Raw genomic sequence first — 509,386 nt, 5'->3', positions numbered from 1 at the left:
CTCTCTAGCAACAAACAACACGCGGCGCCTCACTGCTGGCAACGCGGCACCTGCCCTCGAGTCAGCAGGGGCTGGCAGAGGGGCTGCCATGTGGCTGCAGGCTGCCTGGCCAAGCCAAAGGGAGGGGGCAGGTCACTGATCCCATCCTCCGACCCAGCCAGTCCCTGTGGCCCACTACCCCCGTGCATCCATTGCTCCTTGTGCTTTCTGAGCTGCGGGCTGGACCCTGCACTGGGCTGAGCCACAGAAATGCCACAACAGCTCCCCAGAGCCCCCAGGACCCGTCGCCCAGCCCGGAGCACCCACACGGACCCTGCAGCGAGGTGGGCTGTTAAATTCTCTCTTCCTGTAATGCCAGGCCCCTGCCCTAGCAACCTGTCGGGCCCTGGGCCCCTCCAGCTGCCGGTTCCACCCTTCCCCGGGAGGCGTGTTGAGCCCCAGAGTCTGCACTCTGCTCTCCCAGCCATGAGGCACTGCTGCAGAAGAGACTGGGGCTGTTCTCCGGGATAGCGCCCCCACTCCTGGGGCTGTGGGGAGTCCCCCTCCGCCAGGGATGTTCACCTCGCATTTCTCCAGCCCCTTTCTCTCCCATGTTCATTGGCTGCTCTCTGCACACAGGATCCCCTTCGCCCACCGCTGAAATGCAGCCACGGCTGGGGAGGCTGCATTACGTGCCCTGTATGCATCAGCAGCAGTGTCTGAACCCGGGGCCTGCAGCTGCACTGCACAGCCCTCTCGTGGGAGCCAGGCTCCAGAGGGGGAGACAGCCCCGCCGGCACCCAGCCGGGGTGGACGGGGCAGAACTATCTCCTAAGCACGGAGCAGCAGCCTGGGTTGGCAGAGGGGCAGGGCTGCGTCCTGCCAGCACCCTGGGGCTGAATCGTGTGTCGCTGGGTTGCCCGGCACCGCTTGGGTTGGTGGCAGGACTTGGGCAGAGTTTGCCTCCTTCCGTGGCCGGGTAAGGGGAGAGGGGGACACCCGGGCTGTCTGGAAACAACATCCCCGTCCAGCTGCCCTCGCGGCCAGCTCCAGCCTTGGGCACAGGGCTGCCTGTGTGCGCACAGCATGGCAGGCCGTGCCCCAAAGCACACCCGTCTCCAACGCCCCCACCTCCTCGCCCCTCCACACACCTGCCCCAGCCTGCGGGCCCCGGACCCTTCCCCGTCACGGCCAGCTCTGGGGTGGCACAGCCCGAGTGCTTTCAAAGCCGCTAAGGCAGATCCAAGCTGTTCAAGGGAGCGCCCTGCTGCCACCAGGGCAAATGACAGCCCCGCTCGGCTGCCTGCCCCCTCGCCCTCCCCAGTTCCTCTGCCCCCACCCCTCCGCCCCCGGCTCCTCTCCCTGCTCCCCCCCGGGCTCCTCTGCCCCCACCCCTCCGCCCCCGGCTCCTCTCCCCGCTCCCCCCCCAGGCTCCTCTGCTCCCGTCCCAGGCTTCCCCCCCGGCTCCTGTCCCCACTCCCCCCCCGGCTCCTCTGCCCCCACCCCTCCGCCCCCAGCTCCTCTCCCCGCTCCCCCCCCCGGCTCCTCTCCCCTCTCCGGCTCCTCTCTCCGCTCCCCCCCTGGCTCCTCTGCCCCCACCCCTCCGCCCCCGGCTCCTCTCCCCGCTCCCCCCCCGGCTCCTCTGCCCCCACCCCTCCGCCCCCGGCTCCTCTCCCTGCTCCCCCCCGCGCTCCTCTGCCCCCACCCCTCCGCCCCAGGCTCCTCTCCCCTCTCCGGCTCCTCTGCTCTTGCCCCAGGCTTCCCGCCCCCCGGCTCCTCTCCCCGCTCCCCCCCGCAGGCTCCTCTGTCCCCACCCCTCCGCCCCCGGCTCCTCTCCCCGCTCCCCCCCGCAGGCTCCTTTGCCCCCACCCCTCCACCCCCGGCTCCTCTCCCTGCTCCCCCCCGGGCTCCTCTGCCCCCACCCCTCCGCCCCCGGCTCCTCTCCCCGCTCCCCCCCCAGGCTCCTCTGCTCCCGTCCCAGGCTTCCCCCCCGGCTCCTGTCCCCACTCCCCCCCAGGCTCCTCTGCCCCCAGCCCTCCGCCCCCGGCTCCTCTCCCTGCTCCCCCCCAGGCTCCTCTGCCCCCACCCCTCCACCCCCGGCTCCTCTCCCCTCTCCGGCTCCTCTGCTCTTGCCCCAGGCTTCCCGCCCCCCGGCTCCTCTCCCCGCTCCCCCCCGCAGGCTCCTCTGTCCCCACCCCTCCGCCCCCGGCTCCTCTCCCCGCTCCCCCCCCCGGCTCCTCTGTCCCCACCCCTCCGCCCCCGGCTCCTCTCCCCGCTCCCCCCCCCGGCTCCTCTGTCCCCACCCCTCCGCCCCCGGCTCCTCTCCCCGCTCCCCCCCCAGGCTCCTCTGCCCCCACCCCTCCGCCCCCGGCTCCTCTCCCCGCTCCCCCCCCAGGCTTCCCCCCCGGCTCCTGTCCCCACTCCCCCCCAGGCTCCTCTGCCCCCACCCCTCCGCCCCCGGCTCCTCTCCCCGCTCCCCCCCCAGGCTCCTCTGCTCCCGTCCCAGGCTTCCCCCCCGGCTCCTGTCCCCACTCCCCCCCAGGCTCCTCTGCCCCCACCCCTCCGCCCCCGGCTCCTCTCCCCGCTCCCCCCCCAGGCTCCTCTGCCCCCACCCCTCCGCCCCCGGCTCCTCTCCCCGCTCCCCCCCCAGGCTCCTCTGCCCCCACCCCTCCGCCCCCGGCTCCTCTCCCCACTCCCCCCCCAGGCTCCTCTGCTCCCGCCCCTCCGCCCCCGGCTCCTCTCCCCGCTCCCCCCCCAGGCTCCTCTGCCCCCACCCCTCCGCCCCCGGCTCCTCTCCCCGCTCCCCCCCCAGGCTCCTCTGCCCCCACCCCTCCACCCCCGGCTCCTCTCCCCGCTCCCCCCCCCAGGCTCCTCTGCTCCCGCCCCAGGCTTCCCGCCCCCCGGCTCCTCTCCCCCCTCCCCTCCAACCAGGCTCAACCTCCGGCTCCTCCCCCCTCCCCAGGCTCCGCCCCCCGCGCCCCAGGCTCCTCCCCCGGCACCAGGCAGCACCAGGGGCAGCGACTCAACCTTGGGTTTTTCCCACGCCGCTTCCCCCGGCCCCGGCCCCGGCCCCGCCCCCCTCGTGGACTACAACTCCCATCGGTCCCCGCGGCTGCGTCACGTGCCTCCGCCCCGCCATCCTGCGCCCCACGTCCGGCCGCGCGGAGAGGGGCGGGCCTCCAAATGGGCAGGGCTTCAATGATTGGCGGAGGCCGCTGCCTCTCACCCCGCCCGGCCGGAGCGGAAGGGGTGGGCGGATCCGGAAACGGAGCAGCTGAAAGGCGGAAGTGGAGGCCGCAGCCTGAGACCCAGCTGGGGCGGGGGAGAGAGGAGACCCCTGAGCCGTGAGTGGGGCCGGGCCGGGCGGGGCCTGGGGGCTGGGTCCCGCTGGGAGGGGCTCTGAGCTGGGCGCCCCCCCCCACGGGAGCTAGGGAGAGGCGGGCCCTGCGGGGGGGCTCTGAGCTGGGCGCCCCCCCCCCACGGGAGCTAGGGAGAGGCGGGCCCTGCGGGGGGGCTCTGAGCTGGGCGCCCCCCCCCCACGGGAGCTAGGGAGAGGCGGGCCCTGCGGGGGGGCTCTGAGCTGGGCGCCCCCCCCCCACGGGAGCTAGGGAGAGGCGGGCCCTGCGGGGGGGCTCTGAGCTGGGCGCCCCCCCCCCCACGGGAGCTAGGGAGAGGCGGGCCCTGCGGGGGGGCTCTGAGCTGGGCGCCCCCCCCCCCCACGGGAGCTAGGGAGAGGCGGGCCCTGCGGGGGGGCTCTGAGCTGGGCGCCCCCCCCCCACGGGAGCTAGGGAGAGGCGGGCCCTGCGGGGGGGGGGGCGCCCAGCTCAGAGCCCCCCACACACACGGGAACCAGGAAGAGGCGGGCCCTGCGGGGGGCTCCGAGCTGGGCGCCCCCTCCCTACACGGGAGCCAGAGAGAGGTGGGCCCTGCGGGGGGGGGCGGCCAGCTCAGAGCCCCCCCCACACGCACGGGAGCCAGGGAGAGGCGGGCCTTGCGAGGGGGCGCCCAGCTCAGAGCCCCCCCTACGTGAGCTAGGGAGAGGCGGACCCTGCGGGGAGGGCTCTGAGCTGGGCTTCCTGCCCACTGGAGCTGGTGGGGAAGAGGTGCTCTGAGCTCAGGAGACCCTGTCTGACATGCTGTCCTTATTCTCTGCCCCACGTGTAAGGTCGTACCCATGGGGTGTGATTGCAGGGAGCAATGGGTGCTGGGGAGTTACTCCCTCTGTAATGTGACTGGGTTCCTAGCTAGCTGGCATGGGTGTGTAAATGGGGCTGGGGAGCAGCGGAGAGCCTGGGCTAGTTACACAGGTAACCTCAGCTTCCCTGGTCACCTGAGCCCAGTTTAGGTGAATGGGGAGAGAAGTGGGGTTAGGGCAGTAGGTTATTTTGGGTGAGGCTGACTCCATAATCTTGCTCTCTCTCTCACCCCACCCTGTACCCAGGACAGCTGCTGCTGGGAACTGACTTACTACATGAGGGGAAAAGAGAAGCAAACTCAGGTCCCCCTGCCCCGTTCATTCTAAGGTCTCCCTGGCTATGAACAGTCAGTAACTTCCTAGTAACTTCCCCTTGCTCTGGCTTGTATTATCACTTGGTAAATGTGTTATGACTCATGATTCACTTTGCCCCTGCAAACAGACCTCTGTGGCCTGCCCATCATTAGAGATCTCCTGGATAACTGGATTGGTTGACTGGGTAATGCCATCATCTCTCTAGCTTTCTGGAGAGGACCAGGACCAGTACTGGACCAGGTCTGGTCTGGCATAGTGTTTCCAAAAGCTAGACTTTCTGGTGTCACATGTATGTGTAGAAGTTGACTGTAATATTACGGGTTTATGGCAGTTGTTGCTGATTTACTATCTGGCAGATATGTCAAGGCAGAAAATGGTCAAAACCAGGGCCTTGAGGAGCCACTTAGTCTGGAGCGAGCACTGCCTTGTGACATAAGGAGACTTTCACTTCCAATCCCGACTTGGACATAAACTTGTAATGTGGCCTTGGAGGAAGGTGGTGTCTTAATCTCCAATGTGGGCATGATACTTGGCTCAAAAGACTGGGGGGTTGTCACCTAATGTGAATCCCTGAAAGTGCAAGGAATACCCGGCTTTCACTTAGGTTTTACACCAGCATGTGTATGACTGACCTTCACAGACCCTTCTTGGTAGGGGGTCCTGTGTTATAGCATACTCACACAGTAAGTGTGAAAGATATTTTTCTATAGCACAGAATGCATGTGTTGACCCTGAGGATCATAAATCTTGGTTAAATGATAGTGTAGCGTACTTGCAAGCTGACTAGATAATTTCCCAGTTAGAGCATGGCAGTCTGGCTCTTTCTTCAGTCTTGACTGTAATCATAAGTGCTGCTTGAGTTACTAGTTAGTAGGCTTTTCACATGCCAGGGGGATACTATGCCATGGCAGGCTTATTGAACGACAACCACAAAATCTAGCTGTAACTGTTCTGGTTATTTATGAGTAAGTGTCATTGTACTGCATATTTCTCTACCTCCCCTCTACACTGTTGCTTTTGTATAGACATACTCTTCTAGAAATTAGGAGAAATCAATGGCTTGTAGCAGAAGTGCTATAACCTTTACTTGTCTCGCATGGGAGACCCAAAAGAGGAAAAACTTCCCAGGAATTTCAAAAATGGGAGCCTAAAGTTAAGTGCCAAAAAAGGCACAAATATTAGGTCCCTTATTTCAAGTGTTAAGAACCCAGCAGCTTCTGATGGATTTAGGACCCTAACTTCAGTCTCCTATTTCAGAAAGTCTTGCCCTTCCTGTATTTTAAGTGAAGAGAGTAGTTGAATATGTATCAAAGCGACGGTGCCCTTAACACCTGTAGAGGAGGTAACACTGCCTTTAAATTGCATGACAGTGGGATCAGACACAGACCTCACTACTTCACTGAACTGTAACCGATACAAAGGTGACCTGAGTAAAAATGTGGTATCACTAACACTTAAAGGGTACAGGAGCCGTGTCCCTGACCACTCTTCTGGGCATTAGTGATATTAACGAGGGGACAGGACTCTGAATTCCTGTCTTGGTAAGTAAGTGAAACAGCAACTAACTCTTCCATACTTTTCATTGCTAGTAAATGAAATCAGTGTGTTTAAAGTCAACACTGGGATCTTACAGGCAGCTTAAATATATTTTGATTCACCTTTAACATCTAGTGCTTCTGTAAATGGCTGTTTACAACTTTGACCTTGACTTAAGTCTTAAGAATGTATAAGGAAAGGGCAGGAAAAGAGATCATAATGGGACACTTCTGTTTTAAGGCTGTTGCATGTGAAACAATATACTTCTTCTATTCTTGGCTTTCTGTTTACAGAAGAGCTCAAAATAATTGAGCTGCACTGCTTGTACTAGATCAAATTGGCAGAAGAGACAATGTATCAGAATCTTGGTGCCAAGCTAATAGTCAGATAACTTGTGAGCTCTTTCTGCTTGAGGTAATTGTATTCCAAACTATTAATCTCCAAGGCCAGGAGTGCTGAGGGGCCTGTTAGTCTGGAATACAATAGGCCATGGACTAACAGGGACTGCTTGAGTTAATGTGCCCATGACCCTGCACTCTGGCTCATGTCTTTGGAACTTCCTGTTAATATCCCCATGATATACTTGATTGCTTCTCTTCTAACCAAACTCTGGATTGTTCTTTTAAACTTGTAGCAGATAACTGGTGCTTTGGGTGGCCAGAAATGGAAGCAGTTATGATTGTTGTGGACCTGAATGTGGAATTCTGAGAGCAATGCATGTAGTTGGCTGCCCTGCACCGGGGATCTGGGTCACTCAGTCATTTTTGCATAGCAGAACTGCAGTGTTGAGAAATAACTCTACATTTATGGGTTACTGAGTAGTTTGTTCTGTTCTGACTGGATGAAATCCTGTTTTGGAATCTTGCCTAAACCTTCAAATGTTATCTTCCAGAGTCATGTGTCCAAGTATCTAGATGTTGTTCATCTCTGTTTAACAAAGTCACCCTTCCAGAGAGTGAGCCAATGGCCTACACACTTTTATAGGCTACTCCAAGTTACCTTCTGTGTGCTCCAGAAAATGAGCCAGATGAGGGTGTGTATGTTCCCTCATACAACCTGTGAGTTTCTGTAGACATTCTGGTTAGCCTTCAGACAAGGCAAAACTTAAGCAATTTAAAAAAGAAAAGGAGTACTTGTGGCACCGTAGAGACTAACCAATTTATTTGAGCATGAGCTTTCGTGAGCTACAGCTCACTTCATCGGATGCATACCGTGGAAACTGCAGCAGATATTATATATACACACAGAGATCATGAAACAATACCTCCCACCCCACTGTCCTGCTGGTAATAGCTTATCTAAAGTGATCAAGTTGGGCCATTTCCAGGTTTTCTCACCCTCCACCCCCCTACACACACACTCACTTCCTGCTGGTAATAGTCCATCCAAAGTGACCACTCTCTTCACAATTGTCACTTTGGATGGGCTATTACCAGCAGGAGAGTGAGTTTGTGTGTAGGGGGGTGGAGGGTGAGAACCTGGATTTGTGCTGGAAATGGCCCAACTTGATGATCACTTTAGATAAGCTACTACCAGCAGGACAGTGGGGTGGGAGGTATTGTTTCATGATCTCTGTGTGTATATAATATCTGCTGCAGTTTCCACGGTATGCATTGGATGAAGTGAGCTGTAGCTCACGAAAGCTCATGCTCAAATAAATTGGTTAGTCTCTAAGGTGCCACAAGTACTCCTTTTCTTTTTGCGAATACAGACTAACACGGCTGTTACTCTGAAGCAATTTAAAATTACTCTGAAGCAATTTAAAATTACACTTGAGTACTTTAAATTGCTAAATTCAAGAGCAATAAAAAGGGCAGTCAGTTTGGTTTAGGCCTGTAATTTTTTTGAGGCGGTGCAGGGGCAAGGCTTCCTAATCTCCCCTGTGCTGCTGTGAACCCAACCCATCAGTGATGGGCTAGGCTAGATGAGAAATAAAGCAAAGCTGTCTGGAAGTGAAAGTGGAATTCAAGTATCTCAACAGAGGACGAGTAACCCTATTCTAAGAATTGCTTCAGCTTTAGTAAGAGAAGCAAAAGATCCATCTTCTGACAGTACAGAATTGTGCCCTCTGGATTTAGGCACCAACTTCAATTCTAGTCAATTACAGTTCAAGTGAGCTTCAGGTTCTGGGCCAGTCCCTTGACAGATCATCTTTGTGGTCTTACAGCCTCCTTCCTATTAACCACCTTTCTCCCGGCTGCTGTGCAGAAGACCCCAGACAGGTGAAAATGGTGCCCTAATGAATTGCAAAGGAGAGGAGAACAGTTTTAAAAAAAAACAAACCCACTATAATGTCTTTTCACCTGCAGGAATTAAAACTAGCATCTTTTCCCCTGTAATATTGGGTGTTAACTTGTAACAATAGGAGCTGACACAATCCTTTAAGACAAACGACTCCCCGTGTTTCTAAGAATTATTCAAATGTCTCTGCTATCTTCTCGGTCAGTGTATTAGAAAACAGTGTGTTGATGCAGTAGCGATGTCAGTTTCTTGCTGCCTGCCCTCAGGTATGAAGTTGAGTCACTCTTAGGCAAGGAAGGCCTGTGTCTAGTTCTCAGAGCAACTCCATAAAAATTCCAAGCAGTTTCCAGGAAAGTTCAGATTGTCTTTGACTACGACTGACACTGTCTCTGGGAGCAATCCGGTTTATTTTAAACCCTCAAATAGGTGCCGTTCCCTGTTAGTGAGCTGCATGAATCAATAAAAAATTCTGATTGGCATCTCATGTTTGTTTTACCTTGTAGTGCTCCCTGTTGCGAGTTGTTGAGGGTGTGATGATGTTGTCACAACACACCTTTTCAAGACTGTGTATAAGATGCCAACACTTGAGCATGCTGCTATTTTGCAGTGCTACTCCGCATCACCCATGCAACCCCTCCGTCCAACTAAGGAGTGGGGAGCTCTCCAGTCCTGGTTCAGAAGTATATGGAGTGATCCTTTGGGTGGCAGAGTTCCTGTTACAAGTGGGTTGGGCTCCTCTGTTACTCTGAGCTAAGCGTTATCTTCCCCCACCACCCCTGCAAATGTACACAGCACTGTACAGACACGGTGGAAGCAGCAAGTTGAAGGCCCTTGTGGGGGAGGCATTGGACTGGGATGTGGACTCCGGGGTTCAAGTGCTAGCTGCTGCAGACTTCGTTCATCTTGAGCAAGCCATTTCATCTAGCTGTGCCTCCATTCCCATCTGTTACATGGCGATGATGCTCCCTGACATCACAGACGGGGGATCATATTAGACTGAGGGATTCTGCCTTGAGGCGCTTACACTGTGTGGTAAACTCCCATTCTTGGACAAGAGCTATCTCTATGCTCCCAGAACCATGCTAGGTGCTCTATGTACGTTCAGAAAGAGACCCATTTCCCAAAGGGTTCTACCCTCTACCCAGATAACAGGATTGTGCAGTGTCTTCTTCCCTTGTGACACCACTTTTTACCATATTCTTGAATGGGGAAGTGCCATCCCCTTACACTTGGGATCTTATGAGTGGGGGTGTTAGAGCATTGCCCCTGAAGGTGACAGACGACCCAAGTACAGGGCTTAGCCAAAGCAATAGCACAAAGCTTGCTTCTGTGGCTGCCTTCCGTCGTTTTGATCTAGTCTGTCATCCCGGTTTGCATCGCTGTAGTAGCATAAACAAAACTGCTGCTCTTAGGTGCCATTAGTGAGAATGCAGCTTCTAATAATATCCTTGTCACCTTCCTCATGTTCTAGTAATGCGCACACAAACACAATACCTCAGCCTGTTCTAATTGTATGTTTCTCAGTTCAGCCATGGTGATCTAATAGGGCACTACCAACTGTTTCTAAAGCATTAGTCATACTGTTCAGCTAAATTAAAGCCCCAACCAGAGCAGCCATGCAACTTCCTCTGAATCTTGTAGAGCTGGTATGACCCCGTCTTGGTCGCTTTCAAAGTTGGATTAAAATCTATCTAAACTATTGTGCTTTGTCAGGAGTAAGATGATGCAGTACTTGATTCTAGCAGAAACTTTTCAATTTCCTTCTCCCTTTCTTATGTCAAGTCTGTGCTTATGATGTGGGGTGGCTGATTAAACCCTGCAAGCCTTATCTGTGGTCTAATAAGAGAATTTTTCCTTTCATGAATCAAAAAGGAATTGATGTGCATAGTTCTTTGTACTTCATTTTCACCTTATTGCTCCCATTACATGGGTGCTTTACAAGCACCCTTCTTATCATAGTGAGGGGAGTGTTTTCCCCAACTTGCCTGAATTTTAAGGTGACAGAGGTTAAATGATATACCCAGCCAGTGGAACAGAAAATGTCCAGCTGATTTCACAGATAGCGCTGCATCAGTTACAGCTGGTTCACATTTTAAAGATCTGTTTTCACAACCGTGAGTGCTAGAAATACTAGCCACGAGTGCTCTAATCTGTGGCAATGGTTGGATTCCATAGCTACAGAACATGGAGTCTTAACTTAAACATGCCACACTGGCTGTCACCACTATAACATCACAATCTCTAGGTGCCTCTGGACATGACATAAATAACGATCTTTTTCTGTATCTGCTTGGCATTTTAGTGAGCTTACCACACCCATGAGCCCCATTAAAGAGCATGCCTCCGGTTACTGAAACCGGTAGCTGTTACTTTGCTATTACCTGTGGAGAATTAACCTTAATAGCAGTGAGCCAACTAACAGAGTACTCAAAATAGCTAACTAGTATGTGGCAGTGTTTGAGCTGATATCCTTGAATATCCTGAATTCCCCTGACTTACTGCAAACTTAACTTGTGTAATTACCTTCCAAAGTACCAACTTGTCAACATGCGGTACTGGAGGTTGTGGCCTCTTCACCTTCTGTTCATTGGGTTTAAACACTTTTTATCTGCGTGGAGACATTAACATAAGACCTGCCACTGACAATTCCAAGCAGATACACACCTGTCTTGGAGCTCTGGTTACAATAACCTAGCGCCATAGGAGTTAAGTTTCTGCGAATTGTTTAAGCTGAAGTGAATACTACAGCTTCCGATCTTCACATCAACACTCTTGGCATTGACTGTTTGAGTCACTTGTATCAACATCTTGTGGAGAAAATGGATTTAAACACCCACCTTCCTTGTTGGATGAGAAATTTGTGTGTTAGCATCAGTGGCATGATTTTTTTTTTTCTTCCCCCTATTTAAGAATCTGTGGCCAGGAAAAGACTTGCTTCAGACAAAAGTAATGTCAGTCACAGAAATATTAAGTATTACTTGTAACACGAGTAAGCAGAACACTTTCAGACAGTGATTCCATTCCTGATATCCCTTGATCAGTCTGATGCCCTGTTCTAGCTACAGAGTCTCTTTCCAGAAGCTCTCCAAGGGTGTTACAGACGAGCCATACAGTGTCCCTCCGGACAGGATTTATACCCACTTTGCAGAAGTGAAATGACCCATCCAGAACAATTCAGTGACTGGCAGAGCTGGGAACAGAATCACTCTCGCCACAGGGTTGGAAGGAAATCCAGCCGAAGGCTCACCCAGAACCACAGCAGCAGCCCTCCTCAGGGCAGTCGCTCTGATCACCGCTTGTTGCTGATTAAAGTCCTGTGCGTGTTTTTTACTTGACTTCAGTTATGCAAGTTCTGATAATTCCCTTGCCACATAAAGAGATCACAGAGCTAAACTGGCACACTCAGACTGTACTAGACATGAATTACCTGACACTTCCCTGAGCCCTGTTTTTATAATTGACTGACCTGGGCCCTGCCTGCTGGCTCTGCCAACTGGTGGTAAAGCAGGAAGATATCTTGGTTAGCAGGTGAATTTGTGCTTTACTGGGCAGTTAATGGCTGGCTTGAGAATATCAAGCAAGGAAAAGTGCAGGAGTTGGCATTAGTCAGTGCGTTCCAGATCTTGGGAAGCTGACGTCTATGGCTGCTGCCTGCACAGCTGTAACATTTATAACTTTCAATTACTTTGACTAGGTCGGAAAGAAAGTCTTTATTAAAAAAACCCTGAATTCTAGGGTCTCTCTAGCCTTGTCTCACTAGCATTGCCCTGTTCAAGTATTAGCAACTTAATTCTCAACTGAATTCCCTCTTTGTGGGTTTGCCTTGCAGTCAGAAGATTCTGTTAATGAAGCTGTATGACTGAAGGAGACAACGGCTCCATTAGCTTGAATGCTGCTGGGCATATTTAAGGCTAGCTGCTTAAATGTTTGCCTCAATTGAATCACTTAGTAAGTCTTCCACTGGGAGACACTCCCTGGAGTCTGGCAGGAATTCTTACCCTGCTGCACACTGAAACACTCTTCTTTTGGCAGAACAGACTGGCTTGATACATGTGTGAATGTGTCCCATGTGCAAACTGGGAGACCGATGGCATACTGTACATTGGTGAGAGACACAAGCTGCACGTCCTGCAGGTTATTTGCATAACTTCGGAAGGAACAGATCTAGACTTTCTCGGTGGCCTTTCAAAGGCAAACTTGTTTCAGAGAACAGCCAGGTGTGAGTTCTGGGGTAGCCATGCCTCTGATGGTCTTTCAACAGGAATACAAACTCTCCATTATTAGAATGGAAGCACTTTTAAAATCCAGTTGGCAGTTCCAGTTCTCCTAGGAAAGGTGGATTGACTTTGAAACTCTAGCATGCCTTGTGCCAGCACAGTAGCAATGTGCTACCTCTTGACTTGTGATCTGAGCACCTGAATTCTAACCCTGACAGTTTCAGAGGAACAGCCGTGTTAGTCTGTATTCGCAAAAAGAAAAGGAGTACTTGTGGCACCTTAGAGACTAACCAATTTATTTGAGCATGAGCTTTCGTGAGCCACAGCTCACTTCATCAGATGTGTACCGTGGAAACTGCAGCAGACTTTATATACACACAGAGAATATGAAACAATACCTCCTCCCACCCCACTGTCCTGCTGGTAATAGCTTATCTAAAGTGATCAACAGGTGGGCCATTTCCAGCACAAATCCAGGTTTTCTCACCCTCCACCCCCCCACACAAATTCACTCTCCTGCTGGTGCTAGCCCATCCAAAGTGACAACTCTTTACATAATCAAGTCCGGCTATTTCCTGCATAGATCCAGGTTTTCTCACATCCCCCCCCACCCCCATACACACACAAACTCACTCTCCTGCTGGTAATAGCTCATCTAAACTGACCACTCTCCAAGTTTAAATCCAAGTTAAACCAGAATATCGGGGGGGGGGGTAGGAAAAAACAAGAGGAAACAGGCTACCTTGCATAATGACTTAGCCACTCCCAGTCTCTCTTTAAGCCTAAATTAATAGTATCCAATTTGCAAATGAATTCCAATTCAGCAGTTTCTCGCTGGAGTCTGGATTTGAAGTTTTTTTGTTTTAAGATAGCGACCTTCATGTCTGTGATTGCGTGACCAGAGAGATTGAAGTGTTCTCCGACTGGTTTATGAATGTTAGAATTCTTGACATCTGATTTGTGTCCATTTATTCTTTTACGTAGAGACTGTCCAGTTTGACCAATGTACATGGCAGAGGGGCATTGCTGGCACATGATGGCATATATCACATTGGTGGATGTGCAGGTGAACGAGCCTCTGATAGTGTGGCTGATGTTATTAGGCCCTGTGATGGTGTCCCCTGAATAGATATGTGGGCACAATTGGCAACGGGCTTTGTTGCAAGGATAAGTTCCTGGGTTAGTGGTTCTGTTGTGTGGTATGTGGTTGTTGGTGAGTATTCGCTTCAGGTTGCGGGGCTGTCTGTAGGCAAGGACTGGCCTGTCTCCCAAGACTTGTGAGAGTGTTGGGTCATCCTTTAGGATAGGTTGTAGATCCTTAATAATGCGTTGGAGGGGTTTTAGTTGGGGGCTGAAGGTGACCGCTAGTGGCGTTCTGTTGTTTTCTTTGTTAGGCCTGTCCTGTAGTAGGTAACTTCTGGGAACTCTTCTGGCTCTATCAATCTGTTTCTTTACTTCTGCAGGTGGGTATTGTAGTTGTAAGAAAGCTTGACAGAGCTCTTGTAGGTGTTTGTCTCTGTCTGAGGGGTTGGAGCAAATGCGGTTGTATCGCAGAGCTTGGCTGTAGACGATGGATCGTGTGGTGTGGTCAGGGTGAAAGCTGGAGGCATGCAGGTAGGAATAGCGGTCAGTAGGTTTCCGGTATAGGGTGGTGTTTATGTGGCCATTGTTTATTAGCACTGTAGTGTCCAGGAAGTGGATCTCTTGTGTGGACTGGACCAGGCTGAGGTTGGTGGTGGGATGGAAATTGTTGAAATCATGGTGGAATTCCTCAAGGGCTTCTTTTCCATGGGTCCAGATGACAGTGGCACTTACTCCTGTTCAGCTGCTAGCTCGGTGGACACGGAGCCTGCTCAGTGGCTACAGAAGTGTCCCTCCCCAGAAGTGTTTCTTCCCTTAGCTTGCGGAGGGAAGTGCAGGTTGTGGCTGTAGAAATTGTGTAGTGTAAAGTCATTCGGGAGGAGATGTGGGCTTGGGATAGGGTAACTGGGAGAGGCAAGTTCTAAGCTTGCCCATGTAATACATGTCACGCTGTTAGCTGGATCAGCTCTCATATAGTAAGGTGACAAAAAGTAAAGGAGTACTTGTGGCACCTTAGAGACTAACCAATTTATTTGAGCATGAGCTTTCGTGATGAAGTGAGCTGTAGCTCACGAAAGCTCATGCTCAAATAAATTGGTTAGTCTCTAAGGTGCCACAAGTACTCCTTTTCTTTTTGCGAATACAGACTAACACGGCTGTTCCTCTGAAACCTGTCAGTAAGGTGACAGTTATGGCTTTCCTCTTGCAAGGCTAGCTTACCGGGTTTTTGGCTGGGGGAGTGTTCAATCGAATGGATTCTGTGTCTCCGAGTCAGGTAGCTAAGCATGTTACAGTACTCCATGAAGTGTGGACTTCAGTACCATGAAAACAACAAGGAGTCCGGTGGCACCTTAAAGACTAACAGGTTTATTTGGGCATAAGCTTTCGTGAGTAAAACACCACTTCAGATGCAAGAACCATGATTCAGTACCATGGTAACCAAGCCCCTTGGGGTTCTGAGAAAAGCTTGTGGTAGGTCAGAACATGTCTAACCAGTGGTCTTTAAATAACCCTTAAACAGGAACCTGGTTTTTATACCAAGGATTTAGTCTCTCCCTGCCACAGCACTCTGCTTGTCTAGGGCCTGCTAGTGAATGCTGACATCTTTATTATAGGGGAAGAAAATGGTTGTTAAATGCCTAATACATAGGCTTTGCAAACTTAAAGGAGTTTTGGGGGTTATAAGAGGGGTCAAACGTTGTACTAACCTTGAGAGAGGGCAAGTGTGCCTTTAATGATCTTTGGTGAAGCAAAACCTCCTTATATCACTATAACAATGCTGATTCTGGCGGGACCCACCGGAGAGTGCCAATTCAGGACAAATTGCTTAAAGCAGGGCAGTTACCGCCCAAGACTGGGGTTTTTCCACCTCTCAGGCAAACCAAACCAGCCAGAGAGGTCTTTGGTTTTACCCCACTGGCTAACCATAAGTCACACAAGCAATTCCCTTAAACACTTCAGTTTCCCAGTATCCCCACCAGTGCCACTCGTTATGGGGATGAATGGTTATGAAAACCAATACCCCAGTAAAAGAAAAAAGTTCTCTCAGTCCCAAAGGACCAAGCCCCAGACCCAGGTCCTTATACAAATCAGATTTCACCCACAAATAACACTGCCAATCCTTTAGAATCTAAAGGCTTTTTCATAAAATGAAATATATAGATGAGCTAGAATTTGGTTAAATGGAATCAATTACATCCAGTGATGGCAAAGTTCTTGGTTCAGGCTTGTAGCAGTCACAGAATAAATTGCAGGTTCAAATCAAGTCCCTGGAGTACATCGACAGCTGGGATGGGTCATCCGTCCTTTGTTTAGAGCTTCCGTTTGTAGCAAAGTCTCTCCGGAGGTATGAAGCAGGATTGAAGACCAGATGGAGAGGAGGCATCAGCCCTTTATAGTCTCTTGCCATGTGGTCTTTGCTTTCTTTTGTCCCAAGGACATGCTATCCAGCACATGGCATAGAAATACCTTAGAGTTCTGTCCATAGGCAGGTCCCTGCATACCTTGCTGAGTCATAAGGCGTGTCTGCCTTCTCTCAATGGGTCAGTTGTATAGCTGATGGCTCTTAATGGGTCATCAAGCAGGCTAGGCAGAGCTGACACCAACTTGTCTGGGATGTCATCAAGAAGCAGAGCAGAAGTTTGAAATACAGTCCATGTAGAGCCAATATTCATAACTTCAACTACAAAAATGATACACATATACAGATATATAATATAACCAAAGGAGTACTTGTGGCACCTTAGAGACTAACCAGTTTATTTGAGCATAAGCTTTCGTGAGCCACAGCTCACTTCCTCGGATGCATACTGTGGAAAGGTGTATAAAAAGATCTTCTACACTTTCCACAGTATGCATCCGAGGAAGTGAGCTGTGGCTCACGAAAGCTTATGCTCAAATAAATTGGTTAGTCTCTAAGGTGCCACAAGTACTCCTTTTCTTTTTGCGAATACAGACTAACACGGCTGTTACTCTGAAACCTATAATTATAACCAGCCACTCATAACCTTTCCATAGACCCCTCACACAACAACCTTTGTACAACATTTTCTGCAAATATAGAACAGTGGTTGCACAGTGATCTATACGGTTACAGACTCGGTCAATAACATTACAGTCACTAACGCCAAGGTGTCCCTGCCAAGGAATTCAGGCAGCATCTTAAGTAGTTGATAGTCTAAGTACTTCATTGGGGGCTCTTTCTTGAGCCGTGGTAACCCCGAGCAAAATGAGATTATTTACGTAGCTTGCTGCAGGTGCAGTCCTCTGTCTTCGTGCACAGTTTCTGCCATTCGGTATAGCCGGCTCCAGGGGTGCATACTGGGCCCACTGCGGCAAAGAAGTTAATGCAGTGAATGTATCATGCAAAGCTGTTCTGCCAAGTTATTCCTCAGAATAAATTAATGCAAGCAGAATTGGTGGCAGAAATTAAGCCACTAACTTGGTTGTCAAAGGGTCCTATAAAGCTTTAGGATTCATATGAGCTTGCATGGGAACCTGGCTATAGTAGGGTATGTCTACATTGCAATTAAAAAAGCACAGCTGGGCAGTGACTGCTGAGTTGGGCTCGTGGGTCTTGGGTGGAGAGGCTGTTCAGTTGGAGTGTAGATGTCTGGGTTCTGGGACCCTCCCATCTTGCAGGGTCCTAGAGCTTGGGCTGCAACCCAGCTCAGATGTCTACACTGCAATTAACAGTCCCGTAGCTGGAGTCAGCTGGAACAGGCAAGATGCAGGTGTCTAACTGCATTGTAGACATACCTGTAGTGTACATCTGCCAGTGCTTTGAGCTGCTCTCAGATGTCACATATTCAGGCTGGTGGGCTTGAGTGTAGCAGAAGTGGCTTGTTCAGACCCTGATCTAGGAAGTAACGCCCACTGAGTAATTTAGGTTATCAGCAAATCACACCTCACCCTCTTCTTTGAATGTGAAATTGGGAAGCCTTTTCTGGGAGGGGAATCTGTGGTGCTCTGATCTGTGCTGATTGCTGTGGGTTACTGGTTAATTTTTAAGATGTAGTTGTTAGACACTTAAAGCTCTCCATGGCCTCTGCTCTGTCTGCTTGAGACGACCTTTCCCCATTCCATATGTCCTCAGCGGATCTGAGCACCTGCTGTAACCTCAGGAGTTCCCCAGATCCAGACCTGGCTCGGTGGGAAGGGCTATTGGCTTTGGAACGTCTCCCTTGGTCTGGACTAGCCCAGTGTGTCGACTTTCAGAGCATGTTGCATGGCTCCTCTTGGTGTTTTTTGTGGGGCATGTTGATGGGGAAAGGGTATTGCTGGCTGTGCTTTTAAACAATTGTCAGGGTGCCTAGGTACTCAGGTAGGACCTGATTTGCTAAATCTCTAAAATCAGTATAACCTGCCTTGCACTGTGCTTTGGCAATATTTTTTCTTCTACGCTGAAATTGCCCAAGAACTTAGGTACCTTAAATAGGACAGAATAAAGGAACCCTGCATCCCAGTGTCCTGTCCAGATGCTTCCAACAGAAATATAGCCTGGTTACCAATCCTGACACCCAATATCTCTGAACTTCTCCTTGCTTGACGTTTTCTGCCCTATGTTGCTCACCTTAACTCAAAGGAGCAGTGAAGGAAACTGCAGAGTTGTCCAAAGCTGAAAGCTCTCTGAGCTGGCAAACATTGGTGTTTGCCAAAGATTTGTACAGATAGAACTAGAGCTTCTTAGCCTATAGCTTCCATAATCAATAGGCTGTAATCGGTTTGTCTCAAACACTCCATTGGTCAAGTCTTGTTTCATGGCCATTGAAACTGTTGTCCAGCAATACCCTTCTAGGGCTGGCAGCATGCAGCTAGCAATAGGGCTAATTGGGCCCCTAACAAGCCCTTCATAGCAAATGTAAAGCTGAAAGCTTATTTTCAGTGCTCTTCTGCTTATTTCTTCCTCTATGTATTGGTCCAGCTGCCCACACTGAGCCTACCCAGTGACAGTGTGACATGGAAGAGTAGAAGGTACCAAGAACTGCATGAAGTCATCTTTAAGGTGTTGTCAGACTGGCCAGCTAAGGCGCTGGTTTAAATTCAAATCCCAGCTACAAACTAGTGCTGCAGTAATTAACATCTGCAAAACTCTTTTGAATAAGCTGGTGGTCTTGTAAGTGAAACTCGCTTCTGAAGGCTGAGTGGCAAGACGCCATCTGAAGCTCTTTGTTACTATTCACTCTAATGCAGGGTGGCAGACAGCAGCTGTGGCAGGCAAGGTTGAGGAATGTGAACAGCTGGATGCTACAGAAGCGTCTGATGGGCTGAATCCTTATAAACTGCTGGGCAGGGTCTTTGGTAATAAACCTCTATCACTTGCCTCAAAGCCGACCGGGCTGCTGAGGGGATGTCTATCTCAAACACTAGATTGTAGTTAGGTAAGAGCGGTGACTCATCCAGCAGGAGCTCACACCTCGCCCAGTGGGGAGCTCCTCAGCAAAGCAAGACAACACAAAGGTAGGAGCTTGTGCCTGAACCTCCTGTGACCTCCAACTTCTGGGTTCTCTAACTCGTGTCCGGCGGCTGTATGGTCTGAACCTAACTCAGGGGTGGGCAGACTTTTTTGGCCTGAGGGCCACATCGGGGTGCAAAACTGTATGGAGGGCCAGGTAGGGAAGGCTGTGCCCCCCAAACAGCCTGGCCCCTGCCCCCATCTGCCCCCACCCACTTCCCACCCCCTGGCTCCCCCCCTCAGAACCCCAACCCATCTAACACCACCACCGCCGCCCCCTTACCATGCCGCTCAGAGCGGCAGGAGCTCACAGCCCTGCTGTCTGGACTGAGCCAGCTGCACTGCCCATGCAGTGGTGTGACTGCGGGGGGAGGGGCCGGGGGCTAGCCTCCCCGGCCTGGAGCTCAGGGGCCAGGTAGGACAGTCGCACAGGCCAGATGTGGCCCACCTCTGACCTAACTGCATATTCATCAGTCCTGAATGTTTGAGCAATTTATTTAGGGTAGGTTTCAGAGTAGCAGCCGTGTTAGTCTGTATTCGCAAAAAGAAAAGGAGTACTAGTGAAACCTTGGAGACTAACCCATTTATTTGAGAATAAGCTTTTGTGAGCTACAGCTCACTTCATCGGATGCATCCGATGAAGTGAGCTGTAGCTCACGAAAGCTTATGCTCAAATAAATGGGTTAGTCTCTAAGGTGCCACTCGTACTCCTTTTCTTTTTATTTAGGGTAGTTGTAGTTGGATGCTATTCTTGCTCTCCCAAAGTCCCGAACTGTAGCACTGGCTTTCACCAGAGTGTCCAGTCTTCATCTACCCCCAAACAAAACTGGTCTTAAATCAGCAAGAAGTGTTTCTGAAGGGGGCTTGGTGCTCCCTGCAGCTCTTGGTAGAAGTCTGCTAAATATCTTTGCCTCAGGCTTGATTTTTGGCACTTGTGTGTTAGGGTTCAATCCTTGAATCTTCTGGCAAAACTTACTGGAGGCTGCTGCCACCACAAACTTTGGGCAGGTAAATGGACAACCTGCTTAATGTATGTTCTCTCTTGCTTCACTTAAATCTGACCCCTTCCTGCTTATTGAAAAGGGATTTACTTCTGTGCATTAGGACCTGATATAAGGAGAGTTATTTTTACACATCGAATCCAAAAGTGTAGCTCACCTGTATTCCGAACCCCACCTTCCCCCCGAGTACCCATTGCTAGCTGTCTGTTTCAGAGTGCCACAACAGGGACAAAGTGCCTTAGCTCAGCCCTTGCACTGTCCATGGCTTGCCTCTGCCCACTGACAGGATTGGCAGTCTGCAGCTTCAGCTTATGCTTTCCTTTCATTTGTGTCCCAGCTACACTGGTAATGTCTGTGGTTAGTCTGTAATTTGCCTTTCCTAGCTGATACCCCCCAAGGTGGTGAGACACATTAATAAACCAAAAACTACCACTGCATAAATTTTGGCTTGTGGTATAAAGGAGACTGGAAAATAGCTATTATCACCAATAGAACAAATGACACTGCCTTGTAACGCAAGTTGTTAGCTGGCAGATATCCCTGGCTAGGCGGTCTCATTTTCCTCTTAAAAAGGGTTTTTGACCTCTTAGTCTGCATTCTGAAATTTCACTAGTTGGAATAGGCCCCATGGCTTACCTTGCATCGTAACCAAGATTGCAGAGGTTCTCTGAACTTCTCCTGGGCCAGCCTTTCTCTGATCAGTTGCATAGCGAGCTGTCCCTTCCTGTGCACAGGAGGGAATTATTGAAAGTGAGAAGCTAAAGATCCAGAAATCCTCTGGAAGTGGTAACTTGAGGCAAGGGGTGGAGGGTGCAGCAAGTGCTGGGATTCCTCCTCTTTACCAGTCTCTGCGGTTTCCTTATGGAAGGAGGCATCTGCATGCAAACTGGATGGTAGGAGCCTGAACCAGGCATTGACGTGCAAGTCTAACTTCAAACTCATTATGATGCTACTTGCTTTTCAATGGTGAGAAACAGACTTCAGAAACACTTGCTGGAATAGGAGCTTAACAGAGGACTCCAATCTAATGGTATGGGGAGATGAGTCCATCAGCTCTAAGAATGCCTGCTTCACCGGCTGGGGACTTGAACTTCCACGGTGGCTGGAGTAGCGAGGGTGGCATCACCACTCGCTCTGTGTGGTGTGAACGTACCATTAAAGCAGAGATGAGAATTGGCAGCCTGCCTGTCATGCCTGCCCACGTCCCAGCACACCTACTTAGATTAAAGTCGTCAGTCTTGCAGATGACAAGTATTGACCCACAGCACGGTTGTCCATTCACTAGCAGATGTTCATGCGAAAGGGTTGTGAAATGAAAATGGTTTTGTGACTGGCAGGAGCTGAGCTGCAGCAAGGCGTGGCGTGTGCGGCAGCTGCTGAGCTTCCGTACGATTACTGATGTTAGACGGCCATGCGTCACAGCACAGCTTGTGAGAGCAGAACTGCACCCGTATTTGGCATATGCACAAACTGAACACTGCTATTTTTAATGTGGCTAATTATATAAACTGTCTGAAATCAGTTAGCAACTTGTTCTGCTTTAGGCCTTTGCTAACTTTGAGTTTAATTCAGAATGTTTTTATACCTAGTTGTAGGCCGGAAGACCTCAAACAGACTTAAAGCCAAGCAAGAAACTGAAAATACTTACTGTACCTTCCCTGCTGCATGATGTATCTCTCAATGATTGCATCCAGAAGCATGGATATGTGACACAGTGCTTTCCCAATTGTAAGACCGCACTGTAGCTGGCAGTGAAGGCTAGACAAAGGTCTAAGTTACAGCTGCAAGAAACTGCTTACAGCTGGCATCAGGAAGTCAGGGAATTTGTCTCCAAGTACAGTGTTGGGCATGATCCCTTCTGTACTGGTTTGGTGTGTGCTAGCTTTGGGACCGAATCACAGCAGTGTGCTGTGGAATTATGTCAAGGGCCTAAAGCATCAGAAGTAAATAAGTGACTTCAGATGCCAAAATATGGCCCTGGTGCCTGATTTGAACTACTGTGCTTCAAATATTCTTCTGAAGCAGAGAATAGAATGCATACGTTATCATCCTTTAACCAGCTCCAGCACTTGTAAAAGATGCAGCATTTACAATCCTGAAGACAAGTTCTCATTCCCCATGGAACACATAGAAGCAGTGCCAGGTTCCTCCTGGCTCTTACTTCCGCCCTGCCTGAAAGGGCCACCGTTAGAGGCACAAGGTATCTCAGCTTGGGCCAGGAGTAAGATGCTTCAAACCCCTGGGCAATGCAGTCTCCTTATAAACTTTTCTTTGGGAGTGGGTGACTTGGAGCCTGCTGAGAACTGTCGTACAAGCTGTACTTCCTCCGGTGATTCTGCTCTGGCTTACATGATATGACCTGATTGCAGGATCCCGGGTCTTCACTTTACTTGTGAGGCTAGTGAAACAGGAATATGGGTCACATTGAGACTTGATGTTGCCAGCAAACTTGTTCCCTTGTGTTGCCTGCTCTGGGAATCTCAATCTCATTTCAGAGGTCATTGTTTGGTTGAGGTACAATTTGCATGGTATTCAATGCACAGAATGTGACCGATCTGAAATAGCAGCCTAGTGTTTGCATGTTGCTGATAGAATCTGCCCTGTTAAACGAAGACAAGGTTAAACAAACAAAAGCTGTTCCCCACACAAAGAGGGCTACACGATTAGAGGAGAAATTCTGAGGGATGGAGGAGGCCAAGTGCCTCAGCCTGGTACAGGGGCAGAGCCTTTCACATGCACATCTCTGATCTGGATGGGAACCAAGTTGGCTGTGGCTAGAAGTAATGAACATCCAGACTGTCAGAGTCTTGTAAAACTTTCTAGTGGAGTGATTTCTCAGTGTCTCCAGAACCATCCCAGCTGGCACCCTTGTTGGCATTCTTAGAGGGCATGGGGGGCTGACCCATAACATCTTACAACTAGAAGTGCCTTTCCAGAAAGGGATTGAGTAATGCTGGGAAGCTTTGTTCTCATTCCCCCATGGATGTTAAAAAGGACAAGCTAAGAGCTTACAGGTGCAGCTCACGCATGGTACCCAGGCATGGCTTGTCCTGATAGGACTGTCTAGCTAGTGTGACCAAGGGTTAGTGCTTCGGTACCCTGAATTCACTGTGTTATCTAGCTGTGAATGTTGGTGACATGAGTAGTCATCAAATTCTGGGGGTGTTCTCTCCTGACTGTGCTGCATCAGGACCAGTGCATGTTTCCTTTGTTCCTAATGAATGAAGTGAATTCCCATATGCTTAATGTCATTGGGTATGATGATCCTTTTTATAGCAGAGCATTATGGCATTTAACAGACAAACAGGATAATAAAAAGCAACAAGTTTGCAAAAGCAAATCCATAACCCTCTGCCCAGCAGTGTCTTGTACAGATGGGCTTCCGATGAAGTGAGCTGTAGCTCACGAAAGCTTATGCTCAAATTGGTTAGTCTCTAAGGTGCCACAAGTCCTCCTTTTCTTTTTGCGAATACAGACTAACACGGCTGTTACTCTGAAACCTGTTGCAAGATGGTCCTTCCAAAGGAAATAATGCGAAATGTTTGTCATGGCTTTCTGCCTTAGTCTGCAGGTAGTGAGAACTGCGGCAGGAATTCCTTGCTTTCTAGTCACTCATTACATGTACAATTATAATGCACATTCAAATGAACATCATCCTTTGGGTGGAGTGAAACTTGCATCTAATCCTGTTTGCCTGTAACTTGGTTGTCAGTGTCATGGGAATTTTTAGCACTGTTGCAGGAATCGTTTTAGACAAACCATTGCTGGAGGAATGATTTTGCTTGTCACCTGGGATTTGTTGACAAGATGGACTATGGGGATCCGATGCCTATGCTATGATGCCTTAGCTATGAACGTGACCCTGTAGAGCATGCTGAGTTCCAAACCCTGTGCATTGCTAAGTAATTGCATTAGTGTAAGTGTGACAAGGTGCTGAGCAGGAGGGCTGCAGAATCAGCCCCCTGCCATGCCAGCCCCATTTGGGTGAATAAAGTGCAGCTGGTTGGAAAAACCCTGCCCTAATTGGGGAATGAAAGCCAGCTGCCAGCCCAATTCACCCTGAGCTGTATAAGAGGCTGGGAAGAAGGAAGCAGGGTGGTGGGACAGAGGAGTGAGGGAGTGCAGGAGGGAGAAAACCCTTTCCTCCCCCAGGCTCAGACACGAGGAACCCAGAACTGTGTATGCTGTATGGTGAGAAGCTGGTGGGAACAGACTTATAAATCACCAGTGGTTTTAGAACCTGAGGGTCTGAGTGACTTTCTCAGCCCAGCAGGCGCAGGACCCAACAGGGCCCTGCAATGAACTGTTACAGTAAGAAATGACAGGTGTATTTTCCGTCTTGCTCTATGATCAGGGGCTGAAATCTTCATCGATGTAGCTGTTTCTACACATGCACATTCCCAAATCCTGTCCCAGGTTGGTGAGGGAGTGGTTTTCCATAGCTGCCTTCACAAACCGGTAATTACTGATGAGGGGTTCTTCAATGTCACATTGCCAAAACATGTGATGGATGATAGCTCAAGTAGTGTTTGTTTTGTGGTGCTACTCAGAGGTTCTCTCCCCCCAACCTCCCCATATCAGGGCTCCGCTCTGTTTGAGGACACAGCCTCTCAGAAGCTGCTCCTGTTCCAAAGAGCTTAGTCTAAAGTGGTTTGTCCGGCAGGAAATCTCCTAGCTAGCTCAACCTGAAAGCAAGATTATTCTCTTCCAAACCCCCTTGCCACCTCCCAGAATTTCTTTAGGGTCAGAAAGCTCAAGGTTCTGTTCGCCAACTCCTCAGTGTTTCTACAGCGCAGTTAGGTACAATCCTGAACAGAGCTTCCAAAGCAAGCTATTTCCTATAGGCCATCTCTGGCAGCACAAGCTGGACTGCTCCTTACAGCATGTCCAGCGACACCTGGATGTGTGTGCATGCACAGAACTGCCAGTCTGGAGCAGCTGGGAATCCTAATGACCAAGTCCGATGTTTGGCTGAGAAACAATTCTATCTAAGTAGGTCTTTTCAAATGAAGATATTGACATCAGAGCTCTGTGACCTGGGGTCCTTGAAGTCTGCTGATTTGAGAAGACTTGGGCTAGAGTTTCTTTTCAGGAAACTACCAAAAGGGAGTCCCTGCTGGGCATGCTTGGGACTCCAACTCAGGAAGACAACACTTGCTTTTTGGAGCTTCCCCTAAGCTGCTCTTTGGTCAAACTGGAAGCGCATTCACTTATGAAGCTGAAGTGCTGTTAAGGGAATAACTGTTTTCCAATCTGATTGGACTAAAAATTCTTCACTCTGGCCAAAATGATAAAATATGAATTAAACAAAGAAATAAAGGAAAAGGGAGCTGTATTGGGATGGTAAAGAGCATGAGTAGCAGCTTGGCATAGGCTGGAATGATGTGATGGACTGAAGTGACAGACTGGACAGTGATTGAAAGCATACAGTAGAACAGGGGTTCAGGATCCCTCGAGGGGTCGTGAGGTTATTATCTGGGGGGGGTCGCAAGCTGTCAGCCTCCACCCTAAACCCCGCTTTCCATCCAGCATTTATAATGGTGTTAAATATATTAAAAAGAAAAGGAGTACTTGTGGCACCTTAGACTAACAAATTTATTAGAGCATAAGCTTTCATTGGCTACATGAAATATATTAATTTATAAGGGGGGTCCCACTCAGAGGTTTGCTATGTGAAAGGGGTCACTAGTTCAAAAGTTTGAGAACTACTACAGTAGAACCTCAGAGTTACAAACTGACTTGTCAACCACACACCTCATTTGGAATTGGAATTATGCAATCAGGTAGCAGCAAAGACAAAAAAGCAAGTTACAGTACTGTTAAATGTAAACTACTAAATAAAGATTTGACAAGGTAAGGAAGCTGTTTCTGTGCTTGTTTCATTTAAATTAAAATGGTTAAGCAGTTTCTTCTGCATAGTAAAGTTTCAAAGCTGTATTAAGTCAATGTTCAGTTGAAAACTTTTGAAAGAATCCTAACGTTTTGTTCAAAGTTGGAACAACCTCCATTCCCGAGGTGTTTGTAACTTGGAGGTTCTACTATATAAAGTTAAAGTAATCTCTGCTTCCCAGACACTGCATATGCTAAAATTGATAACAGTTGATTTTGTCATTGTCCCCCCGTCTCTATATTAGTGGTGTTAGAAATCAACATGAGCTCTAGTGATTTCTACTATGTATGAGACTGATCACTTCATGGCCTTTGGTGCGTTGTCTACTACAGTGAGGTGGCAAAATTTGTAGATGAAACAAAATTACTCAAGGTAGTTAAATCCAAAGCAGGCTGCAAAGAGTTCAAAGGATCTCACAAAACTGGGTGACTGGGTAACAGAACAGCAGACGAAATTCACTCTTGATAAATGCGAAGTAATGTACATTGGAGAACATAATCCTAATGATACATACAAAATCATGGGGTCTAAATTAGTTGTTACTAGTCAGAGATTTTAGTCATCGTGAATGGTTCTGCTCAATGTGCAGCAGCAATCAAAGGCTAAGAATGTTAGAAACCATGAGGAAAGGGATAGATAAAGAGACAAAATTATCCTAATGCCATATGTAAATCCATGGTATGCCCACACCTTGAATGCTGCTTGCAGTTCTGATTACCCCATATCAAAAAAGATGTATTCGAGTTGGAAAAGGTACCAACAAGGGCAACAAAAATGATTGAGGGTATGGAACAGCTTCTGTATTCTGCAAAATTAAAAAGATGGGGGGCTTCCCATCTTGGAAAAGGGATGATGTGGGGGTGAGGGGGAGATAAGAGGTCTATAAAAGCATGACTGGTGTGGAGAAAGTAAGGAAGTTTCAGAGTAGCAGCTGTTAGTCTGCATTCACAAAAAGAAAAGGAGGACTTGTGGCACCTTAGAGACGAACCAATTTATTTGAGCATAAGCTTTTGTGAGCTACAGCTCACTTCATCGGATGCAACAGACTCCAATGAGAGGGTATTCCAATTCAGCAGTCTCTTGTTGGAGTCTGTTGCATCTGATGAAGTGAGCTGTAGCTCACAAAAGCTTATGCTCAAATAAATTTGTTAGTCTCTAAGGTGCCACAAGTACTCCTTTTCTTTTTGCAAATAAGGAAGTGTTTACCTCTTCACATAAAAACACAAACCAGGGATCAGCCAATGAAGCAAATAGGCAGCAGGTTTAAAACCAGTTTTAAAACTTCATACAATGCACAGTCCATCTGTGGAACTTGTTGAACAGGGGATGTTGTGAAAGCCAAAAGTGTAAATGGGCTCAAAGAATGAGAAGTTGATAGAAGGGAGATCCAGCAATGGCTGGTAGCAAAGATGGTCAGGTGCACAACCCCATGCTCTGGGTGTCCCTAAGTCTCTGACTGCCAGTAGCTGGGGATGGATGTCAGGAGAGGGATCGCTTGATTGCCCTGTTCTGTTCATTCCTCTGAAGCATCTGGCACAGGCCACCATTGGAAGATTGGCTATTGGTCTAGATGGACCATTGGTCTGACACAGTATGGCCATTGTGTTTTTAGTTGGGAGTGTCTCTTCCCATCCAAAGAGAATAAATGTTTGACTTTCTTAATGGTGTGTTTCTAATACAATGATTCTTAATGTGTCGTCATACAGACTACTTTGTAAGATCCTCTGCCTTCAACACCCCACTCCCCATGACTTCCTGTGTTTCAATCTCTGGACCGCTAAATGCTTCAGGAACTCCTGGTTTAATAGGCTGCATTTGGCTAAGCTACCTAAGCTCTTACATTTCTAAGCATTCATGAGCTTGGACCACATTTTCACTTTATGCAGGTGGCTTGACCCTTGGCTTGCTCATAAGGGAATAAAGGGGCTCTGTGTTGTACCGTACATGCCAAGGCACTGAAGATGCGTTAATCCCACTCCATGTGTAGCTAACCTCACTTGCCAGAACAAGTACCCTAGTGTGTGTGTTGGCTCTAACGATTTCTGCCATGGCATAGCTTAACAAAAAGGGGTCGGAGGGGCTCATGCAATTTGGCTGATCTCTGCCCTGTATGAAGCTAGTCTGTTCATTATCCAGTTTTTGGTAGGCAAGTGTCCAAACAATACTTGGCAGGAATCACTCCGGGTTCTCTGCTACCTGTCTTAGCAGTGAGGAGAGCATGGTGCATGGCTAGTGTCCCTTGTGGCAGGCTCCAGTCTGGGGCTCACTTCAAACCAAGTACTCAGTGAGAGCACTGGCAAGGGCAAGCTGAGGATGGTTGGTCTTGAGCATTAACAAGTACCTGATCCTTCCTCCAAGGATGGACCGACGATGCACCCTGATTACTTGGAGATTTCTGATTGAGTGGGAGGGGATTCCTTCCTGCTTCTGCAGGAGATGAGCTCGCTTCTAGGATATATGATCAGACCAAACTCCTGCTGCAGGGGGTGCCAATAATGCAATCTCTGTCTTCCTCTTTCAGTTGGAAACCCACCTTCCCTGAGCTCATCAGCATCCACAACCAGCACAGTCCCCTTGCCCCTGGAGTCTGTGCTCTTGACCCTGCTGCACTGTAAACCACCATGGCGGGTCGAGGTGGAGCTGCTCGACCGAATGGACCAGCTGCTGGAAACAAAATTTGCCAGTTCAAACTTGTCCTCCTGGGGGAGTCTGCAGTGGGGAAATCCAGCCTTGTCCTGCGGTTTGTCAAGGGCCAGTTTCACGAGTACCAGGAAAGCACAATTGGAGGTGAGTGCTCAGGGCCCTGCTGGGGAAGCAGCAGGAGTCCTGGCTCGTGAGCTAGAGGGTTGGTTTCAAAGGAGCAGGCTAGAGGCCAATGCAGGGGTTAGGGCTGGAACTCCGAACTCCCTAGTTGTGCTGCTGATGCTGACCTTGGGCGAGTCCCTTCCCCAGGCTGGAGTTCCTGGCTCATAAAACGAGTTTAATTCTTGCCAGGCTCAGCAGTGCGGGATCTCCTTTAAGTGTTCATTAAAGCACCATGCAGTTCTTGGGTACAAGGACCTCTCCGTTTAAAGTCTGGCTTGGATCCCAGTGTAGGTGTGGGGTAGGTAAACTCAGCCTGCTGCCTTTCCAAAGCCGGTGAAGGGAGTTCATAAAATCCTGCTTCCGGACTCCTCAGGCTTTCATAGGCTGACGACATTGCTCCAGTGTCCCCTCTCGCTGCGATGGGTGAAGTTGTCACAGGGACACTAAGTTGTTGCCTGTGTGGAAAAGTTAACTGAGACCCAACATACTTTGTGCTGAGATGAATGTGTTATCAACAGGGAACCAGGAGAGTCTGCCTGGTACAAACTAGGACTCTGCCAGCTGGGAACCCCTGCCCTGAGGGAAGGCGATCTTGAAATGACTTTCTTAGAAAGCTGCTGCTGTGCATGGATGCTAAATAACCCATAGCTCTTTAGAGTATGGGGTTTCCCCAGTGTCCTCGACTCACTTTCCCTTCCCACACAGCTGTGCAGTCTGCGGTCTGGCTAGTTGGCTGCCACTCTCCACCCCACAGTCAGCTGCATCAGAAATGCTGTACACAGAGAGAAGCTGCTAAGCTTGAAAACCTCTGAAATAAACCTGGTGGCCTGAGCTAGTCTGGCTTGGCAATCATGCTTCCAGCTGCTGGGTGGGAAGCTCAGGCTGGCAGAAATTCATAAGACTGGGCTGATCCAGTATGGCCAATGGTCTAGCTACCAGTCTTAGGATGCTCACCTCTAACAAAGAGACCAGGAGGACTTGTGGCACCTTAGACTACAGCTCACTTCATTGGATGCAGCTCACGAAAGCGTATGCTCACATAAATCTGTTAGTCTCTAAGGTGCCACAAGTCCTCCTGTTTTTGCAGATACAGACTAACACGGCTGCTACTCTGAAACCAGTCACTTCTAACAGTGCCAGAAGCTTCAGAGGGAGTGAACAGAACCGGGTACAAGTGATCCAGTCCCAGCTTCTGGCAGTCAGAGGCTTAGGGACACCCAGAGCATGGGGTTGTGCCCCAACCATCTTCACTACTAGCCATTGCTGGACCTCCCCACCATGAACATGTCTGATTTTTCTTTTGAACCCAGTTATACTTTTGACCTTCACAATATCTCCTGGCAACGAGTCCCATAGTAGACTGTGCATTACATGAAAAAATTCATCCTTATGTTTGTGTTTAAACCTGTTGCCTGTTGATTTCATTGGGTGACCCCTGGTTCTTGTCTTAAGAGGTAAAGAACTCCCCTTTCACTTTCTCCACACCAGGCATGATATTCTAGACCTCTGTCAACCCCCCTTAGTTGTCTCTTCCAAGCTGAACAGCCCTGCTCTCTTTGCTCTCTCCTCCTATGGAAGCTGTTCCAGACCCCTAATTATTTTTGTTGCCCTTCTCTGGACCTTTCCCAGTTCTAATGTATTTTCCCTATCCGCAGGGAAGCGGTAGTGACTGACATCCATTTTACTTAACTGCTGTCAATTCTCCACTGCTCCCCAGAGTAACCCAATGTGGAAAATAACTTCATACTTGGCCTCTGTCTGGCATTAAGTCCAGAAAATCTGGTCTAGGAATTCTCTAGATACAGAAATGCAATTCACAAATATTCTCTGGAGTCTGTGGGACTGGTGAACCTTAATGGCTTTTGGTGTGTTCATCTGAGATGAAGAAAGCATGTTCCATTAGTCAAGCAGGACCTTTAGACCTGTCCTATGAATGGTCTCTTCCGTTTGAAGCAGGTGAACCGCTGGCAGTGATCTCGCTTCTCCAGCCCAGCGTTCTGCCATTGCTTGCTTTGACAACTGCACAGCTTACCTTAGACATTCGATGGCATGTCTGTATCTGACTGAGGGCATCGGGCCTAGGAAAGTAGGGTTAACCCTAACACCCATCCTACTTGATTTGGTGGTTGTCAAATCTCGCAGCCTTGTCTTGATTTTAAAATGCCCAGAAAGCAAAACGCCCTTTGCCATTTGTAAAGGAAACTAGTGGCTGAATGTCACGAAGGGCAGCTGAATCGAGCTCCCATGGGAGTTTGGAGGAACGTTAACAAGACGGGAAAGCTTGTTCCGGAACTCCAGAAATGACGGTCTGATACAGTCTGGCAGAGTAAATGGGCCACTGGCAAAGAGCATTTTTCGCTGCAGTTACATGGCTGAAGAGACTTGCTGGCTGACCATTGGTAGAGTGCGTATTAAAGTGCTCCTGCTGTTGAGAAGCTTCCAGGGCCCCCTCGAAAGGGTTACAGCAAAAGGCACTTTCCTGTGCAGAGTAATCTTTTCAGTGCAGAGTAATCTTTTCAGAGGGGGAAACCGGGGCGGGGGGGAGGGGACTCCTTTGCAAGCTTCATGTAAAAAGCTGCCTGCACTTGGCTTTGAGCTTCACTTTCAAGTGTTGGCAAACTGGCTTGTTCTACACATGCTGTTGGGAAGTAACTTTACATCCTTTTTGGAGGTGAAATGGAGGCTTCAGCCTTCCTCCTGGTAGGGCATCACTCGTGCCACAATAGCCACGAGGAGGCTGTCGAATGAGTCCCACTCATCGCTGCCGTGATGATACTGACTGTCCTGCCTGATAGAGCTCCAGGCATGTCCCCGAACCTCAGGAAGGCCTAAACCCCAGCTCTCCACCAGCATGCGCTAGTGTGCCTGTGATTGCAGCTCTCCCCTTCCACCTCTGCTCCTGGGTGCTGGTTAGGACATTGATCCTTGCAGCCCCTGAGTGCAGGGGTCATGGAAACACACTCCCCCAATGCAGGGGGTGTGCATGGCAGGTCTGGGCCCTCCAACAAGAACGGCAGAAAGGGAAATGATGCAGTTAGAGCTTGGCCCTCTGGTTGGAAGGGCAGAGTTACCTTTCACTTTCACTTCATGGAGGGAGCCTTTCCAAGCTCGTAAAAACAGGAAGAGACAACAGCCTGGTGTCGTGATGTATGGTCAGTGACTTGGGTGAGATGTGCAGGACTAGACAAAAGCATGAGCTAGTTACACCAGCCAAATGGACAGGCTAGTGAATCTATTCAGGATCTTTACTGCTTCAGTGAAGCCACATGGGTGTGCTTGGTGTGACGAAGTGGGACTGTTCTTAATGTTTCCTCTGAATAGTGTGGGGGTGCCTCAGTTTCCCCTAGGCAGTTCTTAAGTATCTAGGTGGTGGGGTAAGGGTGTATGATCATTGCAGTGCCCTAGAGGGCATGTGTGTGCAGGAGTCTGGACACAGAGAATGGCCGACACCCTGTTTCCTGGCAACTGATGGCCTGGGCCCTTCCCCCCCTGCAAGGTGAGAGCTGAAGGGTTGGAGAACAAAGGAATCAGGTGACCTCCTGGCCCGGGAAAGGAACAAAGCCCAGAGGAGGAGGGGCTGGAGGGGTTTTTCAGTTTGGGGCTGGCTGGGACATGGAGTGAAGTGCAGACGTGGTTGTCTGGCTCACTGCCCCCCAAAATGGACCCAGCTGAGGGGTCCCGTTCTCTGCACCTGCAAGCTCTGTTTTAGACCATGTTCCTGTCGTCTAATAAACCTTCTGTTTTACTGGCTGGCTGAGAGTCACGTCTGACTGCGAAGTTGGGGTGCAGGACCCTCTGGCTTCCCCAGGAGCCCCGCCTGAGCGGACTCGCTGTGGGAAGCGCACGGAGGGGCAGAGGATGCTGAATGCTCCGAGGTCAGACCCAGGAAGGTGGAAGCTGTGTGAGCTGTGTGTCCTGCAGACAGGGTGCTCACAGAAAGGCGACTGCCCCAGAGTCCTGACTGACTTCATGGGGAGCAGTTCCAGAGCATCGCCCAGGGACTCCGTGACAACTGGTGGCAGCGGTGGGATGTACTGCACCCCGTGGATGGTGCTTCCTGCAGTAAGTGACTGGGGAGCAGTAACACGAAGGGGGATTGCCGAGGACCAGGCCTGCTGAAGGCTCAGAGAGGAGCGGTTTCGGGGGGCGGTTAACCCCTGGGAGTGTGTGACCAGCGAGAAGGATTGTGCAGTAACAGGGTTCCCCTGGGGACTGCAGCGAGCAGTCCAAGGGGCGGAGGAGTCTGCAGCTCGACCCTGGCAAAGAGGTGGTGACCTCGAGAAGGGCTGGCACACTAGGGGTTCTCCCTGGAAACCGTGGGGAGCTGAGAGCACACGGGCCTGTGAGTCCACAACAACTTGGGAGGAGCGGAGTGATGGCCTGTCACCGTCTCCTTAAGAAGGACATTGTAACCCTGTGCAGAAAGAGAGGGTTGAGCGTTGGAAAGTTCACCAAAGCAGAGTTAATCGTGCAGCTGGAGGAGGATGACCGCTCTAAGGAACAGATTCCTGACCCCAACTGGGGCTATAGCAGGATCTGGGAGCAGCTGGAGCGGGAGCCAGGCATCGCCAAGACTCCTGTCCCCGACCAGACGGGGGTCTTCACGATCGGGTTCCCCATCGGGGGATCGAGACGGACGGGATTGGAGCTGAGTCTGAGAGAGCAAGAGGACCGTGGGAGACAGCGAGAGCCCGAGAAAGAGCTGCAGAAGCAGCAGCAGGATGAACTGGCGGTGGTGGGGCGGAGAGGCCGAGGGGACCTCCCCGGGGTGAGTGGGGATAGATCCCGGGGGGCCAGTTCCGCAGGGAACCTCGAGACTAAATTGCTGCCCCTAGTTAAGGGGGGGGGTGTGGATGCCCACCTCACTGCCTTTGAGCAGGCTGGAGATCTGAACCAGGGGGACCCTGCGGAAAAGCCCCGGTGTCTAGCTCCCTTGCTGGGTCCCAAGGCCACAGACTCCATCAGCCAGATGGGTGGGGAGGTGGACAGGCTCCCACTCCTGACCCCAACCTATATGTCTGTGTGGAGTTCCCTGGGGTCAGGCCCCTCGGACCCCCAGTGGGAGCGGAAGGGGATGGTCAATGGGGAGACATTCCTGGGGTGGCGAGATCCTGGGACAGAGAGAACTGGTGTCAGACCCTGGGTGGTGCAGCCTCAGAGGCTGAGGGCCTGTGTGAGCTGGGTGAGGGTCCCAGGGACGAAGCCCCTCGCCCTGCCTATGGCCCAGATCCCTGTGCAGACCCAGGAGGGGTGGGGCTGGCTGGCCGTTGGGGTGCCCCAGGACACCAGCTGCGAGACCCTGTTGTGGGGTGACTGTGTCTCTTTGGGACAGGATCCAGGCCCTGCTCCTGTAACTGCCGAGGGTTTGAATTTGAATCCAGGGAACCAATCGGTGGAGAGGGAAATGGTCAGTGAAAATGCAGATGACCTGGCTGGCAGCAGGGAGGAGCCGCTAGGCTCAGGCTACCTGCCTGCCTGTAACCAGACCCCTGGGACTCGGTGGGACAGAGAGATGCTCCCTGCCCCCTTGCACACCAGACTGGGGACTCTCGCTGGCTCTGATGCATTGAGGAAAGCAGTGGCCTGCCCCCACTGGGACAGCAAGGGCAGCGCTGAGCACAGTGGGAGCTGAGACCCCAGCTGAGTGGGGGGAGACACAGGCAGGGCAGGGGATCTGTGGGGAGTGGCAAGGTGCTTGGTAAGGGAAGTTTGGATGAGCCTAGGCAGCCTTGTGAGCTGATGGCTGTGTCCAGTCAGCAGGGTGGGAAGGCGAGGAGAGTGGAAGATGAGAGTCCCTGGACCTTACCTGTTAGCTGGGTGGAGAATTGGGACAGTGAAGGAAATGGGTCTCTGTCTGTCAGGGGTATTGACTTGCCTATGGAGGGAGCTACCCTGATCTCCAAGCAGTTGTCTGTGACCAGCCTTGTGTGCTGGGACAAAGGGAATGAGATCCCAACCTGTGTGTCTGGTAAAGGAGAAAGTGTGTCCGGCTCTTCTTGGTCTGTGGAGCAGACAGAAGGGGCCTTTCAGCCTGTGATGGTTGAGGGTCATGCAGTTGTCTCAGAGCTGGTTCTGGATTCAGCTAAAGCCCAGGAAGGGAAGGGTCCTAAGTTTCTGTCTGCTCGGGAGAATGGCCCTGTAACTAGGTCGCATCCAGTTAGGGTCTATGTAAAATCCCCGAGACCAGACAATTCTGGTGCTTGTATTTTGCCTGTTGCTAGTGTGTTGTTGGAAAGGGTGTAGCAACTCTGTCTAATCAGGGTGAGATCCTAGCCAGGGCACAAGGAGAGCAGGAAGGTGATGTGATTGTGGAACCTACTGAGGGTGTGGAAACCTGTAGCTAGAAGGAAAAGATTCCTGAACTTGTGTGTGGCAAAGGGAAGGAGAATGCTTCTAACCTTTTATCTAGGAAGTCTGTAAGTTTGCATGAAAGGGGATTGTGTAGGAATCCGCCTGATGGGCCAGAGGTGATTCTGGATGTAAGGGAGACCCAGAAAGAGTCTGTAGTTGCTCAGGAAAGTGTTCCCCTAGAGCAAGCCCTAGGTAAAGAGGGTAAGAGCAGAATTTCTGGGAGGGGGTGAATTGTTGCATAGAAAAGCCCTCGGGAAAGGAATCCTCATGGAGTCTTTGCAAGCAGTTTACTGCCACTGAAGGGTGTGAAAGTGATTTAATCAAGAAAGTTTCAGTTCCTAACAGCCAGAAATTTTCTGTTGTGAATGGGTCCACTGACTTTCCTGTTGAAAGATCCAGTGTGGAGAGCTTTGAGAAGGTCTCAGATGGAGTGAAAGCTGTTAAGAAAGGTATACCGTCCTATAACCAAGTGGCTGTGTTTGGCCAGCTTGTTGGGGAGACAAGGTTGTGGAGAAAGGGATGTCTCCATGCTAGTTCTGTAAGTGAACAGTATGTGGCCCAGGTCAAGATGGGGGCCCTTAACCAAGAGAGCCCGAATTGCAGCCCTCCAGACTGGAGCTCTGGGAGAAAACCCAATCCCAGCTTGACCCCCTGGGGTTTTTGGGGTGGCCAAAGGGCATGGGCTGCAGAAACCTTCCCACATGCAGCCTGCTAGTGCTATTGACCACCCCCGACCTAAGGGAGGGCGTGAAACTGGAAGGGCCTGGTGTAACTCCTACCAAGGAATGGGAGAGATGCTGGGGCATCCATGGGAACGTTGGTGGCTTCGAACTTCCCCAGGTCACCGGCTAAAGTGACCCCGCTCAGTTCGATCTCGAAGGGGGGAGAGATGTGACGAAGTGGGACTGTTCTTAATGTTTCCTCTGAATAGTGTGGGGGTGCCTCAGTTTCCCCTAGGCAGTTCTTAAGTATCTAGGTGGTGGGGTAAGGGTGTATGATCATTGCAGTGCCCTAGAGGGCATGTGTGTGCAGGAGTCTGGACACAGAGAATGGCCGACACCCTGTTTCCTGGCAACTGATGGCCTGGGCCCTTCCCCCCCTGCAAGGTGAGAGCTGAAGGGTTGGAGAACAAAGGAATCAGGTGACCTCCTGGCCCGGGAAAGGAACAAAGCCCAGAGGAGGAGGGGCTGGAGGGGTTTTTCAGTTTGGGGCTGGCTGGGACATGGAGTGAAGTGCAGACGTGGTTGTCTGGCTCACTGCCCCCCAAAATGGACCCAGCTGAGGGGTCCCGTTCTCTGCACCTGCAAGCTCTGTTTTAGACCATGTTCCTGTCGTCTAATAAACCTTCTGTTTTACTGGCTGGCTGAGAGTCACGTCTGACTGCGAAGTTGGGGTGCAGGACCCTCTGGCTTCCCCAGGAGCCCCGCCTGAGCGGACTCGCTGTGGGAAGCGCACGGAGGGGCAGAGGATGCTGAATGCTCCGAGGTCAGACCCAGGAAGGTGGAAGCTGTGTGAGCTGTGTGTCCTGCAGACAGGGTGCTCACAGAAAGGCGACTGCCCCAGAGTCCTGACTGACTTCATGGGGAGCAGTTCCAGAGCATCGCCCAGGGACTCCGTGACACTTGGATCAGCTGTTCTGCCCAGAAAGCCACTTCCAGACAGACACCTCTCCATCTCTGACCCACATCTCTCTGGAGTGGAGCACGGCCCGAGCATGCTGTACTTGATCAGCAGCCTGGGCACTGAAGCCCTCTTGGCACAGAATGCACTGCGATTGCCTGTGTAGCACTTAGTCCTTCATCACCCTGCCTGCATGCCTCAGCTAGTTCTGGCCTGACCCCCCCCACCTGCTGAGGAGAGGGAGTCTCCATTGTCCACAGTCTGTGACCTCTGAGCCTGGCAAGAGGGCTAGCTGCCATGTGGAGAACTAGGAAGGAATTTGTTAGTGTGGCTAGACCGCTTTTAGGTGACAATCACTGCTGTCCAATCACTCGGGCTGGATTTGAACCCGTCACCCAGACCCCTCTCCGCATATGCACAGTGTGCCCAGTCATTTAACAGCATCGTCAGCCAGGTGAAGAGCTGCTAGCCCACTGCTGAAGTCAGTCATCTGCAAGTCTATAGCTGGCCTCCGCTTCATTGTGGGGCATTGGAGGAACCCCATTTGAAGAGGGGCCATCCAATGGCCCTGTCCTTGTCATCCCTGAAGTGGTTTCCACTTGGCAGTCCAAACCTGGTGGGCCAATGCTTGGGTCGGTGATAGTCCGTTAACAACTGTCGTCGCTGACCACTCATTACACCAAGCAGATGCCACCATCGTGTCCTGTGGGGGTATTAATGACCCAGAGGAGAGGCTTAGTCCATTACCAATTCCGAACCATCAGTCCCTTGGTCTGTGGTAACTTTAACTTAAAAGTGCACTGCGTAGCAAGCAAACCTTATTAAACTGACGTTGCCCCAGGAGTTACCTGGACTATAGCGACTGGCTTTCCTGACCGCTGTCCGGGGCTGAATGACACTGTCCCCTAGAGGGACCCTTGGCTGCTTTACACGTAACTAACGGCCTCTGCAATATTTGTAGCACTTTCCGGTTGTCCCGGTTACTGGCTGAGGATGTAGCTGGCTCTCTGTGCAGCACCATGGTCAGAAATGGGATTCAAAGTAAAGGGGCATAAAACCAGGGGGTTAGAACCTGACCACAGGGCAGGAGACAAGGAGCCAGGACGGCTGGGTTCCATTCCTGGCTCTGCTACACTGATCTCGGTAGATCAGGTACCCACTCCTCACCTCGCTTGTAACACGGAGGTGGGATAGGAAATGCTCTGAGATCTCCAAAGGCACTAGGGACACAATGGTCTCGCATCCCAGGGCTGTGGACGTTCGCACTGGAAGACACGTGCTGAGATCCCACTCTGCGCTTTAGCAACCGTGTGAAAAGAGCCTCTAAATTAGCCTGTCTTCTGTCCAAAGAGCAAGTCCTCTCCCGGTGTGCTGCAGGAGCTAGGTGTGTAGGGTACAGTAGCATGTGTGCTCGGATGTGCCATGGGGCAGACCAGTTTGGCTGTGTTAAGTGGTTCTCTGGCTGCTGTAACTATGGTTTGGTTCCTGTCTCTTACTACAACAACATGAGCGCCTAAATACCCTACCTGGAGCCCATGCAGCCACTGGCAGCATACCTGTCTGCTCGGGTAATGTAGCCCTATCTGGGGTCCCCCCAATTCCTAGCTGTGACATTCCCCAGGCTACAACCTGGACTGCTGTGTCCCTGTAACTCTGTAGCCCAGAGTGCCTTTTCGCTGCTGGGCTGTCCATACAGCCACTCCTGGCCTGCTCTCAGCCTTCAGCCTGCAAAATCCCAGCCAGCCATGAATTACCTACAGGGCAGCACCCGCATTGCCCCAGCCTGGATGCCCAGAAATGTCTTACACTCTTCAGCAGCCTCCTGGACAGTATAAGCTTGGAGATAGTCTGTCGTTCCAACACTGGGAGTGATCATGCACCAGCCTTTATCTCCAGTAGAGGTTTCTCAAACACTGGTTTAGCTAAAACACATTTAACTAGAGAGATTTCAACTGGCAAGGCATAAAAGTCAGAATTGGTTACAAATAAAAGGAGAAAACCACAAGCTAATTCTGAAACTTTACCAAGCCTAATAGCTTGAAAAGCAGAGACGATTTCTCTCCCCAGTAGCTTTTGGCAGTCTGGACTGGCTGGAAAACCTGGCCAGGGGCCCACAGGTCAATGATGGTTCTCCCTCTTTCATGCAATGTACAGAAGAGGCAAGAATGCCGGAAGCACCCGAGAAGTGGGGGGGGGGGGAGGCACCAGCACCTGAACCATGGCCCCACCCCACTCCACCTCTTCCCTGAGGCCTTGCCCCCTGCTCACTCCTTCCCCTGTCATTCACCCTTAAGGCAGGTAAAAAGTGATGGGGCCATGGCCCTCTGGTCCCCCCCGTCCCCCTCCGCCCATTCTGGTGCCCTTGGGGAGAGGCTGTTAGGGACACTTCCCCCCCCTTCTACTCCACCCCTTTCTGCCTGAAAAACCCCGGCTGGGTGAGGAGGGCAGGTAGTTTCCTTGTGTATGGGAACTCCAGACTGAATTCAGATGAATGGTGAATGTCTTGCTCACAGCTCCCCCCTGCTGGCGAATGCCCAGGTCAGCAGGTAAGGGCTCTTCGGCCCTTTGCTGGCGTGCTAGGGTGTCTGTCTGAGCATTGCCCAGAACAACCACGTATTAGTGACCATTGTCTAGCCGAGTCTCCTCCTTTGACATGCAGTGCTGTTACGCACATTTCAATGGGATAATATGCAGCAGATTAGGAGTTTTCAAAGGGTACCTCCAAGGCATCCTTGGTACAAATCAAACTGTATAAAGATGGGTTTCAGAGTAACAGCCGTGTTAGTCTGTATTCGCGAAAAGAAAAGGAGTACTTGTGGCACCTTAGAGACTAACAAATTTATTTGAGCACAAGCTTTCGTGAGCTACAGCTCACTTCATCGGATGCATCCGATGAAGAGAGCTGTAGCTCACGAAAGCGTATACTCAAATAAATTGGTTAGTCTCTAAGGTGCCACAAGTCCTCCTTTTCTTTTTGTATAAAGATGGTGAACATGGTGTGTGTGTGGGGGGGTCACTCTCGTGCAAAGAGAACCAGGTTCTCAGAGGCCACCTGGCTTAACCCAGGGCTGTCCGGCTCCCTTAGAACTAACCAGCCGCTTCTCCCCCAGCCGCCTTCCTAACACAGACTGTCTGCCTGGATGACACGACGGTGAAGTTTGAGATCTGGGATACAGCGGGACAAGAGAGATACCACAGCTTGGCCCCGATGTATTACAGGGGCGCCCAGGCAGCCATTGTCGTCTACGACATCACCAACACAGTGAGTACGGAGCTGCTGGCCACAGACCAGCTTGCTGGAGGGGAGAAGGGCCAGTGTCTGGGTACCCTGCTCCTTGGGACGCTGCAGGGATGGTGTCGGCTCAGGACTGGGGGCCAGCGGTTTGGGCGGGCGGGGGTCATCTAATGTTTGCTCTGGCACTCCCCATGTGTTGCTTTCCCTTGGCTCTGTACGGGGCTCTAGGGACCTAGCCACTGAGTCTTGACCAACAGCACTTGGAGGCAAACCATTCTCCTTGCTGACTGGGGTAAGCCTCTCCTGCCTCTGTGCCAGGCAGGAGTGGGGAGAGGCTGCCCTCCCTCACCACTGCCTCCTTCTAGGACACGTTTGTACGAGCCAAGAACTGGGTGAAGGAGCTGCAGAGGCAGGCCAGCCCCAACATCGTAATTGCATTAGCAGGCAACAAGGCTGACCTTGCCAGCAAGAGAGCTGTGGACTTCCAGGTAAGCAGGAATCGGAGCAGACGCTGCCCTAGTTCAGAGCCAGGGAAACAGGAATTTTTCCTTCCGTGGTCTCCAATGTCCAGCTGAAACCTATCCAAGGGGCTTCATTAAAGCCCTCGGGGAAAGTTGTGTTCCAGGCAGCTGCACCATGGTAACCCCCAAGCCCTGCTTGAAGGGAAGTGGAGCCCACCTGTGTCCATCCACTCCTTTCAGAACCCTTGCCTCCTTTGTGGGGCAGCCCCATCTCTGGGATGGGGATTGGAACAACCTGACCCTAAAGAGTAACCACTGGTGTGCTCTACCCACCCGCACTGTGCTGCCGCCCTTCAGCCAGCTGCTTTCCTTCCCCAAGGCAGATGAGCCACATCCCACCAGCAGCCAGACATCTGAGGAATCTGTCCAAGGCGGCTCTTTAAACCGATTCCCTGCCAGCTCCCACCCCACCAAGGGAGCTTGGTTAATGTGGCACTCGTGTCCTGAGGCTTTTCCTTGGGTCACTCGGGCAGCAGGCTTTCCGTTACGCCGCGGCTCGGAGACGTGGGTCGGGTGGGCTGCCTTTGTAGCCTGGCCCATGTGCCTCCCGGCGAGCAGCGCCCCAGACAGGTCTGCCTCATGCTCCTGCGGTGGGCAGCTAGCTCAAACTGGCGGGGGAGCTTGGCGGTGCTGTCAGACGTGGGTGGGGAGGTGAGATGCCAGCCGGGCAGCGCCGTCAACTGCAGCAGCACGAGTCCTCCAGGGCTCGAGGGGACTTGTGGGAAGAAGGGAAAGCAGCAGGACCTAGTGTGGAGCTTGTGGAGGCCCGGGCTGCTGGTCAATCCCTTGCCTGCCTTCCAGCACACCAGTCTTTTCTCCCCCCCCACCCCAGTGAAGGGGGCAGCTCTGGGCCTTCCCCAAGCTCCTTGTCTGAGTGTTGGGCCAGCCTTACGCTGTTGTGATTGCCTCCAGGAAGCCCAGACGTACGCGGACGACAACAGCTTGCTGTTCATGGAGACCTCGGCGAAGACGGCAATGAATGTGAATGAAATCTTTATGGCAATCGGTAAGTGGGGTAGCTGCGCAAACTGGCATTGTGCTGAGTGCCACCTGCCCACCCAGTTGAACGGCAGCAATCCCCTGACTCTACACCCCGGGGGAGCAAGACCAAGTCGCTGCCCAGGGAGCCTGTTGCCCGGCTGGACATGGCCACCCCTGCCGGTTAAAGGCCCTCTTCCCTCCCTCCCCCCAGCAGGATCCTGTTGGCAGCCATCACTGCCGCAGGGCAGCCAGAGAGAGAATCTGAGCCTACCCAGTATGGATTAGTGCTGCCAGAGTCCTGGCCAGCCTGTGTGCTGGGCACACCTGGAAGTGGCACGCACCGTACCAAGCCCAGCTGGAGGGAAAGACCTGCCTGACGTGGCACGAAGGCCAGCCTCCCTGGGGGAGCCAGAGTGTGCCGCGTCAGAGCAGAGCTCAGCGGGCCGATGTCAGGAGTCACCGGCTCCTCTGCACATGAGCTGCATTGACCCGTTCCTCTCCCTCCAGCTAAGAAGCTGCCGAAAAATGAATCCCAAAATGCTGCTGGCTCTCAGGGCAGGAATCGGGGCGTGGACCTGCAAGAGACCAACCAGCCCAGCAGGAGCCAGTGCTGCAGCAATTGAGCCGCCGTTCCCACCTGACCGAAGCCCTTCCAATGACCTGACTGGAACCCACTCGACCCAATCGCACTTACGGTAGAGCAGCTGGCAATTGCAGCTGCGGTGATTTCTCCATCTCCTTCTGATCATAGGCTGGAGGGAGCTAGTCCACCTGCACCTTTCTGTACAAATACTAATTCCATTTTAAGTCTTAAGTCACTTTTTTAATATATGAACTGCTCTTCCCTCTTCCTGGTGGTGGATACACGTGCTGGCCTCTTCCCGCCTCTGCTAGGCGAGAGTTCGAGCCGAACGGCTCCCACAAGCTTCTCGTCCACTATTGGAAACAAGGGCCGTTCGTCCCTTAGATGGGATCTTGTTTCAGAGTTATCCACTTGAACAAGCGAAGGCTAGTTCAATGCCACATGCCTAGAACAACCACTAAATAAAACGATAGCATTATAATGACATTCAGCTGTGGTGTCGGAGCCATGTCTCGACCAAATCACAATTATGAGTATTTTGGGGTGGGGGGGCAGAGGGGAGCAAAACTGATTTCTTCTGTATTTTGTATTGTACGTTTCTTCAACATGTAACCAATCAGTATCTTGTCAATATAGTACATACCAACTAGCCTTCTGTCGTCCTCCTTTTGGTGTTGGACTTTAGCATGCCAACTCTTTTTTCTATCTCTTCAGTTCTGGTGTAATGCACTAATAATCCTGTTGCAATTTTTTTGCAAAAAAAAAAATCTTGTATAAAAAACAAAACAAAATTGTCCTTTTTGACAGTGATGTGATGCCACTAATGTTAATAACCTTGCTCGAGTGCAAGCCGCTCTGGTTTACTGATGTACAGAGATGGGGGAGGGGGAGACTTGGAGTAATTTGTCTGTGGAAACCATCTGTATTAAACCTCATAATTCCACAAAATAAAACCTGGAGGGAGGTATTAAAATAGCTTCTGTTGCTGGAGTCTAACTCACGTTGGCTGATGCAATGTCTTATACAGATTGGTATTTAAAGAGGAACTGTCAACTTAGCCTTCATCACAAACTTATGTTGTGATTAAAAAAAATTTTTATAAATCAAATGTGACCAGAAATGTTTGAGTTTTATTAAAGCCACGTAAACGAAAGTTGGGTTCCAGTGTTCCCCACGCATCACGCTAGTACCCGAAAGTGAAACTGGCCAGTGTAGTTTCATTATGAATTTGTGCCAGCTAGCTCTTAAAGCACAACACGAAAGAGCTCCGAGAAGTCAGCATTGTTGTGCCCCTGTTTCCCCATGTGTAGAGTGGCAGTAAGTGCCTCACCAAGACCCTCCAGCAGGTCAGTGGCAGATCAGGAGTAGGACTCGGGTCTCTTGAATCCATCACTGTTCTACTCGCTGATCCTTGTAGATTACCATGGCAGTGTCTAGATTCCCCGTTGTGCTTGGTGTAACTGCCTAACCTGAGTGGAAGTGCCAAGAGTAAAGGGGAGGCATGGTGGAGAAAACTGAAAGGATTGTCTTGAGAACACAGGGACTCTTTTTAAAAGGCACAGAACCAGTGCCAGCTTGAACCAGGTTTATGCTCAAATAAATGTTAGTCTCGGGTGCCCCAAGTACTCCTGTTCTTTTTGCGGATACGGCTTAACACAGCTGCTACTCTGAAACCAGGCCTAGAGGATGGCAAGATGCACAGGAAACAAGCCTCCCATAAAATGAAAGTGGCCCATCTGGCTACGGATGACAGTCTGGAGGAAAAGTCTAAGCCCAACATGCCCATCACCTGTCTGATGGCTTGAAGGATTTGGTAACTATGCCCACAGCTGCAGCAACACTGAGCACTAACAACAAACAGAGGCAGCTGGAGAGAAATCCTGAATTTCAGAAATCCATGGACCAGCCAAGTTGGAGTTTGCCATGTGGAAAATGATGACAGAGCGGTTAACTGAACTTCCTTTTTCCCAGTCTGAACAGGGCAAAGGTAGAAGCAACAACCAGCTCAGCTGTCTTAATCAGTAACCCCATCTCTGCCCCTAGACAGAGGAACTGCTCGATCTAGCAGCATTAGCCAATGGCTGGAGCGGGTGTTGTGAGGTGTCCCTCAGTGCAGGGAGCGTGTTGCTGAAAGGGGGACAGTCATGCCTGCTACCTGTACCTTAACTTCAGTCTACAGTAAAAGCTAGCTGGCAGGGCAGTGCTGCAGTCGGAGGCACCTCGTTCCTGCCACTAGCAGGGCCCCTTATCCTGGGAAAGGTAACACCAACCTCTTCCCTAGCTGATCCTGTGTGTACAAGGGGAGCGTTTCAGGGGAGATGTGGGCAAAGTGCAGAGAGTCCAGAGAAGAGCAACAAAAATGATGAAAGGTCTAGAAAACATGACCTATAAGGGAAGCTTGAAAAAATTGTTTTTTTTTAGTCTGGAAAAGGGTGAGAGGGGACATGAGAACTGTTTTCAAGTACATAAAAAGTTGTTACCAGGAGGAGGGAGAAGAATCCTCAATGTGTGAGGATAGGACAAGAAGCAATGGGCTTAAATTGCAGCAAGGGCAGTTTAGGTTGGACATTAGGAAAAACTTCTGACCTGTCAGGGTGGTTAAGCACTGGAATAAATTGTCCAGGGTGGCTGTGGAATCTCCATCATTGGGGATTTTTAAGAGCAGGGATGGTCTCTAGATAATACTTAGCCCTGCCATGAGTGCAGGGGCCTCGAGACCTCTAGAGGTCCCTTGCAGTCCTAAGATTCTGTGATAAATGTGGAGTGAGACCTGCTGCTCTTTGGGCTGCATAGGGTAGAACCAAACTGTGTGTAGGGAGGATCCCAGATCAGCAGCACCGTGATGGTAAAGGGGTTGAACAGGCCTGTACGGTATGAAGACCAGCCCACTTCATAATTCCCCTGCATACTCCATTGCAATGCAATGGGAAAGCCACCCTGCAACTAGTATCCATGTCACAGACCGTTCCCGTTAGTGGAGGGCAGACACAGCATGTGGGCGGTGTGAAGCCTCTGTAGTGTATTTTCCTTGCACAATTGCTCCTGCTTGGCTTGTTCCTTTAGCGGGCAACCTGGCCTCTCCCATTTTCCAGCTGGAATCTCAGTGGCAGCTGCTCTTGAGATTAATGGGAGCTGCAGGAAGCACCCAGCAATCTCCCACAGACTAACTCTAGCTTCTCTCTAGAAACCGTTCAAAGGGGTAACTGGGAGCGACACAGCAAGGTGACGAGCTGGCTTGCTCTATGGCTGGAGGCATCTAACCTTCCCTGTGCTTGGCATAGACCAGCAGGAATGTCTGGGCTTTCGCTTAACGAAGGTGATAAAAGCTGCCATCTAGGGCCTGTCCCGCTTAGCCAGCACCTCTGGAGTCTGCTGATTTGCAAATGCTCCTGTCTCCTTTCACTCACAGCCTCCTGCCCCGAGTTCCCCAGCTGCGGGAGGGGGTTGTGGGGGCTTCTCCTGTGGTCTGAGCTCAGTACCTTTGCAGCAATGAAATAGGGTAGCAAGTTAGGTGCTGCTAGGCAGGGTGCCTAATGCTGGCCTATGGGCTTCCTGCTGCAGCTCAAAGCACCCCCCATCCCTGGGTCGGTCTCATGAGCAGCTTCTACATGATCACAAAGGCTTTAGGAGCCAACCTCTTCCCTCCCTTGTTCGGATGGAAAGCCTGGAGTCAGGGAGTGACTTGTCTACCACCTGTCTCGGATGGGTGCTGTGGTATCAAGCTGCTTGTCCATACAAGGATCTGTGACTCTAATTAACAGTAAAGGGGATGAGCCGAGGACTAGAACCCAGGTGTTCGAGGCTGTCCGCTCTCCTCTCTGTGTGTTAGATAGCACCCCCTGTCCAGGAACTTGTGAGCTGAATGTCCTGTAACCTCCCCACCTTTTCTTGCAGCTGGGCCTGCCCCTGGTACCTGCACAGGACAATGCAAAGGCCCTGGCAGTGCTAGAGGGGTCCCTGCTCTGGGAGGAAACGCCTCTGCTCAGTGAGAAAGCCATGCTTGCCCCTTCCCTCCCTGGGGGAGGCACCCCCAGGCCTGTTCCTTGGGGCAGGGCTCCCCTGGGCAGCGGGGTGAGCCGAGACCCCCTCCCCACTCCTTCCTGCAGGTTCTGCTGAATTCAGTGAGACGCTCAAGGGTGGGCTTGGAAGCTCCAATCCGCAGAGCCAGGTTTGTGTGCAGTGTAGACAGACCCTGGGGCTGCTTCTCCTGCTGCTCTATCCTGCCCCATGGGGCCTAATCCCTGTACATCAGCAGCCAAGACTGACCCACACCAACGTGCCTGGGAAGTGACTCAACCAGCAGGGTCTGATTTCTAGGGAGAGGAATTTATTTGGTACAAAAACTATTTGGAATCATTTTTGCTCTGACCATAGTGACAAAAAGTGATGCTAGTTTTGAAGCCACTTGTTTTAGGCTCCAAAAATCTGTTCTCGGCTGCTCTGCCGGGGCGGCTGCCAGCAGCTCAGGGGGTTACCCCTGGGCTCTGCTGACGTTGGCCTGGTCCTCTGAGCCCCCCGCAGGGCTGAGCTGGATGGGCACGTTCCTCGCGGGGACGGCTGCGGGGGCCAGGCACGGGGCTTCGATGCACAGCTGCCCCTCCCTGGAGATGGAGCAGGTCAGGCGGTCGGTGTCCACGGCCTCGGGCACGTCCCACTCCCTCTTGAACACCTCGTACTTGTAGGAGAAGGAGCCTTTGCCGTCCTCGCTCTGCGTCTCCTTCCTGCCCGTCAGCAGCACCTTCCTGCCCACCAGCTTCACCGCCAGCTCCTGGGGCGCGAAGCCCCGGACGTCCTGCCGCACGGCGAAGGGCTGGGCCGTCCCCTGGGCCAGGGCCGTGCTGGAGCTCTGGCCTGGCTCCCCGCCGGGGCTGCTGCTCCCTCCGCCAGCCAGGAGCTGCCCCACGCTGCTTGCAAACACCCTGGCCGTCTCCAGCTCCCGCAGCAGCTCCCGCTCCAGCTCAGCAAAGAGGGCCCCCGGGGCCGGCCACAGAGTGCGCACGGGGCCCAGCCGGGCAGCCACGGGGCCGGGGGCGGGCGGCAGGAGCTGCAGGCGGCATAGCATCGCTGCTGCTGGGGCTGCCTCTGGCTCGGGGCTGAGTCCTCTCCGGTGGGGGCCAGGGGCCGATCTGCTCGGGGCCGGGGGCCGGCAGCTTTTATCCCCTCCCGTGGGGGCCTGGCTCCTTCCAGAACCCTCTGGCCCGGACGCCCCCGCCAGGCCCCATTGCCTATTTTTATGAGGCTGATGGCGAGGGGTTACTCATGGGCCAAAATAACAGTGACTGCAGCCCTGGGCTGGATTCCCCACTCCAAATAGAGCAGCAGGAGGGGCCACCGGCTCGGGTTACAGGCGCGTGGGCCAGCCCCACCACCAGCCGGGGTCTGGGCAGGGGAAACCCCGCGGTGCCTGCTTTTACCTGCTGTGAGGATTAGCCTGGAGCAGGGGCTCCGGTCTGATCACAACGGTCCCCTCCGGCCTGGGGATCTATGGGCCTAGGAAAACCCCGGGGCTGAGAGGGGCTGAGGGCTGAGCAGCACAACACCAGGAGTGTCCTTCAGCCCCCGCGCACGTCCCCTGCCTCCCGGCACCAAGGGTCTTGCTCTGGGGGAAGGAGACAGTTCTTTAGCTCCCGGCAATTCAAACCCAAACCCTGCCCTGTCCCAGAGGCCAGCCAGCCGTTCAGCGCACATCCCTGGTGCACCCGGCCCAGGTCTGTCACCTCTAGCCCCCACTTTCTAGCCCTCCGTAAATGGACCCCAAGTGAAAGGGGGCATCCGCACTACGGTTCTTTCAGGCCAAGCTGTGGGACGGGCCCTTCAGTGCCCTGGTTCAGAAATCAACAACCGCCCTTGAGTGGGGCTTGAGTCCCCTCGTTAGCCCATCACGTGATGAGTTATTGCCTGTATGTCAGGACCACCCTGAGCTGGGAGACCCCGTGTGCTGGGCCTAGTACACACAGTGAGGAATTCCCGGCCTCAGGCATTTACAAGCTAGTCAAGGTGTAGGGAGGAGAAACTGAGGCACGGAACAGGGGAAGTGATGTGCCCAAGGTCATCAGCGGAGCTGGGAATAGAGGCCGGGTTCCCCAAGTCCCAGCCCTTGGGCCGACCCACTCTACCCCATTGCCTCTCTGCTGGCTGCATTGAATTGGCAAGGTGCATAAGTTCTGTGGGGCAGGCTCTTCTGAGCCGGGCAGGTGCACCCTGGGCATTCAGCCAAGGGCAGTCATTCCCCGCTGCCCCGTGTGTAACCTGGGGGGGAGGAGCTGGCACTAGAGGGAGGGACCAGCGCTGGAGGCTGGGGCAGGGCTGGGCCACGGGCAAGGTTGGCAGGGCCCGGGCCGTGGCTCCACTCCGTCTGGCAAAGGAAGGTCGGTCACAGGCCGTTGACGGGGGTCGCAGAGCTGCCAGGAGTTTCTATTTCGAGGCTGAGACGAGGTTGCTAATTATAAGCTAGCAGGAGGGCAGAGCGGGGTGTGGGAGCTGCCTGTCCTGGGGGCTGAGTAACAGGAATGAGCTGTCCCAGTCAGCCAGAGGCATCCGGGCCAGAGAGTTCTGGAAGGAGCCAGGCCCCCACGGGAGGGGATAAAAGCTGCCGGCCCCCGGCCCCGAGCAGATCGGCCCCTGGCCCCCACCGGAGAGGACTCAGCCCCGAGCCAGAGGCAGCCCCAGCAGCAGCGATGCTATGCCGCCTGCAGCTCCTGCCGCCCGCCCCCGGCCCCGTGGCTGCCCGGCTGGGCCCCGTGCGCACTCTGTGGCCGGCCCCGGGGGCCCTCTTTGCTGAGCTGGAGCGGGAGCTGCTGCGGGAGCTGGAGACGGCCAGGGCGTTTGCAAGCAGCGTGGGGCAGCTCCTGGCTGGCGGAGGGAGCAGCAGCCCCGGCGGGGAGCCAGGCCAGAGCTCCAGCACGGCCCTGGCCCAGGGGACGGCCCAGCCCTTCGCCGTGCGGCAGGACGTCCGGGGCTTCGCGCCCCAGGAGCTGGCGGTGAAGCTGGTGGGCAGGAAGGTGCTGCTGACGGGCAGGAAGGAGACGCAGAGCGAGGACGGCAAAGGCTCCTTCTCCTACAAGTACGAGGTGTTCAAGAGGGAGTGGGACGTGCCCGAGGCCGTGGACACCGACCGCCTGACCTGCTCCATCTCCAGGGAGGGGCAGCTGTGCATCGAAGCCCCGTGCCTGGCCCCTGCAGCCGTCCCCGCGAGGAACGTGCCCATCCAGCTCAGCCCTGCGGGGGGCTCAGCGGCACCGGCTGAGCCGGGCTCGGAGGACGGGGCCGACGGCAGAGCCCAGGGGTAACAGCCGAGGAGCAGCTCCAGAGGCCGGGGCTGAGACTTGGCAGGGCCGCGCCCTGGCTGACCTGGCTGGCTGCAAGCCAGATTCACGGCGTGTGACGTATTTTTACGTGAAATAAACGTTCCTGATTTCCCCCTGTGCTGGTGGTCCCTCTGCCAGGACTGGCTGGCCCCAGCACTCGCTGCGGGCTCCTCCTCGGGCCGTGGCACAGGCTGGCACCGCGGCCCTGCTGCTGCACCCGTGGCCCGCCTGAGCCGGGGCTGGTGGGTTCCCCCCCGACACGCCCAGCGGGCCTCCCTCAGGGGGGACGTCGGGGGCCCCTGGGCTCCACCGGAGGCTGGGGGTGAGGCACAGCCACGAGCAGGGCCCGGCACTGCTGGGTGATCCCAGGCCTCTGCGTCGGCCGGGAGGGGATGGGCCCAGGGCCGGGCGCCCGCTCCCTGGGGCAGCACGGTTGTCGGGCGAGTTGGTTCGTTGGCCCGGTGCTATTGACACGGGTCACAGAGCGGACACATGTGCCGAGGCGTGTGGGCACACAGACACACACGCACGCTCCATACGGACCACATGTGGGCCCTACACAAATAAGGGACTTCACCCTTTCCAGCCCCTGCACCCTGCCTGTGCCCTGGGAGCTATCGCCGGGCCCCTCCCGCCAGCCTCGGATGCAAACAACAGGGGCCAACTTCAGGGAGGCCCTAGAAGTTCCCAGAGACTTTGGGGCAGGGAGCGATGCCAGGCCCTGCTTGTGGCTGCCAGAAGCTGCCGGCTCGGCTGTGCGGCCCGGTAGGTCGCTCACAAGGCCAGGCTCGTCTCGCCCCCAGCACCGTCTACGGGCAGAGGAGGCCGGCGCGGCCCCTACGTGGGCAGAGGAGGAAGGGCCTGGAAGGGCGGGGTGGCTATATAAGGCAGCCCTGTGGCTGCTGCCAGGGCCAGGGTCCCGAGCCCGCGAGGCAGAGCGAGTCAAAGGCAGCAGGAGTTTGAGCAGCAGAAACATGACAAGCTGCTCCTGGTACCTGGTGCGGCTGCTCCCGCTCAGACGGTGGCCGTGGCGGGGCTTCAGCCCCATGTGGGTCTGCAGCAGCGAGCCAGGGAGCATCCTCCTGGAACCGGCAGAATTCTGGTACCTGTAACTGTGGCGAAGCGGGACTGTTCTTAATGTTTCCTCTGAATAGTGTGGGGGTGCCTCAGTTTCCCCTAGGCAGTTCTTAAGTATCTAGGGGGTGGGGTAAGGGTGTATAATCATTGCAGTGCCCTAGAGGGCAGGTGTGTGCAGGAGTCTGGACACAGAGAATGGCCGACACCCTGTTTCCTGGCAACTGATGGCCTGGGCCCTTCCCCCCTGCAAGGTGAGAGCTAAAGGGTTGGAGAACAAAGGAATCAGGTGCCCTCCTGGCCTGGGAAAGGGACAAAGCCCAGAGGAGGAGGGGCTGGAGGGAGTTTCAGTTTGGGGCTGGCTGGGACATGGAGTGAAGGGCAGACGTGGTTGTCTGGCTCACTGTCCCCCAAAATGGACCCAGCTGAGGGGTCCTGTTCTCTGCACCTACAAGCTCTGGTTTAGACCATGTTCCTGTCGTCTAATAAACCTTCTGTTTTACTGGCTGGCTGGGAGTCCTGTCTGACTGCGGAGTTGGGGTGCAGGACCCTCTGGCTTCCCCAGGACCCCGCCTGGGCGGACTCGCTGGGGGAAGCGCACGGAGGGGCAGAGGAGGCTGAATGCTCCGAGGTCAGACCCAGGAAGGTGGAGCCGGGTGAGCTGTGTGTCCTGCAGACAGGCTGCTCACAGGAAGGCGACTGCCCCAGAGTCCTGCCTGGCGTCGTGGGGAGCAGTCCCAGAGCATCGCCCGGGGACCCCGTGACAACTAACGAATGTGCGAGTGTCACCACCTCCCTGTTCCCCCCGGCTGGGTTGCCAGGTGACGATTCTCTCCGGGTGTCTCTAGTTTGTGTTACTGCTGGAATAAACCTGTTTCCCCCCCATTCCCGTTGTCAGTGGATTTTGCAGAAATGGGTTTTCACTGTGATTTCCAAACAGACTCCAGAGGGGGAGACGTGATATTGCTTGGTGCTAGGGACAACTGCAGGGATTGCGAGGTCCTGGGCGACAGTTCCAGACGTTTGGTCTGGGCGGGGAGCGGGAATGAAATGTAATTCAGAGCCCTGTACCGTTTCAGGCTGGAAAATATTTGAGCATGCGGTAAAAGTGTAACGAATCGAGTTTGGGAAGGGGGGACTAAAAAGAGGTGTTAGGAAGATTTCCCTAATATCTAGCCCCGGGGAGGGGGCCACCTGTGGTTCCGGAGCCACACGTGGCTCGTCAGAAGTTACTGTGCGGCTCCTTGTCTAGGCACCGACTCCGGGGCTGGAGCTGCAGACCCCAACTTTCCAATGTGCTGGGGGGTGCTCGCTGCTCAACCCTGGCTCTGCCACAGGCCCTGCCCCCACTCCGCCCCTTCCCGCCCCCTCCCCTGAGCCTGCCCTGCCCTCGCTCCTCCCCTCCCCCCCACAGCCTCTTGCACAGGAGCAAACAGCTGATCAGCAGGTGCGGGAAGGGAAGGAGGGGGCGGGGCTGCCGGGGGGCGGGAGGTGCTTGGAGTGGGGTTTGGGGAGCGGATGGGGGCCTGCTGACGTATTACTGGGGCTCTTTGGCAACGTACGTTGGTAAATTCTGGCTCCTTCTCAGGCTCCGGTTGCCCCCCCCCGGTCTAACGGATGAACCAAGGAGGTGGTGGAATCCGTCTCATTGTCGAATCTGGTCTTAAAACCCCCCAGCACCTCTCAGGGATGGTCTCGCTTTATTTGGTCCTGCCTCGGTGTTGGGGGCTGGGCCGGATGACCTCTTGAGGCCTTTCCCATCCTCCCATTTCGGAGCCTGTCTGGGGGGTGGGGATGGATACAAGGCTAGACGAGTGCTCTGCAGGTAAATGGGTTTTTAACGTAACTGGGGCAGAGAGAGGTTTCGTACGGGGCGAGTTCCGACACCCACCCCAACAACGATCCTTTGACAGACAGACCCTTGCCCAGCGCCTCGGGGCTGGCCCCAGCTATTCACCAGGTTGTCGGCTCTCGCCGGCTTATCAGCCCTTGCACAAACCCGGGTGTGCCCCCGCCGGGCCCAGCGCCCGCGGGACGGACGCACCGCGGGATCTCAGCTGTCGGCCAGCGTTCTCTTCCTAGCCCGTCTGGTTCCCCAGGGGAGCTGGACCCCTGCACCCTAAAGCTGCTCAGGATGGAGGCCCCTGAGAAGACCTGCACTCCTTCCCCAGCCCCTTGGGGGTCCTGCCTGCTGGTGTGTGCACCTTTGGGGGGGGGGTGGCTGCACCCTGGGAGGTGGGGCTGGGCTTCGGGCCACGCCGTGCTGCTCTGGGCTCCCTAGACCCGCTGGGAAGTCAGCGCCCCACATGGCGAGAGCCCCCTCTTCCTGCATGCACTGGGGGGTTATCCCATTTGGGGGGGGTCACGTGAAAATGAGGGGGGGAGTTACCCCGCAGTGTAGGGGGAGGGGAGGTGCCCCGTGGAGGGGGTTATTTACCCCACACTTGGGCTGCTCTGTGTGTGTGTGTGTGTGCGGGGGGCATTTGCCCCCCCGGGCCGGCCCGCGTGAAGGGTCTCTGGCTGGCTCCGCCCCGGGCAGGCTAAGCCCCGCCCCCCAGCTCGGGGACTACATCTCCCAGCAGCCCCCGGGCCCGCGCAGGCGCAGTGCCGGCCTGGCGCGCACGCCGCGGTCCCGGCATGGCGGAGCCGGAGGCCTCGCAGCCCGGCCGGACCCCGCCGCCCCCCGCGGCCGCGCCCGGCCCCGGCCCCGGCCCCGGCCCCGGCCCCGGCTCCAGCGACCCGGCCCGGCCCGGGCTGAGCCAGCAGCAGCGCGCGAGTCAGCGCAAGGCCCAGGTGCGGGGCTTCCCGCGGGCCAAGAAGCTGGAGAAACTCGGGGTGTTCTCGGCCTGCAAGGTGCGGGGGGGCCCTGGGGGTGCGGGGGGGCCGGGGGTGTTCTCGGCCTGCAAGGTGCGGGGGGGCCCTGGGGGTGCGGGGGGGCCGGGGGTGTTCTCGGCCTGCAAGGTGCGGGGGGGGGCCCTGGGGGTGCGGGGGGGCCCGGGGGGTGTTCTCGGCCTGCAAGGTGCGGGGGGGGGCCCTGGGGGTGCGGGGGGGCCCGGGGGGTGTTCTCGGCCTGCAAGGTGCGGGGGGGCCCTGGGGGTGCGGGGGGGCCGGGGGTGTTCTCGGCCTGCAAGGTGCGGGGGGGGGCCCTGGGGGTGCGGGGGGGCCCGGGGGGTGTTCTCGGCCTGCAAGGTGCGGGGGGGCCCTGGGGGTGCGGGGGGGCCGGGGGTGTTCTCGGCCTGCAAGGTGCGGGGGGGGCCCTGGGGGTGCGGGGGGGCCGGGGGTGTTCTCGGCCTGCAAGGTGCGGGGGGGGGCCCTGGGGGTGCGGGGGGGGCCTGGGGGGTGTTCTCGGCCCGCAGGGTGCGGGGGCGGGTGGGGAGGGCCAGGCATGGGGAGCTGATTCGGGGTGGGGGGAGAAGCTGGGGGAGCTGTCCAGTGTTGAGGCGGAGCTGGGGAAGCTGGGCGCAGAGGGGGATGTGGCCAGTCGGGGTCTCATTGCCTGTGGGGTGGGGGGAGCTGGGAGCTGCTTTTTCCAGCCTTCGGCAGCGACATCATCCCCCGCCCCCCGCCCCCAATGGCCACAGGTCCCGGCTGGGGTTCCTCGTGCACCAGCCTTCTCCGGGCCTGAGGAGCTGAGCGATCCCAGCCTGTCCCCTGGGGCCGGCAGGCTGCACGGGACCCCCCCACGCCCTGTGCGGTGGGGTGCTGTCTGAGGCACCTTCCCTGGCTGTTCCACCCCTCCGGGGTGGCACGGAATGGGGAAGGGAAAGGGCAGGGCCGGCCCTTGGGGTGAGGTCCAGGCCCCCGCACCGATCGCCTGCCTGTCCCTGGCGTAGGCCAACGATGCCTGCAAGTGCAACGGCTGGAAGAACCCCAACCCGCCCACTGCCCCCCGCATGGACCTGCAGCAGCCCGTGACCAACCTGAGCGAGCTGTGCCGTAGCTGTGGACACGCCCTAGGTAAGGCCTTCCGGCGCCTGCCCCCGGCACGGGGACGCAGGGCGGGGCATGGGCTGGGAGCGCGCCGGGCTCTGCTCTGGTGGGACTGTCCGAACAGGTCGGGGCCGCGTTTAGTGCGGCGCATGCCTTCGAGGCCCCCTGGCAACGCCGGGCGGTGCCCTGTGGCTGGTGCCAGGGCGTCACCACCTAAGCCTGCCCGTCTTCTTCGCTGCTCCCCCGTCCAGCTGACCACGTGTCCCACCTGGAGAACGTCTCGGAAGAGGAGATCAGCCGGCTGCTGGGGATGGTGGTGGACGTGGAAAATCTCTTCATGTCGGTCCACAAAGAGGAGGACACGGACACCAAGCAAGTGTATTTCTACCTGTTCAAGGTACGGTGGGGGAGCAGCGGCTTAGCTCTGCCTTTGAGCCGCAAGCCGGGCCTCCAGGACAGCAGCTGAGCCAATGCCTTAATGTCCTGGCCCGGTCGCGTGGGGGCCCCGGAGGGCAGCAGTTCTGACCCTGCCGTGCTGGGACCCTGCTCTTGTTCCGCAGGATGGGCTGGCTGTTCCTGCCCACCTGACGCTGGTTCCACCTCTGGGTAGCCACTGCAAAGGCTTCCTATTTCCAGCCTAAAATCTGGCACATCTCTGCCTGCCTCTGGTCTGGTTGCTGTTCCGTGCAGTTACTTTCCAGGGCACGCTTGGTTGAAGTCAGCTCTGAGGCGGGGATTCCGCTTTGTCCCATGGGCACCCCAATTCGTTCCTGCCCCATGCCCAGAAGCGTTTACAGTCCTTCTCAGCTATAGTATCACCAGGCCATCCTCAAGGCAGGCGTCCTCTTGGCCTCAGGGCTGCGCCTTTCTGGAGGGAGTGCTCATTCTTCCACCTTGGATAAATGGGATCAGGGTAGCTGGAGAGTTCATTCCCTTCCTGGGGAAACGATCTGCACGTGTTATCCACTGACAATGCATCTGATTTGTGTAAGACCTAAAGTAACTATTCCGTTTGTATACATCCTGCCTGGCAAGGGATGGAACTCCGAATTCCTGACACCTCCATGGCTATGTGTTCTGGTGGGCTCAGAAGCCCCCAATGCCCCTGTTCTTGAGCGAGGAATGCTAGTTCGTTGTCATACGAGACTGAAAGAGCCACTCCTCTCCTAACCTGCATCTTGCCTAAAATTCCTGGAGTCCTAGCTGACCTCTGCTCCTTTATTGATGCTGTGAACTGTTCACCAGGCTGAGGTGCTGCTGGCGGGACGTGGGAAGGAGCAGCAGACGGATTACGTGAGAAGTGCGGGAGAGTCTGTGTGTGGTCTCCATTAGGCCTGGGAATAACGAGCCCATGTAGGGATCTAAGCCCAGTGAGCTGCTGGGGTACATACTCCAAGAGTACGCAGAGATCTTCGTACCAGGGAGTCCATCAACTTACCTAGATATTTGCCTAGTTTTACAACAGCCTAGACAAAAAGCACTAGCGAAGTCAGTACAAAGTAACACGTCGTACAGTGACTTGTTTATACGGCTCTAGATGCTGTATACTAAAATGTAAGCACAATATTTATATTCCGGGTGCTTTATTTTATAATTATATGGTAGAAATGAGAAAACAAGCCATTGGTCGGTAGGAGTGCCCTGTGACGCTCTTGTGGTTTTATGTCTGATTTTGTAAGCAAGTAGTTTTTAAGTGAGATGGAACTTGGGGTACCCTAGCCTCCTGAAAGGGGTTCCACTGTCTGGAAAGGCTGAGCACCAGCGATTTATTCTATGTCTGGAAACCTGCTTCAGGCAACCCAACTGTAAGACTGGCTTGAAAGCAGACGCTTTGCTGGAAACTAGATGTTGTCCTGCCACCCCAGTCCCGAGCTGAACCCCCTGGGAGAATACATTGCGAGGGAAGGAGTGGACAAGTTCCCAGGTGGTGTAAATCAACACAGCCCATTAAAGGCACCAGCGTGGCACCATTTAAGCCAGCTGGGGGTCTGGCCGGCTGCTCCTGGCCTGTCCTGTAATGGTCACAGCTTTCTGTGGCTGCTGTAAGCCTCGCCTCTTTCCGGTCTCTGGCACTTTGACACTTCCCCCTTGCCTCCCCAGCTGCTGAGGAAATGCATCCTGCAGATGAGCCGTCCTGTTGTAGAAGGGTCCCTTGGCAGCCCCCCCTTTGAGAAGCCGAACATCGAGCAGGTAACGCCAGCGCTCCAGAGCGGCCGTCCATTGTCACAGTGACCGCAAAGCCCGGTGCACCCTCTGCTGTAACATGCAGCTGTCCCTCAGCTAACGTGTCTGCCTGGACGCCCCCGGCGGGGGGAGAGGTGCTGGCGTCTTCTGATGACCCTCTCTCAAACCGGATCTTACGGCTTTTAGCTTCCTGGCGTCTCTTCCCCCTGCCCCAATAATCCTTGTATAACTGGGAGACGTTCCCTGCAACTGGCTGACTTGTTATCCACCCAGGGTCTGACACGGACACGTCACTGTACGTCTGGGTGCCTCAGTAGCAAACCAAGCCGCATGTTAGCGCTGGTCCGAGGAAATCCGTCCCCGTGGGCCAGTGCTGGGCGCGTTTGTTTCTCGTGGAGGTCTCCCGCCCTGACCCTGGAAGTGGTAGATCTTCGTAAGTCAGAGGGCAGGGGTGGGGAGGGCTCTGGTGGAGCTTGAGGGACAGGGCAGGAATTGCCAGGCGGGGTCAGACCAGGCTCCGTCTTGCCCAGTGTCATGTCTCCAGGCTTCAGCCAGTGCATCTCCGAGCCACACCACTCGGCTGCTCTGGTCTGTACCCTCATGTGCCCCCAATATTCCGGTCTGGGCTCCCTGCTGCCGCCCCTTGGTCCCAGCCCTGAGTCTCTCCGATGGAAGCTGCCAGCTTTAGCAAACCGGTCAGTGAGGATCTTGTTGTGTTGATAAATGACCTGGGAATTCTTGGAGAATCCACCCATACTCATCCCACTACACCTGATCCATAACTGGACCCGGGTCTCGGCTGCTCCATTCCACACCTCCCGCAGCTCCTCGGCTGCGTTAACCTCGAGCACCCCCCCTCCGCCAGCCCTGTGTTCATTGCGCAGAGCCAGCTCTCTGTCGGCTGCTGTGCGACAAAGCCCACCGCAGCTGGGGCCTGCCTTCGCCTCCCCTGACGCTCTGCGGGCGCTCTGCCCCCACAGGGAGTCTTCAACTTCGTCCAGTACAAGTTCAGCCACCTGCCCCCCAAGGAGCGTCAGACCATGTACGAGCTCTCCAAGATGTTCCTGCTCTGCCTCAACTACTGGAAGCTGGAGACGCCCTCCCAGTTCCGGCAGCGCTCGCAGAACGACGACGTGGCCACCTACAAAGTCAACTACACCCGGTGAGCGCTGGGGAGAGGGGCGGGGCGGGGCTGGTGCAGACCCTGTCCCAGCGCAGTGCTCCCCGACAGTTCATCGCCTGCTTTGCTAACGGGGCTTTAGCTTGTGCCCAGCCCCCAGGTCTGGGGGAGCCCTGACTGTGTCTCCCCTCATTTCATGTCCCCATTGAGGAGATCTGGGCTCACCCTCCTCTCCTGAGCTGCCGTGCGCTCTCTGGTCCTGATCTCTCCCGCCGCGCTTCCCGCTGAATTCACAGACCTGGAGGTCCTGAGCCTGCCGCTCTTAAGCATGCCCAGCGCCTGCTGCATCCCCAGAGTGCCGCCGGCAGCTGCCTCTGCCCCCCGGCGGCTCAGCGTGGTGCGCCCTGGCATGTGCTGACTGCACATGCTTGTGCCACTGAAGGGCCTGCAGCTCTGCTGGGCAACTTGTCAATGGGCTAATGCACTTCGCAGCTTGCATCTGGGCCGGGCCAGCGGGTGGGGTTGTGGGCCCGGCGGGTGGGGTTGTGGGCCCGGCAGGTGGGGTTGTGGGTCCTCGTGACGGTTCAGTGCCATGAAGCCAGCGTGCTATGCCCCTGGCTGGCTTGGAGAGACAGCGTCTCTGTGTGCCCCGCACTCTGCTGGGAAATGTCCCCTATCTTGACTACCCCATTGCCCCTCCATTCCCGATAAGATGCAGCTGCTGCGAATTGCATCCCAGCCCATGGCTGCGACCCCAGTCATAACGCCAGCCCCTTGGGGGCTGGTACCAGCATCCAGGAGTGGGCAGGTCCCTGGGAGTTGCCCCCTTTCTCCCCCCAGCTGGCTGTGTTACTGCCACGTGCCCCAGAGCTGCGACAGCCTCCCCCGCTATGAGACCACCCACGTCTTCGGGCGCAGCCTGCTCAAGTCCATTTTCACCGTCACCCGCCGGCAGCTGCTGGAGAAGTTCCGGGTGGAGAAGGACAAGTTGGTGCCGGAGAAGCGGACACTCATCCTCACCCATTTCCCCAAGTAGGTGGGCTGGCTCCCAGGGGGTGGGGCTGGCTCCCAGGGGGTGGGGCTCTCACTGGCCCTGGCGAACCCAGAGGTGGCTGTGATGGGTGGGTCACGTCTGGTCTCTGCATACCTGATCCCTGGGCCCAGCTCGCTGGGTGAGGCTCCTCCCCATGGGGTACCTGCCCCGTTAATCTGGGTGGCCACGTGTGGCCCCACACTCCCCCTCCCCCCCCCCCCGTGCTGCTCACGGTTGGCAGCTCTGATATGGCCATGCCACCTGCCTGCCGGCTGCTGGCTAACATGCCCTGTCACCCGCCCTGGCCAGGTTTCTGTCCATGCTGGAAGAGGAGATCTACGGGGAGAACTCACCCATCTGGGAATCTGACTTCACCATGCCAGCCACGGAAGGCGCCCAGCTGGTCCCACGCCCAGGTACTTCACTGGGGAGATACCTGGGAGCGATTGGGCTCATGCCATGCCGGCTCCGTTGCAAGCCCGTGCTTTCCTCGGCCTGGTGGTGTGGGCCGCGGAGGGCCAGTGCAAACGCCTCCTGTCCGGGGCCACGTGGGCACCAAGCCCGGGGCGGGGGGCTGTGGGCCAGCGGGTTCGGCGCGTGAAAGGCTCCGTTCTCATTCCCAGCAGCCGTCAGCACCGTCGCCGTGCCCAGCACCCCGATCTTTAGTAAGAAGCTCGGCAGCAGCAGCTCCTTGTCCTCCATGAGCCTTGACGCCAGCTCGGCAGAGCCTGTGCCAGGTAACGCCGGCTCCAGCCCTGCACTGTCGTCCGTCGTCCCCGTCCCCGTCCCCCCCCAGTGGGTGCGGGGAGGGGCTGAGATGGCCCTGGGACCCTGCCCAGGGGCACAAGCCTTTATGGCCCCAGCGCCTCTGGGACTGTGTGCGCCCCGTGCCAGGGGCTCGTGCCCGAGGACGCAGCGCCCTGGGAGGGGTCGGCCTCTGGCCAGCGCCACCTGCCCTGGAGTGAAAGGGGCAAAGTGCTGCCAGACCAGAGTGGTCCACAGTGAACTCTTGAGAGTCCATGGGGCTGCTTGGGTCTCCAGCGTGGGCTGGGGAAGGGATCTCAGGTTCCAGGGGGTGGAAGGGTCTGTGGAGACGGCGAGGTAGGGGGAGGGGGCTGCCCTTGCGATACGTGAGGACGGTGGATGCCCAAGTGGATCATCGTCAGCCAGCTCGGGAACAGCCTGCACCCGCCATTCCCTGTAACCCTGGCTCCCGTCGGCCACGAGCCGTTCAGCTCAAAGGTGGGGGAATGAAAGAACAGCCTTTAGACCCCTCGTCTGCCGCCCGCCCCCCCGAGCACAGACTGCCTGGGATGGGCCGTGCCCAATTCCCTAACAGGCAGCTCCACCCAGGAAGCCATGGAGCACCCAGTTGGCCTGGCCTGACCCTGTAGGTGGCCGAGAGGGGAAGCCCCCTGCGGGGTGACGGCAAGGCCTCCCAGCCATGCTCGTGCCCCAGCAGCACCGGTTCCCGCGGGCCCCAGCCCTGCCGAGGCCTGGCTGCTGCTGCAGGGTCCGAGTGCGCCGGCTGCCGGCTCCCTTGCGCTGTGGCTCGGCGGGAGGCGGCGTCCTGAGCCACATGGGGTGGGAGATGCAGGGAAGCGAGTGGCCCATGGCCTGGCCCTGGCGTGACCGTCCTCTGCCGCCCGAGCAGGTGAGAAGCGGAAGCTGCCTGAGAGCCTGACGCTGGAGGACGCCAAGCGGATCCGGGTCATGGGCGACATCCCCATGGAGCTGGTCAACGAGGTGATGCTGACCATCACGGACCCGGCTGCCATGCTGGGCCCGGAGGTACGGGGTAGGGTGCAGGGCAGAGAGCTGCGTTAGTGGGGCCAGGGTTGCTGGCGACAGTAGGAGCTGCCAGCCCTTTGGAGCAGCTGTGCCAGACGTTGGCTGGCACCTGTGTCACGGAGTCCCTGGGCGATGCTCTGGAACTGCTCCCCATGAAGCCAGTCAGGACTCTGGGGCAGTCGACTTTCTGTGAGCAGCCTGTCTTCAGGACACGCAGCTCACACAGCTTCCACCTTCCTGGGTCTGACCTCGGAGCATTCAGCATCCTCTGCCCCTCCGTGCGCTTCCCCCAGCGAGTCCGCTCAGGCGGGGCTCCTGGGGAAGCCAGAGGGTCCTGCACCCCAACTTCGCAGTCAGACGTGACTCTCAGCCAGCCAGTAAAACAGAAGGTTTATTAGACGACAGGAACATGGTCTAAAACAGAGCTTGCAGGTGCAGAGAACGGGACCCCTCAGCTGGGTCCATTTTGGGGGGCAGTGAGCCAGACAACCCCGTCTGCCCTTCACTCCATGTCCCAGCCAGCCCCAAACTGAAACTCCCTCCAGCCCCCCCTGCTCTCGGCTTTGTTCCTTTCCCGGGCCAGGAGGTCACCTGATTCCTTTGTTCTCCAACCCTTCAGCTCTCACCTTGCAGGGGGGGGAAGGGCCCAGGCCATCAGTTGCCAGGAAACAGGGTGTTGGCCATTCTCTGTGTCCAGACTCCTGCACACACATGCCCTCTAGGGCTCTGCAATGATCAGACACCCTTACTCCACCCCCTAGATACTTAAGAACTGCCTAGGGGAAACTGAGGCACCCCCACACTATTCAGAGGAAACATTAAGAACAGTCCCACTTCGTCACAGCCTGCTCTGACCCCGTGCCGGGGCCTGGCGTGACTCTCTTGTGGGGGAGAGGATGGAATGGGCAGCAGCCAAGGAGGAATCCAGTGCCAGCTGCAGGAGGACATGAGCCCCGCTATGCCCTGGGCTGGCTCCTGGCTGGGCGTCAGTGGGCCGGAGGGGGGTTGGGTAGGTGGACAGGGCTTTGTCCCTTACCCCCCGCTCCGCGCCCCAGACCAGCCTGCTGTCAGCCAACGCGGCGCGTGACGAGACGGCGCGGCTAGAGGAGAGACGCGGCATCATCGAGTTCCACGTCATCGGCAACGCGCTCTCGCAGAAATCCAACAAGCGGATCCTGATGTGGCTGGTGGGGCTGCAGAATGTCTTCTCCCACCAGCTGCCCCGCATGCCCAAGGAGTACATCACCCGCCTCGTCTTCGACCCGTATGTGGGGGGGGCTCTGGGGAGCCGGGCGCAGGCTCCGGGGTGGGGGGTCTGCTCTGGGGAGCCGGGCGCAGGCTCCGGGGTGGGGGGTCCTGGCTCATGCAGGAAGTGGAGAGCCCCAGTTCGGTCCCTGCGTCCTGGTTGCTCCAGAGGCCCAGGCCCAGCGTGACCCCAGCAGCTGTGGGGTGGGGGAATGGTCTGCACCCCCAAGCCAGGCTGACATTGCGGCCCAGATTCCTCCCCAGTCCCATCCTGTTAACTCCAACGGGGCCACTGCTGTCTGAGCTGCAACCTCCTCCCCACCCCCCCAGCTGCTGCAGCGACTTGCGGGGGGCAGGATGGTGCATTGAGGCTGCCCCCCACCCCCTGTAACTCTGGCTGTGCCTCCCCCGGCAGCAAACACAAGACCCTGGCTCTGATCAAGGACGGCCGGGTGATCGGGGGCATCTGCTTCCGGATGTTCCCCACCCAGGGCTTCACGGAGATTGTCTTCTGTGCTGTCACCTCCAACGAGCAAGTGAAGGTGAAGGGAAAACTGCACTCACCGGGGGGGTGAATGAGAGAAAACAGTGGGGAGCTGCACGTTGGGATTGGGGAGCCCAGGGCAGAGATAGCTGGGGGGGGCTGCGGGTCGGGAGGGAGGGGCACCGGTTGGGCTTGTGGGAGCCCAGGGCAGGGATAGTGGGGGCTGCGGGTAGGGAGGGGGGGCACTGGCAGGGCTGGGGGAGCCCAGGGCAGGGATAGCTGGGGGGCTGCGGGTCTGGCGTGAGGGGAACGGCAGGGCTTGCGGGAGCCCAGGGCATGGCCAGCAGGTTGGGATTGGGGGGTGCTGCAGAGGGGTTTGGGTGGGGAGCCCAGGCGTAGATAGCAGGGGGGAGGCTGCAGGCCATGGCTCTGGGGGAGGGAGGGAGGCAGGAGCTGATGTTTTGCCCCGGCCCTGGTGAGTGCAGCCTTGTGGACGGCGGGAGGTACCCCGAGGCCGGGCCGGGGACCATGTTTAACGCTGGCTGTTCCTGCGGCCGAGCAATCGCTCTGCTGGGGTCTGTTCCCCCAACATGTCCTGGGGCAGGGCCAGCCTGGGGCATCTCCCCCCAAGCCCTCTCGGAAACACTGAGACCCACCTGCCCCGGGGTCTCGCCTGACGGGCGTCTGTCTGTCTGCCTGCCTGCCAGGGGTACGGGACGCACCTGATGAACCACCTGAAGGAGTATCACATCAAGCACAACATCCTCTACTTCCTGACCTACGCCGACGAGTACGCCATCGGCTACTTCAAGAAGCAGGTCTGGGCCCCTGGCGCCGCCGGCCCTCGCCCCCCTAGGGAAGTGTCCTAATCCCCCCGCCCCCCGGTGTGGCTCGCTCGCTCTCACAACCCCCCTTCCTCTCCAGGGCTTCTCCAAGGACATCAAGGTGCCCAAGGGCCGCTACCTGGGCTATATCAAGGACTACGAAGGGGCGACGCTGATGGAGTGCGAGCTCAACCCCCGCATCCCCTACACCGAGCTCTCGCACATCATCAAGAAGCAGAAGGAGGTATCTCCTGGGCGGGGGGCCTGGCTTCTTGCCCCCGCCACGCCCGCGTGCCCGCAACACCTTGAATGCTCTTGACGCTAGTGCAGGGAAAGGGCATTGCTGCCGGCCCAGGAGGCTGCTGTCCTGTGAGCGCCTCTCTCGGGCAGCGTCTCCATGGCCCAGGCAGCTCCCAGCAGGGCTTTGCCATGCGCGTGCTAGTCACAGGCCAGCGTCCGGCCACGACGCAGCACCTGCCTCGGGCAGACCCAGACCCACCCCCCGGAGCTGCTGCCTGCTTCCGGCTCGCCCTGGGCAAGCCCTGCTTCCAGCCCTGGCCGCTAGGCAGCCTTGAGGGCGGTGGCCGCCACATCCTGCGGGCATGGCCCTGCGCCCGGCTCCCCCGCCAAGGCCCGAGGGTGAGGGGAGCAGGCCGGGACCAGCCAGACTCTGCCCTCGCCAGGCCTTCCCCCGCTCGCTCCCAGCTGGCCTCTCCCACCGCAGATCATCAAGAAGCTGATCGAGAGGAAGCAGGCGCAGATCCGCAAGGTCTACCCAGGCCTGACCTGCTTCAAGGAGGGCGTGCGGCAAATCCCTGTCGAGAGCATCCCTGGAATCCGTAAGTTCCGGCCACGAACATCTGCAGCCCGGGCTTTGCCTGCTCCGGCAGCAGGGAAGGGCTCTGACGGCTACCCCCGGCCACGGCGGCCGTAGCTACCCACCTGGCGCCTGTGCCTGTCCCTTTGCAAATGGTCTCGGCTGTGGCCAGGCTGTGCCACGGCACGGTCCCCGCTGCAGCGTGCAGCATCCCAGTGGCCCCTGTCCTGGGGGGCGAGGCTGGGCAGCGGCCGGCTCCTTCCTTAATACAGTAACAAGAGCAGGAGCCTCAGGAGAGAGCGGAGGGGTTGAACGGCTCTGCAGCCGGCCGCCTGGCAGTGGCTCTGATCTGTGCACTTGGACAGGAGCACAGCTGGCATCCCAGCCTCGGCTCTGCAGGACTGTACAGCTCCCGGCACGTCTCGGTGGAGCAGTGCATTCCGGGGGCAGCGGAGGGGGTAGTCGTGCCCCTCCTAGCCAGGTTTTGGAGGGCTGGGTCGGGCAGTTCGGAGGTCATGGAGGCGGAGTGCTACCCAGGGACGGCGCTTGGGGAGGGGATTGGGACACGGTTGATGGCGTGTGAGCGAACGCCTCTTCCTGCCTTCCAGGAGACACGGGATGGCGGCCGCTGGGGAAGGAGAAAGGGTAAGTGCTGTTCCCAGCCCCGCGTCTGTCGCTGCTGGCCTGGGGAGCTCACCAGGGGTACTGAGTGGGGGGAGCAGCGGCGCCGGTTTGATATCTTACCCCTGTCAGCAGTCCGGGCCAAAAGGGGCGATTGCTGGAGGGCCCTGGAGCTGTCTCCCTGGCCTGGCAGACAATGCAGGGATGGCACGTGGCTGCAGTCCATTCTCACCACCCCGGCAGGGGACCCCAGGCTGTCAGATCTCGGGGCAGCAGCGTCCTTGGGGCGTCTGGGCCGTAGCTGTGTGGGAGCAGCCGTGACACACGTGGTCTGAGCCTGGTCACGTTGCCTCAGGGATCCCTCGTGTGGCTCTGTCCCTGGCAGGCCGCTGCTCTCAAAATGGAGGCAGCGTGTCCTGCTGCAGCAGAGTGCCCTGAGCAGGCTGCCCAGGAGGGAGGACACGAGTCCCCCCCACGCGGGAGGGCCAGGGCCTCGCCTAGCCGTGAGAGCTCGATGCCCGCTCGCCTGCAGGTGCTGGGAGGGGACAAACGTGGTGGATGCTGACCTCATCTGACCCCTTCTCCTGCAGGAAGGAGCTCAAGGACCCAGACCAGCTGTACAACACCCTGAAAAACCTCCTGGCCCAAATCAAGGTGATGGCGCGTGGGGGGCATCTCCCCTGGGGTCTCACTCTGGGCACCGAGAGATGCTGGAGGCAAAGACTTTGTTGGGTATCAAGAGCTTCCATGGGTCCATTAGAGCCTCCATGCCTGGGCACATGCCAGTCGCCAACTGAGGGCTCCGGGCGGGTTCTCCCTGAACCATGGGGTTTCTGGCACCTTCCCCTGCCACAGCTGGGTCCAGCAGCCGGGGGAGAGGCACCTCGGCTGGTTCTGATCCATGGTCCCTGAGTCCAGGGCATCTCGCTCTGTCTGAGCTCCCTGTCCTCAGGGTGGGGGTCAGGAGCCAGGCACCTCCCAGGCCTGGCTCTGGAAGAGGGCGGTAGCAGGCTGGTTGTGCAGCGGGAGGGGTGTTCGATCTGTCCGCCATGCGTGAGGCTCTAACTGCCCCTCGCCCCCCACAGACCCACCCCAGCGCCTGGCCCTTCATGGAGCCCGTGAAGAAGTCAGAGGCCCCTGACTACTACGAGATCATTCGCTTCCCCATCGGTAGGTGGCCGATCTGCCCGAGGCCCACGCTGCTCCAGGAGCGCCGCACGCCCGGCGGGGTGGGGGGTGGGGCGAGGCGAGCATGGGCTGCGTGGGGTATACAGTGGCAGTGGGGGGGCAGGACTCCTGGGTCCTATTTCACCTCTGGTAGGGAAGTGAAATCTAGTGGCTGGAGTAGGGCTGGGTTCTGCCCTCTCCTGTGGCAGGGGTACGTGAGGTTCTAGTGGCCAAGGCAGAGGTGGGGAGCCCTGACTCCTGGATTCTGTTCCTGGCTCTGTCACTGACTCACTGCACCCCCGTTTCCCCTCTGTGGGGCTGAGGGCGCTGGGATCTGATGAGGGGGAAGCACGGAGGGAGTAACCCAGCCAGCCGCACGCTGGTTGCTGCCCCCGTTTCCCCTCTGTGGGGCTGAGGGCGCTGGGCTCTGACGAGGGGGAAGCACGGAGGGAGTAACCCAGCCAGCCGCACGCTGGTCGCTGCCCCCGTTTCCCCTCTGTGGGGCTGAGGGCGCTGGGCTCTGACGAGGGGGAAGCACGGAGGAAGTAAGCTGCTGCCCCCTGCAGACCTGAAGACCATGACTGAGCGTCTGAAGAACCGCTATTACGTCACCAAGAAGCTCTTCGTCGCCGACCTGCAGCGCATCATCACCAACTGCCGGGAGTACAACCCCCCCGACAGCGACTACTGTAAGTGCGCCAACGCCCTCGAGAAGTTCTTCTACTTCAAGCTCAAGGAGGCCGGGCTCATAGACAAGTAGGCACTTGGGGGGCCCTGGCCCTTCAGCGTCTCCTCCTGGCCTCGCGCTTCCCTTGTGCCCAGAGCTCCTGGCCGGGACATCGCTTCCTGCGTCACTCTCCCAGGAGGGTCTCCTGGGCTTCTCCGAGCCCGGATCAGGTGGGGGCGGGGCGCGCATAGCTGCTGAACGGCCAGAGTGTGGGGCCAGCTCCCCTCCTGCTGCTGGGGGACGCCCCTGGGACTCTGGCTTCTCTGCTGGCACTCGCTGGCTCACCACTGGCCTCTCCCCTTGGTGTCAGGGCTGCGTTAGCCACCGGGGCAGCAACCAGGACCGGAGCGGCCCAGGGCCCCTCTGCAGCAGTCCAGGTGACACTCAGCATGCGGGTGTCGCTGCACAAACTCGGAGCCTCACCCTGGAGGCAGGAGCCACGGGGTGCTCTTGGCTCTGCAGTGGATTCAGCCGGGGCATGGACCTGCTGGGCTTGAAATTCCCCTGGGCTATGCACATGGCACGTCTTTGCTTTATGTGGCCGAGGCCCAGCCCCCACTCCCCCCCCGCATCTCCCATACGAACACTGCTCCTGCCGCAGCCTGCTGTGTTCCCTTCGCCTCCTGTTCCCGCCTGCTCCTTTGCTCCCCGTGGAGCATCCCTCCCTGCTACTCACTGCATGAATGTAAAATGGGGTCGGTGTTCTCCTCCCCTGCTGGCTAGAGGGCAGTGGGGACGGGAGCTGCCCCACTCTGGCCTTGCCTGGGTTCAGGGTCTCGGCTGCAGGCTGTGTGAGGTGGTCCGAGGGGTCTGTATCAGCTCTCAGCCATTCCTCCCCCAGCAGCTCGGCCTGCGGCCGATGCTCTGTTCTGTCCTGCCCCGGCGCTGCATGCTCCCCTGGGGCTGGGCCCTTGCCTGTGAGTCCGGCCCCAGCCCTGCTTCCCTGGGGTGAGCCATTCGGCTAGCGTGTTAGCCCCTGCTGCGGGCCCTCTGAGCTGCACCAGATTCTGACCCCATCTCCCCTGCCCCGTGCTCCAGGGCTTCTCCCGGCTCCAGCTCCCTGAGCGCTGCACTCCTGCGCCATAGTAAGGGCCACCTGGGGCAAAGCTTCCCACCATGGGCTCCTGCCCCTCCATTTCAGTGGCACTTGGGCTGCAGGCCCTGGGGCAGGGGAGGGTTCTCCAGTGTGGTGGGGTGACAGCTCAGGGGAAATAGGTCCTAGGCTGGAGCTTTGCTGTGCAGGGGTAAACAGAGTGGTGAGCGGCTAACAGAGTGGTGAGTGCCCCTCCCTGCTCCTTCCTCTGCGGCCTGAACGGAGTCCCCTGGGCAAGGGAATGATGGGCCCTGGGGCGGCTGCTCCCTGCCTCACAGCTGGGTTACTGAGCTGTCCTGCAACCCCTCGGGAAACAGGAGCCTCCTGCTCCTTCTGCCTCTCCTCCATGGCAGGGGGCCCCTGAGTCCTGGCAGAGCGACAGGCCCCCGCGAAGTAAAGAGCTGTTGCCCTCTGGCTCATCGGTCACCTCCCTGTGGTACCAGCCCGTGTTGCTCCTGGCGGCCTGGCTGAAGTCACTAGCAACGCAGAGGAGCGGATGGAAGAGCAGCCAGGCGGGGGAAGCATTTTGCCGTCGTGTTCCCCCAGACTGCTCACTGTTGCCTTATTCTCCCCGCGCGCTGGCCTGTCTCTCATGCGCTGCCATGGGGCAACTGGTCCTGCTGCCAGGGGCCCTTCCCATCTCCCCATTTCATTTTTATTTTCCTTTATTTTATTTTTTTAAATAAATGTACGTGGCCCCCGTGAAGCACGTGTCTGTCTCCTGGTGTCCCGGGGCCCCCAGCAGCGAGGCACTGGGGGTGGGCAGCCTCCCCCGGTCCCCTCCTGAGATGCCCATGGTGCTGCTCTGCCCCAGACTGTTGGCTGACGCCAGTTGCCACCACCTCTGTCCAGCTGCAGCAGGAAGCCGCGAGCACCAGCCTGGGAATGAGATGGTCAAACAGCCTGCAAAGCAATCCCTTCTCGCAACCCCCGCCAGGGCCCACCCCCCCCCCCTCGGCCCTGACTCAGCTGGGAGCCCAGGGTAGACAGCTCCCACCACGTGCTCTGCGGTGCCCACTGCCCCTAGGCTGAGCCCTGTGTCCCTCAGAGTTAATCGTGCACAGTGGGGCCCCAGTCGGTGCAGGTGGGCTGGGACACGGGCCTGGGAGCGTGTGTAACGGTAGCACCGGCTGCAGCCAGCCTGGGCTGCGCTCAGCCCCTGCTGTGTGGAAGCCAGCGGGGTGAAGGTACGCCAGAGCCCTGCCATGCTCTCCCTGGCACACCTCCCTGCTAAGTGGTGTCACCTGCCAGCTGGAGCTAGAGACTTGGGCCCCTCTAGTAATTGTACCATGAGGCCAGCCCCAGCTGAGCTCAGGCCCCTCTTGTGCCAGGGGCCATGAACCAGCAAGAGTCTCTGCCCCAGAGCGCCCAGTCTCAAGCAGAGCCAGGGGGATGGGACTTGCCCAAGGTCACACGTGAGGGCCAAAGCAGAGTTAGGAAGTGAACACTGTCCAGGGCTCTGCCCACTGGCCCCTGTGTGTTGTGGGTGTAAGTGCAGCAGTGTAAGGACGAGGGCGACATCCGGTAACTGCCCAGAGATCTCTGTGCTGACGGCTGCTGCTAAACAGCAGCCGGTCAATATGGCTAGGCTGAGGCATCCTTCATTCAGGCTCAATGGGACAAGCAATTAAATATCCCAACATCTAGCAATAGCTGGAAACAATAGGAGACCACCACCCATGTCACTGGGCCACAGGCTGGAGTGAAGCAGTGGGATCTGAGAGGTTTCCCCAGGCTTGATTGCAGATGCAGGTGTTAGGGCTGGTTGGTTGCAGCTGTGTGCGAGAGAAAGCAGAATACCAAGAGAACGGGGGGAGAAGCAGTGGAGAGCATGGCCCTGAGTGGGAGCCAAGACAGCTGCTTAGCGTACAAGACTGGCTCGAGGGCTGGCTGGGAAATGGAGCCAAACTGCCCCTATTTGTTTCCTTGCGATTCAGGGGCATTGTGGGTCAGACCAAAAGTCCATCTAGCCGTGTCCTGTCTTCCGACTGTGGCCAGTGCCAGGGGCCCTAGAGGGAATGGACAGAACAGGGAATCATCAAGTGATCCATCCCGTCTCCCATTCCCAGCTCCTGGCAAACGGAGGCTAGGGACACCATCCCTGCCCAGCCTGGCTAATCGCCATTGATGGACCTATTCTCCATGAATTTGTCTAGTTCTTTTTTGAACCCTGTTATGGTCTTGGCCTTCACAACATCCTCTGGCAAGGAGTTCCACGGGTTGACTGTGCGTTGTGTGAAGAAATACTTCCTTTTATGTGTTTTAAACCTGCTGCCTGTTAATTTCATTGGGTGACCCCTAGTTCTTGTGTTATGAGGAGTAAATAACACTTCCTGATTCACTTTCTCCACCCCAGTCATGATTTTATAGGCCTCGATCATATCTCCCCTTAGCCGTCTCTTTTCCAAGCTGAAAAGTCCCAGTCTTATTCATCTCTCCTCATAGGGAAGTCATTCCATTCCCCTAATCATTTTTGTTGCCCTTTTCTGAACCGTTTCCAAGTCCAATAGATCTTTTTCGAGAGGGGGCGACCAGAGCTGCTCAGAGTGTCCAAGGTGTGGGCGTACTCTGGCTTTATATAGAGGCATATGATGTTTTCTGTCTTATTATCGATCCCTTTCCTAATGAGGCCCAACTTTCAATTTGCTTTTTGACTGTTGGGCCCCCAAGAAATTGCTGGAACTTCTGCTACTGGGAATAACCGGGTCAGGCCCTGCCTGGGGGCTGAGCTCAGGGTGGGGCTGCCCTCCCCAGGAGCCCGGTTTCTGTGTCTGGCACTGGATTTGGTTTTGATTTCTGTCTGTGACGGCTTGGCTGGGGGATCCCTGAGGGGGACTCCAGGGCAGTGCAAGCAGCTGATGCAGCGACCTGCGGATTCACTGTGGTGTAGCCGAGCCCTGCGCTGGGCTTGTGACTTCGGCTCCCGGATCCAGGTCAGTGTAACCTGGGTTAAGCATGCCCGGCGCAGGGGGGCTGGAATAATGGGTATGGGGAGGCGGGGTGCTGAGAGCCATTGAACCAAACTGTAAATCCTGGGTATAATGGAAACCCTTTCAAGCCAGGGGGGTGCTGCAGCCCCTCCCAGCACCCCTAGTTCCAGCAGCCCTGGGCGGGAGCTGCAGCTGGCAGGAGGTGGGCAGCCAGGCTCGGGGGGGAGCGGAGCTGCTGTGAGACCCCCCTGGCTGGGGCTCCCGGAAGTGTTTTGCTTTCAGGCTCTGAAGCGAGAGTTTAAAAGCCCAAGGTCTCGGGCCTTGGCTGGGGCAGCTGCCGGGCCAGTGGGGAGCAGGCGACTCACCCGGGTCCATTTGCCAGCGGGGTGATTCTGGGCGGAGAGGGGCGCTGCTGGGCGAGAGGTGCCCGTCTGCTCCTGCCGCCCGCCCCTGCCCTCGCCCTCCGGCTGGGGGTACCCCCTGGGGCCAGGGGCTGCTGGCTGGCACAGGCATCCTGCCCAGGCTCACGGACGCTGGGGGGTAAGACGAGCTGCCCTGGTACCTTCTAAGCCCATGGGTCCACGGTTCTAAGGTGCGGGGCTGGGGCAGCGGTGGGTGGCTCAGTGGCCCACGCTCCTGTCTGACCGGACCGTTCTCTGCCTGCAGGGAGCTTGGGCGGCCAGGCGGAGTGGAGGGGGTAGATTGGAGGAGGCCAGGAGAGGGGATGGAAGGTGTCGGGGGGATGATGGATTGGGGGCTGGGCAGGGGGTGGAGAGAGGCGTAGGCTGGAAGCCCAGTAAGGAGTTGAGAAATGGGGGATGGGGGCTGATCAGGGGGTGGAGAGAGGGAGGGGTTGGAAGGCAGGGCAGGGGGCTAGCTTTGCTTTGTCCATGCTAATACCAGCTTTGCCCCCTTCACACTGGCCCTGCGCTTCCTGCAGGTGCCCAGTGCCCACCCACATGGAGCTGCGTGACTATCAGTGGGAAGTGATCCTGCCCGCCTTGGAGGGCAAGAACATCATCATCTGGCTGCCCACTGGTTCAGGGAAGACCCGGGCAGCCGCCTATGTGTGCAAGAGGCACCTGGAGACTCGGGAGCGGGCCAAGGTGGCCGTGCTGGTGAACAGGGTGAGATTGGCTTTGCACTGGTCGGGGGGCATGGCTCATGCTGGGGTGGGGCTGATTCTCCCAGCCTAGCCTGCCCCGGCCAGACATGACGGGGAGGCAGGACATGTTGGGGCTGCAGCCGGAGAGGGGACCAGCCAGAGTGAGGAGCCGCCCCTGCCGCAGGCCTTCAGCTCTTTGCACAACAAACATGCTCCATGTTACGGAGGAGCCGTGTGGGCTGAGTCCCCACGTTCGCTGGATGGTCGCCATGTGCCAGGCGGGGCTGTGGGGGCAGAGGGCCTTTGGGCTAATTACCCACATCAGGCTGGCCTCACGGTCTCAAGGGGGTGGATTTTACGCTGGGGGGGAGCTGTGTTCATGCAGCGGGTGGGAAAGCAAGCAGGCAAAACACACCCGCTTCCCCCTCTGCCCAGGTAGCCGAGAGCTGGCTCAGTCCCTTTGGCCAGACATCTCTGGAGGCTGCAGCCTTTCAGCTTGCACAGCGGCCAGGTCTTGTGGCCGCCCATCCTCCCCCACGGCCGAGCATGGCACCCCAGCACTGTGTGCTGTGTTCTCTGCATAGCTGGTCCATGTGAGAGGATAACAGCCTACTACTGCTGCTAGCTAATGGCATTATCCTGTTAGCTCCAGTGATGGAGAGGGCTGTGCTGAAGGTCCTGGGTTCAAAACCTGCCGAGGACCCATGCTAAGGAGGGAGGGTCCCCAAACACCTGCTCCTACGCTGGAGCCCCCTAGACCGGCCGGGCGTGGCTGGCTCGGGGTGGGCAGGGGCTGCTCTGCTTGGCCTCTGTTGTCCATGGGAGGTCGCTCAGCTCAGCAGCCAGGGCTCTCCCCAGACCCTGCTCTCCACCCCACCCTGAGCTCAGGGAAGGTTCTGGGCTGATGCTCTTCAGCACACAAGCCTCACCGGGCGTCTCTTGTGTGCTGGGTCGCTAGGTGCACCTGGTGGATCAGCACTACATGCAGGAATTCCACGCGCTGCGGGATCGCTTCCAGGTCACGCCCATCAGCAGCGACAGCGACCGGAAATTCTTCTTCTCCCAGGAGGTGAAGCTGAGCGACCTGGTGATCTGCACAGCGAAGATCCTGCAGAACGCCCTGACCAGCCAGGACCAGGACATGCACGTGGAGCTGACAGGTAGGAGCCCGGCGGGATGGGAGCCGTCCCACGTGGGGCTGGGATCTCAGGACCGGATCCCCAGCTCAGGTCAGTTGGGTGTGCTGATGTCAGTGCTGATTGACACCGGCTGAGGATCTGGCCTTTGGTTGCTGCTGACTGTGCACAAGCCAGCGAGAAAACCCAGCTTGACTCTCAGATCCTGGGGGATGGAGATGGTGGGAGCAAGAGAAAAGGGCTGGTCCCTGGGCAGAGCCCTGGGCTGGGAGCCAGGCCACAACGTGACGATGGCCGATTCATTCCCTGTCGATACAGTGGGGACAGTGAGCCTGCCCTGCCTTGGAGATCAAAGGGCGGGAGAAGGGCCAGTGCCGATGTTTTGTAAACTGCCCACATTTGATCTGGAGTCCGTGGGAGGCAGACAAGACAGTGTCATTCCCCTGCCCTCGGCAGTTGCTGGTCACCTCACAGAGCAGACCCTAGCTCTGCCCACACGGTCCCCTTGCTGAAGCATCTGTGCCTTGAAATCCTCCCAGACTTGATGTCTCCATTTGGCAGCTGGGGACTGCAACCCAGAGAGGCTAAGTGATGTGCCCAAGGCGCCCCAGGGAGTCTGTGGCAGAGCTGGGAACTGACCCCGGGTCCTCAGCTAGCACCCTAGTCACTCCCGCTCCTTCCGGAGCCTCTTCCCACGCCCCATCCCCATCAGCCTCTCTCCAGGCTCCTCAGCTTGGCTCAGCCTCATCTCCCTGGGCAGATTTCTCCCTGCTGGTGATTGACGAATGCCACCACACCCACAAGGACGGCGTCTACAACCAGATCATGGAGGATTACCTGGAGCGCAAGATAAGAGGCGAGCGGAAGCTGCCGCAGATCCTGGGCCTCACCGCCTCTCCCGGCACCGGGGGGGCCACCAACTTCCAGGGGGCCAGGCAGCACATCCTGCAGGTGAGTGGAGCATTCCTCGTGCCCCGCATCCCAGCTAAGAGGGGGACGTGGCTGGCTGCCACCCCAGTGGCCCAGGAACTGCGGCACCTCCCTGAGATTGCACCAGGCTTGTCTTTTGGCTGCTGGAAAAGGCCCTTGGAGACGAAATTGGGGCCGTGCAAGCTGTCCACCAAGGGAGCCCATCTCCTCAGCATCTGGTCACCTGACACACCTGAGATTCTAGCCACAGCAGCCACATGGATCACGGAGCTGCAGTGTTGTTCCCTCTGGCGTCTGTCAGGGGATGTCTTCAGGGTGTGGGGGTGTGAGTGGCTGCTGGTGCCACGCTAGGATGCTGATGGTATCCCTGCCTGGGTACATCTGGGATATCCCCCCCCACCTCCTTCTTTGCACTGGGACCTTCCCAGCTCAGTGCGTCCAGGCATGTGCCCTTTGGCCCCAGACTAGTGCCTGTGGCTCAGAGCAGGATGCCGGAGGGGCTGGCATGTGGCTCATACGGCTCTCGGGGGGGGGAGGGTGTTTAACTCTTTTAGATCTGCGCCAACCTGGACACCGCCAAAATCATGTCGTCCCAGAAGCACCGTGTCCACCTGGAGGCTCAGGTCCCGCAGCCCAGGAAGCAGTACGATGTGTCCCACGAGAGGCTGCAGGTATAGGACTCTCGGAGCTGCACATGGGCGCGGACCCCAGGGGGGAAGAGAGAGACCCCACTGCAGGGGAGGCCAGTGACAGCCCTTCGGGGTTTAAACCCCTCAGTCAGCTCAGCTTAGGTCAGAGCCTGGGAGGTGGGCAGGGGTGGCCGAGCCAGGGCCCTTCACAGCCCATCCCATAATCAGCTGGGTCCCCTGTGGTCCCAGCCTGCGACCCGGCTTGCACCGTGCCCTCAGGGCACGCCGCGGGCAGCAGCCTTCCCCTAGAGACATTGAGCCCCTCTGAGCTCCCCCGCCACACTCTGCTCTCCAGGATCCCTTGGGCAGGAAGCTGAAGGAGACCATGGCCCACATCCACCAGTACCTGGACGTTTGCGGCGTGCCGCAGGACTTCGGCACACAGATCTACGAGCAGCGCGTTGTCGAGCTGGGGACGGAAGGTGAGGGGCTGTGCCCCAGTGCATGGGGGTTGGGAGGATCCGTAGAAATCTAGAGCTAATCAGGGGGAGGAAGGTTGGACTTGTGGCTCAGGCATTGGATTGGGACTCGGGAGCTCTGGATTCAATTCCCAGCTCCGCCTGGCCTTGGGCAAGTCAGTTCACTGCTCTGTGCCTCAGTTTCCCCACCTGTAAAATGGCGATAACGATCCTCTCTTTCAACTGAAGGGGCAGGGCTAGTCTCTTATCATGTGCCCATGTGGTGCCTAGCACAATGGGATCCCTCCAGGCGTTACTGTGTCTACACACAAATGGCTTAGATAAACCACCTGGGCTCCAGAACGGGCACCCACGCGGATCCCAATGGCAGTGCTTGCGAGAGGGCAGAATCCTCAGCATGTCCCTTAGCTGTGGAACTCCCTGCTGCAGGGTGGGAAGGAAGCTAATAGTCCTGCAGGGTTTTTGCACGGAACAGTGCCTGCAGTGACCCGAACCATGAATCCAATCCCAAGGATTGTGCAGCCTCATGCACCAAGGCGCAAAGTGATCCGGGGAAGGAATTACCCCGCCCCTCCTGTGGGATAGCCTGGGCCTCTGATCCCGCCCCCCGGCTGCTGTGGGGGACTGAGCCAGGTTATACTGCTCAGTAACCACAGTCACCAGCGTGGTATTTTCTGTTACTGCCTTTTCCTCCTCACTGTGTAATGGGCCTTTGCAACATGCTTTCTTCCTGGAGCTGGGAATAGAACCCAGGAGTCCTGGCTCCCAGCTTCCCCTGCTCTAACACTAGATACACTCCCCTCCCGGAGCCAGGAATAGAACCCAGGAGTCCGGAGCCCGGTCCCCGCACTGGCCCCGCTGTCAGTGACTGTCCAAGGCACCGTGCCGGGGGCTTGGCCCTCAGCAGCCGCTACAGTGGTTTTGTTCCTACGTCCCCAGGAGCCGAGTCGTTCTGCCGTAAGAAGCGTACGTGCGCCATCCACCTGCGGAAGTACAACGACGCGCTGCTGATCAATGACACGGTGCGTGCCATCGATGCCTTCAGCACCCTGGACGACTTCTACCAGCTGGAAAAGGCCACCAAGGTTCTGCAGGACCCCACGGAGCGCTTCCTCGTCAGCACCTTTGAGGGTGAGGGCTGGAAGCGGGATACGGGGGGGACCTGGAGAGCCCATAACAAAGCAAGGGGAGGGGTCAGCTAGGACCAGTGTGCTCATCTAGGCAGGCCTCCTGCATAGGGCAGGCCAGAGAACCCTCCCCAGGAAGTGGGGGCAGGTACCTGCCCAGACAGGCAAGTGGCAGAACTGGGACTAGAACCCATGTGTCCTGACTCCCAGTCCAGTGTCCTAACTACTAGGCCACGCTGCCCCTCACAGTGCTAGGGGCATGGGACCTCTCTCTGGGAGGACTCGCTGCCAGATGTCCATTACGTGTGAAGAGCGTTAGGATTAATGTAACCCATGGTGGGGAGGGGGGCCGGTCCCCAGGAGCAGATAAGAGCCTACTGCAGCTGCCAGCTACCAGAGTCGCTCCTTTCACCTCAGCGGTAGAAGTCTGTGCTCTTAGCGCTGCAGGCCCTGGGGCTGAATCCTGGGCCAGGGTGCGTGTGCTGTAAATGAGCCCGGGGGCTCGCTGGCTCAGAGCTGCAGTGCTCATCCGTCTGTGCGTCCCGTTGCAGAGAACAGGACAGCCCTGCTGGCTCTGGCCAGCGACCCGCGCTACGAGAACCCCAAGCTGAGCAAGCTGGAGGAGATCCTCCAGGAGCAGTTCAAGACCCCAGACAGCTCCCGCGGCATCATCTTCACCAAGACGCGCCAGAGCGCCCACGCCCTGCACAAGTGGATCCAGGAGAACGCAAAGCTGGCAAGGCTGGGCATTAAGGCAGCTGTCCTAACTGGAGCCGGCTATAGCAACCAGACCAAGCACATGACCCAGGTGGGTGGGTGTGTGCGAGGGAGGAGGCAGATGGGGTGAAGGCAGCAGTGCCCAGCATGGCTCTCCTCAGCCCAGGAGCTCCAGGAGCTTTGCACGCACACACCCTCTTGAGAGAGTAGCGAGAAACTGAGGCACAAAGAAGCAAGTGCCGTGCTCCCCAGGCTGGTGACAGAGCTGGGAAGAGAACCCAGATGTCCTGACCCCCAAGCTGTACCCCACTAGGACCCAGTCTCCTCTCGCAGCTGGGAGAAGACAACCCTGGAGTCCCAGCCCCTCCAAGAGCTGGGAAAAGAACCCAGGAATCCTGACTCCCACCCCCTCCTCTGTTCTAACCACAAGGGCCTCCCCGTGGAGCCTCTCCTGCCCCACCCCACCCCACTGGGTGAGCTGAAAGAAGCGTGAGGGACCTGTCCCCTCGCACTTGGGAGGGAAGGAATGAGTTAGTAGTTTTTAATCCGTGTGATTCTCACCCTGTCGTGGCCCGGGGGGCCCTGGGGCCGTGTACTGGGGAGTCCCCATGCAGAGCTGCAGCTTCAGACTCTGTGTCCCAGGTCCCATCTTTCCAAGGTTCCCTGTTGTCCTTTAGCCCGGCGGCTGGGCGATTGCAGACAGGCCTGCCTGGGACCCTGGAACTGCCCCTGCAGCCGTGGGCGGGAACGACAGCTCCGTCCCTTCTCTCTTCCCAGAACGAGCAGCAAGACGTGATCAAATTGTTCCGCAAGGGAGACTTCAACCTGCTCTTCTCCACCAGTGTGGCCGAGGAGGGCCTGGACATCCCAGAATGCAACATTGTGGTTCGCTACGGGCTGATGACCAACGAGATTGCCATGGTGCAGGTAGCCGGCCGCTCCCGGGTCCTGGCCAGGCTCTTCCCTTGTTCCCCGGATCCCTCCCTCCTGGCTCTGAGAGACCGAGCACTAGGCTGGGCTGTGCGTCTCGGCTCCATGGGGTGGGGCAAGCTGCTGCCTTCCTCGGTGCAGGGGGAAGCCGCCTGTCCCAGGCCCACCTGGCTGGGTCTGTCTGACACACACCTGGCCCCCGGCTCCCCGGAGTCCTGCTGGGCGCCGCTCACAGCCGGGTCCCTCTCGATGCAGCAGGTGCAGAGCTCGGGAGCAGGAGCTGTGCAGCGAGGCCAGGGCCACATGGGGCACAGAGACCAGACTCCCCACTGCTCTCTGGGGGGCTCCCTGCAGGCCAGGGTCTAGGCATGCTGGTGGGGGGGCTGCGCCCACGAGGTCTTGCATCCCCAGTGCCATCTGCCAGCACCAGAGGATGGCGAAGCCGCCCACACCCAGTGGGCTCAGCGTTCCCCCAACCCCCTCGCTAGGGGGCGTTGCAGACCTCCCATCCCCCTACTCCTGGGTAGGGTGTGGGGAGGGGCGCTGCCGGCGCTTTCCCTGGGCTCCTTCCTGAGCTGACCTCAGGCGTGACCCGACTGCGCGTCCCCGTTTGCACAGGCCAGGGGCCGCGCCCGCGCCAAGAACAGTCTGTACTCCGTCCTCGCCAAGGCCAACAGCAAGGAGGTGTCGCGGGAGCGGCTGAACGAGACCCTGGAGGAGCTCACGCAAAGAGTCATCGAAGAGGTGCAGGCCATGCCGGAGAAGGAGTACCGGGACACGGTGAGGGGGCCGGCACTCGGCATGGCCCGTGTCCACGCGCCATGGTGCAGAGGGGGGTTCCCGGTGCATTGGGCCCACTGGCACCTCAGGCCCCGTTCTCCACCCCAGCCACGCTGCTCAGACAGCCTGGTCGGTGCTAAGGCCCCCATGTGCCCGCCCCAGGCCGGCGGTGGGGACAGAGCGGAGCTGAGGGGGCTGGTGGTGCCTCTTGCCGCGTGTCTGTGGGTGTCTCGCCTGCCGTGGTGTTCCCGCCACACCGCCGTTGAGCTGCCCTCCCCTCCCACAGATCGCAGCCCTGCAGCGAAGCGCCATCGTTAGCCGGAAGGTGAAGAGGGCTGAAGGCAACCAGAAGCGGCAGCTGCACGAGCCGGACGCCGTCCGCCTCCACTGTATAAACTGCAACGTGGCCGTGTGCCACGGCAGCGACCTGCGCACCGTGGAGAAGATGCACCACGTCAACGTCAACCCGGACTTCAAGTGAGGGCGGACTGGGGGGATGGGGACCGGGGAGGGGACCCGCGTGAGCAACGGCCCCCATATCCCCCAGGGGCACCCGGCCATTTGCTCTGTGTGGGCTGCCAGAGCTGGGAGGGGAGGTGGGCAGACGCCTGCCAGCACCCACTGGGCCAAGGGAATCTGGGGACAGTCGCTAGATGTTCCCCGACCCCCTGCCCTCAGACCTCTCTCATTCTGCGCTGAGGCCCCCTGCCTGGCAGCCCTGCTGGCCCCTCACTCAGCGCTGGGACTCCCTGCGGGGCTAGGGCTCCCTAGCAAGATCCTGGAGAGACACGTCTTTCGGCCCCATCAGGCCTGGATCATTCCCGTCTGCTCCAGGGAACAGCTTGGCCGTACTTGGGGCTGGGATTGTCCCTCTTCCTGGGCGGTGGGAGGGCAGCTCCCCTCCCCAGGTGGCTGCGTGCTGGCTCCAATTGAGAGCTCTGCACTCTTGGCTCACAAGCACCCTCTTCTTAGCTTCTTATGGCAACGGCTCTTGGTGCATTTCCTGCAGGATTTACTACAACGCCACGTCCGCCAAAGTGGAGATTCCCCGGAACTTCAAGGACTGGAAGCCAGGGGGCAGCATCAGCTGTGCCAGCTGCGGCCAGGTGAGTCCGCGGCTGGGGAACCCGCTGGGGCCGGGCAACGCTGTTAGCTGCTTTCATAGGTGACTCTCCCTTACTGGGTAAGCTGGCCCTGGGGTCAAATTGGAAATACTCCCAGTTTGCATGGACAGAGTCCAAGTGACGGAGAACCCACACATCCCTTGGGGATCCCAGGCTGCCAGCCCCAAACATTCAAAAATCATGAGGTTTCTAAAAAGGTGGTTTCTGAGCCTTTAGGAGTCACAGCTCCCCTCCTCCCAGCTTTTCTGCGGAGCCATGAGGGCAAGAAACTTCCTTTTTCTTTTAAGGGAAAGCTGAGATTTCCCCCCCCATCACATGACTCCAGGAGCTGGGGCTTTAAGGAAAGCATCAAATATTAAATCCTGGCAATTGGGAATAGTGGGGTCTGCGCTGATGGCTAATTATTCACATTTCAGAATTTCCAATGTGAGTTTTTCTGCATTAAACTTCCAGCCATTGGATCTTGGGTGTATGTGGGAGTGAGTGTGAGCATGTGTCTGTATGTGTGTGTCGGTTTGTGTGTGACTGGGTGTGTGTGGTTCAGGTATATACACTCACCCGTCTATGACTTGGAGCCATTTGTACAATTCAGCTTGGGGATCAGATTGGAAGCTCTGTCGCCCAGATGTGTGACCGTTTTGGTCCCGGCGATTTGCGGTGGGTCCTGACTGTCCATCCAGGTGATGTGTCCCTCGTCTGTCCATGCAGGCCTGGGGCATGGAGATGATCTACCGCAGCGTGACGCTGCCCGTCCTCTCCATCAAAAACTTCGTGGTGGCGACACCGGACGGGAACAAACAGACCAAGCAGTGGAGCCGGGTGACTTTCGCCATCGAGGAGTTTGACTATGTGGAGTACTGCAGCAGCAAGCTGGGCATGTAGCACCCGGCGCGCTCAGGAGACTGTCCGAGCCCCAGGCACCCTCCCATGGTGATAGGGAGCCTCAGCCCAGCCCTTGGCATGGTAGGCAGGAGCGCCCCTCCTGGAGATCAGCACTGGGCACAGTGGAAGCATTTTAACCCTGCTTTGTCCGGGTGTGGCTCTGTCTTTCCTCCATAAGCTCTGCAGTACCCGGGCACTAGGCAGGAGCAGACCAATGGAGGAGTAAGAACCCTCTGGAGATGGGGGGCCCCCCTGCGCTCCTGCCCCCTCTGCTCTGCTGGGCCCCTCTGGGCCTGCGCAGAATCAGGTGCAGGATTGGGACCTAGGGGGGCTGCCTCCCCCAGAGACCAGACTCTGGGCTGAGAGGTGGTCTAGGGATGGGACTGAAGTGTCCCGGCCAAACAAGGCAAGGGATCATAGAACCATAGGGGTCATGCAGTCTGACCCCCTGCCAAGATCTGTACTGTTCAGCCCAGGATTGGCCAAAAAAATCCCTCCTGCCCTCCCCAGGCATCTAATGCACTCCCCCATCCACCCTCCTCTCCACCCTGCCCTGCCCTCCCCCTCAACACTCACTGCTAAGGGGCAGAGTGGTGTGACCAAAGCACAGCCCTGGGATGCAAGACTCCTGGGTCCTGTTCCCAGCTCTGCCGTTGACTCACTGGCTGATCTCACACACGTCTCGTCCCTCCTCTGTGCCTCAGTTTCCCTACCTGGCAGCCAATGGATAATGCCGCACCCCTTCTAAGGGGCATCTGAGGGTAAATGTCTTTGTGGTTCTGTGAAGGATGGTACGCATCTCTCCCCCGGCCCTTGTCCGGGAGCCCTCCCCGCATCTCGGTCACAGTTTGCAGTGATTCTGCGCAATGCACACAGGCCATATTTTTTCCTGCTCGGCTGCACGAACCCGAGTACGTGTCAATTGCAGCAGCGAGTGATCGGTTTGCAGGACTGCCACCAGCCCCTCTGCTGTCCGAACCACTCACCCTTGCAGCGGCTCGTGCTTAGCCGGAGGGGAGAAGCCAGTACGAAAACAGGCAAGTTCTTATGAAAATTGGAAGAATAAAGCCAATAGGGGGCCTCCTTGAGCCTCTCGGGGCCCCCACACAATTGCTTAGCCTGCGTATGCCTAGTGCCAGCTCTGGGTGGGTAGGAGGGACAAGCCCCACGGAGTCACTAGACACCACACAATGCGGTCGGGAGCGGCCGGCGAGTTGCTTTGCGCGCTGATCTCCAAGCAGCCTGCTGCCACTTGGGGGGTTTGAGGCTGTGACGCTGGCAGGCCAGGTGGCAGCTCATGCCGCCGTCCCCAGGCCTCAGCTGACCGCTGACAAATACACAGCGGGCACCAGTCTGGCTCCCCGGGGGTTCGTAGTGATAAACCAGGTAGTAGAATTATCAGCATGTGCTTAGTGTTTAGACTTCAGCGAATTGCTGTGAGTTGCTACGTGCGTTAATCTCAGTCAAACTCTGTATCCCACCCTGTAAGGTAATAGCTGAGCGTTTGCGCTGTCAGCCTCTGTAACTGTGTAAAGCCCCGGACTGGAGCGAGAGCGATTAGTGTGAAATGCTGGCCCCCGACAGCAGGCGTTACCGCCAGCCTACAAGGAAGGCCCAGCCACACCAGACGGACTAGAGCGGAACGTTAATGTGGACAAAAGACTTGGTTGTTTACGCTCCCTAACCCTATTAAGATGAGTCTCGCCCGTGAATTCCTCCCATGTCCCATCAGCTGAGTTTCAACTCCGAGCAGAAGAGGAGAAGGGAATAAAAACCCCTCACAAGGAGGAACTGGATCTTTATGCTTCTTTGCATAGGACAAGACTCGCTAGGCATAAGCAAAAGATCCCCAGCTGCTCAGCCCGGGTTAGCCCTGCAGGAGACACAGAGCTTGCATAGCATAGAAGCGTCTGTGACTTTTTCAAACTGAAGATTGGAACTCATTTGTGTGCATCTGTTTACCCACTTTAACTGTATAAATAACTCGGATTTCCTTTTCTATAGAATAAATCTTTAGATAGGTTAGTATAGGATTGGCTACGTGTGTCATCTTTGGTGTGCGATCTGAGGTGCACTTAACCTGGGGTAAGTGACGGCCCTTTGGGACTGGGAGTAACCTGAATATTGCTGTGATTCTTGGTGTAAGGGACCATGTCTCTCAGAGGCAGGCTCACCTGGGTGGCAAGACAGATCAGAGTATCCCAGGGGACTGTCTGTGATTCCGTAGGTGGTTATGGTGCCTGTGGAGTTCACACGCAATAATGGGCCCGTGAGATCTAAGCATGGCGCTCACAGCCAGGTTGGGGTTCGTGCCCTGCTTCCTAACAGGCTGCCACTCATGCTCTTGAGCTGCTGCAGGACAGCTTGGCAGAGGCATGTGGTCTCAGACCATGTCTATATTTGCCGAGTTTCTCTTAGATGGAAGAGTGCAGGCTAGAGGCCCGAGGAAAGGCAGAGTCCATGAGCCATCTCGCATATCATGCCCGCCAGCCCGCTCAATGTGCTCATGTCCCATGAAACATGGCTCCAGCGTTCACAGCCCCTCAGAACAGCTGATCTACAGACCTTGTGAGTGGCACATCCAGGACCCCATGGGCACGGAGCAGCCACAGCCCATGAGTCTCTGCCACAACCACTGAGTAGAGCAAACAGCCTGATTAAGACCTGGTCTGAAGAACCCCCCCGAGCTCATTTTGTCCACCTGACAGGGAGGAAGCAGCCTGGTTGGGATCTGAACCTGTCCCGGCGGGTATTTCAGAGCTGATGTTCAGACCCCTCTGGCAGGAGATTAAAGGATTAAAGTGGGAGCTGCAGCCAGGCAGGTCTGAGAACCAGCCAAAGTGGCAGTCTGTAAATATTCAGCAAGGTTATTTGGCATCACAAGGGCAAAGGGAGACTTGCTCCTGGCACATCAAGACAGCCCCTGGCAGCCTTGCTAGGGCTTTTCTGCATCTAATTTTTTGCTTTTTAGTTAATTTGCCATGTTGCATTTTTAACACCTGAGCAAAGTGGCCAGTGAATCCGATCTGGCTGGAACGGCTGATCCCTGCGCTGCTGGGAGCATAACTACACCAAGGGGCTAAGGGATAGAGGAAGGCACATGCCCCCGCTCCATGGCCCAGCCAGCCAGTGGAGACTCTGCAGCAGCCATCAGCACCGGGGAAGAGTTGTCTTAGTTAATGGGATTGGTTTGTTCTTCACTGGGAACTCAGCTGAGACCCCACCAAACTCATGGCACATGCCCAGCTGTTTCCTCCACAATGCATCAGCCTCTCCCATGTGGGCCAGCCCCACCCTCCGTGTAGCCCTGAATGGATTTAATTTGCAAAATCAAACTGATCACAGACAACAGGTTCGGGACTCAAATGGCGACCTGAGAAAAATGTATTCGGGCTGAGTTTGAGATGGGTTAGCGACACACGGACACCCAAAAGTTCTAATCAAAAGCCAAAGCAAACGGTAAACACTGGGCAATAAATGGGCACAAAGTATAAAGCTGTCCACAAAGTTGACGTACTTACAACTTCATGGAGCAATGAAAATAGAGACAGAAGAGACAGGCAGCAGAGGGCACCATAAATTGCCTATGTCCTTCTGATGCCCCACTGGTAAATATCCCTACATCAGTTTTTGTACCCCTTTGTTTACATATTAACATCCCTGGCCATCGATAATTAAATCTCCACCTCTTGTCCATATGCGGCCTCCTAGGTAACCATAATTAATGTTTTAATTAGTGATAGAGCTATTTGTGTCAAGACATTCATTAACATTTTCAATGCACTAACAGCAAGGGGCATTACTAAACGCCCGACCCCCCAAAAAATGCCATTCAGATTTCATGATTTGTGGTAACTTGTTTATGCCACAGCTCTTCGCGTTGCACCTCATCACCCCAGGTCACTTACTCCTCCTGCCTCTGATGCTGGCAAACTTTGAACTCCCAGCCTTGAGCCGAGTGCCAGGCCTAGCTTAATGCTACCCCTCAGCTTGTACATTCTCCCACTTGCGTTTCAGCGAGAGGGGCCTGGGCTAGATGACCTCCCGCGGTCCCTTCCAGTCCTACGATTCTATGTTAGCATCCCTCAGCCAGTTGCACCGTCTCCGTATAAAGTACGGTTGTTTTATAACCCCTGCAGGCTCAGGTTAGGGGGGGACAGACCCACACTCAGCCTGCCGCAACAGCAAAGACACAGTGGCTGGCTGGTTCTTTATAACGTCTCCAGGGCGAGGCAGGCCCCAAGCAAAAAATTTGCCACCCCAAGTTCTGAGAGCGCAACTGCCCAAGCAAGCAAAAAACAAAGGGGACCCAGAGCCGCTCCTGGTAGCACGCTGTGCGAGGGAAGGTGCTGTCCCGATGCAGTGATCTCTGGAGGGCTGGCGCGTCAGGCCTGGCTCTAGGGGGGATCTTTGCATGGGTGCACTGCAGTCCCCTGTGGCGGGTGCACTAAGGGGAGTAAAACAGGCTTTATGTTGGCCTGAAAACTAAGGGCTTGGCTACAAAGGGAGTTAGTCCAGATGAACTGCTCCTAAATTACTCCCTGTGTGAATGCTCTTACGCTGCAATAAACGTGTCATTCCAAAAATGAATCCACTTCAGACGTGGATTAAGCTCATTTGAAATAACTGTTTGTCTGCATAGGGAAGTTAATGTGGAATAAGGGAGGGTGTGAATGTAAAGTGTCTTAATTACCCCGATTGACTCCCTATGTGGATGTTTTTATTCTGGAATAACAGTGCCTTGTTCTGAATTAGTGTCTTAAATTTATAGTGGATTAAGTTAATTTGGAATAAGGCACTCTTATTCCTGAACAAACGTGTCCACATGTGGCATTAACCAGGAAGAGTTAATCTGCTTTACATCCACACCCTCCTTTATTCTGGATTAAGGTTCATGTGTAGACAAGCCCTCAAGTAAATCGCCCCAGTCTGGCCTAGCTATATAGGAGGTTGGCCTGGTGCACAAACCCCTTGGGTAGCCAGGCCCTGGCAGCCTGGACCTGCATTTCCTCACAGCGTCACTAGAGGGGAGCCCAGGCCTGGTGACTGAGCTCAGCCCCTCTCTCAGGGCTCTGAGCGGCCGTGGGGGCGCTGTGCAGCAGTAGGGGGGCTCTGTCCCTTGGGGGGGGCTGTGAAGGGAAGGGCCTGTTACTGCTGGGCCCTAAGGCCGGCTGCGAGCCTGAGCTCGGCTCTCAGAGGCAAGCAGCAAAGTGAATGAACAGAGGCGGCCGTGTGGGGCTCTGGTCCCAACTCGGCCAGCGGTGGGGCAGACGAGGCCCCACTTAATCCAGTGTCTGCTGTGTAAACATCCTCCTGGGGCCGCTCCCAGCATCCCTCAGCCCCGGGCCACGCCGCCCAGCCTCCTCGCAGCCCCTGGCGGCCCCGGCTGCCCTCCCTGGCTCCCTCAGATGGGCCCTGGGGCCTGCAACCAGCTCCGGCTGGCTGGCGGGTTTGGTGTTCGCCGTGGACTCCCAGTGCGTGGATCCCGATGGCCAAGCAGTGGCCCTCTTGGCCGCTGTGCTGGGAGCCAGCGGGGACCTCCAGGGCCAAAAGAATAAGCTCCAGCAGCTGAGGTAAACGCCATGGCCCTCTGGGGCTGTGACTGCCCCGTATCGGGGAGTCGGGGACGCCTGCCGGGGGACAGCCGTGAGAGCTGCGTGGGGGGCGGGCTTCCGGCTCCCCCCAGGCCGAGCAAGCGCTCCTGGGCCCCTTGCAAACGCTGACGTGTGGGGAGCGGGGGGCTCAGCTCCCAGGGTCCCTTGTGATTTTCTCTGTTGCCCGCCAGCCTTGTTACAGCCCCAGGGGCCCTGGCCTCGCCCGGTGGGTTGGTTTGAGGGGGGGCGTTTCTAGCCTCTGCCTTGCTCCCAGGGCTGGTGAGCAGCATGGGGCCCTCTGAGCCCAGCCCCGAGCGCTAGGGGAGTGACAGAGGCTGCAGGGGGTCGCTCGGCCGGAGCCTGTTCCCGCGGGTGAGTGATTTACGCTCTAGTTCCCACCCCATGCGCTCCAGGGTGGGTTCCCCCCTCGCCTCGCCCTCTGCACCCCTGGGGTCTCCCCATTCAGGGGCTTCTGCCCTTCATACCCAGCAGGCTGCCCTGCCGGCGGAGTCTAGAGCTCTCTGGCCGTGGCCCCCGTGCAGCTCAGAAACATGGCCTCCATGGCTGTTCTCCTTGCACTGGTATAGAGCAAGGCCCATTACTGGACGGAGGCAGCATGGCCTAATGGCTACAGCATTGGACGAGCACTCAGGAGCCTGGGGTTCTAGTTTCTGGCTCTCTCACTGGCCTGCTAGGTGACCTTGGGCAAGTCCCTTCCCCCCTCCGTGCCTCAGTTTCCTCCTGTAAAACAGGGATAAAGCTGCTGACCTCAAAGCGCTTTGAGTTCTGTGGTGGAGAAGTGCGGGCTGAGAGCTCTTTGTTCCTGGCACCATGGAGCAGACGTTTACACTGGTTGCTTTCTAGGCAGCTCAAAGCACAACCCCAGAGGGTGAGGAGAAGGAGTACTTCCTCCTCCCCAGCTACCATCCTGCTCCATGTGCCTGCAGGTCTCGCTCTCTCAGACCCAGCTCCTCCCCTGCTTTGTGCCGTGACAGCTTTGCAGAGCCTGTCGGGCTCCCGGGACCCCAAAATACTGGGGTAAGGGTGGGGGGGCCTCTCGGCTAGCAGTGTCATGAGCTCGTGGCCGCTAGCGGCTTGCCAGGAACACACAACGCCAGGGCATAGCTTGGACGCCCTGTTGTAAAACCCACTGGTCTCTGAGGCAAAGCTCTATTTGCTGCTGGTTTACAACTAGGCTGCAGGGAGACCTGGTGAATAGGGAGTCAGGACTCCTGGGTTCAGTCCTGGTTCTGCTGCTGACTCCCTGTGTGACCTTAGGCAATGTGGCCTGGGAAGGAACTTGCCCATCTGTAAAATTGGCAGACCAGCCCTGCCCATGTCTCTGTAATGCTTGCAGAGACTGAAAGCTAAAGCAGGAGCTAAGTGTTAATATGGTCACTAAAGCCACTGCCCTGGCTGGCAGTGCAGGGTCCATAGCCAGTGTGGTCGGGGGCTGAGTAGACAAGCGAGCCAGTTACGCCCCAGCTGGAGGGAGAACCTCCTTATGGCAGCAGCTCCTGGCAGATGGAGTGAGAGCACCCTGGCCCTCTCCCAGCTGATACTCTTGTCTTTGTTTCCCTGCAGCATATGGGTAATGGAAGGTCCTGTCCGTGCCACCTGGGTGCTCAGCAGGGGCCCAGGAAGAGGATGGGACAGACCCTATGGGAGCAGAGCTGACAGCAGGGGCAGGTGAGAACCTCTCTACAGAGCACATATGATCAGGTACGTGGACAGAGAATTGCTCTTGGCCCCCACACCAAGCTGAGTGGCGCAGCTGGTGACCGGGTGGTAAAGCAGTGGGAGGACGTGGGTGAAGGAAGAGCCTGGGAACCCAGTGAATGCAGCCTTGGTTGGCTGGCCCGGCAGAGAGCCCCGACGCTCAGTGGCGATTTCAGTGCCTGAGTGGTGACCTAGTGCTGCAGAGCAAACAGCCCATGCGAGCTGCTGGCTTTGGTGATCTCTCAGAAGCTGGTATTTGGGTGCAAAAGCATGAGATGACTTTTTGCCAGGATCAGGTCAGTTTCCAAGGACCTTCCCATGGCACAGGCCCCTCCCGGCGCAGAGCTTTGCAGTCGGGCCACGTGGGGCGGAAGGATTTCACGATGCCCACGCACAGGGTCTTGGTTGGGAGTTGGATGCCAAACTGCAATCTGTGGCTGTACAGCCCTTCCTCCGACTGGCTACGGAGCGTGAAATCTGCTCGTTGCTGCGACCAGCATGGCTCGTGGCACCTGTGTCCGACTCATCTGATGCCTTAGCACCCTTCCCTGGCTTTTGTAATGTGCAGCCCGCGTCAGATGCTGGGGAACGGGGGGTGGGAGGGGCTCCTGCGGCAGCAGGCAGGTGCTGAGTGGTGAGTACAAATATCCCTTGCTCTTGGTCACGTCAGCATCCCCCCTTTTCACCCCCACCAGGGCCTCGCCTCTCGCTGCCAGCGCTCCCGGGTGCGTTCTGCTATTTTAAGTGGCTGCTAAGCCAAGTTCAAACCCTCCAACCCCTTCAACCCGTTAGGAGGCAGGCAGGTGACATCTGTCACTTTCCTCAGTGCTGCCGTCCCCGGGCTCATCCTCTGAATCTGATCCAAGCCCATCAAACGTCTTCCTGAGCTGGCTTGGCCCAGGCCTGGACATGAGGCTCATGCCATTCCCGTGTTCCCCTCCATCTCTGGACCGCGCAGGGGGGAACCTGGCTAATTAGCCCTGTAGGAAGGGAGCAGTTGTCAGTGTGATTGGAGGGATACTGCTGTGATTGATGCCGGTCGGGAAGAGCTGGCTGGGGCAAGCAGCTTCTGTGCAGTGTCTAAGCACCATGTCCGTAAAACAGGCCTCCCGGGCGCTTGCTGCTAGAGACCATTGGGCTGTGCAGAGCTTTGTTCTTAGCACAGTACACGGAGCTCTCTCCTGCTCTCTGGGAGAAAGGCGGCTCAGGTGACAGGCAGATGCCCTGCTTGGGGGGGATGTTGTACCTTTGGAAATAGCTGGCCTGTGGGGTGAGGATTTTGAGCGGCTGCTCATCAGGTCAGATGGTGGTACCTGATCTAGCTCAGATGCCCTGACTGGGGAATCATGGCAGGTTTTCTGCTTTGTCCATTTCGGGAGGGGAACAGCAAATAGTTGGGACGATGCATGAACTGGCTGTGCAAATGCAAGAAGCTGGGTTCGCCTTGCTGAGTGCTATTGGTTTGCGGAGCGTACGTGGCATTTGAAAGCCCAAGGTCTCTGCCCCAAGGAGTCTAACACAGTGGAGACACGTAAGGTGGTGCGTCCGACGCCAGTGGGCGCAGGGATGCGGTGAGGAGAGGGGTGTAGGAGGGGATGGTGCTGGGTGCCTGGGAACAGGGAGCCCGTTCTAGGTGAAGTGGGAATGACGGCCCGAAGGGGCGAGTGAGAGGAGATGGCGGGGAGCTGACGCAGACAGAGGTAGGAGTGGGAGAGGGGACTGGGGGCGATGGACTCACAGCATTGCATACAGGTGGGCTGTTCAATGAAAGCTAGGGAGGTCAAGGGCAGGTGACTCCAAACGTTTTGTTAGAGAGCCCCGTGACCGCGGTACAGAGCAGTGATTCCCGGCTGTTCAGGTCATTCCAGTATCGATCCCATCTGTGGCACCGTTGATAAGATGATCTTGAATGGAGGCTCGACAGCAGCCCTTCAAAGAGCGGCGTGACCGAGAAGCGGGGGGCGCTGCTGCTCAAGTCTTTAACCCAGCCGCGTGTGTGGGGCAGCGAGAGGCACTGGCTCAAAGTCAAGGCGGGCGGAGGATTTAACAACCAAGTAACACAGCGTCTGGCTCATGGGGAGCGTGTGTGAAATGCTGGCTAACAGCCTAAAACCTACCGCGGAGCATTCGCTGTCCCAGCCCTGGCGGAGGAATCGTCTGTGTGCCCTGCTCGATGCTGTAGGAACACAGCGCAATGACAATCCCTGCCACAGGGACACCTGAGCTGGTTCTGGCCCTGGTCCCTTATGGCAGAGGGTCCCCAGTCTGTGGCTTTTTCTGCAATAAAGACAATGAAAATACACCAGTGCTCTGCTCCTGGTGCTTCCCATGGAAACTGCCAGGCCAGCTCCAGCGCAGCTGACACATGGCCATGGGCGGGAGGAGACGGTCTGTGCAGTGGTGAATGGGCGGGAGGAGACGGTCAGTGCAGTGGTGAATGGGCGGGAGGAGACGGTCAGTGCAGTGGTGAATGGGCGGGAGGAGACGGTCTGTGCAGTGGTGAATGCCCGCGGGCGGGAGCTGAGAGATCCATAATGACTGCATGGTGCAGACCCCGCTCCCATCCTTGTGGTTCAGACCCATTGTCTGCAGTTCCTCCAGCGGGAAGGGTCTGATGCAAAGTCCCAGGAGGCAGGTGGGGCTTCCAGGCTGAGCCCATTGTCCCAGGCCCCCCTTTCATTGATGAATGGCCTCTTGAGGCAGCAGGGTCGATTCAAACCATCATTTAACCCTTTCCTTTCAATTCCCTGGCATTGGTGGGGTCTCGGGTCAGACTTGCTGTCACGTGACTGTAACGCTAGCTGGATGGATGGAAACTTATCACCACTGGGGTCCTGACTACAGAGGAAACTCGGCAGTTTCATCCCTGGTGGAGGAACAATGGCTTTTCATTCATGACAGGAAGTTTTATGGCGATGGGCAATGATCGCGAATGGGCTGCAGCGGGGGTGGAATTGTCTCCAGGATCCATTCAGCCTTTCAGCTGGGACCGCCGATGGGGATGCGAACCAGGAGGTTGTTTTATGGGTGCCCAGACCCAGCTCTGTTCGCTCCTGCAGCGAGGTCAGTGAGGGCGAAGCGTTGGGGCCCAACCGACCCAGTGAGCCCAGGCTGCAGCTTCTGCTGGCAGACGTGCCACTGAGGTGCATGCCACCTGCTGTCTCCAGGTGGGAGCCCATCCCCTAACGCGGGGGGGAAACACATTCTCTCATTGTGGCATCCATGAGCCCCTCAGAAAGTGGCAGTTTCACCTTTCCGACCCCGGGGGTTTAAAATCTGCTCCATTCTCCTCGGGAGCGTCTTGGATTGGCCCTTCCTTCACGCTCTATTTTGAATACAGGCTTAGAGAGACTGACAGATTGAGTTCACCAACAAGAAGCCCGAGATGTGATCACAGCTTGTTTCTACCTTCCTGGGGAGAAAATAGCAGGTACTAACGGGCTCTCTGACCTTGCAGGGAAAGGCAGGACAGGCACCCAGGCTGGAAGCTGAAGCCAGACAAATTCCAGTTAGAAATTAGGCAGTTTTTTCCCAGTGACCCGTTGGAAGAGGCTCCCAAGGGCAGTGGGGGATTCTCCATTCCTTGGTGTCCTCAGAGCCAGACTGGCTGCCGTTCTGGATGACACGTTAGCCCAACACAAGTTACTGGGCTCAGGACAGGGGGAAGCGGGTGAAAATCTCTGGCTGGCTTTTGTGTAATGTGGGAGGCCAGGCTAGATGATCTAATGGAACTTCGTTGGGGAGCTGGCCGCGCTCTGCATGCTTCCTTCCTGTTCAGAAGGGCCGGGATCACGGGTCTTACTCCGATTGCGTAGAACGCTGCGCCCGCGCCCCCCAGGCTGAGAGCGGCTGTCCCAGGGGGTGGTGAGAGCTGCTGCTCAGACATGGGAGTACAAGCAGCTCTCAGAGCCAGGGTGCTGGTGCCAGGAGAGGTTGGGCAGCGGGCGGGGTGAGGGGCAGAGGAGGGGTGCAGAGAAGAAGTTTGTCAGCTAGAAAAACTGAGCCACTGATGGGACCCAGGAGCCAAGGTGGGACAGCTGGGCCCATGCGAGGGCAGCCGAGGGGAGGGCAGGAGGCATCAGGGCGCAGGCTGGGGGGGGGAGCTGGGGGCACAGAAGGGAGTTCATTCCCAGGCATGAGGCTGGGCTCAGAGCTAAAGTTTCCCAATTTAGGGGGAGCTTCAGTTCTGGCACTGACTCGCCACAGAGCAAAACTGGGACTTGTTTGGTTCCCCCCCCACCCCCAACCATATTCTAGACCCTCCCCCCAACAAGGACGAGCTGAGATGTCCCTCAGACCTTCTGGGCAGTAAGTGCGGACGTGGAGCCAGCCTCACGGGTAGAGGGGACCCAACTCTCCATTCAAGCCCTTGGTGCTTCCCTGGGCTGAGCGGGAGCCCCCTTCTCCAGGCTGTCCTGCCCACGTCTTGCCCTGTTAATAGTCCAGCTGTGCGATGTGTCTCTGGCCAGCCGCAGCCCTAGAAGGAGAACCCCCCATGGCTCTGGGGTGCTGCATCTTTCTCAGCTTGTCTACTGCTGTCAGTAGCTTTGATAGCGCGCACAGAAAGAAAATCGATGTGCAGCTTAAATCTATCTTCAGCAACTTCATTTGAGAGAGAAATCCGGCCATCGGGAGGATGATAACCCCGGCATCATCCGCTTGGGAGCCTCTATTCCTTCCCCTCCCCTTTCCAAAGCCAGATCCGCCTCCCTCGGTGCTCTCCTTTCTCTGCACCGTGGGATCAGTCACAATCCGAGGTGCAAATGGGATACGTTAGCTTTCCCTGCGTTTGCAACTACTGCTAGTAATCCCTGAGGGCTGCGGCCTGGCCGTGTCACCGGCCCTCGGAGAGGCGCATGTTTCACAGCGTCAGGGCCGAGTTGGGTTTTCTCTCTAGAATATTAAGTGAATTTAGGTGGTGGTACCAGCTGGACGGACCGATCTGTTGTATCTTTATCATAGCGAGCGCCGGGAAGCGAAGCCTCCCATTACTGGTGGGTGACTATTAATGTTTGGCCTTTTCTCCAGTGCCTTCCGGTGGCTGATCTCAAAGCACTTCCAAGCAGGAGTATGTTTGGCCTGTGACCAGTGTAGAGTTGGTCAGGAAATTTTCTTTCCTGTGAAAAATGTCAGCAAAATTTTCCATTAAATTGTTTGGGGGTTTTTTATTCGAAAAACTCAATTTTTTTCAACGGGCAAAAACTTGAACATTTTTCAGCCAATTATTGGAACGTTTTTGGTGAAACCAAGAACTTTTGCCCAGCTGGCCAAAATGTTTCCATTTACGTTTCCCAAACGCTGCTAGATTTTGGGGTTCTCGTTCAAAGGTGTAGATTCATAGAGCAAGGCCAGAAGGAACCATTATGATCAGTCAGTACAGACCAGGGAACTTCACTCAGTGGTTCCTTCAAGCCATAGCTTCTGACTGAGCCAGGGCATGCTCCTAGAAAGAGCTGTCCAGTCTTGATTTAAAGAATGCAGGTGCTGGAGAGCCCACCATGTCCCCAGGTCAATTATTCTCACATGTTCCTCTTCTCTTGCCTGAATTTGAGGTGGGGGTGGGAGGGTGTCCTGTGCTTTCTGTATAAAAGTGATGGGGCCTCCAAGCCAGCATCCCATCAGCTCTGAGGAAGGTCTTGCCCAGCAGCAGTAGGAGCCAAGGACTTTCCTAAAGCTGGGGGGGATTTATCAAAGAAACATTTGAGAAGAATTAGACAGCCGGGCATAGCTCCCGTTTCACAAGCTAATCTCCGTTAGGAGGGCATCGCAGTCTCAGCTGTAACTTCATTGTCGCCCAGCAGCGTAACTCACTTCATGGCAGGCTCGGTTTTCACGGCCTTCGGGCAGTATGTGATTCACCTTTACGCTTGCAGGAAACGGGTTATCTTGTTTGAGTTAAGGCGGCACCTGGAGCCCCCAGCTGAGATCAGGGCCCTGGGTCCTGGGAGCTGCACAGCACAGATCGAGACATGGGCCCTGCGCCAGAGACTCAGGTGGACAAAAGGGGAGACAGAGGCACGGAGAGGCAGGGGCCTTGCCCAAGGTCACTGCAGGTCTGAGGCAGAGCTGGGAACACCCTGGTCTCCCAGCCCCACATTGGTGTCCTTCCCACTAGGCCATCCTGCCCCTCCACGGAGCTTGCTGGAAGGACCTGAAAGCTCCTTTGCCTTTCTCCAGAATGCAAACCTGGCTTTCGCACCTGGCTGTCATCTCTCCCTCCAGCTCGGAGTCCTGCAGCTCAGTCCTTCCTCCAGCAGGTGAACTAGCCTGGTGGTTTCTCCTGGTCCCCTTGGACTCTCTACTCGTGTAGGTAGCAGAGCGAGGTGAGCGGAGGATTGGCTGACACCAGCTCCTGCGTCTAAGCAGGCTCCAGATCCCTTCACTTCTCACCCTGGCTGGTGGTGACGTCGTACCCCAAGTTACTAGCATGATCTTCCTAAATCCCAAAGCTGCTTAGGTCCTTAATCTGTGCGGAAGCCATTAACCTTTCCCGAGATCTCTCTCGCCAGGACCCATGGGAAAAGCCGGTTAGCAAGATTTTAAAAAACACTTTGGGATGGAGGACCTCTGCCCCAGAACCTCACTGCTCTATGTGTGGCATGGGATGGGTTTGCATCGCTCCCTGGCTAACAGCAGGGCTCCTTGGCTCTGCCGTCCTTTCCTAAGACCTGATGCCCGACCCCGAGCCCATTGCCCTCCCTTGCAGGGAATATGGAATGACTGAAAGTGGCATGCGCCACGTGGGAGACTGGAGGTAGCTCGTGAGAGAGACCTTTGTCCTGTGGAGGTCTGGGCTTATCCAGCTCTCATCGCTGTTACGGATCATCAATAGCTTTTATCTACACACCCCTGGGAGGCCGGGGTGTATTAGCCCCACTTCTTACAGGTGGAGAACGGAGGCACAGGGTAGGTAAGTGATTTAACTAGGGTCACATAAGAACCAGGCTCCTAAAAGTGTAACAGCCAGCAGACCATGGGCACTTGCCACATGGGCAGGAGAAAACGGGGCGCTTGATGCCAGAGCTAGTTCTGTATCAGTTATCCTGAGTCAGCACGTGCAGCAGGTGCCCTGGGGAGAAGCAGCCATGCCGCTCTGGGGTATGACCTCGGTGCATTTCACAGGTCCAGCAGGGCTGCAAGCTAGTCAGGACTTGGAGAGTGGGAAATGCCTGCTGCAGAAAGCCGAGATGGCCAGTCAGAGGGAGGCGTTCCAGGCAGTGCCTGTCCCTAGCCCTGGTAAAACAGCCTCCCTACAGCTCCAGCCTAGCAGGTTGAGTGGTCTGGCCCCTTCCAGGACCTGGGACAGCCCTCCAGCCTTTCTCACCACCTTTGCTGTCAGTCGCCCATCCAGCATCTGCCTGCAGCTCCAGTCAGCACATCAGCGCCTGGCTGGCTCCCTCTGGCTTCATCATTAATCTGTCAGGGAGCCGTGGTGCTTGCCTTGCCCTGCCATCCCTTTCCCTTTGTTTCTGAAGGAGCTGGGCCCTTTGGCTCAGTTTGTGACTGGGAAGCGCCAGCCCCCGAGTCGTGACAGTGAAAAGCGAGAATCCTCTTGTGTTCCCAGAGCACAGAACCTTTCATGAACGGGGCTCAGCGCTCCCCACCGTTCAGCTGCAGTAAGGTGGACTAGACCGTTATCCTCCATTTACATGAGGGGAAACTGAGGCACGGGGTCTTGCCCAAAGTCTAACTGGAATGTAGTGGCAGGCCCAGGAGTAGCGCTCAGGACACCAGTTTTGCAGTCCTGCCTTCTAACCTCACTGCCAAAAGGGGTCCCCTCCACCTCACCCCATGCCTAGACGTGTGCACTCCACGCAAGCTGTCCACATGCATTCTGGCCCCGCCGCCACCTACACGCTGAGTGGTTCTGTGCGCCCGTCTAGGTGTTCATCTCCCCCCTTCGTTGACGGCTTGAGTGCAGCGCAGGGGTAATAAGTCCACTTGCTGGGGTGGGATGGGAATGGAAAGTTCTGAGATTCCAGAAATAGCTGGAATTTCCCTCTTCCCTCCGGTCGGATCTTGGGGACGTTGGCTTGCCACGCCCCTGGCTGCTGGCATTACACAGCAGGCTGCCGGCATTGGGCTCAGTTACTCCCCCTGTCCCTCTGCCGCTAGAAGCAAAGGCTGCAGCAGAGGCTAGGGTCGGTGGGGGGCACCGACTGCCTTTGATGCAGCGGGGTCTGTGTCTGATCAGGTTTATAAAGCAGCCTCTGAGAGGATGCTCTGGCTGCTGATGGGACTGCAGGGCTGGGAACCTCTGCTGGGTTCATGCACCCATTGCCCAGGGGTTGAGTTAAGTTTCCTGACGGGGGGACGTGCCTGCCAGGGTCAGTGCTCAGTGTGTGAGCCGCGGTGTGTGGGCACCTCTGCCCACTGGTTAACTCGTCCCAAGGGCATGGCCGGGCACCTGCTTCTGTAGGGTGAACTCTGGCCTAGTGAAAACCTGGGCTCGCTGGAGCAGCCTCCTTGTCCTCCAAAACACAACCCCTTCCTTTGGCGGGCGTGTACCCCCCATGCAGCCTGCCTCCGCTGTGAGCGGGCAGGAGCCAGAGTGGCTGGCACGCAGGGCCCTACACTCTGACAATGGCGCGAAAAGCAGCCGGGAACATCCTAACCCTTCTCCGCTCGGCAGCCCCCCCCCGACTCCCCAACTGCGGCACGTCGAGCGAGTCCCTGTGGGGCGTTAATCCCGCGTGAGACCACGTCAGATTGCCGCGGATCGAACAAGGGGATTGACATCCCCCACCACCCCTCAAGGGGAGGAGGAAATATAATTGCCACGGGCTGGCCTGACCAGGTGGGAAAAACATCAGCCTGTGGACATAGACATGGACACCACACGGCGCATGGGAGCACTGTCTGTGTGGCACAGGGGCATGTGCCCTGCAGGAGTCACCGCGATCTCTCTTTAATGCGCCCACACAGGACCCAGCCATCCCGTCGGGGAGGTTCGCTGACTTTAACTGCCGGGGTGCAAACCCGTTCCCTGGCGAGCTACGCTGCAAGGGCAGGAAGTGCTGGATCAGCTCGCAGGCCTGAAGGCGCAACTGGGCAGGTCGTTTGTGGGGAAATAATCGCCCTGTAACGCACCAGCCTTCCCAAACAAACGGTCTTCCATCCTCTCGCGGAGATCGAATGCCTGCCCCTTCTATTTTCCCTGGCCCCACTGCTCTTCTTCAAGGTGCTGGCCCAGCTGCGGCAGCCTCCCTGCGTCAAGCGCTCACGGAGCAGAAGTGGTGGTGTTTGGCCTTGTTCGATGATGAAAGACTCCGAAAAGGAAGCACCTGGTAGTTTTCGCAGGCAGGTGCTTTGCTGCTTGCACCAGAGGCAGCAGCGAGTCTAAATTGCTTACAGGTGCAGAAAGGAACCTGTCTTCCCAGGGGCGCCGAGGTTTCCAAGCCAGAAGGGACCAGTATGTGGATTTAGTCTGCCCTCCCTTGGGCAGCAGTGTCAACTCCCCTGCTTTTATCTCGTGTCTCATGGTAGCTGGTCAAGACAGGATGAAATCTCGGCTTTCGTTTGAAAAGCGTTTCTAATACTGACGATTGCAGAAGCAAAGTGAAATGAACACAGCCGGAAGCCTCAGAAAGCCTCCAAACTGTTCTTATTGTTAAGCCAATCTCCAGATTTTCGGGGGGCCAGGCTCCTGGTTTCTGAATGTTTGGGGGGTGGGGCCGGGCTGCTCCCACATAGCACAAGCCGGAGAACTTCACCAGAGCTTCCGGCACCGAGCCCAGGAGCTCCGGCTTGACCGAGAGCCGCTCTTCTAGAGAGGTGACCGTGGCTGGAATTGGGAAATGCCAGCTCCGAGGGTGCTGGTGCTGGGGGCTCGTGCTCCCCTCTCCCTGCATTGGGGTAACAACTGTCTTGGCCCTTGGGAATCACACGCTTACTTACTCCACCGGTCTTCAAAAGCAACGTTGCTCCTGGTGGCCTGCCCGTGGCAATGAGAGAGGCCTAATGCTAGCCGCTGTCGGCTCCGGCCTACGCTGTCTTGCACCTCTGGGCGGAGCAGCACAGTAGACAGAGCCCGGCAAGTAGGGCCAAGTCCTTCCCTTCCTCCCTCTGGGGGAAGGAAGAAAACTCCGTGGGGTTCCCCGCCAGCCTTCCCCCAGCCTCCCTCGATTCTCGGCCACAAACAGAGCGACAGCTCCTGCTCCGGTGCCTTCCTGGCAGTGGTTTGGGGAGGGGTGACTCTTCACACAACACACAGTCAACCTGTGGAACTCCTTGCCAGAGGATGTTGTGAAGGCTAGGACCATAACAGGGTTCAAAAAGGAACTAGATAAATTCAGGGAGGCTAGGTCCATCAATGGCTACTAGCCAGGATGGGCAGGGATGGTGTCCCTAACCTCTGTTTGCCAGAAGCCGGGAATGGGTGACAGGGGATGAATCACTTGATGATTCCCTGTTCTGTTCATTCCCTCTGGGGCACCTGGCATTGGGCACTTTCGGCGGACAGGACACTGGGCTAGATGGACCTTTGGTCTGATCCAGATATGTACACATTCCTACATGCGGGCCAAACAGCTGCTTTCATTGCCGGCTGGTCCTGTCTGACTTTGGTGCCTGGCTCTGTGAGAGAGAGGCTGAGAGGGGCTGTTCCAGGATGCGACCAGGGCTGCCTGCAATTGGAACAAGCCCGTTCAGCATGCTGCGTGGTGTCTGAATGGAGCGGGGGATCTCCTTCCCCAGCAGCAGGAATCTCAATATTTGGGTCTCATTGCAGGCCCTGGCCTAAATCTGGCCGCTGAGAATCACAGAAGTAGCCCAGGGTGGGCCAGGCCCCCGTTTGGCAGTTTTCTGGCAGAGGCTGGTCTGGCGTCGGCTTTTGGCCGGCGTGCTCTGTGCTGGCTCTGGAGGAGAGGTCGGACCAGCAGTGTTCAGAGCTTGCGGGGATTTCGGGCCTGTCTGCTGAAATTGATCCCACAGCAGCGCTCTGCCCTTTGCCAGGAGCCTGTCCCTGCCACGCCGGAAAGGGTGAGAGGTCGGGGGTTGAGCCCTCGGCAGGTTTTGCTCTGTGTTTTTTGGAGCAGTCGCTGACCGCTGCCGAAGGGAGCGAGCGGGGCCCAGATTGCCCTGATTGCACGGAGCGGGCAGCAGTGGGTTCGTGTGGCGAAACGCCCGCCCAGCTCAGAGGGGAGAAGACACGCGCCGAGAAGGCTGCTGGTGCGGTTGCTGCCCCAGCGTGCGTCTCTGCTCCGCGTCTCGCCGCTGTCAATATTTCGTGACCTACTTAGCTGCGCCAGGCTGAGCGCACCGTGATGTGCTCCGTGTGGGTTGCTATGGAGCCAAGGGGCTGGGGAGGGGGAGCGCAAGGACCGGCCTGAAAGGTCTGTCTGGGCGGCAGAGCTAATTCCAGCTCTTTCCCGGCTGTTGCCTTCACCTCCCGCCCGTCCACGCACACGAACCCACTGACTCAGGTGTGGTGCTCTCAGCCCGGGCTCGCTGGCCCACCCCAGGACCAGGCGCTGCTCTCCCTCGGGCCGGCACCCCGCCCGCATTGCTGTGAGTGCTGATGCTCCTCTAACGCCTTCCCCCCACTTCCCCCGCATGTCCGGAAGGACAGACGCGCTCTCCCGCTGTTCCCGGGGAAAGAATCACAGGTCGGCTCAGCTCAGGGCAGCACCAAGAAGCCTGGCAGATGCTGCCCTGCGGCTCCAGGGGGAAGCGTGAGGGTGGTGCAGCTGGCTGGGTGTACAGTCCGGTTAATTTCCATGGCCTTAAACCTGGGCTCTGCCTGGCTACCCCTGTGCTGAGCGCTGGGATGAAACCAGACGCTTTCCTGTTGATATTACAGTGCCAGCAGCGACCGGGGCCCCATTGTACTTGCTGCTGCCCAGACACCCCTGGAGACCTGACAATCTAAATAGACAAGGGATTGGAGGGGAAACTGAGGCACAGACACAGGAACGGACTTGCCCAAGGTTACACAGCAGGTCAGCGGCAGAACCCTGGTCTCCTGACTCCCAGCTCAATGCACTGTCCACATCTGCTGCACTCGGGCTGTTTTTGAATAATTTTCACCCCCTGGTTAATCCTGGTTCAGCTCCGCCCGTGCTCACGACGGCAGGAGCCCTAGCCGAGGCGACCCACCGGCGCTCTTTGCGGCACCACGGCCGACAGTCTTGCGCCCACTGGCTGGGGGGTTGCAAGGCCAAACGCTGGACCTGCGGCTCGTTTCCATGGGGCCTGCCCGCGCTGCTAGCATCAGTGGAGAGGGAGCAGCACTGGCAAGGGTGGCGATTTCCCTGATCAGGGCCAGTGCATGGAAATCTGCCCTGGTGGTCAGAGCGGCGTGGGGATGGCAGACGCTTTGCTTCCCAGGAGCGAAGCATAAACCAGCGCAGCCTGCAGACGTCTCCGCGAGCGAGGTCCCTGTCGCTATTGATTTCACGTCGGAGGTGCCCCGATGTTACAGAGACCGTGGGGGTGTAAGCCCCCCAGACAGACACAGGCATTTCCCTGCAGAGCGGTACAAACGGCCCCTTCCCTTTGTGGGATGTGATGACCATTGGACACTCCTAACAGGTTAGGAGAAAACCCTTGCGAGGCCTCCCAGCGGGGACTCTCATAAGAGAAGCCGTAACACGACATCTATCACCTCACTTTTCACACCCCATTAATTCCAAAAAAAAAAAAAGACGAGAAAAATCAACACTTTTCAATCTAAATGGAGTTGCCCCAGAATCTCTGCTCGCCGCCGAATCCAGGGACCTTGCGGGAGGCTTTAGTCCTGGCTCACCCCCATCCTTTGTGCAGGAGAAGCACCTGCTTTCTACTGGCTAATGTGGTATCTTTGTCTTGCCTGTCTCCTGCCCCGGCTGCCAGGGCTGGCTCTACGCTGTTTGCAGAACTAGTGTTCTCAGAACAGCCAGAAAACAGGGCCCAAGAAGGAAAAACGTACATTTGTCTCCCCTGCTCGGGAGTGTCTGCGTCCCTTCCTTGAGGAGTTCTGTACAAGGGAAAGACCATGCTAGCCATGCGCAGGAACGGAGCAGGCCAGACCCTCAGCTGCTGGAAGTGTCTGTGAGGGGCAATTACAGCAGAGGCTCCTGGGCCCCCACCAAGGTCAGGGCCCCATTTCACTGGGCGCTGTACAGACACCTAGGAAGAGGCTGCCCCCCCCCCCCCAACAAGCCGACAAGACAAAGAGCAGCAGGGCTATTGTTCGCATCACCCAGCTGGGGGACTGAGACACAGAGAGATGAAGTTGTACAGGGAATCTGTGTCTCAGAACGTCCTGCCAGCAATGCAAGAAGGGGTGGTAATCCTCCCACCCACTGCCCTGAGGCTACCAGAGAGCAGCCTGGAGCCTTCTGGCTATTAAATAGATGGCGGGGGGGAGGGGGGGGTTCTACCTTTTTCTATTCTATTTCTGCCTCTCTCTTAAAAAAAAAAAAAGAATCAGAAACAAAATTTCATGCACTAAATATCAGGCCCTGCGATTCTGCAGAGACCTGGCTTTATAATTGGATCTGTCAAAAATCCGTCACACCTAATGTGCGGCCGTCAACAAGACGTGTTGTTCCTTGCTACACTTCAAGGATGCTGTGCTTCCGCCCGCCCCCGCCCCCTTCCCCGATGATGCACCGGAGCGGAGTCCAGCAGGGGCTGCCCCTAGCCGGCCCCTCCCATCCTGAAGAGACTTGGAGTGACACATCCATCAAATTGACTCACTGCAAACTGGGTCTGAAAACAATAAGTCCATCCTTCCCCACGGAAACGTCTCTTTGTTTTTCTCCTTAGGAAGCACCTGCAACTGGAGTGTTTGGATAACGGGCCAGATCCTCAGCTGGTGGGAATCAGTGTTGGTTTCAACGGAGCTATTGCAGTTTAGGCAGCTCACGGTCTGGCCTGTGATTTTAGAATTGCATGCAAGGGGTGTGTTTGGGTAACGAGCCAGCTCCTCCCCGGTGTAAATGGCTGGAGCGCCGCTGAAGTCCAAGCCAATTGACATCAGGTGGGGATCTGGCCCAATATTTCCGCTCTCCAGTGTGCTACTAATTTTTTATTTTCCTCCTGAGGCCTAATAACTTAGCCAGGGTTTCACAAGTACACTAGGCTGCCCCGCAGGGATGAGTTAGCATAATGCTGTCTTATTTATCATTGACAGAAGGGAGGGAAATCTAATTTCTGAAACCAGCCACAGGCCTGGATCCTTCCTCAACCAGCCACTGGAGGGAAAAAATGTTACAGAGAGCCCAGCTCCTCGGCTGCTGTAAGTCAGCGTGACTCTGTCAACATCAGTGCACTGTGACTTCAGTGGCATGCCAGTGATCTACCCTTGCTGCACACCTGGCCCAACTCAGCTGTGCAGATGTGACCCTCTCCTCTGGACAGCTCTGAGCTTCTCCCTCTAGCCTCCATCTTTCAAAAAATGCATCCTGACTTTAAGCACCTGTGATTTCAGCAGGACAACCCATGCTCAATGTTGAGCATGTGTGATCTACTGAGGAGTGTGTTACTTGTCCCTGCCCAGGCCCACCTATGGACCGTAGGAGTTGGTACAGCCCCAGCTACAGCGCTTGGTTCTTTAGCTTACTCTCCAGCCACTTGCGCTTTTAGTTCTGGAGGTCCCTGGGTCGCTCCCTGAGGTTGGCCAAGAGGGGGACTGGCCCAGGTGCATGGAAGTGTTTGCAGGATCGGGCTCACACCCAGATTGCAGACCCAGGACCCTGTTGTCCCCTGCCCTGCAAGTTGTGTTGTTGTTTACACCCGGGAGTATGAAATGCACCTGCATGAAGCGGTGGAGAAGTTCAAGTGGGGTGATTCCCTAAGGCCTTCCTGTCTCACTCGTTCTTCAGTGAAAAGCCACGTCCCAATTGCTTTTCAGCTCCGGAACCTCAGCTCCAATTGCCAAAAGAATTCAAAGCCCTGAGCGTGTTTGGAGTGCGAATACCCTTGCTTGGCGTTGTCCCTCGAGCAAGAAAAGACTCCAGCAAGAGCTGTGTCTCCCATTCACATCACCTCACTACTTTACCCCTTCCTCCATGCTCCCGGGCCAGGGGAGGCAACCTATGGCATGCGAGCGGATTTTCAGCGGCACTCACACTGCCCGGATCCTGGCCACCGGTCAGGGGGGCTCTGCATTTTAATTTAATTTTAAATGAAGCTTCTTAAACATTTTAAAAGCCTTATTGACTTTACATACAACAATAGTTTAGTTATATAGTATAGACTTATAGAAAGAGACCTTCGAAAAACGTTAAAATGTATCACTAGCATGCAAAACCTTAAATTAGAGTGAATGAACGAAGACTCGGCACACCACTTCTGAAAGGTCGCCCACCCCGTCCCAGGCCTTCTGTGTTGGACGCCGTCTCTCCTGCTTTGTCGTGGTTTACGTATATTTTAAGCACAATGGGTCAGGAACATTGCCTCTTAGTTGTGTGTAGCGGGCCACGCACACCCAGGGCACTGTGTCAGTGGAGCTGGGAGCTGAGCAACGCACACGGACCGGCCTGTGGACTGCACAGTGTGACAGGCTTCGGACTCTGGGATGGGCATTATATTGCACAGCACCAATGAGCTGAAAACTGATGCTCTGCCTCTCACCGCGCAGCTCCTTGCCAGCTGGGCTAAAGGACGCAGGCAGCAGGGCCCCAGAGTCATTAATCTGCTGCTCAGGACAGGCGTACAGCTGGGACCGAATCAGCAACGCAAGCTCAGCAGAGTCGTAGAACGTAATATCAAGTGCTCCCTGTCACGGCCCTGTTCAGTCTCTTGGTTCGGCCCAACTGAAGTCAACGCCGTGGTGCTGGGCATTGAGCGTACAGCCGGTGAGGAACAGTCCCTGCCTGAACACCTTACAGTTGAAACAGACAAGACAAAGGGTGGGTGGGGAAACTGAGGCAGAGAGCAGGGAAATGATTTGCCCAAGGTCTCCCAGCAGATCAGTAGCAGAGCTGGAGACAGAACCCATATCCCCCCCCCAGCCCTACCCACTTGGCCAGACTGCCTCTCCAGATCTTTCGTGGAGCTGGTTCAAAGCTAATGGTGGACCTTAAGAGGCCGTGATATTTTGGGATCCCACCAGGTGTTTCCCTGCCATGGGAGTGTGTTGTTTCAAACCCAGTGTTGCCTGGGGCTCTGCACCTTCCAAACATTGCTGCGCCTTGCAGCACTTTCCCTTCCGTTCTCATGTCATCACCAAACCCGGTTCTGCCAGCCCCGAGGCACACAGAGCAAAAAGGAGGCTAAACCAATAACCCTCAGAAGGAGAGGAAATGAGATCAGAGAGAGGCATGGCAGGAGCCTTTCTGGCAGGGGACGGCTTCTCCTAGGGTGACCAGACAGCAAGTGTGAAAAATCTGGATGGGGGGTTGGGGGGAATAGGCATCTATATAAGACAAAGCCCCAAATATCAGGGCTGTCCCTATAAAATCGGGACATCTGGTCATCCTAGCTTCTCAGTGCCAGATCCCCTTGTGATATACCTAGGACCATCCTATCTCCCCCAAGCAGCAGCTCCAGCAGGATTCCTGCATAGGGGGATATGAGAGGCACACCCCGTAAAGCGTGCATCTCGTCTGGCCACAGCGTGAGAGGACGGTTCCAGTTTGCTCAGCCCTGTCATCTCGTCTTTCTAGCACTTAAAGGGCTGCAACGTTTCTCCGATCTCGACCTCAGAAAACGTGACTGGTTCAAATGTGCATTGACAATGCTTGTGCCATGCTAAGAGAATGGAACCCCTCCCGAAGTCTGGCTTTGTCCAGGTGAAGTTGGGAGCCATGAAAGCACTGTTGCATTTTAAACAGGGTCGCTGTGATGTTTGGACCTGGGACCTTCAGCACGTAGCCCTTCCGCTCGCAAGGTAGAGAGAGTTCTCTTTAACTGCCAGTAGTAGCAAGTTGTTATCCTCTCAGTGTGCCCACATTGGGTCACTACATGTGTGTCCTTGGGCAAGTCTTTCATCCCTCCTTGTGCCTCAGTTTCTCCAGTTGTGTAATGGGGCTAATGAGACCTGGTTACTCTGCAGGGGTGTTGGCTGAACGCTTGTACAGCACTGAGGGGCGATTATAGGAAGAGGGAGAATTACATTAAAACCTGTCGGGCTGGTGTCTGAGGCACTGGCCTGTGGCTTTGCTGGCTGAAATTAATGTAGGTCACTGACCCACCTAATTGCCTGGTCTGTCATTTCAGTTGGGCGCAGCCATGGGTGTGACCTAAATCACACGTGCCAAATTGCACCCACAGTATTTTTTTGCCTTCTCAAATGGCAGCCTGCTGGAAAGCTTGTGTCACGGAGTCCCTGGGCGATGATCTGGAACTGCTCCCCATGAAGCCAGTCAGGACTCTGGGGCAGTCGCCTTTCTGTGAGCAGCCTGTCTTCAGGACACACAGCTCACACAGCTTCCACCTTCCTGGGTCTGACCTCGGAGCATTCAGCATCCTCTGCCCCTCCGTGCGCTTCCCCCCAGCGAGTCCGCTCAGGCGGGGCTCCTGGGGAAGCCAGAGGGTCCTGCACCCCAACTTCGCAGTCAGATGTGACTCTCAACCAGCCAGTAAAACAGAGGGTTTATTAGACGACAGGAACATGGTCTAACACAGAGCTTGCAGGTGCAGAGAACGGGACCCCTCAGCTGGGTCCATTTTGGGGGGCAGTGAGCCAGACAACCACGTCTGCACTTCACTCCATGTCCCAGCCAGCCCCAAACTGAAAACCCCCTCCAGCCCCTCCTCCTCTGGGCTTTGTTCCTTTCCCCGGGCCAGGTGGTCACCTGATTCCTTTGTTCTCCAACCCTTCAGCTCTCACCTTGCAGGGGGGAAGGGCCCAGGCCATTAGTTGCCAGGAAACAGGGTGTCGGCCATTCTCTGTGTCCAGACCCCTGCACACACCTGCCCTCTAGGGCTCTGCAATGATCATACACCCTTACCCCACCCCCTAGATACTTAAGAACCGCCTAGGGGAAACTGAGGCACCCCCCCACTATTCAGAGGAAACATTAAGAACAGTCCCACTTCGTCACATCTCTCCCCCCTTCGAGATCGAACTGAGCGGGGTCACTTTAGCCGGTGACCTGGGGAAGTTCGAAGCCGTTCCCATGGATGCCCCAGCATCTCTCCCATTCCTTGGTAGGAGTTACACCAGGCCCTTCCAGTTTCACGCCCTCCCTTAGGTCAGGGGTGGTCGATAGCACTCGCAGGCCGCATGTGGGAAGGTTTATGCAGCCCATGCCCTTTGGCCACCCCAAGAATGTCTCCCCATTGACCATCACCTTCTGCTCCCACTGGAGGTCCGGGTGGCCTGGCCCCAGGAAACTCCACACAGACATATAGGTTGGGGTCAGGAGTGGGAGCCTGTCCACATCCCCAACCATCTGGCTGACGGAGTCTATGGCCTTGGGACCCAGCAAGGGAGCTAGACACCGGGGCTTTTCCGCAGGGTCCCCTTGGTTGAAATCACCAGCCTGCTCAAAGGCAGTGAGGTGGGCATCCACACACACCCCCTCCTTAACCAGGGGCAGCAATTTAGTCTCGAGGTTCCCTGCGGAACTGGCCCCCCGGGATCTATCCCCACTCACCCCTGGGAGGTCCCCTAGGCCTCTCCGCTCCCCCACCGCCAGTTCATGCTGCTGCTGCTTCTGCAGCTCTTTCTCGGGCTCTCGCTGTCTCCCAGGGTCCTCTTGCTCTCTCGGACTCAGCTCCAATCCCGTCCCTCTCCAATCCCCAGATGGGGAACCCGATCGTGAAGACCCCCGTCTGGTCGGGGACAGGAGTCTTGGCGATGCCTGGCTCCCGCTTCAGCTGCTCCCAGATCCTGCTATAGCCCCAGTTGGGGTCAGGAATCTGTTCCTTAGAGCGATCATCCTCCTCCAGCTGCACGATTAACTCTGCTTTGGTGAACTTTCCAATGCTCAACCCTCTCTTTCTGCACAGAGTTACAATGTCCTTCTTAAGGAGACGGTGACAGGCCATCACTCCGCTCCTCCCAAGTTGTTGTGGACTCACAGGCCTGTGTGTTCTCAGCTCCCCACGGTTTCCAGGGAGAACCCCTAGTGTGCCAGCCCTTCTAGAGGTCACCACCTCTTTGCCAGGGTCGAGCTGCAGACTCCTCCGCCCCTTGGACTGCTCGCTGCAATCCCCAGGGGAACCCTGTTACTGCACAGTCCTTCTCGCTGGTCACACACTCCCAGGGGTTAACCGCCCCCCGAAACCGCTCCTCTCTGAGCCTTCAGCAGGCCTGGTCCTCGGCAATCCCCCTTCGTGTTACTGCTCCCCAGTCACTTACTGCAGGAAGCACCATCCACGGGGTGCAGTACATCCCACCGCTGCCACCAGTTGTCACGGAGTCCCTGGGCGATGCTCTGGAACTGCTCCCCATGAAGCCAGTCAGGACTCTGGGGCAGTCGCCTTTCTGTGAGCAGCCTGTCTTCAGGACACACAGCTCACACAGCTTCCACCTTCCTGGGTCTGACCTCGGAGCATTCAGCATCCTCTGCCCCTCTGTGCGCTTCCCCCCAGCGAGTCCGCTCAGGCGGGGCTCCTGGGGAAGCCAGAGGGTCCTGCACCCCAACTTCGCAGTCAGATGTGACTCTCAACCAGCCAGTAAAACAGAGGGTTTATTAGACGACAGGAACATGGTCTAACACAGAGCTTGCAGGTGCAGAGAACGGGACCCCTCAGCTGGGTCCATTTTGGGGGGCAGTGAGCCAGACAACCACGTCTGCACTTCACTCCATGTCCCAGCCAGCCCCAAACTGAAAACCCCCTCCAGCCCCTCCTCCTCTGGGCTTTGTTCCTTTCCCCGGGCCAGGTGGTCACCTGATTCCTTTGTTCTCCAACCCTTCAGCTCTCACCTTGCAGGGGGGAAGGGCCCAGGCCATTAGTTGCCAGGAAACAGGGTGTCGGCCATTCTCTGTGTCCAGACCCCTGCACACACCTGCCCTCTAGGGCTCTGCAATGATCATACACCCTTACCCCACCCCCTAGATACTTAAGAACCGCCTAGGGGAAACTGAGGCACCCCCCCACTATTCAGAGGAAACATTAAGAACAGTCCCACTTCGTCACAGCTTGTTCTCCTGCAGCTGCCATGCTCTCCAGCTGGCTAGCCTGCTGCGTCTGCCACGGGGTCTCCTCGGCCCGCTTGGTGCTGCACCAGACAGATCCCTGCCCTGGATGGCTTGCAGCAGTAGCTGCAGGAGGAGAGGGAAGACACAGAAAGGGAGTCACAAAAATCCAGTAATCTATAACCTTAGTGTGACGAAGTAGGACTGTTCTTAATGATTCCTCTGAATATTGTGGGGGTGCCTTAGTTTCCCCTAGGCAGTTCTTAAGTCTCTAGGTGGTGGGGTAAGGGTGTATGATTGTTGCAGAGCCCTAGAGGGCAGGTGTGTGCAGGGATCTGGACACAGAGAATGGCCGACACCCTGTTTCCTGGCCACTAATGGCCTGGACCCTTCCCCCCTGCAAGGTGAGAGCTAAAGGGTTGGAGAACAAAGGAATCAGATGACCTCCTGGCCTGGGAAAGGGACAAAGCCCAGAGGAGGAGGGGCTGGAGAGAGTTTCGGTTTGGGGCTGGCTGGGGACGTGGACTGAAGTGCAGATGTGGTTGTCTGGCTCACTGCCCCCCAAAATGGACCAGGCTGAGGGGTCCTGTTCTCTGCACCTACAAGCTCTGTTTTAGACCCTGTTCCTGTTGTCTAATAAACCTTCTGTTTTACTGGCTGGCTGAGAGTCCCGTCTGACTGCGGAGTTGGGGGGCAGGACCCTCTGGCTTCCCCAGGACCCCGCCTGGGCGGACTCGCTGGGGGAAGCGCACGGAGGGGCAGAAGATGCTGAATGCTCCGAGGTCAGACCCAGGAAAGTGGAAGCTGTGTGTCCTGAAGACAGTCTGCTCACAGAAAGGCGACTTCCCCAGAGTCCTGCCTGGCTTCATAGGGAGCAGTTCCAGAGCATCGCCGGGGGACTCCATAACACTTAGTCATGGTTTTTTGTTTGCTGGGCAGGGAGGGACTTTGCTTGGCTGTGTGTGTCGGGACGCTAGCAGGCTCTGGGGCACGGAATTGGTGATAATATTCTGCTGCCTCCAGGGAACCGGAACAGGATGGTGGGTCGTCTAGACCAGCGTTCTGTTTCCTACTACACTAAGGTGCTCTGGGCCAATATTCCACCTCCAGCTCTCGGTCCCTCTAGTCTGGTACCCGGCTTCCTGCCATCCTGGAGAAGACTGCTCATCCGTCCTGTCCTCCAAAGCATCGACAGCAGCACCTTGAGAGGTGGGCACAGCCCCTCTGCATAAGACCCTCGGGCCAGTGCAATTCCTTCTTCACCCCCTGTGCACTGACGCCCCAAAGCCTGTGGATTGGATGGGTCTCCCCAGCATTCTGAGCTCTCTTCCTGTCACAGCTCACCCCGCAGCCGTTACAGCAAGGCACGCTAGTCCTGCAGGCAAAGTGACAGCAGCCATCATCCAGGGTGCCCCATGTGAGGAGCCATGATGCAGCTGCCCTCTGATGTGACAGGACTACGGCAGGGACAAGCTTAAGGCTCTTCTTTGGTGTAGCTTCAAATACATAAAAAAATCCAGCAATGTAACAATTCTTGGCAGAAAAAAGGAGCCCAAGAGATTATCCCAGAGCTGAGGGACAGCGTGACCACCCACGGAGATGGCAGGGTGTAGTGTTTTACTTTGCAGGTGCTGTTCTCCGCCTGTGGGTCCAAGTTGACATAGACTTTTCTGTTCAAAGGACCTGGCTGTCCCTTCATAGCAGCCTGGCTTGACCTTCGGGGAGATTCATTGACAGGTGCTACTAATTAATCAAATACTTCCACTGAGGCGGGAGGACAGTTCCCCAGCAGGGGCCTTCTCAGATTCCTCTCTTGCTAGTTTTGATTTTAAAGAAACCGTTCTTCCTGCAGATCGTTTTGGTTCCGTGTCTTTCCCCGTGTTTTGCGTGAAGGAAGAGGAAGGCCAGTACATAGAGCACACACGTGTGCCCTCCCCAGAGTGTTCACCAGCACCACTTCTGTCTCTGCCACTAGGGTCTCTGCAGCATTCCCAGCCTGGGGGACAAGAAATCTGCCTGGGGCCTGGAACCCTCATAGTGTTAAAACCAGGGTCACAGGCTCGAGTTCAATGTGAAATTCCACGTGCATATGTCATAGCTCTTCACAGGTTCTGTCTTAAACTCCCATGTCCAGGGAGGAAGGCAAGCCTGAGCTTCCAGAGCTCTGGGTTCAGTTCCTGACTCGGCCACAGACCCTAGGTCACTTTGAACAAGTCACTTCATTTCCTGGGCCTCAGTTCTCCCTCTGTAACGAGGAGGGAAGAGTTCTCTCTTCCCCGTCTCTTTGGACGGGAAGCTGTTTGGGGCAGGGACTTTCCCTCACTAGGCCTCTGTGCAGCACCTGGCATGTTGGGGCCCATCGTCAGTACTGAAATATAATGGCATCTGTCTCATCACCTCGGCGCTATCCCCGTGGTGTCTTAGCTAAGTGCATGCAGTTCTCCACAGTGCTTCCCTGTGCTGTGTCAGGGCTCCTACTGTGCGCACCAGCTGGTGATTTTTAGCAAATCTTACTAACATTTCTAAAAGCCCTTTTCATGCTTTCGACAAGAGGACAAAAGTCTGGGCACATTAGTGGTTCTTGCTAGTAAAGCGTGTAACACAGAGATGCCTAAGTGCCGATTGGGAAAGGGGTCCAGTGAGTTAGAGCTAGGGAGCGGGAGCTATATTTTCAAAAGTGGCTCGTGGGTTTGGGTGCCTGAAAGGGCTCGGCACCTGCCTTCTGAGAACCTGACCCCTTAAGGGGTCTTTGAACAGAGCAGCAACAGTTGAGATGCCCCAAATCACTAGCCATTTTGAAAAACGTTAACTCCCTAGTTCCCAATTTCCCTAAACTTGTGCCAGGGCTTTGGGCTTCTATTCCTAGCGTTGGGGTCGAGAGTGGGGGGCTGGGAATCAGGACTCAGGGTTCTATTTCTGGCGTGTGGACTTGTGGTTCTGTTTGTCACCCCAGCAATCAAACCCTTGTCGCCTGTGTTTGATTAAAGGCCGTGACATGTGTTACCTTTTGATTCCTTCTCTTTATTTATTTTTTTCCCTTCATTTGTCCCTGGGAGATGAGCGTTGGTCTGGAACTTATTAGTCACAAAGCCCTAACCTCTCACACATTCTTGCTATCTGAGAAATGAATTATTAATGGTGCATTAAACAGAGCCTGGAAAGGGGCCCCGGGACACTGCTAATCAGGAGCTAATTGAGGAAGAAATGAGATACCGCTCCCATCGCAGAGTGAGGAGCGTGCCGCATTGTGATACCAAAGGTGACCCTGCTGCAGCCCTGGGGCTGCCAGTACCGGGTGAGTTGCTCACAAACGATCGCTGATGGGCCAAGGGCAGCGGGGAGACTTGTTCTGCCTGGCTCTGGAATTGCATTCAGGTTTCCTCTTCCCTGTCCCAGAACTGGGCTAGAACTCAGGAAGACCAAGGCGAAATGTAAGCTGGCTCTGCGGAAAACGCTGCCTGCCAGTGAGATTTCATCCCAGGGTGAAATCCTTCCCACAAGGAGGGGCGAGGAACCCCATCTCTGGAGACGTTTTCAACCAGCCCAGATGAACGATGGGAGACTGCGCTCGAGGGCACAGTCCTGTCCCGGATGTGGGGAGAGAGGCTGGGACTTTCCTGCCTCTCTAATGCTGGGGTCCCAAATCCTCAGCTGGTGTAAACCAGCAAAGCTCCCGTGGTGTCGGTGGAGCGGCACCAGTTCATACCAGCTGACCCGGGGAGATGGAGAGAACGCACCTGCCCTGCCAGGATTCTCAGGCCTGGAACGTTTCGCTCAGCGAAGGCCATAAAAAAATATACGCAAAGCTAGCGTCTGCCTTCCTACATGTAAAGGCCTTGAAACAGTTTGGATGGAGATGAAGAGTTGGTTTTAATTCCCCCGCCCGGCCACACACATGCTCCACCCCACCCATGGAATGAAATCCACAAGCACAGCGGGTTTTCGGTCCCTAGCCTCCCTTGCCAGCATGCAGTACAGACCGTGGCGATCAGCAGGGAATGTCATCTGCTAGGTTGAGGGGTGCGGGGCGAGCAAGGGGGAAGGCACGGAGCCCCCTTGCTGTGTTTAAAGCCTCCAGCAGCCTCCTTCCTGCTGCAGAGGGCAGGCCAGAACAGAGCTCTTTCACCAGGAACCGCAGGAAGGTTCTGCCCAAAGCTCTCCCCTGCCAGCCTGGTAGAGACGGTGCCTGAGTGGCAAGAGAATTCTGCCACCTCTCTGGTGATGGCGTTCGTCATGTGCGAGTCTCGTGGCACAGCAGTGAGCAGCCTCCCCCCCCCGCACCTGGCACACGCACGCGCTTGCCAAGGAAGTTTCAGCAGCCATGGAAACACACCTGCCCCTGAACGGTTCGGGTTTGAATTCCACCTTCTGGGAGGGTAACCCCCAGAGCCGGCCCACCAGTCCCAGCCAACCTCTCCTTGCTGCCAAGGGAGGACGGAGGCAGCTCTTCGGATTCTCCATCCCTGAAGCCATTCCCACCCCTGCCCGCCCTAGGCTGCAGCAGAATGTGCCTGTCTCTGCTCTGGGCAAGGCCTGGGCTTTGTGTCCCTCAGGTTCCATCTCTCGCTGCCGGTCACTGAGCCTGTATTTGCTGAGAATCGGCCTCAGTTTACTCCCTGGGAGGCTGAGGCTGGCAAGGAAGAATGCTAGGGAGGAGCGGGGCCCCGGTGGCGTCCTGGAGAACCCAGCCTGTAGAAAGTTATTGGGTGTAGATTAGCCTTTTGCATTATTCATACGGGCGAGGCATTCTAATAGGCAGCAGGATGATGAAAGCAGGAGGGTAATTGGGGCTAGAGAACGCTCTGTCCAGACCTCCAGGAAGGACGTGCAGCTTTACAGTGAGAGTAAGAGTGACACTGGGATCCAATGTGTGTGTGTGAGAGAGACAGACGGACAGACATGCCCCCCCGGCTGCAGCCAGCTAACAAGCAGGCAAATGATTTCCAAGGTCCAGTCAATTGCAAACCTCTCGCTGTCACTCCCTGATCACTGGAGACAGAGTGAGACACCCGTGCTGGGCCTGCTCTGTCCTCTTCTCTGCCCTGTACTCGGTGCAGGACAGGGGTCGGCGGGTGCATGCTCCCATCTCTCCCAGAGGCACATGCTTGTACCAGTTTTGTGCTGACACAGCTAGCCCCTGGCTGGGCACATGTGGAAATACCAGTGATTCACCCTGAATTTCCTAGGCAGACTAACTGCAGCATGGGGTGTCTCCACACCGGGGCGCAGTAAACCCTGCCTGGCTGACCTGCGGCGTCAGGATGCACTGCGGGCTGCGTCGTACGGGGAAGATGCTGACCGTCCGACCAGAGCAGAGGGGACAGGCATAGAAGAAGAGGGAACCCTCCCTGCAACGCTGGCCAGTCCAGTGCCTGCGCAGGACATATCGGCTGCGGGGAGCAGACGATGTGTCCGGCCCCACGAGGGAAGGGAGCTGCGGCTGGAAAAGGAGGACTAAAACCGATGGATGCCAAAGACCGTGTTCTTCTGGAGGGGACCACTGGAGCTCATGATCTATTGCAGCTGGCCTCAGGCCGCCCCAGCGGCTCCTGGCGGTGCCCTGCCGCGCTCCGACACCCTGCGTTCTGAAATGCAGCCACCCGGGCAGTAGCGGGAGGATGTAGGTGGGTGCTCAGCATCCAAATAAGGGGCCTGATTTTCATCGGGCCCGAGCACCCACAGCTCTCTTTGGCGCCAACGGGAGGGCCAGGTGCTCGGCACTTCCGCCGATCAGGCCTTTTCTGTGGGTGCCCACTTGTGACTCTTGTATTTCACAGGAGGCTTTGGGAGCGCCTGCCGGCGGGAGCACTGCACGCTGGGAAGTGTAGTCTCTTCTGTGTCGGGGGGGGGGCTGTCATCTATAATTTAGAACTCCAGGTTCCCCCTTGTCTGTCTGTCTGATTCTTACTCATTCCCCCACTTCCTCCCTCCGCCTCACCTCAGTCACCTCTCAAAATACCCTGAGGTGCAGCACCCGTGCGGTCCCATGCCCATCAGCCCATGGGGCAGCACGCCCCGCCCTTGCAGTGAGCCTGGCGTATGGCCGATACCTCCACCTGTCCATGCGCCCTGACAGCCCAACCCAGGCCCGCTGGGAGGGTGCTAAAGCAGTGTCAGAGCTCAGTGGCGGTGGGGGTCCGTGTGGAGGAAAAGCAGGTACTGTATACGGCATGCATTTACTGCTCCCCGGCAAAATGTCGTCCTTGCGAGCTGTGCTAAGGCATGCTGCCCTGGCCTGGGCAGCGGGAGCCACCAACCAGCGGCGGCCGGGGAGGTGTCTCTTCCAGGAAGTTTGGAGAACTAGCTTGAATTTTGCCCAGGAAAATAGGGTCTAGCTCATTTATCTTTTGCCCCTCCCCAGCTAGTCCATTGCGTGTTTGGACCTTTACAGAAATATTCTCCTGTCTTTTCAATCCCCCTGCATCCCCCTCTCAGAACCCAGGTGTGGAAGGGGACAGTTCTGGCCACATCCTGCAGTCCTCACTCAGGCAAAACTCACCATAGAAGCCAAGCTCTGTCTTTGGGTGACCTGTGACTGATTGTTTAAAGAGCTGGGCCCTTCCCCCCGATCAGCCCTGTGGTTAGATGTTCAGCTGTGTGTGTGTGTTCTCCCTGTGTGCTGCTCCAGCTCTGCGCAGGCATCGAGCAAACCACCCAATGACCACAAGATCTGTTAAGGGATGAAGGCAACGGGCCAGATTTACTGTCAACGAAGCATGGTACTAGCCCCTGGCAGACTCTGTGAGGAGACTAGACACGTATGCCTGTGACAGTGGACGCAGCTCAGTGAATGGCAGGACTTTCCATTTCCCCCCTTGGCTGGACAGAGAGACTCCCTCTAAGATACATCTTTGTACCCTGATACAAACAAGTTAGTACTGCCACTGGCAGTTAGTTACTGCCCCCTGATGTGGCTAGTTATTACCCATCACCTTGTACATGTTAGTTCGATCAAAATATCTTTATTACGTACGGTCATCCTGACCTTCTCTTTCAGGAGGGGTCAGTGTGTTCCTGTTATCTTTGGAGAATGTGTCTGTACCATCCTTGATATGGGGATGTTCTCGTACCACTTGATAGCGGGATGTGTTTGCGTGAGCACTCGGTGACTAGCACGTCTTAGGAATGTGTATTTCTGCAGTATCAGCCCTGTTCTTGCCAGATTCTGTGAGCAGGTCCTGCCTCATCCCAGGCTTCTGATACAAGGGCCTATGTCTCAGGCTCTCTTCCTGCGACAGGCCCGAAGTAGTAGGTGCTGGTTTCTCTCCAGGTCAGGCCATTCAAAGGGCCCCGCAGATTGTAAAGCAGTGGCCGGGAGGGGGCTGTGGTGAGGACCATAAGGTATTCAGGGGAATACGGGAGTGAAGGGAAGACGTTGCTAAACTGGATCGGAACGTAATGGTGGCCAGGTCCACTCGGCCCTGGGCTGCATCCAGATTGCTCTCCCATCTCCAGCAGGGGCCTGTCCCAGCTGCTTCAGATGAGGGTATAGACCCTGCAGGGACAGGAGAACCGGCCTAGAGAGGAAGCTTCTTCCCACCCCCTTCTGTTAGAGATTGACACCGGAGGGTTTAGAAACAAAGTTTCTATTATTTATTTAAGGCAGACGTCACTGGGGACCAGCTCTATTTGTCCCCCTTGCCTTGGTTTCCTGGCTGATACAGGAGATGGCCTGATCCCAGAGAAGCTGTGACACCACCAGGCAAGACTGTGATTTACTAAAACACGCTGACCCCATGGGGTGAGTTCTGTGGCTCGCCCCCGGCTCTGGTGCTCAGGGTCAGGAGCGCAGGAACGCCAAGGCACTTAGCAGGAAACGGCTGTATTAATCGCACGGCTATGGCGAGGCAATTGGAAGCAATCTATCCAGCCCGAACTCTCTAGCGCTCTTAATGAGCTCCAGACATCTGCGTGGGGAATTCCAGACCGACGCAGGAGGGAATTCTCCTCCATAATGTTTCTTTAATGGCAGCTTAATCTTTGCCGGCAATAGCACACGGTGATCAAAGCCTTGCCGGGGTTTGTTTAGGGTCAGCTCCTGCTGGTTTTCTCCAAGTGGCATCATGGGAAATAGCAACGGGAGGTTCTATTTAATGACAGGAGATCCAAACTGCCCAGGGCTTTGGGGATAAAGCCCCATCGGGAGGGACAGCCCGGGGACACTGTTCGGATTGACGTGACCGTGGCAGCCCCACCATGCCTCAGCCACTGGACCACACTGTCATCTGAGCTGGTGACTGGGGAAGCCTCCAGCTGAGCACGTGGCCGGGGGGGGTCCTGGAGCTCTGTGGTGCCCCTTGCATGGGGTGGTGGTGTGCGTGGTACAGAGCAGGGACAGCCAGTCGAGAGCAGGGAAGATCCTGGATTGCCCTGACAGCCCCAAAGCCATGAGCTAGCCCCATGGCAGCGAGATTCCTCCTGCACCCCAAGATCTCCCGCAGGGCCCCCTCTCAGAGAGAAGAGAGGCAGCGCTCCATTCACGTCCGTCCGTCCTCTCTGCTGATTAGCTGGCATGTGGACACACCCGGGGCTGCTACCCACCCACTGCCCCGAACAGCCTGCTGGCCCATGCTAGGCATACACCAGCTGCGGAGGGCTTGCTAGCCCATTGCCACTCCCTTGCGGCATCTACAGCTGCACCTGGGCTGGCCCCTGGCTACTGAAGAGTTATTCTGAGTCCTCCATGGTCTGAACCCCCCCCCCCGCCACCCCATGGGCCGGATTCTGCAGCGTGAGTCTCCGGTGTATTCCGGGCCAGGATTTAGGGAGACCCCCATGTGGTGACGCTGGGCAGTGCAGGCTGGAAGCTGGCGAGCCAGAGGGGACCGAGGCGCTGTCAGTATCCAGCAGCCTCGGTAAAGAGCCCTCGTTGTGTCCCTTCCCTGTCATGAGACAGGCAAGAGAAGCGAGTGGAATTTGTGCCTCTGTGCTACGCTGCCCTAGAGAACTCACCTTTGCAATTGCAGCTTCCTTCCATGCCGCACCACTTCCACATCTGTTTCATTTAAACCCACCCGGCAGCCTGGATACATGATTTATACAAAATCTTTTCTGTTGGGGTTTTTACAGTGCAAGTCAAGGCACCTCTTTCGCTTTTCCAGCCTAAGCGACTCGGCGCAGAGTAACTTCTGTCACATTTTAATTACTTCTGCGTTATCATCATTCTCCACGGCTAGGAGCCATGTGGCTGTCAGATTTCTCCTCTGCTACTTGCCTACATTAAGATACAGAATACCTCTCCTTTTGGACCTGAGTTAAATTGCACAGCTTGGGCGAGCCATAAGACTTTCTGCAGCAGCTCATGCAAAGTGGTGAACGCTGCTCTGGCATAAATAATATCCATTTCTTGCTACTGGAGGGATTGACAACGTCTGAAATTGCTTCTTGCTAATTGGACATGATTGCTCAGAATAAAGAGCTCTTTGCTGCGCTGGAATTGACAGTAACGAGGAAGTGCATGGAGTTCAATCTGCAGAAAGAAGAGGCCAGATTTGGCTTTGGGGAGGATTGAAAAGCCATTTCTTTTCACCTTCCTGTCTGTCTTGAAGGATGGCTTGTGGCTAATGTGCACAAGACAGCTGGGTTCAATTCATGGCTCTGCCACAGAACTCCCTGGAAGCCTTTTGGCATGTCACTTAACTATACAGTGCCTCAGTTTCCCTTCAGCAAAGTGGAAATAATCTTCCTTTCTCCTGCACTTTGTGTGTCTTGTCTACGTGGACTGTAAAGTCTTTGGGAGCGGACCCATCTGTCACTAGGTGTTGGACACTGGGGGGCCCTCATTCCAGGGGCAGGCGTACTCCAGGGGCTGCTGTGATAAAAAAAATCATTTCTCTTCATTCAGGAGCATTTACACTTAATTTTACCCAACACGTCTTGGCCTGTTCTATATTAGCTCCATGGCTAGCGCTTTCTGAGTGCCCAGAATATCCACAGTCTGTCCTAATGTCCTGCTGTTTCTAACGTCATGAAATAACTCCTTTCACTCAAGGAAAGCGTTCTAGGGAGGGATTTCTGCAGCCTGGTGAATTTTCAGCCATTTCACTCTTTTCATGGCAATGCAGTAGAGGAGCCTGATAACAGCAATGACATCTTTAAATGCTATTAAAAGCTCCTTTGTGTAGCAGCCAATGTCACCTCTAGCCCCATTTCAGTTGCCCTCAATTGCCCCGTTGCAGAGTCTCCCAGCTGTCTGATCACTTGACAGTCAATGAATAGGAACATGAAGCCATTAATGAAGTAAACTGCCGAGTAAGCGGTTTCCCCTGGGTCGTAGCATGCTGGGTTTGATGTTTGGTGCTTTGACAGGGCTGGAGGAGTTCCTTTAGCAGCAGGAAACGTGGTTTGTACCCCAGCCTGCAGCTTGCAAGTAACAACCTAAAAACCGACATACAGATTGAGTAAATGAGCAGTCCTGGGAGTCTCACGGAGTGGGAGTTTTCACTTCCTGTCCTAAACTCTTGCATAGGATAAGTGTGTGGTATTGTTGTTGAAAAGCTGTCATGTTGCCCCCACCCCAGAGGCAGCTGCATCTTAGTGATGTATAGCAACGTGTGTTGCCCTGTGTTGTTTTACGGTGGAAGGCTGTAACTCAGGCTCAGAGACTTTAAGGCCAGAAGGGACCATCGTGATCTTCTTGTCTGACCTCCTGGACATTGCAGGCCACCGTACCTCACCCACCCGTCCTGCAATGGATCTCTCACATCTGCTGAGTTACTGACGTCCTTGGATCTTGGTTTAAACACTTCAAGTTACAGAGACTCCACCATTTACTCTAGTTCAAACCAGCAAATGACTCGTTCCCCATGCTGCAGAGGAAGGTGAAACCCCCCCAGGGTCTCTGCCAATCTGACCTGGGGGGAAATTCCCTCCTGACCCCTCGTATGGTGATCGATTAGACCCTGAGCACGTGGGCAAAACCCACCAGCCGGACACCTGGGAAAGAATTCTCTGTAGTAACTCAGAGCCATGCCCTACCTCCAGCCGCTGGAGGTAATTGCTAATACCATGCTGCGGTAGGCAGCCTCATCACAGCTTCCCCTCCAGAAACTTCTCCAGCTCAGTCTTAAAATAACTTAGTGCTTTTGCCCCCACTGCTCCCCTTGGGAGGCTGCTCCAGAACGTCGCTCCTCTGACGCTTGGAAACCTTCGTCTAATTTCAAGCCTGACCTTATTTGCCGTGAGTTGCAGGGTGGCCAATTAAATGAAGGGGGATTTGCTAAATTAAATTTTGATGCCCAGTGTGTAAATTGCAGCCATTAGACTTTAACCTCCCAGCTTCTATGTAGCAGCTCTGGGTTTGGCTCACTTCTCTGGTGGTGGCTTGCTGAAGCCTGGGCTGCAGATATCTTGGTACCCAGCTCTGTTGCAATCTCATCATCTCATTGGGCTGCAGGAAGTTCAGTGCCTGTGAAAGGTGCTGGATTAACAGCTCTGCAGGTACGGCGCAGACTGCAGCTGGGGCCTATGCCCCGACTCCTGGATGGGAGGCCTCGCCTCTTAGAATGAGAGCGGGTTTCCGCCTCCACCGGCCGCGCGAGTCCACTTAGAGCCCCCTGTCCCCTTCAGGCCGCATTACGCTGTGGTGCTGCGTCCAGTGCAGGGTGGATTGCTGTGCTGAGGGCAGGCACGGGGCTGCACAGCTGGGGAGAGTCTTGACCTGCCTGGGCCCATTTCTAGTTGTCTTTTGCCCTCTGGGATCCACGTAGCCAGAGCCACATTCTGCTCCCCGTCGGAGTGCTGGGCAGGCTGGCGGAGAACCGTCAGGACTGTCCCAGCGTTAATTGCTTGCCTTTCTACGATACCTTGCTGGAAGGCCGTGTAGTCTGGGGCATGGAGTCCTGGACAGGGAGTCCGGAGACCTGGGTTTTAGTCCCAGCTCTGCCTTTGACCCTGGGTGGTGCCATGCCTCAGTTTCCCTGGCAATGTCTGCATGTGAAGCCCCATGTGAGATCTGAGCATTATTAGCAACGTCTTGTATTTTAATTCCATTTTATCCCCGGGGAGTTGGTTTGGCAGCTCAGCATCCTCTGTCCCTTTAAAACCAGTGGCTGAGTTGGCATGTTAGCAGCTCCGAGGGAGGGACCCAAACTCCTTGCGCCTGTAAATTATCATTAAAAAAGGAATCTAGGTTTACTCTGCGGGGAACTGGCTATTTCTGTAGCGGGAATGGAGCTGGCCTCCCTGACATTTTCTTAGCCCTGAAGGCAGGAGTAACCTTCAGGAAATAGCAAGCACATTCTGCTCCACTCACCGCACCAGCTCAGGGGTGAGGCTCGGGAAGCGAGAGCGGCATGGCGATGGAGAGGCATTGCACAAGAGCGGGGTGGGCGGGACGTGCAGGCCACAAACCAGGGAAGCTCGGCATGTACCGTGCACCCTCCGTGCATCACTTGTTTTCCCCCTTAGAGTCACTCTTCCCCCTGCCCCCACAGGACCCACCGGTGGGTTTTGACTGAACTTTGCCAGCCCCACCCTGGTGCAGCCCCAGCTCTCTGTGCTCTGTCTCCCTGTAGAGGTCTGAATGCTATGCCCTTGCCCTGATGGAGCTGGCTCTCCTTGCTCGGGGAGTGTTCCTCGATCTAGGGGTCATGGGTTCGATTCCTGCTCCCAGCAGGGGATGTGCGGGTACTGCCGTGCACTTGCAGGCGGCTCCCTTTGCCAGCTGGCACAGAAGGGCCCACCCCCTAGATGGGGGTTGTGACGAAGTGGGACTGTTCTTAATGTTTCCTCTGAATAGTGTGGGGGTGCCTCAGTTTCCCCTATGCAATTCTTAAGTATCTAGGTGGCGGGTAAGGGTGCATGATCATTGCACAGCCCTAGAGGGCAGGTGTGTGCAGGGGTCTGGACACAGAGAATGGCCGACACCCTGTTTCCTGGCAACTGATGGCCTGGGCCCTTCCCCCCCTGCAAGATGAGAGCTAAAGGGTTGGAGAACAAAGGAATCAGGTGACCTCCTGGCCCGGGAAAGGGACAAAGCCCAGAGCAGGGTGGGGCTGGAGAGAGTTTCAGTCTGGGGCTGGTTGGAGACATGGAGTGAAGGGCAGACGTGGTTGTCTGGCTCACTGCCCCCCAAAATGGACCCGGCTGAGGGGTCCTGTTCTCTGCACCTACAAGCTCTGAGTTAGACCATCTTCCTGTCGTCTAATAAACCTTCTGTTTTACTGTCTGGCTGAGAGTCACGTCTGACTGCGGAGTTGTGGGGCAGGACCCTCTGGCTTCCCCAGGACCCCACCTGGGTGGACTCGCTGTGGGAAGCGCATGGAGGGGCAGAGGATGCTGAATGCTCCGAGGTCAGACCCAGGAAGGGGGAAGCCGGGTGAGCTGTGTGTCCTGCAGACAGACTTCCCCAGAGTCCTGCCTGGCTTCATGGGGAGCAGTTCCAGAGCATCGCCCGGGGACTCCGTGACAGGGGTCTAGTGCTGGGAGCCATCCTAGGCCTGGCAGGAGTGCAGGGATTACCATTGTAACCAGCTCTGCAAGGGGAAGTAGCTCTACAGCGCCATGTCCCATGGGCACCCATCCCTGGGCAGCTCAGGGGCAAGAACACTGCCCTGGGAGTCAGGAGCCCTGAGCTCTCCCCTTGCTCTGCCACTGACCCTTGGGCATGTCACTTCCCCTCCTGCCCATTGTCTGCGTTTCCCAGCTCGGGTGTAAGTTCCACAGGGCAAGGCCTGTCTCTTCCTCTCGAAAGGAGGGATGGCCCAGTGGATAGGGTGCCAGCCTTGGAGACTCAGCTTCAGATCCCTGCTCTGCCAGCCTCTCCCTGGGACCGTGGGCCAGTTGCACAGGTACAACGAGGCCCTGATCTCAGCTGGGGCATTTAGGTGCTACAATAATCATCCTTCCTACAACTCAGTTTCCCTGTCTGTAAAATGGGCATCCGTCTTACTGCTCCAGCACTGTCAGGCTTGGATTCCTGGGGGCGGGCTAGAGAAGGGTGAGTGACAATGGCTGCGACATTCTGTGCGCCTGACACATCCTTTGAACCGTGGGAGTCTGGCTAGGAGGCACCCTGGCCAGGTCTCTGGGCTCATGGCTGAGTTTCCTGGGCACAGGAGCAGTCAGCCAGCGGGTGACCATATACCTCTGGGCCCTGGAGGTGAAGGGAGAGCTAATCCCAACGCTGCGCACACATGCCAGCGTTTGGGAGGTGGACAGGGAGATGGGCTGATTTTAATTTGCAAGTGTAATTAATTATGACTAATATGCCCATATGCAAATAGGAAGTTACCTTGCGCATGCAAATGCCAGTGGCTTGGACAACGACCAACAGGCTCTTTCTGGGAAAACAGCGAGAAGCAAACGCAGAGTAAATGATGCCTTGATTGCTGGCCCACGAGCCGAGAAAGGACCCGGCCGTACCATTCAAAAGCCCTTGCTGGGCGGGTTCCCAGCTCCCACGTGAGCAATGGCAGCAGCTGGCTCGGCGGGGGTCGGTGCTAGATCGAGCGTGCACAGAGCATGGGAAAGAATTAGTCGCTTTCTTCCAACACTGAACAAGGGGCTTTATTGGAATGAGAAGACCGGGATGATCCGAGAGCTGGCCTGGCCTGTTTCGCTGCCTAGGAGTGCAGTGGGTGCTTCCCAGCCTTTCTCATACCCGGAACCCGTCCCCTCCAGCCAGGGTTCCCTAGTTAGCAATATGGCAAGGGCAGGGTGGGCAGGACCCTGTGCGACCCTAGGGTAGGCCGGTCCCTAGCCCCCACTGCTGTCTTGCTACAGGCCTCGGCCATGTGGGTCCTGCAGTCAGAGCAGACTGCAGCTTTGATCGTGCCCGCTGGAGTACCAAGAGCAGTGACGCGCGGCAGCAGGGGCTGGCTGCCCCAGTGTGTGCCTGAGGTCCCAGGTGGGGCTGCTGCTGTGACTGGAGCCAGCTTGGGTCTGTCTATACCTGCCACGGTCACCCCTCGGAGCGCCCTTAAAGAGACAGCGCTCCCACTGAGCTCTGCCAGGGCAGCTGGCAGTGACAAAAATAATCCAAATGCAGCACTCCCGATCAGGCAGATGAGCCAGGATTAGCCCTGGGAGCAGGGATCCGCCGGCTCTTGATGCGGACGGAAGGGCAGGCTGGAGGTCAGCTCTAACGAAGTCGCCGGTGTTACTGATTGTATGAGGGAGATGTGGCCCTGGCCTCCCCAGGGCTCGATGCCAGGGGTGGCTGAGCTTGGAATGAAATAAGTAGAAGAAGGAAGGTCTTTGGCCCCTTTTTGAGCAGCCTGCGAGAGAACCCCGGCGTCCTGTTAGCTGTTCCCACCCCCCTGCTCTCCCTGGGGCAGTGCAAGGAGCAGCCGTAGGGCTCCGCGGGGCATTGCATGGGCACTCGGTCTGGTGTGCCTTCGCGTGCAGGGCGCTGGGTGAGAAGTTGCTGAATGTCAGGCCTGCCTGGTGCAAAGGGGGCAGAGGGTGACTGGACAGAGCATGGGGGCCAGAGCCAGCCCCAGGTGCAGGAGACAGAGGAGGGAGGGGACAGAGCAGGGGGCAGAGGGGAAAACCTCCAGATGATGTTGTACCCCGCAGAGGTTCACGTTAGGGCACCCGCTGCTCTGAGTCAGCTAGCAGGGGCACCCGCTGCCTCCCTTCTCTCCCCAGCATAGGGGTGAATGGGGGTGTCCGTGTCTGGAGACTGCACCGACCCCTCTGTGACCCTAACGCAAGGCCTCCAATAACCAAGGCCACTGGCATCGCCTGGTGACCTGCCCCTGCGGCTTTGCCTCCCAGACGTGAGTCTGTCGCTCCCCAGCGCAGATGGCATCAGTGACAGTCACTGACATGGTGCTTGTCAAGCCAACCTGTCCTCGGCTCTCACCACCTGGCAGGAGCAGCTCATCTCCCCCGATGCCGCCGTGAGTCCTGCTCCCTGCGATCGGTGCACGGAGAGGAGGTTCACCGAGGCTGGAACATGGGGCTGAGAGATCCTGCCCTGATGCTGGGGGCGGCAGGACGCATGGAGACCTGCTAGCCGACGCCCGCCCCTCCTCGAAGGGTTTTATGGCAGAGCCGTTCCCTTTCTCAAGCCAGCTTGTGAACTCAGCAAACAACCGAAGTAAGTTTGTTTGATGAGAGCTGTTTTCCAGAGCTATGTTGAGTGGCGTTAATCAGTGTCATCCCATAATTCTTTACTGATTGCCTCTGTGATACGGGGCTGGTAACGGCTTCCAGCGGGTCTCTGTGACCACCCGCATCCTGGTCCCGTAGGGCAGGTCTGCGTATAAAGCTGACCTTGCTGCTGTGCCAATAGTCAGGCGTCTCCCCTCGGCGTCGCTACCCCACTTCCCTGAGAGGCCGTAGCCCTGCTGCTGGGAGAAGTCTCCCCTCGACTCAGCCCAGTCTGCGCCGGGGCTGCGGTCGGTGAACCTGCGTCGCTCCGGGGTGCGGATTTCACCGGCGTGTTTCCAGTACAGACCTGGCCTCCGAAAACCTCTGGCCCTGGACACTGGTGGCGGCCGGAGCAGTTAATGAGGTAGTGAGTGCACCAGCTGGAGAACCCAGGAAGGGAAGCAGCCAGCCTGAAAGCTAACCCGGGGTGCAGGAAAGGAGACTCCTCGTCACTGCAGGGCCTGTGTGCTGCTTATTCACCCACAGGGCTCGGCGCCCGAGTTTTCCTGGAGAGCCTGGCCACAGCCTCCCGGATCCGCCTTGCTGTAATTTTGCCTGTGATTGTTGTCAGACTAATCGGCCTATAGTTATCCAGATCATCCCATTTACCCTCTCTAAATATTCGCTCCGCCCCAGCTTCCTGGAGGTCCCCCAGTGTTCCAAGATCAACCCCCCGCTCGAAGGTTAACAGGGGACTAACTCCCAGGCCCTTCCGCTAAGCACTAGAGGAGCAAACCGGGTGTGTCTCCCCTGGTTCTGTGTCACGTGGAAGCAGCCCCAGTCCATCCAGCCTGCCGGCATAAATATTTATATCCCGATGCGGTGCTCTTCTAAATATAAAGCTTTATCTGGGATTTCATTTCAATGTTAAGTGTAGATAATTTATTTATAATTAATGTAGACATCAAGTTCCAGCTTCAGAGTGCCAGTGAGCTTTCATTTATAATTGGAGGTAAGTCGGAAGGCAGCGGCTGGGCCTCTTCTCAGTTTCATTTTAATTTTTCCTTCTGCAGGAGATGATGATGGCGCAATTCGGCACTCGTTCAAGGAAGCACAAACTCCCCTAAAATAACAATTTCAGGGGGAGTGTGCAACAGAACCATCTTGTTCCTCTCTCTCTCTCCCTTTGATAGGTCACAGCTTTCTTCAAAGTGTTGTTCTTCCTTTAAAAAGAAAAGTTGATTAAAAATTAAAACCACTTCTCAGTACAATAAAATTTACTCCCTGCAATTATGTGAGGGGGCTGGTTATCTCGCCTTTTGTAGATTTTAATTAAAAGGTACAACAGAAGGAAAGAACGACCTCCAGCAAATAATAGAAGCGGGGTGGGCGGGACGTGCAGGCTACAAACCACAAACCCATTTGTAACCTGAGGGTCTACTTCTATCCCCCATTAAATCAATAAACACCCAGTTGTTCGAGGAAGGGGCTGTAACAAGATTGGGGGGGGGCGTCATTACGGACACTCAGCTGGACACGTGGCTTTTATGCTCTGGCCCATGGATTTGATCCTGGACTGGCGAGGGCCTGCCTGCCTTCCCCTCACTCCTCAGGTATTCCCGTTGCCGGGAGCGGGGCTGCTTGCAGAGTAGGATGTACTTCAGCATGAGCCAAGGGGTCCGAATCTGGCCCTTTAATTATCCTAGGCCATACAACTTCTCGCGCGAAGGAGCCGGAGTCCTGGGACTAGAGCGCTATCCTGTTGCCACGGGTCAAGACGTCTTGTAAAGCCCACAGCACCCCCAGCCAGAGTGCTGTGCCTGGGGGAGTGGAGCGGGGTGGGGGGGTCAGTGTGCAGACCACCCTGAATGCTTGTAGTCTGTCAGCACGTGGAACCGCGTGTGCAGACGGTTGGAGCCTAGCGGCAACGAGCCAACGACTGGAAGCGCCTTCCCCGCAGCACATTCTCATGCAGCAGCAGACCAGAGAGGCTTTTTCCTTTCTTTCTTTTCTTTAATTTTTAAACAAAGCTAATAAAGGGATGATCAAAGGATGCTCAGCACCCAAGCTAAAAATAGCCTGCGCATGTGACAGGGGTGGAGAGGGGACCCGCCAGGGTGAGCAGTGCCAGGGTAACTGTGTAAACACAGCAGTCGTTGCGCACAGTAATCACGTTAGGGCTTGATCGTCCCTGTCACTTATGTTTTTTTAAAAATCCGGTCTTTAAATTCCAGGTTCCTTAACGCGGCTGCATTTTCTGGGCATGCTGCCCCCTTGTGGGAGGAGACTGGGATGCACCTTCTGAGTTGGGTTTGGTGGTGTTTGGACAAAGGTCTCCTCGGGTACTGTTGCAGGCTCCGATCCGCACGGGTGGACCCCTGCAACTGCAGAGAGCCGTGGGGCCAGCCCACACAGAGCTCTTTTGGGTGACAGGAGCAGGCATGGCTTCCCGCTGCCCGGTGGGCTGTCTAGTCCCGTATCCTACCAGTCCCAGCTGCATTAGAGGAAGGTGAAAGAACCCAGCAGTGATGTGAGAACCTTCCCTCAGGGAAAAGCTTCATAGATTCCCATTGTGATCGTCCAGGTGATCTCCTGCAGAGCACAGGCCGGAGACCTGCCCCACAATAATTCCTGGAGCAGAGCTGTTAGAAGCACATCTCATCTTGATTTTAAAATGGCCTATGATGGAGAATCCACCATGATGCTTGGTAAGTTGTTCCAAAGCTTAATTACACTCGCTGTTAAAAGTTTGCACTTTATTTCCAGTCTGAATTTGTCTAGCTTCCACTTCCAGACATTGAATTGTGTGGGACCTTCCTCGGCCATACTGAAGGGCCCATTATTAAATATTTGTTCCCCATGTAAGTACTTACAGACGGATCAACTCACCCCTTAACTTTCCTTTTGTTAAGCCGAATGGATTGAGGTCCTGGAGTCTGTCACTGTAAGGCAGGTTTCTAATCCTGTAATCATTCTTGGGGCTCTTCTCTGAACCCCTCGAGTTATCAACACCCCTTAACAGACTAGTCCGAGGTCAGCTGAACCCCTGACACAATGTTTGTGTATGACAGTAGCACTTAGCAGCCCAGTCATGGAGCTGGACTCTGTTGTGCTAGGTGCTATACAAACCAGAACAGAACAATGGTCCCTGCCCTCAAGAGCCATTGCAGAAGTGCCTGGATAAAAGCAGCGCTGTGGCAGGGAAAGACGAACCATTGGACACAAGGGACGCTGCTTTATTTGCAATTCCCTCTTCTCGTTTTGTACCCTCCCCTCTGGGACAATTTCCTGCAGGAGCTGGTACAACTATTGATGGCCTCATCAACCAGGAACATTCAAAAATCATTAATCGCTCCCCCCCCCCCCAAAAAAAAAACCACACAAAACTGGCTTAGAATCATTAGATTTTTAAAAAAGCAAAAGCTGTTCCATTCTTTCCCTGGCTTTGTGGTTCCTGCACCCACGTCAGAGTCACAAGATTTTCTCACCAACCACGAGGGCAGAACCCCACTTTTCAAACAACGAGCGCTGAGCTTTACATGCAGCCCGCGGCACCCAGCAGCTGGGCTCTCACGTCGTGAGCATCGCAGTCAAATCGCTGGAGTTGGCAGCATGGCCCGAGCCCCATCGCAGCTGACGAAGTAGCAGGCAGCTTTGCTGGCTGGTCTGTCCTGGGGGACAGGAGTGGGGGAGTGGTCCCTCTGTACCGCGGCTAAACTTACAGCATGTGGGAGCTGGGCCTTGGCTCACTCTGGACAGGACCAGTTGAGCTGCTTTCCTGCCCAGCCCAGAGAGCTTAGAGTGAGACCAGATGAGCCGGTCCTAGTGTCGAGCCAGAAGTGGAGCCAGCGGGTAGTGGGGGTTGCACTGTGCAGCAGGATCGCAGCCTTGTTACAACCAAACGGCTTTGCAGAAAATGCCATTTGCAAAAGGGGCTGCTTTCAATGGAAAAGGTTTCATTTAAAATGCTTTGCCCAGCGCTGCTCTCCAAAGCCCTGAACCTGCAAATGTGTGCTCATGTGAGTAACTTCATCTCCGAGGGACTTAACAAGCCTACTCCCAGGCAGAAAAGGTAGCTTGTGTGTAAATATTTGCAGGAAGGTCTAAGGGTTAGTGTCTGCCACTTTTGCACTGAGTTGCAAGCCCTTAGTCTTCAATACTGGCCCTGCTGGGTCCTTCTGTGGTCCCGGCATGGTAGTGACTGAGCACCGTGGACTCTCCCAGTGCAGGGCTGGTGAAGTCAGGGATTAAGAGAAAAAAATTACTGGCTGGAGGGTAAAATACTTATCATGCAGCTCAGAACAGCCAATCAGGACACAGTGGTTTGCATACTCAATTTGATTGGTTAATGTTGTTCCGGAGTTTTGCATTGTCCTACAAGTTGAACAATGGCAATTTACTGATTAATCATAGAATCATAGAATATCAGGGTTGGAAGGGACCTCGGGAGGCCATCTAGTCCAACCCCCTGCTCAAAGCAGGACCAATCCCCAATTTTTGCCCCAGATCCCTAAATGGCCCCCTCAAGGATTGAACTCACAACCCTGGGTTTAGCAGGCCAATGCTCAAACCACGCATGATTGTTTTCAAACCTGTGTCCCAGGATTCCTCCTGTGAACAATGGGACCTCATGGAAGGGCTCTGAGATTTAATTAAGAATCTGCAAAGCCCTTGCGTGGAAGGGGCTGTCTAAATGGAGCAGTTTATTAGTACTGGTTTTTATTACCCCCCTTACAAAACGCAGACCTTTGCCCGGAGCACGGCTTGGGTTTCTTCTGAATCCAGATGGCATCGTACGCCCAGACATTTGTCCATTTTCCTCAGAGCGGGCATCTTCCCTTGGCAGAAAATGCATCCTGACCTGCTCGGCACTCATTTCTGAGTCTCGTCTGCCAGGAGCCAGGTCATTCGCTCATTCATCAAACGGACACACATACATGGGAGCACCAAGATTATGCAAATGTTTGGGGTCAGTGTTGTCTTGTCAGGTTCCAGAAGCTTTTATGAATGCTAATGAGGTTGCCCCGATGCCCTCTCCTGCCTGGCAGAGGACGGAGAGAGGATTTTCTGTCCTGGTCCACATTTCGCACCGGATCATCCATTTCCCAGCGCCAACCCTGCAGCTGCCTTTTCCGTCCAGAAGGCCAGAGCCGCATCTGCGCTCCAGGCGGCTGGGCTGTAACAGAGGATGCATCGCCTGGAAAAGCTGTGCTGGAGTTCTGTATGGGTCCATATTTCTAGGGGGGCTCTTGGCCATCTCTAGCTGCGCTCTTCTAACCAAGCATTTCGAGGCTTGACCTGTGTTTTTTCCCCCACCCCCTCCACCTCCTCAGCCCTTCCCACTCAGGAAATACAAGCAAAAGAGAAAAATAGTCTGGCACAATGGGGCCCTGATCTCGGTCGGGGTCTGGACAGCGCCCGGTCCGACGGGGCCCTGGTCTCGGTCGGGGTCTGGGCAGCGCCCGGTCCGACGGGGCCCTGGTCTCGGTCGGGGTCTGGGCAGCGCCCGGTCCGACGGGGCCCTGGTCTCAGATACCACATCTAGGCAACAGTGAAATACTGATAGGGAGATGGCAAGAGGGTGCTGGTTTGTGCTGTTCTGGAGGGTTCAAGCTGATCAATCAGAGCTCTTCGTTTACTCTTTAAACCAGAGTGAGCTGCGTTGCTGCAAATCGTGTCTACACTTAGGTTTGCTCTAGCTCAGCTCTGTCAGTGCAGCTAAAATCCCGGAGCAGACGAGAGCCTAGCAGTGACTTAAATCTCTTGGGATACCCACTGCTCCCAGGGCACAGTTCGATTCCTGATAGCCAGGCTTTTCTTGGGGGCATCTGGGCTGTGCATGGTGGAGCTGCTTTGGTGGATGCGGGAGAAGCTCCAGACATAGGGCCCGATTCAGCAAGGTACTTGGGCATGTGCCAGACCAGAAGCGTGGGAGCAGGGATGTCAGCTCCAAAGGGACTTGAGGGGCTTAAGCACCTGCTACAGGGAAGCCAGGAGCAGGGTCCAAAGGGGGCTGCTTGGCCCGGGGTATGGCATGGCCTGACCGGTGCTGCTGAGATGGGCGGCCGGGAGGCTGCAGGGTCTGTGGGGAGGCGAGCAGGGAGGATGGATTTCAGAGGCTGAGAAGCCCAAGGGAGCAGAGTGGGTTGCGGCGAGGTGCCGGAGCTGTCAGCAGGGACAGAGAAGGATGATAGATCAGCTGCTGACTTTGTCGCTTCCCCCGCGTGGCGGCAGGATTGATGTCGCTCGCCCAGCGCCGTCCCTGATGGATGCCGGCAGTTCTCACCTTGACAGGGTCAAGTGTTTCCTCCCATCTCGCTTCAAGGGCCTGATCCTGCTGCACAGGACGGTGGCTCCCTTCAGGATCAGGCCCTTGCCCTTCGTGTGCCGGGGCCCTGTTCTCTGCTGCCTGGTGTCTCTGGCCAGCCCTTTGCACCAGTGCCAGGCAGGCATGAAGGGCCGTGCTCTACCCACTGGGTTCGGTCGCAAAAGGGTATTTGACCTCTAACCTGGGGCTGCTATCAGGGGAACTGTCTGCATCATGCCATCTGTCCTTCCATTCATCATGGCAACCCCTCTTTGTTTCCTCTGGCATCTGCCCCCTCCCTCCCTGGGCACCCCCTTCAAGAACTTTCCCCAGTGCTCTGGGATGCTTCGTTCTCCGTCCTCTGAGCTGAGCCCTGTCCCTGTCAGCAAGAGTTATGCTGCAGTAACTTAAGGCAGACAATACGGAGTCTAACGAAGATGGGCCTCTAAACGGGGGCTATTGATTTGCCGTCACTCTGACCCCCACAGTGGGTACGGGCATGGACGGAGCAGCGCTGCCCAGCCCGATGGGCAGGGCTGGCTTGCAATGGCAAAGGGATGGCCTGGCATTGGTGGTTTATCTGAGCAATTAAATCCCCCAAAGGGATTGCGCCCAACCCCCTTCTCCCTCCTCGAAAGACACTAACCCTCCTGATCCAGATTTGAAAAAGCGGTGAAATCTTGCCGGGCTTTGCCAAGGGTTTAATTCCCTGCCAGCGCTGCTTTCGCAAGCACATGGATGACTCGACGAGCAATTACAGGCTTAGCAGCCACTGCTGGGGTGAGGCAGCTCTTCGGGGCTGCTTGGTGGGGTCGAATGCAGCGGTGCAGGAGCCATTGTGGCTGCTGGGACTGCCTGGCCCGCTGCTGCCCCGGTGGAAGAGTGACTCTGGCTGACAGGCAGGGTTGTGCAGTGGGTAGGGATCTGGCCCGACAGTCACATGCTCTTCCCGTCTCTGCTACTGACCTGCTGGGCCACCTTGGGCCCCTCGCTTTCCGTTGTACCGTGTGGAGCTGGGAAGCTCTTCAGCACTGGGAGTGACTCGTCCCCTGCATCTGAGGCCCCGGCTTGGTACCCCGAAGAGTCAGGAGGCCGTCGCCTGGATACCAAGGCTGAGCAAACGCAGCACTTCCCTCGGAGAGAGGCCTGGAAAAAGAAGAGCAAAGTTTTCGGTGTATTTTGGCTAATGGAAATATTTGAAACAAGCTGATGGAGGGAGCCCGGCTTCGCTGACAGGACACCTGGGTTCCAGTCCTGTCTCTGCCGCTGCTCTGCTGGGGACCTTGGGCAAGTCCCTTCCCTGCCCCGTGTCTCAGTTTCCCCTCCCACCCTGGGTCTATCTGGTCTATTTCCGTGGTAGGCTTGTCAGGGCAGGGACTGCCTCTCGCTCTGTGTCTTGGCAGCGCCCGGCCCGAGGGAGCCCTGCTCTCTGTGTGACCACTGGGTGTTACTGTAATACAAACAACGTTACTAATAGTTGGAGCCAAGCAGGCGCCTGCGAGGAGGGATGGCGTGGGGGTGAGACCCTGACCCTGGGCTACTCCAGCCCTGCGTTCAGCTTCTGCGTTGCCACAGGTATCCCCCTGGGGCAAAAGTCACTTACTGCCTCGGGACCTCAGGCCCACCTGTCCCATGGGGATAACGGCCCTCGGCGGGGGGGCTGACAGTCTAACCATGTGAACGACTGGGAGGTGCTCGGATAACTGTGGAAATGGGGCTAAGTAGCTAAAATAAAGAGATTGTGCTAGGTGCTGGACAAACTTAGAGCATAAGACAGCCCCTGCCCTGAAGAGCTGGAAATGTAAAAGCTTTTAGCATTCAATCGTAATTCACCGGATTAATATCGGGGAGACAGCAGTTTCCAAACTGCGTGGCGAGTTATTTCTCTAGCCCAGTATCCTCCGCCTGGTGCGAGCCTGCCTGGTGCGAGTGGGCCAAGCATCGGGTTTGGCTCTGGCGCAGGTCTTGGCATCAGGGAAATGCTCCCTTTGCGAAGTGAGCTCGGGGGCTCCCTGGCACCATCCCAGTGGGCTGCACCTGAACTGCAGATCTTGTGCAAAGCGCAGCTGGCTTTGCAGGGCTCTTCTTGGGAAAGGAACGTGTATCTCATGGATCATTCACACCGTACTGCGCTGGCAGCCCCAGCCGCGACTCTACCAACGCTGCGATTTGGTGTTTGAACACATGTTCCGCGCGGGGTGGACGTGCCCTCAGTGCTCCAGCAGCCGTGTGCTGGGAAGGAAATTGCCCGGCTTTCCCCCCTCCTGGCAGCATGAGGTTTGCGCTGCTCATCCATGGAACTCGTTGACTCTGCAGAGAAAAGTCTTTGGGATCAGAGCCTGTTTTAAAAAAATGACTTAAATGAAAATCTGTCTCTTCGCCAGCTGTCCTAGCTCCCTATGGAGGCTCCGTGATTGTGCTCCCTAATTGGGTTTGTATAGATGTCTGGATGACATTTTTAAAGGCAGGTGCATATATTTTGCCTGCAAAATCTCACCCGTTTCTAGTCTCAGGATGGTTAAAAGTCCAGAACTGGGATCAGGACTCCTGGGTTCTGTTCCCAGTTAGGGCACCATCTGGCTTTGTAACCTTGCACTGAACCTTCCTGTGCCTTGGTTTCATGTTGTGTGAAATGCTGATAATGATTCTGACTGGCTCTCGTAGCTGGCTTAGTTCATTCTTAGTAAAGTACTTTGAGATCCATGGATGGCGGATGCTATGGAAAACAGCAATGATAAGAATTGCAGTACGGCAACAGACCTGTGGTCCATCTAGGCCAGTTCCCTGTCTCTGACCATGATCAGCACCTGCTGCATTAGAGGAAGGGCCAGAAAACTCCACAGTTATGGGATAACCTGCCCCTAGGGGGAGTTTCCTCCTGAATCTGTCAGCTGGATGTCAGCGCGTGCCCTGAAGCGCGGGGGTTTAGCTGCTGGTTGAAAAGTGATTTTATTTCCCCGTGAAAAATTTTAGTGAAAACAAAAATGTTTTTTCTCAAAAAACGGTCTTTAAGTTTTTCAGGGTTTTGCTGAAAACCAAAAATGTTAGTTGTCAGTAACCAAAAATTCAAAACCATTGCCAAAACCTGAAAAAAGAGAGAGAAGATTTTTTAATGAAAAATGTTGATGAAAAGAAAAATATTTCTGCCCCAATTTCCATCTAATCAAAAAGCCATTTTCCAGCCAAAAGAAGTTCCAGTGGAAAATGTTCAAGGAGCCCTATTTATAACCCTTTGAAAGGTCTTTCTTGTCCTTAAAAAATCCTTATTCTGATCATTCTGGATGTTCTCGTTACCCATAGAAACGTCCTCTGCTTTTCTGAATCCTGCTAAACTCAAAAAGGGTTTTCCTTCAACTTTTTTCATCAGCTTCAACTTCAACTTGTCAGCAGGGCCTGTGTAAAATTTAAAAATATCTCACTTTTCAGCTGCCATTAAAACGCTGATTTCTGCTTCTAGTTTGAAAGTTGTTTTTATTTATTGGACATGGTTTTCAATTATAACTCCATGCATGAGAGGGAGGATAAAGTTTCAGCTTTAACAAACAACTGCTTGTTCCCAAATTTAAATGATGTTTTGTGCCGAGCCTGCAAAGACAAACCAAAATCAAAAGATTTTTTTTAAAGAATAAAAGCGTATGCCATTTTGGCACTGCACTGCTGCACAGCAAAGATACTGCCTTCTGCGCTGTTTAAGAGTCACCAGATACAAGCTTGCAAAAGAGTTTTCCTTCCCCTGCCTTTATAGAATCCTTTTATTTCCTTTTAATGCCAAAAAAATTCGGGGGTGAGGGCTTTGTAAGAAAAATATAACAAAGGATTTTGGTGCAAGTGGTTCCTCCATTTGGTAAAACTTCTCCCAACATTTGTATGCAGCGGAGAGGCCAATAAGCAGGGGCTGGGGAAATGAGTTTGTTTTAGTTGAACGATTGTGTTTAGTTTTGGAACAATCCGCAGTGAACCTGGAGGGTTGATGGAGTCCGTTCGCAAACTGCTATGCTGCAAATGATGTCATAGGAACACGCTGAACGAAAGGCAAAAAGAAGAGGCGACACCAGCAAGATGAGAGGACGATGATGAGATGGGTCCTGTTCTTATTGCTTTGCTTTGTCGCTACGCCCTATGCTTTCAGTGCATAGTTTACTGGACAGCATTGTAAGGGGCATTTGAGTTAGCTGAGGCCAAATCGGGAAAGTTATTAAGCAGACAGGCAAAAGGATTGCAAAGTCAGCAATATTATAGAAATGTTTTCCTGACAAATTTAAATAATAAAATTGGTTTGTGTTGAGCCCTCCCTCACAGAATCATAGAATCATAGAATATCAGGGTTGGAAGGGACCTCAGGAGGTCGTCTAGTCCAACCCCCTGCTCAAAGCAGGACCAATCCCCAATTAAATCATCCCAGCCAGGGCTTTGTCAAGCCTGACCTTAAAAACTTCTAAGGAAGGAGATTCCACCACCTCCCTAGGCAACGCATTCCAGTGTTTCACCACCCTCCTAGTGAAAAAGTTTTTCCTAATATCCAACCTAAACCTCCCCCACTGCAACTTGAGACCATTACTCCTTGTCCTGTCCTCTTCTACCACTGAGAATAATCTAGAACCATTCTCTCTGGAACCATCTCTCAGGTAGTTGAAAGCCGCTATCAAATCCCCCCTCATTCTTCTCTTCTGCAGACTAAACAATCCCAGTTCCCTCAGCCTCTCCTCATAAGTCATGTGTTCCAGACCCCTAATCATTTTTGTTACCCTTCGCTGGACTCGCTCCAATTTATCCACATCCTTCTTGTAGTGTGGGGCCCAAAACTGGACACAGTACTCCATTTGAGGCCTCACCAATGTTGAATAGAGGGGGACGATCACGTCCCTTGATCTGCTCGCTATGCCCCTACTTATACATCCCAAAATGCCATTGGCCTTCTTGGCAACAAGGGCACACTGCTGACTCATATCCAGCTTCTCGTCCACTGTCACCCCTAGGTTCTTTTCCGCAGAACTGCTGCCTAGCCATTCGGTCCCTAGTCTGTAGCTGTGCATTGGGTTCTTCCGTCCTAAGTGCAGGACCCTGCACTTATCCTTATTGAACCTCATCAGATTTCTTTTGGCCCAATCCTCCAATTTGTCTAGGTCCTTCTGTATCCTATCCCTCCCCTCCAGCGTATCTACCACTCCTCCCAGTTTAGTATCATCCGCAAATTTGCTGAGAGTGCAATCCACACCATCCTCCAGATCATTTATGAAGATATTGAACAAAACCGGCCCCAGGACTGACCCCTGTGGCACTCCACTTGACACCGGCTGCCAACTAGACATGGAGCCATTGATCACTACCCGTTGAGCCCGACAATCTAGCCAACTTTCTACCCACCTTATAGTGCATTCATCTAGCCCATACTTCTTTAACTTGCTGACAAGAATACTGTGGGAGACCGTGTCAAAAGCTTTGCTAAAGTCAAGAAACAATACATCCACTGCTTTCCCTTCATCCACAGAACCAGTAATCTCATCATAGAAGGCGATTAGATTAGTCAGGCATGACCTTCCCTTGGTGAATCCATGCTGACTGTTCCTGATCACTTTCCTCTCATGTAAGTGCTTCAGGATTGATTCTTTGAGGACCTGCTCCATGATTTTTCCAGGGACTGAAAACTCCTCTGCTGGAGTAGGAGCACAAACCTACCCCAGGGCCGCACTGCCATGGGGGAACCAGCAGACGCCACTGGCTGGGTTAGTTTCATGGTCTGATGATTAGATGGCAAAGTCTGACTTAGACGCTAAGGTCCTGGGGTGGGGGTGGTCTCTTTGTTCTGCGTGTGTCCAGCACAGTGAGCCCTGGGCTGTAACTGGGGCCCCTCTGATAATACAAACATTTATCACCCAAAACTCAAGTCAAGGGGAGTCTTGGGTTCTTCTCCAACTAGCCCAGACCTCATTAGAGGCAGGTCTGAATATAAAAAAGTAGGATTTTTTTAAAAGGTGGCAGATTATAGGAAATTAGCGCACTGGCTTTTAGCTTTAGAAACTCAGACTTTGCAAGGAGCAAATTCAGACACCAGCTTCTCAGAGACTCAGCACCCACGACTCAGCTCCCACTGAGACACTGAAATACACGGCCAGATTTTCCTAAGCTCCCACTGTCAGACTTTCGGGGCCAGCTCAGCGCTCTCTGCTCTGATGTCACCTGCAAATCTGGCCTCTGATTCTGGGGCTGAAATGGGAGCTGAGCAGGTCTGAAAGTCGGGCGTGGACTGCGGGTGCTTGAGCCCTTCTGAAAATCCTGGCCACAGAAGGGACTTTCTCAGAGCAGCGCCGCTGAGCGGAGAGGTTAGAGCATCTTGTTCAATCCAGGTTATAGAATCATAGAAGGTTAGGGTTGGAAGGGACCTCAGGAGGTCATTTAGTCCAACCCCCTGCTTGAAGCAGGACCAATCCCCAATTTTTGCCCCAGATCCCTAAATGGCCCCCTCAAGGATTGAACTCACAACCCTGGGTTTAGCAGGTCAATGCTCAAACCACTGAGCTATCTCGGTTCGGGCTCCTACCTGGGAGTGCTGTGGCCAGTAAGTTTCTGTCAATCTCCTGGTCAGACGGGAATCCAGTTAATTGGAGCCACATGTCTATGGTGCTTCTCATGCCCTGCGTCCCAGGAAGCTCTCCAGAACAATAAAATTAACAGCTCGAATGATTATGTGCGAGCCAGGTGAAATTGGCCTATGTTAAGCTTGAGTTTAAGCCCTGAGCGTGTGTTGGCCTCGGGGGCTGCCAGAGGCCAGGATTCCAGATCTGAAGGATGTAGCAGCTGTAAAAGTTCTGTAGCCGGGATGGGGGCGGGGAGGGGCTGATCCTTGGGAGTCCCCAGGGAGCCGAGTGTCAGTGACTCGCACAGAGAGCTCAGGCTCACCCTGGTGATCGCAAGTCACCCCTGGAAATGCCCTCAGAGGGCCCAGGGTCTCCGGCATAGCCTCTAGCTCTGGGTGCTTCAGCAGCTCAAGGGCAGGTGTGCCCCCTCCCCGGTGAGTGCGTGTGACAGGTGCCCCTCTGTCTGCAACCGAGCTGTGTCCGCAGACGCTCTGGGTCCAGTCCCTGGCATGTCAGCAAAGCGAACGTTCTCTCTGAGTGCTGACCTGCATGTAGCCCTGGCTGGGGGTGGAACCTGGTCCTGGGGAAGGCTCCTGCCTGGCTTTTGGAAGATCATGGAGATGAGCTGCTCGGATTCCTAAATCATTCAGTTCTCCTGGACCTTTCTGGCCCCCAGGAAGATCAGGGGTTATTTGCCCTTGGAAGCAAAGGGCTCCTTCCTCATTTCCCCTTGTCGTTCTCCGCAGCCAGACCCCAGGACGACCCTTTCTGCTGCACAGGTCAGGCCTAGGAGTCCTGAGGGAGCCTCTCACCTCTCCATGGACCCCGAGACGTCCCTTCCCCCACAACACCAGCCTCCGATCCTGTCTGGGGAGCACCGCGGGGCCCCTCCTGAGCAGGAGGCTTCATGGCACTGTCCAAACACACTGGAAGAGACAGTCCCTGCCCTGCGGACCAGACACACCGGGGCTGGGGGGTGACTTTCCAAGGTCTTGTGCAAGGTCAGCGGCAGCCCTGCCCCCTGGAGCGCGCTACGTCTCAGTCAGCAAGACACCCGTCTTGGCAATTGAACCTCAGGTGCGCCTGTGACCCTGGTGCATCCTTTAAGTGGCTTCCATGGTTGGCTTCCTGGCATCAGCTTTCGGTTTGGGGTGCAGAAACCCCCCCCCCCTTTTTTTTTTAAACAAAAGCATGAGTGTCCTTTTCAACAGGCCTGTCTCCGCTCGGCTGGGATTTTCCAGCGTAGCCTGCAGGTGTGTCCGGTTCTCTGGAGCGTGCCTCCTTGGGCTGCCCTGCTTCCCTCGCAGTTCAGGGCTTGTGCCTGTTCCTCTGACACGCTGTTAGCAGCTCTGTCATTCCGTTCTGCTTTGCGTCTTCCTCTCTGATACCCTGGCTTGTCCTTGACCATGCGTGATGGTGAGTTACAGCAGCCAAGTCCAACTGGATTTTGTGAGATTTTAACATGCAGCTTGCCCATTCCTTGCAATTCCATTTATTTACCTCCCTTGCAGACCCAGAAAAGTGAAGCTCCCTGGCAGCATGAATGCTGATTCCCGTGATAGTGGCTGGTTTCCGTATCGCGGCTCCAGTGTGTTCACATCCAACTCGCTGCACAACAAAAATCTCAGGACACGATATTGTGCAAATGCTCCGCCAAACAAAGTGATACCTAGTCAGGGTCTTAATGGGCTTCCTAAAGTGCTCAGGAGCAGGAGGGTTTTGGTTTGATTCAGAAATCCCTGCACTCAGGCTTGGCAAATATATCGTGAAACCATCCATAGATGGGGAAAGTGGCAATGAAATTATTGCATTAGACCGTTAATGCTTGGAGACTGTGGCTTTCAAATGGGACAAGGGACAGTATTATCCAGTGGTTACAGCAGGGGGATATTAGGTAGCTCTCCTGGGGGTTGTATTCTTGCAGCTGATTGGCTGTATGGGCTTGATTAAATCACATTGCTGCTCCATGCCTCAGTTTCCCCACCTGCAAGATGTGGGTAATACTTGCTTATCCCCCTCATTGTGTGTGAGGGTTAATTAATGTTTGAAGAGCCCTTTAAAGGGGAGAAGCACTGTGCCAGAACTGCAGGAACACTCCCTCCTGGCCTCATCTCCTGCTTTTTGGAGAGCGGAGGAAGGCTAAGCCATAATTGTCAAGTTCCTGACAGCTCAGGTAATGCAAGGTTTGAGATCCATTAGAGAGTCTGTAATTATTTATAGGGAGAGAAAATCCTGCATTGTAAAATCAGATAGCATAGCAAATAAATGCTCTGGTGATGGAGAGAGGGTTCTTCAAAAATAAAGTAATTTATAATCACAGATACCCAGCAGTGCAGCATCTCCGCACTTTAATCTTGGCTCTCTGGCCCTGATCCTGCAATCATATCCTAGTGCAGGATTGGGACCTCTCTTTGTGCCCCTTAGGCAGAAGAAGATCCATGTCACAGGGTCACCTGGGTAAATTCTAGTCCCCATTGACTTCATTAGCGGTTACACCAATGTTCCCGAGAGCAAGATTTGCTCAATAGATGCTAGAGCTAGACATAAGCCAGCTGGGTCATCACTTCCATCTCCTGACTAACGCAGGACTGTCCTCTGTCCTGATCCCCCCTAAACTGCATCTGACCCGACAGCTCTCCCAGTGACCCTCTTTGAAAGCCAGTGGGAGCTGGTCTCTTTGAACAACCTGAGCCATCCCTTTTCAATGTGGGGTCGAGCATTGTTTTTTCTTGGCATCGATCTGTAGCAACCGTCTAAGAGCTCGTGTGTGAGCTCCATGTACTACGAATAGTTGGCGTGCCCTGGGATAACTCCCCACTGTCTAGTTCCATGGCTTCATGAGTGATTGTCAAGAGCTTTGAGCGTGTTATGCAGAGCATAGACGGTCTTCTCTTTGGGGCAGGAACCACATCATCTGTGCCTTTATACAGCGGCCAGCACAACCCTGCCCTGCTTAAGGGTTCGAGGAGCTGCTGCAATATCAAATGCAGGTTTTTCCACTTTGAAAAGACGTTGAGCTTAGCAAAACACACGGCACGGCAGCGAAGAAATCTCTGCCTCGGGGGTGCCCTGCAGTCTGTTTGCTGCAAATGCCGTTCCCAGCAGCCAAGCTGTTGCTTCTTAAACGCTAGGCACCTTCTGGCTGTTGTGTTTTTTTAAAAAACTGAACAAAACAAAACAACACCGTTGCTTGTACCTCCCTCCCCGCCAGCCAGTGACTGTCTTGTCAATTCTGCCCTCCCTGCCCATGCTCCCAATGCCATAATGTACGCTAGGCGAATAATAAACACGATCTGCAGCCAGATCACAGCTCCACCAGCCAACGAGGCTTTTCAGAGCCCAGCATGGCTGGCTTGCAGCTCTTGCCAATTGTGCCACTTAGGCCTGTCACCGTGGCTAAAGTTTCTGGTTGTAGGTTTTGTTTTTTTGCTGCTGCCCAGAGCTAGGGTACTTGAGGGCATTGTCCCTGTGCCCTGAGGGGAAGAGAAAAGGGCAGGGCGTAGGACTTAAAAGGGACCCAAGCAGTGTCTGACATAGTAAGTGGCAAAGATCCCACGCACTGTATGTAATGCAAGCCTTCCTCCCCCTCCTGCCTTTGGGCTCAGTTGGACCCCGCTGCGTTCCCAGCCACCTCTGCTTCATGAGAGGAACACCTGCTTCACTTCCAGTTTTGGTAGAAATTAGAGGAAATTGTAACATCCTTTGAGGAACAGACCAGGGCCCATGTAGCCCTGCCTCCTCTCACCAAGAGGGGCCATTCCCAGCGGCTTCAGAGAAAGCGCAATACCCTGCACTAACGGAATAACCTGCCCCCAGGGGAAGTTTCTTCCTAACCTCTGTCCATCAGGGGTTGACGAGAAACAGGAGTGTTTGTATCAAGTCAAAACTCGTGTGTGTTTGTTTTTAAATCCTCAGTATTAAAGCTCTGGATGTTCTCATTATCCATATAAATCTCCAGTTCTTTTTGGACTCTTGCTAAGGTCTTGGTCTCAATGACATCTTGTGGCGGTGAGTTCCAAAGGCTAATCAGGTGTTGTGTAACTCTAAAAAAGCAGGGAACATGGCGGCATCCTGAAGGTCACAGATTCTGGCATGTTCCCCTCCCGATAACTCCCTGTTCAGGAGGAACCTCGAGCTGCCTGGCATGAAGCAGGAGGGGCAGCGTGGAGGCCTGTAGGTAGTTCCACCACGTGGCCCGTGGCTACTTTCGTGTTTAATTCAGAAGGGTATCCCTCCTGGGGCAGGCGCCCGCACTGGTCTGAACGGAGGCGGGCAGGACGGCCCCTTGCTGGCTGGGGACGTGGTGCTCACCGGGACCTGCCCCTGTGTGTTGGTTTCAGGTGGCCCCCCCACTTCCTCCAGGAGACACCCCCACAGGCAGGACCGAGGTGCCTGATCCGCTCTGCCCGCTGCTGGGGGCGGGGGCAGCAAGCTGGGATGGGGCCCAGGAACCCCCCCCCTTGTGAGCCCAGGGTCAGCCCCCTCCTGAGGCAGCCCTGGCCCTCCAGGCAGCTCCCCGACTCTGCTCCCTCGGGAAGAGCCCCCCAGTGTCCACAGCGTGGGGGGCACCCAGAGTCCCCCCCCCCCAGGCTGCTCTCCTGCATCCCTGCTCTACCCCGCGGGGTGCAGGCCGGAGGCGCTGATGGGCCACCAGGGGCGCGAGCCACGGGCGGGCCGGGGGGGGGGGGCAGGAGAACCAGCTGCTCCGCTCCCCCCCCGGGCCGCCCCTCCCCGGGCGCGCGCGCGCGCGCGCTCCCCAGGCCCCAGCGCCCTCTCCGGAGCGAGCGGCGGCGGCGGGCGCGCGCGCGGGGAGAATGTTGCCCGGAGCGGGGGCGGCTGCCCGGCGGAGCGGCCGGCCAGGTGAGCGGGGGCCGGGCCGGCCAGGTGAGCGGGGGCCGGGCCATGCCCGGGGCTGGGGGGGGCTGCTGCGGCTCCGCTTGCTGCACCCCCCCCCCGGCCCCAGCTGCAGCTGTGCAGAGGGCGAGGCGCTGGAAAGCGCGGCGCGGGTTCGTTAATTAAACTAATGAGCCCCAGGGAGAGGTCTCCGGGGGGGGCGGGCGCGTGCATGGACCGGACCGGACGGGGACGGGGACGGGGACGGCAGAATAGTTTGTTGCAGCCGCAGCAAAAGTTGAGGCAGCCTGAGACCCGAGCCCCCAGCGCCCGCCCCTCCGCAGGCTCCCGGGGCTTCGCTCGACGTCCCTGGGGGAGCCGGGGCGCAAGCCCCGACTGCAGGTGGGAAATGCCCCCACCGGGCCGCGGGCTTCCGCCTGCAGAGCCCGGGCGGCAGGGCCGGGGGTGGGTCGGGCTGCGGAGCCCGGGTGGTTCCGTGGGACGCTTCCGACTCTGCTTTCCAGCCATTTGCTCGGGCATGCCCCCCGAAAACACGGGGATGGAGCTGGAGAAAGAGGCCTGATTCTGCTTCCTCGTAGGCTGGTGTAAACCAGGAGATGGAGCTGCTCCACCTGGAGTCAAAGGTGTCAGAGCGAGTGAGGACGGGACACCGGAATCGGGTCCGTTGTTTGCAAGTGGCTGTCCGCAAGGCAGCCCTTTGGAGGCATCGGGTTGTTTTCCTGCTTTGCTGTTGCTTCCTCTTTTGTTTGCGCCTTGCCGCTGGAAATGTCCAAGGTTCCCAGGAAACTGGAGTTTGGGGGCGTCTCGCCCCCTTCACGCTCCCCAGCTCCTTCCACTCCTAACCCTGCAAACTTTCACTCGTCTAAGGCAACACAAACTCTTGCAATCTCAGCATATTTGAATGAATCCAGTAAATGAATCTCCTTGAAGATCACGGTTGGGTTGCTTGGTCTTTTATTTGTGTGTGTGTGTGTGATGCAAGTGCCGGGAGATAAAACTTTACTTTTTCTTTTAAAAAGTGTGAATTTGGCAGAGAATCCTGCTTTGAAGAACTTAAAAGAAAACGGGGTTCTTTAAACCCCCTTTCTTGTTGCCCTGGGTGAGTAATTCATTTCAAGAACCATTTATCTTGGGAAAAGGGCGGTTCGTTGGTGACGTCTGTGCAGTCTGGATTTTATTGCTGTGATAATAACTCCCATGTCCTGGGACATATTAGCAAAGTTGTCAGCCTGCTGCAGTAAGTGTGCAAAGTCATGTAATCTACGCACCCTGCAGTTCAGTGGCTGGCTGGGAGGGTGCTCCCAGTGGTAGATTTCATTCAGTAGTGGAATGGTTTATGTAGAAAATCAAGCCTCAGCTTTCTGGCTCTCTCCACAAGGGGTACTCAGCTTTTAAAGGAAAAGCCTTTTGGTGAGTCCTCATGAAAGCATTTTCTGTGAGTGCTTTGGGTAAGGAGTGGGGCATTGCTTCAGCCTGCATAGGAGTGGATTTCCCATTATGAAACAAATGTAATTCTAGCATGTTAATGTCAGTGATCAGCAATTACTTAGTCCCCAGAGCGTCACTCCTGTCCAGATGATTTCTGACCCTCTTGTCCTCCGATATGTTGTTCAGGTCATTTTATTACTCACTTGATAGCTGCATAGTTACTACTGTGAACTTTCCTGGGGATTGTGCGAGTGGTAGGGCTGGAAGTCTTTTCCTGAATAGTAAATCGTAAGTATCTTAAAAAGAAGCTACGTGTCTGATTTATCTTTGGCAGAACACCCGGGCTGAACTGTCAGCACTTAATGCCAAACGTATTAGAGTCAAATGGGGAAAAATGAGTCCGTTCCCTGAGTCTGAAAACAGAGCTTGATGGGGTTGTGCAGCTGATTTCCCCCCCCCTTTTTTTTTTCAGAGACAGAAGTTCAAACTTAAACGCATCTGCTTTTACCAAGCAAAATGGGGTGAAGTCTCTGGTTCTGGGTTGAAGTGAGGTCTCTAGGCCTGGTTTCCCGGCATGGGAGGCTGTGTTAGAGGGCTTATGGGGTGTCGCTCACCCCAGGCAGAGGGTTAGCAAAATGCCGGTGCACCACTTAATGCCTCTAATAACCTGAGCCTGCCAAGTTTTATGCCTGTGCTTAACCTAACGCACCTGGCGTCACCCCTCTGAAGCTGCTGGGGCTGGCCGCATTGCGTAAAGTTAGCATGTCAGAAAGTCTTTGGAGGATTAGATCACTGGAAATTTACATAATGTATCGGCCTGGTGCTTGGTGTCTGCACAGGGTTAATTTCACCCTAGGTACTGATCTGAGCATCTAAGTGTGTGGTCTGGATAGTCTGTATAAGCTTCCATGCTTGCAAATGGCGCGCTCTCTTAAAATAGCCCTGCGCGGCTGGAAGCTGGTGCAAGATGTAAGAGGCATGAAACAGACGAGTCTGTGTCCTCGGTTTCCAGCTTGATTGAGTGTTTCTTCACCAAATAACATCAGTAAATCGCACAATCATTTTTTTTTTGAGTGGCTGCAGGTGCTTTCAGATGGAGCCATCCAGCCAAGTGGTGGCTCTTGGAGCAATCTGTTCTGTTTGTCTAGCACAGTGCTGTGGGATACTGAGAACAGAACAGTAAGTATGTTTACTGTGAAATGTAACTCTCTGGATGATAAAATTCGAATGTCCTGCCTTGAATACCACTGAATTGAGCAATGGGCTCAGGGCATTTTGTTTTCTGTACATATATTTAAAATAAATTCTCTTATGCTTTCAAATAGGAGAAAAAATAGAGGTCTTCAGGATGAAATTTTATAGGATAGTTAAATTACGCTGGCCTATAATTAGTAGGTGAGGATGCACTTGCAAAAAATGGCAAAGCTGTTGCAATTGCATCCTGACGCACTGGCCTTAGCACTCCTCAGCTCCTTCACCAGCTCAAGTGATGGTTTTGCGCTGGCAAGGTTTTTAACTCCAGATGTTCAGAAATCGTGAGCTCCAGAAATGCTGGGTGGCCGGGTTCTTGTTTCCTTCTAATTGCTGAGCCTTTAGCAGGTCATGCTTTTCTCAAGCTTTTCTCTGCGGCTACAAGGGCCAGAAATGTCCTTTTACAATGAAATCTGAGATTCTCCCATAACCACATGACTCCTGGATTTGGGGCTTTGACACCAAATATTTTGAGACCCTATAAAATCATGACCGCTTCGTAAGAAGCAGAAGCTATGAGCAAAATTCCCGTTCATATTGGTGGGAGCAGCATTGTGCTTTAAAGGTTAAACACATTGGTGGGGAGGTCCTATATTTATTGCCTTTAGGGGCAAATTCTTTGCGTGGCTTGCCTCTCTCCCCCCTTGCATTTGGCCCTTTCATTTCGAAGCAGCTGTTTTATGCCATGTCCAGCCTGTCTTGTGTAGGTTCCGTTGTTTGTCATCATACAACACGTGAGCGCGTTAGGGTTGTTTTGTTTTGAACAAATGCGATCAGCGCGCAATGCAGTTAAACTTGGAGAGCTGGTCCTGCTTTTCCCTCTGCATCCGAACCGCCCAGTTCAGTCCATGAGGAGCAGAACAACTGGGGATTTTCCCTGCCCCCTTATTTTTGGATAGCTTCCGCCCATAAACTGAGACTCAAGGGTCTTGTGCAGAGCTAAATAATAACCAGCAGCAGAAAGGAGGACAAAAATGGCCAAGTACAGTCTGAGGAGGCTGGTTTAGGAGGCAGTTGCAAAGGAGGAGGCTCTTGCACCTGCCGTGGTTATCAGGACCAGGAATGTGGTGGTGTTGCGCTCCCAAGCCCAGGGGGCGTTTTGAGACGGGAGGTTTATTTAGCTTAGGATCAAACAGACAGACTAATAAGCTGGCACAAGCCCTATGGCTGCCCTGTCCTTTAGGAACACACAGAAGTCTGCTGCTACAACCAGAGCTAGTCCCTTTGACCCCCTCCACAGACCGTCAGTGCTTAAAGGGGCAGGGCACAGGTCACTTTAACCTGACATTCCCTGACGGGTGCTGTCCTCGCTCGGATCGGTGTGCCCGCTTGGGGATCTGCACAGGCAGGGGGATCCGACTGTAGGATCGGGGCCTGGGTGCCAAATCCAGCAAAGCTGGGGGCGGGGATCTGGGTTCGGATTTGCAGACTCGAGCTATTGTGTCCTGCGGTTGAATCTTGGTGAACCAAAAGGGAAACCTTTTCAGCAAAAGATGGTGATAGACCATTGGTTAACCGGCGGGAGAGCTGCAGCTGGGAGGACGGATTTATTTATATTGCCCTGCAGTGCTCTCCTGAGGCTGCCCAGTTCGGATGGCGATAATGTGGGCGTGTGGGTGCCCCCCTGTAAGCTTGGGATGTCTTCGTCTTCTTTCCCAACCTCCTTCCTTCCTGGGAGAGCTTTCCATAACTGTAGCCAGCAAAGCTCTAGCTACTGGGCCCAGTTCTGCTCCCACAGAAAGTTTTGCCATGTATTTCTGTGGGGTTAGGATCAGGCCCTCAGTCAGCGGAACCTGAGCGCATGTGCTTCATGTCAGTAGTTCCTGCAGAATGGGCTGAATGTCCCACTCAGGTGCAGAGTGTTTAAGCATGTGCCTAAAGTTAAGCATGGGCTTAAGTGCTTTGCTCAATGGGAGCCTTCGTTACTAATCCCTTCCCTGCCCTGCGCCCCCACGTGGGGAGCCTCTCTCCGTTATTGTTGTAGAGGGAAGATACGAGACACCAGATTCAGAGACTCGGTGTATTTGTGCTGGCAGGAATTAGCGTAAATACTGCAGTTTAACCGAACAATAATAAATAGCTTGAATAGACACGTCCCATTTAAATCTCTGCTGGGCTTTCCTGCCCTGCCCTCTGATCGCTCTAGTTGGTGGTGGTTTGCGTTGTTTTCTTGCTGCCTTCCAGTCCTGCAGCAGCCCATCAAAATCTCCTCTTGGAATTTTTCAGACATGACCTCAGGGCAAAAGGTGTTTCTGTTGCCACGGTGCAAGGAGTGTGTTATCTCCGCAGGTTGGTTTCCTGAGGGCGAAGGGGGCTGGCTTGGCAACCCTTTGAGACCAAAGGCCTTTGTGTTGCTACAGCATGGGCAGCTGCAGCGCGGACTTCTCCTTCCCAGCACGAGCCAGTCCTTCCCCAGCGCGAGCGCCCCGGGGCTGGCGCGCGGTTCTGTCTGTTGTCCAATCCGGCCTTGGCCTGTCTGCTGAGGCCGCCAACAAGGGGTTAGCATGCGGGGTTCCTCACCCGCGCAGTTCAGGAATGGTGCGTTACGGGATCGATCGGCTAGAATTCAGAGCCTGACCCACGACTCCTGCAGTTCCTTGCAGTGCCAGCCGCTCTCCCACACTACACTACAAATGTTTCCCACACCAGGATGAGCCTGCAGGTGGTGCAGAGGCCCCTGGGATGCCCAGCCGCAGTGTGCCATGCTTTTTGGGATACAGCTGCTGCTGTGTGGACACGGGCAATGTAACTGGAGCTGGTCCAGGTGGCACAGTGTGAATGTGCTCTACCGAAATGGGAGCTTTGATTTCGTGGCACTGGTGTGTCTTCTGTGCGTAGATCCGCACTAAGGTGCAGCCGGATTCTGCTCTCCAGCATGTAGGTGTAATTCCGGAGTAACCGCACTGAAGGTGATAGTTTACTTCTCCCTGTTTATTCCCACACACCTGAGATAGGGTTTGAACTGACAACTCAGGCATTGTGAGGCTTAATTCTTAAGGTGAAACTCTGGCCCCCTTGAAGTCAGCGGCAAAACTCCCACTGACTTCAGTAGGGCCTGGATTGCTCCCTAAATGGTTGAATTAATGTTTTGCTAAGGGGTTCTCATTATAAAGTATTCATAAAGGCACTAATGGAAGACAGCAAGTAGCAAACACACAAAATGAACACGCTTGCTGCTACCTTATTGCCTGCAAAGGAACACTGGATGCTGTGGCTATAATTTGAAATATAGCTACCCTATGAGAGAGATCTTAATTTCCTGGATTCTTTCCTTCTTTTGCTTTTAATTTATTCTTGCAGCCCTGCGGATATATCTATATTTTAAAAGTGTCCGATGTACTGTAAGCCTGCCTCTGAGTAAACAAAGCCATGTGTTCAAAGCTTTTCTACGCTGGACTGAAACCCCGTGGCAGCGTTGCTTTGCGTTGCCTTTTGCTTTGATTTGGTTTTAGTTCTGAAAATTCACTCATGTCTCAAAGCATGATTTCTTGGTTTTTCTGAACTAACGAAGAGTCCCATAGAGCTGGTTTTTCCGGCACTGCTGCCCTTTGGCGTTTCCACACCTTGAGCCCACTGTTCCACAGGCTCTTAATCATTCCATGGCAAAGTAAAAAATGCAAAATGTGCAGCCTGGAGAGGAGGAACAAAGCCCACAAGGTTCTCTTTGTCAATTTAGAAATAACATTGTGATATACAAAGGCTGTTTCTTTGCCTGATGTTTTTAGATTGTGGTGGTTTATATGTCAAGTAGCCCCTCGCAGGAATTGATCTGTGCTCTCCAGGAGATTTGGTCGATGGCTGCATGGTAACAAGTGCTCGTTTTTGTTTTTACAGGCACCACAACAATTTACTTGCGAGTCATTTAAAAAAAAAAAAATCTGTGTTTTGAAGGAGCCTCCTGGAGCCTTGGGAGGTTGCAAAGGCCAGCTGTAGAGACATGCTGAAATGACTGTCTTGCTCTGGGTAATTCCTCATTCATGTGTACCTGCAAGAAAGCTTGCCTCGAATGCTCACAGCAGGATGCCACAGAGGCAGTACTTGCCTCTCTGAATTTGCTTCGTCCATATTCATGTGTTGCAATTTTTTCCAAGTCCCAATGATCTCCTTGTGTTTCTCCCTCGTACCTGTAGCTTCCAGACCTGAACTTTCTGACATTAGCAGGCCCTGGTGTAATGGCACTGTCCAGATGGTCCAAAATCCCACTTCAGGCCGCACGAGGACAGACAATGGTCCTTCCAGGCTTATATCCTGCTTTCTGGCACATCAACACAGGCCAGTAGTCGCAGCCAGATAGGATGCTTGTGCTGCATGATGCAGAAGAGACCCAAACTCTTTCAACGCTCCTCTGTGTGCAATTAAGCAAGAATTCATTTTCCAGAATCCCATGGGCCTCACAGGCTCAGTATGTGGGAGGAAGGGTCTGTACTTGCTCTATGGGGCCTCTCATGCTAAAAGAGAGGAAGGAAGGTGCGGTCATTAGACCTCTATCCTGGGGCTTAGGGGACTTGGGTTCAGTTCCCTGCTCTTTCAGTGTGACCTTGGGCTAGTCTCTGTGTGCCTCAGTTCCCCGTCTGCGTAATAGCACTGCCCTGCCTGACGGGGTTGTGTAAAGATTTGGAGATGCTACAGGACCGGGGGCAGCTGTTGTGTAGCCCAGTGGGGCTGGGGGTTGCCTGGTGCTACCACAATGCAACCGACACACAATAGAGAAATGATTGAAGGCGCATACATCGCTGCGAGCATCCTCCGCTCTCCTCGCTTGTTTGGCAAGTCCCATCGAGGCAGGAGGTGGGCAAGGGAGAGGAAGTTCGGAACAGTTGCAATAATAGTAACTTGGGTCCTGCACGGTGGGTTGCTGCCATTCGCATCCCAGCTCTTTGCACAACGGAGACAGGGGAGCAGGTCACGAAACCTCTTCTAAAAACAAAGTTAAAACTCCGTGGCAGCTGCGCAGCCCAAGCAGCGGTGAGGCTGGTACCAGCCAGGGGCATCTCTGGGAAAGGCAGAAAGGAAGGGGCAGTTTGCTAAACTGGAGATCAGCCTGGAACTTTAAACTGCATTGGAACAGATTTGCTCTTGTTTGCAAAGGGGAATGTTCCCAAGTCTCGATTTCCCTGCCCTAATTATGGGAACTTTGTTAAAATTAGTTGATAAAAAGATCACTGGGAAATTGCAAGGGAAAATTTTCTAGGTTAAGTTTTAATGTTAATCTATTCCCGCCGCACCTCCCCCGCCCCGGCCCCGCTGTGTCTATCTCGGTGCTGAGAGCTGCTGCTTCGGTATGAATGTATAAGAAGGCTCATGTAACTCTGATGATGCAGTGGTGGTATGTGAAGGCAAAAGTGTATATGCTATTTCCTGTAGAAAACAGCGGGGTTCCTTTTACCGACGGGGCTTGGAGGAATTAAACCAAACTAGATTTTGCTCAATTTGGCTCCATGGTCAGTCTTTAATTTTGTACTTCACAGGGAATGGAATTTGGATCTGAAGTGATGCTTGTTTTATTCACAAGGAGGGGTGGAGGGCAGAGAGGAGGGAAAGCCGGTTAGGGACGGCGAAAAGACATGGATACTTTTTTGTTCTGTAAGTCTTAATTTGCTGAGCAAGCTGACTGGTGCATTTTCCTGCCCTGGCTGCCAATTTATTAAGGCCAGTCTGGCCAAGCTGTTCCCAACAATTTGGGGCACTTCAGTTTTTATGTCTTCAGGGTGCCTGGATTTCAAGGGGTGGGTGCTCAGCATCTTCTGGAAAAGCCATGTGGCCCCCCAAAATCACTTTTTGGAAACCCTCAACCTCGGTTCCTCCTTTATCAGAGGTTGGGGATGGAGAACGGGCAGCTCCCTGGCAGGACACAGCGTACGGTGCTGCGAGTGAGCACCTCTCTCTGTCAGACAGTAGTGTAGCCCCCGGAGGCAGCAGGTCAGTGTCTCTGGCTGTATTCTGGTCCCCAGACAGCTTCTGCGGTGTCAGCTCTTACGAGCGGAGCAGGGTTGAAACTGGCCAGTGTTGTGATGGGAGGTTTATAAGGAAAACCTCTTGTTACTGCAGGAAGAGATGTTGGGGTTTGAGTAGGGGACGTCTTTCCCGCTGCATCAGTGCTGAAGGGAAAGTTTCAGGTCAGTTTTAGGGGATGCTCTATTGCTGACTGTCACCTGGGAACACTTAGGTTCCCTGTGTGTTTTTCCTAAGAGCAGGGTGTTAACTCTGAGTGCACCCCCCTCCCACCACACTGCACCTGCCCGAAGCAGGGATCTTTGGACATTCAGAGACCTGGCTGGGGGTTTGTCAGGACTTGCTCTGTCCTGTCTGTGCTAATTGGCTGCCTGCTCTGACTATCACCCCATCTTCAGTCCACACCTGCCCCTCTTCCTTTCTTCTCCCCTGCCTGCCCCCGTCATCCCTTGTGTCTGCGTGTGTGTGTCTGTCCGGTTTCAGAGTAGCAGCCGTGTTGGTCTGTATCCACAAAAAGAAAAGGAGGACTTGTGGCACCTTAGAGACTAACCAATTTATTTATCAATCATGGTTTAACAGAATTCCTTCAGGCAGTGGTGTCTGTCCCAGCATCAGCAACCCCTCTGGGTGGCGCTTCCCACTTGAGTGTCCCTCCTTGCTTGGAAGGAGAGAAGCTCCCTGGAAGGAGTGTAGGGTGAAGAGGTCAGTTCACAGGCTAGATGTCGAGGAGGACTCTGAGCATTTAACAAGGGTGAGAAAAATCAGCCCTGCAGAGCCCTAGCAGCCTTGTCAGGGGCGGTAACTGATCATCCAGCACTAGACGCAGGCACAGCTGAGCTTCATTAAGCCACAGGCCTTTCTGTGAAGCAGAAGTTCTGTTGAAGGGGTAAAGGTGAGTTAGGTTGAAAAGGGCTGCAGTGTTTTGGGGCTCCCTGGTCACAGTTGCTCTGCTAATTAGCATTTCATGTGATCACTAAATCCTGGGAACTTTCAGAGAGTTCCAAAGTCTTGATTTTCATGATCTTAATTATTGTGGATGAGAACGTACAGCATGTATAAATAAAATGAATAGGGGGGAGACTGGTGCAAGGGGAGAGGTGGTCTCTTCAGGAGCAAAGTCTCCCTTAGGGCTTTATAGAGCAAACCAGCACCTTAAATTCAGTCCGGGGTCACAGAGTGCTGCCACAAAGGGTGTGTCTGCACTGTGAACCCTGGGCCGTTTAGCCTTGCTAGAAGCATCTGGGAGGGGGAGCGTGGCCCTGCTAAGAGCTTCATCGTTCGCCTTGGTGAAAAGCAGCGGCAAGGGGTCAGCATCTGCATCGACCCTCTTCTAAGGGGCTCAGGCCCTCGAGTTGCAGCTGATCCTCTCTTGGAATCAACCACCTTGTAGAGGACGTCGCTGCTTCATTCTCCTTGGCTCCTGTCCGGTGGGGAAACCAGCATGATTGCTACAGGGGTGACCGAACGGGACAGTGTCTTCCTCACACGCTGTATGAAGAGGTGGGTGCTGAGGTCACGGAATGGCGGCCTCGGGGGTCATCTTCAGCCATCCTTGGCAGGGCACCACGGCTTGTTTTCTGTGCGTTGCACAGGACGGGTCCCTACTCACCATTTCCCTCTGAATGGGCTGGCTTGACGGTGCTGCAGTCCAAAGCCTTTTCCTCAGGGCACCAGGGTTACTTCCTTGACTTGTATGAAAAACGCCATCGTGACCATGTCAGTCAATAACCATGAATGCTCAGGACTTGGTCTTTACATCTCCTCTGAAAGACAGTACCTGCAGTTAGCCCTTCCTTCACTGCTGGGCTTTGGCTCAGTTGGGATTTAGACATTACCGCTCTTCCCGGGCACCAGAACAACCCCTAGGGCCATCGACTCCAACGCAAAAGGGCCGACTGCTGAGCCATCTTCCATCCAAGCACGGATCTAGCCTGACCTCGCTGAGCTCATGAGATGCGACAGGATCGTGGCCGGAAGTGCCCTGGCTGGAGGCCGTGATATGACAGAGTTTTTGTTGCTGTAATTGCATGCAGTCTCCATGCCCGACAAACATGCACGTGATCTCGGGGGGTTGCACGAGTGATTTAAAGTTCTGGATGTGAACCTGTCTCAGTGGCCCCAACCACATAACTGCCCTTGGGTTTTTGAGGCTGTGAGTAATTACTGGCACCTGATGTTGCAGAGAGCTCGGGCATGTTGTTCGCTGGATGACTTTGCTTCTGTAATTCGTTGAAAGCACAGGTTGTAATTAATGGGGGTGTGTCTCAAACGAGAATTCCTTGCGTGTTAGCAAGAGAAATAATTGAAGGCAAAGTACCACTCCCGCATACGTCACTGCGAGCATCCTCCACACTCTCCTTGCTTAATCAGCAAGTCACGTCAAGGGAAAAAGCTGGAAGGTGGGTAAGAAGGAGGAAGGAGTGGAACTGTAGCAATTAGAGGCGTAAAAAACCCATTCCCCTGTCAGGGCAGAGTGGAGTTGCTCACCAGAAGGGTGTGTCTGGTATACAGAACTGATAGGAGGGGTGCTCTGGGCTGAGACTGGGAATGTGGGTTCAACTCTTTGTGTGACCTCGGGCAGGTCATTTCATCTCTCTGTGACTCAGTTCCCTCTTCCCCCCCCCGCACCTCCCAGCCTTTGCCTGTCTTGACTGTGAGCTCTATGGGGCCAAGATGTTCTCTCACTGTGTCTGGGCAATGTCCAGCCAATGGGGCCCTGAGCTCAGTGGGGGCTTCTAGGCGCTACTGTGATACACATTGTTCACAGCTGTGACAGCCAGAAGGGGCCACTACAGTGACCTTGTCTGAACTCCCACCTTGCAGGAGCAGAGACTCTTGGCTGGTGATTTCAAACACCAGTTATGTGCTTGATGCAGATTTACATCATAGCTTGTAGAAAGCCATCCTGGTGTGATTTAAAGACTTCACGTGATGGAGAATCCGCCATGGCCCTAGGGCAGCTAGCTCAGTGGTAGTAACCCTCACTTTTAATAACATGTTCCTTCTCTCTGGTCTCAGTGTGTCTGGCTTCAGCTTCAAGCCACTGGATCTTGTTCTGCCTTTTTCTGCTAGAGTAAAGAGCCCACTGCCATCCGAAATCTCTTCCCCAGGTAGGTACGGGCAGGCCACGATCAAGTCACCTCTTGTCCAAGAGAAGCTTAAACCAATAGACGGAGCTGCTTAAGCCTCTAATTCTAAAGCAGGTTTCCCAGACCTGGACTCGTTCTTATAGCTCTTTTCTGAACCCTTTCCAGTTTGTCAACTTCCTCTGTGAATTACACAAGGACCTGGACGCTGTATCCAGTAATGGTCTGGCTAGTGCTGTGCCCAGGGGTGACATCACTTCCCTGCTCCTGTCTGACATTCACTTTCTTGTACATCCGACAACTGCTTTTGCCCTCTTAGTTGCAGCATCGCAGTGGGAGTGCATGTTCAGTTGGGTGATCTACCGTGACCCGGATTCCTCTGCAGTGTCCCTGGATCCCAGCGCAGTCCCATTCTGGAAGTGTGGTCTCCAGTCTTTGTTCCTAGACGGGTGACCTTGCATTGGCTGTATTCAAATGAGCCGCCTTATGAAGCAATGCAGGTCGCTCTGTGTCACGGAGTGTGGGGGAGTCCAGGCCCTGCACCCCTCTTCCTGGGATCCACTGAGACTCTCAGCCAGCCAGTAAAACAGAAGGTTTATTGGACAACAGGAACACAGTCCACAACAGAGCTTGTGGGTACAACCAGGACCCCTCAATCACGTCCTTCTGGGGGAGCAGGGAGCTTAGACCCCAGCCCTGGGGTTCCCTGTGTTCCTCCCCCCAGCCTCCAAACTGCCAACTCAACTCACCCCGCAGGTTCCCTGCTGCAGCCTCTGTTCACATTCCTGGGCAGAGGTGTCACCTCCCCCTCCCCCTCCTGGCTCAGGTGACAGGCTCTCAGGTCTCCCATCCCCAGGGCACATTCCCAGGTCAACACTCCCCCCTCCCTGCTGAGTCACATCGTCACATCTCTCCCCCCTTCGAGACTGAACTGAGCGGGGTCACTGTGACCAGTGACCTGGGGAAGTTCGGGGCCCCCTCTCCGGGACAGCGCATCCGCTATCAGGTTGGCACTTCCCTTCACGTGGACCACGTCCATGTCGTAATCCTGCAGGAGCAGGCTCCATCTCAGGAGCTTGGCGTTGGCTCCTTTCATCTGGTGCAGCCAGGTCAGGGGCGAGTGGTCGGTGTACACGGTGAAGTGCCGCCCGAAGAGATAGGGCTCTAGTTTCTTGAGGGCCCACACCATGGCCAGGCACTCCTTCTCGATGGCCGCGTAGTGTTGCTCCCGGGGTAGCAACTTCTTGCTCAGGTACACGATGGGGTGTCTCTCCCCCTTTTCATCCTCCTGCATTAACACCGCCCCCAGTCCCGTGTCGGAGGCGTCGGTGAACACCACAAAGGGCTTGTCAAAGTCTGGGTTTGCCAGAACTGGGCCACTGACCAGAGCCTCCTTCAGCGCCCGGAAAGCCTCCTGGCACTGCTCGGTCCAGACCACCTTGTCTGGCTTCCCCTTCTTGCATAGGTCAGTGATGGGGGTGGCTATGGCGCTAAAGTGAGGCACAAATCTTCGGTAGTATCCTGCCATCCCAATAAAGGCTTGGACCTGCTTTTTGGTGTGGGGAGCGGGCCAGTCTCTGATCACCTCCACCTTGGCTGGTTCCGGCTTTAGGCGGCCGCTCCCCACCCGATGGCCCAGGTAAGACACTTCCGCCATCCCCACCTTGCACTTCTCCGCTTTTACAGTCAGCCCAGCCCCCTGGAGTCGGTCCAGCACTTGTCTAACCTGGGACACGTGGTCCTCCCAGGTCTGGCTAAAGACACAGATGTCATCAATATACGCCACGGCAAAACTCTCCATCCCCCTCAGGAGCTGGTCCACCAGGCGCTGGAAGGTGGCCGGCGCTCCCTTGAGGCCGAAAGGCAGGGTCAGGAACTCATAGAGCCCCAGAGGGGTGATAAAGGCCGATTTCAGCCGGGCATCTGCATCCAGCGGCACTTGCCAGTAGCCCTTTGTAAGGTCCATGGTGGTAAGGTACCGAGCTCCTCCCAGCTTGTCTAGGAGCTCATCAGGCCTGGGCATGGGGTAGGCATCAGATACTGTGATGGCATTGAGCTTCCGATAGTCCACGCAGAACCGGACCGACCCATCCTTTTTGGGGACCAGCACCACCGGCGAGGCCCAAGGGCTGGCAGATGGCTGGATCACCCCCAAAGCCAGCATGTCCCGGACCTCTCTTTCCAGGTCCTGAGCAGTTTTCCCTGTGACTCGGAAGGGGGAGCATCTTATCGGCGGGTGCGACCCTGTCTGCACCCGGTGGACAGTCAGATTAGTGCGTCCAGGCTGGTTGGAAAACAGCTGGCGGTACGGATGCAGCACCTCCCTGACCTCATCTTGCTGGGCAGGGGTTAGCTGATCCGAGAGGGGAATTGTTTCCAGGGGGGAACCAGCTCTGGTCCCAGGGAATAGATCTACTAAAGGGTCATCTCCCTGCTCTTCCCACTGTCCACACACGGCCAACACCACATTCCCCCTGGCATAATATGGCTTCATCATATTCACATGGTACACCCGGCGGTGGTGCGCCCGGTTCGACAGCTCCACCACATAGTTTACCTCATTGAGCTGCTTGACGACCTTGAAAGGGCCCTCCCAGGCGGCCTGTAGTTTGTTCTTTCTCACTGGGATGAGAACCATCACCGGATCCCCGGTGGCGTAGGCACGGGCCCTTGCCGTGCGGTCATACCAGACCTTCTGCTTCTTCTGGGCTCTGGCCAGATTCTCCCTGGCCAGGCCCATGAGTTCAGCAAGTCTCTCTCGGAAGATCAGGACATACTCCACCACTGACTCTCCATCGGGAGTGGCCTTCCCCTCCCACTCGTCTCTCATCAGGTCCAGGGGGCCCCTCACCCTCCTTCCATATAACAGTTCGAAAGGCGAAAATCCGGTAGACTCCTGTGGCACCTCCCTGTACGCGAACAGCAGGTGAGGTAAGTACTTGTCCCAATCCTGTGGGTGCTGGTTCATAAAGGTTTTCAGCATCATCTTTAGCGTCCCGTTAAACCTCTCCACCAGCCCGTTGGACTGGGGGTGATAAGCTGAGGCCCAGTCGTGCCGGACCCCACATTTCTCCCACAAGCACCGGAGCAGGGCCGACATGAAGTTGGAGCCTTGGTCTGTCAAGACTTCCTTGGGGAACCCCACTCGGCTGAAAATGGTCAGGAGCGCATCGGCCACGGTGTCTGCTTCAATGGAAGCTAAGGGCACTGCCTCGGGGTAGCGGGTGGCAAAATCTACCACCACCAGAATGTATTTCTTCCCCGACCGGGTCGTCCTGCTGAGAGGCCCCACGATGTCCATGGCCACCTTCTGGAAAGGCTCCTCTATGATGGGCAAAGGTCTCAAAGCCGCTTTCCCCTTGTCCCGGGCCTTCCCCACCCTCTGACAGGGGTCACAGGATCGGCAATACTGCCGGACCGTGGTAAAGACCCCGGGCCAGTAAAAGTTCTGTAGCAACCTCTGCCGGGTGCGCCGGATTCCCTGGTGCCCTGCGAGGGGGATGTCATGGGCCAGGTACAGGAGCTTGCGGCGATACTTCTGGGGGACCAGCAGCTGCCTCCTGACCCCACAGGACTCTACTTCCCTTGTGGGAGCCCATTCTCGGTATAGGAACCCCTTCTCCCACAGGAACCTCTCCTGGCAGCCTCTCCTCATGGTCCGTACCACCCTGAGGTCGGCCAGGTCCCTGAGCTTCCGCAAGGAGGGATCTTTCCTCAACTCGGCCTGGAACTCAGCAGCTGGGGAAGGGATGGGGACCGGTTCCCCCTCAGTGGCCAGGTCTGAGGCCTCAGCCTCTCTGAGCCGTGCCCCTCGGCCCTCCCTTCCCACCAGGGTAGGGTCCTGCGCCTCCGGTGCGGTACCCTCCCCGAGGTCAGGGAGCAGTGGCCCTCGCCGGCTCTGGCTACGGGTCACAACCAGGGCGGTCTGGGGCTTGCTTGGCCAGTCCTCTAGGTCTCCCCCCATCAAAACTTCAGTGGGCAAATGGTGGTGTACCCCCACATCCTTGTGGCCCTCCTTGGCCCCCCATTTCAGGTGTACCCTTGCCACGGGCACCTTAAATGGGGTCCCACCCACCCCTGTCAGGGTCAGGTAGGTGTTGGGCACCACCCGATCTGGGGCCACCACCTCGGGCCGGGCCAGCGTCACCTCCGCACCCGTATCCCAGTATCCATTGACCTTCCTCCCATCCACCTCCAGGGGAACAAGGCACTCTCTCCGGAGGGACAGCCCCGCGCCCACCCTGTAAACTGAGCGCCCTGAGTCCCAAGCCTCCAGCCCTCTGGTGGAGCTGGCCTGGGGTACTCTTCCCTCCGGGGCAGGTGGTAAACTGGCAGCCCCCCTTGCCTGAGTCGTCTGCCCCTCGTCCAGCTGGGTCCCTACCCAGTTAACCCTGGGTAGGTTGGGTCTGCTCAGTTTGTCCCTGAGCCCAGGGCACTGGGACCGTACGTGGCCTCTCTGGCCACAGTGATAGCAGCTCAGGTCACGTTGGTCCCCTCGAGCGGGTCGGAGGGGCCCGACGCCAGGCGTTCCCCTTGGGAGGGGGTTCTCCCTATTTCCCCGCTGGGAGGCCCCCTGGTGACTCTCTCTCTGCATCGGGGGGGGCCTGTTCTTTTGGGACTCCTCCCGGCTACCCCCTGACCGACTGTTCACAAACTCGTCGGCCAGCTGCCCTGCGTGCTGGGGGTTCTCGAGCTTTTTGTCCACCAACCACAGCCTCAGGTCGGAAGGGCACTGTTCATACAGCTGCTCCAGTACAATTAGGTCAAGCAGGTCCTCTTTAGCTCGGGCCCCCGCTGTCCACTTGCGGGCATACCCCTGCATCCGGTTGGCCAGTTGTAGGTAGGTGACCTCAGGCGTTTTACGCTGACTCCGGAACCTTCTCCGGTACATCTCGGGGGTCAGCCCAAACTCACGGAGCAGGGCCTGTTTGAACAGTTCATAGTCCCCTGCCTCCGGCCCTGTCATCCGGCTGTACACCTCCACGGCTTTGGGGTCCAGTAAGGGGGTGAGAAACTGGAGCCTGTCTGCAGGGTCAACCCTGTGCAGCTCACAGGCATTCTCAAAGGCCGTCAGGAAGCTATCTATGTCCTCCCCCTCCTTCCGCTGGGCTAGGAAGCACTTATCAAAGTTCCTTGCAGTCTTGGGTCCCCCCTCACTCACCACAGCCGGGGCCCCACTGCTCTTCAGCCTGGCCAGCTCCAGTTCGTGCTGTCTTTGTTTCTCCTTCTCCTGGCGCTCATGTTGACGTTGTTTCTCCTTCTCCTCCTGCTCATGTTGACGTTGTTTTTCATGATCCTCCAGCTCCCTCATTTTCATCTCCCTCTCCCATTCCAGCCGCCTCCGCTCCAGGGATGGGGAGCTCCGCCGGGAGGATCCCCTGCTGGGTGCTGGGGTCAGGGTGCCCTCGGTATTCGCTGGGCTTCCCCCAACCCCTCCCCCAGACATAGGTAGGAAGGGTCTCGGGATGTCCTCGGCAGCAGTCTGACCCCTCCCAGCCCGGTCAGGCCCCAAGGCCCACGCTGCGTCTGCCGGGCGGCTCCCCTCAGGGATAGGGATCGGGTCATCCAAGCGATCCCTCTCCTCCAACTGGGCAATCAGTTGTTCCTTGGTGGACCTCCCGATGCGCAGCCCCCTCTGCCTGCACAGCTCCACCAGGTCACTCTTAAGGCGTTTAGCGTACATCTCCCTGCTGGCCACTCGCAGGCCGGGCAGCTTCCCACGGTTTCCAGGAAAAGCCCTTAGTGTGCCAGTCCTTCTTGAGGTCACCACCTCTTTGCCAGGGTCGAGCTGCAGACTCCTCCGCCCCTGGGACTGCTCGCTGCAATCCCCCGGGGGACCCTGTTACTGCAAAAGTCTTTCTCTCTGGTCACACATTCCGAGGGGTTAACCGCCCCCCGAAACCATCTCTGAATCTTCAGCACGCCTGGTCCCCGTCAATTCCCCTTCGTTTTACTGTTCCCCAGTCACTTACTGCAGGAAGCGCCGTTCACGGGGTGCAGTAGATCCCACCGCTGCCACCAGTTGTCACGGAGTGTGGGGGAGTCCAGGCCCTGCACCCCTCTTCCTGGGATCCACTGAGACTCTCAGCCAGCCAGTAAAACAGAAGGTTTATTGGACAACAGGAACACAGTCCACAACAGAGCTTGTGGGTACAACCAGGACCCCTCAATCACGTCCTTCTGGGGGAGCAGGGAGCTTAGACCCCAGCCCTGGGGTTCCCTGTGTTCCTCCCCCCAGCCTCCAAACTGCCAACTCAACTCACCCCGCAGGTTCCCTGCTGCAGCCTCTGTTCACATTCCTGGGCAGAGGTGTCACCTCCCCCTCCCCCTCCTGGCTCAGGTGACAGGCTCTCAGGACTCCCATCCCCAGGGCACATTCCCAGGTCAACACTCCCCCCTCCCTGCTGAGTCACATCGTCACACTCTGTATAAGTGACATGGCCCCGGTGCTATTACCATTCCGCTGATCTTTACGTCCTCTGCATATTTTGCCAGCCATGATTTCCTATTTTCTTCCAAGATATTGAATAACTTCAGGCCAAGAACAGATCCCCGAGGGGGGAAGATTTCCCATTTACAATGACTCTGAGATCTACCAGTTAACCATTTAAAATCCATTTATTATAATCACTACCTCTTTTATATAGTGCATTTCATCAGTAGATCAGTGTTATCTTCATTTTTATAGCGGGGGAGTGGTGGTGGGGAACTGAGGTACAGAATGGCGAGGTGGCACAGTTACCCAGCAGGCAGAGTTGGGAGTAGAACCTGGTCTCCGGCATCCCAGATCCGTTGTGCTATCCACTAGGCCACACTCATAGAATCATAGAATATCTGGGTGGGAAGGGACCTCAGGAGGTCATCTAGTCCAACCCCCTGCTCAAAGCAGGACCAATCCCCAACTAATCATCCCAGCCAGGGCTTTGTCAAGCCTGACCTTAAAAACTTCTAAGGAAGGAGATTCCACCACCTCCCTAGGTAACGCATTCCAGTGTTTCACCACCCTCCTAGTGAAAAAGTTTTTCCTGATATCCAACCTAAACCTCCCCCAGTGCAACTTGAGACCATTACTCCTCCTTCTGTCATCTGCCACCACTGAGAATAGTCTAGAACCATCCTCTCTGGAACCACCTCTCAGGTAGTTGAAAGCAGCTATCAAATCCCCCCTCATTCTTCTCTTCTGCAGACTAAACAATCCCAGTTCCCTCAGCCTCTCCTCATAAGTCATGTGTTCCAGACCCCTAATAATTTTTCCACATCCTTCTTGTAGTGTGGGGCCCAAAACTGGACACAGTACTCCAGATGAGGCCTCACCAATGTTGAATAGAGGGGAACGATCATGTCCCTCGATCTGCTGGCAATGCCCCTACTTATACATCCCAAAATGCCATTGGCCTTCTTGGCAACAAGGGCACACTGTTGACTCATATTCAGCTTCTCGTCCACTGTCACCCCTAGGTCCTTTTCTGCAGAACTGCTGCCGAGCCATTTGGTCCCTAGTCTGTAGTCGTGCATGGGATTCTTCTGTCCTAAGTGCAGGACTCTGCACTTGTCCTTGTTGAACCTCATCAGATTTCTTTTGGCCCAAACCTCTAATTTGTCTAGGTCCCTCTGTATCCTATCCCTACCCTCCAGCGTGTCTGCCTCTCCTCCCAGTTTAGTGTCATCTGCAAACTTGCTGAGGGTGCAGTCCATGCCATCCTCCAGATCATTTATGAAGATATTGAACAAAACCGGCCCGAGGACCGACCCTTGGGGCACTCCACTTGACACCGGCTACCAACTAGACATGGAGCCACTGATCACTACCCATTGAGCCTGACAATCTAGCCAGCTTTCTATCCACCTTATAGTCCATTCATCCAGCCCATACTTCCTTAACTTGCTGTCAAGAATACTGTGGGAGACCATGTCAAAAGCTTTGCTAAAGTCAAGGAATAACACGTCCACTGCTTTCCCCTCATCCACAGAGCCAGTTATCTTGGTGTTTTTTTTTTTTAAAGCATATGAAATATTTAGTTACATTTGCGATCAGACATACACAAGTTCCGGCAAGGAAAATGCTTCACACACAAAACAGATCTTTTGTTTTTTGCCACAGCCATTAGTCATAATGAAGGTAAATAACGCACAAGAGGAATTGACCTCTCCTCATAGAAGGCAATTAAGTTAGTCAGGCATGACTTGCCCTTGGCGAATCCATGCTGACTGTTCCTGATCATTTTCCTCTCCTCTAAGTGCTTCAGAATGGATTCCTTGAGGACCTGCTCCATGATTTTTCCAGGGACTGAGGTGAGGCTGACTGGCCTGTAGTTCCCAGGATCATCCTCCTTCCCTTTTTTAAAGATGGGCACTACATTAGCCTTTTTCCAGTCGTCTGGGACCTCCCCTGATCACCATGAGTTTTCAAAGATAACACTGCCAATGTTTATTTGACAAGGGTTCTGCATGGTTGGTTTCGTGCAGGACTAAGTCAAATGCCTTCCAGGAGTCGAAGTAACTTGTGTCGACAGTGACCTTCATCAACTGAATTTGTGATCTCATCAACCCCCCAAAACAGTAATTACCAATGGAGGGGAATTTATTCCCCAGGGCCTGTTTAGTTCTTGTTCCCTTTGCTGAGCGTGCCAGGAAAGATGCTGATGGTTCTTGTGATGTGATCTTGTCTTGTGTGTGCTTGGAAATAGAACAAAGACCCAGCACCTCATTAGTTCACATAGCCACCAAGCCGCCATGAGTTGGGAACCAGTCGGGTAGCTGTGTACTCCAGCTCTCTGCTCCTTTGCCCACAGAAGCCAAGTGCCTTTTAACAGGTTATTTATTTATTTGGAAAGGGAACAACTGCATTGGTGTGGTGCTGGATTTGCTCGGGCTGTCTGACTCAAATCCTCCTTTTGAAGTAGTAACACTTCTTCCCATTAACGTTTGTCATCTGTTCTCCAGGCTGCTTGTGCCCGCCCACGTCTCATCTCTCCAAGAAACCCCGCACTCCCAGAGAGAGCGACACACATGCTGTTTGTTTTGGGCAGGAGAGCAGCTACTTTGCATTTGTTTGAACTGCTGGAAGCATTTGCAGCACAGAAGATTTACTGTTTGTTCTATGGTTGAAGTTTCTTTTGATGGACTCTGAAATGCTTAAAAATAAATAAAACCCCAGCAAAACCCTCCTTCCTCAGCCTGTTGCTTACATAGCACATGCCAGGAATGAGTGCAAATGCTAGCCCAGTCATGACCTCTTGGGTCCTTTTGAATATGTTGTCCTGTTTAGCCTGGGTTCAGGAATTCATGCTCTGGAGCTGGCTTCCAAGACTTGTTCGTCATTTCCCATATTAATAAATATTGTTGCCCCTTTGAGGAGTGGTAGCAGATTTCAGGGCCTTGCTGGTCGACTTCCCATTAGAGAAGAAATTAGTGAGGCAGAGTGTGGGTGTGCTTTAATGTAACTCGCTGTGCTAGTCCTGGAACAGAGATGGTCACAAACAGCATGCAAGCATCCCTTCTTTCAGGAATCTCAGTCCAAAACACTAACACCCAGTTTCTAGGGAGCAAGAATTGACTCTGATTAGAGAGATTAAGCGGGAGAGTCAACTCTCCTATGACAGGTTTCAGAGGAACAGCCGTGTTAGTCTGTATTCGCAAAAAGAAAAGGAGTACTTGTGGCACCTTAGAGACTAACCAATTTATTTGAGCATGAGCTTTCGTGAGCTACAGCTCACTTCATTTCAACAGCTCCTCCCAACAAGGTCTTCATCACAGAACTGAGAACGATGCTGGATTTTTTCCAAAGACTACCCACGGCTCACACACTAAGAAAAGAACATGTAAGACTGTAACATCTTCTGCCATGACAAGTTCGTTGCCCGAGAGGCTAGCTGGAGTTTGAGCCTGTGGGTGTCCCCAGTCAAAATACAAGTTGGTGATAGGATGCGGTTTTGTTTATTTACAAAGAATGTCCTAAGTCCCATGTTTCTGAACTCAGAGGGAATCAAACAGCAGGAAATGGCTTCTTTGGCTCACCTCACCAAAATACGCTTTTCAGCCTGTACCCCTGTCCCAAAACCTCTCCCCAGCTTTCTTCCAGGGTCAGCCACATGCTGTTAGCTGCTCCGTCAGACCGGGTCTCTCACTCAGTCTGTTCTTGTCTGATCGCACGTGCTGCAAGGTTTCTCTTGCCATGCACACACGCACCCGCCCAAGCACTGCTCTGCCAAAAGCTCCTGTGTGCATTCACACCCCGTTTTGTCTGCGGTGGGGGCTGATGTGTATAGTTATGTTTTATTGAGGGGTGAGATCGAAACTACCAATCTCAGTGGGGCTTTAGCTCAACCCATAACAAGGTTTCGCTTGGCTCATAATGATACTTTGTCAGGGGTTCTCAAACTTAATTCCACTGCGACCCCCTTCTGAAAACAAAAATTACAGTACTACAGGACACCGGTTGTGGGGGGCGGGGGGAGGGACCGAAGCCTCAGCTCTCCCTAGTCCTGCTGCCCCAGGTGGAGGGGCCAAAGCCCGAGCCCCACTGCCAAGGATGGTGGGGTCAAAGCTGAAGTCTAAGGGTGTTAGCTTGAGGCAGGGGGCCTGTAACCCGAGCCCCGCTACCCAGGGATGAAGCCCTTGGACTTCGGCTCTGCGCAGTGAGGGGTGGGCTTTGGCCCCAGGCCTCAGCAAGTCTAAGCCAACCCTGGCGACCCCATTGAAATGGGACGGTGACCCACTTTGGGGTCCCGACCCACAGTTTGAGAACCGCTGCTTTACGCTTTGCAAAGCGATTTCCGTCATACAACCCTCAATGAATGTGCATTATGCCCATGGGGGTGGGAGCTTCAGGGGAGCTTGAAGGAGTTAGGCACCAATTCCCATTGTCTTTCCATGGGATTTAAGCACCTAAAACTTTTAGGCTCCTTTGAAAATCCCAGCTGAGTCAGTAAGTATAAGTAGCTCCTGGTTACAAGGCTGCGGGTTGGGGGGACCATAGAGGAGAAGTGACTTGCCCATGGTGACACACCTAGACAAGTGGCAGAGCCAGGAATGGGACCCGGGAGGTCTGACTTCCCAGTCCAGCGAAATGCCTATTTAAACAGAAATGTTCTTTGACTCATGGAGTGCAAAGGGCTGTTGGAGGGCCTGGACAGAACAGCTGCAATGCAGAGGAGCGTCAGGAGCCACCGTGACGGGTGCTGTTGGGAGACCCTGGGTGGCTAAAAGAAAAGGAGGACTTGTGGCACCTTAGAGACTAACCAATTTATTTGAGCAGAAGCTTTCATGAGCTACAGCTCACTTCATCAGATGTCTTTTTTCATGAAGTTGATAGATTTCCACTCCATACAGCTAAATGCAGTGCCTTGCATAATGACAGGTTTCAGAGTAGCAGCCGTGTTAGTCTGTAGCTCACGAAAGCTTAGGCTCAAAACCTGTCATTATGCCTGGGTAGCCAGGGTTTCTGTCTGAATAGCTGCAATGCTGAGAGAATCGGGGTGCTCAGGAGGCAGAGAAGAGCAGAATCTCCCATGTTCCTGGGGAAGAGGAGCTTTTTCCTTCCCGCAGAGAACAGGTGTGTTTTCAGCCAAATGCCTGTCTAGGTTAAATCTGTGTGCTGCGTAGTTCATAGCTCCAGGCAGCTCAGCTGACTGGCTGATTTGCATCCTGAAAGCTTTAGGGTAGTTCGCTCTCCCTCTGTCTCCCTGGCCAGCAGGATTTTTCTGCTAGCTGTCCATCTCTGGCTGACGCTGATAAAGCAGAGGTGTGGGCTGGACTAGCCCACTTCATCCAGCCGCAGCAGGAGAGCTCAGCTTTAGAAAATACAGTAGCACTTCCCCCAGAGACGTCCAAAGAAGCCATCCTGAGAGCCGCGAGCAGGCTGCTGAGTGAGCGAACGCTGCAAAGGGGGCTTGTTAGCAACGCCCGCAATCCAAGCGGGTGCCTGGCTATTTCCGCCTGTCATGATGAGCTCTCAAGGACTGTGAACGGCTGCAGTGCGAGGACGCACAAGTGACTCACGGAGTTGGGCTGAGCAGGAGGGCACTGACTGGAAGGGCACCAGTAAAAGTCAGGGGCACAGAACAATACACACAGAGACGAGAGGGAGCTCCCCATCTGAGTAGGGAAACAATCGAGGGCCAGGGGTTCTCACCCCGCGGGCCGCTTGCGGCCCGATCAGCACACCGCCAGGCCCATGGGACGTCTTCCGGCCCGTACAGGCAGTGTATCTATCGGTTGAGAACCACTGGTCTGGGGGACCGGAACTGTGTGCCATTGGGCGTCCCTCTCAAGCCCTGGACTCTGAAATGAGGGACATCAGGGTTTTTTTATCGAATGCACTATTTTACTAAATATATAGAGATCTATGGGTGCAAGCGAGCCTGAGACTTCCAATTATTTAATCAACTGTTCTGAGATTATGCTTGGCCTATGCAGAGAAACTCAAAATGCAGCTGAAATGCTCAAAGGAGACCACATGAGGAGCGCTGCCCCCCTTTTCACCATTCTCCCGTTTGGTACTGAAAACCAGAGGCAACTGAAATCATGAGTCCCTCACTTGAAAATCTTGGGCCTGGAGATGAAGTGCTGTTCGACTGGCTCACCCTGACAACTAGACCAGGTGGGACTGGTGAGCTCCAATTTAGGTGCTCTCAACCGTCGTGCATCTCTCTCGGCGAAGGGATGTGGGGACAGGGACCGAGGAAGTCCTGTGTGTAGCGTCTTCAGAAACAGCCAAGCACAGAAAAGCTCAGGGGTGTGTGTGTGGTGTTTAAGTTAATAGAGACAGACTCCAGGACGGGGGGAAGTTTAGGTCATATATCATGTGTGTTTGTGCTGTGACCTTGGGGTAGCTCATTGACCAGTGGCTCTTGTGTTATTATTTATTGAGTTCTGACAGCGTGCTCACCGTTGCACAAACCTAGAGCAAGATACTATCCCTACCCCAGGGACCTTGTCCCACTGGTGCAAATCCCAAGGTCCTTACTCAAGCAGAACTCCCACTAACGTCAATGGAAGTCTGGCCGGAGGGCAGCAGTGGATCAGGGTATTAGGATTTGAGTGCGTGGGAGCCAGTGGGATTGCACTTTGTCTCGTGTGGCGCGTGTGTCAGGCTCTGAAAACACGGCACGTCTCGGTGGGACGCCCGGTGGGAAGCAGAGGGGCTGTGCTTGCCGCTGGAACTCCTTCCTGGGTGTTTTATTACCTGCTCCGGGTTGGATTTTCTAAGCACTTGGTACTGAGCGAACTCAGCTGCACTCCCGTTGACTTCAGAGGGAGCGCAGCGAGGCCGCTGCAGAGCGCGCCTGAAAAACCCAGCCCAGTCTCTCCAAACAGGCTCATCTGATCTGTGTGTGTCGGGGGGAGAGGAGTGTGTGGGCGCCTTCCTGCCTGCAGGAAATCATCACTCACTGGCAAAGTTTATTAAACACTTATAAAGTTAATGCCGGCACTTGGTTTCTGGCAGTGTCGGCTCTCAGCCTGGTGTGAAGAGGGACTGGCTCTTGGGGGGGAGTATGTGCATTCAAATCATTAGCTCTGTTTTAGTCCATTCTTCCCCAAAGTTCACAGCTGTTCCTAAACGCAGGCTGTGTGTGTGCAGAACGTGTGAGTAAGGTGCATTCTCTTCCGTCTTCCCTCCCTTCAAGGACGCAGTGGCAGTCAGAGCAGCCCCTCTGCGGCAATCCGGCAGAGCGCCCTTTTTCATCCCATCCCAGAGGTTCAGTTACAGGCTCTGGGGGTGAGACTCTTGTGCTGGGATAAACCAGGACTCTCAGGAGAGCTTCAAGGCAGATTGAAAGCTGTGACGACTGGGGGCGAAAGCAGGCGGAGCGAGAAGAAACTTAAAGAGGATGAATTCAGGCCTTCTCTGAGGGGGAAAGGCAGAGCTACCAAGTGACGCTGCCATGGCTTGCTGTGTTTGCAGCAGGCTGAGGAGTGGGCAAGGAGCCCTAGAAAGGGAAGGGTCTTTGCAGAGTTACTCGCAAACGCAGGAGAAGCTAGAAAACCATCGACTTGGGGTTGGGTGTCGCCTGGGCCCTCGCAGTGACCAAGGGAGACGTTCTCCAGGACGTCCCTAGACGTTCTGGTCTCCTGTCCTGCAGCGTGGCGGTTGGCTGAGAGGCGGTTAAAGGGCGGGTCGTGCTGATGTTGGAGTTCTCGCTCCGGGGAGAGGGTGGAAATGTCGAACCTGCCAGGATGGAAGTTTGAGCCGTGCTGAGAGCTCTGCAGTGATGGACGGAGAGGCCGGGGGGGGTTGTTCCTCCATACGTGCTCGGGAGCAGGGCCACAGTCTCTCTCGTTGTTGCCCCTTGCTCCCAACAAACTGGTAAATCTGTACCTGGCAGCTTGACCCGCTGGACCAACGTTCTAAAGAAGGCAGGCTTGCTCGGTTATTAAGCAGCGCATCTCCAGTGGGTGCTGTACCTGAGCTCCAGACTCAGCCTTGCCCTCGGGTCCCGGGGCTGCCGCGGAGTGGCGTACGCGCCTTCCCGCCCTGCGGTTTCCGCTCTGCCGTTAATGGGCCGGAGGGGCGGCCGTGTCACGGGGCTCGCTCTGCCCGCACAGCAGCCTTCCCGCCTTCGCCACCGCGTCTGTGCATCCGCCCCTCCCGCGCGGGCAAGCTGGGTTTGCAGCAGTGCATTCTGGGAACGTCTGGGCCGCTGACCCACAGGGCCCAGAGGACTCTGGGGTTCCCTCCGGCGCCGGCCACATACATGTGATTAGGGCCTTGTGCCCACGGCGTGCTAGCCCAGATACAGCAACGGTAACTGTCGGCCAGGCCAGCTGCAGTGCTTGTTAGCCAGGCCCTGCGCAGACGCACACGGTGCCTGACCCTGGTTCCCTCGGTCCCCAGGTGCAGTGTGGACAGAGCTTTGGCCTGGACCGATCCCCAGGTGCTTTGTCTTGCTCGGAGCCAGCTCCCAATGGTTGGGGTGTCTTCTGTGACCTTTCTTCCGGGGGGGCTTCCATGTGGACGGGTGCCAGCTGTGGGGTTAGCTTGCTAGGGGCCCTTCTTCCCTGGATGCTGCTGCTGCATTGGCCACGTGTTTGCAGTGGCTTGTGAAGGCTTTGTTTCCTGCTCTCTATCTTCTACAGTCCAGCTGCTCGGAGAGATGGGGAGATTCGTAACCTTGTGAGTGTGCTGTCCCAGCCTGTGTGCTGGTGGCTTCAATGTCGCATCCCACCAGAGTGCCTAATTCACTCCGTGAGCCGCATTGCAAATGCACAGCCCCTTGGAAAGGCCCACAAGCCGGCACGCTGCAGCGGTGCGTGCAAAACCCTATAAGCAGCCTCACTCCACACTTTCGAGAAGTATTAGGAACTGCTTTGGGTTTATTTCTGAGCATCGTTATGAAAGGGCTTTAGGGGATTAAAGGACACTCAGATTAATCTTTGCTCGGAGAGGCAGAGTTTGCTGAATGGGCAGTTCTGAAGCCTCGGAGATGTGGCATACGTGGAAGGTTGAGGCAGGCTTCTCTACGGGTCACCACAGCTGCATCTCAGCTGGGAAGCTAGATTAGGGCTAGAGGGCTGAGATGGTGTGTGGGGCAAGGAAGAGCCTGTCAGGAGCAGTTCCCAGGCTGATAACGTCCCTCTTTGGGGCCGATCCTTCAGGTCACAACCAGCAGCTTGGTGCAGTTTGTGACACTTGAATGACATGTCCCTGCCCGTTCCTGGTCCGAAGCAGGTAAATAACAAACAGATGTAGCGACTGTCCCACTCCCCTCTGGGAAGCCCGTCAGCAAAGTACGGTATCGAGTATCTTCACCGGAGCCAGTTTGCTATAATGACGAGAGGGATGGTTTTAAAGAAAATGTAAATACAGCATCTCCATAAGCCAGTTGATTGATGCTTGCTTCTGAATTTTAGCAAACAGCAAAGGGGGGAGTGGTACCTAGTGGTTGGAGCAGAGGCTTGGGAGCCCGCACTCCTACGTTGACTTGTTGGGTGACCTTGGGCAAGTTGCTTCACATCTTTGTGCTGTTCATTTCATCGTTCGTTTGTGAAATGGGGCTGAAACTCCACTCTCTGGGGGGTGGGGACAGGCGTTTGGGAATCCTCTGGCTGAATGGGCCAGAGGGGAGCTGAGTGTTATGGATCCAGGATTGTCGCAATTACTTCATGCACCCAGCAAGGGGCGCCGAAGAGCTCACAGTGTAATGGACAAGCCGGACACTGGGTGGGAGGGGAACCAGAGACAGAGAGATGGAAAGGGACTTGCCCAAGGTCGCACAGCAGGGCAGTGGCAGAGCCAGGGATAAAACCCAGGTGTTTGGAGAAAACAGACCTAGCTCAGCTACCAAGGACAGCCCACTGGGCCTCCCAAATTCCCTGCTCCATCACTGATGCCATGGCTGACCTTGGGTAAGTCTCCTTGTTGCTCTGGGCCTCAGTTTCTCATCTGTACAGCGGGACAGAACACTGTTCTACCTCCTGGGGAGCTGTGCGGATAAACAGTCAGGCTTGTGAGGCTCAGCTATTACGGTGATGGGTGCCGGGCATGTACCGTAGGCAGCTGGCCTGCCCTGGGGCACGTGGGGACAGAGGCGCAGGGCCGAAGCTGTCTGAAGAGGGGCAAGTGCTGTGAGCCCTGGCTACGTGGCAGTGAAGCCCTGACACTAGGAGATCTTCCCTCTGGAACAGTCACTAGCGTGTGTTTGGACACACTTAGAAACCGGCGATGCAGCAGATGGCCTGGTGGCGACACGTTCTTGCCGGCGGGTGGGTCGGCGCCCGGGAAGGAGCTGGGCCAGGAGCAGAGGCAGTGGCCTGCCACCACGTGGGTGCATTATCCATTTCCCCTCTTCCCCCCCCCCCCCCGCTCTTTCCTGGGACGTGTGAGATGGGACGGAGCTGAGCTTGCTGGGCTGGAGGGTGACGCCTGGTTTCAGTAGAATGGCTGATTGCAGCTGGGGCTGGATTCAGGCCACCCGGGGATGTGAGCAGGGAGACCCAGGAGCAGCAGAAGGGGCCCTTGGGAGCAGCTGGCATCTTCCCTTCCAAGCTGCGGTGTCGCCACACAGAGTCCCCTGCTGGGTAGGACTGGTAGGATTAATGCCCTCTTGAGTTGCTCGGAACAGTTTCCTTCCGGGTATGTGTCCGAGGCTCTTGGCAGACTCCGGCAGGTGTTGCAGGGTCGGTCGCTCACCGGTCACGTGTTTAATCTTTTCTTCCTGACCACGAGGTCTAGAACTCGACTTTCTCTTCTAAATGGATGCTGAAATTGTGCTGGAGTTGGAGCTGTAGGTGTGGACCTGCGGTGCCTTTGTCTTAATCCATCCCTGGCCATGCTTCCTTTTAATACAGGTGTGTGCCCCCTGCTGGGACCCAGTGGTTCCTGGTCCCAGAAAGCAGTGCTCCATCTGGATGTGACCCAGGGCAGAGAATCTTCAATTTGCTTCTCTCGTCCTTGGAAGCGGAGAGCAAACCGCGGGAGAAGCAAGTAATTCCCAGTTGCTCTTCATGCCTTCGGCTAGGGATATCACGTGGTGCTGCGTAGCACCTTTCATCCCAGGGGCTTTCAGAGGTAAGCCTGTGTCCTTGCGTCCCATCTCTGGAGCCCGCCATGATAATCTCCATATTGCTACCAAAGCCAAATTTATGCTAGGAATAAAGAGTGTGTGTGTGTGTGTGGTTTTTTTTTTAAAGGGGTGGGGAAAAAAGAAACTAAAATACCCTGGGTCAGAACTTCTGCAAGGAGAGCAGGGCCATGGTTATAGCGGGGGGGCTGGGAGTCAGGACTCCTGGGTCCGATTCCTACCCCTGCGAGGAGGAGGAGCCCAGTGGTTAGAGCTGGGGACTGTGCTGGACAGAACTCCTGGGTGACCTTGAGTGAGTCACCACTTCACCTTTCTGTGACTCAGTTTCCCTTTGTGCAAAATGAGGAGGTGAATACATGCCTCTTTCCCAGGGGAGGGTTATTTGTGAGGATCCATTAATACCCGCAAAGCAGGACATGATCTTCAGATGAGAGGAGCTATAGAGAAGGGCAGGTTCGAGCAACAGATGGTCTAAGGTCTGTAGAAACCCAGCAGCCACCTTCTCCTGGGGATGCTCACGGGGCAGGCTGTTTTAATCACGGAGAGCATGTTGGGTTTGTAAGTACCCACACACGCTGGGGAAGAAATCTGGGCATTTCAGCCAGCAAGCTGGGCTTTCCTCTAGCAGTAAAAACCCCACATATGTGCGTGGGAGAGAAGACACCTGAAATTGGCCAACTCCTATCAGTGCGAAAACACTTTTTAAAAACAGGTTTCAGAGTAGCAGCCGTGTTAGTCTGTATTCGCAAAAAGAAAAGGATGCGTCCGATGAAGTGAGCTGTAGCTCACGAAAGCTTATGCTCAAATAAATTGGTTAGTCTCTAAGGTGCCACAAGTCCTCCTTTACTTTTTTTTAAAAAGTTTCTGGTTCCCAATCATCTGAACCATTAGGAGAAATTCGACTTTTCCTCTTGTAAGCAAAGGCCCCTGGGGCAATACTGGTCCCATGCAGCCCTTCCTTTACGCCTCCACTGAGCTCAGAAACAGTATGCGGGGAGCAGCAGTTTTCATCACCGTCTGATACCTAAGTTCTGAAGTCGCTTTGTTTGCCAGGAGCCCCGTTTCCACGTGATCCCAGGCAAAGCTAGTGTTCACCCAGTTAGCTCTTCAGTAACAGTGGGGGGGAGGGGTAGCTCAGTGGTTTGAGCGTTGACTGTGAGCTCAATCCTTGAGGGGGCCATTTAGGGATCTGGGGCAAAAATTGGGGATTGGTCCTGCTTTGAGCAGGGGGTTGGACTAGATGACTCCTGAGGTCTCTTCCAACCCTGAGATTCTATGATTCTAACAGAGATAAAAGTGCCCTGGGGAGTAAGAAGGCAGCTGATCTGCGTGTGGGGCAGGACAGATAGAGCGACAGGCCGAAGTCGAGTTTCCATTCAGCACGTACTCTTTGGGGCAAAGGCAGCTGAGTGGGGCCCTGGCTTGAGAGAAATTGCTGACCTAGACTCTTTAAAAACGATCAAAACCATTCCAGTGCTAATTAGAAAATGGAGCATAAAACTCATTTTTGGGGGGGATGCTCGGAACTGGTTGAAGGGAGACGGAGCCTGACTGCAGGACTCACGGGGTGCTCGGAATTCGCGCACCGCGGCAGCGTTCCCGAATTCGAGACCGAGGTGCCTGGCGTGGTGTTCGGAGAGCAGGTCCGGCTTACCCAGTGCCAGAACTCTGCCTCGCCAAGCGCCGATGGCGGGGCTAAGTGCCAGGAAGGCCGATGCTTTGCCCCGAGAGCCTTGCTGGGTGCGCAGGCTGGGAGCTGGCTCTCGGAAGGACGGTTGTGTGAGTGGAGGCTGCAGAGACACTGCTGTGTTGTTCTTGGGGCTCCGGCCGTGCGGGGAAAGCAGTGAAGCCACGAAGCTGGCAGCCTGTGGCGGGGCCTCTCTGCTTTCTGGGCGAGGAAACCATGCCAGGAACGCGCTGGGTTTGTCCGCACCCTGACGCCTGCGACTTCCAATTCATTGCAGGCTGGTGCGTGCCAGGTGACCCTCCGACCTCTCCTCTCTGAGCCCCCTTTATGAGCCAGGTGAAGAGGGGGATTGTGCAGCCCGGGCTGCGAGGCCAGGTTGGGAAGGAGCTGGACAAGGAACAGACGAAGTGGAGACAGAGGCCCGGTTGTGGGGCTCTGTCCCAACCTGCTGCCTGCTCCTAAGTACAGGAAAACTCTTGTGAGCAGGCTTGTTTGTAGGGATCAGGACCAAGAGGCTTCTGTGGAGAATTTGGCCTCTCTCTAGTTTCTGGTCCCACAGCAGCTGCTGTGATCCCATGTCAATAGATAGATAAACAAAGTGAAGCCTTCCTGACCTGCCCCAGAAATGGCACAGACCCTCGTCTGTGTAGGAAGCTTAGCCCCCAGGCGAGAGGGAGTGGCGCTGGGGAATCTGAGGGCTGCGTTTGTCTCTGTGGCTACATGTTTCCACTTCGGTCAGCCTGGCGGGACATGTCAGAGAGGGGGAAACCACTGGGGTAAAGCACTGCTTGGACCTGGCCCCGTTACCTCTGCAGGAGCTGGAAAAGTGGAGTGACCACACGCGCACCCCCTCTCCAGCCTGTTGTATCGGTGAGAGGGTGGGGGTGCAGGGTGGGATGGGGGTCCTGGCTGCAGGCTCGGTCCTTTGCATTCAGGTAACTTGGAAACCAGGAGGGTTTTTCAGTCTCTTGCTAATGAGACAGCTGGTGTGCTTTGAGCGCTGCTCACCACCCTCTGGCTGGTCCCTTGTGCCCCTCCCCATCATATACACAGGCTGTAAGCTCTCTGGGGCTGTTTCCAGTCTGTGCAGCTCCTAGCGCGGTCGGTCATCATAACCCCGGGCTCTGGGGAAGCATTTCAGAGGTGTTGTCCTCGCTGACGTGCCGAGGTCACCCAGCCGGTCAGTGGTAGAGCCAGGAGTCGAGCCCAGCTCTCCTGAGTTGCAGTCCAGCGCACGACCCACTTGGCCATGTCGTCTCCTTTGCTAACCCCCACGGGGCCTCCCGGCCTCAAGGTGCTACTGCAGAACAGATTCTGGCTGTGCCAGGGCTTGGCAGGATCAGGCCCTTCTGCGTCCATGTGATTTTCCCTACTGGCAGCTCTGGGGACTGACGCTTCTGGGCCGCCCCTGGGCATGGGCACCAGCAGGGCAAGCTTCTCCCAGACACGGGCACTGCCCCACTGATGTCTCGCCCCTGTGTGCCTCTCTGAGCCCCATCCGCTCCTTGGCGTCTCAGCTGGGGCCACCAGCCAGTCTCTGTTTGTGAGGCCAAGTTACTTTTGAGAGATGACGACTTGCCTGCTGGGCACCGGACCTTTAAAACGGGGTCCCGAGCTGACGTCATCCCTGCGGAATCGAAGCCTGGTCCTGCCGGATGCTGGAGCCATCGGCTCTGGTTGAAGGCAGCCGGTGCAGGGAAGGCTGACCATGCGGGAGGGGTGGGTTTGTTTCCTGGCTCTGCCCCAGGCTCCCCATGTCCCATTTAGGTCCCCATTTCGCAAAGCACTCAAGCCTGCCAACAAATCCCTTTTAAGGTTCTGCTTAAAGTGAAGCATGTGCTTAGATGCTTTGCCGACTTGGGGCCTTAATCTCTTGGTCTCCGTTCCCCAGCTGTACGGTGAATTGACAGTCCCTCCTCTTGTCTGCCTACCCTGCAGGGTCACCAGGGGAATGACTAGCTCACTAGACACCCGTTCTGTGTGCTGCACAATGGGATCTGGATCTTGCCAGGGTGCTGCAATGAGGGTGCACAGCACCTGGCAGGATCCGGCTCTTGGGCCAGGCTTGAATGTGGCCTTCAGCCACTCTGGACCTGTAGCATCTCCAGGCTTCCTTTTTCGCCCCGGTGGCTGTGATGCTCAGATTCCCCTGTATTCACTCAAAGAAAAGGAGGACTTGTGGCACCTTAGAGACTAACAAATTTATTATTCACTCAGCTACTCTGGCCCTGATCGTTGTGCACTCATCCAGGGATTGGCAAAACCTTTCCTGAAATCCTGAGCCATGGGGCATCTTGGGGTAAGTCTGCACTGCAATTAGCCACCTGCAGTTGGTCTGTGCCAGCTAATTTGCGGGCTTAGGGGCTGTTTAATTGCTGTGTTGACGTTGGGGCTTCTGCTGCAGCCTGAGCTCTGGGTCCCTCCCAGCTTGCAGGATCCTGGAGCGATGGTAGGAACATTAGGGAGGTGGGTTTAGCTGCCTGCACCCACTGAGAACACGTTAGGGAGGTGGATTTAAAAAAGAAAAAATCAAATTAAGATTTGTAGCAAGTGATTAAACTGGTGCCTTTAGCTGTGTTTATGGACACGCCAAAAGTAAATCGGCTCCTAGACTGAATAAATATTTTGCTCAGGCAGGCGAGATTTTCAGTTCATCTGTCTTAGAAAGACTTGAAGCGAGAGGGGAATTGATTTTCTCCAGCTTGAACAAAGCAAGCGGCTCTGAGAACTAGCCAGCTCGTGACGTCCCATTATCCGTTATAATGGGGAAAAAGCAGCTGGGAAATCATTGAAGAGAAAATGAAAAGGAAGGTGCCTTGTGCAGCTAAGCACAAGTCCTCCCCTTCCCCTGGCCTCTTTCCAGGTGTCTCCTTCTGAGAGTTTGCTGGTGCTGCATCTCCTGGGAATTCTCTGGTGGGGCTTTACCAGTCCTGACGCGTAATCTCGGGAGAGTGTTTGGTAAGGCTGGCTGAGGCTGTCCATTAGCCCCTGCCCTGAGGAGCAGTTGGGGGGGTTCCACCTCGGAGCCGCTTCCTGAGAAAAAGAAAAGAGCCCGGGGGGACTGGTCCCAGTGATATGTTCCCTGCAGACCTGCTCTGGGGCTCTTCCCAGCCGCCCCATGTGGTGTCCCATCGGTGTGCTTTGGTCATAAGAACAGCCAGACGGGGTCAGACCAAGGGTCCATCCAGCCCAGTGTCTGGTTTGCCACCGTGGCCAATGCCAGGTGCCCCAGAAGGAATGGACAGAACAGGGAATCATCACGTGATCCATCCCCTGTCGCCCATTCCCGGCTCCTGGCAAACAGAGGCTAGGGACACCATCCCTGCCCATCCTGGCTAACAGCCATTGATGGGCCTATTCTCCATGAATTTATCTAGTTCTTTTTTGAACCCTGTTATAGTCTTAACCTTCACAACATCCTCTGGCAAGGAGTTCCACAGGTTGACTGCGTTGTGTGTGCGGGGGGAAAAACTTTTTTGTTTGTTCCTTTTGTCATGCCCTGGAGCGTCCTCTCTCAGTGGTGTGAAGGAGCTCAGAACTACAGCAGACAGTTCTGCAGAAGGCCTCCTGTTAACACACAACTTACTGCCAGGATGCGTCCTCTGCTGGTGAGGAACACGTAACCCCTCCCTATGGGGAAAGCTGCTGAAAAGTTGAGCTCTGTTCCCAGACCTGCTGGGGGACTCTGGGCAAGTCTCTTTTCCCTCCCAACCTGTGTGAGGCGTGCACGTTGTCTCCAGGGTTGTGTTTGTACAGCACCTAGCGTGGTGTGGCCCCAGTCTCAGTTGTGGCCTCTTGGTGCTCTCTGGAATGAAGGGAATTTGGGGTGCCGAAGGGAATTTGGGGTGCCGAAGCAAAGTCCCAAGGTTTCCCTTCTTCCTGGGATGTAACTGGGGACATATGTGTAACCCACACCCACTCGGCAAGATGCTCTGTCCCCTTCGAGAGGGGTGTGGGCCTGTCACCGCCTCGGCTAACAGATGGATCTTTTCGCTCTGGCAGTGGACTCTCAAGTGGCAGCATCCAAAGGTCCTGTGTTTTCTCCATCTGCCCGTGACCCGGCCAGGTGTGCAGCGTTCCATACAGGTTGTTACATCTGAGAACTGGTTAAATACTTCTCTGGTCTGCCAGGGCCTCGGGGTAGCCGATCCCGCATCTGTACTGCAGCGTCTCTGGTCCTTTGCATGGTGGGTGCTGACCAAGCGGGTGCAGGGCTGGCTCATGGGGTGATGCTGACCTGGATGCACATGTGTGCTGGTGACTCGGCTATTTCCAGTAATCGAGGGCGTGTGGGGAGGGGGAAGGTTGGAGGATTTGTTTCCAGTCACTAAAGTCATGGATTACAAGCTGCTTCAGACTCGACTGCTTTGGTGGAGACCAGTTGGGTCCAGTGCCCCTCCCGGTGTGCGCTTGTAAATGGTGTGTTAAAAGGTTCTCCGTGTGGCGTGCTTGCCCTGGCACTAGGTTGTTCCAGAGTAGGATTCCCGTTCAAACTGATAATAAATTCCAGCCAACGCTCGGTATTTTCAGACATCCGTTACCACTAAGACAAGGGCGTAGTGCTACCCCTTCACAGTAAGGGCTGTCAGGTCGGCATTAAGTATGGGCAAAGGCTCGTTAACTGCAAGCACCCACAGGAATTCCAGGGCTGCCCGGTGTCTTTGGTTAACCTGTGAGCTGTTAATCAATCCCCAAAGAAATGCTGTTTTTTAAGTACACAGGCAGTTTCTTTCTCCTCCTTTCCCAAGCTGTCCATACCCAAGGCCCTTTAAGGACAGGGTCAGAGGAATAAACACACTGTTATCACCATTGTTGTCTGTCATAATTAAAGCATGTCAATTACCACAACCGTCCTCAACTTTCTTCTCCTGCTGTCTGCGAGCTTTGATCCCGTTGTATGGGAGTGGATGGGGAATGATCTTGTGCTCCCAGCGTCCTCTGCCCGTGTTCCACTTCCAAAGTACCCCAGCAAATTAATTGGCTTGATGGTTCTGTATCATTTGCTTTGTAGAGATGATGCAGGACCAGCTGCAGGAATGATGCAGGGTGAAATTCTCCAGCCTGAATTATGCAGGAGGTTAAACTGCATGATCATAGTGGTCCCTTATGGCCTTAAAAGTGAGGACTCGGTGCTCACTGATTTCTGTTCTTTTGAGTTGTGGATGGAGCTAGTTGCAATATTGGTGGTCGGGCTGCCAAATTTTAAACAATGCCAGCCGCTTTCCGTTTGCAGGGTTTGAAACCGGCCGACCTTCCTGTGATTTGAGGTTTTTGTTTTAGCAGAATGTTGGCTTGAAGATTTTCATTTTGAAGCCCTCCCCTTCCTTCTCCCTTTTTAAGTTTCCTTTTTCGCCACTGAAAAAAGGGGCAAGCGAAAGGAAAAGGGATAAGCTGGGAAAAAACCCACTAACATTTTGTTGAAAAAATGGAAAATTTAAAAAGAAAAAAAAGTCAAACATTTGTGCTAATGTCTGAATTCGCAAGGAGAGCTCTGTTTTCCAGGGAACACGTTTATTGTCACAAAATGTTGATCGGCTCATGGTGACTGACTTGCTATTAAAGGTAGACACCGCTGTGGGCGGTTCCAGTGTGGCTCTCCCAGATTGCCCCAGAACAGTCCAGCTGCAGAAGGGAACAAGACTCCGGCATGTGAGTCGTCAGTCCCGTTTTCATGGCACGTGGGTTTTCACACCCAGAGTGCTCACCCATCCCGCCCCTGCACCGATCCACCATCTCAGGTGCCGTGGCACGGATAGCGCTTGTTTCTTGCATGCTTCAAGTTGCCATAGGGTGCAGTGAATGCTGAAATCTCCAGGGCACTTTGGAGCCAAAATGCCATTTTTGCTCACTTCTTTGCCTTAAAATCCGTCTGTTCCAGAGCTGGGATCTATGGGAAGTTTAGCCTGGGCCTGATGCTGAGTCCTGTGCACGTGAGGAGAGGAGTTTGCAAGGCTGCGTATTCTGTAACTTGCTTGCTGCTGTCTGGGCTCCCTCCCCAGTGCTTTAGAGCTCTTCTTATCCACCCTTTGGAGGCTGAAGTTTGTTGTATTTGAGCCTCTGAGCTCACCTCATGCGTTATAAAATCACGAGACTTTGCAAACAATTGATGCTGTTTCTTTGCCTCCTGGCCTTTGAGCCTGTCAGGAATCAGGCAGTCAAGCTTTCCTCCGTAACCCCAAGGGCTGGAAATGTGCTGCTTTTTGTAAAGGAAAGCTGAGAGTCTCATGCAGTCACCTAACTCCAGCAACAGGGGTTTTAAGAGAAACCTTGAACAGCAGGAGTCTTGGGATAAAATCACAGGAGTTGGCAACATGTGGCTCGGTTTGCTTTCAACCACAGGGTCCCGTCTGCCAACCCTATCGGGTGTGCAAGGCTGCAGCAGTTCCACTCGAGACAAGTCCTTATCTGATACCTGGTGAGGTTCATGTCCTTTATTACTTGAATTTTGGGAGCACCAAATGGCCCCAACCAGGACCAATACCCCAGTGTCCTGGGTACCCCACGGACACGTAGGGAGAGGTGGTCCCACCCCCAAAGAAGATCCTTGTCCTGTGAAATAATGCATGTTATTTCCCAATAGAAAAGCCTTGTGTCTGTGGCGCGTCTGAGCAGCTAAAATCGGAGTTGTGCGTCTAACGCTTTGGTGCTGTCGGATGTGCTTATGGATCCACTTCTTGTGGACAGGCTTTGCCAGAGCCACCGGGCAGTGTCTGCTGAGTGAGATGTTACAGAAGCAACCGTGCGTGGCTGTTCAGTGCTCTGCGTGGGCCGGAACGTGCCGGCATCTCTGGAAACAACAGGTGCATCCATCGTGCAGCTGACAGGCAGGTCTGTGCCGTTGTTTCTGGTCTGGAATATTACCTGCCCGTCTGGCTGTGCCGGCCGTTCCCCTGTTCCATTCTCTCCCCCGAGTGCCGTGCGTGCGGATCGGGTGAGGAGGGCGAGGTTTAAGTTCGGGCTGACTCCGATCTCAGACTGGATGGCCTGAAAAGCAGCTGAAAGCTTAGGGAGCGACTGGGAGTAGTGAGTGACTGTGCCCAGCAGGGGTTTGCAAAGTGAGTTCTGTCCATGTGGTGCTAAAAAAAGCCACAAGATGAGCAAAATTATCGACTGAGTCACAAATAATTCACCCGCCGCTTTAGTCACCAGCGGATTCTAACCCGGCATTAAGTGTGCTGCTGAGGGTGCATAACCTGAATTCTAATCATGTTAAACTGACGTGACTGAAGGAAATAAAGGGCTGCTCTGCCGTCCGCAGCTCCAGCTGGATCATCGGGCTCCATGTACGACCCGCTGCCGCTGGAGATGCTCAATTAACGATGATCCTTAACGAGGAGCGCTGATTAACAGCACCGGAGGAGGCATTGTCAGGAGCCGAGGTGCGGCCCTTAAATAGGGGAGGGATGGTTAGGCAGGGGGTGTACTGCCAGCCCGGCTTAGTGTTGTCCTGCTGTTCCCTCGCGCGCCCCCCTCCGTCTGTGTCCGCCTGTCTCTTGTCGTTCGATGCGGGCTCTTTGGGGTGGGGACCGTCTTTCCGTGTGTGTATGTGTGTGCGGTGCCGAGCGCAGGGAGGTGCCCGTCCCCACCCGAGGAGCTGCTGTGACTTCAATCATTGAGATCCGAATCCGAAGGGTGAAGGTGGGTTCTGGATTTCTAGACAAATGCTTTTCCTGCTTGAAGGAGAGGAGTGGGATAAGTGGGGAGGGAGCTGTCTGGCAGTCAGGGCTCCTCCGTTCTCCTCCTGCCTCGGGGAGGGCTGCGTGGTCCACAGCTAGAGCGAGGAACGGGTAATCGTGGTGTTCGGGTTCTAGTCCCGGCTCTGGGAGGGGAGTGAGCAGGGCGGGGGGATCAGGACTCCTGGGTTCTAGTCCCGGCTCTGGGAGGGGAGTGAGCGGCCAGGACTCCTGGGTTCTAGTCCCGGCTCTGGGAGGGGAGTGAGCGGGGCGGGGGGATCAGGACTCCTGGGTTCTAGTCCCGGCTCTGGGAGGGGAGTGAGCGGCCAGGACTCCTGGGTTCTAGTCCCGGCTCTGGGAGGGGAGTGAGCGGCCAGGACTCCTGGGTTCTAGTCCCGGCTCTGGGAGGGGAGTGAGCGGGGCGGGGGGATCAGGACTCCTGGGTTCTAGTCCCGGCTCTGGGAGGGGAGTGAGCGGGGCGGGGGGATCAGGACTCCTGGGTCGCTCCCCCACCCTGCCGGCACCTCCTGCTATGACTGCAGGAGGGTCCCTCCGCTCCCTGTTGTGGGGCTGCACAGCGGTTATACGAGTTGCCCCTCCTCTTGGGGAGCACATTGTGGGCTGCTCGAGTTGCTTCCCCACTCTGAGGAGGAAGGAGAGATTATTGCTCAGGTGTCAACAAATGGCGGCAGCTGAGACGGTCCGTGGCCCCCCCAGACCCCACTTTCAGTGAACCCGCTTACCCAGCACTCCGCAGGTGGGAGAGCGTCGTGCCAGGAATAGCTCACGTGGGCCTGGCAGGAGTGGGGGCGAGAACGAAACCCACCACAGGCTCGGAGAGGGCCCAGAGGCCGAGTGCAGGGGCGGCCCCGCCGCTTGGGGGTGCTGGGCGCTCACCGGAGAATGAGACCACGACGGCTGCAAGAGCACGTGGGAGGGAATCGGCTCCGTCCACATTTGCTGACAGGGACCGTCTTCCGCCCCTGGGGAGGGACCAGTCGGCGCCTGATCACGTGGAGGGATCCCCTCTTCACCCTGTTTGCTGCGTGTGTCCTGGCTGTGAGGGCTGCTGGGAAACCAGAATTCCGCTTGGCGGGAGATTTCGAGGTCTCAGGGTTGGATTTTGTCCTGCAGCAGGACGGCACTGAGAGCTTTCGATGGTTCTGGTTAAAAACTCTTTCTTTCCCTCCCAGGATAGCCCAGCGGCGAGGGCGCTCCCCTGCGAGGTGGGTGAGCCAGGTTCAAGCCCCTGCCACAAATCCAGCAGAGCATGGGCTTGACCCTGGTTCTCCTGCATCCCTGGTGAGTGCCCTAGACAGTCCTGGGCTGGGTTTGTCTCTCTTCCACCTCCCACCCCGGAATTCCATCCCGAGAAACCTTCCCGGAGGAAGTTGAGTTGAAACCGAGGCTTTTCCATGAAGAATTTCAACTTTGAGGAATTGGCATTTTGGATTTTAAACATTTTTTTGTTGAAAAATTCCTGACTAGCTCTTATGGTTAGTTTTCTGTTGGTTCTGTGGTTGAAGTAGGAAACTGGGAGCCAGGACTCCTGGGTGCTGTTCGTAATGCTTCGGCAAGGAGTGAGGTCTTGTGGTTACAATAAGAGGCCAGGGAGTCCGAGCTCCTGGATTTTATTGCCAGCTCTGTAAAAGGACCATGCTCAAGTGGCTAGAGCCAGGGGGCTGAGAGTCCGGATGCCTGGGTTCTGTCCTGTCTTCTGGTCAAATATTCTCTGCGTGATGCTGGGTGAGTTGCTTTCCCTCTCTGTGTCTGTTCCCCCATAGAAGTGACAACACCCCTTTCACAAAGGTATTGGGAGATTTAGTAAATGAATGTTTAAAGTGCTTTGAGATCCTGGGATTGCTGGTAATTTGGAAAGGAGACATATTAATATTATTGTCTGCTTCATTATTAGTGACATTTCACTAACCTCCCAGCCGTTCCTTAGCTTTGCTTCATGGCCACTTGCTTCTGATGCTTAAGATCCAGGGAGTTCCTCATGGCTCTGCTCCATTCAGAACTTTGTAACCTACCTGAACCAGCAGAAGCTCCCGGGATAACTTTGCGGTGGAGCTGAGCGGTGTTGTCCCTGGAATTGGGAGTGTCTGCGTTTGATACATCGGGCTGCAGCATGAAGCTGTTCTTGTCGCTTTTTACCCAGTTCCGATGAAGACTAGTTACTCCTAAGAAGTCCCTTTTGATTGATAATTTTGTAAGTTTTATTGTTTGTAAGTGGAAGTGCTTGGGGTTAAATGTAGGACAGGTCAGAATGTTCCATTAGAAATGTGTTTTGATGAAAAATGACTTTTTCATCCAAATTGAAATTTTGCAGACAATATCCATTTTCTATGACATGTTCCGATTTTCTTGAAGGCTTCCCCCTCCCTGAAACCTCCCCCCCCCCCCGCCATTTTTGCTGGCTGAAAACTGTTTTGTTTTGTTTTGATGAGAACATAAAAACTTTTGAAGAAAAATTTCAGTGAAACCAAAAACAGTTTTGGTTTTTCATTGCTTTTTTTTTTTTTCTTTTGGCAGCTGTCGTAAAAAGCTTTCTGAAAAATTCCTGGCAGAGGCAAGTGCTGCGTAGGCCCCTGGGAACCCCAGGGATGGGGCATTGTATAAAACCCTGAGCAGAGTAGGTTCAGGTCATCCCAGGAACGGGATTTTTCTAAGTACCTCTTCAGCACCGTCGGCAGCCCAGCCAAAATGAACAGCTCATGGATGGGGCTGGGCGCCTCTGCCAGCCGCCTGTCACTCCAGGCAGGAAACACTGTTGGTGAGCGATGGGAGGAGAAAGAGGCACAGGGTGTAGCTTGTAAAACCATGCTCTGAGATACGTGCCCCAGCAGCCCAGAGGGTGAGTGCTCCCAGCATCGCTGTTGTTTGTGGGAAGGAAGAGGCAACAGCTGCAGCCTGGGTTGGGAGGCACCAGGAACCACGATGGTCTGTCTTGACGGCTGTTCGATACCCTCAACGTGGGATGGAGCCGTGGGTTTGATGCGGTCGGTAGCTGGCAGGTGGGACTGGTGCAAAGCTCCTGGCTCCATGGGTTGAGATGGCCCCTCTAGGTCAGGACTGAGGCATGTGGGCTGCTGTCCATATCTTCCCTGTCCTGGGGCTCATGAGGGTCTTTCGTTCTTAGCACACACAGCATGGCCTCCATGGTGCCTTGCTTTGGGTCTAACGGAGGCTGCTGTCTCTGTGACCCCCATTCTGACCCCTCCAGCGCCAGTCGGAGCTGCTCGTGCATGCCAAGAGACCCCGGCTCTGCAGCTGGTGGCTCTAACAGGCTCTTGTCCACTCTGGTGCCTCAGCAGGGAGAGGGACCTGCAGGGCAGGGTCATCTGCTGGCTCGCGATATCCACAGACAGCCCCGTTCAGCCTGGCGGCCGGGGGACTACAGCGGGCCCAGCATAATTTCTGCTCTGTGGCCCCGTTGCTCCTGCCTCCTGCTTTGAACCGTTGCTGACGGTGTCTCCTGGTCTCTGATCCCAGCTTTAAGAGCTTCCTTATTCCGCTTGTCCCTGCGGCGTGTCAGAGGGGCTGTCTCAGGGCAGGGAAGAGTCCGAAAAGGCCGGTTTGTGTGGCTGACTCGTTGCAGCGTTTCCAGGCTTGGCCTTCGGGTGTTTTCCTAATGACAACGTCCTTCTTGCCCCCCCATGCCTGGCACCGCAGACAGCCCTTGGCCTCTGGGCTCTGCTTGAGGCTCCCCATTAGCCCCTTCTGCCTTTTGGGGGCCTCCTGCCTGTGACTCGGGCATGGCTAATCAGGGCAGTGCTGCAGCCAATCCAGCCACGCACTCACCCGCCCTGGGCACGCTGCAGAGAGGAGTCCATGGGCGGCCCCTGTTCAGCCTGGCCTCTCCTTGTGAGGGAGAAGAGGGGCCCGTAGAGTGCAGTGCTCCTTAGACGCGAGGCTCTCTTTGGGGGCGTCTCCGTGGGACTGCCTGCCTGTCTCCCTCCCGTGTGTATGCTCCCATGCGCCCTTCCGAAGCTCAGCTCCCTGCCAGAGCGGAGGAGCCCCAGATCGGCCAGTACGTTAGCTTTCAACTCCATTGGCGCTTCCCCTCTCAAAACAGAAATGGGGGGGCTCCACACATTACTCCCACCCGCCCCCCCTTCCCCACCAGTCTCCCCCCAGCCCAGACAGCAGGAAATCCCCCTGCAAGCCGCTGCGGCGGTTCTGGGTTTGGTGAAACGTTTGCAGCCCGGAGCTGATTGAGTGGCGACCTCTCACCACGGGGCACCTGGCGTTGGGGCTGGGCAGCTCCTGGGATTCCCAGCTGGGATTCCTGCCTGTAGCGCACACATCAGATGCAGTTTACATGATTGTTTCTTGGCTGCCTGCGCCCATTCTTGTCTGTGCAGGTGGCATGGTGCCCACTAATGAGCTGGTGCAGACCCTTGGCTCAGGCAGGCCCTGCTGCCTGGTGACAGTGCATCCCAGGACAGGGAACAGGGCTTCTGAGCAACCTGCCAGGGGCTCTGCTCTGGCCGCTTCACCTCCATCCCATTGTGTTTCCAGGTGCCTGTCACATGTGATGCATGGACCGTAATCTATTTGCTGTCCCAGCATTCAGGCTGCTACATCCTGCACTTAGCTGGGGCGAACAGCTGATGGGCAGCTTACAGCAGTATATCGGAAAGGCTTTTTCCTCTGTTGTGTCCAGATGGCATGGACTGTCCCCGAATATCCTTTCTCCATCGTCACTAACTGGGAGCATCCGGGTGTGTCTGCGTGAGCCGCTCTCGCCCACTCGCCCTTCGGTCTGAATCGTGCACAATCCAACATCTGTCACTTCCCAGACATCACACATGCTGGGCTGGGCAGTGCTTAATTTGTGCCAGGGCTGAGCCCCGGCCCCTCTGGGCCCGGCAGTTCAGAGCCCTGCCCCCCTTTCATTACAAATGACGCTCTGGGGCTGGGGGAAGAAAGAGGAGGTAACAGCCTGCTTTCCCGTCAGCGTGTTAGTGTCCTGCGGTGACCAAGGGGAGCTGAGCCTAGCTGGGTTCTGCAGGGCTCCAGGCAAACCAGAAACTCCCAACAAAGCCCAGATGAACCAGGCAAGCTGCCTTGGGTTTGCACAGACCCAGAAACGTTGCTGCGTTTCAGGACAAAAGCATGAACTCCGGGGACGTTTGCTTCTCTTGGCACAGCCACTGGCAGAGCAGAGTGCTGGTTTATGCACTGAGGTCAGCCCTTCCTTCACCCAGGAGGCTCCGGGGGTTCTGAACCTGGCCAGACGCCCTGGGGGGAGCCGAGTGGATCCCCACACCAGGCAAAGTCTCCAGGCAGGGGCAGTCCGCTCGGGAGCGTGCCCTTAGCTAAACCATGGAGCAGCACAGAGCTGTGATGGCCCCACCCTACTCAGCAGGTTTTACTGTCTCCTCTGGAGACGCTTTGCAAGTGTTCAGTGGGACGGGCTCAGCTGGTTCCTGCGTGTGGATTTAGTCCTGCAAACAGCCTGGCGACATGCCTCGAGCCCCCCCTTGCTCACTGCACCCCTCAGTTGCACTTGGCCGGCCGTTGTCGTTGCCAAGCCATTGGGTCACTGGCCAAACACGAATCGGCAGCAAGCAGGTGTGGGCTATGGCACTGCACTCCCTGGCAAGGCTTCCTGGCATTCCCTGTTTAATTAACCGGTGCAAACGAGTTGGCAAGACGTGTGTAGACTCTTTCACTGGGACAGGCTCTTTAAAGGCTCTTCAGCCAGGAGGCGAGGAAATGAGAGTCGTTTAGTGTTGGAAATCCACCAGGTCAACAAGGCTGTGCATGGAGACTTGGCATGCAGGGCGTAAACCGGGCTCTTCGGGGTAGTATTATGGTAGGTCCTACAAGTTCCAGACCCCGTTGTGCCAAATGCTGTACGCACACGGGCTGAGACAGGCCCTGCTCCATGGAGCTCACCGTTTAACAGACAAGCCAGGCAGAGGGCGGAGAGGAACCGAGGCACAGAGAGGGGAAGAAGTGACTTCTCAGGGTCACCCAGCCGGTCAGGGCCAGAGCTGGGAACTGAATCCAGATCTTCTGCTCACTAGGTCACACTGCCTTTCAGAGTAACCAAGTGCACTGACTAGTGAGCAGGGCACGGCATGTATGGGGCTGTGGGATCCAGTCGGGGCCCAAAAAAGGCCAGCTTTCAGAGGAGAGGGAGTGTGTCTAGGATCCATGGAGCTACAATGGGAAGCGGGTAATACTAATAAGCAGGATGAAGTTGAGCAGAGCAAAAAATGTCAATTGGTTCTTGGTAACTCTCCTACTATAATAGCTCCCAGGTCCTGTGTTCTCCCTGAACCCTGCCGAAATCTGAGATTGTGGTGGCAGAGTTGGGGTTAAGTTACAGATCGGCTGAGAGTTTCTCGGCGCTGCAGGCTCACCAGTCTGGCGCGGCAGGAAGCGGCTGAGAAAAGCGGGATGGTAGGTGTGCTCAATGCCGCCTTTTTGTAGCGAATGCCCGCACGTTTTCTGTGGCAGGGAGACAAGCAGCTTTTCATGAATATTGTCCTTTCAGACAGGAAAGCTGAACTGCTAGAGATTGTTAAACAACGTGATGAGTGCTGCCCAAACTCAAATCCCGGAGCCGCGACCTGGGTTGCCAGCTAATACTGGCTTCCTTTTGGCCTTGCTTTAGCTCAGGTTTTCCAGTTTAATTTGGACACTCATGCTTTTCCTCTTACGCAGGCAGCCTTTGCCAGCGTAGCTATTCCTTGTTCTAGCAACTGATGTGTTACGACCATAAAAAAAGGGGATGGGTAGAGCCAACCCCCGAAGGGAGTTAGAACTACGAGGGCCTGTCCTCGGGCCGGTTTTGTTCAATATCTTCATTAATGGTCTGGAGGATGGCGTGGATTGCACCCTCAGCAAGTTTGCAGATGACACTAAACTGGGAGGAGAGGTAGATACGCTGGAGGGGAGGGATAGGATACAGAGGGACCGAGATAAATTAGAGGATTGGGCCAAAAGAAATCTGATGAGGTTCAACAAGGACAAGTGCAGAGTCCTGCACTTGGGACGGAAGAATCCCATGCACTGCTACAGACGAGGGACCGAATGGCTCGGCAGCAGTTCTGCAGAAAAGGACCTAGGGGTTACAGTGGACGAGAAGTTGGATATGAGTCAGCAGTGTGCCCTTGTTGCCAAGAAGGCCAATGGCATTTTGGGATGTATAAGTAGGGGCATAGCCAGCAGATCGAGGGACATGATCGTTCCCCTCTATTCGACATTGGTGCGGCCTCATCTGGAGTACTGTGTCCAGTTTTGGGCCCCACACTACAAGAAGGATGTGGATAAATTGGAAAGCATCCAGCGGAGGGCAACAAAAATGATTAGGGGACTGGAACACATGACTTATGAGGCGAGGCTGAGGGAACTGGGATTGTTTAGTCTACGGAAGAGAAGAATGAGGGGGAATTTGATAGCTGCTTTCAACTACCTGAAAGGGGGTTCCAAAGAGGATGGATCTAGACTGTTCTCAGTGGTAGCAGATGACAGAAAAAGGAGTAATGGTCTCAAGTTGCAGTGGGGGAGGTTTAGGTTGGATATTAGGAAAAACTTTTTCACTAAGAGGGTGGTGAAACACTGGAATGCGTTACCTAGGGAGGTGGCGGAATCTCCTTCCTTAGAAGTTTTTAAGATCAGGCTTGACAAAGCCCTGGCTGGGATGATTTAGTTGGTGTTGGTCCTGCTTTGAGCAGGGGGTTGGACTAGATGACTTCCTGAGGTCCCTTCCAACCCTGATATTCTGTGATTTGATTCTATGATTTGGAAGTAATGGGGAAAGCTGAGACAATACGGTAAACACAGAAGATTAATTCAGGCTAGAACGATTTTACTGATTAAATTAAGGTTTTTAATCCCTCCCCTTCCTTTTATCCTCTAGCCAAAGAGCAATGTATAAATTTATTAGCCCACATCCAGGAGACACTGAAAGACGTGGACAATTAATTATCATCTGCCCCGTTTAATTTCCCTGCCTGTTGGTACAAACAGTACAAAGACCAGTTGGCTTTTAAAGTGAGTTAGAAATGAATTGAGGCAAAGGGGCAGCGTTCCTGCTGTGTGATTTCACCAGACGTTGGGGCGGAGGGATTGTGTAGATTTGACATTAGATTCTCGGGGCGTCGAAAAGTCCCAGAAGCACCGAAGAGGTGCTCGGTGTGACCCGGGAGCCAGTGGGTTGTGAGAGGAGAACTGAGGCCCTGGAGGTTTTAATAGCACCGTGATGACTGAAGCGGTGCAGCGTTTCACCGTGCTGGGACGAAGGGTCTGCTGTCTGACGGAGGGTGACACGCATCCCAGGGCAGGGGGCCAGCGCTGGCCTCCGCACCAGGTTTTCTAGATATTAAATAAATATTCCCGTTCTTGTTCTCCCTGCCAACCCCAAAATCCACATCCTCCCTCCCCGACAGCTGCTCCATGTGTCTGTACTTTGTCACCTCCTGGGGCGAACAGCGGCAGTCGATCGTTGATTTCCAACTCTTTTTAGAATTTCAAAATCTCCAGTCGCATCTGCTCAAAATCCTTGTTACAACCCTCTAGAAACTCACAAGTTCCCAGGTTCTGGGGTGCACTGTGCCGGGGAGCAGGGGAGGTTATGGGGAGGGTGCTGAGCAGGGGAGGTTATGGGGAGGGTGCTGTGCCGGGGAGCAGGGGAGGTTATGGGGAGGGTGCTGTGCCGGGGAGCAGGGGAGGTTATGGGGGGGGGACCGTGCTGGGGAGCAGGGTGGGTTATGGGAGAGCTGTGCAGGGGAGCAAGCGGGAGTTGTGGGGGGGCATGTCCAGGAGCATGCAGGGGTCATGCCGGGGAGCACGTGCCTGTTTGATTGGCTCTCTGCAGCGAGAGTGGCTGCATGACTCCTCAGAGACCTGAAGGATTCAGTCATGGCCTAGAAGGTTTAATAATTCCACTAGATATGCACAAACACCATCACTGGCTTAAGCAAATCCCCCCCCCTCGGGGCCTGGCCGCCAGCCAGCGAACATTAGCAGCCTGCATGGGGTACGTGAGCCAGCCAGTGCCAGAGTATCAGAAGCAGCAGAGTTCTCGCGCTCCAGGGTGAGCGAGAGTCGTTCAGGTGACCGTGAGGCTCCCAGGTTGTGGATGATAAAAGCAGCGGGTGGGGTGGAATTAGCCCATTGCTGAAATATTTATTGCCCCAGGAAGCAAGTAAGAAGCCAGCAGTAACCTCCCCAGGGGGCACATTTATAAATCAGACATTGTCTCTAGTCTGCAAAATGTTTCCTGCGATTGGCTTGCGTGAAACAGACCTGCAGGGGAAAGCAGAGAGTCTGTTGTTCCAAAGACGTTTGCATCAGAGTTTCTAGGGCCATGTTTCAGAGGTGGTCTCTTGAATGATGCTTTGTTGTTGTAAGACAAGTAGCACGGCTTAAAGCCCCTTGCAGATCAGGGTGCTAGGTGCTGCATGTTATGCTCACCGTATACGTGCAGCGAAATTATGAAAACCCAAAACCACACTAGCTGGAAGGAGGCAATGTAACGACTTTGTCAGACTTCAGAACAGTAACAGAAAACCCCAAAACAGAGAGAGATGAAGCAGGCTGCTCCCTAAAGCAGAGAGGCACAACTCTCCCCACCTTCTAGACTGTCTGGCTGTGACTGAGTCTGATCACACGCAATCAGGACTAGGAATACCCCTACAAATTATGGTGCTAGCTTGTAATTTCAGCACAGTTTTTTTTCATACACCAGGTTCATAGACTTCAAGGCTAGAAGGGACCATTGTGATCATTCTAGTCTGACCTCCTGCACATGGCAGGCCACAGAACCTCACCCACCCACTCCTGTGATAGGCCCATAGAGCAAGAGACAGTGCCTGCCCCAGAGAGTTTGCAATCGACGGGGCAGACAAAAGCATGGGAGAAAGGAAGTTTTATTATCCTCATCTGTAAAAAAAAAAAAAAAAAAAAAAAAAAAGGGGGAACTGCTGCATAAAGAGATGAAGAACCAGGTTCAGGAAAGCACCCAAGCGTGTGCTTAAAGCGATTCTCTGGTTCCAGACCTCTGAGACTTGCACTGGGTCACACAGGGAGTCTGGCAGAGTGCGAAATTCTCTGACCTCTGTTTGGCACCAGCCCTGACGCTCATGTTGATTCCTTCTGGTCTTGAACTCCATGAGCCAATGACCCGTCCGGCTGGGAGGGATGAAGATTTGTTGCCGCTTTTTGGCCTTCTAAAGCTGATGAATATCCTGCCGCCCAGTTCAGCCAGTTGGATCTTGATGTCGATCCAACTGGTTTATAAATAGCTTGGCAGCTTGCTGGTGGCACGTCACAGAGAGATAACAATAGTGGGCTGGAGGGAGTGGCCACAGAAGTGGCTTGATACCTCGTCCTGCGGCTGTCACCTGCGGGGCTGACCTCTAGGTGATGACTCAAAGAGGAAATGCGGTGAGAATGTGCTGCTCTCCCTCATGAATAACTAATGCAGAAGTTCACTTTGTCTCCTCCCGGCTGCTATAGGGATGGCAAAAACTGGGCCGCACAAGAATAAGAGGGCAGTGTGGTCCATTGTACAGACCCCCTGGGCTGGGAATCAGGAGAGCTGAGTTCTGTTCTCTGCTGGCTGACTCTGGGCATGTTGCTCACATGTCCCCTCCACCTTTGTCTATTTGATCTGTTTAAATGGTTAGCTCTCTGTCTCTTTCTCTATGTTTGTACAGGCCCAGCGTGACGGGGGCCCCAATCTCTGTGCAGCGCCTTGTACCCGGGCTCCCCGATCTCAGCAGGGTCCTTTAGGCACTACCATAATTTAAATAATACAGATTTTCAGCATGACACCAAGAAGGTGTGAAAACTTGTCTGGTGAATCAGTAAATAACAGGTAAAGTGAATAAAACCCATTCAAAGGGAGATGATGTAACTTCTGCCTATTTGGAGGCTACGCAAAGAAAAAGGGGGGAAGTCCCTCTGTTAGTGAAAGTAGCGTGTCTGCGTAGGAGAGTGCCACCTCTCCCTTGGCTTGGGCAAACGAGTGCTTGTTTAATGGGAGGCATTTGATAAATATCCCACGTTTCTTTCAACGAAGACCAATAGGCATCGTTGCAGCCCTCATTGCTCGCGGCCACTCGGTTAACGGCTTGGTTGTAAGGGAGGGTGAGGAGTCCAGCAATAAGGATCAAGGATTTAGCACAAGTGATCTCTGTGGCGTATGTTTGAATTTTGCTGTGTAGACCTACCCTGAGGGAAGCAAACTGCAGGCCTGCTTTCTGTTCTGAGCTCAACCTCCACACCCCCGCCCTGCTGTCTGATCTAGCCAGCATTTCTGCGTTCTGACCCCTGAACAGAGTTGTCGAAAGCCCCTAAGTGAAGTAGGAGCCCTAAACCCCTTGGGCTTTTGAAAATCTGTGTTTGTCTATGGCTCCCTTTTCCCTTCCCCCACTCCTTTTGCCTTGTGTAGCTTGTAAGCTCTTGAGGGCAAGGACTGACTCTTAGCCACGTACAGTATCTAGCACAATGGGGCCCTGATCTGCAGCGAAGCCTCCCGGCGTTATCGTGATACGACCCATAACTTCTGCGGCCCGCTGCTCCTGGCGGCTTGGAACAGATCTGCAGACAGCCCAACCCGGGTGCTTTAATCCCGCGCTCCCGTGCTGGCTCTCGCTTGTGTTTTCTGCCCGTGGGATTCCAGCTGGGCCATTGTGAAACCGATCGGTGCCTGCGGAGGAGGGCCTGGTGTTTTGAGGCTTGTTGCCTTTTGTGTCTGTTTAGCAGGGATGGGAAGGGAGAGGAGGGAGGATCTGACTATGGAGCTATCTGCTGGAGGCGGTGGAGGAGCAAGTGCATCCATTGGGATGGAAGACACTAAATTCTCTGTCATCTCCACTCCCAGTAAACTCATTGTCTTTTCACACTGACGAAAACCCCAGGCCCTTGCTAGGCTGGTAGCTAAACAACGCACCGGACATCAGCTTCCTGTGTCATCCAGCTTATTCGTTCCCTCGACGCCCTGCCCTTCTCTGAACACCCTGAGCTATTGCAGCCTCCTCTGTGCGGTGGGGTGGCCCCTCTGGCGAAGGAGAGCCCCCAGGTTAGAGACTGGCCTACTCGGCCACAGATCCAAACTCTAGCTGATGGGGACTTGGATGAAATTTGCCCTGGGAGGTAAATTAGCTCATAACTGCAGAACTTCTTGCACCTTGCTCTGAACCGTGTGAGACTGGCCCCTCAGATTCCAGAGAGAGAAGCAGCAATCCAGTCCACTCAGTGTTTTCCTTCGGTCTCCCTCAGCCCCTCGAAGGATGCACCAGCCTCCTAGATGGATTCAAACAACCTGCCTGCCCAACAAAAAAATCTTGATCCAAAGTAATTAAATTCCTTGGTTGAGTGATGCCAGAGCTGGCCCTCTTTTGAGGGCACTCTAAGCTCTGGTGACACCTGCTTGCATTTATAGCACTGGGCTAAAGATAGTAACAAGCCCAGCAGAGAGATTGGGGCCCGTACAGTATAGTAGTTCAGATGCTGGTTACTAATTGCCTCGCAGGAAGCATTTTTCACAAGTTTCTTTCATAGGGAAAGATAAGCAAAGACTTTGATTTAGCTCATTTTTTTACTGCTGAACGAAGCGGCTCTTTGATCACGTTGGGTTGAGGCTCCTAACAAGCCTCTGTGTTTGTATTATGGGGCTGTCAGAGCAGTGACATGACAGTGTGTCCTCTGCACAGCTCAAACAAAATGAATTATTTCTTTCACTCTCTCTTTGTACCGTCTTCGGGAAAAACGACTGTTCCCGGGGTTAGCAGATGGGCTTGTCAGCCAGCAAAGTATCCGTAAACTCGAAGATTAGATGCTGCCCAGCGCGGAATCCGGTCGCTCACCAAGGCTGAAGTAAAGGGCTAGTGGGGAGCATTGCCGGTAGAGCCTGGAAGCAGATTGCTTCACCAGTTTATTTTCTTGCATTCATATGAACATATTTTTCTGAAAACGACGAGATTTTATGAAGCCTGGCAAATGTGGGATTCTTTTCACTTGTCATGTGGCTTTTGAGCTAGAGTCAGATTTCTCAGGCATTTCTGTGCAACCGTTGTTGTTATTCTTTATTTGTATTATTGTAGTGCCCCGGAGCCAGTCATGGACCAGGACCCCCCTGCGCTAGGCGCTGTACAAGCAGAACAAAAAGGCAGCGCCTGTCCCAACGAGCCTACAATCTCAGTATAAGATGAGGAAACAGAAAGATATGGACAGGGAACGGCAAGATAATATTGTCTGACCAGACCAGATAGATGCAGGATGCGGGTAGGGGTTTGACACACAAGCAGAGGGAACGGCGTGATGGCAGCAAAAGCCATGAGGGATGAAAACATAGGGCCAGATCCTCTGCAGGTGTAAACTGTTCTAGTTCCACTATAAGTTGCACCCCCTGAGGAGCTGGCCTTTTCGCTTTCACGGCATCACTTGTCTCCAGGAGCTGGGGCCTTAAGGGAAAATACCAACTATCGCGAGGCGTGTTATTAACATTGCGAGAGTTGGCAACACCAGGAAGGCATTTAGGTGGATGTTTAATTCCTCTTGAAAATGGTGGGATTAGGCACCTGGTTTAAGTGAAGCATGTGCAAAATAATTGTGAAAATGAGTATAAAAAAGATTAGCCTTTTAATATAGAAACAATCAAAAATCTGTTTTTAACATACTTGTTGGATAATGATTTTCTCTCCCCACAGACTGTTAACCTTTTTGAGCCCATATTTGATACATTTGCTCATGGAAGTTGTGACTTCAGCAGGGAAAGGGTTACGATTTTTCAGTTTGATTCTGCTTTCCATACTGTTGGGGCAGGGGATTAGTTGTATTTAATCCTTCTTTGCCTCACTGAGGAAAGCATTAGTGTAGCAGGTAATTTGCTGGAAGGGCGAATATGTGCTGGAATTTATGCTGAGAGGCACAAAAGTGTCTCAAGCTGCTACATCAGTTACAGTCCCCGGATCCTGCAAAGGAATCCACACGTGCACAAGGGATGTCACCCACTCTCACGATTTTATTGGATGTTTCAGGGTGTTTGGTGTTTTCCTTGAAGTCAGAGCTCCGGGAGTCATGAGATAACAGGACGCTCTCAGCTTTACTGTTTGTAAGTTTCTAGACCGCATGGTTATAGGGAGAAACTTGGAAATACGAACCCTAAAGGCTCAGAAATCAGAAGGCAAGTCTAAATAATGCAAAATCTCTTTTACTGTTGTTTTTATCATCATTTTGGGGGCCTGATTCGCAATTTTTGAACACTTGCGGCTGGCGATAGTGCACAAGTCTCTGCCTAAACGGGTTCCTTTGCCATCTGAAAGTTTCTAATCTTTGCAACCTGCAATCCAGTTATCCAGAGGTTCATTTGGAAGATCAGTTTTGGTTTGGTTTTGTGAATACATCTTTTTTAATAAAGCATGGATTTATTGTTAAGGGAAGGATTCTAAATGCAATGAGGACTTAAATAAATTCCGGCATAAATATCTGTACCGGATCCAGTTTGGAACGGGATGTTAAACGACATGCTTTGTAGCATTACATATTTAATTTTGGTTTTATCTGTTTGTACTACAGTAGCACCTAGGTGCCCCAATCTACCTGTGCCAGGCAGCACGACAGACCCAGTCCCTGTCCCAAAGAGCTTGCGTTCTAAGTAGACACGGGTGGGAGGGCACGGGGGGGAAGGGACTTGCCCTGGGTCACTCACTAGGTCTGTGGTGGAGCTGGGGTTAGTCTGTGGAGCTCCTCATGTGCTTGACAGTTGTAAAGTTGCATTTGGGGAAGGAGTGACAGCAACAAATTAATTCCTAAAAATGTTCCCCTGCGAGCATACACCTGGCCCTTCAGGCCCCAAATTGGATTCCTTCCAGTGACCCTGCTCACGGTTCCTGTTACGAGCAAGGATCATGATGCCCTGGCATCGATAGTGGCCCCAGCCTCGGTCAGCAATTTGCACGACTGGGAGAGCGACTGCTGCTCTGTTGATGGGATCACCGTTGTATTCATGGTGATTCCATGGGCGGCGAATGGTTGATGCTGCTGCTTTTCGGAGCCGGCAGTCCTTAGTTGGTAACGGCTGCTTATTTCCAAGTGATGCTGACCCTTGTCTACAGTTACAAGCGACACATGCGGTGGAAATCGTAGAACTGTTTCAAATGTGGCACTCGCGTTTGTGTGGGCTGGAAAGTCAGTACGGTACACGCTTGCCCTGTCCCCACTTTCACGGACTCACAGGTGGCAGAGCGCAGTGTCTTGTGCTTAACAGGTGTGTCACGGCACTTCTGAGACAACGTTATTTCTAGTAAATGTTGGGGCTTTTTGCTAGCTAGAAAATAGAAGCTGTTTGTCCTGTTCATATGGAAGTGCTCTTGGCTTGGCTTTGCCTCTCTTTAAACGGGTACAGCACAAAAAAATAGCTTAGTCCAGGCTTCATTTAGTAAGGAGGGTTCGTTGCCTCTCCTTTTGAAGTAAGACTTTTAAAGTCCAATGTGAGGCTCTCGCTCTGATTCCGGCAAACACAGAATCCAGGAATATACTGACATCATCTCCAAAGAGCCCAGAGAGAGAGCACTCGGCGCGTCCAATGCTTCATCGGTCTAAATTTGTGTCCTTGAGGCATATGTTTGCCTGTATTTTCTTGAGAGGAAAATAGTTCTGGCAGGTTCACTAAGGATACAGGGTGTTGACATGGATTCCAGGGGCTGCTCTGCTGTATTTTAATGGAAACTATTCTGTAACTTAATTGGAAACAAGAGCAGCTCTGTGGGAACACGTGCCATGGCCGCAGTGTCTCCTGCGAGTAATTTATAATAAATGTCACCACTGCCTTGGGCTCGCTCAGTCAGGGGATGAGGCTGCTCATGGCATGGGCCAGACCATTCCCCAAGTGCCCAGAGGTGTTGGGTGCCTGGGGCCTGCTATTCAGAGGCGCTGAGCACCTGCAACTCCAGCTGAAGCTAATGGGAGCTGCAGGAGCTCCTCACTTCTGGTGGGGAGGTGGGGGTGGAAACAGGCTCCATTTGTCTCATGGTGAGCATCCAGAAGTCATTGACCACCTCCAAAGTTGTTGGCCTTGGGCCTGATTCTGATCTCCTTTACACCAGTGTAAATCTGGAGTAACCCCATCAAAATCAACAGCGGTAGGCTAGACTGTTCAAATCACCGATGTTGAGGGACTGAGATCAGGCCCTGAGTGCAATGGGAACTGTGCCCCTGGGTTGTAGAAGACTGAAAGGACGATGACTAATGGATGTTTGTGTTCACTGAGTATCTTTATCTATGCTGAGGTTTTATAGTGCCACCCATCACTGTAGTATCTGGCCGTCCAGTGTAAAATCAGTAACAATGGCAAAGTCCCTAGTGGATGTCTCCTTTTTCAGGGTAAGACTTCTGGGTAGGGTAGGTTTTTTTCTGTGGGGGGGGGGGAGGTAAGGGGGCATCAGGGTAGGGATTCAGGGTGAAAGGGGGCATCAGGCTTGAGGTTTGGAGGTAGAAGTGGTGTCGGGGCTGGGGTCTAGGGGAGTCAGGGTTGAGATGTGGGTCGGAAGGGGTGTTTTTCTGGTGAGTCTTTTATGGCGGAAAGGCTTTTTCAAAGAGGGAGGTTTTATAATGTGTTCTGCAGGTGGTTTTGCCTGGTCTCGTCTGCGGGTTTGTTCTCACAAAGCTCCCTTCCTTTTGGGGGTGGTTCTGTAGGCTTTAAACCTGACCCAGAGGTACTATTCAAGTTGTCTGCTTTAGGCGATGGAGGCTCCCCGGGGCTGGAGTTGCATGGGAGAACTCAGCCCCTTGTAGGACATGGCCTCACAGTCACAGTGCTCGGCATCCAGCGGCTCCTGTTGTGCCCCTTATGGAGAGTCTCCGGATGTGCTGAGCCCTGGTGAACGTGTGGCCCTCAGTGGCCAGGCTCATGAGGAGAGCCGCTAAAGAGATTGCGGGGATTACTGTGAATGGGACACTGAGAAGAGCAGATTCCTAGAACTTAAAAAAAAAAAAAAATTAAAAATCCCTTGTCATGTGTTTTAGTGTCAGGCTAATTATTTCTGGATTTATGCGTGGGTCGCCGTGAAGGTCATGCTTTATTATACTGACCAGAGCCAACTCGGCATCCAGAGGAGGAGGCCCTGCCATCTCCCAAGCGGTGTCAGGATTTAATTTCAGGGGGATTTTCAAACCTGTTTGTAGCGACTGAGAAGAGCCTTGAAGGAGCAGCGTGGCCAAAGCATGCACAGTGGCTGCATCAGGTTGCACGCCTCTAATCTATTTTGAGAGGCCGGTGGTACAGACAGTGGGGAGCTGCCCGATGCCATCAATTGTAAAAACATGACAGCAATCAAAGGATTCTTCCAGCAGAACCCCCGGGATCGGTTGCCCCCTGCCCACATAGGTGGTGGCCTGACCGTTCTTCCCAAAAGTGTGTCTTTGCCACGTGCTGTGCTCCTGTCTGAGGGGAACGCTGCTGATTCCCACTGGGCCCTAAATTATATCTGCGTGCGATGGGCTAGCTTGCTTGGGTGATCAGTGGAGCAAGGGCTTTCTGGCAGATCCTTGAGTTATTCTGTGCCTCGGTTTCTCCCTGGTATGATGTGGATAATAGCCTGCCCTGCAGGGGGGTTGTGAGGTGCCCAGATGCTGTGGTGACAGGGGTCTGTGAGCCCCTCAGATAGCTGTTTTGCTGAACTGGGACCTTAAACTCTCTAAGCAGGTGCTGAGCCCCACTGATTCAAACTCGTGTTCAGGTGCGTTGGTGAACTGGGGCTTGGGTACATCTGTGTTGCCAAAAAAGCCAACAACCCTATTCCATGGCAGCGAGTCTCCGAGACAGGGTCTGCACCCTCAGGTCCATGCAACGGCGCGAAAAATCGCCAGGTATTCATTCCCACCCAGGCGCCTCCGTGGGTTTCAGAGCCCGAAGGGGAACGTCCGCGCTGCTGTTTTTAGTGCCACAACACAAGCCCCACCGGCCTGGGCCCTGAGTCTCTTTCCGCGGGTGTTTCCTTGCAGTGTGGACACAGGGACTTGCCCCAGGTCGTTAAAGCAGAGCTGGGACTGACTCCGGAACTCCCCGGGACCTTAACCTCAACCTGTGGCCTTCCCTACTGCTTAGCCCGAGGTATGGAGAGAGACCACAGCAGCATGATCCCGCTCTAGGCCAGCTGCACTGACAGTTACGAGCCTCCACTGCGGGGTTACTGTGACCAGTTCAGCACAGTTCTTATGCTCCTCGTCTGCTGGAGTCCTTAGCAACTGATCCTGAGTGTAGGGAAAAGAGCCACGGAAGAAGTAACATAGGCTGGTTCTATTTCATTTCCCCCCAGCTGACAAATCCGGTGTGGTCAGGGAGTATCTTTCCTGCTCCAGAGACAGCGAGAGAGCCGCCTCCTCTCTTCCGTCTGGTCTAGCGGGTGGCAGGCTCATTCTCTGCCTGCTGGCAAGCCTGATCGGGGGGACAGGTTTTCTGCGCGGCGTTTGCTGGCCACAGCCGAGATGAACAAGGGCTGAGCAAGACTGAAGTAGATGCCCTGGAGTTCTGGGAGAAAGATGCCGAACAACAGCGGCTTTTGCCACCTTCCCCTGTGGGTGTAAAGGTGCTCGGGAGGGGTTTATGGAGGTGACGTGACTTTGAGGCATGGTTGGCATCAGGGGTTTTTGCCCCCGTGTAGCTGCCGGTGCAATCCCCGAGTGTAAACTCACTGCCCTGGTGCAGAAGGGAGCTGGCACCTGCGCCGCCTACTCTGCTTTGAAACCCTCAACCCTGGGGCATGGCACTGCAGCCCTGTGCTCGTGTGTAACCAAGACAGTTCAGGGTGCAGTGGGTTGCTCTGCTCTGTCCTTTGTGCTGATATACACAAACTGGCAAGGATCTTGCGACGCCTGCCCTAAAAGTACTGTCCCGCGCCGTTCCCTGTCTGCAGTCTGCATGGCCGAGGCCAAAGGGAACAACAGCTGGATGATGAATCTTCCTCTTCTCCATCTCTCTGATTCTGCCTTTTGCTGCGGTGCTACCATTTTCAGCTGAATCCGTTTGGACTAACTGTCAAACTCTCTGCACACACATTGGCTCTTGCTTCCCCTCCCTGCTGGATGCGAGAGAGACTTGTGTGTTTCCAGGATCTGTCAGTGTTCAGGCAAGATCCGTGTTCCCCGGCCTCATAACAAGTTGCCAGAGGAAATAATGGAGCTAATTTAGTGATGCTGGAACAGGCCATTCCACGCACAGGACAGCGCCCCTTTACCAAACCCACTTTTCCCTCATTTATGATTGTAAAACAGAAGTAAAGTCCTACACACTCTGCCTGGCCTTTTACCACATCCTTTACGCTCTCGCTCTTTACCCTGCTCCCCCTGGTCCCTGCTGGTCCTTGGTGAAGCTCGTTAAGCAGCTAGGACCCAGTTCTCTACTGCCCCACTGTCTACACCAGTGCAAAGTACTCCCAGAGCGGAATGGGTCAGGTTTGGCGTCGCTCTGGGGTACCAGGGCATGGTGACTGGCCTGGGTTGGGGCCCAGTGGCAGCCTCCACCCCATGTAATAACCCAGATCTGGGTAGAGGCTCCCAGCATTACCAGTATGGATGCTGCTCTGGTTGTTGCATGCAGAAGAATGCGCGTGGAGCTGGCCTCCTAACAGAATAAGTGAGACCTCCAAAGCACCAAGGAAGTTATCAGAAGAGGTGAAAAAATTAACCCCCCGCCACCCCAGTGAGTATCCTCCTGGCCTGCTGTGGTTTGTCCTGAGTTAATGCAGAAGACAGCCCACATCATGCTGGTTTTCTGTTGATGCAGAACATAGATAGCCCTGGCACATTAACAACCTGAGATTCACAACCGAGAGTTGGCGATGGTCCCCAGCTGATAGCCACATAGGCATGTCTCAGGACTGTGTTCTGCTCTGTTCCTTGGTGGGGAGAGTTCAACGTGCGGGGGAATGTCTGCTTGGAATCACAAAGGTCGTTTAAGGATAGGATTTGGCCTGTGATAGTCCTAGGTCTGCAAAGGAGCCACCGCAAACCCCCAGTGCCTTTCTCAGATCTGCCTTGTTTTTAATTTTGGAAAGCTCAGTTAGTGGAACTGGACTCTAATCTCGATTGTCAAGTAACGTCTCTTATATTATTGACAATTTATCGGACAAGCTTAGAAAGGGGGGAAAGATGATATGGTTAGATTTAGAAGGAGGGGATAAATATGTCACAACACACGCTGTATTTGTAAATAAAGTCTGTTGCTGTGAATTTTAGCCTCCCACAGAAGGGGAAAGTCTATTTAGGTGGAGGACTGTCTGTTTGTTTGTCACTTGCGGAATCATTGGACACAATCAAGTTTCCTGCTACAGCAAGTCTGATTGTAGTCAAGATTGTTCTGTTTGAAGAAAGGGGGGAAAAAACAGTCCCTCAGCATGGAACTCAGAGGTCTAACGTCTTAATAAACCAGGTTGGTGACTTAGGCCAGTGCAACAGTCCCGGCCTGTTTCCCTCGGGACAATCCTCCTGACCCCAGTTCTCGTGGTTAGAAACCTTCTGCTTGTGAGTGAGTTGTACCCTCTTTGAGCATTTAACCAGGTGTCTGTCCAGAGAGGAGCATTACTTATTTGTATCATGGTAGCGCTTAGGGGCCCGAGTCATGGACAGGACCCCTTTGGGCTAGGCCCTGGACACACCCAAAACACAACATCGCTCTCTGTCCCAAGGAGCTCGAAGGGGTACAAGGATGGCCCAGGCACTGTTGGGCTTGTTGACTCTCCATTGAATCCCAGGACCAGAGAATCCCAAATCTTGTTCACTGTCGTGGGATGGGGAGAAGACCCCGGCAGAGGGGTGAGGTGACAGCCAGTGTGGTGCATCTTAGGTGATTGCAGACAAAGTCCCGTGTGAATGGCCAAAGGACGAGGAGCAGAGTGAGCTGATGGCTCCTGAGCTGCCAAGCCGCTACCTCCCATTAGCCGGCTTTGGGCCTGGGCTGCTCTAGCCCCGGGAACCGCTGCCGGATGGGGGAAGGGCTCGGCCCAAGCTGCCAAGTCGGGGACGGGAGCAATCCAGCCAAGAGCTCAGCAGAGGGTTTGCGCCCAGAACGTCTCTGGAGCGGGGAAAGTGGCGCCTAGATCTTCCATGTGCTGGGCTGTCCTAGGGAAAGCGTGTGCAGTCCTGGCTGCCCGGTGACCTCCCCGCCCTAGAGCCTGCAGAAGGGGGGCAAACTGAGTGTGGTTCAAAGCAGACCCTGGGCCTCGGTCCTGCTGCGGTGCCTGCCCCTCCGTCTCGGGGGCTCTGCGTTCGGGGCCCTGTAGCAGCAATCAGCATTTTCCGGGCATGACCTTAGAGCCGGTGCAGGGAGCTTCCCATCTATTCTCTCTTACGGAGCTGATGGCAGGTGCATTCTCCCCATTCTTGGCTCAAGGTAATTGCTACAGTTACAGCCGCGTGCCAGTTGGCACCTGCTCTCCCATGTGATGTTCAGGGCTTTAGGGAAACTTGAGGCACCGAACTTTCACTGTTTGCCCGGGGCTTTGTTCGCAGCTTGCTGTTAACAGCTGATTTAGTGGTGATCGAACCGTGTCCAAGTGCTCCTTGCAATATGAGACACATGTCAGAAATTCTCCCTGGGAGTCTGTTGTCGGGGCGTCTCCTCTCCTAACTCTCTTGTCTCATATAGGAGGAGCGGGGTGCCGGGAAGCACCCAGGCAGGGAAACCAGTCTGCTCAGTGCCATTCAGGTAAGAGCCTTGTAGTGCATTAGATTAATGATGCGAAGTATCGCCTTTTTAAAGCCATTTGTCCTGAACGAAGCTGGGATGAATTTGCTGGAAATCTATCTGTCGTAACTGCACTAAAAGCTACTCCTTAAGTAAAGTGATTGTAAAAAGAAATGGCCGGATCCTTTGCAGTGTCAGTAAGAAAAGCTCCCAAAGTAGCGTTTAATATGGATTTTCTGTTCTGATGGACTTTAGCATTGGGGGGTTTACGGTGGCTTCTGCTGAACTGTAAGCATGTGTCTGTTCTATCAATAAGAATACATGTTTCTACTGTGTATATAGAAGTTAAGATATTCTAGTACTTCCACAGTGCTTTAGTACCAGGCTTTACATCTTCAAAGTGCTATAAAAATATCAGCTAATTACTTGCTATATGCAAACCGCTTTTAATGGGAATACTTGATGAGCTATAACTGTGATTTACTTCACAAAGCACAAACTGTGAGCCAGCAATAATATGAAACCGTTTGGGTTGCATTCATTAGGATTTTTCTTGGTTTGTTGTATATTCCTGGCTTCCTTGTGAGTCTTTGTAAATACAAATATGTTTAAAATTCAGATGCCAAAGGTTTTGTCAGAAGACTCAATCTGGATCATTTTGATTCAATCCCAAATAATGAAAATCAGTCCTAGTTGTTACTAAATTATGTCTGGACTTAAACCACGTGATTTAAACTCCTAGCCATTTTAGCCAGGACTTCGGCGTTTAGCTAAAGCCTGTTGTGTTTGTCCCATGCTTCTTGTCAGAGCTGAATGCTGGAGTAGAATTGGTTTCAAAGTTACTAGTCGTTTGTGGGCCAGATCCTCAGCTGGCGTAAATCAGCACCACTACATTGACTCGAGCTGAGTTATGCCAATTTGCACCAACGATGTGGCCCACTGTTTCTAATTAGCCCGGACTGAGTACCGCAAAATGCCCTCGTGAGGCATGAATAGATGCATCGGATTCTGCACAGATTAAAGAAAGACGAATGCGTCTTCACGCTAGATGGGGCAGTCAGCTTTCAGTGCACGGGGCAATGAGCCTTACACGTGTCGGCATGCACCTCGAGAAAGTGGCTGGAATAAAGCCTTTGCTTGAGAAGGAAGATGACCACAGTTCATGAGAACCTGACCGGATGCTCCAGGGTTTTGTCCGGTAACAGGCCTTCCCTTCCAGGGACACTGAGTGAGATGCAGTCCAGGGAGATCGATTCTTTTAACACATTTGTCCTTTGATCATCTGTGTGTTACTTTCTTGGTGCCTCAGCTCATGTTCATGGCGGGGTGGTTGCCATGGATCTTCTGTCTAGCACCAGCGATGGGATTGTGTGGTCAAGATTTGAAGCAGGTTAGTATGAAAGCGTCTCTTTGCTGCCTTAGTGCTTGATGCACTGAATAGAAATATGGGGTCCTTGTCATCCTTAACACCATGCACAAGCTGGAACCCACCCTCCGGTGCTCTAGTATTCTCCCTGCCGTTAAATGGGAAAGCCAGCAGAGAGGTTAAGTGACTTGCCTGAGGTGATCCAAAATCATTGTCAGAGCTGGGTGGGGAATTCAGGAGTTCTCAGCTCCCTGGTGTGCACTCGGGCAGTAAAGCCAGAGAACTTTCTCTAGGATCGTTTCCAGAAGCTGACTCTGCATCAAAAGTAAATTGAGGAACTCTCACTGTTTCTGGGATGACTCTGCTTTGCTCATGCCGATTCAGAGGGACGTTCTGCCACCCGTGGTACTGGAGGGGTGCGACTTCCTATTTGAATGATTTATTATTGGTTTGACCTAGGCGCTCTATTGTGCTTGGAACCAGATTTTCAGGTTCTTGGCAGCCACTCACAGGAGTAGCTAGTCCAAGGAATTCCACTCCTACCTAAGCGCTGAAATAAAGGCCAGGCTTTCCAACGGGCACCCGATGAGCTGAGCTCTCCGGAAAATCTGGCCACTTGCTTAACAGCCTAAATGAGAGTGGCGCCCTCTCGAAAACTGGCCCATGGAGCAGGCCAGTCTCCACCCTAGAGCCGCCGCCTATGCCAGGACACATGAGAGGACGAGGGCAGGAGCCGTGAATCTGCACTAGCAAAAGCCAGCTGCCTAATTCAGCGCTGGTTCGGCTCCAGCGAGGGGAGCAACGGAGGGATCGGTCGCTGGTGCTGAATTTCGCAGCCGATTATTGCTGCTGCAGTCCAGGGCCTGGACTTCACCTTGCTCCGGCTTTCGGCTGCTTTCATCTGCTCCCACCCTTGGTTTTGCTCCTGAGGTTAGGAACTGTCATCTGCTTCCCTCCTGAGGCCGGTTGCAGCCAGGGGGGAAAAGTCAGAAAAAGAGACTGTGTTTATCCACAGAGCAGGGCCAGCAGGGTGGGGGGTGGTGCCAGCTGCCCCACTGCCCATATACCTGCAAGGACAAGCTGGGGGTGGGCACGGAGACTTTCCTGGGCCTTCCTGCTGGGAGTCACAGCGAGGGGCAGGTTAGCCTTGCGCGTGGCCGCATGGAACCTCTGCTGATAGATTGGCCTGGCCTCCACCATTCCACACCCAGCCCTCACAGGGTGGAGATGTCCGTTCACCACCAAGCTGGCGGGGGGGATTCAAACTGGTGACCTAGATGGGAACGAGAGCTCGTTTCTGCTGACTTCGTTTAGGAAGGATGGGCTTGTGCTTAAAGCACTGGACTGGGACTTGGGAGATTGGGTTCCGGTTCTGCCACAGCCCCCTGTGTGACCTTGGTCATGTCACTTCATCTCTCTGGACCTTTGCTCCCCCTGTGTGAAATGGGGTTGTCACTTGGTTGGGGCCGCTAACAGCACTGCTGAATATGCTGTGGCTTCCATTCTCAGGGCTGAAGCTGCCCTGACTCCAAAACTCCTGAGAGGATAAAGATGAAACCGTCCCAGTCTGTGTCTCTAGAAAATCAACCACAAATTGGAGTTGGCCTGTACGCCCGCTGCAGCCCGTATGCTGAAATGCAGATGATGAATGCTCTAACCTGCTGCTCCATAGTCATCAAGTTCTGTACATTTCACCCCCCATTAAGTCCCAAATCAATATGACCGGGATTTTCAGCTTCAGGTTGATTTGGCAACTCTCTGGTGGCGTCGTAATGGCCCATCGGGGTAATTTAACCCCTGTGTCTGTCTCATACGGTTGGACAAAGATGTTGTGAATCTAGTGAGTCAATTAGGCTTGATAATAGGAGAATGTCCAGAACCAAGAGGGGGAGTTGGGTGAAATCCACTGTGTGTGTTCTTCGTAGGACGGGGCTGGGCAAAATGCAGTGCAGCTCCCCAGCAAAGCTAGTGCAGTTTCATGATGCTTCTGAGGAAGCTTTGGGAGCATGCTATGGTGCCTCACCCACTTATGTGACCTGAATTTCCAAAAATAATCCCCCGCTGGGCCTGGCTTAGTAACTCGGAGTTAATGCGGCCGAGCAGGACGCTTGGGGGCTTGTTCTGTGCTTGCTCGGGCCTGCTCCGACAGGAGCGTGGTGAAGGGCCGCGCTCATTGCAGGGTTGCATGTGCTGATACAGGCACCCTATATAGCATCCTTCACCCAGAGATCCCAGCACGCTTTGGAAACTTTAACAGAGCCTCACGACTCCCCTGCTGGGTAGGGAATTGTTGTGATGTGCATTTAAAAAGGGGGTAAACTGAGGCACAAGGTGCTACAGTGACTAGTCCCATGATCAGAGGTTGAAACTCACTCCTGCCTAGAACTAGGCTGAGGCACAACTTAAGCCACCGAAATAAGGCTCCAAGCTTCAGTCTGTCTAGACCCTGTGTGCAGGGGAGAATTTCACTCTCAGTAGATAAGCAACAGAGGCGGGAATACAGCCCGGGAATACAGCCCAGGATTCCTGCTGCCTTGGTCCCACGTACAAAACACACATGGAGGATAAGTCATGACGTTGGGTCGGTGAGAATGTGAACCTCTCTGGGGCTAAACACAGCCTGCTCTCTGGTGGCCTCAGGCAGTTCAAATCCAGGCTTGTGTTCACTCGTGTTCAATGGCTAGGTCGGAGGTCGCTTGAGCATCTGAAAATTCAGATCCCAGACCTAGGAGAGATTTAACTCCATACCTTTCCCCTTAATGTCCATCTGGCTGCTCCGTGGGGGGAGGATGAGCTCTGCAGTTGAGCACTGTCTATAAAATAGTCCATTTCTTCATTTTAGATGTTTAATGCCTCCGGTTCTAAATTCTCTCTCGCATTTGTCCCTGCATTACACCCTGTTGCGATGTGTGCTTCTGGTGTTATTTAAAGAAGAGAGAGAGAGAGACCCGAGGTTATGGACTGTGATACAAGGCTATAAAAATGGCCGTAAAATGATAAACTAGCTGCTACTACGGCATGAAGACTTCCCTGCCTCATGGTTTCTTACTGTATTCAGGGTCTGGAGATGAAGATGTACCATGGAAATCAGCCAAGATGCTGGTGGGGGTTGTAATTCTGCGTTCTTGACTCGGCCTAGCTAATCCAGCTTCAAACAGCAGTGAGGACATAGCAGCTTGCGTGCCAGCCCAGGCTGTGACCTGGAGTTAAAGCTGACGTGCTGTACCCTCACTGGGTTAGCTAACAGCAGTTAAGAACACAGCTTTGTTTGCAGTAGGGATGTAGCCTGAGTCGCAATGAGATTTAGGCTCCTAAGTCACTTAGGCACTTTTTGAAAACTTTATCCTTTGTCTGCTTCCATTTCCCAGCTCAGGCTCCCTGAGCAAAGCACAGCAGTTCTCATTCCTTCGGTTTATTTCTTGCTGCCCCCTGGAGCTCTAACTGTGTCTGTCTTCCAGGCTCCTGCTGTACCCTCTCCTAGATTTTAAGGCAAGGAGGGATTGTTCCGATCACATAGTCTGACCCAGGCTGGAGAAATGCACCCAAGGGGAGAATATTTGTCCCTCTTATTACAAATGGGGAAACTGAGGCTCCAAGAGATGAAGTGACTTTGCCAAGGTCACATAGGGAGTCTGTGGCGGAGCCAGATCTAGCTGAGTCCCCAGCCAGTGCCTTAGCAGCAAGACTCACTGTCCTCACTTTGCCCCCCCTCCCTCCCGGCAGAGGTCTGGCTTTCCCTTCCCTGCCCTGTCCATGTTGGCAGCTCAGACCTGGCTGTTCACCAGGCTTCTGCCCCTCATCACACTGCGGGCATTGGCTCATGTGTGCTGGGCAGCCCAGCACCTGCCCCTGGTGCTTTCTCACAGCCTCACCCGTAAATGCCCCGCGGGCGTCACTCTGAGGAGAGAAACTCATGGGAGCACTTAGTGCCTCGCTGCCAAGATCTCTGGTGGCATGACGGTCCAGTGACTCTGACCTTCTTTTATTTCAGAGAGATTTAGACATCTGTCAGGGAGCTTTTCATAGCTGTCAGGAGACCGTGCCCCTGTCTTGCCATCTGTGGAGCTAGGGAGGTAATTTCTGGTCTCCTGGGGACCAAAACCCATCGGCTCCAGGGGGGAAAACGCATCTGTCCGCTCTGCGCCAATGTGGAGCTTTTGCTGCCCGCCTGTGACCAGATCTGTTGGTCGACCTGGAATGGTGGCTAAAGTCTCGTGTGTAAAAGCTGTTCCATAGGAATTGCTGGAGGCCCGTCTAGCCCAGTCCTGTCTCCCGTGGCAGCTGCTTCAGAGGCAGGTGTAAGACACCCTGCGGGAGGCAGCCTTTGGATAACCTGCACCCAGAGTAAACTTTTTCCTACCCCCCATTAGCCAGAGGTTTGTGCCCTGTCTCAGCCTCTGTGCATCGTGTAGCTACAGGCATCGACAAATGCAGAAGCTGACACCGGCAAGCGGCTGTTTAAAGATTGGTGGTGGGAGGGGGGTGAGTAGTGGAAACCACACCTGTTGCACTCAAGCAACCACTGATCTTATTAAGAATCAACTGAAGTTGCAGATCCCCTTGTAAAGTTGTCTCCTGCTGTGAGCCAAGGCCCCCCATACCCCTCCAGAGGAGAAGGGTGGTCTAGTGGGTTAGGACACTGGGCGGGGCTCCAGCGACCCGCATTCAAATCCTGACTCAGCCACAGATGTCCTGTCTGACCTTGGGCAAATCACTCAATCTACTCTGTGCCTCAGTTTCCCTTCTGTGTACTGGGGATGCCATCTGCCTACCTCACATGGCGTCGGCGAGGATACACTCCAGTAATGATTGAGAGGGGCTCAGATATGGGGATGGGAAGTGCCTGGACAGTTCTCTTTTTGGGCGCAGCGAATGCATATAGAGGACTGAAGGGGTGCACTCTGGCTGGGGTGAATTTCACCTATTTCAGCCAAGCAGTCGGCAGCTGTGAAAACACGAGTCTCCGGAGCTAATCCGTGGGCCCAGATGGGCAACTAATCACCGAATTACAGACCCAACACCTGAGGAGCGGAACGAACACGGGAGGCACTGGAGAAGTTAAGTGAATGAGACAGGCGAGCATACGGCTGGAGCAGGCATTTTCAGTCTTGTAACGAGAGCCGTGACGGGGAGCTGCGCTCTAATCAAGGCAACAGCGGGGCCTTTTTTTAAGACCAGTGAGATTGTTGAGATATTTAGTCCGGATAACGTTCCAATTTTAGCTTGGCTGCCCTGGCTGCAATCATGGTGAAAATACCCGGAACGGTAAAAGGAGGGCATTGGAGAGAGAGAGATACACGTACATCTTGCCACGGCTGCTGTGTTGGGACATGTGAGGCTGGGTTGCTCTGTCCCCTCAAGGTTCACTGGTGTGTTGTCATGCATCCGTCAGGCCCAGATTCCAGACCCTCGTCTCCTTAGTGTTTGTCTTGCTTTGTTGCTGGTTTAAGTTTCGGCTGAGGCTGGAGGGAGGGGGCTGGGATGCTGGTCCCACGCCGCGGTGGGCTGCAGGGAGCAGCAGGAAAAGGCCCTGTAGTCCACAAAGCGCTAAACTGCCACTCGAGAGACCTGGGTTCAGTTTCCAGCTCTGCCACAGACTTTCACCTTGGGCGACCTTGGACACGTGACTCCATCTACCGTGTGCCTCTCAGTTCGCCGTCTGTGTCCAAGCTCACAGAGGGCTGTGAAGATCAGATCCAGCAGTGATTCACAGGGACTTGGCCCCCGTCGTGCTGACAGCTGTATCATCAGTAGCACTGTGCCGGGGGCCAGGAACAAGCTGGGGAGATTGACAAATCCCAGAGCTCAGTCCGGTGTGTGTTGTCTGACCCATGGCCATGGCACCTTGGGGCATCTGCACAGCTGCCATAGCCGGGTGGTCAGCGAAGGGCTGGGGGGGGAGGAGCTGTTTCTACAAGGGGGCAGGACTCTGAAGCCCCTGCTGCCCAGGAAGATGCAGAGGGTGTGCCCAGAGAACGCCAGCATGCAAACAGCGAGCGGTGCTCGCAGCTGGGGGTGCGAGCTGACTCTCCCTCTGCAGGTGTCGTTCCCCAGTGTGTGAAATTCAACCTGGGCATAGGGCCCACCAAAGGCCTAGATACCACTCAGGTGCCACCCAGGCTCTCAGAATAGGGCATAGGTGGTTGTCGTGCCTAGACCCTGTGCTTGCCGTCTGCCTGGGAGGGATTTCAGGATTTGCCGCACAGGAACCTCGCCTCCACCTTTCTTACGAGCCTGGCAGAGTTACTAACGGCCCGGCTCTGAAAATTCGCCCCCAGAGGCTTCCCGGCAGTGCCCCTCCAAGACCTTGTGTAGTTAGTTCCCGCCTCCCCGGCCTGTTCTGCCACGGTTGTGTTCTCTTGCTTTGCCTTCGAAAACCAGAGGCAACGGGAGGGAAAAGCGATGAACTGGAGAAAGGGTCACATGAAAAATAAAAAGGGGGGGCAAAAAAAAAGGTTAAAAAAACAACCCCACCCAAACCCTAAGAGTCCCTCTGAAAGGAATCAGAGGCAGAAAGCGAGAGCTTGTCCGGGTGCATTTCTCTGATTTACACAGGAGTGGATCCTTTTCAGTCACTTGTCACAGTCCCTCTTTCTGCCCTGTCCTTCTCTCTGCTGGCTGCTCCTGGGTGTACGAGCAGAGGCAAGCAGCAAATCCCAGACGTGTTTGCTGGCTGCTGGGTCAGTCGATAATGCCTACCTGCCTCTCAAGCACCTCTGAGCATCCCAGTGCAGCTGGCACCATGGGTTATCGTGCATTGTGGTTAGGTACCGTACATTGCAGGATTCCAGAGTTGGCAGAGCAACGGTTTTGTTGTTTAACTCCTTGCTCTTGCAGCAGGAAAACTCCGTTCCACAGCACCTATGGCAATCACAAGTGTTCAAAACCCATGAGTCAAAAATCACGAGACTGGCTTAAAAATCATGAGCTTTTTTTTTTTTTAAATTACATTGTGGGTTCTTTTATTTTGAGCCTTTGGAGGAGGTCACGGTTTAGAGTTTTTCCTCCACCAGGGGTAGGTACTTAAGGGAAGACCCACAATGCCACGAGACTCGTGATAGACTCATGAGAGATGACTGTGACGAAGCAGGACTGTTCTTAATGTTTCCTCTGAATAGTGTGGGGGTGCCTCAGTTTCCCCTAGGCAGTTCTTAAGTATGTAGGGGGTGGGGTGTGTGATCATTGCAGAGCCCTAGAGGGCAGGTGTGTGCAGGGGTCTGGACACAGAGAATGGCCGACACCCTGTTTCCTGGCAACTGATGGCCTGGGCCTTCCCTCTCTGCAAGGTGAGAGCTAAAGGGTTGGAGAACAAAGGAATCAGGTGCCCTCCTGGCCTGGGAAAGGGACAAAGCCCAGAGGAGGAGGGGCTGGAGGGTGAGTCAGTTTGGGGCTGGCTGGGACATGGAGTGAAAGGCAGATGGGATTGTCTGGCTCACTGCCCCCCAAAATGGACCCAGCTGAGGGGTCCGGTTCTCTGCACCTACAAGCTCTGTGTTAGACCATGTTCCTGTCATCTAATAAACCTTCTGTTTTACTGGCTGGCTGAGAGTCCCGTCTGACTGCGGAGTTGGGGTGCGGGACCCTCTGGCTTCCCCAGGATCCCGCCTGGGCGGACTCGCTGGGGGAAGCGCACGGAGGGGCAGAGGATGCTGAATGCTCCGAGGTCAGACCCAGGAAGGGGGAAGCCGGGTGAGCTGTGTGTCCTGCAGACAGGCTGCTCCCAGAGAGGAGACTTCCCCAGAGTCCTGCCTGGCTTCATGGGGAGCAGTTCTAGAGCATCGCCCGGGGACTCCGTGACAATGACAAATGCTCTTTCCAACTTCACGAGCAAGAGTCTGAAAAAATTAGCCTAGCGGTGGGCTCCTGAGTCCCTCCACCAAAATAAGTGGCCCGATTTTTAGCAGTGCCACATACCCACCAGTTCCCATTCACTCCAGGGTGCAGCGGTTTTCAAAACACAGCCGCCTGTGTAGCTGGGTAAATAAGGATTTAGGGATGATGAGCCTGCCTGATTGTATCACTTGAACGGTACAGCTGTAGTGAAGCCGGTACAACGCTTTTGTAGACAAGACCTCCCTGGGCCCAAAGCAGGTACCAGAAGCCAGCGTGTCCCCTGTGTCCAGCGGAACAGCAAAGCTCCAGGCCTCTCCAAGCACCATAGCTCATTCTACAGCTCGAGAGCCGCCCAGGCTTCCTCTGGAGTTTGTTGTGATTGAGATATATCAGGGCCTGGGCCTGGGAATATTGGGAAAGCTCTGAAGTGGGCTAACGATGGATAACTCCCCCCGCCCCCAACGCCCACACCATAAGGTTGATTGTATTGTGGAGTGGCATTACAGTACGGTTCTAATTATTGTTCCATGTAATTATCACTAATTCATCTAACCATGTTCTGTTCTGTGAAGGTTTTTATACCACCCTTAGCGCCGTCGTTTCTGAGAACGTTTCCGTCGTGCATTAAGTGACCGGACGGACCTCAAGTGACTGATGTCAGTCACTTCTCTCCGCTCTGCCCAGGGGAGAAGTGGGGGAGCAGCCTGCTGTTTGTTTGGGGTTTTATTTTTGGGGCAGTTATGTGCGCACCATGCTGTGTGTGTGAGCGAAAGCTGGTCGGAGCAGCGCGCCTGTCGCTTGGAGAGGATGGTGCTGCAAGGTTGGATGGTTCTTGGTCTCTACAGACATTCGTCTCCTAGTCTCACACTGGTCCCTGGGAAAGCACCATGTCCGTGCTGCGGACAGCTCTCTTGTGCCTGGAGCGTGGGGTTGTCCACCATGTTCCTTGTCCTGGAGCTTCAGATGATCTTAGCTTTGGAGATAAAGGCCAAGACCTTGCCCGTGACTTGCTGGTCCCTGGAGGGCTGGCCTAGGGGGCGTAGAGCAGGTGTGACGTGCTGCGATGTTCTGTACTGGTTGGGCTCCCTGGGGGCGATGGCTTCGTGCCCAGATGTAACGCGTTGCTGGAAGCTGACTGGAGTTCTCTGAGTCACCGTTGGCTCAGGGTGAATGCAGCCACTTCCCTGCAGGCCTCAGGGGCTGCAGATGGCCCATCCCCTGCCACTTGTGCCTCCCCGCAGCCTAGTTCACCATTGCCGCCTTGTGCCATTGCGTCTGCCAGCAGGCAGCGGGTGTGACATGCTGCCGAGTCAGGATGGTGGTGTTTCACGCTTGCTTTGCCCTAGCATGAACCACAGTGTGCTGCATAGTGACACTGAGCAAGGCCAGTGGCCATGCCCCATGTTCTCCCGTCCCCATTATTGCCAAGGGACACGTGCTTTGTTATCTCCTGTTTGTCCAGACGACTCCCTCCTTGGCATTGGGAGGCCGCTTCGAACAGGGTGGTTCAGGACGGTCACCCAGCCGTGTACAGCCCAGGATTAATTGGTCATCTTCTACCTTGATTAATGGGCCTCCTTGGTCCTCTCTCCCAGTATCTTCACACGAGCTCTTCCTATTCCACTAGGGCCGCGTTAACTGCCTCGGCTTTACTGCTGCCCTGCTCCTTCCCCTGCAGCCATGACTAGCTCAGGATGCTGCCCCCCTGCTCCTCCATTGGAGGTGTGAGTCCAGTCACGTCCCCATGGAGACGTGTTGGCTGCTGCTTCTTCCTTGGATTTCCCCTTTGCAGCCTGCTGTGACTTCATGACGGTGCGTGAGATAGAAACATAGGCTCTATGTTTGTACAGCACCTAGCACATGCCTGGACTCCTAGGTGCTAACACAGTACAGAAAATAATAATAATAATAATTTGGGCATTAAGTCTCATAGCACATGTACTACAGACCCTGGCTCCTGGAGTCATGGGAGTACACCGGCTCTCAGCCTTCATTTCACTAGCTTTTATACTTGCAAAGGAAGGCTGGAAAATGTGATTCGAGTGTCACCGATGTGGCAACATCTGCCTGAGTTTGCAGAAAGCCTGAGACAATTGCTCTGAACTGTGTAGTGCATTTCAAGAGGGTGTTAACTCCAAGACCGCTGCTCTGGGGGGTGCTGGCAACCCCAACCCAGTAGAGGACTGTGTGAGTGGCAGTAGGGGGAGAGTGCGGTGGGCATAGCCCCCACTCCAGCAGGGACAAGCAGCTGGTGGGTACATGCTGCCTCCCACACCCCCTGCTGCCTCCCACACCCCCTGCTGCCATTCCTGCTGCTTTCCCTGGGGTTCTCGTGTTGCTGCCCTGGCGTCTTGGGGTGGGAAGCCCCTGCCACTCCTAGTGGAGGGTGGGACAACGGGGTGGGGTCTTGGGGGAGTGACTCTGGCCCAAGGGGTTCCAAGGCCCCCTATTGCCATTTGCCAGACCTGGTCCCAGCCTTGCCCACCCTGCTCCCTTTCCAGCAAGCTAGGCACACTTACAACTTTTGCCATCTCAGGGGGAAAAGGAGAGTGTTTGCTCCCTCTTGAGGCTGCTGGGAGGTGCTGCGCCCTTGCAAGGGAAGAGCTGCTGAACCGTTCTGTTACTGCTTAGCAGGATGGGCGCTCAGGATGGGACGGCCCAGACCGTGGGTTCGGTCAGTGCCTTTCTCTTGCTGCTCCTCCCAGGGTTTTAAAGCTATTTCACCAGTCCAGCGGTTGCTGAGAGACTTTCCAGCTGAGCGGGGCGCGAGCCGTGCCAGCCAGAGCCGCCGGAGGGGCTCAACGTCTCTGAAAACCTGGCTCTGCGGGCGTCCCAGGGTGGGCTCTGGAAAAGGGAGCCCCACAGAGAGTGTGGGGTTGGCGAGGGAGTAGGGGAGGTCATGGGTCTCTTTGTCAGTCACCTCCTCTCCCCCTTCCCCTGCTCCGAGAGGCCTAGAGAAGCGTTTTGGAGCAGAGGGAGTCGGTGCAGGGGTCGCTGGGGGACAGGCTCGTACAGAAAGTCGGACGAGATGGCCTGGAACTCTGTGACCCTGACAGGAGACACCCCGGCTCTGCAGATAGGGTGGGGGAGGCCTCTAGACCAGGGGGCCGGGCAGGGCAGGGCAGCCTCTGACCTGCGCTGGTCACCGCGAGAGCTCGCTAACGGGACACAGCACCGCCGGGCTCAGGGCTCCTGGGTTAGCAGCACTGCCCGGCTCAGGGCTCCTGAATGGGCCCGGTAAGGGGAGTCGTCCTGGGCCTGTATTAACAGCACCGCTCCTGCTCGGTGCTTACAAAAACACCGTCCTCACCTGTGCCAGGTGGAGCTCACCCCCCCCCGGTGACGGGACTGTTCCCAGGACTCCAGGGATGGGAGCAGGTGACTCGAAACCAGGCCTGCTGGGAGTTGAAGGCCAGGGGGGTCCAGTTCTCTGGGGCTCCCAAGCAGTGAGGTCTCTGCAAGGGGCCTGGGGAAGGCTCGGCAGCAGGATCTGACAGGGATCTAGAGCCCAGCTGGGAGGGCTGAAAAGGACTGTAGGGCGGGCAGGTGAGGAAGCCCTGATAAAGTGCTAGGAAGCCTCTCTGAGCCTAGTGGCAGCTGCTGACGTGGCTCGCTGGGGATATGAGGGCTGGATGGTTCTGTGGAGTGTTTGATGGGGGTAAACAACACCCACAAGGGGAGAAGTGTGGCAGAAACACCAGCTGCCGTGGTTTGTTTGAGGCAAAATGGAAGGAAACTGAGGCAGGGCCTGGCGCCAGACCTGGGAAGCCTTGCTACAAGTATCTTTCAGCAAAGGGGTTTTAAGAGCCTTCAGCCTCACAACCCCGCCACTGACTGGGTAACACCGTGTCCCTGTTTGGTGAAGGGGCTTGTCCGAGTGCCCCAGGTTAGATTCAGGACATAGCCAGGAACAGAGCCTGGAGGTCAAGGACTAAAGGCTAGAAACTGAAGCAATCCCCGGCTCTGGGAGGGAGTGGGGTCTGGTGGATTAGAGCAGGAGGGGCTGGGAGCCAGGACTCCTGGGTTCACTCCCCGGCTCTGGGAGGGAGTGGGGTCTAGTGGGTTAGTTTGGGGGGGCTGGGAGGCAGGAGTTCTGGGTTCTGGCTCTGTGTCAGGAAGGGGAATGGGGTCTAGTGGGTTAGAGCGGGGGTGGAGGCTGGGACCAAGTGTGTTAGGCGCTGTACAATCCTAGAATAATAGACAGCCCTTGTCCAAAGGAGCGTGCAGCCTAAGCAGACAAGATGGACAAAGGGCAGGGAAAGGGATAGAACATGCAAGGAGAAATACAAACTTACGTTCAACCTGAAGTGACAGGAATCCCCGATTCTCTGTCACATCCAGGAGGTCAGACTAGATGATCAGAATGGGCCCTTCTGGCCTTTAGTTGGATGAATCTAAGTGCCCGGTTCTGTGCTCTGACCACTAGACCCCCCCCCCCCCGGGCTGAGTAGCTGCTGCTGAGCCAGTTGATCCCGTATAACACTTCCTGGTCTCAGGCACGAGCTTGTCTAGTAGGATGCGGGGACCTGCCTCGTGTCCCACAGACAGTAGCAGAACCCCTCTGTCCAGCTGGTCTTTGCGCTCCCCCCGAGGTGTCTCAGGCTGTCTGTACAGTGTGAGTGATAAACACCAGCTGGGGCTCTATCTTTCTCACCTTTTCGGAGCCCGCCTTTCAAGGGTGGCAAATGTTCTGCAGGCCCCCAAACTGGGGTGCAGCCGAGCCGCTCCCTCAGTGCTGGCACATCTCGGAGGGCACCGTTTTTCATTGTCACAGCACCACTGGGTGAACGAGCTCCTCCCTGGGAGTGGTTTCCCAGCTCCCCCTCAAGTATCCTGTGCAGGGCTAGCTCCTGCCGACCCCCCAGACACGGGGATGCCTGCGGACCGAAGATGATTTCAAGCTCCACCAAACATGGCCAAAGTACCCCAAAAAACCAACCCCCAGCTCAGCCCAGTGTTTGAGTTGAAAGGGGGAAAGACCACACACGGCACAGAAGCGTGTGGTGGGGGCGGCCATCCTTCTATTTAAAGGGGCCTCCAAGTCGGAGCTGCAAATCTTACCTTTTGGCACCTCCACAGAGGCGGCATTGGGGACGTAAGGGCCAAATGGAAGGGTTTGGGCTGGCAGGTGCGATTAGCTGTGAGTGCAAAGCGGTGCCCCACAAAAGAGGAGGCTGTGATGGGCGTGAGGGTGGATGAAGAACCCCCCATTTAGCACAGGCAAGTAAACGATGTCCTTGCAGTGGACGCTGAGCTGGCTTCGGGCAGGAGCCTCTTGTACTCTGCTTGCTCCCTGGGAGAGATTAGCTACTCGCCTCCAGAAAGCCAGAGGACACCGGCCATCCCTGGGGAGCATAGAGGTCTGTCATTCACACCACACCAGGATTGTTGCTGGTGTCAGGGAACTTTAGGGAAGTTCCTTCTTTCCCCATCCCAAGCCCATTGTATCCTCCCGGAAATGCACAGCTACCCACAGCTTATGCATTAGGTAATGCCTCATGCCTAATGCCAACTCCCTGAGCTGTGAAGGCTGTTCCTATTGCTTTGGGAGCCTCTGCCGTACCCCTTCTCCTTAGACCCAACTCAGAGCGAGACCCTAGGCAGGCAGAGAAGCCAGGCAGGTGTGTGACCTAAACCTGCCTTGTGTCAGTGCAAGGTAATTCCCACCTTGCCTGGACTCAGTCCCTTTAAAATCCAAGCACCCGCTCACTGGGGGGGGGTTGTGCTTCCTCCCGTAGATATGAAACGACCGCTGAGCCTGCCCCACTCCGCTGAGAACAGGACCCACCTGGCCGAGACGGCGGGGAGCCAGTCGGAGCAGCGCACGAAGCGGGAGAAGAAGCACCAGTCGTTCACTCTGTGCGAGGTCTGCAACATCCAGCTCAATTCGCCTGCCCAGGCACAGATACACTACAATGGAAAATCCCACCAGAAACGCCTCAAGCAGCTCAACAAAGGGAAGGTGCCAACGGGCCAAGGTGAGGGGTCGGCCGGCAGGGCTACCGGCAGGGCAGCTGGAGCCCGGGGGCGCTGGGAAGGGCTTGCCTCTGTTGCCCGGCCCCTGTCCTTATGGGCGTAAGTTGGAGTGACGAACGGCCCGGTTGCGTGGCTGGGGTTGCTGCCCTGGACTCCGACTGCTGTTGCATATAAAAACCTACCGTCTCGGCCATCACCAGCCTGCCCCAACAAATCCAGCCAATCAGGGGGTGGGAGTTAGGGGGATACCCCAAGCCCCCAGATAAAGGAGCGTCTCCGCCTCCTATTGGACGCCGGTCACTCGCTAGGATCTCTGAACCCAGATGTCTCGGTGACCGTGCGGCCTGAGTTTGCTGCTCTTCGGTGTCCGCGTGTTGTTCCCGTGCGTACACGAACGCGGTCGCCAGCGCCCTGGGTCGCCAGCGCCCACTCTGGTTTGGTTTGGGTGTCTTTTGCGCAGCTGCTGGAACTAGAGGTGCTGTGGGGGCTGCCGCGCCCCCTGGCTGGACGTGGTTTCCATCATATCCAGGGTTGACCGTTTGGTTCACTGGCTCTCAGCCCCCCCACTGAACACATTGGCCCAGCACCTCTGGCCTTTTGTGCACAGGAATGGCCATGCCGGCCGCCCTGGGGGATAGTGTAGCTGTTACGTGGCCAGGTTGCCCTGTTTGGATTCGGACAGTCTCCTCCCGTGGCGACAGGGCTACCTTTTTAGTGGCGTCATTTTATGATCTAGTTTCCCAGCACACCCATCTTTTGTAACTACCTCATGCTGGTTACCTTCAGCTGGCGAAACTCATTCCGTGTTGGTGCTAAGGGTGAAGGGTCAGTTTTCACAAGCACCGACATCACTGTCACAGGCAGGTTGGCCCTTGAAGGGGAAATGGGCCCCACTCCCCCGTGACACGACCTATTTGCTGCACCAGGTGGGGAGAAATGAATTGTCAAGCGAGAGCTGGTCCTGTGACAAACCTGGGTGCTGCATAGCCATCCATGGCCAGGAGGGGACACTCGAGAGGTGCCTGACCCTGCTTAAATGTCCCTTTTCAAAAGCGAAAAGTCAGTGGAAGTCATTGGAAATCAATAGGACCTAGGTGCTTCTGAAAAGTTTCACCCGCAATCCTTCTGCCCAGGGGTTTTGGAAGTGGTGACCTTAATAAAGCACCGTGAGGTACTGTGCAGTATTCACACAATGCTAAACGTAGATCCCTTAAATCCACCACAGCTGTCTTTTATGTTAAATTCTTTGCCATTTGTACTTTTCTGCTGCTCCATTTGGCTGTGCGTCGTCAGGGCTCAGCATGGTGTTTGCACTGACGGGTCAGTGGACTGCTGACGGGTCACTGGTGAAATGTGTGCCGTTGTCTGTTGTTAGCTCATTTGGAGTCTCATGGTGAGCAAATAGTGATTTGTGACCTGATGTGACATTGTCACTTGATATGTTTATACCATAAACTGCTCAGTTAAAAGCCAAGAGGTAATCTTTCCATTTAATTCAAACAGCTCTGCACCTGTGTTAGACCCAGGGCTATCAGGGAGTTCATGTTTTCCATTTTTGCTTCCTGTATTTATTGCCAAATTCACAGCTGCATAACTTATCTTAGCTGGCAGCCATCATGCTTGTCCTGAATAGAACTTGGTGGGCATTGCTCTTTCACTTCTCCATGTCCAGATAGCCACTGGGTTGTGCTTAGTACATCCGATTTGGTGCCATATCATACTGTGATGTAAAGTCCTTCGCAGAGAATTCCCATCGTGTGCAGCAGCTCCTCGTACAGTCCCAGTCAGACGGTGCATGGAGGTGTCCTGGTTTTCCACCTAGAATTCTTCTATCAAACTCTTGTACGGTTGGGTCACTTCGTGTTTCTCATTTTGTTTTGCGAATGGGGAGCACTCAGTTCTCTTCAAAGGCCTTTTCCTGCTGCTCCTCGCTTTCGCTAGACGTGGGTTGCCCATAAAATGCATCCATTGACGCGAAGCTCTTCACCAGAGCCATTGTTTCACATTTACCCAGTGTGTTTGCAACTTCCTGCCCATTTTTCCGCAGTTTCTCTGTAAGGCTTCCCACTCTGTAAGGCCTGTTTCTGCCTCCGCTGATTTCAATGAAACCGCTTACAGCCAAAACCAACCAGTTGCATTTCATAGAATCATAGAATCATAGAATATCAGGGTTGGAAGGGACCTCAGGAGGTCATCTAGACCAACCCCCTGCACAAAGCAGGACCAATCCCCAATTAAATCATCCCAGCCAGGGCTTTGTCAAGCCTGACCTTAAAAACTTCTAAGGAAGGAGATTCTACAACCTCCCTAGGTAACGCATTCCAGTGTTTCACCACCCTCCTAGTGAAAAAGTTTTTCCTAATATCCAATCTAAACCTCCCCCACTGCAACTTGAGACCATTACTCCTTGTCCTGTCCTCTTCTACCACTGAGAATAGTCTAGAACCATCCTCTCTGGAAGCACTTCTCAGGTAGTTGAAAGCAGCTATCCAATCCCCCCTCATTCTTCTCTTCTGCAGACTAAACAATCCCAGTTCCCTCAGCCTCTCCTCATAAGTCATGTGTTCCAGACCCCTAATCATTTTTGTTACCCTTCGCTGGACTCGCTCCAGTTTATCCACATCCTTCTTGTAGTGTGGGGCCCAAAACTGGACACAGTACTCCATTTGAGGCCTCACCAATGTTGAATAGAGGGGGACAATCACGTCCCTCGATCTGCTCGCTATGCCCCTACTTATACATCCCAAAATGCCATTGGCCTTCTTGGCAACAAGGGCACACTGCTGACTCATATCCAGCTTCTCGTCCACTGTCACCCCTAGGTCCTTTTCCGCAGAACTGCTGCCTAGCCATTCGGTCCCTAGTCTGTAGCTGTGCATTGGGTTCTTCCGTCCTAAGTGCAGGACCCTGCACTTATCCTTACTGAACCTCATCAGATTTCTTTTGGCCCAATCCTCCAATTTGACTAGGTCCCTCTGTATCCTATCCCTGCCCTCCAGCGTATCTACCACTCCTCCTAGTTTAGTATCATCCGCAAATTTGCTGAGAGTGCAATCCACACCATCCTCCAGATCATTTATGAAGATATTGAACAAAACCGGCCCCAGGACCGACCCACCCCTGTGGCACTCCACTTGACACCGGCTGCCAACTAGACATGGAGCCATTGATCACTACCCGTTGAGCCCGACAATCTAGCCAACTTTCTACCCACCTTATAGTGCATTCATCCAGCCCATGCTTCTTTAACTTGCTGACAAGAATACTGTGGGAGACCGTGTCAAAAGCTTTGCTAAAGTCAAGAAACAATACATCCACTGCTTTCCCTTCATCCACAGAACCAGTAATCTCATCATAGAAGGCGATTAGATTAGTCAGGCATGACCTTCCCTTGGTGAATCCATGCTGACTGTTCCTGATCACTTTCCTCTCATGTAAGTGCTTCAGGATTGATTCTTTGAGGACCTGCTCCATGATTTTTCCAGGGATTTTTCCAGGCTGACTGGCCTGTAGTTCCCAGGATCCTCCTCCTTCCCTTTTTTAAAGATGGGCACTACATTAGCCTTTTTCCAGTCATCCGGGACTTCCCCCATTCGCCACGAGTTTTCAAAGATAATGGCCAATGGCTCTGCAATCACAGCTGCCTATTCCTTTAGCACTCTTGGATGCAACTCGTCCGGCCCCATGGACTTGTGCACGTCCAGCTTTTCTAAATAGTCCCTAACCACCTCTATCTCCACAGAGGGCTGGCCATCTATTCCCCATGTTGTGATGCCCTGCGCAGCAGTCTGGGAGCTGACCTTGTTCGTGAAGACAGAGGCAAAAAAAGCATTGAGTACATTAGCTTTTTCCACATCCTCTGTCACTAGGTTGCCTCCCTCATTCATTAAGGGGCCCACACTTTCCTTGGCTTTCTTCTTGTTGCCAACATACCTGAAGAAACCCTTCTTGTTACTCTTGACATCTCTGGCTAGCTGCAGCTCCAGGTGCGATTTGTCCCTCCTGATTTCATTCCTACATGCCCGAGCAATATTTTTATACTCTTCCCTGGTCATATGTCCAACCTTCCACTTCTTGTAAGCTTCTTTTTTATGTTTAAGATCCGCTAGGATTTCACCGTTAAGCCAAGCTGGTCGCCTGCCATATTTACTATTCTTTCGACACATCAGGATGGTTTGTCCCTGTAACCTCAACAGGGATTCCTTGAAATACAGCCAGCTCTCCTGGACTCCTTTCCCCTTCATGTTAGTCCCCCAGGGGATCTTACCCATCTGTTCCCTGAGGGAGTCGAAGTCTGCTTTCCTGAAGTCCAGGGTCCGTATCCTGCTGCTGTCCTTTCTGCCTTGTGTCAGGATCCTGAACTCAACCAACTCATGGTCACTGCCTCCCAGATTCCCATCCACTTTTGCTTCCCCCACTAATTCTTCCCGGTTTGTGAGTAGCAGGTCAAGAAAAGCTCCCCCCCTAGTTGGCTCCTCTAGCACTTGCACCAGGAAATTGTCCCCTACACTTTCCAAAAACTTCCTGGATTGTCTATGCACCGCTTTCTGTTGAGGAAGAAGGGGGATGTTTAGCTTGTCGCTCCGGCGTATGGGTTGAAAGTTCTGTGCGTCCTGTTGTTTGTTTGTACGAGCCGCAGTTCAGATCAGGGCCCCATTGTGCTCGGAGCTTATGGACACATAGTCCTGACTTAGCTCTTTTATTCTAGAGCTTTTCATCTTTACATCTCAAAGTGCTTTCCAACGGAGGGTCAGGATCATTACCCTCATTTTACAGATGGGGAGACTGAGGCACGGAGACTTTGATTTGCCCTAGGTCACTGAGCAGGCCTGTAGCAGAGCCAAGAATTGAACCCAGGTCTCATGAGTTCCAGTCCACTGCATTATCCATGCAGCCATGTTACCTCTCAAATATGCCGAGTGTTTCGTGGGCAGTGTTTTCAAGCTGCCTGTTGAAATGGAACCTCTTTAGAAAGTTTGTTGTTTTTAAGCAGCTTCTCTTTTTGGAGGTCCAAGTTCCTGGAATTGTTTGTTGTCTAACTAGTATAAAAGGTTTCAGAGGAGCAGCCGTGTTAGTCTGTATCCGCAAAAAGAACAGGAGGACTTGTGACACCTTAGAGACTAACACGTTTATTTGACCATAAGCTTTCGTGAGCTACAGCTCACTGATCGCTGTCTACTTCACAAGAAAACATGGAGTATCCTCCCGGCACGCAGGGTCATGTGTCCACTGGATACTTCTGCTACCAGCAGTTCGCAGTGGTGCAGAATTGCATATTAACCAATTGCCAGTTTGCAACATAACTAAGTGAATACATTTCCCTGCCCCTGGACAGAGCCCCTGCTTAAATACAGTCAGCTTGATCATTCAGAGTCTTCGTCTTTGATTTCCTGGCTGGAGGCAGGGATGTGCCCAGCATCACCCCACCGGTAACTGACAGAGCTGGGAACAGAACCTAGGTCTGACTCCTAACTACTGGGCAATGCTGTCTCTCCACACCTCTCTCCTGTCTCAGCAGCTGTTCTCAGGAGTTCTCACGGTGGCTGTGATATGTCAGTGTGGGGAGGGCGCCTTCTTCCCGGCCAAGTGGTGTTCCTTGGCGATAATAAATACAGATCAGTGGCTTTTCCCGGGTGGGAGGTAGGAGCCATTAGTTCTGCATGAAGCTTCGAGGCCGCTCGTTGGCGGGGGGCTCGGTTCCTTTCGGTACTGTGCCTTGAGCTGGTCACCCTGGGCTCGGAGGCTGGCGCTGCCGGGTTGAACACGTAATGTACGTTCCGTCCTGCAGGGGGTGCTGCACCGGGAGCCCCCAATCACCTCCCTTTCTCCCCAGCCTAGACACTGCTGGGGCAGGCTCAGGGCCATGCCTGAATGGGCTGGGCTAGAGATGGGGTCCTACCAAATCGTCACGGAGGCTCACTGGGAGGGGCTGGCTGGGAGAGGGAGTAGCTGGTGGGAGCCCCCTGCTCAGCATGTTGATCCACAAAGGCTCTGAACCTGCTCCGGTCCTGTCGCTTGTGTGGTAGCGGCTCACGGTCCCAGGTTCCGGCCCGTCTCATCCCTCCATGCAAGCAGGGTCGGAGTGGGTTCCTTTTGCCTGGTCTGGGGATGCATTGAAGATTCAGGGCTGTCAGCTCCGTGCCAGACGCATTTGATACGTTTCGATAGAACTGCAGTGGGAATGGCGCGGTTCTGCTGTGCTCTCCGCGCCCACTGGGCCCCCCACACCAGACCTCGCTCCAGATGCTCTACGAACCCTCCGTTGGTGCTGCTGTACTGTCGGGGCTCATCTCCACCGTGCAGCTTGAAAGCAGAGTGTGGAAAAATCTGGAAACCAGTGCAGTGCAAAATGCTCCTTCTTCTCTGCCAGACATCAGGCCAGATCCCCAGGTGGTGTAAACTGACGTCAGTGGAGTGACACTGATTCACATGAGCTGAGGAAGTGGCCGTCTGCACTTAAACTGAAGAGTCCAGTGCTGCAAAGGGCTCTGATCCTGTGCTGTGCTGGGTACCACCCAGAACGCGAGCTGGACTCAATGGGATGCAAGCCAGTTGCAGGGTTAGGCTAGACAGCACTAAATTGCCCTCGAGATCAAATCCTTCCTGGTGTGTTCACAGTGCCCAGAGCTGGTGTCTGACTGGTAAAGGGTGCAGGGCCTGGTCGACAGTGGAAGGACTCCTTCTGGAGAGGTGAGATCAGGCTGAGGGGGAGCTGTAAGGAGACGAGACGATGGCCCTTTGGGAGAGGGCCCAGCACAGGGCGTGAGAGCCCCTTAGGTCTTCAGACGAAGGCTCAAGAGGGATTTGAACGGTTCTTACACCTGGTGAACTTCACCCAGTGCAATTCCATAAGAAATGAGCGAACTCGAATGCAGCTTGTTTGTTAAAGTATCGAAATCAGAGGGCTTTAAAAAGAGAGAATAAATGATATAAAATAATATGAAGTTGGATAGAGACTGAAAGTTCTTCTGGGCCAGAATTGTATCCTGGCAGACAGCTTGTCTGCAGCTAAATCAAAGGTAGCTTTTATGGTTACTGATAGATTTTTCTCATGATCTCCCTCTGGCTTCTGGGATTAATTCCACAAAGGCTCTAATCACTTATGTTGTGCAGCAGAGAGCCGTGGAAAGAATATCTCGGCAAACAGATACAATAATCAGCACTGTTACTATTTATTAACTGCACCCAAAAGTATCCCAGCGAAATCAAATGATCAGTCACTGGGGATTTCCTTGTCGGGTAAACCCTGGATTTTTTGCTGTCTGAAGTTGGATTTCAATGCAGGAAGAAGCTGGGAAGTTGGAATGCGGGACGTTTTCGTTCCTAGGCTGGTGTTTCAAATCCAGCCTGGGTTAAAGTGACTTGTGCTCTTCAGTGCTGTTGCAAGTCCCATCCATTTTTATTTGGGTGGCTAGAAGCCCCAGCCAAGAGCAGGGCCCTGTTGTGCGAGGTGCTGTACAAACACCATGCAAGAGACAGCCTTGCTGCCAAGGAGCTTCCAGTCTAACTCGATAAGACAGACAAAGGACGGGAGGGGAAACTGAAACGGTCACAACTGACTGGTCACAACACAACCCAGCTCTCCCGTTACCCGTTCAGTGCCCTCACCGCTCGACCGCACGTTGCTACTGGACGATGGCTCTTGCATGACTGATGAAAACCAACTTGGTGGGTCTCAGAGCAGTGCCTATATCTGTGTTGCCCAAAGTGCCACATGCAAGGAGAGATTCTCGGGTCTACTCTGTGCAGGTCAGACTGGCGACCCCAACGGTCCTGTCTGGCCTTAGACTCTATGAATAACTGGCAGTTTTTCAGCAGGGTTAGCAGAGAGGCTGGGGACTGAACAGGCCACAGAAACGGAGCTCCTTTCCGAAGCCTAGACGTGCTCCACCTGCGTCGGCGCTGGGGGCTGTACGTTTGGGAAGGCTCTGTTGGTTCTGGGCAGAATGCACCGTCTGTATGGGTAGAGAGACCTCCAGTCCCCAGAGCTGTGGATGTGACCCCGAAAAGGGGGGAGAACCTGTGAAGAAGCAATCGGATTAGATTGGTATCCAGTCGCTGCTGTAATTCACTGCCCTGCCCTGTGTCCATGGCGAGGACTGATTTCCACGGGGTGGTAACGTACTTGGATGCCTGGAGCTTGGCACATTCCAGAGGAATGTTTTTTCCATCCCATTCAGGCAGGTTTCGGGAAGTTGATGCCATAAAGAGGAAAATATTAGGAAAATCCTTTGTGCATTTCGATTCCTAGTTGCTGTTTCTCTCCTGTGAACATTCAGGGGATCTTGCTACAGAGACCCCTTGTTGAGGTGTTGGTAATGTTTATCTGTGCTGCACTTTAGCTTGGGTCTCTCATCAAGCGTTCACGACTCCCAAGGACTTGCCCTGTTAACTATCTGACAAAGGCACGTATACGTCCCCCTTCACCATAGCACAACTCACCCCATCAGGCAGGGCAGGGCTACTGCTCCCATTTCACAGATAGGGAACGGAGGCATGGAGAGACTAGGTGACTTTTCCAGAGTCACACAGGGAGTCTGTGGCAGAGTAGAGGATTGAAGCCTGGCCTCCCATAGCCCAGGACAATGTGCTAACCCCAGTGTGCCTGGGAGAGCAAGCACAGCGCAAACCATGGGCGTGGATATTCTAACTGTGCATTGAACTGTCACTCTCGTCTGTTCACCCTGCCGGTGATCTGAGCTTTTCCAGCATTGGGCTCCCCATATCACAGCATCCTGTCTGCCCAAGCAGTGTAGCCAACTTCCATTGCAGGGTGCTGCCCCGAGTCCAGCTCCAGCATCCTCTGCCCCTCGTTATCTCCTGGAAGGAAGGCCATTCAGTCAAACACCAGCTCTGGTTCGGGCAGCGAAAGCTTCTGCTTCAGCCGCCTGCTTTTCTGCGCTGGCCTGGGGGTGGCAGCAGTACCCTGCACGCCGTGACCCGACGGCACTCGCTGAGATCCCAGCCCGGATGCAATTGTACAAATGATGCCGATGCTAATGTGATTTGTTGTAAACAGTTCAAAGTACGAAAATTGCATGCTCCAGCTGGGATTTCAGAGCCTGTATCCTGCCCTGAACCGAGAGCTAATCGGAAAGACGGTGTTTTCCCAGCAAAGCGGTACGCAAAGAATAAAAGATGCTGGGTCTGATCTATTTTTTTTTCCATTGCTCTGTGCCATCGTTTATACCCCTGCACTGTGGATGCATGTGAAACACGGCTCCGACACCCACTCTGCAGTGGTGTGAATGACGGTACAAGACGCAGGGGAGTGGAGAGTCAGGCCCACTGCGTGTTTCCTCCTTCTCTGCACAATGAGCCATCGACAGGTTGGAGGTGCAGTGCCGAGCAGCCCCTTGCAAACAGATCCCCCACACATGCTGCCCTCACGTTTCAGACCTAGCGTTCTAGCCGCCTGGAGTTTCCAGCAGAGCCAGAATTTACTCCCTTGCTGTTTTTGGCTCCTGAAATACAGTCCCTTTTGCCAGTGTCCCAGAAAAGTCATGGGATCTAAGCAGCCGTTGCGGCCGAGTTCCCAAAGCAGCCGTCCCTTGGGCCCTGTCAGCTCCCATCTTGCTGGAATGCAGCGAGATGGAGCATTCTTGTCTCCCGGCCCTTCCACTCGGATGCAAAATGACGTGAACTTGTCCTGTCTCCCTCAGCTTGGATATTGGAGGTAACAAATAACAACCTTTACTCTGAGCCGTTGGAATAAGGCCCTGTCCAGTGTCTTTTCCAATTCCAGGAGTGCCCTCTCTCTGTCTCCTACCTGACGCTCTGCTGGCATTGCCCACTTCCAGCCCCCTGAGAATCCGTCCGAGCAGTTAGCACCTGCATTGGGGCATGCTTCTTGCTCTTCTCAAAGCTGATGCTAGGTTGGGACAGATAGACGCAGATCCCCAACTGGTGTAAATCAGTATAGCAGCTTGTCAATGCTCCTCGACACAGCTGTTCCCTCTTGCCCCCGTCGGGGTCTGGCCACAGACATCATAAAGCCCCTGGGTGCTTTGGAATCAGATTCTTCCCCGACCAGATTTGCCCCCGGCTGTGTCTAGGCATGGAGCCGGAGACAGGCCCCACCACGCTAGCTCGGATTGAACTGGTGCGCGAACAATAGAAGCGTCACCCCAGCAGCACGCGCCACCCGAGGACGTACCCTGGGTCTCGGCCGGGATCGTGCCCTCCTGCAGTGGGCTTGTACGACTCCATCTTGGGTCTGCAATCCCCAAACGCCCCGGCAGGGTCGACTCACCAGGTAGGTGACCTGAGTCCCATGTACAGATCTTCCAGGTGAGCCCCTTCAATTCACATCCCCTCTGCCCCCCCCAAGATCCAAGGCTGCTACCGTCTCCTGGGGGGGAAATTCCTCCCCGCCCATGCAAAGGCACTGGAAGGGCCCAGCCTCGCTTCCCAGAGCTCGTGGCATCTCCGCTCCCCTTTAATGCTGTTTCCTGACGTGCCCCACGGAAATACAGCCTGGAACTTACTTGCCCTTGACAAAGGGAAAGAGGTGGGGTTTCTCCAATTAGCTGTCAAAGTGTCTGCCAGGGCTCATTTGCAGGGCAGCAGAGTTGAGATGAGTGAAGAAATCCATGTGATGGCTCGGGTCATTGTTGCTCTGCACTAACGGTCGTGGGCCATTGGATACTGTGTGTATAAAACGAGCCCCCATGACGCTCCGGCTACCACACTAGTTCCAGGAGTGGGATGGGGGCTCGTGCCTGGCCAAATTCTGTATGTGGAATAACAATCTTCTGTTCTATTGTATTGTTCTCTCAGCACTCACCAGGGGACCAGCAGATTCCAAAGCTCAGTGTGTTGCCGGCAGGCTGAGTGCTGAGCTCTTTTGGAAATTCAGCCATTTATTTAGGTGCCCCGGGGAATATAATCTCGTTGGAAAATCTACCTGCCTATGAACCTGAGGGCAGGCACAGCCCCGAATCCCACTCTGCTCTTGCATGCTGGGCTTCTGCAGGTGCCTGCTGAGTTGGTGACGTGCCCAAGTTTTGGAGGCGAGAATCCAAAATGCCTCAGCAAAGGACGGAGGCTGGATTTCTGGGGGAAAGGGGGCTGGTAACGCCTTAGGCAGCCTTGTCACTCTGGATCAGGGATGCAGCTTGGCGAGGAAAGATCTTCGTGTGTTTAAGGCACTGGACGGGGACTCAGGAGATCTGGGCTCAACAACTTGTTCTGCTCCTGGCCTCAGGAAAGTCACTTAATCTCTCAGGGTAAATCCTGGTCTGGGGGTCCCGGGCTTGTGGACTCAAGTGTTTCCAATCCGGCACTTGAGTGTCCACACAGCATTGGAAACCTTGGGTTATAATCGTGGGATCTGCGTCTGAGCCTCGTCTCGTGTGACTGTGGCCCCAAAGGCAGCAGTGACCATGTCCCTCTTTGGGATTAGGTCACTTTAGTTATTACCTACCAACAAGAGCAATGCCAACATACTGGTTTTATTCCCTCTATGTACAGCCAGTGAATTGCCTTTAATAGACAGCAGGGGCTTCATGTGCTCTAACTGGCTGTGATCAAACCCAGTGTGTTGATTTAAACAATAGGCAAAGATACAGGATTGCAAACTAAGAGGTAAATGAGGCCTTCCAGGCGCACACGATTTGCTATTCAAACAGCGTCCTTAAAATCTGTAATACTTCCCGCGTGTGCCCTGGCTGCCGGACTGGGGAAATATCGGCGATGCTGGGTGAGCAGAAGGTCCACTCCCCCTGCTGATCTAAAGTTACAGTGACGGACCAGAGTCGATCCATTTACCAGCCCCCCCTGGAAGTCCAGGGTTCACATATAGTTGGACCCAGAGCCAAATCAACCCTGGTTGGTTTCTCAGAATCCCAACCAGCCCTGAGAAAACCCTGGGTTGGATAGTCGGCGTGTGAATGGGAACTTTTACAGAGCTCAGGGGGTGCTGGGCTCTGGGTTTGGTTTGGGTTTGTCTGTACTAACAAGCCTGCTCCAACTCACATTAGAATCAAAGGAGAGACGCCCATTGGCTTGAGTGGGGGTTGCATCTGTTCCTTCTACAGCCCATTGCAGCCAGGAATCTCAACAGCGCTTTGCAGACATTAATGAAGCCACAAATAAACCCCTTCCCTTGGCCTGAAATTCCCATTCTGGGCTCTGCCCTGTGACCTTGGCTCTCTGGCTCAGCCTAGTTCTCCAGGGAGTCAGGTGGGAACGTACCAATACAGCCAAACCCGCAGTGCAGACAGAGCTCTCAGGGATCAGCCCCCTGCACTGAACTTCCTGGGAAAGGAGCCCGGTCATGTGTTCTGGGACTTGCTGGGCTCTGCCATGTGACAGCCTGGAGCCGCACCACAGAAAGATCCAAATGGGTTTTGTCGTGTTCCTGTGCAGGGAGAGAGGTGCAGGAACCTGATGTGACAGATCCTTGCTGATGTTTGGAAACCCATCTTCTGAGATGCCAATAGCCCAAGCCCAACTGAGCAAGGACAAAGGTGCAAATGCGTCCGGTGAGGCTTCAGTAGGGAAAATTAGCTTCTCTGGCTTCCCCCGATTCCCACAGTAAGTTATTGCTTTCCTGCTTTTGGGACTTGTTTGAGAAATTTGGCAGGACACGCAAAGGGTACAGCTGGCCTCTGAGACATGCTTGCAGCACTCATTTGCCTGGCCTGGCTGAGTGGGTTTGTGATTATGATGTCTGCTGACAGGTTTAGTTAGAGATACCAAGGCAAAAAGAACAGTTGGGAACCTAAAGGCTGATGAATGGGGATAGGGCAGCGGGGTCTCCGAGGGGACTGGGCTTCCTAGACCAAGTGAAGCTGCCGCATGATCCTTTTGTAAATTCCTCCTTAAAACGTACCTCTTCCCTGATGGCTACGGATCCCCCTTCACCCCCCCATCCAGCACTGGTTGGCAAGCAGCTCGCTGTGACTTCTGCTCAGCTCTGTTCACTTTGTCACCTCGGCCGCCCCACCCTGCCCCTTCCTCCCGCCTGTCTGGTAGTGTGTGAGTGCGCCAGGCCGGGGAAAGTCATTGGAGAGGAAGGATGGTGCAGCCTGGGAACGGGGAGACCGGCTCTGTCGCAGGACTGGCTGTGTGTCCGTGAGCCAGTCATGTGGAGTGTCTGGGCCAGAGATGTCCAGGCACCAGACTCCTGGTGGGTTCAGTGGGCATTAAGTGCCTAAATACCTTCAAAAATCCATTCCTCTGGGCCGCAGGTCATCTGTGAATGACGGAGATAAGAGCATTTCCCTACCGCCCTGGGTGGCGGGGGGGGGGTGTTGTGAGGACAAATACACTAACAATTATGAGGCTCCGATTCTACAGTAATTGGGGCCCATTAAGTACCTACGGCAGGTAGGTTTGTTGCGGTTTGTCTGCATGGAGCCCTGCACAGTCCTTGGCTGGTATTCCGAATGCTACTGCAACCCAGTTAAGAGGAGTAGGTTATTCCTCGTACACTGAACAGGGAGGTCTTCCCATTTAGACTCGATTCCCTCGAGCCCCGTCTCTGGGTGGGGGTGGAGAAAGCAATGGTATTATCCCCAGCTGAGGCCCAGAGAAGCTGTGGTGGAGCTGAGAATGAAACCCAGGCATCCTGACTCCAGGTCGTACGCTTTAACCAGATCCCTCGCGCCTTTCAGGTAACATTTCGCCACAAGCTGCTGCTCTTCTGTGCGTAAGTTACTGGTTGGGCTGGTTTCCAGCAGCACCCCTTACGTGTGAATGCACGGCCAGGCCCAGCTCTCGTTCAGAAGACAGACAGAGATGGGGTGGGGAGAAGAGGCACAGGAAAGTAGTCAAGTAGCCATGTTTTCAAAGGTATTTAGGCATCTAATTCTACAGATAGATGCTTCCTGGGGTTAATAGTGAGAGTGCCCCCTGAGTCTTAAGGGGTCTTTAATATACTCCAGGCTTGCCCGATGCAGCACCTTGTGCTATGCGTCATCAGTACTGTTATGTAAACCAGTTTGGAGCACGAGTCCCCATGGCTCGTATTTTAAGCTGCTGTAAACTTGGTGAAGGACAAATGTACAGAATTCTGCTGCTCCAATAGATTTGGCTGCTCCATTCAACTGCAAGCAAAGACATCTGAAAATAACCTTCCAGGTCGGATTGGAACAGCCCAGAATCTCTGCAGGAGAAATGGATGTTCTCTCACAGTACGTTTTCCTTTCTTTTTCTTATGTGGGATTTCTTCCTTTCCTGGTTATGTGCAGTATGGTAGCACCTGGTGGCTCTCAGTGAGATGAGACCCCATTGTGTGGGGTGCTGTGTACACACGCACACGACATAGCTACTCTGCAATCAGAGGTGTGATGGGCTTGTGTAGGCTAGCTTTAACCCATTAACTTCTATTGATGCATGAAAGCAAATTGTTGTTGGAGAGGGAACCTCTCCACAAACTGTTACTGGAAAATCAGACTGGAATCAAAATGCTCTTTGGGGGAGACCCCTCTGCAGAAGGCCAGGGTAAGCCCAACAGGCCACTCAGGACCCAATTAGCCCATGGGCGTTACGCTGGACCTCTGCTCAGGGTGTGTTTTGCTCTCTAACTCCCCCCGCAGATGCTCCATGAATTTTGCAAACTCTAATAAAAGTCCTGTCCTTTATTTCTGATGAATTAATAAATGCATCGTAATTTGTCGTCCATTTTATTATTGCAGAGTGATTTTCAGATATACAAAAATATACATTGATTAGCTATTGACGTGTGCTGGGAGGTTCTTCCTGTAAACTGGGTTGCACAGGAGATCGGCCCCTCTTTCTCTGTGCATATGGATTTCAGCTTAATCATTTCAGAGGCTTTTACGGTACAGATTAGTTCATAAACTGTCTTTGGCATTTAAATGTGTTGGCCAAGGAAGATGCAGTGAAGTTACCAGCTGCCGCTTACCGCCAGCGTAGTTTGGGCAGGCTGAACAGGGCATGATGGGCTAGATGCTAGCAGGTTCTGTGCACAGGTGACTGCCTGAAAACTCCCATGAAGTGTGATCAAATCCTGCCTTTCACCAAGCTCCACCCATGTGAGGTGTTCCACAAAGCATCCCAGAGCGGGATCTAAGGAGAAAGGAGCCAGTCCAGCATGCCACAGCTCCCTAGAGACCTGAGCTAACCCGGTGCGGATGATTTATGCTCCTGGCAGGATGATCCCACAGTGGCTGTATGTGGCCACGATGCCTGGTTTCTTTGATACCAGCTGTCGGTGCTGTGGCCATTGGTGATGATCAAAAACATCACGAACAGTGAAAGAAGCAAGAGGAAGGAGGTCTTGGGGTGCAGGCCTTGGCCTGTGAGGCTGGCAGAGCTGGGTTCAGATCCTGGTGCAGCCACGGCTTCCCTCCGATGAGTCCTTTCACCTGTCTGCGTCTCCCTTCCCCATCTGTAAAATGGGGCTAAAAAGAGTGCTGTGGTATTTGGTGTTTGTCTTACAGCTTCAGCTGCTGGAGGCATGTGCTGAGCCAGGGATCTTGGCTTTCAGCTGGAAAAGAAGTAGTTGCGGATGATACTAAACTGGGAGGAGTGGTAGATACGCTGGAGGGGAGGGATAGGATACAGAAGGACCTAGACAAATTGGAGGATTGGGCCAAAAGAAATCTGATGAGGTTCAATAAGGATAAGTGCAGGGTCCTGCACTTAGGACGGAAGAACCCAATGCACAGCTACAGACTAGGGACCGAATGGCTATGCAGCAGTTCTGCGGAAAAGGACCTAGGGGTGACAGTGGACGAGAAGCTGGATATGAGTCAGCAGTGTGCCCTTGTTGCCAAGAAGGCCAATGGCATTTTGGGATGTATAAGTAGGGGCATAGCGAGCAGATCGAGGGACGTGATCGTTCCCCTCTATTCGACATTGGTGAGGCCTCATCTGGAGTACTGTGTCCAGATTTGGGCCCCACACTTCAAGAAGGATGTGGATAAATTGGAGAGAGTCCAGCGAAGGGCAACAAAAATGATTAGGGGTCTGGAACACATGAGTTATGAGGAGAGGCTGAGGGAGCTGGGATTGTTTAGCCTGCAGAAGAGAAGAATGAGGGGGGATTTGATAGCTGCTTTCAACTACCTGAAAGGGGGTTTCAAAGAGGATGGCTCTAGACTGTTCTCAATGGTAGCAGATGACAGAACGAGGAGTAATGGTCTAAGTTGCAGTGGGGGAGGTTTAGATTGGATATTAGGAAAAACTTTTTCACTAAGAGGGTGGTGAAACACTGGAATGCGTTACCTAGGGAGGTGGTAGAATCTCCTTCCTTAGAGGTTTTTAAGGTCAGGCTTGACAAAGCCCTGGCTGGGATGATTTAACTGGGAATTGGTCCTGCTTTGAGCAGGGGGTTGGACTAGATGACCTTCTGGGGTCCCTTCCAACCCTGATATTCTATGATTCTAAGTTTCTAGCCCTTGTGGTTATGGAGTAAACCTTAAACTGGAGCGTGCCCTAAAGGCTCAGCCTAGAAGGTCCCTCTCCCCCTCCACCCCCTAAAACAAAGTTTGGGTTTTTAATCTGTTTTCAAGCCTTTCTCATGATTGTTTGAGAGACTGACTCATGATTTAACTTTGTGTTTGTCCGATGTGTCTATTTAGACACAAAGCGCTTATAGTCTCTTATGATGTGGGTGAGCAGCAGCTAGCGCAGGGGGCCCTGGTTTCGGTTGGGGTCTCGAGATGCTGTTGTCATAGACAATAATTAATAAGTAAAAGGGTCCATTTCCTTCAGTGAATGAAACGGTAAGGAGTGGTGTGATTTCCTGATGCAGAATAACGTCCCTTTGAAACGAATCTGCACTGTACCCTCTTGTAAAGTGAAATCCACTCTGCTCTATACAAAGCTGCTGGCTAGGAATGAATAAAAGCAAATCACTCTAGGGATGCTGAGAAATATCAGGAAAAGCTCTTCCTAACTTGATTACAGAACTGAAAGTGACACGGAAGGTGACAAGCAACCGTAAATACCGAGACCGGGAAAAAATACAGCTATGCGAATGCAGGAGGGATGCAGATCCTTTTAAGGACTGTTCGTTGTCGGAAACAGTTCAGTGCATGTAAATATGGATCGCGGCATTTCTGCCGAGTCCTTTGCTACCTCCGTCTTTAGGTGGAATTCCCTAAAATATGGGGAATAAAGGGGAAAGTCACTGGCAGTCATTCATGACTGAGGAGGGAGCAAAGGCTAATCCGTTAGCACTGGGGTGTATTTGAAAGGAAAAGAATAAAAACAGGTCTGCAGGTGTGCCGCCCAGCAGTGACAGCAGATGGAAAGAGACAACTGGTGTCATTCAGATCTTCCCAGACTGAGGCAAGAATCAAAAGCCCAGCAAGCTGCGACAGGTCTGAGAGCTCCCGGAAGAGTCTGGTCTCACTACAGCAACACTCCCTTGTAACAGGAAATGTTTGAATCGCTGCCTCTGATTCCAGAGAGGAGGCGATCGCTCACAGCCCCACCATGAAGTCTCTGAAATGTCATCTCCACCTGGAGAATCTGAGGAGGCGGGGTTGGGCTTTGGGTTTTTGGGTCCCCCCGGCACATGGTGGAGAACACGCTGCTCTGGGAGTTGTTAGGAGGAGGGCAGCGTGGGATTACAGGAAGTGAAAGTTACTGGGCATGTGGGTTCCATTCCCAGCCCTGCTGTTGACTCACTCTGTGACCCTGAACCAGCTGAATTCATGGTGCCTCTGGCTTGCCTGTCAAACGGCTCTGATCATTTCCTGCCTTGCAGAGATGCGGGGAGTCTCAACCTTACATTGCAAAGTGCTTGGAGATTTCTGGGGGGAGTGGGCTCTGCCTGATCCTCACAGTAAGGTCTTGTCATGGGTTTGGAAGAACGGATGGTTTTAGGTGAAGAAGGCAGCACCTGCTCCAAGGCAAATTGCTTAAATCTTTGTGTCCGATACTGTGCTGAAAGGGGCCACATAGGTGCCTGTACATTCATCAGTGCATCTTCAGAAAATAGAGGTTTTCTATTTGCCTGTGCCGAACTCCCTGGGGAGCCTTCAGAAATGTGCATCGCAAATAACCTAACAATAAAATAGGTACACTCCATCAGTATTGACATTTTCTCAGGGCCCTATCAAGATTTATAGACTCGAGAGAGAACTATTGATCCAGGAGAAGCAGAGGCTGATCTGTGCTTTGTTAAGGTACATGACATAACAGAAAGTTTTCCCAATACCTGGGAATCCATTCTAGACTGTTGCTGAGGTTGCAGGGAAGGGTGGATGAGTCCAACTGGCTAATGCACCCACCTACTCCCTAAATGTACTGCGCCCTCAGGACAGAGTGGGTATGTCTAGAGGAAGACAAAAGGGTCAAGATTTAATCAAGGTGAGCTAACCTTGACCTAAACCCAAATTTTTCATAGTCTAGCTGCAAGGAAACCCCTCATGTCTTGAGTTTGCTGGTGGAGGTGGAGAGCGATACCTGTGTCCACACTAGGAGAAAGGTCAGGGTTAGCTACAACAGGTTAGCTAACCTCGGCCACTCTTCCTAGTCTAAATATCCCCACTGCGGGCAGGTCATTGTGGTGGAAATCTCCATTTGTACCCACCTGAGCCTGCTGGTCCCCAGCTTTGTATCTTGTCCTTAACCCCGTGCAACACACTGCCGAATCAGAGCAGTTGCGTTTTAGTCTCTGCCCCAAAGAACTTATAGTCTAAACAGACCAGACAAAGGGCGGGCAGACATGCAGAGGTGGAGGGGGTGGGGAAGAAGCTTGTCCGAGGTCACTCAGACCCTGGGTCTCCTGAGTTCCCAGTGCAGTACCTTCATCCGCTGGACCAAACTGGCTGCTCCCTCTGTCCTCTTTCCTACATGTTTTGGGCTGTGCCCTTCAGAGGGGAGGAAGGCAAGTGTTAGTTAAAAACCAAAACACAAACTGGGGCGGGGGTAGGCGAAAAGGCCGAGTGACTTGGAGACGCACGAGCAGAGATTTGTGGGTAGTGTAAAGCTGTCACTGTGAGTTAGGCCTGGCTAGTTAACCTGTTTCATGCGCACAGACAGCAAGTCGTAAGCAATATAGAGTTTCCGTCTGAAAAGATGCTCTGTCCTGGCCATGCTTTCTGTCCCTTTTCTCGGGGTGATCTCTCCTCTCGTGACGTGACGCTATCGCAGCATCTTTTTGCAGAGGGGAGAAAAGTGGGTCCCATTGGCTGGGGAGCTCACACCGAGACAGTGCACGGGAGCCCGGTGTCCTGTCGCCCCGTAGCTGGGGCTTGCAAAGAGGAAATGTTTAGCTGGAGGGGCCCTGTCTTAGGTGGCCCATGACTGTAGTATCTGAGCCTCACAGTCGTTACTACCTTTGTCCCCACAGCCCCCATGAGGGCAGGCAGTGCAGCTATGCCAGCTTCACGGCGCTGGGCAAGTGACTGGCCCAAGGTCTGTCTGGGGCAGAGTAGGAACTTGACCTTGGGTCTCCAGAGTCTCAAGCTAGTGCCGTCCCCACTGGGCCTTCCTTCTCCTCCCGACACACCTCATGTTGCAATGACTATTGTTAATGGGTTTTTTTAAACTAATGAGGGCAGGGAATATCCTCCTGTGTCTTTGCCCATGCCTGGCACAGTGGGCCCCAGTCCTGCCACGTCAGCAGCAGCAATCCGCCTTTATAAAGATCCTTGCAAACTCAAATGCTGGCAGTACCCTTGGGAAGTAATCCGCCCATTTTACAGATAAGGGGAGTCAACGTGCACAGGGGATGTGACTTGCATAGGTTCACACAGCAAGTTAGCTTCAGCTAAATTGAAATAAGCCTGGTTTTAACTGAATTAGGTGTGTCCCCATGGCCTTTTGAACAGGTCCAGTGAAACCAATTTAAAATCACATTTGTGAGGCTTTGTCTACACAGAGATTTGCACTGGGGTAATGAAAGAGGGGAGTTGAAACCGATTTGGTTAAATCAGTACACGCCCCTGTTTGGATGGGCACTCTTATTTTGGTTTGAGCATGGCTTATTGCTGTTTAAGATAAACTGAAATAAAAACGTCCACATGTGAGGTTTGCATCAGTTTAACTAAACTGATTTAATTAAACTGGTGCAAGTTTTCTGCATGTAGACAAGTCCTGACGCTTCCAGACACTTGACTGCCACCGAGAGCGATGCTTCTGCCTGCCTTGGGGGAGGGAGGCTCCTGGAGCCATCTCTGAGTTACGGGATCCCAGGGGAGGTTGTAGTGGGGAAGGGACCTAACTGCCTGCTGAGCTTGTGAGCAGATTCACCAGTAGGGGGAGATGAAAACAAAGTTCCCAATTTATAAGTTAGTTCAAGTCCTTTTCCTTGGGGCTGGCTTTATTAACACTCCTAGGTCCCAAAGTAGAGCAAAGCAACTCAAAAGCACTTGGTAACAACCACAGCATCCGGCTGGTGTGATGCCTGGCTGGGTTGTTAGCAATGGGGATTGACTCTGAGACCTCTGATCTAAAAGCACAGACAGCTACTTCCTGAGCTAAAAGGCCCTGCTCCATCAGATGTGTATCTGCACAGAAAGCAAATACTGAGTACTAACGAGCTCTTTACTCAAACAGAGAAAGGCAGAACAGGACCCAGCAGCTGGAAGCTGAAGCCAGACGAATTCCAGTTAGAAATAAGGCAGCGGTTTGTAACCGGGCGGGTGACTGACCACTGGAACAAGCTCCTCAGGGCACTGGTGGGTTCCCCATCTCCTGGGGTCTGCAGACCCAGACTGGTTCCTTTCTGGATGATGCTTTAGCCAGACACAGGTTACTGGGCTCAGGACAGGGGGAACTGGGTGAATGTAATGGCCTGTGATACACAGGTCAGACTAGCTGATCTAATGGTCCCTCCTGGCCGTAAACGCTACGAATCTGAGCAATCCAGGCTCATCAACCTCTCTATGTGGCCCAGCCAGGACTAGAGGTGCACAGAGCACCCCACGCAGCAGGTACGGGCCACAGCAGGTGGGAGGGAATGGGACTGGACAGGCCCTGCCCTTGCAGCCGCTTTCCCTTTCCATATATAGCCACATTCCAGATCAGCCATGTGCTAGGAAGGGCAGCCGTGCTGGGAGCTCCTCTCTGCCTTGTCACGCCCACCACCCAGCGTGGGTCCGAGAATGGCAGCAGCTCCTGCCACACTCAAGGGATCGTGGTGTTGGACACCGTCCGCATTGGCACCTTGTGACGGGGCTGCTGCTCCCTGCCTGGGATTTGTCCCCGCTGCGTTATCACGGTGCTTTTGAATAGCCCCGGCTCCCACTCTGAATGTAGGGCTGTACCTTTGTGTCTTTAGAGGCGGGTGACAGCTGCTGTCTGTGTTTCCAGGGTGATACGCAGCTGGGATGTGATGGGTAGCGGTGCCGCGCGCTCTTGACCAAACATCTTCTTTATCCTCCCCGGGGTCCGGAGGGGAGGGGGGGTTTTCTGCCCAGTGGCCCTGTTGGCTGCTTGTTCTGCTTGCGTAGGAAGTGGCAGGGCAGAGCGTGCCCTGTTGACTCACCCTCTGAAAGGCAAGGAGGAGGCTCTCATTGGACAAACCAGAGATGAGAAAGTGGGAGCGTTTCCTTGTGTGGGTTTGGCTTCTCTGCAGCTCGAGAATGGCCCCAGTACCATAGTCCCCCTCAGCAATCCGCTACATGCATCAAACTAAGCCAGCACTGCTCCCAGAGGCAACAGCAGCCCAGCTGAAGGTTAACGACGGTGTCTCGTGGTCTGCCCACCTTGTGTTCTCCTCCCCTGAACCGGCAGGTGCTCTCCGCACCATTTGTGTGACAGCAGCATCCAGGAGGCCTCGGCGCACTGCACAGTCATAACTAATAAGATCTACTGGGGATGAAAATACTGAAGTTTAGGGGCTCTCCGATCGGAGTGATTCATAACAAAGCCTCTGGTTTCTCCCCCTGGGTGGCCACTCCTCCATCATGGAGTGGAGTTCAGAACTGTGTCTTCTGCTGTGACAGGGGGTATGGGAAATGTTGAGAACCACTGATCTAATAGACATGGTCGTGAGTCATGTGCAGAGTACCAGGACCGAGACCCTTGTTTTTCATGTGCATTTGGACATGGGGTAGGGGAGGCAGTCGCGTTTCATGTGCAGTATAACATGGTAGAGAGAGTCGCCTTCCATTGGCACCTTTTAGCAGGCTCCATGTTCTACTTTACCAAACACTGTCTGTATCTGTTGGCCTGCACAGACTGGTTTTTAAGGTCAGGGCTTGACAAAGCCCTGGCTGGAATGATTTAGTGGGGGATTGGTCCTGCTTTGAGCAGGGGGTTGGACTAGATGACCTCCTGAGGTCCCTTCCAGCCCTGAGATTCTAGGATCAGACCCCTCAGTCTTTGACTTGTTTCCTGCTTCTCATGGATGCGCTGAAGCTGAGACCAGAGGCTTCCTTGTCCTTCAGCGAGCTGGATTCCTTGGCACTTGGAAAGAACGCTCCCTCGTCCCCTTCTCCCCACCAGCTGGTCTGTCATTGTGACCTTCAGCCCCATATTTTTATTTAAAATGTGTCTGCTGACTTCTATGCCTCAGCTGCTCCCCTGAATTATCCCCTCTTGGGTGTAAACATGCTCTCTCGTAACAAATCCAGCGTGAGCCATCTGAGCCAGAAATGCTGCTTATTTTGATTTTGTGATACAGTAATCCATGTAAGAGGATTGCAGTTCTTCCATATTCTCTCTTTCTGCCAGGACTAGGAAAACTGTCTTTTGGATCCTAATTTGGGTCCCTAGGACCCATCAGCATTTGGGCAGGAGGAGGGGGCGAGCAGATGTCCCTTCCATTCACCTCCTGCCGTTCAGTCCCATACCAGCAAAGTGCACGAATTGGTTATTTGAGGCTTCCTGCTGGGATCACTTTTAGTGAAGGACCATGTGCATGGTCCAGCCATGACCCTGGGTTGCTTGCACCCTGCATTCGTGACCTTTGCATTTTTGCTGGCATGAGAGGTTTCAAGACTTGCTCTTATCCATGTTTAAGCTGCAATTTATACACAGTGACCATAGTTGGGCAGTTGATAACACATTGCTGCTCGTTCGTGTAACTGGAAGCGTAACCACATGACGTATTGACTTGTATCTCTTCAGTGTCCTACCTTATCAGGGTTCATTGTGTCTACACTCAAGCATGCCGTTAGCTTTCTTCTGTAATGAATCTGTAGCATTTGGAGGTTATCAAAGCAGAATTGCTGTGTAATTAGAGTGTAATTAATCACTGTATTATCAAATGTAGCCTAACTTTGTTTTCCGTCCTTTTTCTCCCTGATTTCTATGACTGCGCTCTTTGGTATTGTCCTGCCCACAATGTGGTTCTGCTATGGGGTTTGTGTAGCACCGGACATGCCCAGACAGGGGAGGGACAGCCCCCCTTGCGTCAGGACCTTTACTGTGTTTATCCTCAACACCCCCCTGTGAGGTATGGCGGATGACCCGTGCCTGGCAATAGTGGTGGGGCAGAGTGAGGGCAGCCGACTTCAGCAGTGTTACTGAGCATGCTCAGTACAAGCCAAGCAGCAAAGAGTGGGAGGGATGTGACCCCCACATGCTCCCCCTCTTTATTATCCCCACTGTACAGTATGGGAAACTGAGGCACAGAGGGTAAATGACTTCCCAGCATCTCACATGGTGTCTGTGGTGGAGCCGGGAATTGAACTTGGGTTCCGGGCTGGTGCCCGAACAACTGAACTATCCTTTCTGTTATCTCTAGGCCCCTCTGGCAGCTCCAATATCTCCTCTCCTGAGCTGCAAACTTCCATTTGCCGGCAGGGGCCCAGGGTCTGATATCACTGACCCTGGTGTCTGCTAGAGTCCTACTGACTTTACAGCCCAGTGACCCAGTTCTGAGTGTGGACACTGAAATCACGCAGTGTTCGCCCTGCATGCACTAAATCTCAAGCTGCAGTGCGGGAGGTTTAGATTGGATATTAGGAAAAACTTTTTCACTAAGAGGGTGGTGAAACACTGGAATGCGTTACCTAGGGAGGTGGTAGAATCTCCTTCCTTAGAGGTTTTTAAGGTCAGGCTTGACAGAGCCCTGGCTGGGATGATTTAACTGGGAATTGGTCCTGCTTCGAGCAGGGGGTTGGACTAGATGACCTTCTGGGATCCCTTCCAACCCTTATATTCTATTCTATGATTCTATGAAATCCTCCACTGCACACCCAGGGTTAAGCCTTTTCTAGTGCAGTGCATCAGCAGGGGGTGTCCGAGTGGGGAAAGGGAGTGGACTCAGGACTACGGCGTGCTGTTGACACCACAGAACCAGACCCCGAGGAGAGGAGAGCTGCTGAAAGCTGCTATGCATCCCCCCCGTCCCCACTCTCGGCTCCCATGACAACAGGCAGCCGGGCGCAGATGGGTTAGCAGCTGTGCACACAGCTGTATGCTGATGCCATATAGGTGCATCCACTTGCATTTTCTTCAATCAGCCGGCAGCCCAGTTTCACTTCGGGGGGGATGCGGAGGGGGCAGAGCCATTGTCCCTGCACCGTTTGACACAGAGAGAGCAGCCTTCCCCCTGACCCGCTGCGACTGAATGTGGCGCTCAGCTGTGCCTGGCTAGCCAGCCGCCGCTTCCGAGGTGCAAGCAGGAGGGACAGATGTACAACCCGGGAAGCGCTCCAGGTTCATAGCACAAGGGTCCCAACAACGGCGGTGCTGAAAGCAGCGTCCTGCTGTCTGCAACACTGACCCCAGGAGCCATCCAGAGGCCTCCTGGGAGGTGACTGAGTGGGGCAGTCCAGCTCCCGGAAACGCCGTCTGTTTAAGTAGCGTAAGAGAGAGAACAAGGAGTCCTTGTGGCACCTTAGACTAACACATTTATTTCAGCATAAGCTTTCGTGGGCGACAGCTCACTTCATCGGATGCATGCAGTGGAAAATGCAGAGTGTCCAGCTGCCTACGCTCTCAGAGCTTCACATGGCGTGTAGCCACAGGGAGGGTTTGCTGCAGCAGCAGCTTGGCCTAATGCTTGTCTGTTTGTATTTCATGCCCCCCCATGGGAGACCCCCTAAGAGGCATCCAGGTGCATTGGCACCTGCTGCCCTCGGGTCCGTGAGTACAAGGGCCGAGCCTCCAGTACTGGATCTGCCAGTAGGAGAGTGCTACCAGCGTGACCGCACGGTTCTTAGAGACGCCTGCCGGCTCCCAGGCCCAGCCTGTGCCATTGTCCTGTCTGGTCTCGAGGAGGCACCTGCTTCAGGCCATGAATTCACAGGCTGGCAACAAGGTTCTTGCAGGTGAAGGGGGCAGTCACATGCGCCCTTCACCCTGGACCTGCTAGGGGGCTGTGACATAATGGCCTTTGGGGGCGACCTATTTACAGATATCGAGCACCGCAGCCCAGCAACCATAGGACCGGGCTGTTGATGCTCAGGCTCATTCTGAGTGGAGGCTGCTTGGACTAGGACGAAGCATTAAGTCTCCACTGGCCACGTTGCTGTATTAATGACGAGACCAGCTGCCATCTGCTCCATTTAAACCACATTACGCTTGGCTGCTCGTGTTCTGCAGAATCTGCCAAGGCAGCTCTGAGCTGGGCAAAATGTAGGGAGCCGTGATTTAAAAGTTAGCTTACTGCAGCTGCTCCTCTTCCAAGTGAGAAACGAAGCCAGGACGCCAGTGCCGCTGAGCTCCTGAGTGACCTCTTCACGTGGTTGGGGAATGTTAATTAAATTGGCGATAAGTCTGCAGTGCGTGGAGGGGGAGGGGGCATCTGGCTTGTCCCATCCTGGGCACACAAGGGCTTTGTTCTGTCCAGAGCAGCATAGTAGCCATTTTGGATGGCCTGCCTGCTGCAATCATAGAATATCAGGGTTGGAAGGGACCTCAGGAGGTCATCTAGTCCAACCCCCTGCTCAAAGAAGGACCAATCCCCGATTAAATCATCCCAGCCAGGGCTTTGTCAAGCCTGACCTTATAAACTTCTGAGGAAGGAGATTCCACCACATCCCTAGGTAACGCATTCCAGTGTTTCACCACCCTCCTGGTGAAAAAGTTTTTCCTAATATCCAACCTAAACCTCCCCCACTGCAACTTAGACCATTACTCCTTGTCCTGTCCTGTGCTACCACTGAGAATAGTCTAGATCCATCCTCTCTGGAACCACCTCTCAGGTAGCTGAAAGCAGCTATCAATTCCCTCCTCATTCTTCTCTTCTGCAGACTAAACAATCCCAGCTCCCTCAGCCTCTCCTCATAAGTCATGTGTTCCAGACCCCTAATAATTTTTGTTGCCCTTCACTGGACTCGCTCCAATGTATCCACATCCTTCTTGTAGTGTGGGGCCCAAAACTGGACACAGTACTCCAGATGAGGCCTCATCAATGTCGAATAGAGGGGAACGATCACGTCCCTCGATCTGCTCGCTATGCCCCTACTTATACATCCCAAAATGCCATTGGCCTTCTTGGCAACAAGGGCATACTGCTGACTCATATCCAGCTTCTCGTCCACTGTCACCCCTAGGTCCTTTTCCGCAGAACTGCTGCCTAGCCATTCGGTCCCTAGTCTGTAGCTGTGCATTGGGTTCTTCCGTCCTAAGTGCAGGACCCTGCACTTATCCTTACTGAACCGCATCAGATTTCTTTTGGCCCAATCCTCCAATTTGACTAGGTCCCTCTGTATCCTATCCCTGCCCTGCAGCATATCTACCACTCCTCCTAGTTTAGTATCATCCGCAAATTTGCTGAGAGTGCAAACCACACCATCCTCCGGATCATTTATGAAGATATTGAACAAAACCGGCCCCAGGACCGACCCCTGGGGCACTCCACTTGACACCGGCTGCCAACTAGACATGGAGCCATTGATCACTACCTGTTGAGCCCGACAATCTAGCCAGCTTTCTACCCACCTTATAGTGCATTCATCCAGCCCATACTTCTTTAACTTGCTGACAAGAATACTGTGGGAGACCGTGTCAAAAGCTTTGCTAAAGTCAAGAAACAATACATCCACTGCTTTCCCTTCATCCACAGAACCAGTAATCTCATCATAGAAGGCGATTAGATTAGTCAGGCATGACCTTCCCTTGGTGAATCCATGCTGACTGTTCCTGATCACTTTCCTCTCATGCAAGTGCTTCAGGATTGATTCTTTGAGGACCTGCTCCATGATTTTTCCGGGGACTGAGGTGAGGCTGACTGGCCTGTAGTTCTCAGGATCCTCCTTCTTCCCTTTTTTAAAGATTGGCACTACATTAGCCTTTTTCCAGTCATCCGGGACTTCCCACGTTCGCCACGAGTTTTCAAAGATAATGGCCAATGGCTCTGCAATCACAGCTGCCAATTCCTTTAGCACTCTCGGATGCAACTCGTCCGGCCCCATGGACTTGTGCACGTCCAGCTTTTCTAAATAGTCCCTGACCACCTCTTTCTCTACAGAGGGCTGGCCATCTATTCCCCATGTTGTGATGCCCAGCGCAGCAGTCTGGGAGCTGACCTTGTTCGTGAAGACAGAGGCAAAAAAAGCATTGAGTACATTAGCTTTTTCCACATCCTCTGTCACTAGGTTGCCTCCCTCATTCATTAAGGGGCCCACACTTTCCTTGGCTTTCTTCTTGTTGCCAACATACATGAAGAAACCCTTCTTGTTACTCTTGACATCTTTTGCTAGCTGCAGCTCCAGGTCCGATTTGGCCCTCCTGATTTCATTCCTACATGCCCGAGCAATATTTTTATAGTCTTCCCTGGTCATCTCCTCCTTGAGGGGACTTCTCTAGCAGCCGAGATGTCCTAGCCGAGATCAGGCCCCATTGTGCTAGGCGCAGTCTGTACCCATAGCGATGCTTTGGCCCTGCCTCAGAGGGCCGACGGTCTGAGTGGGAGGGGGTGCGAGGGGACGGGGCTCACCCCAGGTCCCTTCCAAGGCCAGTGGAAGAGCTGGGATTAGACACTGATCCTGAGTCCCAAGCCTGTGCTCTACCCACTAGATCTGCTGCCTTCCTCCTTTCCTGGCTCTTGTGAATGAGTGAAAGTGTCCCCCAACCTTTCCAGTCATCAGAATACAGCCACCTCCTTCACTTCTCCCAGTTCCAGCCTCTTCTCCCTCCCCCTCTCTAGGTTTTCCTACCTATGCCCCTGGCCGTAGTATCCAAGTCCCATAAAAACCAATCTTCCCGGTAGTCACCCAAAGCGCCAGCATCTTCTCTGCCCCCACACCCAGACAAGCAAGACACTGTTGTTTTTCACCCTGCCTCATTCCTTTCCTCATGGCCCCTCCATACGATGCTGTTGATACAAGTGCCTTCTCCTTGGGAGCCTCTCTGCCTCCATCAACACTTAGATTGTCAGCTGTTTGGGGGTGGGGTCCTTTTGTTCTGTGTTTGTACAGCACCAAGCGTGGTAGGGTCCTGGTCCGTGACTGGAGCTGCCTGCTTCCACCGTAATACAGATTGTAATCGCCTTCCTCGCTTACCTGGGCCTCTTCCTTTCTTCCTCCTTTTGTGAGCAAGTTCACACCGTCTAACTGCAGGCTGCCTCCCCGTTCCCAGGAGCTTTGGAATTGCCGGTCCTGATCAGCCGCCATCCATGTAGTCCAGGCTCCCGTCCCCAACAGCGGCTAGTCCAAACAGCTTCACAGGAAGCTTCAAGAAACCCCTGCAGAGACGCTGTTCCTCTGGCCGAGGAACCGGCTTGTGTCGATGCTTTACTCAGGGGACTCGTCACTTCAGTAATGGACTGCAACCGGCCCCGCAGCTGTAACCCATGACGCTTCCCCAAAACATTTCACAAGGGACGCTAGCAGCCCAGCTCTCGATTCAGTAGGACACTAAGTGTGACTAACTTCCCTTGTAGGATCCTTTCCAGCCCTAGCCTACAGGTTTCTGGTGGAATATTTCCCACTCCCCTCCCATTCAGCCTTTGCCCTCGGCTCCGCGGCTGGCAGACGCTGTCCTGATGCTGCTCATTTAGGGGGAGCTGGCAGAAGAGCTGCTACCCCCCCGCCGGCGACCGAGGAGGGAATGCGAGCGGCATGGCAGGAACACGGGTGTCCGCTGCAGCTATGGATTCTTGGGACGACTTGCCCTGGGAATCGCCACAGCGGGCAGCCGCTCTCCCCACGGGAGTTGGCCGGCCGAGCCAGGGCAAAGGGGAGGCTGACTGTGTCATGGCTTTCGGTGGCCCCGGTTTAAAGGCAGCGTCGGTCATTTTGTCACAGACCAGCCGCACAAAAGACCCTGTCTTCTCTCTGTGCAGCTCCACAACTTCCCTTCACGCTCCTCTGGGGGAGCTGAAGTCCCCTTTGGGGGATGTCTCAATTCAGTTCCTTACAACAGCTGGACAGTATCGTCAATGATAAAACCCACAAAGGTGTCTCTCCCTCTCTCTCACACACATCCTCCTTAAAAATAAAACCTCTCCTCCTTTAACAGTCACTTTTGCAGTGGAATGCCACATGCATTCCACTGCAAATGCATGTGGAGCCCCAAGTTTGCCATGGCCTCCTTCCTGCCCCCTGCACTAGATCTGCCCTCCTGGCCACCCAGCTCTTTCCTCCGCGCCATGGGGGTTGGAAGCAATGAAAGTTTCGCAAGACGGTCATCCTGCGGTTCGCGAGAAGGAGAAACCTAACCCAGCTGTTGCCTTGGCCCTACTAGCCAGTAGGCATAGGCAGGCCCTGGAGAACTCTGGCCCTCCAGAAACTGGTGGGCAAAGCTGTCCTGGCACCCTCCAAGTGTTGAACCAAGGCCGATCCTGCTGTGAGAACCAGCCCCCCAGCCCTGGTGTTACCCCTGGTTAATTAAACAGAAAGTAATCAGCCCGGCAGTTACCATGCGAACCCCTTCACTCAAGCAGATACTGGCCAATGTGTGGGATTTGAATAACTGACCCTTGAAATCTGTTAAGGGCGGATGTGATAATAATGACTGCTAATTACACACACTTAGATAGCAGTAATTTATCTTCACCGTGGTTATGCATGTGACATTCCACTGCAAAAGTGACTGTTAAAGGAGGAGAGGTTTTATTTTTAAGGAGGATGCATGTGAGAGAGAGGGAGACGCACCTTTGTGGGTTTTATTATTGACCATAACGTCCAGCTGTTATAAGGAACTGGATTGAGACATATGGTATATCTGGGGTAACTGGACAAAGCGATAGGGACCTATTCCAGTAGCAGAGAGATTTGAAACCTCTAGACTGTGTTTCATTCTATATTGCATGTGACCCTCTTTTATTTTGATCAGCAAGGCACACTGCACCAGAAGCCACAGGCGCTGCCCGGAGGTTGTGCATTAACACAACTTGGTCATAATGCAAATGACCATACAAGGGCCGAGGCAGCTGGAGAGTCGGGTCCCTCGAGCTTTTAAAAAAAATAATCCAAAGTTTGAGATTGCCCGGTGTGGCCCCTGGAGCAGCAGTGACTGGGTGGGGTCGAGGGGTGAAGCTATGAAGCAAACGAGCGAGTGCCTCTCGTCAAACGCTTTGCAAGACGGGAGCTTCCTGAGCGGAGGCTTCGCAGGGGGATTTTGCCACAAGCCAGAGCCGTGCCCTGCTCTCCTAGACATAAATACCTGGGGGTGTGATCCAGGCTAAGGCGCCGGGGAGGAACTGCTCAACGTCTTTCATGTGTCACAGCTGCCTAGCACTTAACTAGAAGGCTTAAGCAAGATGATACGTTTGCCTTAGGCAGTGGCGGTGTGTCCCACCTCTCTGGAGGGATAAACACGAGTTAAATGTGCACCGTGTATGCTCAGACACCGCAGAGATGACAATTGTAACAGGGTGCTTGGAGGGCTGGGTGGCCTAGTGCTTGGCGCACCTGACGGCCAGCCCCTTGGCTCCCTGGCAGCGGGGCCTCGGTCCATAAGGAGCTGTGGCAGGGGGTATCTGGGTGGGTGGATGGGTAAATGGCACTCTTTAAGGGCCTGATTTGCCTCTCACATAGGCCACCTCAACACCAGTTTAACTCCATTCACTCCCCTGGAGTTGGCCCCTGGGTAAATCTGATCAGTCAAGCCTAGGTGATTAGGTACAGCTGGGCTGGAATGGGAGACGGGGGGCGAAGTCCTGACAGGGACCCAATGAAACGAATAAGAGAGAAGAAAACCTCCAGGCAGCCCCACTTGCTGCTGCCAGGGGAGAGGGCCCTGGGCTCCTGTCGGACTCCTAGAACATTGTAGGGTACCGGGGTGCCTAGGGGTAGATCAGCGTGGCTCAGGGATAGACCCACTGCAGCCAGAGGCCGTCATCCTCTTCAGTACTGAGGCGCTCCAGACCCCAGCACGGACCATTTCCACCTGCTTCAAGGAGATGGCGCGTGGCATCCTGGGAGCTGTGGTCATTTGCATTAAAGAGAATGGCAGCCGCAGCCTGCTGCATTTTATGGTCTTGCTGTGGAAGGATTCGATGCTCCTAGGAAGCGGAAGGGGGAGAGAAAGTAAATCAGTTTTGCAAATGTCACGTCAATGCAGCAGCTCTCAAATGGGACTGGAGGGAGCTCAGAGGAGAGCAATGAGAAAGGGCAAAGGCCTGGAAAAACTATCCTATGAAGAGAGACTGAAAAACTTGGGATTGAAAGGAGACTTATAAGAGGGGCCATGATAAAAGTATATAAAGTAATGATTGGTCTAGAACAGGGAGATCTGGAGTTTCTGTTCTCCCTGTCTCGTAACACAAGAACATTCCATTAAATTGAAAGGGGGGGAGAGAATTCAAAACTGATAAAAGATAGACTTTTTCACACAACGTGGGATTAGACTCTGGAACTTACTGCCACAAGAAACCATTGAGGCCAAGAATTTAGCAAGATTCCAAAAGGGAATTATTGTTTATAGGCATCAAGATCGTTCAGAGGTGTCCTAGTAAACGACAATAAAATACCTGGAAGGTATATTAGACCTCATGCCTCAAGGTTAAGCCAATCTCTAATATTAGAGACCAGGGTGAGATCTCTGTGGAGGGCAGATTATCCCACATCAGCGACTGCAGGGTTCTTACACCTTCCTCTGAAGCATCAGACTGGAAATAAGGCATACATTTGTAATGGTGGGAGTAATTAACCGTGGGAACAGTTTACCCAGGGTCGTGGTGGATTCTTCATCACTGACCATTTTTAATCCGAGATGGGGTGTTTTTCTACAAGCTCTGCTCTAGGAATTATTTGGGGGAAATTTCTGTGGCTGGGGTTACACGGGGCCAGACTAGATGATCACCGTGGTCCTGTTTTGGCCTTGGAATCTGTGCATCTGGCTGTCAGAGATGGGCTACTGGAGTAGAGAGACGTTGGGTCTGATCTTATCTGCAGTTCCTGTTTTTATGAATTCTCGAGGCAGTAAATCACCGCAGCATCTTGGAGTCTCAGGATTTAAAAGAAAGCAATGGGTTCTCTGCCCAGCACACAGATACCCTGTGCTCGGTTTTGAGTGAAGGTTTTTATCATGCACTTAGGCACATCTCTATTTTCAAATTGGGCTCAGCTAGTTCTTGGACTGGAGGAACTGGATGCGATGCTCCACCTTGTGTTATGCAGGAGTCCAGATTGGATGATCTGATGCACACTTCTGGCCTTAAAATCGATGAAACTCATGAAGAGATGTTCTCCGTGTATAAACGGGGTCTTTGCCACTTTGCTCTGAATTCCTCTTCTCTCATCCCCTGGCTCCTTGCGTCTAATAGTAATCTGCTGCCCAAGGGGGCGATTTACCTCATTTGTCCCAGTCCTGCCACCAGATGAGTGACCTGCCACCTGTTCCAATTCTACCAAGCCACGAGCTTTCCGTGGGTGGCAGCTGGTGCACGTAGAACATGATTCTGAGCCCACTGAAGTTGGTGCAGAGACTCCAGTTGGCTTTTATGGCTAGGATCAGGCCCAGCGTACTTCCCAAATTCGATTTTCTGAAAAATGTTTGGTTTGGGTCAGAAATAAGGTTCAAATCATCCTGTTCCCAAGTGGAAAACCTGCAGCGTTTCAAGGTGTTCTGCGTGTGTTTTTCTTCCTTCCTCAGTTAAACTGGATGTGTTTCAGAAAATTAGAAAAGATTTTTTTTAAAATACAGTAGAACCTCAGAGTTACAAACATCAGAGTTATGAACTCACCAGACAACCACACATCTCATTTGGAACCGGAAGTATGGACTCAGCCAGCAGCAGAGACCCCCCCCCCAAAGCAAATACAATACTGTGTTAAATGTAAAGTACTAAAAAAATAAAGGGAAAGCAGTGTTTTTCTTCTGTATAATAAATTTTTAAAGCTGCATTAAGTCAACGTTCAGCTGTAAATTTGAGAGAACAACCAGAACATTTTGTTCAGAGTTACAAACATTTCTGAGTTACAAACAACCTCCATCCCTGAGGGGGTTCATAACTCTGAGGTTCTACGGTATGTAATTTTCTTTTTTGAGGTTTCTAATTTGATGTGAAATTCCCATCCCTTCGCCTCATAATTAGTTAAATATGTCCGTTTCTTCACTCCATTCGCAAGCCTCTTCTGATTCCCTGGCCACCTTCTTTAACCTTCTCCTTTGAAGGATTTTCTTTCTGCAAGGATCTGATTAAACAATAGCAGATGAAACAGGCCAGATTTCATTGGGCCAATTCCATGGTGCTGCTAAAATGTACACTAGCTGAGGATCTGGGCCCCCCGCATAGCTTGTCTTAAAGTGGTCCCTGGAGTGTACTAACTAGTTGTCTGATTTTCACTCAGTCCTCTGGTTGATCTCAATGAGAGCCACAGGTGCTCAACACTTCTGAAGGCTGGGTACTACTTGCCGTTGAGAGAGAAGACTCCCTCCCTGAAATGGAAATTGTTTATCCAGGACCCTAGTCCTGGCAGACTTCTTGCAAGCGTCTTGCATCTTATACTCACACAGAGGAGCTCATTCATAGCAGAGGAATGTTTGAGCAGGATAATACATTGAGCAGCCGCTGTCTTTCAGCAACCTGCCACACATCCTGTAACCTCTCAGGTGCATTACTAGAGGGAGTTGAGGGGCATCTATCTGATACCAAGGAGATGAATGCCTCTATTTAAAATCCCAAGACTCAAGGACATTAGTCTCCTGCTTGACGTTACTATTCTGTATTTTAAACCCAAGCAGACATAATGGTAACTTTGTTATTAAATCTCTGAGAAAATGAGTTTTTTAAAATGAGGGATAAAAAAGTTTCCTTTTCCCCCAAAATCACAGAAAAAGGATGTTTTAACTGCTTTCCTCACCAAAAAACGAACAGAAAAAGTTCTTAACTTTTTAGTAGATTCTCTCATATTGCTAAAGGCTGAGACTTCTCATAAGAATCCCAATTAATGGGTGGGTGGGGGAGGGGGCATTGTTCTCCACTCCTAAAATAGGTCAGATTCTAAGAACAATAATTCTCAAAAAGGAACCCTGAGTGTTCTTGAAAAACCAGAGTAAATAACCAACAATGGCATGACCAGACCAGACCATCCCTTCATGAAGAAAATTGAGGCTAAATGTCACCTTCCCAGCAGGGCATTCTCCCATCTGGTACCTGGCGTCATGTCAAAACTCAGCATTAAACAAAAGACCTTTCTTTGCCCTAAGACTGTTGCCAGCGATAGTCCAACTCTTCACTTCACAACTAAACCCACCATTAACTTTCCTCGTGCAATTTGCTTCTCGTAGCTGAGAATCCCCTTTTCAACCAACGTAAATCAGTAAGGATTTCTGCTTTTACTTGCAAAAAGGGAATGTCCCCCATTTCCCTCTCAGTTTATAACTTTAATTCTTAGTTCATAAATGTAATTAATCTAACATTAATATAGTGCCTTTCACCCCAATTCACTTTTCACTGGGGTTACCGTGGCCACCTCTGGGGTGAAACATGACAAGTGTTTAACCGCTCACAGCAACACTGTGAGGTCCTGATCCAATGCCAGTTGAAGTCCATGCAAGTCTTTCCATTGATTTCAGTGGGATTTGGCTCAAGCTTCCATTTACCAGAGGAAGAAATGCTGCTCTTAAAACTGCGGGGAGAATTTAAGGAGGCAGAATGTAATGACACAGTCTGGAAGTTTGGACAGCAGCCCTAGCACCTAGTGAAGCTTTCAGACTGCAAACCCTGGAGACGGGGAAGGATTATCTGTCTTCTATGTATGGAGCCCAGTGGGATGAGGCTGCAACCCCTATTTGAGGCACTGCTGTAATATAAATAATTCTATTACTAATTATAATAATAACCAGAACATTAATAGCCATAAGTGATCTGGTGGTGCGGAGCACGGGTCTACTCGAAGGGGAAAGGACTTGGTCATAGGACATTTATTAAAACATTCAAAAACTCAAAGCCCCATCAATCTACAAACCCCAGGAGGTGCCTGAGGGAGAAAGGGGAGTTGGCAGGGCTGCTGGGAATCAAGGCAGCTTGGTCCTTCATTTTCTGTGTGGGAAACCCCCAGAGGGGGGAAACCCAACCCTTAATACATGTTATCTTAAAAACACTTGGTCTACACTGCAGCAGGAAAGGTCACCGTCTGGCTTCCTGGCCTTTCAGTGATCAAAGACTGTAGCATTTTGTCCCACGCCTGAGTCGTTTTGCTTATGACTGAGCTTCCAATTACAGAGGCAGAGGAAAAGCTATACGGGTCTTTCAGGTTTATTAATTTTGATGCTATCGAACATCTTTCGCTCCTCAATTATACCCTAATTCTTCAAACAACAAAATTCGCCTGGAGGGGGACCAGTGAACCTGAGTAAGCTGTGGGTTGGGTATTTTCCCCCCTCCCCTCTTCTTTGCTCCTGCATTTGCAAGTTCTTTGCAGAATCTAAGGGTCTGCAGTTAACATTGGCCAGATTTCCTGCCTGAAGGTGCATTTGAAAAGTAAGGACTCAGGGTAGAAGCCTGACCCTGTTGAAGTCAATTTCAAAACTCACCTTGACTTCAGTAGAGCCAGAATTTCACCCCAGAGTCTTGAGCCTCTCATGCTTGTCCTTATTCTGCTGACGCCACTGGGACTGCTCATGGAAGCAGGAGTACTCCCTGTGAGCAGGGTACCAGCACCTACCCCTGCGGGTCTTTAACCTGCCCCGTTGTATGCTTGTGTTGCAATGCGTGCCCAAGGGAGCCCCACAGGGCATAGCAAAGGGCACGTGCTCCACTTGTTTATCTGCTTCCGAGAGGGGCCGTGCTGCACACGCCGGCTGCTCGTCACCGCCGTGCAGTCAAGGAGAGCCCCAATCTGCAGCACGCTCCGTGCAGTGGGTGCTGGCTTAGCCTGGGGATGGGTTATCTGCTGTGGTGGTACGTCTCCAGATGCGTTCACCACGTATGTGACCATCGGGGGGACAAGTAGGAGGCCAGGTAGAGTTGTGCAAAACGTGACTTTCATTCAAAGGGCTGAGGGCAGCTGTGCACCCCAGTGCAACTCCACAGCCGTCCGTGGGGGTCACTGAGGGCCTGCGGAATTGAAAGTCATTAAGAATTCATATGCCTCCCAGCCTGTCTTCCCACTGTAGTGACAGGCGCCGGTCAGTCTCGTGCAAGGGGTGCATTGTTCTCACACACTGCTTTGCTGGACTGGCTCCCCCAGCACGGCTAGCCCCTTGTCCCCAGTGTGAGAATTGGGGAAGAGGCGAATGCTCGTGCCGGACCCAGCAGTTCTCTGGCTGTGGATATGTCTCCATTTCAAGCTGGGGTGTAATTCCCAGCCCAAGGAGCCATACCTTTGTTTGCTCTGGTTGAGCTGGTGCACTAAAAACAGGATAGCCACGACGGTCGAAGGACCCGTCCGAGACACTAGGCGCATTCTCGGGGCCGCTAGCCTCTCCCGCTGCTCACGCCGTGGTAGCTATTTTGTGGCTCGGTCAGAACTAGTTATGTCTCCTTGAGCTGCAGTTCATACCTCCAGCTCAGAGTGCAGACGCGGCCTTCATGACAGCAGTGCTGTCCGCTGAGTCGCAGAGACACGTGGCTAGCGATGAGCAAAGAGGCACCATTTCATTTCATCCAAAAATTCCCTGACATTTTAAAGAACCGTTCCATTGCTGCCTTCCCCCCGGCCCCATTTTGTCTGAATTTTGCTTGCCTGGATTTCAGGCTCCTCCGTAACAGGCGCACTAAGGCAAGCTAGAAAAGCAGTGAGGTTTGGGGGTGTTTTTGCAAGTGCTTATCGCAATCCAAAAATTCCCCTCTTCCGGAATGCAGACAGTAAGCTGCAACATGTTTGCTAGGCGGGGGAGAGCTGCGAATCTCACTGATGCTGATCAGCTAAAACCTGTACTCCTCCTCCTCCATTACTTGTTATCCTGTCTCCCCTGCACTGCCCCGGCTCCCTTGTTTGCTGCCTCTGTAATGTTATGGTAGCGTCTCCCGGTGGGGCTGTTAGACATAGCCTTCCAAGTTCCTTTCCTTAGCGTGTGAGCAAGTTTTGGCTCTTGCGAAGACATGGGCCCAGATCCCAGGGGAATTAGGCACCTAAATCATTTTGGGGATCTGAGCTGTTGTGTTAGCCTTTTTGTGAGGAGGCGGCTTTGGGGGAGAGGAAGCTGCATGGGCGGTGAAGGGTTTGTTCTCCGCCCTGGGACGCGGTTAGTTCTGGAAGCACAGCTGCTGCCTGGGACCTGGGGATGGACTGAGATTTTTGGGAGACGGGCTCCCCCTGCTTTTGCTGTTGGACTGTCTTGTTCCAAGACTGGTGCACGTGGGTAAATAGAGCAAGTTATACTAAGAATGTGCCCAAACTCTGCATGAATGAGTTCTCCTTCCCCGGGACGCCAACCTGCAAGGCCTTGGACATCTGCCATGGCTGGGCAAGGCTGGCGCCAGTAGAAGGGGCAACAATAATAACTATCTCAAACCGTTACCTGCAAGAGGCTTATTTCTGCAGCTGGTCCTTAGGGTCCAGCCCCTTCAATGCAACCTTGTCCTATTATGATCTCCCCTTCCGAAGTGCACACGGGATACCCTTGAATCCATTTGAAGCACATTCAGTCAATTCCAATCAGGCACGCCCTGGCACAAGAGAGGAGCTATCTATCTAGGTATGAAATATCTCAGGAGACCAGCCATTCAGTGAATGGCCACAGCCAAAAAGCAAGTCCATACTCAATGCCAAAGCTATAGCCTAAAACTATAAAACTTACTAGAAGTCACATCTAGGATGGCAATGAAAATCCGTGGCGGTAGCCGAGTGCCGATTTGCAACCTTTGTCCCAGTGGATACCTGACTCCAAGGCTGCGTGCTCGCTTAAGGAGGAGGGGAGAGAAATACCATCTGCCAGAGTTGTGGGGTGAAATGCAATGGCCTGTGATAGGCAGGAGTCAGACTAGGTAATGGATTGTCACCCTGAGCGTCACAGCCCCCTGGCGGTTAGGAACAGGTCCAGGGCGGGACGCCACCCCCACTTCCTTTGTGGCTGGATGGGAGGAAGTTCCACTGTAATCTCAGGTAAGGCAGAGTCACAGCACGGAAAAGCTGAAGAAACCACAGGGCTGTAAAGCCATAATTGCCCTTCTGGCCTTAAAATCTGTGACTCTCCAGTGTCCTCTTTCAGCTTTAGCGTTTGCTTACATTAGTCACTGCCAAACTGCTGATGACATGAAGCAAGGTAATCTTAAACTTAAATAGCCCAACAAGGGCCTGGTAACAGGCCGTCAGGGACCAGCTGTCAATGGCCGATTAGCAAGTATCCAGTCTAAATTTACTGTCACTATTGTGAAACCAATACCATGGGCGTGTGCTCATGCAGGTGTACAGACGCGCACACAGGAGCCTGTAAACGGTTTTCTGATTCAGTCCTGGGGCAGGTCTAGCTCTTAACGCTTTTTACAGCGAAACCCAGTTCCCTGCAAAACAGGCAGGGGGAGCGTGAATGATCCTGAAGTTAAGACCAATAGCGGCCTGTGTTTTAATATGTCAAGATCGGTCCGCAGCGCTTGATAATCAAGGCTGCCTTAGTCAGCATGTGTCAGTGCGATGCACTGATGCTCAGTATGCTCTTGCATTCATTCCTCAGCAATTAGTTGCCATGAACTCTAGTTACAGAGCTTGGATTTGCCATCTGAACTTGCTGACGGTTCCCGAATATCAGCTGGATGTCTGTTTGATTTAAAGAAAAGAGAAAGCCCAGAGACACCCAAACTGAACTGCACTGTGCTAAATGTTTCTAGTGGCTTCAGGCATTTTACAAAATGTAATAATTTCAGCGTTTGCATTAAAATGTGACCTGTTCTAAATGAAGCTGCGTGTATCCATGGATGCCCTCTGAAAAGAGTTTGCCTTCTTGTTGGTTGGTTGTTTTTGTTTTTAAACTGAAAGAGGCAAATTTTTACCAAACTCTCCCAATTATCTGATCTTCCAAAAAAAAAAAAAAAAAAATTAAGTCTTAGATCTTCTCTCGTGCTCTTCATTCATAGATCACAAAGCACTTTGTTGCAAAAGATGAGTGTCATTATCCCATTTTACAGATGGAAACTGGTGAAAGGAAATACTTTTTCGATGCCATGCATAATTAGACAGTGGAATTAATTGCCACTGGGAGTTGTTGAGTCCAAGAACGAAGCAAGATTGAAAAAGGGTCAAGACGTTCATATGGATAGCGAGACTATCTGGAGTTACCATAAGCAATACTAACAAAAATGTGGAAGGAATATTAAATCTTGTTCTTCAGGGCTGAAGCCAGTCTCTGTTAAAGACCAAGATGAGATGTAATGTGGGGGGCAGATTTCCCCCATCAGCTACTGCAGGGTTCACCTTCCTCTGAAACATCTGGTGCTGGTCACTGCTGGAGACGGGCTGGACCAGAAGAAACTCAGGTCTGTTTCATTCTGGCTAGGCCTGTGTTTTTAAACGGTGGCACAATGTGGGGAGAAAGGACTTGCTCAAGGGCACCTGGCAGCTCAGTGGCAGAGCCAAGAGTAGACTCCAGTTCTCCTGTCTCCTCATCTTGCCCACCAGCCCATGCGGTGATTCATGCCTCTGATTCATGCCCTTTTCCAATTTGCCCTTAGATGCGCCCTCAGGGGCCCACTGAAGTGTCTGGGTCTGCAGCAGAGAACAGAACCAAGCCCCAAGTGGCCATGATGAGCTAGACACTAGGCAGAGTGTGATGTATCAGAACACTGTGCCCTGGGAACAGATCCCTGCTGCTCTGAAGGACAATCGTTTCTAATTATCTCTAGGTAGGTTAATTGATACCCACTCATGTCTGGCTTTAATCCCCTTTCTGGTTAGCGGGGAATCGTGTGCCACAAAGACACTGGTAATCAGGCAAGCCTTAGCGAGCTGGAGAGGGACTCAGGGCGGAATTGAATGAAGGCTCCAAGGTCAGGTTTGCTTTGGGGACTTCGGGCATTGCCTTGGTGGGCACAAATGCGCCTCGAGGGGTTCGAAGGGGATGAAGCCGTGAATCTGAGCCACGTTGCACAATCACCCTACCAACAGCGTGCATGGAAGTGTGTGTGTGTCTGGAAGAGCTGCTGGGGACCCTGCCAGGGCACCGGAGTCTGGGAAAATGGTCCCAGTCTGAGCTGTGGCCAGTCCCTTCAGTACCAGGTTTACGTTCGGGCTCGGTGGGTGGATTGCGCTGCCCGCAGATCCTCACAGCTGTTTGCCCCTGTCGCTGGTGTCTAGCTGGGGGTACTAGCCAGCCAGCTGCTCTGGGGGTCGCTGGGTAGCGTTGCCAGCAGTTATCTCATGGAGTTGTCTGCAGACACTAATAATAATCATCGTCCGGCTCAGCCTTTGAGCCCAAACCCCTCCTCTTGGCTCCTGTCCCTGCCTTTCCTCTCTTCGACCCTGAGCACATCTGGCTGGCAGATGGGGAGCGGCGAGGGGGACACCTGCTGTTGTTCCTCATCTTATCTTTGCAGCAACTTTTGGATGCAGCCTTTCAAACAGAGGGGAGGGAGGAAGCGACGGGGCCTTGGATGATGGCGGGCAGCCAGCGTCCTCTGTGTGTGCGGTGGATGCAGGGTGCAAATGTCGGCAAAGGCTCCCAGCAGGCAGTTTGGAACCACTGGCCCGGCGCAGTGGTGGGGCTTAGAAATTAGTCCTGAGCAGGTCTCAACCCCAGTGTGCCAGGCGCTGTGCAAACACAGTGCCCCAGTGAGTGCACAGGCGAAGCCCGACATCCTGCAAATTCCCCTGGGCTTCATGTTGCCCCCCGCGAGTAATCCCACCGCGCTCGCCACAGCACGGAAGCAGTTGTGGGGTCAGGAGACTGGTTTGGCCTCATTTGCATTCTGCTGTGGGAGAACCTGAACCCAAATCGTTCCTGGGCTCTTGAGCAGAGACAGCATCGCCAGCCCCAACTGTTCAAAAATCACCAGATTGGTTTTAAAATCATGAGTAGGGCTCAGTGCTTGTCGTGGAGGTCGCGGATTCTGTGACTTCCTGCGACCGCCGTGACGTCTGCAGCGGCGTGTGTGGCTGACCCCAGGGCTGCCCAAGCAGTTGGCCCCGGAGCCAGCCACTCTGGCCGCTGCTGGAATGGCTCTGCAGCCAGCCGCTCGGGTGACCCCGCAGCCAGTCGCTGCTGGAGCGGTTCGAGCCCTGGGGCCAGCCCTGCTGGCCGCTACTCTGGTGGCCCTGGGCAGCAGGCCCTGGGGACTGCCTGATCAGTGGCCAATGCGGCTGGCCGTGGGGACTGCCGGAGCAGCGGTCCCAGGGTGGCCAAAGCAGCTGCTGGTCCGCCGGGGCTCCCCCCATGGTGACAGCCAGAGCAGCCACTAGCCCCCCAGGGCTCTCCCCTGGCAGCGGGCCCCCCGAAGCCCACCACCACCGCTGGTGCCAGGAGGCCCCCCTGGCAGCGCACCCCCACCCAAGACTCAATCAGGGGCATTTATGGTATCAGTCACGGGCTGTGATTTTTTTGTTTCTTGCCTGTGACCTGTTCATGACTAAATCGTAGCCTTAGGCATGAGATTCTGTGAAAACAATAGATGTGGTGTTCTTTTATTTGCCTTCTGCTCTTTGAGCCTTTACGGGGTCCTGGGGTCACATTTTGAAGCTTTTTCCACAGCCACAGGAGGGCTGGAAATGTACTTTTTCTTTAAGAACACAGGCTGGAATCATCACAGATCCACTTGACTCCAGGAGCTGGGGCTTTAAAGAAAACAGCCAGTAGCAGGAGACTCAGGACTCTTGGCCACACTGCAGAGAGCAGGGAGCAAAGCTTAGCAGGTGACTCTGGAATCTGCCCACCTGCCCCTGGCCGCTCCATCGTGCCTTCCCGGGGCGACACTAGCCCCCAAAGAGGAGGACGTTCTGGGAACGGAGCGACTCCTGGGGGTGCGTCTGTTTCCCGCTCAGAGTTTCTTTGCTTTGGCAGCCTCGGGGCTGACTTTGAGCCAGCCTTGGAGCGAGAGGAGCGCTCGTGTGTTCCCTCCTCCTGGGAAAGGAACGAAGAGAGCGCGAGCGAGCCTGCGAGAGGGGGAGGGCGGGGGGGGGCATTGTCACTCCAGATCCTCTGATCCCCCCCCTCCCATCCAATTTTCATGTTAACACCTCATCTCTGTGTGCTGGGACCTCAGCTGGGAGAGGCTACAGTTCTTACTTTGCCATCTGTGCTTCTGATTGGGCTAAGGAAGGGCCAGTAAATACGGGAGCGTGGCTTTTCCCTCCTCCGGGCAGGGCTCGGTAGAGCATTAAGCTTTTAATTGAGGTTTAAGTCTCCGTCGGGGAAGGGGGCACTTGTGCGGCGCACGGCTCTGGAGCAGGCGGCGGCTGGCAATCCATGCAGCTGCATTTACACGCACAGGGGGAGGGAGACCAGCGGCGAGCGGGCAGCGCAGCCAAAGCAAAATGCTTTTAGGTAAGTGAAATGCAACTTTCCTTTCCTCGCGCTTCCAACAACGGGCAGCCTGCGCTGTGGCCTTTTGTGTCACGGCGGCGTGAAAGCCGGCAGTCCCCTCCCCAGGCTCCTGTCGCAGTCGGCTTTTTACTCAGCGGGAAGTGGGAAAGCTGTTCGCTCAGATCGTGCGGCAGCTGGAAAATCCAGGGTGGGTTTAGCGGGAAGCTTCTCGCGGGTGCGTGTTACGCAGAGATCACAAAAGCTTGCAGCAAGCACTGGGGGGGCGGGTGTTTGGCCAGTTTTGCAGCAATGATGGCAAAGAAATTGACCTAGGACGAGCGCCACGAAGGGATACCTGCGAATGGTTCGGGAAAGTCCAGGCTGCTAACATCCCAGGTGCACTCCTCTGTGCAGAGACGGCGCAGCCTTTAATCACCCAGCCACCTGCAACGGGCTTTTATAGAGTCCCCTGAGCCCAGAAACATGAAATCCAATCAAGGTGCAAGTTGTAAAAACTGTCCTGTTTCCTCCCGATCTGAGGCCAGTTCAGCTCAGACTACGGACCCCGGAGTGTGTTTCCCCTTGTGAGCTTGGCCAAAGGCTTGAGGGTCAGTGCAAAAGATCCTGATATGAACTATTGTGCTGTCAGGAAAGAGCCGAGCAGACTCACGGAACTTCCTGGCTTGGAAATGGTGCCTGGTTCTAGGAGCATGAGCCCTGAATATCCTCTGCCTAATTAAACCTGTCGGATCCTCCCTGAACCCCTCGATCAGCACCGTGCAGTCCTAAACGGCAGTTTACAAGCCAAGTGGATTCATGTCCTTCCCCATTTCCATCCCTCGAGAACCCATTTGAACGGCGGTTGTATCTTTGTAATTAGAACCAGTTCAGTCTTGCATCAGTACACGCTCAGAATGGTCAGCCTCCCCCCAAACGTACGCGCACACCCTGTTTCTTCAGCTCCCAGCTTTTGCATCTTAATCCCCGGTGGCTTTCAAGCTGAGCTTGATTCACTGCAGCCTATTGATTTTTCCCAGGGCTACGAGAAACAGGTTGCATGCTGACGTGAGCTTTATTTCGTCCTCTCTTTTCATTTGGGGGTCAGCTTTTACTTTGGCGCATCCTCCTGTGTCTGTTTTGCTTGCCTGGAAGATGAGGCCAGTGCGCTGCGCTCTTCAGATGAAATGAGGTTTGGTGGGGGAGAAGACAAGGCAACGGCTTTGAGGAAAACACAGTTAAAAAGCTTGCAAGAAGCTCTGCTGATCCTGGTTAGTTGGTGTTTTCTGGCTGCAGAAGGCTCATTGAGTCAAGCTGCAGCAGCAAATAAAGTGTAACTGGAACGCTTGTGTACAGTAGGAGCCGTGGTTCTGTGCTTTGAGTATTATCATTGTCAACTTTCTACCATGCCGTTAAATGACACAGCTTTCCATTTGCATTTCACGCCCATGTCTTACGTTGTTGTTTTTGTCGTCAGTGTTATGGATGTCTGTACAGCTGGGATCTATAGGATGGTTCCTGCTCTCTCTCTCTTTATGTGTATGTGTGTGTATATATATATATACTGTATATTTATAGATTATTACTATATCACGTACATGGCATGTTTATGTCTGTGAGTGTTTTATAAGACGGTTGCGTCCAAGGAAACACGGATGGTATTAAGCTGGCACATCTGGCTGGGTTTTTTTAACTACGGCATTGCTTGTCAGCTGCCTTGCATAGATCACTTTCATTTTTTTAATCATTTGAAAAACAATCCATCTTTCATGAGCTGTCTTTCCCTGTGTTTCTGGAACAAGTAACAGTTCTCAGGATATTTATCTAGGATATTTGTTAGTCAAAGCGGGTTTTAAAAAATATAGCTTACCTTTACCTTTGTTGCTTAAAATATGTAACTAATGTTCTGAAATCTCGACATTTTTATTTTTTAAACTTCAAAATACAAACTATTCTGTGTTCTGGCACATGATAGCACACTTCCTCTGGATATTTTCCCTTATTCGCCACCACCTGCCTGTTCTACTTTCTATTTCCTTTGCCTCTCTAATTTTTCAGTATTCCACCTCAAATGACAAAACAATGAGAATAATTTTACTCCAGAAAATTTCTTACCAGAGGGCACTGTGCAATAAAGTAATGTATCCTATCAATGCCTGGTAGTTTAATGGAACCCTTTGTATAGTATTGCATTCCACTGGGGTACCCTGACATTTTGGAGAAAAGTCCAGGACTGCAAAGGTTTTGTTAGCATATATTCTGTTGGCCATATTTATTCAAGTTTTGTTTACTTCCTGACATGTGTAAAGTGTCCTCCTCTTCTGAAGCGGTGTTTTAAAGCACACAGAGGGAGAGTGAAGCCTCTAAACCAGAATGTTCTGAATATCTAAAGGATTTGAATAAAAAAATTCTATTTTCCTAGGACATTTTAGGGCTAAAGTGCTAGCATGTGGAGTTAAAAGCTGGCCATGAAAGTTCTTAATTAGCCAAAGTGACGAGTAACTTTGTATTAATGCATGGGTTCTGCAAGGTTCTCCACCAGTGTGTCAATTATTAGCTGCATTGTAATTAAGGCTTTTGAATCCTTTATGAGGCTTTGTCGTTGTTACCACTTTGTCAAATTGTCGTACTTCCACCGAAGTCAAAGGCCTGGCGACTGTTTACACTAGCTGTGGGTCTGCCCCGCTTACTCTTTTTGATTTTTGTCTTGACTGCTGCAGGCAGGAACCCTCAACAGGTTTTTTAATTTGTGTTTGTTTTCTTAATAGAATGAATATGAAATAAAACGCACCCAAAGTCAGAAAAACTTTAAATTCTCTTACAGCTCAAAATGATGCTGAGCCCCGTTGTCTCGGGCCATGCAGACGTGTGGGCTGATGGCCCCACGCTAGCTGCTGAATGAGTTGTGTTGCCGTGCAGGTGCTAAAGCTGATGGCTTGTGATGAAGACCTTTGCAGCAGCACTGTGCCTCGAGGGACTTGAGTGCATCTCGTTGAGTCCAGTGGGGCTACCCACGTGCTGACAGGCAGGCATCTCCTTACGGGCCTGGCTGAAATGTCCCTTGAAGTCAACATTGGCTCGGGCACTTTGGCTTTGGGCAGGTCTACACTTAAAACGCTGCAGCCGTGCAACCATACCACTGTGGCACTTTAGGGACGTGTACCTGGGATTAGCCTGGATTCAGCAGCCACTGGCCACAGCTGGCATTAGCGGAGCCAGTGCAGACAAGGGAGGCCGCAGCTTGCAGTTCAGCGAACCACCTCGGTCTCGAGCAGGGGTGGGCTCGACTGATGCAAAGTGAAACGTTGCCTGTTTACACTGCGGGTTTGCAATGGCGCAGCTGCCCCGGTCGCTGGACTCCCGCTGTAGAAGCGGCCTGGAAAAGCCGGCAGTAGAACGGGAGTGTCTAGGAGTATGGTTGAGGGCAGCACTGTCCCTTTGTGACGGGGTCAGTCGGAGACTGCTGGCGTGTGGTAGCAGGAAGCCACGTTGTAAATTGCCGGGAGGTGTCATGCTCGGGTTCTGAAGACATTTGGGGTTTATTGATTCATATTTTATTTGGCTGCTTTTAATTGACTGGGTACTAATGCTTTCTGTTCTCTCCAGAAGAGTAATGTCTCATTAAAACAATAATCTTCCTATCCATCTGCAAAAGGGCCTGCAGTTATAACGCTTTCTCGGGAACATCTTTATGTGTGGATGCCGCAAAAACCAACCACCACTATTATCTCCCCACAAACGGCTTCTGTTCTTACTTCTCCATTATTAGCTACTTTCAAAACCTGGGGATGTTGCTCTTCTGTCATTGCCAGGATTTAATGGAGGAAAGAATTAATCTGGATGCATTCTCAGCATAATGTCAAATGCATCATTTTCCATCCCACTTCAGTTGCGGGATTTGGTTTTCAGGGTCTCTTCATCAAATGCTGGAACCTTGCTTTTTCTGGTATTCTTTGGGGTGAATTTCCCCAGCAGTTACTTTTATCAGAGGGGGCTAACTCTTGGAAAGGTCTTGGGGGAACATCTATTTTCTAATTTCAGCACTCAGCTGTCTTAAAAGACTGTGCTAGTGAGTCTATTGAACCACATTTCCTCTGCGGGCAGCCCCTTTCATAGATTTTTAACATCAGGGGCAGGGCGGGATCACTTTCGACTCTTGTATAGCCCAAGCCAGAGGATTTCACCCAGGGATTCCTGCATCAAGCCCATATCTTCTGGTTGAGCTAGAGCAATTTTGATTTAAAGATGCCAAGTGATGGATAATAATGGATTTCTAATAATAAGTATTTCAAGCAAACCTGAAAGTTGTTGAAATTTTTAATCAATTGTGCTCCTGATAGCAAATTGAAGAGCCCTCTCCCACTGTTCCCCGTACTTCAAGAACTAGCTGAAGCAATCTCAGAACTGTTAACAATTATCTTTCAGAATTCAGGGAGAATGGGTGAGGCCCGAGAGGACCGGAGAAGGGCAAACATAGTTCCTATCTTTAAGAAGGGGAACAAGGAGGACCTGGGGAATTATAGACCCTACTTTGATACCTGGAAAGATACTGGAACAAATTATTCAACAATCAGTTTGTGGGCACCTAGAGGATTATAGGGTGATAAGGAATAGCCAACATGGATTTGTCAAGAACAAATCATGCCAAACCAAACTAATTTCCTTCTTTGGCACGGTTACTGGCCTGGTGGGTAGGAGGAAGTAATGGGCATGATATGGCTTGATTTTAGTAAGGCCATTGATGCAGTCCCACATGGCATTCTCATAAGCAAGCTCAGAAAATGTGGTCTAGATGAAATTGTGCACAGCTGGTTGAAAGACCAGACTCAAAGTGTAGTTAGCAATGGTTTGCAATCAAACTGGTATCTAGTAGGGTCCAGCAGGGGTCAGTCTTGGGTCTGGTACCATTCAATATTTTCATTAATGACTTGGATAATAGAGTGGGGAATATGCAGATGACACCAAGTTGGGAGTGGTGGCAAACGCTTTGGAGGACTGGATTAGAATTCAAAACGATTTTGGCAAATTGAAGAATTGGCCTGAATTCAACAAGGTGAAATTCAAAAAAGTCAAGTGCCACGTACTTCTCTTGGAAGGAAAAAATCAAATGCACAGCTACAAATTGGGGACTAACTGGCTAATTGGTTGTACTGCTGAAAAGGATCTAGGACAGGGATCTCAAACTCAAATCACCACAAGGGCCACATGAGGACGAGTACATTGGCCCGAGGGCCACACCACTGACACCCCTCCCCCCGCTGGCCCCGGCCCTGCCCCCACTCCACCCCTTCCCTAACCCTATTCCAACCCCTTCCCCAAAGTCCCCACCCCAACTCTGCCCCCTTCCTGCCCCTATTCCAACCCCTTACCCAAATCTCCGCCTCTTCTCTGCCTCCTCCCCTGAGCGCGCGGGTCCCCGCTCCTCCCACCTCCCTCCTGGAAAGTGCTAAGCACCGCCAAACAGCTGTTTGGCTGCGGGAAGCGCCTGGAAGTAGGCAGAGGAGCGGGAACGTGGCGCGCTGGGGGAGAAGGGAGGCAGTAGGGGAGGGGAGCTTGGCAGCCGCAGGAAATAATGCCAGGGTGGGGAGCTTGGTGGGCCGCAGCAAATAACTCCGTGGGCCGTCTGTTTGAGACACCTGATCTAGGGCGTCATAGTGCATCACAAATTGGATCTGAATCACCAATGGGTGATCTCATTCTGGGGTGTATTAACAGGAGTGTTGTAGGTTAGACATGGGAGGTAATTGTTTCACTTTGCTCTGCTCTGGTGAGGTCTCAGCTGGAGTCCTGTGTCTAGTTCTGGGTGCCCCACTTCAGGAAAGATGTGGACAAAATGGAGGGAGTCCAGAGCCGAGCAACAAAAATGATCCAAAGCTTAGAAAACCTGATCTGGGAGGAAAGGTTAAAAACTGGGCATGTTTAGTCTTGAGAAAAGCAGGCTGAGGGGGACCTGATCACAGTCTGCAGACATGCAAAGGGCTGGTGTAGAGAGAACGGGGGATGGTCTAGGTTTACATGGTCCTGTCTCAGCGCAGGGGGCTGGATTTGACGGCTTCTTGATGTTCCTTTCAGCCCCACATTTCTGTGATTGTCTCATAACGCTCTTAGGCAGGGCCGGATTAACGCAGGGGCTTTAGGGGCTGCAGCCCAGGGCCTCAGGCTAAGGGGGACCTCAATCCTGGAGCCTCTGCCAGTCGATTGCGATCTCCGGGCCGCTAAAAGTCCAGCGGCGCAGCAGGGCTCAGGCAGGCTGCCTGCATGCCGTGGCCCCAAGCCGCTCCCGGAAGTGACTGGCTGCTGGCACATCTCTGCAGCCCCTGAGAGTGTGGGGAAGGCGGCGCCGCATGCTGACCCCACCCCCACTACCATCCCTACAGCATGCGGGCATGGGCAGTGCATGGAGACATGCTGTCCCCCTTCCCCCAGGGGCGCGCAGAGATGTGCCAGCAGCCGGCCACTTCCGGGAGCAGCGTGGGACCATGGCATGCAGGCAGGCAGCCTGCCTGAGCCCTACTGCACTGCCGGCTGGGAGCCGCCTGTGGTAAGTGCCTCCTGGCCGGAGCCTGCACCTCGCACCCCCTCCTGCACTCTAACCCCCTGCCTCAGGTCAGAATCCCCTCCTGCACCAAACTCCCTCCCAGAGCCCGCACCCCTCACCCTCTCCTTCACCCCAACACTCTGCCCCAGCCTGGAGCCCCCTCCTGCACCCAAACTCCCTCCCAGAAAGAAACTAATAAAACAGTTGTTCTAAGGTAAGAAGTAGGCTATTTTGAATGAATTGAACTATATTATATATGTTTTAAGACTGAAATGTAACCACAGAATGGCTTTATGTTGATTAAAAGGCAAGTTTAGTATAGTGTTAATAGCCACAATGCCATAATTGTGATCATTTTGTTGTAAATTAGGAAAAAGACTTGTATACAGGGGCCCCACACAATCTAATAGCCCTGGGCCCATAGGAGAGTTAATCCGGCCCTGCTCCTAGGTGGGTTCATTTCATCATCCATCCATGATTGTTAAATCTGTAACTAATAACTGGAATTGTGCATTGAATAGATCTCTTGGATTCTTTTGCCTCTTCAGAGCTAGATGGTAGGAAAATGAGTCTTGTTATGTGTTTGTCTGTCTTAGGCGGATATGTTAGTACAGTTGGGGGGTGAGGGGGGTTACAATGAAATATTAGAACTAGAACTAGAAATCTAATTAAATAATAATGACAAATGTGTATTTGATTCCAAGCATGGACCATGGCCAGTCTAGCTCTGGGGCAAACTTAGAGGAGTGGTATATAATTGCGCAGCCATTACAAGCCCCATTTTCAAGGCTCTGTGAAAAGTGGCTCTAGGCCAGTGGTTCCCAAACTTGTTCCACCACTTCTGCAGGGAAAGCCCCTGCCGGGCCGGGCCAGTTTATTTACCTGCCGTGTCCGCAGGTTTGGCCGATCGCGGCGCCCAGTGGCCGCGGTTCGCTGCTCCAGGCCAGTGGGGGCTGTAGGAAGTGGCGCGGGCCGAGGGACGTACTGGCAGCCGCTTCCAGCAGCTCCCATTGGCCTGGAGCAGCGAACCGCGGCCACTGGGCGCCGCGATCGGCCAAACCTGCGGACACGGCAGGTAAACAAACTGGCCCGGCTGCCAGGGGCTTTCCCTGAACAAATGATGGAACAAGTTTGGGAACCACTGATCTAGGCAGAAACTTGATGAAAAATTCCAAAAGCGAAGAGCAGTTGACTGTTTTACAAGTCAGAGGGAGAACCGAGCTGGGTTCCCTGGGTCTGAAGGTCTTTTCCGCCCTCTGGAACTCTCAACCCTGAAACGGACTCTCAAAGCCACCTTGTGGTCCTCCTTCGAATTCCTCCTTCAGTCTCTTCTCTGCTGTGATGCCTCGACAGCCCTGGACAATGGCTAGGCAGCTGGTTAGCTGTGACCATTGCTTTTCATACTGACCAGTATCATCTCATGATTTTCTTGAGCTACCCCTGCTGTGGGAAGGGACTGCCTCTTTAATTGTATGTTTGTACAGCGCCTGGCACAATGGAGCTCTGACTTCCAGACGTGACCGTAATACAGATAAATATTTTAAAATGAAATTTCGGCAGGCTGGTGCCCCAGGTCATTGTGTGCCGCCGTATCTGAAGTCTGAGCTGATGATTGGAAGCGATTCTAATTTTTCTCTTTGTCCCCCCTCCCCTGTAAGCCTCTGTGGTTGGTTTGTTTGTTCAAAAAGAACTTACCCGGAATGCTTTTCCTAGGCACAGTGCGGGATTCAAGGGTCACTGTTGTGTCTGGTTCTGGTGATTGGGTTACTAAAGGCCTCCGTCAGGACCAGGGTCCCTTTGTGCTGGGCGCTGTCTAGACACACAGCGTAGGTGTCAGCCCTTCGCCAAAGAGCTTCCAGCCTAAATCGACACAAAAGGAGAAGAAACTCAGGCAGTTATTAGAAGAGCTGGGAACAGAACCCAGGCCTCCGGATGCCTAGCTCTCTGTGTTAACCACTAGACCACTCTGCTTCTGCAATTTGCCTCGGACTTGAGTGCGACAAGTATCTAGGCCGGTTGATGGTTTAGGGTGGACGACGTCAGAGTGTCACCGTTCTGCCGGTAAGGCACAGAATGATGCTCTGTTCTAAATGTCTGTTCCCGTACATACACGCCTCTGAGGCTGCCTGTGTCCACGTCCACTTGCATGAACCGTGTTCCACCATAACCAGAGCACTCGCCTGCCCTCTGGCTGAGAGCAGGGCAGGTCCACGGTGGGCCGATATTAAGCGAAGAAGAGATTGACATTCCGCCATTGTAGTGCACGCTACAGTCCCATGTCACTAAGTGCAGCTATATATGGTCCTGGCTTGTTCTGCGTGTCCTCTTGCCCGGTCATCTTTCCCCGTCGGCTTGGGGTGTGTTGTGGGGGAGGGAGTTTTTTCTTTATTTGCTTTAAATATCTGGGCCATTTTGGAAGTCTCGCACCTGAAGCAGCTCCTTAGTGCTGGGCCATTGCCAGGCCGTACGGGGTCGCGTCCTGGTGCGAATTGCACCCTGCCCTCCAGATAACTAAATGGTAGTGTGTAAATGGGGCTGATCCTCCGCTAGTTTCCACCAGTGTAAATTGGGAGTGCCTTGAAGTCAATGGAGCTACACTGCTAGGACACTGGCCCGAGAGGTGAACGGATGGTGTACACGTACCTAGAGCACATGCCATGGACAGGGCACCTTGTCATTCAATACCGTTACTTGCCAAAGGTGCTAGACCAGTAAAAACAAAACCGCTCACCGGTGCTTTGTCCGTACACCCCGCATGTAAATAATGAGACAGATAGAGATTAAGGGCAAATTTTCATCATCTGTCTCTAAATGTGCACAGACAGGTTTTCACACTCAAGGTTTAGTCCATGCAAATTTGCTTGGGTTTGCATGCAGTATCTTCCATTCCCCAGTGCAGTCTGCATGCATGTCCCCCTTCCCCTGCAGTTAGTGAAGAGGGAATTGCAGAGGCTGCATTGGCCCCTCTCTGGAGAGTCAGAAACACTGAGCTAAACCTTGTTCTAAATCCACTTGTCTCTTTCTGTGTGTGCCCCTAACCTCTTCAGAGAGACTCACTATGGTCTAGTGGGTGGGGCACTGGCCTGGGCATCAAGAGATTTGGGTTCTGTTCTTGGCTCTGACCCTGACCTGCTGTGTGACTGTGGGGAAGCCACTTCCTCTGGCTGTGCCTCAGTTTCCCCTCCCACTCAGTCTCGTCTAAACCTCTTTGGGGAAACGACTGTCTCTCACTGAGTGTGTACTGCTTAGCACCAGTGCCTTTGGGTACTACAGTAATAGAAATAATGAAGAACAATAGTAGGTAATTGAGAAGGCGCTGCAGCAAGAGATCGGTGTGCTCCCGCAGGCGCAGGCCAAAGTGGTGGGAGGGAAAGGAACCTGCTTAATTTGCTCTGAATCAGTTGTTTCACCAGAACGGTGAAAGAATCACAATTTAAATTTCTTTCCTCCCTTTTCATTTCCGTCAATTATTCTTTGGCTGTAACAAATTGGACTCGGTTAGAATTTATAAATTAAAAAGAGCCTGGAACAGAGGCTGAACTGATCGGGGGATTGTTTTCTCTTCTTTCATGAAACATTCCTTCCCCTCCACAAAGGAAAAAAAAGAAGGGGGGAGGGGTGATGAGGAGGGGAGGGAGCCTGCCTCAGGGTGTAAAGGAGACAGAATTAGGATTTGACAGTTACCTCCTCCTTCCTGACTCTGCCCCAGGTCAGGATTAACCATGCGTCTTTCCTCTGTTGAGAAGCTAGTTACCCGCCACAAAGTTGCATTCCTCTGAGGAGACAAGTCAGATCTTTGCTCCAGTGGTTTGTGTGAATTCAGGGAATGAAGGCTGTCCAGGATGAAATCCCAGAGAACTCCTGGTCACCTTGAAAGGTCACCAGACCACCTTGAAAACACAGGAACTCCAAGCCCTTCCCAGGTGCAGGGGGGTGGGGGGGGATTGATTTTAGGGATGCATTTCTCAAAGCCAATTTCCAACTAATTAGCTGGTGGTTGAAATGGCCGTGGTTACAAATTAAGATGTGCAATCAAAAAGTGGCATTCTCAGTGCTTTATTCTGCACTTTGAGAGAGGAAACTCCTACATCTAGAGAGATTTGAGCTGATTTTTGCTTTTTCGTCATCATTTTTTGGCTATATTATTCCTAAATATGATTTGCTCTATAATGCTCCTCCCTAGCTGCAGGGGCAGCAAAGGCAGCGAATTGCCTTGCAAGAGCCCGTAAGGTGTTGTGAGGCTGGGAATAAGATAGAAGTGGGAGGAAGTGCAGGGGAGGACATGATCTGATTCAACAAAAACTTCCCTTGTTGCTGGGCTGCGCTGCAAGGACTGTACATCCTGGCTCCAGCTCAGTGAACGATGAAGTGCTAGGACAGGCGAATATGATTCAGTCCTCTAGCAATGTCCGGGTTTGGGTGGGAGGAGGAGGGGTTCAGAAGGCCCCTCTGGCATTCTGCGAAGCATCATGAGATCACGGCCGAGTCGGGACAGGAGTTGCTTGAAAAGTCTGGGCATTTCAGTAAATAGAAGAAATAAACTCCCCAGTCCCTCCTCCTCCTTCCCGCTGGCCCATGCTTTGGCGACCCTTGGAGGAGATGGCTGAGTGGGTCGGAGCTTGGGAGAGCTGACTCTCAACGGGACATTTCTCGTCCTGCTGCCTGCACAGACCCTGGGCTTTGGTTCAGAGCAGTACTGCCAGGAGGCAGGTTAATCACATACACAGTGACTGGGATGCTCCGAAACAGCCTGGGAGCTGCGGTCGCGGGTGGCGGACTCTGTGGGTCTGGTGCTAGGGAGGCAGCGAGCTAACCAGGCCGCTTGCCCAGTAACCTCTCTCCGAGGAGCTTATCTGGTTCCCGTCACCATAGGATCTGAGCCTCTCTACTGTCTTTGTCCTGCCGACAGGGAGTGGTGGTAATTCCTCATCTGTAAAATGGGGCTGAGACCTAGCGCAAGTGACTGGCCCAGGGCCACACCCAGAGTCTGCTGGAGCAGGGAACTCACCCTGGGTCTCCCCAGTCCCAGACCACAGCCCTAACCACTGCTCTGCCCTTCCTCGGCCAGGCGCCAGCAGCTCCTCCCTTGTAACAGCTGGCACGGGCTTGTTGTGTCGGCAGAATGAAAAGGGCTTTGACTCCAGCAAAGGGCTCCCGCTGCGCTGCGCGTCTGGGCACTGTGTGCGCAATAGCTGCCAGTATTTTTAATTCCCCCCAAAAGACACCGCGTTGGGTGCTGTCTCCCGCTCGGGTGGGGACTCCCTTCACAAGCCAGCTGCCTGCCCGCCTCCTCCCACCCTTCCTAACACGCCACGACTGGGTTCCGAGGGCTGCCAGGACCGAGCGACCCAGCCGAGGAAGTTCCAAAGTGGGCGGTGGCATTTGGGGCTCCTGCCGGTCTCGAGCATGTCCCGGGGGGCTTTCCCTGGCTCCGATTTGATTTTGGAACACAGCCTTCCTGTCGCCGGCTGCGGGGTGGCTTGGTAGAAATCCTCCAAGCTGGGCACTCTGGAGCCACTGGCAGCCATGCTCACGCCTTCCCCTCTTCCCAGAGAGCCGCTGGCGCAAAATGTAAACTAGCTCCCGCAGAAGAGCACGTGGATCTCTGCGCCACTCGTTATCCCTCATTCGTGCCCAGACGACAGAGGCATCTTGTGCCCGATCCCAACAGAGAGACACGTCGGCCACAGTTGGCGATGTTATGCCGTGAGGCGGTGTTATGTATTACTTTGCTTGCCGCGTGCTCGTGTCACAAGGGTTTGGGTGCGTAGGACCATAGACGCCGCCAGTCTGGATCAGGCCCCAGCGCCATCTGCTCCAGCATCCTGCCTCTGACAGTGGCCAGTACCAGGCAGTTCAGTCGAAGGAGGCAGTTGTGGGATAATCTGCCCTCCAGGGGGGGTCTTGCCCTGGTCTCTAATACATATTGGCTGAAGCCCTGTAGCACGAGGTCTCATATCCCTTTCAAAAATGTTGTTGTAATTAATGGTAAGAACTGTGGATGTTTTTATTATCCATATAAATGCCCAGTACCTTTCAGAATCTTTTTGAGTTCTTGGACTCAACAACTTCCTGTGGTACTGAGTTCTGCAGCCCATGCTGGGTGAAGTTGTGTTTCCTTCTATCGATTTTTCATCTCTCACCATTTAATTTTGCTGGGTGTCCCATTCTCATGTTACAGGACAGGGGGAACCGAAAGTCCCAATCTCCCTTAGTATCTCCACCCCTCTGAATACACCCCATGGTCCCACTCCAGTTATTTACCCAATAAACTTGGCTCATCAGCACGTGGGATTTTCTGACCCTTTGTCTCCCCGCAGTGGAACAGAGGTGGAAGCCCAGCTGGTAACAAGGCATTTATGATTATTTATTATTTATTATTATTCCCATAGCACCTAGGAGCCCCAGTCCTGGATCAGGACCCCATCGTGCCAGGCGCTGTACCCCTAGTCTGTAGGAACCCTGTGGGCTTAAGAGAGGGGTGGGAGGGCAGTACAGCTTTCCCAGCACTACAGAGCCGCCTTTCTGATGCCCCCGTGTTTGTTCCGTCTGTTAACGGAGGTGGCTAAGGACAGACCATCAGAGACCCTGACCCAAAACAACCAGCTGCCAGATAAAATATGCAGGCAGAGCACATCATTAAATTCAGCGCCGCCGGAGCCTACAGGGCCAGCCCTTGAGAGACCACCAGGGGCCTGCCAGCTCTTCTCTCCCGCTCCCCAGTGCGGCTTGACCCAGGCCTCTTGGCCAGGGGCAGAGGAAGCAGAGAATCCGTGTCAACGCAGCCTGTGTTTGAGGCTGAGCGCTCTTTGCATCAGCTTGACAGAACAGAGCCAGGCGGGCCCGTGGCCATACTGGGCTGCTCCTGCGATTCTGGGTCACTGGCTCTGCCCTTTGGAAAAACCCCTGCAAGGGAAACGAGTGGGGACTGCACATGGGTTTGGGGAGAGACGAACACTGCTCCGCACAGCAGACCTTCCCCTGGGTTGTGATCCCCACGTGGGGCCTCTTCTTGCTGTGGTTTGGGGGTGCGGGGAGGCTCTGTCGTGCTGGGGTGTCGGGGAATCAAGAATTCTGGCTGCGGCGGGGTGCAGAGGATGCGAGCAAATGTCCCTGCCGACGTTCCAGCTGGGGACTGGAGCGTGTAATGTCCGCTGAGGAGGGGCTCTCTACTCCACGCGTGTCACGTCAGGTTATGTCGATCGCAGGGCGCCTCCGACCCAGAAAGGAAAGAAGGGTGACAGCAAAGAAAAAGAGAGAGGGTTTAACTCATTCAGGAAATAAAGGGAAACATGACTTCCATTAACGGCTTCAGAAAGAGGCACCTTTCTGGCATCGCCGCCTCCGAGTCTTCAAAAGCCAGGAGACTTTGTAAAAAAATAATACTTTGTTTGGGGTTCTTCCTTTTGCCATCTGGATTTTGAACCTTTCAGTCACACTCAGATCACGTTTGCGGGAGGGTGTTTTTCCCTCTGCAACGACAAGGGCTAGAAAGTAGAACTGGTTGGGAGTTTTCTGACACCTGTTTTTTGTTTGTTTGTTTTTTAAATCGGGGCGGGGGGTTTGAAAACGTCCCATTTTGACACTTTGTAAAAATCAAAACGTTTCATGCCACAAAGACTTTCTGTACAGACATTTGCCATGTTCTGTTCGAATTTTTTAAAAATAAAAAGGTTGAAATCCAAACAAAACAGTTCAGATTTATTGAAATAAAATATTGTGATTGGCTAGATGGAAAAAAAAATTCAGATTTTGTGAAAAATTTTGAGATTTGGACTTTTTGTCCCAATTCAGGATAGGAAAAAATGTTGAAACCTCAAAATTTTTTGTAGGGCAGGAAATTTGTCACAAGATAACATGACTCCAGGAGCTGGGGCTTTTAGAGAGACACCAGATATTGTGAAACTTGTGAGATCTAGCAACCCTGGGTGACAATCTGGCCCCATTTGGAATCAATGGCCAAACTCCCATTGACTTCAGCAGGGCCAGAATTTCACTCCTTGCATTTGTTTCACAGTAAATCTATGTGCTAGAGATGGCATCTTCCTATCTCCGCCATAAGATCCCTTCTAGGGTATAACCGTGTCCCAGGACGGGTAGTGTAAACACCGGTCATTGTCTCTGTGCCGTTTCTGAGAACACTGTTCCGCGAGATTCAGGTCATTCTCACTGTGAACTGGGAAGAATCCCTCTGTGCTATCTGTAACCTTGAGCCTGTGTGGACAGCTGAGAGGGCTTCTGGGCTCGAGTCCTGCCTGGAGCTACAGAGCAGGTAGGCCAGCAGGTATTTCTCGGTGATGGGAGCGATTTACCAAAGAACCAGCTCCTCTAAACCGTATCGCACGAAGGGAGCAGGAGGAGGCTGACGGGAGGAAGCATTCGCTGCCAAGAGGGGGTTCTGCAGGCTGAGAGGATGGCAGTGCCATGTGCATGTCTGCGTCCCTCCTCTGAATTGTGAAAGGCTGGGAATTCCTAGGGACAGGGAACATTTCCGATATGGAAAAACACAGGATTTGTTATTAAAACTGTCTATCACCAGAGCTTGGGGAGGAGCAGTTTACTCTGCAAACTATCCAACATCCAAACACCCTCCAATTAGGGTAAAAGGATGCTTTGGCCAAGAGCTGTTTAGAAACCCTGTCAGCTTGAAGCGATTCGTACGTGGCAGGTCCGTCCTATGAAAAGATGGCTCCTACTTGTCCCCGCACACCTCTTTATTTCCCCTTTCTCCTTTCCAACCAGCAGCAGGGAGGGATGTCCTGTGGATAAGGCACTGGACTGGGGATGCCACAGACTCCCTGTGTGACCTTGGGGCAGTCACTTAGTCTCTCTCTGCCTCAATTCCTCAGCTGTAAAATGGGGATGGTACTTCCCTACATTAGCGGAGTGCTGGATGGATAAATACATCCCAGGTTATGTAGTTCTTGGATACCAGGGGAACAGGAGCCAGGGCATTTCTTTAGCTCTTCCAAAGCATCCAGTGCCCCTTTAACTACCAAGGTAAGTGGCCAGATTTTCAAAAGAGCCCAGCACCCAACATGCCTGCTGAAAGTCTGGCCCCAGAGATGGGTGCTGAGCCCTTGGAAATCAGGTTGCTCAGCACCTCTTGGAAGTGTTCAGGACCTTCTGACTCAGGCCCCGGAGGAGCAGTGCCCTTGGTTCCTGATCAGACATGGAAGGAAATGCCGTAGTAAACCATGTTTATTGTGCTGAATCTTAACTTGGCTCCTGTGCCCCAAATGCCCTTGCCTTCCTGGTGAGGGCTAATTGGGAACCTCTCTGAGCAACTCATGTTCCTGCTCTGTAGAGCATGTGACGGTGCTGAAACCCAATCGGTGATAACAAGGGGGAGCAGCCGGAGGCCTAGCTAGAAACACAAATCTCCCACGGCCAATTCGCTAGCTAATCTCAGGGCTTCCCTTTTAGCAGTTGTGGTCTCCGAATGGAGACAAGTTTAAATTACAGGTGCACTTCTGAGAAGGCTGCTAAGAATCCTGCTGCTGTCCCAAGGAGAGCTGCGGCCCATCTGTTGTTAGAATGATTTATGACATGTAGAGTGCCCAGAAATGTGGCAGGCATGTTACAGAACGGAGAGACGAAGGTCCCTGCCCCAAACAGCTCACAGTGAGATAGGAGATGTAACGTGACAAGAAGGGGCATGGGAAGGAACACGGAGAGGTTGCAGCAAGAAGATCGCATCGAAATTCAGTTTAAGCGCATACACCCCTTGGTGAGTCGACCGGATGTTAATGGTTTGGGGTGTTGCTGCTGGGGTCATTCTGGAGTGCGTGAGTCTTGCTGAGGGGTTGGGATGTTGACTGGGGGCTGCTGGGTAAACAAAAAGGTCCGGAGTTGTCCCAGGGTTTTGGAGGGGATAGAAGTTCTCCTGCGTCGGGGCACGAGCCCGTATCTCTCTATTGATGGCCAGGAAGAAATTTCCCCTGAGAGCAAGTTACCCTGTAACGGCAGGGTTTCTTGCACCTTCCTCTGAAGTAGCGCTGGGCCTAGATGGACCCTATAGCAATTGCTAGGTGCTGTTTGCCCACCAATTCTGCATGTTTTCAGTAGGGTCTCCCCTAAGATCTGGTACCCTATTAGCCACCACTTCCCTCCCACCCTCCAGTGGAATGCACAGTAGCCTGCAGGACTGAATGTGGCTAATATCATTTTCCAGATCCCAGGGAAAATGTAAGCAGTTCCCACTTCCTGGCTAGACCAGGCTGCTCCATCCCTGGCAGTGGGTCCTAGCGGAAGGAGGTTCAGTGCAAGGACAGGGAGAGCGGAGATGAATCTTTCCTGCTGTCTGTTGGAAACTGGGTTAGCCTTTTGCGCTTCCGGACGCCTCTATTTCCCAGCCGGTAGGGTCCTCTGGACATTTCTGTTCATTAGCCCTGGAGCCAAATGATCTTTCAAGTTCTAATGTGGGCTCCTGTGAGACTGGAGGAGGAGAGCGCTTGGTGCAGCGAAAGTGATTCAAAAGACCAAGTCCTCTCTCTCACTTGCCTGAGTGCATTTTCATCTTCCGAGCCCCCGTCTTTGGTTTCATCTCAGGGCCCGGTAGTGCGAGGCGGGAGCTAAGGTATCCGGGCGAGAACATTCTGGGACAAGGCGTCTCTTGCCAGCCTGTCTCAGATCTTTAAAAAACCCTCAGAGAGAGGAATTCGCTCTCCAGGCTGGCAGCCTTCCCCTCCCCGTTCCAAGGGCCAGCTTCCGCCAGATACAATACAGCTCCTAATCCAGCACATTCCACCCAAGTCCCTGCCCCACCTCCCTTCATCTAATTCTGGATCCACACCAGGAACAGGTGAAGCAGGAGGCGAGAGCCACGTCTCTGCACCCCACAGGGGCTGGACAAGATGGGGCCGGGCAGCGGGGAGGTAAAAACAGGTACATGCAGGCTCCTCTCCTGAAGGATAAGCCCTGGGGGTGTGTGTGGGGGGGTGTAAATCCCTCCAGCTGTTAACGTTCCAGAGCGGTCAGGCGTCCTCACACGGGAGCGGGTCCCCCTCCAACCATCCAGGCATCAGGCAGGAGAGGAGAACGTTCCGGGTCCTTTGCCCTCGGGGGCAGGCCTGTGCCACACCACACCCCGCCATTCCCCTATGCCCAGTGCTCTCCCGCTCCGAGACTGCCCCCCCCCCCACACACCGCTCACCACGACTGTCCAGTGCCCTGCACACCACCGCCACTACCCACAGACCCCTATACCCAGCACCCCCCACAAACTCCCCACTGCCCAGCGACCCCCACCACAACTGCCCAGGGCCCTACACAGACCCCCCACTGGCCAGGGCCCCAACACACACAGAGCACCCCCACTGCCAAGCCCCCCCCCCAACCTCCCACTTCCCAGCATCCCAAAACACACAAACCTCCCCTACTGCTCAGCACCCCACCCCACCCCACGACCCACTCCTCCATGCCCTGCATTCGGCCACACTCTCACCATGTCCGCCGGGCTGAGCCGGCAGGGTGACCAGGGCTGGCTCCCCGGCACAGTGTGATCAGCCAGGCCGGAGCAGGAGCGGGGCTTGCCTGGGCCAGGCTCCCTCAGGACCACTTGTCTGGTGGGCCCTGCCCGAGCCCCCCGTACTGCCCCCTCCACCGGCCAAGACCGGCCCGGTGTCTGCACCTATCCCAGGTGGCTCAGCCCCGGGGAGGCGAGTGGGGACCCACAGGTGGCGGGCAGAAGAGACAGGTGGGAGCCAGACCCGCACTGGGGAGCAGGGCAGACCTCTGGGACGCGACCCCCGAGAGCCTGCCTGGCCCAGCTGCGCCCACTGGCCCCGTGGCCAGCTGCCTTGCCTGGCCCACGTGGTGGAGCCCGGCTGCTGGGTGGCAAGCCCACTACAGGTGAGCAAACGCTTACACAGCAAGGCCTGGGCGCTGGACTGCCCCGGGCGAGGGGCCAGACCCAGCCGTGTGGATGGGTTAGACGGGTCTGTAATGGGCCCCTTCCCCTTGGCTCCGTTGTAAACCCGGCGCCGTGTGACGCTTTAGTTTGAGCATCCAGCTCTGAACTTGCAAACAGATGGGCATGTGCCTGCCTTTACACTGGTGAGTCAGCCTGGGTGACTTCAGGGGGACCCCTGGTCTGGCAGAGTCAAGTATATGCCTGTTCGCAGCATTTAAGTCTGGGGTTCTCAAACTGGGGCTCGGGACCTCTCAGGGAGTCACGAGGTTACTACATGGGGAGTCAAGAGCTGTCAGCCTCCGCCCCAAACCCCGCTTTTCCTCCAGCATTTATCATGGTGTTAAATATATAAAAATTGTGTTTTAAATTCATAACGGGGGGTCACACTCAGAGATTTGCTATATGAAAGGGGTCACCAGTACAAAAGTTTGAGAACCACTGATCTAAGTAACACGGAAGTCATCATGTTTTACCTGTCCGGGTGTCGGCACGCTGGTCTAGCTCTCCTTAGTGCAGACGCAGTCGTATCAGTATATTATGATTATTATTTACTTACCACGTGTATCACAGCAGCACCTAGCAGCCCCAATGGACCAGGACCCCCTGTGCAGAGCTATACACCCTCTGCCCCGCCCAAGAAACCCTATTCCTTGCCCCAAAGAGCTTACAGCCTCGGTAGGAGCTTTACACCAGTATAGCTAAACCTAAATGGGAAGGAGAATAATATCTCCTGGTAAAAGGCACGTTTAGGCTGGTGTAACTGCATCCGCACCAGCATCGTGCCTGTTATAACGATTTTGGTAACAAACCACCTCCCCTACCCCACTTAGCTGTAGTGGGACAAAAACTGTCTGTGGGCCAAGCCTAAACCTCTCTCCTTCAGAGCCGTGAAGCTGGGAGAAACATAAATGAGTGAAGTTTACAAATTATAGGCAGTGCTGGCACCATCAATAGTTAAGGTTGGCAGTAGTTAAGGTTGCCTAACGGTTTCCATGATAAGCCCCTGTTTTGTGTTGCCTCTAATGTGATGGAAGATTTTTGATGTCTCCTGAAATTACGTTGCAGAATTTTTCATCCCAAGAGGGGATACTCTTGAACTATTGCTCTATCGAGAGCGTCTCCAGCAAGAGAGATGTGGCAGACCTGCCCATGATACAGTGTGATCTTATGGTATTATAGAGCCATAGGACTGACTTAATTGTTTAAAGGGGGAGTCAAGTTGGGAGAGGTAATATCTTCTCTGCACCAACTTCTGTTGGTGAGAGAGACAAGCTTCCGCGCTTGCACGGAGCGCTTCTTCAGGTCTCAAGGGGCAGTGTCGTTTTCAAAATTGTGCATGGTAGTTTTTTGCTCACCGACAGACAGACCCTTACCACATTAAAACTTCCTTTTGACCCACCATTGTTTGTACCACAAAACCAGACTAGTCTGTTTCATTTTGACTTGTGAGTCAGTATCTATAATAGTTGGGGGGGAAATAGGCTAGTTTCAATCATCGGCTGATCCATTTCTGTTATCTGGCATCAGCTGGGGCTGGCCTCAGCGAGAGCCAGGATACTGGACCTAAGGGATTTTGGGTCTGCTCCAGGCTGGCCATTCCTTGTTCCACTTTCCATGTCCCATGTTTCCCTTTTGGGTTCAGGTCGCCAACAGCGATGCCACGTTTGGATTGCAAACGCTGCAGGAGGATGTATGGTCTGGTCTTGTTTTGTTTTGTTGGGTGTTTGTTTTTTAAAATAAACGTCCATCCTTTGGAATTTACAAATGAACAGTTAATGGAAACCTTTGGATTGCTTTCTTCTGCTGAGGTTTTTCTGCCGCATCCAGCACTGTAGCTCCAGCCTCATACAAAAATCGGGGAGGGGGAGGGAGAGGGGGAAATGAGACCTGCCTGCGTTGAGGTTAAAAGACATTTCCTTTAGGTGAGATTTGTTTTCGGCTGGGGAAGGGGGCAGGAGTCTGTTTTTGAAGGCGTATAGACGATGCAGGGATGGGTAGTTCTGTAAAGCAGAGGAGCCCAGGGTTCGATTCCTACCTCTGCCGCAGGCTCCCTGTGGGACCGTGGTCGCCAAGCTCGGAGCTGGGTTTCTCCAAAGAGCTCATTGCCCAGCTAGACACCCCGGGGGAGCCGCTTCGTTCATGACTGCTTGATACAGGAGCTGACCGCCTCTCCAAGGGGCCCATGGCGTCTCTGGGGACCCTCCCTTTGTCTGTCTTGTAAACTCCTCAGGCCTGGCGCTGCCTCTTACCATGTGCAGCAGCTGGCATACTCTCAGCTGGGCTGTCTGGGTGCTCTCACGTTGCACATCATTAATCCAAATAGCAGCTCACAGTGTGGGCGATGCCTCAGCCTGAAAGGGGTTTTTTTTTTGGAAGGAGGTCAGGCCTGTGGCTTGGGGGGAAATAAATCACCTGGGGAGAGACAGGCCCCTCCAGTAAATCCCCCCTCCCACCAGCCCCCCCTTTCCCCATCCAGCCCTGGCCACCGCTAGTGGCCACTGCAGCTGCTGGCAGCTGAGAGCATCTGAGCAGGCAGAGAGTCCACAGAGCAAGATGGCTGCTCCCATGTCCCAGTGAGTGTGTGCAGGGCTGCAGGGCTTTGTCTCCACACATCCCTGCCTCTCCCGGGGCACCGCTTCCTTGGGGCAGGGGGGGCTGGGCTTGGCAGCAGCCTGCAGGGTTCTGCCCCTGATGCCTTGGGAAGTCACTGGCTTGGGGCGGTGGGGGGGGCGTAATTTTTGGTTTACAAGAGGTGGGGGGCTGGTTTGATTGTTATTTTCTCTATTTAAAAAAAAAAATCCGGGAGGTTTGCAAGCCCGCCCCCCCCATCCCAAATCCTATGGCAGCTTTTCAATGGTACGTATCTGGGGGGCTGGCTATGCAGGGGGGTGGCTGTGGGGGAGGATGTTGCTCTTCTCTAAGCAGTTATCCAAACCTGGTCAGAGATCAGGAGCCAGGTGGGTATGTCAGCGGTGTGTTTGTAATCTGGCCTTTGGCTGGGGTCTTTGAGGCGTGGATGTCAGGAGAGGGGCTTATTGTCTTCAAAATACATCTGCCCAAACCTCTCTCCAGCCAGGCGAAATGGGGGGGATGCCCCGGAGGGGATGGGAAAGAATTTGGTCACTTTCCCCCCCAGACACACACACCAGCCTCATCTGAGAAGGAAACATGGCTTTTGATTATCTGCCTAGTTCACAGCTGTAAGGGGAGTGAGCAGACCTGGAGTTCGCCCACACCAGCTGCTCCGGATCCAGGAAATGCAGGACGAGCTGCTGCTTTTCACTGCACCTTGCCCACCCCTCGCTTTCTCCGAGCGCTTTCACTTTAGCAAGGAAATGGTTGGATGCATTTTTACCCATGTTTTAGCCCAGGTCCCCCCCACCACCCCCCGGCTCTGTGCATTGGAGAGGCAAATTCTTCGGCTGATCCTTGCCTTTGGGATGGGCAGTCCTGAACATATTTTTGACTCTTTTTTAGGCTAGTCCTTTTTTAAAAAAAAAACAAAACAACCTGCTTGATGCTCTTTGTAGAGGGTGAGAGGCTGTGAAGTCAGTTTGTTTGTTTTGGAGTTTGGGAGAGAGCAGAGAAAATGGAAGGTTTTATTGTGATCCGTGATTATTTTGTGTATTACGGTAGCACAGAATTCTTGAGATCCTCAGGACTGTAGCAGCTCAGGTCCCTCTGTGTAGGGAGATACCTGGGGCTGGAGGTTCTAGTGTTGGGGGCTCAGCTGCCCCCATTCTTCTTATGTCACTTGTTCCCCCACGGAAGCTCTGCTGAGTGCTCCCAGGGAGGCTATGGAAGCGGGTCGATGCATTTGCACCCCCTGTGAGTTCAGAGAGCTAGCCATGGCCCATGCTACCATCCCAGGGAAGGCGCAGGTGGGGGTGGACGCTGGGGCAGACTAGCGGGGGGAATGGATGGGACCCAGTGCTCTGGGAGCTAAGCGAGTTTGAGGGACCCTGAGCCATCTCACGTGCTCTGAGGAGGATCAGGGTCTTTGGGGTGGAGAGACTTACCATGACTGCCCGAGTGTTAGTACGGTGAGCAGTGACGTTCCCTGTTGGGAAAGCGGCGGTTAGGGGGAGCGTGGGCTGTTGTGGGGACTGTGAGCGGGGCTGTGTCTGTGTCCTAGGACCCAAGACCTTCTCTTGCTGGGCTACCGGCCCCCACTCTGCTGGGTCTTTCCTCCCCTGCATCCCGTGCAAAAGCTGTGTCCCACTCAGGGGAGAGGAGTTACCTGGCACAGCACCTGGGGGATGGTTGGGAGCGGCTGCTTCTCAAGGAGAGTCTTGGTGGGGCCGCCAGGCAGCTGGAGACAGGAGACCTGGTGGAGCTTCCCCAGGCGCTGTCTGACTGGCAGTGGCCGAGGAGACATTTAGCAAGAAGCTTTTGGCTTTGACCCTTAGACAGGCAGGGCCATCATGGCCTCCCAGGAGGGGACATTTCTCTCTCCTTCCCAGGGGAGCTGAGGGTGAGGCTCTTGGGCTTAAGCTGGGCAGGAAGGCTGCAAGCTTTGCAAAAGAGCCTCTCGCTTTTGGAACCTTTTTCCTGTGTGCTCGCAGCTGCACCAGGCAGAGGAGGGGACAGGAGCTGCCCCAAGGAACCCTCAGTCTTGGAAGAAAACAGAATGGCTACATTAGATTTAAAAGGATATCAACCTTCATGCTTCAAGGCACGAATACCCTGCAGTGGGGAGGAAACCTCCCCTCTGGGCAGGTGGGCCCAGTATCGGGTTTCTCTTTCCTTCCTCGGAAGCATCTGATGCTGACTGCTGTCAGAGACAGGCTCTTGGACTAGATGGACTCTAGTATGCTCCAGTCTGGCAGATCCTTTGCTCCTGCTTTAGCACCTGCTCCAAAGCTCAGTGAAGTCCGTGGAAAGGCACTCCTGGCTTTCGTGGGCTTCGGATCAGGCCCTGAGAGGGGACAGTTCCATGTGCCAAATGCATCTAGGTGCAAGACAGGTAAATATTGTTCCTGGTACAGTTGGTGGGTGGGCAATTGCAGGAGGCATGTGCTTGTGTGGGAGGGTTTTGAACAGGGAAGAGTACCAAGGGTTAGGAGCTTTCTCCCCAGCATGAGGGGCTGTTAAGTAGCAGAGTCCAAATTCTGCTCTGCCTCCTGCCCAGAACATCCACACAGGCTTCCAGGTGGCCTTGAGGCCAGCATGGGTAAAGATGGGGCAGAACATGACAGATCAGGTCCCTTGGCCTGCCGGAGTAGAACAGCGTGAAAGTTTCCTTTGGGTTGAATGTTTTTGGCCGGCTGGAATGGCCACGTGTTGAGACCTGGGTCTCACCCATAGCACAGGTGGACTAACAGTGCTTAGCAGGTGCCTGGCTCTTCACAGACATCCTCCCATACCCCAGAGGGAGGCAGGGAAGTACCATTCTCACCATGCTACAGATAGGGGAAACTGAGGCAGGTTTGCTAAGTGAGGTGAGGTCACAATGGGGAGGAAGTGACATTGCCAACATTGGAACCCAGGAACTCCTGACTCCAGGTCCGGTGCTCATCCCACTTGCCCACACCTCTGTTCACCCCTTCCCTGTCCGCGCAGGTTCTGCTGTAGCTAAGTCCGTTCTGAGTGTCCGTGTGGCTGGGTGACAACTCACCTTTGCTGGGGGATGCCCTGCGCCTCTCTGGCATGCTCAGCTGTGGCTGTCTTCCAGTGTACTTCCCCCTCCTCGGCTGGGCTGAACTGGTTACATGTGCTCGGAGAGCAGAGACCAGTGGAGTGTTACAAAGAACAGATTTGATGAACAGGGCGATTACGGGGGGAAATTTAGAGTACTCGGAGCCTTGGCACAATTGGCTGCCGTCGGGAAATGCTTCTGTGCCAGAAGCCCCTAGGAACCGTGGCGATTCGAGGGCGAGTCTGTGGGCAAGTCACAGCCCTTTGTGTTTCAGACAGGAAATGGTTGAAGAAATATACTGACATGGGAAAAGACTTGCTAGTTCGGTGTTGGCTTAGGATTTCAGAGGTCCGGTGGGCGGGAGTGCGAAGAACCCGTAAACCAAGGGGAGGTTGCAGTGCCCGGCCTAGTGTCTCCTGGAGCAGCATTCTCACTGGAGCCAAGGAGAAACCGAAACCCGCACAGCATCGAGTGGGGCTTGGAAGGGGACGGGGGGGCCGCACAGTCCATAGCAGAGGCCAGCGTGCACGATTGTGGCACAGATGCTACGTTCCATCCAGTCGGAAGTGGAGCTTTGGGGCACGCCCTCTCTCTGCTGCTGGAGACTCTCCCCTGCTTTCCTCTCCTGTGGGCTCAGGTTTGGAGGCAGGGCTTGCCGGTTTGATGAAAATGTTAATTATAGTAACGTCAGTTCCCTTCTCTCCTTCATTCCCCCCATGCCCTTTTCCCCTGTAGTGCCCCATGCTGCTTCCTTTCTCATTGTAATGAAGTAAAGTCAGCACCCAGTGAGGGGTGTTAATGGGTGGGATAACCTGCTCTCCCTGCCTTTTGGGAAATCCTAGGAGCAGATTCACCCGCTAGCCACAAGGCGTCCTTTGCAAGGGTGTCAGTGGGAAATGAGGACTGTAGACCATTGCATAGAAGACTTTCCTTCTCACGCTTGTACTTCCTTATCCCTTTCTTGAGCTGTCTGTAAAATCCCAGCACTTCAGAAGCGAGCCGCGTCTGGGCCATCCACAGAGGTGGGAACTAAATGCATTTGCTAGGGCTTCGGAGTTGCCTTTGACTTGCTCGCATGTCATAACCTAGGCCGATCGCCCAGAACTGTGAACAGCTGTAACGCTCGTCACTGCCGTGCGTGTGGTGGGAAGCCTCCAAAGGCGCTGGGGCAGGGTGTGCCCAGTAGGGACGGGAGAATGCCGAGGGGGGGCTGATGCAAAGGGGATAGAGGGAGGAGCAGCTGGATTGTTTGGGCTTCCAGACATGCTTTGTTCAAGGGCCCGTTTTCATGGCAATGAGAACCAGCCATTGGGCTGCATTATCTCATGACCTGGTGGGAGGGGGGCATTGCATGAACTTCCTACTGCTGGGTGAGGCTCCACGGTTAATAGCAACACTGGGGGCACCCACATAGGCCGGCCCATGGAGTTTTAACCCCTGGGTTACCTAACCTGGCTCAGAGGAGTGTAGACAATTTGCTGGAACCTTTCCATGTGCTCACGCTCTTGCCATTATTACCCTGAGCTGCTGGTGATGGCAGCCAAGGGAACAGATGGGGTGGAGGAGGCTAGCAGAGATGAAGCCCTGGTAGCCTGCACCTCGCCCTCGCAAAGCATGCTCTGGGCCAGGGTATGACTCCTCGCCTCGCCACCTCTGGATGGTGAAGGGGAGGGTCTGTTGGCCAGGGAGGACAGAAGCGTAAAGGAATCTCTCTGAGTGGTCGGCCTGTCCAATGGCGGCTGACACTCAGTTGGACGCTCTCTGCGGTCGTTTAGTGCCGCCGTAACCCGGCGTTAAAGACAAGAATAAGTAATGAGCGAAGACAAAGGTTTGCCAGCGCCCTAATCCCTCTCCCCTTGTCTCTTTCATCTCCAGTCGAACCAGGAAAGTGGTACTAGACCTTCCTTACTAAATTAAATGTAGAGGCTGCTCCTCCAAGGGAAAATTCAGTTCATCCGTAGTGTTTGATTTCCCAACCACAGCAGTATGGTGCCTCCAGGGAAAAAGCCAGCCGGGGAAACTTCCAATTCCAACAAAAAGTGCAAGCGCTATTTCAATGAGCACTGGAAGGAGGAATTTACGTGGCTGGAGTTTGACTATGAAAGGAAACTCATGTTTTGCATAGAGTGTCGCCAGGCACTGGTGAAGAATAAACATGGCAAAGCGGAGAATGCCTTTACCGTGGGCACGGATAACTTCCAGCGCCATGCCTTGCTGCGGCACGTCACCTCTGGAGCTCACCGCCAGGCGCTGGCGGTTAACAGAGAGCAGCTGGCTTTTGAAGCTCGCGTCCATAACCACCAAGAGCTGCGCTCCGCCATCAAGGTGGACGTGAACCCCGCCAAGATCGCTGTCCTCACCACCGTGTACTGGATGGCTAAGGAGGAGATCCCGGACGAGAAGTGCTCCTCCCTGCTTGAGTTCCAGAAGTTCAATCTCTGCCAGGCGTTGCTGACCTCGGAGCACAATGACTGTTACCACCCCAGCAGCGTCAAAGAGATGCAGGTGTGTGTCTGAGCCGGGCACTGTTCGGTTGTCTTTTCTGTCCTTGTGCTTGATCGCAATGGCTTTGGGCTGCCCCCCCTGCTGGCGACATGCCCACCAGTAAAGACACCTTAATGCCCCCAGTTCAGCAAAGGCCTGACACCCATCTCCAGCAAAGCACCTGGGAGCCAATTTGGGAAAAGCATCCCTGTACACAAAAGCTCTTTGCGTGTCCTTTACCTAATCAGTGGGACAGGAGCATGTACTTAAAGTTTTTAAAGCATTCCGGAATCAGAGCCATAAGCACATGCTCCAGTCCCACTGGACGTGTCCCTAAGTGCTTTGCTGAACCAGGGTCTAAGAGCCACCTTTTAACAGGGAGCCTCCTGTCTTAAAAAACTACTTGAAGGTGTCCACCATGTAGGTTTTGGTATAATTTTATGGACCGTTAATCATGATGCCTGGCACTCTTACTGTGCTCTATGTTCTCCTAGTGCTCTGCTGGCGTTACCTAATCAGTCCTCACCAAACTCACTGGGAAGTGGGTAAGTAGTAGTGTGGCCCCATTCTACAAGTGGGGAATCTGAGGCACGGGCAAGTTAATGCAACTGCACAAGGCCACTCAGCTGTTCAGGGCCTGCAAAAGGCCTCGGCTTATTTGGTGCACAGGTCTTGTTCGCTGGCCTCTTGCAAACGGGTGAATTCCCCCTTGGGGAATAGTGGCAGAATCGGGACAAGAACCTATGAGTTGCTTGGGGTCACCTGTTGGCTCAGTCCATTAAGCCATGTGGCCTCTTGGTCTACACTAAACCTTCACATAAAACCACTTGCAACTGGCGATCCTTCCTTGGTGTTCCTTTGGTGTGGAGGCTCAAGACAAGTTTCTCAGTATTAAAAATTGATGCAACATCTTGTTGGTGTCGACAGCTAATTAGGCAACGAGGGCATTCCTAGGAGTTCGTAGAAAGTGATAGAGTCCATCAAAGACTGGCCTTTGTCAGTAAACAGGGAGTTTTGCATTCGTTCACATGCGTTTAGTGTACATGGGCAGCCAGTGGACTTTAGAAGGAAGTGCAAAGAATCCATTTTTAAAATCGGAGACATTTTTTTTCCTCCCTCCTGTTTGAATGTGCCAGATTTCACAGTAAATTAATGATGAATATTTTAATGATAAAAACTCAAGAGATCAATTAGCATACCAGAGCACCGTGGGGGGTTTTTGTCCTTTTTTTACCCTAAACTGGGTGATCAGGAAGATCAAGTTGAAGGCAAAGAGTTCAGAGAGGATTTTCTTAATTTTACAAATGTTTCATGCCTGTTAAAATCAAATTAATTTGTAGTGAATTTTGGCTGTTTGCCAGTCATTTAGCTAAATAAAGAACCCTATTTTACTGCAGCTAAACTAACCCACTAATTAGATTTCTCAGCCTCTAATGGTACTTGCAGCATTTGGAGGGAAAAAAAAGGATTTTTTTTTTTTCAAATTAGTGGTATTTTAATGAAAAGGGTCAAATAGAATTAAGGAGAAAAAGACACCATGAAGTTTCATGGCTTCTTCAGCATGTGATTTGTTTTTAAAGCATGAGAGTAACTGATGAAATTATAACAAAATAAAAAAGCAGGTCTTAGGTATGTTAATTATACTCTAACGAGGATGAGATTCAGGAGTCACTATGTAGGGTAAGGGGGGAGATTTGGAATGCATTCCTATTTGGGATCCCACCTAAGCAGGTGCTTAATGTTAAGCATGTGTTTATGGCTGATTGAAATCAATGGGACTTAAGCACAAGCCTAAAGTAAAGTATTTGCTCAGGTGCTTTCCTGAACAGGAGTGTTAGCCTGAGTTTTCAAATACCATTTTATCAAAACGAGCAGCAAGTTCCCTTATTTAAAAAAAGGAAACCAATTTGGAACAGAGACTTCAATTTCCTGTATGTTTGTTCAGCAGCAAGCACAAAGCGGCCCTGCCTAGTTGAATCCTGTGGGCACTCTCACGGTATAGATATTAATGAATAATACTGCCGTATTTTATAGTAATTGGCAAGAACAGCGCTGTATCAGTGCAGCGGATCTTGGGTCTGATTTACCTCTCTGACGCTGGCATAAAAGGAGAACAAGGCCTAAAGAGACAGTAGAGTAGGATACAGTCGCTTTTATTTTTTTTAAATAAAGGTTGCCTGGATAATTGTCCTCGTAGTTTCCATGTAAAAGATTCTGCTCGATGCTGCTCTGTCACCCCAGTGTAAAAATCTGGAGGGAGTCCTGTGGAGTTACTTCAAATTTAGGCCCCAGTTCAGGAAAGCTCATCTATTCGGGGGGGAGTTTAAGCATGTGCTTCTCTTTGAGCATGTGTTTCAGAGTAAAATTTTCAAATGTGCCTAAGTCTCACTGACTTCCATCGACTCCTAAGTGACCTAGGAACCAAAAGGTAACATTCTGAAAGCACCTAAGTCCCATTTCCAAAAGTGATTTAGGCACTTAGGAGCCTAAGTCTCACTGAAAGTCAGTGGGGTTTAGGCCCCTAAATCACTTAAGCCACAATTTTAAAGCAATTTAGGCACCTAGCTCCCTTTAAACATCTGGATCTTGGAGCAACATTTTTTAAAAAGTGCCCAAGTTCCATTGATTTTCATTGACTCCTAAGCCACTTGTGTGCTTTTGAAAATGGGATTTAGGCTAAGTCATTTGGGTACATTTTGAAAATTTGACCACAAGTCTCATGGAAAGTCAATGGGACTTAAAGTTAAGCCCGTGTTGAAATGCTGTCCTGAGTCAGGGCTCTACACTGGGTTAAGTGAGATCAGAGTCAGGACACCTTGCAGCTTTTAGGGGTATTTTTAAGCATGGCTCGAAATTCATTTTAATTTCTTTTTTCCCCCTGCCCACCCCGATGCTGCTTCGTTAACTGGCTCAGGCAGCGATCGTTAAAGTCCTTCACAATGAGGACAGGCACAAGATGAAAGCCTCGCCGTTCGTTGGGCTGGTGGTGGACGAGATGGTCGACATTCTGGAGCACAGGAACCTGGTCATGTTTACAACCACCATCTCCCCGTGCGACGGGCAGACCTCCATCACATTCCTGGGCAGCTTTGAGCTGCCAGCTGGGGAGGCCTACACTGTGGCGGACAAAGCGATCGAGGTGATGCACTCTTTTGGCGTTCCCACCATGAAGATCACGTGGCTCAGCTCTGAAAGCTCTTCCCTGATGGCCGATAGGCTGAATGGGGTGGGGACCAAGCTGAAGTCCATCTGTCCTCTTCTCACTGAGATGCACTGCATGTCCCACAGGAGCTCCCTGCTGCCAGCTGAGAGTGTTGTAAATATCGAATATGTCCGGAAATACGAGACCACGGTGGACGCTGTCTACCGACTCTACTCCAACTTCAAAGGGGAGAGCAACAGCCTCCAGGAGCTGCAGAGTGTCCTGGATCTATGCGAGATAGATCTGGAGGGCCCCAAGACCATCCACTGGACTTCCATCTTCCCAGCTGTGGAGGCAATTGACTCCTCATGGCCTACGTTGGTGCTTCTTCTGGAGAGTGAGTCGCAGAGGTCCCCCGTGGCGTTTGGCCTCTGCGAAGAGCTCAAGAAGTTCCAGTTCGTGGCTTTCACAAAGATCCTCCTGGATGTCCTCCCCGTCTTCCAGAAGCTGAGTCGGTTCCCCCAGATTGAGGACTTCGATCTCTCCATCCTGAAGCCCATCGTCTCTGCCACCGCCACCACCCTGCAAGCCCAGAAGACCACGAGCGGCCAGAATTTCCAGGAGTTCCTCAACGAGATGAATGAGCATCCTCGAGAGGACCGGGAAGATGAGAGCCGTTTCTACTACAAGGGGGTGGAGCTTGCCAGCTGCTCCAAGTTGCACCTGAAGAACTTTGAGCACTTGAAGGAGACCTACCTCGAGAGCGTGCAGGGCAACTTGCTGGATAGGTTCCCTAGCCACGTGCTTGAGGCTGTCAACTCCTTCTCCGCCATCTTTAACCCCAAGTGCTACCCCCAGTCTTTGGATGATATCGGCAGCTATGGCATCACCGAACTGAACTTCCTCTTGCAGGCTTATTCCCGGGTGGTGGTGAGTGAAAGGGCACTGAACGATTTCCCTCTTTTCAAACGGATAGTGTTCAGCCTCAGCCAGTTATCCTTCAAGGACCTGTGCATCAAGCTGGTTTACAGCCATTCCGAAATGCACGAGCTCTTCCCGGACTTTGCTGTCCTGGCTGCCATTGCTCTGGTCTTGCCTCTTGGCTCGGTGCTCTATGAGAAGATCAACCGGGGCCGGGAACTCATGAAACGCAGCCAGTGGCGCTATGCGAAGGACTCAAGCCTGTCCAACTTCATGAAAATCGCTATAGATGGGCCCACCATTAACGAGTTTGACTTTGCGTTAGCCATCGAGTATTACGAAAGTCTGAGAGAATCCGATTTCATCATGGCACAGGTTAAATAAGATGAAAACCAAGCCACCTTTTGGGGTGATCAACTGTGAAAATACGAAATATTTTTGACTCCAAGATGAAGTTACCCTGCTGATAGGGTGTGAGGCCTTACATTTAAGCAAGAATATCTAAGGGTTGAGTTTTGTTTTGTTCTCATTATTACGATTTTCCCTTTGCTTTACCACTCTCATCTCTTCCATCATTTCCGATCAGCCAGCCACACAAACGCGCTACAGAATCTAGGGCTAAGTGTGGAATGTTGCAAGAGTGTTCTGTTCAGCGCCGGGAACTTTTGAGCAAGTCCTATTGTGAAGCAGGACAAGGGAGCTTTTTCTTAAATTCATTTCGGTCCTGCTATCTCAAAAGAAATTTGACTGAATTGGCTGAAATGTTTAATATCCATTTTTCCTGCTGGTTTTAGCCACACTATTAAATTTCAAATTGTGTTTAGATTCACTTTATCTTTCCTTCAAAAAAAAAATCTCATATCTTGAGCTCAAACATAATGTTGCTTACGCACACCGTTCCTGGCAGCTTTCTCTTGATGTTCTGTTCTGCAAAAAATATCCAATTTTTTCTCTTTGGAGCCTAGAGAATGAACACTGAAGAGACAGCATATCTTTCTGGGTCCGTCACACATCTCATCATGCCTAGCAGTGTCTTGTTAAAATTCCTTGCACTGAGCACAAAATATTTTTAGTGTTGGAATCAGCTCATGATCCTTACAAAGTCAAGTAATTTGGAGAGTGATTTTGTAATCACCAAGGAAATAGAAACTTTTAAATGAATCCTTGTGTATATATGTTTGTGTGTATATATATATATATATAAATTTATATAAATATAGATATATATTAAATAAATATATCTTCACTTTCCTAGTGTTAAAGTACAAAGATATCTAAAAGGACTTTGTTTTTTTTTTTTTTGGTGCAACGACAGAATAAATTATATACAAGGGTCCAAAAAAGTAATAAACAGTGAATTCCTGGTCTTTTCAGAACAGTGCATTGTCCCTAACCTTTCCGTTGCAGTCTAAGCCTTCTGCAATCTTACAACCAAAGAAAATGTCCTTTAACATCTACCTTATGGACAAACTTGAGTTTTGTTTCTATTGATTTTTTTTTTTAAACGTTCCCTCGCCTTGGAGCGAGTGACATTGGGACAGTCAAGTGTAAGATGGCTCCTCTGTTAGTATGGGGTCGGTACACAAGTTTTTAACCTTTGTAACCATGTCCGGATAGAGTCTGTGTTGCATGGCATGTGTCCTCTTTGTTAATTACATGGGCTTATGTTTGTTTTTACCTTATTTGCGGTGTTTTTCTTAGTTTGGGGGAGGGAAGGGGGAGAAGACCCTTATTACTGGTTTTAATTTGCAATAAAGTCAAAACATTCATCTAAAGTATCACGTCATTTTAATGCTTGTGCACCCTGACGGCTGTGCTCGTTTAGCAAAGGGTTTGGGCATTATTAGCTGTACTAGGAGGTCAGAAATCCCCCAAGTTTCCAGGTTCCCATGCTGAGCAGCACCGTCCCTGTTACCACCAGGCAGAACCAAGCCTCATTTCATGCATCAGGGCACGTTTTCCCACTAAGGATCCAGAGCCCAGTGAAGTCAGTGGGAGTCTATCCACTGACTTCAGTAGACTTTGGATCAAGCCTGAATTCCCAGTGTTAGTGGGTGACGCCTGATGCTTCCCCAGTGTCGTTCCTGGGGGTCCAGACCTGACATTGTCCCCAGGAGCGTCTCTCCATCGCCACCCCCTGTACTTGTGTTTAGTGGGGTGTTTCTCCTCCAGGAGTTTGGGGGCTGGAGGTGTAGCTCCAGGTACATCTACACTGCGGGTGCTGCAGAGGGACAGCCACGGTGCTGCAGCTTCATCGCTCTAGCGTAGACACTTGCTAACGCGACGGAAGGGGGATTTCCGTTGCTGTGGTCAGGCCACCCCCTCGAGAGGTTGCTGGGTCCGTCGACCCAGCTGCGTCTACAGTGGGGCTTCGCCACACTTTGCCACACAGGGTGCAAAATTTTTCACACCCCTGAGTGATGTAAGTTGTAGGTGTAGACCAGGCCGAAGAATCCAGCTCTCGCCACTGCATTAGGCCAAATTCAGTCCGAGAGCGAATGAGTGTAACTGCGCTGACTGCAATAGACTTGCACCACTTTGTACGTAGCCCCATTTGCTCCTCGGTGCCCACTGTGCAGTAATAAATCGGCGACCCGGTCTTGCTGAGATGCTGATGATCTGTGTCAGGGATCAGCACTACACTGGGTTATGCACCGTTCTCCCTTACAATGAAAGCAAGCCTTTAAATCTGCTTCTGTTGCCGTGCTGTCCATCCCACGCACCGCACAAACAAGGGGACTTCAAAACGGCCAATCTGAAAGTCACCTGACTTACCTGAAGAAGAGCTCTGTGTGAGCTTGAAATCTCATGTCTCTCACCAACAGAAGTTGGTGCAATAAAATATATCCCCTCCCCCCACCTCATCTCACTAAATTCCCTGGGACCAAAAGCAGCTGCTACAATGCTCCATGCTTGTAAAGTAAATCCAGCAAGTAAAACCCTTCAGACCACACTCTCCTTTTCATGTTTTGCTTCGTTATTATGTGTATTCCAGCAGCACCAAGAGGCCTCTGCTGAAATCAGGGATGCATTGTGCTAGTCAGTGAACAGACGTTTAGGAAAAGAAAGTCCCTGCCCTGAAGAGTTTGTAACTAAAACGAAGACACAGGCTGGGTGACAAGAAATGTAGTGATGTTGAGAGACACAATTCATCTTGCAGTCTCCTTAGACTTATGACTTTTGGCTACAGAAATAAGTTGTTTCCACCATGATAAATATTCTTGGGTTCTAACCAGGTTTGAATTTACAGTCACAATCCTTGGGTTACTCCAGATGGTGACAATGGTTCGGTGTAATGCTTTCACTCCAGAGTCCTTCACTGCCTTACATATGGTCTGACTCATCAGGGATGCGCTATATGCCGATGGAGCAGGGCAGTTCATTGCCATCCCTATCTGTCTTTTTCTGCTCCTATATTTATACCCCACTGATCACCACACTACAGTATCTGAATGCCTTAAATATTATCCTCACCTGACAGATGGGGAAACTGAGGCCCAGCAAGATGTAGTGACTGGCTCAAGGTCACAGAGTCTGTGGCAAAGCCAGTGGCTGAACCCAGATTTCTTGAGTCCCAGTTCAGTGTCTTAACCACAAAACCACCCTTCCCTTCCCTTCATCTCTCTCTTAGAGTAAATGAAGCAAACACTTCAAGGTGCCATCAGTGATTATTATAACAAGTACAGCTGTGGGGCCTGTGTAGTTCCAATTATTATCCCTAAAGCTGGCACAGTTCTGCCCCTTGACTTCTGCCTCTCTCCCTAGGTATTTCTCCAGCAAGCTGGTAAAGGCATTTCCTAGGGAAGCGTTTGCTCTTCTGAGAGTGTATGGCCTGGTATTCCATCTGTCACTATCCGCCTCTTCTCAGAGCGGGGAACCTTCAGGATAGCTCATGAACACACGAGCTAAAGGAGAGTAGGGGGCCTTGGTGAACTTTATTGCATATATGTGGAAGCGAGGTTTGCGTTTAACAGATTGAAAATCAGGGGCTCGCTCTGCCGGTGGAGCGAAACGTGACAAAAAACAATGCCGTCTGAGAGCTGGAAAGTGTTTTGAGGTTCACTGTGTACCCCACTTCCTGGATTCCGGCCTGCTCTGGTGGAACATGCAGCATCAATTGGTCTCTGTATCTTCTGAAAAGGTTATTCTGAAAAGTGACTCTGCAGAAGTGATGGCTCCAGATCAGAACTGAACAGCTTAGAGGCAAAAAGACCACGATTGGGTCCCTAACTTACCACTGCCTATTCTTCAAACTCACCCAAGGATCCGACAGTCTGTTTGCGTCCTGTGGGAGTCACAGGTCATGGCCAGCGAGAAAGAAGCTGCTGGCTCATATTCTTCCTCCGTTATACCCACACAACCCACTGAGTCCACATTCTGGTTGCAGAGTCATCACTAAGGGTGACGTGTGACCTGCCTGCTCTTCATTATTGATGACGATGCATGAAAAAGGAATTTCCTAAGTTGACTTCAGCTCTCAATGTGGAATTTGCAGATGTGGCAGCTGGGTGGGTGGGAAGGGAAGTCTCTTACTTCTAAACTCATTGGATTTTATATGAGTGGCAAGATGCAATAAAACACCAGGGTAATTGTCAGAGCAGAAGAGCATGTTCTTGGGTTGCGTAGATGCATGGAAAGCCATTTGTCTGGAATAATGAAACCAAGGATTTCAATCTTCAGTGCATGTTGAAAGGGGTGATTGAGTTAGCCATGTCCCCAGCCCTGTTCTTTGTTATAGCTGTTAATATCAACTAGATTGCAGCTGTATTTTGGTGGATAGAGCTGCAGGATCATAAGTGATTTTGCACTGAATGTTCAGATCTTGGCATGAGCTCATCTCACTGACCAGACTTTGCTACCATTTGTTTTCTCTCTAAAATGCGTAGGTGAGGGAAGAGAGCAGCTGTTACTCGGTCTTTAAGGAGTGGAGAAGGGGGAGTCATATGGAGTATTAGCAGAATAGAATTTACTCCAAGTATCAGCCACAGATGTGGGGAGAGGGGTTGTTCCACATGGCTTCGGAATGGATACCCAGTGCCCCATCATTGCAGGGAAGATCTCTGCTTTGAGAAACGGGCGCATCTTTTGGTCCCAATCCTGCAGTGAGCTGGGCAGTGAAGTTAGTGGCAGGATATGGGCCTTCTGGTGGGCCTCCACCGGAGCCAACCCCGTTGCCTGTGATGGTGGCGGAACGTTGGAATATTGGCCCCAAACAGCTGTGGTGTAGGGGAGTGACTTTGCTGAGCTGGGCACAGCCCCAGCCTGCGGACCCCAGCTCTGAGGAGGAATCTGTGACTTGTCAGGAACCCCCAGGAAGTTGCAGTCTGCTGACTGTTGCTAAAAATGCAGTGGGTTGCACTGTTGATCATCTGGGCCAAACCCTGAGAAGCTCAGCGCCCTTTCAGGTGCTCAGGTCCTTTCACAGCACAGTGGCAGCCATGCGCCGTCTCATGCTTTGACCCCCCAGCCTGTGGGGAGTGGGGACAGAAAACCATTCCCAAAGGTCTGATTAAAGTAGTTGAAGTGACATTCAGTTCAAGCTACTAGAGGGCAGAGATTTTAAATCCTGGGGTAGAGAATTGGAGAGACAACAGACATTGTTGGGAGCGCCTAGAGAACGAGAGAACCGGATTGTTTCCGTGTTAATAAACTGCTGCTGTCCCCACATGCCGTGGGTAGAGGCTGTGCCAACTGTTGCTCATGGCAGCAGTGGGTCCATGAAAATGTGTCCTCGAAATTCTGAGACAAGTAAGCCCCCCGGATTGACGCTCATGCGGTAGGGCGCAGGTCTTAGCGAGTCACGAGTGCATGGGCAGGATGGTCCGCAGGGCGGCTGCTACACTGATCTGTTGGAAAAGGAGCATGGGGGGAAATAACGTGCAGGAACGAATGTGGTCTGCGGGAAAAGTGCCGGCCAGAGAGCTCCAGGACCTGGAGCCTTTCCTGACTGTGCTGCGTGGCCAGCAGCAGCATGTGCTTCCTGCACGCTGGCCCCGAGTGAGCCAAGTCACTCCGTTTGAGAATGGTCGGGAAGGTGGCTTTGAATAACCAGCAAGTTTCATAAAACGTTTGAATTGCTCCCAGGCTGATTCCCAAGCGGGCGGAGGGTAATTACCCATTGGAACAACTTCCCGAGGGACGTGGGCAATCCTCCGTTGCTTGGAGTCCATAAGTCAAATCTGGAGTCCTTTCCGACACCCGGGCGGGAGGGCGAAGAGCCGTGATGCAATGGGGACAGGAATTCCTGGGGCAGGGCTCTGGCCTGCGCTATGCACAAAGTCAGACGAGGTGATCACAGTGGTCCCTTCCAGCCGTCAGGTCTGTGGATCTGTGCGAGTGCAGGCCCCCCTCGGCGGGAGGAGCATGATTTCCAAAGTTGGGAGCCTAAGGCAGACCACAGGTAGGATCTCAGGTCGGCTCAGAGGCTCTCCAAGATTCTCCCCTGCAAGGTGCTTTGCTAGTTAGGTGTATAGCACTGTGTTTGCGACCTATGTGCAAAGTTGGGCAATGCTGCCTTTTGGGCTCAAGCAGGAAAATTTGGGCTCATTCTCTGGCTTCTCTGCCTCAGCTGCTGGGGCCTCAGCTTAGAATTTCAGCACATCCCTAGTCAGCGAAATACTTAAGCCCACTGACTTCAATGGTGCTGAAGTTGGTGCGTAAGTGCTTTCCTGAACTGGAGCCCAAGGGCAGGGTGCCTGGTATTTACCCAGCAAGCGGCGGGTTCTCTGCCGAACCAGAAAGCAAACCAAGGCCTGAATGTCACTCCTGCACCAACCTGCACTGAGCCAGTGGGAAACAGGGCGATCTTTATCTCGGAGGATCCTGCATCTACGCCCTTCATCAGCAAAACGTCCCACTCCTCTGAATAAAGCTCCGGGCTCTGCCATTTTTGCCAAAGCAAATCATTTTAATGGCGTGTCTGATTAGTAACCGCAAATACGGCCCCCCGCTGCTGCCGGCATCTCGCCCCCAGCGAAGGTAGGGCAGGGCCGGCATTGCGAGCGAGGAAGTTGTGCAGGAGGGTGACCTTGTTGAAGGCAGCCCGAGGACAGGAGCTGGGGAGTGCCAATTTGCCGGTGTTTAGGGGCTGGTCTGCAGTCAGGAAGCTGCTTATAGCTACCCCAGCATGCCCCCCCGCTGCAGGGCATGGAGCGGTTCACACCGTCGCCGCTTGGCACCAGAGCAGTGTACCAGCGTTCGAGGTTGGTGCTGGCGTAATGACATCCGCGTAGATGCAATGCTGCAAATTGTCCTTCCGGTTGACGGGAGCTGCTGGGTTCCTGGAGGGCAGCGGTTCGTTGAGGGGTTAGGAATGAGCAAACCCCTCTGACGCCGGGGACGTTCCCCTGCAATGCAAATCCCATTCCAGGTGGAAGTGAGCCCTCCAGCCCCTCCCCCATTACTGAGCCAACCAACGCTGTGCCATGGCTCCATCACCATGCTATAGAAACCCAGTTCCTGTGATGACGGGTCAAATCCCTACACACAGGGTGTTTCCTGCTGGGGCTGGGTCCCTTCCTGTAACAACCTGCTTAATAAAGAAAGATCCAAAGATTGACGGTGGTCCCTGTTCACAGAGGGAATGTACGCTTAGCCTAATGCAGGGGTTGGAAGTTAGGACGTCTGCATCCTACACCTGTGTGACCGAGGATGTGGGTTTTCAGCTGGGAAGGTCACGACTGCCCTGCCCTTCCCCTATTGTGAAGGGGAAGGAGGTCCCAGCTAGATAGAATCGGGTGAGGGAGATGTCTCAGGATGAAAAAGGTCAAGAACTACTGTCTTAAGAGCAGCTTGGGCCTCAGTTTCCCTTTCTGGGGGTAGATAACGCTTCCCTGCCTCTCTTGCGTATTGTGAGGCTCTGCCGGCCGATGTCTGGCAGCTCACGAAGCGTGGGAAATTATTCCCATGTTTACAGCTGTGCTCACTCCCGTTATTCCAATCCCGGCAGTTTTTCCGCTCCGACGAGCATCCCCCTCGCCTCCCTTTTTTAGATGGGGGGGACGCATTGTTACAGGTTTTATTGTCGTCTTTCGTAACCTTTCCGAGGCCAAACCGGGGCGGCATGGAGTGGAAGCTGTGAGGCAAGCTGTCTAGCTGGATCATCAGCTCAGGTCTTTCTGTGAGGCTCCAGGTTACAGACACATGGTGATACAGGAGAGAGACAATTCATCTTGCAATCTGCTTGGACTTCTAAACACTGGGTACAGAAACAAGCAGCTTCCACCCTGAGAAATAGGCTTGATTGCACAGTCACAATCCGTGGGTTACACCAAATGGTGACAGTGGTTCTGAGTAACCTGTTCACTCCCGAATCCTTCTCTTTCTAGTTATGCATACTGCACCAGATATGACGTATGGCATTTGGGGGGTACGTTATCTGCAGATGGATCAGGGTGGTCTGTTGCCGTCTCTGTCTGTCCTTTTCTCCAGCTGCATTTATACCCCACTTGTCACCACAGTACAGTATCTGAATGCCTCTAATAATCCCCTCTGGGCAGTTAGGGAAACTGAGGCTCGGAGAGGTGACGTGACTTACCCAAGGACACGGAGCAAGTCAGTGGCAGAGCAGGTAGAAGAAACCAAGAGTCCTGGCTCAAACCACTGTGCTCTAACCACTAGATAACACTGCTCTGTGCAGCATGAGTAATATGGCCTGTTGATCAGCCTGACAGACTCAAGGGGAGAGACAGAGAATCTTGTGTGGAAGATGCTGCACTGAGATCGGGGAGGAAGTCTGGAGTCTGTTCCTAGCTCTGCCACAGACTTGCTGTGTGACCTTGGACAAGTCCCTTAACTCTGTGTGGCTCAGTTCCCAGCTCTGCAAAATGGGGATAAGAATATTCATACTCAGCTTTTCTCCCACTGTTTGTCTGCCTTGGTCGGCTCGAGGGTGAGGGACAATCTCGTATGTATTTGTATCACACCCAGCACAATGAGGTCTTGATCTAGGGTAGGTCTAGTATACTAAGAATCACCTAGGTACCAGTCCCCCTCCGGGAAACGAGAACCAAGTCCCTGATTCAGCCAAGCACTGAAGCCCAGGCTTAAGGTTCAGCACAAATGTAAGTGTTGCCCGTCGTTATTGCTCGCAGACAGAACGTGCCTGTTACTGTGGGTTTTCCCAGGGAGTTCTTTTCTGAAAATTGTCCCCACCAAACCATGCGACTGTCTGTAGCTTAGTTACGAGCACTCTTCTTGTGGCAATAACGACGCTCCCGGCCCCACACGTCAGGGGCGCCGAGCTAGCAGCTGCCACGTTTCACCAGCGCTGCAGAGCTGCAGTCACTGATTAGCTCGTTAACCGTCGACAGAGGCAGAGCCAATTCACCGGCATCATTCCTCACCAGGTGAATGTCAACGTTCTTTACAAATAACAAAGCAGAAAAAAAACCATTTTGAAGTTTACAGACAAAGGTGAGCAGATGCCCTCGCAGCCCAGTCCCGAATCCAGTCACACTGATGCTGCTTTCTGGTCTAGTATTATAATAGCATGTAAAAGGGTGGGATGCGGGGGCCTCCCTAGGGGGCACCGATCCGGCCGGATGCTGTGCCACGCCAGCTCAGACGATGCGATGCAGAAATACCGTTTCACACCCCAGAACGTTCATTATGTGCCGTTCACCCATTTTTTGCTGGGTTTTGCCTTTTTCTTCTCTCCTTTCCATTTATTTATTTATTTGTTTGTTTATTTTTAAGCTGTTTCCCAGATTTCCCTCCTGGGTGACTTTGGAATTAATTCGATCAATGCACGCCTGATGAAGCAAACTGTAATTTTTACCCTGGAGTTAGAACTGACTCAGGGATAGCGCCTATAAAGAGAAAGAAATGAATATGTGCATTCTCCCAGAAAGAGGTCACTTTTGCCTGGAGGGCCAGTGTGTCACGCTTTTTATTCTGAAATTCAACAATCTTGCGAACTTGGAATTTCAGATTTTCCTCTTGGCTCCCCAATACGCCAGGCTGTTGCCAGTGAGGAATCTGAAATACATGGAAAGAACGGCCGGTGTCAGGTGAAGGCCCTGATTTGGCAGAACAATTAGGCACATGCTTAAGTGCGTCTCTGAACAGGCATGGGATGCTGGAGTGGAGTCTTCGGGTCTGAAGTGACTCTGGAGGGGGAGTACGAAAGACACAAGTGAAATCCTGGCCCGGCTGAAGTCAATGGGTGTTTTGCCGTTAATTTCAGCGGGGCCAGGATCTCACCAATGAGATTTAAATGCCTCGCTGCCACTTGTGCCTTTGAGGAGCACTCCCGCGCCTGCTGCCGTCCCAGTAATAATGGAGAGGCAGTGGGTAGAGATGTGGGTCTTGTTCCCAGCTCGCGTGCTAGCCTGCTGGGGAACCTCGGGTGAAGCGTTTCATGTCTTTGTGCCTGTGTTTTTCCCAGCTGTAAAATGGGGATAGCGTTACTGCCCCCTCCGGAAAGCGCTGGGAGATAGTGGATGAGCCGTGCTCTATGAGAACATGGGGTGGGGGGTAGTGGTCTAGTTACCGCACGTTCTGCTCCGTCACATTTCTTTCGGGTGAGGGAAAAGGTTTGTGTTCCTGTAGCAGACCCAGAGCTTCTCCGCGGCCTTACAGGTTGGAGAAGTAGCCCAATGCGTCTTCTTTGAAATGGGGCGACCAAAGCTGAACGCGGTGTTCAAAACCCACTTCCTTTCTCTGGAAGGACGAGACTTTTTGCAAGCAGAGCTGCAAAGATAAGACCTCGTCCAGACCCCACTGTTAAGCTTCTGATGAGCTTCCATGCTGTCAGTCATAGTTCTGCTGTTATGCAAATACAGCAGCCGTGCCAAGCTCATTGTATGGCTTTGTTAATGGCATGGCTGTGATTCTGGAGATTCATTTAAAGCCACTGGAACCTCTTTAGGACAGAAATGTGTCTTGTTATATTGGAATGTCTCTGAACTCTCTGAGCGTCTTTGTGTGATTTAAAGCTGGTTGTCAGCTCCTGCCTCCCCTCTAGTTATCTGTGGCCCAGCCCGGGGACGATGCAGCCAGCTTGATTCGCTGTATCTCAGCGAGCACGCGGGGCAGGACAGCGCTCGTAACGTTTTCACTTCTGCAGTGAACGGTGGGGTGTATGGCAACAATAAATGTAGCACTCCACGGTAACAAGCCAGCATGCCTTCATCAGCTGAGGAGTTTTCAAAGTTATCGTCCAAGAAGCATTGGAGACAGGAGGCCTAAAATAAACTAACCCTAAAGGGGAAAGGTAGACGCTGCGCTTTCCTGCCGAGAGGGTCAGTGGGCACTTATTCCTTGATAAGCAAGATGGGCACATGGGAATTTCCATAGTGGAACAGGTCCATGGTCCAGTCACTTCAGTCCCTGCTCTCTGACAGTGGCCGGCACCAGCTGGGGAAAGGAAGGTGCAAGATCCCCTGCTGGGCGGTTATGGAGTGACCTGCCCAAAAGGGGAAATTTCTTCCTAATCCCCACCCAGGGGTCGAATGGGGAGAGCGACAGTGTTCTTCCAAGCTCTGCCCACAAAATAAGCTCCACCCAAAGAGCCAGCACTCCCAGGAGCCTGTGCAGATGTTCAGAATAGGGCTGAATGGGCATCCCTGCCCAGCTTGGAGGGTGGCATCCTCTCCTGCCGTGTCCAGACTGGCTGTGCAGTCTTGGGGGGCTCCCCTGCAGCCTCTCTGCAGCGGCTCTTCCAGCTGATAGCCTGGAACGGAGGCCTCAGCCCCTTCACCGAGGGCCCCTGAACTCACTTGAATGTGTCTCTGCCAACCTCCTCCTCTCCCACACTGGACCATGTGGGACCAGAGCAGGGATCCTGTCCAAGGTGCAAAGGGCTCCCCACACAGCCCCATAGGTGGGGGGTGTATGTGGGGCGGGGTGCCTTGGCCTGGCTCCACACCCTGCGGGGAACGCTTTGCCCAAGGGACTCCCCAGCACTGAGCCTGGAGGGGCCCCCTGTGTGTTTAGGAGAGTGAAGTTCCCAGGTTGCTTTGACCGAGCCCTGCCTGCCTCACCCCTTGGCATCAGGGAGCCGGATCCTGGCTAACGATGTGACCCCTCTTTGCTGCCAGAGCAGCTAGGGTGTTTGAAGGGACCTTGAAAAGGGGGGGCCTGAGAATCATCTCTGCACAGGGGGGCTCCCCTGGTGGCATCAGGGCTGTACATCTGCCCTGCTCCCCACCGCTGGCCTAGGGCGCAGCTCAGGGACGTGGCAGGAGAGAACTGTGTGATCGCTGTTATCGGGCCTCCAGGGAAGCAGAGCGATGTTAGAGCAGCCCTGACACTGCTCTGACTTACAGCAGCCAGGGCAGAGGGCGGGAAGACGTCATCTCAGCCCATGCCCCCAGCACAGCAGCCACGGCACTGAGGCTCAGGCCCAGCGGCTCTGTTACATCAGTTGTCCATAACTCCTGGGGTCAGTTCCCTTAGCTCATCTGCACAGAGTTTGGAAATCCGGGCTCCTTAAAGTCTTCATGCCCCTTCCCCTTTTGTGCTCAAACCCAGGTGCTCTCTGGGCTGAGCAGCCACACAAGGAGTAAGTGGAATTACCAGCCCTGCTCCAGCTGTATTCACAGCAAAGCCTCCCACCAGGGTGGCATGGGGAGGTCCCGTGCACTGTGCCTTAAGCCGCACTCAGAACCTCCGCCTTACAGCTGCTGAAAAGGAACGAAAGTAGCAGGCGAAGCAAAGGGAGGAAAAGCAGATTCAATGGGTGAGGGGCAGTGACTTTGATTTTGATGCCATGTGACATTCGTCTTTCAGCTCAGATCTGGTTATTGAAATCCAGTTCCTCTCAGGTTCCAGAAGAGCCTCTGGCTGCTTAGAACCTATTCGGTTTTCCCCAGTTCCTACAAAAAAAATTTTATTTACTTTAGATTATTTTTAGATCACACACCAGTGCTCACCGTTAATTTGCTGGGGAGGGCATGCAGCAGCCTGGGGAGCTGGTTCGTGGGGCTCGGGATGTGGCTGTTTCTATTATGGACGCTAATAACCCATCAGGGAGGGCTGGTGGGGAGAGGCAGCAGGCGCACACCATCAGCTGTATTTCTAACCCTAGCTAGTGGCGGAGGAGAACTGAGGCTGTTCCCCAGTGCCTAAAGCTCAGATGAGGCATTCAAAACCCACTGGAAGTCAAACTCCTTTGACAATCTTAGCATAACCTCCTAGCCAGGGGACATATACCTCCCTCCTCCTCTGTGACTCGCGAGTCTAGCTACTGCCTCTGCATCTCCATTGCTTTTCTTACCGTGTTGGCTCTAGAGTTTTAAGTGTCCGTGTGCTCGGAGTTGGATAAGACTCAAAAGAAGTCCAGGCCCCCGCCCCAAGCAGCCTACAATCAGAGGCCCCAGCCTGCATAGGGTCTGCGAGAGCACTCCCCTGTGCCTACTCAGAATCCCCTTGGAGGGGAGAGGCCCCAGGATTTCTCGGTGGGCATTGTGAAGGTTACTAGAGCTAGGTGGGAAAACTGGGATTTTAACATGAGAAACTTAAAACAAAAAGACCGTGGTTTGAAATGTTTCCGTTTCCCTGTGGGACACTTTGAACCAATTCAAGGCACAAAAATTCCCTCTTCATGTCAGTATCATGTAATTTCATGTATTTAAAACAAAACGCCAAAACACCATTTTAATTCAAAGTTTCAGAGTCTGCATTTGCCCTTTTCCAGGTGATTTAATTAAGAAAAATCTCAACGTTTTGTCTCCTTCCCTCGCTGTATAGGACCATCTGGGCACAGCAGCCCCCTCCTAGCATCGCTGTCTATTCCTGGGCGACCCCTACACCCGCCACTGGACATCAAGCACTTCCTGACCTTTAGACTCAATGGGACGTCCCCGCTCAACCTGTTCCCCAACTTCAACACGGTGAGTTATTGCGGGGCTCAAAGACCTTTCAGGCTGGAATGGGGGAGATCCATGCTTCCGCATCTGAAACACAGCAACCCACGGGTGCAGGGGGGGGCGGGATGCCAGCAAGGACAGACAACCCGTCCCTGCTCACAACGTAACCCCGTCAAGTGCTTCCCATGTTCAGGGAGTGGGGAAGGAATATTCCAAAAATGAGGGTTTGGTGAAAAGGAGCACTTTGGCCAGGGAATAACTTTTCGTTGGGCCATGATGCCAGTCGCTCTAGGCGAGCACAGATGGACTCAGGGCATCACTCCTGGGAGATGCTGGGAATCTGGCTTTGGAGGGAGCTGGGCTCCCTTCCCGGCAGGGTTTGGCCTCTGGGCACCCGCTGTTTTCAGAAGCACTAAACTCCCACAGTTTGGGCCAGATTGACAGTCCAGCAGCTCCTGCCAAGAGCAATGGGAGCTGGACCCTTGTGAAAGCCTGACCCCCACATGAATACACACTTGGCTGAATCAGATACCTGGGTGCCCAGACCGAAGGTGCCCGTTTGCCTTTACCCGTGACTGGCAAAGTTCTGTGCCAGATGGTATTGAATGGGTCCCAGAAAGGGCAACAGGCAGCATGACTTGTTCACGGTCACAGAGCACATTAATGGCAGAGCAGGGGACAGAACCCAGATCTCCTGTGTCCCAACTCAGTGCCCTACCCACTGAGCCAGGCTGCCTTGTTCTCATTAATCCCATCGTCCTGTAAATCCCTTCTCGTGCAGAGCCCTTATTGTTCTGTTCGCTACCAATCACAGGTTCACCGCTCTCCGCACCAGTCCGCTAATTTCCTGGTGTCACGGAGTTCCTGGGCGATGCTCTGGAACTGCTCCCCATGAAGTCAGTCAGGACTCTGGGGTAGTCGCCTTTCTGTGAGCAGCCTGTCTTCAGGACACACAGCTCACCCAGCTTCCACCTTCCTGGGTCTGACCTCGGAGCATTCAGCATCCTCTGCCTCTCCGTGCGCTTCCCACAGCGAGTCCGCTCAGGCGGTGCTCCTGGGGAAGCCAGAGGGTCCTGCACCCCAACTTCGCAGTCAGACGTGACTCTCAGCCAGCCAGTAAAACAGAAGGTTTATTAGACGACAGGAACATGGTCTAAAACAGAGCTTGCAGGTGCAGAGAACGGGACCCCTCAGCTGGGTCCATTCTGGGGGGCAGTGAGCCAGACAACCACGTCTGCACTTCACTCCATGTCCCAGCCAGCCCCAAACTGAAAACCCCTCCAGCCCCTCCTCCTCTGGGCTTTGTTCCTTTCCCGGGCCAGGTGGTCACCTGATTCCTTTGTTCTCCAACCCTTCAGCTCTCACCTTGCAGGGGGGGAAGGGCCCAGGCCATCAGTTGCCAGGAAACAGGGTGTCGGCCATTCTCTGGGTCCAGATCCCTGCACACACCTGCCCTCTAGGGCTCTGCAATGATCATACACCCTTACCCCACCACCTAGATACTTAAGAACTGCATAGGGGAAACTGAGGCACCCCCACACTATTCAGAGGAAACATTAAGAACAGGCCCACTTCGTCACATCTCTCCCCCCTTCGAGATCGAACTGAGCGGGGTCACTTTACCCGGTGACCTGGGGAAGTTTGAAGCCACCAATGTTCCCATGGATGCCCCAGCATCTCTCCCGTTCCTTGGTAGGAGTTACACCAGGCCCTTCCAGTTTCACGCCCTCCCTTAGGTCGGGGGTGGTCGATAGCACTAGCAGGCTGCATGTGGGAAGGTTTCTGCAGCCCATGCCCTTTGGCCACCCCAAAACCCCAGGGGGTCAAACTGGGATTGGGTTTTCTCCCAGAGCTCCAGTCTGGAGGGCTGCAATTCGGGCTCTCTTGGTTAAGGGCCCCCATCTTGACCTGGGCCACATACTGTTCACTTACAGAACTAGCATGGAGACATCCCTTTCCCAACAACCTTGTCTCCCCAACAAGCTGGCCAAACACAGCCACTTGGTTATAGGACGGTATACCTTTCTTAACAGCTTTCACTCCATCTGAGACCTTCTCAAAGCTCTCCACACTGGATCTTTCAACAGGAAAGTCAGTGGATCCATTCACAACAGAAAATTTCTGGCTGTTAGGAACTGAAACTTTCTTGATTAAATCACTTTCACACCCTTCAGTGGCAGTAAACTGCTTGCAAAGACTCAATGAGGATTCCTTTCCCGAGGGCTTTTCTATGCAACAATTCACCCCCTCCCAGAAATTCTGCTCTTACCCTCTTTACCTAGGGCTTGCTCTAGGGGAACACTTTCCTGAGCAACTACAGACTCTTTCTGGGTCTCCCTTACATCCAGAATCACCTCTGGCCCATCAGGCGGATTCCTACACAATCCCCTTTCATGCAAACTTACAGACTTCCTAGATAAAAGGTTAGAAGCATTCTCCTTCCCTTTGCCACACACAAGTTCAGGAATCTTTTCCTTCTTGCTACAGGTTTCCACACCCTCAGTAGGTTCCACAATCACATCACCTTCCTGCTCTCCTCGCCTTCCCACCCTGCTGACTGGACACAGCCATCAGCTCACAAGGCTGCCTAGGCTCATCCAAACTTCCCTTACCAAGCACCTTGCCACTCCCCACAGATCCCCTGCCCTGCCTGTGTCTCCCCCCACTCAGCTGGGGTCTCAGCTCCCACTGTGCTCAGCGCTGCCCTTGCTGTCCCAGTGGGGGCAGGCCACTGCTTTCCTCAATGCATCAGAGCCAGCGAGAGTCCCCAGTCTGGTGTGCAAGGGGGCAGGGAGCATCTCTCTGTCCCACCCAGCCCCAGGGGTCTGGTTACAGGCAGGCAGGTAGCCTGAGCCTAGCGGCTCCTCCCTGCTGCCAGCCAGGTCATCTGCATTTTCACTGACCATTCCCTCTCTGCCGATTGGTTCCCTGGATTCAAATTCAAACCCTTGGCAGTTACAGGAACAGGGCCTGGATCCTGTCCCAAAGAGACACAGTCACCCCACAACAGGGTCTCGCAGCTGGTGTCCTGGAGCACCCCAACGACCAGCCAGCCCCACCCCTCCTGGGTCTGCACGGGGATCTGGGCCATAGGCAGGGCGAGGGGCTTCGTCCCTGGGACCCTCACCCAGCTCACACAGCCCCTCAGCATCTGAGGCTGCACCACCCGGGGCCTGACACCAGTTCTCTCTGTCCCAGGATCTCGCCACCCCAGGAATGTCTCCCCATTCACCATCACCTTCTGCTCCCACTGGGAGTCCGAGGGGCCTGGCCCCAGGAAACTCCACACAGACATATAGGTCAGGAGTGGGAGCGTGTCCACCTCCCCACCCATCTGGCTGATGGAGTCTGTGGCCTTGGGACCCAGCAAGGGAGCTAGACACCGGGGCTTTTCCGCAGGGTCCCCCTGGTTCAAATCGCCAGCCTGCTCAAAGGCAGTGAGGTGGGCATCCACACACCCCCCCTCCTTAACTAGGGGCAGCAATTTAGTCTCGAGGTTCCCTGCGGAACTGGCCCCCCGAGGTCTATCCCCACTCACCCCGGGGAGGTCCCCTAGGCCTCTCCGCTCCCCCACCGCCAGTTCATGCTGCTGCTGCTTCTGCAGCTCTTTCTCGGGCTCTCGCTGTCTCCCACGGTCCTCTTGCTCTCTCGGACTCAGCTCCAATCCCGTCCGTCTCGATCCCCCGATGGGGAACCCGATCGTGAAGACCCTCGTCTGGTCAGGGACAGGAGTCTTGGGGATGCCTGGCTCCCACTCCAGCTGCTCCCAGATCCTGCTATAGCCCCAGTTGGGGTCAGGAATCTGTTCCTTAGAGCGGTCATCCTCCTCCAGCTGCACGATTAACTCTGCTTTGGTGAACTTTCCAAAGTCAACCCTCTCTTTCTGCACAGGGTTACAATGTCCTTCTTAAGGAGACGGTGACAGGCCATCACTCCGCTCTTCCCAAGTTGTTGTGGACTCACAGGCCCGTGTGTTCTCAGCTCCCCACGGTTTCCAGGGAGAACCCCTAGTGTGCCAGCCCTTCTCAAGGTCACCACCTCTTTGCCAGGGTCGAGCTGCAGACTCCTCCGCCCCTTGGACTGCTCGCTGCAATCCCCAGGGGAACCCTGTTACTGCAAAAGTCCTTCTCTCTCCCCGGGCCAAGCTGCAGGCTCCTCCGCCCCTGAGACTGCTCACTGCAGTCCCCAGGGGGACCCCATTACTGCACAGTCCTTCTCGCTGGTCACACACTCCCAGGGGTTAACCGCCCCCCGAAACCGCTCCTCTCTGAGCCTTCAGCACGTCTGGTCCTCGTCAATCCCCCTGCGTGTTACTGCTCCCCAGTCACTTACTGCAGGAAGCGCCGTCCACGGGGTACAGTACATCCCACCGCTGCCACCAGTTGTCACGGAGTTCCTGGGCGATGCTCTGGAACTGCTCCCCATGAAGTCAGTCAGGACTCTGGGGTAGTCGCCTTTCTGTGAGCAGCCTGTCTTCAGGACACACAGCTCACCCAGCTTCCACCTTCCTGGGTCTGACCTCGGAGCATTCAGCATCCTCTGCCTCTCCGTGCGCTTCCCACAGCGAGTCCGCTCAGGCGGTGCTCCTGGGGAAGCCAGAGGGTCCTGCACCCCAACTTCGCAGTCAGACGTGACTCTCAGCCAGCCAGTAAAACAGAAGGTTTATTAGACGACAGGAACATGGTCTAAAACAGAGCTTGCAGGTGCAGAGAACGGGACCCCTCAGCTGGGTCCATTCTGGGGGGCAGTGAGCCAGACAACCACGTCTGCACTTCACTCCATGTCCCAGCCAGCCCCAAACTGAAAACCCCTCCAGCCCCTCCTCCTCTGGGCTTTGTTCCTTTCCCGGGCCAGGTGGTCACCTGATTCCTTTGTTCTCCAACCCTTCAGCTCTCACCTTGCAGGGGGGGAAGGGCCCAGGCCATCAGTTGCCAGGAAACAGGGTGTCGGCCATTCTCTGGGTCCAGATCCCTGCACACACCTGCCCTCTAGGGCTCTGCAATGATCATACACCCTTACCCCACCACCTAGATACTTAAGAACTGCATAGGGGAAACTGAGGCACCCCCACACTATTCAGAGGAAACATTAAGAACAGGCCCACTTCGTCACACCTGGGTTGCCAAAGGGGTCTTCTGAGCGAGACACTGCCCCCGCCAGTTTGTGCACGTGTCACTCTTAGCCGGAAGGGTCGCACGTTTGCAAAACTCTGGATGAGAGCGCTCAGTGGGTCCGTTGCTGCAGAGGGAGGCGGGCTCTGACGCTGACCAAGGAGACACACATCTTTTGAAACAGGGATGCAGCCGAGATCAATCCCACAAGGCTCCATTCATCTCTATTATAAAGAGACGTTTTTAAAATGCTTCATTTCGACCAAAATCAATTGGGTTTTGCTCCCAGAATCAATCGCAATAAAGTAGCTTTGGAGAGTAATTTTATGAGTTTAAACACAGAAAAGAGCATCTAAGGGTACAAGGAATCCGTCAGCTGTCATCTATCCAGGTTTTGTTGTCAGTCCTGCTTTGCTCATTGCATAATGTCTCTTGTTAGCTTACTAATGTCAAGGTCAATCTGCAGGCGAGCCCTGGCCTCGGTTATGTGATACTTATATAATAATGTCTCAGGCTTCTAATCTCCTCCTCCTTTGCCCCTTAACCATCAGGGAATTTCAGGGGCCTCTTCCGGTAGCTGGTTGCAAAAAATTTCCATTTAAACCTTTTTTCCATTGGAAAATGGCTTTTTCAACTAAATGGAGATTTTCACATTTCTCTCCCCGCACCCTCCCAGCACAAGGTTGGTTTTAAATTTTTGGATTTCATATGAAAATTTTCAATTACACATTTTTTTGTCAAAAACTATTATTATTTTTTCATTAAAACTTTTCGGGGGGGAATAATTTGCCAGCCAGCTGTAAGGAAGAATCTGGACTGGTGTTTGCAGTGATGGCCCATGGGATTCAATGGGGATGCAGCATGTGAATGGACGCCCATAGGGCAGCTGAGAAAGTGAGTCGATGGTGCTTGGAGGACAGCATGAAAGAGAGCCAATCCCAATTTTGCATCCTCCATTGGAGACTCTGTCCTGACTTGCTGGGAGACGGACTTGACCTGTCCTAGTAGGTCTTTCACATCTCTGACTTGATGGAATAGTAGACGTTAGAAATACAAAGACTTGGTGAATCACCTCTTTGAAGAGGAAACGTTGTGGTCTAACGGGCTGAGTACAGAGACAGAAGACCTGAGATCTGTTCCGGACTCTGCCCCGGTTTGCTGGGTGAACATGGGCAAGTCAGTTAGACCAAACTTTGCAAACATGTCGGCCAAAAGGGGAATGACTCCAGGGCTGTGCTCTGTCCCGTGCTATGCAGGAGGTCAGACTAGATCATCACAGTGGTTCCTTCGGGCTGTGTAACCTATTAAAGTTACTCACTGAAATCTTCACTTCCCCGGGAGCTCTGAGTGCTCAGCACAGCTGAAAATGAAGCTGCACTCGTGTGGCTACTTAGGCACCTTTAGGCCTCTGATTTTGAGAACACGACTGGATTCTGAACCTCACTGTGCCTCATTCCCCCTCTCCTAGGCAGAGGGGGCGACACTGACCGTCCTCTTGTAAATTACTTTACTTCTATGCTATGGAAGTGCAGGTGATTATTGCTGCTTATTTAGGGGAAGATTTTCAAAGATGGAGGGGGGTAGGCTCCCAACTCCCACTAACTTTGGGATTCAAGCCCCAAACTCCCATGGACTCCTTAAAATCCCAGCTTTAGCCCCTCTCTCTCCGGGGCTAGAATGCCAGGTTACAGTAGAAGATGGTTTTGCTGATGCTATTAACAGCCATTTTTGCCCATGTTCCTTTTCTGAGCAATCAGAGCCAGCAGCTAAACTGACCCAGTCTGTTCCTTATGCTCCTTGGCTGGCCCTCCCACCTCCCCCAGGCACGTGTCCTGTTGTCATGTTGTTGTTTTGTTTTTAAATGAAACTTTTGAAAATTCCTTTCCCCTGTGTTTGCTTGAAACACCATCTCCGCCTGCAGCATGAGCTGGTGACATTCCACTGCCCTTCTGGCAGGAAGGTCTTTGGTGGTGGGCTCACCTCTGCGAGGTCCCTTCGCTCAGCAGAGACAGTTGCTCCACACCTGGCTGAGATAGGATCACACTAAGCTCTTGAGCAATTTGCCGTGTGTGCGTATTTGTGCAGGGGCTTTCCTGGTCTCGTTGAAAGTCTGCAGAGCCTCAGGGGGAAACAAGGACTCACGATCAGCTCTGCTTCTGACCCCAAGATGTTTTCACACGAGTCCTGCGAGGAGTAGGTTGAGGGAGAAGGGCGTAAGTAGCTCTAAGCACAGTGGGAACCTGTGATAAAGCTGTCTGCGCTCAATGGAAATCTTACAGCACTGGGGGACCCGTTCAAATCCAGCCCTGGCTGGGAGTTGGTGAAAGTCGTTCCCACCTGACCTGTGGCTGATGGGGCTGTAGTGACTCAGCTCCCCTGGCCCTTTGGAGAGGGTCTCTCCGAGGCAGGGATCAGGACTAGCAGGGGCACGCCCTCTCTCCGCCTGCTTTGTCCCTCCTCTGTGCAACGAGGAGTCCAGGCTGCAGGGACCTCAGCACACCCCCGGACCCAGCACCATACTCACTACAGAACAGAATGGTGGAAAATCTTCTGCGCCATCCAGCAGGAGGAAATTGTTCCAGGGAGGAAGGAGCTAGCCTCTGGAGCAGGCCTACCGGAGAGTGCAGCAGAAACGGCAGCCGGGTTCCCGGCTCAGCAAGGCTGAGCCTTCAGCTTGGGCAGGGGTCAGATTTAAAGTGATTTTCAGCCCTTTTCTGGGTCAGGTTCATGCCAGTGCAGAGACTCAGCGCAGGGCCTACGAGATCCTCCAGGCTGGATCCCGGGAGGTGCGGTGCATTCTGGCCTCGATCCAGCAAAGCTCTTAAGCATACCCTGAACTTGGAGCAGTTTTCTGCCCAGCACCTCGCAGGCTCGAGCCCTTACGTGGGATTTAAGTGGCGCGTCAGCCTAGTGCTGCCGCAGCACATGGGATGGCTTCCATGCCTCCTGCAGTTACTGCTTACCCGGACCAGACGTGTCCGCTGCAGGGCGCGTAGACCCCTATTGAGTAATCTGCTCCTCCGGGCCTGACAGAAGGTGTCACAGACTTCAGCTGCTTCCGTGTGGAAGCGTCCAATGTGATAGTCCTTGGGCCAGGCAGGGGGGATCCGTGTTACCTCCTCCTTGGGCTGCCCTTAAACAGCCCCGCTCCCTCCATGCGTGGGGGAGGTTGAGGAAGTGAGTGGAGCGACAGGACCTACGTTTGGAACCGGCCTGGCTTCCTGGAGTGGCTGAGACATCCCAGCTGCAGAGCAGCATCTGATGAAGCCCTCAGGCTGGCATTGCAGGAGTTGAGGCAGGTCCTGGTCGCAGCAGGAATAAGGAGGAATTTGGCCACACGGAGGAAGTGGGGGATGAAGCACCGACGGGGGGGGGGGGGGGGGGGGGGGGGCAGAAAGTTCAGAGGCCCCATCTAGGCAGGCGGCTTTACAGAGGATGACAGCAAAGGCCTTTTCTTGGAGGGCAGCTGGACTCCAGCTCCATTTATTGCTTCGTTGCTCCAGGGGAAGTCAGCCTGGTGTTCCCTTATCTCCCTTTCCCGTCTAATCTGCCATGCCGACAGCTCAGCGAGTCCATCTGGCTGCTGAGCCTCAAGTATACGCTAAGGGAAGAAAGAAAAGCTGTTCGTCCTTTAGATTTCAGATTTCCAGCTACGCTGGGTCATATTCAGAGTTGGTGCAAGGAGAGAGCAACTCCACCCGTGTCAGTGAACTTGCACCTTCTGACCCCAAGCCCATGTGCTGGCCCTGCTCCGGCCCAGGAAATGTTCTGAAATAGTCACCCCCACCCCACTGGAACAGCGTCGAGGGAGAGTTGCTTGTTACCGCAAAGCTGAATCCTCTGCATGCTGGGCAGGTCACAAGACTCTCATGAACCCAGCAGATGTTCTACTGTGGAGCAAAGCAAATCCTGCCGAGCTGTGCGCTCTTGCTCCTTAGAGCAAAAACCCAGTATAATAAAGAGACAGCGGATCGTGTTCAGGAGGCACTCTCTGGCTGTGACTGCATTGAGTTCCCCAAAATCTAACAGTGTCTTGCAAAACCACAATACCAGAAGGCACAGTCCAAACTGACGCTGTCCCTCTGAATTCCCATTTCTGACCTCGGTGGCTGGCAGGAAGTTCAACGAGGAGATCTCTATTTATATCAAGAGGAACATCCTGGGGATAAATTGAGTAATTTGAGTCAATAGGAATTGACTATAAAGCAGAGACATTTGCTCTCTGGATGCACTGTACCCAGAATCGCCTCTCTGCTTTCATGTGAGTTCTCTCTGGAGATGGGGACAGAAGACTCCTGATGCATTCCAATTAATTCTGCTGGAATCTGTAAATGAAAATCGCGTCAGACCAGACACTCCTGAGCCCTGGGAATTGGTACGTACGCTCTCAATGCAGAGATCCGTCAGCAGAGCTGTATTTAGCATAGGCCAGGACAAGTACATCGTGTCACATTTTACTTTTCCAGAGGTGTTCTTGGTGCCACAGAGAATAGACTGTAGGGGGTACAATCCAGCACTCATCTGTGGGAGGAGACTAGCCAGGGTTATGCCAGGGCTTTTCCAGTCCAATGTCTGTGGCTGCAGAAGTTGGAAGAAAGTTTTTTTTAAGTAGAAGCACAAGAATTCTCAGGTGACATCAAAGTGTCGGAACCATTCAGCGTCACCCACCGAAAGGAGTCGTTTTGTGCTTCTAGCAAAGTTCTCTGTGTGCTAAAAACACAGTTCTCTGCCGATCTGCCTGATGGAACAAAGATGCAGAGACAGAGTGTCATTCGATATCTGCAGTGCAGGCGGGTGACTGGAGCAGACCGGCTCCACAGAACAGCTATGTACTGCATGGCCCACTGCCGAACGCCTTTTCAAAACTCAACATTAGATTTGACTTTTGAATACAAGAAATGGTGAGGGGTGAAACAGCTATGAAACCTTCAGCATCTGCAGCTGCAATAATTCTTGGCTGTAGAGTGGAGCGTTGTTCCAGGGGTCTAGGAGCCAGGACTCCTGGGTTCACTTCCCAGCTCTGACTCTGAGGAGGGAAGTCACTTTACTTCTCTGTACCTCAGTTTCTCCATCTGTGACATGGGGATCATTCTGGCCGGCCTGCTTCCCCAGGGCGTTGCACGGACGAGCGAAGGAGCGTTTGCATAGCGAAGTGATAGCGCTAGATGTGAGTTAAGTGTTTATTGTTGTGAAGGAGTCGAACGGTGGGGATGGCCTAGTGGTTAGAGTGCGAGGCCAGGTCCAGTTCCCTGGACTAGTCCCTCAGTCCCCCATCTGTAAAATGAGGATGACCAGCACTGCCCTGCCTCACAGGAGGGTTGGGGAGGATCAATGCGTATAACAGATTGTGAAATGCTCAGAGCCTCAGTACTAGAGGCCGTGTGACTAGTGTAAGTCGATAGAGGGAAGGGACAGATGGCATCCCATCGTACATATGGGACTTACTGCTGCAAACAGCTTCATGTAACCCGAGAGCAGGACCTGTGTCCCGGCATTCTGGGAAATCTTTGCATCTCTGTGTCCAGAACAATTAAATGAGCTGGCAAGAGACATCAGTTGGGTCTGATCTCACTCAGCGTTGGATGGGACGTGGCAGCGGCTGCAGGGATGGCCGAGGCAGTGGTTTCATGCCGCGCTTTCATGTCTGGAAACAAGGTCTCTTGAAACAGGGTGGAAGCTCCCTTGCCCCAAGCATGTTTTCCCTTTGGAGTTAGCCAGTTCAGCGCTGCTCCCCGGGCCCGGTGCAGGGGCAGAATGGGTTCTTGCCATGAGCCCCACATTAGAGATGACGGGTCGTGTGGGAACACCCTCCCTACAGGTGTTACTCCCTACAGATGAATGGTGATGGGAGCAGCAGCCAGTGAACGCACAGCGCTCAGAGGTACTTGCCAGCAGGGAGAGGAGAGGAAGCCACCCCTAGGAGCCTCAAACTTAAGAGCTCCGTGTGCTGGAGTGCTCAAAAGAGCTAATGCGATCCTGGGATGCATAACCAGGTGAATGTTGGCTGGGTGGAGAGAGGTTATTTAACCTCTGTGTTCAGCACTGGTGCGACCGCTGCTGGAACCCTGTGTCCAGTTCTGGTGCCCACAATTCGAGAAGGAGGTTGATAAATTGGAAAGGGGTCAGAAAAGCGCCACGAGAATAAGAAAACCTGCCTTACAGCGATAGACTCAAAGAGCTCAGTCTATGTATCTGAACAAAGAGGAGGGGTGAGTTGATTACCATCTATAAGCACCTATCTGGGGAACAAATAAGTAACAATGGGCTCGTCACTCTAGCAGAGGAAGGTCTAACGTGATCCAATGGCTGCGAGTTGAAACTAGACAAATTCAGACTGAAAGTAATGCTGAAAATTTGAACAGTGAGAGTAATGACCCAGGGGTCGTGGAGGATCCTCCGTCACTGTCCGTTTTTAAATCAAGAGTAGCTGTTTTTCTGAAAGCTCTGCTCTAGGGATTAGTCTGGGGATGTTCTGGGGCCAGACTAGATGATCCCAATGATCCGGCCTTGCAATCTAGCGATCTATGAATCAAACCACTTAACAAACTCTTAAGTACCCACAGGAGCCTGGATGTTGTTGCCACCATTCTACAGATGGGGCAGTCCAAAGCCAAGGGGTTAACAGGTCTGATCTGGAGCGGTCCTGAGTAGCCGCAGCTGGTATCAGTGGCAGTTGTGGGTGCTTATCTCCTCTGAAATCCAGCTCCCTGCCCAGTACAAGGCGTGTTCAGGCTCCTTTAACCTGGCTGTAAGTAATCCACACTGGGCTCTTCTGCACAAGAGCAGATTTTGCAAGTGACTTGCCCCGGGACACATAGGAAATCATTGTCAGAACTGGGAGTGGAACCCAAGAGTCCTACCCCCTAGTGCCTCTGTATAACAGAACTTTACTGCAGGGTCATTTATTAGTCATGTCTCATATGACATAGATCCAGTGAGGCAGGGAGTTACCTGGTGGGACGTGTAGGAGACTGTGTGTCTTAAGGAATGGAACGGAAAGCTCAGGCGAATATCTGTTGTCCAGCCGATACTCAGAGCTGCCAAGAGCCCTGTGGCTTCCCCAAAGATGTCTGGGAATGTGAAGTAATGACTTTGGGATGTGCCACTCCTCTGTTACTCTGAAAGAACCCAGCCAGTGAGGGCAGAAGATCACGTGATGGGAAGACACCAGAAAAGAGCATGATGATGAAGTGGTTGTAGAACAGTGTGAAGACCCAATCTGCTGGAAAACGGGCCGTCCGTTTCATCTCCTTAAACAAGTAGTTTAAAAATCCATCTGGGGAAGGGGTAACTTTTCTTTAATTGCCCCTTCATGGCTGCAGACTGGGGCTTCAAAGGGTTAGAGAGGCAGCTAGGGCACATCCCCAGATGCTGAATGAATTCATGATGGACTAGCGCAATTAAAGAGAATATGAACTGAATAAAAATTGATTGGACAGTTAAAATGTCCTGTGGTTTTGACATTAATGGAGGATACTTTATAGGAAGAGTCCGAAATGGAAAGTGAAGCTTTCTGAGAGGCTGTAATTTAGCGTTAATTAATAGGCGTGTAAACCTCTAGCACGTAGCATCAAGGACCCTTGATCATTAAAATACCAAATTGTCTAGTACCCTTTTGTCTCTGTGGTGTGGAGCCTGCATTCTCATCACCGCCCCCTCAGAAGGTTCAGTGTAGTAATAAAGAGCCAATCAGATCTGTTCTCCCCATGGGTTGGATTTTTTCCCCCTTTGCTATTAATCCATCTGATTTAAATAGTTGAACAATCTTTAACAAGTGCCCGCAGAGCCTGTCTCTCAGCTGCTCTGCTGGTCTCAATGAGTGTAGCTCTGTTGGAGTCGATGGAAAAATGCCCATTTAAACCCACTGGGAGTCTGGCCCAAAGCTTGACCAGGCATCAAAATCTGGTACTTTTATAATAAAAATAATAATCATTTGCCCACCTTCCGGCCCCAAGTCTCCATGTATCTATCAGGCATTGATGAATTTCCACAGCTCAGCTCTTCTCTGAGGCAGGGCAGTGTCACTATCCCCATTTTACAGTGGGGGAAACTGAGGCACAGATAGAGGAAGTGACTTGCAGCAGATCAGTGGAAGAGCTGGGAATAGAACCCAGGAGTCCTGGTGCCCAGTTTGGAGCCTTAACCACAAAACCATCCCTCCTTGCATACATATGGCAGGACATATGTGTGATGCCTACAGCTGGCTGAACTTTTGTCATTAAAAGATTGTGGTGTTTTTCCCCTCCAAACAATGGCATTTTGAACAATTCAAAAATTTTCTGTGCAAATGCTTGGCTTGTTCAAAATGTTCCTATTTTTCATCAGAATGAAACAAATTTTGATCTGAATTTTAAAAATTCAGTGTCCTGTTTTCAGTTTTCCCGTATTTCTGCTTTTCCAGTGAAAAAAGGAGTGGAAAGGGGGGGAAGAGCGACAGCAACAAATTTTGGGTTACGTTTCAATGGAAAAATGGAATATAACAGCAAAAAACTTCCCCCGGAATAACAATATTTTGCTTCTCTCTAAAGAAAAACACAAAAAACTTCACAAAAAACTAGGTATATTTCAGCCACCCTAGTAACAACCTCCGAACTGTGTCTAGGTCCGTTCCGTGTCTAACAGAGGCTTGGACACTACACTCTCATATGGGCATGTTAAAGTGATGGGAGGGAAGAATCTGTTTCATTCACAGTCTCTTAAATATTCCCCATTTTCCGCCAGCCAGTGCAGGGCCAGCAGGCACACTTGTGCACTCGCACATGCATGCTTTTGGAGCCAACCTTTTCTACTGGTGGAAGATCTTGAGGCCATGTCTCGACTCCGTCACTTCGGTACTGTCTCTGCAGCTGGGCCGGTGTAGCGCAGGCTTTTCCTACAGAAGGGGTTTTTCCACCCCTGGAGTGAATCCGCCTTTCCGAGGTAGCTAGAGAATCCTTCTGCTGACCCAGCCACCTTTACAGAAGGGGTCGGGCCGACCTAAATATGGCTCTGAGGGTGTGACATTTTTCCAGGGCGTGTGTCGCATTCCTGGGACGCGCCTAAATGTCTGTGAAATCCTCGGCTGTGATTTGTGGTTCTCATGGTAGCAACTAGAGCCTCCAAATGAGATCAGGGCCCCCTGGGGCTGGGTGCCGCACAGCCCCATCGTGAGAGACGGGCCCTGCCCTCAGGAGCTCGCAGTCCTACTGGACCAGGCAGTGGAAGGATTATTACATTTTTCCAGCTGAAGAACTGGGGCAGAGAGAGGTTCTGTGAATTGCCTAATCAATGGCAGGGAACTCAGAGCTCAGGAGTCCCAGTCCAATGCCTCAACCCAAGCCCATCCTTCCTCCCTGAGTTAATTATGGGCACTGCTGCCTAGAACCACCAAACCCAAGAAATATCTGCTACCTTCCTGAACCTCCCACCCATGGCATCTTCTTAGATCTGTAAATTCCACTCCACCTTCCTCCTGACATCTCCAGTTCTTGGCTCCCTCCTGAGGTGCTAGACATGGGGGATGAGCTCCTTAAATGCAGAAGAGCGGCAGCTACCAGTTAAAATGCTGGGGGGCCATTCCGGCAAGGGAACAGCATGGACACAGCACCTTGATGCAGCACTGCACGGAGGAGAGAGATTCCTCCTCGTTTGCACTGTGGGGGTGCTGCTGTGAGCACACGGCAATGTTCGTTGTCAGAGGTGGAGCCGCGTCTTTGTCATCGCTAGAGGCCTCTGGTTCCCCTATCACAACCCAAATGCCTCTTCATTTATATTCCAGATAAGTGAGTAAAATTTCATCGCAAACAGGCACTTCATTAATCACTCGATGTTACCATTCTGTTCACTCCTGGAATGGAATTTGGGGTCTTGATAATGGCTCTGTTGTCCAGGCATGTGCCCTGAAGACTGATGCACCTGTCTCTGCGACTAAATAGCTTTGCAGAGAAATACGATCGCCTAAAAACCCAAGGTTCTACTGACAGCAGGACACAGATAAGATAATCTTCCTATGCCTCCAGGTAGCGGAACAATCCTTGCATTATAGATTACAGCGTCACTCCAACAAAGAGATTATTCTTATTTTTCCCCCTTTTGCATTTTGCTTAAAACAATTATGGCTTTCGAATAAGTTTACCACGCCGGCTGAGGAATAAAATGACGCTGAGCGTCAGGGAGAGACAGACCCACTGGGGGCTGTCGTTGGTCTGTGTGCGCCTGCCTCATCTCAGAACCTCTGCCCTTTGATGAATCGTCTCAGAAAGACACAGCCCATTACAAATAGCCGGAGTTCTTCTAGTTCTGTGCAGAGCAAGCGCCCTGTGGAATACCCGGGGCGAGGGGATTCCTCGGCCAATAAAAAAATGTTACCGAATAATTGTGATAATAGTTTGATACAGCATGAAAAGTAAATGACTTCTTATAGTGCAGGCCCCAATGGAGATTGGCTGGTGCTAGGCGCTTTCCTTACCCGTAGAGAGAGTCAGTGGCTGCCCCAAAGTACTTACGAGCTAAATAGACAAGTCAGACAAGGGGGGGAAAGGGTCACTACCCCCACTTTACAGATAGGGACCTGAAGCACCGAGAGATCGTGAGCTGGCCCAGAGCACATCTGGGGGGATTCCCCTCCCTGTACATTGTTCCTGGCATGTGAGCAATTCAGCCTAGATCCCAATGGCAGCAACCTGTCGAAGTGCTCCCAAAATTGGCGGCCCAGCAAATACGTTAGCTGTGGGCTGGGCAGCTGACTAGGCATCAGAGCAGGGAATTTTCAGGGTTCCTTGTTCTGAGCTCCACCCCAGTCGGTGGGTCTGCATCTCGTAGGATGTCACAACGACACCTCATTGTGAGGAGAGTGACGTGTTGTCACGAGGGTGAGATTCGCTGCAGTGCAGAGGGCAAAGCACAAGGTACAGGTGCTGTGTAAACCCTGTAGTGCTTAGGTCTTCTGCTGGCCTTGCATGGGGGTGAATTTTATTCACTGATTAACAGCAAACAAAGGGTTAATGACTGGCGACTCGTTTTTATTGCCTCCAAGTCTAAACACTGAGACCCTATTTCAGTGGCTGAGGTTCCAGCTAAGTCACCTGGCAGTGCACCTGTTTCACTGGGCTGATGAGGAGGGCAGCTGGGGACCTCAAATTAAAACCGATAATTTGCCATCCACGACATTGACATCTGTTGTGAACGGAGAAGGGATCAGAGAGGAGGGAGAATCTGAGAGCTTCCTGGATCTCTCCCTGAACAGTTAGCCTGGGGGACTAGGTGCCAGGACTCCTGGGTTCTATTCCTGGCACTGCTACTAACTTGCTCTGTGTCCGTGAGGAAAACTCACTCTTGGTGTTTCTGTTTGCCCCCTCTGTAAAAGGGGGGGTTATGATTCCCAGCTCTCAGAGGCATTGAGATCTGTGGGTGAAATGATGAGAAAGAGGAATTATTTCTCCCTGGTACTGGGGAAGGGGTCGAGTTACTCAAGAGCCAGGAGAAGGCAGGAAAGCTCCAGAGGCTGGGGGAGAGGAAATATTGTCACCCCTCTGCTGAGCAAATGCAGATCGTGGGGCCCTGCAGGTTGGTTTCCGATGGAGAGACACCAGTGATGCAAAGTCTGCACGTTTTCTTAGTGTAACTTGCTTTATTTACACCGTGTGCATCAGTCCTTCAGCAAAGGTGGTCACAAACAGCATGCAGGCACAGCCGCTCTCTCTGAAATCTTGGGCCAACACCAGGGCCCGGTTCCCCAAGAGCAAGAATTGGCTCTAGTTGGAGAGACTGAGGCAGAGACCAAAGTCTCTGCTGCTTGCTACAGCTCCTCTGAAAGAATGAATTGACATTGCAAAATGAACAACGAGGCAGCATTTCTTCTAAGGTTGCACGCAGCTGGCAGGCGAAGAAAAAGATCTTGCAAGACTGTGTAACAGCGCCCTCTTGGGGCTCCTGCTGTAACAATATGATAAGAGGTAGCAACATTCGGGCTGCCGGGCAGAACCTCATGGTGTGTTGGACATCGGGGGCTGGGGACAAGCCTGGATTCTGCCCGGACAACACCTGGAGGACAGCACGTGCCAGGAGCTGCATGCTCTAGGTGTTGGCAGGGCCCGTCAGCAGTAGCCGAGGAAGGAAAGGATTCGAAGCACAGTATTAAGCACCGAGTAACCACGTGCCCTCCCTCCCTCCCCTTCCAGATGGATCCCGTGCAGAAGGCCGTGATCAATCACACCTTTGGTGTCCCCTCCCCGCTCAAGAAGAAGCAGTTCATCTCTTGCAACATCTGCCACCTCCGATTCAACTCCGCGGTAAGCTGTGTCTGGAAGGGGTGGGGCGGGCAGTGCCGAGGGAGAGGGGGCTTAGCAGCCGGATGGTCGAGACAAGGAAGGAACAGGCTCCTTCCCAAAATGGGACAGTGGGCCAGACCCTCCATTGCCAGCAGCTTACATGGGGTACAGCCGAGGAGGGGGTTGTCCGGAGCCGTAGCTGTCCCAGCCCAGGAGCTCTGGCGGCTGGTGCAGCAGCAGCTGGCTATGGCTGCCCCAACATCAGCTGGGCCTCTTTGCGCTCGCCCTGCCTGCCCCGAGGTGCCCATTGTGCTGGGGGCTTCAGGGAGGGTGGTTTAGTGGGCGGGTCACTGGACCAGGACTCTGGGGACCTTGCTGCAGTTCTTGGCTCTGCCACAGAATCCCCATGTGACCTTGGGCAAGTCTCCGCCTCTACTTTGTGCCTCAGTTCCCAATCCGTGAAATGGGGATAATATGCCCTGATCTCCCAGAGGGTGCTGGGGGGATAAAACCCATTAGTGATGGTGAGTGCTCGCCTGAGGTATGACGATGTGGGTCAGCTGAGTATCTAGATAGGGAGGAGCCAGCTCTGCTGTCTATACCTGCAGGGGGTATTTCCAGTCCGACCTTGCAGAAAGTTTCTGCTTCCTTTGCACCGTTGAGAGTAGGTCATCCAGAAAGAAAGCAGAAGGCGGGGGGTGTTGGGGGGTGTTCCTCAGGACATAGGGAAGCCCCAGGGGATTTCTCTTGTCTTTCAAAGGGAGTTTGAATAAAGAAATGTCCTGATGCCTAGGCCAGTCCCCCTAAGGCTAAGGCCTTGTCTATACTAGACAAATACAGCAGAAGCCCAGTAGTGCTTAGGTGAGCAGCTGGCCCTTGTGGGTGGGTTTCACACACTGAGGAACAGCAAATGGAGGAGCTCTTGACATGCACTGGTTTCATGAAATCAATTTAAAAAACGGATCTAGTGACATTGGGGCAAAGCCCAGCCTAATGTACATACATATAAACCACTTTCCCCTGTGCTCATATTGATTTTGCGGCATCTGACACAAGCCAGGTCACCACAGAGTTAAACAAATTGAAGTGCATCTGCATTAGGCGTTTGCACTGATTTGACTAATTGAGTTTTAAATCCATTTCATCAAACTGGTTCAAGTTTGCTAGTCGAGACAAGGCCCAGCAGAGCTCTCTGAAGAGGCTGGGAACGTTCTCAGAACTCCAGTGCTTAACTCGCCGCTGGGCCAGCCCCCTGCTCCCCAGCGCACCAAGCAAGGGCATGTCTGGGTTACTTAACCCCACACACATAGTTTTAGATACAATTACAAACTGTGAACGTGCTTGCAGAGGAGTCGCTCCCATTTATAGCTTGGGTGAATTTGCCCTGTAGCATGGAAACTGGCCTGGGTTAAGTCCCCTGCACCGCAAGGGAGATCGGTCCAGGAGTTCCTCCCAAAATAGGGTTGGTCATCATGACCTTGTGTCTTTGCGTCATGCCCCCCGTCCACCCTGGGAAGGGCAGGTTCGGCTTCGGGTATGTCTCATCACAGCCAGCCCCCTGCAGCGGGAAAGCCCTGCAACATTCAATGGCTTCCCTAGCTTTAATGGGAGGAGGTGTTGCCTAGTGGTTTGAGCAGAGGACTGAGACATGGGAGACCTGAGTTCTATTCCCAGCTCTGGCACAGGCCCGCTGGGTGACCTTGGGCAAGTCACTGCATCCCTTTGTGCCTCGGTTTCCCCATCTGTAAAATTGAGACCGTGATGCTGCCCTCCTTTACAGAGTTTGAGATCCACTGATGAAAGAAGTTAATTATTTATTATTATGGAAGGGCAGCAAGTTGTAAAGCCAGCCTCTCTCCCTTTCCGCCGCCCCCTCTCTGATACGCGGTGCCGTCAGAGGTCTCATTTTCACAGCCGCGTTCCAAGGCACGGACACAGCTTGCACATACCCTGCACACGTGGTGCTGCAGGTGGATTTACCCCTCTCTGCTGCCCTCCAAGTTGCTCGGCACCGCACCCTGCCCCCTTCTGGTTCTTTCACCCCGTGCGGCTCCATGAGGCCGACTGGCAGCTGCGCCCTCCCTCTCTAGACACTGGAAATGCCACGTCTGTTCCTTTGTCTTTCCGCTGCTCTTCATTTCGCTCAGGTCCGCTCCGGCTGCCTCGCTTCTTGGCTTGCACCCTTAAGCTTCTTTATCAGCCCGTGCAGTTCGTATGTGTTCCTCAGGAGCTGAATGTAATCTTTGCCGCCCTGGCTCTGCAGAGCTCTGATGTGCTGGATGGGTTGCTTGGGGTTTTTTTTAGCTTTTTCTTCCAAATCAATCAAACATCTTGTCGAGGGGAGGAAGGTCACTTTCATTCGTCCCCTGCAGTAATGAATTGTACCCAGTCGATCTCTTGTGGGGGGAGCTGATTAGAAGTTTAAAAGGAAATTCTCAGTCAGATCAGATGCTGCAGAAGTTGGGTGGATCCCCAGCAGACAGAGGTGAGGTTCTCTGCTCTGGGACACTTGGGAGGCCAGACTAGATCCGGCCTTACTGTCTATGGCCAGCTGAGATCTGCTCTGCAACCTTCCATGAAGAGGTGACTGACCGTGGCACCGGCCCAGCTCTCAACTCTCATTCCAGTCGAATCTCTTTGCTCTGGCTCAGGGTTGTAACGGTCGTTGTGTACAGAGGGCCGAATCCCAGTGTGTCATTCTCAGCCCCGGATGGGCTCCACACTCCTCGGCGCAGTCTCCAGGGTGTTGATAGGAGCCTTGCACAGAGGTCAAGGGATAGAATATGGCCCTGAGGGAGTAATTAACCTGGCAGGAATCATGGCATTGTCCCATTCAGACCGTGTTGCCAACCCTGGTGGATTTATCAGGAGTCTTGCAATATGTGGTATTTTAGTGCCTGGAATTAGAGGATTATGGGAAAATTTCATCTTGGAACTAGGACCCTAGGCTGTGGAAAACCCAGAAGGCAGAGAATCAGCACCTGGTGTTTATCGTCTTTTCGAATCTCATGATCTTTAACCCAATCTCATGATTTTTGTGCGCTTGATGCTGGGCGTCATTCACCAAGGGCACCTGGGTGGCTGCAGGCCACTGCTGTGCTGCCATTCATTTCTCCTCCTTCCCCATCCTCCTTTTTCCGGTTTCTCCCTCTTCCATGTCTCTATATGTCTGCTCTGTTCTTCCTTGTGCATTTCCCTTCCTTCAGCAGCTCCCCATCTGCCCCTGCTCCTGTGGGCCTTTCCCCTGCTCCCTGTTTGCTGAAATGATCACCTGCAGGCTTTCAGTGAAAACTGCTCAGCAGGTTACTCTCTCCAGCACCCAGACACCCAGATCCAAACCCCAAATAAATCTGTTTTACTCTGTATGAAGCTTGAACAGGGTAAACTCATAAGTTGTCTGCCCTCTCTAACACTGATAGAGAGATATGCACAGCTGTTTGCTCCCCCAAGTATTAATCACTTACTCTGGCTTTACTAATAAACAAAAGTGATTTTATTAAGTATAAAAAGTAGGATTTAAGTGGTTCCAAGTAATAACAGACAGAACAAAGTAAGTCACAAAGCAAAATAAAACAAAACACGCAAGTCTAAGCCTAATATATTAAGAAACTGAATACAGGTAAATCTCACCCTCAGAGATGTTCCAATAAGCTTCTTTCACAGACTAGACTCCTTCCTAGTCTGGGCCCAATCCTTTCCCCGGTACAGTCCTTGTTAGTTCCAGCAGACATCTCAGGTGGTAAGCAGGGGCTTTCTCATGACTGGAAGCCTCTTTGTCCTGTTCCACCCCTTTTTATAGCTTTGGCACAAAACGGGAATCTTTTGTCTTTGGGTCCCCACCCCTCCTTCTAAAGGGAAAAGCACCAGGTTTAAGATGGATTCCAGTATCAGGTGACATGGTCACATGTCCTGCAAGACCCCAGCCTCCATTCTCCCTGGGCTGGCCCACACGTACCCAGGAAGGTTTGCAAGTAAACAAAGCCATGTACAGGTCACTGATTCTGACACACCCTTAATGGCTTCCACTTAATAGGTTTACCTCAGTGATACACGTTTGTCTCTTATTCTCCTGACTCCAGACCTAGTAATAACACATGCAAACAAATGGGGTGACCACACTCTGTAGATCACAAGCTTTGTAATGAGACCTTCCAAGAGACCCTTTGCATAAAGCATATTCCAGTTGCATCATATTCACAGTCATCAGCATATTTCCATAAAACATACAGAGTGCAACGTCACAGTGGGAACTGGAGTCAGACTGGTTTAACCCCCCCATGTGGACGCTCTTAGTTCTGTGTTAGGGCCTTTGTCCGGCTTAGTTTACATGGCTTGGGAAGGGGTTTGAGGTAAACTGAGAAAAAGACACAGTTGTTCTGGGATAAGCGTATCCCTTGTGGGGAGTGAAACCGGGGTAGCTACATCAGTGTAACTGTACCCTTCCCCTGTAGACAAGCCCTTCAAAGCCAGGTTAATCTCCTAAACTCTGCAAACAAAACTCTATTTATTTTAAAAAGCATCTGTCAAACTCTAACTGCAGCCTGTGTGCTCGAAAGCTAAGTGTCCCCTCTGCCGACCCATACCAGTGTCTCTTCCCCCCCGTGCAATATTTAGATCTCACGCATGACAAGCACCCGACCAAACAAATATTTATTTGCTGGTTGCAAAGGCAGGGGGACGCCATAGTAATCTCCCTGCCGGTGTGGCTGGAGAATTGAGCCTCTGGCCAGCACCCGAAGTGGGTTAATGAGCAGCCACATGGCTCCTGCGCCTACAGAGAGAGCAATTAGCCTCTTTATACTTTGCTCCTGCTAGTTGAGGCTCAGTAATCATGCTAGCGTGCTTGCTCCTTCCCTTCTCCAAACGGAGGAATAGGGCAGGAGGCTACAGGGGAAACCACTGTTTCTTGGCTTTACTGAAAGCCATGATGGTTCCACAGTGTTTGGGCAGGGCCTCGTGGTGCCAGGAGAGAAGGTGATTGTTGGAGGGCAGGGGAAGAAAGTTAATTGCAGAAAGAGGTGATTTGTCACCAAGAAATCACCAGATCCTCCATCTAGTGTCTTACATGCAGGGAAGCCCAGCGACTCCCAAAATGAATGGCAGACTTTCTGTCTCAGGACTTCGGTAGCCCCTCATCCCCATAGGCTGGGAGAGCCTGACGGATCACCCCGATGGCGTCCTGTTCACTAGACCACCCTCCCTGCTGTAAAGGCCGCGAATCTGACACCCTGGCTCTCACTGTATGGTGTCTTGCTCCACGATTAGTCCCATAGTCAGTGTGAGGGAGGGGAGCAGCATAGACCCCGAAAGGATTTGGGCAGCATGAAACGCAACACCCCAGAGCTAGTGTGACAAAGGGAGATCGCTAAGAAAACGCCAGTCCTTCCACGCCTCCTTGTGCTTTGCTGCAGATGACCTCAAGGCAGAGAACGAGGCCAGTCGGTAGCTTTCCTGGCGCATTTCTGAGGAGGAGTTTGATGCACTCAGCTCAGCGATCAGATCAGCCGCTGGAACAGGCCACACAGACACAAGGATGTGGATAGTCCCTGCTAGCCTGGGAACCTGCACAGCTCCGCCTCTTCCAGAGGAGAAATGCAGCCCCCAGCTACAAACCCTGCAGGAGGCTGGCTCAGAACAGAGTCCCAGTTCGACTGTCTGTGTCCTCAGACGGCCTCATCACCGAGTAACTGGGAACATGCAGGAATCTGCTGCCGCGTAACTCACAGGGCATGTTCTAGCGGCTGATGCAGGGTCAGCCTGTTGGCCCCAAATGCACTCGCACAACAAACGCTTGTGCTGTGTCTCACTCGTGCACACTCCTGCCCGCTGTCTTTCTGTCTCACTATCCCAAATGCTCACGCCCACCTCATGCGCGCACATGCTTCTTGCCTCTCCGGCACTGTTGTCCCGGCACTTGTTCTGTCTCCCACTCGTTTCTTTCGCACCTGGGCTGTCTGTCACTCACACGCGTACTCTCCTGCCCTTCCCACCCCTTCTCGCCAAGGCCCCATCTGGAGTGAAATCACCTCGCAGTTTACGCTGTAACGCTGGTTCGATTTCTGCACGGGACGGCAAAGCGCTGGGAGCCCTAGTTAAACTCCAGCTCAGCCCTGACCAAATTCCGTTACCTGATGGAGCATCTTCGTATTTGCTTCCTGGTGTGAGCCTGGTGGGTTTTCATCCACGTATCCTGCCATCGATTCTGAATTCGGACACCCTCATTTCTCTCCCCTTAAAGGGGGGGTTGGAGGGTCTGGTTCTACCTTGTAAGTTCTAGCAGCCTAAATTGGCGTCCAGAATTACCAGGCAACTTAACCTGCCTTGCTCTGCTACAGTGTCTTGATTCTTTTGGGATTTAGTTTCCATAAATTGCTAAATTGTGGTTGCTTTTGGTGACAACACTGCCTTGTCCCCAACTGCTAAGGACACAAATGTTTGGGGCTATTATCTTTTGTGTATGTTTTTATCAGGACCGTGCAGGCATGCGCCCACTGCTGTGCACTTCATTATTCAATGTTCACTGGGAGAAAGAAGACGGTGAATGGAAATTGCATGTTAGAGGCCTGTTAGGTTACAATGGGAGATGTGTCCTACCCGCGAATGTTTTTTTCCTAACAGCAGGAAATTTATTGTGTGTTTCTGAAGTCAGACATTTTGCCTGAAAGCGTCTTTTGAAAGTGACTTGGCTCATTTAATCAGCAAAGAGCCCTTATCTCAGCCTTGCAATGCAGCGATGTTGAAGCAAAATGATACCTCGGCTTGGATCGATTTGTATGCAAAGCAATTCAATGAAAGGCTGAAACCAGAGCTTTGCAACACACTCCCCCACAAAATCTCACCTTGGTGGAGGTCTCTGGCCCTGGGGAGGCCAAATGATTTCAGGGCACCGTGTTCTTCTGGCAGCAGATGCTGGTCGGCACCCGCAGATGTAACAGATCCTCCTTCTCCACCTGTAGTCACTCACATCTATGTCCATCCCCGGCGGCTGGCTCTGCCCCTGGGCTCCGTTTGGGTCAGACTGGGCAGGGCTGAGTCGGCTGGTGTTATTTTTTCACTAGTTTGTATTATGGTAGCACCTGAAGACTCCTGCCCCAAAGAGCTCAGGGTCTAAATCAACAAGCCAGACACAAGGGTGGTTGGGCGGGGAAACAGCAACACAGCTAGGGGAAGAGTCACACAGCAGGTCAGGGTCAGGGACAGAGCTGAGAATAGAGCCCAGTGCCCTGCCCCTAGACCATGCTGTGTGTGTCCCTGTCCTCTCTGCAGTTCTATGTCACAGTGCTCCATAGGAAATCCCCCCCACCCCCACCATGCCTCCCGGGACTTGCTTTGGGTTTCAGGTTTACACCATGGGCTCATCCAGAAACCTAGAGCTCCATGGGGGTCCCTTGAAATCCACTTGCCTCTGGGCTGCGCCTCAAACCGCCAGCCCCCAAACGGGCTGGCCCGTCCTGGGAACCTGGCCGGAGTGGGAGGATTGGAGTGGAAGCTGAGGCCGGGCTGGGTGGAGATATTACGGCCAGCACAGGATCCAGCCATGGGTTAATGGACTCTCCCTGAGCACAGACACCACCCCCAGGGGCAGAGGGAGCCCGCGCGGGCGGGGACTGGGCTGGGCTCATCTGGAGCAGGTTAGGTATCCCGAAGGACTGTCCAGAGCCTGAGGTTTGGAGAGATGCTCGGTCTAAGCTGCACTGCACCAGCAGCCAGCTCCCCTTCCTCCTGAGCCCCCGTGAGGAGCAGCTCAATGGATAAAAGCCAGGTGGTCAATCTGTTTAGCATATGCAGATTGAGAGGTGACTGGATCAGTGTGTAAGGAGCTTCCCAGGAGCAAACGCCAGGTTCTACAGAGCTCTTGAGTCTAGCCAAGAAAGGCAGACCAGACCACAGGCTGGGAGCTGGAGCCAGACAAATTCCAGTTAGGAATTAGGTACCATCTTTTAACCAGTTGGAACAACGTCCCCGCAGTGGTGAGTTCCCTGTCTCCAGGGGTTTGCAGATCCGGACTGGCACCTTTCTGGCAGATGCTTTAGTCAAATACACGTTACTTGGTTCAATGCAGGGGGAACTGGGTGAAATGTAATGGCCTGTGATGTGCAGGAGGCCAAACCAGCCCATCGCAGTGGTCCCTTGTGGTCTTCAACTCTGTGTATCTATGCAAATGAGGCATGGGACTGGAGAAAGAGGATCACCTTATCACATGGTGACTGGCCCCTTGAAGAGGGAGCGGGGTCCAGTGCACCTGGGCCGCCTAAAGGCAGACGGACATGCCCAGCTGCCTTCCCATAAGCCCCGCTGGGCAGCCCGCACTCAGCCACAGATGCTTCGTCACTACGTCGGTTTAGGCCCCGATTCAACAAAGAATCCCCACTCAGTGAAGCACTTAAATCCCATTGACTTGGATGCTGTTCTGAGTCTGGGGCCAGGACTGTAAACTCTTCATGGCAGGGCCTGCCCTGCACAGGGGGTCTGAGCTGCACTTCACACAAAGTGGCCCAGTCTCAGCTGCGGCCTCCCAGTGCTACTGGCAAATAAATACAAAAGGGAAGGTTCTAGGAACACTCGTTTGCCTCTGCAATTAGCTGTTCCCCAGCTAATCACCAGGAGAGAAACCCTCACCGACACCCCCAGTGTGACCTTTTCCTTCCCTACTTTATGCTACTCTTTCATCTCCCTCTCCTTTTTCCTTCTGTCTCATGAGAGTCTGGTGTAAACTTGTGACCAGGGAGAGGCAGCTAAATGCAATGCCTTAGACAGCCTGATGCTGGTACGAGTTTGCCAGGTCTTGGAGTGGCTGATCAGAGCGGGTGCTGGGCCTGGGTTTCTCCAGAAGAGAGACTGCACCAGAGACCGAGGTTGTATTTTTTCTCTTTGCTGTTCTTTTCTCTCCCCTAACAAACTTCTAATTAGACGGGTGCTCACCTACCTACAGAGATAAAATGGCTCTAATTAGACGTTTGCAAAGCGCGTTAAGGCTCCTGAGCTGCAGAAGAACAAGGGATCCTTGCTGTTGGTCTCAGAGCAGCCTTTCCTTTCCTTCATCCCCCTCCTCCCCAGCCCTGTCTGTCTGTCTGTCTGTCTGTCCCTTCGTACATTGTTGCAGCATTGCGTGTGCTCTGACTTGACCTCTCCCTGGTCCCTTCCCTAGAACCAGGCGGAGGCGCATTACAAAGGCCACAAACACGCCCGGAGACTCAAAGCCATAGAAGCTGTGAAGAACAAACAGAAAACAGCAGTGGCCACCAGCCGGGACATCCCAGCAGACTTCCCTGCCACCCTGGACGTCAGCGGGGATCCCCACAGCACAGGTATGGCCATAGCCGCCCTCCCTGGCCCCGGACACCAGAAAGGGGATTTCCTGCACCCCTGGCTCTCGGCCGTCAGCTTGTACCAAACAGTTGCTCTTAGGGAGTAGGAGGTGGCCGAGTCTGTGCCATCCCCTGCAGTAATAATTCCCCTGGGACGAACAGCAGCATGATATTCTTCACGTAGCTCGATAAGGAGCTGCGCTGCTCTCCAGATATCAATTAACATCATGCTGGCATGGGTCAGAAACAACATCTGCCTGGCAACTGACAGCACCATGAGCAAGCAGGAGGCCAACAGGGTTGGGAACAGGCTGCAGGGCTCCTCATTGCTTGGTGACTGGTTTGCCTGGGTCATTAGCTGTGACTCCTGTATGTGGGGAGCTGGGACAGCAGTCTGGCTCCCGGTCCACTGGTGTCTGTGTCGCGGCCTGCCCCTTGGGGGCACCTGTGGGGCCATCTACACTGCTGCTGGGTGTGTGACTGTGAGCCGGGTAGCCCTGTGCCCGCTAGCCATGACTCTAGTGTGCTAAATGTAGCAGGGTAGCCATGGGGGCACAAGCTAGGCCCCCCAAGTACCAGCCTGCCCAAGGCTCTGGGTCTGTGTTCGGGCAGCCAGCCCAGCTGTCTTCAGGGCACTAGCTGGATCTAGCGTGTGTACATCTGTCCACGCCAGAAGTGACACCTCCAGGTGCGGTGTAGAATCACCCTAAGCCCAAACCCTCCCCACTCGCAGCGCTGATTGTCACCCAGCTGGTGGCCTGGCGATATATACCACAATCTCTACTGCAGTAGGCCAGGGACCGGCTCCAGTCAGTGTCCCCCACTGCGGATGTGTCACACATTTCGCTCATCCCTCCCCCATCTTAGCCGGAAGGGTGAGAATAAGGGTTGCAAATGAGCAGACAAAGGGGGAAAGGCCCAGATCAGCCTTTAAAAGGGGGGGTCTGTCATCATAACTGACAACTCTATTGTTAATTACCTGGCCTTCCTCAGACATCATGAAGGGCTGATTAAGCCCTGAACCAGTGCCAGTTATTTACAGTGGCCTCGCTCTGGGCAGCCATTGATTGTTAGGGGCTAATCAGGCTAAAGAGGGTCCTGATTAGTAATGCAATAAACTCCAGGTCATAAATGCACCCACTGCAAGAATGGCCAGAGCAAGTGGCACTTTCTTCCCTCCTGGTGCCTGAGTGTCGAGATCGCTTTCCTGTCCATGAATTGGAGCAGTAGAAACAGCCCAGCTGGGCTCCGTGTACTCCGTGTTGTTGTTCGTGGTAGCACCCAGCTCAGGATCAGGTCCCGTGGTGCCGGATGCAGTACAGATGTGAAGAAAGAGACAGTACGTGCCCCAGAGTCCGAACAGGGAGAAGATGCAGGTGGAGGGTGGGAACAGGGAAGGTGATGGGAGTACAAGACAGGGGTCAACTAGAGCTAATCGTCTGTTGGAGACAAAGGCTGGACTCGAGATGAAGGCACTGGTTTGGACTCTGATGATGTGGGTTCAGTTCCTGGCTCCTGTGTGATGCCGGGTGAGTCTCTCTAGGCTGCAGGCCCGTCTGTAAACGCTGCTGCCTTTGTCACTACGTCAGTTTAGGCCCCGATTCAACAAAGAATCCCCACTCAGTGAAGCACTTAAATCCCGTTGACTTGGACGCTGTTCTGAGTCTGGGGCCAGGACCGTAAACTCTTCATGGCAGGGCCTGCCCTGCACAGGGGGTCTGAGCTGCACTTCGCACAAAGTGGCCCAGTCTCAGCTGCAGCCTCCCGGTGCTACTGGCAAATAAATACAAGAGGGAAGGTTCTAGGAGCACTCGTTTGCCTCTGCAATTAGCTGGTCCCCAGCTAATCACCAGGAGAGAAACATTCATCCCTTCCCATCTTTGGTTGAAGGGAGACACATGGAGCTGAAGAAGAGCTCTGTGTAAACGCAAAAGCTTCTCTCGCATCAACAGAAGTTGGTCCAATAAAAGCTCTGACCTCCCCCACCTTCTCTCTCTAATAGTCACTTGACAGACAGGCGGCCTTTCTTCAGAGCAGCTTTCACCTGCACCCAGGAGAAATTAATTATGATCTCAGGAAAGCACCGATTTCACTTGCTTGCAAAGAAGCTGGCGAGGGTCCCATTGTACCTTTCTGTTGAGGCACAAAGCAACGCACCCCGTTTGATCTGATTCAAAGGGTGGCTTTTTGAACCAGAGATAGCTGCTGTAGCAAAGGATGCATTTGCTGCTCCTGCTTGAACTCAGCACGCCAGATAACAGCTGAGTTATCCCACTAGGGCTCTTCCTTTCGTGTTGGAGGGAAGAGGCCGATAGAACGAGTGTCTCTCCCTGGAGCCAAGGAGGGATTGGAGCTAATCATGGCTTTTATGCCGCGGCCGGTTCTGATGAGCCGCAGATAAAAAGCGCTAATGGGAAAGGCCCTGGGTAAATCAGGATCCGTGAGGCAGGACCAGAGCATGGCTGTGATGTCGTGGTGGGGCGGGGGCCTCGTCGCTCTTTGGAAGCCAGGAAATCTTTTCAAGAAAGGAAAACTTTCTCTTCTGTCTCTTTCGCTAGTTCAAGCCAACGGCCTCCTGGGGCTGAAGGAGCCGGACGCTGAGCGTAGCAGCCTCATGCTGACGCCCACCTCGGAGGAGTCCTCAGCCGAGCTGTCCGGCAGCGTCCCAGCCCTAGTCTCCCCGCCTGTTTCGGAGCTGTCAGAGGGCCCTTCGGATGCCGCCAGTGTGGCCTCTTTGCCAGCGCCGGGAGCTGAGACGCCAGCCACTGAATCGGGCAGCAGCGTCGGCTCAGCCCCTGACCGAGAAAAGGAAGGGAAGAAAAGCAAGCAGCACCTCTACTGCCCCACCTGCAAAGTGACGGTGAACTCGGCATCCCAGCTGGAGGCTCATAACACAGGTAAGGGACTCAGCCACTAGGCCGTGCCCTGGCCTCCCATGTGCCCCGTGCTAGCGAGGGCCCTGTGGCGATACTTTCCCATAGCTGGTGGGCAACACAGTCGATAGGATTAAGCGCAGGACTCCTGGGTTCTCTTCCGAGCTGTGTGAGGAAGTACAGCCCAGTGGTTAGACCAGGGGAGACTGGAAGTCAGAACTCCTGGGTTTAATGGTTAGAACAAGGGGGACTGAGAGCTAGGACTCCTGGGTTCTATGCCTGGCTCTGGGAGGGGAATGTGGTCTAGTGGTTGGACCAGGGGGTTCCAAGAACCAGCACTCCTAGATTCTGTACTTGATTCTGCCACTGACTGACAGTGTGACCTCAAGCAAGTCATTTACCTCTGTGACTCAACTGTAAACTGTACAAACAGAGCCATACAAACCTTGCAGGGGAATCGTGAGGAGTAATTAATATTGCTTTAATTAGAAGGGGTAAATTAAGGTGCTTTGCAGATAGTGGTGTTGGTATATCTAGCTCATGCCTGCAGGGGTGGATTTTAGCAAGGTCGAACGCTCTCCTGTTGTTCATGTCACTTAATTAAAGACATTTTCAGATACGGTTAATCAAGTAATTGGAGGATATTTGATACTCCAGAGTCGTTTTCCTGTAAGTTAATTTTCCGAAGTGACTTGGGCTCCAAAGTGTCTAAGCCACTTTTGAAAATAGAACTTTGGCTCCTAAGTCTAGTAGGGGCTTTTGAAAATCCCCCCCTCCATTTCTTCCCCTCCCCCACCCAAACCAGACACTTGCTCACATTTTTGTGTTTGCAAATTATGCACATCAGAAAAGACCACGACTCCGTGAAGCTGGGGAGGATTGTACATTCTGGGGGGCAGGGACAAGCTTTTGGTCCTGTGTTTGTCCCACCCCTAGTGCAATGGATTCCTGATCCGTGCCTGGGCTCTGAGGGGCTGCAGTAATACAAACAATAATAAAACATTGCCTGCAGAAGAAGCATGATTCCAACATTAGCAAAAGCTTCTTGTGCCTCAATTTAGGAGCAATTATCACCCACCTGGGGCACAGGTCGGGGGCTGTGAGCAGTAATTAGTTAACGCCTGTAAAGCAATTTGAATGTGAAAAATAAGCCCTGTTATAATGTTCCTTTCTGCTCTAGTATGTGGGAGGCTGAGAGCTGCGGATAGACACACACAGCATTAGGCATGCAGCTTTCCAGTTGGCATACAGCAAATTAGCCTCTTTCCGAATGCAGAAGAGTGGCAACAGACCTAGACATGCTGCTAGTTTGGGGGCTGCCATCAGTGACCCTGTCTAATCTCTAGAATTACTTGGGGTTGAAAAATAACGCGGAATAAGATCACATTTACTGAGGTAGCCAGCGAGTGTTGGTTTGTTCCTTCAAAGCCGCACTCCTCCGTAGCAATGGTGACACCTAGTGGCTTTTGAATCCCCTGCAGCTCCATGCACCTCTCTGAAATTTTTCTTCATGTGATGCTTAGAAACAACTACCCTGCAAACGAAATAGAAAAAACAAAGAACTACACCCGGGTTTAAAAGAGAGGGGCCCCCAAATTCAGTGAAAGCTGGAAATTAAATCGTCCAGCCCAGCGAACCCTCTGAAATAGCCAGATTCTGCTATGGCAGTGCTCAGGAGCAGGAAGGTCAGCTAAGGACAGTGGCTCAGCTTAGCTGCAGACATGTCCTTTTGCTTTTGTCAGCTCGGCTTACAAATGTAGGAGCTGATTTGAGGAAAAAGAACCAACCAACAAACAAAATGTTCAGGGTTTTTTTTACTGCTATAGCAGAGAAGCCGGGCACAGAGTCAGTGGAGTGTCAGGTTCCTAGTTGGGAGCTTAACAGTAAAAAAAGGTGGGGAGTTGCTTTGCTGTTTATTTCATTTCAGTTGTTTATGGGGGGGTCTCTCTGAAAGGATTCGCACTCCCTAAGGTTTACCCCACTCCAGATGGCTGAACATGGTCTTTATAGGGGTTTGAGCAGGGGAAACTGGGAGCTAGGATTCCTGGGTTCTCTTCCCAGCTCTGAGTGGGGTGTGCAGAGTGCCTAGAGCAAGCGGGGGAATGGGAGTCAGGACTCCTGGGCTCTATCCCTGATTCTACCACTGACCTACTCTGTGACCTTGGGCATTGCTCCTCTGCTAGGCTACTGACAGCCACTTCCATGTACCTCCCTAGGCCACAGTTAATACCGACACACTCCGTGATGCGCCCTAGTAAATGCTTGAAAGTGCAGTTTTGCCAAAGCTCTTTGTGGAGGGATATTCTCTGGCAACTAGCTGGACTGGCTGAGACATTCAGCAAGCCTCCAAGACTTGGGAAACCACATAGGGAAGGTCTTGAGAGCAAGCCAGCATGCCCTTCGGTCGAGTCAGTTTTCGCTGCTTGAGCAATAAATAAAAAGTCCCGGTCGAGGGTTTCTACGATGCATCTCTGGAACTCTAGAAACGTAGGGGAAGGGGGGAAATGCTGCCGGGGGAGACATGGAATGTGCAGGATCTGCTGAGAAATCGTTCTGGAATAGAAATCACTGCCTGCAAAGAGGCAGCGTGGCCCAGTGGTGAGGGTATTGGATAGGGTTCTGTTCCCAGCTCTGACCTTGGACAAGGCCTACTCTGTGCCTCAGTTTCCCCACCCATAAAAGGGTACTGCCCTTTTCGGTAAAGCGCTTTGAGATCTGGGGGGAAGGCCTTGACAGAAGAGCTACTGAGCAGCCCTGCCTCTGGAGCAGGCATGTCCACACAGCCCAGCCCATTCTGGGGCCAGACCTGTGCTTTCTGCATGCGCAGGCCTCACCTCCTTGGAGCCAGGTCCCACTAGCTCAGTAGGTGGCAGCTGTACCGGGTCAGCCGAAAGGGCCGTTTTCTAGCAGAGCTGAAAAGAGACAGGGGTTGCCTGCCCCGGGGCCGTGCTGAGCTGGTCCCAGCTGCAGCTGGGAGTCACACACGCACCCTGGGCCGAGCCAGTAGGAGCCCCCTGGAGCTAGCCCGAGTTAGGAATCACTCTGTGTAGATCTTACATTCCTCTCCCCATTGCTGAGCTTGGCTCACTCTCCCCCCCCCCCCGTTCTGATTTTTTAATCCCGCCAGCTCTTGGCAGATCTCCTGCTGTTTTATGTAAAACCTGCAGCATGCGGTGTCTGAAGGCCGGTGAAGCCCTTAGTCTAGCGTGAGGGAGAGCTCAAACCGCAGGCTGGCGGATGTCATGCAGAGGACACTCAGCAGAGACCCAGTCTCTTTGGGGCCTGGAATCATCCCCTTCAAAGCCAGCCCCGTCTTCTCCTATTACACATGCCCAAGATCAAAGCAGGCTCAGTGCTTCTGTCCAGAACCTGAGCCCCAGGAGGATGCGAGAGCTTTGCCTAATGGCTCAGAGATTGGGCCCGGGAAGGAATGCTGAGCTAGCCAGCGCTGTGACCGCCGACACCTGGGGGAGCGAGAGATCCCAGAAATGACCTCTGCTCATTGTGACTCTGACACCACATGCTGGGCACCAGGTGTCAGGCTGCAAGGCACAGGGGACAGAGAGATGCCCTTGTGCAGGGAGGAGAGCCCAAGAGACAATTTCCTCTGGCTCCTAGACCTTCCTTAGAGCCAGATCCTCCAGCAATTCCAGTTCAGACTCTTATACTGTCAGGGATTATAAACTGGCCCTAGAGGTTTTGCTCTGAGCTTGGCCGTGGAACATCACACGGGAGGTTCGGATTCTGGGCTTTGGCAGCTGTTTTACCAGCTTGCTCTGAAGTTCTCCTCCTGGGTGATGTCTAATGGGTGGATTTCTCATTAAGGGAAAAACGTCCGAGCTCTGAGAACAGGGATTGTTTGTGCTTTCCCTGGCAGCCGCCAGCTAAGTGCTGGGAGACACTGGGCTTCAGAGTCAGGAGACCCTACTCCTATCCTGGCTCAGTCACCGACCCATTGTGTGACCTTATGCAAGCCCCTTTCCTGCTCCGTGCCTCAGTTTCCCCTCCCACCCCGTGTCTGTTGTGATTATTTAGTCTGTAAACTCTTCAAGCCAAGGGCCATCTCTCACTACGTGTATTGGGGCCCCAGTGTCAGCTGGGGCCAGTACCTGCTAATTGAATGCAAATAGTAGTGACAAACACTGCCAGCTGCCTGCCAGAAAGTGACTAGAAGCAGGAAACTAAATCTGAACAATGAGCAGGTCAGAAATAACAGCTTCCGAGCGGGTGGAAAACCCCTACGATTGATTAAATTAACCACATGAGATGGCGCTAATGTAACACCAGAGGTCGAGTCCTACCGGCACGCTCTGAGAGGCCGGTCTGGCACTTTTGGGGGAGCCAGAACAGTGGAGTGCGACACTTCTGGTCGTTGTGTTCCCCCAGCACTCACCCACTGTATAACACCCTGGCAAAGAGTCTGGCGTCCCCCTCTAGAATCGAGTCCATGGAGGGGAACAGCCTACCACTGCTACCAGCGAGGGGAGTTAGTCCTGTAGCAGGGGTCTATGTTCCTCAGTCCGTACAGGGAGTGCGGGTGGGGTGGGGAGAGTCTTACATGAGTAACACCGCAAGCAGCAAGATTTCCAAATGCGTCTTGCGCCTCCTCCGGAATACTGCGTTTTTCAGCGGTGTCTTAATCCAAACGCGGGCCGCGTGATCCCTTTGCTGAGGGTCTGTCGTTTTTCCTCTGCCATCCAGGGGCCAAGCACAAGTCTATGCTGGAGGGTCAGACCACCCAGATGCGGCGGGGCCGGGGCAAGGTCATCCCCAGGGCGGGGCACAAGTCCAAAAGAATCGGCAACAAGGGCAGCATCCACATCCAGAACAAGGCATTCCGTTGCCAAGTGTGCGAGATCTACGTCAACTCAGAGACCCAGCTCAAACAGGTGATACCTCCAGCTCTCCCACCTGCGGGGAGGGGGGGGACTTTCTCCTTGGCCTCTCCCCTCGCTGGGCAGGGGCACGGGGTCAGTCTCAGCACCCAAGCCCTGAGGTTTTCATGAGTGCCAGGGGGTGGGGAGGGTCCTGCCCCACAGCCCCCCAAAACATCCTTAGGGGGTCGCTTGGCAGGATGATCCGTGCACTCCCAGATCCCCCAGAAAAAAGCCCCCACTGCAGATGGCACCTTGCAAAGCGCAGTTCTGTGGTGCAGTGGGGGGGCGACGAATCCCTTTGCCTGGGCTCGGTTGCTCCTCCCCTCCAGGGGAAGAGAACAACACTTGCTGTTTTCATGAGGTTTGCAGAGCCGGGGTGGAGGGGCTGGGTGGCTGGGGATTAGGAGATGGAGAGACGCAGGGATCAGACGATGGAGTGAAATAGGTGCCTGGCACAGCTCCAGATAAGTCAATGTATGTATATTCAGTAGTGCCTTGTTCAGAAAGAAGCTGCCAGGTGGGTAACCCAGGGCCCAAGGTATTGAGAAAAGCCATTCTGGGAGCAGGGGTCTTCCGTGGGACACAAATGCCCCATGCGAACCATCTCTTCACCTCTAGTGACTAGACCATGCACAGAGGTTTATTTCCATGTATATTTGCTACTGGCTGCAAGCTAAGGGACTCGATTGTGGAGCTCAACCACTAACGACTGATGCTCTTCGCTCCAGAGGTCTTGGGTTCCGTTCCTGCAGATGATCAAACAAGGACCATCATTATACATACATGCAAATTCCAGAACCCTAGAGACTGAAGCAAAGGCTGCATTTCGTAATTACCGCGAGCGAGCTGAATTCCCAGGCAGAGAGCGTGGCTTTGCAGGGTCACTTCGCATGCAGTGGGTTTGTTTACTGTCCGCGTGTGTGACTCTGTTTTCCATCTGCAGCATGTGAGCAGCAGGAGACACAGAGACAGGCTTGCTGGGAAGCCACCCAAGCCAAAATACAGCCCGTACAACAAGCTCCAGAAGAACGCTGTCCTCGCAGTGAGTATTCTGAAGGTATCTGTCTCCCAGAAGCCCTCTGGCCATGGTGCCTGTCTGAAATGTTGCTCACACTGTTTGTCAGCTCATGGGATTTTATCACGAGGCCTGTGATATGTGGTGGTTTCTGTTTTCAAAGCCCCAGCTCCAGGAGTCCTCTGATTATGTCAGAATCTCAGCTTTCATTGAACAAAACAGTGAGTTTCTAGCCCTCGTGAATGTGGAGGGAAGGTTGGAAGGGAGATTCTTACAGTCTCTGATACCACAAAGCAAAGAAGAAGAACTCAGTGTTTTTTATTTTTAAAAGAGGATGATATTTACCTGAATCCCATGGTTTCTAGGGGGGCTGACTCACGATTTTTAAATGCTTGGGGTTGGCAGTGTTTTTGTTCAGCTCATGCCAAGTTCCAGGGTTCGTTCACAGAGTCACGAGTCTGGTCTGCAGTGCAGCCGCAGCTAGTCCTGTCCCAGTGACATAGCGCTAACAATCGGCTATGCTGGGCCTTGTTTTCTGCTTCCTGTCCCGAGGGGGGAAATTGATGCTTTGATGGTCATTTCTCAGGTAGGTTCAAGCCCAGACTCCCTGGCTGCATCGGTGCTGTGCTCTGATGCCATATACAGAAAAGGGTTCTGCTAACACTTACTAATAATTTTTTACAGAGCCATTCTCGAGCCCCCTACTCCCAGCTGATTAGCTGCTTTAAGACCAGTCCTGGCCTGTCTGCCCTGTGAGCTGCCACCAGATCAGTTCTTGACAAATGGCTTTCGAAGGGTTGCTTTGGTGGGGAGACAGGGCCTGAGTGGGGAGAGGAGTAATTCCAAGTGCACGCCGACCCCTGGCTGGAAACAAAACCTGGGACACTTGAACTCCGGCGCATCAGGGGTCACTGAGATCCAGGAAGAATTCTCAGCATCTTCCTAGGACGCAAAGTGCTCCATAGTTTCCTGGTCTCCCAGATCAGCAGTATCCTGTCTGCGCAGGGAGACAGGATGAAATGCTTTTGGAGGTATCCTGCGGCCGCATGTCAAGTCCTTTCAAGGACAAACCTGATACTGGCGGCTCCTTGACCCGATGGATTCCCACCTCAGTATTAAAGGAAATAGCTACCTAGATGGACAGGGGTTTAAGGCCAGAGGGAACAATTAGGATTGTGTAATACTCTGACCTCCTGGATAGCCCAGGCCAACAGCCCCACCCAAGGATCCCTGCCGTGAACTTCAAAGGGGAAGCTAGAGTAGATCTGTGAGAAAGGCCTCTGGCTATCAGCTGTGAACCTCCCTGCACAGGTGCAAGCTTCGTGGCTCTCTCTACTATGTAGGAAACGTAGGATGGAGGCTCAAGTTGAGTCCCCAGAGTCACCATTGTGGATGGATTCTGGGTTGGGGTTAGTGGTCTGCATTCGTCTGGCCCAAAGACCAAGTCCAGGATCCACTGAAAGCCAGAAGATTCAAAACTGAGACCTAGAAATATGACTCCCTCCGACACATAATGAATGACTGGCCTGTGGAACTCATGTCCACATATCATTGAGGTCAGGAGCCTAGCTGGATTCCTCTGAAGCTGCAGGCTCTGGACTAGAAGAGTCCTTGGTCTGATCCCCTGGGGCAGTTCCTATGAAATAGAAACTGGGTGACTATTGGACCCCTGTCTCCGTGCCCACATGCCTGTTATCAGACTAACCCTGAGCCCCGGGCTGGCTGCTCCACTCCCCCGCAGAGCCGGCGATGCCAGGATCTCTCCCCTCCTGCAGCCAAGTGGTTCACGTGCTTTGTCTCTTTCTCTCTCTCTCTCCCCCCCCTACAGTCCAAGCTGGCTTTGCAGAAGCACCTCACCAAAACCTTGGCCACCCGCTTCCTCCCAAGCCCCCTCACCACGGCAGCCATGTGCGCCATGCCTGGCCCACTCACCCTCAGACCAGCCACCGCCCTCTTCCAGGCCCCGCTCCTTGGACCAGCGCTCTTCCGAACCCCGGCAGGTCACGTCCGCACCACGCCCGGCCCCATCGTCTTCGCGCCCTACTAGAGCCTCGCGCCCTCCAAGGCTCCGTCTCTCCCGGACGCGGCGAAGAGCCCGGGGAGCTATGCAGCAAGGGGCAGCACTACTGGACAGGGCTCTGTTCCGATTGAAGGCAAATGATTCTTTGTAACCGTTGATCGGCGGTCGGGGGGGTTCTTTCACTCCCAGCGGGTTCTCACTGGGCTAGGAGATTCCCCATCTGACTGCTCTGCCAGGCCTGGCTGTGCCCCCGTTACCCACGCCCAGTGCCCCAGTCGGTTCTGCCACCCACTCACTCAGTAGCTCTCCAAAAACACAGCTCCATGTCTGGTTTGATTGGATTCAGTTAAAGGGACAGTGCCAGGATCCCCTAGGCCCATTGATGCCCATGGCCAGCGGGTGCCCCTCTTTGGCTAGTGAGTTTTTCATTCATCCCCTTCCCAGTGATTCATTTAAACCAAACCAGGGAAGGGGCCTGGCTGACCCTCTGGAAAGGGAGGGCCTTTCTCTCAGACTTGCTGGTTCAGAGCCAGCCCAGGTTCCTGGCGACCCCCAGATCATAGGCCCTGCTGGAAGGAGTCTGTGGTGGATCTCAGGCCAGTTTCCAGTGGGAGAAACCTCCCCAGCACAAATTCCACCTGTAGCAGGGAGGACACAGCCTAAGCCCTGCGTGGGACATGAGGCACGTAGGCAGAGAGCCGCGTGGTGGAAGATTGCCCTTCCTACTGCCTGAGCCATCCTGGATCTGAGGATGCAGGGAGTGTTACTCTCCAGCTCCTCTGGTCTGGTCCATTTCAGCAGCAGGAAATCCAGAGGAAAAATTAACAAAAACAGACACCGGCAAACAGGGACAGCGTTTTCCCATAGAACAAACAGTTGAACCCCGGGGCTCCTTGGCAGCAGAGACCTCTTTGCTGCTCACTTCAGAAAACACATTATCATCCAACGCCGGAAGTGCAGCGGAGGGCCACTCAAATTGGATAGGAGCGTTTGTCTAGAGCAGTGTTTTTTAACCTTTTTGTAATTTGCGGACCCCTTTGGAAATGAGATATAGTCTGAGGATCCCCAGGGGTCCGTGGACCACAGGTTGAAAACCACAGGTCAAGTGGTTAAACAACAGGACTCCTGGATTCTCCTCCCAGACCTGGGACAGGGTGTAAGAACAGGACGTGGGGAATCAGGACACCTGGGTTCCATTACCAGTTCAGCTACGGCCTGGAGTCAACTGGTTAGAGAACGGCCCTTCTCCTTGGCATCTATTCCCAACTCTGCCATTCACCCCCTTGCACCACGGCGCTTCACCTCTTAGTGCCTCCGTTTCCCCCAGTTAAGCAGGGGATAGCTCTGTCCCTACCTCGCAGGGAGGCTGAGTGAAGGTTCATAAAGCATGTTGTCCTTCCATAGCGCCTTTCCTTGGAGAGCTGCAAAGCATTCCTACTGTTAACAGGCCAGCAGACACAATCCAGTCACCCAGCCCCCTTGAAACTAGGAGCTTCCAAGGAAACTGGGAGGATTCCCTGTTCGTTCAGCCCGACAGCCCAGAATCAAAGAGCAGGTTCGTTTAACAAGCCTGTGGCGTTGTCCCTCTTATGCTCTGAGTGCAGCTTGCAGACCGTGGGGCTCCAGGGCCCACGCTAGGCGTTACGGGAGCAATGGGTTTGTTTTTCACTGTGTTAAAAGACGGCGCGAGGACCTGGTCTGAACAGTCACCGAGCCGCTCTGGGCTCCGTAGCGCGCTGTAAATAGAAATATGCAGGAAGGTTGCGACCCGCACGGACCTTGTGCCGGAGTGACCCCCCGTCCCGATCTATGCAAATCCGAACGGAGCAGCCCGTCGTCGTGGTAGCCGGGCTGCGTCCAGCGGCGGTGCCCGCTCTGTGTGTACAGCGAGGAATGTTGGTCGGAGCAGAAACTGAACCACGCACCTCCGTGAGAGAGCCCCCTGCTCCCCACTGCACAGGCTGTGGGCCCCCAGCGGAGCTGCCCTCCGATTTGGGCAGCTCGCAGTCCCCACGCACAAGCACACCTGTCCGATGACTGAACTTGAACACACCAGCTGTGTGGCAGGAGGCGTTTGGGCAGCACAGGGAGGATCCTGCCGCTCCCCCCCACACCCCCCACCACTGGAGGCTGAACACGGTTTCCAAACACCATGGGGCCGTGAGATTGTCACTTCCCCAGAGCTCAGGGGCAGTCCCTGGGTGCTTTGGGCAATACGGGTCTGTGTGTTTCATGTTCCCGATCCACAGAGGAGGTGGGTCGGTTATAGCTCAAGCCGGAGCATTGTGCTTTCAGTGCTGGAGGTCCCCAGTGCAAGGCCTGATGGTGCTGTCCCACAACCCCCTCCCCCTTGGCGTGGTCACCAGCGGGGTTTGACCTGGGGCCGACAGCACTACAATGCAGATTCCTACCGCTTGAACGGGCAGTAGTAGTGGGTTGTTATCCCCTATAGGCCCAGCCCACTAGAGGGGGCTGTGCTAAGAGCTCAGACAGCGTATTACAGGAGCGCACTACAGGGGGACATGGCAGCTCTCAACACGTGGGATATGCCGGGGAGACTGTTCTCCCCCTCCCCCCTTGGGCGTGCGTGGAGCTGGTGCAGGATAGACTGGCCTGCCTGGGGTAAACCAGAGTCAGGCCTTGGGGCTGAGAACTGGGAGAGCCAGCCCTGGGGCTGGGGGGAGGGGCACATTTTGATGCCAGTTTTTCTGGGCACCTGAAGGTGAAACCTTGGGGGGTTCTTTTTGGGGGGTTTAAATGTGTCCTACGGAGCTTTGCAATAACCCCCAGCGCCAGCCAGCTGTAGGGGACCAGCTCCATCCCTTACAGCCTCAGGGTGGGCGAATCCTCCGCTAGGCGTCCACAAGGGAATGGAGTCCCGGTGGGGGCTAGACCCCCCCCAGATCACAGGAGCCCCTTTCATAAATCCCATTGCGGGGGCGGGGGCTGGTGGTGGGATGCCACTGGGCAACCCGTCCCCTCACGAAGCTTTAGATGGGGAGAGGGAGGGATCTGGACACCTCTGTGTGATGCCGGTCATCCCCTAATGCCATCAGCCCCCAGGTAACCTGGGACTTACCCTGGCGCCGGCCGTCCAGCCCCGCAGCAGCCTCTCCTCCATCTGCCTCTAGTTGGGTTCGCTCCCTTCCGCCACCATCCTGCTCCAGCTCCGGTCTCCTCCGCAGGGCCGCAGGGCCTGCTGTCTCTTGTGCAGTGGTCATTTTAGGAATTCAGGAAGCACAAAGCTTTAGCCATGGCCCCCACTCCACCCTGAGAGACTCTGGTCGCTTTCCCCAGAGTCAAACCTGCCCTCAGCCCAGCGGCGGGGTCATGATACACTGGGACACTTCGCACTTTAACCCCTTGAAAGCCATTCCTCCCCGTCACAACCATCCTGCAACGGGCTGCTTCAGAGCACTCTGCTGTCTCCCTCACCTCCGGACCCCCGCACGCCGCCCCTGCGCTAGCCAAAGCAGTTACCGCCTCTGAGTTCGCACACGCTGTGGTAGGTCATAGGCCCTGGCGCTGACGTGTGCCCCTCTGTAAATACCCTTGGCGTGATGTGAACAATGTTTGATTTTCACAACTAAAAAGCAAACGAAATAAACAGCCTCTAGGGACTTGGCCAGTACCCCCCCCCCCCCTGTACTGTCCAGTGTATATTTTTTGATGTACTATAACCGTTGGGGGGGGGAAAGGAAACTATTTTGATAATCGAATCTCATTGCTTTCTTGTGTTACTCCGTAAATAAAAGGAACCTGTATAAATGCGCCTGGACTTTCACGCGCCATCTTTATTTGGGACCTTGAGGTTGGAGCCTGCGGAGGTGGAAATCGGAACACATCCGCCACGACGGATTGCCAAAGGATCGTTCACCCTGTAGCCAGCAGCTGGGGAAAACCAGCCACATCCCCAGCCAAAGGATGGGCTGGCTCAAGCTTTTCCTGTAGTTTTCAATGCAAGGCTGGACCAATAACAAATTGTTAGTGTGTAACAGGGCCTGGGAGCTACTCGGCCGCAGGCAGCCCTAGCTAGGCCCCGGTCGTAGTGCCATGCCACCAGCCAGCCATGTTCCCAGGAAGCACACCCGCTCCGAAAGCAGCTGAGCTGAGTTTATTGACGGCGCTTGCTGACCAGGAGGAAGGGGCTCCACATGCCTCTGACATGAGATTACATCCATGCAATCATTAAAAAAAGAAACGCTAGCCAGAACGTGCCCTGCTGCAGGGTGAGCTAATCCAGGACACCCCAGTGAGCCCCAGTCGTGCCCCACAGCAGCCAAAGCACATTCCCTCCCATCCCAGATTTCTGGCCAAGGAGAATCTCGGGGACCATCTAAAATTAACCCCCTTGGTTCTTGGCCAACTGACCATTTTAATGGCCTGCTGAGGCCACCTCTGCAGCCCGACCCCAGTTCCGTCCAAAGAGCGTCAGCCCAACAGAGCCACAGGGCGGAAACGTGTCTCCCAGGGGCCAGCTGCTCCTCAGTAACGAGGCTGAGCTGAGCTGCACCCGCCTAACGAGCAATGCAAATGGCTGGTGTGTGGCCTCCCTCTAGCGGCTGGCCCATGCCCAGGCTTCTGCATTGAGCTCCCCCCGCTGGGGTCTTCAGCTCAGGCCGTAGCGGGATCAGGGGCAGGGGCACAACCCCGACACCATGGCTTGGCCTGGCCTTTGGCCTGGGATCGCAGCATGGGAAAGCTCTGATGTGCTTGGACACTGACGAGGCTCTAATGAGCTTAATGAACCTAAACCCAAGCTCTGCTCGGCCTGGCCTCACCCGAGCGCCCCAATTCTGCTGCTGCAGAGGGGCCAGGTGCAGTTAAAGAGCTGAGGGGGACAGGGGGGCCTAGGAGCCCAGCAGACAGTGAAGGTTCTGCAGGGACCCAGGGCAGTCCTTGCTCCCCACGATCTTCAGGGAGGCAGCTACGGAGCCCCCAGGGAGTGAGTGCCGCATGCATGGGGCTAAGAGCCCAGCAATCTTGGAGCCCCCATCCACCTTCCCAGCTGCAGGTGCCTGTTGGTGGGCGAAGAGGCCTGGACGATGAGCGCCTTCACCCCTCGCCTGTAGCTCCAGCTCCAGTGTGCTCAAGGGACTAGTTCAGGAGCCCAACGGCTCCACAGCCGGGGACTCAGCGCCCACCTTCCGGCTGGCCACCGGCTCCAGCACCAGCCTGGAGGAAGGAACTTCGGGGAGCCAGGCCAGGGCATTCTGCGGCACGGGGGGAGGAAGGAGCTACGTAGTGCCACGATCTTCTTGTGGAGGGAACGCTCCCCTCCAGGTTCAGGGCAAGGGTTACAATGGGCCAAATGGAGTTTGGAGCCCGTGAGGCCTTTGCAGGCCTCCTGCTGCCCACGCAGCCCCCTGCCAAGGCAAGGAGTGTGTTTGCCAAGGGCTGTCTCGCCTGTGGTTTGGGAGTAGAGACCAGGCCAGTAGCTGCCTGTTCGCAGGGCTCCCGGGGCACGGTCTGGGCGAATCCCGAGTTCAGACCAGCCGCCCAAGGCTGCCCTCCCCTTCCAGGCAGCAGGGATGGGCCAGATGTCCTCACTGCCCCCAGCGACCATCCCTGGCACTGGGTCCTCGCCATGCTGCCTGGTGCAGCCAGGGGCCAAGCCCCCGCCACCCACTCGGCACCTCCCTTCACCAGGCTTCGTGCCAACACCCCAGAGCTCAGGAGAGGGTGGATGCGCCGTGGGAGCGAGGTGGCGGGGGGAGGGGAGGCCAGGCCTTCAGCCGTCCATGGAACCGCTGCCCTTGTTCTTGCGGCTCAGCGGGAAGGCGGACTTGCTCTGCGGCTGCGTCATCTTGCTGGCCAGGTAGGTGAAAGGCTCGATCAGCGTCCGGCGGTCGGCCACAGACACCTCCCACAGCTTCACCTTCTCGCCCTTGGCCCAGTGCTGGGCCGCGTCATGGTCCACGCGCCGCTGCTCCTGCAGGTCGCACTTGTTGCCTAGAACCACAATGGTGACCTGTACAAATACACACAAACAGAGCACACTCAGGGCCGGCTGCCTGGCACCGCAGCCTGGGGCAGGCCCAGGGAGAAGGCTGCTGCGGATTTCACCCCTGGCACTGCGGTCTTTCTGGTGAATGTCTCTTTCCCTTTGGCGCCTTCCGTCCAGATTCCCTGCTGTACTCGGGCTGGGCCGTGTGGCTCCTGGCCCAGCCTTCGCCCCCACCCATGTGGCCAGCTGAGCAGCAGAGCTGATGGGCTCCAGAGAGTCCTGTCCAGTTCCCTGTGGCTGGAGCTTGGGCAGAGGCTACATGGGTCTTTCCGAGGAGGAAATAAGGGGATTTGGGATTTGCCAAACCGGATCAGACCACTGGTCCCTCCCGTGTGTCTTCCCCTCCGCTGTCACCCCCAGCCGACACCGAACAGCCCGTGTTCCCTCCCTTCTGCTCAAGCAGGCCTGGCCAGTCGTGCAAGGCTGTAGGTGGCAAGGAGCAGTCCCTCTCTGAGCCAGCTGGTGCCCTGAGGTCTGATTGGCTTTCCAACCCCAGTTTGCAAAGCGACAGAGGTCAGGGTGTGAGCACAAGTGCCAGCTGAGCACTTGCAAACTCAGCCACTTGCTGGCTGACTTAAAAATCCGGGGCGGGGCAAGGAGAGGAGAAAAAGCAGAGAGACCTTGAATGTGGTGCCGGACTGACAGCGCTGGAGACCAATCGCCTCTGACGAAAAGGGGAACTCCAAGGAGCAGAATGCAATACCCCCCCTCAAGCCACACCCCCCACACACACCCAGCTGGCTGCATCCCCCACCAGCTCGGTCTCTATGGCCTGTTTGCTCACAGCCCCTGTGCTGAGTATCCAAGAAAGAGGGCAGCCGGTGGCGGGGAGGGGACCCCCCGACTCACTTCCTCCAGGACACTGACAAGCCACCAGAAGGACGTGCTCGCCCAGCTGGGCAGGATGGGGAGCTCCGGGGAAGGAGACTCCATCCCCCATACCCAGCCCGCCCCGCTCTCCAGTGCCTGGGGAAGCCTCCTCTGTACCTGCCCCTGCAGCAATGCCTCACCTCCTTCTTATCCTTGCACTTGTCGATTTCCTTCTTGAGCAGCTCCACCCTCCGGAAGGACTCCTTGCTGTCGATGCTGTACACCAGCACGTAGCCGTCCGTGCAGGAGAAACAGTGCTTGGGGAGCTCCACGCCCTCCCGCAGGCCCCGGGTGTCGTAGAACCGCACCTGCTCCCGCACCCCTCGGTCCGTCTCGATCGAGCCCACGTAGATGTCCTCCTGGGTTTCTATCATCTCGGAACCTGCAGGGAGGCGGGCGGGCGTGGGGTAACGTGGGGAGCTGGGCTGCAGAGTCTGCCGTGACGGAGGACTGCGGCAGGAGCATCCTCGCACTGTTCCACTGGACTGGGCGTCGGGAGGACTGTGTTCTATGGCTGCCTCTGCCACTGACCGGCTGAGTGCCTGAGGGCAAGTCCCTCCTCTTCCCTGTGCCTCAGTTTCCCCTCCTGGCCTTTGTCTGCTCTGTTCAGACTGGGAGCTGTTTGGGGCAGAGCCTGGCACAATGGTGCCCCAAGCTTGCCTGGGGCCCCTAGGTACTACCACATCATAGCAGCTCCTTGCCCAGGCCAGTCTCATACTCTGCTCCTTGCTCATTCAGGTCTCCCGCATCTGTGGGTAGAGCAGCCCTGCTGGGGAAAACAGCCTGTAGAAAGGAGCTGCTGGAGACGGCATCTCCAGGTATTTTTCGATTTATTCTCCCCACCTGGGACACTGGCAGCCAAACCCACCTGTCCCCATCCCCGGTCTCTCACTGCACCACCCTGTCTGCCTCCATCATGTGCTGACACTCATCCACGTTAGTTGCAGAGGGCAGGGCAGTTCCACTAGAGTTTGTTCTGGACCGCTGGGCGGTTGATGCTCATTTGTTATTGTAGGGTCTCTCGTCAACAGCTGGGCTAGGCACTGATTTGTTATTGTCAGGGGGTTGGTCTTTACAAAAAGCCAAGAATGAGGGGGGCTGCAGGACGCCCCCTTGCTGGTCACCCGCCCTGCCCCCACACTTACCAACCACATGGTTCCCATAGAGGACCTGCTCCAAGATCGACGTTTTCCCGACTGAGGCTTGGCCACAAACCACCACCTTGCAGCTCTTCCCCATCTGGGGTCTCTTTCCTGGGGACCGAAGAGCGGGACGTTGGAGCTGGAGGAAGACGTCTTCTCAAAGTCAAGTCAACTGGGCAAGGCCACGTGGGCTGGAGCTCGCAAGGTTTCCTGGGCCCTGCCCAGTCTCCCCAGTGCTCAGCGCTCGGCGCTGCACCGGGAGAGGGAGAACCCTGGAAGCCTAGGGCTGGAAGGGGATGCCAGAGGTCAGCTCAGCCACCCCCTGCACCGAACCTGGTCTCTTACTCCTTGGGCTGGGGGGCCGCTGGGGCACGTGACCCTGAAGTGACACTAATGGGCCTCTTCCACAGATGGTGGCTGGGACACAAGCCCAATGGGTCACTGCCCAGGGCTGATGCAAGAGGCAAACCTAGCATTACATTAGGCTGGAAGGAATAATGAGGGGTCCGAATCGCAGGTTTCATCCCCTAATCTCTCTGGAACCCCAGCTTTGCATCCCAGCATGGTCAGTCCTTGAAGGCCCCCTCATCGCTCCCAGGCTGAGCTCCCATCTGTGGGAGCATTTAACAATTCCTTGGGACACTTCTGGTAAGAGGCAGGACTTTCCTGGGGCCCCTGGCCCAAACTCCCCCCTCTACCCAAAGTTGTGCTGCGGGGTTGCCACCCTCCTCCCCAGAGGAAGCTGCAGTTCAGGGACCGGTGAGTGAATTGCGAGGTACATGTGGCCGGGGGGATGGTAAAATGGTTTTCACAACCAGATGAGGGGGCTGGGAGAAATTCGAGCCCAAACCCTGCGCAGGTAGGGGGCAGAAGGGAAGACAGGAAAGGTCTGGCACTGGGCTAAGGCTCAGGAGATTGGGGTTCAGTTCCCAGCTCTGCCACAGACGTCCTGGGTGACCTTGGGTGAGTCTCTTCACTTCTCTGTACTCCGGTTCCCCATCTACCAAAGGCGGGCCCTTCTCCCCTTCCTCCATCAATGGTTTTGGGGCTCACATGCTACCAGGCCAGGGGCCAGGAAAGCAGCTAGAACAAGGCACTCCGTGATCCACTCAGTCTTTTCCCTCTCACCAGCCCCCTTCTCCCCGTTCTGTGAGCCGTGCTGGAGCGCCCCCGGCAGTGTATCCGGCTGAACCCCCGTGGCCTACACACGCACACGCTCCTTCGGGAGTTTTCGGCCCGGGAACGAACCCACCACCTAAAATCCTGCCGAAGCTGAAGAGCGGCTATTAAAGTGACCGTGGGCAAGAAGGCCCAGGGGGCTGGGCATTCCGCAAGGCTGGGGGGGGGGAGCTCAGTGGTTTGAGCATTGGCCTGCTAAACCCAGGGGTTGTGAGTTCAATCCTTGAGGGGGCCATTTAGGGAGCTGGGGCAAAAATTAGGGATTGGTCCAGCTTTGAGCAGGGGGTCGGACTAGATGCCCTCCTGAGGTCCCTTCCCACCCTGAGAGTCTATGATTCTATGATCACAGGGCCTAGGCTGCCCGGGGACCCGGCTGCCACTGCAGCCTTGGCATGATCACGAGCCCAGCTGGCCTCTAGCTACACTGGACGCACAGAGGCAGCTGGCTCTTGCTTTATGCATCTGTGAATCGTGTCTCTCCCCCTTTCCCCCCACCCAGATGGCACAGCGAACCTCTGATGGCGGGGGGGGGGGGGGGGTCCTCTGCCTACCTTCTCAGGACAGCTGTCTGTCTCTGCTTTCTCCTCTTCCTAAATCTTCAGGCTTGGCTGACTCACCTCGCCACCAAGGAAGGGGAAATCAGAGACAGCAAGGCAGGGCACCCGAGAGGCGAGACAGCCCGACAGCAGCAGGACAGCACCATCTAGGGTTGCAGAGGACAGGTTGTGTCGTGCTTCCCTTTTCCATAATGACAGGTTTCAGTGAGCTGTTGCTCACGAAAGCTTAGGCTCAAATAAATGTGTGAGTCTCTAAGGTGCCACAAGTCCTCCTTTTCCTTTTCCATTGGAGCCCACCGGTCTCAGTACGGTGGAAAAACAAACCAGAGCTGCATTACCTAATAATAGGTTTCAGAGTAGCAGCCGTGTTAGTCGGTATTCGCAAAAAGAAAAGGAGGACTTGTGGCACCTTAGAGACTAACCAATTTATTTGAGCATAAGCTTTCGTGAGCTACAGCTCACTTCATCAGATGCATTCAGTGTGCATGATAACACCCATTTTTTTCATGTTGTGTGTGTATATAAATCTCCTCACTGTACTTTCCACTGAATGCATCCGATGAAGTGAGCTGTAGCTCACGAAAGCTTATGCTCAAATAAATGGGTTAGTCTCTAAGGTGCCACAAGTACTCCTTTTCTTATTACCTAATAATCTAACTCCAGACGCACACCCAAAGGTTCATCCGTGACCATGTTCTTAGTAACTTCATGGCGGGGGGGGAGGGGAAACCTGCAAACTCTTTCATTAGCATTGAAGATGCAATTGCCAGGCAGACTTGTAGGAAAGAGATCTTTATTGAGCTTGCGTAGTGGCCAGAGTTAACGGCATGAGAGGTCTGTGCTTGTCTGGCAGCCTCCTGACCCCCAGCTTGCAGGCCTGCAGCCCTGGTGCCCCACTGAAGCGGGTCTTTCCTGAAACCCTCCCCCTTCCTCCCCATCAAACTTCACCAGCCATGGTGCAAATATGACAAGAAAAACAGAAACCAGGGCCACTTCAGGCAACTAATGGCCACTAGGGCCACATCATCCGTTTAAGGAAAAGCTTTTTAAAGAACCAGCAACTTTCATGTCTGAAAATATGGAGGGAAAGTACCCCCACTCGGCTCTGATCTTCTTGTCTTTGAGATTCCAGATGGTTTTGAAGAAAGCGAAGCTTTCTGGCTGCAAATATCCTGAAATCTAGCGTGACAGTCTAGCCCCCACTCAGTTTAAGAATATTTGGGATGACATCTCAGTTGCCAAAGGCTCACGTCAGGGCATTGTTGTGAGAGAAAACAAGACATGCGTTTTAAAAAGCATCATTACGATGACTAATTTTTTTTTTTTTAATGATACGTCAAGCACCTGGAGGAGCGCTAGGCAGCTCCCAAAGCAAGCAAAGACATGCCTCCTGTTCTAGAGAGCACACAATCCTGCAAGGAGAACTGCATGAGCTGATCCCTGCTCCTGCGTGGAGCCCCGCTGGAGGCAATGGGGCTCTGTGGGCATGCAGGGGTCCACCTGCACAGTTCTCTTTTGTAGCATGACCTAAGCAGGCAACACCATGGACAAGGGCAGGCAAGGAAGGACAAGGGTCACAACAGAAAGATCACACAGATATGCAATAAAGACCTGATCCTGAAATGAGCTCTGTGTGGGAAGGCCCCTGCTGAGCCTCCGCAGTCATTGCAAGCTCAGGGCCTAAGGCCGTGGTTCTCAACCCATTTACCACTGTGGGCTGCACATGCAGCTCTCTGTGTGTTATGTGGGCCACATCCACTCCATAGGTACACTGCCTGTGTGGCCTGGAGGATGTCACGTGGGCCGCAGTAGTGTGCTGACTGGGCCACAACCAGGCTGCAGGTTGAGAACCACTGGCCTAAGGCATGGGCACAGCATGATGTTTAGGAACCTAATTATCTGTAAGTGGTTGTTATCTGTGAATGTGGTTACGGTAACAGTTTGGTGCCATGGGGCGGTGGTTTAGCAGGAGGATGCCTTAGCATGGCAGTTTACTATTTACACCATTATCACTGCCATTTATTATCAGCAGTGTTACAGCAGGACCTAGGTGTGCCCTTTGGGGGTCAGGGCTAGGCGCTGAACAGACACCAAGAGCTCGTCAGGCTGCACGGCCGGATGCCCCACACGTCCAGTGTCGCTCTCCACCCAGCAGCCGCTCCATGTTGGGTCAATCTCAGGTGCCCTCTGCAAGTCACCAACATGGCCCCCTTGCCGCCTCCCAGGCAGGGCTCCCCGATTCCCATTCCCATCCCCCCAGGGTGGCCAGGGTCTGGGCTCCCCCCAGGCTGGCCAGGGCTCCCCCCCTTCCCATCCCCCGAGGCTGGCCAGGTCTGGACTCCCCGCTTCCCCCAGGGCTCCCCCCAGGCTGGCCAGGTCTGGGCTCCCCCATTCCCCCAGGGCTCCCCCCTTCCCAACCCCCCAGGCTGGCCAGGGTCTGGGCTCCCCCCAGGCTGGCCAGGGCTCCCCCCCTTCCCATCCCCCCAGGCTGGCCAGGTCTGGACTCCCCGCTTCCCCCAGGGCTCCCCCCTGGCTGGCCAGGTCTGGGCTCCCCCCTTCCCATCCCCCCAGGCTAGCCAGGGTCTGGGCTCCCCGCTTCCCCCAGGGCTCCCCCCTTCCCAACCCCCCAGGCTGGCCAGGTCTGGGCTCCCCCCAGGCTGGCCAGGGCTCCCCCCTTCCCATCCCCCCAGGCTGGCCAGGGCTGGGCTCCCCCCTTCCCATCCCCCCAGGCTGGCCAGGGTCTGGGCTCCCCGCTTCCCCCGGGGCTCCCCCCTTCCCATCCCCCCAGGCTGGCCAGGGCTCCCCCATTCCCATCCCCCCAGGCTGGCCAGGGCTGGGCTCCCCCCTTCCCAACCCCCGCCCCCGGGAGATTGGCCCTTCTGGCCCCTCATGCGCCCTCTCGGTGGCCCCTCCCCTGGCGGGCGGCGGGCCCCTCTTGACGGACCGCGGCGGCCTCTCCTTGCTCCCGGAAGTCCATGTCCCTTCCGGTCCCCCCCACCCCCCGCCGCCCGCTCTCTCCCCCTCCCCAGGTGCCCGGCCCGGCGGTAAGATGGCGGCGGCGGCCGAGTGCGATGTGATCATGGCGGCGCCCGAGGGAGCCGGGCTGCTGGGCGGCGAGGAGGAGACTCGCAGGTAGCGGCGGCCGAGGGGGGCGCGGGGCCTGGGCGGGTCTGGGGGGGCCGGGCCCGGGGCGAGGGGGGGGCTCAGTCCCCGGCACCGCCCCCCCCGGGGTGCCCCGTTCCTTGGGCCTCTCCCCCATTGTCTCTGGGGGGGGCCGGTCTCAGGGTCGCGGGGGGGGGCTCGGGGAGGCAGGACCCCCCCCCCGTGGGGGCTGCAGCGGGGGGCGGCTGCTGTGAGTGGGGCGGGGCGGGCCTGCCCCGCGGCCTGGCTGGGGACAGTGGGCGCAGCGAGGTGTTAAACCCCCACCCCCAGTCCGGGGAAATCCGCCCCCTACGGCCGGGTGACGGGGGGTGTCCCGGGGATACTCGGGGGGGGGGGGTGCCTGGGTGAACAGTCCGGGTCCAGGTGCCTTTTTCTGCCACCCCCTTGAAATGTCTTTGTAGGGCCCCCCCCCCCGTGCCCCTTGCGCTGTGCCCTGCGGGGGCTGGGGGCTGCACGCCAGGTCCCTCGCGCCGGCCACGGAAGGGAAACTTGTCCAGGCACCTCGACTGCGCCCAGCCGTCGCGGCCCCGTCTGGGCAGAAGGGCCCCGTCTCCACCAGCTGCCGGCCCGGGGGGTGGCCGAGCGGCTGCCCGGGGGGTGGCCAAGGCTATGCTGCCTTCACCTGGCCCAATCCGAGGAAGGGCGGCCGCGGTGACCTTTCTTCACGCTCCGTGTGCTGGGTCTGCAGGACCGAGGAACAGGGGTGCTCGGAGCGGAGTTGGACCACGGCCGCCCTTTCGGGACGGAGGCGTCGTGTGCGTGCGGCATGGGGAGAAGGGCCTGCCGCTCCCCGCATGTGAGGCTTCGTTTCGGGATGGCTTGGCCGCATGTCAGATGCGAAGCTCTGTGGCCTTGGCCGGCCATGTCCTAGTACGAAAGGCAGGGGTGGTTCCAGTCCCTGTCTGTTTTATAGAAAAGTTTCAATCTCCTTTGGGCCAAACTTCGTGCAGTACAGCAAACCCCAGCCCGCTGTACGGTGCCAGTTGGCCTACCACTTAGCTATTGCAGTGATGGGCGCCACAGAAAACATGGATAGGCAGCAAGTCTGGGCTTCCTCGAACTTGGCTTTGGTCTTTATCAGTGTGTTCCACCATTTCTGCCTGGGGCAGTGTTGACTAGGGCCTGCAGAAGCCTTTCTCTGCCAGATCGAGGTCTGCCCCAAAGAGGGAGTTAAAGAGTTAAACTATGCATGTGGTGGCGGAGGGGGGGTCCTCATAGTTCAGAACCCTTGAAGAAGGTTCAAATTCTTTTCCCTTCTCTAACTCCTTTGCCTGAGGACTTCACGGATACTTATTAATTGCACCTACCTGCAACAGAACAGTTATTGTTTGAGATTTTTGATGGAGTCCTGCTCTCCAATACCTGTCCCGTGCTCCGTGGAAAAATGGTCACTGTGCACATTGGTTCTCTAAAGTACACTATGTATTTGAAGGCAGGATTGGGTGTTGAAAGTACTAGGGCAGCTGCGTTCTTCTCCATCTAGTAATTGCTGAAAGATCAAACCTCCTTCATCCCTAAAGCTAGTTGGCAAATTTTGCTCAGCGGTGAAGATGCTGTCTGAGGCCGGGCGTGGTGAGGATCCCAGCCCTTTCCTCTGGTAATTCATTTTCTTTCCAAGAGCAAGTGCTTTTGTTACCACCTGCTGCCACAATCACAGCAGGGGATGAAGTTCCTAGATCCTCCTTTAGGAGGCACTATGCTAGTTCTAGTGTGCAAACCTGGCAGCTGTGTCTCAGCAGTCCGGTGTCTCCAGGAGGACTACAACATCTGGGAAGGGGTGGCTGAGCCTGCCACTCTGGAAAGGTGGTCACCTGACTGAAGCAGGAGGACAACATGAAACTGAAAGGGGCCTCTGGGTAGTGCCAGTTTCAAAACGAGGGTGAAGGCCTGAGGTACGTGTGCTGCTTATTAGCTATCAAAGGGTGAGGGCCAAGGGCGTGGCGCTGGGAGTATTGTAGCACCCTGATGTGGTTAATTAAATAGATAAATGACACTGTTAAAAAAGCACCTGAATGCTGCGTAAAATATCCGAGTATCATAGCGTTACAGAAAATACTAGTGCAAGGAGAGCCCTGCTAAGTTTCATGTGATCCACACCCTCCCCTGGGCTAATGTGCGATTGCTCCTTACAGTATTTTCTCCAGGGCTTTGCTCACTTTTAAATGACTAGTTGAAATATTAAATGTCTCAACATTTAGAAATCACGAACTGGGCTCAGTCTTCCTACGACAGAGTTCTCTAGCACCAGCCCCTCTCCTCCTCCATACCTGTGTGCAGAAGGAAATGAAATGGTCATGAATAAAACGATCCCCATAGAAAGGACTGCAGAGTCCCAGAAACAGAAGAACTTTGACATCCTCGGTGGGGGGGTTGGTTCCTGGCCCACTCCAGATAGAACCCCGGGAATGGAGAGCAAAAGCAACCTAGCTCACTCAGCTGTCTTGATGGGATAGGGCCAGTACCTCAGTCCCGAGTCATTAAGTTTCAATCTTTCATCCAGTGGTTGTCCTTTTGAGGGTGGGATCCCCAGGCCTTTTTTTTTTTTTTTCCCGTTGGGGTGATCCTGTCTTTTAATCTGATTGAGGGGTGGCAGGGCAACACTATTGCAGGGTCACCTAGAGGGGTGGTGTTGAAGGAAGGAATTAATATGCTACTTCCAAGATGCTCCCATCCCCTCTTGGTAGCTCAGAACTTGGAACCTACATATCCGTCTTCTGTATGCCAGCTGGTAGCCTCTTGGTTTGAGCAGATGCCTGCAGTCAAGAACTTCCTGAGTGTTAATCTTCTCTTTGCCATGAAGTTCCTCTCTGGGTTTGAGCAAGTTCTTTAGCTTCTCTGGCCCAGTTTACCCATTTGTAAAATTGGGATACTGCTCAGCTGTGTCAGAGAGGGTGTTTGGAGACTTAGCTAATGTCTGTAAAGCCCCTTGAACCATGCAAAGTGCTATAAGAACATAAGAATGGCCATACTGAGTCAGGTCCATCTAGCCCAGTGCCCTGTCTTTCAACCATGGCCAATGCCAGGGAATGAACAGAACAGGTAATCGTCAAGTGATGCATCCCCTGTCGCCCATTCCTAGCTTCTGGCAAACAGGCTAGGACACTATCCTTGCTAATAGCCATTGATGGACCTATTCTCCATTAATTTATCTAGTTCTTTTTTGAACTCAGGTATAGTCTTGGCCTTCACGACATCCTCCGGCAAAGAGTTCCACAGGTTGACTGGTCTATGTAAGTGCTTAGTGTTACTGGACTTAGGCAGACTAGGCATTGGAACCTGATGCTTCACTACAGCTTTTGTAGAGCGCGTGGGTAAATTTCCTAGTAAAAAACCCACCCCACAACCTGCATAAATTGTTTTGATACAAATGTGTTTTTGGACTAACCTTTGCCCGAATGTACTAAAATGGTTCTGATGGCTGCTTCTGCTTACCGAGGCTGGAGGAAAAGATAGACGGTAGCAAAGCAGTGATTTGTATTTCAGCATAATTGTCCTGGCATTGCACTGAAACAGCTGCAAATAAACGGAATGTGTCATTTGCAGGTTGTTCAAGAGACGTGTCGGGGGAAGGAGTGGAGTATGGTCATGGGGTAATGGTTGCCTGCTGTTGCATAAATTCCAGGGATACTTATGGAAAATGATGGATGTAACGGCACTAATTTTATCTGGTGGTGGTGCAGTTAGTGACAGTTATTGTTGAACAGCTGCATTCTGATTGGCTAAAGTTCTGTGTTCTGATCCAATCACAGATCAGCATATCCACAAGAGGGGGAGTTTTTTTAAAAAGATTTCTAGACCATGGAAACGGTTTTCTTGTGGCTCAATTGATTTCTGAAGCTTTATTTCACTTCATTTTTTGTCAGATAAATAGTTTCTCGGTCATCTGCTTGGCAGCTCCAGAGTCTATCCGTTGTGCATATATGCAGGGGGATGTTTCCCCTCATTCTTCAGTGCTGAATGATGTGGAAGAAGTATCTTAAAAAGAGGTATCTTTAAAATGTCTCATTGCTAAATTAATATTAGGATTAACAGTTCCTTGATCAAACCTTTTCCTTTACTATTTGGTACCAGCTTCAGAGTGGCCGTGTTCCCAGAAGGTGCATCACAGTTACCTTTGTAAAATGGAGAGGGTGAGATTTACACAATGAAGAAAAAAATGTGCCAAACCAAAGCATTTGAATTTTCCCTCATCTTGGGGTCGGAAGGCTTCACCTTTAGGTGGCCAGTTCAAATCCAGTGTAGCTCCATAGTGAGGGGATCACTGCCATCTCATGTGAAATGAGTTGGTGGGTCTCCAAGTGAACAAATCTCATTAATTGACTCTTTTGTTGACAGCGTCAGCAGCAAACTAAAGGTTTAATTGGCCATGAAGCCTGAAGACATTCTGCTCATGGATAAGGTACATTGATAACATTGGTACTGTACCTGTGCTGTGAATAAATAGGGCTTCCAGTGGTCAAGGCCAAAATGGAATTCTTTTTTTAAAATAACCAGTGGTGCTGAAAAGAATTCTTCACACAAATACTAAACTAATATGAATACATAGCGCACTACAGGATTTGAATAATTGTGTTTATAGAATCAGTGTACAGTAGGTGTACAAAAATTAAATATTTAATACATACATTTTATGTAGAGCCTTACGTCTTCAAAGCATCGTACAAGCTCCTTTGTTTTGGTTGAGGAATCCTATATTGTAGAGGATGAGCATGGGCTTATCATAAATGTGTGTTGGTTACTTCTTAAACCCAGTCAGTTCCCTTGATTTCAGTTGGCCTTATCAAAGGGCTCTCTGGCTGCACTCTTTAAACCTCTAGCGCCACAATAGTTCTGGGTCTATGTCCATTTCCATGAAAACAAAACGGAAGCAGAATATTCCTGGCACTAGGCCCATCTGCGAATGTTATAAAAGTGGCATAGTGGGTGTTGTCCTCACCAGAACTGATTTAGGGCCGTGATTTTCAACCTTATTGATACCAGGGGCCAGCTTGCTGCCTTCCTAAACTATGTCAGGGAGATCTCAGGGACCGGCTCTGGTCCACGGACTGGTCGTTGAGAAACAGTGGTTTAGGGGATTCCTGTGGAATAGGCTGTGCTGCTTCACACACACCCCCTTGGCTGCAGCGTTATATTTGTACTTAACAATGGAATTGAAAACCTCCAATGCCCTTTGAAGTGAATCGGTAGATAAACACAAGCATCTGCCTGCACAGCGCTGGATTTCCCCACCTTCCTTCCTGCCTATTGTGAGCTGTAGGTCCTCTTTCATCAGCTCAATACCCTGCACTAAGCACCAGGTAGCAGCATTGCTCCTTGATCAGCAGGGGGTACTGCTGCACAGAGGAATCTGCCGCTTGACGTGCTACAGAGCTGCTTTGTATTGTAATGAGGCTGGCTCCCAGATGACGTTGTCTAGCTGAAAGAAAAGGAGTACTTGTGGCACCTTAGAGACTAACCAATTTATTTGAGCATGAGCTTTCGTGAGCTACAGCTCACTTCATCGGATGCATACCGTGGAAACTGCAGCAGTCTGCTGCAGTTTCCACGGTATGCATCCGATGAAGTGAGCTGTAGCTCACGAAAGCTCATGCTCAGATAAATTGGTTAGTCTCTAAGGTGCCACAAGTACTCCTTTTCTTTTTGCAAATACAGACTAACACGGCTGTTACTCTGAAAGTTGTCTAGCTGCAGGATAAGATCATGATTTAAGTTTTAAAAAGTCTCCTTTGAGTTTAGAGCGATGTGAGAGGCTGGCTTGACCGGCCTGAAGACAGCAGTATGGAAGTACACTATAAGCTTTACGTGTTGCCTCCACCCTCATTTCCCAGCCGCTGTTTCTCATCCCTGACCTGAAAGAAGCATCTCTTGGGGGTGAGAGAGGAGACCCCCCTCTGTGCTGCGTGCAACCCATTCATTCCTTGGCTTCTCTGCTGAGACTGTCAGCATGCCAAGGGGAGAGGGCCGTCTAGTGCTAGGTAGGATGGCTGGTTTTAGGCTGTAATCACCTACCCACTGTGAACGGCACTAAGATCACCAAGCTCATTTCACACAGGTAAGATGAAGATTTTATCAGCATGACGTTTGCCTGTGCAACCTGTCGGTTATTTTCAGTAATAAACAAAAAATCACTGGCATCCATGACCTGTCTGTGACTTTTACTAAAAATAGCTGGGGGGAGGAATGACAGCTGAAGCAGGGGGGACTGACAGCCTGAGCCCCACCACCACAGGCAGGGGGAAGGCACAGCCCCGGCTGCAGCCACTGACAGCTGAAGCCAAAGAAGTCAGAGGTCCAGTAAAGTCACAGAATCTATGACCTCCGTGATTAAATCATATCCTTACACAAAGGTAACTGAATAGCATCTGATGGTAGAGGTCTGGGCTGGATTTCAGCTGAAAGGCTCCATATCTTGTAGCAAAATGCCTTGAATGCATCAGTGAAGCAAGTTGACTGTGGCCTTTTGCCCCTGCAAGTGACTAGAGGGGTTGCTTGGACCTCTTGGGGATTCACTATTGCCAGCCCAGAGAGTTTGGAGATGCAAACAGACCGCTGCATGGCAGGGCACTAGGCGAGCTGCCTGAAAAGCAAGTCAACATGTGAACTGCCTGGAGTGTCTGACCTTGTAGAGCCTCCTAAACACAAAGCTAAGCACTTGACTTCCTGGAACTTTTTCCCAGCTCTTTAGTTCCCAGAGAAGCTTAAAGTACTTTGCAGTAGAGGCAGGAAGTGAAAGGGGAGTGAGGGCTGTGGGAGGCGTTGAGTCTGCCACCTCAGTAGATTGTACAGACCTGAGTTACACATTCAGAGATGTGGATGGCTGCAGAGTGCCAGCCAGGCAGGAAGCTACGTTTGGGAGGTGGTGTTCAGACAGAGCTCGGAAGGCTCTGGTCATTCTGGAAATGACTTGTTCTTGGCTGTGCCTCTGTTTCTGTGCTATGAAAATCATGTATGCAATTTGGGTGATGCTAGTATGTTAAAAGAGGGTCGCAAGCTAGAGCAGCGGGAAATCTGTATTAGGATTTATATGGTGGTAGGAGGCAGATGAAAGATGCTGCTCAAAAAGTAGATGATAAAGCTCTTGGGCTAATCTGGGACCATTTCACTGTTGTGCAGGGTGAGTTATCTGTCTTGGCAGTTTGTTCCAAGGGCTAGCAAGGGTTGGGATTGCTGCAGAGGCAGGGTGAGAGAGGGCCTACCAGCCCCTCCAGCCACTGGGGTTGAATAGTTCAGAGGGGAGTTGTTGAGGCCACTGCCCTTCTGGAGGAGGGCACACGTCTCCAGTGAGGATGTGGCAGATCCTAGGGGAGAAGGTATCAGGAATGTTCTTCCTGTGAAAGGAGTCCGAGGAGCCTTTCAGGTTGAGCTGGGCTGTGGAGTAGGACTGCCTGCAGCACCTGGAGAACTGAGAGCGCATGACAAGCTTGTTAACCTAGCGGTTCACCACATTTCAGGAGAAGAGAGTTGTTTCAGACAGCTGGCTCCTAGCAGAGCTCTCAGTGCTTGCAGGCAATGAAAGAGACTCTTCTTAGTGAGTCCCTTGGTGTGGCTCTATTCCTCCCCACCCCCTGGGTTCACCACGGAGAGGCCCTCAAGAGACACTGACCTCTCTGAACAAAGGAATCCATTCAGGCCTGGATTGTATTTTTAGCAAAGCAGAAGTGGGGAATGCAGCCTACATCAGTGTGAGATGCAGAATGATCTCATTCAGGCTGCAGCATCTGTTTGGATTGAAACAATTACTCATGATATCAGGAGATCTGCATTTGTTTTGTTAGGATAGCCAGAGACAGTGGTAAACAAGAACAGTTTTCTGTGTGTTGGGCTATGTTGTTAGAACACAACTGGGGAGAGACGCTGCCGTTCTGTTCCTGGGCTCTCACGCCTTGGATCTTGCAAACCTAGCAACTCTGCCTACATGTTTTGAAGTCACTTTGATTTTCTTGCAAGACTTCATCATTCAGCTTTAAAGGCATGTAAACAATAAAGGCAGCCGGGTTTACTTCCTCTCTGGTAAGGTTATCCAGCCACTGAGGTTTGACATGTCAACAAAGTGCTGTCTAGTAAACACTACAGAAAGAAACCCAACCAACGCTAAACAGAAACAACCATCCTCCTACTCTTCATCCTGCTGTAATGCCTCATCAGGTTATATCAAAGGGCTTTATAAGCACTACTGAGCCTTACAGTTCTCCTGTGAGGTAGGTCTGTATTTAACCCCCCGTTTCACAGATGGGGTAATGAGGCGCAATGGTCAGTGACTCACTGGCGGTCAGGGAATAACTCCAGGAGTCCTGGCTTACAGCCCTACAGCTAAAAGAACAGGAGGACTTGTGACACCTTAGAGACTAACAGATTTATTGTGAGCATAAGCTTTCGTGAGCTGCAGCTCACTTCATCGGATGCAGCTCACGAAAGCTTATGCTCTAAGGTGCCACAAGTCCTCCTGTTCTTTTTGTGGATACAGACTAACATGGCTGCTACTCTGAAACCAGCCCTACAGCTGTAACCACTGGAAACACTGCAGTGCATAATGACTGGTAAAGTTGCTTGGTCTGATTTGTAAATCTTTAATCTGCTCACTTCTAGCAGGTGGCTCAGCAGGCCAAGAGATCAGGCTTTGCAATGATCTTTGCTGCCCTGTTCTTCAGAATACGTAACCACAACAATAGGACCCTAGACCAGAGGTGGGCAAATTACGGCCCGCGGGCCACTCCTGCCCGGCTCCTGGCCCGGGAGGCTAGCCCACGGACCCTCCCCTGCTGCTCCCCCTCCCCCCAGCCTCTGGGTGGCGGGGCGGCAGACCCGCAGCCTGGCCCGGTGCTCTGGGCGGCGCGGCGGTGTGGCTGCCTGGCTCGGTGCTCTGGGCGGCGCAGCGGTGTGGTGCTGCCAGCCACCCGCGCAGGGGGGGTTGGATAGAGGGCAGGGGAGTTCAGGGTGGTGGTCAGGGGGTGGGGGTGGGGCGGTCAGGGGAGTCCCGGGGAGGGGGGGGAGAATCAGGAATGGAGGGGTTGGATGGGGGGGCCCTCAGGGGACAGGGAGGGGTTGGATGGGGCAGGAGTCCAGGGGGGGTCGGGGGGGGCATGCCTGCCTGTTTGGGGAGGCACAGCCTCCCCTAACCGGCCCTCCATACAATTTTGGAAACCCGATGTGGCCCTTAGGCCAAAAAGTTTGCCCGCCCCTGCCCTACATGCTAGAAAGCAAACTTCTAGGCACCACTTCCTTCACTGCCTTCTGAATGCTTCAACCCTCCTCATCTTCAGAAGTGGCCATTGTGCATGGGTGTCTTATCTTATGGAGTGAAAATCCCCTCCCGATTAGTGGTACAAATCCACCCCCTTGGCACGAGTTACTGAAACAATCACTGCTCCAAGAGTTGAGAGAGAGACCGACAGCCTGGCACCGATGAGATGTACATTGCATGTGTCTTCTAAACTGCCCGGAGGAGCACTGTCTGTCTGTCGGGACAATGCCATTTTAAAAAGTGATTTTTCATTTTGCTGTAAATCAAGTAGGGGGCATATTTGTCTAGCTCTGCTTCCCTCTAGAGCCAGTGCAGTGCGGGTGGGGAGTTCTGTTCTGACACTTGCCACGTGTTCTGACGCACTCCAGGGTGCATCTCCCCCGGCTGACTTGGTTGTGCGGCTGGAGATTACAGGTTTCAATCACAGCAGCAGAGGGTTCATTTCTGTTGGCAACCTTGGCATGATGCCCTTCCTGGGCATGGGTGAGGAGGGCATATTGGCAGCTTCCCACCAGATAGAGATGAAAGCTCATTCAGACCAGACTCAGGCTAGGGGTTGGATGGGAACTTATTAGATACCTTTCAAGGCCCTGAAGTGAATCCACTGAAACAGAGGGAGAGGGATCTGGATCTGTTGCGTTCCCAGCACTCCCACTTTGGGACATGCGCTCTCCGAGCACCACATGGCAGCTCACTGCTCTGCCACCCAGTCGCCCCTGGACTCTGACTGATTGTTTTAAATAGTACTTAAACATACTGGGCCAAGGGTATCCCTGGTGTGTCTGACCAGTGGAGTGCCACTAGACCTGGGTCTTGCCCATTGTCAGCATCCCGAGCTGAACCTAATTGGGAACAAGATTAAAAATGAAAGTGAGCAGCACATATTTTAGCCCTGACCCTGAAGGCCCTTGGAGTGGTAACACTCTGTATCTATTGTTTTGCCAGCTGACAAACTTGCCTTGTTTCTGTGAAAACAGCCCAGTGCATCAGAGTAACAGCCGTGTTAGTTTGTATTCGCAAAAAGAAAAGGAGTACTTGTGGCACCTTAGAGACTAACCAATTTATTAAAGCTCATGCTCAAATAAATTGGTTAGTCTCTAAGGTGCCACAAGTAAGTACTCCTTTTCTTTTAGCCCAGTGCATGAGGCAGTTTTGTGGGAGTGGCCAATGGCAAGCCCGAATGAGGTTAAAAACATGTTAACTTGCCCCCACACAGTTCCCTTTGTTCCTTTTTTAGTGGGCTTGCCAAACATAACTCACATTGTTCGCTTCAGATAGCCTTCAGCTCAGTGCCCGCTGAAATGCCGTCCTTTGGGCAGAAAGGGGCCATGGCAGTGTTTCGCTCCTTACAGAGAGGGGCATGTGGACGGCCAGGGTTTTGAATACCCAGACCAGGATTTATTCTGTATCAGATGATGATTTAATCAGGGGTGGTGTTGAAAGGTGTCTTCAGCTTGGACTCTTTGGCTCACGGACTGTCATTTACTGTGTCTGTCCAACAACTAGCACAAAGGGCTCCGACAATGTCAATGTTAAATAATAGGCTCTGGACCAGCAGATCTCTGACTTTACAACCTGCCATGCCTCATCTGATGCTCAGGAGTGTTGGCATACGTCCGTTGTAAAGTTACTCCATGTGGCTGTAATGGACTCTTATTTGGCTATTGTGATTTAAGCCAGCCCATATACCGTCAGTGGTGCGCATTCCACGGCTGTCCTGGACCATGTGCATTCATGGCTCTCCAGGGTGGCACCCAGCCTTTACCTGTCCAGGATGTCATGAAGGGTGAAATCGCTGCTTTCCAGAGCTCACACAGTGTCTTGGCACCGCTTCAGTCTCACTCAGGCCATCAAAAGAGGATGGCAGAGGCGTGCTGCTTGTTCAGAGCCTGAGCCGCACCAAATTAAATTTGTAAATTAAAATGGAATCAAATGGAACACCTGCTTATACCTTCCTTGATAGATTACACTGTAAGCTCCTCAAGATAGAGCTGATACCTGCCTATGAGTCTGTGTAGAGCTTGTAGTGCAAAGGGGCCTGATCCTGATTTGGGCCTCTGGACACTCCTACAAAGCTAACAGCGATAGTAGAAATTGCTTAAGTTCACCAGCAGTAAAATTGGTTGATCAGCTTTGGGCCTACCATGTGGCCTTACAGGGAAGGAGGGGGCTGGGGGTAGATCTAATAACTCCTTGGGCTGCCCGTTCTGTACACCCGTGCTGCTTGCCTTGGCATATGAAAGCTAGTTTCAGTGCTATATGTCTGCCTTGGACTTCACAGGTCATTTCTGTAACTCTGGGCCCTGGGTTTTCTGAGAGTGGAGAAGCTCAGCTCGGAGCCTGTCTGGTGTGACCTGAGCATTTGAGACTGAATGTGGAAATCTGCTCTAGCAGGCTGGAATGGCCCCTTAGCTATTTTAGTCCCATGGGCCTTTGCCCCGTTGCTGCTGTGAATTCTATATAGGGAGCAGTTGACTGACATTTCCTTTATGGGGAGGAAGGCGTCCAATGCCAGTCAGCTACGCTTGCGGTAAGGAAGGAGTTGCTTACCATGTGCAGCAAATATCTGTGGCTGGACTAGCCCAGTGTAATAGCTCTCAGTACCATAAGGACTGTGCTGGGCTGGAATCCAAGTGATACTGTATCCTTAATGCGAGTTTGATCATTAATTGTGTACTCTGTAGACTTGCCCCCTGTTGCTTGATTTCTGAAATTTGCCTTCCTCCAAGGAAGAGGGTTTCGAGTTGTGTACATTGTGGGAGTTATAGTTCGGAAGGACTGAGCGTAATTGGAAACCTCGGGTGCTTTCATTTCTGAGGCTCTGGGTGCAGTGGTGAAGACCCAAATGATTTTATCCCAGTGCTGATTGAAATACATTCTAGAACAGGGCAAGTTTATGCTTCTAAAGCCTCCATCTCCCTCAATGGCATAGAAAGGGAAACAAAACCATTCACGTTAATTGGACCTGAACTTGGGAAGCCCTGGTAGCTAAGCTCCCAAAAGACCAGTATGTAGACACTATTGCTGTTAAGGTTTGTCTGGGTCCTGTTGAGAGGTGACACTGCTTTGGAGAAGCCGTGCAGGGTAGGAGAGCGGGTGGCCCACCAGACAGAGGCCGTGGTGAGAACTAGCACAGAGGTGGGCAAACTACGGCCTGCGGGACTGTCCTGCCCGGCCCCTCCCGGGCTTTCCAACAAGCCTGTCCTGCCGCTGTGAGCGGCCTGGTGTGAGGGGGAGGAGGTCCTGGGGGTAGTCAGGGGACGATTGGATGGGGCGGAGGTTCGGGGGGGCGGTCAGGAGACAGGGAGCATGGGGGAGTTGGATAGGGGGTGGGGTCTCGGGCGGTCCCGGTGGGGGGGACAGGGAGCAGGGGGGGTTGGATGGGTCGGGGGTTCTGAGGGGGGCACTCAGGGGGTGGGAAGTGGGAGGGGGTGGATGGGGGCAGGGGCCAGGCTGTTTGGGGAGGCGCAGCTTTCCCTACCAGACCCTCCACACCATTTCACAACCCCCATGTGGCCCTCGGGCCAAAATGTTTGCCCACCCCTGAACTAGCAGCTGGGACGTGGGAGACGGAGCCTTTGCAAATGTTAGTCAATGCTGCTGTTTCAGCAGCAGAATAGCAGCAGATGCAGTGATAGGGCCCGGTTTTGCCTGACTTATGCCGCCCCAGAGAGTTTGTCCCTCGGTGCAGTGTTTCCTAACGTTTGGGGCGCAAAGGACTGGCTGTGGGGCATGGAAGGGTGACAGTGCATATTCCCTGCCGTGCTGCCCTGCCAACGTGGTGAGATGGACGGTGGGTGCGATTATTTCTGTTTTTCTGAGGGCTCAACTTCCGAGGGCTTTGGGAGAGATGCATCAGGCTGAACGTGGAATATTTTAGGAGATTTAAAAACCTGACCCTGCAGCCAGGCCTTTCCTGGGCCCCTCCTCAGCCTGCCAGGCACCCTCCATTCCTGCTGACTTCAGGAGACCTCTCCAGTGGTCTGGGCCATTTCTGCATGGTCTGGAGCTGCTCCTGACAGGTGGTCAGCACTTTTGGTTTCTGCTGATTTCAGTGGCAGTTGGGGGTAAACATCACCTTGCAGGATCGGACACATAAATTCTGTTAAAGCTTCAGCAGTTTTCTTGGTTTCTGAGAATTCAGAAACAAATACCCTTGGTTCAGTCCGTGCTCACGGGGCCAGAGTCGGAGCGGTGGCCGTGTGCAAAGATGGTCTGAATCCATCATTAGCTTCTGTGATCCTTGGCTGGCCCCCAGTACAGCGTCAAGTAGCCAGCTGCCTGTGGCCCCAAAGGCTATTCCAGCAGCCGGCAGTCCCCTGGACATGGGATACCCTCTTTCCCCGTGAGTACCATCGAAGGGGGAATTCTGTAGTGGCCAGGTAGGCCAGCTTTAGAGCCATGTGTAGCCAGTAGAACCATGCAGAGCTGTCCTGAGGCGGCTGTGGCCAGTCAGTGTGTCTCTGTTCATTTCACGGTGGGATATTTTACTCTTTCAGAGAAGCAGAGTCTTTCAAGGAACAAGGAAACGCCTATTATGCCAAGAAAGATTACAACGAAGCGTATAACTACTACACAAAAGCCATAGGTGAGAGCGACTGTTTGTGACAGTGTTCTGGAGCTCGCTAAAACCGAATGGGTTATGGGGGGAGATCGCCCAGCATATTGCTCAACTCACGTTGCTAACGGCACATGTGGAAGAAACCTCTGCCAGGCGTCCCGGTGACGCAGACGTGTTAGTTACCGTGCAAGGTCTCACCAGATTTACCGTGAACGCTTGTGAGTGCTCGGGATAGCTGTATTGTAGCACCTTGTCGATGTCTGTTCCAGCCAGGCTGATTGACTGGGATCTCCGTAGTGTTAAGGATTGCACAGTTCCCTCCCATGTGGGCTCAGCAGTGTTACCATGCTGATGGGCACTGAACGGGACACTATGTTATTTCCAGGGCGCTTGCACAAGGGAACTCCGATCCCTCTGGGTCCTCCTATGTATAAATGGTGGACTCCAGGTAATTTTTAAGCTGCTCAGGCAAGGTATGAACTTGCAAACAGGGAATGTGATTTTGAACCCAGTAGTGACCTTGTAATGTGCTCTGTCTACAACCTGTGTAGCCCTTTGCATTGCTCTAACTGGGATTGCTATAATGTTTTCTCCAGACGCATGTCCTAACAATGCCAGTTATTATGGTAACAGAGCAGCCACCCTAATGATGTTGGGGAAGTTCCGGGAAGCACTGGGAGATGCCCAACAGTCTGTCAGATTGGACGATACCTTTGTAAGGGTAGGTGACCAGCCATTTAGTGTATCATTGTTACTAGCTTTTGGAACACCCACACCCACCCTCCCACCCCCCGCGCGCGTGCCAACTATTGCCACATTTTTAACTATCTTCTCAGGGACACCTACGGGAAGGGAAATGTCACCTGTCTCTCGGGAATGCCATGGCCGCCAGCCGCTGCTTCCAACGAGTTCTAGAACTGGATCGTACAAACCCTCAGGCACAACAAGAGGTAAGAAACTCTCTGAGATCCAAATTTCCCCCTCGTGGGGGCTGCCCAGGGGAGCAGGATTGTGCTATGGAGCCTTTCGCCTCTGGGCTGCAGAAACAAGTGTAGCTCAGGTTAGAAGTGACTAAATGGTGTCACTGTGGGGAAGCCATCTGATGGGGGGAGAGGTGAAATGAGTTGGGGGTTCTCAGTCCAGTTTTCATTAGACTGATACCCTCTCTGCAAAACTGCTGTTGTGTGCACTCTCCTCCTTGGTTAAGGGGCCGAGGGCCGAGGAGATGTGGGAGCTAGACTGGGCAATCGGGGGGAGTGGTGAGGAGCGGCGGTGGCTGGGGGGCAGTGTTGTCTGTGGTTAAGCAGAGGCCTTCGTTCTCCAGGGCGATCAAGCCAGTCCAGTCCCAGGTGCCCGCATTAAACTGGCTTTAGAAAAGCAAGGGTAGCTCTAGAGTACTGTTGCTCCCAGGGCTGCTCTGGTGTCCTGGGCGCTGGCTGGTTTAAATGCCACCCAGCGGAGGTGCAGAGCCGTCGAGGCGAAACCGACTGTGCCCTCCTTTCTTGCAGTTGAAGAATGCGAGCGCTGTGCTGGAATACGAGAGAATAGCTGAAATCGATTTTGAGAAACGGGATTTCAGGAAGGTAAAATCAACATGGATCTTTTTTGTCACAATATGACCAGAAAACACTGATCTGGCTGGCTCAGCAGGAGTCAGGGACAGTGTCCCTCTAATTTTTTATGTCCATGTGCAGAATGAATTTTATGTGCACCAATATGGCTGAAATGTGTGACACATCACCTTCCTATTGGTGCACATAACAAAATTCATGGGGGAGAGGGCACAGGGCTGGGGCAGAGGGTTGGAGTGGGGCGGGATGAGGGCTCCGGCTAGGGGTGAAGGCTCATGGATGAGGGGTTTGGGGTTGCCGGCTGTCCTGGGGCTGCAGTGCGGAGAGAGGACTCCTCTCAACACAGCAGCTTGGGGCCGGGGGAGAGGCGCCGCTCCCTTGCGGCAGCTCCGGCGGGGCTTCTCTCCCCAGCAGCTCCGGTGGGCCTGGACCAGGCCCTCTCCCCCAGCAGTGGCAAGTCTGGGACAGGTCCGTGTTGGGGCCAGCAGGGAGGGGTGCCTCTCCCCTGGCGTGGCAGGTCCATGCTGGGGGAGAGGCATCTCTCCCTGCTGCAGTCTGAGCCCCTGCCTGGGGGTTAATAGGCAGGCTGCGCAGCTTAGAAGGAACTTACGTAGGGAACGCTGGCCCTTAGCTGGAGTGCGGGAGAAGGCGCCCCACAGCCAAATCATGCCTTGGAGTCTATAACTCCACTGGGCTGTTGGGGCACACGTGGGCTGCCCTGTGAGGAAGGCAGAGCTATGCTGATCTAGCACTGACCCAGCTAACTTGCCTGGCGGGAATAGCCTTAGCCGTGCAGGCTGGGCGGAGTATGGGTGGGACTGGGGTGTTGGCTGTGGGCGTTGCTCATCAGATTACATTCTCAGCAGCTGTAAAGCAAACACTGGTCCTATAAGACATCCCCAAGATCCCTATTCACAAAGCAGCAGGTTCCCTGCCAGTGTTAAAGAGATAAAGGGGGAATGCATAGCTATTCACCGCATCCTCCACTCCTGTTTCTAAGCCTCTCATGGGCTGGGTGCAGCTGGTACTGCCCTGCCTTAGTGAGAGTAGCCGTGAAATCTGAAAGACACATTTGCCCTCCGACACCCACGTGCGACTCGCACCCAACTGCAGTTGCCTTCAGTGGATGTATGCGAGGTCAGGGTTTGGCTCAGGGCAGGAGACCGTCTCTTCATCACATCAGGGTTAAGAGCACTATTCGTAAGTGTCTGCAGGAGGAGATGCCTGAAGCCCAGGCTCTGGATTCTGTAATGGTCAATCCCAGCTCTGCCTCATCCGATTGTCCCACTGTGCCAGCTGCTCTTCACAATCTGGATTTTGTATCTAGGAATAACTCTGCCTGTGTCTCCGTCCCTCACTTCTCCCATCTCACTTCGCTAGGGACGTTGTCATGAAACAAAACCTTTGTTTCTGGAGAGCTGCTCCTGGTCCTTCCCCACCCAGAAGGCGGGAGGCTCCTCAATCTGTAGCATATCGGTGCTCCCCACAGCAGCTAATTGTGATGTCACAAACGGGGGATTGAGAGCCCGGCCCCAGGAGCAGATGAACCTTTGTGGAACAATGCTCCCGTTCTCATGCAGCTGTCTCCACCAGAGAAACCAGAGCTGGAAAAGACCTATTAGGTCACCCAGCCCATCACAGGCCAGTGCAGCTTCAGTCCCTGCACTGGCATCTTGTGCTTTGTTCAGTCCGGTTCCAACTGTCTCTGTCGATTGAGTTTCCACCACTTCCCACACTCCCTACCAATGGGGAAAGAGGAGAAGTTCAGGAAATGTGGGAGCATAATGGTCTGTCTCAGGCACCTAGAAAACCCTCTTTCGCCATAGCATCAGAGGGTTTAAAAGGGCTGGGTTTGGTCTGTTGCTGTCCATGGGGCACTTTGTGACCCTTCGTTGTGTGTGTGGTGCTTGGATACCCCAGAGATGGGCTCGCGAGCAATACAAGACGAGCTGCAGATCTTCATAAATGAGGGGCCTTTAGGACCCTACATATCGGGGAGGCTTCTACTGAAGTGTGTTTTCTGGGTCTGCATGGTTCAGTTTGAAGACCAGTCTGCCATCCCAGCTGGTGCAGAAATAGCACCATCTCTCAGCTCTGGCTCTTGGCTGTTTGCTTTGTTCCCACTTGCTTTTCTTCTTCCGCTAGGTCGTGTTCTGCATGGACCGCGCTTTGGAGTTCGCTCCTGCCTGTCATCGGTTCAAAATCCTCAAGGCCGAATGTTTGGCACTGCTGGGTCGCTATCCAGAAGCACAGTCTGTAGCTAGGTAGGAACACTTGACGTACTAACGAGCCCCGGGTGTCCCAAGAGCACTAGCTCAGTGTGAATTTGTTCAACCTAGCCCTGAGAGGGGAGTTTTGTGATGGAAACACACGTGTAATAACTTAAGTTCCTCTTGAAGTGCAAGATGTGGTTAGGACAGATGCTCAAATTCCACCCCTGCCATTTAGTCTTACTAAGGCCACCTGCTTAAAAACCATGCTGGGTTTCCCACCAGGCCTGCCTGCATTTCCCAGTGCAGCACCCTGGCTGCAGGCTTGGTGAAATAGCTAACGCCTTGGTGAAGCGAGGCTGTTCTTGATGGTTAGAAGGAAATGACATCTCGAAAGTGCTTAGACTGGATTCTGAATGTGCATGTCTGGCTATTCCAGCGACATCTTACGCATGGACTCCACAAACGCAGACGCCCTTTACGTCCGAGGTCTTTGCCTGTACTATGAAGACTGCATCGAGAAGGCTGTGCAGTTCTTCGTCCAGGCACTCAGGATGGCTCCTGATCACGAGAAAGCATGTCTCGCCTGCCGAGTAAGTACCGCGACTGGGGAGCCAATGGCTTATAATGAATCTGTTCTGCTCAGCTGAACCCTCCCCCATTTCCTGCTGTTCTTCCCCTCCCCTCTCCCAGACGCTTTAACCCTCCACATATCTGCTGTAGCCAGCGCATCAGGTCCATCCTGAACTCCACCTGCTGCTTCCCTGTGGGGTAGCCACTGATAGACCTCTCCAGGGTTAGGCCACGCTGTGGGCTGCCCCTCCTGCCTGTTGTTCTCTGGAGAAATCGGAGATCACTCTCTGCAGTCCTGGATACTAAGTTTCTAGCCTCTGACTTCCAGTGAAGTCTAACGCAAGCTGTCAAAATGTGAAGATCTGCAGCTTGACTTGCATTTGAAGTGTTTTTCCTCTCAAGTTCCTGCCCCGTCCTCTCTTCTCCAATCTAGTTCTTCTTCACCCACCTTTTCAGGCAACACAGAGCTGGGTAAGATGTAAAATGTTGGGTTCCTTCCTTTTTTATAATACAACTGTTTCCTTCCCTGCTACATTCTGACCTTGAGCTTTAACTGGTCCCCTCGTCCCACGGGGAATGGCTGCGATTGACACTGGCTGTTTCTTAGCAGAGAGGAGCTGGAGTGGTGACAAAGCTGCAGCTTGTATGGTCTGGGGCTGTGTTTGAAAGCAAGTTAGAAAGTGTGTCTTGGGATCAGTGAGCCTTGGGCTTTGATGTCGTCATAGAGTGTCTGTCCTCATCCCAGGGCACTTTCTCTTTCAGAATGCCAAAGCACTTAAAGCAAAGAAAGAAGATGGAAATAAAGCATTTAAAGAAGGCAATTACAAACTAGCATATGAACTGTACACAGAGGCACTGGGGATAGACCCAAATAACATAAAAACAAATGCCAAACTCTACTGTAACCGGGGGACGGTTAATTCAAAGGTAAGACTCAGGCAGCATTAAAGGTGGGCGTTCATCCTGGGAGCTCAAGGCACTCCCCAGTTATAAACTGCATTGCCGTGGAGGAGAAACCCATGGGATACAGACGAGGGATGATTCGTTCCAGAACGAGGCATGGTGCCAAATTTCTCTTTTGTTTAGGCTGGTTTGGCGATGCTTCTCCATCCCTGCTGGGCTGTCTAGTCCCTGCTAGTTCTGCAGGCAAGGAGCTAGGGTTCATGTTTGCGTGGGTAGGTGCTGTTCCAAACAGCATGGGACACAACTGTCCTAAAGACGTGAAACCCAAGCCAGGGGAAGTGTTAGGCCTTAGATCCCCTTCTCCAGCTGAGTTATTTAATCCCGTCCTGAGAACGAGGAGACTTCAGCGCCCACAGATCACTTACTGTACTTAATTCCATCTAAAAAGAAAGGACACCTGTCCAAAGCCCTGGCGCCCTTGCCAGACATCCAAGAAAACTATAACACAGGAGTTACCAAACCTAACCCCACCCCGAGCAATTCCTTGCTGATCATGTGACCCACACAGCGTGAAATCCCACCCTCCGCTGCCGGAGCAGTCGCCGATGCCTGCTCAAACCAGTGGGCGTGGGAGCCTGCCCAGAAGGCCGTTCCGGCCATCGGGCTGTGGGAGTGGGGAGCCAGATCTGGCTCCAGTTGTGTGATGCTCACACTTGAAAACTGGTAACGTGGTTTCTCATCCCCACCCCTTTAATTTCCTTAATTTTTGCCAGTTTGTAATCCCACCTGGGAATTAGTGTGGGGCCAAGTCTCGTCCCCTCTGCCTGCACCCCCACCCCCTTCCAAACGCTTCTTCTAAGAAGCAGCAGTGAGTGGTTTATAAAAATGAATTTGCTGCTTCTCCAGGTGCAGTCAGAGTTCCAGTATTCCTAGGGAGCACGAGTTCTGGGCTGGGGTGGGGAGCAGTGTGTTTTGTCTCCTTTCAAGGCAGAGTCCTGGCAGGGAGTTCACCTCCAGGCCCTTCCGTGAGGCAGAGAAGCAGGTTCTAAAAGGGGATGTGCCAGACAGGTGGAAAGAGGCGTCTCCAGATGAGCCATGTATTTGTGGCTTTCGTTTTGCATGGAGATTGTAGCTCCATCTCCGCAGCTTCAACATAAATCGTGTCGAAATCCATCCCCTCTCAAGGGGATTCACGAATAACTGTATGTCTGGCTTTGTAGCTTAGGAAACTAGAAGAAGCAATAGATGACTGCACAAATGCAATAAAACTGGATGACACATATATCAAAGCATACCTGAGGAGAGCACAATGGTAAGCAGGCCGGGGCTTTGAGCACCCAGAGGGAGGTTCAGGTTGGGGACCAGCTGTCTGCAGTGCCGCTTGGCTGCCGGAGCTGAGACCAGTTGAATGGGGATGAAAGGCAGCGTCGTAGGGAAGCGGTGTGTGAATGCAGGCTCCTGTTGTAGCCAGGTGTGTGCCTGGTGGCTACGGAAAGCCTGACAGCACCGTCGTGGACCTGATGCCGTGGGCTGCCAGTCACATTTAGCCTTAGTTTGTTCTCCCTTGTAGCTGGTGATTTAATCAAGTAGCTTAAAGCAGTGTCCTGTCCCAGAGTGGTTGAAATCTCACTCCATTAACCTGGCTTACAGAGCCTGCTGTGAAATGGGGCTGGCTCTGACCTGTCGCAAGACCTGTCTTTCATGCCTCCCTGTAAAGGGCCAATATCTCTCTTCAAGGATAGTGGCTATGCCACCCTGTTCTGGGTGAGGGTCTCTGAACCCACAGTGACTGGCACCCAGGGCACGTGGCACAGCCTGGGCAGTGAACGCCAGCGCTTGGGACCCTTGCTTTAGTGACGTTGCCGCTGCTTGGAGGGTTGGCTGTCCCTGTGCAGTGCACGCTCAGCTGCAGGGGCTGAGGGCTTGCTGCACGGAGACCATTTTTAATGTCTCGTCAACAGTCTTCATCAGAAATTCTGCATTCCCCTTCTCCTGGGCCCCTGGTGTTGTGGCTCCCCACACTCTGGGCAGTGGCAGAGTTTCTTGGGCACTTGCTGTGCTGAAAGGGCCCCTGGGGCCCCCTGTCGGATCACTCTTTAAGTTGAAATGCCTGATCTTTTTCTTCAAGTTGGCTGCCCTGCCCCACCCCCATCCGGGGCTCGGTAATATCTGGTGATGGGACAGTGCTGCCTGTTCTTCAGGCAGTAACCAGCCACCACTGAGCCCTCTGATAACGGAGGGTATTAACCGAAATGTCTCATCACTCTTAACCGCCCTGAGACCATAGCTAGTGTCTGACTCTGCGTCAGTTTCCCGGAATTCCTAGCGGCTGCTGGTAGTTCCTGCACCTGGTGAATGGGTGAAGCGATTCTATGCGGGATGGCTTCTTGACCTGCTAGGATTCATCCTGCACAACAAGACGGCAGATGCGGGTCGGGGTTGGGACCGGAGCACAGGCTTAGTCTGCCAGGGTTTCCTTTGTGGGTCACCCCTGAGAAATGCAGGTGGCTGCATCCCACCTTGGGCTCTCCCTACGGAGCCCCTTCATTTTTGCTTCTGCAGGTCCTAGGCATATCTTTCCCTCGGTAGTTTTATCCCTCCAGAAGCCTCATAATTTAACCCCTGCTGCTGTGGTTTTTGTTAGTCTCTGTAAACTATTCCATTGTAACCGTTGTTTCCTTGCATAGTTACATGGACACAGAACAATACGAAGATGCTGTGAGGGATTATGAAAAAGTTTACCAGACAGAGAAAACAAAAGGTAAAAGCATCAGCCCTCGCTTTCTATACACATGACCTGCTCCTTGACAGACCTGTTTCTTGTAAGGCGGCAATGCTGGTAAACACCTGAATTGCCATTGTACACACGGATCTGCCCCCTCTTGCTTTAATGCTGCCCCTTGCTTTGTACGGATATTGGGAAAATCCCCAGAAGCTCCAGGACAGCTGCTTAATGGAATCGTGTGAGAGTTTGTTCTCTCCCAGTGTTGGAGAGCGGGGTAAAGCTTGGTCAAGTGGTTGGCCCTGGACTGACATCCAGAAGGGGGTGGTGTCAAATCCTGGCTCTGCCACAAATGCCAAGTGCAGTTGGGCAAGTCACTGGATCTCTTTATGCCTTGGTTTCCCCATCAGTGAAAATGAGGAGGATGACACGTCTCCATCTCCAAGGGGAACTGAGGATAAATTAACATGTTTGGGAGATGCTGGGATACCACAGGGATCTAGAGTTGCCTGTATTATGGGCTACTTATGTGCCTGTTACTAGCAGCGGTGTCATGAAAGCCTCCCCAGTTCCGTTGATCTCTGCAGCACCAGGGCTACAGTACTATCCAGGGCAGGAAGATGTTTGGTGCCAAGGTTTTATTGACACACTGAGGGTGTTAACATTTCCCCTTGCATAGCAGCCAGAGGTGTTTTAAGATACTGCCTGGTGCACCAGGCACCACCAGGGGCTCAGGGAAGTGGGCGCCGCTGCTGAAAGGACATTAACATTGAGTCGGTTTGGGCTGGAATTTTCCAAGGAACCAGAGTTAGGTGCCCACACCCCATTGACTGAGCAGTTCACACTTTTCTCTGGAAATTCGGCCATCACTGACCCCTCCTGTTGGAGCCATCTCCGAAGTGCCAGGCCTGAGCACAAGAGTCTCCTCTGTTCTCAAAGATGAAAAAATTGGCTCTGTCCCCACCCCAGGGCGTTTCCTTACAAGCAGAAGCCACGCGCGATGAATGGTTTAGTTTGGGTATCGCACCCCAGCGTAATGCAAAGGGATTGTCGTGTGAGTGAGGCTTGGCCAAAATCTGACATGCAGAGTCTCGAGAGGCTATGGCTGGCTGGGTAATACCTAGGTCCCTGTTTCCCAAACCCCTGGGGGTTAAGTATAATGACGTGAGTGCATTTTTCGTTAATGGAGATGTCTCGCTGGGGACAGTGAAACAAAATGAATTCTTTAATTCTAGAAGGATGCTTTCCTTCTGTTGCTACTAAGGCTGCATGTGATACAAGGCTCTTTCCTTCTGCCTTGCTCTTCTTTCTAGAACACAAGCAATTCCTAAAGAATGCACAGGTGGAACTGAAAAAAAGCAAGAGGAAAGATTACTATAAAATCCTCGGGGTGGACAAAAACGCCTCTGAAGATGAGATCAAGAAGGCGTATAGGAAACGGGCACTCATGCATCACCCAGGTAGAGAAATGTTTTCTGCTCTTAGCATGCAGCTCACTGCTTTAGGTTTTTCAGAGAGCAGAAGTAAACGGAAGAGAGAATTTCAGAGGAAACATTTTCCCCGTCTTCAGAACCTCCCACTGGGCTGTATCGTTTGAGGTCTTTAATGACAATTTCAGCAGGATGACCATGGTGGTACATAAAAGTCGATGGTTGGCTGGAACGTGTAGTGTTTTCCAGGTTTCAGAGTAGCAGCCGTGTTATTCTATATTCGCAAAAAGAAAAGGAGGACTTGTGGCACCTTAGATACTAACCAATTTATTTGAGCATAAGCTTTCGTGAGCTACAGCTTACTTCATCAGCGACGCTTGGCAGCAATTGAAAGCTTCTTTCCTACCTGTCTTCGCCCCTTAGACCGGCACAGTGGGGCAAGCGCAGAAATACAGAAAGAAGAGGAGAAGAAGTTCAAAGAAGTCGGAGAAGCCTTCACCATTCTGTCGGATCCCAAGAAGAAGGCTCGCTACGACAGTGGGCAGGATCTGGAGGAGGATGGCATGAACATGGCAGGTTAGTGTTCCCACAAACATGCGAGCCAGGATGAACTTGTCAGGGTAAAAGGATGCCAGGTCTGCCTTCACTGCTGGAGGGGCTGTTCCTTACCTTGCTTGTGTTAAACGCCTGCTAACGTTGCTGTGTCCCATGGCACCCGTGAACTGACCATGCTCCTGCTGTGTCGACGCTTGAGGGGGAGATGGCCAAGAAACACCTGAGGGCTGCCCCTAGCTGTTGGTGATTCAGCAGCTTCCCTCAGTCAGTACTGAACCAGTGCCCCAGCCCGTAGCTAGGGGGCACTGTTCTGCTGAAGAGACTGTCTTCCATGGGTGCTGAGCACTCGTGGTCCCTGTTGGTTGCATGATGTTTATCCCAGCAATCAGCCCGTTGGCCCGTAGTGTCCAGACCTAGCTCTAGCACGAACTCCATTTGCCTGTCTCTCTGGTGACTTCGGCAGTCTGCACTCTGCCCTAAACCCCTGCAGCGCTGCTCCCTGCTGCTGCATTTCCATGGGGGGTAAAGCGAGCCATGTGTGTATCCATTTGTAAAGGACTTTAGGAGCCTTTGTTTAAGAAGACTGTACAAAGACGTGAAATAACACAAGCAGTGTCTCTAACTTGCACCTCTCTTCTCCCTCCGCAGATTTTGATGCTAACAATATCTTCAAGGCTTTCTTTGGTGGGCCAGGCGGCTTCAGTTTTGAAGGTAGGTGACACGTCTTTCCACCAGCGTGAGAAACGTGTGTGCTGTTCATATACGTGACGGTCATATTAACGTCCCCGCCGTAGGTCGGTGGTCGAAAGGGTTCGTTTGATTTAACTGCTTGCGTGCCTCTGGGCCCGCACAGAAGGCGTGGTCTGTGCAGTGCCCCAGCCGATGGCTGCCTCTGGGGCCTATGCAGAGAAAAGCTTCCCCCTCAGGGTGTGAGGAAACTTGGCACTAACGGTGTTCTGTTGCTGAGAAATCTGCTTGGCTGTCACTCAGGCACGCACCTGCTGGGTCACTGAATCTGGAAACGAGGGTGTCTGATCAGACACGTTGTATAGCTAGTCTGTACTGCCTCCTGTTAGACACACAAGACTCCCGGGAGCCTTCTGGAGGCCCCGGCCTATTGTCGCTGCATTTTGAGTTGGCCAGGGGATGTTGCAAATGGCTGTTATGCTCCACACTGACCATCCTTCTCCCGGTGCATGGTCCGCTCACCATAGATTGCAAGCCTCTTGGCACAGGGATGGCTTGTACAGCGCCGAGCATCTGGTCGGCACCTTAACCAGTATTAATACAATCCAGGGGGGAAACTCATGGACCCCTGACCTGGGAAAAGTCTTGTTTGCAAATTACTCTAGCCCTTGCAATCCTTTCTCCAGACCCCTTTAACTTATCAGCACTGACCATGTGCCAGCGTTACTCCGTTCCCCTCTTTGTGTGGCAGAGTTAAACTGCCCGGAGCCCCTCCCTTGTGTGTGTCTGTCCAAGCGCTGCGTTATGTGTCCAGCACTCCACGGATGTTCAAGAGCATTGTTCTGGAGAGATTTCAGAGTAACAGCCGTGTTGGTCTGTATTCGCAAAAAGAAAAGGAGGACTTGTGGCACCTTAGAGACTAACCAATTTATCTGAGCATGAGCTTTCGTGAGCTACAGCTCACTTCATCGGATGCATACCGTGGAAACTGCAGCAGACTTTGTATACACACAGAGATCATAAAACAATACCTCCTCCCACCATTGTTTTATGATCTCTGTGTGTATACAAAGTCTGCTGCAGTTTCCACGGTATGCATCCGATGAAGTGAGCTGTAGCTCACGAAAGCTCATGCTCAAATAAATTGGTTAGTCTCTAAGGTGCCACAAGTCCTCCTTTTCGTTCTGGAGAGAGACTCACGAGCTCTAATATTTCTCACTTTCTCTTTCAGCTTCTGGGCCAGGAAATTTCTTTTTCCAGTTTGGCTAAAATAAAAAACTACAAACCACATACACACACCTGAAATGCTTGTTTTAACCTTGAATACGGACATAATTAGACTCCTGCCTTCATCATGTCTCATTGTACTTAGAGCAGTTTCATTTTCTCAGTTGGAGACCTCTCTGTTGTGTGCTTTGTGTGAGAAGAGGAAACCAGCGCTGAAGAGAGGGGGCGGGGAAGGCTTGTGAATTTTGTTTTACTGTTAACTTTATTAAAAAAAATAAAATGTTTTGAATCTTTTGGTCCCTCCATGCTGGCCCGTGTTTTCAGACTGTTCGGACTTCCTCCAGGGTCCTGTTGCTGGAAACCCAGCTTGTCAGTGGGGTGAAGTGTTCATGGCTCCTTTTGGTTGGTTCCAGAGTACAGGATGGCGCCACATCAGGGTTTCTGGAGCCCCATTTTTTCTTGTAAGTAATTGAATCGTAACAGGGTTTTTATAACACCCAAGCAGCTATGTCCTGTTTGCCAGCTGCAATTTTGTTTGCCGTGGCTACACGAGAATGTACACCCGGGCATTAATGTAAATGACAAATAGCGATCTTAATGTTTTCGTACTGGAGAGAAATACTCCTTCAGATTTATGGGAGCAGCTGATATGAGAGAACTCCCTATGGGGCAGCTAGAAATACGTGCTCTAAATGCTTCCACTCCAAGATGCCCCATCTTTGTTTAAGAGGATATTTAATGTGGTCTGGGGTGAATTTCTTTTCAGTTTTTCTCTTTTATAATTAATTCACTTGATCATTTAATTGCAGCATATATGATTAAAACATGGTTTTGCTAGGTTTGGATTGGTTTGTTTCTACAGTCTAAAAACACCCTTTATGTTTGACGCTTTCCATAGTGCAAATCTATAATGCGGGCTGCCTGTTTCCAACTTGTGAAAAATGTCTGAAGACTGGTTACTGTGGGCGCAGGGACCTGTTGGTGGCGTTTACAGAAAGTGATGTCTGTTTTTAATGTAACACAACTGTGAGTTCTAACTGGCATTCCAAGTATTTTACAGGAACAAAGAGATTCTAAGTTATGGCAGAAACTCTGGACTGATGGTGCATAACTTTCCTCACTGCCTCTGTGACAGCGTATGTGATCTGTTGACGTGCTGAAGCCGGAGTTGCATGTTGTCACGCTACCCCGACCTCAGAACTGAGGTGCTTTTAGAGCGTTTCCTGACTTCTCTCAGTAATACCGCCCTTTGCTGTTCACTGTGGATTTGGGGTCATAGCCTGAGATTGGCTGTGAGGGGGGTACGTCTTTGCAGAACAATTCCTTTTTCCAGATAGTAAAGAGCTCGTGTAACTAGAATCCTCTCCGCTGAATGGATGCTCCATCCAAGTCGAGTACCATCTGTGGAGTAGTTTTGGAGCTTTTCACAGTAGCCTTATAGCTGATGGGATTTTCAGTGGCCTTTACCACAGATGTGGCGTTTTGTGTCTGTAGAAAGTCACTGGATAATTGCTAGATAAGTGCTGACCAGCCCTGGCCCAAAGGGGCAGAACCGTTTTAGAGGAAGAGTCTCTGGTGATTGTGTTAAACTGCAATTGCTGTAGTGTAGAGACAGTTGTTGAAAAGCTGGCTAAGAGAACAGATGGGTTGTGCATAAAAGTAAATTTAAGGATGGGTGTACTCCTTAGAGAAATCTGACGCAACTGTTTATCTAGCAGATCGGACTGGCTGACAGATTTTGTGTGTGGTATTACAGAAAACAAGGTTTACAATTAAATTATAGCATAAAATAATTTACGTTCAATTCACATTTCCTTAATATCTTCCCTCCAGTCAAAGGCTAGGCCACTCCTTCAATTCTCAAATAAATTGGTTAGTCTCTAAGGTGCCACAAGTCCTCCTTTTTTCTTTTTGCGAATATGGACTAACAAGGCTGTTACTCTGAATCCTTCAATTCAGTTGGCTACAGGATGGCCAGATGGCAATGCCAGGCGTGTGTCTCTCACAGATGGCATAGAAATGCAGGGCACTGCCACCAACAAAAGTAAGTCCTGCTGCTACTTCTGTCAGAAATGTGACCATCTGCTTTCATGGAGGGAAGATTTAAGGGCTTAATTCCAGTTATTGCAGCCCAGTATCAGCAAAGGAAGTTCAAAAACCAGTGTTTAAACTGAGCCAGCATTGAGAAACGTTTTAGAAGAATGAGACCCCCACAGCCTTTCTTCTTCCCCCTCACACCAGTGTAACTTGATGGACTTAACCTTGTGACTCTGGCGTAAGTGAGAGCAGAATAAGGTGCTAGAATCTTATCAGCTCCCTTCGGTTAAATGTTTTGGGGCATAAAAATTGGTCTGAATTTTGAAACTTGCTTTGGTTCTTATGGTTCTCTTGCAAATCCAAGTTTACATGACATCACTTTGGTGGGACGTTCTGGATTCACAAACGTATCATCTGGCATTTTATTCACAGCTGCAGTTTGGAAGCGTCTCAGATGCTATTAGCAGAGTAGAGAGACATTTCTTGCATTTTGTCGACATTCTTTGTTAGTTAAGTGTTGGTCAACTTCCCTGCTCCCCACTTTTAAAAAAGACCGTTCTTTCGGGGTAAAGAGGGGACATCTACACAGCAGATATTTATATAAACTGTACATGATTGCATGATTTATGTAGTTGAATATTAATATGGTGAGTGCCAAGGCTTTTTTAAAAAGCACTGTTGTGTGACTCAAAGTGAATGCGAACATACATTCACTTTGCAGAGTGCATTATAACACTAATGGAAACACTGCTGTCTCAGGACAGTAGCAAATGAGCATTGTGGCATATGTATGTTAAAATTGCAGCCTCCCTCTTGTGTGAGCATAGTAGTTTGGACAAGTGGAACTGTTTCTTTCAGACCATATCTGCCTAGATATATGTGTGTGTGTGTGTGTGGTTTAAAACATTGCATTCACACTTCAGTTACTGAGCAGGACTGATTTTATCGATGGTATTTCATAAGTAGCCAACAGGGAGCCTTGATGCCATTTGTCTGATGGCTACATCTGTTCTCGTGTCTTCCCTCTGGCTTGTTAAGAGCTACAGGATGTAGGAATTTGCCATTGTAAGTAGCAGGTCTCTTATCCTGACAGTATGTTCAAGCTTTCTGTCTGTGGTGGAGGACAAAGCTGATGTGGGCAGTAATTCCCGTAACATGCAGAGTGGGGAAATAGATTAATTAGACCTTATTTAGAGCTGCACTCTTCCTTTTCTGACTCGCCTGTGGAATACAAACTTTATTTTCCATGGGAGGAGACTGACACTCAAAGGTCCTACTCTTAATGAAACACGGGTGTCTTATTTTTTGAAGTCGGTCTCGACAACGGTAAATTACTAACAGCGTATTTGTGGCACAACAGGAAGAGCCTTAATCTGTTTTTATTCTGAAAAGTGACTAAAAATGCCTCCCTGCAGTTCCCTGCATAGGAACGCTCCCTTACTTCCGGAGCAGCCTGGCTTATTTCTACAAGTAAGCAGTGGCCTTTCCCTTAGCCTGGAATCTGGAACTTGAGTGGCTTTTAAATCACCACTCCGCATTCGGCTATTGGAACCAATTAACAATCCTCTGGAGTGGGCATGAGCCAAAACAGAACCTTTCTTTCCCACAGCTGCAGGCAGTGACTGTGGTAGGAAAAGGAATAAAGAGTTATTCCTCTAAAGTCAGCAGATATGACAAAATACACTGAGAGCTGAGTTAAGTGAGTGGCATGGTCACTTGAGATCATGGACCTTAAGAGACAAACTACAGAGACGTATCTGCTTTTTAAAAGCCCAACCACAAACATACCTACTGGTATAAAGTCCAACTAACCTCAGTTATTCTAAAAACCATTTGTTGAAATAAGAGAACTGTTAAGCGTTTTACTTTCCCCGTAGTGCTCTTGTGCTGTCCCTCCTTGTGACCAGAATACAAAGTGTCTGAGCTGCAGTTGGGTTAGTCTCAGGTGGTCAAGCCCAAGTCCATTCAAAATGAAAGCAGGAGACGCTCCATGTGGTGTTTGGAGATGCTTGTGTGTGTAATGTCTACGGTCTAAAGGCAGGCTACATTTAGACGGGCAAACCCAGGTATATTCCTTCTTCCCCTTTCTCAGCACTGGCTTTACTTCCAAGAATAACAGGTCTATTGGCAGCATCTCCTGCAAGAGGTGATATTAGTGTTGGGTTCAAATCCTGTTCAGGTATAGCCACAACCTGAACTCCAAAAAATGAGTTTTAAAGAACATGAAGCTGCTTCGAGCCCCCTCTTTCTGTGGGCTGACTATGCTGTGTAAGGGGTAGTGCTCTTTATCAGTACACTTGGAGTTTTGCTCCAAGGATGGATTTTTATTGAAGCTACAGGCTTTAACTGTTTTGTAAATAATTGCATTCGTGAATTTGCAAAGACTTTGGGGGCAACATAATTAAGACCTTCATGAACCAATGTAAGTGCCCAGAGCACTTTGGCATCCAGCTAGAATGAGGATTGAGAGCCACTTTGCTGTGGTTTCTTTCCAGTGATCAGTGTTTAACCAAACTGGTCTTTATTGTAAAGAGAACTAGAGACAATAGTGGATACGCTGATGTGAAGCCACTCAGAGAGGACATTAGCCCCCATGCTGTAGTATTTAACTGAATTTAAGGAATAGATTCTGTATGTTTACCTCAGTGTAAAGATTTAACCTTTCCATTGAGAGGAAAGGTTATTGCATGAAGCAATCTGTATTCTAGATAGCTTTCCTAAACGCCCAACCCTCTTCAAGGCAGGCTTCATACTGGTATAAACACTGTCCCTCTGTGGGCCCTTTACCTTTCTAGGATGTGAAGGGTAAAAAATGTGAATATTTGTTGTTTACTTCATTAGGCATAATTCATATGATGTGTTTATATGCAGAATCTCAGACTGAAGCAAAACCATATGCAATTGGTTTATTATAAACTGTATATGATGTACAAACTAATAAACACTTAAATGATGAGCGTGTGACTGTTCTTGACCAGGCAAACAGCCAGGCTCTTCAGCTACCCCACGTTTTAAAGTTGGGCACCCTGTTGTGAGACCTTTCTGTCAAGGGTTTTCAGCATACAAACTGGGAGGAAGACTTGGGGGGTAGATGCCATTAAGGAAAAGGCATGTTCCCCAAAATGGCTATAAAGATGTACATAAATTGGGCCTGCTCTAGTTGAACACTTAATGGTCACCTTTTTTTCTGGGCTTCCCCTATGGAGCACACTGGAGCTCTTGTCAGGCTATGGTTGAGTTTCTCTGCTGAAGTGAAGGGAAACAGTGTGACTCGCTCAGAAGTGGAGTAAAGTGAACTGTTGTCAGTGTTCTCACTTTGAGAGCAGGAGGGCGGTGTTTATTGCTTTCACCAATAAACTCACCAAATTGCAGAATTTTATATTCCACCAGGTGAGCCCTAAAGCTTCCCTCAGTTTTGTTTTAGATGTTCAGAGAAGGGAACCCAAAGAAACTCCCCCCACATGAATTTGGGTTTTGCAAGCTTGTTTCGTAAGTGACCCTGCCCACACCCAGCTGCTGAACACAGTTAAGGTTGTGGTGTCATGGCGACAGATCCTTTACTGCTGTGAACCTTGCATGTGCATGTCAGACAGTAAACACACATTAATACTGGATTTATTTTAATACACTTTACAGTTCATGGGACATTGAGCCATAACATGAGTTTAAACTGCTTGGTCTGACCTGATTAGTTCAGCCAAATGTTACAGGAAGGTAATGACAGCAAATATCTGATCAGTAGGCAAGCAGCATCTCACTATGTTCACATGAGCAGAAATAAGTTTCAACTATAATTAAAAAGTGTAATAACTAAAATGTTTGAACATTAGACAACCAGCTGGAAAAATGTAGATTTGAGCAGGTTAAGTTAGGCATAAATTACAATGCCACCATTATTTACTTCCTAAGTAACATGTTAGCTTCATGTACTTCCATGCTAATCTTAACATTCAAAAGAATTAGACTTTGAATCCAAAGCAGGAAAACCTGTTTTGCATGAAGTACAATTTAGTACTTCAGACATGATTTTAGTGTATAGGATCAGGAGTTAGAGATGGAAAAGACCTATTCGTTAATCTATTCCATCCCCTGCCAGGGCAGAATTGTTCCCTACAATATACATACAGTAGAGCTTTGTCCAGTCTCCGTTTAGATGTCTCATGTGATGGTGGTGCCTGCCATTTTCACTAGAAGACCGAGCAGATCTCACTTCTAGGAAGTTTTTCCTGATATTTAAATTCTTTTCATGATCTTACCCAGAGTAGTTCCATTTAATAGAGCTTCAATTTTAAACTGGAAGTAGATCCTTCTCCCACCCACCAATGCACTTCTCCTTTCTCTCACACCCAAGGAAGTCTTCAAAGCATTCTGGTAGCACATGAAGTTAGGGTAGGCCACACACTGCTAGCCATGGGGATGCAATAGTTTGACCCTTCCGAATGAAGATTCTTGTACTCCCCATAGTACATACCTAATCCTAGTGGTTTTAATCATCTGCTACCAAGGGCAGGATGTTCCATCAGCCTGTGGGGGACTGTACCAACTTAAAGCTGGGTTGAACTTTCAGCTTCAACTCACTTGGCTTCACAGAATGAAAAGTAGCTTAAAAACTTTGGTCCACTACTGTCTAAATCAGTTATGGTCACATCTTCGAACAATTGAGGTTCATAGGGAAATTACAAAACGTGAACTATCAGGAATGATCCTCTGAGGAATAAAACGAGGAGTGAGACCTCTCTACAAATATCTATCATTTTAAAAAGTCATTCAGCACTTCAGTTATTTAAAAGATCCTATTTGGTCTACATAATTATCAGAAATAGTTGTTTTTAGCCACTTCATTTTCCTTTACACTCAGGTCACCAATTTCCTTCCTGAGGGCCAATACATTGTCCCAGGAGAGACACTTCATACTAGAGTTTGCAAAAGGGCTACTTTAGTACACGTAGAACTTTCTTTTTACAACTTTATAAAGGTTACCCAAGTTATGGTCTTAAAAAAAACCCAAAAACACTGCACAGCTGGAGCACTTAGATGATAGTGCAGGGATTAAAGGCAGAGCCTCGCTTGTTACTGCCCTGAGTAGGCACGAGCTTTCCCTTGCCGTAGTAACCTGAGAAAATAGCCTTCACTTCGATCTTTTTAGAAAGTAGGAGCATCCACATGCCATTGCCAAAGTACTGCAGTTTCCCTCCACCAACTTCCTCAATTTCATCACCTTTGTTCCCTGCCTTTTCCAGCTTGACAAACTCCAACAAATCAATTCCAGTCTGGACCGGTTCTATGCCACTGGCACATCCAAGGGTAACGTGAGCCCGGCTGCCTTTGGGCAGGTTGTCTGTAGGCAATACCTTGTCCACGTCTCCCGGCCACAGCAGCAGTTCTTGCTCACTCAGTTCCACGCGAGCACCCGCCGTTTTTGTCGTGAGGAACAGCGCAGAGATAGTCAAGGTAAAGGCTTTTCCATAGGAAGCCTTCACAACCTAAGGGGAGAGAGGACCAAACGATTGAATCCAGAATAGGACTTTGACTGACTCTAAATGTGACATTAACCTTGCCCTGCCAAGCCCCTTCAAAGGTTTACGCATCCAGATCTACTTCTTTGCCTTTTCAGTTAGATTCTTCACTGATCTCCTTTGAGGAATTCTCACACATTCCATGTATATGCTACGAAGTGTACCATGAACAGCCGCTCTCCTCAACAATCTTAGGGATTTCACTGGCCTTCTCCAGCACTCAATATGGTATGAAAACAACATCATGGTTACAGGTCACTCCCCCTTTTGGTCATCTTAATTTATGTATTTTAATTGGAACCTCAGGCTGATCAGATCTGGTACAAAAGATGGAAGTGACAATACCTTAACTCATGATCACTCAAAACCAAGCCAGGAGAGAAGAACTCTAGTACTTACAGGAAAAACCCCACAAGAAACAGCAGTTAGTCTGGAGATGAAAACTTCCTCAGTGCATTTCCCTGTCAATGTTATTTCTCGGTCCTGAGGAGTAACAGTCTTACTATTTCTCTACTAACCAGGCTGTCAAGTGAGCCAGCTTCACAAGTGCTGTTGTGAGGGGGACATCTGCAGCTGTGCTAAGGTTTTAGAAAGCTGCATGGCCACATCAAATCTACCAGGGTAAAAGGTTGGCATAACACACAACTTGAACACATGTTTCTGAAAGAAGAAAAAAACAAACAAACAAACCCAAGACACTCACTTCTTGTTGTGCATATTCATCAGCTCCCATAGCCTTTCCAAAGTCAGTAAATTTTGTAGTACAGTGTAATACGCCAGGTGGCCTTTTCGCAAAGTAGCTGGTCAGGTCCAATTTTACTTTGGGATCTTCGGCAGGAAGAACTGAAAGTGTAGACAAGCAATATTACTACTGACAAATTAATATTCATCTTCCCCTGCAAATACTCATTTAAGAGGTATACTTAAGGTTTAATTTTATTTGGAGCCGAGTGCGCTAGACAGCAGGAGAAAATGAAGTGTTCTTTATCCACACAACTAGTATAGTCCAGCAATGCAAGCTTCCTTGCACTGCTAGCTAGTTTGCCTAGGCCTTGATATTGCAGGGATCACTTTAGGGGCAACATGCTGTTTCAGTCTATTTTTATTCGGTCCTTGGCCTCTCTCCTCCAACTTACTTCACATAGAGCATCACAGAAAGCAGGTGGGAATGGCTTGGTTATTTCCAGTCTAAGCTGGATTCAACCCTGTGGGCTGCAGGCTCAAGGTTCTATATCCCATTGCAAATCCCCTAAACGTCATGTTTCAAAAACTTTTTAAATTTAAAAGAAGCAGTAGGTTGTGCTTCCCTACATAAAAATGATTTAAAGCTGCTTCTGCTTTTTGGACAAAACGCCTTGTTGTTCTAATCAGTGTCTTTAAATATAACTTGTGGAGAATTTAGACTGAACTGGAAGTGTTACTTTGGAAGCTGAGTGGGCAAGTTTGTTCCCTGTGTTGTCTACTAAGCGGTAACCTTCCCTCTGGTTAGTAGAATAAAAAGCTTGGGAACATTTATATACGTACAGTACTTAGACTCCTTTTTGAATACTTTAAGACTTCCAAGCTCATCTAAAAAGGCTTGCCCAGTCTTCCTCAAGTTCTCAGAACTCTTTTTGCTCAAAAACCATCCATAATACAAAGGTAGGAAATCCTTCTCCAAGCTTGGTTTCATCTTCTTCAAATCTTCAACAGACAGTTTCCACTGATTCTTATCCTTAAGCTGCAAGCAATCCATCTTCCAAGGTGTTTTGGGCTCAACAAAGAGGACTTTATACTGGTATCTGTCAGCAATATCAAAGAGTTGGTCTAGCCGTTCCCGTTCATGGTGAGTATCATCCACAACAACAACACTGATGTCTCGCTTGCAATAGTCAACTAAATCCTCATCCAACTTTGAATAATCTTCAGGAATGGAGCTTCTTATTGCAGGTATAAATTTATACGTATCTGCTGAAACGATCTTGCAGGCATCCTTATACTGGTCTTGAATAGCCTGGGCAAGAGTGGATTTCCCACTGCCAGGCAGGCCTCTTATGATAAAAAGGGTTTTAGATTCTTTGACTGTAGAAATGGTAGTATCATCGTCAAAGAATGGAAACTGCAGATTTTCAGGCCTCTCTTTCGATGACTGAGTAGACATTTTTCTAAATATTTTAGGCAGGAATGTATGGCTCTTCCGGGTAAAGCCTCTGTTCTGAAAGTTTAAAGAAGTTAATTTGTATGATTTTTTTGCTGTAACAATCCAAACAGATACCATCTTTCTGACACTAAACAATGTATCACTGTTCGAGTTCTTACTAGACAGAAGCAATTTTTTTGCTATTCACATGTGTTAAATGGTCCATTGATAGTTTTAAATGACACTGTTCTGTCATAAGTCTGTGCCACCATTATCAGTATTAAACCTCATCCTACAGTGCTCTGAACACCACAAATTTACCCTTAAATGTTTCTGCTGGCTCCCCTCCTAATGGGTCAAAGTGACCTTTTTAATCTGAATTTAGAAGAAAATTAAAATGTAAAGGGGTAGGCCAGCCCTGCCTGCTCATTTCTCTGTGGATTATGCCTTTTACTAGCTAGATGCTCACACCTGTTTCCAAACTGGCTTGTGCAGGGTTATACCATTGCAAACTCCATGCTTATACAGAGTGTTTACCCCCCTTGAATTCTAACATACCAGACACCAGTTTATGGGTCAAACTCAATTCAGTCCATATGAAAATAAAAAGCTGTAAGGTTACCATATTTAAACTTCTATTCAAAGACACTGCTCACAGAAACTTAAATATAGCCTGAACAGGAGAAGTGAAAGCTCATGCTACTGTGACAGCTGTTGATGTTGGGAAGATTCAATTAAAGAACAAAAACTAAAATGCAGAGACTACAAAAAGTTTGATTTGCTTTTAAGTCTGATATTTTACAGCAGTCGTTCTCAGACTTTTATACTGGTGACCCCTTTCACAGAGCAAGCCTCTGAGTGCAACCCCCGCCCTATACATTAAAAACACTTTTTTATATATTTAACACTATTATAAATGCTGGAGGTGAAAGAGGGTTTTGGGGTGGAGGTTGACAGCTCGTGACCGCCCCCCCCCATGTAATAACCTCACGACCCCCAGTTTGAGAACCCCCGTTTTACAGGTATTTTTCCAGTTGCGTGTAAGAGACCACTTAGAGAGAAGTCTGCCTGCAGGAGTGTGTACTTACTGCTGCACATCATGCCAAAAAGACCCTTTCCTCTTGGATGCTGTGCTGAAGGGCACCCCTGGAAATGAGGTAAGATCTTTATTGACAACTAACTGCTGCAGGGTAGAATAATTTTGTGTTGCTGTACTTGTGGCAAAGACATTTAAAGCCCCACAGGTGGCATTATGTGGGGCTGAAGGGAAACCAAAACTAGTGAAATCGCTTGGATTCTACAGAAACAGGCGCTTCTGGAAAAGCGTAAGAGGCAGCTGTTTGCATGATTCTGCCTGTCAGAGTTTTTTGCACTGCAAGCAGGATTCACAATGGGATGTGGTTACCCTGGAAAGAAATTAGATTAGGATCTTTCCATGTAGGAGTAATTCAAAGTACATCAGAATTAAACACTGGCCTTTGTGAAATGGTAGGACATTTTGGGGTGGGACTTGGTCCTGCAGTGATGTATTATCACAAACTTGGCATTATGACATCACACAAGTTTCTTTGACAATATACTGTGGAATCCCTATAGGACCAAGTAGAAGCTGGAATTTGAAGGAAAAGGGTATTTTAAAGACACATATTTTCATTAGTACTAGCAGGGACAAAGATTTTTGTAAACATTAAATAGCCTCTTAATTTTCGCCTTGGGCATATTCTGGCCACTGAGATTGGTTAACCTGGTATGGAGCAACAGCTTGGTTTACCAATGGTGGTTTCACTACAACTAATTAGTAGAAACAAGGGTGGAGACCAAATGCTAGAGAAGTGACACTGCTGACTCAAAGCTTGGATCATCTTGTACTATTCAAGTATCTATTTGGTCTGTGGCAGAGGGAAAGTGCTTGATTCTGCTCACCAGTAGTCATGGGGTAAAGACAGTGGAGGTATGTCTGTGGAAACTAACATTTTGCTTGTATCATTCTCTCCACCCTTCTTATGTGGTTTTCATCACTTTTAAGCAATTTGGGACAAGAGCTGTGTCTTCTTTTATGTCCAAGAAGTGCCTAGCATGTTTGTGGGTGGTATTAAAACGATTTCCCCATGCTAATTTTCCCCCTACTGTTACTCACACCTTCTTGTCAACTGTTTGAAATGGGCCACCCTAATTATCACTAGGAAAGTTTTTTTTTCTCTTGCTGATAATAGCTCACCTTAATTGATTAGAATTGGTATGGCAACACCCATTTTTTCACGTTTGTGTGTGTGTGTCTATCTTCCTACTGTATTTTCCACTGCATGCATCTGATGAAGTGGGTTTTAGTCCCTGAAAGCTTATGCCCAAATAAATTTGTTAATCTCTGAGATGCCACAAGTCCTCCTCGTTCTTTTTACTAAAATATAAATCCCTTTGAAACTGAACTGAAGCTACAAAAAGTAGGATGATGAACTCAAAATGTAGTCCTGTAACTGACCATTGTGTACTATTGGCACATTTTATGCTGAGTGCTTACCAGAGAAAGTAGCTCATTTATATTAAAAAGGGGCCTTGTTTGGAAGAATGGTACGATCCACCCGGAATTCTCTTGGGAGCTTGGCAGAGCTAATATTCCCTCTTGGTAAGCACATGGTACTTTTTACTCATTACAGAGGTACTTAGTGTCTCATTTCATCTCTCGGGCTCTTTGTCCACATGGAAGTAGTCTGAATGGGAGCTGTAAAAACTTGTTTCTACATCTAACTGTTGGATCAGATTTGACTTGACAGGGTCCACTTTGACTCTCACTTATTACCTGCATACTTGTTGAGGTTGATTGTGTAAGAGCTACAACCACAAGGGAGCATCTGAGTGCGGCATGCATCTAGTATTTGGTTTGCAGTCAAACTATTTTGATTAAACCAGCTGTTGGTGACCAGCAGTAACGGAGGCATTCTTTTTAAAATGCAAACAACAGAACAATAATAGAAAACCCCCTCAGCACCCATTGTTTATCAGCCAGCTTTAAATAATAAGCTCTTTAATGAAACCAGGCCACATACAAAATGGACAGACAATGGTACCACACAAATAAGTCTTAAAGGAGCAGTTGGCCAGTTTCTGATTAAACAATCTATTCAATTCAACACCAGCTCTGTCATTTCTCCCCTTCCCCCCAGTTGTCCCTACAAAGCTCCTATTTGTATGGAAACAAGTATTTGGTCTCCTTTCCAGGGAAGAGGATGAATTTTAAGTGGCACTGGTAAGATTTGCAACAGTGTTTTACTCCCTGCTAAGAAGGGCGGGGTGGGGGTGAGGGGATAAAGCAGTTAGCAGTTTTCTATCGGACATGACTAGTGAGGTTTTTTCTAGAGGGCACAGGCACTGCGGTTAGGAGGAGAACCTCTAAGCACTGGTGGCCCAACAAAGGATTTAGAAAAATGAGTGATCGGTTAAACCTTGCCACTCACATCACCTCACTTGGCATTCCACCCTCTGCTGTTGTTTTTAAGTAGTTTGCGATAGAGACTGTGACTTTTTTCCATCGGTAATGCATACAATACATCTTGGGAACTATACAAAGACTAAATTCCAATGCAATCTGTGGAGTGGGTTTGGAGCTATGTTAGAGTGTCTAGGCTCTCTTATTCTTAATCACAATACCCATTTCTGCAGGTGGCAGAAAGCTGCCTGTCTGTTCAAAGAGGGGTGGTTCCAGGAAGTGAGATTTGAACTTCCGTTTATAGTCTCATTGGAGAGATGGCCTGTGCAGGAAACTTGCTCAGGTTTATTTTCCCCAGCACTCCTAACCCCAACTAACGTTTCAAACACTCCACACTTGCGACAGACAGACATTGCCTATAGCACAAACATAGGGAGACACAACAGTTCAAATTAGCCAGACCAGCAACATGCTTGATGGAGTTCCTAGGATGCGTTTCTTTAATTTCTGCCACTCACTGCAAGGGGGATTGTAGTGGTTTACAATGGCTCCAAGGGAGAAACATCCCCTCTCTTGGTCGTTTAGTGAGCCAGTCCTTTCACAGTCTTCTTAAAATACTTCTGAAGATCCGAGTTTTTCTCTTTTCACTGTAGTATGCTATACCAAGTATCAGCTACTTAAAATGTCAGTCAGCACCCTTTCAAAGCTACATCATTCTGACCCTGTGTAGTAATATCTATATTTTGCTTGTTTGTTGAACAGGAAATGTGAACGTTTCCAAAAAGTTCATTTAACGTGTAATAGGCTGCCACCTCTTTCCTTGCCTACACCCACAGAGTTTGTATTTAAGTGAGAATACAAGTCCTCTCATCCTGACTAATGGGAACATGCACTTTTAGTACAGAGCACATCTTGATAAAACAGCAGGAAATTTTTTTTTCGGGGGAGAAGGTTCTAAGCTAGACTGGCACTGTCAAATGTCGCACTCATCCTACAAGTGGCTCTGTCTGAGCAGACCTTTACATGCTAGCCGAGCCCTGGGGGAGTTTAACTGCAGGATCATGGCCAATATCTGTTGCAGATTGTCCGTCCTATCCCCCCCCCCAGCCACTCCATCCCTCTCACAGCACTACCCAGTCCCCTCCCCAAGCACCTGAAGACATGAGTTTGGAAATTCTGCCACCAGTTACACACAGCTACAGCACAGTTTTGATTGCAAATTATGGAGCAGATCCTCCTTCACAGTCTCTTTAAAACTTTTTCCTCCCTGCATCACTACCAGCCATTGTGCAATGCATTTCAGCAACATTTAACCCCTCACTCACTCAACATATAGAAGGTTCACAGGGCCCCAAATAAAAGAGGAGACCTTACGTTGTCAGGGGAGCGCCAGCAGGCTCTCTCTGCCTCCAAGATGAAGGCTGTGACGATCTAAACGTGACTGTTTAGCATGCAGTTTGGCACTTTACAAAGATAGCGAGCTGCTCGGAGCGGGGGCTGCATTAACCTGGCTCAGACAGTCGCTACACAGCTCAGAATTTGTAGACGCTGTTGATAAAGACAAAAGGAAACGAAACCTCCCAGGGACTCTGCATCTCTCATACAGGCGGATGGTTGCATGAGAAATTCAGATGTCTGGGTGGGTTTTATTTTCTTCCTGTATTTACAGACATACGATGTGGTGCTGTCCTCGCCTTGGGGGCTGGCTCTAACTCTTAAGTTTTAAAAGCTCTCCTGCAGGCATAGCAAGCATTCAGGCTGGACCTTGCATGGATCCCCCTGAATTTCCACAGCCTGCGAGCCCTGCCTGGGGTCACCAAAGCCAGGGTGTCCAGATGTCCTGATTTTTATAGGAACAATTCCGAGAGCGGGGCTTTGTCTTACACAGGTGCCTATTGCCCTACGACCCTGTCCTGATTCTTCACGCTTTCTACCTGGTCAAAACACACCATGCAATATGCAATAGAAGGGACAGTCCAGAAACTAGCGCCCTATGGGGGACTGGCTGAAACCCCCCTGTCTGCTCCTAGGAAGTGGCTGCCCCCCAGCTAGGAGGGTTGTGGGGGGGTTCACCTCATTGCTACCCCAAGACGCTACACCAGCCTTGCAGAAGGTCCATAAGGTGCCAGCCCAGGCAAGAAGCCCCCGGGGCTGGGAGAGGCACTGTGGGGGGTGCTCTGCTCAGCCCCCCTCAGCGGGGGGGTCCCATTCACCAGCAAAACACTTCACACACGCACACCCACACTGTGATCCCTGTATCCCCACAGCATATGGCCCCCTGACCTGATCCTATAGCCCCCCACAAAACCCCCCTTACCACCCCCTAACCCCCCTTGCCCCTCTCAGTCACCTACCCCCTACAGTCCCCCCACCTCTCCAGGCACCTACCCCCCATGGTGCCCCTTACCTCCCCTATAGCCCCTCACAGCCTCCACAGACACCTACCTCCTCCAGTCCCCATATCTCCCTACAGCGCCCCTTACCCGCTATAGCCCCCATGACCCCCCACAGCCCCCCTTACTCCCCCAGAGCCCCCCACGACCCCTTCAGACACCGACCCCTTACTGTCCTACAGCCCCCCTTACCTCCTCTATAGCCCCCCACGACCCCCTACAGCCCCCCTTACTCCCCTATAGCCCCCCACGACCCCTTCAGACACCGACCCCCTACTGCCCCACAACCCCCCATAGTCCCCTACAGCCCCCCCTTACCTCCTCTATAGCCCCCCACGACCCCCCACAGCCCCCCTCGCCCCCCCTTACTCCCCTCAGACACCGACCCCCTACAGCCCCCCTTACTCCCCCTAGAGCCCCCCACGACCCCCCACAGCCCCCCCTTACTCCCCTATAGCCCCCACGACCCCTTCAGACACCGACCCCCTACTGCCCCACAACCCCCATAGTCCCCCACAACCCCCTTACTCCCCCTACAGCCCCCCTTACTCCCCTATAGCCCCCACGACCCCTTCAGACACCGACCCCCTACTGCCCCACAACCCCCCATAGTCCCCTACAGCCCCCTTACTCCCCCTACAGCCCCCCCTTACCGCCTCTATAGCCCCCACGACCCCCACAGCCCCCCTTACTCCCCTCAGACACCGACCCCCTACAGCCCCCCCTTACTCCCCCTAGAGCCCCCCTTACTCCCCTATAGCCCCCACGACCCCTTCAGACACCGACCCCCTACTGCCCCACAACCCCCTTACTCCCCTCAGACACCGACCCCCCCCCTACAGCCCCCCCTTACTCCTCTTCCAGCCCCCCACGGGCCCCTTACTCCCCCCACGGGCCCCGCCGCGCCGCCCGAGCCGCTCACCATGGCGAGGGCGGCGCCTCCAGCGGCTGCGGCTGCCGAGCGGAGGGGACGCGGCTCTGTCAGGGGCCCGCCCGCCGCGATTTTCATAGCCCCGCCGCGGTGGGCGGGAAGGGCCCAATGCGCACGCGCCGGCCAAAGGCCTGACGGCCAGCAGCCCCTAGCGGCCAAGCCGGGCATTGCACGCCCCCAAAGCCAGCCACAGGGCCCCCCCCCCCGCAGGCTTGCAAGCTGAGCTCTGAGCAGCGGTGACACCAGCAGCCTGCCCCCGCCAACCCGGCCTGGTGGTGTGAGTGCTCGCACTCACACGCCTGCCGTGCGCACTCACACGCCTGCTCCTTCACGCACACCCGCTAGGCCTGTGCAGCCCCCTCCCCACTTTGGAACTGCTGGAGCACCGGGCCGGGCTTGCCGCGCCTGATCTGCCTTGCGCAGTGAGCTGGTTAACAGGGGTGCCCTTTAAAGTAGCAGCAGTAGAGCTGGCTGGGCAATGCTTCTAAGCACAGCTGAACGGGGCAGGGTCCGGAGCTGTTTCAGGCTCCCGGCAAAGTCAGGCAGCCAGCCGTTACAGGGGGGGGATTTTTTTTTGGCACCCTGAACAGCGAACACTTTATAAACATGAGCCTATGGCGAACAATGGAGAGGTCTGCCTGCAGCGCCAGGCTCGTCCGATGGCACACCGCCAGACTGCCCTGAAAGGCGCAGACCCATGCCTGGCTCTGCAATCGCAATGCTCCCAGCTCCCCCAGAGAAGGCACAGCCAGGGCAGCTCCCTCCCCCCTGCAGAGAAGGCACTAGTTGTTAGTCACTGTAGTTCACGCCCTCAAGGAGGCAAGCTGTGGCCATCACGGTTGGCATCATTTATTTACGAGTCACATACACTAAAAATAACATTCCCTTGGCGGCATGAAGGTTTCACCGTGACTCAAAGCCACAGTTGACTTAGGCCACGCTCCACCCAGCACTTGCTCACAGCCTGTGGGAATCAGGCAGCGCGGGATGCGGCCTGGAGGATCCGCGCCAGTGAGTCAGTGGCACGTGAGGTAAAACGCTGTGTCCTACAGTCATGTTACCCAACTTTGCCATGAGTGCAACTGTCCCGGTGGGTCAAATATACTTGCAAGAGCCCAACGCTGCCATGCTAGTGCATGCGGCACGCCCCCGGGAGTGGATGGGACTTTTGCCCTTGCATAGCAGGTGCAGTATTGGGCCCTCAGTAACGTCTGACTCTCTGTCAGAGTCCTGGGCCAGCTCTACCCCACCAACTTTTGCCGGCTTAGCTCCCTCAGCCCGCGGTGTAATGAAATGGGTTCCCTGATCGCCACGGCTGTACCAGCAAGACCCAGTTATACCAGCAAGCAGGCGCTTTTGCTGGTATAGCTTAGTTTGCTCAGAGGGGCTGGAATAAGCTACATTGGCAAAATTGCTGAGTTTTTTACCAGAGAAAGCTGTGGGCACAGCAGAAAAGCTTCTAAGCACAGACCTGGCTCTGAACTCTAGGCAGAAAGGCTGGGAGGGGGAGGGAAGTAACAGAACTCCTCCCACAGTAACAGCCCAAACAGCCTTGAATGGAGGGCTTGGGAACATGGGGAAAAAAGTATTTAAAAGGGAGGGCAAAGAGCAAGAGTAGCCCCAATTCTGACGGAGCTGACTCCATGTCCAGGGAAAATAGGGGCCATTTCACACTAACTAAAATGCACTAGTTTGCAAACCCAGCAACCCCTCATGAACTTTAACCCTAACGAGTGGTTTCCTGGGGAAATGCTGCCTCTTTATTCAGGCAAATCCTGATGAGGCTCTGCATAATCTTCCCCTTTCTCTCCCTCTGTCTCCTCTTTTTCTTCTCCTCCTCCTCCTCCTCTTCCATTTCTCTCATTCTCTTCCTTTTCTATCTCCTTTTGTTTGTTTTCTTCTCTTTCTTTTTGGTCCTCTGCCTCCTCTCCTTCCTGGTATTCATCATCGTAATCGTAATCTGGAAAAGAAATCAGTGCGAGGTTTCTTTAACAGAACAGCAGAGTTCCTCCCACCAAGCACTGAGCAGAGAATGGAGCTGCACCTTCCAGGTGTGGAGGGCACTTAATGAGGAGAGGAGCACCAGGGCTGCTGAGCTCTTCCACCCCATTGATACAGTCTTTCCTCCCCCCTCCCTTTTTTTTGGTCTCAACAGGTTAAAGTCATCCCTGGAGTAAGGGCTTAAGTTGTAGGTCAGAGCTGGCAAGTTGCATCTGTTTGGAATTCATGTTTGCACAAAAAGAGGTGAACTCTGTTTAGTCACCCAGGGCCAGTGGGGGAGAATGCTGCTGGGAAAAGGGGTGTGGTTGGGTTCAAGGGGCATTGGTCTTTGCCAGTTCAGGGGTGGTACATTCAACCCAGAAGTGTGTAACAGGAGGATGTATATCAAACTAGTCATCAGTTACACACATACCGAGATTTACCCCGGCCCAAGATCTGCATGCCTAACTCTGAACAGTGCATACCCTGCAGGGTTTATGGGGGAAAGCTGGCTGTCAGACCAAACAGCACTCTAAGAATGAAGCTAAGATTTAAATATTAAATTGGCACTCTTCTCATAATACTTAAATAAGTGGCATATACTGAAACATTTATTCTTATGGATTCAGATCCATATAGCTGTATAATAGTCACACATACAATATCCAGTGTATATATATATATATAAAAACTTTGTATCCCTTTTATATTTTTATTTTATTAAATAACAACCTCAGACTCTGGGGCTATGTATCGGTGCAGGGGACTGCCCTCCCAGATCCAACTGCGGGAGCAGGGCCTCCTGTTGTATATTAATTGAGGATCTATTACACCTGAATTAACCACCCAGTTTGTGTATTGCAGATATATTTCAGTGTATAAATATGGGAGCCAAACTTTCAGGGTATTATATGTAACAGACACAGTCTAAAATGGTTTCAGTTTTATAACATTTCAAATATGTTCACTTGAGGATCCATTTGAGTAAACTCTCTGCCATGGTGTTACATAGCTGCTTCTCCCACAAGGGGTCCGTGGTGATCCTGTACTCTGTGAGACCTTGGATGGCCCTCCCCACTGCCAGCCTTAGACCAGTTTCATATCACTGCATGGCGATACTCCTGGTTGCACCAATGAGTGGATCATGCCCTCTACTTTCTTCCATGCTCCCCCCCTGCCCTGCCATAGCTGGAGCACTCACCAAGGACCCCACTGCAGACTTGCCTTACAAAATGACCTATTTATTATCTTTTTAAGACTGGATGCTTGACACAGTTGCCAACTTTCACGCGGTAAATAAGCACCCTGACTTTCACACTAAGCCAAAAATCAGGCTAATCCCATTTCAAAATAAGGCCAAAATAAGCCAATCCCTAAGAACCCCAACACTCTATGTGACTAGATCCCCTCGGCGTGCAGTCTGGGACTGGGGTGAGCCCGCTGTGCACTCCTGACTCTCTTCCCCCCTTGCCCCTGCTTGCCGGGAGCCAATCAAAAAAAAGAAGCAACAAGTTACAAGCCAAAAAACTAGCCAACAAGCAACTCACAAGCCAATTAAGCCAAAAACGAGCCCCATTTCTGCGTTTTTCCCCCAGGTTTGGCATGTCTGGTGCTTGAGTGGACTGCTTGCCTTCTGCAAGCAGTTACAGGGAAACTCGGGAAATGCTGCCACCTACAGCTCAAAGTTGATACGGCACTTAAATACCTAGCCATGGAACTCTCTGCGTCCTCTGCTGAATTCTTCCCCATTACATCAACTTGTACAGCCTCAGTCAGTGGCTGCAGCATCACACAGGTAACCGTAAGCATCCCACAGCTCAGGGCTATTTTTAAACTCTGTTCTGCCCCCATTGTGCTGGTGTAACCCCCCCAGTGTCGACAGCAGTTACGTGTGTATGGAGGAAAGAAGATGCAATGGCTGCAGTAATCAAGTTGGGATTGAAAATTGTGGGTCACTGCACAAACACCGCACTGCAGGTTGCTGCCGCCCTGCACTGACTCTTGTCCCCCTGCGGCAGCTCCCGAGGGAATGGAGTTATTCAGGTGGTGATGGGAAATTGGATACAGTTTATTTCAGGTGGATTCCAAAAGCCAGCTGAGCTTTTCCCTCTTTCTCTTTCCTGCATGTCTCATATCCACGCAGCATTAGGTACAATCACATTTTGTAGCTGTCTATTTAGGTTCTTGCCAGGCCCATCACTGTGGTGTTGGGGCACTGGAGAAATTAACTTCTTTATAGGAGTCACTTTGTGTTTTGGAAAATGTCTTGTTTATAAATAGCACTAACGTGTGTTAAAGAATTGGGGCCAGATCCTCAGTTGGTGTAAATGAGCATCGCTCCATAGAAGTTGGAGAGATGCTGATTTACACCAGCTGGGGATCGGAACCTCAGTGATAAAAAGCAAAGCCACCGTTCATAGCCAATTTATGGTTTCACATGTCTATACACAAATGCAAGGACTATGGGGAAGAAACAGAAAACGGGGAGCATGAGCCATAAGCTAAAATATGACTCAACTGGCATCACAGAGATGTGGAGGGATGAATCTCGAGACTGGAATATTTGGACAGAGGGGTACAGTTTGTTCAGGAAGGGCAAGCCAGGGAACAAGGAAGGAGGTGTTGCATTGTACATCAAGAACGTATACATCTGTTCTGAGGTTCAGAAGGAGGGGAGAGGCAGACCAACTGAAAGTCTCTGGATGAAGATAAAAGTGGGGAAAACCAGTGGTGACACCACCATAGGGGGCTGCTATATAGACCGCCGAATCTGGAGGAAGTGGGGGATGAGGCATTTCCAGAACAAACAACAGAAATATCCAGAACTCAAGAGCTGCTAGTAATGGCAGACTTTAACTACTCAGATTTCTGTTGGAAAAGAAATTCGGCAAAACACAAAATGTACAGTAAGCCCCTGGAATGTCTTGGGGACAATTTCTTGTTTCAGAAGGTGGAGGCAGTAACCTGGGACATGGCCCTTTTAGACGTGATTCTAACAGGGAGGAATTGGCTGCAAATCAGAAGGTGGAAGGCCATTTGGGTGAAGCGATCATGAAATGATAGAGCTACTGCTTCTAAGGAAAGGAAGGAGAGACAGCAGCAGAACAAGGACAAGGGACTTCAAGAAGGCAGACTTGAACACAATCAGAGAACTGGAAGGTAAGATCCATGGGAAGAAAATCTAAGAGGAAAAGGAGTTCAGGAGAGCTGAGAGTTTCCCAAGGAGACAATGTTAAAGGCACCACAGCAAACTATCCTGATAGGAATAATAGTAAGAGGCTGATATGGCTCCATCAGGAGCTCGTAATCCTACAGAAAGTGGAACCATGGACAAATAGGCAAGAGTGAGAACAAGCAAACAGCACAAGCATGTAGAGACAATATCAACAGTTTAAGGCACAAAATGAATTACACGTAGCAAGGGACATAAAAGGCAGTAAGAAGAGGTTCTATAAATACATTAGGAGCAAAAGAAAGACACAGAAAAGGGTAGGTCTACTATTTAGTGGGGAAGGAGAGCTAACAACGGATGACACCAAGAAGGCTAAGGTGTTCAGTGCCTATTTTGATTCAATCTATTTTGATTCACTAACAAGGTAAATTGTGAGCAGATACCTAACACAATACATGTTATCAACAAGGGGGAAGGCACACAAGCCAAAATAGGGAAAGAACAAGTTAGACAATATAGAGATCGATTCAAGTTGCCAGGATCTGATGAAATTTACTTAAGGAAATAGCTGAAGCAATTTTGGAACCATTAGCAATTATCTTTCAGAACTCCTGGAGGATGTGAGGACCTGGAGGACTGGAGCAGGGCAAACATAGAACCTATCTTTAAAAGGAGAAAAAAGAGGACCTGGGGAATTATAGACTAGCCAGCCTAACTTTGATACCTGGAAATATATTGGAACAAATTATTCATCAATCAGTTTGTGAGCACTTAGAGGATTATAGAGTTAGCTACTCCTCCAAGTGTCCTGTGATGATGTAGAAGAGAAGGGGATATGCAAAACTTTCTACATTGTTTTACACACCGATTCCCAGGTGAATTAGTACCTCTTAAAGATTCGATTCTCTCTGTCCTTTGTTCTGCTTTCAACTCTTCAATGAAGTCTTTGTTCGCATCATCTAAGGCCTGAAGTTGACAAGAATAATTAGTGACAAATCTAGACATGCAGTCACATGACAGGCCTATTCAAAAGTTTGTCCCATTATCATAGAATATCAGGGTTGGAAGGGACCTCAGGAGGTCATCTAGTCCAACCCCCTGCTCAAAGCAGGACCAATCCCCTCTGCTGTCCCCTCTCCCATCATTCCTTGCTCTTTTGGTGCCTTTAAAGCTACCTGCAGTGAAGAGCCTCTTTGCTCCATTCCTCCCCCCATTGTGATTGCACTACTCTCGCTAATATACTCCTTAGCACACTTCAGCAGGGATCATCCCTTCCTCCTTACACCCCCGTCCCACACAGCTAGCACTGTTTTTCCCATTTTTAACTAAACAATAGAGGTGGTTCCCCTGTGCTCGGAAACACACTTAACGGATCCCCAAACAGGCACACATTCATGCTGAAGAAGCACTGTTCTGTGTTTTGAAATACTAGGTGAGATCAGCCCTTTTTGTGATCTACTCCAATGAGATTATGAATCACCTGGAGGACTACCTATGCATGCAGGCCATTGCTAGGGCAGCAAGCATATGTGCTGATAACATGCAAATCATGCCCCCCCAATTCATAGCCAATACCCATATTGTTCCTGTCATGGAGGTCATGCAGAGTAGCCTCTCCATGATATTTCAGAGAGGCCAGAACAGGGGGGCCATATTCAACCTCACATTCCAGTTGCTGGCCATGAGCTTGCTGGCATGCACCTGGATGCAATGAAAGACAGAATTTGACTCCTGGCTACACTGAAGTCAATAGAAGTTCTGCCACTGACTCCAATAGGTCCAAGATTTTACCCCGTATATTTCCAGCATTAGCTCACATTGGGACCGAGTTTTCTAACTCAAGAGGTTTCATATGTTTTTTATTTTGGGGAGCAGCTTGACAGAGGCTGCCTTGTTCCTCGTGTGAGACATTTCATTCCCTAATCCCCCAGCTGCCAGCTGGCATTCTCTTCTTGCCCTGGGTCCCTGGCCCCATGGACCAGAAGTTGAGAACAACAGTGATCGGTAACTTCTGAACATTGCCCCAAAACTCCTCTCTTGATTACAGTAAATCACTTACGATGATGATGGCCTGCTGAGCTGCATCGTTATGAATGAGTTTTGCCTTCTCAAGAGCTTTTTCAAAGTTCATAACTGCAGATTGGAAGTCTTGAAGTTTCACTGTAACAGACAAACAAGAATCCATTTTAATGCAGGACTAAGAACAAGAGGAAACTATTATGTTAGCCCAATGAGCCTTGAAAAGTCTTGAAAAGACTTTTGCTCAAATGAGACTTTGTGGGGTTGTTTGTAAGGCACAGACAGGTTTAATGAAGCTGTGGAGTAGACTCAATGTCTGCCATCTTTAAAGCAAATTTTTCAACAATGTCTTTACCTTGTGCTTGTGCAACCAGCACACTAGCGTTGAGTTGCCACTCAACATCACCCTCCTCCTCCGCTGAATGGAGAGATTTTTCTCCATAATCCTGGGCCTCTGTTGCTTCATCGAGCTCTAGGTAACATCGGCCAATTTCATGGAATAACCACGTCTTCTCCAGGCTGGTTTTTGCCAGTGGGATCTTCTCCTCCCATCTTTACACAGGAAAAGAAAGTTACTTCTACTGCCCTAGGTTCAGTGTAATGTTGGCTCTTGGCTTTTTAAACCCTTAAAAGGGTTGCAGATGCTTCCATTACCCAAAGTCTTATTATGCTGAGGCCTCTTAGATGTTTGGAAAGAGAGCAAGTCAGAAAGTCTGGAAGACTCTGGGGGTTGGGTTACAAAGTCATTTACTCTCAGGGCTGCCGGTTTGAATCAAGGCAAGATCAATCCTTGCAACTGGAAATTGTTACTATCTGATGGCTGTCCAGTGGCCTGTCCAGTGCAGCTCCTCGTGGCGAGTGTCCACATCACAGCTGGCATTAGCAGTACCCCTTGTTGACAGCATAATTAAATACATGGACCAAGCAACACCCGTTTAATTGTAAATCTACTTTCTTACCTGTTATGTTATGAATGTTACGTACGTGTCAATAGCTTGCTGGAATTTGCCAATTCTGGCATAAACCCTGCCAATGTTGTCAAGAGCTCTGGAGATGGCATCTGGCAGATCACTGCATTGAAGCGAAAGAACGAGGTCTTCAAAGAGTCTTGCCCCTGAATAATCCTGCATTTTCTTAGGCTCCCTCTATATTCTCTTTAAGATTCACCGGTTCAGTGAGCTCACATAACAATGTCAGACAGCACTAAAGGAACACTGTCAGTTTGAAATACTTTTTACCAACTACTGTTCTAAGTACCACCTAAGATTACTGTAGCTGGAAGAGATAAGTGGGGGGAATGGGTCTGCTTTATCCATTTTTGTTTGTTTGCATTGGTTTTTTGTGCATTTGATAAGACACTTTTTGTGTGCAGTCACTTCCACAGTTCCCTCTGTGTAGTCAGTCAGTTGTGTGGATTTTCACATAGCAACATGGGCGAGAAAAGCATTTTGTATTTGGAAAGTGTACCATTTCTAGGGGTGAGTAACGGGCACACGTAGTACTTAAAAGTACTTTTAACTCATTTTTCTGTTCAATTAAGTAGATTTCAAGTTGATAGGGTGTGACATAGGGCCCATTTAAAATTGCAATGGGATATTGTGCTGAGATAGATGCCATGTCTGTGGTGGAAGTTAAAGAAACAAAGCAGCTTTTTTAAATCATTGAAAAGGAGAATCCCAGGGTCCTAGTCTGCATTCGCTCGCTCTCAGTAACCAGGCTCTGCTGTCCAGTGCTCTGTGTGAGCTATTGGTCAAAGCTAATGGCTACTCACTTTATAAGAATGCACCCTGTAGCGCACCAAGTGTTCTTTACAAATGTTAATGACCAAACCCTCACGCCCCTCCTCTGATATGAACCAGTTTTACTATCCCTAGCTGACTCGGGCTCAGGCTGTGGGACTGTCTCCTTGCTGTGTAGACTTCCCAGCTGGGGCCAGCTGCAGGTGTCTAGTTGCTGCGTAGACATACCCTACATGCATTGCCCCAGGTCACACAGTGAGTGAACAGCACAACCCAGATCTTCTCACTCCTGTCCTGCACTTTAACCACTAGAGGACGCTTCCTCCCTGCCTAATCACTGCACTGGCAGCAAAAACCCAAACGGGTCCAACAGGGACCTCCTTGCTTTGTGAAGTGCTCTGCAAAACTCCATTCGGAGAGGACGATATAAAGCCCATTCTGCTCCATTCTCTTCCGCCTGAACGTTTTCTGCAGGAGCGGATGGCTGTACCTCCTGCGTACTGACGTAATGACTCAAATGAAAATGATTTCCCAAGCCAGAAAACCTATCAAGAAATCTGATTATAACGTTTTCTTAGGCAGAAGCATTGCCGGGGGCAGGGTGGAGGGCTGGGAATCAAGAGCTCCGGGTGCAAGCCCTGGCTCTGACATGGATTTGGTCTGTGTCCTTGGGCAGGACACACGCATTGTTCTCCCTCAGCCTCCCTGTTTGTACCATGGTGATGATGATACGTCAGTGGATACCGTGAGGGCACGTAATGACTGGGTCTAGTGCCATCAGGTCCCCAGAAGAGCAGGGCTATAGAAATTCAAAGCATTATTTGAGAATTGCCCTTCAGTTAGGCAATGTGCCCTTCCCATCTGAACTCCTACCGCCACACATTGCCTCCTTTCCCCGCCCATCCCAAGTTAACATTGGAGCACTCACTTTTCCCTTGCGATCTCCAGATCCATCTTGTGACTCTGCAGTGCAGCCCCCATTTGCTCCATCTCTATCTGAGCGTTCCCAATGCAGCTGTAGAGGTTTCCAATCAATTCGTTCTTGTTGGGAATTTCATCGTCAGACCAACCTTCGATTGTTTTTAGCACATGCTCAGCTTTCTTACAGCTTCCTTCAGGGCAGCTACTGGTCAACACTAGAAGCATAGAGAGAGGAACGCTCAGCACCAAGTGGGGCACAGGGACAGCTGGGGAGACACAGGGCCTGATTCTCCACTGTGTCTTTGGGGACTCATTTATACCTGTGCAAAATACTGCCACCAATGTAAGTCTGCTTTGGTACCATTTTGCACTCACTTTGCACAGGTGCAAATGAAAACCCCTAGTGCAGGACAATGGAGAATGAGACCCACAGTCTGAAGATGGGTTGGGAGAATCTAGTCGTGCAGCAGGGAAGCTGAATGTGTCATCTGAGAGTAAGTGCTAGACGCAACACCACTATGGCATCTCTTACAGGTCAGTCCATCACGCGGCTCTGTTACCTGTCCCAGCTTTGTGCAATGCTGTGGCAATTAAACCACCATACTATGCTATGGAGCTCTGTCATCTGCCACATTTGGGGGCAATTCTGTGGCAAGGAAAAGGAACTGAGCCTCAGTGATGACGACAGAGGTCTTATGGGTTACAAAGTGAACAGGACAAACACTGAATAGAAATGGCTTGGAGCCCTCTCTCCTCCCTTCCAGACCCTTCTCTGCAAATTCTTCATCCTTCTAGCCCTCTCTGTCCTTGTTACTTTTCAAAGAAGGTAGAGAAGAACAATGCCCTGGCCTCGCCAGTGTCCCAGCCTGGGTGGGCCATTTGCTAAGCACACTGCATTTGCCTACAGGGTTCTAGTGTCCAAAGCACTGCTCTGTACAGTGCTCTGGGATACCCTGAGTATAGGAGGAGCTGGAAAATACCCCAGTGTGTTAAATTCTATACTGAAGTATTGCTTGGGAAAGGCAGGGAAAAGCATGACACATTTTTAAACCTGCTATCATTAGGAAATAACAGCCCTCTAAATGCAGGGCTCCTGCTGATCTGGTCTGTAGCTGCCCACTGTGAATAATATACACCAGTCACAATGCTCTTGTTGCTTCCATGTGGGACACCTACACATATCAATTTCTTCCATGCTCTTCAGGATGTATCTGGCAACTTCCGATGGCTTTCGCTTTCTCTCTGGGAGCCATCTCTGCTGCATGAGCTTGCGGTCTCTCACGCGGGCGTAGATGGGCTTCTGCTGCTGCCAGAATTCGGTGCGGGTGTCCAGGTAGTTAATGCCACCCAGGATCAGGTCCTCCACTGTCATCCCATACTTTGTGCTGCTTTTGATCAAGTCTGGAAATCAGTGAAAGGCAGAACCAGGAGACAGTATTAAAGGATCTGAGGAGTGAAGCCATGATGTGGGGGGACATTTTTAGTGCTAGCCCCAGACTGAGCGCCCTGGAGACTAAGTCCTTTAATAATCCCCGGAACAGACACAGCATGGGTGGTGGCAGGGCAAGCTTCCCCCACCACCTCACCACCCACTGCTGTCATGCCTAAACCTGGCATGTAAGCATGACCCGTAAGAGTCAGTGTCCACGGCCCCTTCAATCCTTGTCTTCAATGGTGAAACAACCCAGGAGAGGCTCAGTGAGCACTAGTGGTGGTGAAGTTTGGTGATCTGGACACCTGTCCCACTCGGCCATAGCTCAAGATGAGAAACTGTCTGATCCACTTATAGCGTAGATGGCACCTTAATGGAATGTAGGCATCCTGGATTGCATGGATTGTCCCCATGGAATACTGTGAGAACTTTTAAAGTCTCAGAAGATAAGATGGACCCATGCAAGTTAAGAAGACTGGTAACATAACAGCAGGTAACAGGGGACTAAAGCCTCTCTCCTATGTTCCTGGGGAAATATTTCTCAAGAAAACTAATTAAACAGGGATGCATTTTCTGCCCAACTCAGAAATCTGATCCTTTTCCGAATCCCACATCTTAATCCTTAGCAGCAAAACCATGACATTGACCAGTCCAAAGCAAAACTGGTGCCTTCAACTTAATTCAACACGAGTTTATCTAATCAACTATGACATTTGTACTTAAAATAATATAATTTCTGCTTTTTATTTTGATTGGCATTGAGGGCTTTGGGCCGGTGTTAGTGGATAACTGAACTGCTTGCTACAGAATGCTGCTATTTAACTAATAAGGAAGTATAAAGTATAAAATGTATTTAGACATTGTTACAAACACTGGTCCTGGAAACTTGAGTAACTTGTATAAATCTGGATCATGTAATTTGTAGGTTTGGGACCACTGCAAACCCTAGCATGTGCTACTTAAGGGGTGGTCTGTCCCCTGGTGGTCATATGAATAACAGAATGAAAGGAAAACGTGGATTTGACTGAATCAAGAGGAATAACGTGTTATATTTAGTTAAATAAAATAGAGAAAGACCTTCATCCTTGAGTAGTTTCTCCAGGTACGCCTTGTCAACATAAAGCTCTCCAAGAAGTTGCCGTTCAGTCTTTTCATTCCTGATGGGCTCCACTTTACTCTGCTGCTTTTGATCCTTTTTGGGGGCTTTGACCTGAAGTTTCTGCTTCACTTTTTTGCTCTGCCGCAGAACAAAACAGAAGGACGCAGAGGAGAGGGATACTGACACAAGCAGAAAGGGCTAGCTTTTGGATCCACTTCCCAAACTTTTTATTCATGAAGGAGAGAATGACACAGGCACAAGACCAGCCTGTTGATCTAGTGGGGATCCAAGTTCAGATCCCAAGCACCCCCACGCACTCGCTCCCTAGGACAGCAGCTTTATAAAAGCAGGAGTTCTGCCCCTTCTGAGAGATAGTGTCTTGCACTGCTCTTGAGTGACTCCAGCTGACCAGTGCTAGACTCAGTGCATGCAGGCTCCTGGGGGTGGGGCATCCAGCCCTCCACAGTACGAGAAAGGGTGTTGGGGGGAAGATCCCCGCAGGCCTTCCCATCCCAAATCCTAATCCAGGTTCAAAACACACCCATAATAAATACATCCTGGGATGGCTCTACAGGTTAAAGTTACTGTACTTCTCCTAAGCACATTCAGCCACATATTCCCAAGTGGCCACTGATGATGGCGGCCTCTATTTCTGGATGCCCAACTTTAGACACGTTGGTCCTGATTTCCACAGCTGCTAAGCAGCCACAGCTCCAACTGGAGTCAAAGGACTCGGCAGGACCTTGCGAAAGTCAGGCCCTTGAACCCTGACTTTCTGCGGAGTTGAGCACTCACTGCTCCCGCTGATGTCAAACTGTTCAACGCTCCCGAGGAGCCACGTGCCTCAAGCTGGGCACCCAAAAATTGAGCCACCCGAAATCCGTGGCCACTTTTGAAAAGTTTAACCTTAAAGCAAGTCAAACCAAAGTAGGTGCTACAGATTGAGCATGCCCCCCGATGTCCCTACTGAAATTGATGGAAAGTACTCATGTGAGTAAGGCCAGCAGAATTTGGGCCCATAGCTAGACACAAACACAGATGCTCTTAATGTCCTCTTTCCTGTGTGATAGTCTGTTTGAAAGCAGTGGGAGTTTTGCTGGTGGAAAGGCGCCAGATCAGGTGTTCAGTTTCTCCTTGGCTGGTGCTCTCTTCCGATAGAGCTACACAAAATGTCAAGAAGGCAGAACTGTCTGCCACGCATGGCACACTGGGCTGACCCCAGAACTTTAGTTCTACTGATACGGCTGCAGAAAGTCTCAGCCATTTTTTCCCCTGGTTGTGCCAATTCACCAGAAAGCATTTAGCATTGTGGTATCTCTAGTGAGCTTCCCAAGAGAAATGTCGTTCACACCATACCTCTGCCTGCCTGCTTAAAAAGCAGAGGTCCCCTTTGTTCTCCAATTTAACTGAGGAAGGACCTGCAAACGGAGAAAACATGCTTGTGAGCATTCAAGAACTGCAACGCACAGGCCCTAGAGTTTAACACAGATGTAAATGTGCTAGGCCAGTAATGCCCTGTTCGAAACAAAGCTGGGCACTTATCGCGGCATTTGAAATACGTGGCAAGTTCTGTATCCCTCTCTTCCGTCTAAGAGCAGGAATTGCAGCTCAGAGAAACAGCTCAGCTGCATGTCTTATTAATAAGAATTATTATTGTGGCCCCTATGGTAGCACCAAGGGGTCACAACCACAGATCAGGGCCCCTTTGCACCAGGCACTGTACAAATACAACAAAAAGACAGTCCCTGCCCTAAAGAACTTACAATCTACCTATAAGACAAGAGACAACCGGCCAGTTAAACAGGCAGATGGGGCAGTACCAGAGTGGGATACCAGGACCTCCACCAGCCCAGAGAGTTATTTCTAAATCATATTTGTCAATATTTAGAGCAAAATGCCCTGCTCTCAACTCTGCCAGTCTAACTGCATGCAGGCACCACACAGCTTTGGCCAAGCCAGAAGGGGGAAAGGAGAATCAGACACTGTTCTAATGAATCTCCTCAGGTGAGAGAGTCAGGACAAGACTATCTAGACCAGCCTGGGAGGAGTTTCTCAGACTATCTAGCTAGCTGTTCATGGTCTCCATTGCCGTAGTATCCAGAAGCCTCCCAGTTACATGAAAATACAGCTAAAATAACAGTTGTCTCTTGCTTCTTTCCCAGTCTTGAGAAGAAACAGCTTGATTGTTGATTAGCATGTCTGTTTGCTTTTGTGGGTGGGTAGGTGTACTGTCAGTCCAAGTCTCTGTGTTCTGTGCATGTCGGGGAGGCGGGTGCCATCATTCTATGTCTATATGTGTCCTGTGTGGGTAGGTGTTGTCTGAAAGTTGCTGTGGTGTGTGTGTGTCCATAAGTGGGGGTGTGATGTATGTCTGTGAATAGGCATGCTGTCTGTCTATGAGTGGGTGTACTGCATATCCTTGTGAAGACATTATTAAGGGAATGCTAAGTGGAAGAAATTAGTTTTATATCTAGCTCTGAACACTAGAAGGCCTTAGATCACTTTTGCCTCTGGCTGGATTGAGTTCTAGTCTAGGTCTAGCTCCTATGAAAGTGTTGCCTCTCCCTACTGGTTGACAACTTTCACTTGTCCCAAGCAGATCAGCTGTCATGGGAGGTCAGGGTCACAGCAGGAGATGTGGTTTCAGGAAGCTGAGATTAATTTCACTGAAAGGCTCTGAACATCAGGACAGAGACCTTGAAATGGATTCTGTAGTCAGTGGGGAGCCAGTGTAGCGAGAAGAGCAGCAGGGTGCTAAGCAGATGGGCCACTGCGTTTTGAACGAGCTGGAACACTTTCAGAGTTTGGGGCTTTGTTCGTACATGTAAGTTGCAATAATCAAGCATAGGGTAATGACGGCATGGATCAGGGGGTCCAGGTCGACACCTGAATCTGTATTACTGGGGGGTAATTAGATACTGTAACAAAATATACATTTGGCCAGTAACACAGGTTGGACCCTATTGGGAATTCCCTGACCTCAGCTGAAAATGGCAATTATGCATGTGATTCAGGAGGCCGACAGATCTTCCTGTGCAATGTCCTCTCATTCTCTGAGCACGTGAGGAACTAATATAATATAGGACCACAGCTACTGAATTGCCTGCTTTGGGATACGCTTGCATTGTCAATAAACTGTAACATCTTACTTCCGACAGAGTTGTCAATCGCTTCCTGAGCTTTCTGAATTCCTAGCCTGAATTCCTGTAGCTCTGGACGTAGTTTGTGGCCTCGGTGATAATACACTAGTGCAAATTCAAAGTCGCCCATGGTGTACAGGGTCTCAGCCTTTTGGTAAAGCCCCTGTAATGAAGGAAACAAACAGTCTGAATGTAATACATAGAACAGCTCCCAAAGCAGTGAGGAGAGTGCTACGGGCCATCTCATCTCTGCCAAGCATAAAGCCTGATCCTGCAACCATGACTCCGGTGAGTTTCCTTCACTTCCTTGGGGTCACTATAAGGGGAGGGGTTCCAGATCAGGCCCCTGTTGCTGTCAGACTGTAAATATTTACAGCTGTTTATGTGATGCTGGAATAAAGTGTGAGTGTGTCCAGCAAACCTCAACTGAAACTAGAGTTTCCCTGTAGAATATGGGATTTTCAACTGGATAGAAGAACAGCTCTCCAGACAACCCACTGTCCTGACAGAACAGACAGGGCTTGCACTGAGCACAAGCAACACAAGGGCAGATTCAGCAACTCACCGGCAGCTCTGATCTCATATTCTGGAGCAGGAACAAAGAGTGGGGAAGAGGAGACTTTAACAACCCACTGCTCCCCCCTGGCTTCTTGGGGTGTGTCTGCACTGCAAAAACAACAAACAAACAAACAAAGGCCACAGCAGCAAGTCTCAGAGCCTGAGTCTACAGACTTGGGCTCGTGTATGGTGCTAAAAAGAGCAATACAGACAATGTTCCCACTCAAGCTCTGAAACCCAGTCAAAGGGGGGTGGCCACAGGGCCCGAGCTCCAACCTGAGCAGGAATGTCTACACTGCTATTTTTAGCACAGTAGTTCAAGACCTTTGACCACAAGTCCATAGACACAGGCTCTGAGACACCCTGCTGCTGCTTTTTTTTTTTTTTTTTTGCAGTGTAGATGTACCCTTGGTGCCCCACTCACTGAAGGCCAGTCCTAGGTCCACACCAGTCCCTTGTCCCCTAATGCTATTTACCTTGGAGAATGTTTGGTCATTTTGAAGAGAGGCTTCTGCATCTCTCAGGGAATTTTCTGTGTCCCCGAGTTTCAGGTAACACACTGAACGGGCGACCAGGCCATGCTTATCCCCTGCTTTCACCTGCAGAGCCTGGGATGCAAACAGAGAGAAGCATTCAGTCACAGAGGTGCTGGGCTTGTCAGCACAGGAAGCACGCACCGGCACCTGTATTTGATAGAACCTGCTGCACATCTGTGACGCCCTCCCAGCCAGGATCTCCATGTGATTCCCAAGCATTCATGAACAAAGACTCACAACCCCCGCAAGGGGTAAACTGTATCACCCCTTTGGTGGTAACTGAGGCACGTGACTTGAGAGAATCAGTAGAAGAGGCAGAAATAAAACCCAGGACTCCTAGCGCCCAGGCCCCTGCTCCAACCTCTGGTCTCCACTCCTTAGAGAACTGGAGAAATAACTTTGCCCTCATTAAATCGCTCTGCCCTGGCCATTCAAATCATGGAGGGAAGTAAGTTGTGGTTTGAGGTTCTGGTCCCGGCTCAGGGCTGATGAGGAACACTGACACGTGTCACTGACCGATGCAGACATTGGGATGACACCACGGCCCTCCCCTTGTGATGTCACTACTTCTCCGCATTCTCTTGTGCTCTGTCCCCAGATCCACGCATGATAGCCCTTTGCTCCCTTGCTACGTCTCCTCCCCACATGTGCTATCTCATCTCACTGCATCCCCTCATCTCCCCAGGCCGTGTCCTCACATCCCCTCGCTCCTGTGCACCACACCCCCCGCCACGTGCGTGTGCCACGTCCCCTCGCTCTTGGACACCACACCCCTGCTACACGCGTGTGCCACGTCCCCTCGCTCCTGGGCACCACACCCCCTGCCACACGCGTGTGCCACGTCCCCTCGCTCCTGGGCACCACACCCCCTGCCACACGCGTGTGCCACGTCCCCTCGCTCCTGGGCACCACACCCCCCGCCACGCGCGTGGCACGTCCCCTCACTCCTATGCACATCCCCTCGCTCCTGGGCACCACACCCCCGCCACACGCATGTGCCACGTCCCCTCGCTCCTGGGCATCACACCCCCCGCCACGTGCGTGTGCCACGTCCCCTCGCTCCTGGGCACCACACCCCCTGCCACACGCGTGTGCCACGTCCCCTCGCTCCTGGGCACCACACCCCCGCCACGTGCGTGTGCCACGTCCCCTCGCTCCTGTGCATCACACCCCCCGCCACGTGCGTGTGCCACGTCCCCTCGCTCCTGGGCACCACACCCCCCGCCACGCACGTGCCACAGTCCCACATCCCGTCCCCCAGCCCCGCGCCCCGCGCCTGGCCCTGTATCAGCACCCCACTGTCGACCCCCGACCCCCAGCTACCCGCGGGGGGGGGGTGTTAATGCTCATGAATATTCATGAGCGATGTGCATAATCAGCCCCTCACGTTGGTGAAGCTGGCCAGCGCCTTGCCGTGCTCCCCGCGCCGGCTGAGCAGCGCCCCCTCGGCCATGAGGCTGGAGAAGGTCCCGCTCAGCCCCGCGCCCTCCATCGGCCCGCGCCGCCCGCCGCCGCCCGGCAACCGCTGCCTGGCAACCGCCGCCGGACTTCCGGGGGGCGGGGCCTGCCACACCCCCGCGGGGCCCCGCCCCCGCGGAGAGAGGAGGGGGCTCCTCGCGCCCCGCCCCGCGCTCTGCTGCCCCCCCTCCCCCTTCCCTGGGCCTCGGCCCTGCCGGTCCCCCCGGGTCCCCCCTTCCCTGCTGGGCCCCTGGACCCCCCCTTCCCTGCCCCCCAGCTCCCCCTTCCCTCCCTGCCAGCACCCCCGGACCCCGCTTCCATGCCCTCCAGCTCCCCCTTCCCTGCTGGGCCCCCCGGGCCCCCCCGACCCTCCCTTCCCTGCCGGCCCCTCCGGGCCCCTGCTTCCCTGCCCCCCAGCCCTCCTGGACCCCCCTTCCCTGCCCCCAGCTCCCCCTTCCCTGCCCCCAGCTCCCCCTTCCCTGCCAGCCCCCTGGACCCCGTTTCCCTGCCCCCCAGCTCCCCCTTCCCTGGGCCTCAGCCCTGCCAGCCCCCCCGGGCCCCTCCTTCCCTGCCGGCCCCCCCGGGCTCCCGCTTGCCAGCCCCCCATCTCCCCCTTCCCTGCCAGCCCTCCGGCCCCCCAGTTCCCTGCCCCTGCCAGGCCCCCGGCCCCCGCTTCCCTTCCCTGCCAGCCCCCCCGGGCCTCCCCTTCCCTGCCGGCCCCCGGGCTCCCCCTTCCCTGCCAGCCCCCTGCTTCCCTGCCAGCCCTCTGGCCCCCACTTCTCTGCCCCCCATTCCCTGCTGCCCCTGCCAGCCCCCTGGTCTCCGCTTCCCTGCCCCCCAGCTCCCCCTTCCCTGCCAGCCCCCGCTTCCCTGCCAGCCCCCTGGCCCCCTCTTCCCTGCCCCCCATCTCCCCCTTCCCTGCCAGCCCCCTGGTCCCCACTTCCCTGCCCCCCATCCCCTGCTGCCCCTGCCAGCCCCCCGGTCTCTGCTTCCCTGCTCCCCATCTCCCCATTCCCTGCCAGCCCCCGCTTCCCTGCCCCCCAGCTCCCCATTCCCTGGGCCTTGTATCTGCCAGCACCCCAGTTCCCACTTCTCTGCCCCCCATCTCCCCAGTCTCTGGTGCCTTGTCCCCACTAGCCCTCTGGTCCCCACTTCCCTGCCCCCCATTGCCCCACAAGCTTCCCATTCCCTGGTGCCTTAAACCTGCCAGCCTCTTACTGCCAGCCTTCTAGATCCCCCGCTTCCCTGCCCCTCCCCATTCCCCCAGTGCCTTATTCATGGCCAGCCCCACAGCTCTCCACCCATCCCCCAATCTGCCCTCATGTGTCCCCCCACAAACACTTCCCTCCCTGTACCCTATTGCTTCATAGGTATCCCATTCCTCCTTGTGCCTTATCTTCTACCAACCCTCTCTGCCAGCCCCCATCACCCCATCTTCTGCCCCCCACACACTCCCTACACCTCGTTCCCCCCAAAGAACTCCATTCCCTCTTGTTCCTTATCATCCCACACCCCTCCGAACAAGGCCTCCACCCTGTGTACCTTGCCCCCAGTACTCCCAGCCCCTCTGCTCACTGCCTTGTCCCTATCCCCCTCCCCCTGCACCTTGTCCCTCTCCCAGCCCCGAGTACTCCACCCGCCTGAGCACATCACCCCCAGAGCTGTCTGCCCTCTGTGGCCAGGATGCTGTAAGACAAACACCGCTAACTTGGAAGTCCTGCCTGCCACGCAGATCCACAGGCTCCTCTCCTAATGACTGCGATGGACACTGCAGCCCGTTATCTGTGACCCCAAATGTATAAACTTGTGCACTTGGCCTAGTGCCTCCCCTGTGTTGTGATCCCTGCTGTTTGGATGTGGGCCTGACCCCCATGTGCACCTATTTCTAAGAGGGGTCATAATGTCGGTCTGACCCTCTTCGGGATTTCCTTAGTGCCCTTCACTCTTGCTCTGCCAAAGAGGGCTATGTGGCACGACTTTCCCAGCCAGACCCTGTGACCTTCAGGGGTATGTGATGTGATATACAAGCTGGAGCAGGGTTGGCCCTTAGTGATGCCATGTGCAAACAGAATCCCAAAGGAAGGCTGTGGAGGAGCCAGAAACAATTGCCCCGTCTTACCTTGGAAGTGCGTGCCTGGTTTTACAGTCCAGGTAAGAATCTGACGATTGCCACGTCACTTTGCACAGCCCTTGTTCTTATTTACTGTTCGTTTCGCGGCAGTGTGTATGCGCCACAGCTAGGGGTCAGGGCCCCACTGTGCTAGACACTGTCCAAATGCATTGTGAGCGTCATTCCCTTTCCCAGAAAGCTTACGAGCTAAGAATAAGAGACCAAAGGTGGCTAAAACAGCGGCACAGCAGAACCCTGGCCCCAATGCGTTTGTGACTAGAATCACAATCCATCCCAGCACAGAGAATGGACAGGGTGCAACACTTGGGTTATTTTATCACTTGGAGGCCTTGCAGATCAGCTGGGTTTTCAAATGTGAGCTGAAGGAAAGAGAGGCTCGTTGTGCTTCTCTTGGGCAGCTGTTTCAGGCACAAGGGCCACGTGGAAAGTGGTACAAAGTCAGCAGTGGATGAAGGAAGGAAGGGGAGTGAGCAGGAAAGAAGCTTAAGAGGCGCGTAGGTAGGCAATGAAGAGAGCAGAGATTTTGGCAGGGGTGGAGCTGCTTTGAAGGGGAGGAGAGGAAAAGCCCAGACCACATTAATATGAGGTCCAGAAAGTTCTAGGAAATCAAGCTAGACATACTCCTGTTGTGGCAATAAATCTCTTGGGAACCACTCTAGCCATTGGGTACAGTATGCTGCTTACCTTTGGTCACTTTCGCCAGTTTGTCCTGAGTCAACAGGTCTGACCTGTTGAGAATTGGAATCAGTCATCTTCTGTATGATTTTGTTCACATGACTGGATGTTTCAAAACTCGTTGCTGGAAGCATAGCCCTGGAAGAACAGCAGGGAAGCCTGGAGCAGGCTCGTCTTGCAGCCAAGTTACGGAAAGGTTTCAGAGTAGCAGCCATATTAGTCTGTATTCACAAAAAGAAAAGGAGGACTTGTAGCACCTTAGAGACTAATAAATTTATTTGAGCATAAGCTTTTGTGAGCTACAGCTCACTTCACTGAACGCATCCGATGAAGTGAGCTGTAGCTCACAAAAGCTTATGCTCAGATAAATATGTTAGTCTCTAAGGTGCCACATGTTTCAGAGGAACAGCTGTGTTAGTCTGTATTCGCAAAAAGAAAAGGAGTACTTGTGGCACCTTAGAGACTAACCAATTTATTTGAGCATGAGCTTTCGTGAGCTACAGCTCACTTCATGAAGTGAGCTGTAGCTCACGAAAGCTCATGCTCAAATAAATTGGTTAGTCTCTAAGGTGCCACAAGTACTCCTTTTCTAAGGTGCCACAGGTACTCCTTTTCAAGTTACGGAAAGTGATTTTGTAAATACTTCACAGTCACTGCTGACACACAGAACTCTCACAAATCCAGGGTTTAACAGGCCAGTCCTTGCCTACAGACAGCCCCCCAGCCTGAAGCAAATACTCACCAGCAACTACATACCACACAACAGAACCACTAACCCAGGAACCTATCCTTGCAACAAAGCCCGTTGCCAACTGTGCCCACATATCTATTCAGGGGACACCATCACAGGGCCTAATAACATCAGCCACACCATCAGAGGCTCGTTCACCTGCACATCCACCAATGTGATATATGCCATCATGTGCCAGCAATGCCCCTCTGCCATGGACATTGGTCAAACTGGACAGTCTCTACGTAAAAGAGTAAATGGACACAAATCAGATGTCAAGAATTATAACATTCATAAACCAGTCGGAGAACACTTCAATCTCTCTGGTCATGCGATTACAGACATGAAAGTCGCTATTTTACAACAAAAAAACTTCAAATCCAGACTCCAGCAAGAAACTGCTGAATTGGAATTCATTTGCAAATTGGATACAATTAACTTAGGCTTGAATAGAGACTGGGAGTGGCTTAGTCATTATGCAAGTCTGCTGCAGTTTCCACGGTATGCATCCGATGAAGTGAGCTGTAGCTCACGAAAGCTCATGCTCAAATAAATTGGTTAGTCTCTAAGGTGCCACAAGTACTCTTTTTCTTTTTTCCTTATGCAAGGTAGCCTATTTCCCCTTGTTTTTTCCTACCCCCCCTCCCCCGACGTTCTTGTTAAATCCTGGATTTGTGCTGGAAATGGCCCACCTTGATTATCATACACAATGTAAGGAGAGTGGTCACTTTGGATAAGCTATTACCAGCAGGAGAGTGAGTTTGTGTGTGGAGGGGGGGAGAAAACCTGGATTTGTGTTGGAAATGGTCCACCTTGATTATCATACACATTGTAAGGAGAGTGATCACTTTAGATAAGCTATTACCAGCAGGAGAGTGGGGTGGGAGGAGGTATTTTTTCATGCTTTGTGCGTATATAATAAGATCTTCTAAACTTTCCACAGTATGCAACCGATGAAGTGAGCTGTAGCTCACGAAAGCTTATGCTCAGATAAATTGGTTAGTCTCTAAGGTGCCACAAGTACTCCTTTTCTTTACACAGAACTGGTTCTCCTGCCTGGTCATCCCTGAATAAGGCAAAGGTACTGAGGAGGCAGGCCCTGAATCTGGTGTCTAGGCGGGGTTAGTCAATCTAGGTTGACAATCTTCTGGTGCAGAGATGGGATCTTGACTCTCTCTCATACCTCCAGACAAAGGGAAATGGTGGCTGAGAGAATCTGCATCTCCCTTGTACTATCAGAACATGTTCGTTTTGACTTTATTTTGGCCCTGGATAAAGTCCTGCTAAGTTTAATGTCTAGCACATTTCTCCCAGCCAGCTGATTCACAGTGGGTGTGGTAGATGTCTGGCATATCCAGAAAATGATCCTTGGAACCAGTGAATCCAGCCTGGGTGGGGTTCTGATCCCAACAAATTAATCAAGGGTCTGTAACATTTCACCTTTTCACTTAGTAAAAGTCAAAACCTAGGGCTGGGTTTTGAAAAGGACTAGAGAATTTCCTGGTCAATATTTGCAGTTGCATGTGCTAATCCCATCTCACGCTCCAGTGGGTAAACTGAGCTCATGTACAGTGTTTCACAAGCTTTGTGGCATGAGACCCCACACCTTGTCCATTGGTGGAGGGACAGTGGGGTGTGAATACCAGACTAGATAGACCAAGGTTTTGGATTCAGGGTTGCAAATCCTGGGCTCCTGAGAGGAAAGAGAGAACTTGGGACAGTCAGTGGTAAGTAATTTCTATTGGCAGCATGTCACCTGTGGGTATAGTAGTAATCTCAAAGAGGGAACATCCTCTAATGTTTAGAGAAGGGGCCTGGCATGTTCACGGCTTTAGCGCTGACTCGCTGTGCAAACTTGGGCAAGTCACTTCACCCCTCTGAGCCTCAGTTCCTCCATCTATAAGTGAGGGTTTAAGTCTCTTTGACCTCAAGAGAGTTAGGAGGATGAGTGTTTGTAACACACGGACACCCCAATCCTGCAAGATCATGAAGGCAGACCCCTGTGTCTGTGTCGATCTCAGGGCAGGATCTGGTCCCTAGGTAGCCTCTGATAAGTGATGCTATAGACGAGCAAAGTACTAGAGAGCTGGCAATAACGTAAGGCCATAAATATTTGCTTTCAGTCACAGATTGGACATATCGGCAGAAAAGACTGGTCGGCGCTTCGTCTGGCAAGCCGAGGCGGTCTGCTGGCCGCTGTTGGGGGCCTGTGATCTCAGAACGAGACACCCGCGGACGGAGCACGGGGGGCCGGGGCTGCTGGGTGCCGTCCCCGCCTCCGCGGCAGGGTGGGGCTCGCGGCTTAGCCTCCCCGCGCCGCAGGCAGGGTGTCCAGGGGAAGCCGACACACCGACTGGCGCCCTGCGAAAGGCCCCCGTCAGCGCGAACTAGGGGCCCCCGCTCTTGCGAGGAAGAGGCGGCCGCGGGAGGCCCAGGGCTGGGGTTCGGCCCCCGGGTTTCCGAGCAGCCGCCGCGTTGGTCTGTGTCCGCAGAAAGAGCGGGAGGACTTGGGGCACCTGCGAGACCAGCCCATTTATTTGAGCACAAGCTTTCGTGAGCTGCAGCCCGCGGCGTCCCAGGCCTGCCGGCCCCAGCTGTCGCTGCCCCTGGCGGGGTCTCCTCCTGCGAGCCGCGCCGCCTTACGGGGGAGCGGCCTGCGGAGAGGCGGGGCCGGGCAGGCCTGGCCCCGGTGTCAGGCCACAACGGGGAGGCGCCCCGGGGGGCGGGGGGGGGAATTGGCACGGGCCGCGGCGCGGCAGCGAGGGGTGCGCGGCGCAGGACGCGAGCCAAGGCCTCCTGACGGACCGAGCGGGCGGCCCCCGGGGGGGGCGAGTCTCGAGCCGGCCGAGCGCGTGCCGGTCAAGCCACGGCCGGCGACCCAATGGAGCGCCGCGCGGGGCGCACGTGGCCCGCCGCGCGCGCTCGCCCGCTCCGCGCCCCGCCCAGAACTACAACTCCCACCAGCCCCCGGGGCGGGGCGGTGGCGCCCGGGGCCACGTGGGGAGCGCGCGGGCCAATCCCTGCGCGCGGGGCGCCTCCTGGCCCCAGGAGCCGCGGGCGGGCGCCGAACAAAAGGAGCCAGCGGCCGGCGGGGCGGGCACAGGCCGGGAGCGGAGCCACGCTCGCAGCGGGGTGAGTCCGCAGCTCGTCTGGGGGCAGAGGCGCCCCTCCCGTGCCAGGGCCCTTTGCAAAACGCCGGGGTGCGGTGGGGAGAGGCGGCGTTGTGCAATGGGGAGGGGTGCGGCGGGGAGAGGGGGCGGGATGCGGCGGGGAGAGGAGCCGGGGTGCAATGGGGAGAGGGGGCGGGGCGGGGTGCACTGGGGAGGGGTGTGGTGGGGAGAGGGGGCGGGGTGCAATGGGGAGAGGCGGCGGGGCGGGGTGCAATGGGGAGGGGTGTGGTGGGGAGAGGGGGCGGGATGCGGCGGGGAGAGGAGCCGGGGTGCAATGGGGAGAGGCGGCGGGGTGGGGTGCACTGAGGAGGGGTATGGTGGGGAGAGGGGGCGGGGAGAGGAGCCGGGGTGCAATGGGGAGAGGCGGCGGGGCGGGGTGCACTGGGGAGGGGTTTGGTGGGGAGAGGGGGCGGGGTGCAATGGGGGGCGGGCGCTTCCTGGCTCTGCTTCTGGCCGAGCCGGGCCGGCTCGCAGGGCCGCTGCGAGGAGCAGCAGCAGCAGGTCGGGACTCGTGCCTGGAAGAGGCTGGCGGGGGAGACGAGGCCGATCGCTGCCGGAGCCGGAACGGGCGGCGTGTCGGTGGTGGCGGGCGTGGGCTGGCGGGCGCCGGGCCGCGCTCTGCAGGTGGCCGTGCGGGGCGGTGTGCCTGTGGCAGGGACGCGCACTTCATTTTACACGCTGCTGCTGCGTGTCTGGCTCTGCTCTGGTGTACGAGGCTCAGTGCTGCTGACCTGGCCTGACACAGAGCTAATTTTCCACCGCCCTGGACCTTGTGCGGTTATTTACACCCGTGCAAAGTCCGTGGGAAACGCCAGCCGTGTGATCTGGTAGCCGCTCACCAGTGCAGCCTGAGTGTGTAAATGGCAGCACCAGGTGAGAACGAGGCACTAGGCTCCCTTGCCGTGGCCGACACAATTTCAAAACCTTGCTACTGTAAGTTTTTGGCTGTATAGAAACTGCAGTATCCCTGCAAGAATCTGGACTTCCTTATGGAGGCAAAGTCAGGAATGAGAAATTAACTAAGCAAATAATTCTCCTTTGATCTGACTTTACTTTTTTTAAAGTTACAGGTGTGACAAGAATTATGAAAGTCCAGGAGCCGTAGACCCAGCCTGGCAAATTGTCAGCAATGTTTATTATTCCAATAAATCAAACTACTAGATAACCTAGATTAATTTTTCCTTCCTTCTCTGGCATGTTCGCATCTCTGTCTGCTTTATCATTATTACATCATGCTGCCACTGCTTCACCTGTTGTCTCTTAGAACAGACCTTTTAAATACCTCTCTCAATTATCCCATTTAACAAGTTTTATATCGTACTGACTCTGACAGTAATTGAAGGTATGCCTATTCGGCCAGTTGTCATGTGAAGCAGTAATCCATTCTAAAGGGAAAATACCCAGATTAGTTTTCAGTAACCGCCCCTGCAAGATATTGTAGCTGCATTGATGGCTTCAGAAAGCTAAGAGCTGTGCCCAAGACTGGTATTTTTGCAAAATGAGTCTTTGAGCTTAGATCCTCCTCCTCCTCCTTGAAATGCAGAAGAATTTCAAGAGAGTTTAGTTCTTGTCTGATTATCCAGGCTCTGAGATGCTATGTAGAACCTTAAAAATATTCACGTCCTCTGGTTTCTGTCTTATCTGTAAATTGCTTCTTAGCATTCATTCTTTCACCTTCAGTCTTGCAGATTTGGCATAACTAAGGCAGTTGCTAGATAACAATCAGACTCCTGGGTCTTGTGTACTTTGTGTAAAGTCGTAGCACTAATTAATTTAAAATCACTTTATTTGTGTAGTCTCTGGTGTTGTGATTCAGATCTTGATGAGAATGAATTAACAAACTTGTAATAGGGGTTTACATATCTTGGTGTCAGATTTATTGACCTTTAGGCATTGTTGTCATTGCTATGTGAGATATTTGAGCCCCATAAGTCTCATTCTCTCTTATTTTTGAGAGGGAGGAAGCCGGAGGTGGTGGTGATATACTGGAGGTATTTACTCTTTACCCTGGTCCCAATAGCTCTTCTGGTCTGCTACATATTACAGATGAACTATAAAAAGCCCTGGAAGGAAGACTTCTGTGTGTTGCTAGTATACCCAGGGTTTCTGTAACACTGAGGCCAACGGTTGAAGATGGGGAGTAGCGTGGTCTGAACATGAAGCTGGGAATCGGGAACTCCTAAGTTCTGCATTCAGCTCTGTGACTTTGGCAAGACACTTCACCTCTCTGGAGGGTTCTGAGATCTTGGCTGAAAAGACATAATAAACATACCACCTTATTTCAAATGAGCTTAGCACAAACATGAATTACAATAAGCCTGGATAAATGGCTCTCGTTTTCTTTGTTGGATCACAAAGATTTGATTTCTTTGTCTGTTCAAATAGTCTGTCTAGGTCTGGTCTGTTCTAGTGCTTGTGCTGTGGCAGTTCCTCAAGTCTGGATCCAGAGACCCTTTGGGGGTCTTATCCCTTCTTACTGGCTGCTGTGTTCTCTGGTGAAATGACTGAGAAGCCTGTCTGACCTCTCATCCCAGCTGTGAATAGAACCAAAGGCTTCATAGGGTTTCTAAACAAACACTTCCCAAGGTCTCTCTTGCCTGCTTGTTTCAGACACCTCTTCCTCTTTTGCTGCTCTTCAAAATTCTTTTGCTTTAAACTTCTCATTTCTCTGCCCAGAACTGCATTTTTCAGCTGCATCCAAGCATTTAAAGGTCCAAGCTGAAATCCTATCTGTATGTTGAATATATTATGCCTAGCTCTTCTGTTTAACTTCCTAATATCCTATCAGCCACATCCTTTAAATGTATTTATATCCCAGTAGTGCCCACAATGTGCAGAGCGCTGTACCAAGCCCACTCTTCTCTCCCCCCCCCCCCCCCCGAACTGATGGTATGACTGGTTCCTTTTGGCCATAGTAATTCTTTATTCTAACGCAAAATAAACCCTTGATACAGGGGCGTGTTTCAGTCTCCTTCCAAGCAGGGGACTCCCAATGACACTACTGGGGAGTTCTACACAAACAGTGAGGGTAGAATTTGGATACTAACAGTTCAGAGTGCTGTCCAAGCAGTTCTCTTACATCCATCCCAGGAGGCAGGGCTGTACGATCACTGCCCATTTTACAGATGGAGAAAGGTGTTAAGGGACTTGCCCAAAGGTACAGAGGGAAAAGAAGTTAGAGCTGGGTTCAGAACTGCCAGCCCTCTGCTCAGGGCATTAGATCACTCCCGTCTCTCCCTTTAGTCAATGTTCAGTTCTCTGTATTGGTGGTGTGTTTCTCTGTTCCTGTGGGGAACAAGATGGGGGACCTAGTGCCTCAAGAGCCAGGGATTCAAACTCTAGTCTCCTACATGGCAATAAGGACCTCTTGGTTTTTGATCCTGTTGTAGCTGAATGGTGCTGGGATTTAGGATTTCATACAGAAATAATCTGACATCCAAGGATTAAATGGATGCTTGTGTTTACTGTGTGTTGTCTCCCTTGATCCTTTCTTAAACAATGTCAGCCTCTTAACACTTTCCAGAGACCCTAAATGACATCTCTAGAATTGGAGAGGGGAAAACAAACACCAGGAGTGTAAACTCTCCATCTTCACTTTCTGAACTGTCGTCCTTCCTTGCCCTTTGATAAGACCCTGCCTATGCTATGATCAGAACTAGGTATGTTGCTACCAGAAGGGAGCTGATGTGGCTTGCCTTGCCACTGTGGGCTGGGATTGTTATTTGTTGGTCTTGGTGTTAATGAATGACCTGGAAAGGGGTCTGATCTATAGCATGGTGACATAATTCTCAAAAAAACTATTGATGAGAATCTCGTCTACTAGCATCAGAAGTGTTCAAGTGTGTGACTGCAGTTAGCTAGCATGGTTCTGAACCAAGTGTGGACAAAACATAAGTAAGCCCCTGGTTTGCTTCCATGTAACAGGCCTGGTCTGCACTGAGGAGGGGTGGGGGGAATTGATCTAAGTTAAGCAACTTCAGCCACATGAATAGCTGGTGGTAAGTCGATGACTGACGCTCCCCCGTCAACTCAGCTTCTTGCTCCAGTGGAGTACCGGAGTCAACGCGTAAGTGCTCGGTGGTTGACTTATTGCTTTTAGACTAGATGTGATAAATCGACCCCTGCTGGATTGATCGCTGCCCGTCAATCCAGCGGGTAATGTAGACAAGACCTGAGAGCAGAATACCATGAACTCGAGTGGGAACTGGACCTGTGATTGGAACGGGGTCCAATATGAGCGGAACTTGGCACAGTGTCTTTAATCTCGCTCATTCCCATAGCTGCTCTTCCCCCTCCCCTAGTGAGAATACAGGTGTTCCTGTTATAGGACCAGGCACTCAAAATTGAGGAAGGAAGATTAATAGCAAGATATGACCTCTTACCCATCTTCAAAAGAGCCTGTAAAACTGAAGCAACTGAGATAAAGCCTGAAATTATCATGTGTCTGTGTCCATATCCACAGCTACTGTGTGCTGATAGCTCCCATGGAAAGCTTTGACCTCAGTGTCTTGTATTTCTAGAGTGTTTTGAAGCAGCACTGGTATGTCACCTTGAAGGAAGCTCCGGTGAGCTACTAAGATGAATAAACACTTTGCTCTGTCAAGTGTGACTGGATATTTGATACCCAAGCAGTGAGCTCCATGCTGCCTTGGGAAACCAGGGTAGTAGTTCAGACATTTTCTGTCATGAAAAAGAGGGGCAGATTTGGCCACAACAGCTAAGATTTTTGGCTGCACCTATCCAGAGTTCAGATTTTGTTAGTTGATGCTAAATATCTATTACTGGTTTTACAAACAAGATTCATAAACATGGTTCCCAGCAGTTCTGGCAAAGCAACTCTCTGGCAGTTGGTTTGACTTTTCACTTCTGAAAAGCAAGGGGCCAGCTGAATGAATGACAAGGAAGGCCCGGCATTGCTGACATGAGCTCAGCTTGGAAGGGGAAGACCATTGTTTGTTTTATAATTAAATCAGCAGAAACCAATCTGCCATCTTTTTGTTGCATTAGAGAGGGAGTTTAAAAGTTCCTCTCCGCTGGTAGCGCTAGGTAAACAGGAACTCTATCCAGGATCTAACAGATACCGTGCTTGGGTGCCCTTACTCCTAGGAAAGGCTTTTCTCAGGAGGTGAGCAGGGAAATTGTTCTAAGAAGAATACGTGATTTTTTTTTTTCTCCCCCTTCCCCTAAGCTTCAAAAATTGCTGCTTCATAGATCTGAACTGAGCATTAGATGGGACACTTAACGCAAATGTCATCTTGGTAACTGCTCCTGAAGAGACACTTAAGATTTTGTAGCTCTGTACTGACCAGTTATAAGCTCCTTTTGTTACCAATACCAATTTAACAATTTTCCCAGAAATGGTGGCTGATGTCACATAGTGGCAAATTTTATTTTAAATATTCCCAACAGATTTTCCTTCCTAAACAAATTTTGATAATTTTTACTAGAGGGAATGGCTTAGTGGCCCTGCTCTGAAATCCCTAAACTCCTGGGTCCTCTTTTCTTTCCCAGTTAGACAAACCTGAGTTCTATTCTGTTTCAGGTGTGTAGTTTTCTTTTGGAGCACTCCTTAAAATCCAGTGTCTCACTTGCTCTTAGTGGACGCTGCAGATCCCAGGGAACTCTTTTCAGAAGTTGAGGAGGGGGTTTTGCCCTGATTCCTTTGCCTAAAATGCCACATCTGACTTCCCCTATCCTGTGCACTATGTGGTATTTTGCCTTCCGCTGGTCCTCACCAGATCAGGTTGTATGCATCTGTCAAGTTACAGCAGAGTCAGCGTTCAGCCACTCAGACCTATCTAGCTTGTCATCGTAAGTATGAATATTTTTTTTCTTCTCCCTTGTTAATGTGCTTGAATGACTTTCCTGAGAACAAATCCTTCTAGCAGCTTTGACAGGTGACATCTGTTTTGGCAGAGAGAAGTAAATATTTCTGAGCCCCAGAGAACGTGACTTAGTCTGTCAGTTTCCTGTACCCTCTCTGGAGTTCCTAATGAGCATTGGGATGTCTGTAAAGATGGTATCTATTTATGAACTAGTAACGTTTTGAAAACTCACGATTTTCTTAACACAGTAACTGGCATCTTTGTACAGGAAACCAACCCCAGAGTGGATAGACCCTCGCAGTTTAATTGAAAGCCTTTTGGAAGAACCATGTTGAATTGTGTTTAGCAACTGGCCCAGCAAAGTAGTGAGAGTAGCTTACCCTCTTGCCAAGTAATGTGTGTCCACTCCCGTGTATATATAATTTCTCCTTACAGCAGGAAGGGATAGGAATTGGGAATGGCCAGGGATTTGTCTAGCCCAGTCTGTGGAAGAAGCAAGTACAAGCAGTTTCAGAGGTAGGTGCAAAGCCCTGCAATAGACAATTTATGGAATAACCTGTCCAGAGGGGAAGTTTCTTCCTAAATCTGTTGGTTTAAACCATGAAGTAGGAGGGCTGATATCCTCTTACAGATTGGCTGGAAGTATATGGCCTTCCGAACATAACCGTAGGTTCTCATTTTCCATTTACATATCCAGTCCTCTTTTAAAGCTACTAGGCTTTTTGGTAGGAAGTAAATGTTATATTATTTATGGGCTGAGTTTGTGGGGCCTTACACTTAGCTCCGTGGCATTCCTCTCTGCTTGTTTGTCGGTCTGTCTGGATGTAACACAGTGACTTTTGAACATGGCATCTGATCAATTCCACCATTTCAGGAAATGTTCTAGGCACTGATGGGCAGAAGAATCCTGTTGATTTTGGTGAAAATCAGAAGACTGAAAAGGGAGAGACATGAGGGACACATGGAGCCCCTGGCATCTGGTTAGCGGAGCCAGCAGCTTGAACCTCTTTAATTGAAGGGGGAAGATTAGGTGTGGACACAGAACCCTTCACGTGTGGGGGGGTGTCATTACGGGGGGTACACAGCGTCTCTGGCATGGGAGGAGGGGGATGGAAACTCTTAGAACTCCGGTATGTGGCAGAGAGGGGAATGGGAAGCACAGAGATACCGCCCCTATGGGGCGAGGGAAAGGAGACACCCTGAGCCCCTGGCATGAGGGGTGGGGGATTACAGTGAATCCCTGACATAGAGGGGGATGGCAAGATGGCTCACAGGGAGCTTTTGGGGAATGGAGGAATTCAAGAGGCCCCTGGTATGTGCAGTGAGCTTGGCCTGCAGAAGCAACAAAGTGTGCAACCCTCTAGTTGTTCATCTTCTTGACTCTCACCCTCCTAAAAATGTAGGCCTTTTGTAGTCAACTGGATTTTCCTTGTTCTCTAGCTAGTGGTTTCTAGCTAGATTGGGCTGGGCAGAGTCCTCTTCGTTCAGGACCCTCTGTCTAAGAAAGAGATTCCCTATCCAAATACCTCCGTAGCTGGGTCCAGGGTTGGGTTTAAGGATTTTCTGTTTGACTGGGCTGATTTCTAATAATTTTGTCCTTTTCTTGACAGGGGGTTGGTGCTTTCTGGACCACTTAGTCCAGTTCTGTGGTTATAATTTTAACCACAGTATTGTGCCCTTATGACCTAAAATACAGTGAATTAAAAATCTTCTGTTTTTGTAGTAGAACATTCCATGCTCAAAGATTGTTCAACCCCTGGTGTGGAATCGTACAGATGGTCTTCCCACAAAAATGCATCTACTGCAGGGTGTGAAAACAGAGCTAGAATCTTGGGCCAGAATCTGATCCAAATAGTCTGCAAAACCCCTTTTTTTTCCCCACTCAGTAAGTTGGGGAATGAGGATGTGTTCTGGAATATGGAGGCTATTCTGAGGCCCAGTGTGGAGGTTGGGAGTAGGGGCTGTTTTTATTTTTCTTTGGCTGATTTATGGTCATGTTCTGACCTCTTCATCCATCAGGGAGTAGCTTGAATCTCCCCCGAGATGTGCTCTTGTCCTTCCTGTCACTTTCTTCATATGACCAACATATGTAGAGGAACAGAGCATCAAGTCACTGGCGTTCACTGGGAAGCACGCGCCTTTCAAAAAGCATGAAAACTCCTCAGACCTCTCCAGTTTAATAGTCATTTAATCTTTTTTTGCCCTTCTGATGTTGGTATATAATGTTAATGGTGCTCCTTGAAAAGCTGTTGAGTTTTACACCCTTGTAGATCATGCTACTGCGTTCAAAGCACACCCTCAAAATCACTCTTGTTGCAGAGATTGTTCTTTTGCAAAGCCTCTGTAAACACAGCAAGATCTATTCAAGGCATGTGTGAAGGCTGGTTCCATGAGAAATCAATGTCTCATTAAAAAGTAAATTATGTTAAATGTAATTCTTACTACAGTGATTCATCCATCAGAAAAGGCAGGGTACATGGCTTTCATTCAGCAGAGCTCTGTTTGCGCATACAAAAGAGCAAAGTATCACGCAGCTGATTCAAATAAATGTCTGTGGCATATTCTGAAGTTAAGTCTGGACCAACCGCTCTGAAATGCCAACTAATTGTCCTTTGCTCTGTTGTCTTGTCTCCCATTCAACTGTGCTTCCACCATTCTCCTTTCAGTGAGGATGGGATGATAATAATGAAATAACTGGATCCTAGCAGTAAGCCTGTGTGCCATGCCTACATAGGGTCCCTAGAATGGCTCCTTAGCTAGCCAAAGAGTGTTGTGGATTAGCAATCTAACGGGTTCACCAACTTTATCCCACGTCTCCCTTGAGTTGAGGAATGTTGCCAAGGTCCTGACCCTATAGCAGCTGGTGTAGGGGTCTGCCTATGTGCATGTAGCTTGCAGGATTGCAGCCTAATGCTGCAATCCTGCCTGTAATCTGATTTGACCAGGAAAGTAAAAACAACAGGGTCTCAGCAAGCAAATGGACAGGAGGTGGGGGTGATCCTGGGGCTTGTGTGTGTGTGTGTGTGTGGGAGACTTTTATTTATTTATTGGCCCAGAGGAGCTGAGCGCCCACTGCTCCCACTGGCAGTAAGTATAGCTGTGAGGCCCTCCGTGCTTGAAATGAGCCTATGAGGTTTGGGACCTGACCTACTTAACTGTTGGAAAACAAGGTCTTTTTGCAGTAAATGTTACATGCACTTCACTTCGGTTGGTGCTATTGCTCAAATGTTTGCTAAAGAACAACAGGTTCAAACAATTAGCCGGGCCTGCTCTGAGTGTCTTAGTGACCGATTGGCAGACCTGCACTCTGTGCATAGAGCAGGCATCTGCTGATGTATTGTGGAAATTTTTCTGCTGACTATTGCGTGGAACAGTTCTGCAGATAGTAGCATATTTTCAGTTTTCTCTATCCCCATCGTCATGGGAATAGCAGGGTCAGTGCTGCTGAAGAGCTTAACTATGATAGTCCTACTGCTTCTCCCCCCACCAATTTTATTACTGAGCAACCCTTGAATGAAAGCAGGGTCTTTGTTGCTTTTAACATTTTAGCTGCTGCCAGTGTCATATCCCTTTGGCCTCACCATTCTTGCCACAGCAGCTGTGATGTCACAAACTCAGGACAATGAGGTCAGGTGAGGAACAAGCAGTGAGAGCAGCTAAATTAATAGAGAATACAAATTTTGTAAAGCCTTTGAGCTTTTTGTGGGCTTGCAGTGTCATAACCCACGGTAACAGCACTCTTGCCTTTCTATCAGAGGCTCTCAAAGCAGTTTGTATACTCCAGGTTTAACAACTGCCCAGTGGATTAGGTTAGTATTCCCCCATTTCACAGATTTTGGGCAGGGGGAGGACAAAATGGACACAGGAAGCCTCTGGTCATGAAGAGTCCCAAGGTCACACAGTGAATCAATGCCAGAATGACACTAAACTGGGAGGAGAAGTAGATAGGATACAGAGGGACCTTAGACAAATTAAAGGATTGGGCCAAAAGAAATCTGAGGTTCAACAAGGACAAGTGCAGAGTCCTGCCTGCACTTAGGATGGAAGAATCCCATGCACTGCTACAGACTAGGGACCGAGTGGCTAGGCAGCAGTTCTGCAGAAAAGGAGCTAGGGGTTACAGTGGACAAGAAGCTGGCTATGAGCACTGTTCCCGCTAAGCTGTGTGCATGTGCGTGCGCAAACGGTGAAACACCGCATGCACAGAAGCATAACTATTTGTACAGAAGAGATTTTTTGCACACACGGCCTGTCAAAAATTAGAGGGAACATTGGCTATGAGTCAACAGTGTGCCCTTGTTGCCAAGAAAGCTAACGGCATTTTGGGCTGTATAAGTATAAGCACTGCCAGCAGATCAAGGGACGTGATCGTTCCCCTCTATTCGACACTGGTGAGGTCTCATCTGGAGTTCTATGTCCAGTTTTGGGCCCCACACTACAAGAAGGATGTGGATAAATTGGAGAGAGTCCAGTGAAGGGCAACAAAAATGATTAGGGAACTGGAGCACATGATTTATGAGGAGAGGCTGAGGGAACTAGGGATGTTTAGTCTGTAGAAGAGAGGAGTGAGGGAGGATTTGATAGTTGCTTTCAACTACCTGAAGGGGGTTCCAAAGAGGATGGATCTAGACTGTTCTCAGTGGTACCAGATGATAGAACAAGGAGTAATGGTCTCAAGTTGCAGTGGGGGAGGTTTAGGTTGGATATTAGGAAAAACTCTTTTGCTAGGAGGGTGGTGAAGCACTGGAATGGGTTACCTAGGAAGGTGGTGGAATCTCCTTCCTTAGATATTTTTAAGGTCAGACTTGACAAAGCCCTGGCTGGGATGATTTAGTGGGGGATTGGTCCTGCTTTGAGCAGGGGGTTGGACTAGATGACCTCCTGAGGTCCCTTCCAACCCTGATATTCTATGAATGGGAGCCAGGAATCCTGATTCCCAGTCTCCTGTTCTAACCACTAGATATACTGCCCTCACAGAGGTAGGAAGGGAACCTTGGAGTACTGACTCTGTCACCTGTATATTTTACGTGTGTGTGTATAGGGCCTTTCATTATTTAATTTTTGTGTACTTTTTTTGTAGTGCTTTGCAGAGCTGTGCTGTTATGAGAACTTTAGTATTTCATCCTGAAAGAACCCAAAATGTAAGATTTGTAATTAGCTCTTTAAAATACGTAAGAAATGGATTTGCCATACTTTGTATCTTAATGCAGTGAAATGTGACATTGGTTTTCTTTGAGACTGCCCTTTGGCGTACTTTAAAACAGGCAACTGATGGATTTCCATGGGGTGCGGGAGCCATATTGTAGCTTTCTATCAGACAAAATAAAAGATCACACATGGCTCAGGAGCTCTCCAAGATCCCAGAAAGAGTATCACTTAAAAGCAAAAAGCTAATGGAAATCTTTGTGAGTGCTGCTATACAAATTGCCAAAAATAGCATGCTGGCTGTTGTGAAGGTGATTGGCAGAGCTGTGTCTGGGTGGGCAGGGAAGCTTGCACTTACCTGTGCCAGCTACTAACCCAAAACACAATCACGCCTGGTCTTCACTGTCTAAAATGAAAGGTTGACAGGGGGTTGACTAGGCAGTAAATCATCCTGGGAAGGAATTCACTTGCTTTCCTGGATATACCTGTTCAAAACAATCTGTGTCAGTGACTTTATAGTCAGGAAAGTGATTGTGTAAGGATGACATTCCATCTCCTTTTTGCTAATTGCAGAGCTAATTAGCTCAGTTTGCAAATCAACAGAGGATCCTTCTAATTGTTGGTGCTGCAAAATCCAGCTGATTCCCAATGGTGCAACTGTTCTTTCTGCCTCTTTTAGCTTCCCTGCTAATCAAGATTCAGCAATCAAAACAACTCTGCAGCTCATGTTGGTGCACAGTAGAATCCAGCTTGCTTTTTCAAAGCTCTGTGGCATCTGCAGGGCTAAGAAGGGCAGAAAACTACTTCTTGACAGTAGACTCGGCAGATTGAACTCTATAGTGAGCAAAGAGGATGAAGGTCATCTTCTAGCCATAATCCCCACACTTGAAGCTCTGGTTACAAGCACTTTGCTGGCTTCTTTTCAGTGTACCCAGACATACCTGCCGATATTCTATATAGTCCTTCTCCTTGAGACTCTTATATCATGCCTTTGATATTTCACCACTGTTCAATCAAGCCTCTTGTTCCTCTAAAGCAGTGGTTTTCAACCTATGGTCTGAAGACTAAGATTTCCAAATGGGTCCGCACCTCCCGTTGAGATATTTTAGGAGTCCACAAATGAAAAAAGGTTGAAAACCACTGCACTAAAGGAGCCTGGTGCTGCAGCCCTCTCGGCAGTATAGCTGAGTAGCTCCAGCAACATCAAGTGGGTACCTGCGTAACTCTGTTTATAGCCAGATCTGGAGACAATCCACTGGAGCTATGGAGCAGGCCTTCCAGGTCATAAAATGTTAGCTTGAAGCTAATCCATTGGCATGCAGCATATCCACTTACCTGTTACCTGCCCCCACCTGCTCTTAGTAGCATTGAGATAATGTTATGATGGGGGTTGGCTTGGTGGTTTGGTTTGGGGTTTTTTTTTGTATCCTGCTGTCACCTGATTGTAGAGGGGAGAGGAAGTGCCGCTGCATGCTGTTGCTTAAGTCCGTCGTAATGATGGACATCTGATTGAAACTCTAGCTTGCTGCTACAGCTATCATGAGATGACTGCATGTTCAGTCTTGGTGTCTACATGCAATCTAGTACCTGCCAGATGTATGCATCCCTGAGAGAGGGCTGTAATGCCACCCTGAGAAACGATAACATTGTTTAGGAAAGTCTCAGAATAAACAAATAGAGCTAACTTTAATCTAGCTGATCAGTCAGTCCGCAAACTCATTTTGCATTGTGCTGTAGCCTAGTTAGAAAGTAGTCTGGTCTTGAGCATTGAGCTGCGCTCATGCATTCAGCCAATGCAGCAGTACAGCTATCCACCTCCATGAGCACTTTGAATGCATACCTGGGTCTCCTGGTTAGATCCCAGATTTGTATGGAGAATGCTGCATGACTCATCCTTTTCTCCATTGAGCATATTCCTTCCTTTAAATTTAAAACTCTGCCCCCAAACTCTGTTTATAATGATCACTGATGATTCCCAGTCATGGGCCTAGCTAAGTCAAAGATGAGAAACTGCCCACCTTGGCACAGGTTCTTGCTAAGCACAAGATATTAGAAGCACAGAATAGATTCTGTTGTATTTCTTGTATCTGTTTAAACTGCTTCCTTTCATGGATTTGTATGTGCTATCTGGCCCCTGTCCTGTGATGGGATTGCCAGTTGTCTTTGCCAAGTCATATTTGTACACTTCCATGGCCAGACTGTTACAAGGTTTGTTTTGGGGGGTTTGTTTTTCTTATGCTCTTCCACTCCTCACTGCTGATCTTTTTCAGAGTAGTTCTTGGTTCACAATAATTGGGAGAGGAGACATAAGTGATTCTTTCTTCCCAAAAAAGAAACTGGAATGAAAGAGCTTTGCTTGTGTGAACGCCTCCACTTACTGCCATCCCTGGCTTGGCAAAGGGAAGTCCTGCTAAGGCAAGTAGCCTGAAGAGTACTGTTGTCATGCCCAGAAATCCATGAGTTGTTGGCTATGCCAGTTCGTCAGCGATCTAACCGCTTACTAAAAATGGAGCAGTTTGTTAACCTCTGCAGGTCACAAGCAGCTTTTGATCTGATGCCTGTCATGTGGAAATGGGTTCAGTAAAAAAGAATTTTTATAAGCAGCATTTACTTGTAGCAGCAATCAACACTTCCGTGCCATTTATAACGCTTTTTGGCACTTCGATGTTGCATCCAAAACAAAGTTGCAACTCCAAGAATATAGAGCCTTGTGTGCTGGTGTCTTTAAAGGAGTGAATTCCCAGCTGGTTCTAAAGCCCATCCTTTGGAAGGGGAAGGAATTTAAGAACTTCTAGCACCTCACTTCATCCCCTTCCAGAATTCTGCACATAGAATTTCCTCCCCCCATAGGAAACTAGATGCTGTGAGACTGCTCTCAGGCCACTTGTTCTAGAACAATAAAGTGAGGTGGTATTGTAAACACGGGGGGAAAAAACCATAATGGAGGGGGTTTTTCTGTTCAGATATAAGCATTTGATTAGTGATTCCTAAAACATTAAGAATCATAACTTTAATAGGGGTCCTATCAGGAGGAAATGCTGGAAACCTAACATACTTTGGAAGAAAGTAGTGGGCTGGAGGAGGGGTTTCTGCCCTATTGGCCCTGTGTTGAGAGAGAACGGACGTATGTAGTTGTGGGCAGGCTGCACTGCCTGTAGGGGGTGGGGAGGCACAGACCTGACACGTCCTCTGCTGTGAAGGCTCCTCCAGTGCAGAGTTGGGTGGGTTTCTCGTCTTGCTGCAAGGCCCCCCTCTCTCCCACAGGGGGTGGAAAATGGATAGGGTGTTAGGAGTCGTTGAATAGGGTGAGGTTTTTGATCAATGGGGACTATTTACTTGATCAATGGAATTTTGTAGGTTTTTCATAATGACAAGATGGAGCCTGGAGGCTTGGATAGGCACTCGGATTAATAAATGTCTCTACTTAACCTAACCTTGTGTTCTCATTGAACCCGAGGGATGAAATATCTGCAAATCTGAGTCAGTGTCTCTGTCTATATAGAAAAATTTTTGTAGCTGTGTTGGTCCTAGGATACAACAGACAAGGTGGGTGAGGTGGTATCTTCTGTTGGACGAATGGCGGTTGGTGGGAGGGACAAGTTTTCATGTTTCACAGAGCTCTTCCTCAGGTGTAGAGGAAGTAAAAGATAGTACATCACTCACCTTGTGTCTCTCGCTCTTTAAATTCAGTTACTAGGTAGCCATGTCAGCCAAAGCCATATCTGAGCAGACGGGGAAGGAGTTCCTGTACAAATATATCTGCACATCCTCAGCCATTCAGAACCGCTTCAAGTATGCCAGAGTGACATCAGACACCGACTGGGATCGGCTGATTCAGGATCACCCCTGGCTCCTAACTGAGGTAAGCACAATGACTTGCCCTTCTGCAATGCCATTCATTGGAGGGCGTCTGAGCATTTTACAATCACTAGGCTATACAACATACTTCCTATGAGGTGGGTAATTATAGAGTGGGAGGTTAGATGACTTGACCGTAAGTCTGATAGCTGGGACTAGAACCCATGCATCTGGTCTTCTGGTTCCCAGCTCTCACATCTAACTTGTACTCTAGCATGGCTACTGCTAAGATGGCTGTAAGTTGGATCATTGCATGCCGGTTCTCTAAAGCTGATGGCATTGGCGGCCTGCATTGTAGAACTCTGCCCTTTGGCTGTGCTATCGTGAAGTGTCGGTAGCCGGTAGGGTCCATGCCAGGAAATGTGGAAGAAAGTAACCCAACATGGCAGTGGAGCTCTGAGAATAGATAAATGTGGCTTCAGTAATGCTGTATTGGTGTCAAAGGAACCAGACTGTGTTGCTGATTTGAGGGCTTGAGTGACTCCTGTTAAACAAAGAAATGTCAGCAGACAAATCAAGAGATCGGCCCACGTTAGCAAAAAAAACTTGAGTGTGAGGTAGTCATGTAGCTACTACGCTCTAGACATTTCAGTCTTCATTCCCAATAACATGCTCTGTTCCGACACTCTTTCCTTACCCAAGTACTATATAGTGGGTTGAGGATGATCACAGCATTAGAATGACTGGCCTTCACTCTGACTAGTTTTGGGTTTCGGTAAATAGATGTGTTGGATTTTTTGTATCTGAGCAAAAAATGTAAGGTAAGTTTGTTGTTGTTCTTTTGTTTGTGAAGTCTTTTTGTCCTGCTTCCTAGCCATGCATCTTCTGCATAGAGCAGTGAGCATCTCTTCAGAGTTCCTTTTTTCTGTTTGGCTAACCTGGCTCCTTTCCAGCTATTAATTATTTTAAGCCACTGGTTAGCAGGACATGAATGTTCTACACTGTCCATTTTCTTACTGATTGATAGCACCTGCACAGTAACTAATTACATGCTCAACACTTAACTGGATGAGTCAGCTGCTGGAAAACATCAGCAGTATCTCTAAGAGATTTTTCAGGAATCCTAAAAACTGTGGACAGCACACATCCTTTTGTTGGGGTTGTTTACTGAACTTTTGAAATGTCTGTGGGCTTACAGTATCTGTCCAGGCAAAGATCACCATTGTTTTTTCCTTTCTTTTTGAATTTGGTGGAATCTCCCACCTAGTATCCAGGGCAGCACTAAGGGTGCATTTTGCCTAACAACCATAGTACATTGGGTGCCAGCCAATAGGTTAAACAAACTCTCCCCTAGGACACTTTGCTGCAGAGAATTTACTTAATTTAAAACTCAGTTTAATAATCTGCAGAGACTCTGTCTGCTTAACTCAAAGCTTCTGATTTTTCTCTCTCCGACCCCTCGTGTCTGATATTCTAGCGTCTGGTGGTGAAGCCAGATCAGCTAATAAAACGGCGTGGGAAGCTCGGATTAGTTGGAGTTAATCTTGACCTGGGTCAGGTGAAGGCTTGGCTCAAACCCCGTCTGGGACAAGAAACTACGGTAGGTACGGAGCATATTGGCCGAGGTTCTAATGGCAGATGTAGCAGTGAAGAGATGAAAAGTTACTTGTATTGCTCTGACCCTTTCGTGCTATAAACCTGATCTTTAGCTGGCTTTGTATGTTACTTTCTATGTGCCAAGTTATCCCTCTCGCATATACCAGTGTAAGGCAGGAATAATCATTGAAGTGATGCTGATGGAAAACCAAGTGAGAGGAGAATCTGACCTATGTGTATCTACTGTTGGGAATTAAGCACCATTTGGTAGCTCACTGATGGCACCGTTCAGTCGACTTACTACCCATTATTAGTATCCAATGACTAAGCCTATTGGAGACACTGTCAGTAGAAAAAAGTGGTGAATTCCCCCTGAATTCTCGTGTCATTCTAAATATCTGTCCCCACTTAGGAGCCAGCACTGCCTCTCATTGGGGTGGCTGTTCCATTTTACTGGTGCCCAAAGTAGCTATAACAAGACTGACCTAAAAGCAAAGTCCTCACATCGCCCCTTTGTTGTTGCCAGCCAGCGTATTAGTCACTGTGTGTTGGCTGACACTGGAGTCTTATGTCAGTCCTCATTTTAATTGGATGCTGTCTTGTAACTTTTCTCCTGGGAACACTCTGATGATGATAAAGACATCTGTTACCTCAGCCTCTGCATCTCAGGAGTTGGAGTCTTGCTGCCTGGAGGTAACCAAGGCCTTGTCGTTACTATGACTGATATACAGCTGGCTCCATCACTGAGATGCACAGCAGGGGCTGCAAAGCCACTCCTGAAGCATGTTGTGAAATGGGGCAGGCAGCTGCATCCGGGTAGGGCTGCCCCTTGAGAAACAAGGGGTGTTGACATAACTGCTGAGGATAATGCAAGGGCCATGTCTGAATGAGTGGGCTCAGCATGGGGGCATGGGCTCCTGACCCAGTATTTATCTCTCTTCCCCCACTTTTCCTAAATGTGTTGAGCCTTTAACGGCATAAAAAAATCATTCAGGGTAAAAACCCATTTAAAAAAAAGATTAAATCAGACAAGGCATTTTGTTATCCATAAAACAGACCTTTTGGAGACCTGATTATTCTATCTTCATATACATTTCTGCCCCCATGCCCTCCAAATTAATGTTCAGGGCTTGTGAAAGTGGGGGATGATAGCACTAGTTAGACTGAGGCAGATTAGACTACAGACACTCCCCGACTTATGCAATCGTTCCGTTCCAAAATGCCTTGCGTAACTTGAATTTTGCATAAGTCGGAAACGTATACCCAACCATTACGCCCCAAAAAATCCCTTCCTATTTCTAGCTTACAGAACTTTTTCCATAAGTGCGGGTTTGCATAAGTCGGGACTTGCGTAACCCGGGGAGCGTCTGGAGTTTTAACCTTGGGTTTTGCAGGCTGCCTTACATAACTCTGCTGATGATCCTCACTCCTGACCTGCAGCCCACTGACATCCCAGTCTTGGGTCTTGTGAGCAGGGGCTGATCACTTCAAATTGCGCACTGGTTTGGGGGTCTGGACAACTGTCTACTATTAAAGAACCACCAAGCTCATTTTACGTGATGACTTAAGATGGCATTTGAAACCAGGTGATCACTAATATTTATAACCCACAGTGTGAGCCTAGGGGACAGGTCTCTGTCCCTCCACAGCCTGTGTTTGGGAAATGGTTCCTCCCAAGCCTGCTTTTCAGGGCTGATGCGGGTGTTGATCTCCTGGGTGTTGACTGCATCCTGCCTTGTCGGAACCCAGCCTGTGAGCTGCTGCCTGTGGCTGGGCAAATAGATTGCAGCCTATGTTGATGCCCTGTCGTTTTTGCCATTCATCTGAGGATAAAGCTGTTCTGGTGCTTTTGTGCGCCCTAGCTGATGTAAGCTGTCAGCCCAAGGCAAAGAGGACAAAAACTGGCTATTCATCTGACGATAACCCTTCAGAAAATCAGCCATTAACAATGTCCAATGAGAAAATTTGGGTCCTCCTGCCCCATGCTGGTAATAACACTGTGGGGTGTGTTTTAGTTACAGAAAGTTAAGGGAGGGACAATAGTACATGCATCTCATGTAGCACTTAGTACTGACCTGAGTGTTGCCCTTTGGAAGTATTGTACTTCCGGGATGTGAAGTGGCAAACTTATTACATTGCAGTTTGAGTAAGACCAGCAGTGGCCATTGGAAAGGGGGGGAAGACAGACTTCATAGTAATGTCAGTACAATGTCATAGATTGCCAGCTTTCTGGAGAGAAGAGACCATGGGGAGGTGGGAGACACTGAGCTCTGAGAAGGCTTCCTGAAGCTTCATGTGAGTGTTGAAATGCCACAGACTAGCTCAGTGGTCTTCATAGCAGCAGTAGTATGCGCTGCCATGCTGGAGTGTGGAGATACTGGTTTCAGGAATACATATTCCAACCAATAGAGGTTGTTGGGAATTGATTTGAGTCAGAGCAGTGTTAGACATCCTGGAGTGTGTGTCTGCCATGTCTTAGCTGTGGCTACTGCGTGAAGCTTTAATGGTGTGTCTCTCTCCTATCAACAGATTGCTAAAGCTACAGGTATCCTTAAGAACTTCCTGATCGAGCCCTTCGTCCCTCACAAGCAGGTTGGTATTGCAATTAAAACACAAAGAAGTGCTCCAAAATCTTGTTTGGCCCAGACTGACTGACTGCTCTTAGGGATGGAGAAAGCAAGCACTTGGGTGGATGTCAGAAAGGTGATGAGGCTGACCATGTTTTCACTGAGAAATAGAGAGCTTTAGAATCTTTGCACAGAGACAGTGATTTACAGCTGCACTGGTCGGTTGCTTTTCCTCCCCACTAGGAGGCGATCCTGCCGCAGTAAAGATCACATGGGAACAGGCAATAAATTGTTCCTCCAATCTGGTGGCTGTCAAGCAGGAAGAAGAAAGTGCTAAAGTGAGACAGTTTACGTGGTATTTAGGGAGATGTAGCTACCACATAATCTTCCCCTGCCTTGGTCTGTGGTGTTGGTTGTATGCTACTTTCAATATCTGAAACTGAGGTTCCCTCATTTTCCCCAAATGAGCATTGTGCTGGCACCTTAACAGGCTTCTGAAGCCCGTACTTAAGCTGTTTAAAATGGGAGCAGATTGCATCTGACCAAGGAAACTACAGGTCCTGGGATATGATATGCCCAGTGGAAGCTGTTGTGATCAAACTGGAGCATCATGTGTTGGGACCTGAAGTCTCCCCAGACTGCCCCTCCATGCGCAGCCACGTAATAGTCTATAGAATTCCCTGGGATGCATTAAGAACGTCTCTGATGGACGCCAACTACTCCTGGGTTGGGTTTTTCAATGAGTTAACTTGGGCACCCCTGGAAATTTAGCTAAGCAGTGCCGTTGCTGGGTGTGACTTACTAGCGAATGTTCATCCCCCTGATCTGTGCCACAGGAAGAAGAGTTCTACGTGTGCATCTATGCTGCCCGCGAGGGGGACTACGTGCTCTTCCACCATCAAGGGGGTGTGGACGTGGGAGATGTTGATGCCAAAGCTCAGAAGCTCTTGGTGAGGGTGGATGAAAAGCTCAGTGCATCCGATGTGAAAAAACATCTCCTGGTGCACGCGCTGGAGGAGAAGAAAGAGTAAGCAGGAATATAATTCTACATCCTATATGCCCCCAGTCCCAGTGTTCTGTATGTCAACTCTCCTTCCCAAAAGCTCTCACGTTTCAGTGGAGTTGATCCTCATTTTTCTCCATGAATGTTCCTCTATGGCTTATGAGTATGGGCAGGAATGTGCAACACATCCCAAACAATCTAAATTCCTTGGGGTTGTCTGTTTCCTGTTGAGCTGCAAAAGGCATATTTTACATTCAGCCCAAGGACAGCCCTTTTCCCCCCATGATTCTTTATGTAAGGGCAGGACAATTCCTGGAGTCTGATTGCTATGTCTTGCAGGGCTTGTAAAACTACTTGAATCCAGTAGTTGGTGGCTGATTATGGAAAGGTATGATTCCTTGTCCTAGGTGAGCTACTTGAGATTTTATAGCCTCTTGATATTAAAAGCTTATTTCAGATTGATCTGCAGATTTCAAAGCTAACTATTAACTTTCTAGTTAAAGATGATGCAGATAACTAATCTCATATTTCATTATTTGGAAACACAATTGCTGAAGGCCTTCTTTTGAGATGCACCTCATCAGGCTCTTAGATCTACTCTTGTTCACTCCAGTCTTTCCTTTCTCTGGCTAATGGGCCTTGAAGTTGAGTTCTGACAAAAGATGCACATCTGACAGATTTCTGCCTCCTAATGAGATTAAACCAGATGGAAACATCAGATGAGTCTTGAGACGATAACATTTTCTCTGCAGTTGGTTTTTTTTTTAGTGGGGGTTTAATTAAGTTGAGTCATCTGGGTCCTGACCTCTGAGTCATTACCCAGACATCTTCCCTTGAAAATGAATGTGAATGAAAGAAATTGATAGGAGGTAGGATCTCCACAGACAAAGATGATGATAAAGGAACTGGGACAGGCTCTTCTATATCTGTTATCTGTCTACCTGCTCTAATTAATTTATGTATTTTAATTTTTGTGCAGTGTCCTGGCTAGCTTCATATCTGGCCTTTTCAACCTTTACGAAGACTTGTATTTCACGTACCTGGAGATAAATCCACTAGGTAACTCTGATGTCTTGGGGAGAGGGTAGAAGAATCACTGCAGGGTTGCTTTGTTTTAACAGTGATATTTTGTTCATCTTTCCATGTTCTACACAGGTCAAAGTAATACCTAAGCAAAAGTGATACAAAAAAATGCACAGGCTTTCTATGAGTAGTTAATTATATACATCTGAGATACAGACTGTATACTGCATGTGTTAGTTTCTAGCAGTATAATTGGCTGAGGCAAATAGAAAGTTTTGTTGGGTGAATCTTAGGTAAAGTCAGGGCCCTACACAGGAGGGAATCTGATCATTTTCAGAAGATGTCTCTAGTGATGTAATTGGCCTGGTTTGGCTATAGAATACTCTGAATGGCTTTAAAGAAAGCAGTGGAAAGATCCCTGCATGTTAAATTCTGTGCAAGCAGACTGCAGTTTTCATACAGGTTTTTAAAATTCTCTGTAGATTTTGGTGTACTAATGTGTGTTCCTGATGGGTAACTTGTACCCATCAGGGCAAGGTGGTCTGTGTATCAAACAGACACTCAGAATTTTGTGGTGTCCATTTGCCATGGATAGTAGAATTAGACCCTTCCTCTCCCCCCTGCCAAAAAAAAGGGGGTGGACTTTGAGATGGCTCTCTATAGAGGTGACCTTCACCAAAAGTCAATAATATAAAGAGAAAATCAAAGAGGCCACCGCTCCTAATATAGAAAGCATCACAAAATATCCAGTTATTGGGGAATCCATATTGTTAATCCATGCAAAAGGATGTACAAGCAAAAGACTAACTCTGGTGTATCTCTTAATACAGTCGTGACTAAAGATGGCGTCTATGTTCTGGATTTGGCTGCAAAGATTGACGCTACTGCTGACTACGTCTGCAAAGTGAAATGGGGGGATGTGGAGTTCCCCCCACCCTTTGGCAGAGAGGCTTATCCAGAGGCAAGTAAAGAATCCACCATTGCACAGTTAATGAGAAACCATTCTCCATATACATAGGTCAAAGTGTGCATGACACAGATGGGGCTTCCCTTTCTTATACAGCCTTGTCACCATAGTTCATGGTTTCTGACAAAGATGACCTGGTAAATACTAGATGTGGCCCATAGCTCATGGTAGTACTTACTTTGTTGTTCACATAATGCCCAGTAATAGTACTCTTAGCTATAGCCATTTTTCATCATTACATGGATCTTCCTTGGGCTGCTCTTCTCTTCTCTCTCATTTAGAATTTTTACCTTCCTTACTAACTGGAGGATCAAATTTAACTGCATTGAATTAAATGGCAGGTATGCTACTGTGTGTGGTGGGGTTTTTGTGTATTTTAATACTGTGCAAGTGTTGTCTGTGTTGGAAGGAAAGCCCCTGCCATGTTAGCTAACCATAGCTGTTTGCTGTGCCGCCATATGCTGATGGTGCTTCTAGAGTCAATGGTCACTCAGCATTTCTGTTTATAATCCTCACACACACACACTCAGGATTTATAACTTGTGCAAAATCTCTCTGGGCTGAAGTTTGATGTGTTGATCCAAGAAGAGAATTTTCGTCTATCAGGCTTTGAAATAAAATATTACCTCTGAAACCAGTTGCTGGCCTGTGAAATCAAGAACAAGAAAAAATTGGGTAGGATTTTTCAAGTACCTTAGGAATACAAATTTCATTGAAGTCAACAGAACTTGTGCTTTGAAATTACTTAGGCACTTCTAAAAATCCTACTCCATTTAGAGAGCTACCAGCAGCACCCGAGATCGTTGAGTGTGGTGCGCACACACTAATTATTATGCAAAAACTTCTTTCAGATGTTTGGGCTGGCACTTCTGGAAGACTTGTCTGTCGTGCAGACCATTCATTTTAATAATCCTAATGATGCTTAAATTGGGAAAGGTTTTTTGTAATATGGCCAAGAAATCCATTTAGTTATTTCCCCTGCCATGTAACTTGCTGGGTGCCAACACTTAACTCAATTTGCTCTTTAATGGATTTGTTTAATTTCAGGCTGTCTGAATCGTCCCCCTGCAAGTCACTCTGAAGGTTATTACGTCTCTATGCTCATTGAGAATGTTAATGAACTCTAATTACAGTGCTTAACATGCCTGGTAAAAGAACACAATAGCGAGCCAAATGATGGCTCTTCTCCGTGATTAGATCTCTGGCTGCAGCTTAGTTAGAAAGTTTATAACTAAGGGTGCTTTGGTACCATCCTTTCCCTACTTTACATCACTGAAGGTCAGCGGAGAGATTTTGAAACAGTGGAGTTCGGCGTAAAGGACTGTTTGGGGAAACGTTTCCCCAATTGAGGCATGTGGGGACATGGAACCTGGGAGCTTTCAAAATTGAACATGGGCAGCAAAGTAAAATTCCCATCTTGAAGTGACAGAACAAATACAGACAGAAATTTAAACCGTGGTGCAGCCCAGTCAAGTTATAACTGGCTCTACATGACACTCGCAAAGGCTCTTTACCTACAGATGGGTGGTCTTAACTCCTACATGGTCAGGAGGAACGTGTCCAGTAACGAGACATTTTAAAACTGGACTGGACAAAGCCCAGGAGATCATATGGTAGAGAACAGCCTTGCCCTGCTTCTAAGGGGACAGGGTTAGATGAAACTGAGTAGCTTTCTTCCACTTCTGATTTCTAGGTTTCTGGATAGAAATACAAATAGATGGGTGTTGCCAAAGTAGGTGACTAACTGTAGCCTGGTGTCAACAACAAGAATTAAAAGGCACTAGGACATATGTGGTGGGCCTGACTTTCTGAAGTTCTGAGCACACACAATTTCAGTTTAAGTTAAGGGGAGCTGCAGGGGCTCAGCACCTCTGGAAATCAGGCCCAGTCTCCCTAACCCAGCCTGCTCCACAAGGAGTGCTGTCCTCTACCAAAAAAGGGGGGGACTTCCAAAACGTTTGTCTGTCTGCAGGAAGCCTATATCGCTGATCTGGACGCAAAGAGCGGAGCCAGCTTGAAACTGACTCTTCTCAACCCCAAGGGGAGGATCTGGACGATGGTGGCTGGAGGAGGCGCATCTGTGGTCTATAGGTACCAAGCACATGTTTCTATAGGGGACAGAGGACTCTAACCCTAGAGAGCTGCCATTGGAAAATAATTGATGGAGCTTTTGGAAAAAAGGGGTTTTCCCAGTGCGAGCAACTCCCAAGCCGTGTGTGCTTGGGAGTAGGGGTGGCTAGAAAACAAGAAATCAGTTTTATGAAAAATTTTGAGGTTTTTACAACCAAGGCCTGTCACATTTTTTCACAAAAAGGTTTGAGAGAGACCGCAGAATAGCCAGTAGCCCTGTGGTTAGGGCACTCATTTGGGATATGGGAGATCCATGCTTAAGTGCCCAGTCTACCTGAGTGAGATGAGGGAATTAAAGCTGGGTCTCCCAAATCACAAGTGAGTGCCTAACGCTGTGCTATTGGCTATTCTGCGGCAGGTCTCTTCTTTTCTTTTCTTTTTCTTTCTGATTTTGATCAGAAATTCTATCCTGGACCTGAGAAATCTTCCTGATAAAAACTTAGTTGAAACTGATGCATTTCATCGAAACCTAAACTTTTTGTGGAATTAACATTTTCCAGTGAAAAAAGTTTTGTTGGAAAAACTCCTAACTAGCTGTATTTGGGTCCTGTTTAGAGCCAGGACCAGCTGCCATGAGGCATCCCCTTTCAGGGTGCAATATGTTTGTGTCCTTGTTACATACCAAATACAACTTAATTCGGGGAGGTAGGTAAACCTATGAAGCGTGCTTTAAGCAGTGCTCTCAGGAGAGGAATCCAAACCCAACTTAAAGGACTGCCCCCTGGCCACCTCCCCATGGCCTTCTTCAAAACCTCTCTTCCCATCTCCAGCTTGAGGAATGCAGTCTTGGCTGAGGCAATCTCTAGCATGCTCCTAGATGTTGCTGAGGAGCCTCCAGCACCTCCCAGACTCTGCTAGGGCTTTTCTGATCTCTGCCTGGTTGTGAAGTACATTTCCTCTGTGTTTTGGAAGGGAAGAAGCTAGTTGAATGTTATGTTTAAAGCAGTGACTTCCTCGTGGTGGTCATTGGTTTATTTTGTTTTGTCTTCTGTCCCACAGCCTCTCATCTCAAAGGGCTTCCCCTCGCCTCTGGGAAATGTATTTCGGATTAATCATAGTAAGCGTCATGTGGAAAGCCTCTTTGTTTTCAGGATATAGTCTGGCCACTCTAACTCCTTCTGACCACCACCTCTACCCCTGCTTCCTCCACCTGAGTGTTTGTGAAGTATTATTAGGGCTTGTGAAGTGCTTTTGAAGAATATTTAGCATTTCCAAGTGATCTTTTGTGTCTTTCTTACAGTGACACCATTTGTGACCTGGGGGGTGTAAATGAACTGGCAAACTATGGGGAATACTCTGGAGCCCCTAGTGAGCAGCAGACCTACGACTATGCTAAGACCATTCTCTCCCTCATGACTCGGGAGAAGCACCCAGAGGGTAAGAAAGGACATCTGAGATTCTGACTCTAGAGATTGCAGTCAGATCTGTTACAGGAACTCTTCCAGAGCAGTCGAAGGAGCTCAGCTATCCAGTTGTAGCAGCAAAAACACTGAACAGATTTGAGCTGCTATCATGTTTGGGTGTCTGAACAGCTTACTGAGCTGTGGCATAGCCTCCCAAAGCAAGCAGTAGAAGCTCCATCACATGGGATGTTCAAAACATTAGACAATGTCTTATTGTGGCCTGTTAGGATGGATGATTGGCACCTAATGGGTCTCCTCCCATGAAAGTTAGAGATGACAAAAGCCAGTATCTATGGAATGGTAAATGATACAAGTTTGGACCATCTGGCTCTTATCAGAAAACTTTTTGCTTCGCTATTGCAGGCACAAATCCCATTTCTTAACAAACATCTCCCATACTCTGGCTAGCCATTCTGTACAGGGCTGTGGTTAGCAGCCAGAACTGAGAGACCCTTTGGCTGTCTCTGCCACCTCCTAAGCAGCTTAACACTTAAGTGTCCTGCCAGTGTTCTAACAGCTGTTTGTTTGTTCTTTTTCCCTAAGGCAAAATCCTGATAATTGGAGGCAGCATTGCTAACTTCACCAACGTGGCAGCCACCTTTAAGGTACCATATGATTCTGAAACACGAGGAAATGTGTATCCTGTTGGGTATCATCAACACACATCCATACTCCCAACTGGTCTTTTTGGCAGTCTCAGCAGAGAGACTAAGGACTGAGTAATTTCCCTCTGCTCCACAGACACTATCTGGACCGGGGTTGGAATATGTGTTGGGGAGGGAGGCTACATGATGTGATTCTTGCATTGCTTATGCAGTACTATTTCCAAGAGTACTTAATTCACTCGGCAGAGTGAAGGAAAGGCTGCACAGAGGACCCAGGTGTGATGCCTAGTCTCTCACTCCCTGGGCCGGCAGGAGTTCAGAATTAATGCTCTGCACCGTAGCACATTAGACCCTATTCAAAAAGAAAAGGAGTACTTGTGGCACCTTAGAGACTAACAAATTTATTTGAGCATAAGCTTTCGTGAGCTATAGCTCACTAACACCGCTGCTACTCTGAAACCTATGCAAACCCCAGTCTCTCATGCCCCAGTATAGACAGGATTGACAGGCACTGCAGAAACAAGCCACTTGGGAAGATGTTCAAAAGTGCCCCCTTCTGGCCAGTTATGGAGTGTCTCATGGACTCTGATCCAATACAACGGTAACTGTGGTTTTCAAAGACTTGGAGTATAAAGCAGGAGAAGGTGTTCTGAATTCCAAGAGGGATGTGGAAGGTGGGAGAGAGAGGACCTCTCTCTCCACTAACAGACACCCATATGTTCTGTTTTAGGGTATTGTGAGAGCCATTAAGGATTACCAGGGCCCTTTGAAAGAGCATGGGGTGAGGATCTTTGTGCGGAGAGGAGGCCCTAACTACCAGGAAGGGTTGCGTGTCATGGGTGAAGTCGGTAAGGAAACTCAACCAACCACTTAAGCTTCATTTACTTTGTCATTTTCTTGTTTCTGTTTTTCTTTCTTCAAACCTTGACACTTGGCCTCATTGGAGAATCAGTTGGGTCTTTTTCCCTAGCCTGATTAGGTTTTGTGTGTACTTGTGTGCAGGAAAAACCACCGGGATCCCAATCCATGTCTTTGGGACAGAGACCCACATGACAGCCATTGTAGGCATGGCGCTCGGCCAGCGACCTATACCTAATCAGCCTCCTGCAGCAGCCCACACTGCCAACTTCCTCCTCAATGCCAGCGGTAGCTCTTCTGTGAGTTTTCCAGCCACGGGGATCTTCTTTGTTCTTCTCAGTTTAAAGGAATCACTGTAAACCTTTTTTAGAAAATAGTGTGAGAAGAAGAATGACAGCAGGGCTCTAATCCCCCAGAGTCCAATGGAAGCTTCTTGCAGGGGACTTTCCTCTGTGGACTAGTCAGGTTTAATGCAATAAGACTTTCAGGGCTGGCTGTCCCCTTGCTTTTGCTGTCCTAGGCCATATCCATGCTGTGCTTGAAACGCTTTTGGCTACAACTTATTGTAATCTGTACAGCATGATCTGTCCAACACCAAAAGTAAATCTCTTCCCAGGGAACTCCTGGCAGCAGCAATCCTGATTAAATTCATATTCAGCTAACCCATATCACATTCCTTTAAGCACAGGGAGTTGGCTCTCTTAATAGAAGAAATGTGTCGGTTACAATTTCTTCTCTCGGATTGGGGTGCTTTTTGTCTTTCAGCCCTGAGAACATTGCCAGGGAAGCTTAATACATAGTTAAAATACTCTGCAATGCTCAGTAAACTAGAGTAGGTTGTCTCACTGTAGATCCATGCTCTGACTTTAATTTATTTTATGGTTTAAATCCAGTATTAAAAGAATTAGTTTTTTATGTGAAAAGTGACATTTTGTGCAATATGAACCTTTTTGCCTGCTGTAACATAGGGTATGATCCAAAGCCCACTTCAAGTCAATGGAAAGACTCCCAATGACTTCACGGGGCTTTCAATGGGGCTCCTACCAAATACAAACTAGCCCCATTTCACAGCTGGTGTGACTTCCTTGACCCATTTTTTTTCCCCACAAGCCTCGAATACAATCCAATAAAAAACTACTGAAAAATGTGGCATTACCTCTTGGGAACCCGTCTAATCCAGACTCCCAGATGTGTGGGGGTTTTACAGCCTGTGGAGTCCTGGCATTACTCTGCATTAGGCGTAAGAAAAGGCACAATTTAAACAAGGTTTGTGCCTGTTTCCACCCATCTAGCCAATCTTGCAGTGAATCCTCCTAATAACAAACTGGTGATGTCTCAAATGCAGGAATGTGATTTTCAGCACCAAATACAGTCTCCAGTGGGTCATCTTGCAGCTGGGGTGAATGCATCACTTAGAAACGCAGCCCCTTACTACCCTCCAGAGGTGGGGGTGGCATCTGAAACATTTGATTCCAAAATTAACTTTCCTCCATTTTTTGTGGAGGATACACACTGCCAAAGTCCGTTGCTAGCTCTCAAGAAGTAGTGCATCAGGAAGCCCCATTCTGCTGTGTCCTCTCTTGCTGACCCTGCTCCTGGGTTCTCTTTCAGACACCAGCACCAAGCAGAACTGCCTCGTTTTCTGAGTGCAAACCTGATGGGATTGTTCCAGCCAAGAAAGCAAAGCCCACGACTCCCCCTGGTAAGCCTGGGGTTCTGATGGATCGTGAACAGCACTGCTTTCTCACCCTTCCTTCTCTGGCTGCCAGTTGTTGCAGGAGTGAGTCCCAGTGCCTACTCTTGCCCTCCACCACGTTCCAGCCTGGCATAGGGGAGGACAGTCTTTGCTACCCGTATTTGTGGATAATGAGCAAGAATCTTGCTGTAGCTTGGATGTAGCTGTTTTTTAATAGTTGTCACTTCGAGTCCCCCTAGATTATAAAAGATGAGTCAGAGTTGTCTTTGACTCAGGATGTGTCCTCCCGGGGAAATAGCTAAACTTGAGAATTCCAGCTTTTTCAGCTCATGTTACATAGGTGTAGCCAAGAAGTAGAATATTCTCCAGGTTGGTAGGGGTTGGGTTTTTTGTTTTGGTTTTTTGTTTTTTCTTTTTGGATGTGCTCAGATAGTAGGCTGTTGAAGGCCACATAAGTACCTAGAAAGATATTCCCTGCATATGGATCTTCCTGGACTAATGCCATTTGCATGTTTGTTGAAAACCTTGCTAGTGCAATAGAGGTCATGGCCTAGTTCATGAATCTGATAACATCATGGGTTTTCATTATGTTTTTCAAGGTTTCTTAATTCAGACATCTGGGAACTCTCTCTGGCTTGACACTATAGTTTTGGACATACTTGTTAGAAACTTCTGCAGAGAAGGGCTTGGCTTATGACTGGAAGCTAATAGCAGAGTTGGGGATAGGGAGCTGGTTTGTGAAAGACGGTCAGATTCTTGGTTTTCTTCCTCAAATTTGAAGGAGATGCTGACCTTATGTATGTACAGAAAAGTGAATTATTTTGGTGAGACTAAGTGCTGTTCCTAGTAGGCCAGATCACAAGAGCCAGGACTGCTATCATAGTTAGTACTAGCTGGAAATTCTATGGGCAATCGTAGCAAAGAGGTTGAAAATTAAATGGATTGTGGAGACTGTAACGTGTCTTATAATGCTGAGGGCTGCGCTGCTTGAGCCTGAAATATATCCACATTGGGCTGAGCAAAGATTCTTGGGTGGTGAAATTACAACTTTGATCACCAGTTATCTGGAAGGCAGATGTTTTGACTTCAGTTCTTTGGAGCTGCTGGTATCATGTCTTATCGCATTGGGGCAACCTAGCAATTTTTTGTTAATATGCTTATTTTCCTCTGTATTTTTAAAACACTCCATCTAGTGTGCCCTCTTGCTTTTTCAGCGTTTGCTGTTAATGAAAAAGCTCTGTGCGGGTCAGGGAGGGCACAATCTAACCAACTCACCAGGCACCCTGATGGGCTGTCAGGGCTGACAACAGCCAGAGTTCTCTGTTCCATCAGTTGTCATATTGTTGCATTGGTGATTCTCTCTTTAACAGATTCAGCCCCAGCTTCAAGACCTGTGCAAGGTAGGACACGTGTGACTAGCTGAATGTGTCTCGCCTTGCTGACAGCTGACTTTTTTTTTTCCTTCCCCTCCATTTTCTCTCTCCAAAAGTTTGCAGTGTTGCCTGGCCCTGCACCTCTTCCCCTCCCCGCTCCCATGCAGCCTCTGTAGCACAGCACCACTCTAACTTTTCAGCTGTTTTTGAAACGCAGATCTGATGCTCATTTGTTCCAGGGGCGGTTGTCTTATGGGGGGCGGGGACAAATTTCAGGCCAAAAGAAGAGAGCTTATTAGGGGGAAGATGTGAATGAATGAGCAGTTGCCTGGTTTAATGCGGGCACACTGCAAAAGGTTTGATTCTCTTAAAAACCCAGATATTATTAGGAAGATTTTGATGTTTATTTTACTGAGAATCGGGTACTAGTGTGTTTTTTTAAAAAAAACAACACATTTTATTTGTATGCTTAAATGGGTGCATAGTAATGCAGATACCATCTGTCTGTGTTTGTGATTCATGCAAAGTGCAGAGGACAATCTTTTGGATCAACCCCAAGTTGTGGTGGCTTCACATTTAAGCATGGGCTTAGTTCTTACTGAAGTCACGGGACTTAAGCATGTTTCTAAGCCCTTTGCTGAATGAGGATGGACTGCTGGGTCAGGGCCTAACTGAAGTTAGAAACGATTGCCGTAATATGGCCCCCGCGCCTTGCTGCTATGCCTAGCTCCACTGTCTCATGGCAGTGACAGCAAAGACTTCAGAGTTCTAATTCTGGCTCTGCTGCTGACCTGCTGTGTGGCCTCAACTAAGTCACATTAGCTCTCTGGGCTTCTGTCCCTGTTTCATGAAGGGTGGTAATGACACCTCCTGGAGTATCCTGGAGAAATATAAAGACACAAATGCCAAGGATTTTTTTGTTTTCGGACCAGAATTGTTTTGAGATGTGAGCTAAGAGCAACCAGTCTGAATTAGCAGTCTGTATGCTCATGGGGATGGGGAAAATTGTGAATTTAACAAAAGGAGCAGGGTGGTATCTTATAATGCAGGTAAATAGCATTAAGGATTCTACAAAGCCAGAAAGAACCAAGCTGGGTTTTCAGTTCCAGGCTGTCAGGCGTTGCTGCTGAGGAAGAATCTTCAGACTTTTAGTTTGGAGTTTGAGGAACCCAAAATGTCACTTCTAGCAAAGAGTCCATCCTCACTCGCTACAGAGCTGCCTTTTCAATGAGTTTGGTCCCAGAAGCCAGGTTCTGTCACCTTTACATTCCTGGGACAGTCAGTCACCTCTTGGATTCTGATCTCCAAACAGAACTGAAAACCTAGGCTGAGTTTTGTGAATCTCCTTTGCTTTGTTCCTTGTTTCCTGCTTTTTCCTCCCCATTTCCTGCTCTCCCACTTTGAAAACTCAGTCGATGGGAAGTCCAGCCCCTGTGGCCCTCTTAGGTCACAGGTCACATGCAAAATATGGGCTTCAGAACGATGCATTTGAGCTCTCTTCAGCTCCATAGAATAAATCTATAAATCCAGTTTGCGGGGGAATGGCTGGTATATTTGGGAGCATGGGAGAAGGAAGCAGTTTTACCTCTTCCTCCTCTCCCCTGTTTGTGAAGCTGAAGTGTGGCTATTCTATTGAAAACTCTTGGAAAGGCTGCTTCAGCTGCAGTTTCATCTTTCTCTTGGATGATGTGTCTGCTACTTCCTGCAATGCAGCCCATGGGTTCGGCGTGGGGGAAGTCGCTGAATGTGGAAACTTCTCAGCAGTTGTGTGTATAAAGTGCTGCATTACAGCTTTTGGGCACAGATTTATGTGTGGGGGTTGGTTTTTCTTCGGACAGGTAAAGCCACGACCCTGTTCAGCTGTCACACCAAGGCTATCGTTTGGGGGATGCAGACACGAGCGGTGCAGGGCATGCTGGACTTTGATTATATCTGCTCCAGGGATGAGCCTTCGGTCACTGCCATGGTTTATCCATTCACGTAAGTGTCCTGTATCCACCATGTAGTTTTTCTGACTTCCCTTATCTCCCTTCTCTGATCTGTCCGCTGGCTTTCTCCCCTTCAAGCTCCCTTTTTATTTCTCAAGTCTCTGCCCACCTCCATCCCACCCTATATCTATGATAATACATTCTCCTACGCTCCAACCTGCCACCTAAGTGGTTTTCCCAACTACTCCCTCTGTCTCCCTTGCCACTCTTTACTATAGGCCATGTCTGTGAAATGGCTTGGAACAACCCCACAGTTCATGTTCACCAGGTTCCATCTCTCTCTTTCAAAGAATTCCCAAATGTACAATGGCCACGCTACACTGGAATGTAGGAACTACCACACCATATAAGACTACTGGTCCATCTAGCCTAGGGTCCTGTCTTTGAGTGTGGCTCTTTGTCTCCTTTAAGCTTTCTTTGGGGCAGGAACATGCAGTTCCTTTAGCCTGACATCATGAACACTTAGTGCCTTATTTATAATTTTCTTTTTTAATCCATTGACCTTAGTGTTGAATCCAGCATCCGGGATTTGTTTAAAATTTCCTGGGATCCTTCAGATGCTTCACCAGTCAAACCAGAAGTGCCAGACATTGCTTTGTTCGTTCTGCATCTTGTATAGCTTAAACTCTGGACCAGAGTGTTTCCCAGCTATATTTGTAAGCGACCTAGCACAATGGGGTCCCAATCCTCATTGGGACTTTTGGATGTAATCATGATAATTAATCCTGCAGACCTTGTTTAATCTTTTTCAACTGTGCTACATCTGCGTGGCTCCCTGTAGGATGTGGCTTTTCTGGTGCATGGTGCTGACATGCTGCCTAAGCTGCTGAGTCCTCCGACTGAATTGCACCTAGGAGGGGCTTTCTCCTGGAGGGAGGGAGGGAGATGTGACAAACTCTTCACTGAGCAGGGTGGGTGGCAAGGAAGAGAATGAGTGGCTGTTGATCTGTTTGTCTGAGAAAGCTCCCTTAAGGGTTGTTTGCTGCTGTTTTGTTTTGTTTTTTTTTCTACGAATCTGATATGAGGAGTACATATCACTGTCCTTCAGTGAATTCCTCCTCCACCCTTTGTCAATCAGACACTCCACAGTGTCAGTTTTAGACTTTGATCATGAGGATTATATCTCTGGAATCCCTTCTGGGTGAGAAGCACTTTATACACTCTAAATGCAGGCATAGCGTCGCTTTCTGCTGAAATGCAGCCACTTGAAACTTGGCAGCTGTTATGAGGAAGCGGCAATGTGGCAGCAAAGTTTAAGACCAGAAATGAAGATGTATCCTGTACCTAACTGAGTCTGCAGGGGGAATTTAGGTTGGGAAAATGTAATGGCCAGAGGTGGAATTTGGCCAAGACGCTCAGGATCTTTAACTCCCAGCGTGATCCGTACCACTTGGTTCAGCAATCTGATTCCAGCTGTACAATTTGTCTTGATTGCAGAGAATGACCTCTCTGAATGAAGCTTTTACTGGGGTGCATCTCCTTGTTGTGTCTGGGTGGTAAAATTCCCCTTTCATGGAATGGAAATTTAGCCAACCCTCACTCTGCCACCGTGTTTGTCAGCATGAGGATGCCAGTGCCATGTGCTCTCTTCCAATTCCCCATTCCTTCTGACTTGTATTTGTCAAATAGCCATTAACACATCATTTCTAAATGTGTCTTTATTTATTGTTTCTTTACCTTGCTTTGTCTATCCAGCTTCTGGCAGAATTGAGATCCTGTTTGCTAACTTCACTGTGGAGCTTATCATCCTTGCTAGGTGATCCTGCTTTCCTTTACCCTCTCTGTCCCGTCAATCCAGCTTCCTCCATATGCTTCTCTGTTTTATACACTGCACACCTGCCTGCTATTGGCTCTTACTACCTTTTACCTCTCTCCTGAGATCTGAAAAGCCAACCTGACCGTGTCTGGGAACTGTGTTTTGCTGACACATTCCTGTGCCTGCAGCACTGTGTAGCCATGTCTCTTTGCAGCAGTGTGAATGATCAGGTCTGTCTCATCTTGGTGTTCATAGTGGCGATCACAAGCAGAAATTCTATTGGGGCCACAAGGAAATCCTGATCCCTGTTTTCAAAAACATGTCTGATGCCATGAGGAAGCACCCAGAAGTAGATGTGCTGATCAACTTTGCATCTCTACGGTCTGCTTATGACAGTACTATCGAGACCATGAACTTTCCACAGGTGAGTGGGGAATCAGCAGAGGTCCAAGCAGTAGAGGATGCTCAGGCTGATAATACCAGGGAGACACTATTTTAGAACCACAGTGTTAGCAGAGTGTTTTGAGGTCCATGAAGAACTCAGCTAAGTCTGTGAGCTGTAGAAGGGGTACCAAGGGCGTAGGACAACTTTTTGACTAGTGCTGTATTACAGAGCTATGTCTTTAATGGATTTTTGAGGCATGTGGAATAGGGAGTCAGCTCCCATCTGCCTGGTGAGGACGACTAGATTGGACTGGACTCTTCCTTTAGGATATAACAGCACTACTCTTTAATTGAAGAATGGCGGGGATAGCTCTTGAACAATGCTACTGGTGTCTTCACAGCATTATCATCCCAGGCTGTTCCCGGGACTCAAAACTGGGCCCTTTCACAAGATAGCACCCAGCACTAACAACTAGACAGCTCAGCTGTGCGCTCTGAGAAACGCTTGATCTTGCTGTGGCCAGTGTTGTTGTGGCCAGTGTTGTGTTATAGAGCGTTCTTACCTTAAATAATTCCGTCTGCTGCCTTCCCTAGAATTTGTCAAGCTGTTAACTGCTGGAAGTTACTGAGTGAGTGTGTTTTCTCTATCTTGTGCTGCAGATCCGCACCATTGCCATCATTGCCGAAGGCATTCCAGAGGCACTGACACGCAAACTAATCAAGACTGCTGACAAGAAAGGGGTTACTATAATTGGGCCTGCGACTGTAAGAAATCCGCTATGGCGCTTCCTGCCCACGCTCCTTCATACTTGTTTTCAGATCCGTTTTCCTTACGGGGGAAAAATATACATTAGAATCTATTTCAAATTCTTGTTTGTAATATACTATAAAGCACAGAGTCGTTCCCAGTTTGAAGGTCGTTATGAAGCAAGCAATTCTATTGCTGCCTTCCTGGCAGAAGCAGCCTGCTCTGCAGACATGTCTGTATGCTGCTCAGCTTCCATGTGTGTTTATGAAGGGCCTGACTCTTTCTTCCCTCTTCCTGTAGGTTGGTGGGATCAAACCTGGATGCTTTAAAATAGGCAACACGGGGGGTATGTTGGATAATATCCTGGCATCAAAACTCTACCGGCCTGGCAGTGTGGCCTATGTTTCCCGCTCTGGAGGAATGTCCAATGAGCTCAACAACATAATCTCTAGAACCACAGATGGGGTCTATGAAGGTGTGGCTATTGGCGGGGACAGGTGGGAACATGTCTTTGTTTCTTCCAGTGCCTGACTCAAAAACATCCTGGGTCTTTTAAAAGTTGTTGGGTTTTTTGTTTTGTTTGTTTTTTTTTCATGTTTTTAATTAACCTTCCTCTTCTCAGAAACATTTTGTATGAAATTTTAAAATAAATAAAAGCTCAACTTCCTTTCACTTCCCCTCTACTCCACCCAGATATCCTGGATCAACTTTCATGGACCATGTATTACGCTATCAGGACACACCGGGCGTGAAAATGATTGTGGTGCTGGGGGAGGTGAGTTAAACCCATCTGCTCCTCTGGCCAAACGTTCTCTGGAAACTTTGTTTCTTTGTAATACAAGTTCTTACAGCCTTGGGTGAGAGATAGCTGAATCAGCTATAGGAACGTCCAATAATGATTGCAGATGCGCTGTTCATCTTAGTAGCAGATGTCTCTTTCATCTTCGTGTTGAAAGAGTGAATCTTCTCATGTTCCTTTTTTGAAATACTGCTTCACAGTAGGAACATCGAGCCCAGAATAGGCCCTCAGAGTCCTTTCCTTTTATTTAAAAAAAAAAAAAGCTATTTCTGGAGTTTAAGGGAGGCTTGATTTTTATTTTACAAGCATGTGGCTCTGTGTGTATGAGATGTGGCAAAAAAGGGGATTTCACTTAGAAATATTGCCCTGCTTTTAAAAACTGACTTCTACAGAAGTACATAAGCTTGAACCCAGTCAAGCTACTCTTTGTTTCTCTTTGCAGATTGGAGGCACAGAAGAGTACAAGATCAGCAGGGGTGTTAAAGAGGGCCGCATCACTAAGCCTGTTGTCTGCTGGTGCATTGGTACTTGTGCCACAATGTTCTCTTCAGAGGTATGTGCATAGACTGTGCGTGTAAAATATGCACACTTGGGAAGGGGGGGTCACTTCCTTGCATTGCACCCAAACCTTTCCAGACGTCTGTCGTCATTAGCAGTCTGCATGCATGGATGTGGAAGTTAACAAATCCCTAAACGATAGTAGCATCCTATATTTCTGCAGTACATTTCATCCAGAAAGAGCCCAAAGGATTCTGCGCACACAGGGATTGCCGTGAATGTCCTGAGTTGGAATGTGGCAGCTGTTTAATGGCACATAATGGTGTACTTCAGTTTAGGGAAGGGGAATGAGGAAGATACAGCTTCCATGTAAAAATGCTGGGGGCAGGGATGTAGAGGAAAAGAATGTAATTAGCCACACTGTAATAATATAGCTTCCAGATTAGATAATGCTTTGTGCTTTGGAGCATTAACAAGTGAGGGTTAGGGTCTCTGTGCTAGTGTTTGAAGTAATGAAGCTGAATAGAAAGTTGATAATGACCATGTGCATTACCACTTCTTCTCCAGTCAAGTTTGGTTTCCTTCCTAAAGCTTGTGGAGTTCCTTTTAGTCCACTGGTTATTAATCCAATATCTGGCTCTATTTTCTGACTCTTTATGAGCAATTAGATGACTGGATCTCTTGGTGCTTTCTCTCATCATTTAATAGGTGCAGTTCGGCCATGCGGGGGCTTGTGCAAACCAGGCTTCTGAAACTGCTGTTGCAAAGAACCAGGCCCTGAAAGAAGCTGGCGTATTTGTTCCCCAGAGTTTTGATGAGCTCGGAGATGTAATTCAGTAAGTGATATGAACAGGGCATCCTGAACATAGCGGTGTTTGCAGAGGATAGGAAACCACAGGGGTACTACCTCTTGTCAGGGTTCCTTCCCCACTCTGAACTCTAGAGGTACAGATGTGGAGACCTTCATGAAAGACCCCCTAAGCTTATTCTTACCAGCTTAGGTTAAAAACTTCCCAAGGTACAAACTTTGCCTTGTCTTTGAACAGTATGCTGCCACCACCAAGCGTTTTAAATAAAGAACAGGGAAAGAGCCCTCTTGGAGACGTCTTCCCCCAAAATATCCCCCCAACCCCTACACACCCCCTTCCTGGAGAGGCTGGAGAATAGTATCCTAACCAATTTGTTACAAAATCATCAAAGACCCAAACCCCTGGATCTTGGAACAATGGAAAAATCAGTCAGGTTCTTAAAAGAAGGCTTTTATTTAAAAAAAAAAAAAGTAAAAATCATCTCTGTAAAATCAGGATGGAAAATACTTTACAGGGTATTCAGATTCAAAACACAGAGGATCCCCCTCTGGGCAAAACCTTAAAGTTATAGAAAACAGGAATAAACCTCCCTCAACACAGGGAAAATTCACATAAAACAAAAGATAAACTAATCCGCCTTGCCTGGTTTACCTCTACTGTTTGCAATATTGGAGACTTGGATTAGGATGGGTTGGAGAAGATGGATTTCTGTCTGGCCTCTCTCAGTTCCAAGAGAGAACAACCACGTAAACAAAGAGCACAACACCCCCCCTCCCCCAAGATTTGAAAGTATCTTGGACCCTTATTGGTCCTTTTGGGTCAGGTGCCAGCCAGGTTAGCTGAGCTTCTTAACCCTTTACAGGTAACAGGATGCTGCCTCTGGCCAGGAGGGATTTTATAGCACTGTATACAGAAAGGTGGTTACCCTTCCCTTTATATTTGACACCTCTAAACTGGCAGGGGAGATGCGATAACCTTGCTTTGTGAAAACACTTCTATTCATACTAGGTCTTTCAATATATATCTGAATTTTGGACCAGAACTGCTTCTCTTGAGCCCCCTTAGAGAACTAAAAATGATCTGATGTCTGTCTCTTGTTCCCCCTCTGCCTAGGTCTGTGTATGAAGATCTCGTTTCCAAAGGAGTGATTGAACCGGCCCAGGAAGTGCCTCCCCCCACTGTACCAATGGACTATTCTTGGGCAAGGGTAGGTTGTGTATCTTGCCATCCAGTTTCTTGAGAGCCAGCTGGGATGTTTGCTGAGATTTCAGATGATAAAACTATCGTCTGAGGGAAGATAGTGGAAGGTATATGTGTCATGCCATCTGATGCTGTCCATGTACTACTTCAGTGATTCCCAGGTGAAGCAGAGGCACCAAAAGCTTCTCTGACCTACATTGCTGGAATTATCCATTAGGGCTCCCAGACTCTTCAACAATAGGTACTGCATGATGCCAAGGTAGTCATTCCACATTTTGCCACCAATGGCTTTGTCACCTGACAATCTGGTTACAGATGTTTCACTCCCAACAGCATGTATGCTGGGCCTGGGATTCTCATGACTTTAGCAGGGCAACGTTATACCAAGAAAATGCAGTGTGATGGAGCAACGTCTTGATGCTGGGATAATGCAGAGATCTTAAAGCATGGGCTCCATAATATTACCTGTAGAGCGGGGTATTGGGGAGTGTAGCTTCTATACCAGGTAGCAGATGACGCCAAAAAATGTAGGCAAGGCACTGTTAAGCTACCTTGTATTGGACTAGAGAAAAGAGATTTCCTCTTGGCTTGATTCAGGTACTGGATAAAGAGCAGTCACTGTCATTATTTGCAGAACAGTTTGGTTTGTTGGGGAGGGAGAGCCAGGGTGAAGGGTGTCCCTTATTTCTAAGCTGGATTGGATCAGTCTCATCTTTTTGTTCCATCCTTCAGGAGCTGGGTCTGATCCGGAAGCCAGCTTCTTTCATGACCAGTATCTGTGATGAGAGGGGCCAGGAGCTGATCTATGCTGGGATGCCTATCACCGAGGTCTTCAAAGAGGAAATGGGAATTGGCGGGGTCCTGGGCCTGCTCTGGTTTCAGAGGAGGTGAGGCTGCTCTTTGGATGCTCTTGACTCCTTTTGGCTTCAAACTTAGCTTGTGTAATAGGGATTAGGCACAGATGTAACTCAGTCTCTCCGTGGTCATAAGGAAATACCAATTGTACAGGAAATACGCTCCCAATATCTGCTCCCCTCTGAGAATATATGATACACTTCTCCGACTTTGAGGAGGGGGAATTCCACAAACATGGTGGAGCACTGAGGAAATCCCTTTGTGTTAGTTCTGTTACCCCTCTCTCTCGGCCCTGTTTTATGGCCACCATCCTTCAGCACAAAGAGACTGGACAGGGCTATCTGCAGAGCCTATAAAATGTGTTACCAACGTGCAGGGAACTTTCTGAATGGCAAAGATACTCCCACTCCTTGCCTGACCCCCAGCTGTGGGGGAACACACTTCCCACACAATACTCTCCTCCCTGGCTGGTCCAGGTGGCCAAGGAACTAAGAACGGGATGAGAACTTAATTTCCCACATAACAATATTGAGTGAAACCACTAGGCCACCAGGTCAGCCAACTCAATGTGCCTGCTGAATGATCCCAGGTTTAAGGGGATTTGGTGTTGCCAGGAATCTGGATGTGAATTGGAAATGTGCAGTTAAGATGTAAAAAATGCAAGTTTGGGGCCAGATTTTCAAAGGTGGGGACAATAGGTGGGCCCACAAAAATGGGCAAGTGCCCAGAGACACCTGAATTTGTTCATGTGTCTTTGTTGGCACACTTATTGCAACTTCCTCTAAAAATCATGTCCCTGCTGTGCAGTGCAGGAGATGTCACATGCAGTAATTCCCTCAAACACCATCCACTAACAGATAGTCATGGTAAAATAGTCTTACACAATTCCTTTTTCGTTCCAACACACGCAAGACAACCCCCACTAACACTTAGTGAATGCTCGTGAGTATGAGTGGATGTCCAAGGTGGCATCCATCAGCCTGTACGTTTGGACTCTGTGACACAGAGGTGTTAAATGCACTTGGTTTTCAGCTGTGGAGACCTAGGTTCAAATCTTGGCTTTAGCCCAGAGAGCCAATTCTATAATGAAACAGCTGTCCATAGGGGGAAAAGAAATTGCATAGTCCCTATTTCATTCACACCCCTTGGGTTTAAATCACTGATCAAATGGCCAGAACACTGCAGCCATTAGACTATCTGGGAAATATACCACTGTACAAAGCATTGAGTGCACTAAGCAGAGCTATAAAACCAGCTTTTTTTCTAGCAGGCTCAGATAATTCAGGGAGACTTTCTGGGCTCTGAGACCCAACATTAAGTATGATCCTGCATCTCCTTTCTAGCTCTCCCCTTGTTTTAGTGTGTGGATGGGAGAGAGCCTTATTATCTAGTATGAAATAGAGATGCATGGTCTGACCAGGTTGATTTCTTCTTATTAAGTAATGTCACCCATCTCTCTCTTTCCCATCCCCCAGGTTGCCAAAATATGCCTGTCACTTCATTGAGATGTGTTTGATGGTAACCGCCGATCACGGTCCTGCCGTATCGGGAGCCCACAACACCATTGTCTGTGCAAGAGCTGGGAAAGATCTGGTCTCTAGTCTCACCTCAGGCCTGCTCACTATTGTAAGCATTTCACATCTGATACATTGTCTTTCTCCTTACTATACAATCTGATTTTTACTTCCACTCCGTAGCAATAGTGACCTGGCAACAAGTCAGAACTTGGCATGACTTCTGTGCCATAGACAATCCTGAGAGCCCCGCTTACTCTTTCATCAGTTGTCCTCCCCTAATTACTCTGTCATTTATTAAAACCATTGGCTTTATGTTAAATCCAATACTAACGAGCAGTAGCTGGGGAAATACATTAATGAAACTGGATCATGTTAAAAGCCACTGGAAAATATTTGTGTGAATTGGATCCCTTCATCTCTAGGTCACTAGTTTAAATCAGAAGGGTAGTGACCAAAAGGTGACAGCTGTTTGACGTTCCTTTATGTGAAATGTGTTTTGGGTCTAGGTTTATTTTGTATTTGTTTTTGTCTGCATCACAAAAAAATATCATCACTATTAGCACTCACTGGCCCCTTTTTATTGGGCGTCTCAGGCTATGTCTACACTACTGTGGTAAGTCAACCTAAGTTAGGCAAGTCCAGCTGTGTGAATAACGTAGCTGGAGTCTATGTACCTTAGGTCAACTTTCTGCAGTGTCTACGCCGCGCTGGGTCACCAGGAGACACTCAAGCGGAGAGTCGTCTGCCATCCATTTAGCAGGTCTTCACTAGACTCACTAAATTGACCCTGGGTGCATCTATTGTCAGAGTGTCGTGGGATTGTGTAGACATAGCCTCAGAAGTGACCAAGAATTAAATGGGCCTTTTAATTTTATTTGCCTTTTTGTACCTAGAGGTAGGTCTCCTCTAGTTGTTTACAGTTGGCCAATGAATCCCAACTGGCTCTTTATCGTGGACTCCTACATAGTCTAATCCTGCTTTCACAATATCCCTGTTGTAGGTATGGGGGGTGCTATGGGAGAAGGGCTCTGGTTCATGCACCTATTGTAACATGCAACCGCAGAAATCTTTGCTGGAGTTCAACTTGTGTATGTTGGGCACAGGGAGACCGATTTGGTGGTGCATTGGATGCTGCAGCAAAGATGTTCAGTAAGGCCTTTGACAGTGGTATTATCCCTATGGAGTTCGTCAACAAGATGAAGAAAGAAGGGAAACTGATCATGGGCATTGGACACAGGGTCAAATCAGTAAGTAACTTACCTTATTTTAATAGCATGGGGCTTTTCTCCTCTGGGAGAGGAAAATGAATAGAAGAAAAAGCAAGTAGAGGAAGGATGGCAACTTTTAGAAGTGGTTTCTGGACTAATCCTTAAAATAAATCACGGACACGCTTCTGTTAGGCGGTATTTGGATACTCGGGTGATATGTCAGCAGTAGAGAGAGCAGTTCAGCATTAAGTAGTTACTTTGACAGCCCTTAACATTTTTCATCTCTTACAGTTCAGTATTTGGTCTTCTCCATTCACAGGTCTTACAAACTTAAAAATAAATAGATTTAATTTCTAAATTAAGTACATTTAAAAAAAAAGCTATAAGGACAAAATTTAATTACCTTGGCTGCAAACAAAGGGCGCATTTGAGTTGATAGGTACAGTAAGATGTGCACTCTTACATGCATGTCTGGCTGTTACTGCAAATAATGTGTTCTTAAACTTGCAGATAAATAACCCAGACATGAGAGTTCAAATTCTCAAGGACTACGTGAAGCAGCATTTTCCTGCTACCCCACTGCTGGACTATGCACTTGAAGTAGAAAAAATTACAACTTCCAAGGTAAAACACCCCCACTGCATTTTTGTTCTCTACTACCTTGAAGAAAAAAAAATCTTTCGGGGTCATTGTTGGAGTTTCGTTCCAGGTTTTTTAACTGGAGAGGGAGTAATGCATTGGTGCTCATAAAAGCCAGAGACACACAGCACCAGCTCGGAGCCAGGCACATCTACAGGATATGCTGTGGATGAAGTGAGCCTTACACACCAGGAGACCTTGCCAGCCAATGATAGCCCACAGCATTCTACAGAGCAGCCTGTGACTGCGCTCCTCATTTTAATAAGGAGACGTAGTCTACAGAGATGCTGGGTCTTAGCAGAAGTCGACCTTGAACTGGGTAGAGCCGCATCCAGATGAAGAGGGGGAAGTCCCCATCATTCAAATTGACTGTGGCTGTCAGGCAAATTGTCAGACTAGACCTCTGTGTTACAAAGTTTGGGTGCCCCTTATTGCATGCAGCCTCTAAAGCATACTAAGTAAGGCCCTTTGTGATTAAAGTTGCCAGATAAGTGCGAGTTACTAACAGTTAACATTTTTCACTTTCTTCAGAAACCAAATCTTATCCTGAATGTGGATGGCTTTATTGGAGTTGCCTTTGTTGATGTTCTCAGGAACTGTGGCTCCTTCACCCGGTAAATATTGACATATCTTCTCTAGCTGCTGTATGAAGTTGGGGAGAAAGGGTAAAATCCTGATGCCATTGATGTGATGTGAGTTTTCCCACTGCCATCCAATGGGGCCAGGATTTTATCTGACATTTGCAAGGCAAGGCACCCTGCTGTAGCCTGGCCTCTCTGCAAGGGGAAGATTTCCAGGAGAACTGGGCCTTGAATTTGCATTGGGGGTGGTTTAGAGCTGCTCTGAGAGCCATTGTACCAAGTACCCTGTTCCCAAAAATTTTGGTTTTTATTGCAGGGAAGAAGCCGATGAATATATTGATATCGGAGCCCTCAATGGCATCTTTGTGCTTGGCAGAAGTATGGGGTTCATTGGTAAGTTTTTCACATGCACCCAAAAGCCCTATTGTGATGTTCCCCATCATCACCACCAAAAGACAGCTCATACAAACCCCTTCATTTTTCACCCCAGTCCTGACTGCATGTGGTGCATCAGCCACACTTCCCACCCCAGGAGAATCTGCTGGGATCCTCTCAGTGCTGGGTTTTTTTAAGCTACTGGATGGGTAACTTCTGAACAATAGTTAGGATTCTCACCCATCCCCCTGGAGCTTGTAGTCATACCCTAAAATAGGAGTAACTGGATCTCATGCTTCAGGGTAGAAAATGATCACTTGTGGGGCCAGGAAGGGACCTAACAAGTTTCAAGGCAAGGTCAGTCTAGGAGGAATGGAAACTTTGATTGCTGCATGTAAAAATCACTTTCATTCCAGGACACTACCTGGATCAGAAGAGGCTGAAACAAGGTCTGTACCGTCACCCATGGGATGACATCTCCTATGTTCTACCAGAGCACATGACTATGTGATAGCCAGTAGCATTGCTTCAAAACAGAGAAGCAAGTTGCCTGCATGGAAAACAGTTACACGTGGGACTTAAATGAAAAGGCCATAGGTTTATAGAAATCAAGAACTACTGTGCATAGCAGCTGTTCTAGAAGCATAGAAACTGAAGCAAATAAAACCAAAAGTGTGATATTCCATATGCTACCTGCTGTATTTCATGCTTGGAAGCAGCTGAACTTTGTCTCTTCTCCCCTGCCTCTTTTAATTTTTCTACTTGTTTTATTTTGTGTGTTCTGACAAGATTTTAAGGTTTTGCGGGGGAGGGGTGTGTGTTTTGCTCATGGACACAGCTGCTTTTGACTTGAACTAGACATATTGGCTTGAAAATAAGCTGTAACCTTCCTGACAGAAGGAGGAACCAAAACCTGAAGAATATTGTTCCCCATCAGCTAGGAGTTGGGGTTCTCTTGTAGGTTGTTTTTCAGTTTTGTTTGCTCTGTGTTTGTCTCCATGGACAATAATACCTTGTGTAGTGGGACCATTGCTGATATAGCCAATGCCATTCAAACTCTGGTGTAGTAATTTAAAATGTAAAGTTGTAACACATACTCTTGGTAAAACTGTGAAACTACCTGTATTTACACAGCCACCATATTACTTACAGGAAATGCTGGCCCCCTACATTATCTACATATGCAAGATGCATATTCAGTGGGCCATTAATTATAGTCACTATAATTTCAGCATCCTACTTGTCTCTGTATTATTGTAACCTAACTTAAATAAACAATACGTTAATAATTTTTAGTTGGGTTTTGTATTTTCTCAGTGCTGGCACCTTGAGATTTGTTTGTACTGAATCTTACCTTATGCAGGGAAACAGAATACTTTAAAACACTGAGTAACCTGAATTGTGCAGATCTAGAATTTGTTTGTCTTCAGGTTTTCCTTTTTGAAGATCAGGCCTTCAGCATCTCCAGCTGGGCACCCCAAATCAGTAGCCACTTCTGAAAGTTTGGGCCTTAATGTGTAGCAAATGGCCAAAATCATACACACGACAAAAAAACTGCTAATATAAGTATCTGGATAAACTAGGCAGAAATGGGCAAGGTCTTACAGCATGAGTTAAAATGTGATTGGGGGGGGGGGGGGGGAGGAAGGTCAACATACCTTTCTGCAATTTGCTTAATTAAGGGACTTTAATATGTATAAACGCTCCAGTAACACTGCATGAAATTTGGGGTGCTTTATCATACTGCATTAATAATCCTAATGTCCAAAGTCATTTAGAGTAAGTCGAGCTGTAGCTGATGGTGACACAAGTAAACTCTCAACTCACCTGCATTATAAAGTAGATCCCAAAGACAGGAAAATTAGTGAATGCTTCATGCCATCCTAGTCAAGACCCTATGCTGCAAAATTCCCCAAGGGGGGGAGAGAGAGAGATTGAAAGGAGGAGAATATGGTTCAAAACTTCCCTGGGGCTTGATGGGCTGCGTGAGATTATGGGTAAATGTGTACTTGAGCTTTGCCAGGTGTGTACTGTAGGTAGGTAGCATTTGGCACAGATACAGCATGTGCTGTCTACACAACGGGATTCCCCCTTGCTGGGGAATCCGGTTTAAGATAGAGGTTCTCAGCGAGGGAGACCTATCCACTCACACTTGGGCAGGCTGTACCTTTTTGTGTAATATGACTTCAGAGCTGACCCAATGGATTCTAATAAACCACCCCCTGCTCTGCTTGCCTGCAGCCTGCGTGTTGCAGGTGGGAGAGGTTCCGGGTGCAAGAGAAGCGATGACAAGGCTATCCCAGCCAGCCCTAGGATTTCTGCTCACCTCAGCCCCCACCAACCTGCCCCCTTGACCCTGCCCTCCGGCCCCACCCGCAGCCAGGGCCCAGGGCGCTGTCCTACCTGCCTCTCTCGCTCTGGCGGGGAGGGTCCCGACTTTCCCTCAGGCGCTCCAGCACCCGGGTGGACATGTGGGCTACGCGAGATGCCCGGCGGGCTCAGAAAGGGGGAGAGGGGCCTCTGCTGTGACAGGAGCCCGAGGGTGTGCAGCACCTGGCACCCCTCCCCCAAGGAGCCCAGGGGGCAGGCTGCCTACTCCTTGTTAGCCTCACACCAAGCAGCCTGAACGCGCCCGTGAGGCGAGGCAAAGCCACCCACCTCCACCCTAGTTAACGCCCTTTTACACTGAGGCAAACTCAGGCAAGAGGAGACGCGCGCGCACGCCCCGTGCCCCCGGCGGGATTCGAACCCGCGGACTCGCTTCCCTGCTTCCAGAACTCCCTGAGGAGAAGGCTGAGAGGGGGCGGAGCCGGATCCGAGCCCGCCTCTTTCCCGCGTCGAGCTCCTCCCCTCCCCCCCCCCCGCTAGCGTGCCGCCGACCGCCTGCGTGAGGGGGGCGCGCGCCGCCTCTCGGGGGGGGGCGCGCACGTTCAGTGACGTGCTCCTCCCCCCCTCCCTTAGTTCCCACGTCCTTCCGGCGGCGCGCGCGCCGGTCTCCCTGGGCGCCGTTGGGTATCGCGCGCAAGATGGCGGCGGCCGCGGCCTCGCCTCAGCCGCAGCCCGGGCCGGCGGGGGAAGGCGCGGGCGAGGCGGGCCCGGCGGGCGGCGGCGGCGAGGCGGCCGGCGGGGAGGCGGAGGCGGAGGAGTTCGCGTGCCCGGCGCACTGCGGCGAGCTGGCCTGGCGGCAGAACGAGCAGCGCCGCCTCGACCTCTACTGCGACATCACCCTGGCCTTCGGCGGCGGCGGGGGGCCGCTCCGCGAGGTCCGCGCCCACCGCTCCGTGCTGGCCGCCGCCACCGACTACTTCACCCCGCTGCTGTCGGGCGGCTTCGCCGAGTCGCGCTCCGGCCGCGTGGAGCTGCGGAAGTGGAGCTCGGAGGGGGGCCCCGAGCCGGACACGGTGGAGGCGGTGGTCGGCTTCATGTACACGGGCAGCATCCGCGTCAGCCCGGGCAACGTGCACGAGGTGCTGGAGATGGCCGACAGGTGAGGGGGCGGGGGGGAGGAGGTGGCCGACAGGTGAGGGGGCGGGGGCGGGGGGGAGGAGGTGGCCGACAGGGGCGGGGGCGGGGACATGGCGGGGGGGAGGGGGAGAGAGGAGGTGGCCGACAGGTGAGGGGGCGGGGACATGGCGGGGGGGAGGGAGGAGGTGGCCGACAGGTGAGGGGGCGGGGACATGGCGGGGGGGAGGGAGGAGGTGGCCGACAGGTGAGGGGGTGGGGACATGGCGGGGGGGAGAGAGGAGGTGGCCGACAGGTGAGGGGGTGGGGATAGGGCAGGTGTTTGTGGGGGGAAGGAGATGGCCAACAGGGGAGGGGGCTGGGCAGGGACAGGGCGGGAGTGGGAGGATGGGGTTGGCTGGGGGGGGGAAGGAGATGGCCGACAGCTGAGGGGGTGGGGACAGGGCAGGACGGGGGGGGGGGGATGGGCAGGGCAGGCCGAAGGGGGGGGGGGAGAGGAGATGGCTAGACAGGGCAGGAGCGGGGGGAATGTGGGGGGGGTGGGCAGGCTGGGGTGGGCTGGTGGGGGGGGGCAGGGAAGGAGATGGCAGACCGTTGTGGCAGTAGTCCAGGGGCTGAGGTGGCCAACAGGTGAACAGAGGGAAGGGGTTGGCCAGAGGCTGCCCAAGACATCTGCGCCTCCCCTCGCCCTTGCAAGATTCCAGTGTGTTCCCTCCTCCAATAGGCCGAAGGTGTTTCTCTGTCAGATGGAGGAGCGGCTGGGCCAAATGTCAGTGAGTGGTGTTTTGATCCAGTGCAGCGTGGGGTGGCCAGGCTAAATCTGCCCCTCTAGGTAGCGGCCTGATTTGTTTGTAGCTGGAGTGGTGGCTGGGGATGGAGAGACAGGTGAGGGGGTAGGGAGGCAGAGTGGAGAAAGGTAAAAGATGATGTAGCGCAGGCACACAGGTGAAAGGGCAAGGGAGAGAAGGTGATGGAGGTGGCTAGTAAGTGAAGTGCAGAGGTAGTGGGTAAGAGAGAGGGAGCTTGGAGGGATGGCAGCTACTCATAAAGTGGTTATGTTGGACCCGGGGGGGCCTGGAAGGAAAGCTGGAGCTGGCAGGGGAGTTGTGGAGGGATGGTCAGTAGTGGGGGTGGAGCAGTGGCATGTTCTCCTGAGTCTTGTATCCTTCCTGTAGGAGCAGGATCATGTTGTCCCATCTTCTCGTCTCTGTATCCTCGTAATTAGCCCCACCTTTTCTAGCTAAATTTGACACCTCCTGAATTCTCTGAAGGTGAAGGGATCAAAGCTTCCCTGCTGGGAGTGGGCACATGTCATGCACAGCATTCCTAACCTCCAGGAGAGCTTCCCTGAGCTGCACCATGGAGATTGGACACACTAAATTCATCTCCCTTAGGGATAATTTTCTAGAGGCTACAATGGGCTGGCTGGCAGCATCTGAACTTAAATGCACTGATCTAGTAGATGCCCCCATTCCACCAGTAGTTAATATACCTAGTGAGCAGAGCCAGAATTCCACTTTGGCTTGCAGCCCTTGCATGTGTCTGGAGGCTACAAGATGGCTAAAGGGAGGTGGTAAAAGAACAGTTATGTAACGTTGACTTCCTAAAGTACATCAGAGACTCAGCTGTTGTGCAGTATAAACACTTTTTTGTTAAAGTTATATGACTGGACTTAACCTCACTTCCCTCAGTTAATGTCTTAACTCATCTTTGTTTGCTCTTCAGGTTTTTATTGATGCGGTTAAAGGAATTCTGTGGAGAGTTTCTGAAGAAAAAACTGAATCTCTCCAACTGTGTGGCTGTTCATAGCTTAGCTCATATGTATTCCTTGAACCAACTTGCCCTGAAAGCTGCAGACATGATAAGAAGGAACTTCTGCAAAGTTATCCAGGATGAAGAGTTCTACACATTACCCTTTCACCTCCTTAGAGACTGGCTTTCAGACTTGGAAATCACAGTGGACTCTGAAGAAGTTCTTTTTGAGACTGTCTTAAAGTGGGTTCAGAGAAATGCTGATGAAAGAGAGAGGTACTTTGAAGAACTCTTTAAACTGCTCAGACTGTCTCAGATGAAACCCACTTACCTTACCCGGCATGTCAAATCTGAAAGGCTAGTATCCAGTAATGAAGCCTGTCTTAAATTAGTGTCTGAAGCTGTGGAAAGCCATGCCCTGAGGGCTGAGAACTTGCAATCTGGTAATTTACAACATTCTGCCTATCCTGTATCATTGCTGCCTCGCTATGGGCAAAACATGGATGTCATCATGGTGATCGGTGGTGTGTCAGAGGGAGGGGATTATTTAAGTGAGTGTGTAGGGTATTTCATTGATGAAGACAGGTGGGTAAACTTACCGCACATACATAATCACCTTGACGGACATGCTGTTGCTGTTACAGAATCATATGTTTATGTGGCTGGCTCCATGGAACCTGGCTTTGCCAAGACTGTGGAAAAGTACAACCCCAACAGAAATGTCTGGGAGCAAGTCTCTCATCTAATAACCAGAAAGCATTCTTTTGGCCTCACTGAAGTCAAGGGAAACTTGTACAGTATTGGAGGACATGGTAACTTCAGTCCTGGCTTTAAAGATGTAACCATTTACAATCCCGAGCAAGACAAATGGCACAACCTGGAGTCAGCCCCAAAGATCCTTCGTGATGTCAAAGCAGTCACTGTAGAAGATAGATTTGTTTACATTGCTGCTCGAACCCCAGTTGACGATAGTGAAGATGGTTTAAGGGCAGTCATTACTAGATATGACACAGAGACAAGGCACTGGCAAGACATCGAGTCTCTGCCACTCATTGATAACTACTGCTCTTTTCAGATGTCTGTTGCCAACACAAACTTTTACCAGACAGCATCATGCTGCCCCAAGAGTTACCCCATAGATAATGAAGAGGCTAAGAGAAAGATCTCTGGCAGAATACCAGAGGAGATTCTTGAAAGTTTACCTCCAGAAGTTCTTAGCATTGAAGGGGCGGCCATTTGCTATTATAAAGATGATGTTTTCATCATTGGTGGGTGGAAGAACAGTGATGATATAGATAAGCAATACAGAAAAGAGGCCTATCGTTACTGTGCTGAGAGAAAGCGATGGATGCTTCTCCCTCCCATGCCGCAGCCTCGCTGTAGAGCAACAGCCTGCCATGTGAGAATCCCATTCAGATGCTTGCATGGTACACAAAGATATCCTATGCCACAAAATTTGATGTGGCAAAAGGATAGAATACGGCAGATGCAGGAAATACATCGGCATTCTTTAAGCTTGCGAAGAATGCCCCGCTCACAGATTGAGTGCTAATTCATGGAAGACCATTCCTCTAATAAACTTGGTTTAAGGAATACAGTGCTATCTATTTTGTAAGGCTCAGTACATGGCCATCATATATTAAGATTTGGATAACTGAACTGGTGGCTGGTTTGATGCATAAAAGTAACATCTGTACTTAAATACTGAGGATGAGAAATAGTTAACCAACACCTAAAATCCCCCTCTCTCATGTATCATGGAGAAGAGCATACTGTAGCCCAGGAAAACTAAATCCCTATTAAGGGGATGTGATGAAATGCCTGACGCTTTAAGAAAATTTAATGCAGAATCTGTTAATTCTCTTGTCCAACCCTCATTTTCAAGGCATTATATGGATTTAGTCTGTCAACAGTTCCTTCAATGTAAAAAAAAAAAAAAAAATCCAGTTTTGCACATTTTTTTAACCATTACATTTAGATGTATTCTTAAAGCACCAATTTTATTTGCACTTACATGTTGATATTCCTTGAGCTTCTCTTCTTTTGAATAGCTGAAATTCACATACAATTGGCATCCGTGCACTTAGTTCTCCAAAACTGAGGGCACATGCAATTGGTAGGAATACCTATTATATAAAAATAAAAACACAATCTTTTTTCCTAAAATTACTTCAGGATGTTTGTGTGTGTTAAATATTTTGTTTCTGTATATTGTAGAAATGCCAGAGTTTACTTACAACAATGATTGGTAAAACATCAGAGACTTACTAAAATGGGGTTTGAGACAGCACCTGGGATGATTTCACTATCTCGAAATGCTTCATGTTTCTGGGTCTCTTCTTTATCAGCTTGATTAGAAACTTAGGCAAACAATCAACCTGATTAAATGAGTGAAAACAGTAAAAATGTTAACAGTAAAAAAGTAACTATCCACTTCTAAAATATCTGGGGACATTAGGGATTACTAAAAGCAAAATTATTTCATCTTGGGGTATTAAAGACTGAGCTATTTGAAGGTTTTTTCCAGACATGGCACACATTTAATTCCAGTAAAAGTTTGAAAAGTGGACCTGTATCCAGTCTGCCTTTGACAATCAGTACTTTTTTGCCTTTGATATATTTTCTCTATAAACTTAGAGTAGCAATGCCACACTGTTCCCTACCAAATTAGTACTTTGTGTTTCTGATGAAGTGGAACAATCAGTTCTTGAAATCTTTAATTGCCACTGAGAAGCTTTTAGTGATCTTAAGCGTTTACAGTCTTCAAAAGTTTGAATTCTCCATTTATTCTGTTTGCAGCATTTATAGATGATTGGGGTGAAATTAAGCCATTTAATTTTTTTGACATCTGAGATTGTGTTATGAATAGGGCCATGTTGGTTCTCGATTACTTAATACAATATCTTTAAGGGAAATATCCAACACATTGTCCCATAGAAGTATCTTTGCCCAGAAGTAACCCTCTTTACTAAGCCCTCACCTTATTCTCATCGTGAAACTTTCTCAATTAGTTCTTGTGAATGCCATTATCCTTTCTACCCCCTCTTCTTCCCTAGCCTTCCTTTTATTTAACTGTTTGGATTATTTCCACTGTAGGCCTAACTTAGGATCTTAGGGAAAGGAAAGGAGTAGTAACGAGTGTATCCCAAACATCTACACAGTCAAACATTGCTGAAAAAGCTGCTTACTTTCTCTTGTTCATTTTATGGTATAGTGTCTTAAATTGGGGCCAGCTAATTTTGGAAAGCTCTTCTAAACATTTTACTCTTTTTTTTTTTTTTTTTTAAGTTTAACTTTCTGAACTGATACTTCTCATTTTCCAATTCAGCAGGCAGTCTAGATCATGTCTGAAATACTAGGTAAGTCTTTCAACTGCATGATGTGTACAGGTTTTTCTGACTTGCATATGACCCTTAATATTTCCTCTTGAAATTCACTTGACATTTTCTGTATCATTAACTTGCCTTGCTGTAATATTCAGACTAATCCAGGCTTGTAAAAATTACCATGAAAATGTAACAGCTCAGATACAGTCTAATCACATGCTAATGCCATCATATTGGATTTTACTTGGCTTTTGAATTACGCTGCAAGAGCAGGTGGGCAGGGCGAAATTTGCAAGGCAGGCCTCACCTGTTTAAGAGGGGAAATCAGTTAGCTTATTCAAGTTCAAGGCCGACATCCAGAAGTTATTGGCTCTGAAAGACCTGCATGAACTCATTTGGCAAGGTGCTGATGAATGTAGTTTATCAACAGCGCTGATAGAGCTTGTAAAATATCATGATTATCATATTTTAATTGCAATCTAAGCAAAATCTTTGGGTTGCAGATCACCACAGATCAACCTAGGCCAGCGGATGCACAAGCAAACCTCTCAGGATTTTGTTTGGTTATAACAAAAATTAATAACTGCCTTTACCATGAAAAAAACTTTTGGCTTTTGTACATCTTATGAGATCTTAAGATTCTTAAATGAAGATGTAAAAATAACTTCATGCCCAGGTGGTCTAACTTGTGAATGCCAGCCATGATTTACCATGTGATGCACTTTTATCTCACTTCTGGTGTGTTCAGTTTGCATGATGAGTGATGGGCACGATGGCGCATAGTCAGTTTTACTGTAGTCTCTTTTTATGCCAGTCCCAAAGGACCTCTTCATTTTTAAGTAGGGTTTTTGCATCGAATTTATGTGCCTCAATGGCATCTGCACACTCGTTTTTAAACAAAAGGCTACCTGCCTTCTGTACACAAAGTAGTTGTTGTAAGATGGAAAAACTGTAAATGTATGTTGGCTGTGGATCTGGCTCAGGCCACTAACTGTCAGCCATTTAACAAGTTCCTTGTGGCCCTTGGTTAGCGTAGCGTGTGGTACCTGTAAAACACCCCTTTGGTAAAAGTCTGGGCACTCTTCAGCTATAGTTACAGCAGGGTAGTTAAACTAACAAGAATCTTACTCCTATATCCAATAAGCATAACTAAACGGACTCTTATCTGTGTCTTTCATTAAGAAACAAATCAGGTGGAATATTCTGACTATTCTACCGTCTAAGACAATCATACCACCTTTGCTGTACTAAACACATGCCATAAAATGCATGTTCTGTGTCCTATCTTTCTGTTCAAAATATTAGCAAAGTAGCGTAAACCTCTGACCAGCTAGCCTGGCAATGTAATCATTTTTAGGTGCCATATGTGTACATAGTATTTTATAACAACCTGAATGGTCTATTAGTAAGTAAATGTTTTGTATGTATTTTTAATACTTCTTGCACAAAGTCAGAAAGACACCACTCCAAATATCTAGAATATATGCTGTCTTTTAAAATGCACTAAGTATTCTCTGCTACTGCTTATTGATGTTATCCCCAAATTATTTTTCCATTACAGTAAACAGTAAAATAACAGGACTATTGGGTCAATGTATAGTTATGTTTACTAGAGGCAGACTGCATTGTGCAGATTAACAAAGTTTAAGAGCCTTTTGACCTGAAATTACAATAGTATACTGTAGTGTTAGACTTGTTTGTAAAGGACCCAGTTAATATAAGTGTATTTGTATGGCTTAGCTTTATTTTCAGCCACTTCTCAAATAGAATATAATCATCTTTAATATAACCAGTTTAAGTGGAAGCACTCTTGAGGATATAATCCTATAAATGACATGAATGTTAAATGTAGAAATAACTAGATGTTTGAAGAACATTAATAGTCATAGATATTCCTCATGGATCCACATCACTCTGGATCCCATGACATATAAGGCAGCTGTTCTCTTCTGTCAGTTTTAGTGCAGGCTTCTGCAATTGCTTGGACAAGCAGTACCCTCCATACCGGGAAGAATTACATTGCTTCCTGTAAGGTAAAGTAGAGTTTGTTTGAAACAACGAATATTGTAATATTTAAATTCTTGAAACTAAACGTTGTACTAATGCTTTGTTGTAATAAAAAAATTTTATTTCTCTATGATTGTGGTCTTCTATATGCTTTTTTGCTAGATATGCACTATTCAGCACTTTAACCCATGTTTGTAAATTATAGATGTCTGGCTCCATTGAATGAAACAATTTCTAGGACTGACTATTCCTGTGAGTTTGTATCCAATTGCTTTTATTGTAAAAAGTGAATACATACAGTTCTTGCTTAGAAGACTTTATTAGCTAAGTGGAGCTATTCATACAGGTAGGGTACTTGTCGAAGAGGAGTATTTGACTTCATCTCGCTGTGATAACCCTGTAAAGTTGTCTCGTCTGGCCGCGTACTCCCCGACATTGGCTAGTCCTGGCACCACACAGCAGCTCAAAGCACTACGGTATATGCTCATGTCATGGGCATCGTACCACTCATCAGTCTTTTCATCGTAGCATTCAACATTGAATGTGGTCGTGAAACCATTAAAGCCACCCACCACAAACAGAAGGTCATCCACCACTTCAATGCCAAAATTACTACGCGGATTAAACATGGTGGGGATTGTACGCCAGGTGTTGGCAACTGGATTGTAGGCTTCTGCACTCCGAAGACGGTTGGCGCCGTCAAAGCCTCCTACCTGTAGACATCAAAGAAATATGGAGTTTACTAGCTGAGGAAGGGCCTACATTAGGTGGCTGAATTGTTACGTGGGTTTAGGACTCATGTATATTCAGTAGGCCAAATTCTGTGCATATTCAGCTTCATTGACTAGAAGTGTGAGTATTGAGCACTTCTGAAAATCAGACCCTTAATTCTGCATGTTCACTTACTGCAGGCGACTTGTTCTTTCTAGTTGTGGTAAAATCTAACCTTCAAAAATGTTCGTTGGAATAGTCAAATTTTACATTCTTACATCTGAAGGAGGCAAAGGCACACAATGTATATGAGTTAAGCAGAAATAATCCAAAATTCATTTAAAAACTACATGAAGAGAATTGTAAGGTTGTGAGGTTAAGCATTCAAAGTGGGGAAATAACAAGGTTCCAAGTGAAACTTTAACTCTGCCCCTTTTGCATATAACAGTATTCCAAACTATTTCTCAAACACAATACAACTCAGTTTTCTACAACCTTGGATGTGTGTAGCCTCTTGTCACAATTCATGCCTACCTGTTTAAAATATTCTGTTATCTTTCTGATTTCATATAAGTTCTCTTGGGTACAGTATTTATTTCAATAACTGTCAGTACCAAGCTTTCTCCTCAGCTGGCATTAAGTCCTTAGATGTTACTGGAGGTTAAATAGTTGAGCTATAAACATGACTTACTTTCACAACCTATTTTAGATGAAATTTTGTGGAATGAGACAGCCGAATAGAGTAGTTATCTATGAATTTAGGAGTTGTTCATATTCTAAACTTTCATTTCCTCTACGTTCATCTGGGGTATGTTGTAAAAATTTCATATACATTGAAGAAAATATCTTCATACTCTCTGTGGTCCAGATTATTATAACATTCTACACCTGCAACTAAGGTTATAGGAACACTTTTATATTGTATTTGAGGAAATTGATCTTACTGCATGTACAGAAAGGGATGAGTATAATTTAGCGCAAAAGTACTAATCTGGAACTAAATGCCTAAGGAGAATCAGAAAATCCAATTCCATGAAAAAGTGACTAGCTGAGTGCACACTTCATTCACTGAAGCAAGAGGAAGCTCAGAGTTACGACACCTCAGGAATGGAGGTTGTTCTTAACTCTTAACATGGGGGAATCTTTCAAAAGTTTACAACTGAACATTGACTTAACACAGCTTTGAAACTTTACCATATAGAAGAAAAATGCTGCTTTCCCTTTATTATTTTTAGTCGTTTATGTTTAACACAGCACTGTACTGTATTTGGTGTTTTGTTTTTTCATCTCTGTGCTGCCTGATTGTGCACTTCTGGTTCCAAATGAGGTGTGTGGTTGACTGGTCAGTTTATAACTCTGGTGTTGTAACTCTGAGTTTCTACTGTATGTTGTTCACTGCATCTGCCTCACTCAATTCCCACCCTAACAGCTGCACCATGGGTGAGAACTTTCCCCTATATGCTGTGTATGTACAGTCAGAGCCGTCCCATGCATAGGATGGACTGCGGCAACCGCCCCGCGCTTTGGGACGCAGGGTCCAGGGCGGACTGGGGACTAGCAGGAGGCCTGGCACTGGTAGCAGCAAGGGCCCCAGCCCCAGCCTGCCCTGCCCTGCCAGCTCCCAGCATTGCTCGGGGTAGGGGGCAGAAGCCGGAAAGAGGTGGGGCAGTGGCTTGGGGGAAGGGGTGGAGTGGGGGCAGGGCCTGGGGAGTGGGGGTTGTCCCGGGCCCCGCACCCTCTGAGGGATGGTCCTGTGAACACTGGTAGCCTATTGCCCATGCCACTAGTTAAAAATAAAGACTGAGTAGGGCACATCCAAGAACAGCATTTCTCAAGGTATTGGACCTGTGAAATGTCTTCAGTAGGACTGTGAAAGATGTTTCTCCATCAGGGCTAATTCTCTGCCAAGCTTTATTTCAAAGCTATAGCTGTTATTTCAAAACTTCTTTTGGAGGTATGGAATGGCTGCCATATGAGGAGAGATTAATAAGACTGGGACTTTCAGCTTGGAAAAGAGACGGCTAAGGGGAGATATGATCAAGGTCTATAAAATCATGACTGGTGTGGAGAAAGTAAATAAGAGTGTTATTTACTCCTCGTAACACAAGAACTAGGGGTCACCAAATGAAATGAATAGGCAGCAGGTTTAAAACAAAAAAAAAGGAAGTATTTTTTCAAACAACACACAGTCAGTCTCTGGAACTCCTTGCCAGAGGATGTTGTGAAGGCCAAGACCATAACAGGGTTCAAAAAAGAACTAGATAAGCTCATGGAGGATCGGTCCATCAATGGCGATTAGCCAGGCTGGGCAGGGATGGTGTCCCTAGCCTCTGTTTGCCAGAAGCTGGGAATGGGCGACAGGGGATGGATCACTTGATGATTCCCTGTTCTGTCCATTCCCTCTGGGGCACTTGGCATTGGCCACTGTCAGCAGACCGGACACTGGGCTAGATGGACCTTTGGTCTGACCCAGTCTGGCCGTTCTTGTTTTATGTTTTAAATGGAGGAAAAATGCATTTTATTCTGCCCCTTCTCAATAAGCAGTTCATTCTTTTTTGCTCGACCTTGACTCTTGAAATCTGACCTGTAGACAGAGGGTGCGTGAAATTTATGAGCACTGCTCATGCACTTTAACTAGAGCGAATGCCACACGTACATCCGCCATAATGAAAGCTGACAGCTGTCACCTTACCGCATAGACGTGTTCTCCATAAGCTATTACTCCTATTCCGCTTCTTCTGCTTCTCATCGGTGCGATTAGCGTCCACTGGTTTGTCTTAGCATCATATGCTTCAGCTGTGAATAGGCATTCATTTCCATTGAACCCACCACATATATAGACCTGTTTTAAAAAGATTACAATATTTCTATTTGTGGGGGGGAAATGAAATGATCCTATCCTGTTTAGGACTAGCCTCTTTTCCTGGGCCAGGGTTAATGCAAAAAGTGCAGTGATTGACCACCTGAGGAACTGAGTTTGGACTTCTGTTTCTTGAGATGGGAGTTCTATAGAAGCACTAGGAATCCTCTAGCTCAACAGCCAGGGTAAGAGATTGCAGTCCCCTATTCTAATCTTCTGCACATTCTTATGTTACCATTATGTTACCTTCACCATGCTAGCTAACTGCCTGTTCTTGGACAGCCCGAGGTCTGTCGTACCAGAGTCTAAAGGGTAAGTTGGGAAGTGGAGTGTGACAGATTGGTAAATTGATCACCAGTCCAGTGAGTGTGTCTGTTACACTTTCCACTGCTACAGCTCCTTTCAGCAAGATTTTCAGAACACATCACAAATATACTTCATAGGCCTCCTCTCCCACTCCAAGGGCCTGCCATAACTGGGAAAAACAGACTGGTGATGTGACACTGAATGAATGGAAGAGTTGAATTACAACCCAGCATTCCTGATTCCTAGTGCCCCCTGCTCTGTGTTACGCTGTCTCAGTATTACTCTGGCCTCCAGGATCCTGAGATGCATTGTTTCCACTTTTTTTTAAACCCTGAAAACATTTAACTTCTACAGGTTAATTTTTTAAAAATCATCTTGCCACATGCATGTCTCTAGCAAAAATTCCAAAAACTTACAAAGTATTTTTGCATCTAAAATTGTACTACAATTGTGTGAGAGGTTCTTGCTCTGACAGATTTTTGCATACATAGCTCTATAACAGGAAAAAATATTAATCAAATCAATATTAGCACACGTGGAGTAAGTCTCTCTCCCATCTACTAGCTTTGGGCATCCTAACCACACCTCGGCATCCGTGGGAGTGCTCACATCAGTCCTGGGACACTGATTTCATCAGCTACGTTCAGAGAAGGGGAGCGGCTACAAAAGGTACCTTTGCTCCTGTTTCCTTTTAATGCTTACATTTGTATTTTTCCAAAGATTGTAATTTTAGAAGCTTATGAAAAAATAATAACAAGCGCTGGCCAACTTCTGTCTCCGGACCATGTCTGTACAACTCCTGAAATCAACAGTTGTAGCTCAAAAGCAGAATTTTGCTCTGGACTAGGAGTCAGGGGACCTGGGTTCTAGTCCCAGTTCTGCCACTGACCTGCAGGCTGACTGGGCAAGCCACTTCTTCCCCTCTACATGCCTCTTGCTTCCCCTTCCTCTCTTTGCCTTATCCATTGAGACTGTTAACTGTCGGTGCTTAGCACAATGGGGCCCTCAGCTGAGGCCCCGACCCAAATCCAAAGACTAATGAATGTCAAGGCTATTGTACTTATCAGAGCAGACCGCACCTGCATCAGTATATGGTGCTGTAACTTAGGGCTCGCCTACACTACAGCAACACACACACAGCGCTGCAGGTGTGTGCTGCAGCAACAGAAGGGTTTTTTCCATCACAGCCGGTCGTCCACCCCCTTGAGAGGTGGCAGCTACATTGATGGAAGGATTCTTCCAGGGCTCCAGCCATCTCTATGCCGCAGCTTAGATTGGCTTATCTACGTCTCTCGGAAGCGTGCATTTTCCACACCCCTGGGCGACATTTCTGGGTCAACCTAAGTTTTAGGTGCAGGCCAGGCCTTGCTGTTAAGATGTTGTATTTGATCTGGGGGGGTTAGCAGGACGTGCGTGCTGGTGTTGGTTCTTTCCGCATTCCAGTAAATCCCAGTGATCCTAGAGGTGACTATTACAACATGCACCGTTTAACACTACCATGCTACAGACTCCAGTTGGGTACCAGTCCTGCTCTCTTGCTCCCCAGAGGGGAGGGCTATGGCAGCAGCTGCATTCCGTAATCTCAAGTCCTTTTTACCTTTCCATACAGCGTGGTGGCACTCGCGTCACTTCTCTGTTCGTGCATGGGTGCAATCAGCGTCCACTGGTTTGTCTCTGGCTCGTACCGTTCTGCTGTGTTGAGACGCACGTAGCCGTCGAACCCTCCCATGGCGTAGATGAAGGTGTTAAGAACAGTGATGCTTACGTAGCAGCGTCTCGAGTGCATGGGAGCCACCTGGTGCCATGTTTTCTTAAGTGGGTCAAACCGTTTGACACTATTAAAATAGTCCACGCTGTCGAATCCGCCAATGATATAGACGTAACCTTTTAAATAGGCAGCGCCATGGTAAGCACGGGGGCTTTCCTGCTGACAGGTGACATTCACCCATCTGTCTGCTCGGGCATCGTACGTTTCAATGGCATTGGTTGGGCTACCCCCGCTCCATCCGCCAATAGCGAACAAAATTGCATAGGGCAGGCGAGGCCTCGTGAGCGGGTTGGTGAAATCGGAACTTGAGGGGCCGTTCATGTTGAGATCATACATGGCTTTCAGTGCATTTATGATGACAGGCTTGCATTCCTCACTGTCCTTTACAAAATCGTGCATTTTAACGTTGTTCATAAAGTACTCCGCATGCATCAACGCTAGTCGAACCTAGAAAGGTAAAGGGGAGGTGGGACTCAAGATGCAGTGTGGGTGGTTATGAGAGCCATCTCTGGATGGTTTTTACGTACTACAGGACTGGCCAGCGAGAAATAGTTTGATTTCAACCATGTTGGAGCAGGGGGTCTGAAAGGAAGACTGGCAAGCTGAGAGGCTTGCTAAAGGGAATACCGTACTTTCCAGGCCCTCACGGGTCACTGCTTCAAATCAGGCCTGGTTTTGGCACTGACCAAAGGCTGTTACTACCTGCTGGCTATTCGTAGAATCAGAGAGGGAGAGAACCTAGCAGGACATCTAGCCCATTCCATGGCATCTCATGCAGGACTCCTCCCTAGGCTGTATTTTCCATGGGTTTGTCCAAGTCTAGTTTTAAATCTCTCAGGCCATATGGCTGTCCCTCCTTTCCTGTGGGAGACTATTCCTTAGCCAAAGATATCTTTGAGCCCCCTGGTACCCCACCAAATAATTCCTCCCTTGGCACGTTCGCCCCAGGTTTGTAGGTGTTTATACCTTCTCTACCCCCTCCCCTCAGCCATTGCTTAGCTAAGTTATACAGACTTAATTCTTTTAATATTTCCTCATCAGTCAGTCCCTCTGGGTCCCTAATCATTCTACTTATAATGTGATACACTTCCTGTTTCTCATCTGTGCCCTTCTATAAAGAGGCAGAACTGAATGTATTGTTGTAGGTATGGATACATCAGATTCACATGGGGGGAGGGGCTACTTCTTAACTATGACATAATGTTTCTGTATAGGAAACCTAAAACTGCATTGGCCTCACTAGCTGCTGTATTGTATTGCATATCTAATTAAATGCCTCCAAACTTCCTTCTGGCAGAGTCTGGTTTGCCCAGTGGTGCCTTGTACCCTTCCAGAATGTGGAGAGCGGCTCACTTTAAATTTCTAAAAACCAAGAAATACTAAGTTATGGCAGACGCCACCCCCACAATGCAGCCTTAACTCTCTGCCCCCCTGGAGAGGTTCATAGCCACTTGGAATGGGTCAGAAAGGGCAGTGCAAAGGTTAACAAACTACCCGTGGAAGTGGTGGATTCTTTATCTCTTGAAGTCTTTGGTAAGACCAGATACCCTTCAGTAAGATATGCCTTATTCAAAACACAGGTATTTGGTGCAATACAGTAGTAACTAGATGAAATTCTCTGTCCTGTGTGATACTGGAGGTCAGACTAGATGATCGAATAGTCCCTTCTGTACTTCTACATCTATTAATTTATAATTAGATCTGTGGAAGGACTAAGAGCATGCCATTGTTTGTGTTGTGTTCCACTGATTTGAATTCCAGAACTGATCCGCATACGCTCCCGTTGTGTCATTGTGTTGGGCGTAGCTGTGTTAAATGGTGCTGGGATTCCTTGGAGCGCCTTGATACAGCTGTGACTGATATGACAAGAGGGACATGGGCACCTTGGGGGATTGCACTCATTTCAGTGCTGAATTTTCAGCAGACACACACAAGGATGCCGCCTTGCCATAGGGGTTGTCACAGTGGGATGTCCCTCAGAACAGTGGTCTCAGAGACATCAGGAGTGGTAAAGGGAAGTAAACCTTGGGACCAGGGCGAAGGAGCGATTACAATTTTGCAGGTCTGGGGTGGTTTGTGTGGAGCAGGCTCAGTGTCTGAGTGCAGGGTGTAAGTAGCTCCTGCTTGCAACACTTGTCCTAAACCCTAGTTTTGCCTTAGCAAGGAACTCGTGTTGGATTTTATCCCACAATGCTCATGTGATCTATCCATGAGGATAAGAGTGCTGGTGTGTGTGATTGGTGTGTCTGGGCACTGGCGAGAGGGCAGAATTAAGATTGCATTGCGGGGTGGGGGGATTCATCCATTTTATCTTGGTTTTTCCTGGGTCTCAGGTTTAAATTAGCCACTCAGCATTTTGGAAAGGCACAAGGCACCACTGGGCAATCTTAACACTGTGTTAACTAAGTTTTGGGGGATTTAATTTCCTTGGTTTAAAGAAAGATTCTTGGTACCACAGTCCAGCTTTCCCCCTCCACAGCTTCTGGCTCCTTGGCAGTGATTTGCTGCTATCCTGGTCAGCCCTCATGCTTGTGCGAAACTCTGTGGACTCTCCAGGCTCCCTCACAGGGATCTGATTACAGGATTGGGGCCTATGGGCTGGCTTGAGTGTGGGAAAATCTTTGCACAGCCCCTGTCTGTTATACATTTCCTGTGCATTAAAAGGAACTAACTCCAGTTTAAGGAGCTGTTACTCTAGTCCCTTTCAGTGCCACCCACCACTGTTTAGCCGGCGTGAGTAAGAAAAGAAAAAACCAGCAGAAAACTGACCTTAGGCAGCAAGACTGAAATGTACTGTTTCCTGTTCTGGGGGTCATGGGAAATCCATTTGAGAATGGCCTCGAACACTGCGTCTTCTTGTTTCACGTTGAGTTCGTCCTTTTCAATGATGTCTTTAAACTCATTGACCGAGAGCTCGAGAAACTCCGTAGACACCTTTACCATTTCCTCGAAGTTATGCAGGATGAACATGTAGGCCGTCTGCCGCAGGTCCGGGCAGTGGTAGTACTCCGTGAACTTGCAAATGCCAATGCAGTTTTCCAAGCACAGCTGAGACTTTAAGAACTCGCAGCACCCCCTGACAATGCCCATGATGTTGAACTGGTCTGCTGCAGCCAGTAGCCGCTCCACGTTGTCAGCAGTGACTGGGACTGTCCTCGTATAGGCGTATTCGATAATTAGCTTCATCATGTCAGGGGAGATGCCAGGGATATTGTACACTCTCTTCTCCGTGTTGTTCCAGCCACTGGTAAACAAAGCCCTGGAAAATGAAGCAGCACTTTAACCAAACAGCCTATATAAAATCCGCTGTTTTACGCACCTATCCCTTCTTCACCAGCTCCCAAGCCAGGTGGGTAGACGACTCCGGGGATGAGCCATGGCAGGCTGGACCTTTTCACCTTGGGTTTTAAACCAGACTACAGGACAGCGACCAAACTCTGATCGGCTTGTTGGCCTGTGTGAAATGAGTTGGGGCCTTGGGGATAAGTAGCCACAGAATGACTGGCTGCCTTGTTGCAACGGAGTGCAACTGAAATCTCCTCTGGCTTACGTGGGAGGAAGCCAGGCATCTTTGCAGGGGAATGCAGGGAATCCCAGAATGTCCCTTCCCATGCTGTTCCTGCTCTGTGGATAAATACTGGACACCAGTTTCCAGGGCTATGGTTAAATATTAGATGGTGGCCTGATACCGGTTTCTAGGCCGTTATCGGGACTCTGGCTAAACAATGGATGCCAGTTCCAAGGCTTCCGTCCACCCCAACTCCATCTTAAAACAATTACAATAGACCAGCAAGCAGTCTTTGCGCCCGTTCCCTTGCTTGGCTTGCGTCAAGCACTGACCTAAAGTAGGAACTGCAGCTACATAAGATGTTCTTGTGGGCATTGAACTCCAAACCATTGACTTTGATGACTACATCACAGAGTTTCCCTTCCAGTCGAAGCTCGTTGAAGACTGTGCAAGCCATGGCACTCATCTTTCTCTCCATGTGGGGGTGGGAGTACCCCGCTGAAGCCGAGGTGTCATCCATGTCCGTAAGCCTGGAGACAGCAGAAGAAGCTCCTCTCCGAGGCGCTACTGGGCTTTCTCCTTTCCCCTCCTACATGTTCTTTGAAATGCGTATTTGGCCCCGAAGTTCCAGAACCCGCCCGATAATGAGATCACTGACAGGGCTGGGTTCTAGAACCTTTCCTCTACTTGTCAGCAGCTGGGACCGTTGCCCTAGATCCGTGGGGCTGGCCGGAATGATAACTTGTTTGGCGACTTATATTTGCATCTCTGCCTTGGCAAAGGGGCCCCCTCCCGCCTCCTCTGGTTGCCTGGCAGCTCGAATTCCAAATACGTCTGATGTTCCACAGATACCGAGCAACGGCTCTCTTATGCCCATTTTACAGATTGGGAAGCTACAGCACAGAGAGCTTAAGTGGCTTGCTTAACGCTACACAAGTCAGTGGCAGAGCCAGGAGTCAAGCTCACCTGATTCAGCCTGGTGCCTCACCTGCTGGATTGCGTACGCGGCCTGCTATCTGGAGGGGCAGTAGAGTCCTGCAGGAGGCCAGAACAGGAATTAGGAGTCAGTTCCTGGCTTTGCCACTGACTCACTGTCTGACCTTGGGCAAGTCACTTCTCCTCTCTGAGACTCAACATACCCATCAGTAATGGGCAATGAAAAAAGCACATTACTGGGGATTTGTAAGGATTCGTTACTGTTTGTAAAGTCCGTTGAGATTTGTGAATGGAAGCAACTAAAAATGCAGGTGGCTTTTTTCCCCCCCTCCAATTTAATGAAATTATGTTATTTAGGGTTGCGTTGCAGGAAGCTCAGAGCCTGTTTTCAGCATGCCCCGGTTTTACTTTTGGTGTTGTGAGATAAGAGCTAGTTGCCTTAATGTTCAATTTCCTGCCTTTTGACTGTTTTTAATAACTTAACTGCAGCGGCCTCTACCGGGTCTGTGACCAGCCCTGAGTTGCAGCAGTTACGGCCTATGTTTGTTCTGGGAATGATTTATGACTTCTGTGCTGTTTGTGGGCAATGGGGAAGTGGGAGCGCCTGCTAGCAGTGAACTTTGGTACAGGTGAGGGCCTGACCAGGTGTGGTAGTGAGCACCTGCAAGATGCGGGCTCTGACTCCAGTGATTGGTGGTGGGGGCTCGGCAGCTCCTGGCAGGCTTGGGTCCTAGATTGCACAATATCAGCTTTCTGCAGCCAGCCCCGGCCCGCCCTGCACTGGAAGGTACAGGGGGCGATGCCAGCCCAGCTGGCTTCAGGGCCTGAACGGAGATGTCCTGCTGTCCCCAGGGGCCAGGGTCACTGAGAGCCAAACCTGGGACGTCCTGTATTGACGGAGCACATCCAGCTCAGCCCCCTAACCCTGCCCCCCATGAGCCCCTGCCCTCAATGCAGCAGCATTTGCATCCTGACTCCCAGCCCCCCAGTCCTGCCCCCTAGCCTAACGGGCCCCCAGCCCCAGCCCCCCAATCTCAGACCAACATCCCAGCCCCACACCCAGCCCAGGACCCCAATTTAACCTCACAGACTCCCCCAGCCCCCCATCTCAGCCTAGCACCTCTAGCCCCACACCCAGCCCCTAATCCCAGCCCAGCCCCCCAAGACTAACCTAATTCACTCCCCCAGAACCCTAACCCCAGCCCCGCAGTTTACACGACCAGCCCAGCCCCTAATCCGGATCCAGCCCCGGCCGCCCCCCCGCTCGCAGTCCGGCTCCTCCCCCGCGCGTCCAGGCCGCGGCTCCGGCGTTTCTGTTTCTGTTTCCTCGGCGAGGGGAGCCGGAGCGGGGCCGAGATGGTGAGAGGGGCCGGGGGGGACATAGGGGGAGCATGGGGGGAGCGGAGCCGGCTGTAGGGGGAGCGCTGGGGGGGGGGGTCGGAGCCGGGTGTAGGGAGAGCACGGGGGGGGTGGGGGGAGCGCTGGGGGGGGGTCGGAGCCCGGTGTGGGGAGCGCACGGGGGGGTGGGAGGAGCGCTGGGGGGGTCGGAGCCGGGTGTAGGGGGAGCATGGGGGGGTCGGAGCTGGGTGTGGGGGGAGCACGGCAGGGGATGGGGGGAGCGCTGGGGGGGTTGGAGCCAGGCGTAGGGAGAGCACGGGGGGGTGGGAGGAGTGCTAGGGGGGTCGGAGCTGGGTGTGGGGGGAGTATGGCAGGGGATGGGGAGAGCGCTGGGGGGGTCGGAGCTGGGTGTGGGGGGAGCACGGGGGGAGCGCTGGGGGGGTCGGAGCCGGGTGTGGGGGGAGCACGGGGTGGGTGGGAGGAGTGCTGGGGGGGTCGGAGCCGGGTGTAGGGGGAGCATGGGGGGGTCGGAGCTGGGTGTGGGGGGAGCACGGCAGGGGATGGGGGGAGCGCTGGGGGGGTTGGAGCCAGGCGTAGGGAGAGCACGGGGGGGGGTTGGAGGAGTGCTAGGGGGGTCGGAGCTGGGTGTGGGGGGAGTATGGCAGGGGATGGGGAGAGCGCTGGGGGGGTCGGAGCTGGGTGTGGGGGGAGCACGGGGGGAGCACGGGGGGAGCGCTGGGGGGGTCGGAGCCGGGTGTGGGGGGAGCATGGGGGGGTCGGAGCTGGGTGTGGGGGGAGTATGGCAGGGGATGGGGGGAGCGCTGGGGGGGTCGGAGCCGGGTGTGGGGGGAGCGCTGGGGGGGTCGGAGCCGGGTGTGGGGGGAGCACGGGGGGTTGGAGCTGGGTGTAGGGGGAGCATGGGGGGTGGGAGGAGCGCTGGGGGGGCCGGAGCCAGGTGTAGGGAGCATGGGAGGGTCGGAGCTGGGTGTGGGGGGAGTATGGCAGGAGATGGGGGGAGCGCTGGGTGTGGGGGGAGCACGGGGGGGAGTCGGAGCCGGGTGTAGGGAGAGCACGGGGGGGATGGGGGGAGCGCTGGGTGTGGGGGGAGCACGGGGGGGTGGGGGGAGTCGGAGCTGGGTGTAGGGGGAGCACGGGGGGGATGGGGGGAGCACAGGGGGTTGGAGCTGCGTGTGGGGGGAGCACGGCGGGGTGGGAGGAGTGCTGGGGGGGTCGGAGCTGGGTGTGGGGGGAGCATGGCAGGGGATGGGGGGAGCGCTGGGGGGGTCGGAGCCGGGGGTGGGGGAGCACGGAGGGGGATGGGGGGAGCACGGGGGGGGTCGGAGCCGGGGGTGGGGGGAGGACGGGGAATGGGGGGAGGACGGGGCTTGGGTTGGGATGAGGAGGGGAGCATGGTACGGGGGGGAGCGGGGCACAACGGAGCACTGGGGGAGGGGCAGTAGGGGAGGTAGAGCACTGGGGGGGAGAAGGCGGAGAGCGTGTGGGGCCACAACCGCCACCACCCACCCTAACGCCACAATAACCTCACTATGGGAGCGTCCGCCGGGGCGCTGTTTGCCCTGGTACAGCTAGGGAAGGCCCAAGCCTGCACCTTCAGGACTTGCAGGATCAGGACCTAAATAGTTCGTGGCTGGTAAATCCAACAGTTTTTTCCGAAACCAGAGGTAGAGAAATTGCTCTTTGTCTTATCGGTGGAGCCAGTTTGCAGTGGAATAACTGATCGGGACCCTGTAGCATCATCTCTACAGAGTTGATTTTCTTCCTCCTGCATCAGTCCCCGGAGGAGAGAAATGCTCCCTAAGGCACTGTGGGCTGAGAGGGAGTCGGGTGAGCTGCGTGGAAACCAGGCCAGCGAATACTGACCGTGCTGGGGCCTGCCGCTGGGGCGTGTCTCTTAGCGCCGACCCCTTCCTCGGAATCAATCTGTCTCCGCAGGTCCCTGAATTGGAGAAGGCGACGGTCCACATGAAGAGCCCCGAGCACGTGAGGCGCGTAATCTCGGCGCTCAGGAAAGAGGGACCAGACAAACTGCAGGTTTCGCTTTGTGTTCTGAGCTGTGCAGGCAGGAGCCCGTTGCTGCGGGATATTTCAGCATTGCCATGGCAGTGGGGAGGGGGATAATAACGCCCCATGTTTGTGTGGACCCCATCAGCTATTCAAGGCACTTGTCTAGCCTCCATTTCCGTAGTATGTGAGTGCCTCGCAATACGGCCGATATCCTGACAGTGCCCGGGTGAGAAACACAGGCCGTTGCTGCCCACGCCCCTGCCCGTGCACCTCTCAAAGCACAGCATGCTGGGGCGGTTTCAGATACTGTCCTTCTCTCCCCCTCCTTGTGTCCTTCAGGTCGTTTCGGACTTCGACATGACCCTCAGCAGGTTTGGATTTAACGGGAGACGATGCCCCACTTCGCACAGTGAGTCGAACAAACACTGTGTCCATCCGTTTGTAGCTTATGTTCCTCGCTCCCGTCTCCGTCGCCCAGGCTTGTAACCTCTGTCTCACCCGCACCTTCCCCCCCCGCCCCGGACCCACACCCACGGGCTGTTGCTGAGCCCTGGCATTTTCCTCCCCAACCCTCGCTCTTGATAGAGTCCCTTCTGCTGCTGTAACTGCTCCGGGGCTTGGCGGCCGCTCATACTGATTGCTGCTCCTCTTCCCCCACCCCATCCAAAATGCTGCTGTGCCAATCACCCCCTATCTCATTGCTCCACCCTATCCCCCCAGACCCCTTCTCTGCGTCCTCTTCTCCTTCCCCATTAAGTGCCGGCTCTTTTCCTCGCCTTCGGGGCTAGGCGTGACTGTGCCCCAGCCTGCACGTCTGCTCTCTTCCCCTACTGCACCTCCCTTGGCTCTTTACTCTGCATCCTTCCTCCCACCCACTGTGCTCAGAGCCCCCTCCCAAGCCCCTTTCTTCCCTCAACGCCCCGTCTCGAGGCTGGTCTACACAAACACTGAAACCTGGGGTGTAAATCTACCCTGCACTAGTCTGCTGTGCACGAAACGTCCCCTAGTGCACTCTGATCTATTCCTCCTTCGGAGAGATGCCCTAACGGGTCCTGATTTTCAGGAAATGCCGAGCACCCACTCTCTGAGGGTATGTCTTCACTACCGCAGCGGGCAGCGATCGATCCAGCGGGGATCGATTTATCGCATCTAGTCTAGACACGATAAATCGACCCCCGAGCGCTCTCTCCAGCGAGCGCTGCGAGGCGTGGAGCCGACTCACCGCAGTAAGTTATTCGCGGAGCTGAAGTTGCGTAACTTAGATCGATTCCCCCCGCCAGTACAGACCAGGGCTGAAAGTGAGGCTCCTGTCAAACGTCTCAAGTTGGCATCCAAAAATTGTGGCACCCAAAATCACTTGTCATTTTTGCACGTGTTGACTCTGGTCTTTCTGTGGGATTTGGAAAGGGCCCTCGTGTGTTTTCCCGGGGTTGGGCAAGTGACTGTTTCTGTCTTTCCAGATATCCTAGATAACAGCCAAGTCATTAGCGAAGAAGGCAGAAAAAAGGTACGTTTAGTGCTGTCAGACTCCATCTCTTTTGGCTCTATATACAGTCCACATGCTGCTTCTCCTGCTAGGGGTAGGCTCCCTGGGGACAGTGGAGATGGGGTTAGAGCACAGCACTGGGACAGATGTGACCGCCTGCCAGGGAAGAGAGTAGAACAAATTTCCAAGCAGCATTTCAGATATGGGAGCACTTGTTGGAGTTCAAGGGAATCTTTACAAACCTGTCGCTACACCCAAGCATGGGCATTTCATGTCAAAGAGAACAGTGATAAATAGTGAGCAAAGGACATTAATCTCTGTCCAGAACAATTTAACCTTGCTGACACTCTCAGCTTGATTTCTAGAGCAGTATTAAATATTTCCCTTGGGACCCCATGAAATTGCCATGATACTCAGTTGTTTCATGAACAATGTAGGGTTTTATTTTTAAGCTGTGATGCATTTGTGAATTCTGCAAATACTCTGCTTGCTTGTTATTAAAATCTCTCTTTCGATGCCCTTAACTGTTCGTGGCATTTTCTATTTAAACCCATCAAATGTTCTAGTTAAAAGATCTGCTGCACTATTACTATCCAATTGAAATTGACCCCAACCGGACCATGGAAGAAAAACGTCCCCTCATGGTGGAATGGTGAGTGACTGTGTATGAGGAGCTAATTTCGTGAGCTAGAAAATAAGTGGGTAAACAAGAAGAGAGAGGGGAATTCAGTCCCCAGATCCCCTTGCATAGCAGAACTCACTGTGCAGTGGAAGTACAATTTTTTGATAGTCCATCTTCCCATTTCTCCAAGTGCTTGAAGCATCCTTTCTGGTAATATGGCCAGGATCAAGCCTGGTGGATCCACTTACAGAATGACAGTGTGGTGGACAAAAAGCAAAAGCAAGGAGCACATGGAGAGGGAGGAGCAGGGTTTTGTCTGTGGTATCGTTAACTCTGATGCAAACTGCCTTAGCATGTGGCAGTTGCCACGCCATCGTGTTCTGACTTCATGATCCTTTGAGATCTCAGTAGATTTGTTGGATCCAGAAGATTTCTGTGCAGACTTGCAGCTCTGAAAGTAACATTCCTGTTAAGAAAAGGATGCAGAGTCCCTTAGAAAAGAGAGAGAGTAGGTCCCCTTTGAGAGCGGGATATGCTTTGAAAATGCAGCTGTCAGAAGTGAGCCCATGGCTTTCGTGCCTCAGAAGGAAACACCAGTTCCTTCCTTTTCCTTTCTTACTTGTGGGTTTCATTGTTCTCCACCTGAGCGATGGTGCATCTGGCACAGCTGTAGTTTCACTGTCCCGCTCTCACACCCTCCACGAAAGGGATCCCAAAGGGCCTGGTATTTGGGGCTGGGTTGTTTTCCAGCTCTGATAGTCAGTCCCGGGTAATAGATCAACAGTGACATCGAAGAGTGCTGGAGAAAAAACAGAGCAAGTCGGACATTTGTGTTGGGTGCCCAGATACCCTGGTGGTGGAAACAATAAAAATGCATTGATTAAGTAAGTGCTACCAGCCTTCCTCAGGCAGCCTCTTACCCTTAACGAGCCTTATATGGGAAGCAGAGAGAAGGTTGAAACTCTCTGTAAACAACAATTAGTCTGATGGACCGTGTCTTGGTCACGACTCTGGTAATTTCCCCTAGGTCAGATCCTAGAAGCTCACAGTCCGTCAGAAATGAAGCTCACTTTGATATGTGTTTCCAGGTGGACCAGAGCCCACGGCCTCCTGTTGCAACAGAAGATTTTGAAAAGGGACATAGCCAAGATAGTCGAAGAATCAGAGGTGATGCTCAGGTACAGGTCTTGGGATGGTCTCTGCAGCTTGTGTCCTCTCTCTCCTGTCCCTGTGCGAGCACACCCTGTAAGGGCTCTGTCGCTTTCTTGTCTCTGGTACCTGCTCGTTCCATTCAGACCCCTGCGTTTGTCAGAGAGAGAAAAAGGGAGTCACTGAACTGACTTCCGAGAACTCTAATCCGCCTCCTAGTTGCTTTCTCGCCCTTTCCAGACAGGGCACATAAGGGGCAGCAGGTCAGAACGTGTCCCCTTCACAAACGAATCTCAAAATGCAACAACACAAACTCCAACCTAAGCCTTTTCCGCATACTTGGCTGCTCCTCGGGTTCCTCCTCAAGAACTGCTCAGCCCCCCTGTGAGGTCCACTCCCACCTCCCGTAAATCTAGGTGGAGTAGCAAGCCACTTGCGTCAGTGAGTTGGCAGAGCCAACTTAACATTACCTGGCAGGATCATCAGTGACTAAGAGTCTGGGTTTTGTGAGCAAACGCTGCCAAGCTGTTACAGATAAGATTTTTCTTTCTCCATGGACTGCCTGGAAAAGTCAAAAGTTACGAAACCCTAGCAGCTTTCTGTGTGGCACGGACACCACGTATGTTCAGCCCACAGGAGCAGCTGAGAGTCTGCCCAGCAGGGTGGTATTTGTGTTAGATTAGTGATATTTATTCTGGTGCAAAGAAAGCTGGAGCTTCTGTCTCTGATCTCAGTGGGGAACTGCATTACATGGGGAAAAACCTTCTGCTTGTCTTGTGCTGCACCCAGTCATTACCGTGTTGTGGTAGCACCTGGAGTCCAAGTGGGGATCAGGACGCTGTTGTTCTAGGTGCTGTACACGCACAAAGAGCAATCAGACGTTTCCTTTGACAAAGAGCCCACAGGTGGCTGCAACAGAGACAACACAGGGTCTGATCAGTGTGATGAGCAGGGGTGTCAGCCCACCAGCTGCCTGGCCAGTGTTACATCCAGAGCTTTGTTCACTGGAAGTCACTCTCTTACAGCCTGTGGGGAAGCCAAGGACCATATTTCTTGTAGGTAATTTGCGTGTGGGAGAAATAGCGTGGGATGAGCGTTACCCCCCGTCCACTAAAAGCACTAGCTGGGGGTACATTTGTGCAATAGGTTTAACAGGCATCATCTTTCCTGGGAGCTTTGTTGCCTAAGGATTAAATTCCTTTTTCTGGACCAGGCGAGCTGTATGGTCATGGATTCCATGGGGGGGGGGATTGGGGGGGGACGGTATCAATACTTCTGGCAGTAGAAGGCTGCATAGTCCAGGGACCTGAGGTCAGGAACTCTTGGGCTCTGACACCAGCTCTAACGCTGCCTTTCTCTATGACCTCGGTCAAGCCATGGCCTCTTTCTGTGCCTCAGTTTCCACAGCTGCTGAATTATTAGTCAGCATTTATAGAGCAGAGTGCCATCAGTTTAACAATGGGCTCTGCAGTCTAGCAGAGGCAGGTCTGACACGATTCGGGGGCTGGAATTTGAAGCTAGACAAATGTGGACTGGAAATAAAGTGTAAATTGTTAACAGTGAGAGTAATTCCATTGGAATAATTTGCCCAAGGGCATGGGGGAGTCTCCAGCACTGACCATTTGAAAATCGAGATTGGAGGAGTTTCTAAAAGCTCTGCTCTAGGAATGATTTGGGGGAAGTTCTCTGGCCTGTGTTACACACGTCAGACTGGATCATCACATGACCTGGCCTTGGAATCTATGAAGAACCAGTGACTGAAATCCAGCCTATAGTGCTCGGAAAGCAACCCCTGCCTAGGCTGTTGGGGCGACCAAGGAAGACGTCATTTGCAGAGAATGAATCCCAGGTTTTATGCAGAGCCCAGTGCACTTTGGGACAGGCTTCAGGGAGGTACCTGCGTACCATAGAGGGTAAAATTCACCCCACACCAGGCCCATCCACTGCTAAGTCCCTGTAGACATGGCTGTGTCCTTTGGCGCAGGCTTGAATTTCACCCACAGTGCAGAAATGATCAATGAAGTGTGTAGCGTATGCACCTTGGCCCCGGAGCCGTAAGTAAAGGAACGCCCTGGTGCCTTGGCCCAGTGAGTTTCCAGTTTCCAGGGGGATGAAAGCACTCACAGCACCGTGGTAGTGTGACACACTTGTGCTCTGGGATGAAGGGTGCTATTGTGACTCTGTCTAACCTGCATTCCCCGCCCCTTCCCCAGGGACGGAGTCAACACCTTCTTTGACCAGCTCCACCAACACAACATCCCCCTGTTCATCTTCTCGGCCGGCGTGGGTGACATCCTGGAGGAGGTCCTCCGGCAGGCCAAGGTGTTCCACCCAAACGTCAATGTGATGTCCAACTACATGGACTTCGATGACAAGGTACACTGCGCTATGTGCCCCATGGTTGGGTCCCGTTAGCCCCGAGTGCGGGTCGGGGGACATCTAGAGAGGGCGCCGTTCGGTTAAAACCCCTCTGTCCATTGGAAATGTCATCCCTTGTTACCATAGCAACCTTTCCAGTTATTAGTGCTGAAATTGCTTTGAAAGCGAAGCCTAGATTAGCTGTATTACAGTAGCACACCAGACAGGGGCCCCACTCTGTGAAGACAATCAGAGAGAGCCCCCCTGCAGAGAGTCACAGCCTAAATTCACAAGGCTGGGGGAAAGTTCTGCAATATACAGGATCTGCTTGGCTCTTCTCCTTTATATGTTGCACTTGGCAGGAGAGCGTGGGCTACTGCTCTTCGCTTTGTTTTGAATCACTTTCACTCTCTGGTTTGGAGCTAGGCCCATGATACTGTGTTTTTTTGGGGGGAGGGGGGCAGCACTGCGGGAGGATGGGCGTTAACTTACCATAATTATCTTTAAAACCAATGAAACCCCCGGAAACAGCCCACTAAGTTGGGCCTGATTCTCAGTGGCTCCCGTAGGGTGGGCATGGGGCGTGGGGTAGAGGTTTAGGGAGATTTTAGCCACCTAGGCGCTCCCTGGAGTGTGAGGCCATGCAGGGGCCTTGGGGCTGCTCTGACCTATGGAGCCAGGGAAGCAGAGAATAGCCACAGTGCGGTGCTCCCCAGCCTGGCCCCCGGTATGTCCCTGATCCGCCCTGACACTGCAGCCACTGCAGAGCTTTTGCAGCAGTTCTGCACTGCCCAGGGAAGGCTGTCTGCACAAGGCAGAGTCACCCAGTTAAAGGCCCCTTTATGGGGCCTGAGTGGCTGAGAGTTAGGCCCTTGGTCCCTTGCTCTGGGAGCCCTTTGGAGGGGAGGGAGATGCCACCTCTGGCTGGTTCTTGAGTGGTGCTGAAGGGCTCTGGTCCTGTGTGCCATCCTCCACTGAAGGGGCGGATTGCTCTGAAGCAGGGCCCTTGGGCAGTGAGGGACAGCAGGTTTCCCAAGCTGGCTCCGCTAAGAGCATCTCTAAGAAAGGTGCAAACCACACTGAAGCTTTGTTCCTTCAGCCCCGAGACACCCCAGAAATCATCCTGTCTGTCTGTCCGCTCGTCCTTTGCTGCACAGGGCGTCCTGAGACAGTTTAAAGAGCCGCTGATCCACACCTACAACAAGAACGCCTCGGTCTTGGAGAAGACGGACCACTTCCAGCAGCTGAGCAGCAGGACCAACATCATTCTGCTGGGGGACTCCATGGGAGACCTGAGCATGGCAGACGGGGTTGCCAACGTGGAGAACATCCTCACGATCGGATTCCTGAATGACAAGGTAAGCGTGAGGGCAGAGGCCGCAGGAGGCTCTCTGCCCTCCTGAGCGATTGCAAGGCCCAAGCGTTTGCAGGAGGTTGGCGGGGGGGGGTGCAGGTGGGAGGCGCCTACATGCTGCAAGAGAAGTCTGCTATCTGGCATACTGTATGAAATGAGTTTGGTGGGTCTCAGTCCCACCAGTGGGAAGGTGTCCACATCACAGCTGACCCCCTTGTTCACCCCTCAGCTGAGCTGGAGTGGTCATTCCTCTGTGGCCGGGCTGGCTCCTGTGCCAGGGTGCAGAGAGGAGAGCTTGCCATGCCGTGTCCCATGCTATGGAGATGCCATCTCTAGGGCTGTTGATCGGGTACCTTTCACCAGCCCTGAATCCCCAGCACTGCTTTCATGGGGCTCCTGGAGTTCTGAGCTTGGCAACCAGCCGCGCTTGTTCTCCACTGTTAATGTTGCCGTCCTGTCCTGTCCCCTTGCCCCACGGTGGCTCTGCAGGTGGACGAGCAACGAGGAAAGTACAGGGACGCCTACGACGTCGTGCTGGAGAAGGACGAGACTCTGGACGTGGTCAACGGGATCCTTTGTTACATCCTCGGAGACCTGAACTGAGAGCCCAGGGTCCTGACTCCGGCCTCTCAGGATGGTGTCTTGGGACCATGCTTCCCATGGTGGAGTCAGGGCGATTTGAATCGATCTCAATGCCCTCGAGAGCTTCCCCCTGGCTCCCTCCTGGGCTTTTATGAATACCCTTTTGTTCATCAGTCCTGGGATTGAGGGGTGAGCTGGAGAAACTCTCCACTTGCCCCAACTACCTCCACCATGTCTCTGCTCAAACCCCAGCCCCCAACTGTCCGCTGCTGCTCCTGGCTCGTGTCCTGTCCCACGGAAGCTCAAAGCCACGAAGGCAAGGTCGTCGTTTGGCTGACGGCCTGGCTGGCTGTGCGCAGAATTAAAGATTCCTCTGCCACACTAATCCCCTCGTTAGGGAAGCAGGCACCTGTTTGTTGTAGATCCATCCCAAAGCGTTCAGGCCGGACTCCGGTTTCATGGTTCAACTGCACAGCAGTTACAGCCTGCCTTCTGCGGGGTGTCTGTAATTCACTGTGGAAACCCTGCAGATCCCCTGGCCTGCTCTTCTGGTCAGTTCTCTGCTCCCCCTGCCTGCAACCTACTGGGCGTCACTGCTCTCTGGTGGCTGGAGAGGGGACCAGAGAGTGGGTGATTTTAGAGGGCATAAGCCCTGCCCCTGTCTGTGCACCGACCTGTTACAGGTTGAGCCTGGAGCTGCTCAGAGAGCATGGTGGGCACAGGTGGGAAATATGCGTTGAGGGACGTTCGGGCTGCCTGGGCTTGTCGCTTGGAACATTAACACTTTGGGTTTGTGAGATGATTGTGCAGTTGCAGTGATGCTTAAAGGGGTGGGAGTCTCATGAGGATTCCTGTCCAAGGGCCGCTTGTGTGATTAACACAAGGGCTGAGTTTGGCCATCCCGTGGTGGTGGGGGTTTGCTTGGCTGCTGTGTTGTGGTGTGCAGTGAATCCCACCGGCAAGCGACTCTCAGTGGAGCAACGAGGCTTTGCTGGCCATTTGCGCTGTGCTGTGGAGTGTAGTTGTTATAGCCGATCAGTCAGGCAGCAAGGTTGTCGTGTGTGGACCAGGGTGTTGGGGGACACAGTGGCCAGTGTGTCCTTGGGGTGGGGAGTTTAAAGGCGGCTGGGAGGGAGGGCAGGCTTTTTGAAGCTTGACTATTGTGTAACTAACCCTTTGGGCCGGTTCTGGGGTCTCAGCGCAGCGCTTCTGTCAGCAACGCAAAATCTCTATCACTCAAACGCAAAATAAGGGAAAGAAAAGTAGCGTAGCCCCCCGGGACCCTGTCTGCTGGGACCCCCTTCCGGGCGTGACAGTCACACTGGCCTGGAAGAGGGCTGATGCTGAGCAGGCCCATGGAAGGCCTGGCTTTACTGCGCAGAAAGCGTTCTTTAGGGATCGGCATTTCCAAAGGAGCAGGAACCCCATGTCCCTCTTGCCGAGTTCAGCCCTCCGGTCTGGGGATGCAAGCTGCCTCCTATGGCAGTCTGGGCTCTGCCTCGGCAGCATTTGACTCATCCTAGGGGGACACAGACTCCTGTACACGGCAGCTGGATGGGGGACAGCAGCTGCTTATCGATTGGGCTTGGCCTGCCCGCTGCTAACCATCAGGGAGTGCAGATGGCTCTTTCAGAGCTCCCTGTCCCGCCCTGTAAAACTCCATCTCCTTTCACGCTGGTCCTGTCGGGGAGAGCCAGAGGCTCGCGTTACATTACAGGCAGCTCCCACCCCCCACCCTGCGGTCTCCTCTGTGGGTGGAAGGGACCTCGGTTCCTGCTGTGCAAATTACTAGTCCCTTCCTGGAGAAGTGCCGTCCACGTGGCTGTCTCGCTGTGACCCAGCCTGGCATTAGCAGCCCGGGCCCCAGCATTGTTCGGTAAGCGAAGGCACTTGCCCTTTGCCTTGTAGGAGCTGGTCCGGTCCAGGTTCACAGGCAGCCATCTGGCTCGCTCACAGTGTCCCGGTCGGCTGTAAGTGTCACTTGTGAGGGGGGTGGGTTTTATTCCATTTGTTGAAATAAATCCTTTCGATAAAGCCTGCGTGTGAGTGGTTTGTAACCAGATGTGTGAGCTTGCAGTACAGCACTGTCTGGGGTGCCCACCGAGGCCTTCGGAACTTGCAAAGGTGGGTAAGCTAGTTATCCTCATGTTCCAAATGGGGAAACCGAGGCACGGGAAGGTGAAGTGTCACAACTAGCAAAGGAAATCGCATCCCCTGACTCGCTGCTCTAACCTCGAAGCTTGCGCTGCTTCTGTATCTGAGAGATTCCAAGGGGAAACGCAAAGACCTGCGTCCCTGCAGAGATGGCTAACCCAGCATCCTGTTCCCAACAGTGGTCAGTCCTGGCTGCTTCAGAGCAGGGTGCAAGAGAACCTGCAGTGGGCAGCTAGTCGGGGGCAGCTGCCTGACCCACCCAGTGACCAGCACCTCTCCCCGCTAGGCAGCCTGGGGCCAGCCAGTCTTCCCAAGGGCTTCGAGGTTAGAACAGCCGCAGCTAAATATCTTTAAAATGTTTTTAGCCCTTCCTCTGAATCTGGGGGTGTCTGCGGACAGGTGGGAGCCCCGAAGGAGACGAAGCCTTTTCCAACCCAGCGTGGCAGATGCGAGAAGCTTGGATGGGAGGCTTATCCAGCCAGACCCTCCACAGCTCCCCCCACTGGGACAGCGAACACAGACCCGCAGATGGGGACCTCTCTGCGTGCAGACAAGCGCAAGCAATGTTTCAGCCCAAAATAACGTGCTGGGAAGCAGAGTTGTTGGAAACCACTTGAAATCAGTTTATTGGGTGCAAGGCAGAAATTGCTATTGCGGGGTTGTTTGAACCTTTACATCGTCTTGTCCTTGCACTTCGGATCTTTTACCTGTGCCCAGCAGTTGGCGCAGACGCTGTTGTCCACTGATCTTAGGACACAAACCTTTAAAACCAGGGGGAGACACTGGCCCAAATTTGCCAACGTGGGAGACTAAATTCAGGCTCCTGAATTATATTTAAGCATCTCAGTAAAAGTGGGCTGATTTCCAGGGGTACTTAGCATGCCAAGCTCTCGTCAGCAGAATCAGGGTGCTCAGAAACTGAAAATCAGCCCACTTGTGTTAGCCCAGCTGGGAGAGTTTGGGCCCTGGATTTTCCAAACTGACCGGTGGTTTTGGGGGCCAAACTGTGTAAAATCAGGCCCCATTAAGGTATCTCAAGTTCAAGCCCCGAAATATCGCTGGGCCTAAAACCACTCATCACTTTGAAGAACTGGGTCTTTGCTTTCCTTTCTGGTACAATTCAAGCTGTTGCAAGATCCTGGACCAGGGCTAGGAAATGGCATTAATTTTTCTTTTTTAAATCCCTCGGGAACAGCGACTGGGTTCCTTACAGGAAAAGCTCCAGCAGATGCCAACGTGAAGTGACTGCTTTGAATTCATGGCCCTTGCTCCAGCTACAGCAGGACGCCCTTGCTGCCTCACGTTCTGCACTCTGGGTACGCGCTGGCTGCTACAGCTCCCATCCGCACAAGAGCAGCGCTGCTGAAATGCTCAAGGAGCCAAGGCGAGTGAAGTCCAAAGGCCGGGTCTGACAAGGGGGGCAGGGGGAGAAGACGGCATGCAATGGAGTCTAGTTCACAACTGGACCGAACAGGAGCTCCTGGCTCTGACATGGGGGTTACAGGCAGGGCTCTCAGCTAGACAGTGTGGATACCACCAACTTCCAGGAATCCCAGCCCCACACCCAAACCCCCTATCACTGGAGAGAGCAGATGGTGGGATGGGCACAGGTGGGATTCATCCAGTTCTGCTTCTGGGCTAGGGAGCTAATCTGTGTCCACAGCAGGAGCCCCCACCCCATCAGAGGCTGGCAACGTGTTGAAGAAGCATCCTGCACTGGGAACAGGCAGGCTGGGTGGGCCTGTCTCTGCAGGGGACAAAGGCAGAGTGCAAAGCCAGGGATAAAAACACTCAAAGCCCAGAGAAGAAAAGTCTCTGGGTTCTGCTCTCAAAGCACTGGATACAATTCCAGGGTAGTTTGGGAAGGGGTGTCAATTACCCCCGTGTATCCCCTAGAGCCTTCAGGCCTGGGGTGTGGGTGGAAATCCAAGGAAATAGCTCACGATTGGGTCTAGTTTCTATCTAGGCTCTGCCTTTAAGGGCAAGAACTTGGGACCTTCTGGCCTGGGTTTGTTATGTGGAGTTTTTCCCCTGCTGGCTTGTTAGAAACACTTCCAATAAAACACAGTTAAATAGAAAAAAAAAACAAAACCAAACAACCTTGCTTTGCAAAGGGGTTGGCACTAAAGTTTCCTGAGCTGGCTTCTCTAGGCCACGGTCCCTGTGGTGATGGGGGGAGCAGCCCACTCCAAGGTTGGAAAGGACAAGAAGAAACGTTGTCTCTTGAAGGCAGGAGCTCCTCAGAGCTCCTCGTGGATTCTTTCCTGATCTTCATCTGATTTCAGCTTCAGCTCCTCCGCGGTGATTTTCCCGTCCTGGTTCCGGTCCTGGTTCTGAAACATGTCGGCGATGACCATCTCCGGGTCGGAGCTGGGCATGAGCCGCCCCTTCCCCTCGGTGAGCTGGGCCTTGATGAAAGTGGAGAACTGCAGCAGGGAGAGGTGAGAACAGGTTACGTGGCTGAGCCCACAGCCTGGGCCCGTGAGGGATCCCAGGGACTCTGTGCAGTGGGGCAGGACAGCATGCAGCCAGCTCCGGGATGGAGGGCAATGGCCAGACAGGGCTAGCATGCCGCATGATAACGAGGGCAGGGAGCACCCCAGCGCCAGGCTGCAAGAGGCTCCCCTCCAGGTTTCCTGTTCTGCGATGCTCTCAAAGCTTCCTGGGCAGGGTGGGCACACGGCCCCCCCGCCTCTCCTCAGCCTACAGCCAGGCCCAATTCAAGCTGCTGTGCTAACTGGCCTGGCCTGTGGCTGGTTCCCAGCATGCCTTGTGGCACAGGTGGCTGCGGGCCAGAGGGATGTTGCTGCCTGGCTGGACCCCGGGCGTGTCCCAGCAGGGGGTTGCTCAGAGTCCGCACCTGGCCCCTTCCTAGCTGTGCCTTTGGGGTTAGCCGGCAGGCGGGCTGGGCTCGCCTAGGGCAGAAACCCTGGTATTGCCACCTTAACGACCATCCGCCCACATGTGTGCCTTAGTCACAGATTTGCAGCAGCTCTGGGGACTCGGCACACGCACTGGATGCCAACTGGGCAGCCTAACTGGCCCCTCCCTTCGCCTTTGAAAAGCCCAAGGGATCCGAGACTGCTGCTGGGGCTGTGTTCCCTGATCCCAATTCCTCCCCCCACGTGCCCGGAGCTTCGGCTGCACCTCTTCACGGGGGATCTCGCCATCCTTGTTCAGGTCCATGTCCTCATACAGGTTTGCGGGTGGGTCCCCGTGCCAGATAAACAGGTAGCCCTCAGGGACTCCTTCCTCCCTGGAGAGCAGCTCCACCTCGAACCGGAGCACAGCACTGCCTGGCACGCCCTGGGCTGAAAGACAAGGGGTGCATGTCACCGATCCCTCGTGTGCTCGGGTGCACTAGAGTGCCTTTGCACCATGGTGCAACATGCAAGAATGAGCCTCTGAGCATCGCTGCTGGGGCACCTTGCCCAGGCTGGGCCAGCTGGGGAGCTAAAGGCCAAAGGAGACCGGGTAGCACCCTGGGCCACTGCCAGGTGGCTGAGGCTGAAGAGCGAGTGGCAGCCACAAACCGACCTGCCAGGCAGTTCCCCTCCCCACTCACCTCCGTTTTCTCCGTGCCCCAGGTGCGGGGGGATGATGATCACGCGTTTCTCCCCTATGCACATGCCCAGGAGGCCGGTGTTCAGGCCGTCGATCATCTTGCTGGCCCCGAGCGTCGCCTCCTGCGGGAGGCTGTAGTCGTGGCTGCAGGAGGCAATGCAGACATTGGACGGGTGAGCGAGAGGGCTTCCAGAGCCGGGGCTGCACACACAGCCTGCTCCCCTCAGGGCCCGCCGCACCAATCAGCTGTGGAAGGGGAATTCTGCCTGAGGCTCAGAGGAATGGCTAGTGCCCAGGATCTTACCCCGGAGCCAACGGGACGATGGTGCGACCAGCAGCACAATCTCCCCGAGTTCAGCCACCTCCATCCTGCTTAGCTTGGCAGAGCTCACCGGCTCCGTGCCCCAGCCCCACAGCTGTTAGAACCAACCCACGAGCAGCAGCCGGACGGCGGGGATTGAGCGGGGGGAGCCAGGCTGCCCCGGAGTCCCAGACAGCGGGGGCGGGCGGGGGGACACTCACGAGGAGAAGAGCTTGGTGCCATCCAGCAATGAGCAGTTATAGTGGTAGCGGATGAAGTCGCGCTCCTGGGTGGTGACGTTGCAGCCCTCAGGCCGGGAGAGGGTCTCGATCGCCACCGAGTCCAGGGGGTTATGGAAGTCGATGACGTGGATGTCGAAGATCAGCACGGCTGAGCCGGGGATCTTGTTCCCTGGAGGAGAAGGACAAAGGGCCCGGTGGGGGTGAGGGGCTGCGGAGAGCCAGAGAGGGCAGAGTCGGGGAAAAAACCTGCCTCCCCAGGGGCCGGGGCAGGATTGTTCTACAGGCCAGACCCCTGGGTGCTAATTGAATGTGTCCCTGCCCCTCCCCCACACCCAAGAGACATCCCCTAAGCTGGGCCCTTCCCCTAAGCTAACGCCCCCACCTGACAACCCCACCACGGGTGCGGGGGGTCCATGCCCTTCTCCTGCGGGAGGCAGCCCCCCCCAGCCTGAATTCCTCTCCTGGGGCAGCTCTCGCCAGTCAGCTCCAGGCAGGTGGGTGATCCCGGCCTGCTCCCCCCGTCATGGGCACAAGGACGATTGAAACGATGCAGGAACCGAGGGATTGTGTAACGGAGCCAGCGGGGAGCAATACGGCATTGCTGAGCACGTCCGTCCCCCCGCTCCCTGCCCTGCAACCCCAGGGCTGGGCCACCCCGCGGGGACCCCCCCTACCGGCTCCATTCTCCCCATAGCCCAGGTGCGGTGGGACGATGATCCGTCTCTTTTCTCCGAAGCAGACGCCCTGCAGGCCCTGGTCCATGCCGGGGATGACGTAGCCCTTCCCGATGTAGGTGTCGTAGGTGTGGTTGCGGGAGTAACTGCAGCAAACGCAGCACCAGGTCGCAGGTGAGCGCCGAATGAGGGGAGCATGGCAGCGTAAGCTCAGTCTGCATCCCCCTGCCCCCATCCCCCACCCCACAGCCCTGCCCCCTCCTCCACCCCACAGCCCTGCCCCCATCCCCCACCCCACAGCCCTGCCCACGTCCCTAGAGCCCTGCCCCCATCCCCCACCCCGGCCCCCATCCCCCACCCCACAGCCCTGCCCACGTCCCTAGAGCCCTGCCCCCATCCCCCACCCCGGCCCCCATCCCCCACCCCACAGCCCTGCCCACGTCCCTAGAGCCCTGCCCACATCCCCCACCCCGGCCCACATCCTCCACCCCACATCCCCCTGCCCACATCCCCCAGCCCTCATCCCCCACCCCACAGCCCTGCCCACATCCTCCACCCCGGCCCCCACCCCACAGCCCTGCCCGCATCCCCAACCCCACAGCCCTGCCCACATCCTCCACCCCACATCCCCCTGCCCTCATCCCCCACCCCACAGCCCTGCCCCCGGCCCCCACCCCACAGCCCTGCCCATGTCCTCCACCCTGGCCCACATCCCCCACCCCGGCCCACAGCCCTGCCCCCATCCCCCACCCCGGCCCCCACCCCACAGCCCTGCCCACGTCCCTAGAACCCGGCCCACATCCTCCACCCCACAGCCCTGCCCACGTCCCTAGAGTGCTGCCCACATCCTCCACCCTGGCCCACATCCTCCACCCCACAGCCCTGCCCCACCACCTCGGCCCCACCACCTGGGCCAGCGTCCCTCCCGCCCAGCCCTGCTCAGGCCCCTCCCGCCCAAACCGCATCTCACAGCCCTGCCCGGGTCCTTGCACCCCAGCCCACATCTTCCACACCCCAGCCCTGCCCAGGCCCCTCCATCCCAACCCACATCTCACAGCCCTCACCACCCTGCACCCCCATGGGGGGGGCTGTGTGGGGAGGAGCTCTGCTGCGTGGCACCAGAGAACAAAGCGGGGATTCGAAGCCCCAGGCACAAACGGGGAGGAACGCGCTCTTCCATAGGCCCTGCCGGTGGCCAGTACCTGGAGTCAAAGAGCGTCCCGTCCATCAGGGTCCCGTTGTAGTGATAGCGGACGAAGTCGCCGGTCACGGCTTTGCGCTTGCAGGCGGCCGGCACCTCCAGGTGCTCCAGGGAGATGCCGTCTTTGGGGTTGTGCAGATCCACCAGCAGCACATCGAACACCAGGGAGGCCTGGGGCGGGATCACCGTGCCTGGGTAGGGAGGAGGGAAGGAGGGTCGCGCCCAAGCAGAGCCAGCCCCTAGGCTGTGCCCAGAGCAGCCGGAGCGAGGGATCTCTGTGGGGTGGAACTGCAGCCTCCTCATGGCTGGGGTGGCCACAGGGCCAGTCACCCTCTCCTCTTTTGCAGAGGAGGGGCCTCCAGAGCGGCCGACCCCAGCACACCCCGCTCTAGCTCCATGCAGTTCGCAGCAGGCTGCGAGCTGTCGTTATCGGCACGCGGCAGCTCCGCGTTTAACGGCACAAGGCGGAGCTTCCGCCATGCACCTGATCGTGGCCCTGACGTATGTACTCAGAACCCAGAGCTGCCTCGGAGAGACCCACTGCCGAGCAGGGTCCCTTCGCTCCCCTCTGCCCCGGCTGCTCAGACCCTCCTCTCTGGTCACCAATACTGCCTGGCGAGATCTGTCCCTGCGGATGCCCTGACTCACCGTAGCCCTTCTCCCCGTAGGCCAGGAAGGGAGGGATGATGATCCTCCTCTTCTCCCCAGCGCACATCCCCAGCAGGCCCTCGTCCATGCCTTTGATCAGCCAGCCGGTGCCCACGTAGGTGTCGTACGTGCTGCCCTTGCTGTAGCTGGCACCAGGGAGAGAACGGAAAAGAGACGAGGGGAAGAACGACTCCGGGGCACTGGCAGCGTCCCCGACCCAACCTGCTCAGCGCAGGGGTCCTGGCACGAGCGGGCTCCCCCTCCCGCACAGGGAGTCACGGAAAGTGAACTCACGCCTCCCCCAGCCCGGCCCCTCTGAGTCAGGTGAGATGGGTCGGGGGGGGGGCCCCGCTGCTTCCTGCTCCGTGCAGAGAGGTGGAGGGGTCCCCAAGGCGGGCAAGCTGGCCTTTGTCACTAGCCCCCGGGGTGCTGCCTCTCCAGCTTGGCTCCCTGTACCTGGAGTCGAAGTGGGTGCCGTCCAGCAGCGTGCCGTTGTAGTGGTACCGGACGAAGTCCGAGTTCTCCACGGTGCGATTGCAGCGCTCTGGCTTGTGCAAGGTGGTGATCTGCAGCTTGTCCTCCTTGTTCCAGATGTCCAGCAGGATGACGTCAAAATACAAGGTGGCGTCGGGGGGGATCATGCCAGCTGCGACGGACAACAAATGAGACTGGCTCAGCCCCGGGGAGCATCAGAGCGAGGGGAGCAGCCTCATGGCACGAGGCCGGGACTGTTCACTTCAGCTCCTCGAAATCCACCCACAGGCCCCCCACTACAAAGGGCTAGATCCTGCCCTGGGGGTCCCTGGACTCCCCTGCACACATCCAGTGGACATCAGCCCACAGAGGTGCTGAGCCCTGCGAAGCTCATGGACTTCACCGGGAACTTCACTTACGCGCGCAGATGGGAGTGGATCCACCCTCGGGGGCCTTTCTGCCTCCCGCGTTATCCCCAGTGAGAAGAGCTTAGCGCGCGAGGCAGGAGGCAGAACCCCGCCGTGACATGGGCTGACACAAGACAGGGGTCGTTGGGCCTGACCTCGCTGCACCGGAAACGCCCTGAGCCGCAGTAGGACGGCCGGGCGGGGCCCTCGCATTCGACCCCCCCTTACCGACGCCGATGCTGCCGTAGCCCAGATGGGGAGGGACAATCAGGTGGCGCCGCTCGTTGACGCACATGCCCTGCAGGCCTCGGTCCATGCCGGTGATCAGCCGGCCGACTCCCACCACGCCCGCCACCGTGGCACCTCTGTCGTAGCTGGGGCGGAACGGAGGCAGACACGTTAAGTCCCCCTCTTCTGAGGGCCTGGGCTGTTCGGGATACTGCAAAGCAGCGAGGATCCTTGGCCACACCAGCCTGCCCCACCGGTCCCCCCTAATCCCATAGCTGGCCCCAAACGATAGGGTTGCAAAGTTCCCACCCAGCCCTGCCTGTGGGGCCTGCCACAAGACCAGTCTGGTCATTTTTCGGTGACTAACAGCCTGAGTTTCCAACTCCACCCACGACTGGACCAAGACACATCACCAACACATTGCAGAGGCGGTGGAGTCTCCGTCACGGGAGTAGTTCAGTCCAGGCCGGATGTCTTTCTAAACCACACGCTCTCACGCACGCAGAAGGGAAGGGCTTGGTTCTCGAGTTACGGAGTGAGAAGCTCTGGCCTGCATAATGCAGGTCTGCCTGGAAGATCGTTACGGCCCCTTCAGGGCTCAAGAACTCGGACTCGAGCACTAATTAATAACTGATTATTACGCACCATTGGCCCCATGCCCCAAAGCCATTATGGCCCAACATTTTCAGAAGTCTAATCTAATTTTTGGGGGCTTCTGGGGCTGGGAGCCCAACTCGCCACTCACCTTCCAGCCACAGAGCTGCGGGAGCCCAAGGCGGCTCAGCTTGGGCACCCCAAATTAGAGGCCACTTCTGGAAACGCTGGCCCCTGTGACTCACCCAGGGAATTGGCAGCAAAGTCAGGAATAGGATCCAGGTCTCCTGAGTCCCACTGCTCAGCCAATCCCCATGTCTCTCTGTGGTTAAAGCAACCCGCCCATGAAATGACAGGCTAGGGGGATGCCCATAATGTTCTGCAGAGGATGGATTCTGTCCTTTGTTCTTGGAATAACGGGGGGCAGAGGGCACACGTGTGTTGCGTTTCATGGTGGAGCGTATAAACGAGTATAACGTCCCACGTATGCCACTGGCCAGATTTCTTTTGCAACTCAATCTCTGAAGCAGATGCAGCCCCAGCAGTGGGGAACAATCCCCTTTGACTGGAGTAGAGCTGATGTTCCTGATCCTGGGTCTGATCCTGCATTCCTCACACACTCGGAGGCTTGGGGACGCAGGATCAGGCCCTTTGTTTGCAAAAGTCATTCGTGATGTTTAAGCTGGGACCAAATGCAAACAAGCATCTCACCCAGATAAGCACTGGCCGGCTGACTCTCGGGTGCTTCCAGGTAACAGATATGCCCCATTCCCAACACTCTGAAGAGTAGTTAATGACCCAACACCCGAGCCTCATTTGTAACCTGCAAATTACTCTGATTTTTAAATCTTAAAACCCACTCAGGGGCAGTTCGGGCTCGTTACAAGTGCTCCGAGACGGAGATCCTTTGCTTCATTTAATGGCCAGCGAAACTTTTCTTGCGGAACCACGCTGCAGCCATCAAGACAAAAAATTATTTTAGTCGGAAAGGTTTCCCCGGGGCCCCATTTATCTGTAAGGCTCATGCCTGGCGGTGGCTGCTGGGTGGCTAATTTACCACACTTTTTACGCTTCCTGTTTAGGCATTCAGGGAGAAGTAGCAAGGTTTTAAATATTTAAAACCAGAGCAGATTCTCTGGAGTGTTTCACTGGCACTTCTGAAAACCTGCCGGGAAAGCAACCGTTGCTGCACTCCGCTGGGCCTGATCCTGAGCGTAGAGGAGTCTGTCTTGGTTCTCCGCAGGCCTGCGCAAGGGGCCTGCTTTGCCTCTTGCTCCCACGGGTTTCAATCAGGAGAAATTCCAGGGGAGTGACACCAGCTCTGCAACCCCTGACTGGCATCAGCATGTTCTCGCTTCTTCTCCCCTCCCGAGATCGGGGCAGGTGCTCGGGGATGGTTTTGTCGGCGAACATGGAGCCACCAGAAGGACACGTCTACAACCGACGAGCTGGGCCCCGCTGCACGTCCTGCAGCCCCCCAGGGCGGCCGCGGCCCCTGGCCCGTCACAGCCTGGGGCCTCAAACCCGGGGACCGGTTTTTCTTCCCTTCGGGAACTGCCCTGCGCCCTTGTGGCGACCCAAGCTCCTGCGCCAGGCACGCAGAAGTGCGCGGGGACCCTGGCATGGCCACAGGCATCGATTCGTGGCCTGCCAAAGCCAGCCAGATAAACGCCACATGCCAGCGAGCAGGAGAGAAATGTAACCCACCCTCTGAAGCAGCAGCTTCCCCGTGCAGCGGGGGCAAAGGAAAGTGCACAAATGAAGAGGGGTGGGGGGCTGCAGCAGGACCCCCCCCCGCCATGACACTAAAGTAGCCAGGGGGGCAGGAACGCCTGGTGCAATTTTATACAGAACAATTCTGTACCTGGAGTCAAACTTTTTGCCGTCTTTGAAGGTCCCGTTGTAGTGGTAGCGGATGAAATCCCCCATCTGGACTTCCCGCAAGCACATCTTCGGGATGTAGTATCTGTCGATCACCACGTCTTCCAGGGGGCCCGGGTCCCCCAGCCCCGGGGCCCCCAGCAGGCTCAGGAGGAGGAGGAGGCGGCTGCCCAAGGCCATGGTGCTCGGAGTCCGGGCGGCGAGGGAAGGGGCTGGGCTGCTCGGGAGGCTGGAGCGTCGCTTTCTCGCTTCCCCGCCCGGCCCCTCGCCAGGAATTTTGTCAACGTGTAAAAGGGGCTTGAGGCCACGTAGCTGGCCGCGGTGATTCGCGGCGGCTGCTCCGAATTCAGCCCGGAATTTCCCCCGCGATGCGGGCGGGCTCCGGGGACGCGGGGGGACGCGGGGAGATTTTTTTTTTTTTTTTGGTTGCAATTCTTTGCGGGAAGGAAAACGCTGAAGCAAACTATTGTCTTGCAAGTTTGTACAGGGAGAGGTCCTACCCCACCAGCAGCCCGACTCCCCCTGGGTCCTAGCGCCGCTGCGCCTCGGCTGCCCCCCACCCCGGCTCTCTCGAGGTCCCTTCCAGTCCGCCGAGGCTATGATTGGTAGTTATCAGCCAGGAGTAATAAATACAGGTGAATAATTATTAATAGCAATCTCTAACACTTCAAAACCTGCCGAGGAAAGGTGTGAAGTGCAAACGCCAATGGATTAGGCATGACTGGTGTCCTATGGACCAAATGCACATCAGACCATTGCAAGCATCTCCGCCCTCCCCAAGCTCTCCTGCGAACAGCGGTCGCCATGGTTAAGTGCGTTCTGCACATCCTGGATGCAGAGCAGGTGTCACGTGAAGTCGGAAAGAGGCAGCCTAAAAGCTGCAGGGCAAAGGAGCTGCCAGGAGACGCAGCTTTATTGGTGGAAGGGGGAAGCACCAGGGAAGAAATGGCAGCTCCCCTGGCCCTTGCCCGTCCGCTCAGCTCCTGCAACCTGCACACACTGCTTCTGGGAAGTGGGGTTTATTTGAAAGGATTTCAGCCCTGGGGAGAGGTGCCAGCTTGGACAGCTCTGGAACCTGAGTGTCTCTGGGCATCAGGGCAAACCCTGCCCCAGTGCCAGTCTG

The 509,386-nt window shown here is 52.4% G+C and overlaps 15 protein-coding genes and 2 long non-coding RNA genes across 41 annotated transcripts; 10 read left to right on the top strand and 7 right to left on the bottom strand.

Annotated features, from left to right (window-relative positions):
* The first annotated feature begins 3,207 nt into the window (after positions 1–3,207).
* Positions 3,208–43,113, top strand: RAB5C (RAB5C, member RAS oncogene family). The gene is made up of 6 exons (XM_048830066.2): positions 3,208–3,323; positions 28,431–28,696; positions 39,796–39,947; positions 40,286–40,408; positions 41,354–41,447; positions 41,930–43,113. Exons 2-6 carry the CDS (start codon positions 28,531–28,533, stop codon positions 42,043–42,045), a joined length of 651 nt encoding a protein of 216 aa, XP_048686023.2. The 5' UTR covers positions 3,208–3,323; positions 28,431–28,530; the 3' UTR covers positions 42,046–43,113.
* LOC125626733 (uncharacterized) lies at positions 14,911–21,386 on the bottom strand. Its single transcript, XR_007353834.2, has 2 exons — positions 20,656–21,386; positions 14,911–16,246 (listed from the first exon to the last, which is right to left on the bottom strand). It is a non-coding gene; the product is annotated as an uncharacterized LOC125626733 (long non-coding RNA).
* Positions 43,114–46,312: 3,199 nt separating the features above from the next.
* On the bottom strand, positions 46,313–47,214 carry LOC125626722 (heat shock protein beta-11-like). Its single transcript, XM_048830069.2, has one exon. It carries the CDS (start codon positions 47,065–47,067, stop codon positions 46,477–46,479), a length of 591 nt encoding a protein of 196 aa, XP_048686026.2. The 5' UTR covers positions 47,068–47,214; the 3' UTR covers positions 46,313–46,476.
* Positions 47,215–48,398: 1,184 nt separating this feature from the next.
* On the top strand, positions 48,399–49,423 carry LOC125626713 (uncharacterized). The gene has a single exon (XM_075123643.1). It carries the CDS (start codon positions 48,515–48,517, stop codon positions 49,292–49,294), a length of 780 nt encoding a protein of 259 aa, XP_074979744.1. The 5' UTR covers positions 48,399–48,514; the 3' UTR covers positions 49,295–49,423.
* Positions 49,424–53,023: 3,600 nt separating this feature from the next.
* KAT2A (lysine acetyltransferase 2A) lies at positions 53,024–68,128 on the top strand. Of its 2 annotated transcripts, none has more exons than XM_048829953.2 (18): positions 53,024–53,239; positions 54,220–54,343; positions 54,568–54,713; positions 56,417–56,506; positions 57,481–57,662; positions 58,461–58,652; positions 58,963–59,069; positions 59,277–59,390; positions 60,308–60,444; positions 61,500–61,708; positions 62,105–62,231; positions 62,881–62,991; positions 63,098–63,241; positions 63,722–63,836; positions 64,423–64,459; positions 65,026–65,089; positions 65,521–65,605; positions 66,169–68,128. In XM_048829953.2, the coding sequence occupies exons 1-18, from the start codon at positions 53,024–53,026 to the stop codon at positions 66,360–66,362; spliced, it is 2,394 nt and encodes a 797-aa protein (XP_048685910.2). In that variant the 3' UTR covers positions 66,363–68,128. The 2 variants fall into 2 exon arrangements, with proteins under 2 accessions (XP_048685910.2, XP_048685917.1); XM_048829960.2 differs by lacking the exon at positions 53,024–53,239 and adding an exon at positions 53,669–53,684.
* A 143-nt stretch (positions 68,129–68,271) lies between these two features.
* On the top strand, positions 68,272–82,221 carry DHX58 (DExH-box helicase 58). Of its 2 annotated transcripts, none has more exons than XM_048830004.2 (13): positions 68,272–70,355; positions 71,293–71,479; positions 72,416–72,617; positions 73,354–73,544; positions 74,078–74,194; positions 74,508–74,634; positions 75,571–75,762; positions 76,310–76,566; positions 77,253–77,402; positions 78,024–78,185; positions 78,472–78,662; positions 79,195–79,291; positions 80,018–82,221. In XM_048830004.2, exons 2-13 carry the CDS (start codon positions 71,312–71,314, stop codon positions 80,189–80,191), a joined length of 2,028 nt encoding a protein of 675 aa, XP_048685961.2. In that variant the 5' UTR covers positions 68,272–70,355; positions 71,293–71,311; the 3' UTR covers positions 80,192–82,221. The 2 variants fall into 2 exon arrangements, with proteins under 2 accessions (XP_048685961.2, XP_048685960.2); XM_048830003.2 differs by lacking the exon at positions 68,272–70,355 and adding an exon at positions 70,402–70,892.
* Positions 82,222–141,215: 58,994 nt separating this feature from the next.
* LOC125626683 (zinc finger protein 385C) lies at positions 141,216–344,993 on the top strand. Of its 10 annotated transcripts, none has more exons than XM_048829996.2 (9): positions 141,216–141,299; positions 216,479–216,718; positions 303,652–303,794; positions 321,040–321,150; positions 330,278–330,437; positions 332,996–333,334; positions 338,012–338,199; positions 339,131–339,229; positions 341,031–344,993. In XM_048829996.2, exons 1-9 carry the CDS (start codon positions 141,254–141,256, stop codon positions 341,247–341,249), a joined length of 1,545 nt encoding a protein of 514 aa, XP_048685953.1. In that variant the 5' UTR covers positions 141,216–141,253; the 3' UTR covers positions 341,250–344,993. The 10 variants fall into 10 exon arrangements, with proteins under 10 accessions (XP_048685953.1, XP_048685951.1, XP_048685955.1 ...); XM_048829994.2 differs by having other exon boundaries at positions 339,131–339,244; XM_048829997.2 differs by lacking the exon at positions 141,216–141,299 and adding an exon at positions 179,375–179,598 and having other exon boundaries at positions 339,131–339,244.
* A 328-nt stretch (positions 344,994–345,321) lies between these two features.
* On the bottom strand, positions 345,322–351,096 carry NKIRAS2 (NFKB inhibitor interacting Ras like 2). 3 transcript variants are annotated; one of them, XM_048830071.2, is made up of 4 exons: positions 350,972–351,096; positions 349,245–349,380; positions 348,240–348,481; positions 345,322–347,193 (listed from the first exon to the last, which is right to left on the bottom strand). In XM_048830071.2, the coding sequence occupies exons 2-4, from the start codon at positions 349,336–349,338 to the stop codon at positions 346,954–346,956; spliced, it is 576 nt and encodes a 191-aa protein (XP_048686028.1). In that variant the 5' UTR covers positions 349,339–349,380; positions 350,972–351,096; the 3' UTR covers positions 345,322–346,953. The 3 variants fall into 3 exon arrangements, with proteins under 3 accessions (XP_048686028.1, XP_048686029.1, XP_048686027.1); XM_048830072.2 differs by having other exon boundaries at positions 349,245–349,352; positions 350,972–351,079; XM_048830070.2 differs by having other exon boundaries at positions 349,245–349,527; positions 350,972–351,074.
* A 2,866-nt stretch (positions 351,097–353,962) lies between these two features.
* Positions 353,963–380,122, top strand: DNAJC7 (DnaJ heat shock protein family (Hsp40) member C7). 2 transcript variants are annotated; one of them, XM_048830017.2, is made up of 14 exons: positions 353,963–354,109; positions 367,880–367,968; positions 368,538–368,662; positions 368,778–368,891; positions 369,450–369,524; positions 371,658–371,776; positions 372,162–372,315; positions 373,058–373,222; positions 374,419–374,510; positions 375,886–375,959; positions 377,234–377,380; positions 377,774–377,926; positions 378,554–378,616; positions 379,824–380,122. In XM_048830017.2, exons 1-14 carry the CDS (start codon positions 354,027–354,029, stop codon positions 379,859–379,861), a joined length of 1,491 nt encoding a protein of 496 aa, XP_048685974.1. In that variant the 5' UTR covers positions 353,963–354,026; the 3' UTR covers positions 379,862–380,122. The 2 variants fall into 2 exon arrangements, with proteins under 2 accessions (XP_048685974.1, XP_048685975.1); XM_048830018.2 differs by lacking the exon at positions 353,963–354,109 and adding an exon at positions 358,003–358,125.
* Positions 380,123–385,455: 5,333 nt separating this feature from the next.
* On the bottom strand, positions 385,456–396,352 carry CNP (2'',3''-cyclic nucleotide 3'' phosphodiesterase). 3 transcript variants are annotated; one of them, XM_048830025.2, is made up of 5 exons: positions 394,386–394,401; positions 394,290–394,351; positions 388,897–389,566; positions 388,076–388,215; positions 385,456–387,339 (listed from the first exon to the last, which is right to left on the bottom strand). In XM_048830025.2, exons 3-5 carry the CDS (start codon positions 389,510–389,512, stop codon positions 386,887–386,889), a joined length of 1,209 nt encoding a protein of 402 aa, XP_048685982.2. In that variant the 5' UTR covers positions 389,513–389,566; positions 394,290–394,351; positions 394,386–394,401; the 3' UTR covers positions 385,456–386,886. The 3 variants fall into 3 exon arrangements, with proteins under 3 accessions (XP_048685982.2, XP_048685981.2, XP_048685983.2); XM_048830024.2 differs by lacking the exons at positions 394,290–394,351; positions 394,386–394,401 and adding an exon at positions 396,231–396,352; XM_048830026.2 differs by lacking the exons at positions 394,290–394,351; positions 394,386–394,401 and adding an exon at positions 396,231–396,276 and having other exon boundaries at positions 388,897–389,561.
* Positions 396,353–397,072: 720 nt separating this feature from the next.
* ODAD4 (outer dynein arm docking complex subunit 4) lies at positions 397,073–414,367 on the bottom strand. 2 transcript variants are annotated; one of them, XM_048830009.2, is made up of 12 exons: positions 414,223–414,367; positions 412,776–412,907; positions 411,751–411,904; positions 409,958–410,019; positions 408,580–408,739; positions 407,247–407,471; positions 406,078–406,285; positions 404,395–404,481; positions 403,766–403,962; positions 403,451–403,551; positions 402,279–402,357; positions 397,073–398,199 (listed from the first exon to the last, which is right to left on the bottom strand). In XM_048830009.2, the coding sequence occupies exons 1-12, from the start codon at positions 414,325–414,327 to the stop codon at positions 398,000–398,002; spliced, it is 1,710 nt and encodes a 569-aa protein (XP_048685966.1). In that variant the 5' UTR covers positions 414,328–414,367; the 3' UTR covers positions 397,073–397,999. The 2 variants fall into 2 exon arrangements, with proteins under 2 accessions (XP_048685966.1, XP_074979753.1); XM_075123652.1 differs by lacking the exon at positions 414,223–414,367 and adding an exon at positions 412,307–412,407 and having other exon boundaries at positions 412,776–412,846.
* Positions 414,368–420,842: 6,475 nt separating this feature from the next.
* Positions 420,843–465,640, top strand: ACLY (ATP citrate lyase). 6 transcript variants are annotated; one of them, XM_075123704.1, is made up of 30 exons: positions 420,843–420,961; positions 435,660–435,831; positions 437,245–437,367; positions 438,003–438,056; positions 439,893–439,955; positions 440,767–440,957; positions 441,913–441,992; positions 442,787–442,917; positions 444,896–445,014; positions 446,294–446,430; positions 447,000–447,061; positions 447,792–447,909; positions 448,064–448,218; positions 449,531–449,621; positions 450,986–451,015; positions 452,827–452,968; positions 454,988–455,156; positions 455,777–455,881; positions 456,165–456,361; positions 456,558–456,639; positions 457,106–457,216; positions 457,870–457,997; positions 459,084–459,177; positions 459,903–460,057; positions 461,501–461,651; positions 462,646–462,789; positions 463,261–463,374; positions 463,921–464,003; positions 464,287–464,363; positions 464,762–465,640. In XM_075123704.1, the coding sequence occupies exons 2-30, from the start codon at positions 435,673–435,675 to the stop codon at positions 464,854–464,856; spliced, it is 3,360 nt and encodes a 1,119-aa protein (XP_074979805.1). In that variant the 5' UTR covers positions 420,843–420,961; positions 435,660–435,672; the 3' UTR covers positions 464,857–465,640. The 6 variants fall into 6 exon arrangements, with proteins under 6 accessions (XP_074979805.1, XP_048685886.1, XP_074979808.1 ...); XM_048829929.2 differs by having other exon boundaries at positions 442,787–442,921; positions 444,900–445,014; XM_075123705.1 differs by lacking the exon at positions 420,843–420,961 and adding an exon at positions 421,730–421,872.
* Positions 465,641–467,356: 1,716 nt separating this feature from the next.
* KLHL11 (kelch like family member 11) lies at positions 467,357–475,022 on the top strand. Its single transcript, XM_048830002.2, has 2 exons — positions 467,357–467,832; positions 469,533–475,022. The coding sequence occupies exons 1-2, from the start codon at positions 467,372–467,374 to the stop codon at positions 471,109–471,111; spliced, it is 2,040 nt and encodes a 679-aa protein (XP_048685959.2). The 5' UTR covers positions 467,357–467,371; the 3' UTR covers positions 471,112–475,022.
* A 117-nt stretch (positions 475,023–475,139) lies between these two features.
* KLHL10 (kelch like family member 10) lies at positions 475,140–485,924 on the bottom strand. Its single transcript, XM_048830007.2, has 5 exons — positions 484,378–485,924; positions 483,307–483,796; positions 480,367–480,984; positions 478,296–478,445; positions 475,140–475,605 (listed from the first exon to the last, which is right to left on the bottom strand). The coding sequence occupies exons 1-5, from the start codon at positions 484,563–484,565 to the stop codon at positions 475,231–475,233; spliced, it is 1,821 nt and encodes a 606-aa protein (XP_048685964.1). The 5' UTR covers positions 484,566–485,924; the 3' UTR covers positions 475,140–475,230.
* A 193-nt stretch (positions 485,925–486,117) lies between these two features.
* NT5C3B (5'-nucleotidase, cytosolic IIIB) lies at positions 486,118–497,929 on the top strand. 3 transcript variants are annotated; one of them, XM_048830050.2, is made up of 9 exons: positions 486,118–486,340; positions 488,273–488,371; positions 488,684–488,753; positions 489,805–489,851; positions 490,397–490,482; positions 491,541–491,630; positions 493,815–493,977; positions 495,117–495,317; positions 495,803–497,929. In XM_048830050.2, exons 1-9 carry the CDS (start codon positions 486,338–486,340, stop codon positions 495,914–495,916), a joined length of 873 nt encoding a protein of 290 aa, XP_048686007.1. In that variant the 5' UTR covers positions 486,118–486,337; the 3' UTR covers positions 495,917–497,929. The 3 variants fall into 3 exon arrangements, with proteins under 3 accessions (XP_048686007.1, XP_048686008.1, XP_048686009.1); XM_048830051.2 differs by having other exon boundaries at positions 486,242–486,340; positions 488,273–488,325; XM_048830052.2 differs by lacking the exon at positions 486,118–486,340 and having other exon boundaries at positions 488,272–488,399.
* Positions 497,930–498,648: 719 nt separating this feature from the next.
* On the bottom strand, positions 498,649–508,732 carry FKBP10 (FKBP prolyl isomerase 10). Its single transcript, XM_048830010.2, has 10 exons — positions 508,247–508,732; positions 505,789–505,934; positions 505,136–505,325; positions 504,680–504,825; positions 504,033–504,222; positions 502,831–502,976; positions 502,136–502,325; positions 501,615–501,757; positions 501,197–501,360; positions 498,649–500,475 (listed from the first exon to the last, which is right to left on the bottom strand). The coding sequence occupies exons 1-10, from the start codon at positions 508,441–508,443 to the stop codon at positions 500,290–500,292; spliced, it is 1,698 nt and encodes a 565-aa protein (XP_048685967.2). The 5' UTR covers positions 508,444–508,732; the 3' UTR covers positions 498,649–500,289.
* LOC125626730 (uncharacterized) lies at positions 504,824–506,865 on the top strand. The gene is made up of 2 exons (XR_007353831.2): positions 504,824–505,003; positions 505,271–506,865. It is a non-coding gene; the product is annotated as an uncharacterized LOC125626730 (long non-coding RNA).
* Positions 508,733–509,386: the final 654 nt, after the last annotated feature.

The sequence above is a fragment of the Caretta caretta genome, chromosome 27 (assembly GCF_965140235.1).
Source record: "Caretta caretta isolate rCarCar2 chromosome 27, rCarCar1.hap1, whole genome shotgun sequence".
Taxonomy (NCBI): Eukaryota; Metazoa; Chordata; order Testudines; family Cheloniidae; genus Caretta; species Caretta caretta.
Note: the sequence above shows the minus strand (reverse complement) of the source record. Positions and strands in the feature narration are given on the sequence as shown.

What these genes read in the sequence shown, in the direction of transcription:
- KLHL10 (XM_048830007.2), bottom strand. Translation starts at nt 484,565, where the DNA reads ATGGATGACACCTCGGCTTCAGCGGGGTACTCCCACCCCCACATGGAG. An exon ending in TTTCAGTCTTGCTGCCTAAG is followed by an intron (nt 480,985 to 483,306) that starts GTCAGTTTTCTG and finishes TTACCTTTCTAG; the next exon opens with GTTCGACTAGCGTTGATGCA. An exon ending in CCACCACGCTGTATGGAAAG is followed by an intron (nt 478,446 to 480,366) that starts GTAAAAAGGACT and finishes TTTTTAAAACAG; the next exon opens with GTCTATATATGTGGTGGGTT.
- RAB5C (XM_048830066.2), top strand. Translation starts at nt 28,531, where the DNA reads ATGGCGGGTCGAGGTGGAGCTGCTCGACCGAATGGACCAGCTGCTGGA. An exon ending in CCAGGAAAGCACAATTGGAG is followed by an intron (nt 28,697 to 39,795) that starts GTGAGTGCTCAG and finishes CTTCTCCCCCAG; the next exon opens with CCGCCTTCCTAACACAGACT. An exon ending in TCTACGACATCACCAACACA is followed by an intron (nt 39,948 to 40,285) that starts GTGAGTACGGAG and finishes GCCTCCTTCTAG; the next exon opens with GACACGTTTGTACGAGCCAA.
- NT5C3B (XM_048830050.2), top strand. An exon ending in AGGGACCAGACAAACTGCAG is followed by an intron (nt 488,372 to 488,683) that starts GTTTCGCTTTGT and finishes TGTGTCCTTCAG; the next exon opens with GTCGTTTCGGACTTCGACAT. An exon ending in ACGATGCCCCACTTCGCACA is followed by an intron (nt 488,754 to 489,804) that starts GTGAGTCGAACA and finishes CTGTCTTTCCAG; the next exon opens with ATATCCTAGATAACAGCCAA.
- LOC125626713 (XM_075123643.1), top strand. Translation starts at nt 48,515, where the DNA reads ATGAGCTGTCCCAGTCAGCCAGAGGCATCCGGGCCAGAGAGTTCTGGA.
- KAT2A (XM_048829953.2), top strand. Translation starts at nt 53,024, where the DNA reads ATGGCGGAGCCGGAGGCCTCGCAGCCCGGCCGGACCCCGCCGCCCCCC. An exon ending in TGTATTTCTACCTGTTCAAG is followed by an intron (nt 54,714 to 56,416) that starts GTACGGTGGGGG and finishes TTGCCTCCCCAG; the next exon opens with CTGCTGAGGAAATGCATCCT. An exon ending in ACCTCCTGGCCCAAATCAAG is followed by an intron (nt 65,090 to 65,520) that starts GTGATGGCGCGT and finishes CGCCCCCCACAG; the next exon opens with ACCCACCCCAGCGCCTGGCC.
- ODAD4 (XM_048830009.2), bottom strand. Translation starts at nt 414,327, where the DNA reads ATGGAGGGCGCGGGGCTGAGCGGGACCTTCTCCAGCCTCATGGCCGAG. An exon ending in GAAACTACTCAAGGATGAAG is followed by an intron (nt 407,472 to 408,579) that starts GTCTTTCTCTAT and finishes ACTGATTTCCAG; the next exon opens with ACTTGATCAAAAGCAGCACA. An exon ending in CTCAGCAGGCCATCATCATC is followed by an intron (nt 402,358 to 403,450) that starts GTAAGTGATTTA and finishes TGTCAACTTCAG; the next exon opens with GCCTTAGATGATGCGAACAA.
- FKBP10 (XM_048830010.2), bottom strand. Translation starts at nt 508,443, where the DNA reads ATGGCCTTGGGCAGCCGCCTCCTCCTCCTCCTGAGCCTGCTGGGGGCC. An exon ending in CTACGGCAGCATCGGCGTCG is followed by an intron (nt 505,326 to 505,788) that starts GTAAGGGGGGGT and finishes TGTCCGTCGCAG; the next exon opens with CTGGCATGATCCCCCCCGAC. An exon ending in CTATGGGGAGAATGGAGCCG is followed by an intron (nt 502,326 to 502,830) that starts GTAGGGGGGGTC and finishes CTTCTCCTCCAG; the next exon opens with GGAACAAGATCCCCGGCTCA.
- DNAJC7 (XM_048830017.2), top strand. Translation starts at nt 354,027, where the DNA reads ATGGCGGCGGCGGCCGAGTGCGATGTGATCATGGCGGCGCCCGAGGGA. An exon ending in TGGACGATACCTTTGTAAGG is followed by an intron (nt 368,663 to 368,777) that starts GTAGGTGACCAG and finishes CTATCTTCTCAG; the next exon opens with GGACACCTACGGGAAGGGAA. An exon ending in CCAGACAGAGAAAACAAAAG is followed by an intron (nt 375,960 to 377,233) that starts GTAAAAGCATCA and finishes TCTTCTTTCTAG; the next exon opens with AACACAAGCAATTCCTAAAG.
- LOC125626722 (XM_048830069.2), bottom strand. Translation starts at nt 47,067, where the DNA reads ATGCTATGCCGCCTGCAGCTCCTGCCGCCCGCCCCCGGCCCCGTGGCT.
- LOC125626683 (XM_048829993.2), top strand. Translation starts at nt 285,399, where the DNA reads ATGGTGCCTCCAGGGAAAAAGCCAGCCGGGGAAACTTCCAATTCCAAC. An exon ending in GCAGCGTCAAAGAGATGCAG is followed by an intron (nt 285,918 to 288,810) that starts GTGTGTGTCTGA and finishes TAACTGGCTCAG; the next exon opens with GCAGCGATCGTTAAAGTCCT.
- KLHL11 (XM_048830002.2), top strand. Translation starts at nt 467,372, where the DNA reads ATGGCGGCGGCCGCGGCCTCGCCTCAGCCGCAGCCCGGGCCGGCGGGG. An exon ending in GTGCTGGAGATGGCCGACAG is followed by an intron (nt 467,833 to 469,532) that starts GTGAGGGGGCGG and finishes TTTGCTCTTCAG; the next exon opens with GTTTTTATTGATGCGGTTAA.
- CNP (XM_048830024.2), bottom strand. Translation starts at nt 396,317, where the DNA reads ATGAAAATCGCGGCGGGCGGGCCCCTGACAGAGCCGCGTCCCCTCCGC. An exon ending in GAGGCGCCGCCCTCGCCATG is followed by an intron (nt 389,567 to 396,230) that starts GTGAGCGGCTCG and finishes TTAAACTTTCAG; the next exon opens with AACAGAGGCTTTACCCGGAA. An exon ending in ATGAATATGCACAACAAGAA is followed by an intron (nt 387,340 to 388,075) that starts GTGAGTGTCTTG and finishes CTCTCCCCTTAG; the next exon opens with GTTGTGAAGGCTTCCTATGG.
- DHX58 (XM_048830004.2), top strand. Translation starts at nt 71,312, where the DNA reads ATGGAGCTGCGTGACTATCAGTGGGAAGTGATCCTGCCCGCCTTGGAG. An exon ending in ACGAGATTGCCATGGTGCAG is followed by an intron (nt 77,403 to 78,023) that starts GTAGCCGGCCGC and finishes CCGTTTGCACAG; the next exon opens with GCCAGGGGCCGCGCCCGCGC. An exon ending in GCTGTGCCAGCTGCGGCCAG is followed by an intron (nt 79,292 to 80,017) that starts GTGAGTCCGCGG and finishes CTGTCCATGCAG; the next exon opens with GCCTGGGGCATGGAGATGAT.
- NKIRAS2 (XM_048830071.2), bottom strand. Translation starts at nt 349,338, where the DNA reads ATGGGGAAGAGCTGCAAGGTGGTGGTTTGTGGCCAAGCCTCAGTCGGG. An exon ending in CTATGGGAACCATGTGGTTG is followed by an intron (nt 348,482 to 349,244) that starts GTAAGTGTGGGG and finishes GCCTCCCTGCAG; the next exon opens with GTTCCGAGATGATAGAAACC. An exon ending in AGTGCAAGGATAAGAAGGAG is followed by an intron (nt 347,194 to 348,239) that starts GTGAGGCATTGC and finishes GTATTTGTACAG; the next exon opens with GTCACCATTGTGGTTCTAGG.
- ACLY (XM_075123704.1), top strand. Translation starts at nt 435,673, where the DNA reads ATGTCAGCCAAAGCCATATCTGAGCAGACGGGGAAGGAGTTCCTGTAC. An exon ending in GCGTGTCATGGGTGAAGTCG is followed by an intron (nt 447,910 to 448,063) that starts GTAAGGAAACTC and finishes ACTTGTGTGCAG; the next exon opens with GAAAAACCACCGGGATCCCA. An exon ending in CCACAATGTTCTCTTCAGAG is followed by an intron (nt 457,217 to 457,869) that starts GTATGTGCATAG and finishes ATCATTTAATAG; the next exon opens with GTGCAGTTCGGCCATGCGGG.